Below are 553,271 nucleotides of genomic sequence, written 5' to 3' on the forward strand. Positions count from 1 at the left end.
GTTGCTCTGTCATCTACAAGGCAAGGGATGAAGTCAGTGTGTCTCTGTGTGTGTGCATGTGTGACTATCATGCATTTGAGTATTAATTACAATTCTACCCTGTGCAAGGCCATAGGGATGATGAAGTACAAACAGGTTTTTAACTTCAGCTGTAGTAGTGCATAGGTTGAGCTCTGGGGTCTTACAGTTCTCAAAGTGGCCTTCGTACTGCTAGTGGTTACTTTTGTGTGGACATCCCATCCCACTCACCACTGGCGGTCCTCCTTGCATCCATAGACCTGCTTAATGAACCACCACTCCCAGAAGTTTGGAGCACAAAGTGGTAGCAGAACGTGGGTCTCTTCTGCACGAAGTCCTCTCCATTCATTTACTCCATGTATAACAAAAAGAGGCTATGTAAGGAGAGACATGGCCTTCTAAGACCCTATTCCATGAAGGCAACCCACCAGAAAAGAGCTGATCTAAAAGCTCTTTGCCAGGCCTGTTTATAGCTTAGTCAGCATTTGGGGACAGAGGTGGGAAAGACAGGAGGAATCAGAGACCTCTGTGCCCTGCATGATTGAGCTTTGGGAAGCTAAGCATGACTTGAGGCAATCCTCAAGCAGCTCAGGCTTACTGATGAGATCAGATATCTCCCATGGAAGAACAAGAGCATCTTACAACTCTCTCATTACTCAGTAACCTAAAAATGTAACTAGCTGCTATGTAGCATATTAAAAAGGAATTAAAATTTTTCTTTTGTAATTAAACAATAGTGAGTACTTGGTCTCCTTTCCAAGGATAGGATTTAGGTTGCTGAGTCCGTTAGTGGTTTGAAGAATGCACTGTCAGTTTTCATACCTTATAATACTTCACTTTCTTCCAAACAATTTCAGAAGCCTTTATAAATCTCTTAGTCTTGTAAACAGTGTGAAGCATCTCCCTCTTTTGGCAGTGAGTGATGGAATGGCTTGTATGGAGTAATTAATTATTCTAACATTTTAACTAATAGTTGGACACAGAAACAAAACCAGGAAGAGTATCTGGAAAAGAAAGTAGATTTAGGAAAAAAGGATAGTGAAAGAACAAAAAGAAAGCAGAAGAAATTAACATACAATGAGCATTACCTGAATTTCTGCATAATTCTACTTAGTCCATTAATGTAATTTAACTTCTTTGCTCTACTCTTGAGGCTTAATCATCTCTCACCGAACACACACACTCATTAAAGTCACTGTTAAAGTAAAACAGCTGAGCATGACAGGGCTGGGAATAAGGTTTTCCCACTGCTTAGCTGATAGAGTAATTTAAAAAAAAAATAAACTCCTCATCTGTAACCCATCATTGTGTCAATATTATACAGGTTGAAATAACTGTATACTGAAACAAGCTGCTTTACAGAACTGATAAGTGTCAGGAATTTGGGGCAGAGAGACTTCAGTATGCACAAACCAAAGAGCTGTTTTCTGCTAGAATCATTTCCTGGCAGATTTCTTTCTACAGACTAAAAGTTTTTCTGAATGTACAAAGTAAAGTGTTTCTCTGACAAGCAACACCTATAGCTGATGGGAAATTAGTACAATTAAGACAGACCACTAAGAATACTTTGAACTAATTTAAGAAACTTCAGAAGTCCCCTACAGTTTCCACAACCAAATGAGAACACCACGCTTCTGTGTATTAGTTTATTTAATTCTTTATCGCCACTAAGAGCAAGTAAATTATGTTGATACAATTGGTAAACATATACATTCGCTAGAGCCTCCCACAATCCCACAGAGCTAAGGGAAACATTAAGGGATGTTACAGGATTAACACTTTCATTCTACAATATGGATATATGGCTTTCATACAAGTTTAAAAAAATTGAAAAGGTAACACACTGCTAGCTTACAAAATCAATATACAAACTGAAAAAAAAAGGAAAAGGAACAGGAAAAAGAGAGTAACCCATAAGAAGATATCATATAGCACTGGTTTAATAGATATATACAGAATTAGAAATCCATTGAACACGATATTCAGGCTTTAATTTGTTATTTTGACTTTCATTCCTTCTTTCTGTTTAACACCCAAACTACAAGTATTAAGATGAGTTCAGTTTTACTTTGTTTTTTCCATCTTTTTTTCCCATTTTCCTCACTTTTTATTGGCAGAGAAAAAGCCTTTTTCTGCCTGGGTTTCTATGTTCACACCTAACTGAAGCAGTTCGTCCACTTTGAAGCTTTGAACAAAGCCCTTCCATGTACTTGGTGTGGCAGAAGAGAACATCACTCTGATACTAAGTCCTATTGGCCATTTCATCTGCATGTGTTTTGCATTTTCCTTGGACACAGCTATCCTTAAACTGCTATGCTGGTGAGTGGGAAGAAACCTAGCTCTTCATTCTATATACTACTTTTGTATCCTTGTGTAAATAACACCACAGGACAAAAAGCTCTTTCACTTCTACTTTAGCTTGAAAACATGGCAGCACTAGTTGTGAGACACATTTGGAGTTATGGATGCACTTTTTAATAGAGTTTTGCTTCCCCATATACGGATATGTATATGCAGTATGTATGCATGTATATTTAGAGAGCTGCTGTGTCTGATGCTGACATCCTCATTAGGTGGTTTCTAGCTCCAAACTGCAGCAGTACTAGCCTGCCTCTGCTTCAGGTCCGCTCAGCAACCATAACACACTCTGGATTATCAGAGCCATTTCCTTCAGCTGTAAAAATCTAGATGAACTACATAATTATAATATGGGAAATGTAATGAATGACCTAATGAGAAAAGTTAAATAACGTCTTGTTGCCAGGTAGATTAAGGTGAGAGAATTCAAACAGTGTAATTAATTGAATGAAATTGGCTATGGGTAAGACAGCCCTGCAGAGGCTATCCATTTTCCTGGCTTTACATCACAGAATTCAGGGCTAAAGCTTTTGTACAGTCTTTAACTTTGAATGACCTTCTGAAATGGGAATACTTGGGAGCCTCTGTTTTATCTCATCAGTAAATTCATACATTGGACACATGCTTTCAGTTTTGTTGTGGGTTTTGTTTGTTATAGTGCATTTTTTAAGAAAGGAATAAGAACTGTAGGTACAGATTTTTCATAGGAAACTCACTCAAAGCTGAGTGATTTAAAGGCTAGGAGATACCTACTGAGTTTTTAGCCATCTGGGACCCCAAGACACTCCACTTTTAAATGGAAAACTGCAGAAAGGGCAAAAGGATTGCACGGCCCCACCAATGAGACAATGATAGTTGAAGATAGTTGAATTCCCATGTTTTCCTTGAAATACCTCATTTCTGCTCAGGTCAGAGTGATGAGACCACAAGGCAGACTGCCATTTTTGAAGAGCAGCAGAAAGGGAACGGGTCTAGGTAGTCTTGTTGATAGCAGCAGAAAACTTTGTATGCTTTTGGACCAAAACTAAATGATGCTGAAGTCTGCCCCCACTGATGTACTGCTTCCCCTTCCTATAAGGATTTGGGAGATGTGAAAGACTACTGGGTCATGTCAAAATGGTGTACCTCACCAATATCTTGCTTTAGAAAAGTGGCAGGTTTACATTGTTAATGTTGCAGTTCCTAGACTGAGTGGAAGTCGGGTTGGCTTTCGTCCCGTCCCATCCCCCCCCATCACTGACATTAGACTAAGGAAACTCAGATGAAGTTGATCACATGTTACGGGATTTCATTAAACAAATGAGAATGCTACACAATGTTTATCTTCAGATGCTCCCTGCTAGCAGCATGATTAGTTTCAGGGGTTTTATAGGCCTGTTTCCATAAACAGTCTCTGTAAGTATTCACTTCCCCTTAGTTCATCCTAATGCTCCATTGTTTTACTTGAATTGTCCATTGCCACATGCCAAGTGGTGAAGAACATACACCAAAGTTAAAGAAATATGTTATGTTTTCTCCTATCAACATCATCGTAACTTGCACTCCTAAACCAGAAAAGACAGACATGCTATTGTCTCCTTTTGACATTGCTCCTGTTGGACACGTTCTTTTGAGGTTGGAGTGGGACTTTACTTCTCTGTAATATTCTACATTTGATTAGTTTTCATTAAGGCACAAATCAAGCAAAGCATAAAATCAAATGTGCCAGCCAGTAATCTGGCCTTCCCTACTCAAGGAGCATGCAAAAGAGGTTTGTATAAAATGCTCCTGACTTCATACCTGTCTCGTCTTGACAAAATCTCCAACACTGTCTGTTGATATGTTTTATAATTATTATTCTTTCATTTCTTCTAATTTTTCTCCTTTGAAAAACAGTACAGTCCAGAATGTCATTATGGAATTAGAATATGAGAATCAGTAAGTTACAACTTAGTATCTACCTGCATGTACAACAAATGTTTTCCCTTCCTGGAGCCTTGCCCTATAGTTTTGCTGCACTTAACAGCCTGTTAAATATGCCAGGCTGACAAGCAATGATTCTCTTCCAATATGGGCACTTCTGTCAGCAGACGTGTCAAAGTCAGAAAATGCCCCAATCCTCAAATATTGTTTTGAATCAAGATATAGACAGGCCTAATTGCTTAGAAGTATGGCTCAGCCTACTTAGAGGAAGGAAAGGGAGCTATACCCAAATTCCCCTAAGTTTAAACTTGCTAGAATCCAGAGTCTGGATGCAGATTCATCCTTAGCTGATGTTCAGCAACTCACCCGTCTCTTTTCTAAGAGATCTGAGTGCTCAGAAAAAGGCTGTCATTTGGGGGATTTCTGTCATCTCCTCATACCATGTTATAGCTGTAGCAAATGAAGATAGAAACCACTTCGCGAAAGCGACATTTGTGAAACAAGCTTCAGTAAGTTAAACTAGCTAAGCAACACATCTATGCTAAGTCATTTTCCCTTGTAACAGGATAGCACCAAGAGGGCAAAACACATATTTCATCTGAAGTAGCCGCCCCCACAGCACTGTCAGACAAGATTGCCCTCCCAAAGGAGGGAGGGTGGAAGATTAGAAAGCAAATAAAGAGAAATTTCAGAATGACTCAAGTGGAAACTGAGCAAGATAGGGTGGGAAGAGGTTTTGTTCAAATACTTGCCTCTTGCTTTCTTGATAATGTCACTAGTGAAGCAACTGCTCCTGTTAGGTACCAGGTATCTCCTTTCAGAGCTGACCTGACTGACCTATTCTATTCAATCTTCCTCTGTGTTCTGCCATGAATTACTTTTATCATCTCCCTCATAGCCAGAGTTTCCACAGAATGTTTTCTGCTGGTTTCCTGGAAATTTTCTTCATTGTTTATACACTATGACAGATACAACTCCAATTACTGTCAACAGTAAGATGCCAATATAGATCCAAACATATGTGGCTGAGTAGTACAGAGGAAGCGTTCTCCTATTTCATGCCCTTTGCTACCAGGACTGCTGAGCTTTCTTCTGGTCCTAACATGGTATTTGTTTGTTTGTTTCTTTGTTTTCTGTAAACTCTCTCCATGGAGGCCCTACACCACCATAGGAACTTGACTGGCCTCCTTCAAAAACTATTAGGAATGTTCCTTTAACAAGCCAGATGGGCAGTTAATCATAAGGACCATAAGATGTCAGAGGAAACACAGGGGAATTTATTTTCTTCTTACTCACAGAGGTGGAAATCAGAAGTCACATCTAAGGTTTGCTAAAGGATAGTCAAACTGTTGGTCTCAGCATCATTCCCAACTCCTGCCAGCTCCCTATGAAACACGGACTAGATTAACCAGTGTAAGACAATGGTGCAACAGTGTTTGCACTCAAAGCTGAACCACTTTAAGTGAACTGATGCAGCATTTAGACAGACAAACCTTTGGTGAGTGAAAAAGCTTCTTTCTCCCTTTGCTTTCAATCAGACCTACCAATCCATTAGTTTAAGTCTGAGGCACAAGCACAGGTAGACCTGATTAGACCATGAACAAACCAAATAGCACCCAGAACCACCCAAAAATGAGCCTTTATGATTTTGGATTTGGTCATTGCACATCCACCACATGTTGGGGACATTTTTAACTATACCACTGGCTCGGGTATGTCTAACAGCGTAGTCAAAATAACAAGGACATCAACGCAGACTGCAAAACACACCCAAGGAGTCTGGGAAGTAATTGTGTGGCTAGTCTACCTTGAGCTATGTGCAGCCTTGGCTAGCTGGCTTCAAAAGGGTTTGGGAACATCTACAGAAGGAATTGCCTCACTGTGAGTTCAGATCAGCCATACCCTCCATGTGAGAAAAAAGAGGGCAAGCTCTGCAATCGTTACGAATTTTTTGCATAGAAAAGGAGAGCGATATTAGTCTGGAAAAAGACTCTCTGTTTGTCTACAAGCTAATCCCAAGAGAGCAATGCGATTTACTCAGATGAACACAACCTGCTGCAGCTTCGCTGAAGTCAGTGGGTACCCGCAGCAGTACAAGGGAGACTATTCCTCTTGACCAGCAGGCAAGCCTGCAGCCTACACAAACGGCAAAGCTTATTTCTTGCTGTTGAATTTTAAGATTTAGAATTTAAAAGCAATGACTTTGAAATTAATTTGGGCACTGAAATCCCTTATGTTTCCTCTAAAAAGTCTGGTCTGCTGGTTGTTTAGTTTGTTAAACAACCCTTTACCTGGGGACAGACCAGCCCTTTGTCAGATCTTTTTTCTACTTTGTGACTTTTGTCAGGACTTATTATCATTTAAAGTAGGTAAAATTGAACAAACTGAAAACCAGCTGGTTATTATCTTTCTTTTTTTCCCCTGCAGACCATTAAAAAAAAATAAAAAATCACAGCACTATTTTTATTTTGACTGAGCTTTTCCAAGGTCTTTTTGCTTATATAAAAATGGAAGAAAGCAAAAGGTACTGGTTTTATATTTTCCTTCTGCTTTACTAACAGAGAAACAAAAATTAATTTCATTCCTATTGGTTTCAAGTCCCACAAACTGTCCCTTTTTTGGTCAAAAATATAAACTATCTCAGGCAGTGTCCAAACAGATTTCTTCTGTTACTTCCCACCAGACATACTATTTTTCAACCAGCTATAACTAAAATCAACAGGAAGATTCCCACTGATACAAAAGGGAGTTGGGTCAGGCAGAATCACAACAATTTCAACTAGATTTTTGTGAAAAGGATATTCTCCCTTCCGGCAAAATAAACAAATAAAAGAAAGCATTTTCCAGCTTTTATAGGTAAAATAGAGGACACTACCATCCACCAGCGTTGATATGCTAAAAAATGGAAAGTTTTGCTATCATTCCACTTGGAAAAATCATTGCTAGAAAATCATGAAAAATTAGGACTCTTCTATGTCCAACTGTTGAAAGATTTCAGAATTTTTACTGCCAACATCCAAAATATGGCCAAGGATAGGAGTGCTACTGGTTTTTACCTGGAGATGGTGGCATTTTGGAATGAACATTCACCACACATCCGAAAAAATTCTATGCCTGTAAATACTCAACAAAATGCCCCCATCCTTTCCTTAAACAAATAATTTCATACAGTTATCCAGATATAATAAGAACTTAAGAAACAAGTCTGGGTTTTTTCAGATATAAGGTCCCAATTTTAAACATAATTGCATCCAGCCAGACTCCTATGTTCACACAGGGCACCACTGGCTTCAGCAGAGCTCCACACAGGTTCAGGTTCTGCTTGCATGGAGTAATTACCAGATTGAGACCTATGGCAAGACTTGAGAAAAAAATATTTTTAAAACCTCTACATTGTTCAATATACAATAGACATGATTTTCTAAATGAGTTTGGAGTCCTTTATTACAGGCCTCTAAAGATTGTTGTTAGGGTTATACATTAAAAATACTAAAGTAATAAAGAAAGGATTTTTTTTCTGTGTTTGTTTGTTTCCTTCTATAGTACCATTAAGCTATAAATAATTTTAGGATAAAATGCCTAGGTATAAATGAAACTGTTAACTGATCGTGTTTGCTGATGTCCCTTTCTCACATTGCCCAAGTCGGCCCCATTAATCCAGCATCTTCTCTTGTTTCTTGCCTTCCTTTTTCTTCTTCTTGGATTCTGTCAAGATAACAATAATCATAAAAAATTAGCATCTAGCAGTCACTACAATAAATTTCATCCAATATGCCTGAAAGTTCCCCTTGTTTTCTCTATGCACGTAAGAACTAATTTTGTTCCCTCATCCGGAACAAGGAAACGGAAAATAGAAGGAAAAGAAGAAAAAAAGGAGCAGTCAAGGCGCTAGAGAAGATGGAAAGACAGGTGCATGTCCAGTTCAGAACCCTTCCTATCTGAGCAGCTGACCCTGTTTGGCATGCAAAGCATTGTCTCAGGAACTTGCTTCAAAAATAAGAAAACAGCAGGCAGCTCCTGGAGAAACCGGGTCATGGCTCAGTGGAGAGCTGGAAGAAAGCTTTGCACACACTACTCACACACATACCCCTCCCTTGCTTCCTTTCTGTTTCATTGTTAGTCTTTGGCTTTCTCTGAATATGAGAGCAACTCCAGAGCGTGGTGAGAAAGCTCACTTGTTTCTTCAGCTTCTCCATTGCCAACCCTTCCTGCTTTGTCTGGAACAAACACCTACGTACACTTGAGAGGCAACTGAATTTTGGCCTGGAGTCAGTAGAGCACGGTCTGTCCAGCCAGCTGGTACTGATAGGACAGGGAAGGGATTAGGGAGCGTCTGCTTCTCTGATTAATTTGGGGTAAATAAGGGAACAATGTGAAGGTACAGGTGAAAGTTTATCCATTATACAACCATCTGTGGAAACTTGCTCTGTGCTATAGATATATATATAATATATAATATATATAACTCTGTGTGGTGTTCTACAGGTAGAGGAAATTCACAGAGGGGCCTAAAAATTAATATGAATTGAGGGGATTAGGTACTCTTGTATCACATGTCACGTTGTAATAGGGGAAGTAACAGCTCTCACTGGGAACTTGAATAAATCCTTGTGGATACCACCACAAAACACAGTACTACAGAGAGATGGAAACTGAGTTTCTGTGAAGCATCTTTCCTGGAACCAAAACAGCAAGCAAGTAGACCCATGTTTGCCTTAACCCAGATTTCACTTTCTTCCTTTGAACCCTGCCTTTGTTTCTTCCTTCTAAAAAAACACCTCCCCCCAGAAAAAAAACAAACAAAAAACCCAAAACCCAAACAAACCAGCAAAACCCATCTCAGGTTAAAGAACAAATATCACCTTGAATCAGCAGACAAGCACTTGGCCCTTAAGGTGGTACTCTTCTTTGTGAATATGATTCTTTTCTCTCTGACCAGTTTGCATAACACAGACAGTCAAGCAACCATCAGCTCTGGTAAAATCAGCTTACTTGCATGAAAGCCAAGGGAACTACACTGACATCTTTCAGCTATGGATGGGGCCAGGGTACCTTCAGCAGAAGGCAGACTTAGGTTATCACATTTCTCTGATGGTTGTTTTTCCTGTTTGTTAGTGTTTCAAAACAACATTTTTTTCATCTTTTTCAACAAGACAAAAATTGTTTCCAATAATCCTTTAGTCAAAGCAAAATAAAATACCCATTTCATGTTTAGTCACATAATCTGCTCTAAAATCTCTTTCCCTTAAAAACTATGCTTAACATTTAAAGGGATAATAATTTAAAACAAGAAGTAATTTGTTTTTATTTGAAAATGTGAAAATGAACTATTTTTTTTTTCCCCTGCCTTTCTATGTGTGTCTGTGTTTGTGTGTGTGCATGTGCGTGTGCGTGCACGCCCGCAGTCCGGAGCCATTCACAGAATCTGGCACTATTTTACAACCTGTCATTCCACAATGTCATTTTTAATTAAGTTAATATCTAATTTGCTTTCAGCTAAAGTTTTTTTCCACGTACAAATTTTCTGTCTCCCTGCCTATCCTCTTTTACCCACGTCCTCCACTTCCTCTAATTGCCCCTCTGTATCACGGACCCTCCTGGATTCTGTATTGATTGCGCTCTCCCTCACCCTCTCTTCCCCCCCGAACACCGCTTTCTCTGAAAGAAACAGCAGCATTGTATCAATCGGACCGGCACTTGAATCTGTAAAATCTATTTAGACCCAGCACAAGCAGAACGGCATTCTGCAGGCTTCAACTAAATTTACTAAAAGCAAAGGAGACAAATTAATGTGGGCAAACCACTAACAGGACTCTACTGAAGAGTATGTGCAGTTCACGGTAGGGGTGAAGTCACCACCAGGAGAAGGTTTTGGTCTGGAGTCATGTGATAGCATCAGGTCCTCATCCTCACTTGACTTGAGGTACCAGACAACCCACTGTTTATTCATTTGCACTTGGCCCCTGGGGGTCTGTATCTGCTCCTGTGAGCAAAAGCTCAATTCCTCGCTGTTGTCTACCTTGTGATAATCTGCGTATCACCCAAACTGCCAAACCCGTCTACCTACAAAGACAAGTGATTCTGCTTCGTGCCTCAGCAGAGTAAAACCCTCATGCGTGGGACGTAATTCCTCTCATATTAAAGGTACTCACACCACCACAGCTTAATCTTTCAGACAGGTAAGCTGTATTGATGCAAAGCACATTTGCTCCATGAAATGACATGCACCCCCAGAGTTGTGGCAATATAAAAAAAGAAAAAAAGAAAACTGCTCAAATATTTCCCAGTCCTTAGGCTCTTTTAAAAATCCTACCACAGACACCAGTACCCAGGTACTGACCCATGAAAATGTTGCTGTTCATACTCTCATGCACAACTCTGTTCACAGCTACCCTCCACCTGTTTTGACTACAGTCAGGCTACAGACTACGGTATGTCCATGGCTAACAAAGTATAAAGTTGCTTTAAGATGTACTTTGTTCATGTTTCCTCATTGCTCAGACCTACTCTTTGCATCTGTGTCATTCAGGCTTTTTATTGTCCTCATCTTTGTTCACCCTAACACTACTATTTCAACTTTTATGACATGCTATCAGATCAGCTTACACAGCCACACTGGGATCCATGTCATCCTGATCACTTGGTCTGCCAATGCTTCCCTTCCCAGAGTAACCAGGCTTGACTGAAAGGGTCACCGTGCCAGCAGTGCCAGCACTGACACCATGCTCAAAAGCCATGACCAGTTGAGAGTACAATGCCAGTTACCTGAAAGCTCAACAGTCCCATACCCCAGCACCAGCTGTAGCCACCTACCAGTTAAGTGAGGAAAAAGATCCCCTAGATACACTGTCTCCAATAATCCCATTCAGATTCCTATTCCATATTTGAAAATTATCGAAATTCAATTCAGCTTAGCACAGGTTGGATGTAAGACCTTAGGTTCAGCCATTTCCTACCAGGCCTCTTAGTGTGGTCCCAGCCTGCCATCAGAAATTATAGTAACCCAGACGAAACGACTTGACCAGATGAAATTCAGGTTCACACCAGCCCATGCAGAATTTTAATCCGAATCTACTCACTGCACCATTTCCTTTAAAGTTAGGTGTTCCAGTCTTTTCAGTGTTAAGCCAGACACCAGTCGGAGGTATCTTTATGAGCTACCTATAGTAGAGTTCAGGATCTGGAGAGGAAGGAGCAAAGCAAAACACAGGATGATAACCCTGGATTTCAGAAGAGCAGACTTCAGCCAGTTCAGGGACCTGCTCAGCTGGGCTAAGTGCCTAACTGCAACAAAATTATCCTACAGGCCACATTTGGCTCGCGGGCCACAAACTGGAACATCTCAATATAAAACTTTACGAGAGGTATGTAAATACATTTGATATTTACAGTTAAACACATTAATTTAAATACATTAAATGCCTTATCAAAGGTATTTCTCCTACAGATACCAATACCAGGGTCAACACTGAGGTGGGAGTGGGTGCTATCTCTCGCTGTCTCTCAACACTTCAGAGGAGCAGGCTGTGCAGTGGAGGGAATGGACAAGGGTAGCTCTTTGCCTACTGCTCTGAGTGCACTGTGTGTTAGTGCCCCAGCCAAACTGTCCTTCTACCTCCAGTGTGGCTCAGCACACAGCCACACTGAGGAAAGCAGTAGCAGGAGCTATGTCTTCTCTCTGGCTTTCTTCACATCAAGGAAATACTTATCTTTACCATCCCTGTGCATCCTTGCAGCAAAACAAAAGTACCGGAAGAGTGAGCTATGTATGCTCCAGAATATTGATGAGGATGACAAAACAGTCCTCAATTTTTTTGTCTGTGTTACACCATACGCTTTCCTCCTTCCCTCTTATCCCACAGTGAGAGGCTGCCTAGCGGTGCTCTTGCTCAGATGGATGCCAGGATCCTGGACCAGGACACATGCAAAGAGCAAATCCAGAATACCTGGCAGTCCCTGCAGAGCACAGCAATCAAGCACTGCACAGCCATCCCGCTCCCCCCTGGAACCCAGAGCACTTCCAGCAAGATAAAAACACCGACACAGCATTGTACAAATACACCTGCAACAGCGAACTGTGTCGATGTGCACACACTGGATTATCTAATCATTTATCACCTGAATAACCCTATGAATAGTTGTATGCCTAAGAATTATTCACAGGATTAAAAGGTGTGTGGTTATGGATTAGCACTGGACCCACTCCTGTGGGTCCATGATGAGCAGTAACAAAAATTCCAGTGAGGATCTTACCGAGTAAACAAATCAATTTGATAAGCAGAACTTTCTCTATGCAATTTGGAATGGCAGCAGCCCTCTTTAAATAGTCATCTTTATTCTGGAGCCTCATTCTTACTATGCAAGCAGCAAAGGAAAGTAATTATCTCGAACAGGAGCCACACACCATTTGAAGCCACTCTTAATGTATAAGGCACAAAAGGTAGGTAATTACATTTTAATGGAAGCCAAGCTTTGTAAGCCAAGATTTGCAGGTATTTATTTTCATTTGTTGAAAAGAAGGTAACAATTCACTCATGGCACTGCTGAACTCCTGTACATAAAAGTCAAGCAGTGTCCCCAAAAGCAATATAAATCATTCGAAATAGAAAAGCTGTGCTGATGGAAGGCTAGAGCGAAGAATTTCAACACCAGGTGTTCAGGACACAGTTTGCCCAGGAACTAGCACTCAGTCCCACTGAGTACAGAGGAAGGCAGGTTTTCTAAAGGGCTCTCTACCTCTCATTGGGGCAAATTTTCCAAAGCACCTGGTTGCTATGGCGGTGCAGGGCAATGGTGTGTTGGGTGCAGGGAACTTCTGAATTTTGGGGATGAAACGCCAACCCATGTGGAAGGGAGCAGTCTTGACTTTGATGAAGCCAAGGATTTTATCCCTTGGTGAAAAAAATCCCACCCTAAAGAGGTTCACCCTGCTCTCCAGGAACAGAAACTGTACTATCTTGTGATTTCCATGATTGTAGAAACAAATCCATTGATTTCTGAAATACCCTTTAAATATGGTATTTCTTCTGCTTCTAGAGAAAGAGAACCTTTCATGGCCATCTAATTCCTTTTCCTCCTATTTTTCTGCACTATATACAGCATTTATATATTCCAAATGGTTTAAGAGGAAAAAATATTATTACGATAGCAATTTTGTTCCAAAATGAATTCTTCTGAAAAGCCTCTTTGAGCAACACAGTTCTACCGGATGGAAAAAAAAGCAATACTCCACTAGCTAAACAGCAGTAGAAGGCAAGTCTCCAATGAACCAATGACCTCGATGTGACTTTTACTTCATTAATATATTACAATTGATTATATCCCCTATACTTTAGCTCTGTGCTGTTTAATGAATTTCTCCAGTTGTCTGTAAGTGTTTCTCAATTTCTCCACTCCTCCAGTCACTCCTCTCCAGCAGGTTTTGTTCTGCTTCTCACTTTGCCAAATTTCCATTTTGGATAGACTTGGATTTGTTCCCAGTTGAACACAAGATGGACCTAATTCAAACCTAAAGGGTGGAGCTGCACCATATAAGCCAGGAAGGCATGCTGCAACGCGTGTTATGAATGGGGAACAGCTAGATTTATGCCTGTAACAAACACTAACGTATCTGACAAAGAAATGGACCAAAGAGCCACTCATGGAAAAAGTTTCATTCATTTTCTTTCTCACTGGTATTGCAAGAAGAAATAAATGCAAGGAAAAATTAATCCAATTTGTTCTAAAACCAGCCGCAAAGCTCTGAAACAATCTTAGACAGTCAGAAGCCATTGCTTGAACCTGACATACGTAAGACGTTAAAAACATTCCCTTTAATATCCTTACTTAAACTAGTAAGGAATTACAGGAAGCTTTTTTTTAAGATGTAATTTCTTGAAACCAAGGATTTTCATCAGAAAGGTTTAATTTTGGTGATTTTCTTCATTCAAATATTTGGGAGAAAAAGTTTCAAAAGTGCCTAGGCACAGGCACACAAAAGACCACAGAGACACACGCATTTTCTGATTTTGCTAGATCGCCTAATTACCCAAAAACAAAGATCAGAAAATTTTCGTCTCATTTTCTTTACTTCTGGGTCACATGTATCTAAGATGTTAGAGTCTTAAGAGTAACTATTCAGAAGATTGCAATGGATAAACTTTTCAAGCAAAGCCTGTTTTGCAACTGGAGACTGCTGAAGGGGTCTGGCTAACTGGAAAGCGATTTCCAGAAGCAGCTCACTTCGCTATTCTGTTTGCTGCTTCGTCTCATCTGCCTCTGGTACATTTGTACTGCTGCTTCTGTAGGGTATGGACTTTCTTACTGTTCTTTGTCACGTTCTGTGCTCAGCACAAGAGGAACCCAGTCCCAGCTGGCTCTTCAGGACTCTGTCTATGCTGTAAACAAGATCCCTCTTAATGCCAGCGAGACAGGTGCAGGCACAGACTGGTACATTCAGAGTTTACTCTCTGCATTCACATGTCTGCAGGAGACTGCTGAAAATAAAAGTATTAATAATCCATTTGGAGTTTGGCATATACCTATACAGCAAAAAGATCACATATTGAGGCAGTTTATAGGTCAAACGGAGATCTACATTATATATAAATACATAAATATATATTATATAAAAATAGTTATTTAGCAGAAAGTTATTCGTGATATACTGTGAATACAGACCCTATTTTACTTCGTTAATTTTTGAAAACCAGGCACACACATTTCTCAGTTGTGCTTTATGCATCCGCCCCAGACGGGATCTATCCTCAGGGCACCGGACACGGGCTTGGCTTTGATCAGTGCTCCACACTCTGAAAAGTCGCCTCCAAAACTTTTGCAGTAAGCACAGATAGGAGAGATGTGACACGGAAAAAATAGAGGATGGTGACATGGAAAATGAGATGGAGGGATAAAAAAGGGGGGGGAAAGCTTGAAAGGAAAGGAAGTTAAGAAGTAGAAAAGGAAAGGAAAGGACAGAAAGGAAGGAACAGAGCTTTCTCTCTGTTTCACTGCTGGGAACAGTAATGAGTGTAAACATTTGCTGATGGCATATCTTTTATCACAGCAAGTCCCACAGCTTCAGGCATTTTCACGGCTCAAGGGCACTGACTAATGCCAAGGAGGCTGGACTACTCTTGCAAGCCAGGAAAGTGAGACAATGAGCATGTAACAGAATTGGCACGCACAAAGCTATTTAAACTTTCACCCACAAAGGTCTGTATTAAACCCTAAAATAAACTCCTGCAGGCACAAGAGGGTTAAACAAGAACATTTGTCACATCCAGTTTTTCATCTTTTGGGGCAGTACAGGAAAAAAAAAAAAAAAATCTGAAATACAAACCAGGGGGTGACAAAACATGGACGTCTAGGTTTCCCATGAAAATTCCCAACCTATTCTTTTCAAAAACACCTGTAAAAGCTGCAGGACAACTAAAAATTGAAAAATACTTCTTTTTTAAAAAAATATTTCTCTTTCTCCCTCTCCTATAAGCATTTCCTGCTCCCTGGAATCAGGGCTGTGTCAATCAGATTGATATTATGTTATGATCTGACAATGCATTCAAATTATTTATCCAAACAGTATAATTTTTCAAAGGTACAAAAGCAGTCTCAAGGGAGACTACAGTGCAAAGCCTCCAAGAAACATAAGGAAATGGAAGCAGAAAAAAACACCATTAAAAGACATCCAAACTTTATTAGTTATGGGCTGCACTGACAGCTTACTAGCAGCTTGAGGCTGGTCCACACTGTAACCATCATTGTGTTTATTCTTCTTATACAGCTTACTCTTGTTCCCACTTAAATTGAGAAAAATGTTATTTCCTCATGTTATGGCAGCAGGAGCCAAATCACATAGATGTGTCTCAGAGCCTAAAGTTTCCAGTGTTTTACTTCATCTCGAAACAACAAGCCTTGTCCTCGGACTAGCAAGGGGCACAGGCAAACACAACCAAGCATTTACTACCCAGTCTCGCCCCTCTGGACCACTGTTTCTTCTCTTGGTTTTCACATTTCTCAGCTCCATAAGGCATAAATTATTCATGGCAAAACTGCCTCTCACAATGTTTATGCAGTGGTTAGTACAATGGCACTCTCTTTCAGCTGGGGCCTCTGGGCACTCATGCAATACAAATAATCATGACGATAGCAACAATAAAACAGCCAGCTATGCTGTTCCCACCGGGCATCCACTGCCAGTGTCTGCCCCACAGAGCTCAGATCACTGTATTTCACTGCAGGCTCCTGGTCAGTGCCAGAGGCCATTCTTCAATAAACCTGCCTCATCCTTTAGAGCAAGAGAAAAACCTCCCAATTTTGCCTTTCAGGTTTTTGTTTAACTATCCATCACAGCTGTTTCCTAATATGAGAAAATCCCTCATTTTTATATCTAATTAGTTTGAGCAGATCCTATTATTCTGCCTCCTGTAATACTAATTATTACGCTAGCTGCATGCCTGCACGACTAATGAGTTACATTAAAGATGGGGAATTCTGAAACCTGCAGAGGGAGATACAGCACGAGTGTGATGGCAAAACAGGAGACACCAGCATCTTTCAAACGAAAGAAAATCACAGTCCTAACAAGTTATTTCTTCTCCCCCTGTGTCCTCTCCAGTTACTCTTTAGAAGCAGACATTTTGTTGCTGCACAAAGGCAAAGTTGAGAGAGGGCACCCCAGAAAAAGCAGATTGTCCAACATGCAAAATGGAATGGGCTGCAGACGGTCCTTTTCGTCGGCGCAGCACCTAGTTTGTCTGAGCAATGAATAGCTCCGTATCAGGAGAGCAATTCATTCAGACAACATCACTGGCAGCTCCTTGCAACAGCCAGCAGCCAAGTCACCCTGCCAAAGAGCAATCAGTCTGTCCTGGCAGTGCACTGTGAATAAGATGTCCTCTCTGCAGGTAGAAATCAAGGCTGCCACTGTAGTGCTCAAAAACCACATGTTGTTTTCTGCTCCTGGCACCAAAGTAAGGACGGGGATATACCTGTTCATTAACAAAAGTCCAGCTCTGTGTTTTGACACCAAGCTCCCTAAGAAGACACAAGGTGAGTCAGTGTCAAACACTGTCTTAAGTCCACTGAGATTACTAACATCAAAACCAAAGACCCTAATTAAAGACTGCAGTTCAGATACTCATCGTGAAGTAAATCGTCACATTCTGATAATTGTAATTGCAGACTAGGATAAAAAGGAGCAGCAGCTACTAGTCAGGGCATGGAGCCAAGAGTCAACAGCACCTAGCTGAGTGCCTGGACCTGCCACTGATACTGCATCAACCTGGAAAATCATTTAGCCTTTCCGACTTTCAATTATTACTTTTCTTTAAATTGTACTTCCTCAGCTCCAAGGAGCGATAGCAGGATTAGCTAATTGCTGCCTGTAAAGATTGCTAGATAAAAGAAACACTGTAGTGCAGATTGATTACATTTCACTAAACTCTTAAGTAAAGCTCTTCAAATGATATGAAATTATTAAAAACACACAGAGCGTAGTCTTTCCTCCACTGCAGTAGCACGCACACCATGCCAAACACAGGGAACTAGACTGACACCTTGCTAGACCCTCAAATGCTACACCTGATCTGCATTACAGGAAAGAGATTACAGCCATTAACAACTCGGGTAGGTCTTGCCTTCATGTGAGAAACCTTTCCAAACACTGCGTGTTGGAGGATGTGATCTTTGGATGCCACCCCAATTATTAAAGACAACAGTGGTGTAAGCAGTGTTAATGTTTGCCAACCTTAGTTGGAATTGTTTTCCTATGTGGCAAGGACTGAGCTGAGCCAGGAGAAAGTAACTCATAGATCAGATATACTGTAAATTGATAAAAAGTTGGGAAGGGAGATTTATTAAAAAGAACTAAATAAAGCCAGGTGAAAAAGTTATCAGAAAGGAGCATAATTCAAAAAAATGAAGGGTACATTGCAGAAAGAGCAGGCAGACTGCTTATTCTATTTAATTTTATCTTAATCAGAAGAATAAATTGCTAAAAGTACAAGAGTTATGGGGAGAGAGAGAGGAAGAATGAGAGTGACGGAAAGAGTGAAAAAAGAAATAAAGCCTATCAGGCAACCCAGCTCAATAAAAATAAATTCCTCCTCTCAGCAGTTAAAGCAAAATGTTTCCTGAATCCTGACAATACCCCATTCTTTTACTTTCTGGCTGGCTGGAACCCGAACAACCATCAATCAAGTTTGGGTGGCCGTGAAGTAGGCCAGATGGAGTATGTCGGAAGCGTTTTCTGCTCTTCAGTGCAAGTTGGCCATTAGAGCAGCCACTCGACAGAAGTGCCTGAGTCTTTCACATCTGTCAAGACAGTTTAGGGAGACCTTGAACATCCCCGGCCTTGCAGACACTGATTAGAATATGCAATTGTGTGTGCTAGAGGAGAGGTGGCTGCCTCCGCTGGGATTTTGTGATAAAAATTATCCTTTCATCCTTTCCAGTCTTTGTGACAGGCTTTCTCATGACCTCATTTGTGTACTAAATACACAAACCATGGTGTCTGGGATATCACTGTCATGTTGCTGACAATCTCTCTGTCCAAATGCACAATATTAAAGAACGAACGACAGTTTTCGTCCTGTGTTAACTACGCTTTAGCACAGCAGCCCAGGATGAAACTATTGTCTTCCAATCTGAGAACACCTCAGCAAAGCTATGGAGAAGAGAGCTCATCAGAAATCCAGATAAAATTCAAATTCCTCGTTCATCATCTGCTCTCCTCCTTAAATCCAATATACAGCAGAGTTTCTCTAATAATTCCCCTTTTGCAAGCAGTGAGCTCCAAAATGTCCAAGTGTCGCAGACTACAATCCATACTTAATCACCTGCTCAGAAGAAAAAAAACTGAGACAGAGCAGTTGCTAATAAGGAAAAAATACAAATTTATTTTTTTTTTTTTAGTTTCCAAAATAATGAGAGTGCTTCAAAACGATTTTAAGGCTTTTCCATGAATGCTGACTAATGATAAAACAAATCCGTAAGAACACTTAGATCACCAGTTTATGAGGCAGGCATTGATTCCCAAGGTTAATGAGTATCTCCTGGTTTAGTTTAGCAGAAGTTTTGCCCCAGCTCATAGAAGTTCCTGGAAAACCAAAATACACTTCTATCAGCAAATCTGCAAAATGATAACCCTTGGGATTTTTCTGCAGCTATAATTTTCCTTTCTGTTAAGCACAGATCAAACTCCTATGAAACAGCAGTCATCTTCGAAATAGTTAGGCGAGAGGAGAGAGACACAGGATTCATCCTACCAGCAAAGTTGCTGCATGTTCATGAGCTGGAAAGGTGGATAAGCAACAGGAGAGCAGCAGTTACAGATAACATCAATGTATTTGCATTTTTCTCAAACAACAGAGAAGGTGAGGAGGAACTTCAGACACCAAGCCACACTAAGGAAATGTATCAGGTGAAATCTGATACACAATACTTCATTGGGCAAGCCTAGATGAAATAATCTGCCTTACCCACACACTTTCTTGGGTTCTTAACTAACCACATTAATTAACTTTTTAAAAAATATAAGAGTTAGAGAGAATTGTGAAGGTCTCAGATAAAGATATCTACTCCACATGCAAGCAGTGATCAAAAGAAAAACATATTTAGGTTATTTAGTGGGTGTAATGAACAATAAAGGAAGTATTACAATGATATTTTCTTTTTCAACACAAATCTGTAGAGGACATGCTTGGAATACTGTGTACAGTCCAGTCTCTTCATCTCAAAAATTATTTTGCAATAATAGAAGGAATTTAGGTAAGTCCAGTAGAGAGTATTCTTATCGTGGATATATTGTTATACAACAAAATACTTAAGTCAGAGGTTTTTAGCTTTAAAAGATGGCAAGTGACAAAAAGTAACAGAATATATAAAACTACAACTGACTGGAGAAGCTAAGTAGAGGCTTTTACTCACCCCATTTACAATATGAAATCAAAAGAAAAGTGATGTGATGGAGAGGTTACAAACATGACCTAATGGAAGGAAAATTTCAGCGCACAGGAAAGAGGGTTAGTCAGGAAAATCATGAAAACAAGCTTTTTTCTGAATATACTGGTATTTTTCAGTGCAATATTCTCAGTCAGTTCACATCTGCTTTTGGTACTCTCAACCAATTGCTGTCCGAGATGTATTCAGTGATGCAGCTCTTGAAGCACACACCAGTCAGAAAGGTAACCGTTTAGCGGTAGAACAGATTCCTGTAATCAGTAAGCTCCTCACTTACTATTCTGCTGCCAGAGCTCAAAAAAGCCAGAAAGCCACTGCCCTGCTACTCCAGGCAATCACAGTAGGAACGGACTGCACTTGATCAGCATTTACAGGTCTAGCTGCATATCAATACAGACCTCATGCAACACTGTGTCTCAGAAAAATATTATTACTTCCAAGTAATGTATCATATGCTTTTTCTCTTGTAGTCTTGAGCCATTGACGTGAAGCTGTGGGTGAAAAGGGAGCCCAATATGTACCTGCAGTCCATTCCAAGTGCTCAGACAATAATCTAGATCCTACCTCCCGTCTCCAAAGAATTAAATTGGGTCCTATTCTAACTATAGATTGAATACAGTTTAATTTTTCATTTATCTAGATGTAGGTGGGGACTTACCTCCAACCTGTAATTTCCTTCACCTCAGGAAGAAAAAAAATACTCTTATTCCAGCTAACATGTCAGCACTCAGATTTTTAATTCAGAAATAAAGTTCAGTAGGGCACAACATTCCACACAGTACTAATCTGCTTGACCTAATTTCTTATTCTAGTTCCTCCTACTGCTGCCAACATACTGTCCAGTGTAGCTCCTATGTAGTTATACCCACAGATCTGCAATATGGATTTCTTATCTTTAGCTCAGGGCCCAGGCAGGCTGCAAGTGTGTGACTTCCATGCATGCTGCTCCTACTAATGCCAACAGCAGATGAACAAGCAGGTGGCATGCAGGAAGATGCCGTGAGATTTCTAACGCAAATCAGGAGAGCAGAATTTCTGCCCACAGTTATTATGATCACAAACCTACGTTTGTACCTATTTCTCCTTTTGCATTCCTTCAAATTGAATGAAGTCAGGTTTCCTAATTAAGTCAAACCACGTAACTATGTTTGCTGCAGTCAGTCCCAACCCGAGTTTCAGTCTCAGCTATAACTCACTCATATCTAGAATCAGTTAAAGTTAACTCCAATCCAGCAATTTCACAAGCTCTGCCTTTAAAACTATAACTTGAATACGTCCCTGTGCCACCCAACAGCATTGCTCTCACAAAACAACGGTGCATCAACGCTCTGCTTTGTCTACCTCTCCCCTCTTCTGACAGCCATTGATAGAACATACTGACTCAGCGGGAGCAGAACAAGGCAGAGGGCTACTAGTGGCTCAAGCAGCAGAGGCCTTCTGGCAGCACAATAGGAAGCTTCATTCAATAAACTCCCAAATGCCACTTAGGCGTGGAAACTTACTCAACCCGCCCCCCCCAAAAGTCCTTCCCCCCAAACTAATAAACAATAAAATCACACAGCTCAAAGCCCTTCCTGCATTCCCACCCAGTCACTTCCATCCCCAAATGAAGATGTTTATTGCTGCCAACTCAACCAAGTCGGCTGGTCTCTGAAAATCTAGTTGTATCCTTTCTGCTTCACAGCTTGTCGTTATCTACGCAGGTTCTAGACTCAGTTCTTATGTGATAACTCCATGGATGGTGTGCGGGGAAGACCAGTTACAGCTGTACTGACTGCAAAGCAGATGGATGCATGCACACACAGAGAAAGCATCTGCAACCTCATCAGACATGTCTCCGGTCGCACAAGCAGAGCAGGCCATCTGCAGGTACTCCTCAGATCAGTGGTGCACCACCACCCACAATTTGAAAATTGCCCATCCCAGCTGCACCTGTCACACCTAATCACATTTACTTTTTATAATTGTCCAAGTGTTCAGAGCCTGGAATGTGTTAAACCTAGCTGGTTTTAAGCAAACAAATGCCAGGGTAGCATAGCTTGTATAATCCACTTAAAACACATTACTTCTGTATCTCAAACAAGATCTCACAGTTTTAGCTCCCGCTATAAATCATCCTACACACATAACACCTGCTACTCCAACAAAAGAGTAAATTAAAAGGCTTTAATAATTAGAAAGAAAGTAAGTTTGTCTAGGGGACACCTGGAAACACAAATGCAGGGCATATGCCTTTCCGTGTACTAGGAATTACACTGTCACTCACATTTAAATAAGACATATACTTTCTGTACTCTCCTTCCTGCTATCTTTGAATAAAGAATATACAACCCCAAGAGTGCAGAACATCCACATATTTCAGCATGCAGTGAGCAGAACATTCCGTCAATACTACCTGTCCAGAAGGAAAGCAGTCCTTTTTTCAACTAGTCATTATTCGATACCAAACAAAACCTATATAAAAGGTGTCTTTATCAAGAGACATTTTTGCATGCTATTATTGGTCTGTTCCTGTCAACAGGTGAGTTATGAAAAGCATCTGTCCTCTGGAAGTCTAGTCGCATCAGCAAACTGGTAGCATTACAGGTGGTCTAAGGTTAAAATTGGGGCTCTAATCTTCAGCTTACCTCTTGTGTGTGAGACTGCATTGACTATACAACTCAGGAACATAGTCTGCCTGACCGCTGAGAGATAGAAGCAGTGCAGAACTGAGGAAAGGCCATGAAAGCACAATCTCTTGTACTACTGAGTTACCGCTGAAGCACGCAGGACATCACAAATCCAGTGATTTAAATGAACTGGTGTGCAGCTTTCAGCAAATGGAATTTACCTTGAGGTTTGGGTTTGGTAAGCTTCCCACAGGGCTTTGAGATTGTGACAGTCTTCTGGCAGTCAGCATTATGAAGGGCTCTCTTTAGGTTCCCGGTTCGAGTCTTCAAGGCAGTATTCAAGTCACATTCTCCCCAGGCCTGGAACTGGTATTTGCACTCCGCTGCAATGAGTAAATAAATGGCAATATTTAAACCAGAATGACTGAGTGTGAAAACAAAAATGTTATGAGCCTAGTAGGATATCACGGACAGCCAGTGCTTGTAGACAAAAGGATCATGCAACTGAAAAAAAGGAATCCCAAGAAACATTGAAACATGATTTGCAGTGATAATTGCAGTCTCCCCACAAAAAATACTTTAAAATGGAATCCTCTTGCTTTTGCATGGATATTGCATTATTGTCATATAAAGGAAAATACATTCAACTATGAAGATACACAATAAATTAAAAAAAAGAAAGAAACAACAGCAGTGGGAAATGTCATTCAGATTCTATATGGTTGTTCCTCCATTTGTGTGATGCCAAAGGTTACCCAATAAGGACTGAATAGTTTCAAGAACGTATGTGCAACTATGAACTTGTCAAGTCTGAAACTGCTGCACTGATTGCCTTGGTAAGGTCACAACGATGTCAAAGCCATACAAGCTGTTTACTAGAAAAAAGCCAAGTTTGCAAGAGTAATCAGATCTGAGTCCTGGACAGACATCTTGTCCAGGACAGATCTGACGTATCTTTGTGAACTGTTATAGATGAACCTTCTGAACTGAATAATACAGATGAAATATACTGGTCTTCATTCACTCCTCTCAATGCACACACTGGTAGCCACCCATGCTCCATGCTGCAAATCACACATGGCAAGGTCACGTAAAGCCTGTGGTAACCATTGCTGAGATTCACAGCTGTGACAGAACACACGACACTTACATTGGTGCCTTAAATAGGGTTGTACACCACAGGAGAGCAGATTTAAACACGCTGCTGGAACACTGAGTTTACGATAAGTAGGTTACATGTACTCTCTGCAGAGGAGCTGCTTTGCTCTGAAAAAGCTGCCTTCTGATGCCTTACATGTTCTAGCTGCGATGAACTTGAGATACAGAAGTAGCCCCTTCACCAAGGCATTTGCAGAACTAAGCAGAAAATACAGGCTTCCTTCTCCACACTTAAGTAAAAACCAAAATACACCCTTGAGAAAGTGATGCTTACCTCCAAATTGCTTCTTCCAGTTGCAGGGAATCTTACACTTCTGAGTCTTGGTGGTTTGTTTGCACTCAGCTCCAGTGCGAGTGCCCTCACGCGTCCCCAAGCCACAGTCACCACTGGTGGGCACGCAGACACTCCACTGCCATTCCCCACAGTCAGACTTCTTCGCCTTTTTCTCTGGATGAAGACAAGGAACCAAACCCAAGCAAGAGAACTGGTCAGTACCCAGAGCCTATGGAGAAGTTCCCTAAACTTCACTAAAGAGTCACAGCACCTGAAAGGGTGAATAAGGAAGACATTCGTAAAACAATTGCTTCAAAAGCAAAAGGTCTGGCATCCTCTTCACAGGTCTGCAGAGACAGGTCAGCCTCTTTGACTCCAAAGCAGGGTAGATCAAATTCAGTCCCACTACCGTGTCTACTAGTCCACTTCAATATTCTCAAGTGGATTCTCATCTTCAGAATGGGGAATCATCTAGAAACCCTGAGAGATCACTGACCAAAACATGCAGGAGGGCTCACTCAGAAAGGACACTCCTCTGTCTCCAGTAGCTGATGGCATGCAAATATTTTCAGTTCCAACTGAAGTACTACACACTATAGAGATTAGAAATGTATGTGTTTATGTTGTGTATCAGAGGATTTGAGCCCCTCCAGGGAACGGCTGTGGGATACGAACTTTTCACTTGGTATACCATACCACATTTTATGTCAGAATATGACCAAAACTCCAAAGGAGAAGAAAAAACTACAGGGAGAAGTGTACTCAAGATGCTATTAATACAGGTGGGTTTGCTGCTCAGGAACAAAAGTAAGGATCATGATTTCATTTAAATCCTTAAACCCAAGTCTGATGAGAAAAGACAGCAATGTTATCAAACCCAAGGGTTCACAAAAATAATTAGTTAGGCCCCCAAAACATCACAAGTAGCTTTAAATAACCTTATATAAAACTATTTTCCTTCTAGCTCTTGTATATTTACTTTCACATCTTCTCATATTTCCATACAACCACAATGGTTAGAAACACTGTTTTTTTTAATGGGAACACTAATTCTGATAGACTTACAGGTCATATTAACTGGTGTGTAACTAGCCTGTAAATAATAAGACCTTAAGAAAAACACCAAAAGATGTGCTCCTTAAAAAATGTCAAAACTAGGTTTAATAGATATGAATTTTCCACCCCAGGCCTGTCTTTCCTATAATGAGGTCTGAGTTCATCACTGACAGAAAGCAATTACCGCTGAATGTCTGGCTGTCTACCTGCAGCAGCGAGTTAGTTCAATTCTTTGTCGGAGGATTTCCACATCACACAGCATTGGCATAGCATTGTCATATACAACACTGAACAAGCGACATGATAACTGCTCTTTCATCACCCGTTTGGTTCTCCCTAAGTCAAGCATGAACCTATTCCCAGAGCAAATTTTAAGCTGCCTTGCAATACCCACTCTGCGATCAACTAAGGACTCCAGTCTCCGGGGCTGTCAAGCCGCCAGCTTTCATGGAAACTTACTTTCTGTTTTCCTATTTAACACAGAACAACATGTCACAGCCACAAATCCCTACCCTGTATGTCAAAAGGTTAACAAATGACCTGAATTTTGTAACAAAACCAGAAGCATTTGACATTCTCCCACACATGCAATCTATCTCAGGGATTAACTCTGAATTACCCTGGACCTTACCTGGTTTCTCTTTTTTGCCAGCCTCGGTGGTACTCACAGCTGCCAGAATGAAAACAAGTGCCAGGAGGGCAGCTGTGAACTTTCGACGTTCCTGTTGTTGCTGTTGCATTCTGGGGATTAACGAGAGAGAGGGAAAAAAGGTTGGTTAGACTGTAAAAAGTGAGACCCCATCTAAAGTGTAGCTACAGCATTTTTGGGAAGCTCTGCTTCAGGGCCACAAGACACAAGCAGGTCAAACATAATTAGCCATTGGCAGAATGGGCAATTATCTTCATTCCAGAGAGAATACAAAGATTTTTAACAGTTATTTTCCAGCCAATCACCAAAAGTCATTCAGAACTGGCTGATTTCAATGGCTTACACACATATTTCCCTTTCATTTTGCTATAATTTGCATTGTCTCATTTTGGCATTGTTTATTGGAAAGCAGGGCCATAACAAATATGTTTGTTAAAAATAAGCAACCTCCCCATTTCCCAGAGACACCTCTCTAGTAGGCGGCCAGGTACCAAGACGGTGGACTAGAGATTGCTCGGATGGAAGGTTTTGCCAGCTTTTTCTTTTTTTTTTTTTCCCCAAACCAGGGCCCATGACATCTGTGCTACACCAGCCCTCCGAGGAGGTGTCAACAGTGCTAGCCACTAAGATGGCCTTAAAAACACAACTAGACTGATGTTACAGAGAGTTTAGAAGCAACCTGCTCTCCTTTTGCTGAGCACAGCAACCTTAGGAGAGAAATAATTCTCACCATGAACAAAGAACAAAATTTATTTGGAATTTAATTTGGCACTCCTCAGTATTCCCTGCTGGCAACCTCTTGCTCAAAAGCAACATAATTGTAATTGACGTGGAAAACAGGAGAGGAATCCCAAACACAGAGACTTTTAAGTATCCAGCTTTCATGTCATGCTAGAAGCCAGATGAGAAAACTTAATAGCTTTGTTGAAATAAAATTCATGTGAAGACTGCAAGATACCTGGCATTCAAATATCTGAAAGAGCTATCATTAGCACCAGTTTGGTTTACTTCAAAAGAAAGTACCATTTCCCATCATGAAGAAAGGACCACCAGTGTTTCCAGTGAACTCAAACAGAGCCTGGAGCTAGAGAGCACATGACTCCTGCGTGAGCTTGGGTTTGCTTTTTCTTTCTTCTGCTACATGTTTCCACTTAGAGCCTCTCATGTTTTACAGAAAATGAAATAAATAAATAAGCAATTAAAAAAAAAAATGCAACCTGCCTTTTTATTCAGCTTACTTCAAACTGGCTGTCCATAATCAAACACATACAGTTGCAATACTGTTAAGACACAAAACTTCCTCCCTCAGCCCCTTTCCCTTGGAGAAACTTCACCACCAGTAGCACTGTACCTCACCTCACATCCCATTTTCACTACAATTTATCTTCTCACTTCCTCTCTTACAAATGACTCACCAGAATCCATTGTTGAAGGACGGAGTTAAGTGCTTGTGCGGAAACACATACGGAAAAAGAGATAAATACTTCCATAACCTCAAGACACTGTCCTAGCGTGCTGTCTGGGGATGTCAGAAGCTGAAGCAAGGCAGCACCAGTGGGCTTGCTGCACACGATGTTGCCGCACGCAAGAGACGCCCACAGTGGGCTTGGGGCTCCCTCCTACATCCCTGCTGCCCACTCCAGGGACCTGGGATGTGGTCATATGTACCCCACGGGCTGCTGGCAGTCACCAGGAGCTGTGGATAACTGTCTGTAAGGAAGTTGCCTTCTATTAAGTTGACACAGACTCAAATTCAAATCTGATCAATATTATTTTCAGCAAAACAGGCAGGGAAAATAGTTGGGTTTTGGAGTCTGAAATGTTCCAGAAGCCCTATAAACAAAACCCCGCAGAGCCTTAATATAGCATGCTTTCCTAAGATTCCAAGTCTCCCTACAGCCAAAGCACTTGCCAAGTTGTCTAAGGCAAACACTAAACCTGCACAGAAGGGGGGGGGGGGGGGGCAGGAGAGATCTATATATCTATAGAGCCAGGCTGCTTCCTGAAGTGCCTTTGCTATTAATTACCAACACGTGAAAAGCCATATTGTACAGATGGCAGCCTTGCCTCACACCACACCAACACCTCGAATTTGATGTAATCAGTATGACTACAGAAAATTGCATAATTGTTTTGCACGTGACAGATCAGCAAGGGCAGATGCTCCCACAAAATTACAAACGGCCTATATATAGTACCCATTAAATATTAGATATTTCTTCAGAAGGCCAGAAAATCCCACCTATCAGTAGTCATTTGAGTTCAATCTTCAGTTTTCCTTGCAAATATTTCAGCTGGCCATTAAAAAGATGGACGAAGAGAAAAAGTTGTCAGACTGGACTTGTTTTTGAAAACAATATATTCCACTGAAAATAACTTTGTCTTTTTTGGTTTGTTTTTTCAAAATTCAAAGGTGACAATTTTTCCTTTTCATTAGATTCTGTGATAACATTTCCAGTTCAACCTTTGATTTAAAGAACTGCCAAAACTGCAGTTTTGAAAAATGAAAAAACAAGTGTTTCACGATACGCAAAATGGACTCCTCCTCGACATTTTGATTTTTGTAACGAGCCTTCTGTCTACACCAATGGTAACAAGTAAATCATGTGTCATGAAGGGAAAGTATTTCTAAAATCCTGTATGACAGCCCCTAATCAGAGCAAGACAGCAGTACTTAAACAAATGGCAGTGGCATTTTCAACCAACAGGAAGAGACAAAAATAAAAGTGCAGGAAAGAAGAAAGACATTTGGGGTGGGGGGAGCTCCAGGAAACTTCAGAAGAGAGAAAAGGTAAAGAGAAAGGAAAAGACTTTAGAACAGTTTAAATGGTAAGCTGGAACAAGATCAGAAAGAGTGAGTAATCATGAAAGAGCACCAAAACAGGAATGAGAGAAGAGAGAAGCAGTTAACGACAACGGTTAAAACACTAAAATAGAGAGTGTTAGAAAAACATGAAGTGTGTAACGAGGTGCGAAGTGAAGCCCATCTGAGATGGGTCATAGCAAGTGGCTTCTCCCAACAAAAATGAGGCACAGGAATTACTTCAGTCTGACAGTTGATTTCACAGTCAATCTCTGCTTGGGAGTAAAAAATTAAAGGAAAATTAAAAAATGGCAGGCAATCAGAAAATTAATGAGTTCATCAACCATCCATCCATGGGTTCAATTGCATGTTGAGCACCAGAAAGAGAGTCAGGCAGAAGTCACACTGCAGTTTAAAGGACTTTCTGAGTGGAGCTTGAGCCTCCCACTCCAAATCACTCACTGCCCCCGACCTGATTTTACAATCACACTCATCTCTCCTGAACCTGATTCATTAAACCATTTGTTTGCTGTGATGAGTACAGTCCACATGACTAAGTGTACCAACTCCTTTAGGAAATACCTACCCTATGGACTGCAGCACACAAATCCCAGCTCTACCAGAGACCCAAACCAGTATCTACATAGTGTGGCCCAGTGGCATACAGACACTTCCATGTGGGTCCGGAAACGCTACAGACACTTTCATGCAGTGCCACGCTTTGTCTAACAGCCCCAGAGAAAGTTTATTCCTTCCAACGCAAGACCCTGCAAATGCAGCTTGCTTCCTTCATACCCAAGTTGGCAGTCCAAGGCGGCCCGGGTGTTTTCATGCTGTGCTCCTTAGAACTTTCAATCCAGTTAGTGCAAGTCAAGCTCACTGGAATGACTCTGTCTGCACTCATGCAATTAACTCATACACAGGTTCTCCATTTCTCACTGAACAAGTCTTTCCAGAACACAAGCATCCAGAACAAACCAGACAATTTCTAATGAAGCTCTATTGGTGAGCAAGTGTTTGTTTTTCCTAGCCTTACTGAAGCTAGCATATGCAGCACATCCTAGGATCATATATGCCTTTTGCAGGTGGCTTTTTTGCTGTTAATAACTATTACTCACAAGCCCTTCCCTTCATCTGTTCTTTCCAAAGCAACTGGCAAGGTCCCAGATTATAGAAGCAAGTATTTTATTATTAGTCCATATGAGTGTAATCTCCCACTCTGAACTATCAGGTTTTCTCACATGATTTAACCCGTCCATATCCTCCAGCTCTTCCAGTATAATATGCCAAACATCAGCTGTGTTGATAATGCTGTTACCCTGCATGTATTGCAATACTGTATGTATTGCCATTGCTAATGACAGGCCACGGGCTTTGTAGTGAGTTTGCAAGGCCTCAGGACTGAGGCTTGTCAAGGCTTGCTCTGTCTGAGCTTTCCTTGGCCTGTCCGCAGCTTTGTCACATTTGGTTTAGTTGCAACAGCAATTTTTCTAATTGACCAGCTAATTATGGCTAATTTGATTTACTTTTCTTTGCCATTGTATGGAACCACCCAGGTTTTACAACTCTATTATAATAATGTACTATAGAGAAATACAGGACTGGTATCTTAGCAAAGGCCTTGAGAAGTGGAGGCATGGGATGCAGTGTAGAGGAGTACAGGTATAGGAGATACAAGATGGGGCACAGGCTTGACAATGGAGACCCCCCAGCTATAAATTCACCCATGGTCAGATAAAGAAATGCAGACCTGGAGCTGGACAAAACTGGATATAGGAGTAAGAAAGAGAACACAGAAATAGTTTCCAACATACCTAAAAGGCGCCATATATAGTAAGTTTGTATATAAAATGGAGCTGCAGATCAATGAAGAAAGAGAAAGGCGTAAAAGCATGTTAGCAAACATAAAAAAACAACCCCAAGTTGATCCTAAAGTGAGGAAGAAACAACCAACAACATGAACATCCTCCTGGCCGAGGACCCCAGATGATGACAAGTGACCATAACCATCCCCACCACCAACACCACAATGAAACCACCAACCTTAGGGCGAAGAGGAGCTGGGGACGGGTCAGCATAACATTAGGAAAAGCAGTTGAATCTAAGTGTACATGTAACAATTTGTTACCACATGTGGTGGTGGTGGTGGTGGTATTGGTATTATTATTATGACATCTGCATAGACATATTCTTTTTCTGTAACAATTACGTCTACACTAATAATGATTCTTGGATTAGACTGTTAAGATTTCAATTACACTGATAATAAATTTTTTATTTTATATAAATATCTATATAAAAGGTATGGTTCCTCTTTGCCCATAAACAATATTTTAAGCATGACTCCCAGCTTCGCCTTTTAGTACACTATCATTTTCATCCCATGATCATGAATAAATAAAATGCATCCCAAAAGCAGACTTACGAAATTCCTACATTATTTCTCTTCACAACACTGCTCATTTTGAGTCCACTTTAAGCTCCTTACCCATGTTAGAACTACTTTTTGCATTAATCCTTCTTTTTTTCCTGCTTGAATGAACAATTTCTCATCAAGTCCCACAACAAATACTTTAATAAATTACAGTTTGATTAGTCCCAGATTAGTCACATCTACAAAATCAGTTTTTAAATGAGCTAGTTTGGAAGATCAGCCTCCTTTCAGTAAACACATGCTGTGTTTAATGAAACTTAACATTTACCTCCACTTCTTAAATTATTCTCTTATTCAAAATGTGTTCTATTTTGCAGTCCATCGAGGGCAGATGAACATGTCTGCAGTTACCTGGATCTGTTTCTTTCCCCTTTCTTAAATATAAATATTATATTTGCTATGCTCCAGTTGTACAACAGCAGGAAGTATTTGATGCATGTTTTAACAGTCTTAATGAATCTGAAATGTCAAGTGCCATTTTTACAGTACTCCGAGATGGAAACACACCGTTTTCTCTGTAAAAGAGAAGTTAGGAGCATTCAGTTCTTAGGAGTGTGACTTCTGTAACAGTTGCAGAAAATTCTGCTTCTCCAGGTCTCTTTCTCATTCACCATCTGGTGCATGCCCCTATGTCCTACCTGATCTCCCATATTGAAAACCGAGGCAAATGCTCACACACTTTTGGAGCCAGACCTTTGTGAACTGTAATCTTCCAACTGTAAAATGCTCCCTCTTCCCTTGCACACATACACATTTCCTTTGTTGTCTTTATTTGCAGGACTAGGGAAAAAAAAAATTTCTAGATTTGCTTCTCATTTCTTTTGCAAGATTTAAGTCAGCTTAGTTTTTGGTGAGTCTCAGCAATTTGGCACTTCTGGACTTCCAAGACACTACTTTCTTGGATGATCAATATCATTTTCTTCAATTCCTGCAAGCTCCTGATAGCGCTTTAGTGGGTTGATCGCCAGTTAGATTTGGAATTCCTCTCTACAGTTTTTTTTCCCCCTCTTTTTTCTTGAGGAAACAAATTTCAATATTTTTTTTTTTCACTTCAATACAAAGAGATTTGAAACAATCCTTTTTTAAAAATCTTGCATTGGTCCAACACACATCACCAGTTTACTTAATTTCTTAAAAATCAACTTTTAAAATTGAAAACCTTAATTAGATTTATGTTCATGATCCTACGTAATATAAACTGAATCAGCTTGTTAACACTTAATACAAGTGGTTATTTTTAAGGATGAACTTTAAGGATGAGCTGTAAGGTCATACTGAATTAAATTCTAAAATAGCGTCAACTTTTTATAGTCCTGTGGTAGGTAGTGAAAAAATCACATCCACATATAATTAGCCCCTATTATTATTAGCACCATTTACCTTCTAATCTAAATTTGGAAAGATAAACCCTTCTATAATAAGAGATCTCCTTATTATATTTTCCTCATGCATAACACAACAAGGACTCCTGACTAAATTCACATCCAACTCTGGGTTGACACAAAACCAGTAAATATTTTTCCATACTCCTCCAAAGCAGTTTTGAGTCATAGGAATCCTATCTTATGCATACCAGTAGCTCTTATTTATTTACAGAGTATCATTAATTTCCATTACAACTATAAGGCAGGGGGGTTGGAACTAGATGATCTTTAAGGTCCCTTCCAACCCAACCCATTCTATGATTCGATCATTCTATATGACTTTTACTGTGGTTTCTATCTTTCCTGGACCTTCAAGTCCTGTCCACCAGTCATGATTACCATTACAGAGTGTGTGTGAGCTAACCCAATAATATCCATTTGCAGGTACTATACCTCTTTCCAGCTTCTCCAATTCATTGCCCAGGCCACCTGCACCTGATATTTCTCTATGATCTCACCCAAATGTCTTCCAGGTACCAACTTTTCATTAACTGCTTTCCACCCTGATTACTGCAGTAATTTATTTCTTTGTCTTGGCTACCCTGCCACTGTCATGTTGTTTCTTTATCTAATGCTAAATCTTTCTTCACCTTATTTTTCCTTCCTGAGTACTAAAAGTAGACATAGACATCACATACATTTCTCTGTATGCTTCCTTCTGGGTAAAGATCCCCAAACTCTCCTCAAAGCACAAAGCTTTGAGCCAACTTGCTGGTCTCCATCATTTAGTTGCACCTTCATGGACCAAAGAAATGCTGTGTTCATTTCAAACAGAACTACTACTATAGTCTTAGTGGTCTAAGCCTAAAAGTGAGCCGAGGTTTACAGAAAGAAAGAACCTTTAATTATAACAACTGATTGCTCAACCAAATGATACTATCTCTGGCTGAAAAACCATGCCTTAATTTCATTTCTAACAATGGTTACGTTTCAGAATGATTTTATTAAAGAAAACCTACTAGAATAATGATGAAACACCAAGTTTTCTTCTTTGGTCAAATTAAGTAATGAAATGATATTCATTACCCTCTTGGGGAGGGTAGGGGGTGGAAGGGGGTGGGTGTGTTGGTCAGTGTACCAAAAAAAAAACCCCGTATTAATTCAGGGACCTGCAGCTACTGCAATCCTGCCCAAAACAAAACCTGTGTGCTCATTTCCCTTAGTCCTTTGACCTTCCTGTGAGGGGTCGGTATTGTCTTGTGATATAGTCGTGAAATTTTGGGAGCTGCGTCAGCAACACCAAACAGTGGATGCCAGTGGTCTGAGTCTGTGTGCTAACAAGTTAGTTCAAAGCGGTGTAGGAAACCCCAAACCCTACTGAAAAAAGCTCCCTGCATTTCAGCTGCAGGAGGATGGCTGGGTAGCGGGCCCAGCATCTCAGCGCCCAGCCTCCAGGTCGCTGTTCCAACATGCATGACACAGTGCAGCTGGCAGGTTGCTCTGTCTGGCAAAATGATAAGAGAACCAGGGAGTTTCAACTAACAGGCACCTCTCAGCTTTTCTTTTTTCTATTCCTGCCTTTGCTTCCACGTGCGGGGGGAGAGAAGGGCCACCCCACACAGAGGCAGCTCCAGCGATACTCTGCCCTCCATACAGGAGAAGGGAAGCTGGCAAGCAGCAGCTGGTAGGGAAGAGGCAATTGCTTCTGAGATGAGACAGTACTGGAAGGAGTTGGGTAAGCAGCAATTTATTCAGCAGTATAGTGGCAAATTTAACAAAAATAAAATTGAGTATAACTATCTGTTTGTTGCTGCAGATCAGCCAGGGAGAAGTAAGAAAACTCTAGAAGCCTGAAATTCTATTTGGCAAACTTTCTTTTTTTTTTAACCAGCATTTATGCTCAGCTACAGCACAGAGTATCTGTAATAACAAGCCAGAATCAAACAGTTAGCTAAAAAGGAAAAAAAATCACAGCATGATCCTTCTGATAAGCCCAAGTCAAACACTTCACTTCAAAAATTGCAGTGTGCAGCTCAGGGACTACATTTTTCAATATGTAATCAACTTCATGTTCTCTTTTCAACATGGACATCATTAAGGGCCAGAAAAATGAGCATTGAGGCCAGCGAGCTACACCAATGCCATAAAAATAAGCAGGGAATCAAGAGTTGCATGACTGAAGAAAATTATTAAAATGTAAACAAAAAAGTCAAAACCAATGATCAATTAACATGCCCCATCTAGCTTTGTTCAAGTAAATAAAGTAATTAGTTAAGTTTTGGATAACAGTTCCCCTAGCTTTTGATATTTGCATAGTTGATTGCATGTTTGTCTCTCACATCAGGATAAGGCAAACACACACACTGTGGATATTTTATATTTCTAGCTCCCCAGACATAAATTAATAGTTCAAGTTGATAACAGATACCCTGGGTACATGGATTCTGCCTTTTAGTGCTGAGCATAACTTAGGCTGACTCGAGACTCAAGAAAAGAGCCGGTCCAAACAGACAGAACATTTCTTCCATTTTTCCAAAATGATCTGCCAAAATTAAAATGTTTCATGGGAGAACATCAATTGCAACAAGATGGCAAGTTTTTGAAAGCATTTTTTACGAATTGAAATAATTTTATTCTTTTTCACTAATATTAAACTGTCCTACTGTTTCTCATAGGCAGAATCTCCAGATACTTCTGCAACATCACATCAGACCTAGAAATCTGAACCTCTATTTGGACTTCTTATTAGCCAGCTCTATCTCTCAGGGAGCACCAAGAGCTGTACAATTCCTTCATTTCAAGTTTTAAGCAAAATTTTGCCAGCCCAGGGCACTATAAGCCTTTATCTGATCACAGAAGAAAGAACCAATTATAAAAGGTGTCATTTTTTTGGGTGAAAGTTTAGCATTCATGCAGTAGAGTTGTGAACAAAAATATAACGGTAACAAGTAGTCTCTTCCTGAGAGAAAAAGCATAGTAAGCAGAAATGCAGTGCTAAACAAACACAGCAGGCGGTATGGATGGTTAAAAGGCCAGGGAACTAAAAAATCTAATAGACATGGCCAAAACCCTCCAAAGGGGATTAAAAATTATATGCTTCTCTCTTTCCAAACTTCCAACACAAGATTTTACAAAAGTGATTTTATTTTCAGAAACACCTGATTTTTTTTAAAAACTCATAATTGCAAAACACCCCCACATTTTCAGTATCATAAGCTGATGTTAAGAAATTAACTATATCAATAAAAGGGTGAAAAACATGCTGTCCTTTCCAGAGAAGCATTACATTTATTAAATGTAAAAGAGGTGGTTGATATTTTCTCGGTTGGTCCCCAGCCAGTGTATAGAGATCATTTTCTTAGCCCTGGTCTTCAAAATTTCTCTTAGAAACTATATCATTGAAATGAACATCACTGTTGAAATCAGTTTTTTCTCCTCCTTCCCCGAGCTCTTATTTCACTCTCATCCACAATGCACACATTTTCTTCCTCTCTCTTGCTCATGGTGGGTCTGAGCGGGTCAGGGTTCTCGAGCTATAACTAATACTGACTTCTGCAACTGCCTCTTCTATTAACCTTCCCCTCCCACTGCTCTAGCGAGAGGCTGAAGAAAACAAAACAAAAAACCCAAACCAAGGCTGATATTTCAGTTTGTTCTGCTGTATTTCCAGATCCCAACTGAAAAAGACTTTTTAAGCCACTTCTGTTACTGTGATTTTTTTTTTTCCCTCCCTGCTCTTCCCGCAATGATCACAGCTGCTGTCTCACTATCTATGAAGTCACACCGGGGTTCTTTACACTTTCATTTCTCCAAGAATAAAGATGAGATTAAACAGTCCTGGATTTGACCAGCCAACAACCCACCTAGAAGACCACAGGAGACTCAGCTCCATTCTCTCCAATTACTTTCCTTTCAGTGAGAGCGGCCAAGCTGCTGACTCAACTCTCCTGTGCATCATGCGCATCATCTGCATCAATGTGTCTCTCCTGGAGAATCCATATGTTGGATTAGCCACAACTACTGGTAAATCCTCTCTCTCTCTCTTCTCTTTTGACTCCATCTTCACCACTCCCCCAACGTGCAAAAGATATAATTACTTGATAATGGCAGAGGGACAAAGCATGCCTATCTGGGGGAAAACAAGCTCTTCTTAGTTATTCTTTCTGCCTCCTTTCCCATCCCAAACTGGCTAGTGTCTTTGCTCTACCTAATGTTCTTCTGGTTGCCTGACATTGTTAAGACACAAAGTATTTTTTCATGGTTTTGCAATGCCTCTGACAAGTGTCCAGATCCCTACTACTCGGATACCATGACACTGCAGGACCAGAAAAGGGCAAATAAACACTGTAATACAGAGTCTTCTGGTATAAGGAGTACAGCTGACATCTATTTGGCTAGCTAATGTGTTTTCATCTACCAAAGATTAATTTGGGTACCTTCTGAAAGTGTCAGAGTAAGGAGAGGCATATTCCCATCCACTTGCTAAACAGAGGGCAGAACAGAGTCTCTCATTGTCCCTGTCTGGCCAAGAGAAAATTTTCTTCACTATTACAAATTCATTTATTGAAACAGAATAAATTTATGAAGCCTCATTTTCTTGACTGCAGCAGTTGTAACAATGTCCTATGGGTATCACATTCAGAAAAAACAGGAGCGATCAATGAATATAACTATTTTTGTAATTAGGTCCACAGCCAAAGATTATTATTATTATTATTACTACTACTATGTGGAAAAAAACCTGTGTGCAGATACACACTGATGTCACCACAGCCCCAGTGGTCATACCATTATTGTGAATGTATCATGATTTAAGAGCTGTTTAAGCTGTGACTTGATTTTCATAATGAACAGCTGTACCGTACAAGCCAGGCAGATGCCTCCACTGCCTCCACTGCATTTTCGTTTTCTTTTTCTCCCTCTGCCCCAAAGAGGACATTTTCAGCTCAATGGCAATAGGCAAATCACAGCATCTGTCACTGTCCTCACTTCTGCATCTATGAAATAGGGATAATAGCACTTGCCTCCTTCAAAAAACACTGAGAAACCCATAATAAAAATGATTACGTGAAGGGGGAATAATTTTATTATCCAGCATCAGCTGCAGCTTGCTCTACTGTCCTGGATCTCGTGCCTCCATGATTCAAGGCTTTGAGCAGAGTGGCCAGACTTCCCCAAGCAGAGGAGAGCAGCAGCAACACTGAGCAGCCCCCAATGGCTCAGCACGTTGTTGAGGGAAAGCTGCAAGCCACAGCAGAACCCCTTTATCCTTGATAACTACCTTTCCTCGAAAGTAATCAAATTTTGTCAAATACTTGAGTTTTGATTTGCCTGAGCTGACTGTGAGGTTGGAGACTTTTTTTTTTTTACCCCCAATCAGACTCTGGGAAATACTCTATACTAAAGAAAACAGCCCATTTTATTTCCTTTACTCATTATGACTCCCTGTCTCCTTTGATGTCTGTCTATTCAGATGGCACTCCAAAATATGCAGTGCAGTCAGAAACCTATTTAAGCTGAAAGCACATAGACTCTCACCTATGCCCTCTATTAATCTTTTTGAGGGACTGCATTTGTATTTTTTTTTCAGATAAATTATCTCCTTGCTTCAACTGACAAATCTCAGGGCATTGGGACAGCTACGCAAAAATGAGTGAGGAAAAAATTAATTCAACCGAAACAAATGTGACGTGCAAATGAAATTAGTGTTTCGGCCACGTTGTAACACAGGGCTAGAATGTGTTTTTATATCTTTCTCGTCCAAAAGCAGTTAGTGAGCAGAGGGCAGCAGTTGTGTAGCATGTTATCTCCTCTTTGCTAGTGAGAAAGCAAATGGCATCTCCGAGGCACACATGCCCTCCAGTATGGTAGCAGTTAGCAAAGAAAGAGAAGAGCCCAGACCTCATCTTCTGCAATTGATATTCATAGAATCAGAGAATCATTCAGGTTGGAAAGGACCTTTAAGCTCATCAAGTCCAACCGTTAACCTAACACTGCCAAGTCCACCACTAAACTACGTTGCTAAGCGCCATGTCTACACATCTTCTGAATACCTCCAGGGATGGTGACTCAACCACTTCCCTGGGCAGCCTGTTCCAGTGCTTGACAACCCTTTCGGTGAAGAAAGTTTTCCTAATAGCCAATCTAAACCTCCCCTGGCGCAACTTGAGGCTGTTTCTTCTCGTCCTATTGTTACTTGGGAGAAGAGACCGACACCCACCTCACTACAACCTCCTTTCAGGTACTTCACAGCCCTTCCTACTTAGCTAGGGCTTTAAGAACTGCCTCTCTTATTCCAGTGTAATTTAACAACCACTCAGGATGGACCCTACCTTGAATTCACAAAAGGACATCCACCATGGCATTTAATGGTAGCAAAAAATAAGTTGGGATGCAGTGCCGCTCCTTTTTCAGGTATGGGAGCCTGGCCAATGTTCACCATGACCATATTAGTGCTAGTAACAAGCAACACCTTTTGACAGCTGCGGTGAAGCAGTGCCAGGCACTGATGGTGAATAGCTGCATTCTGTGACAGCACCTCAAAGTGGTGCCTCCATCCATAGGAGATTGTCCCAGAAACAAGCAAGCCAGGGGAAGAGAGGAAAGTGCAATCACCTTCACTTGGCAGAGCAGAAACTGAGGTTGGGAGACATAAATCAACTTGCTTGTAATTATCCAAAAAAGCATGTGACGGAGAGAACTTTTTTCAGAGAAAATAGTCTTGCACCTTAACCAGAAAAACATCCTAGACAGAAAATCCCACTTTCAAATATGAGCCAGGTAGACAGAGTTGCCCCTGCTCCAGTTACTTACCTTATCTGCAATAAGTTTCATATTTCTATCCAAGGTAAAAAATGTCAAAGGATATTGTAGCTACATCATTTGACGCAGACAGTGTAGGATGAAGTTGTACAGTGTGCAATACATAAGAGGTGAGACCTCAGAGCAGCCTTTTTGGCTTTTAGACTGTTGAGCTCTTTTGCTATATTCCATAAAATCTTTCCATTTTGGAAGTCAATAGAGAGCTGCATACTTGCAGCAAAATTTCAGTAGCTACAGAATAAGCCCTGCATGCTGCTGTAGTACTATTCATAGGACACTGTGCCGCAGCTACCTTCTAGCCATGCACCAGGTCAAAATACATTCAATTTTTTAAAAGCTTGTTTTCATCTGCCCAGGGAGGGCAGGAATGTGTTTTCATGACTGATTAGCCTTCTCTGTTATCATCCTCATCTGCTGGAAGGTATTGGAAAAAATGAAGAAACTCCACTCAAATTAAAAATTCTTGTTATCTGACATCCTGGCCGTAATTTGATGGTCACCGTTTCACCCTGTTCTTTCAATTACCCTTCCAAGTCTCATCTTCTCTAATCCCAGATGATGTCTCCCCTCCTCTTTGTTCCTTTATCCTTGTACACACATTTTTAAAGAGAATCTCCTTATGAGTCATTCTGCACCTTATGGCTGCTTCAGGTCACAAAGTTCTCTTAAGACCATTAAAACAACTCTTTTTAAACAAAAAATAAACAAAAAGTCCTCTCTCCAAACTGGAAGATAGCATTCACCAAACCACTGGAAGGTGAGAGTTCCTAAGGGAAGCCACATCCTTCCAAAACCGGACACATATCCTACTCCATCTATGTTTCTGTAACAAAGAATAACTTCTAACACTGGGAGAACATTAAGCAAGAACACAGGGAAAAAAAATTAAAAGGAGGAGTTATATATACTATTAAATATTTAACAGATTCATTGGATGGGAAGATCATACACACCAATAATCAGAGAACTGAAAATTCATTGAGTAACAGTAATGCAAAATTTGCAATGCAAAACTGAAACTCTTCTTAAAATGTGGGCAGGCAAACAGGTATTTCACACTGTTCCCATAGTCTTCATTTTGCATCTGCCAGAGATCTCTGTATTCACTGTGCAAGCAGGAGACAGAAATTCTCAGGGAGACAACTGGAGATTTTGGCAGCTAACTGAGGGAGAACCGGACCCATTGTTATCTTGGGGGTCCAAACAGGAGAACTAGATACTCAAAGAGAAAAAAAAAAAGTATTAAACATGTTGGAATTTAAGACCGTCATCTTTGTTGTAGAGAGTTAATAGCCAGCTGAGAATAACAAAATGACCCAAGGACTATTCTTCAGTTTACTCAAGATTCAGATAAATAAAAATGCAACAGGTCACAGATGAAAACCTTTCCTCAGAGTTGTGTTTCCAAACCACAATGGCTAAAGAGCTTTTTTTTTTCATTTCCTTTTTTTAGATAAAGTCCAGATTCTGCACAGACTTGTGTGACAAGAGTCATACTAATGACATACTGTATCATCACAGTATCACAGAATAAGCCAGTAGATGCCAGAAAGATAAGATTGCATTTAGGAAGAAAGAAGGTGGCATTTTTAACCTCCAAAGGGAGGCTACAGCCCTGGAGGAGGTTGAACTACTGCTGGAAGGCAGATTTTATTCAAATTGAGTTCTTATTAACATATAAATAAGGTAATTTTTAAAAGCTATATCTATGCCACATATCCAAATGTAATAATAACTAGAAGTAGAAAGAAAAAAATGCAGGCTGAGAACAGCTCAGATTTGTTGTTGATCTACTGGTTGATTGTTTCCAGGCAATATCCTTTCCCACTTCTCTCCAAACCAGACTGTTTTTCAGCTTCGGACCTTCTATCACAGCAACCAGGCTCTTGCTGAAGCTCTTTGAGAACCACCCCTTTGGGACTTTGAACAATCAGTCAGTCACACAAACTTAGTGCTAATTCACCAGCAGAAATTAAAAAAAAAGAAAAATCATTTCTGGTTATGCTTTATTTGTTGAATTTTGTATTGATTGCAAAACAAAAATTTAAAGCTTGGAAGATCTGTCTTCAGATCCTGTCTGTGACTGATAGCTGAGGTTTTGATTACTGTTTCCTACTCCTCAAGAGAGCCCTAGCTACAGCTCAGAGATTTCTCAGGCGGGCATCTCAATCGCCCATATAGAGAATTTGTCTCATATTTCAGATATTTCTAATGGCCTCAAAGATATTTTCCTGGAAGGTGGGATTATTATGCCCTAGTGAATATTTAAGTATTTTATACCACATGATTAGCTTCCACAGGAGATGTGGAGAAACTACCACTATAAAGTGCCTTGTAGGACAGCATTTACAGCATTCAGGTATGCGAGGTTTTGGCTGAAAAAAAAAAACGTTTCCAAACCAACAGAGAGGGGTTGTGAATCAGGACTCCCTCACTAAATATCCTATCCAAAAGACTACTAGATAAGGGCAAGGCAGTACGATATAGAGTAGCCTCACTGCTCTCTTCTCCCTTGCACGAGCAGCAGTTACTCCATAAACTTTTTAACTTAACCTGCAGTTATGTATAGCTACATCTCATAACTGCATTTCTCAGTGAATAAAATATTTGCCAAGTGTGATTCAACAGAATTTTCTTGAGAATGTGTCTCTCAGAGTTCCAAGACAGTTCTCTTCTTTCATGTGTAAAAGAAACTGCTCATAAGCACTTCAACCATCATAAAGGCAGGATTTTTAGAACAAAGTTCCAAATTTTTCTGTTCCCTGTATGCTGCACTCAGGCATACTTAGAGATTCAAGTGAGAGAACTCCATAGCCAAAACCACGTTTTTCAGACCATATTCCTAAAGTTGAAACCCAGGTGGTCTCTTTAGAGCCTGCTGATGACTGGAGCTCTAGGGATCACATTGTTTACACCATTTGGGATGTACATTTTTTTCCCTTCCTCCTGCAAACTGCCACTTCTCCTCCTCCCATTCTTCTGCACTGCTATTACGTGCAGAAATTCAGTACTGTATTTCCCCATATGAAGAAATTGGCAAGGAAAGACCGCGTGCTCTTGGCAGAAGTTTATCCTGGGATTATGCCAATAAACAATCATTTTCTGGTTGCCACAAGCATTCCATTATTTCAGTTTGGCCATTCAGTCCACTCCAGTTCAGCTCCGTCAGTGCTTCCTTAATAAACCCTTATTATCAGGGTCATTTGAATTCATGCTCAGCTGGGACTTGGTATTCAGGGACACAGTCCGAATGTCCTTAAAAAAAAAAATAATAAAAACACTTACTTTGCCACAGAGCAGAGACAATGGAATTTCGTTGGCTGCAAGTTATATTTGCACTCTTAAAGACTTCAGGAAAGCTGGATTTTGAGGCTTGTTTTATAAACAACACTTGGAGGCTTTGGTTCTCACTAGAAGAGAAATGCGACAGCAGTCTTTTGCCTTCATCCTTCTTTGCATGTATACAACTGTTGTTTACAGCACAAATAGATTTCATTTTCTCATCCATTTTTAATTGCCTACTTTAGGGGCTAGATTTTGGGGGGGGGGGGGGGGGGGGGGGGGGGGGGGGGGGGGGGGGGGGGGGGGGGGGGGGCAAAACACAAAACCCAAAAGCACCTTGCAGCTCCCACTGGGGTAGGTACCGGGCGGTGACAGCACCCGAGACAGCTCCTCCTCCCGTGGCACAACTCATGGCTGCTCCACTGACTTGGTGCCTACTGAGGAGGCAGCTCAAGCCGCTTATCTGTACAGCATGGGCTTTACAGCGTTGATCCAGGCACCTCAGTTCTCCTAGAAAGCAGCAGGCAGTCTGTATCACTACGGGCACCACACACACACACACTGAATTAGCAAGGCGACTGGCTCCAGACTTTGAATTTTAAGCAACCGAAGTCAACTTCATTGCTGCACAGATCAATTAAGCAAAACAGTTTGCCCAGAGATTAGTTGTAAATCCCAGACTGTTGGGATTTGCCACTGAAAAAGCTCACAGCCACCTCCCTCATGTTCCCCACTGTCATAAACTCCTTAATATTTAACTTGTTCTTGATTTTCTATTCTTTACAATAAAGGTGTAAAAGCCATTAATCATAGCAATTTATTGGCCCCAGGCTGGATGTCTTTATGCGGTGCCTGCGCAGGGCAGGAGTAGTGGCATGTATACCTCAGACACAGCAAGGATGGCATCTGTCTGTTCTTCTGCAGCAAGCTCTCTTTGTACAAGTTGGGTTCTACTGTAGTTACAGTGGCAGCCTCTAGAAACCAACATTTAAATGCAAAAAGGTGTATCACCCATGGATCAAATTAGTAAGGCTTTACACTATATTTATGTTCCTTCCCTTCCAATATATCATCCATCAATATCATACCATCCTTACTGTCCTAGAGACAACACATTCTCATCCACTCCACCCTCTCCTCTCCTTTGCTCTCTGCCATTATAATCAGATATGCAAACCACAGAAAATGGAATCTCTGCCCTACATCCTAATAATGGTGGCTGGTCCCCTAGAACAAACTGGCTTGCAAGATGTGGAAGTCACTGCTGACTTGTTTTGGAAGTAGGAACAGGAGAAAACCAAAAAAGTGTGATAAAGACACATATGTATTTTGGACTTCTAAAGTGAAGTCCTTCTCCATTTGCTACTGCTAGTCACTCTGCAGGTTGCTACAGAGAGTAGTCCAGCCTGGGAGGACAGGGAAAGTACAGAAGGTTTCTCAAAGAGGTGCTTCTACTCCAGACAGAATCCCTTGGGAACACTTTTTGTCTCTGTTCCCATAAACCCAACTGAAATCCTTTACGGCTATTGCTGGTTGAGGAATTTGGAGAACAGCATGGTAAAAGCAGCTTTCTAGGGACTGCACTACTACTGTGATCTGCCATAGTGGTAACTAAGGGGAGCTGGTGTGTGGCTGGAAGACCAGTTTCACGGGCTCCTCTCTGGGCCCAGGGGCCCTTGTCAGAGTGAAGAGCTCCTGAAGGCCCTGGATTCTTCAGTTACACCAGAATTACACACAGATGAGTCCTGAGACAACAAGAGTGCACTCCACCTCAAATGAAATCAGTCATGTAAACCTGTGACATTGCAGCTGTCTAAAAATCAAACTAAAGCACCAGACCTTGTAAGATCTCCACTGCTTTTTATACTCTTCATGAGGGAGTAGAGAGCTGAATATATTTGTAACTCTAAATGGTACTTCCCATTGGTCCTTTGCTTCGAATTTCTTCCCAGATGTTTAATGGACAGAAAAGTATCGTGGTAGCATGGTTGTTACAATTACTGTAAAACAGGAATTCCGTTTCAATGAGCCTCCCAAGAACATGGTCAATTTTAACTACTGAGTTTTGTCATTTCTCATTTTTGTGAATTTGCAAGAAACAATGATGGGGAAAAAAGCCTTAATAAAAGCACAACATCTGAAGAAGTTAATAGGCAAGTGCTGGGGATGGGTGGAGGAAGGAAAGAAGGAAAGGTGGGGGATGTTAACTCTTGATAGTTTTGGTGGAAAGTTATGACAAGTCATGATTGTTTTATTTCTGCACAGCTCAAACATGTAATGCAATCAGTCCATTCTTGTATTGGCAAAACACCTACCACCAATGGGAGTGATTTCCCCAGAAACACTCCAGGACTTTATTGCAAAACCCCAGCCACAAGGTTAGTATAATCTGTCATGAATTAAGTGCATGATTTCTCATTAGGGAAGATAATTCAGAGGTCCTCAAGGTAGACTCATTTGCGATATCTGTATAGGTGCAATACAGCATTGCCCTCTGCTGGATTTTAAGCTGCCTACTCGTGCAAAAGTTGCCTCTGGCTGAGCTAGAAAGGATGATTTTTAAACAAGCACTGTACTAATTATCATAAGGGAATATCTTGCCACCAAATAAGGAGTGAAATAGTGAATTAATGCTTATTCCTAAGCCTTTCTTTTTTCACAGGACTAGCACTGCTTCAGACAGGGCCAGTGTTGACTCATTCAGCCCTTGCCGGTCCAGCAACAGTCACAGACTATTATGCATTCCCCAGAGTCCAAACACCAAACAGAATCAGCGCACAATCAGATCCACAACATCTAAATAGGCAGAGGCTGAATTTTAGGTGAACTCTGGCTAAACCCATGCCACTGTTCTGGCACCTACAAGAGTGGTCCATCTTACATGACTGTCACATCCAACTGGGTGTTTCCCAGCATGCAACATTCCTGCTAGACAAAAGCCTGCTGCCACCAGCTCCTTTCTGGGTACCTCCTGATGAAAAGTCAAGCGCTATTTCCAGTCTCTTCATAGGTATGAATACAGAGACTACCTCAGTGTGGACTAATATATGATGAGCATAAGAACGAGGAAGGGCAAACTGGATGCAGCACTAGAAGGTAAGGCAAATCTTTTTGTCTGTTCTTGCTGTTCAGCATCTATCATTTGCTGACTCTTCCCTGGCTTATTGACATTTGGTATAACTAACCAAATGCACACACATATACAGGTATATAGGTATATCTATATGTGTAAACACATATTCGAACACAGCTGCCTGTGATGGGTTAATTGTAACCATACGATCTCGATAAAGACAACAAATCCCATTTCTGTACTTCTTCAGCTATTATTCTTGCTGATGATGTAAAAAACACAGCAGGGCATTTTGCATCCTGTAGCTTGATGCTGTGCGAAATGGGACCACATCCAGAGAATCAGGACATCTGCTAGTTCAGACTAATATATGGGAAACTGAGAGTTAGCAAAATACTCTTTCAGAAAAAAAGAAAGTGCAAAAAGAAAGCTCTTTTCCATTTATGCTGATTTCCAACCCATAGTCTACCTTTGCGCTTCTTAAATGGTCCTTTATTGGGTTTCTTTTAACTTTGCTTTTCCCACTATTCTTTCTCTCTTTCAGTCTCTACCTTATTCTCCCATTCCAGTCTTGTTTTAACATTTTACTCATTTTCCCTCTTCCACCAAAAATGCATGCTGTATATTCTCTTCAGAATAGCTAGTCTGCAAAACCAGCTGCTTATATCCCTAGTTTTCTTAAGATTCCAACTCTGTCATGTATCTGTTCTGCACTAGTTGCTGTGGGAGCAACTCACTCTTCTCTGTGGGTGGTGTTGTTAATAATAACAACAAAAATAATAATAAACTCAGTTCCTAAAGATACTTTCTTGCTTTGTTGCTTGATGAGAATATCTGTACTCTAAAAAGCTCTCTCTAGTGTGCTTCTCCCTGCAAGGTATTCTGCAGTTCTCTGTGGGAGGCTTCCTCCTAAAAATAAATGTCATGATTTGTTTTCTCTTATGTTACAGCTAATTAAATTTTGCCACCATAACATTTCACCATTTCATTATGCTGCATTTCCAAAGTATCAAACAGCACTTTGCCCTTTTCCTGCTTCTTTTTTCTCCCTGTACTGTCAAGCCAAGAGCAATAGCTGGGTTTTAATATGAAAATTATCAACCCCAGCCACATGCAATGAAAATAAAAAGCAAATCCCACATTGTTTGATCTCTTGAAAGAAGTTAGCACCAGGAGTCAAGAAGATTTGATAATCGAGCAACTTCAGCTTACAAACTGTGGAAAGTAGGAAACTTAACTGTAATAAAAGGTCTGTGTCACTACATATGAAAGCACTCAGACATGAAAATGTGAAGAATGTACTAAAGGGCTGACAGATAGAAGATAAGAATTATATACATAGTAAAAAAAAAATGGTGATAAGGTTCATATTATCCAGAACTCAATTCTTAAATACAAAATTTACCTAGATGCCAAAATAGAGTTTTATGGACCAGGCAGGCATTAAAGAACACAATTTACAGCATCAGCCCAATTTTTCACTGCCTTGTGCTTTATTTAATTATGTTTACTTGTGCAAATGGGCGGGCAAAATGATCCATTAACATTTTATAGTCACCTTGAACCAATGACTGAACAACATGCAAAGCCATAAAACGGATCCTGTAATGATGGCAGAAACCTAAACATGCAGTAATTCCAAAATAGTACCAATTATCAATTGTTTTGAAATTATCAGCAGTCACTATGGCCAGTGATGCAGATGATCTCTCCAGTTTAAGACTGAGGGAATAAGTCATAATGCAAACGGTTCAGCAAAGCAGTCAGAGATGCAAGGGAATATATAAAATCCTCAACATGTCACACTCAGGTGCATTCCCTACTTTACATTTTAAAGCACAACCATTCAAATGAAAAAAACATTGCTATTTAAAATGTAAGTTGCAAAGACAAACTTTACTTAAGACTATGTTCTTGAACTGTGGACCCCACTGTACATCATGACTGATTATATTATAGTGCATATTTTCTACAAAGTTAGCTATTTGTGTTTTAAATTGGAAAATGCCTGGTGATGAAGATATATCACAATGTGAAAAACCTCCATGTGACCACTGTCCTGTCTTGAACCTATCTGCAGGTAAACATCCACAGGGAAAAAAAAGAAAAAAAAGACTTTGCAAGGGTGTAGATGGCCACAAATAGAACAGTGACAATATATCCTTGATACTTCTTAATAGCAATTAAGAGAGCCAACGCAAGAAAGCTACCAAACTGCTGATCCTTCTTTTCTCTCCCAGGGTGTGGGTGTCCCAAAGGTCTAGGCACATTCCAAAGCGGTTTGCAGAGTCCCTGGAGGACAGGACTGGAGTGGGAGGACTCTGGCAACATGCAGCCTCCTTTTGAGTTAAATGTTGCCGACAGGGAAGGGGGAAAAAAATAGTTTGGTCTCTTTATAGCTATGCCATATAACTGAATTTGGAAATTATTGCCAACAAGCAGGTAGAAAAAGCCTAATGTGGATTTCAAAATATCTTGCCTGAAAGAAACAATGGTATTTAAGCTTTCCTGAGACTGTCTTTTAGTTCCTTTCAGACAAAATACATATGAGGATTAAGTTCAAGTTTCAACTGCAATAAGGCATGAGTAAGGCAGTACAGTCCAAGCTCAAAAAGAAAAACCCTTTGACTGACTTACATCCACTCAGATCTCTTGGCACCATGATTCTTAAGGAAATTTGAAAAATGGAAGAGCAATGCTGATAAAAGGACAAGGAACAACCGTCCACTGTTGAAACTTTCTGAAAATTATGCTATTTGTTATCAGTCATTACATGCCAAGAGAAAGCAGAGCTGAAAGGTGCTTTGTTTACAAACAAAGCCTAAAGTACTGGACAATTTCATGCATACATATTCCCCTCCCATCTCAACTTCTGCACAAATAAAAATAAAACACAAAAAAATCAACCCAAAACAAAACAAAATACCTAAAACACTCAATGGACTCAGTGTCGGATCTTCTCTCCCATATGCAGCTACAGATTCATGTGTTCATTTCTGTAAGGCCACATGCTTTAGAAAGTAAAAACCCACATTAAGTGAACTTGCTGCCTTTAATGAATGAGGGTGGAGATCCCACAAACTCCATGATTTTTTCTGGTAACCTGTTGTGCTGATAGGGTTAACCAGGCAAGTGCTCAGATATAAAGTCCCGAGGGACTTAGGACCCTACTGGCATGTGAGATACCGAGATTCACAAAATGTGGATCTTTTGTACCTCTGCTCAGTGCCCAGCTAGTGCTGATAACGTCTCAGATGGCAGTGCAGTTTAAATATAGCTAAATATAAATGTAGTTCAGCTTTATCCTGAATAGCTAGAATATTGGAAATCTCTGGCTTCATAGGGTTCATTATAAGCTAACTTACCTGATTACCTTTTTGTATTACTCTAGCTACACAATCATCAGCACCCAAGCTACCACTCAGTCAGCAGGCCTGTATGGATTTCAGTCATATGCTCTTAATTCTCCCTATACATCAATCTTAATGATTCTTGATTCCACTCCTAAACAACCAGCTCAACAAGGCTGAATGCACCTTCTGCAATGTGTGCCGGTATGGGAGACAAGGCATCAAACCCCAAATCCAGCCTAGTCACGTTAGTTTTTTCCTTCTGGATGGTTTGTGATCCACAGGGTATACTGAAACTTGTTGGCTCTTTTCCATTTTTACTTTTTGCGAAGAAAAGAGAAGCTCAGCTTTTGGGTAAGACTGCTTCCCTGTCCGATAAAGAGTGGCTGGCATGCGTGCATGCAGGAAGGCAAAGTTAAATTCAGACTTGCTTGAAGTTCCACACCATTTCAGTTAAATTCCTTCTCTACCACCCCCTCCTTAGGTCACTGCATCAAGTTTACTTACAAGGAAATAAACACACTGTTATATCTGTTTGCCAGTTACTTTCACTCTCTTCTTCATCAACAGTAAAAAGTGCTGGCACAGAGCATACCTATATCTGTTCGCATAATGGATGTATGTGTATGGGATTGCTTCTGACAATATTTCTGCCATTCTTCGTTCTAGCAACAGGAGAAACAAAACCACACAAAGCAGAACACAGAAAGAAGAAAAGCTGAGGGAAGAGGATATTTGATCCTGAAGCATTCCCCTGTCTCCATTTCATTAATATTCGTATCTTCTCCTATGATGGAAAGACGGAAGAACAGCTTATCTTGCCAAGGATCATAACACCAGCTTTCTCATGTGTGGATTCAGGGAGGCAAGAGGGAGCATTCCTGCAGGTAATTAGCCTTGACTGCTAATCACATCAGCCAAAAGCGATGAGCAAATTAGAGCTTCGGTAGAGCAGCTAGTCTGATGCTCTTCCTGGATCCCTAGAGCAGCATTGCTGGTTACTGTGATGCTCTGATGCACAGAGACCTGCAATACATCCTCACCACCATACCAGGACTGGCCTTCACAGCAGTCTGCCCTTGGAACGGATGGGAATAAAGACAGCATGTCTTCTATCAGCATCTCGCTCTACGCCAAGGACCATGTTTCCTTACAGATCAGGGCAGATATTTGGCTTCTGATTCACTCCATTGATTTGCCCTTATGCTGCAATAGTACAAACCAAAGAAGAGCAGAAATTATTTGCTTGATCTTCTCAGAGTCAACATCTGCCTGGTTTGCAGTTTTCCAGAAAAAGAGAAAAGTCATGATCCAGTCACAACGAACACAGTGAGAAGTGGACAGGGACTTGGATTCAAATTTATCTGTATCCCTTGTCTACTAATCCTTTTACAGTTAAAAAAAAAAAAAAGGCAAATATACTATAGCTCTGCATTTCTACATGACCTGTCACTTGAGGTCTTATTCATTCCTGAAGATACAAGGTAAAGTCTCAGCACACACACCTCACCTGCAACAAAGGCACTGCTATTCAAAAGTTATAAATAGGAAAAAAAGCAAGCACGTAGACAGCATGGCACAGTTTACGCCTACACCGTCTATACCTGGGACCTGAAAGAAGTGAGCATGCAAGCAGCCCCAGCAGCCTGTTTTTACAGACCTCTCTCAAGCATCACACATGAAGCATGAGACTCAAGAATTGATTCCCTCCAAAAGTCCTCCCAGAGCCAGGGCTGGATCTCACACAGGTCGTCTGTGATGCTTTATAACCTTCCTCCCACCCCCTGAGGCCCCAGACCTGGACCCATTTCCCAGTGAATGCTGCCTTGCTGACTGACTGCACCTGGGTGCAAAGAAAGGCCCAGTTCAGCCTCTCCCAGGGATACAATGCCAAGATGCAGCCTAGTGCCATGTCCCTTTCTTCATCTTATGCCCCATATTTGCATTACTACAGACATCTGCAGCAGAGGAAGAGCGATAGGGCCCTTGCTTCAGTGGCATGCAGGGTCTATGCTACAGCCACACCGAGGGACTGAGCCAGCCCAAACAGTGCAGAAAATGCAGAATGGTGACTCTCTTCTAGAGCTAAGAGGTTCCCAAGGGGAGGGGGGAAGAAAAAAAAAAAATCTTTTACAGATGTTGCATATACATGTTATGTAGACGTTATGAGAAACAGTCTCCAAAAGCTGACAGGGATGGGACAAAAACTGTATGTTAAGATACACTGAACAGAGAAACAATCAGCCCCAGCTCTGTCACTCAAGGAAAAGACTCTGAAACCTTTCAGGGTAGAGGACTGTTTCACAGATGGCAAAGGCCTAAAACAGATGGGATTAAAAAGGACTTGGAAGAAGATGACGATCAGGAATGGAGCGGGCCAGGAGATACAGTGACAAGCGGGCTGTGCTTTGAGGAGGAAGGCTGATACAGAAAGTATCTGAATATGAAGCTCAGCCCAGCCAACTGTGCTGAAGACACAGGGGCTGAGGCGGTTGCTCAAACACCCTGAGAGCAGGCAACTAGTTTCTGTGTCCTGACATTGTTAGAAACTCAGCAAAGGAAATGGAGAAAAATAAATCCTTCCGAAGATTCTCTTCTCAATCCCAGATGATGATAGCTTAATTATGCTGGAACTTATTAAGGGCTAGATGTTAAAGAAAAGCACCCTGTAAGATTTCAAAGGACGGAAACATAGAATTTAATAGATATTACTACTAAACCCTACAGAATTTAACTGAGAACAGTTACAGGTAAATGTCAGATTTCCAACCACTAGAAGATCAGAGTAATTTGATTCCCCTTCATATAAACATTTACATAAGTCAGAGGCTGCCGAGGGATTTAACGATGGGAGTTCTATGTCAGAAGAGTGGGATTTCCAGCACCTACTTCCAGATCTGTGATCCAGGCTACCCCACCCCATTTCCTCCCCCCACTCCCCCCCACAGGATAGGCTTGTTGTAAGCAGCTTTCTGCCAGAAGAAGGTTGGATGATTAAGGTAACTACCTCACAAGGCTCAAGGATTATATCTTCCTCTTTACTGACCCAGAAATAACCTTAGAAAGAAAAAGTAGAGCTCTTAGTGACAAAGGCTGGAGACTGGGGGCAGGAAGGAGTGAAATCATCTGAGGAGTTCAAGCCATTCCTGTGCCCAGCTGACAGCAGCCCATTCCCAGGACACTCCTACCAGTTCTTCCAGCAGCAATTCATCGTCATGGGGTTCAGGAAAGCCATATTTAAACACTGCATGCAATCAGGACCTCTGCACACCACCCAGACTGCACAAAACATCCGAACGTGCCTCTGCATATATTGGAGGTTTGGCCTTTCCTCCAAAGCAAACACAATTCTGATGTAGACAGCTTCTCACCAAAGCTAGCCCTACTTTGGCTTCCCTGCTCCATGGCCAAAGACGACAAGCAGGATGCCTAGAAAGCGTTCCAGTCTTAAGTGCTACATTGGCATAAACCATAACACAGGACTAATTTCCCTGCAGCTCCAGGCTGTCTTACACGGCAATAAAGTGTCTTTGAAGGAGTAAGAACTTTGTCCCTTCTGACATGACTCTTTATTGGGATGTCAGTCTGTGCATGTGACTGGAACAGTAGCTGAAATGGCAATGTTTCTCCTAGTAGTTCCTCCAAGCCAAAAGCTAGTTTAGTATCATTTGTCCCCTTCTCTTTTAACACAACACACAGTGCATGCCCTTCTCCTCACCTCTACTAACATACACTGGTATTCCGTAGCATACAAATTGACCAACAGAAGGACAGAGATGGGGTGCAAGCCTGAACGAGACAATTGCTCAAGAGTCACAGAATTAGCCACTATAGGAATCACAGAACGGTTGAGGTTGGAAGGGACCTCTGGAGGTCGTCTTGCCCAAACCCCCTGGCTCAAGCAGGGCCACCTAGAGCCAGTTGCCCAGGACCATGTCCAGATGGCTTTTGAATATCTCTAAGGAGGGAGACTCCACAACCTCTCTGGGCAACCTGTGCCAGTGCTCGGTCACGAAGAGACCCACAGTCTCACTTATGCCTGACACCACAAGCAGGCCTGGTTTTGTACAAGGCTGGACACTCACAGATCTGACTGAATTCACTTAGCATGGAGTGTGGTTTTGCTTCTCCCATCCCTGGAGCATCCACATCCCTGCGTGGCATCCATGCTAACGTGTGCAAGTTTTATGGTCAAGACCCTACCAGCTAGGGAGGCAAAAGTCCTGTGATTTAATGTTTTGTCATGTCTGTTCTTCAGCAAGATATGCCTTTAAATGGAAGGCATAATTGTTACAGCTTACACGGTGCTGTATTTCTGCATTTTAATTCTCAAAATGGCTTGACAGAAGAAGGGGAACTGCTCCTGTTTTACCCAATCAATCCTATTACAGACTCTGCAAGGCAGAGTACTCCCACTCCTCAGATAACACACAGATTAACAATGAGGTCAGCTTTGTGATTACTCCTGGTACTGGCTTTTTTAAGCAGAGTCAACATTAACAGGTGGGTTTGCTACAGAGAGGGGAAGAATGTATTACAAGCAGGCATGAAAATAGAAAGAAATGTAGGCAGAGTAAGCAAGGCGACACCTCTGAGGGTGAAACTACAGGACTGTCTCATGAAAGAAAGTCTATGTGGAAAAGTAGGATCAAGCATAGCAGAACAGGTAAATCAAGTCTCCGCATTAAATCAAATCTCTATGCTTCCTTCCCGTTGTCTTCATTTCTTGTTTATTCTGTTTCAGGTGAAAGGAATAGAGGACTAACAGAACTGAAAATCCTGCTGGAGCAGATTTGTTTCAAACAAGCATCTCACCAGCAAAAGCAGATTAAAAAAGGAGCCAAATCTCTTAAGGGGCAAAAGAGAATGGCCCTAGTTCACCTGCCAGTACACTTGGCACAAGTGCTGCTCTTGGGGCAGTTCACAGTACCCTTGCATTGAGAATATGCTGCAATGAACGTCACCATCCTGCAGATACAGAGAGATCGCCGATCAAATGCCGTAATTGCAGATATGACAGCGGCTCCCCTCCTGTTTGCGTGCCAGCAGACTGAGAGTCTGAGTCTACTAAAGTAGGCCAATATCTTCCTTATTAACAAAGAAATACCCTCAGTCCCTGCACTGCTTCCTTCTACCTCTCATGTAAAAAGACCTATGATGCTTTTATTCTCCATTCACTTTGTCTCTGCCCTATTTCTGAGGTCCCTTCAGCCTGAGTTTGCATACCTCTCAACCAGTGGTTGCTGTTACAGCTTTGATCCTTTCCCTGGCTGGTTTAGTTGCCTTTATTAGCTGCAGCATGTCTCCAAAGTTAGAGCTGTTTCTCTCAGCAGTCTCTCCTTTAGCATGGAATAACACATATCGCAGCTGATTCTCTCCCTAATTAGAAGACTTTTAACATCTCTCGAGTTACAGATGACTGATAGAGCTCTCATTCATTCAGTAATGTAAGCATCTATTCCTCCTTTGCTTCTCAGTTTAGGGTATTTCTGGTGCCTCAAACTATTCCTTCCCTATCTTCTCTACTCTCAAAAACCAAAATAAACAAACAAAAAACACCCCCATGCACATGTATGTCAAACTTTTCTAATAACTTTCCTAATTCCTCATTTTTATCTCCTGTGGTCACTATATACAGCCCCAGTTCTTACTTTTACTGCATCACAAAGATGCAGGATTCGTGCACATTGGTCTCAAAAATCCAGTGTTCCTTTTGCTTTGACTCCCTCCTCCTTGCTTTTTAAACAAGTGAAGAAATGCCAAAGAGAAAAAAAAAATACATTATCTTACTAGACCAATTACTGGCTACTATTGTCTTATATACCATACATGGGGGGAAAAACACCATGAAAATATGGACTTGGAAAATAAAAAAGAATCTTTAAGATTGTTATTTTACAAGATTCTGGAAATATTTTTTTATATGAAGGAATAAATAATAATAAAAAACACAACAGCAAAACACAGGCAAGAGTCTGTCACAGTTTACTTTCAGCAAAGAACCCTAACAGCCTCCAGCAATAAAAGCCTCAATTTTCTAGCCAAAGAAAAAACCCAGAATCCTCCTCCACCTCAAACATGTTAAGCCATTTGTTACAGTGCCACAAGGAAGCTCAGGGATGCCAGTGAATGGTAAAACAGGCAGAGGAACCATAATGATGAGAAAGACTAAGAAGTGTCGAGTACCCTGAGAGAGGAGGAACTGAGTCTTTCCAGACATCCCAACTTGACCTGGATGCTGAAGGCTTCATATCAAGCATGATTCAGGGTACAGAGAGACTTTAATAAATCTTGCTTGCTGAGCGCACAGCACAGTTTTTGATAGCGGCATACTCAGGACTGACAGGAACAGTATTGTCCAGTTTGAGATCTAGACAGATTTAGCAAGCTGAGAAATATAATGCTGGGGGGAGGTTTCAAAGCGAGTTCCACAAGGAGTTTAGCACCAAACTTTTGCATTTTCATTTTATACAGAAAACATAGGAGACAAAGGATGAAAAAATTTATACACTATAAAATTAGTAGGCTTTCCTGCTAGTACACATTAGGATCAGGTCATCATAAAAGAAGAACTGGATAACCTTGGAGATGGAGGGATAACAAGTTCTGAAACTCAACAGTACCAGAAGCAAGATCACATGCTTAGGAACTAACAGAAGATTCTGCTTTGAACCACTGGCTCATCAGGTCGCACAAGTGAGAAAGGGGAGTTTTAACACATACCCTGATTACCACCATGATGAGACCATTCAAAGAGGGGATGTGAATTCAGAATATATCGTGCACACAGGGCATGAGGTCCTGGTGCCTCTTTCCAATTCCTCCCCCCGTAATCAACCTTCAGAGAAGAAACATCTGCAACTGACAAAATTCAGCAGGTTTTCTTTTGGTTTTTTTTAATACAGGGATTGACAAGTTTCCAAATTTAGTGTTTTTAAAACACCTAAATTTTGGATGTTTGGAAACAGCTTGATACAGTTTGCTCTACTTCACATGCTGTCTTCTGGGACACAGACTTTCTCTCAGTGATTACTTGTACGATGCCAAGAAAATATCCCTCATCTTTGTTGGCTGAGTCCTCCTGGCACCTCTGTGAAAGAAATGAAAAAATAACCTAATGAAATCTCAAAGTGGCCAGGGTACTTATCTATACTCAATTCCCTCCTCCCATTTCTCGGAGATGAAGGGCTGTTTACTTAATCAGAAGATTACATTTGTTGATCAAAGGATGAGGGGAATCCTCTCTACCTCACACGCCCCATCCACATGCAGATTTCGGAGCACAGCCTCACTGAAGCACAGTGTATGGCAACACAAATGAACTACCCCTATATTAAGTCACCAGATGTAATCCTGACAGCAACTCCAAGCTCTTGGGTTCCTCCTCCTCTGATCTCTCTCTTTCTCCTGCCTCCCTCTCCCTTTGCTTTGATGACTTTGACAGCCAAGTTCTTGGAGAGTCACTCCAGGTTACAACGTGTCACCTTTAATGGAATTCAAAGCTTTAATTCAGAAAGTGGCCACTCTTGACCTCTGGCCCCACTGCCACCCACTCTGCCGCCCCCCTCCTTTCTCCATCGCCATGGAAATGAATAGCCGAGCGAAAAAATGGGAGCAGGCAAAGTCTAAAGCTTTTCACAGAGCCCCCAAAAGAAAGATGAATGAAACTCATTCATCACCGAGCAAGGGACCCAGAGAGCAACGCTGACTGAAAAGCAAGCCAGAGGGAGAGCAAGCAAGGGAGAGAGACAGACCGAGATAGAAAAGGTTACCTCATGCAGGAAGTTATGTGATTTGAAAAAGAAAAGCACAGGAGGTGTGAGGGAACATAGTTCACTTGCAAAAACTGCAGATTCCGCCAAGAAAGATGCTGTTATTTGGGGAGGAGGGGTTATTTCCTCAGCCCCTTCCCCATATAGAATTTCTTGTCAGATTACCAGGAAATGATGGAAATTTGAGGGGAGAAGGGAGAAATGCCTGAAAAGAAATTGCAGTGAAAGCCTAAAGGATGGGCAACTCATTGCAAGGAAAAAATATAATTAGAAACAACGCTGTGTTTGTAGTGTTTAAATTCCCTTCACCAGATCTCCTACTTTAGAGGTATTTTGCCCCCAATGCACACACCTGCCTTTCCTCCCCATCACCTCTGCATCACATAGCTTGATTGGTCTTGATATGTGATATCAATCAAATATCAAGGCAATTTTTAGCACTAGGGAGCAAATGCACTTAAGAGGCAATTCACTCAGACATAGCACCAGTTTCCTGGTGTGCTCCTCTAATTTCCCCATTTCTCGCAACCTCACTACAACTGCATTGGCAAAGAACTCCTTCTTTCAGGGCATCTGAAACAGATGCACAGTAAAAGGGAAAAAAAAAAAAAAAAGTTAAATGACACCATGTATCCCAACATCAGATGAAGGAAAATGTGCTACTGCGTGCTGTCCTACAGAGCTGAGGGAGCTTGCTGATGCCAGTGACAGAAAGAAAGGGAGAGGGAGAGAAAGGAAAGTCTGAAATGTAGCAGCAACAAAGAGCTTATTTGCCTGCACCACCTGAAAAAGAGATAAGCAGGACAGAAGGAAGGCAAGAAGCAGTGGCAAGTGATTCCCTAAACCCAGAATCTTTTGTGAAGGTATTAGATAAGAGTGTCATAGATTATACTAGGATACTTATATCATTAATGGCTTCCCAGAATAACCAGTTAAAATTCATCTCAAGCATACCAAAAATTAGGCAGAAGCCAGCAGAGCACTTTGGGATGGTTATGGGAGAAAAGCTGTAAAGGGCAGATCTCAGTAAGAGGCAAATTCTTACCTAAGACTGTCTTCCTGCCTTATCCTGACAGAGAAATGATAATGCAGTTCTCCTTCTCACTGAAGGCCAGTCCAAAGCTTACTTGTTAAGTACGACTCAGAAGAGAGCCTACCTAGAGATTAAGTGATAACTCCAGGAGATAGTTGCCCCTTGCAGAGCGATTACCATTCTGAACCATGAGATTCTTTTTCCTCCTTCCGAAAGCTAATCAGGCATGATTCTCTTTCATTCCCCCAATCCCTTTGCCACAATTTAATTCCTTTTTTAGTGTTCTAGTGAAAAGGTATCACCAGAGACGCAGGAATCATTAAACTTTATTCATTGTTAATTCAGTGAACAAGATGCCAAGCCAAGCTTCCTGGGAGTGGCATTAGCACCTCTGCTGGCCAGTGAGCTCAGATCCAGAGCTCATACTTAAGCTTCAGCTTTTTGATAATCTGTATTACCCTCCATAGTGGCTCATACTCTAGCTCTAGCCTGAGCTACCCTGCGGATTCCCCAGGGAGGGGAGTTCAGGCACACAAGGAGAAACGCTCACTTCAGTATATACAGTATATATAGTACATACGGCCTGTGAGTCACAGTAAGAGGGACCCAGTATATTCACAAAGCCTTTTGAAAAAAGAAAAATAGAAGTGACAAGCTGTATACAAATGAACTGAAACTAAAGCTGGCACTCTCCATTGCTCCCAAGTCTCTCTTCCACAGCTATCAGACCGTGTCTATCAAAAATGGAAGCAGGCACAGATAACGCTTCTTTTCACCTGCTGAATGCCTACTACTGAGGTGGGGTTTTTACCTTGTTGCTTGTTTCCCATTATGGGGGAATCATTCCCTCCAAATACCCAGAGGCTCGCTAAGACCACAGGTATCACCTGTTAAAGCCAGTGAAGCATATTTCACTACAGAAGAATGCCAGCACTTAAGGCACGATGCAGAATCACTGCTACCTCTCTACACCTTGTCCTTCAGGAGAAGGAGCTCTGCAGATGTAGAAGCGCCAGAAGTAATGCTACAGGCTCATAGACTGAGGACAGAAGGGAGAGCACTGCAACACGGCAGAGGGGGAGAAGAAAGAGCCTAACAAACCTTACAGTGCTGCTCCTCACACCTTGCCTCATCCTCCCCGCTCCTCTGGCCTGCAGACTTCTTCCTCTCTCACCACCCCCAAGGACCTGTAGCTTTGCCTCTTCAAAAGCTGGCTTGCAAACACAGTAAAAGAGATCACTTCGGAAAGGTTTTGCTAGTTATAAAAAATGACTATGTATTCAGGGCATGGCAGAAGTTAATAGGATGATGCTATTCCACACAAGCAGAGCAACCACACAGCTCTGGTCTAAAACAACTTGTGTTAGTGTTAAGAACAGGTAACAGTAATATCTTAGTGAGGAATTACCCTATAAATGGTTCTTCTCTCTGGTGGCCCCAGGCTAAGGCTTTGAACTGTCTTGGGTGAAGATGTCTCCGGTTGATCCATGCTTAATTGCCACTGTAGGTAAGTTCAGGTCAGCTCTGTGCTGCACATCTGTTTATGTTAAACAGACAGGTTTTGGTAGCAGTAAATTGTGCCACAAATGGCTCCACAGAGGTGGGAAGTCTCATTTGGTCTTCAAAGTAACCAACTTCCTACAGTAAATTTAAAAACTTCAGTGCTCCAAACCATGAAGGACACCTGCATGTCATTAAGTACTTAATGCTGAGCATACAGCTTTCTGGGTCACCATCTGTTCAGCAAAAGCACCAGCTCCTGGCTGCTGTTCCCCAATTCAGTGTGCTCCAGGGTTTGAATTCTCAGCCTCGACAGCTCACAATTACCCAAAAGGTAGCATGGATGGGTCTTGTGTGTCAGCAATACAAATTGAAAAACAGTGTCCCAAGAGAGAACGGTTCAGCCAGGCAGAGTTCAGTAAAGTCTGTCTAAGGATTAAGAGCTAATCAGAATAGCTCATAATGTATATGCCTCTGTTTGTTTTATCTACTGCTGCCCTTCTAATCTCATCAAGATGCCTGCTTATCTGCAGTTATCTGGCTCTGGTAATACTTATTGTCTGTGTTGTTTAAACAAAGTTCTCTCTTGTGCTAAGAAAGTTCAAAATTAACATGCCCTCACCTAAACAACAAAACTTGCTGAAAACACTTTTTGTAGCAATAGGAGGAGCTACCTGCGTAAAGCTAGAGAAGAAATATCTCATCAGCTCTAGAAATCCGGAATGACTTTCCCTCTGCTCCACAGGAGCCAGGTTTGCCCAGTGCTGGCACTTCTATCCAAAGCTTTCAGCCTACAGCTTCAGCCTTTTGAAGTTGAATCACCAGATGGTTCCACTACATCAACATGATCATTAAATTAGGCAACATTAATCACAAAGATAAAACAAAAGGTAATGGGTCCTAATGGTCACTGGGGAAGCATGACCTTTGCATAAAACAAAGCAGGAGAAAGAGAGAACAGAGGCTGCTCTATGATCTGGGGAACTGATGGAGGCTATCACCACTTTCCACATCACAGGCTTACAACTTCTGCTTTTTGCCCCCTGTCCTCCCCACCCAAGTTGTATTACACATGAAGACTCAATTTAAGGAAATGTACTTTGTGGAACAGTTCCATATTCTCAGAGAGAGGAACAAACAAGTTTTTCCCATTTGGGAAAATCCTATTTGGGATTTGATCTTTCAGAATCATCTTAAATAAAGCCAGCAATTTATTATAACTATAGCCAGTGCTCAAATTGAACTAGAGTTCAAAGGTGCTAAGCTCCTTCATTCTTCTCAATGAGAGGAAAATCAGTATCTCTCTTGATGCTGGAAGCAGAACTGGCTTATCCACATGACTAGAAAAGCATAAATAAAGGTCCTTCAATCCCATGAGCAAAGGAAGCCAATAAACCTGACACCCTCCTCCTCTCTAATGCCTCTGTTTCCTCAGTCTTGCAAAATCCAGAAGACCTCCTTATCCCTGCACACCTTGTACATTGCCCAACTAAAAGGGCGCAAGAAATAGCACACAATGGTGTGGATACTCTTCTTTGAACTGGCAATACCTTAGTCTGATTTAGTTTGTTTCACTTTAAAGAGATTCGTTTACATTAAAAAATTTACATGATCTACCTATCTCACAAATGCATGCTTTAATTCTTTCAGATTCACTTTTCTAAGAGGCTGTATACAGGCAAGACCTAAAGACAGACAATGCTTGGATGGAGACCTTTTGTGCCAAAGGACCAGGGTTTCAGGAATAAGGGCTGTGGCCTGCCTGTCTGCTATAAAGAAAATTATTCTTGATTGGAAAGGAAAGCACACACTTAGCTACCATTCCACTAAGGCAAGGTAAGCAGGGGAAAAAAAAAAAACCAAAACCAAAAAACCCCCACACTTAGAAAGGAAGGACTGAGCAACCCTCTACTTTGATGGTAAATGCCCTCCCAACATGGCCCTTTTAGTTTCTATAATGCATGTTTCCCTGTTTACTCTGTTTTTCACGTGATGTTTGGCTCTATTCTACTAGGTTTACAGCAGTTGAGTTACAATTTGATATGATAAAGGGCAACACAAGAAGTGTGACTTGCAATATGTCACAGCCTTCGTAGGAAGCAAACAGGCACCTAAATTACAGTATTTGTGTATTACAGTTAAAAAGAGAACTCCATTACTTGTTAAAGCAGGACACATTTGCTATCTTTTAAAACACAGACTTCTGATTCACTGACCTGCCCTCATTTCACCTCTGGGCAGCTGAGAAAAACTCTTCTGTCAATACAAAATGGATGTCCTTATGCAAAAGCCCCAAGTTAGTTCCTTGTACCAGTCTTCTGGAATCCACAACTCCACATTTGCCATTTACATTTCAGAGGCATAAGATGAGGGATCCACTGCCTTCTATGAAAGCTTTTGTGAAATTATCATCCTGCCTCCCACCATCAACACTGTAAAATAGTAAATTAGTTTGTAATTGAATTTTTCTTATCATGGCTTTCCCCAGTAAGTTATAGAAGCCTTCAGTAGTTGTTATTTTTCTTCCCTAAAAGATATTTATAATGTGGTCATCTGTTCTTCTTGAGTCTGTCAGGCAGACTTAGCTCTTTAAGCCACAGAGCAAATTTTCTCCAGCCATTAGTTTGTTGGAGAGTTTTTCCTTTCCTTTCTTTTTTGCACCTTTTGAAAATGTTAACACCAAGACAGAATGCCTTATCCTGGTATCTCTGTCATCACCACCATCACTCTAGTCTGGCCCTCTCACATATATGCCTAAGAACTGGTTTTAGACATTTCTCCACAGCACTACATTCATAGCCCATCTACAAATGCCTACCTCCTATGACCCCCTAAAATCCTTTTTAGTCACTGCTTTCCAGATATTTCCCACTATGTAAGTTTCATTCATACATCTGGAGCTAGAAAGGACTAAAACATGCTGTGCTAAGCCACCTGCATCTTTATTTTCAGCCCTGAAAACTCGACAGGGAAAATGTCACCTATCCCTAAGACACAGACATAGACACAGGAAGGAACAGGTGGAAGGAGGCTCCCTGCCTTTTTCTGGCACCTTTCCCCATTTTTAGAAAGGTAGAAAGAGGTCCTCAGCAGCCTCAGGCTGTTAATAATGATGCCAATGCTCAGTTACTAATGTGTTTTGCAATACTTACCATTTTCCTTAAAGACTAAAGTCTAATTCTTCATTAATTTTTAAAAGAAAAATAAATAAAAAATGTATTTTCAGTCTTCAGCTTTTAAAAAATACTTGAAAGTGAGACCAATGGGTTACATTAAAATAATAAAAACCTATGTAGAAGGCCAGAACAAAGAATCCCATCGTTGTTTTGGATTTTCTTCATCTAGTGATTTTTAGGCCAATATCCTGACAGGAAAGGGGAAGGAGTGGGGCTGTCAGTGCTGTATTCAATGAGTATAATTACACTGAATTAGCGCTAAGGGGTTTAGAGAGAGGAAAAAAAAAAATACTATTCCACAGAGTTAATATAAAGTGGGCTTTCATGTACATACAAACCCACAAGGAGCAAGCTACTGCCTGCTGAGACCTATTTGAGAGCCAAGGGATTGATCGGACTCGGCCAGCCCTTGCTTAAGAAAAAAGCTGCAGTTGTGAATTACTGTAAAGCAGCATTCACATGATTGATGGGTTTACCCCCACCACCACATTTGTTTCAAAGATCCATTTTGTCTTCTGTGGTGACGGTGTGAATTAACCCCTCTCACAACGGTTGGCTGGATTTTGCAAGACCAGTCCAAGGTCTGGGAGCTCGATGAAGCTTTTATCTTATGCAGCCGTGTGACCAGGAAAATGGGAAAGAGATGCTATTTAAGACCCCGGCTTCTGAGGAGCACTGTAACACCAACCTCCTCAAATAGTCTGCAAACTTTCTGCTGTCAGACCAGCCAGCTCCTCACCTGCCTGGAGAACCATCTTTGAAGGAGCTCTGCCTCTGATCTCCCTTACAGTCTGATACTCCACCCACTGGTCCTTACATCCAAGGGAGCATAACGTGTATTTATTTCACCTCTTGCCTTTTTAACGCATTTTGCTGTCAGCAATAGGTTTTTTTTTCTTCTTTTTCCCCATAGAGAGCAAGAGAAAGCCTGAACTCTGTATGCAGTGAAGAATCCAGAGACTCCAGGTAGATTTGTGATGGGATTTCTCCTCAAGCCTCAGGCGCTGTAAATTAAAAGAAGTAGTTAAAATAGCCAAGGGAATGGGGGAGAACAACCAGAAATGGGCCTAGATCATGACCAGCTTTTAAAAAGCTCCTGAAATCTTTTGAATTGACAGTATGACACAGAAAGCCAGATTTCCATGGAAGCCCGATCACACGCCTGCTTACGAACAGGCCCACAGCATCTCATGAACAGCTTATTCAGCCAGCAACAAATCTGTTCGTGTCAACTGCAAACTGCCCTGTGCTTCCCAGTTCCCAGGAAGGTACTACATACATAAATAAGATTTCTTTTTCCTTTATAAGGTAAATACATTGCTTAAAAGGGGGGGGGGGGGACCACAAACAAACAAACAACAGAGCATTAAGTACTATTAGCTACACCAAGCTGGCTGCTGGCAAGTGAAATGTAACCTTCCCACACACAACTCTGCAAATGCGTTTCACACTGTCTGCACCATTTCATTTCTCTTGCCCTGGACTTCCATAAAACCATGTGTCTTATCCTACAGCACCTCCTCTGTATTCACAGTCCTGTTCTAGCCACAAGGAGAAAAAAAAATGATGCATTGCTACCCCAGTCATCCGTGTCTGTGTACTCCCCACCACCACACTGCTGGCATTTCTTAATAGCTACCTGCAGCATCCGCTGCTCCCCACAGTGTGAGAGCCCTTTATCCCAGCCCCACCTGCCATCCCAGGCCTGGCCCTGGGAAAAGGGCATCAGAGCACGACAGTGCAGCTGGTTTTACAATGAATGTTAGGTGGCGGAGCTTCTCAGCATGTCCTGCCTTGGTTTGTCATGGCACATCGTAGTTGTTCTCTGTCCTCAGGTTTAGAGTGCCTTGTAATCCTCTTCGGTCCTTTCTTGGACACCGTCTTCATCTGCCTTGATAGTTATGGCAGATGTCGCAGGAATCACAAATGGTGAACCCAAACGCTGTGAGAGGTCTCCGCCTAAAAAACTCAGCCTCCAAAGGGGCAGATGCTGAAGCAGCACCAAATGGAGTCAAACACATTCCAGCCACTACACTCGATTCTCACTTGGAGATACAAATTCTCAGGACAAAATGTGTCATGACTGAAAGCATCCAGTAGCTAGGTTAGTCCCTGTGCATCAAAGTTATTGGCAACCCATACAAACCACAACTAGAGCTCAGCTGTCCTGGAGTGACTGGGTTAACAGATGAACACTCAGCATCCTTGGCAGTGTACAGAAACTGCCGTCAGACCTTCTCCAGCTATCCTACAACCATGTTTCCAAATTTTATGCATGCATATTTTATTAACCCCAAAGGACAGCATGTTTCATTTCTCTGTGAAAAACTCTCTCAATTGCAGAGAAACTGTTCAATTTGTCAGGATCATTTCAACTTTTACTGTGCTTGTGACCTCTGTTGCTGTGATCTGCAAGTTCTACGCGCGTGCTTTCTGCTCCACCATGCAAACAGGGAAGGAGGAGAACAGGATCAATGGTAGGCTACGCCGGTACCTCGCAGAGCTGCTGGCAGCCTGCAAACCACACATATGGAAAAGCACACCATAAGACAACGTCATGAATCCTGTGTGAGCCGGGAGGGAACACCAGAGCAGCAGAGTACACTAGCATTATCGGTGTGCTAATACGACACTGCTGTGTTAACAGAGCCATCAAATCCCATAGACCCACCGTACCAAACTGAAGGCTCCCTCCAGTCCCAGGAGGCCGGCAGTCTTTGTTTCTACCTGTCGTATGACAAAAACGTTTCCACTGAGCTCTGATCAGCACACTAAGTTATTCTCTTCCCTCCCCCACCAAATCCCCTCACTGTGTGGTTCGGTCCAGCAGCAACAGCAGCTGGATATGAAACACAGGTGTGCTATTAAGAAAGGTCAAGTTATTTCATTTCCAAAGCCTATGCGCAGTGGAGTACCATTAAAACCAGGCACGTTTTTCTTCTCGTTCCACCTAAACAATTATTTACCTTAAACAAAAGCTACTTGTTGTCACCCCTTCATTTGCCACGCTCAGAGGCATCGTAGGCAAGCGATCTAAAAGCACCATTGTTAGAAGCAGGAGGTTAACTGCAGCCTCGGTTGGCTTCTGTTACTGCTGATGCTGCGTGTGTCACGGCAAAAGCTGTAACGCATTTAGCGACTCACATGATGACAAGGAGCACTAAGCCCTTGTGCCCATTCACAGCACCCTACATAAAAGCCACTTGAGCTCATCAAGAACAGGAACGAGCTCTTTCTTAAGTCCAGTCCAATCCAGTTAACAGGCTTATATGGAAATGCTGAGAGACAGGGCTTACAAGTGGCAATGCAGCTAACTTGCATGCACTAGTTTGCTAAAAATTAAGGAAGAACATGTATGCACCGCCTAGCTGAGGTTCGTAACTGCCTCTTTCCTCTCCATATATTCCTTTACAGATGCTTTTCTCTAAAGAGATGAATTTAAGAAAGGGCTCAAGTGACCTTTGTGATTAGTAATCATTATTATAAATCTTGTTCCACTAGCACAAAAAAAAAAATCCTGTTGAATACTGAAGCCCATTTCAGTCTTCCTGATCAATTAGCCTTCCCTTCCTGCTCTTGGCATATGTTTGCGTAAGTTGATTTGCTTCTGCTAAAGAGATGCCGACATGCATCAAAATAGAAAAAAAGATGCACAGAGGCTTGTTGTGACATCAGTTGGTGGTAACACACTACTGTCCCCTGTCTCCCTCACTCCATCTGTGCATAGAGATGCAACCTGGGGAAAGAGTTGCTCCTGACCTTCTGCTGAGGAACAAGCACACAAGTGGATGCCCAACCTCTGTCCTCCCCACCACCACCGAGCATGCAGGATAGCTCTGAAATGAAGGATGCAATAAAAGATTCCTCCCATTCAAAAAACAAAGATTTGCTTTGGGATTCATTACTTAAAAGGTAATAACCTTAAAGTACCTGTAACCTCAACTTGCTAAGCCTTGATTTTCCATAATAGAAATCGAGGGGGGGGAGCATGAATTTTGCCCAGAATATGAATAATTCTAGGAGTTAAATGAAAGACATTTTAGAAGTATAGGTGTTACTACGAGAAGTTAATACTAAAAACACTCTCTGTGAGATGCAGGGAGATTAAGTCAGCATCAGATTAATTGAACACAGCCAGACTTAAGGGAAAATGGGTAGTTTTCACAGGATATTCCAACTCTGACAACATACTTGTTTTCAAATAGTTGTCCATTTACCACAGCTGGAAAGCATCAGGGCACCAAATTAGATGTAATGCAATCAACTTGCATTTCTGATACCACAAACAACTTTCTGGAGCACAGTTTGCTCAAGTGTTAATCAAAAAAATAAGGCAGTAACACAAAAAGTGTTAATGACAAATTATACAGCCAATCTAAATCACAACGAGCCTACACACACATACATATTTATTTTTACACATATATTTAGTTACTTTGGTGGACTTTAGATCAGGCCTTTAGCTAAAATGCTTAGAGGGGATTCTTCTAGAAGGAGAAAACATACAATCTTGAGCTACACTTGCACACATACCAAGTAAGAAAGAGGAAGAAGTCAGAAGTACAAGACTGACTTTTCAGGCTCTCTTCAATGAGCATTTCCTCGCAGGGAGGTACATTAGGGGAGTGTTTCCAACTACAAATTCTGAGCTACAGTCTTGGGGATGATCGAATACAAGCCTCCAATTCAGACCAGAGATAATCGATGTAAAATATTTGGTGATCAAATGATGACAACATTACCATTTTCTAGAAATGTGAAAATGCGATAATTTTTATAAATGATTTCTTGTCAGTGTAACCAATTCATATGGTGGCAGCTGTTTTGAAGCTCGCAGAAGGAAAAGCTACAATGAGTTAGTCCCAAACAATGGAAAATAATTGATTCAGGAATTAGACAGGGCTATGTTTCTAGACTAATTTCCAAAGGGAGAATTGCCACAGTTTGGATGCATTCCCATAGGATGTAAACATAGAATTCTCTCACAATCCTTTGAAATCTTCACCCCAAAGTTACTACATGATTATGGTGGATGCAATGATTGGGAGGTCGTTACCAGTCCTAAGAGAACCAGGCTTCAAGAAGCACAGTATTTGGGAGTCACTTCTCTCTGTTCCCTGCGAGCCTTCCTTTAATAAAGCATGCAAGGAATGAGCACAGATATTCTGAAAGCATGCCAAAGCGCAATCACTGATGATACTCCTGGCCATTCAGAAAAAAAAAGAAAGAAAAAACCCTCAACTTCTCAAATATAGTTTAAGAATTTATTCACTCACAGAGTGTCCTTAAGAGAAAGAAAATGGAAATCCAGCCCAAGTGAAACTAATAGGAGAGAAAAACTTCGGCAGGTGAGATGCAAAACGGAGATTAAGAGGTCCAAGAGCAAGGCTGAGGAACAAGGAGACAAATACATAGTGACAAGTAATAAGGCATTCCTTAAGCACACGGGAAAATGGAACTCCAGGAGAGCCGGTGGGTCCTGCAGACTATACTGCAGACTACCCTGACACAGAGAAGTCAACGAGGGCAGAAAAAGAGATTGCACAGAAGTTAAATGGCTCCTCTGCTTCAGTTTTCACTTCAAAGTAGGGAAGAGAGATGCATGCCCTAGGGTTATACAAGTAAAGAACTTGAGGCAGAACTGCCAGACAGAGTTAGGGGAAATAAAATAAAGTAAATAAAAAAAAAAAAAAGAAACAACTCAGGAAATTCGATTGCACTAAACTGCATTTCCAGAGCTGAGAAAAATCAGTTAAAGGCAAGTGTAAACCAGCTAGCCTGAAACAGAAGCCCCACAAACTAGAAAAGTCTAAAAAAGCACATTTTTCACAATGATAAATCATGCCTCGCTAATCTACAAGAAGCCTTTAAAAACTTATCCTGGTTATTTTTCACTAGATGTAAATTGTTTGGATTTTCAAAGACTTTGAAAAAAGCTATTAGGAGAGCTTCGTAATCTTGGGATAAGAGGTAAGGTCCTGTCACTTTAAATATTAGTCAAGGAACTGAGAATCCCAGGCTAAGAACAATAATCAGTTCTTCGTAAGGAAGGAGGGGGGGTAGGACCCAAAGTTCAGCCTAGGATCAGTGTGTCAAGTGCATTTATGAAGCATCTGAAAGAAAGAATGAAAAACAAGGCAACAAAACGTGCTGCCCATATAAAATGGTATTAGTCAACAGTATGGAGGTCCTTGTCCTTGCAACTACCCAGGCAACTGGACAACACAAATATCAGATAAAATTCACCACAGACACATTGAAGTCTAATGGAACAAATATATATATGCTTACATATCACTATATACCAATGATTACTGAATTAACTTCTAGACATCAAAAAAGTTCTGGAGACAAAAGATGTCACATCCCTGTGCTTAGGGGAAGAGTCATTTCAGACTAGACAAAACTTTATAATAGCGCTTCTAAAATTTTAAACTGTAACATGAAAAAAGTCTGACTATGGAAATTATAATGCAATCATAGAATGCCAGGTTAAATTTCAACTAAATGTGCTCGCTAAAATAAGGGCATGAATTGTGAGCACACTTAGAAATAAACAAGCTGAAACTTTGCTGATTCAGAACTAGGCGTGGGGTTGTAAAAGGCCACTGAAAATAAGAAACATGAGATAATGTGTAATATTTATGAAGGGTGACCTACTACACTATTTAAATAGAAGAGAGATTAAAGCAAATAGAAGTTGGGGTTATGAAAATAAGGACATTAGAGACACAGGAATTCAGGAGTAAGATTAAGAAAACCTCATCTATTCAGAGTTATGGAAATAAATCTTCAAAACCAAAACAGCTTGGGTGTGGTTTATCTGTTCGGGGAAAAATCCATTTCAGATCTATGCACATTGATAGATAAGGAAGATGAATGCTACTTGCAAAGAGTTTTAAGCAGTCTACATAACCCTGGTTTTACAGAACTTGACCCATGCTCTTCCATCCACTTTCATATCTTGTACAATTTGACTGCTACTCACAGGGCGTGATCGGTGTCTTAGAAAAATCCAGACTTATTTCACAGTCTCATATAGCTTCTGCTATAGAAGCAGAAGCAGCCTTCAATAGTTTAGCTTTGCAAGGCAGCAAAACTGGGACTGGACAGGAATCTGATCAAGGAAACTAGAGAAGTAGGCGAGGCTGCTTGAAGTGGGCAGCTCACCTGGGATCAGCTGCCGCAGCTTGTAAATTCTGCTACTCCAAAAAGTTTTTAAGCCTCGAATACTTTTTTAAACCTGGGGGAATAGAAGGCAGATATAAATGAGATTTAAAAAAAAAAAAAAATCCCTTTCATTTCACACAAATCACACACTACATCAGGCAGTGAAAACTATATTATTCTAGGCTAAGGGTCTACTTAACACTGAACAAAGGCTAAAATGTCTTTTGCAACAGAAGCTATGATTATACGGGGGGGGGAATCCCAAACACCATGTCCTGTGGAGCAACTGAAAAGAACATGCACAAGTCTGGGAAAAAATGAATCAAAATTCCATTTTTATTCAATTCTATAATTATAGTAGTAATAATTGTAAATAACAATTATAACTTATTACAATTGTTTACAATTATTTTGTAAAGAAATAATATTGTAATACAAATAATTTTGTAATGATTTACAATTATTACAATTGTTTACAAATGTTTACAATTATTACAATTATATGTACTATTAAAATTGTACCTATAAATTATATTCTAATTTTCAAAGGTATACTTTGAAAAAAAATTTAAACTGATCAGGAAAGGATAAATTTGAGAAAATGCTCCTCATTCCCCATTGCTGTATACTATACCACTCTTTTTTTGGACATCGTGATCATAAAAATGCCATAATGAACAGCATCAGCTGGACATGATAGGGCATCATGAAGAGCTTACTGTAGCCAATGTATCTATCTCATATGTAGGCTCAAGTTCTTGTTTCCATTCCCTCAATATCCATTAAGTGCTGCAAGTGTTCAGATACACACTAGAATTTCACTGACCTGAACAGAAATCTTGGATTCAGTAATTCAAAAATTTCCATTTCAATAAGTTTTATGTGAAATATTTCAACCTCAATTTTTTTTTACGTAGATAATTTACACTTCACAGACTTCTCCTGCTTTGGGTTTTTTGTTTGTTTCAGAATTTCCTATTTAAATAAGACAAGAGATTCCCACCTACAATTACTTGAGAAATCTCAGTTGGTAAAATCCCAACTAGAATTAAAGCCTTATTGCACATGCTGAAAGTGTCAATACAGAAAGATGTGAACTTGTCATTTATAGTACATGTTGCGCAATTGGAAAGCTAAAGTTAGGTAACACATTTTTGCTACACATCCGTACCGTTTGGAAAGTTTCTCCAGAGACTCACTTTTGATGTATGTGTGTAAAGCACAATGTTAGGGCAAAGTGTCTACACATCCCATTTTTTTTTCTCTATAAAAACACACAGTCTCCATATCCACTCAACCTACAGTTGTGGTTAGCACAAGAAAGAGGGGTTCTTATTTAAAGGACTGCTTCCTTGTAGATATAGTTATAAATAATTCAAACTAAACTATAGTACATAGCAATTAAATGAACAACATATGTGCTGTAATATACCACCTTTGCTTTTTAGTCCTTTCCTTGTACGGCAGTATTCAATCTCCAGCTATTCTCAAGAGCTCTCACCCTTTGTGAAAATTAGCAGAGATGCTGTATTTGGGCACAGAGAAGCAGCCAAAGAAAGGCCAGGACCATGTAGCACATTATGCTACCGAATAAGAAGAGGTGTTTGCAAATGTTATCTCACTTGCAAAATACTAGAAGGATCTATAAATGTTTTTTAAAAGCAGCCTCAAAATAACTTCTCTAGATCAAAGTTATGCTTAAGAGCAAGGAGTTCACCCACTTTTCCTCCCATTCCCATCCCTTTTTGAACTTCAGATTTTTTCATCGTGAAGATGTGACCAATTTTGCAGGTAATTAGGGATAAGGAGAGAAAGTGTTCCCCACTTTCCTACATTTCTGATTCCAGACAGCTTTACAAAACCATTTCAGATATTAAGCCCAGAAGTTTTCTCCCTTCAGGGGTAAAACTGAGGGCTGATCCCAGCGGGAAGATGGCAGCCTCCACCTCTCATCAGGATAAAGTCAGAACTTCCACAGCACCAGACGGTCATACAGGGACAGGCTTTGGCAAGCGGGTTATGCCTGGCCCACACCGTGCCTTGGAAAGGTACGGTTATTAACATGGACAGACAGAAGAATTTTACATTGGAAAGTGGAGGAGAAAAACAGCTCTCCAATAGTTTGAATTTTACCAAAAAATACAGGAACAGCTCATGCTTAAACAGATGTCCAGAAAAATATCAAGTGAAGCGGCCAAAGGCCCAACAGTAAATGTATTTCTCTAGAACTTACCACAAGAGATTTCATCCCCACCCACTCATAAACAACATGCACCTGAATGCCTATTGTATCATCAGAGATTTTTATTTCAGCTGTGTCTAATCTTATAAATTAAGGCACTGATCAAGCAAAGGTTTCATGTATACTTTTACATTTACATTGTCTAAGTAAATCCCACTGTTCTCAATGAGGTAACTCATAGCCCATAAAGCTGTTCCAATGCACAAGACATGCAAAGACTATAGCTCAAATTACAAGCGACAGAGAAGAGACTGACACCTCTTAAAACACACACACCTATAATCCCAGTGGCCACTCAATATTAATGAGTCCAAAACACAAACTAAACTCCATGTCCCATTTAAAGACAGGGTCTTGAGCTAACAAACACAAAGGGAGTGGAGCTTGCCTTTTCTTCTTTATCACCCCATAGACACAATTCCCACACTATTTTGCAAGCACAGAGAAATTCCTGAAAATTAGATTCAATGTAGATACCCCTATTTAGGCAGCCCATAATCCCTGCAGCTCTTTAGAAATCCTCTGCTGGTGGATGATCTATTTATGATTAATAATAGAAGGAAAACGAGAGCAGCCTTTAGGCTCCTCTGAACTCTGTAGGTCTTTGGTCAAACTGGCCACAGGATCACCGCACAGTAACTGGCTCCCCCATGGCTTTCTGCTGGGTTTTTTTTCCCTGCTGTGTAAGTATGCATAGAAGAGGAGGAGGCCTGCAGCACGGAGCAAGTATGCTAATGCCATATCATACTAACTGCCATGCCAATGGCAATCACACACATACCCGCTCACACGCTTCCGCCAAATAATCACTTTAGCAAACATCAACTACAGAGATTAGCAAAAGCATCTGACAACGCGCAAATCAGACAAGAAACATGGGCTGAAGGGACAGCTTAGGAACGTGAGGATTTAATAAGTGAAATGACATGAAGTTCCTGAATCAAAGCTTGCCGTGTTCTTGGAAGATTGCTGAAAATCCTATCTGTTGGCCTTTGATTTTTTTCCACCCCTCGGTCCCTACTGCATATCAGCTGTACCCAGGCAGGCTTCTAATAAAAGCAAGTGACTCTTGCGCAAACAAAAACATCTTTGTGACCTCTGGGAAGGCAGCAATCCAAACAAACAACCAGGCAGTCTGGTGGCACAAGCTATCGGGAAGCAATCATTGCATCTCAGGGGCCTTTCGGCAGCACCAGAAGGAAAGCTAAGCCACTACCATAGAAGACTGGGTTTCCAGGAGAAACCACCCTAGGTAGAACAAGAAGTTAAAACTATTTCTGTTTAATGTGGTGGGGGTGAGGAGGCTACTTTTGAACATATAATTTTTATTGTTCAAACTCAAGGAACAAAGTGTTTTCCTACCAGAATTAAGGCAGAGTCAGAACAATCGCTTGATTTATCTTTAATTTACTAAAAGGTACTTCACTCCAAAGGCACTTTCAATGAAAGTAATGAGATTCTGCTGCAAGAAGTGCAAGAAGAGTCACAGCCATTTACCAGCATTATAACTCGCTTGTGTCTTATTTTGAAGAATTTGTCATCAAAACAAAGGGGTGGGTACCCTTTCTAAATCTTAGGCTGAATTCTATAGTCCTTATTTTGATGAAGCTCTTGCTGAAGCATCAATTTTGCCTGAATAACGGTTGGACCATGTGTGCCTGGTTTAGTATTAATCTCTGCTTGACAGGAAGAATATGATTCTAAGTGAGTTGAAAAAGATCTCAGTATAGAAATGGAAGAAGTTCAGTTGTCCAAAAGCAAACTGTGACCTTTTAGTGCCGTAACACTGCAGAGACAGCACCATATTAGAGGTGCCATCTTTCTACCAAGGCTATTTCTAAGTCCCTTCCTATATCACTTTCAAATACAGCAGACCTTTAAGAGATCCATCCATTACCATCTAACAAAGTGCCTAGAAGAGCATCACAGAAATATTAAAATGGGCATTTTGAGCCAATGTCACTCTTCCCACTGTTGATTGCATGCTGTAAACCTGTAAAAAAAAAAAGACAAAACATCTGTAAAATAGTTATTTTTAAATACAAAGTTTTTGATATGAGAACTACCTACATGAAGTATTAAGCACATTTTGGATGCTCCTGTCACAGACGCAAAGATGCTCCAGACTGTGAGCCTTCTGCTGCTGGCTACAGATGGGCGCATACATTTGCATTGCACTACTAAGGCTCTTTTGCACTTTGAGATACATAATGTGTGAGAAGTATAGCTAAAAAAATAAATGAATACATAAATAAATCTGTTGTACTAGTGATCCAGTCGAAACAAGGAAGCCTTAAATGCAATAGTCAGATCATCTTTAGTTGGTTATGAAACTAATGCCATTGTTCACATGGCTCTGAGAAACAAAACCCAAGAACAAAACAGGTTTTGTGCCTGATATCCAATGGAACTGAATTTGAGAAGCCAGTTCAGTCATTTTCGTTGGTTGCAATCAGACGGGGACACTCTGACTTCCACAGATATCTATATATATCCTGCTTGTGTCAATACACAGGGAATTCCTCCTATCTTATATACCCATAGAGCACAATTACCTGGTTTTTGCCTTTCTGATCCTTAGGGACAGCCTAAGGCAACAGGCGGATGCAGGTAGCAAAGTCAGATGGTGAAGACAACAGCAGAGTGGTCTGTCTTCCTTAATGAGCTCAGAAGATCAAGACCAACTTTGCACTCAAGCCTGAGAAATAGGCTACCTCCACCTTGTTGCCAGCATCCCTAGTGCTGTACCTGTCTCCACTGCCAGCTGGACCAGCCCCACTAAGATAACAGAGCATCAGCCTAGGTGCTTAGAGAGAGGCTTGCTGACAGAAAGAATAGCCCATCCAGGCTCCTCTTCCCTCCCAGTTGTTCTGTCTGGTTTTACTCCTGGGAGGAGAACTTGTACAGATAGTGAGTTGCTCCAAAAATATTGTTTGAAGATGGCAAAAATTCTGTTTCATTTATGCTCTTAGCTAGCTGTGGACCAGTGTCAAAACAAGCATTTGGACTGAGGTATTAGAATTTCTCCTCTTTCTCTTCCCTCCCCACAGGCGCTTGACGATGGTATCATCTACAACTACACAGGGGACGTTTACAAGGCCCAAGCTACGCTGGAACTCTGTAGAAACTAATGAGGAAGGAATATTTTTTATAACATTCTCGTGAAACATTTAATGAGCTCTGAAATAGCGCTGGCAGGCCTCAGAAGAGAAAGGTCCAGTTTAAAAGTGAACTTTGCAGTTTACTAAATGGCAGTGGACTGGAGCCCCAAGCACTATTTATTTTCAGGGACTATTTTTATCAGAAAATCTCCAACTCCTGTAATGCTCTTCTACTCTAAAAGTCTTTACGCCTCTGTTGCAGCTGCCATGCAATCAATGGCACTTGCCAAGCAACATGCTCCTAGGGCCCAAATTAACATATTAATACATTTTTCTTAATGTAACGAAACTGTATTTTGCCTCAGACATAGTCAGCTCTACTCCTCACCTCCAGAGGCTATCCACATTGAAACCAGAATCTGCTACGCTGGGGAGGCAAGGAAGGGCAGAGGCTTTTTGGAGTGGAGGGACAGAGGGGGTGGAAATCACCTGGCTGCATCAGTAATATATCTAGCTCTTTATTATATTCACATTCCTCTTTCTCATCTCCCATGAAACTGCCTACAGCTGTGTTCTCTCAAGCTTCAGTCTGAAAGACATTAAAAAGCAGTCTGCAAGATGACTACAGCTTTTAAAAAGTCACTCCCACATATGTAAGCAAGGAAGGAAATGAGAAAAGTTTAAAAAAAAAAATAAATCATGGTGCCACTGCAGGAGGTAGAGCCAGACATTTTAAATGGTTCAGTGATTCTATTCCTTGGAATAAAATAAGGTGAGACATGTTGGCCAAGAGAGCGTCTAGTTTGGTAAAGTCCCACTGACCCTTTCTACCATGATAAGGTAAGCCATTGCTGAAAACAAACTGAACTACTTTAATACTACTACGGCAAACACCACCTGCAACAGGGCCTTTTAAGTCTTAAAGGTCCTTACTTTTCACTAGTGAAAAGACTGTAGGAGCCTGAAGAGGGTCTGAAAAGTATTAATGAACTTGGCATCACAAAATCAGTTCTTCTGGCAGCTCAGAGCAAACAAAATTTTAAGCAGCAAATTCCATACTGACTGCCAACTCTTATTTCATGGGCTGGATCAAGCTCATGTTAAAGACAGTGGGATTAAAGAGTTTCTCCAGCTGATGACCACCTCTGATACAAGATCAACAGTTTGCAAAGCATGTTGAAATAATAATAATAAAAAAGAAATCTACTGGTCTTCATTTAGTGTCTATTACTGTTGGCACAAATAACAGGCATCAGTCCCTTGGAAGTTAATGACACACAGAAGATACATCTTTTCACATCTTGTTTAGTTGCTGCTATGTCAATCCACAGAGACACCGCCATACCATTTCTTACGCAACTACAATGCTCTGTGGGTTACTGTAGTAGAACACAAACATCCACATTACAGAAGACATGGCTCCATCCTTTAATTTCATTTTTCCACAGTGCTTCTCCTGAAGAAAGTTGATGTGAGACAACTGACTCAAATTTCCCCCAACTCTCCCTCCTCAAATGCACATTGAACACTTGACAATGCCCACTTTTCTATTTTCCTCTCCACGGCTCCATCCGAGAGGACCCTCTATGCATTCAGAGCCGCACAATGGAGAATGATTTCCAAAGCATTAACTTGGAGCCATTGAGACTTGGATGTTTTCAAATGACTCTATTGTGCTCAAAGGATTCTAGACTACCCCAGCTACTCTAGAAGAGAGAGTCTTTTTCCCTTTCTTTCTCAAAACGTCCATCTCGAGCCATCCCTGGAGTGCATTGTTGGGGCTGATTCCTTAGTGCAGCGAGTTCCATCAGTCAAAGCTCAACAGATACAAATAATATCAGGATATGGATATAAATTAGTACGACAGACCCTAAATAGTTTTGACAGGTTTAGTAAGTATATATAACAACACAGAATGCTATTCCTGCTGTCAGACATCAATATGTAGACAGAAGATTGGGGGCACCATGGAAACTCAGCGACATAAGAGTGGTATTGATTGGATAGAAAATGAGGCTGCAATTTAAGCTTAAGGCTGCCAGAGATGCCAAGAATGGAGAATGACCTCCAGCAGTGAATTTTCAGCATAAGCTCCCTGTGAACAAGCCAGTCCAAGAAGGATAAATCAGGGACAAGCTCACCAGGGATATGGCTCGACCGAGTGCAGGCTACCCTAAGCAGATGAGAATCACTCTGTGTGTGCATGCGTTACAGTGACCTAGTTCATTCAAAGACAGCATTTTGAATGGTTTATTATAGAGGCTTGAAACAAAGAGATTTCCTCAATTAAAGTCCTGAAATGAATCCTCTAAATGAAAATGCTTTTGATACACTGATCAGCAAGAGGTTGTAAATATCGAAGCAGAGCGTACATTGTTAAAGACCAGTTCCCACAGAAAACACCACGGTTGGGAGTGTAGGTAATGAGGGGGCCCGAACAGAGCAGGAGGTTTCGTCAGCAATGCCAGCTCCATCCCTAATGCCCTAGTGTAACACTAAAACACTTGTTACGCTATAACACTTGATAGATCGTACCTTCCCTGCCACAAAGACACAATAAAATAAAATAGAGTTAAATGAGTGCATTTTCAGAGCTCCTATAAAGGACTATTTTTAATTGTTATCCGAGAACTCAGGAACAACCATTCCCAGAATTATCGAGAAGAAACATAGGACGTGTCAGGGAAGTACCTTGCTGGAGCCGTGACTGCTGGAAGTCAGCTAAGTAATAATATTCACATCAGTGACAGAAAGATGAATCTACACAAAATATCCATCAGTTCAGCTGTGTCAGGAATAAGACAAGCCTCCAAAGTGTCCTCAGTGTCAGTATGGGTGTAGAGGAACACAGGCATATGGCACTGGGACAGTGGCACTACGTTTTGTAAGACTATAGTAAGACCAACCTTCTCCTGGCAAGGATGTATCAGGCACAGACTGCATCTCAAATAACTGGTGATAGGCATCTGGATAATTGCAAAAAGTCTGTTTTTCTTAGGCCACCTCTACACTATAAACAAAGACTTACCATTTGTAAAAGAAAGATTTGTTGCTGGCTTCTTTTTTTTTCCACCCAAGAGCTTGCTCTGGAGCACGCTAAAGTCAGTAAGTTTCTGTCCTTCAATTTCATCCAAAGCTTCATAAGTCACCAAAGAGTTTAGCTTAGCCTGGAGACAGGAGTATATTAAACCCCTGCTTTCCTTCTTGTTAGGAAGAGTCACTAAATTATGCAGCAGGTTTTTTTGTTGCTGCTTTCTTTTTGTCCATTCTCTCCAATGAAGTACCCTCTCCATTCGCTTCCAAATTTTCATTACTACAGCAAATTAACAAATTTTGTCACAAATATGCACGTTCCTTTTTCCCTTCGGACCATTTCTCTTGCTCAAAAGTTCAGATATTTTTTCTTTTTTTTTTAATTCTTATTTCTTTGCAGGGAGGAAACAGAAATACACAGGAAAAAAACCATAAATTTTGCTTTGTAAATCAGCTCAAGCACCCTGTCCAGAAAATGTAAAAGACAAGTATATCTTTATAACAACTTTTCCCATATCCTTCCCTTCTCTCTCTTTCTCTCCCTCCCTTCCCTCCTTCTCCCTAATACAAGCAGTTACAGATTCAGTCTATTTCTTGTCCAAAAAGTTGAACTTTGCTAAAAGCTCAAAAAAAATCAAGGCCCAAACGGAAAACAAGGAAAGGACAGAGAGTTCAAGAGTTGATGAGCCACAGGTAAAGCGTTCTTTCACTGTAATACAAGTCATTTAGAGCAAACAGGATCTAGTTAAAACACCTACCACTATCCATAGCTACAGGGTTATCTCGCAGAGAAAGATTTAATGCACGTCACAAACATTTCCACAATGCTCCCAAGAACCAACTAGTCTCTAGGGTTTACATCCTAGAATCCAGCTTCAGAGTGTATCACTAAGCTAATGCACAGTAGACATTCACCGCCAAGGCAAACTGCCTGCAGTGTGGAAGAGAGAGGTGCGCGACAGCCAGCTGGAACATGTAAAAGGAGCAGATGAGCTCCCGAAGAATGAAGACTACCTTTCCGCTATAAAAAGCTCTACTTTTAAAAAGGAGAGGATGAAGGAGGGTAAGGAGTTAGAAACATCAATGTTGGAGACCATAACACATTTGCAGAATAACGTGTATGCTCAAGAGGAGGAAATGGTGTTTTCACCGTTGTTTACTCAGATTTTCTCCCAACCTATCCCTCCAGAGGAAATGGAAGACACAAACTAACGACGGCAGTTTTAAACGGATCTATCAGCACTTGCTAGATTCAGTTGTTCCACCAGAAGTAAACTAGGGATAAGAAGGCAAAGTCCCACTAAAAGTATCAGTTAAAGTGCTCGGTCTGAGGGTACAATTTAACCTCATTATCCCGAGTCTCAGCCGGGACATTCCTGGCACAGGGCAACAGGGACCCGCAGGGGGTTTGCCGCTCTGGGGTCACTCTGCTGCCCTTTTGTCCTCTCCAAACGGACCAGCCCGAGGACTCCTGCCTCCCTTCCCCGCTGGGTCACGTCCCCCATCGCCACCTCTCTCCTCCTCGCCCTGCCTTGGCTTTTTAACGCTCCCACTTACCGACCCACCGCCGCCACCCCGAGCGGGGCGGCCGTCCGGCGGCCAGGCGCGGCAGCGCTCCGCACCACGGCAAAGCGCGGCGGGGACCGCGGCGCCCCCGCCACCCCGTTCCTGCTCCCGGGCACCCCCAGACCTCGCCCCCCGCCTGCCCCTGGGGCAGGTGTCTCCGGGGCCGCAGGTGCTTCCCACCACGCCGCTGGGTCCGGGCTCCCACCTAAGCCCACGGCCCCTCTCCCCGGCACCCGCCGGGCGGCGAGAGGAGGCGAAGTGGGGCCGGGGCTGCGGAGCCCCGCTGGGGCAAGTCCCCTGGAGCCGGGGCAGGGAGGTGGGAAGCGCTTCCCACCCTCCCCCTGGGGGAGCGAGTGCGGCGGGCACCATCCCTCGGGCGGACCCCAGGAGCCCCCGCCGCCCCCTCGGACTTACTTCGGGCGGCAAAAAGCTCTTCTCCCGCAGCGGAGAGGGGCGAGCCGCGGGCGTCCCCGGTGAGCAGCGCCTGCTGCTGCTGCTGCTGCTGCTGCTGCTGCCGCCGCAGCGCGTCCCTTCGCTTCCCCACGGACGGGCTCACCGGCCGCCGCCTCACGCGCCGCTCCTCCCGCGCCCCGTCTCTCTCTCCCGCCGGAGCTCCCTCGCCGAGATTTTTATACTGGAGGCAGGGAACCTGATCCGCGCTTTGACTCAGCACAGCCCGGGCTGCAGCCAGGCGGCGAGCGGCGGGAGGCAGGCGGGCGCCGGGGCAGAGCGAGCGGCCGCGCTGCCCCCCTCATGTGATGCGGTGGGGGCGCGCCCGCCGGGCGGGTCACCCGTGGGGCAGCCTCGCCCCCCGCCGCCGGGGGGCCGGGGGGGGGTGGGGAGGGGGCGGGCCGGGGGCGCTCCGCTCGGCGGACGGGGCTCGGCGGCAGCTCCCGGTGCGCCCGACGCCGAGGGAGAGCCCGGCGGGGCGGCGCGGCCCCCGCTGCGGCGGGGCTGGCCCGCGGGCCGGTAACGGGCTTTTAAGCCCAAGCAACTTCCCCTCCTCTTCCTCACGGCACCCGTGGCCGCTGAGGGGGGGGAAGCCGAGGGCGGGGGGGCGCACCTCGCGGTAGCCCTCGGCGGGTGCGGGGGCTCGCTGGGGCTTCAGCTGCCTTTCCAGGCACGAACATCCACAGCTTTTGCCCGGGTAGCCTTTGGCTGGTGGAGTTTGGGGAAGCTTTAACTTTAGCCTCGCTGACTTCCCGCTTGCCCCTTAGACAGGGGCAATGTCGGACTGAAAATACTGCTGGGGAGGGGGAACACACACACAAAAAAGAAAAAAATAAATAAAAGAAGAAAAAAAAGAAAAAAACCTAGCTTTTAATTTCAACTTGGGCTGAAAGTGCCATGAGAACAACTTTTGTTGTGGCGTTTCAGCACTTCTGGTTGTAGCGGTTGCTGGAGTTATATCAAGGCTTTCATTTAGGAGCAGGCTTTTCCAACTTTTAGGTTCATTACATCCATTGAATAAGAGTGTTCCCCAATCCACGACTTAATTTGAAACTAAGTGGACTTGTTCCAAACTCCAGGCAATTTCTGTGTAATTCCCAATGCCCAGAGCAAGTCTCTGCCTTGATTTGAAAGACTGGGCCCATTCACTGCTTGGGTCTCAGCTGGGGTTGCAGCTTGCAGCTCCAGCTCCAGGTTTGCACAGAAATCCAGTTCAGACTCTTCTCCTGTTTCCAGAGGAATGAGCTAAAAAAGTAATTTGTCTGGCACCGTACACATTGCATCATCTAACACCTACCATCTGTGACAATGAAAAGCACTGTGCGGCTAGTCCCAGCGTGGGCAATTGCACCCACCTGGAGTCTTTCTTAGTAAAGTAAACTACTCCCTTCCATCCACACCTTGGCATCTTCTTTTCATCACACAGTTATGTGTTTAGTCCTGGCATGGCTGCTCAGGATTTGCACCACCGGCAGATTTAATGACAGTGATGTAATTTAAAACAACAATTTTGATTTGCAGTGTAAAGTGATGGCTTGAGATGGAGAGAATATCCTTTCTAGCAGCTGGACGAGTGGAAATGAGCACTCAATAGTAAACTTCGTGTTCGTGTTTCAGAGCGTGCAAAGCTGAATGCATCCTTGATGGCTAGCTTGCACCTTCCTGAGGGCTTCTCAATGAAATCCTGGCATCACCGTGCTAAGCACCACGAACATCTAGAGAAAGACACTTTCCATCAAAAAACACCTGGTCGTGGTCGACACTTTAAGCCCTCAGAGTTTCTCCATACAAAAACAATAGCGCATTTCAGATGGTCAATCGTGTCTGAGTCACAAAGAGAAAGTAAGAAAGAGGACAAAGGCTGATCTGTAAGTTCACCTTGATTGAAACCAAAACAGATTGCAAAGTGGGTCAAGAGATCTCTTCCTTTCCTTACAGAAATCTGAGTCTTAGCTAAAACACTGAAAACTTAACATTTTCAGCTTTGCAGAAAACAATGGAAACTTTCTGCAGAAAGCAACGGCTTTTCACAAAGATGTGTATGACGTTAGAAGCAACATTTGTCTACTGAATTTTAGAAGCAATGCCAACAGACAATCTTTGACCAAATTTGCTCACAGCTTTTCTCCATACTTAGTTTTCCATAGCTCAGAAATTAATTTGCTGAAACTGAGTTTACATGCACAGAAACTAGTTTTGTGTGATATGGCTTGGGTTTTGATTCAGAAAGTCCAAAATAAAACTGCAGACGAGGTTAACACAGCTGCTCAGAGGACAGATTATGGTCTGAAGCACCTACAACTGAAAAAGAAAGTATCTCAGTTTTCGATTGACAAAAAGTAAATGTGTTTTAATGTTAATATTATTTCTGTCTCAGTGGCACCTTAAGGTTTAACTGAGGTTTCCATTGCAACAAGAACCGTACAAATACAGAAAGATAGTCTTTGCCCTAAATTGCCCGCTGTGTTTGATACCTTTGATATTAATGGAGTATAACACTTGAATTTCTTGACTGAACCTTTGATATTGAGATAGAACTCGTAAAGACATAGAAGGAGGTGAGACAGTTGGTGAATACAGCAGTCTTAGGAGGACCAATGTAACTTCTTTTGCCAAGAAAAAGTCATCAACTATATGTTAATCACAGCCTCAAAGGTGCCTATTGTGCCGGTTCCCAGTGGGAAAGAACAGGACAGCAAGGAGAAAAGGGAGGGATGGAAGATAAGCTATGACCATTTACTTGCCACAGGGATATTTTCCTTATTAAAAGAACTGTGAAGCTGGAGAGGCTTATCTCCAGAACTTCTCTGCTGTTTTGTCTGTCCTGACTTTGTTTTCCAGCCAATGCTTTACTTCCTACACGATCTCTGGAACTACAGCCTAATGTACATTTCTTGTGACATATAGAAAAATCCATACTGAAAAAACAGGTTTTGACTATTACTTTTCTAGTATGGACACACAGCTAACCTAGAAAGGAGAATTTGCTCGCAGATTGCCAGTGATACTTATCTTTAAAATCCTCGACATTTGTTTACAGCTGCTGGTTCCCCTTTGATCAAAAAACAGAGGTGAGCAATGGACTGGCAGCTGTAGAAGTCCAATTTCTACTTTCATTTATCATCTTTGCTACCCAAACCAAAAATTGGCAACCTAATGAGAGACAGGGCTGAATCTTCTTTTAAAAAGGAAAAGTGAAGGTTAGGGCTGTCAGAAGTTATAAAAGGACTTCTGATTGATGCCACATGCAAATGCTCTCATAAACAATCCAAAAGTATTAGGTCCCAATTAGAATCCCAATTCAATCAGTAAATATTCAAGGCAATTTGGGGGGAAGAAGCTCCCAGCATTAGACATGGTTTGTGCCAAAATGTTGAAAGCCGTCCATAATAAATTTCCTCTCACTGAGTTTTTTTCCTTTGAAAAGAACCAAATTTTCCCTTTGAAGCTGGGGGTTCTCAGTACTTTTAAGCAGTCATTTCACAAGCCACCTGAAGGAGATAGTCACTCGGATCTCATCAGCTTCTAACAGGAGTTTGCACTTTTTTCCAAAGATGCCCTTGAAAAATTCTGACTCTAAGGCTCAGACTACAAAGTCAGAGGACAAGGCTTTGTGCAATTTGCTCCCAAGGAGCGCTTCACTGTTTTCGGTCCCACTGCTGAGTAGAATGAGGCTGTACTTTTCAAAAAGCAAACACCACGCCTTGCGCAGCAGTTAAAAGGTCAGCTTGAGCTGAGCTTGCCTTGTTTGTTTCAGATACACTGTAAATATCAATTTCTTTCTCTCGCCCTCCCTAGCCATCAGCAACAGCAGCTCCAGGAAGATGTAACATGATTCCAGGAAAGCAAAGAAGAGAACTCGACAATAGTTTAAAGATTTTTTCACCTTTTGCTCCATTGTTGCTCCCAAGCTATTGAGCTGCCAAACCCTGGCAACTGAGTGCCCTGCATCCCCACTCCTGCACTAAGATCAGATTTCCATTAGTGATACTGAATTATTTAGTGAATGCATCGAAGATTGAGATCAACTATTTCTGAGCTGTGTACCTTCTCACTCTATCTTTCATTTCCACGTCCCCACAATGGCAGGCGTATTGTCACAGAGACTATCAAACCTATAATTAGAGTAGAAAAATCCATGAAGTTCAAAAATAATAATATTTCATATCTCACTCCCTATTATTAAAGTAATCCAGTATATAAAAAATCAGATTTCCCAGATGTATGCAGAAGGCGGCAAACAGAGAGCATGAAACCACAAGAGTTATTCTTTCATGCACATATGCTAAAAACTTAAGATATTTGAAAACAAAGTCAGTGTCCCAGAACTTGGTCTTAAGCTTCAGTCACCAAACCGTGAATACATGTTGTAACGTTACACATTTGACTGATTCTATTTTCTACAAGGGGATTAAAGCTCTTGTGCTCAAAATTATTCATGTGCATACATCTGCATGTTGCAGTTTGAAATCCACAAATATAATGCGACACAGCAGGCCTTTCCAGATCCCCAGCATTTAAAAGACTGCTGTTCGTATGTTGGCTTCTCTCACTATTTTCTTCTTTTGTGCTAGCAGTCCTGGGAATGGAAGTCCTACATATCCAGGATTTGAAGTCTATTACATAAAAAAAAAAAAAATCTTAGCTATGGTAAAAAGATTGCTGCTTTGAGTACATTATCACTATTTTTCCCTATATAAATAAACATGTTAATTTCACTCGAGTTTTACAGTTTGCGGAGAAGTATAAACCGAAACAAAATGTCATTTTATTTTGAAGGGCTGAGTGACAGCTACCATTTTGGTTCTGTTTTCTGGGGCTTTGTCACTATGTATTTCTGTGTAAACATCAAAGCAAAATGCAGAAACAAAATGTTCTTCCATTGAAACAGAACCAATAAAATTGACATTTTTATTTGGTTTCAAACTTCTGGCAGAAAATTACTGAACAAATAAAATGTAAATTTCCTTTTCAGTTTCTCTCAGGAAGAAGTTGATTTGCTAATACATATTTTTTCTCAAGGCACTATACCCACATGCCTAACTACTCTATGAAAGGACTGGCTTTAGAAGTAGAGAAGGTAGTATTTATAATCCCACCGCATCAGTCCTTGATACTTCATTAAGACAGTCAGCTAGTATCAGTCATCATAGTACTAAATAGCTTTCCCCTAGGCACTGAACTGAAATGGTCAATTTTATTCTCAGTGACAAGCCAGCAATAACAAATTTGAGGCGCTAACTACATAGCGGGCAAGTGATTGGAAAATGAAATTTTCCACATTCCATTCTGATCATTTGCCTACGAGCTGAATCATGACACACAACCATCTTCCAGTTAAAAGTAAAACTATGGTAACCACATTTTGAAATACATAATCAGTACCTTTCATTCTAATGATGCTTATATAATTAAAGAAATACTTCTTAATATATTCCCTTAAGAATGAATTACTACTATTGTGGGGAGCGACCATTAGGATACTCTCTGCATCCACAGTATGATGCAACCAGCACAACTCTGAGCTGAATGTATGAACAAAGAAGAAATTCCACTTATCAAAATGTTCTCTTACCTTTTAAAATGATTTATTTGTCAATTTGTAAAGGGTTCACCTGTGTAATTATAATGATGCTAAACTTCACATTTACAGACAAATATAAGTGGTTTTGACAAGTTTTCCTTATGTGCAATCAAATGATGAGATGTTCTCCTTCAGTGCAAGTGCAGATCAGACAGCTAAATCCTTGATTATGAATTTTAGTGAAATCACAGCAATAAAAGGAACACTGAGAATATAATATTGACAAGTAATTATCAATCAAACATGTTCAGAAATACCATTACTGGGACTTCTTTATAGCTGGCTCTTCCAAGACTTCAGTGGCTTAGCCTCAGTCCACAGTCGAGCTCATCAGCTCACTATTTCAATGGTTACAGTACAAGCTTGCATATACTAACAGAGTTCTTTTTCTTCACTTTAGCTAGTAGCACTCGCTGTAGTAAAGTCAAGCCTGCACTGAGACTGACAGTTGTTGAAGTAACAGCAACTCATCCATGAAGTAGGACGTAATAAAATTCAGGCCCTAAAAATGGTCACTCCCAAGGATGACAGGATTGCAAAGCTCTTCAGGTGATAGCTTGCTAGCTAGATATTTTCACAAGAAAATAAAATAAAAAGTGAAATTGTATTAAGGTTAAGTAGTACCCTTTCCCTGCTACCATTTTTAGAAATAACTATGGCAAATGGGAAATTTAGGAGATGTGTAAAGTATAGATACAGACACACACACACACGCACATAATGAGAAACAAACATAAAGGTCTGTTGTTAGAAACATAGGAACTGGAAGACGAACAGCTGTAACCTGCGCATGTGCAATGCCTCATTAGTTAATGTAATGGCCATGATTTTCCCCCCATAAGAACAAAATTAGGTACATCTGTTCTTAACTTACTGGCAATTTCTTGCTTGAGATTTGAGCCAGTTGCATGGCCCTCATAAAGCACAATACATCTTTGATGGAAACTCCTGTGGGATGCTGTTGGCTTCAGCGTCAGCTTGATCTAGGTTTTCACGCTCAGGAGTTTAACAAAACATGGCATCATCATTCACAGACCTAGACCTGGACTGGTTGTTATTAAAAAAAATGAACACATTAAAACTCTTTAACATTCACATTAAAGATTTCATACTGATGCCAAAGTATGGTGACTGCTATGGGCAATGCTAGCATTTCTTGCTAAATGATATGAGTTTTTCCCTAAAGACCTAGTTCCCAGCATTATGTGATTGCATTAGACACGCAGTTTTCAATAGCAAAAAGTGAACAAGCAAATGGGGAGAAAGTTCTGATCCTTCCACTCACGCTTTTTCACAGGAAAAGTTCAGAATATAAATGTTAAAAGGCTGTTAAAAAAATCCAAAGTTAATAAAAAAGTTCATAAACTTATATATTATAAAATGTAATACATATAAATGTTTAAATTCTGGAGCCTGCCCCATGAGGTCTTTTTTTCACATTTTTAACTCTTGGAACTGTCAATACAGTGAGAAAGACTTAAGAAAGTAGCCATACTTACATTACATGTTGTTTTCTTTTATTTTCTCCTCCAGCACATTCTTCACTTCAGTGGTTCCTTCTGCACATCAGGAATTTGAAGGGGGTAGAACACAAGGGAAGGTATCTTCCTGTGCAGAATAAATTCTGACATCACTCAATCCTAATTTTAGGCTCATTGTGACAAAACCACTATAGCTATTGCTGGTAATCATTTTGTCTATACCATTCATTTTTAGAGTGAAATTATGGAGATTTTAAAAGGAGGTGGGTCTGATCAAACATAGTTGGTTCTACTTTGAGGAGCAGGAACAATCAGGGTAACTCTGTACAATCTACAGCTCTTTTGGTCTTTGGGCTTATTATTTCTACTGAGAAATGGATAGGAAGCAGGGTCTCATCCTCTGTCTTCTGAGATCCGTCAGGAACTTTATGCCTTTTGAAGATCCCGTGATCTTTTAGTATTATATATGCAACGTTTAAAACAAAGGAACACAATCTTAGCTAAAGTCTGTAGTCCCTTTTGTCCTAATTTTAGTATTAATGCTAATTAGTGTACACCATTATTGATGAAATTATATTAACGGGCTTGCAGAACCTAAGAGGATAGATGAACTTATACTTCAGTAGCAATATTCTTGTTCTTTCAATTTGCTTTTCAATACTACAAGAGATTGCATATACTTCTACTTAAGGCTCTTCAGAATTGTTTTTGCCTCCCCAGGCTATTCCTTTTCCAATTATTCAGGCTAAACACTAAGATATTGCAAAGTAGACCTTTCCAAACAGTTAGATTGAGCTCCGTCTCCCTCTCTGCATCTCCACCCTCTTCAGCATTCTTCCCACCCTCTTTAAATAACCAGCATCCTTCTCTTTGTCTAAATGATGCTAATATAAGATCCTATTAGGACAGCGTAAATAATGCATATCTAGAAATTGCAGTATCGTCAAGGAATTGAAAGCAGCAACAATGCAAGATTTGTGTTAGGAACCACTGTTAACTGCCTAAAGGCAGTATGATATTTAATGAGATGTTCGCAATATTTAACAAAATGCTCATGCTCCCGGTATAATTTGCCTATTTACATTTCCTCCATCGTATTTTTTCAGGAGGTAGAAAACAAGGATTTTGTATGAATCTATGACCTTGCATCACTGTTGTTGTCTGAACTTTCTTTAGTGACATATTTTAAATTTTGATTAACTTTTTTTTTTTTTCTTTTGGTGACATCTGTTTTGTTTCAGCTGTCTGGGATAGGAAATGAGGAGCACTTTCATAGTTGGATTGCCTGTCTTTACTCTAGCATCTATAGGTACCATTCATTTTCCAGCTGAAATATTGTTTTGGAATGTTGTAAAATGATACTCTCTTTATGTCTCAAATTATTCCTACAGTGTTGGTCAAAAAACTGAGAAACACCTAATTTTGAAGCATAGTCATAGGACCAGGTCACAAGTGTAATTCAATGCTCTTTATATAGTGTTTTTCCCCTGGTTGTTCTGATGATGAAAGAAGTGCTGGGAATTTATGAACTTGTTTAGCAAGTGGGGTTTTTTATTCATGAAATTGAAAAGTGAAGATGGGAGATGTCCCTGCAAACTGATACACTACCTGATCTAGCCAGGAAAAAGTCATCCTTCATGGAGTCCTGGTTTATTAACAGGGATAACATTTTTATTCAATCCTATATGAACCTTCACAGCTGGATTTTTTTCTCCACAGCCTGTCTAATACTCAGATTCATTCTGCAAGGAATGCCTAGATCAGACTGTAGGCAGACATGCGTTCAAACTCTCCTCACTGTGGCGCCTATTCTCACCTATGATTTTCCCCAGTAACATAATAAGCCAGCTGTGTGAGTGAGTCAGAAACATTACCTAGCACTTTCCTAGAAGAATTGATCTAGGAAGGGGGTTTAAGGCAAATTTTGCTGGGTTTACTGTTATTAAAGAAAAAAAAACCACAAAGGTAAATCCATTGGAATTTACACCTTCTCAGGCTGCAATGACAATGTGTTCAGAAAACTTCAAGATCGCAGGTACTCAGATTCACTGAGCATCAAGCTATCGCTCAAGATGTCACAAAACCGTTACTGATTCAAACTTTCCTCTGATTACAACTTTTCAAAATTCAATTCTCACCCACTAAGATTATTGAACAGAATTTGAGAAAGGCCTACAATACTGTTTTAACATTCAGGTTCTTTATTATTTGGGACAGTTGAGAAGAGGAAGAGCATTGAATCTGGAACCACTTCAGAATACAGACCACTGTTAAGCTCAGGCTGTCTAAAAAATGAAGACAAATTAAAGAAAATGGAAAGTGATTTCCTGTTCCCTGTGTGCAGAATTACTTGACCAACGTTGTGAAAACTGTAACATTCATAACTGTAAAAGTCATTAACCAAATGTCCTCCAGCTTGAAGAGGTCTTGTTTCCTACATCTCATCAATACTTAAGACATGGGACAAGACTGAACTGCTATTTTTGACCACCATTATCGTGCCAAATTTCGCATTATGACCTCTGAAAAGCACTTGCTTAATTAACATATGAAGCAGATTAAGTTAGTCACTTCTGCTCAAGATTTGTTTCTTTGTGGTAGAGAGCAATTTTTTGTGATTTTTTTTTTTAATTAATACTTCAGAGCGACAGCTAAGAATGGGCATATTTATTTCAAGAAGATGAATTTGAAAGGTTGAGGCAAATGAAGAAAGAAGGCTTAGAACTGTAGCTCTACCTTAAGTATAATTAGTATTATTCAATTTTTATTAATAACTGTAGCACATTTCATCTGAGAACCGAAAGCTTTGTCAATATTATTGCCTGCTGTATACTGGTGGTAAAACTGATGGTTAAGAAAAGTTAAATTCAGCATTTACTTTTTTTTTTAAATTAGTATGTGAAATAATAAATGCTGAGTCTAAGTTCAAGCCTCTGGATGCTAGCTTGCCTGTGTGCGTGTATGTGTAGGACACGAACTGGACACTCTCTGCCACCAGAGTTTCAGCCCATGCATTATGCCCACTCCCATCCCATGACAAACAGCAGTAGCACAGCTTGCTCTTTTGTCCTGTGGCTGCACCAGACCTCATATTAGACTCCTTTATTTCATGGTTACACAAGAAAATGATGACAAGAGAATGACTGAAAGACAGTGGTGGTTAAGGCCTGAGTCAGATTGCTGAACTGTATCTACAGCATGACACCTGCATAGGAACCTACACCTCATACCCTTGTGGCAAGAAGAAGAGGAATTACTTACCTGCTTGCCTGGAAATTGCATTTGCTTATTCCAGTCAAACACATTGCTTCTCCATGGCCACATTTAGGTAAGCATGAACACAGCTGTACCCTGGAGCAGATAATTTTTTAGCTGTTACACTTAGTTCACACTGAGATAAAACCATTTTGTTGTTGTTGTTGGCCAGTACGCTGGTATTTGAACTTGTGAAGTAAGCAACTCTGTCTTATTCTATAGACTAGCAGAGGACACAAGCCCTAGACCAGGGTCTGTAGTGCTTTTCAACACTATGCTCGCTTTAAAAGGGACAGAAGAAAAACAAAAGAAAAGAGAAAACATTTCCATATCTATTGTTTTAGGGGCTCAGAATCAGACTTTTGCCTGGTGTTGATGTGTATCAATGGAAAGAATGTGGCAGGGCTGCAGGCTGTCCCCTCCTTCTCCTCCCAGTTTCCATTTAAAGGCCCAACACATTTGAGAAGAACAAATCTGTTTCCTATTTTCTGCACAATAGGGATACAACTTTTAGCTTCAGGGGACAAAAGAACCCAACAACTCAAAGCATAGTGCATAAGTTCATGAAACAACCCTCAGCACAAGAGAGGCTGCAGAAACTAGAAAATTCAATAGGAGACACATAGTGCAATAAAATTTGCCAGATGTGAAGTTAACGTAGTGGGAGCCAGGGGACTTGCAGGTCTGTTCTTTTTTCTAGCAGTTATTTCCTGGGTGCCTTTGAGTAAGCGAAAGAAACCTTTCTTTAGCTGGCTGTGGTGTGTTCAGTCCCTGATTCTGCAAGCCACACGCATTTTGTGTTGCCTCAGATTACCAAAGTGGAGGCAATAACAGTCCATTTGTCTATTCATGCTCCCAGTTCCTTACAGCAAGTACTTTTTTCTTTCTTTCTGTTTTTATATAAACCCAAGGAAGGCCTTGATAAGACCTAAATAATGGTCCTAAACACAAGGATCTGACCCTGACCACCCTCACCTAACTTCAAAGTTCACCCTGGTTTGACTGTGGGGCTGGACCAGATGTCCCCACCAACCTAAATTAGCCTATGTTTATGGTTTCATAAGCAGATAGATTTGTCGTGAAAGTCTGCACATTGTCAAACTGCAGCTTTGGGATCCAGACAGCTTTCTACAGTTCCTAAAGCCTTCTTGTGGGAGGTTACTCATGGTGACTCCCACATCCATCTTGGGTTCAGCAGGCTCATAGATCTGTGTGCAGTTGGTGAGCCATAACCCATCTCTCACATTAAACAGGAGGTGCAGTTAAGCCTATTTCTGATGTGAGATATCTAGGAACAGCAAAGACAATTTGTGAAGGCAATCAGTCACTCAGTGAGAGCTAGCCCCTTCCTTCCCTCCCCAGATAATTGCAGGTAGAGTAACTAGAAATTCTCTGACTTGGAAAGGCTTTGAGCAAGTCTCCCAGTGGTGGCAGACCTGGAAACCTTGAGCAAAAAACTTACCCCCTGCAATTAAGGAGCTCTGCTGTGTTTAGCAGAAGAGGATGTTGCATGTATTGCCTGTGAGCAAACAGCCACCAGAGAATATACTGAATTTGTAGCATCCATCTCCCCTCCCCATGAAACAATCCATCAAGTGTTGACCAAATGCTGTGGCTGCAGAACCTAAGTGAGCTTTCTTTCCACATGAGTAGAAAAAACATCTCTTGCTGTGTGTCTGAAGGAAGCCTGTAGTCACCTGCTTTTGTTTGCTTGCATTGTTTCTGTGATCTAGTGAGGATACATAGCAAAGAGCTGCAAAAAACTCTCATATTGGTTAGGAAAGAAGTGAAGCAGCAACAGGGAGGTTCAATATGTCTGGGTAAGACAAAAGTGCAGATCTGAGACAATTACAACTAAGCATCGCAGACTGGAAGCAGAAATTTCTTTTCTGACATCAAAAAGATTCATCTCCCCAAGACACAGGTAGCAAGAAAGAATCTAAAGCAGAAAAACTACCTTTGGCCAATCACAATGATGTTTCTGAATTATCTACTGTTCCCAAGTCCTTGAATCCAAAGCCTTCATAGAATCGTAGAATCATTTAGGTTGGAAAAGACCTTTAAGATCATCAAGTCCAACCGTTAACCTAACACTGCCAAGTCCACCACTGAACCATGTCCCTAAGTGCCACATCTACACGTCTTCTAAATACCTCCAGGGATGGTGACTCAACCACTTCCCTGGGCAGCCTGTTCCAATGCTTGATAACCCTTTCGGTGAAGAAGTTTTTCCTAATAGCCAATCTAAACCTCCCCTGGCGCAACTTGAGGCCATTTCCTCTCATCCTATTACTTGCTACTTGGGACAAGAGACCGACACCCACCTCGCTACAACCTCCTTTCAGGTAGTTGTGGAGAGGGATAAGGTCTCCCCTCAGCCTCCTTTTCTCCAGGCTAAACAACCCCAGTTCCCTCAGCTGCTCCTCGTAAGACTTGTTCTCTAGACCCTTCACCTTACACATAAATATAGTAATTTTTACAGATGTCTTTTTTTTGGATGACTGAATTGAGACAATGAAAAAGGCTGTAATTTAGAAGGATCTGTGAATCTATATTCTGGAAAGATTAATATCAGTGTTTGCTAAGGAAAAAAAAAAAGAGGATAATCCAGATACTGTATTGCTGGCTTTTCAAAATCAGAATACAGAAAATTATAGAAACTTAAAAAAAAAAATCTTAAACATGAGAAGGTTGGAGAGTATTAATACTCTAAATCAAACAGTGCCTCGTAATCCTAATTAGCCCTTATTCTCTTTCCTTCACATATGTACACAGATGCTTAACTTCTGGCTACAGATCTGACCTCCGTCATTATTAAAGGATGAAAAAAAGTCCCAAATGATCTGCAGAGCACTGCAATACTGAACTAGGTCTCCCAGGAAGAGGTCACTTTTTAGAGATGGGCACCACAAGTACTTCAGCTTGACTGGAAATCCAGTGTAAGCATTTCACGGTGACTTGTGGAGTCATGCACTCATGCAGCTACAGACATACTGCTCGCATGGTTTTTTATTAGGGGAAACTTCAAACTACAAGCTTCAATCTACAAGCTGTCCATTGGTTTACCATAACATGATTTCTGGTCATGTCTGTGAATATATACCAAAGTTCACGCCCTCACTGCAACATTAGGTGGCACATAACTGAAAATTAAAATGGAAAACCTTAAGTGACTGGAAAGACTATGGAGAACTTCTAATAGCTGTGTTGCACTGAGAAACTGTTAGTTATTCAGTGACCCCTTATTCTGTAATCATCTCATTCAACTGGACACAACTGATTATATCTGCCCTTCTATCATACATTTGGTAAAAGGCAGAAGGGATAAACAAGGAAAAAGAGTGAACAGCCAGAATAATCACCCCTTATATTTATACGGAGCCTTGCATTCTGATATTACCTTCTTCAGGGATGATAGTGAGACCCATTAGCAAAACGTAGATACTCCTGGAGCTAAATATATATTCATAAATGGAGTGAGAAAGACCAGAGCTTGTTAGAATATCATCAGTTCTGTCAGCAAAGAAATTTCTGTGATATATACATGCATTAACAGAAGCAGGCAGGTAATCACACCCTATTTCTAGCAAACACAATCCTCAGCCTGCTGGCTAATTATGTCAGCAACAAAACCCCCAAATTCTAGACACCAAACACTAGTCTGAATTACAACAGCATTGTTTGACTCATGGTGGTGCAGGCTGGATGGGGCTTCAGGATCCAAAATACCATTCAGAGCTACCTTTTTAATTGTACTATTTCATTTTAAAATATCTTCTTCATTCTCCTATCACCCTTAAAAAAAAAACCCAACCAAACAACGACAACAAAAACAAACAACCCTCCAACTACTATGTGCCCTCCACCTTTTCTCCAGCATAACAGAATATCCACCTGAGCTGACCTACACCCACCCTTTGGTGAGAAGCCTCCTGCTTTCCTCTAACTTCTGCAGAACGTTGCATCCAAAAGCTGAAACCTCTCGAATGAGAGTGAATTACCCTGTGTAGTTTCTTGCCAAGCCATTAGGTGCTTTGGCGGCAAATGTAGAACAAACGAGGCTGCAGTCAAAAGTTCTTCTGGCAGTCAGTGCTACTGATTTTCGTTAGCTCCCTGATTAGATAGCAAACTGATTACAGATATTAACCAGGTAGTGCTTCACCTGGCTTCCTATCACACTACAGATTGTCCATCTGAGTTTAACTCCCAGCGGGTAGCTCCCATTTCATATCCATGGGATGCAAAATCTTTATTTTTCTGGGTCTTGGGATTCATGGCTCACCTTCCTACCTGCGAGACTGCTTGCCTTGCTGAATGAGAGCAGCAGGATCCATGCAGTTGACACACTCACTTTAACTCCACATTCACATAAAAACAGTTCCTGACAAACACACACACAGACACACACACTCATACATCCCTAGTGTCACTTAAGATTATGGACAGACAGGGCAGAAGAAGAGAGGGAGCAGCTCTGAAAGTTTCCTTGTCCTGTGGTATGGCTGCTGTGAACTAATACACCTGCAAATATAATACTCATGTATCAATATCAACCCTTGAACGTGAAAATATGAGACCCAACACCTTGAAATTATGGGACCGCTTCCAATATTTACCTATTTTTAAACTTAACAACCTTGGCAACATCTCTTACAAGCATCACTACCTAGTTTAAAAGATCCCTTGTGAGAGAGTACCACATTTTAACTGCAGGGAAATACTGAAGTCACTTGGCTGCAGTGAAACTGCAGGGGTTTGGGTTTTTTTTTCAAAGCAAATGATTCCTGTCAGGATTCTTTTTTTTTCCTCCCAAGAATGGATTTTTTTTCATTGTAGCTACATTCCTTCTATGAAAGGCTTAGCTTTTTAAAGAAACAGTTAAAAGTTATTACATTTCATATGTAAAGAAAGGTTGCATGAAAAAGGGAATTCCCCACTTAAAGATATTTATATATATGTATGTGTATATATATATATGAATTTCACCAGCTTTATGAAAGATTTTTATAGGGTAAGTTGGCTAGAAATCAGCCCTGAAGCAGCTAACATGCTGCGGAACAAGGGCAAATTACAATGGACAAGGGAAGCAACAGTTGGACTCTCTTCAGAGCCACATACACGTGCAAGGCCACACACATTCAAGAATTTGGGGTGCAAAACCGGTAGGATGTAAAGCTGTACTCTCTTTTTTTTTTAAACACACCGCCGAGCAGCTCTGCCTGCAGGTGGTGGAACACCTCCAGATGTTGCTGTGAGGGCAGCTCTGAGCACATCAAAAAGCATCTCTTCTCCACAGACATTCCCAGGGAGCAGCTGGCAGCCATTTGGTGCAGCTTGTTACTGCAAAGGACCCCAGAGGAGTTAGTGCTTTGTACCAGAGTGCTTATGAACGTCAAAGCTGTTCTTGGTAGTGCTTTCTCGCTGTGCAGAAAGGCCCAGTGTAACTCATGACTAGGTTACATCCTCATCCAGCTCTGGCCAGTCCTGCACAGGCAGAACAATTAGTCTTTTTAGCGCTATTATTATTAATAATAATATTCTTAGGCTGTCTGAGACAGCAGGAAAAGGGGGCTTAAGATATCCTTTAAAAGAGACAAGGACACAGCTGGCTGCTGGCAGCACCGGTGAGCATCAAAGGGCTTGGAGTTGAGGAGGGAGCCAGAACCATGTGCGAGGGAGGTGTTTTTGTGGCAGACGCTGTCCCAGAGAGACAGCGCAAAGGAGACATCACAAAAGGACTCAGAAATACGACTTCAGGATGGGAGAGCAGAGGCAAGGGAACTGTTAGGAAATACTGACTTGCACGGGAGAGAGGCCACGAAAACTTGGTGTCAGAAATGGCGCAGAAGCTCCTTAGTGGGGCAGGGAGGGCAGCTGCTGAAGACAAGAAAGCAAGCAATGGCCGTGACAGAAATTTTTTCAGTCACACACAGCTGGGCAGAAACAAACAGAGCCATTATATGCTCATGGGTTAGTCTAAAACAGCGCTAAACTGAGAACCTAAGATAATTGGGGGATAAATCAGAGAGTGCGCTGGAAAAATGCTCCTGAGATGCATAGCTAAGACCCTGAGGTGACCTATAGCCCTGCTAATCTCTGCTGGATCTCTCCTGTACACACTGAATGCTGTGCTGACAATCTGAGCTTACTGAAGGACTGAGATTTCCCTGGAAATATTAAGGGTATCATTAACCTTTTTCATTACCATGACCTTGAAGTTGGCTTATCTGGAGGCTAAACACTCCCTTCCCATCCCTGCCTTGCACTGCCACACACACACACACACAGAATTTGAAGGGGATGCAAGCCCCTTCCTCCATTTCCCCTAACTCTTCACAATTTTCGAGTCACACCAGTCTTTTCACTCTGCCAGAAGCAGCAACCCAGCTCCACTGGCAAATAACACAAGGAAACTCAGCCCAGCCAAGGCATGCGCTTCTTCACTTTTATTCTGTACATTTCCACACAAGTCACAATACAGAAAAAGTGTCCAAAAGGAACAGTAACCAGCTCTTCCGCTGTATACAGGTTTCCTTCTTCCCCCAGTTTAAAATCTCATTGTTTAGCAACACAGTGATCAAGATACTTTGTATAAATAGGAAATGCAAGAAAATCAGGGAAGAAAATACTTTCTCGCTTTGTTACAAAAAAACCCTCCCCCTTCCCATATCCCCCTTCACTGCCAATTACCTGGACCCTGATTCTCTGTTAAACATATAGCTTCGTTTCATGGGTGCTGCTGCATGCCTCGGATTCCTTTTGCCAGCTGGCAGCCTCATGATGCACAGCTCCGGGGCATTATGCATGGGGTCAGGCAGCATAAAAGAGCCCTTTGTGATGTTATTACAACTCCTGGAACAGATGTGGGTTCAGATAATAGGATATGTACAAATACTGGAACTCTGGATGCCCATGAAATGTTGGCTGAATATGCGTATTTGTTATTTGGCTTTACTGCTCTATTCAGGGGACTAAACACATCATGGAGTGGTCCAGATTCTGACCTCTGTCACATCTTGGTTCACCTGGAGTGAACTCAGTGCAGAGGAGATCAGGATCTGTCCTTTATCCTTCCTCCATCATCTCCAGGAAGCAGCAAGTGAATATCCACTATATAGCCCAATGGAAACTCAGCCTTTCCATCATGAGCCTGTTCATCACCATCCCACGTGACGATGACTCCTTCTTAGCCTTGTTCCTTTTTACAGGAGGTACCTCCAGTTCCCTAACTCTTCGCTAACTGTTGTCCTCGTTCTTTATCAATTTTCATCTCTTATTTGCCAAGTGGCCAGTGGAGATGCTAGTGTGAAGGCCAAAGAGTCTGCTCCCTTAGATGTTTGGCTTTATTCCCCAGAAACATTTTCCATCAACAAATTCAAGTGGTGATTTGTGGGCTGTTGGAAAAGATGCTGTGATACCTCAGTGATAGGATAGAGGTGACAGAAAGAGGTATTTCTGAGATGGGCTCTCCCAAATGAAACACTGTGCTCAATGAACTCAATACAATGGAATACAACTGCTCTAAAAATCAGCAAAATATTATTCTCTGGAGGAAGGGCAACCACCTGAATGCTTTCATTGACTGGAAATATCACCTGAGTTAAAATTTTTAATACAAGATAGCTCAAACACGGAAATCAAGCATGAGAAGTGCAAACTAGCTCATCAGAAACTTGTCATCCTCCAGCACTCTTTACTATCTCAATTTAAGCTAGCTAAACTAAAAAGCATGGGACAGGGCTACTCCCACCATCCTTCAAAAAATGGTTCAAAAGGAGGAGGATACTATATGGGAGCAACATTACAAGGCATGACAAAAAACTCATAAATAGTTAATATACAGCAGTTTGTGGCCTCGCAACACAAAGCACCTTACCTGTGTGCGTATGGGGAGGTGATATTATCCCCATTTTACAGATAAGGAAACTGAGGCACAGGAAGGTTAAATGACTTACCCAAACTGACCCAATGACAGTGGCAGGAATAAAACCTCAACCCCTTGATTTGCTACCTTCTGCTCTATCCCTTTGACCACAGTACCTTCAGAGAGACGTGCTGATGAATTGTAACACACAGCAAGTGCTTTCCCTATTCTGTGACACAACCATGTGACACACAGTTAAGACTTGTAAACTATCATGAGACAGAAGCATATCATTAAACAGAGTGATCATTTTTTGCATAACCTTTATGTTTTGCAATAAAACAACAGGTCGGTTCTTGCTCAGAATAAATCCCCACTGAGCTAGCAGTGACAGTCTTATAAACTAGGTTCAGTCCTTACGTACATTACATTTTCATTAGCACACACTTGCAGCTTGATGAGTATTTATGTCCATAGAAGAATCATGTTTCCCCACAACACATCGTGGTTTTTCCCAGTGCAAGGCTGCAAAGCCATAGCTGTTCTAAGAGCTGTGCAGAAGCGAAGTAGCAATAACAGTGGTACAAAGACAGGCCTGTACTTTGTAGCAAAATGTTCTGCTCACTGACTCAGAGAGGACACTGAAACCTCCATGGACTGCCAGAAGGTTTGTGTGGGAGACGCAGAACATGAGTCCTCAGCTATATCATTGGCTAGACTTTCCAAAATCTTTCAAAAATCTCTTGCTTCCAAAAAGCTGGCTGCATCCAAAATGACTGGCACAGGGTTTACAGCACAAAAAAATATGGGCAGAAGAAAAATAACCTTCATTTCCCACTGTCAAAGCACATTTCACCTTGCGGAGATTTCTACAGAGAAATGCTGGCAGTCATATTCCATGTTCCCCTCCCCAATGCCCTGCACCCTGATGGGCCAGTGGCCAAGGCTGGCAGCTCCCAAGTCCATTTGGAAAGGGATTTTAACCCTTGATTATTTCATTTTCCAATAGAGTTACAGGACACAGAGCATATGCAACCCATGGTGTAAGGGCAGCTAGATGGCACCCATTACAAAGGGCATTCCCATGCAGGCTGTGCTGAGAGGAAACAGGCAGGAATGCCCATCCTGGGGCTGCCCCCTGCCCTGGCACCACGAAGAGAAACAAAAAGAGCTTGGAAGAGCCCTTAAAAAAGGAAGACAGCTCCTACAGGCTTACTGATGTCTGTATGTATTTTACACTCCGCCTGGCACGTGGTGGGGTGTCTGGAATAGGTGGCCTCCAAAGAGTTGTTACTTTTGCCAATAAGGTGATCGGTGGATCTTTCTGCATGTAAGGCAACCCCCCCCCCTTCCCTTTCCCCAGATCTGTGAGGTGCAGCAGTAAGCTAGAGAGAGACAAAGCTCCCCAGAGCTGCTTAGTGCTTTGAAGGCTCAGCCACTTACTTACTTTTCTCCCAAAGCTGTTACGTGATCAAAGGAGACAGATGGAGGAGGATCACTCTGCAGTGACATGTAAACGGAACAAAAAACCTGATAAGCCTCTGCCATCTCCCTGTGATTTTTCTGAGATACATGCTGAGCAGAAAACCGTACAGTAGCAGGGTAAGCCGTTTTGCACGAGAGACCAGCACACTTGCTCACCAGTTGGAAGCAGCTGCCACTTGCAAGCACGTCACGGAGTAACGCAATCACATTTGCCCAGGCAAAGATTATTTAACAGGAAAATCACAAAGGGAAGGAACATGACAGCAGACCAAAAAAAAATATTTTTCTTTCTATTGATATTAAAACTAAGTCTGAAAAGTTCGAAATCAGCCCCTCAGGTGTGAAATACCCACGTCCATCATGCTTCCCATCTGCTTAATTCTGAGACATTACAACTGCCCTCAGAGGTGCCTTTAGTGCTGCACGTCCAACTCATTCCTAGTACAGCAGAATTTCAACATTCCCTACCCATGTCTGGGCATGGTCAGAGGAGATCCAACCATCTGTGACTGGTCAAGCAGAAGTGTCCCAGAGGCAAGCACAATGAGCAGGATTTTGACCTTTCCAGTCAAAAATTAAGGTAGCATGAGCTAAGGAAAGAAGGGGTGATCAAAGAATAAAGACTTCAGTAAGGAAGGTCTGAAAAGGACAGAGACTAAAAAGGGGAAGGAAAAGCAAAGAGCATTGAAGATTATTTAAAATCAAATTTAAATAAAATTATGTTCCATTTCCTTCCTGCCATTAGCTGCCAGCAAGCTCAGTTTTTTCTTAGCTTTGACATGAATGTACTGCTCCCACATGCCATGGAGATAAGAACGCTATTACAATAGTGGCAAGACCACAGGACAAAACAACTCACAGCTGCACCCATCTCCTATTCAAACAGGCACATCATCAACAGTTTTCCCATTCTGATCAAGAAAAAAACCTCGGTCCTAGGAAAAGGGCTGAAGCAGGGGACAGGAGAGGAAAGACAGCTGCTATTCACTTTGTGGCCTATAGCAATCATTTATTTTGATGTGGCATTGTTTCCATTCATTTGGGAGGAAAACCTCCGGTATGGCTAAGGAGCAGGGAGAGGTGTCATTGCACAACTTAGGGCTCATGTCTCACTTCATGAAGGCTCAAGATTTGCAAATAGAAGGGTGTGCCCCACCAGCCTGTGCGGTGATCCCTGCGGGGGCAGGAACAGGATACCCCCTGCAGTTGGATTACATAAATATTGGGAGCAGTGAGCTTGGAGAAGAAATGCACCCATCTCACTTTATTAAAAGTAGATACATCTAATTATGGTACATAATTACTCATTAGAGTGATATTCAATAGCTAGCATTGCAACTCCCTACCCAGAAAATAGCAATGCTTATGGAAACTATTCTGTAGGGTCCTCATTCCTAGGGGTCAGCTTAGCTTTGCTTTTCTGATTTTGCCTTCTTTCATTTTTTGTGTGAATGTCATACAGGAAAAAAAGCCCTAGAAAAGTGGAACTATCTATTAGAGCCTAATTAGCCAAGTAGAAATCACTCATGTCTGCTGCATTAGGCTCAAGAGCTTCTTGAGCTGCTTCTCCATACCTACAAACCTGACTGGTTCCTACAGCTCTTAGACAGGACCTGGATTCCTGAATACGTGTAGGAACAGGGACTGCCTTCTCCCTCTGCTTGGCCACAGGCTGAGGAAAAAGTGATAATTGAAGGTCATTAAGGCAGTTGGAACCAGGCGGCCATTTTTCTCATTAAAATAAAGTGTAACACTAAGACATGATTTGCTACTGTGGTTCATGCATTAGTAAGTTAGATAATTGCTGCAGCACTCGTCATAATGGAGCACTGGATTGCCGCTGCGCGCACTTTGCTGAGTGGTAGGTTACACATCAAGCAGCCTCCTAGACAGGGACTAATTGAAGAGCCAGGTGTTACACTTTGCCAGAAGAAGGAGGCTGGCTCTAGATGAAGCAATTACATATGTAGTACTATATTGCTAAAAGAAGTAGTGCTTATTTCTTGCATGCCAAAATGCTACAACTTCTACGCACTTTGTATATGAATGCTGGAGCTGTTAACATACTGGTGAGCTCTGAAACAGCATTCCCAAATCAGGGTTCTGTTTCCAGTGGATGAGGGCAACATAATAGAAACAAATTTCTGAAGAAAGTAAGTCTTTCGCTTTCTCAGGTATTCACCTTCTTGTATGTGTCTGTCAAGAGAATCGCTGCCTTCTTAGATTTCAAATATCTCTTCCATGTAGGGGATCCAAGAGCATAAGCTGACTGTTTTTAAAGGGCTAAGCATCAAACTATTTCCTGAATTATAGATGTGTTTATGTTGAAACAAATGCTTTTGTTGCAAGGCATCCCCCTGCTTAGACTTTAGAAGTCATCGCATGCTACACCAGAATGAGGGTTTTTTAAAACGAGCTGCCTGTCTTCTCCATTCTCTGGATAACTAGATACATGTGTACTCCATAGGATAGATTGTCTTTTTTTTTTTTTTTTTTAAAAGCAGTCTGAGAAACAAGAAACTGCAGCCGAGACTGGAATGTGGCACCTTATAAATAAGGCAGGAGACAAGATGCACTCTGATGGCCGAATACACTAAGGTTACTCAGCTCTAAGCCTGCCTAATCACTGAAGTCAAATGTAATTAATTTACTGGTGTGATCAAGGCCTGAGGGAGGGACTGTTCCCCTTTTGCAGGAACGGCTCCATACATGGGCCAGGAAATCCCTTGGCCAAGGTGGGGGGTGTTGCTCCAGTGCACATGTACAGGGGATGAGAGAATACCACTCTCTGTGGGCACCACCATGGGCAGCGGTGCTGGAAGCATGCTGGGGAGGCCCCTGAGCTCTGGTACCTGCGGAGGATCTCAGGTAGGCAGTCCAGAGAAGCGTGGTGCCATGGCACAACTTGGAGTATGCTTAGCCATGGTCACTGCTTTGCTGGGTAGTCCATCCCTCCCAAGCCAGCTTTTACATACAATTAGAGGCGAGAAACTGCCCAAGTACTTGGCGTACTTTTGGGCAGCCCAAGCCAAGTGCCGAGCTGCTGCAGTCTGTCTGTACTGGTAACTCCTCAGCAAAGGCTGAGACATCCTGACTCCTACAGATATTCTGTTCACCCCAAGAGCTGGGTGCAGGGCTGGGTTGTAGCTCCTCTTGAGACATTTCCACAGCGCAGCCATGAGCTGCATCCTGCCCTTCCAAAGGGAGTTAAAGCACTGAAGCTCGAGACACATGCTCCATATAAAATTCTGGTCTTCATCAATATGCTACCAAATCACTTTTAGCACGTTACTAAGTTGCTGTTGCAATCAACAGATTTTGGCAGGCAGCTCATGGGATTTTAAAGCTGTAGCTATCCATTACTAAGAAAAATAGTTGCCTACATTGTTGTTAAGAAAGCAAAATGGGAAGATGAGTACCACAGTGAACCCTGTAATACTGTGTCCTATAGCTTCACAAGTATCCAGAAAGGCACAGGTATATGATAAGCTGTTTCCAGGACTGCTGAAATGACTGAAGATACTGACATTTGATGCTTTAGATTAATTAGGAAGCTAATAACCCAATGTCGCTTTGGCTCAGATTCAGTGAGGAAAATAAAGAGAGGAAATAATGTCTAATGAATGGAAAAGAATAGGTATAATGGAGATAGAAATGTTACTTTCAACAAACTTAAACACCATTCTTCTAAAATACTTCTCCATGGATGTTAGTCTGGAGCAAAAGAAGCAAAAAGCGGGGGTAAGAAAATGACAGACCTCAAATGGATCAGCACAAGGAACTGCTTCCTTCTTGGAGTACATGAAGCGCAAGGACAGAATTGTCCTTGGAGTCTTTTCAAGGCATCCAAATTCCCAGCATGTCCATACATTTCTTGAGTACCATTAAACTCCCAGCAAGCTTAAAGCTACCAATGTACCTTGCCCATTTCATAGCTTTTGCCCAGAGTCAGATCATCTCAACATGCTTTTGATATACTGGAAGGGTCAACACATAAGCATACCACACAGGAGGCATCTGGGATGGCTGAAAGGAAAGTAGCCACCTTCTAGGTGAGGTTGTGCGTTAGTGGCTTTCACTACCATGTGTGTCACTGTCACAGCAAAGACAAAGACAAAAATGAGCAAAAGAGGCCATTAAATACTACTCAAACAAACCTCCCACAGCTACACCACCAGAAAAACCATGTGCCCCATCTATTCATGCACAACAGCATCAGCTCTGCAAATACAGCTGGGAAGATCAATGGCAACAAAACATCAATTTTGTTCTATTTTCTTTAAGTCTATGATGCTTCTATATGACAGTCCTCATGTAGCAGGGGACATCCTGTGTAGTCCGAATCCAGGCTACAGCACCATGAGTTGAGACTGAGCAATTCTACTGCTGCTGGGGAAGAGCAAGGGTGACAGGTATCAGTAAAAAACATCTACAGACATCTTAAAGTACTAAAACACAGACAAGCCATCACATAAAATGGTGAAAGAGCCACTGGAGTCTGAGGCCTGTTTTGTAACAGACAAAATTTGCCTTGAACTCTTGTCTTACGAGTCACTCAGCCTCACACCTCACAATATTGAGAGATGCTATAATTAGTGAGAAATGTATGACATCGTCATGTCTTGGATAACACATAGAGATACCTCTAGCATTGAAACATGAAATAATAAGAGTAACTGATGCTATTAAATAACAAAAGTAAGTTTATTTTATCAACATTATAAATATTTTCTTTCCCTCCGTTGAACTCCAAAATGAGATAGTAAAACCAGTACAATGGAACAATTCAGAAGCTCCTCAGTTCTACTGAAAAGGGTCCCCTTTAATAACAAATTAAAATGGAAAATGACATTTTGTCAGTCCAGCAACCTCAGTAGCTGAGCATCCCTAGGTATTTTGTCATTCAAATGGCACAATTCTAAGTGTGTGCACATATGTGTGTGTGCATCTATATATATGCATACTGATATTTATAAATATACATATATATAGTAATATACACACATAAATAGACACAGCCACTGAACAGACACTTCTAGTAAATCAAAATGTTTTACATGTAATTTAAGTGGGTTCTCAGCTGCACACTGAAATTTGGGCCCTGCACAGTGCAGGCACAATGACACTGTACTAACCTGGACCCCAAGTGCTCAACAGATTCAATACGCACGTGGCACCTTTAACTGCTGCAGAGTCTGCCTGCTTCTGGTGGCTGTCCAAAATCAAGAATCCCATTGCACTTGAAAAGGGGTAAGGAATAATCCTGCAGCATTCTGGCCCCAAACTCCTTCCCTCAGTGAACCAACTTCTGATATGCCTGGCCGTGTGTGAGCCATTGCAGAAAAGAATATACATGCTCTGTTATCTACAAGTACAATACATCACCAGTATCTAATGCATTATGTGTGCAGTGCTTTGGGACGCCTTGAATATTAAAGGCACTACATACAGCCAGCTCCTGTCCTATCTCCAGTGCTGGGGTTTATTTTCATCATCCAGTAACTGCCTCCTACTGAGCACACAGCGCGGGCAGCTTTCCAGAGGCACAACAGGCTCACTCTGATCATCGCACTCCAGCTGCCAGGGAAGAAGGCAAGCCAGACTCTCTCGTGTGCTCTAAGCTCCTTTGAGCAGTCCGAATGGCACAAAGGAGCTCAGGAAATCTGCCCGTCCTGCCAAGCTGCTCCAGAGCCAGCCCCTGCTGCAGCCACCCCCCAGGCACGAGGGATGTCTCACTGAGGGGAGGACCACTGGGGACAGAGAGGGACCAGACCCAGCTCCCTTATCATAATTCACATGTGGCCTCTGGAAGCTACCTGTGATTAGAGCAAGCCTTTACTGCTCCACCTGTTTCATGGGACTAAAGGACCAGGGAGCTGCAACAGGCTCACTGACTGTCCTCTGCTCAGGCCCCAGTCTGGCCTCAGCACAGGACAGAACCAAGCCCCTGGTGTCACTGAAGCTTCCTCCGTTTCTCACATCAGTAAAACAAAGCAAAAAGATAAAACTGATACTAATATAATTCTTATTTTTGTCAAATATATAGAAGTATTACAGTAATGTCTTTCCTCACAGCTGAGAAACGATGCAAGACCTACCATGAAACCACAGCATGAGGATCCTCCTTGTGGAAATTTCACATACACCAAAATTATACTCTTGATTTTTTATTTTAACAGTTGCCAAATTCTGTTCTAATATAGAGAAATATTATAGTAATGTGTTTCCTCACAGCTGGGAAATGATGCAAGGCCTACCATGAAACCACAGGGTGAGGATCTTCCTTGTGGAAATTTCACATACACCAAAATTACAGTCCAATTTTTTATTTTAACAGTTGCCAAATTCTGTTCTAATATATACACATACTGACCTTCACCACAAGCCCCTGGATGATTATCAAGGGAAGGAATTTGGCTTTCATATTTTATTTTTTAAACAAGAAAGGTAAAGACAGAAAATAAGACAAAATACATTTCATGTCGCCATTGATCTATAGATTACAAATATATATAGTTTCCTTCCAGAGGAAGAAATACTAAAGAAATATTTTGCTCGTATCAAATGAACTTTTGAAAACAGAAAAAAATAAAAAATATATTTTTCAGCTCCTCCCTCCCTGCCACAACAATCACTCTTGTTTTAAAAAAAAGAAAAAGAAAAAAGAATCACATTAATTTCATTTCCACAACTTCTACCAAGGAAGAAAAACTTATCTGAATAATGACCTGAGTTATTTTCATGGTTTCCAAACTGCATGTAATCCCGATGATTACCATCTACCAGAGACCTATACCTAGCAAGGCGCGTGAAAACAAACACTGGTGGATCTTTCAAAACAAAAAACAAAGCAAAATTCAAAACTCTATTGCAAGAATTATGCCAAAAGTGGGCCGTGAGAGTTTTCATGGGAACTGGTCAGACAAAGTGGAAGTGGAAGCTCTGCTATTTCTGGCAGCTGAGTTGTCCGTAGTGATTGAAAACCTGAAGGTGAATATTTTGTGTATGCCTGTGTGTATGTGTGTTTGCTTTCTCTTCTTTTGTGGTTATAATCTTTGAGGTAAGACAGAGAACAGAGAAGTACAGAAGACACACCTGGCCTTTACAGTGGCTAAGCAACTTTACGTTTCTGAGCCTATAGTGGTTAACGAGGCAAAGAGCTGCCGCTTGTCCTTCTCCAGTGGGATAGCCTCTCTGAAACTTTGTTCCCTTGAGGAATCAGATAGTTTACAGGTTCAGCCAAAGAAGGTTTTCCTGTTCGCAGTGTGACTGGGGCAGTGCTCGTTCGTTTGTTGACGGCAGCAAGCCTAGGCTGACCGCTGATGTTCTAGGTCTTCTTTCTACCTCTGGCCATAATGCAAAGGGGACTGGGTCCATAAGTCAGTCCATCAGAACCCCCTCTGTCTTGCACAGATCTCTCCCCAGTGTAAAATCCATCTTTTCAAAAGTAAAAAATAGCTATCAACTTTTAGGCAGGCCTGAAACCTGAGCAGAATCGGATCGGTCATTATACACGCAATGGTGGCGTAAGAAACCTTACTGGTAACTTTCTGCTCTGCCATACAACGTGGTGTATCCTGTATAACTCCTTTCCATACAGGTGACTGTCTCATGAGGATACTGTAACCATATACCCAGCAACAATAAGGAGGTTAAAGTTTTGTTACTGCTGTAAATCTAACTGTGCCCTACACCCTGGGAAACAAGGCAATAGGCAGAGTCCTCTCCAAAAGTGAGAAAACTCCCCAGTGATTGATCACGGAGGATGCAGCTTCCGAGAGGACGGCAAGGGAGGGAATGCAGCCAGTAAAAATGTTGGGTTTTTCCTAAGGGCATCCAGAGCTCCTCAAATTTTTTGCTACTGCCTGACCATTTGTGAAGACTTAACACAGAGATAACAGGTACTATTTAACTGATGAGAAGTGAGGGGAATGGGAGAATAAAAGGAATGCAGGAAACTGTAGGGATGGAGGAGGGTCTGGTTGGGTGTTTTAATGTCCCAGTTAGTTTGGTTCCCCCACACCCTCTTTTCTCTTTCCTTTTTTTTTTTTTTTTTTAAATAAATTGTACAGATGAACATGGGAGAAGTTCATGCTACTTGCTGGAAGCAATAAAGGTAAATTTCCGTGGCCCATGGATTCCACAGACCTTTGAGTGTCCCGCCTCATCCATCATGGGCTAACTTATGGAACCTAACTGTTCCGTGGCAAGACTCAGTAGCCCTTAGAAACTGGTGGCATGTCCTCAGGTATTTTCCACGAGAGTGAGAGACACGTTCATTCCATCAGCTTCTTCCTCATACAATGCCTGAGTGTCTCAGGTGCACCCTTGTGATTTCCAAGGATCCTCTTCGATGTTTTCAGACATCAGACTGCTGTCTCCAGATCCTCGTGGGAAACCATTTGGTAGTTTTGTCGACTCTCCAGGTAGGAGGCCAGATCTGGGTCACCAGCTTGCTGAGCCCTGTCACGAGGGGTCTTACCCTATAATAAAGAAACATGAAGAGAAAGTCTTGTGCTAACATATTTAGAAGAACAGACGAAAGCACGACCCACAGAAATTACTACAGGAAGGACAGAAGCAAATTTGGAGAATTTACTTATTTGTTGTACAAGTTGGTGTTAAGTCCAGTTTTTCTATCAGAGTCATGAGATTCTGAAGATTTTCAAAGTCCTTGTGTGGTTTAGGACAAATCATGCAGTTTTGCAGGGACATGCTATTTGATACATCACATAGAAGGGCTCACATGCTGGAAGGAGCTGATTTTTCATTCTAGGGCTACAATCCCTATGTGAATGAATATGACGCACAGTGCTGTAGCTAACACTTGAAAAGTGCACTTCACAGACTACACACTTTGCTAAGGATGTGCAGAAAGAGATGCCCAACATTTGAGATGAGTTCAATGTGTCTCATTCTATCTCAAGTACAAAACATTCTTCAGTGCATCAATTTGCTACTCCGTTATCTGAGCTACCTTACATGTACTGTTAAATTGGACCACAAGTCTTGACCCTAAACTATGAAAAAATATTGCAAACACATTAATGTATCTCCACAAAAACACTCCAGCTCCTTGGATACCTGGGCAGAAGATGATTAACAAGTCAGAAGCCACTTGTCTGGATTTCAGCTGTTGCAGAAATTATCTTTTGCAACGTGCAGTACTCTCATCTGAAAGAGAGATGATCTCTCTCCCCCTTATAGGCTACCCCATACAGCATAGCATGGTAGGGATTGTTTTTAATTGTCTTGCTGCAGCAAAGGTGCTTCTGACTCTGGAACCCAGAGATCCAGCCACCTCTCAGCTGCTGACCACAGGATGCTTATGTTCAGAAATGCCAGAGGGGCAGCTTCTGGACCATGTTCCTAAGTGATCAGATTGCTGTATTGACAGAATATTCCTAGGGTTTAACTCTGCTCAGACTTCTTTCTCAGCCAAGCATACACTGAGAGAGGGTTGTGGTTAGTGTCACATCAGTGAGCACAGGGGCAAGCAAGGGCAAAAGAAAATGGTTAGCCATCCTCACAAAGCAAGTCAGCCACAATAATCAAGCCTCACAGCCCCTATGCAATCACAAACCAAGGCTCCACCAGGTGGTCCTTGCCCACAGGCCTCTCTTTTGACCACACAGGAGGAGGAGGCTGCTGTGCCATGGAGATGCCTCATTCACACCCAATGCACCGAATAGTTTGAGGCCAGGCTCTCACTATGGTGAAGACAACCCACGTTGGGGACTGAAGTCTCTTGTACTTGTTTAAATCAATACAGTTTTCTAAATAAAAATAGCTTGTTTAAAAAGAGCTGCTCTTGGCACACACGAGGAAGCCTCAATCATGCGAACAGCAGGGACGGATGCTGATCGGTCTCGCTTGGCTGCAGTATTTTATAACTGGTTGATGGGGCTGGGTTACCTTGGAGTCCGTCTTTCTCAGAGAGGCTCCCGCATCCACCAGGAGCTGGCAGATGACGCGATGGCGCTGGCAGGCTGCCTTATGTAATGCTGTCTCACCCCTAGACCAAAGTACAGAAACCAGCAGTGAGACACATCACACCAATGTACATTTACGCAGTATGAGGTGCAGAGGACAGACAGAGAAGGATGCTGTATTTCTGCGAGGTTCCCTCTTGCTGGCAGAGGTGGACTTGTGCACTCTCTCCCTTAGCATCTACATCCTTTGACTCAGTAGGAAAGCCTGCAATGCACAAATAGCAGACGAAGAACTTCTGAGGGGTGGGAAAGAAACATGCACAGGTTTTATGTATTCAAAGGACTGAGTGTCACATTCCCATCCAACCACCAGTTCTGCTAACTGCTGCAAAGACAAACTAGCCACCTTCTTATTTCACAGCAGGCAAAACAGCAACAGTGTTTGTTTCTTCCTGCAATTTCTTTCCCCAACCTCATTCTTGGACGCATCCTAGAAAAATCCTGCCCATCAAAGCCATGACTGGTGCACTTGCTGCCCTGGTTCCGACACCCTGCTCTCTTGGATGTATGAAAGCAAGAGCTGTGGGGTTTTTTTTCCACCACTGGACTGGTGAGCTACTGGGGAAGCTTGAGCACATGCTTTTCAAAAGAGAAAGCTGTGTAATGGGAGCAGACTTATTGCAAAGCTCCTTACTCAGACTGGGGCAATGTGTAACAGGGTTCTGAGACTGACTGTAGTACCGAGGGTAAAGAAATCTATCTAGATATGCCTAGGAAGAGGAGGAAAGTATGCTTTGAGTGGGTTGAAAAGGTGTCCTTAATACCAGTGTCCAACAAGTAGGGCCATTACATAACCTCCAAAATAACAAATGACAAGAAATATGTGTAGTAGGACAAATCTTGCACCTACCTACCCAGAAAGTGAGAGTGCATAAAGGAATTTCAGCCCCAGTCCTCGACAGGGCAAGTTGAAATATTAATAGGCAACCTTGTAATGAATCTGCCTCTGCTGCATGAGAACTAGATTCAGAATGGGATACTATCTGATTTCCCCCTGAGGATCAAAAGACAAATTCAGGCTGCCAGTTACGGCTTGAACCTTCCCTTTTCAAGAGCTAGAGGTAGAGGGACCTTTGTAAAGGGAAGCCCTCATAGCCATGTTCACTTGCACTTTATTTCAGTGGCTGTGCTATGCTACTGGATGAAGAGAAACAGGCAGTCCATCCAGACTCCATCACCCCTGGACTGCACATGTGCACCTTGTGCAGAACCTTTCTGGTGTTCTCTGTTAGCAGAGGAGGGCACTGTTGGATGAGGAATGGTATGTTTAACCCCTCTGAGAAAGGTGACTTTTGCTTCCCATATATTCCACACACTTCCCAGGATTATTCATTCTTCCCTTACATACTGTTTGTGACACCTCGATTATACAACAAGACGTAGAGCAGTTGGGAATTGGAAAGTCTTTTTTTTTTTTTTTTTTTAATAACAACAGAGGTGATTGAGGTTCTAACTACTTGAGAGAAATCTTCAACTGCACAGGTTGTGGCCACTTGGGACAGCTGAGGCAGAGCACCCTGGATGAATCAAGAAGGGACTGAAGAAAAAGTGTAGAGCAAGAAAAGTAATTTCCTGACTTCTGGAATTTACTCTTCAGGTTGGTCCCTCAGCAACTGGATGCCAGAAACATTGAAGCACAATGCAGGATGTGTATTCCTTGAGAAAGATTAAGGAGGCATGGGAAGGAATAGAGAGGAAGTCCTTTATGGAATTCAAGAAACATTAATTTTAGGGCAGAAAGCCACATATGAGGTGGTGGTTGTTTGGGTTTAGGGGGACTTTTGTTTGCTTGTTTGTTTTTGAAGAGCTGTGCCATTTTACAAGCTTTTTTATTTGAAAGTTTGCACTTGAAAAACAGGAGAAGTCTGCTAGGCTAATGCACATAATGTGAAGAGCAGGGTAGGTTGTACTTACGTTTCACTGTCTGTCATGTCCAGTAATTCAGATGGACCTGCAAAAGACAGTCAGGTATGTCATATAGCATTTGTCTGCATGACTAGAAGAGTACGACTACCAGGAGAAGATTCCCGGTGCAAATAAGTAAAAGAAGCCAACTGAAAGCTCAATTTGCACAAATATGCTGAACTTCAAGGTAATATTTGCTTGCGCAAGCCCTTGCACTAGCAAAATTCTGAATGCACAGTCACTGCTGGAGTATCAGCACCAGGGAGTAGCAGCCTCTAAATTCTACTGGGAATGAATATTCATGGAGTTTATTTTCTCACTCTTCACCTTGCTCAATTAAGTGGTTCACATAAGTACAGTGCATTGAAAATGCTGATATACTGGAAACCTTGATATATTGCAAGTTAAAATCTATTGTTAGTACTAGAGGGAAAATGTCATTAGGAAGTTGAAATTAGCCAAATTCCATCCTGAATGACATCCCTGTGCTACTCCATTTAATAGCATTATACAGAATGTAGATCAGGGTGGAATATTCCCAGCGGTCTTTATATTGATATGCAAATCCTGTACTCTACTGGTTAGCAATGATCAGGAAAGTAAGATTAAAACAAACAGAAAAGATTTTTGTTAAGTGGGACAAAATAATGCATTTATACTAATGTTCTTTTGTCCTTGATATTCACTACAGGCAGATGTTTATAGCAGCAAATTCCATCACTAAATTACAGTGATATGGAAAGGCTAGGATCTGGATAGCATTTGAAATGAGAAAAACTTTTCTCTTTGCAGTCTGTCGTCTTCTTCTCTCCACTGCTCTGGAGCGTAGTGCCAGGTGGTATGGGGCAGTTAGCAAGGGGAACAGTGAAACTTTACAGGAATTTTCCTTCCTGTGCATGAATGTTTCTCTTCAGCACACTTTGAACTTCAAGAGTCCTCAAGAGCTTACAGCAAATCTCACCTGAAACTAAGGAATTTCACACTACTTGCTTACAAAGGCCTACACACAACCTCTCTACACTCCTTTCACTCTGAGTGTGTGTCAAAATGGGTCAGAGCAGCCTGTCTCTCCCTTACTGCTTTTACAACATACACAGGCAGTATCATCAGGGGCAGCCAGCTGCCTCAGCTCCTGGAGCTGCAGGTAGCTCCTTCACTTCATCGTCTGTCATCATGGGAAAGGGGTGGTCAAAAAAGTAGCATGCTTAGTCCCCAGTGCACAGGGCATTGCATACCTATCATGGCAGTTCTCCAAACTCATTAGACACTGACAATTTTTAATGCACAGCACCCTGACTCTACTGCCACACATCCCCATCTCCGCACTTGGCAGTTATGTGTTCACTCCTCCCTATCAAAAAGAAGAATCACTCACGACCCCTGAGCTCCCATAAGCATGAAGAAGGATACAGGGGGCTAAGCAGGGCCCCTTGTTGAGAGGAAAGAAAGATAATGCCTGAGAAACTAAAAAGAAAAAAAAAACACATATGAAGAAAAAGACTCCTTTACATCCCCAGGAGAAAATCATGTTCTCTCAAAAACAGAGGCAATTCCCCATGGCATGCCACATCCCAGTGAAAGGTAACCAGGAATGGCCTGCAGTGTGTTGGAAAAGACCCTGCCAAGTAAACTATTATTTCTGTTCATGGATGGGACAAAGAAGGTTGTGATGCAAAGGTGGAACAGGGTGACTGGGCTGGCTGCATTAAACATAGAGGTACTTGCCCTGGTAAGTGGAAAAAGGCATTAAAATATTAGGAGGAAGGATGGAGAGAAGTTAGAAGACTATGACCTGAGAGGGAGGAGAAGCTGGGGCAGAGTGGGTCTGGAGAGACAGGAAGCCAAGGGTGAAGGAAAACTGGCCTGGAGCAGGAAGAAACAGCAAGGCTGGGACAGAGGAGCTGAGTGCTGAGGACTGAGCGGGCAGCCTGTGAGTACAGACCTGAGGAGGTGCCAGGTACATCCCGCCTGCGTGCGAAGGGTGCTCTCCTGGATACTGTCCCAAATAAAGCATTTCATGGGTGTGCCCCGACTCCATCCCAGTCATACATAAGGGCCAGATATTGGGGTTAATCGATTAGCAGCACAACGCGGTACCAGGATTCATTCATTTCATTCTTTCTGGCCTATCTCTGAAGCTGGAATGTCCCAACTCACACACAGCCTGAGCTGTGCCCTTTACTTCTTTATTTTATTTTCACTTGTGCTTCTCTTAAACCATCTCACGCCCTCCTCCTAATTCCCTTTCCCCTCTTTTTTGGACCTCATTTTTACATCAGTCTCCCTGGCGCTGCCAACCGACCATTCCAAATCCCCCTCTGCCCCGGGACAAAAGCTGCACAGATGTGGGAAGGGCTGGCACTGGGAAAGCTAACGGCACTGTCATCCTGACCCAGCAGGGAGGCGGCTGTTTTACTCCGGGACAAGAGGCAGAGAAAGAAAAGGGGACCAAGGCGCAGAGAGAGAGAGGACAAAATAACCCAATAGAAATCCGGAAGGGAAATGCATGAGTGAGATTTCTATCAAGAAAAACAGCAGGGGGGGAAATAAAAACAAAAGATAGAAATGTGTGGAGAGGTGGAGGGAGGAAAAAAAAGAGAGAGAGAGAAGGAGAGAGCGCGACTTGGGGGCTAAAGAATGGCAGGATGGGGACGGGGGAGGGGGGGTGGGGAGAAGCTCGCATGAAAGGAGCTGAAAAGCATGACACACTGAGGGGAAGCCCAGCTGAGATCACTCTCTTTCCTTAACATCTCCGATAGACTGTCTGTGTAGAATTATTAACTTTTTTCCTTCTCTCCTTCTGCCCCCTTTCACTCTACCACAGCCCCTCTCCCATTTCTCAGGAGGCAAAGCAGCCTGAGCTGGGGACGGGAGGAGGGAAGGGAAGGAGATGCTCAAGAGCAGCTGCCCTTTAGCTGAGCTCACTACAACATAAAAGAGAGACTAAATGACCATATTTCAGAGGCATTTCCAAAATATACAGCACCATGCAGTCCGAAAGGCCTCCAGCCCACAGCATACTCTGCCCTCTCCAATGGATGTGGTTACAGCTACCCACAGGAGACCCACAGCTATTAACCCCTGCCAGTCCCTTGTCCTGTCAGTCCTTCATAGAACTGGGGAAGAAGGGTATTTACTTTAAGCAGTAATGTTGGACATTATCAGCATTTCTGGGTGTTTATCTGTCAAAACCCTCTTTGTTTAAAAATTTGATTGAGGTTGTTATCTGGGGGACAAAACTGGATTTGGTTCCTTGCCTTCAAAGAGGGAGTATTTTTAAAATAATAGTAATCTGCAAAGTCAGAACTATTTCAAGCCTTTCCCCAACTCCACAGTCCTCATTTTTACCTGATGTGAAGATTAAACGTCTGGTTTTTACTGCTAGTATCTTTTAGCTCAGAATTTCCACTGTAACATAGAGGGTAGCTGGGTTATAGGAGCATGCCTTCCATTGTAACTCTCTCTCAGCCATGTTGACCTAAAATTTGGTAAACTTGCAAATTAAAATAGACTATTTTATACCTTGTGCCTTCTAGGAAAACTAAGCTGTTTTCTGCTTAGGCCCCTCACAAGTGCCCACTACCCTAAAACATTCTGCAAATCTAGACATACTAGCAAATGTCAGGCAAACTCACTCTCCTTCAGTGTTGCTTTCTGATGACTATTCAAACTTTGTCCCTGACATACATCTCTGTTGCAGCAAAATTTGCTTTCCAAAAGCCTTCTTTGGAACTCCTGAATCTGGTCAGGATGCAAATCCAAACTCGCTGATGGCTCTTCACTGTTGACTTTGCAGTGCTAAGAGTAACGAAAGCATCATCTTTCTTACCAGAGGATGCTATTTAATGGAGCAAGGACACTGAGGTTTGAGGTCACAGAAATGTTCAGGATGGGATGCTCTACTGACTGACACTTCCATCAGAAGTCCCCACCACAAACTCCTAAGGCAACTGTAAACATCTTTCCTCTCTTCTGTTTAAAATTAAAATACCCTAGATGAATTACAGAATTCTTGCTTGTCTTTTGAGCCATTAGAGAAGACAAGGAGAAGGCAAACGGAATGTCTTGTATAATGGTTATAAATTCTAAATAGTTCACAACTGCCAGATAAAGACTCCAAGCCAAGTTTGATTCCAAATACAGATGATGATTTAGGAGGTCCTTTTTCTAACGGAGCTTCTTAAGCCTTCCTTAATTCTGTTTGTGTTAAGCAAGTAAACAGTTAACTCTTCTCTAATGTGTATGCATTAGGGTGTGAGACAGTTGCTGACTGCAGCAATAAACAGATGTGGTTCTGATACCTACTGAGTTTGGCCCTCAGTTTCTAGCGAAGTGTTTCTTAGCCCAGCTACAGACAGATCTTAAAAGGTGACCCTCCTACTACAAGCAAAAGACCCCTGATTTAGGAAGGCAGTCTTGAACAACAGATAGGTCTGTGTATCTGCCCTTCCTGCACAGGGGATAGAGAGACACTGTTTTGCAGGAACAGCAGCCAACACAACTGTTCCTGCAGCAGTAAGCAGCTGTCGTCCTGACACCTACTACACTGGTGCTTCAGCTGCTATTCCAGGCTTGTGCTAGTCCACTGCTAAGTATCTGGCAATACTGCACAGCAGTCTCCTTGTGTGACTCACCTCTGCTTTTTCTAATTTAAGAAGGGTTACTTTCCTCCCCTTAACATCTGAAATCATTCTGATCAAGATCACAGAATAACCTCTCATATTAATGCACCCTGCATGTTTGCAGAAAGCATAAAGCCATCTCCACAAAGGACAGCCTCAGCATCGCTACACCATTTTCCTTCCTTCATAATCCCAGTGCTATGGGCCCCACTCCTGTATCGCATTTGATTCTCCCCATTATTTTCAAACTAGGCAGTTAAAACTCCTGGTACAGTGGTTTTTGCCTTGTCTTGTTTTGTTGTTGTTTTTTTAAGATATTCAGAAGATTTTCCCTGTGTGATTAATAATAGGCTTTCTGTGCTGTGTGCTAGAGGGTATTTTACAGTGGAACTCCTATTAATATTAACTATCTCCAGTCACGTATGAGAAGCAGACCAACTACAGAGGAAGTGTGGCTGGGCAGAGGTAATTGCCAAAACAGGAGTAAGACTCATTTTTATCAAGAGTGGATATCAGCAGAAATGAGAAGCTAGATACAGGGAAAGCATCAGATATTGGTAGCGTTGGATTGGGTCATATACAGTAATTAATGTTGAGAAGATGCCAGATGCCAGAGAACGCAACAGAAAAACAAGGACATTATGATGATGATGATTCAGCAAGAGAGCTTGTTTGTGACTGAGAAGTGCCCAGGGTAGAAATGAGTTTCATTAATTGCTTGGTGGGAGAAGAGAGGAGGCCTCTATTAGAGCATTGTCCCATGCACTCTGATCCCTGAAGAATGTTAAACAAACAATGCATTTGGAGAAGCCTAGAGGACGTACGTCTGGAAAGCTGCAAAAGCTTCCTGCCATCCTTGGGGATAAAGGGGGGAGAGAGGAACTGAGCTGACATTTGCTCAACCTTCTAGTTTGTCTTTGTCTAACAGTCCGTAATCCCTCACATTTCTCTATTCACTTCAAAAATTCCCATGGATTCCCTGCTCACATCCTTACCAGCTTAAATGATCTCATTTTAAACCTTCACGAAAGGAATGGTAACTGGGTGAGACTGTGACTAAGTTAAGCTATATGTGTCCAAGAAAAATCCTGGAGAGGCAGCCATGACAGTGAATTGGCACAGGTCACGTGCAGCGTGAGAAGTGACCAGAGGCAGTAGGACAATTAAGTGAAATTATGTCTGTCTACAGAATTCAGAGGCACGTATATGCACTGTGACTAATGAGATAATCCAGATAATAAGTTAAATAGGAGGTAGAGTTAGCACCTTGTTACAACTGAGAAAACTAGTCAATATTTGGATATAAGGCCAACTGCATTTAGCTACCCATATGTAGGTATCCATACATAAAAGAGTAAAAGAGCAATTCAGCCCCCCTCAGTCAGATATTTGGGGCACAGTTCAGTTGCCCACACACAGATATTTTGTGCCGTTCGATATGCCCACGGGCAAGCCTTGGGATGCATTTGGAGACAGGTATGCTTGCTTGGGCTTCAGCTGCCAGTCCAGTATGGGTCTCCTACAGGCCTTGTATGTTATCTTGTAGACCCATGCAGATGTCCTGGATATCCAAGGGCAAATGACATTAGATGGTTATGTTTAGCTAAATGAATGAAGTGCACAGGTAACTGTCAGCTGAATCACTTGCTGGGCTCCAATGACTACCTTGACTAGGGTCTCCCTCGAGCTAGTCATGCTAGAAGTCTGCTGCTGTTACAGATGCCCTCCTCACTTCTGTCCGCCACTGAAAGAGGACAGGTCTCCTCTAGTACCTCTGTCATACATGAGCAAATGAACTGAGTCATAGATCTCTGTTGACAGTACAGGAACTTAGACCCATTGATTAGCTGACACCTATATGTAAACAGCTGAATTTAGGAGTCACGCTCAAGCTAAATCCCACCTCAGTTAACACAAATGTTAACAGATGGATTATTGCTTCTTCCTTTCCTATGAGTCGTGCTTTTTTCTTGTCCCTGTACAATTTCTGCAGTAACTTTCGAGTGTTAGCTAACACTTATTCCAATTGCCAGAGGCAGTCTCTGTGTTTAGTGCTATAATTGCTGCTGAAATAATATAGCTGATTTTGACATCCAGAAGTCAAAATAGCCATTGATATTTTGAAGAGGGATCAGAGAAGAGTTACAAGAATGTTTGAAGGACTAGAAAACATTTCCTACAGTGCAGGAGGCTGATCACTGGGATTTTAGCTCCGAGTGCAGAGCAGTAACAACATTACTGTACCACTCTCCAGCAACCAGTGAACAAGATTACAGTAGTTCAACAGGCAGAAACTCCTAAATGTGACTGCCTCAATTGTATGTACACCCACAAATTGCTGCATAGCTTGTATAAGCATGTCTGCAGTCCTTTTACTGGCAAAGATAAAAAGAGTCAAAAGGAAAAAAGAGAAATGGCATGATCACAGCCTATAAATATAAATATAAAATGGATATCATAAATTTTTGTTATCATGTGGTCTTGAATCTAACAGAGACATAATATTGGAAGGTTGGAAGGGAAGCTAGGCAAATCCAGTCTAGAAATAAATGCACAGATTCCTAACCAGTGTGTTATTAAATACTGAAATAATACCAATGGTTGGATGGGCTCTCCATCGCTGTAAATATTTTAATGGAGATTAGATGCTTTCTGCAACATATGCTCTAATTGAAAAACAAATTAGTTCAGAGGATTCCTATGCCAGAGGTTCTAACTAGAGCATTGCACTGCTTCTTCACAGTTCCCCCCCGCAACTGATGCAACTGTGAAAACAACCATCCTCCTCAAAAGCCATCTTTGTTTTTGTTTCCACACTTTCCCTTTATCTGGAGCCATCACTCTCATTGCTACCAACATTCCTAGCCTCCTGCTCACACATGCTGCAGGTGGACATTTTGCTGAGGGTGACCACAGATGAGTGAGGGCACTTCCAGCCTCATGGTGTGGTTTTACCTGACTGGCACTTGGCTGAAGTACAGCTCTCTGTGGCTTTGCCCACTGTGACTCACCATGCTCCAGGATGTATTTCACAATCTCGCCATGCCCAGTCTTGGCAGCATGGTGCAACAAGGAGCAGTGATCAGGTCCTTGGATTAACAAATTGGCTCCTTTTTTACAGCATTCTATGAACTGGGAAAAAAAAGAAAACAACACACAGAAGGATAAGATGGGAGGAGCAGAAAAACAAATACGCAGGCAAATTATTTACTAATTTTCATAGGAGGTCAGTACAAAAATGGAATAAAATGAAATAAAATATTACTTTAAAGCCAGCTTTTAGGCCCCAATGAAAAAAAATCTGAAACTAGAAGTATTGACAATTATATAGGTTAAGAAGAGCAGTTTGCATTTCCTAAACAATGAGACATTGCTACTCTACTGGCGATGAATTATTGCTTACTAACAATGCTTGCAAACCACTTCTGGTGAAGCTGTTGGGATATTTTAAAATACATGTATTTGATAGAAAATTCTGGCTTCTCTACTGAAAATTCCAATTTTTCCTCAGCACAGGAGACAAACGCTTTCTGACTAAACCAGAAAACTCCAACTCAAAAATGCGCAGGGAGGTGGGGTTCAGCTGCCCCAGCTCTCCCTTCTCACCCTCTGCCCCCTACCCGGGGCTGGCGGAGGAGGAAGCACTACGCGGGGTAAGAACGGGCAGGAAACAGCAACCAGCCAGGTCTCAGAAATGCTGCAAACTCTGGAGGGGGTTTGCAGTGCAGATCACTGCAGAAAAGAGGGGGAGGATTGCGACTGTGGGGCATCGTTTATGGTGCAGTACCTCTGAAGAAAGGCAAGAAGTTTCCCTGTCAGAGCAAACTCAGGCAAAAAGTTTTCAAGAAGTGGAAAGGGGACAATATTTTTATGACTGCTGGTTGAAGGACTGCTCCCTAGATGCTGCAGCCACAAGCGCAGGGGCGGAGGTATAGAAGGGGCACCTGCAGGCAAAGAGTCGGCCTAACAGTACTGTCATTTTTACAAATGGCTCCAAGCTGGCTTCTCGCAGATAAAATTGCAATCATTAATCACAGTCCTCATCCAAATTCGAGGGCATGTTTTCAAATCCTGACTTGGCTGGTGAAAAACGCAGCCTGAATAACTGTCAGACATGGAACTTCAGACTTTGGGCACAAAACATTTTTTCATGGGTGCCTTTTCCTCCCAATAGCTAACAATACCAAGACACTACATGTTTTGAGACATCCATCAGATGATAAAACAACAAGCTGAGGTTTGTTCTACCTGGTCTGGTGGTCGCCTAGGTAGAAGTTAAGAAGTCTCTAGCAAGTCTAGGGGCTTGGCCACCAACCTCCCTGCCATAAAATATCCTTTACTGTGTAAGGCTGTGTCAGAACTAGCCTGCTGTTCAGTGTTGCATTTGCCAGTACAGTAATTTTCCTGTTAGTAACTGACGCATTGCTCTGTGCAGTGCGCTATGAATCCTGGGCTGAAAGGTGCTGTCTAACACCAGATCCTATTCACTCAAATTTCACATCTCACCTGACTGATGTGTTCCCCTAACATTCAGGGTTTCCTGGAAAGGCTGTAAAATGGCACTTGCCAACAGTCCCTACAGCAGTCTATTTATGTTTTGAGCAGAGGTGTGATAAAATTTACAGTATATCAGACCTGCAAAAAGCTGCGAAAAAGTGGACACTCAGTGTTCTGTACTTACCTTCAGCAGATCACCAGCTATGACTGCCTGTAAAAGTGCTGCAAAAGACAAACAGAAAACTAATGTTAGGCAGAAAGCATTATGCATATGGCCTCACAGTTGAGAACATAGCTCACAGTATGTGCAAGTTAAGACCAATGCCTCAATCCACTTGCATTCTCATATACTATCAAAACCAATGCGAACCCTGCACTGGCAGGCAGATGGAAGACTGCCTATGTTGCACGAAAGCTGTAGGGATATCAAGCCAGTGTTTCCAATGCTGCCCTGTAACTGCATGCTTCTATCTGAATTTTTGCCTTGAGACACTTCAGGGACCTTTCAACAGTGTCCACATGGTGGGCCCAAGTCTCTCATACCTGAGCCGTCACTGAAGACATCAATGTCAAACACAGAGAACCTGAAAGCATCTTCAGACCTCTCAGACTTTATTCATACTGATGGTGGAGTGGTCAGTCAGTCTCAAATACACTGAGAATCTCAAGTTGCAGATGATTAGGTGGCAAAATCGAAATTTCTTAATAATTATTTGTATTACAAAAACATTTTGACATGCCAGTGGGCAGCAAATCCCCTGGGTTTGGCAGGCAGGGTCAAACACAGAGCAGAAGCCAGTCCCCACCTTTTTAGCCTTTGTAATTTAAACAGACACAGAAGGAAAGAGAGACAAAGAGAGGCAAAGTGAACAAAGGCTCACAGCAAGGCAGGGCAGAACTGTGCACAGAGCCAGGAGCTGCTCACTACCCACTACTGTCTGCCCCGTGCCTGTTAAAAAGAAGGCAGCAGGCAAAAGCCTGGGACTCTGTATTGCTCTATGTATAGGCTGCATTCAGGTAAAAACACCGTGGCGGCAAGTAACCACAAACATGAGCAGCTGTTACAAATCTACTGTTATGCAGTTATTTCCTCCTTTTTTACTCCCTCTGCCCATCATGATATATACAGTAAAAAACAATTATGAATAATTTTTCTGGGAAAGCACTTACTTGGTTTGCATCTTAGAAAGCATTAAACATCTGCCTCAGTTCATACTTTTTCAAGAGTGCCTAAGCCCATTTCTATCTTCGAGTCTAGGCAGCGCAATCAAGTTAAGCATTTGCTCAAGTGCCATCCTTGATAAAGATGCCAAAAGCTCATATAGGGTGGAACAAGGGGGAAAGAAAACCATAGTAGAGCCTTGCCTCTAAAAAATAACACACAGGAAACTGCACAGTGTGAATTCCATAAGGAACTTGTTACAGCTTCAGAAATGACAACACATCGAAGCCAAACACTGCAGAAGAGGAAGGGCGTGCAAAGACGACTCAACAAATGTCCCTTTCTTTGAAAACACCTGGGGTTGTACATGGCTTTCTGGTCTCGGCAATGCCTCATGGCCTAGCCACACAGCAGCAGGAAAAGCAAAAACCCAGTCCAGCTAAGTTCTGACTTGGTAAAGCAGTAGGAGCAATTCTTGTAGCATTGGCAGTTTACAGTGACCATGAGTTAAACTAAGTCCTGCAAATCCCCCTGGCATCTATGGGACCAAGGGCACACAGATTTGAGGAACAGAAAAAGACAAACACCAGCGGGTAAGAGCTAGAACTGGAAAAAATACATGTACATCTTTTCTTCAGATTTCGTTTTCAGTGGTTTTCGTCGTCCTTTTTTTTCCCAATAGTTCTAATACTGTCTCAGCCCAAATTAATAGCAGCGCAGAGTTTAGCCCTTGTGTCATTCATTTTATCTTTTTCCTCCTTTTTCACCAATCTGGTCTCACTGCCACATTTATTCTGTGGGCTACTGCAGTCTGGACTTGTATAAATATTTTGCTCTCCTCACACACGTGAAAATCAAATGAACTGGTGACACCAGCTTTTCATTGCCTTCTACATCCAGTATTTTAAGACATGGCTTCCCTGAAATTACTTCTTAAGAGGCAGAGATAAATTTTCTTATGCAAACCACGCTTAAGATTATAGTTCAGAAAAGCCAGGAGAGAGATCTAGAAAACTATGAAGTGAAAAGAAAAGCCTGGCAAGCTGTGAGAAATCTTCTATGTTGAGTATCCGTAACCAAAGGTTGGTCCGGTGATAAGGCTATTAGGGTAAAGCTGCTCTAAAACACATTCAACATAATTAGACCAATCTTTTCCTCTCTTTCCTAAGTCTCCAATCCAGCAAAGCATTTAGGCAGGTGCTCAGCTTTGAGCTAATCACATTCTTTTCACCAAGTCTACCTGCACACTTAAAATTAAGTGCTTTGCTAGAGTAGAACCTATTGCATAAATGAATACATTACAGATCAACAAACCAGCTGGCATAACAAGCAGAATAGACTACAGTAAAATAATTCAGTGCTGTAAGCCAGGACGTTGGAAGACTTAGAAGCTATTGAACTAGAAATGGAGAAAGGTTCTTTAGAATAGGGAACACATTTGCATAAACATATGAATATTACTTAGCACACTAACCCCGTAAACCCAAATGGGACTGCTGGGCATATTGAGGAGGAGGGTGAAGATGGCAAAAATTACCTGGTTGTTAAAGAGGTGGTAAAACAAGCAAGCAGATGGCATTGACAAGAGAGAGCAGACTGAGAAATTGGACAAAAATGCTGTTAACATGCAATGCCAGGCTAGCTTAAAATTAAAAACATTAAAGTGAGAATGGCTTTATTTCTTCTGAGCAACACTGCACCACTGGTATAATATATAACATGAATTATGCAATTTTTTTATCATATCATAAAATACCTTCTGGTCTTAAAGATGCCTCAAAAATTACTTGATTTAATAAATATTTAAATCAAGTCATTATTTTCTCAACTCCTCCTAAGACAAGCATTTGTCATGACTAATAAAAATGTTTTATTACCTTTTTCATTTATTTAGCAAGCAGATTTATTGCTGATGAAAGGTGACAGCTTGACAAGACTGGAGACTGAAGTGTTCTGTCCATATAACGAGAAAGCACTCGGTCTGCCTCAGTGGTAGTCTCCCCAGGCTGCCTTCTCAGTGAAGCTCAACCCTCTCTACCAGTACACCCCTGCAGACAGCCCCCGCTCCATCCCTGCTCCATCACTGACCTCTCTGCTGAAACTGCCAGCAAATGTGTCAATCACTGCCCAGGGTGATGGATCTTGACAGAAACAATTACCTGCTAGGATATGGACAGCCAGAAATGCAGACTATGTATGTAACAGCTGCTAGAGACTAGCAACTTCCAGTTTCCACTGGGTGAATTTTGAGACGAGGTTCTAACCACCCCTGTGGGCCAACTTACAAAAGAAACGTCATTTAAAAAAACCAAACACACACAAACAAACAAACAAAACAACCCCCAAAAACCACCCCAAAACAAACAAACAAAAAAACCCCACACGATTTATAAATTAAATATTGAACAGCTACAAGTGGATAATGCACTAACAGAAAAAAAGCCATGTTAAAAAGGCTGCTAATTGAATTCTGGTAATGCTGCAAGCTAGTGCAGCTTGAGACACAGGAAAAACACCTACTAGTACATCCACACATACTGAAAACAATACCTTTCCTGTGGCATGTGTCACTCATTATTTTTATGTTAGTGCCCACTGACTCTATTGGAAACAGCTATTTTTATTTCATATTCTAAAAATATATGTTAATGTCACTGAGTTACAATAAACATTTTTGTTTCCCAGCCATAAAATTAACCTACTAAATCACAATTGCTCTCTGGTTCTGCATGTGAAGTCAGCAGCATTAAAACAGCATTGCAAAATCAGTCATTAAACACTGGGAAACAGATAATGAAGGAGTGAGGTATTTGTACCCAGGAACTTCAGAGGCTGCAGGATGCCTAGGAGGTCTCACAGGGCTGCCTGGATGGTCAGAAGAGAAAACAACCATCCATAGAAAGCAACCTGGCATCCCTGCAATAGTTCCTGTTGCGCATCTCCCTCCACGGACTACAGAAGTTCTAGGGAAAATGACCTCCAACTTGCAGTACCTAAATTAAGAGCCAAATTAAGACAGAGAGGGGATCCTTCAGAATGGCGTGATGCCAGGTAACCTACGAGAAGGACCACCAAACAAGGACAAAATGGGTCCTCCTTTTAAGGGTTTCCAAGGTATGATACTCCTGGGACCAGGCGATGCTCATAGTCTCAGAAATTTTGGGAGCTCTTTGTATAACACACAGGTGCAGCATGAGAACACCTCATAAATGTAAGGGCTAACAAAGACAGACCTACGACTGCAACACATCAAAAGAAAACAGCAGGAGAGGGACAGAAGTCATCGTCACCATCTTGCTTACTTCAAAAGCAATGAAAATTCTCAGAAGCATCACAAGTAAGGAAAACCTCAACCAACAACTACCCCTTCCCATCTGCCCTGCAGGAAAATTCCCTCCTGATCCCAAAGCCACTGATCAGCTTAACACCGAGGACATAAGCAGGACTCAGCACCAGGCTGCCATCATGCCAGAATTTTGCTGCTAAAACACTTTCAGAAAGAACATGGAGAAAAAAATTCTTATAAACCCTTGTAGGTAACATCTCAGGATCACAAGGTTCTTTGTTTAAAGTAGGTTGACATGGAAGATATTTAGTAAGTTGGTTAAATAATCACTAGTGAGTCAGTGAGAGGAGTTGGCTTTCACTGGAAAGAATCTCAAAGAACAGTACAGTTATGCAGTCTGCCACTGTCAGTGGTACAGGAGTAATATGTCTTTTTATGTGACTAAAAGTTATTCATAAACCATAAATATCTTCCAGATTTTACCGGTCAGATTGCAGACCTGATCTGACTTTTTCCATGCCATATTTGCACCCGCTACTGCTATACAAACTAAGCCACAGTGAATGCTGATAAAAATGTATGGCTATTTTGAAGCTTTCACCATCTCCAGGCAATTCTTTAGTGAGGGTCTAAGAACTGTCACTGGAGGGAGCAGAATTATTTAAAACTATGTTTTAAAGTATAAGTACCACACAAAGGAGTTGTCACATCCATGATTAAAATGCATCCAATTTGAGATCTATGAATGAAATGCAGTGTGAGAGCAAAGTATTATTTGCAATAATACATCTTACCATGGGTTAAAAAATACCAGGCTAACAATGCATCTGATCAGTGTATGACAACGTTTAAGCACATGGGAAATTATGGCAGAATTCAACTATCATAACTCCAACGGAATTAGGGCTCATAAAATCTTTAGCTCTTTCAAACGACACAATAAGACAGCTGATGATCTGAAGTGATCAGGACCTTGTAGAAACCTCATTTATCAGACAGTGCCTGCAACTGTCCAGCCCTTTCTAAGACACAGCTAATGCACCGATTCAGCACTTGGAATTGATATGCCATCCACGTTTCAGTGCTGGATGTTTCTTACTGCTTAGAGGCAGATGATAAAAAATATTAGACATTAGAGCTTTGGCCTGGGGCCCCCAGAATTTGAGCCTCAGTGTCCACCACCATCTCCTGCTAGATTTCCTCAGGGGAACTCTTAAGGAACACCTCATGAAATACTGCCTCGCTCAAACCTTGCTGAGCTGATAATGAAGAAGGAACTGCAGCAGAAGGTGACATCATCAAATTTCTTGAGAGTTATTAAACTTAACTTGGCCTATCATTAGCTTCCAGAACATTTCCAGCTCTTTATTGCTGTTGTAGACTTTGTGAAATTCATAGAGTCAGAAATTTAAAGTAATTACTGTTTTACACATTGAGAAGTTAAAAGCTGACCCTGGCTAGAAGAGTGCTTTTACACAGCTGGAGTCTTCTGAGCTGTTAAAGATCGGCATTACAGTAATGATAAGAAAACAAGCCCTCGTTCTTAATTTCCCACTAGTTTTATAGAAATCAATAACAACTATTTCAATCACTCAAAAAGCTACGCTTTCAAGTGTGAAGTCAATATAGATTATCATTCAGAAATACATTCTTTTCTCTGTAAACAGCAATTTGCTTGTAATAGCTTTGTACAATCTAGTAAAGATCAAATCTAATATGAAAAACTGACAGTAACATAACTTACCCAGAAATGTACAGAACTGACTTTTTTCTACATACTAGCCATGATCTTCAATCTTGGCCTGCAGATGAAAGGGGTGGAGGGCACCACGGGGAATTGGTTTGTGAAATACTTCCCTTCCGAGATGACTATGAAAAACAAGCATCTAAGATATAGAGCAGTGCATACACTTGACATTTGTGAAGGATCTGCCAGTCCCATAGAAAAGTTTTAGGGATCCATGGTGAAGAAAGGTTGCAAATCTCTGCATTTGAGCTTTTACAAACCCTTTACCTCTTCCCAATATTTAATCTGCTTTTAAAGTTAGAGGAAAAAGATCCCCTTTAAAATACATATGCCAAACTGTCTACATAACTGAGAAATTAAATTACAAAATTAATAACGCTTTGTTGGAATGACTGTGAGCTCGCAGGTCTTTGATTTACAGACAATCTCAAGTCTCACCAAAGCTGATGATGCTTAAACATTTCTCTTTGAAGCTAAGCTGAGTGGAAGGAGCAATTAAATGTTTCTTCATGTATTTTATGCACTTGTAAGTACTGGAAGCAACTACTGAAGACCATGAAAAAAAGTAAACGGAAGTTAAGCCTTGTGGGTTGAGAGGTCTCCTAGATGCTGGCAAAAAAACCAGAAATAAATGGTTAAATTTTTGTGTGGCTATAAGAGAGGCAAAAGGCTGGCAAAAATAAAAGCAGCAAAAGCAAAATATCCACTATGCAGACTTGCTTGAACTTCTGCACAAGAAAACCACTTCTTCTGTGTTTGCTGAAAAAGGACTTTACATCAAACAGCTGTCTGACTCACAACCAAATTTTCCTCCTGATAGAATGGGGCACATGTCCCTGAATATAGGTTAACTGGTTGGGCTAAAAAAGCTGCACCAAGCCCCTATAAGGGACACTAACCCCCTTTGGAGCCTGTTATTATAACAGTGCACAACTTAAGGATGCAAACATTTGGTCCTATCATAACCATCAGGACTGAGTTTTTCCTTACAGGTGTGCACACGAAAAGCTGTGTTCAGGAAAAAAATGTCCATTTTCATGAGAATACCCTGTAAATACAGCCCATGTACTGATGGGGAATCTGCCTGATCATAAAGCTTAGTAGTGCTGGTTGATGGTAAGACTCTTGGGCATATCTGTGTCAGGTGTTAACCTCCATCTTGTTTTCTTTTTATGCTGATTTTTACCTCCACATTGAACTAAAGCTGACATAGTAAAAGTAAAAAAATCTTGCACCAAACAGAAGAATATTTTTGCACAATTTTTAAACTTTGGTGCTGAGCAATCAAAATAGAACATCTTCAGCAAAAAGATGGCGAACAGACCAGGAGAATCAGTCTCACATTTCAATGCTCAAGAAAGAGGCTGCGTTATAACTAAACAAGAGGCATTTTGATGGGGAACTTGATTCCCTGTAAGCCTGAAGAGACATCAACTTATAAACGCAATTATAGCTTAAAAAGAAAAAAAGTCTCTCACTAGCCATTTTAGAAAGTCTAGCCCTATATGTCAGCAACATCTCTTTCTAATCTAAGATCAGCCATGAGAAAGAAGATGCTGGCAGTCTACATCTGAAGCAGCTGTCTGGCGTGGGAATGGGGAAAGGTTCCTGGACTTGCTAGAGGAGTTCTGCCTCAGCCTAAAGACTGCATGAGAACTATGATGGAAATATGACAGCAAAAATACATGCAGTTTAGAGGCTTCCTGCCTGAACATAGTATCTCTTGTGCTGGCTAAAGTAAAGACTCATTGATTTTTTAAATTTTTCCAAAATGTATCTGTTTGCTGCCACTACCCACTGTCCTAAAGAAACAGGTGGTAAACAAGATTTCCCCACAGGATTTCAACTTTGGGAAAGACTTAAGCTTCTTAGGGAATCCAAGAGCAATGGCACCAGTCTAGGTAGCTCACAACAGCAGTGCTGTGAGGCAATACTTCCATGAAAGACAACCAAATAAAGAGCCCGAGAGCTCAAAATGCTCCCAAGAGACCAAGAAAACCAACAGTGTAGCAACCTGCCGCAACCAGAAGCTCAAAAGCACATCAGCTGAACAGCAGCCAGACACAGATGTCTGATGACTATTCAGCAAGGGGAATATTATGAAGGCCTTCACACAGCATCTCAAGCTAATCCATCTGTACAGAAAAATGTGTGCATAAGCACACATTCTTCTGTGGTTTGAGAGACACTTTTGAAGCATGCTGGCCCTCTGAATAAGTCATACCTCAATAATCTCTATTTCTAAGATTGCACAAAGAGGTAGAAAACCCTTACAAACATTTGTGGGTTGTCCTTTAGTTACAAAAGCACCGCATCCTGTGCAGATTCAAAGGAGAGAACTGACACAGTTTTGACTGCATCTGTTTGCCTGACTTGAGAATAAGACAAAAATTTTAACATGCAAAAAATCATTCATTACTCAGGTGGTTATAAATATGCATTACAAACCTTACCATTTTAAGGATTTTAGACTCAAACAACACACAGCACCAAACCACTGTTTAGAGAGGAAAAAAAAAGTGAAAATAACCACACAGGCTTGCTGGAGGGAAAGAAAGGCTAAATTCTCACTTACACAGAAGTCCCTTCATACAACTCTGGAAGGATAAAGAGGCTTTCAAGCAGATGTAAATTACACTCAAGCTGCCTTTAAGGCCCCATTTGCACTGTCAGACTAGTTTAAAGGTACTTTGATGCCAATTAGAGTCCACCCTGAATTGTTTATGTGGCACTGGTGCTGAGCTGAGAGTGCAGTTGATAGGAATGGAAGTATTCAGACCCTAATTCCGAACTTTTCCTGCAAGACCGTTTAACTCAGATTTACAAAAGGGATGACCGTAAAGAAAAAGGACTTCCTTTGTAAATGGTCCAAAAACCCGAAGAACAGTTGCAGATAAACTAAGTACCATCTGGCAGACATCGTCACTTTTTTTCTTTCCTTTTCCCTTCCACCATTTTTATTTTTAAGCCAAGACAGGAACAATTAATGTCATTTTCAGGAGCGATGTGGTGGAGGAAAATGTCTCTGATCAAGCGAGAACACAAGGCAGGGAAGACTTTGGCTGACTAATGCAGCCACTTTATCAATAGAGTGGCATTACTTTGGCAGGAAGAGAATTCTAGGTAAAATAATTAAGCAATGGTTTATTTTTTTATTTAAAAATAAAAAGGATAGCAAAAAAAGGAACATTGTGGGCCACACTGTTCCTCCCCCTTCCCTGACTTGGTGGACCATTACTATCAGGTTTTTGCCACTGCAAGGCTGGCTGTAGTGCCTTTGCCTGGCAATATCTAAGTAACTCTTCCTCAACAAGCTAGGGCTTCACAGTAGGACTAAATAATCTGAAAGTCAGTTCAAGCATTTATTTGCTGGCCAGAGTCTTCAGTGGGTGGAGTGAATTGTTTTCTTGTTTTACTTTAACAAGTTGCCACTCTTATCTGACCACGAGCAGCCTCCATCAGAAAAAAAACAGGAGCAACATAGGTTGCAAGGTTACCCAGGGCTTCTGCTTGAAAATAGGTGCCCTGATTCAGACAACACATTCCTTACTCCTACTTCCTCCTGAGGGGAAAGGGATGGTGGCAGTGGCCATCTGGAAAGAAACGTTTCCCAGTTTTCCTCTATTACTCATTCAGATGGCCACATCTGCCAGACCTCTCCCTCCCAGCTGCCTGCTGACCCCTCAGCCTGCTTAGGTATGATGAGAGGTGGGGTGTAGGCACCTTTAAAGGTTTTGGGCAGAGAGAACCTCCCTCAGCCCTAGAGAAGTGCTTTAACAGAATACTTTCTCTTGCTACAGGTACCACGGGTCTGCATCGACACCAGCATCTGCTGAGCTGAGAAGTAAATGAACAAACTCAGAGCAGATCCCCAAGCAACTGTTGGCTCAGCTGGCCACAGACAAACTTTCAAAACACTATCCAGGAGGGCTTTCTTCCCAAAGTGGCTAATTAATCAAAATAAATACCTGCAGTCAGGAGCTCCCCCACTGTACTGTCTTTGTTTTGTTCAGAGAAAGCATTCCAAGACATCTCAATTTGTTGCTAGGTAAACGGCTGCAACATCACCCTGAAGAATACAGCTTCTCAGCTGGAGCTGCATGAAACCATCACTCTCTCTTTTGAAGGAATCTGGTCTACAAAACAGAGGTGTTTTTTGTTTTTTTTTTTTAAATTCTACAAGCACTGAGGTGTTTGGGTTCATCTGTAGTACCCTGCCTGTCCTTTTATTCAGGATGGCAGGATGCTTAAAAAACTCTTGAGGAGAACGTCCATTTGCAGACTATGACTAGTAAGACTAGTGGGCAGTGGCTCCAGAAAGAAGAAAGGAAGTTGAGAGAGTGAAGTCCATGTTCCCACAGTCCGCCAGGGACAACAGGAAATCCCATGTATTGGAGGTCCCAGGAAGTGTTCTCAGCTCTTGTGCTGTTTTCTGGGGCTCCTACAGCCATCTTCCCCCTTGCATGGGTTCAGACTTCCTCTCTTTAATGGAGCAGACAGCACTGGAGCAAATACCATAATGTACAGGACATTCTGTCTCCAAGGCAGGAGCAGATATTGCATAGCAAAGCATTTTGCTGTATGGGATGGAGCTGCCACTGCCTTCCATGCACACACTTGATCACTCCCTTCCTTATAATTCATACAGCAGCTCTCTCCATCCAGAGAGACATCTAGGACAGAATTACACCTCCTGCCCCAAGCTTCCAGTTTGAACCTGGGCCAAGCAATCCCTGTGGAAAACTCTTCTAATAGAGGCTAATTTGAAGGTCACTATTATAAACCCACTTCACTTCTAATGCACTCTTGGCTCTACACAAATCCCTCCTAAGGGTAGGATATCCAGACTGGATGACTCTAAGTATCATCATGGAACTACCATCTGCCAGAATCTGAAAGACCTTTGAGTGTTGCTTTCCAAGTTCATCTTTCCAAGCAGAAAAATTGTCCCTCATCTTCATCTTTTGTATAATATTATGACATGTAATAACCAACTGTCTCCAAAATTTCTCCTTTGCATATATTTGCCTCTTGTCTTAGTTTCTCAGTTGTCCCCTATTCCCTCATGAATTTGGAATCTGTTGCAGAAAAAAAAAACACAAACCCCAAGTTTAATCACGGCAAAGCTTGCTAGAAATTATGCTGAGGGAGCAAAAAAGCATGTCTGCTAGAAGCAGACAAGGCAAAAATCCCAGTTTCATGGGTTTATAGAGAAACAAGAAGAGCAAGAGAACAGAGACATATTTGGAACCTCCTGTCTCCAGATCAGAATGCAACTCAGATGCATAAGGATTAAGCACTGGGGTTGACTGCTACTTGAGGTGCATTAGTATAGCCACTTAAAACTTTGAGTAGTTCCATCAAAGGCAAGGTTCCTCTGTTTGAAGTTAGGCAAACAAGTATTGAGCTGCATCAGCTCCAAGCTGCCGTTAGATAAATAACATGCCAATGTCCACACACCGTTAATACCACCACTCAAGAGTTTGCTGGTATTTTTTTTCAGAAGACTGAAATGGAAATGGAACTCACTGTACTCTTTTTAAGAGCATTTCCCTCAGTTGCTCAGGTGATGATGAAGAACAGCCAACTCAGTTACACTGGGTAACCAAAGAATGGTAAAGATAATCCAGATGAAGCTAGACCAAAGGTGATGTAAAATGTAAGATTATTCAATGCATTAGCATTGGAAAATTTGTAGACAGATTTCTGCAGGCTGGCTGTGAATAAGAGTGGGCAGGGCATGATCTAGCATACATACGATGTACAGTGCAGTACTGAAAGGTGCTGGATGAAGGAAGGGTTTGGTAAACCTCAACTATTCACCTAACGATAATCAGGCAATGACTGTACTGGCCAGGCAATGCATTAGAAGTCTGCATTCCCATCACAGTACCATACCTGTTCCAGAAACAATGGATATAGTTTCTTTCAATAACCTCCAACAGCTTCAGACCTCCTGAGCATAAGACTGCGATTTTTATAGAGTGAAAATAGAGCAGGTGGTACCATTCACTAACAGGGGAGCTGCCTGTCCCCTCCCTCATGACATCCACCAGATCTTCTGTGGCCCTGCCTCTTGCCCATTGTTGACTCGCAGCTAGTCCCAACACCCAAAGAAAGACCATTGTCCTCCAAGGTTGCAGGGCGTGTAACTGCACCAGGGCCCACGTGACTGAACAGGTAGCCCTTCCATTTCATTCTTCAGAGCCATCACTCTAATCCCCTGTCTAAACTACTATGCTTTGGTATTTACTTAGCTTGTTCCATTTTGTCAGTCAGTTAGGGAATTTGGGGATAGGGCTTTTGTCTGCTCTTTTTGTGTTTTGTTTTTTTTTTTTTAAATTAAAAAAAAAAAGGAAAAATGATGATGGATTTCACTCTTTACTTAGGTATTTCCTAACTACCTGTACCAAGAACAAAGACACAAACCTTCTAAAATCTTTAAGGGGTTTGTTTTTTTTCTTTTGAAGTTTGGGGTTTTCTAGCAGTACTATTTCCCTTTCTGTGCCAATTAAAGTGGCTCTGTTTTGTAACTGATAAAGGTGCCTTTAACACGTGTCCACAACAAGGAGCATTGTGTGCTGCTACAATTGTTCAATAGATGCCCAGTCCCAGACAGACGGTGCTTTATCCTCACCCAATCTTCAAGACAGCATAATTCATTGTCCTGTCAGGGATTAATGGAAGTGCCACTCACATTAGATGCTAATTCTAGTAGCAACTCTGTTACTACACTACAGATGCTACAGCTACTGCTTGCAACTAATGCTTGAAGCAGGCAGTCCACACTGGAGAAGAAGCAGGACATTCAGAAATCAAAGTGAGGAGCACAATGCAAGAGTATACGCAGAATGCAACCTCATGGTCAAGGGGAAAGAGACATTTGAAAAGGAAGACAAGGATGATGGAAAGAACAAAAACACAGAAAAACAGTAGAAGAAAAAACGAGGACAGAAGATTAAAGCAGACAAAACAAAGATCAGTAACCAAATGGGAAGTTAAAACAAAAGATCCAACACAACAGAGAAAGTGCCTTTTCTCAGTAATGGCCAACACATCACGTCATCAGAAAACCAACACTAGAAAGGTGCCCCATAATAGGGAAGAGCAGCTGAAACACGGGACATAGAGTGATGCCAGTGAGGGAACATTATTCTACAGTTGGATCTTGCCCCATTGTGCACCCCAAAGCATTATTGCCTTATAAAACTACATATGAATGTTTAACATCTTAAATAGGTATACAGTTGAGTATTGACTATTAATGAAAATAAAAGTCTCAAAACTGACTCCTGGATACCTACTCCAAGAAAAATATACCAGGAGAGGTCTGCATAAACACTATAAAAGACAGGCAATTCAGAGACAAGTTTTCAGCTCTCTCCTGGACCCTCTCTTTTTTGTTTAGATAAGAGATTTCAGATCCAAGACTAATTTGAGATGCATCCACATATGCATAAAGTGGACTGAGAAACACCTAGGCTCAAAAGAGCTTGTGCTACAGCACTTTCGTTATGTTTACCTTCTAGTACTGTGCTCATTTACCATGGTCTGTATGTGGCATAGCGGGAGAGAGGAAATCCAAGTATTGGACCTCTCTTTCTGAAAAGTCACTAGGGCATGGGAAATCTTTTGTGTTTGAGAGAAGCTCCTACATATTTACATGGATGACAAATCTAGTTAGATAACTCCATGGTCATGAAACACAAAACTTCTAATAACTAGCACTATGACATCACTAATTGGTCAAGGGAACATAGGCCTTTCACTCTGCATTTCAGAGGAGCTTTCTTACAGGAGAAAGGGAAGAGAAAGAAGGAAGAGGCTATTCAGAGATGTTTATCAAACTTGAAAAGCCAGACCCTGGCAGCAGATGGTAGATGGCAGGGAGATTTTGTGAAAAGCTAGAACAGTATAAAAATAATGGAAAGAAGGAAAGCATTATGACAGCAGGAAATACTGAAGTTTAAAGATACACAAGGAAATACATTTACACTGTCTGTTGCTCCATTAATAGATAAAAATGGAGCAATAGAATAAATGCAAGGGAAATGAAAAAGGAAGAGCAGTCTATCACTAACAAGCTTATGCACCAACAAGCAGCGTGAATCCAGGTCTTGAAATAATATGTTAGACCATAATGTTTTCAAATTTCTTCTGAGGGTTGGAGAAATGAGGTACACTGTTAACTTCTCACAAGTTTCTAGTACTTTATATTAAGAAGCTATGGTCATGGTAAAAAGCAGATGAACTATTAAACAAGAAAACTACCTCTGGTTCACAAAGTCAATGAGCTGTAAATCACGGGAAGTTGATAGGGTACACCAGGAAATTAAAACTGTATACTTCTGCCGTTCTCGTGCTCTTATTTGCCAGGGGATCCACTGCTATCGGACACCAGGAATGGACTAGATGGGTTAGGTATATCTTTGGTCTGACATGTTTGTCCATTTTTATGGCTTTCTTTATAAGTTTCTTTACTAAGAAATGACACGTGAAGGAGATGGAAGAGAATTTATTAATGACGGTATGTTTGACAGCCACTATACTGGACTAAAAAGATCTTTGCTGGAGCCAAGGACAATGTAGGTTGATACCTAACTAGTCACTCCACACTCCAAGCGAACATACTTCAGTGACACACTTCCAGGCTCAGACCTCCTTGCATCTCCATTTGCAACAGTTCTTACTATTCCCCATCTGGACCTTTCTGGGATAATACTTATTGTATTGTCCAGAAATTTTGCTGATTGTGTACCTGCATACAAATTGAATGCCAGAAGAAAATAGATATTTCTTTCTTTTGTGGTCCAAAATAATATTCCTGATTCAGAGCTACATGATGAACTTTCTCCTTTCAGTTACAGTCTCCCTTTTTTTTTCCCCTTTCCTTGTGCAACTCTGCCAGTGCAATTACCACCTCATTTGCAGTATACCTCCGGATTTCAGTACCAATGCAACCATACTTTAATGCACTCTAGAGGGATATTTATACCACCTAGCTCTAAGCACCTAAGATGGTCAAGTTATTAACCAGCTAGTCACTGCAAACTCCCTCTTTAGTCTATAGAGAAAGATCAGATCCTTCAGTCTCCTTCAGAACAAGCATATTACCATAACCTGCAACTCTTGCTACTCGAGTCATGAGATTTTTACACGTAGAAGCTCCTAGCTGCACTAAATTCCATACCGTGCTACCAAACTGACTTTAGTGGTAACTCAAGATAACGTGGATTCAAGCCTTTAAAGCATAATACACTCTTCTCTGCTACAAAGGGGCTGCCCTATAAGAGTCAAAAGAGATCAGCTCATCTTCACAAAAACCATATATCATGCTTTAAGCCCACACATAATTTTCCATAGGTGAAGCCCTACACAGTTGTGTGAATAAATTGCAAACACTTACAGTAGTTCCATTTGATTGAGCAAGATTCATTTTACGAATAAATCAACACAGGCTTAACTTCTGCCAGCCTCAACTAAATCAACTAAATAAACAAGCACTTGATGTCTAGGGATGAACAATGTCTGAGCAACATCAAAGTTTCATTTTTACAAAGTAATTTTTCTCCACCACAACTGTGTTAAAAGACAGCTTACTAGCTAGTCTTTAGTCTCATTTTTAATATGCTATTAGTATCTATAAAACAGATCTTACCTTGATCTTCTGAGGAGACTGGTGACCTGGAATAAAACAACAAATTCCAGTCAATCTTTGGTATGAAAAGGCCACAAATAAGGTTCAGTGTCACTGTGGGGAATGGGATATGGAGGGATTTGAAGGTTTTAGTCTTTATTCCTTAGAAGAGAGGGCTGGAAGGTATCTGACAAGAAAAGAGCAGAAAAGGGCAGAGACCTAGTCTAACAGCAGGTTCTGCAGACCAGAGTGGCCGTAGGGAGTCATGTCCATAAGGCAGCTGTCAGCTGCACTGTTAAGCACTCATGCCAAGAGTTTCTGTAGGTACTTGGCAAAAAACTTACCTACTACTGTTACTGTTGGAAACAGCTGACATTACTGGTGAGAAAGTCCTAATCCTCCAGAGATTATTGAAGAGACCATAATTAAGTGTGGGCCAGGAGAAAACCTCACAACTAGGAGTGGTTGAGGAAATTACAGCTTCACAGGAACTCACAGTCATTAAGGTGGCCATTTTTCCTACCATGAGTCAATGTAGTGGCTAGCATAAAACACTAGTCATAATTAATAACGGTTCATGCCATCTTCACAAAAGCAACATAAACAGACAAAAAAAAAATCTGGACAGTTGTAAGTACAGTAAAAAGCAACATAACAGCAGCAACACAAGAGTTACAGGATACCCTAACCAGGGGCTTGAGCCTCTGATAGTACTCTAAGAGAGTGAGGGGTTATGGAAGATGAGGGACCTCTCAGTGCCCCTGCTGACAAACAGAAGGGCCCCGCTGAATTCCAGGGATTTGTGTCACAGCTCGCATCACTAAGGATCACGCTCCTCATCACTTTGGTTAGCACCCACAACAAAGGAACATAAAAAGGTGTAAAGTATTGGCCCTCCATTTTTCCCTTTGCTGCAGTAGCTTGGCTTAGCAAAACTGGGGCTAACTGTACAGCCAAATCTGGGATGTGCCTTGGTTATTTAGACCAGATTGACAGCACACAGTGGACTGGACCATTGCCTCAGCACTACCCCATCAAAGATTTTCAACTGCATATATAGCCTTCCCATCCAGGTAACAAGGAGTTTGTTCCTGCGGTGAATGGGACAACCCATGCTTCCTTTCCAAGATATATCTAATTTTGCACCAATGTACAAAAATAACAAATTACTAAAGATTTAAAAAAGTTAGTGTTGCCAGCAAACAGATCAAAGCTGACATAAGAAAAGCAGCCACAGAGGGGTGAAGGAAAAAGAAGGAACAAAGGGGAAAAGTGCACATGTATATTTAACTGAGTCAGCAGGGGCTGAGGGTTGGAGGGGGGGGAAGAACGGTTAGAAACCCTGGATTTAGAGGAATAAAGGAGCTGAGGAAGGAGTCATGATCTCATTCCATAACAGGGGTCTAAAAATGAAGGTTGAGGGATTATAGGACATCAGAAGCAGATATGCAAATATGTAGATGCAAACAGGAAAGATGGAAAGAAAAGAAGGAAACTTTCCTAATGAGGTATGCAAATTTTTAGTTTTAGGAAAAAAAAAAGAGAGATTTGCAATGAAAGAGAGGAAAGAGTTACAGCACAGCTGGAGCAATGGTCACTGTGAAAGGAAAAAATGTGATTGCCTAATTAAGATTCTGACTGTGCAAGAAGCCAATGAGTCTGTATGGATCAGAATTAATTAATCCTCTACTCCCATTAAATCCTCTGATTGCTGCTGAACATCCTAGGCATGTATCCTGTTCTGCTGCCAACCAGCCCAGCTCTGCCCTTGCGCTTCAGCCATGTCTGTGGAGATACAGCGGGAATGCAGGTAACCCAGAGGATTAGCAGGCATCACTAGGACTCTGTCCCACTGCTTTGACCAGTTAGTTACAGGCCTTCCTCCACAACCTGCACCAGAAGCCCTTCTGAAGGTCAAAACACCACATAGTGTTTCCTACAAGGTTAAACAGTGCAGAATGGGCCATATCAAGAGGTGCAAATTTTTAGGTACTTAAAAATATTTTTACATGCAGGAGTCATGCCAGGTTCCTTAGCTCACGTATCCTGACTCTCTACCCATTGCTAATGCAGTATCCCACAGCATCAGTAAAATTTACTCCTTCATTTTGTTTCTTAATTGCACAGTTTCATCATCTTTCAGATCTTTATTTGAAACAATAAAATAAACAGTATAGATTATCCTATAATTTGGCTCTTCTTTATGCCTGGTAAAACAGATGTCATTAGTTCCTTAAAGCATCAACAACAGGAGAGACACTATTACAATACCACCGCCTTCTCGATTAAAACATTGAACGGAGAGATGAAAAATATGTTTGTGCATATTTCGTGTGCCCAAAATTAGTATGTATTTTTCAAAATACTACTGCCATGTACCTTTGTTGCTTTGTTGCATGCCTTGAACAGAGTGGTTGAACAGTAAGAAATCTAACAGGTACTACTGTTGCTACTAGCAGTGTTTTCATTTGAAAGGCTTCATCAAGCATCTTCTGGAACTGTGTAGCCTGGTATCCTGAGAAAATAAGGTTTATATAATCACAGCATCTTGATGTGTATGTATGCACCTCTCTGCCTCACCCTAATAAAGTTTGAGCTTGTTGGCTTGTTTCACCCATTGTTAACAGAGGGGTCGGAGAGCTAATTCCTGCTTTCACAAGGAAACACAATAGCATAAGCTCAAACTTTCTGATGTAGCTGCAAAGCCAGAAAGAGAGGTTTTTAATATCTCAGCCACAGGAAAGCCTCAGTGAGAGCTTCCACCATTGGAGATACCAAAGGTTCAACCACAATAAACTAGGCTTCCTTTGTTCCACTACTGACATAAAATATTTTGGCAAAGAGTGGTGAGGACTTTCAACATTCTCCTACAACAATTTCAGGCCATATGTTTTAGCAGGGGGAGGGATTTTCCAAACCATTCAAGTACTGGTCTAACTACGCCAAGGGGAGTCTTGCTTGTAACTATAATGTAAGGAAGCGAGGCTGCTGAAAAGTCCACACTAATAGTGTTGGGCATTTTATGCATTGTCTGGTCTACCCCATGCTTATGACAGGCTCTAAGGGAAGAAGGAAAGAAAGAAAGTCTAATGACCTGCTCTAAACCACATACACTCACTCCACAGCCACAGGGGACTTTCCTGACAGCAAAAAAATCCAGTAGATGCTCATATTTCCAGTCACACATCTTTCTCTCAGGTCTGTAGGAAGTGTGAGAGATATACTGTGGCAGCACCGGTCACCAGATGAGTGTCCTGAGAAGGGAAGATTCTCAGCTGCTAACATCCACACAGTAACCATCTATCTAACATCTGTTAGCTGCCCTCCTAGTATGATTCTAGCTGTGTGTTTGGCTGTCTTAAAAAAGCAAGTTATCATTCTCACAACCTCCATGCCTTAAAAAAGTAGAGATAAGTCAGAGATACTTCAGAGGAACTAATATGCTGTCAAGATCTGTGGTCCCACCTGGGTCAAAACACTTTGCCAAATGAAATCTTGAAGAAATTTTAATTTGGTTAAACAAAACAAATCAAACCCCCAAAATCTTCAGGAAAAGGTTCGGGCACTGCAATGTCCTGTTCTTGGCCATTTCAGAATGGAATTGCCTATTTTTTTATATCAACTGCTACTTTTTTCTGGTTTTATCTTGGTGTAAAATTAACTTGCAAAAAGAAAGGCTCATCACCCCCCCACCTCCCCAAGAGAGTAAAGAAAGGCCAGATTGTCTATGACTGTCTACATTTCCAGAATCATAAGATTAAATTAGCTCTTCTACCAAAAATGCTCTTTTCCCATGCATAAGTGTGAAAGGGAAGCCCAATTTCAAATATTTTCACTGAAGGCATTAATCTGACTTTTCTCCTGCCCTGGTTTGACAGATGCTTCATGAAGAGCTATTGGTGTAGTGACTAGTTAAGGGGAAGACAAATATTACTATGACGATAGGGAAGGGGATCAGAAGGGAGGAGGAGGGGAAGTACGTTATCACCTCCGTTTGCTTTTCATGTTGTTCCTACTCCTCCTTTTGCTGTAGGTCCTGCAGTAGTGTTCTCCTCCTGTTGCAGAGTGGCAAGCTCAACTTAGAAGAGATAACAGCACTTGCAAGCCTCAGTCTGCAAGGGAAAGCTGCACATTGCCTGTTCACCACTCCCTACACAAACAAACCAGTACCTTTTGTGCTTAACACAAAATGCACAAGGATATTCCAGGAAATGAGGTACACATATTTAGAAACGCATAAAATAGCCTGAATAATAATGTAAAAAGCCCCTAATCATACCTTTACTAGATGCTTCCAGCAAATTGGAAGACTTATGATACTGAAGGCATGAGACATGCTCACCTAAAACAGCACTGTGCCTCAGAGTTAACAGTCTGATCCAAAGCTCACTGGAATTTTTCCACTCACTCTTACAGGCTTTGGATCAATTGCTGGCAAAAATCTAATCCCCAGTATAGCCAAGGCAGCCTTCAGTATCATACAAGCCTTCCCCAAACAGCCAAACACTCACAGCTGTTTCCAAGTGCACTCTCCAATGTGCAAGCACTAGATTTATTCAGCACTGGAAGGGTGGAAGAGGGAACATTCATTTCTATATGAGGGAAAGGCAGGGACTGTCACAATTTCAAGCCTAGTCAACTGAGGCTTAGGAACCTAGAGAAATACAGCCAGCCTCCAGCAGATGAATTCTAACAAAATTTCAGCAAATGGGTACATTATTCATGAAGACAAAAGCCTCTGGAGAAACAAACCCGGAGCTGATGTAAAGCAGCTATTTTAATCAATAAACCTGTAGCAGAAACCATCTGCACCAGGCCTATTTAAAACCAGCCATTTACAATTTAAAGGCCAAATAACAATCTGTGTGCAGCAATTCTGCTGGTTTTTATGACCATTCCCCTTTTTCCCTGCTTAAGCAATGTATTTCTGCAAACTTTCTAATTCAATCTGACAATAGCTGCCTGTGACGAGGGGAGGGAAAGAGCTTTCAGATTAAAGTCATTCCTTCTCATTTTGCATGTAGATCTCTTCAGAACGGAAAGTGGCATCCCTACTGGGATTTATTCATATATTTTCTGATTGTAATCGAAGAAAATTTTTAGCGCATAAAGTATTTTTAAAATAAAGGTGAGGAAACCCCCTCATTCAGCAATCTGCATCAAAACCTCTGGAACTGGCAAGTCCCCTGCAGCCCCAGCTGAGGGAGCTATGTTCGTTCAGTAAGAGGAGAAGGCTCAGGTAAAATCTTATTGCTGCCTTCAGCTACCTAATGGGAAGGTATAAAGAAGACAGAACCAGAGTCTGCTTGAAGAAAGAGGAGGAGAAGAAGCAACAGTGACAAGTTGGGACATAAGAAATTCAGATGGGATATTAGGAAAAACTTTTTCACCATGTGGATGACCAAACAGGAGAACAGGTTGTACAGAGAGATTACTGAATCTGCAGCTTTGCAGATATTCAAAACTCATCTGGACAAGGCTCTGAACAACTTAATCTAATTGGACCTATTTTGAACAGGGGTTTGGATTAGATGACCTTCAGAGGTCCTTCCCAACCTAAATTTTTCTGCAATTCTATGAGTCTCTCTACAAAGCTTTCTGCTTTTACTATCCCAGCTTTCCTGTCATTCTTTCCTTTCAAATATTTCTCATAGACAATGGCCATACTGTCTCACACACATGGGAAAATGCTGACTAGCAATGCTCCCTGAATCTAAAAAATTCCATTCAAGTTATTTATTATTTTGCGGAAATCTGTTCGGACACGTCCTGTTAATCTGTAACAACAATCTGGAGAGCCTAATTTTTTCTAATTCTGCTAAAGGCAAAGATCGGTACTTTTTCTAGCATCTCTGTAACTTCCTTTGGCAGCCTCAGTCTCTACCTGCACATAAACCATTGCCTCAGGCTGTTCACAAACAGTCCAACATACAGCAACGTAGCTTGGTGCTTCTTAGGAAAACGAGGGCTGCTCAGGTGTATTCCTTACTGTGTCACAGGCACGTCTGTGTCCCTTATATTCTTCCATATCTTTTCTCATTACTGTCTGACTTTTTATCTCTTACCATTTCTCTGTCCACTGTAGAATGCTTTGAATGAAGGCTTGGAACACCACAATGCAGCTATACCTGAAGTTGTACTGGCACCCAGAGGAGTTGCCTGGGAATTGCTGCTTAACAAGGGCATAAAGATTTTATTGCAAAATCAGATGTAAACCCAAACATGCTTAACCTTGATTTAAAGAAGACGATGACGAAGATGACGACGATGACAAAGAAGAGAGAAATGTTCTAACACATTCAACTTGAAAAAGATAGTTCTACCTTGGAATCAAGGTCAAAACATGACCTAAGAAAGCTGGCTTGTTATTTACTTGAAAAAGAAGGTATTTCCAAATGGCCAGCAGGATCACTGCAGGGTGATAGTGGGTGGTTTGGGGTTTTTGGGGTTTTTTTGGTTTTTTAAATACTTGGCCTCTCTTTCTCTTATCACCACATGACACCAAAGTATCTCAGGGGAATGTAAGACATTCATTTTGAAGAGGGCCTGATCCAAGCTTCTTTGAAATGCTGTTCTTCCATTTCACGATTTGAATTAAATCTTCAAAATCCTCACTGACCTACCTGTCAATTGCTTGATGAATTTGGGAGTCAAAAGGCAAAGGAAAGGCAGTAGCTGACGTGGCTCTAACCCTAAAAGAAATAAAGCGAGATCTAGCCACACCATGCAATGCTTTGGCAAAAGAACAGACTGGATGTCAAGGGACTGGATGCTGTTTGAAACAACTCTTTATTAAGAAGACCTGGAACAGGAACTAAAGGGGCTAGGTATATGTACTTCCTTAACATTCTACATGAAAATCAAAAAAAGATGTTAGGTGCTATTAGGTAACAAATCACCTGGCCTCTTTCCTCAACAACGGATCTGTGTGCTTTTACTTTTTCCAGGAAAAGATTAACCCAGAGGTCATTTTGCTATGACTTTAACTTTTTATTTAACCCAGAAAAAGGAATTATTTTGGTAACCGCAAAGCCATGACAGCCACACTGCAAGAACGTCAGGTACGCTCTGATTCAGAAGTCACATCCCCACTTGGCCCTCAGGCTAGACGGAGATGAAGCACATCAGCTGCTTGGTATCTCAAGACACCACCCAAATAATCTTAGGCCAGCTTGGGTTTCTAAACAATCTTGAAGCTACCCTAAGTGGTGTGTTTGTTACCACAAAGCAAACCAGTGATTCCTGATAAATAGCCTTTAGTGGTTTGGGAGAACAGAGACTGAAACACAGGAATCCTTCAGAAACAAATTCTTGCAATTATGTTCATAAGTGGCCTGATTTTCACAAGTGTTAAGCTCTAAGCAACCCTCACTTGCTTGTCATCTTTAAAAAAAAGACACCCAAACCTCACCACAGTTAATGTGCATAACACACAGGTCCTAGGCAGAGCAGAATTGCTGAGCCCTTTACACTCCTGCTATAGAGTAATTCATGGAGAATAAAACTTATAATGGGAGTTTCAGATACGGTTTTGTGCTGCACTTTTAGATGTGCGGCACAGAAACAAGAACCTAGGAGTCAGGGTTACACTGGCTCCAAGCCACTTCTGGCGCTCTGATTTCAGCTCTTGGCATAATTTAGCCAGGTCCATCTGTCCCTGCTTGCCCATGGGCATCAACACTGCCAGGAACCTCAGCAAGGCTATGTGTTACGGCCCCGCTCCTCATGTATTTCCCTCCCTTGCACACACCTCTGTGCCAGCACTGCTAAACGCTCGCTCAGTCTCAGCTACCAAGACAAAGCTGTGGGTTTTACTGCTCCTTTCCCAGCACAGAGGAGCAGCAGGCAAGCAGGAACAACTTTTCTCCCTCCCCATTTGAATGCTTTTAAGCTTTCAGAAGTTTCTCCTCTCACATGAGAAATCCTTTGGCAGGCATTTTAAGAAGAGACAGTATCTCCTACACCCTGACATATAAGCCCGCAACCAGGGCACTGGGACACGCACCCTAGACACAGAAAAGCAAGGGCAGCTCCCTGCAGAGCAGCCATGCCAAGACACACAACCTGGGGAACATGCTCCCTGTCCCTCAGCAGTTCCCAGGTGAACCAGAGAATCTCTCCCCAACTCAAGCACACTAAACCCAGCCCACATTCAGAGGTACTTTCTGTTTCAAGCAACATTTTCCAGAAGAAATAAACCTCTTTCATGCACACCTCCACCAAGTAAAAACAGCTCACTGATACATTTTTCAAGCAGCGCTAGTGAAAAAACTCACTTTTCGTTCAATGAGTCAAGTGAAGGCTCATGCCAAAATATTGTTCCCAGCCTCATCCAAACACTCTGAACTTTGTGGGTCTAAAATACTAAATTGCAAACCTCAAGAGATGACCTATTTTCACATGACTATGCTTTTTCTCTAGCTTTTTGTTGCATAGTATTTTGACACTTTCCAGTTTCCAGCCACAGCTGAAATCCAAACATGCAGATATCTGAAGAATTAGAGAAAGTTAGCAAAGGTCTGACTTTTTGGAGTTTAACACTGTCAACTCAGGCAAAGTAGTACTTCTGTGTGATAGTCTAGAGTAGTTATTTTACCAAACTACATTTCTATTCTCTTTGCAAGCCTGTTAAACCAAAACTTAGGAATATGAACAGGGTATCAATAAATACAGTCTGAATGCATATTATGAGATGTCCTAGTGCGAAAGCTTGGACACGCTATGTATTCCAATGTGTGTGTTACATATGTACAGGACTGTGTTTCGTACCCGTGCCCTGAAGCTTATTAGTTTTGGCTTTGATAAGACAGCTTGGTACTGAGTGAGAGCACATTAAGAACCAGTCTCCTCTCCGAGCAGATGGCAGCTCCTTCTGGTAGGGACAGAGCACATGGACACAGGCTTGCTATTCCTGTGCAATGCTCAGAAAACTAGGACTGGGATGCTTTGGGTTTTTTGGTTGGTTTTTTTTTTTTCTTACTTCAACTCTTACAAATAAGTAACAGGTACACACAAATACAGACACAAGTATTACCTAAAACTACAAGGTTCACTTCTTTTCCGACTTTTACTGGACTGGAAGCCTGCCATGCTGGAGGATGTTCACCCTATATTTATAACAGTGCTTAAAGCAAGCCCAGAAAAATACATGCTTTCTTTCTGTCAGTCATCCTATATCACCCCAGTAAACCCAGCTAGCCCCTCTTCCAGTGCCTTTAATGTCACTGGGGGCCATAGGTCTTCTGTTTCCACTACATAAAGCTGAAGAGAGGGATATTCACATTCTACAGCGGCATCATTGGCTCCACTCTCTCCTCTACCCTTCTCTTGCCAGATGCAGTTACCACATGCCTGATGCTTGCAGGAAAGCAGTAGGCCCTAAAGATCAAATTATCAAATGTCATTTTCTTTTACCCAGCCAAACGGAAAACAAGGGTACAAGAAGTGACTGTCTTGATATGTTCCCCTGCCTTCTTTGCTGTAGAGCTGCTTTACTTCTCAGCACAGATTCTGCTTCTCAATCCAAGGGCTAAAGTAAGCAAGTAAGGATGGAAGCAAAGGGAAAAAAAGGATAAAGAGTTGTGACAAGAAAAGAGAAAAAAGAAAGAACTCTACTGCTTCAGCCTTGGCTATCAGCCAGAGAGCGGAAAGCAGATTTATAGCTGTTATGGTAAACCACTTAAAGAAAACCAAGGCACCAGCTATCTGTACTCTGTCAACATCAATTTTATCCTTTAAACACACACCAACAAAAAAACCTTACATTCCATGTGGAAAACTCTTTTTCATCCCCTTATCTACTGGAACTATTCAGAAAGCATTTTCAAGCCAGGTGGTAGACGTCTTTTTCAACATCCAGGTAGGAAGGTCCTTTATCAAGCACATGCGTATTCTGTTGCTTGAAATCGCCCCAAGGAGAAGAGGAGAGCTGGACTGCTTGCATTTCCCTTTTGGAAAGTGGGATGCCATTCAAGAAGCAAGATCTCTCTACAGAAGCCAATTTGTAGTCTCATGGTGTGTGGGAGTGTTTTGCATGTCACTGTCTGCCAAAATAATTTGTCAGCAGGGTGAATTTCCTCAGCTGTGCATCAGGTGTTGAGATGCTACAAAAATCATTAAGAGCCCTCATTCTGAGGGCTCAGGGGCAGGTGGGTGGGAAAAGAGGAAGCTAAAATCCCACCCAGTCCACCCCGGGGAGCTAAAATCTGAATAATAAAATTTTTTGGTAATAAGTACTGATGAGAAGAAAAACATCCTACAGGATGCAGTACAGGATGTACTCTATTTCTGCCACATATTGAAGGGGCAGAAACACAAACCCACCTCATCAGAAGTGCCTACTGTTGTTAAAACCCCTTAGCAATTCGGCACCTCAACAGCAAAGGCTGGAGACTTAATTCTGGAAGAAAACAAACACTATTTGCATTGCACTCACATACACAAATAAGGCCACACACATGCAAATCTGAACCAAATTCTGATTTCTTCCCTTTCCAATTATGGTTAACAAGAGCAGAAGAAAAAGACGGTGTCTTAAAGCTCAGTATTACTGGGAGAGGGATTGCCAGGATGATGTGTAAGTACCAAATAATAATGACTGGTGTAGAAATTTTAATAAGTAAATGTCGTGGTTTAACCCCAGCCAGCAACTAAACACCACGCAGCCGCTTCCCTCTCCCCCCTCCCAGTGGGATGGAGAGGAGGATCGTGGAAAAAAAGTAAAACTCGTGGGTTGAGATAAGAACAGTTTAAAAACTAAAGTAAAATAAAATATAATACTAACAACAATAATAATAAAAATATAATAATAATAATAATTGTAATGAAAAGGAATATAACAAAAAAAGAGAAATAAAACCCAAGAAAAGACAAGTGATGCACAATGCAATTGCTCACCACTCACTGACTGATGCCCAAGCAGCGATCTGCCCCTCCTGGCCAACTTCCCCCAGTTATATACTGGGCATGATGCTCTATGGTATGGAACATCCCTTTGGCTAGTTTAGGTCAGTTGTCCTGGCCATGCTCCCTCTCAGCTTCTTGCACACCTGCTTGCTGGCAGAGCATGGGAAACTGAAAAGTCTTTGGATAAGCACTGCTTAGCAACAACTAAACCATCAGCGTGTTATCAACGTTATTGTCACACTAAATCCAAAACCCAGCACCGTACCAGCTACTAAGAAGAAAATTAACTCCATCCCAGCCGAAACCAGGACAGTAAAAACCATGATTTTTCTACACCCCAGTTCTCTGTAGATAAGGCCAGACTTTGGCAGTAGTGACATAAAAATTCTACTAATTAACAGGGGAAGAGGTGATTAAATAAGGTTTTCCATGTATTCAATCACTTAAAGGCGACACCAGAAATTGCTGAAAGTTCATGTTAAACAGTTTCCAGAACCATCTGATTCTCGCTGTTTGCAAAGGTCCCTCAGGTCTGGTGTGTGCAATCACCATAGAGCCATGGCTCATCCCCTGACATAGCAGGGACTGTACGTGGTAACACTTTCCCTGGTCCTGCTTCTGTATCTTCAGACATCAGAGCAAAATGCCAGGATCTTCCCATGCCCAGAACCATCCCTGAGATGGTACAAACATGGCTGAAGTAATGCAAAGCCTCTTGAATCCTGAGTTGAGAACAGCTGTTCTCATGTTTACCTCACATATACAAGTCTGTACGTCATACACTCATATATATAATATATATACCATATATGTAATAGATATACCAAAAACATATCTCATGTGGGCCAGTCTTTGAAAAGATATTTTGGTGCCAACATTCCTCTCCATCCCCTGTGCTTTTAGCATTGTTTTCCTCTCTGAACTGTGTTCCTTTTTTCTGCAGTTGAGTCAATGTGTATCTACTAATCAGACATGTCCAGGAGTCCGTTCTCCTGGCTATGACAGGGATGAACATCACTAGAACTAGAGACACTGCTTGGGGAAAGTGGACATATATTAAGTGACAATGTGGGAGAGGCTCAAAACTAACCTGTGAATTAATGTTTGTCCAGGTAAAAGTCTCATTTCCAGTTTCATGACAAATCATTTGACAAATCCATATATATATTCTGTATCTACAGCCGTACTTGAGGTTGCTGTATAAGCAGCTCCAGAAGGAAAAAGAAAACTTCTAGAAAAATTGTAAAAGCTGGACACTCAAATAAGCTTCCAAATTGTAACAGATACCAGCAACAGTAGCTGTCCTTAAATAAACTTTTGAAATCCCACAGGCTACAAAGCAGCACAGGGCACGAAGCAAGATTTTTCTTTTTTTCATACTCTGGAAAGAGTATGAATTTCACTGGGAAGTATTTCTGTCTGCAGTGCTACAGTCTCCAGATTGTTCTTGTATTCAATGATTGTACCACAAAATAAAAATAACTATCCTGTTTATGAGTATCTCTGTATGGAACTGACTATACAGAGAAAATAAGAAATTCAAACTATTTCTGGAAGGGCTTGATTTTAAAAACATAGGGATCTCACAGAGAAAACACGGTCCTTTTTGTCAGCTAAATACCACCATTTTTAAGAGCCTTCCTATTGTTTGTCAGGCTGAATTTTTTTTTCTGGATGGCAAGAAATGAAGCTTCAAGACAAATTATTCAAGCAATGCCAAAATTCTGCTAGATTTTCATTGTTACATTGTAAGTTTTTAAGGGAATGAGAAAGGGCAGAAATATATCTTTTCAGAACCGCAGGCACATATCTTCAAGGTAGAATTCCAAAGGAAACCAATAATTATTCCTTTTTTCCCCACTGAAAAATCTCAAAAAGCAATGAAGGCAGCTAAAATCTTGAAGTATATGGAGAGAATTAATATTCACAACAGGAACATAAAGTACATTACATTCATTATTCACCATGCCTGGGCACTAGAGTGTAAAAAAAATTAACAGGTGCCCTCTTTTGTCAAGAAAGCCTCCAGAAATAGGGGCAGGGAAAGATTTACGGCGGCAACTGAAGAAAAGATTTCCTAATGGTAGATAAATTGTAGCTTCCATCTGGAATGTGCACAAGATTATAAGTATTGTAACTGCATCACACTGACAATAATGAGAGCTTTCAAAATACAGGACCAGATCTCAGACTGAGATGTATCACTTTTTCCCACTCAATCTCACTCAGGGAACTTGCTTTCCCTCAAAACAATTTCTTATCCATTTGCTATATTCTTTTTCTTTTTTTTTCTTTCTTCAAAGTACTTTCCCTATTTAACCCATGTTTATCTTTCCCTGAACCATTCTCAGTTCTCTTTATATCACTTTTCCTCTTCTTTGAGTCCTCATTTTTCCTTTCACTAATTCCCCCTCCTTTTAAATATCACTTTCCTAGTGAGAGGTGGAGAGCTGCTTTAGGCAAACCTTTCTCATGCTCGACTTTAAGGTAGTGAGTTGTGCCTTATAAGCTATTTGTAAAAGTATCTACAACAACGGAAGAGAAAGAAAAGGGAGCGTCAAGCATAAACAGACACTGCATTTTGTTGTGCTCTAATTCTATTATAAGGACTACACAGGAGTGTACAGTGAAGATGAGATGGTGATTTATGCCTTCACTCAAATAAGATTTGTTTGAAAGCAGTCAGTACTCATCCGGGATTTTAAAAAATGGAAAGTAATTTGTACAGGTGTACAAATAGCTGGTTAAAACATACACTTTTCACTCTTGCAGCTTAATCTTATAAATGCAGCTTAAACTAAATCTGAACCAGAAAACTAATTCAGATTTTGCTATCAAAACACACCAGGGCAGACTAGTCTGCCTATTTAAGAGCTGATGCTGAGTTTTCCAACTCAAGAGTTTTGGGGAAACACTTAAATTTTTCAAGTCTTCACCAACCTTTGAAATTTTAAGGGTTCACTATCACTAGGCAGCTCCTGCCTAGCATGTTCAAATCCTAAGAGTGACCTCTTTATATTTGCTTAACTTTACTAGATGAGCATGCCTTCTCCTTTCTACATGCAAACTTGCATCCCTGATACTCTTCTCACCTTGTACCACACAAAGATTTCTCTTAAAAAAAAAAAAAAAAATGTTACCTTGTAACATCTGTACTGTCACACTGATTTCCTGGGCAATGATCTGATTCTTGTGGCTGAGTTAAAACACTTGGCATTTAGCCTTTTTCTTCCTCCGTCTCAGGAACTAGGTTATTATTGCCTCATAAAGCAGTGCCTGGGTGGTATTACTAGCTAATTAATGTCTTTTTAGTGTAAAGGGCTGCAGCCACCTTCCAGCCCCTACAGGCATTTTTTCTTCCTCTCCCTGACAGGACCAGATGGCATTCTGGCCAACCTTCACCCACCCTTCATGAGCCATGCACTTAATTCAGACAATGCAGCTAGCAGCTTTGGAAACACATTACCATCACAGCCAGACAGATGCTAGAAGAGTGGTTGTTACTGCTCCAAACAATGGGAAAATTAATGACTTCAATTAAAAGATGTAGATTAAGCCTCTACCAAGGTATAGTCACCTTTTCATTTTTGTATGCTGTTGTGGTTTTTATTTAATTTAATTTTCCAGCTCTCATCACATAACAGGGTGACAAACACGTAACTAGGAGGAGAAATACATGGCCAACAACAAATGCTTACAGGAGGCCATGAGGAAATGGTCATCCCCATCTCACTGCACCATTTGATCATAGGATAAATCAGGATGATGAACGCAGTCATGTTCAAAGGAAGAGTCCAATTACATATTTCAGTGGAGTCAGCCCAGAATACTTAGCTTTTTTCAAGATCAAGCACCAGTAGTCCAAGTAATTGTCTTCCCATTGTTTTTTTGTATGCACTGTTCACACTAATTTGATGTTCCTATTAAGCTACGATCCGCCCCAGCTCCTGGTTACTGCATCAAGACACTCTTTCACGTTCCTGCCCACTCCACACATCGGTCACACATCAAAGAGCCGTCAGAAAGGGAGCAAAACATGAAATACCATTAATCAAAAGCCACCTGAAAATTAACTAACATGAAGCTCACTTAATTAAAAACAAAAACATAAATAATTTTCTCTCAGAAAGACCGCTGCCTCAAAACCATTACATTCAAATTTCTTTTTACCCCAACAGCTTGTGATCAAAAGCAACACCAAACATTGTAATTATTTTTAGATCATATATTATCTTCTCTCATTGATTGAGGTAATTTAAGGGATATCTCTATTTGCATACTTTGTCTTTTTAGCTATACTCCTCACTTGTCAAATAATTACTTCATCTTAAAGAGGTTATATATATATGTGTATACACGCACACACATATATATGTATATATAGCGATGCCAGAGACACTCTAAGCAGCCTGCAGCCATACTATGACCACCTGTGGTCTAATCCGCTCCTAACATCTGAGGAGGGTCACTCCCAACCCCTGTTTGGGAGAAAAATGACCACTGAGAAAACAGCCCCAGTGGGTCAACTGATGACACTTTGTCTCACAGCAAGTCCCTGTCACTTGCCCTAGTGACAGGCTATAGGATATTGCACTTTGAGCTGGAAGTGCTCTACAGTATTTTGGACCAGATGTAAAATAAAAGACACTGATGACTCTTAAAAGATCCACGAGAATTCCATGTACAGGAGGAATTGTCCCCTCTGTCCTCTGCCAGATTTCTTTTTGGGAATTTTGCTAAAATCTTTTCGGCAAGTTTTATTTGAAAAGTAATTTCTGAAGGGACAAACCTCTGTAAAAAACCTGTGAGCTACTTCAGCTGCCAATATATAATAGTGCTTTCTAAGTTTTTTTTTTTAAAGTGCCAGGTTAGAAAGATTTTTTAGGTTGCAAAGTCAAGCATCCAGAAGCTTGGAAATGCCAGAGCTCATGTCATTTGAGCATCATACTCCAGCCCTGCTGCACTCAAGCATTTTGACAACCTTTAATCACATTGCCACCCGCTACTTTCTTATAATGGACTCTTCCCTCAGTGTTTAAGTAGAGACCTGCTTGATATCCTTTTGTATTTTGTATATGCAGTGCACAGCCTCAAGATTTATTTATTCCACACTACCAAAACTGCACACAGAATGTAAATTTACTAATTTTCTCCTCAGCATCTCTGACAGAGTCTCCCCATAGTATCCAAGTTTCTTGTGACCATGAAATTTACCCTCACTGTGCTTCTCTAAGGTGAGGTTGCAATATTACCTGTGTTCTGCAGCTGGGAAAATGAGAGTCAGAAGGAAGGCAGGCACGAACTCTCCATTAATTTTAGTAATACAACCTGAGGCACACAGAAAGTATATTTCTCAGTTTCCAGCCCTTCACTCTCTTTCAGAGTCTCCTTGTAATGGCCTCTCAGAAACCCAGCCTACTTCACAGTGGACCTGCATAGAATGAGGCGCCTGTTGTTACTGGCCATTTGTGAGAAGTTTGTTGTAGATTGGCATCATTCAGAAATTCTGTGAGGGAAATTGAGGGGAGAAGCCAGTCCTCCAGAGCGGCATTCAACTGCCTCAACCTTGCTTTCTCTGCTGCAATCCCCCGCCTCATTTACTATACACCTTCCAGCTTGGCAGCAAATGAGGCAGTGTCTAAACATACTTCAGAGCTTGCCCACTGGTATAATGAATAAATCTGCATCAGCCCAGAACTCCAGACTCTGGAGAGAAACAGACACAGATCCTTTCCCTCATGCCTTTAACCTGTCTCACTCACTCTATCTGCACCCCACGTCCTCCTCCTTTTCGTTATTCCCATTCTGATTTCCCAGATGTCTGTATGTCCCCTGTGCTCCTAATTGCCAGCTCCCAAAGTTCCTGCACACACTCCCTTTTTGCTTCTACTCCTTTGGCTCTTGCAACCTCTTTTCCCTGTTCCTCCATACACCTTTTCCTGACCCATCTCCATTTGACCACAACTGCTGCTTCCCTTTTCTCCTTGCTACTGGAGATCAGCTGGTGAGCAGCGCAGCCCCCGCTTCCCTCAGCCCAGTGGGCAGGCCTGCAACCAGGATTAAGCACAGAGGGGCATAACTCCTCCACGAGCACGTACAGACAGAAACTTTTGAAAGCAAAGCTCTTTAATCTGCGGTGTCTCCAAAGTGCACGAACAACCTCATCAGCAGGGCAAACTCAGCGGTACTTTTCTCAAGACAGCAGAAGGCGTCTCCCTGGTATTATGGTGATACTTTATTAAATGTCAAGCCTCCAAAACTTCATTCCAATGAAGTTCATTCCATTACCAGCACTAAAACCTCTCAGGAAACAACTGCTGGATTTATTTATTTTAAAGAAGGTCATTTAAAGCAGCATATTTCCCACAAATCTTGTCTTCAGAAACAACTGACTTTTTTGTTAAAGTTTTAACTAAAAGAAAAAGAATCAGTCAAAGACTGAGTCTTACCATGAAAAATTTCAGCCAAAACAATGAAAGTTTAGAGAAGCTATAAAGAACACAATTCCTTATAGTAGGCAGTGACAGGTACACTTTACTCTGGGCAATGCTACTGACTTTGCTTGTAATTAATAAATCTACCAAACATAATTGTTCCAGCTAAGCAAACATTTCCAGTCACGCTGATGTAAACAAAATCATTTCTCCTATCAATTCGAAGTTAGTCCACATGTTGTCACCATCTTTGCACACTGCCTAAAAGTGTTTAAGCATCATTTTTCTGCCAGCTTTGCCAGCGCCAAATTTCGGGCCCTGCCATGCCAGTCTGCGGAAAAGTGAACCTGAATTCACCATCGTTCACATTGCAAAGAGCATAAAAACAAGAACTGATCCAGAATCTCTCAGGGTAATGGGAGAAAACCAGGTGAGCGTCTCCTGGCAGTGCTACCCGGATCACCCTTTCTTACCATGACATCTCTTTCTCCTGCCAGCAGTTTCCAGTTTGTAACCACACGGCTACACAGCCTCCTGTCCACACTGCATCTGCCCTGGAGCTGTACTCGGCAGGCACCTTGCAGCCCCCTTCCACACACAGCCAAGACAGAAAGACAAACTGAAACAAGGACCACATGGTCACTATTTCTAATTTTTCTATACTAAGTTTTAAAACCCGTCCATAAGGATCCAGATACAGTAGAACTAGAAACATAAAGCAGAAGTGATGTACACAATTATACCTTATGTACTTGGGGAGAAAAAACAACCCCCAAACACTAGAATTTTTCAAAGCCAGCAACAGAGTTCAGACAGGTGCTTCCCATCTAAACTTTGGTAGTGATTACGGATCTACTGCTGGTTTTGAAAATCTAAAGCGAAAGGACCAAAAAGCTGAGAACCAATTCTAAAACAGGCAAGAAGAATAAAAGATGCTCCTACACAAATATGAACATGGCAAACAGGATTGCAGTGGTAGAAATCCCTTACATGGGGGAATTATCAGCAACAAAACCACTGTTTAGTGATCCTACACTGACAATGGTATCTCTGGTTCAAGATTATATGAAAACTATTGCCTACATCTTTGAAATTAAGCAGCAATTTTAGAGGTTTCTGCTTTGTCACATTGCATCAGAGCTACCTTAAGGGTGAGTACTTTGGTCTTTCTCATGACCAGTTGCCATGAAGGTTCCCTTAGCTGGAACTTCAGGCATCCAAAATAATGTATTTACTTTTGGAAACTTGGATCTAGGTTTATTAAGACTGCAGGGTGCCACAGAGAAAAAACACAAAGGCAAGAACATATAATAATGGAGAAAGAGGAAGAAACAGAAGGGAGGAGCAAAAGAGAAGAAGCAAAAGGACTTCTGTAATTTCAGCATGTCAGCACAATTCATTAAGCTTAAGGGAGCCACTAGGAGTTGTCTGTGGTGATGGTGACAGTGCATCATCAAGCAGAGAAATGCAGAGGGCTCTTACTGCAGCATATGTGTCTGGCTGGCGTCCTTTTGTTTGTCAGGTACCTCGTAGTGTGGGGAAATCTTGCCGAGGCCACTGTCACTCAGCATCCTCTTTCGAACTGCAGGGTTCCACCGATCTGATATTCTATGGAGGCAAGAAGGAAGAGAAAGGCATTCACCCCTCAGAAATTACCTTGTACGCTCCATTTTGAAGCTGTCTTATGCTTACTGGTTCCCAGCATTTTTCAGCCCGTAGCAAGCTAAAATAGCTTAATTGACTATGAGTACGAGACTGTTCCCAAAGACAAACAGGAGCATTTCTGGTCTGCCTAGAGGATGAGAAGAAACAGAGACACTTCACCGTCATTGTTAGGCACAAAGGGCTTCAGTGCCTTACACAGTGGTATCAGAGCCCTGACCATGCAGAGAAGGGGTTAGTAACTCTATCGATACAGATTTATGGCAGGGCAGATACAGTTAAGGGGTGTGAGGAGGTTGAAAGGTGCCAAAATCCATTAGTCCTGCTGTGCGCTCCAGGATGCCTAATGGAGTAGATGTTATTCCACTGTCCTTCTGTCATTACCCAGCTGCATCTGATCCTGTCCCCAGCTCCCCACTTAAGATCTGCCCTCCCACATCTCCCAATCCTTCAGAAAAGGAGACCAGAAAAGAGATGCCCAACTCTGACACGGCTGCTGAAAGCCAGATCCCAGCACCACTCACCCAGAGGCCTGCTCCACTACCAGATCAGGCATTCCTGGTGGCGTCCCCACCTGCTGTGACATTACCAGCTCTGGGTCCAGAATAAAAATCTCGTCCTGCGAAATTTCCGTCACAAAGTGCAAATGTTCCTGTTGGAGTGATACAAGGAACAAATAATGAACCTGCAGCATCACTGGTCTCTCAGAGAACCCAGTTGGCTATAGGAAAGCTGGGTGCACATCAGGGTCTCTGAAGAGCATTCAAAGGACTCTGTCCGTGTATTTATTTAAGTGCACACACATACACACACACTAAAACCAATGCCACTTAAGTCACCAATAAATGCTTCATCAATTTCAAGCCAAACAAGATTCCCAACCAGCAAGCTTCACACTCACAGTAATACTTAAAAGGCTGCTACTCAGTGACTCTATGTCATTCAGCTGAAAACTGGAGGTCTACCCAAAATGCCGAGGTTTGCATTTCGAAGTGAGGACCAACACCTAAGGTCTGCCCTCCGATGATGGCTGACAGAAATTTTCATTGCTTGGGGGTACTCTCCCAGACCTCCATTGCTTGTATGTTCTGGTTTCACATCTCCTTTACCAAAGCTCTCTTTCTCAGTCCCTCTTTTTTGTTATTGACACTGAAGGCTCATTGTCCTTCAAAAAACGTCGAGTGTGAGTAGGCCTGTCTACATAGGTGAACGGCCAGGAAACTTCCCACCGTTTGTGTGCTGGGACCATCACATAGTATTGATCTTTTCCCCACAGAAACACAGGGCAAAGGAGTAGGAGGGAAAGATGACCATTTGTACAGAGTCAAGTATTAAAGAAATGCAGAATAAGCCAAACAGAGTCACATTGCCCAGTTTAACCTGTAGCAGCATCTTCTTCACCCTTGCTTTCCACATGTTAAAGTACAACTTCATCAAAGCATTTATATGACTGTGTGAAAGAAGTCCCATGGTGGCTACACGCAGACACCAAACCTGGGACCTCTGAACTAAAGCCACAGCTCCTTCTGCTTGAACTAAACCACCACCTGCTTTTGCTAGGAAACAGTCATATGTTCATGTGATTCAGAAACAGCTTACACAGTTCTCGGGGGGACCAGATACAAATGACCACTGTGTGAAATCAACAGTTTGCACTTAATGCTGAGCCACTAATTGGCCTGTTCTGGCTACAAATCAGAAACACCAAAAGCTCTGTAAAATTTTCAAAGTGTCTTTTAGAAAATACATTCAGATTGTCAAATCTATACCACAGGTTTGAATCCAATGGAGCTGCACGCTGTTTTGGGGTTCCCTGGAAATATTTGATACAGCTCTGTTCATAATTCACAACTTGTAACATCACCTTAATTTCCATAGCTATTCCATGTCACACACACACAGGATCAAGACTTCTGGTGACTAAAAGCATCAGTGAAAAGATAAACTCAAAGACACTAGTGCCACACAGATGCCCTTAGTAAGACTTGATAAGGATGACAAATGTAGAAAATTCTGATCTGTACATCAGATTGGTAGTAGACAGAAGGGCAGATGGTCGGCAGATATAAAACTTCAGTGAAACGATGTGAATTACATCAACTAAAAAACAGCCCAGAATTTTTTCTCTACTTTTCATGAGACTTCAGTAGCACTTTAGAATACACAGGAGGAATGGCAGATAATTAATTTTAAGCTGCATTTGACATAGCTTAAAAAAAAGTCTATAGAAATGGTAACCGAATAAAGATTTACCTGAGATCTGTCAATGCGGTAAAAGCGATCAGCAGAAGTTGCTGCAAGACAGAGAAACAACAGAGCTGCAGTGAAGAAAATGGTCTGAGCAGAACCACATGGACAAGATGGGCTGAGCTAACATCATTACCACATAAGACAACCTCTGTGTCAGTGAAGTCACAGTGGTTTGACAAGAGCATAATCTGATTCATTCATTATGTCCATATTCCTGTCCCATTAAATGGTGAATTTAAAGGTGAGGCTTAACAAAACAATATTCACTGAAATTATTAACTTGAAATAAATATTTTAAAAATGTATAAAATGGATTTCAGGCTTATAAGAAGAATTGATTACATTAAAGTATGTGACAGAAAAAGCTGCATTGTTCCAATGAGAGTATAGCAAGCATATAATGAAATTGATGTGCCTAACAGGATTAATTCAAATTTTGAATCTAAAGAACAATAACATGCTTGGGAGCTCTTTGTAAATCAAATGCACGGCCACAGATATTCAGCTTGAATTACCAACACGCTCAAGGAAAATTTATGCTACTCATGAAAAACACATGAAAACAGGGAAGATTCACTAAATAAAGCGCCTAATATGAATCTTGTTACTGCCAAATAATCTATATTACTAAACCCAGAAGTATTTTATCACCTACAATGTGCTTCATCAGATGCAATTTTTTGGTTTCTGCTTTGCATTTAGTTTGGCCAGCGAACTCAGATTCACTCATTCTGGAGTTTTGACACAAGAGCACAGTGATGTAGCATTGGAGGTTTTGGCACTGCAAGGGAATACCAAAACCCTAAAGACAAAAACTGAATGCATCTACCCACCCAGCTTTCTCCGAAAAACAAACAGATTCTCAATATGTTTTTTATCAATTTCCCTCATGAGAGATAAGGAAGAGTGATTAGAAATTGCCAAGGATAAATAGTTTTTGTTTAGAACAATAAAAATTTCAGTCTCCCCATGCTGAAGCTTTTGCAAAAGCAGATGCCATTTTAGCTGCTAATTCCAGTGCTCTGGAGCCTGATGTAAAGCCCAGATAAGCCGTCTGCTTTGACAAAGTCTGGGTGAAATACAAGTGCAGCTCTCCAGGGAGTTACATGAAGTGCAGCCTTACAGGGAAAGGGAGGTACGTTTTCATCACCTAAACACTATAGTACCTAAACACGATAGTACTTAAAGAGAAACGAGAGTGAAGAACACAGCCTTACCAGCAGCAGCGCGTTGCCACAACCAGCTGCACTCCGAGTCCAGGCACTGCCATGCAGTAAGCGCCACTCATCGCAACAGAGACGCTAATAAACCAAACCTCTAGCCACCCTTAGAAGAACTTGCCTCCTTGGGGTGACAATGCTACAGCAGACATTTTGATTGCTAGATGAAGGGTCTGTTTCATTTTTCAGAGGGGAAAGGGGGGCACCCAGCTCCTTTTTTATGCTCAGTGTAACAAGAAGGAACAGTTACCCCTCCATGGTAATACTCTCAGATGCACTATCCTTCACGTGCACACCAGAAGCAAGCAGCATGCTAGGCACAAGAGAAGGGAGATGCACTTACCGTCTAGGAAGCACCATCTAGGAGATAGCCTCTGAACAGAAAGTACTCTGGGGAAAGAGCTTTCTTGGTCCTGGATAGGGCAGAGAAATGACATAAAAAAATAACAAACTTTTTTCTCTTAAAAGGACTATTTTCTAGTCTCTGCTTTTTTCATTTTGCTCTACTGACATTGGATAATATGCAAAACCTACATAGCCCAAACTCACTGGATTTGCTCCTCACTGACATCCGTGCTTGACTGTAATATAGAAGAGAGTAAACTGACATGGTTAGCTTCAGCCACATCCTTGGCTGTCGCTTTCCCTTCAGCTTAGCAGTACCAAAAAAGCTTTGCATCAAAAACAGCTCTCTCAGCTGTCTACAGCCCCCCTTATTTGTGGGGACACAGGAACAGAGAGAGGTAAAAGAGGTCAAAAAGATACACATCAGTATCAAACAACGGCCATGAACTCTAATTACTGTATTTGTTTCTTGTGTGCCTGTCACCTTCCTTTATTCTAGCTCAGTATTTTTACTCTCTTTCCCACCTGTACTGATCTGCCACTCAAAGAAATTGCCCACTTTGCCTGTCCCTGGCGTGTCCCAAATGCATATCAGGGTAAAAAAGTGTTATTCTCTACACCCAGAATACAGAGAGCACAGACCTGGGGACCACCGACGGCCAAGCAAACAGACATCCTACATCAACATCTTCCCATTCTGGCTAAAAACACAGGCTCCTTGGGAGCCGATGGACATTATTTCAGGAACCAAACCAAATGACTGGGGAGGAATGAAGGCCTTCTTCCTGACCTGTACTCGCCAAGGAGTCAAACAGGCTGCCCCTTGCTTTTTCAGCTCTCACTGAGCTGGAGAGGCAAAAGGGAGCTCAGAAAGCAGAGGGTGGTCATGGCTCTGCTCCATGCTGCCAGTGGATGGCCAGCCAACTTCCTAAAGCCACTGGGACACAACATTTAAACACAAGTAGATTTGCACAGGACAAAACACAACAGCATGGATCTCGGGCATACACCCAAAATTTTTAGAGAGCCAGATTCTATCCTTATTTACATTTTAAGGAGTAAAATCAGCACATCTGCAAATGATGTAAATTCAGGCACGTACTAGCTGAAGATTAAACTTTACTCCTCCTTCAGACAACAGAATACAGAGTGGTATACCAAATCACAAGGCAAGAAAAGAAAAAGTAGAAGCACTGAGGAGGAAAGGTACCTTTGAGAAAAGTATTGCTCTGCACGGAAAGCACAGAATGTGAATAAAGTATATGTACATATATTCATAACATGGGCATAGATTGGTGAAAACAGACCAGGATACAATGATATCTCATTGGGACTTCCCAGGGTATTACACAGGAGCCCAGCACCTTTCCTGACAGCAGGATGCAGGACAAATGATTTCCGTATTGGGAATTGTACAGCTGTATCAGGTCAGCTGTTGTTTGAAGGTCCAACACCAGAAAGTAAAGGCTGGCTGAAAGAGCGAGTTCCAAAAAGAGATTTCAAACAATCATGGGGTTTCAGCCAGAAGGGACAACAGGGCTGTGAACGCTTAACCCCTAGCATAACACAGAAATCCACCACTCCAGCCTGAGCTACAGCAGACCTTTTAGAAAGGCACGCAGCCTAAGTGACAGACTCCAAGGACACAAACCCCACCATTCCCTCAGACAGCTGGCACCTTGTGCATGGTTTGAAGGAGGAAAGTGAGGCTGCTTTGTGTACAAGAGGAAAAGTGCAGAAACACCAACACAAAGTGAAAGTTTACGGTGTATCAAACACGTCCAACACATCTGGAACATTCATATAGATTCTCAAAGGTTCACAGTTTCCTGTATATTTTCCTCTGTTTTTACAGCCTAGTGTTTATATCATTAAGAAAACGTAGAAGTAATAGATATTTCTCAGCAATTTACCTTACTGTTTTGCAAATCTGACATATTTCTAAAATACTTCTTATCTGAGTAGCCACGTGTGAGAAAAATTTATGAAAAAAATAAAGAATATATCAACAGAAAAATGGGAGTTTCATCAGTTCAATTCCCCAGACTGCCCAGATGTGTGTCAGTAAGACCATGGGGAAGCAGCAGTTTGCTTTCTTCAACCTGGGGAAAATCTCAGAGAACGCTGAAGGAAGTTGTCATTTCAGTCTGACTGGGTAAAACAATTTCCGAATTGATGACAGAGCAAATGATGCCCTCATATGTTAAGAGTCAGACATTGCCTTTCAATTTACATAAAGGTATCTGACACTTTTTCAGCCACCTGAGAAAAAATGAGGTCACGCTGATGTTGTACAGATGCGCACAAGTTCTTGGCTTCCCCAGCTTCCTGGTCAGCAGGGTGTCTGCATGTACTATGTGTTGTTTTCAAGCAGCTCTGACGATGATTAGCATTTTGATGGACACTCATTTCTCAGCCAGGTGAATGTGTATCAGTGCCTGGCATGATGCTGCTACAAAATGTTATTAATTTCATTTGGTATCATGACAGCTTTTGCAAGATTCATCTTATTAGCTTCTGCCTCTGGGATTGACTGGAACCATCTATTACTGCCTTTCCTTTGTGGTTACCCAGGACAGAAGAGCCAAGACGGCTCGAGACAACTTATCTGTTGTCTCCTCAGTGCCCTAGAGTTTGGCTATAGTCCTGGCAACAGATCTTGTCTGAAACGTTACTGCAGCAACTTATAGACTTTGCTTGACTAAAAAAAATATATATACATATATATCTTCTGATACATGATACCTGCATCTATAGCCACCCTGACAAAAATAAAACAGCCTCAATTCTCTCCCATACTCAGACTCATGGCTTTTACTTGATCCCATAAACCTTGCTCTCATGTACAGGTTTTTTGTCTCCAACCTCTGTGCATTACACGAGAGACGAAGACAATGACAGCATAACATTCCGTAAAGTGAACTATTTCTGCACATGGGGACCAAATGACATATCTCTGTGGTTTAAGTATCAGATTTAAAATACACCTATGTCTTTCTCTAATATGGGCTTACGGAGCTGTGGGATGTGTAGGTTTGCTTGTATTGCAGCTGAGGTGTATGTGGGAGAGTCAAGGGTTTTCTGAAATCCACTAAGTTTGCTAATGTCTATGTATCTACATGCACAAAGCTTTATGTATCTTAATATTTAGCCCACTATTTGCGGAAAGGTGAGGACTGGGATACAAAGGGCGAAAGGAAGAAAACATCTAAAGATAATCGTGCTACTAGAAAGGTAGATGATACAAAGAGAAGAAATTAGTAAAAATCCATAGACCTAGCAGAGTACATAATGCTGGGAAAATTAAGATAGGGATAATGCTGGTAAATGTAAATTCAAGTCACAAATTGCATATTGCGATATACTCCTTCCAAGAGTTCGTTACAGTTCAACTGCAGAACTAGCTTGGGAAGTCTCAGGCCCATGAAAATGATATTTTATGAGCATTAAACTCAGTAGAGAAACAAAATGGAATGAAAAACAACTCTAGCATCATATTTCTCATTTGCACCTGGGCTTGCTGATGTTTCTGCTGACTCCCCATGTTTTGAGCTGCAGAGGAATCATGCAAGAGAACTGCATTTATGAGACCTAAAAGTACCTGTGACACCTTATTAGTGAGGTAAGAAGACAGTTCCATCAACTCAAGCACCTTGTTCATGCCCTTTATCCCTTGCTTTTTCCCCTTTCTGTAATATGTAGAGGGATACCAACAAACATGGAACAAACCTCAAATTAACCTATGTCCTGGTTTCAGCTGGGATAGAGCTAATTTTCTTCTTAGTAGCTGGTACAGTGTGGTTTGGATTTACTGTGAGAATAATGTTGATAGCAACAACTAAAACATCAGTGTGTTAAGTAGCACTTATCCTAAGGTAAGGATTTTTCAGTTTCCCATGCTCTGCCAGCAAGCAGGTATACAAGAAGCTGAGAGGGAGCATGGCCAGGACAGCTGACCTGAACTAGCCAAAGGGATATTCCATACCATAGAACATCATGCTCAGTATATAAACTGAGGGGAGTTGGCCAGGAGGGGCAGATCGCTGCTCGGGCATCGATCAGCGGGTGGTGAGCAATTGCATTGTGCATCACTTGTCCTTTCTTGGGTTTTATTTCTCTTTTTTTGTGTGTGTGTTATATTCCTTTTCATTACAATTATTATTACTATATTTTTATTATTATTATTGTTAGTATTATATCTTATTTTACTTTAGTTTTTAAACTGTTCTTATCTCAACCCAGGACTTTTACTTTTTTCCCTGATTCTCCTCCCCATCCCACTGGGAGGGGGGAGAGCAGAGTGGCTGCGTGGTGCTCAGTTGCCGGCTGGGGCCAAACCATGACACCTAAAAAGACCGTTTGTAGAAATGACCCACTAAGAATAAACCAATGTTTGAAGAATCCAGGATAAACAAGTACTGAAGACAAAACACAGAGGGGGCTGCATTCAAAATGTAGCATCATAAAAAATTGATAGTATGTTAGGAATTTCACACTGATGTGCACTAGAGAAGATGGCTAGGCAATTAATTTATATACTGGTATAACTACAGAGGTTAGAGCCAAGTATGATGGTTAGAGCTGATTTCCAACATTTCATACTCTCTTTTGGCCCTCCCCATACATGCAGATTTAGTTCTTCATTTTACCTCAGGCAGTTTCCTACGCATGGAATAGTCAGCAGCCACTTAGGTTAATTTATAATGAGTGTAACAGAATAATACATACTGTTTTATTAGCCAATTTGCTAGACACTAACACTGCTCTAAAACTCAGTTCTGGGGCAATGATTGATACAAACGTCAAAAATATGAGGTTAGAATTGGACAGGGAAATGCAGATACAAACCATGAACTGGTATTAAGCAGGCAACTCCAGGAAAACATGCCAAACTGCATTTTCTCTTAGTGTCTTCCTGCATTCAGCGCATTTACAGGCATTCTTGCCAAACTGGAATTCTGTATCACCCAGGTAAACATTAAGCCCCAAGAAATTATCTGCAATTTCACTGCAATGGGTTCCCATCAGCTGGATCTCTGTACGCTTTCTCAGTGAATTCATTCCTGCTGATTCCAACAAGACTTGCATTGTTAAGTCTAGGAAAAGGCTATCAACACCATGCAAACTTGTCTTCTGATCCTAGGCGCTGTGTCAACTGACCATGGTTTGTGTCAAGTCTCTGCGCTAATGTCAGATCAGCTCAGGAGTCAGTAGAGTTAGTCTGAGTTAGTTTACTCCCAATTTAAGCACTGTGCAGCACAATATTTTACTGAGAAACATGCATTCTTGAACAATACTTCCAACTGTAAAGGCAAGTTCTGTATTGCATAAATTGTAGAATAAAGTTGTAAAATGCACAGAGACCAATTTTAAAAACTAGCCACCTAAAACTAGAACTTGTTTGTCACATGCAAAAAGATACATTTGTGCCCAGGATGGATTAAAAAACTACTCTGAAGATTATGTTAAACTAAAGGTAGATGACTGTGGTGCACAGAATTATTAAGAGGTTAGTCCTGCTAGCACACCATTTTTCTCAGTGATAGACTTTTTTATTACAGCTATACAATATAACATGTTATTGTTCAGTTTCTCAGACAGAGAAACAGTTTTACTTTTGTCATTTGTCCTACAGGACACTATCTCATTCACTTCAATATGCAAGGCACTGCTATTGCAATACCACTTGCATCATCATGCTGTGCTAATTTTAAAGATGATTCCATAAGGTTTGCAAGGAAAAGGATTGTCCGAGGGAAAGCAGAATGAACCTCCAGCATTTGAGGGTAAATGATAATCAGAAATTCATCTAACATACGGGTATCTAACAAAAAGAAAACCTGGGTTCCAATGCAACGAGTGCAATCCACATTGTTAAGCCTCTTTTTGTGCTGATACTAAGCGGAAAGCTTATCTTACCTGGTAATGAACTCTCTGTGTAGTAGAAGTTACCGACTGTAGGTCCTAGCAGAAGGATGAAAGACACAGCGATGATGAAAAAAATTAAAGCAACAAAAGCTGTTTGCAGTTCTACTATCTTAAGTGGCTGGGCAAACACAAATAATTTTGCAAGTATTTCTGACTGGTTTTAAGCATATGAAACAAACACCACAGAATAGTCATGGAAAGCTCACTTAAACTTTAGATTTGCATGCATTTGGTCAAAAAACAGTTTTAAAAATATAGAAATTATGTTAACAGATTTTTACCATATCACAGACCTACTTGTTTCATAAAAACTATCTAAATATTGAATACCAGCAACAAAATGACAGAAAAGATGCCAAAATTCTATAAATCTTTTTTGCAAGTATTTCTGGGTAATTAATGCACTAAAGAAAACCACTGGCAGTTCTCCCTGTTTTAAGACAACCTCATGTCAGGGAGGTCATATCAGAATGACCCTGGTATTTAGCAGGGTTCAGGAATCTAATTTATTTTAATAGAGATTTTGTCAAATAGTTTTAGCTCATGACATAGCCTAACAAAAAGCCTGGCCTACAGACCGTAGCTCCCCAGTTGGCATGCAAGTTGGTAGAGTGCAGAAAACCTTGGCACCTCCATTCCCAGCAAATGGGTCTGAGCCAAATCAAGCACACAAAAAAAGTAGTACAAACCCTGCAAAAGGTTGGAGAAACACAGTTCCTCCACAACCACTATGGGTAATTCAACCCAAACTTCTAGCTGTGCTTCCTCCAGGGCTGTACAACTACTCGCCACCCAATACTGGCCGTTAAGTTGCCTGAGCTCAGTATGAGATCACATTTGTAATCTGCTGAGAACATCATCACAATTATTTCACTGTAATTTTCCATCTCCGGATACTTCAAATATGCATCACCTTACAATATGGTTTTATGTCTGATAATAATAGCCACACCTCAGGTCTGAATGTTCAGAAATGCATTTGATGAAGGGAATCCTAACTGAAATGCAAAAGTGAAAGCCTGTAGTAAGATACTAAGGCCCATATTCAGGCTGCAAGCGCAGACTTTCAAAACCACAGGGAAGTCAGTGGCTCCCAAGAAGAGTTCAATGGGAGGGATGAGGTTCGTAGCTCGTATGTAAATTGGACCACCTATTTAGAAACCTACATAATGTCCTCACACTTGTAAATGTTGTTGAAAGATATCAGTAAAAGATTAAAAACAGTCAGAGACAGTATATTAATGAAAATCCATTAGTTTTATCACTAAAGGCATACACACTTAAAATTATTCAGGTAATAGGGCATTTGGAGTCTCCATTTCCCAGACTGTATTGTAGAATGAACTCTCATGAGGTGAGGTGTTCAAGACAATAAGAGCAACATTATTATTAGCTGCATGAGCATACATTTCTGTGTATTTGGAAATATCTAGTTGATATTTGTAGTGTTTATTGGTGTCTCAGATTACTCCATGACAGTACTAGAGAATGCCATTTGCATAATTAGACCCACTCGAATATCATGATGTTCCTCCTTACATAACACACTTTCTAATCAACAATTAATGTAATTTCAGCAAGGTATGTGGAGAGTCCTGGTATTCCATTCCAATTAAAGGAGAAGTAAACACACCCATCCACGTCAAGTCTGTTATAATTTAAAAGGAATCAGTATGACTTTTCATTTTCTGTTTAGAAAATATTTTTCAGTGCTACTCCTGCTTTTACTATCATATCATAACTCTAAAATTTTGTTTCCAGTGGTAGGCAAATTGCAATACTCTTAATATAAGGTTGTTGCAACTATTAGACCTCTGCACTCAGGACTGAAAGCATAATATAGATTAATAAACGACACCTGAATTCACAAAAACCTCACCTCTTGTAGACGGTCAATGTACATACGACAGGTCTCCAAGTCACAATCTCCTCGTACAACTATAATTCCTAGTGGAATGGCTGGAAAATTAAAAACAAAGAAAGATCTCTTTAACTGAATTCTCTCGAACTTTAAAACATTTGCAATATGCTTTGGGTTTTGGTTTTTTTTTTTTAAATGTCCTCACAAAAGCTTTCTACTATCTAAATCTTAAGTCATTTAAAAGCGGGAACATATTATTCATCATTAGTTTCACCCATTTATAATTATCAAGGATTTCAGTTTTCAACTGTCTTTCATACTGAAGAAGCTACAACAGATTCAGTTAAATCGTGTACTTCGTTATCTGATGTCAACATCAATTATTAACTGCAAAGAAAGGAACATACCCCAGAACAAGAGTTTAGAGGGGTACTCTTATACATTGAAATAAGAGAGTGATATTTCGTTTTCAGAACTCTTAAAAGTCTACAAAAATGATTTAAAGTAATGAAAGTCACAGCCTGATTTCAGAGGAAACTGTCCAGCACCATGTTATTTTGATGTAAGCTTGCTTTCAAATCAAAACAAACATTATTCCATTTACACACAAAATTGACACATCATCTCCATATCTTCTCAGAGAAAAAAAGAACTTGTAAAAATACAGCAAATAGTTCCCCTCAGCTGAGGGCAGCATTTTTAATAACAGGGGATATAGGTTTCCACAGCCATTCTGTTCTTGCAGGCAAAAAAAAAATCCAAAACAGACCCACAAAAAGAACAAAAGAGAAAAAAGTGTATGTGAGTCTACAAGGATGGTCCCAAGAGAGCTACCTACTAAGATCTCATTAAATAAAAAGAAAACAAGTGAAAACTCTTGAGTACCTGATTTTCTAAAACTGAATCACTGAATGAAGTTCTTTTTTCTCCCTGAAGGGTCTTTAATCTAACAATGGCCCAAAAAAGTAGGGGAGCAGCAGGAAAGAGATTTAAATCCTCATATGAAGTATTCCAGAAGGAGAACAGAATATCAACTCATAAACAATTTTGGTAACTGGATAACAGGAAGCAACATAAAGTCACTAACAGTTCTGAGATAAATAGAAAAAAAACCCTGTGCTGCAGCCCCTCCTGCCATTCAAAAGCAGCTGATTAAAAGGGAGAGATGTTTCTCTACTGAGAAGCTCTTCTGGTAAGAGAACAAGACAGCGCTAAAAGATAATGGGGAACGTGGCTCATATTTTTGTGGCCCACTGAGGCTAGAAACACGAAGAGAAGCTCTGTGGTTTCAGGGAGGAGAGTAGGGGAGCACCTATGGCAGTCGAGGTCATTACGGGCCTCAGAGGCCAGCGCAGGGCTCTGGGGACACATCAACAGTGCTGCCAGCATCGTGTTTGGAAAGCAATTTGAACAGCAGAACAGCTGTGAACCTGGGAAAACCAGAAGCAGGGCAAAAAAGCTGGAGGGAGAAACAAGAACATAAAGAAGGGATAGGCAGGAAGACCAGGGAAGAAGGGAAGAGCTCACACTTCTCCTGAAGCAACACTGATATCTGACAGTGATGCTAATCCTCCTGCACATTTTCAGAAAGGCCAGAAGGGAACAGTGCTCATTGTGACCTCCCAGATTTTGTCATTACAGAACAGAGACTGAGACACAAGCGAGTGGAAGGAGGGTCAGTCCTGAAGTTCTGATGTTCTGGGTTACAGACTGATTCCCTTTGCTTAGTGTTTATTATTGCTTAATCTGCTCTGACAGGAGACCCTTAAGCTCTTTGTAGAGTGTACTTAATGGCTATCTAGTTTCAATTCAGCAGACCTCTCTGCAGCCCTTACTGAAAGAAACGTTTGTTAAATTCATTTATAGCACTAAAAGTGAATTGCAGCAGACACGACTACACCTCCAATAGCTAGAGCACTAGGGAGCTACACCACTGGCTCATAAACTGTCACCACAGATTTTGTCTCTTTTCTATTGAATTCCTTCCTTCATGGAGGAGTATATGCACTTAATGGGAACCAGACCTTTGGCCTGCCAAAACAACACAGCTAACGCAGAACTGAAATCCTTAACAGCCGAAAGAAGGACCTTACGAACGTTTGGAATTCTAAAGAAATCCACCAAAATGTCTGAAAAGAAAACACTAATATGCAATAGATACCTTAGTGGTGACATTTATGGGCCTCATCTAACAAGTGAAGAAGAAAGTCATGATTTACAGATTTAATTAAATTATGTCCCATCTATTCTTGGTGGTCATAGAACAATTCTGGAATTCTTGGCTGGGTGACTTTGTCCTTAAAAAGAAATGTGCAGCTTTTGCTGCCTGGAAATCCTGAATTAGCATGACCTATGGCTTTTTGGGTCAATGGCTAGCTAAGGGATAAGGTGCATGAGGAGGGTCTCAAATGGTTCCATTCCATATGGTTCACGCTCATTTGAAAAATCTTTTAAGTCATTACTGGATAACACTATGGTATATGCTAAGATGTTGCTTGCCAAAGGTTTTTTTGTTAGGGATTTTTTGTGGCGGGTTTTTTGTTTGTTTTTTTGCAAGACCCATTTGGCTTTCAGCACAAAAATGTTCCCAGCCCTCATTTTTATCATAAACCACAGTAAGTATGCACAATGCACCACACAGCCAAGATTTTCAAAGAAGTGCTTCACAATAGCTGCTGTTTGAAAACAAAAGCAAATCCTTAATGATTGATAATGGGATTGAAACTATGGGATTGTTGCTCATTCTAAATATAGGGCAATGCTGTGCAATAGGGGCAAAATGAGTTAAGTTATGATAAATTACTTAAAGACATAAAGCTAACATGCATGGCATTCAATACCATTGCGGAAACTTTCGTCCAGGAATAAAGGAGCTTCTACCTTTTCTGAATAGCCCTGTGTGGACGAGGATGTGGACAGTACAGAACAGTGCTGTGGGATGCAGTGATTACTAGATATGCCACGTGAGAGATGAGAGGATGAAGTCTTACATTAAGAGCATAGGTACTGCAGAGCAACACGCATACTATCCGCTCCTGTGAATATATAGATATATCCACACATGGGAATATGCCAAAAATAATGGATAGTCTCAGATCATGAGCCAAGCCACAGCATTCAAGTGCCAGACATTTTTCTCCCAAGGCGCCTGCTCTTTTGGCCACTTGTATCCAGCTCCCAGTTTCTTTGTGCTCCCTGAATGATGAAAAGGACTTTGTCCAGGGAGCTGTGGATACAGACTCTAATGCTGCAGTGATGAGCAGCAGCGCAACTCCAGGGGATAAGACAGGCAGACAGTTGCTTCATATTCTGAACCAGTACTGTGGAAAGCTTTTTGTTCCTAGCAACACTAACCAAAATCGAGTATCAGCAGGAGGAGGGTTGGGTAGATGCAGCAGTATGGCTAGCGTGATGCTCTAATTAACTGCAAGATTAGTAGTGATTTCTTAAGTCCTCATGAAATTAGCTATGGAATTTATAAACAACGAATAAATCTTCCACCCATTAACTGCCCATTATGCTGAATGCCTAAAGCTAGTGAACTCTTTAATAGCATTGAGGACACAAATGGAAGAAGCCTGAATATACTGCATATGGCACCATGAAGAAAAAATAAAATTCAATTAACTTCCCCATTTATTGTTATGAAGGGATTCAATTTGTGATCTAAACACCATGATTAGCCCACTCAAATCCCAAACAAAACAGCCTCAAGACAGATTATTAAGGTAGATGCGAATGCCAGGAAAACTCATTCTGAGTCTGACATACCTCAGGGGACTGGGGAGATTAGACATTGGGCTGTAAATGTTTAATGTAGCAAATAAAGGATCCTCACTACTGAAGATGTTATAAGAATGTCGTCTTCCTGAGGGGTTTCCACTGATATTAGAAACCTGAAGGACCAAGTAAATTCTTGGGAGAGAATTCTAAAATATTCAGACATTTATATTAAGAGGTTTGCCTTTCCCAGTATGGTTTTAATACAACTGAGTTTGTACAAAAGGATTTTCTTACCACACAAATCTAAGCCATGTGTCTCTTAAGATCCCTTTTGTTTATTGTACTGACAAAACCTAAGCCTCCTTAGGTTCGTTGGTTGCTAGTTTTCTTAACACTAGTGGTCCACTTTTAAAATCCTCACATGTCAGGAGATAAAACAGAGTGGAGGTTATCAAACTAAACCAGACCACGTTTGAGAAGGCGGTCATCCCCTCCAGGCACTCAGCGACTTCTCCAATACCCTGCCACAAAAAGGAAGAAGCTGTCCAAGTCAACTGAAGAGAGAACTTGTCCCAGACACCACACAAAATGGAACAGGTTATAGAAAGAAAATTATGAAGAGCTGGGAATTGAAACTGGCAGGGAATGGATATTGGGACTAAGAGCTGAACAATGAATAAGGATTTAGGATTAAGAAAAAGAACAGGAACCTGAGCTGTGAGACCTGCAGAAACAGACTAAGACAGGCAGGAAGGATGTGTATGGGATGAGACAGCCAAAGGGGACAACCAGGACTGAAAAGGTAAGAGGAAATCAAATCAGAAAAGCAATAAGAAAAGGAAACGGGAGAAGTAGAATATGCACAGAAAAATTTCACAGAAAAATCTATACCAGAAAGACAAACTATAGCATGATTTCCTGGAAAGTCTGAAATGGAACTTAATATTCTTGTGTCTCCCCACTCCTCTAGGGTAAACATATATTTACATCTATTTGGAATACTGTTCCTCTCTTCTAGTTTAAAGGAGATGGCAAGCTTACAGGTGACAGTTTCCCCACTAGCTCAAAAGGCAGAGGACTCTGTTGAATGTAGATATGCCCCACATGGTGTCAAGAGAGGGTAGATTTAGATTAGATATAAGGAAGAAATTCTTCACTGTGAGGGTGGTGAGACACTGGAACAGGTTGCCCAGAGAAGTTATGGATGCCCCATCCCTTGAAGTGTTCAAGGTCAGGGGCTTTGAGCAATCTAATCTAGTGGAAGATGTCCCTGCGCATGGCAGGGGGGTTAGAAGTAGATGATCTTTAAAGGTCCCTTCCCACCCAAACCATTCTATGATTCTATAACTCAATGATATGAGATGAGATTTCAATGGTTTGGATTTACTCGTTCCCCCAAACCCAGGCAATGACATACCCTGTTAAATAAATTTTACTATGACTACAAAATCAAGAGCTCAAAGTTAGAAAAAGCCAAGATTTAAGTTGCCTATTTCAGCACCTGTGTGTATATTCATTGTGCTACTGCCTTTAATTATCCCATTTTTTCTTCTGTTGGACTCCTGTGTCTTTCTAATCTTTGAGAGTGTGTGTGTATGGGTGTCAGTCAAAGCAAAAAAATTCACTGTGCTGTCTGGACAAAGCCCACAAGGTCTCATCCATCAAAAGGCAAAAAGAGCTATTTCCTTTGACAGAAGCAATGCCTTTGGCAACTTCCTCTCTGTTTTTGTCATTTCTGTTTCAGTCACAAACATTTATCAGTGGTTTGCATCTGTATACACCAGCATGAGAATCTGGGAGCTCAGTGACAGTGGAGTTTCCAATATTTAACTCACTACTGACTTCTAACCCTCTTGGTTTCATCTTGCTGGGTGACTTTAAGCAACCCATCCAACCCTCCCAATTTCAGATCTTATTAAATCACTGTGACAGAGAAATGTATGTATTAGCTAATGTCTACACAACACATATTGAGAAAACCAAGCTGTTAGAGCAAGGCAGTGACTTTTAAGCAGAGTGAAATTTAGTAGACAGTCTGTAGGTAATGCTGCCTTTTACAGAGCTTCTGCAGATAAGCCACCATGTCCCCTAAGAGACCTCCTGACAAATAAATGGCCATTCGTGCTTCCTCTACAGGACGGAAGAGAAGGTTTGTAGCTACACAACCCATCTCACCTAAATTCATCCAGATCAATGTTGCTTCCCAGCATGAGCACATTTCCTTCAGTGGCTAATCTCCCCTGCCCTGACTCCATTTGTTAATTCAGGTTTACCTCATCATACCACCTAGCAGGCGGTCCTCTGCTCCCCTCTGCCCTTTACATTATGGATATTCAGGATGTAAATACCAAGTCCTCAATACCAATATTGACCTTTTCTTATTTAGCTAGTTGCTCAAAATCACATGGAATAGTCTCCAGATTAACTTCACCTGCCATATCCCTGAGCTTTAAAGAGTCAGAATACATTTCATAGATCAAGGATTCTCAAACTGTGGTAAGTGCATCGCTGCTATGAGGAAGCTACAGTATCTCTGTACATGTACACGTCCCAAATGACTTGCAAGCTTGTCACTCCATGTACCTCTGTATATCTGATAAGAACTCCTAGGATGACTCCAAAACCCTCAGATAACGCACAGAAATTAAAGGCAGGGACACATGCATTATAGACACCTGGCTAGATATAACCAGAGAGAGACAAGAATTCGAGGTTAACATCACATCATGTTACACCACCCCCACTCCCCCCCCCACGCACAAAGCGAGGAGGCTGCAGAGAAAAGGATTGTTAGATTACAGATAGTTCAATTGTTATACGCATGGAACTAAATTTTCTTCAAAAATTGCTTTTTAATCTAGTCTGCCATTTTATTCAAGGGGAGATAAGGAACAGCTGCCTCTGTGTAAAAGACAGTGTGGGAGACCCAGAGCTGCTACAGAGCTGAGAGTTATTCCCGATACTGCCACCACCGCAGTCGGGTATGATTCCTCCTTAATCTTAGTGGTATTGAGATTGTTCTCCATGGCTAGGGCATACAAAACAACATGTTAAGGGCAGTAAGAACTGACATATCCTATTAAAAAAACAAAACAAAAACCGTGCAGTTACTGCTGATGGTGAGCTATTTCACCGCTTCATCTTCATGGTGCAAATCTACAATAGTGTTGGCAGGAAGGAATAAGAAGGGTTGAAGACCACTTGGTCATTAACCAGTTTATGGTTGGTTGGTTTGTTGTTGATTTTTTTTTTAAATATAATTAGTTTCTGCATATACCTCCACTGTCAGGAATTTCTTAGTAACATTGGAAAGGGGAAAACTGGGTGTCACAAACAGAAAGATTTTGCTGTTTGGAAAATAACTCAATCGTTCCTCCACAGTGCTGCTTTGGATCACACTTTCCTGCAATAACAGGAAATCAGAGAGAGTGCACAGAAGATATGCAGGCAAGAGAGACAGAATTAAGTTCTGTCCATCTAGAAACATCAGTCAAACTCACTTTTTGAATATGATAGTCTTGGTTATGGTCATGTAATGTACAACTATCATGTTGGGCAGAAGGTGGTGAAGCTGGTGACTAAGGTCACAAGTGCTTGGGGCACGTATAGCGAGGTGTTGGAGGAGACAACTACATTTGCAGCAAAGAACATTACAACATAACTAAAATGCCAACATATATCCCTTTCTTAAAAGAGTGCATGGAAGCATTCACCCCTCCTTGCTGAAAGATCAATAAGAATCATCTGCACCATCATTAATCATCTCACAGACAATACTGAGATGTTGACAGGAGAAAAGAAGGAGCATGGGGAGGGAAGAAAGGGACAATTCAGAAACAGCATCTTGGTTAAATGTCAGCTGCAATGACAAGAAAAGTAGAAAGCAACAGAAGGAGAAAGGGCTAAGAACAGTCATGCCCTTCAGAGGACAAAATGACATTCTTTAATTGCTCAGGAGGCTTTCAAAATGAGGTGTCTACCTCCAGCAGAGTGAAGATTAATCTTCATGGAACAGTTTGTATGATGAGTTGTTATATGTTGGGAAGTGCAATTTTAGGTGAAGTAGTTGACAGAATCAAATCACTATTTCAAGCAAACAAGGGGAGTGAAATGTATTTACTGTGAGTTAAAATGATCCACATTATTACACTGATGTCAGAGCTTTCAAAACACTATCATGGAGACATGTAACAGGCAAAACCCATAATAATTTCTTTGTTATTTTTCCTTCAGGGATAACTTATTAACAACTGGCTTCCTTCTCCTGTTCAGATTGCTGTGAGATTCTGGTTTGGTTTCCAAATTCTTTAGGGAGGTAAAAGTGTTTTTAATCCTTGTGGGCAGGGAATGGATATTAAGTATAGTATTCTGGAATTAAGTTGTAAGTATTCTGCCAAAGCCTGGACAGATACATAAATTGAGTCTCTTGCAAGCATCTAGTGAGACATACACACACCTGAGAGCTACAGTCGTGCTGAAAGAAGCTAACCCCACTTACAGTAACAAGCCTTGTAGAAACAAGGCCTAATACAAGTGGTCTTGTATTTTGTTAGTGCACAGTATTATCTGCATTTAAATTTTTAATTCAGACTGACAAAATTTCAGTTATTCACCTGCCATGGAAATTTATTTATTTCCACTCCCCGCCCCGCCATCACTTTCTTTGGTAAAGAAAGGAGAGTTGCTTCTCCTCCCTCAGCACTTCCCTCCTGCCCCTTTAGCCGAGTAACTTTTAGTGGCAATGTGCCATGAAATGATTTGCTCATGAGGATGTAAACAGCACGCTTATTTCACATAAGTATCTAGCATACGATAGAGCCAGGCAGGCACGAATTCATAGACCTGCCACCAGAAAACCATTTAAAATTTATCCAATTAGCTATGTCAGAAATGCAATTAAAATGGCTTTCTAGTCTTCTTAAAAGGAAGATTTAGGTGATTTTCCAGCTTCCTTCCTCATAAAAGCTTAAGTTATGTAGTCCTCTAGTGTAACCATGCAGCTTGATGATTGACTATCCCTCAGTTTCCAGAAGAGATGCAGGGATCTTGCAGTGTCACAGGAAAACTCAGGCGTTAGGTCTATGCTCTGTGAACCACGGGGATTTTCCATTTTTTACTTCATGGAATTCAAGGAGCTGGCGAGAATATTTAAAACTGTTTGGTTTCTGACTGTTCAGAGAGGATGTCTCTTCCCATACATAATTTTCTTCAGTTGTAATTAGCATCATTCAGAAGTCCTCAAATCAAGATCAGCATCCTGAAAACTAAAGGCTGGACAATTCTCATAGGAGACACTTAAGTTATATGTCCAGAGAATTAGGCTGATAACCATCAGTGTATGCTGTAAGTTATATGTCCTTACACAGGACATTCCTAATAACTGCAAAGGGTAAGGCGAGGTATATTTCCTGATTTATTTTAGGTTGATGGGGATATTATTTATTTTCTTATATTTTAATGTAAAAATGGTAATGCACAAGCATTACTGACACAGCTAAAGGAGGACAGATAGGAAAAACAACTTCATGAAAAATGTGTGGGGAGAATACTCCAGTCCAGCTATGTTATATTATCAAGCCGGCCATGCAGTAACTTGAGAGACAAAAGGGTCTTACTGCAAATGACCTGCCAATGCCCAAAAGCAATCATTTTAACTCGACGGACAAACATCTATTTTTTAAATTAAAACCTCTTAAGCACACATCCAGCAAGTGATCAAATGCATGTGAAATCTAAAACCAAATGTCAGAGGTGCTAGATCATTCTCTGGCATTTTTTCTAGTTATCAATATGGGTTTTTTGCAGGTGACAAACAACATAAATACACATTTACAGCTGCAGTGACAACAGTGTAACAAATTGTATATTTTGTGCCAGAACATGTAAATAGCTCTTAAGGACTACATAATGTATACTAAATACACACACACAAAATTTACGTCCATAGTGAGGATGGATGAGGATAGTTCTCAGATGGGAAACCATAGGAAGAACCATCAAATGAACCAGACTGTTTCTGACAGGGTTGCATAGATGTGGGTTCAATATGGCCTGAAGTCTGCTCAAGGTCAAACTCTCAATTTAAACTTGAAGCCAATTCTTCTCCAGTGAGCCATAATCCTCACCCTGTTAAAATTCTTCTCAGTCCAGTGATGAAGGTTGTGACTGTTTTAACTACGATTAAAATCCACTAACAGAAACTTCAAAAAAGGCTGTCAGGACCTATATTAAAATTTAAGCCATTTCAGTTCTTTTGTTGGAAGAAGAGCTGGTGAACTGGGAGAATAAGGAAGGGTAGGACTAGAGGAGTGAAACAGTTTAACTATCTTCCAACAGTAAGATAAGCAAAACAATTAAAAGGATTGTCATCCTGTAATTACCAGAGTGCTCTGTATTACAGAGGGAGCTGAAGCTTTGTTGCACAACAAACAGTCATGCTTGTAATTTAATATGAATAATGAGCCAGATGAATGAACAAGACTATCAAATTGTTATCACAAGCAGCCGTGTCCCTCATTGATTAATGACTCCGTGTGTCACTAAGGAAAGGAACTCCATTTTTTAGTGTGGATTGTCATCATCAGTGTTGCCAAAGCAACTGCTGCCTGCTTTTGACTTACCCCTGAACGTGGCAATTAAACCATTACATGAGAAAACAAAACGGTGATTATTCTCCTATGTGGAAAATGGAAGGCCGTTAAAGAATAAGGGACTGGGGAAGCCAGATTTGTTTCCCAGGATAAATGCACATGTGCAAGAACCACATTCAAGGTCAGAGCACATTCTCAATATGAAATTTATCATGGTCCCCCACTCAGTTTCAAATTTGATGCTAATCATAAAATCTGGAATAGTTTCATACACTAGTAGAAACCCAGCAGAATCAACAGAAAGACATGAATTAAAAAAACAGGTGTGAAAAACACTTACTTTACAGTAAATAAAATCAACTTGCAGAAGGCATAGTTAAGTAAGAAAACAGGTGAATTCTCTCTATATGCTCTTTATAGAGAAAGTATTTATATAGAGCAAATATGTATGTGCATATGCACAGATAGATGAACATACACTCCACATGACTCATCCAAAATGTACGCTTGACCCTGTGTTTGGGTTTTTTGTTGTTGTTGTTTTGATTTGGTTGTTTTGGGGTTTTTTTTGTCAATGTAAGATTTATACAGAATGTTCTACCAAAAGAGCTACAGTCTGGCTTCTTCCAACTTACAAGCTTCCCGGAGTTTTTCCTTGTCGTAATGTAGCCCCTCATACTCTTGTAAATTAATCCTGTTCACTCTGATCCGCAGGCGATCTGGGATGGAATGAGGACTGCAAGAAAAGAAGAAAGCTTCTTAGACGAAGTGTTCCACGGAAGAGCAAAAGAAAGCAGGATATGAAGTGATTTTAATCTTCTCTGAAAGAAGAAAAAGAGCAAGCCTCTTCAAAACTGGGTCACCTCCTCACAGGTCCATCACTGCATTTAAAATTATGGCTACCCACTGCACAACAACATAGACATTACACCTTAAATGATAAGCAAGATCAAGAATCCCATTTGCTTGCTGTGTGGTCTGGAATTACAAAGATTGTTCTGAGTTCTCTAATCTCCATATATAGCTACCCCTCCCCTCTGCAGTTTGCCTTTTTGTACATCCCTAGGGCCCCACCACAGCCAGTAGATCTGCCAAGCTGTGGTTCAAGACAGATGCTTTCTTGGGAAATCTCTCAGGACAACCATTCCTCTGCCCATGAGAGCATCCACCCTCATTCGTGGAGGATCCTCATTCAGCATCTCTGTTCTGGGAAACAGGCAACAGAAATGTGGCTAAGAACTGGATTTCCAAAGTAGTGAGTCCAATACACAGAACCCAGGAGGACTTTCAAAAGCAAGTAGCAGTACAGGAATCTCATTTCTATATATTTCAGCCAGATTTAGATACCTCAACTGTCTATATAAATTTTGAAACACTCAGTGCATCCCTATCTATAAATTTGAGTGTCCATATATTGACAGAAATTTGTCCTAAAAAGCTTGGTTTTGATTTCATGCTGGCTTCCACCTTACCGTAACCTATTATTTGATTTTGTAAGTTTAGCTGAATGCTATGTCAATTAACTTGGCCATATTTGCACTTTCCACTTTTAAAGAAAGATGGATAACCTGTGTATTATAATGCACATAGCAAATGTCTGTCCTATAGGAACTGGCCCCTGAGTCAGTTAAAAGTAGATTCTTCATTGTGTGCTTCCACCAAGACCATCTCTTTTATCTGTTTTAATCTAGTTAGTAACAGAACTCTGCCAGTGGTATTATTGCCTTTTAAAAGTTAAAATACTGTGCACTGTCATAAATATACAGGTTTGCTTCTTTCTTTGTCTCAGTTTTAAAATATTTGACCTACAGCATTTGCATTGCTAGTGCAGGACAAGCCACATCTCACAAATGTAAACTTTTTTTTTCTTTTTAAACAAGCGAGCAATTTTCTTTTTGGCTAGAAAACACTGCAGACCTAAAACACATGGTTTGTGGCCATCTCTTGGTAGGGTCACTGGGATTGCAATTAGGAATTATTTCAGTGTTAGCTTACTGCATGCTTTCTCTCTGTTGGTATAAACAGCTCTGTCACATCTGGACAGATGAAACTAAAGATCAAAAATAAAGTCCCAGTTAAAAAAAGCTCTATTGGCACAAGTACTCTTTGCCTAAAAGATGATAAAGGATAATGAATTGAGGGTGCCTCCAAAACCAGAGTGTAAGACAACATGCTAGAAGGAGCTGCACTGAAGAAATTCACATTCTGAACAGGAGTTTCTATATTAGTGATGAAAATGAACCTAAGATACCTGAAGAATAGCTTAGAAGAAATAATAAAAGTTCAACAGTGGCAGCAAGACTGACACACTCAGAAGCATATAGGCTACCCAATGTTTTCCCTGTGCTGACTGACAGGGACTATTGTGTCAAAGTGCCCCAAGATATCAGCAAACTGCCTACATTTAAGATAAGCTTTTGCAGTTTGATGACAGACACCTAGGATCGTAACTTCCAGCACAGCTTCAGGAGGCAACTTTCTAACTCAGGTGCCATTATGTCATCCTACAGAACAGCACTCTCCACCTGCAGGCTCTACAGCCGGTTCAGCAACCCAGAGAAGATGAGTGCCTGCAAATGGAGCGGAAAGGTGCATAGATGGAACAAGAACATAATTGCACTGAGTCTAACACTTTTCTCTTTCTTTCCTTTTTAAAACAAGTTTAAATGTTACATAGCTGGCTGAGAAATGAACATAGTCTGAGGGACTATGTTCCCTTCCAAATTCTATAAAATGCAAGTTTCAAAAATGAAAGTCATAGGAGATTTTATTTTTAGCCAAGAAAAGATAAGAAAATGTTTAAGTCAGAAAACATAGGAATTTAATTGCATAGTCTTTGTCTGAGGGGAGAAAAGAAATAATTCACTGCATGTAGTAGGGTTCATGAAAATGACAGACTGACAGCTCTGAAAGGTGACTTCTTTTATGCACTGGTACAATACAGGAAGAAGCTATGTTCCTTTTCCCTTAATGTTCTGCCACCTCACATTATGATGAAGGTAGCTCAGTCTTCCAGCTGATCAGTTCACAACCTGGGGATTGTTGGTAGGTGTCAGGGAGGGACTGCTTGTGAATTACCTCTACTTCTTTGAACTCAGCTGGGAGGAAAAGGAATGGGGAGACAGCAGAATTCAGCTACTTATTTCTGTTGTAACACTCAACCATGCTACAAAGACAGCCATCCTTGCTATGCACTGAATTAAGCCCAGTGTAAACCCCAACCCAAAAAACAGTCTCAAACTGTTACTTCTCCTGAAACCAGAACCTAATCTGTACCGTTGTGCTGAAATCTTTGAGCAACCCAAGATGGAACTCTATAAAAAGTATGCTTTCCAATCCCCAGTTCAAAATAACCACTTGACCAAAAGCTGATACTCCTGTGCAGGAATTACTCAACCCAGCACAGAGGATGTTTGCCCTCCAAACCAGAACCACACCATAGTCTCCCCCTACTTGCTCTTTTCCATTTCTTCCTTGCTACAGAGCTCCTCCGTGTGTGACGCTCAGACCCTCCTTTCCACTCTGTGACCCTGTGCTGCTCTCCATACTGAGGGAAAACAGTTTAGTACAGGAATTGTGCATCTTCCCAAGGCAAACTGTAATTTTAACTCCTAATAGAAGATCACCGACTCCTTTGTCTCCTTGATTTTCCTTTTAGATCTTCCATAGCAGATATCTGAGTGATACTTGTCTTTCAACCACCCATTGCATCCCATCAGTCTGCCTCGCCCAGCAACCTACCAGTGTCCTTCACCATAAGAGATGAATTTGTTTACATATTTTTGTAGCTCTGCACTGTCTGTGCAGAATTTACTACAGCTACAAGTTCTTTATTACTTCCCACTCACAATTTCACTTCCTCTCCTTCCACACATTGACCTTTCTCATGTTCCTTAGTGCATGGCAGGACAGGAGTGTGCCTGATACAGGCAACTGGAGACAAGCTATGCTCTATTGTAGCAAATACTGGGGACAGGGCAGGTAATCCTCTTCCCAGCTTCCATGTCTCCCTGTGAGCTTGTCTCAGTCATGCAATTGTTTCCACTTCCAGATGTTGAGGTGAAACAACTCCAGCAAGCCTGCGATCACTAAAAAAAAATGGTTAATGAATCATTTTTTGTCTGATCCAGAACAATCATCACTGAATGAGAAGTGATTTTAAAAGTTGCTGTTTCAAGCTTTCTGTTTGGTACTTAAACATAACTATCATGTTTGAATTTTCAGAAATGGTAGTTATTTCTACGGTACCTGGTTTAGATGAGAGAGGAAGGGGAAAAAAAAAAGAGAAGGAGCAATGTAACTAAGTTCACAAATCTAATCTTTGACAGAGGCAAGAATTCAACAGGACTATACAGTCCAAAATTCAATCCCTTATTCCCAATGCCACCTACCTGTTCCTCCCCAAGGCTACCTTCTTTAGGGTAAAAGTTAGGTTTTCAATAACAGTACAGTGATTTTTTGTGTTGTTTTTTCCCCCTAAAGTCCCACCAAGATTTTTTACTTGTAGCTGAAAATGGAATGCCTGAAAATATTTGGATGATTGTCTAAATAGTTATTATTACAAATAATTCTAATAACTGTCTATATTATCCACAAAGATTTTTTTTAAATTATCATCCAGACCCAAGACTTTTTAGTTCTCTGGGAAGATAATGTAAATTATCTTTAATATTATTATAACGAAAAATCAGCAGAACTATCTTCCTTTTATAGTGCTTCGCTCATAACAACTCATTTGGCATAAAAATCATAGAATCATAGAATGGTTTAGGTTGGAAGGGACCTTAAAGATCATCTAGTTCCAACCCCCCTGCCATGAGCAAGGACACCTTCCACTAGACTAGGTTGCTCAAAACACCATCCAGCCTGGCCTTGAACACTTTCAGGGAGGGGGCATCCGCAACTTCTCAGGGCAACCTCTTCCAGTGCCTCACCACCCTCGTAGTGAAGAATTTCTTCCTTATATCTAATCTAACTCTACCCTCTTTCAGCTTAAAGCCATTACCCCTTGTCCTATCACTACATGCCCTTGTAAAAAGTCCTTCTCCAGCTTTCTTGCAGGCCCCCTTTAGGTACTGGAAGGCTGCTATAAGGTCTCCCCGGAGCCTTCTCTTCTCCAGGCTGAACAACCCCAACTCTCTCAGCCTGTCCTCATAGGAGAGGTGCTCCAGCCCTCTGATCATCTTCGTGGCCCTCCTCTGGACTCGCTCCAACAGGTCCATGTCCTCCTCATGTTGGTGGCCCCAGAGCTGAACACAGTACTCCAGGCGGGGTCTCACAAGAGCGGAGTGGAGGGGGAGAATCACCTCCCTCGACCTGCTGGCCATGCTTCTTTTGATGCAGCCCAGGATGCGACTGGCTTTCTGGGCTGCAAGTGCATGTTGCTGGGTCATGTTGAGCTTCTCATCAACCAACACCCCCAAGTCCTTCTCCTCAGGGCTGCTCTCAATCCATTCTCTGCCCAGCCTGTATTTGTACTTGGGATTGCCCTGACCCATGTGCAGGACCTTGCACTTGGCCTTGTTGAACTTCATGAGGTTTGCATGGGCCCGCCTCTCAAGCCTGTCAAAGTCCCTCTGGATGGCACCCCTTCCCTCCAGCATGTCAACTGCACCACACAGCTTGGTGTTGTCAGCAAACTTGCTGAGGGTGTACTCAATCCCACTGTCCATGTCACTGAAAAAGATGTTAAACAGTGCTGGTCCCAATACCGACCCCTGAGGAACACCACTCATCACGGCTCTCCACTTGGACATCGAGTCGCTGACCACAACTCTTTAAGTGTGACCATCCAGCCAATTTCTTATCCACTGAGTGGTCCATCCATCAAATCCGTGTCTCTCCAGTTTAGAGACAAGGATGTCATGCGGGACAGTGTCAAATGCTTTGCACAATTCCAGGTAGATGATGTCAGGTGCTCTTCTCTTATCCACCAATGCTGTAACCCCGTTATAAAAGGCCACGAAATTTTTCAGGCACGATTTGCCCTTAGTGAAGCCATGTTGGCTGTCACCAATCACCTCCTTATTTTCCATGCGCGTTAGTATAGTTTCCAGGAGGATCTGCTCCATGATCTTTCCAGGCACAGAGGTGAAACTGACTGGACTGTAGTTCCCCGGGTCTTCCTTTTTTCCCTTTTTAAAAATGGGGGTTATGTTTCCCCTTTTCCAGCCAGTGGGAACTTCACCAGACTGCCACAACTTCTCAAACTTGATGGATAGTGGCTTAGTAACTTCATCCGCCGGGTCCCTTGGGACCTGTGGATGCATCTCATCAGGTGCCATGGACTTGTGCACATTCAGGTTCCTTAGATGGTCTTGAACCTCATCTTTTCCTACAGTGGGCGGTTCTTCATTCTCCCAGTCCCTGCCTTTGCCTTCTGCGTCTTGGGCAGTGTGGCTGAAGCACTTGCCAGTAAAGACCGAGGCAAAAAAAGTCATGGAGTACCTCAGCCTTCTCCATGCCCCAGGTAACCAGGTGTCCCGTTTCCTTCTGGAGAGGGCCCACATTTTCCCCAGTCTTCCTTTTTTCACTGACGTACCTATAGAAGCTTTTCTTGTTGCCCCTGATGTCCCTGGCCAGATTTAATTCTATCAGGGCTTTAGCTTTCCTAACCTGATCCCTGGCTGCTTGGACAGTTTCTCTGTATTCCTCGCAGGCTACCTGTCCTTGCTTCCACCCTCTGTAGGCTTCCTTTTTGTGTTTGAGTTTGTCCAGGAGCTCCTTGTTCATCCATGCAGGCCTCCTGGTATTTTTGCCTGACTTCCTCTTTGTTGGGATGCATCGCTCTTGAGCTTGGAGGAGGTGATCCTTGAATACTAACCAGCTTTCTTGGGCTCCTCCTCCCTCCAGGGCTTTATCCCATGGTACTCTGGCCTCTTCAGGGATCTGCTTGGTAAAGTCTGCTCTCCTGAAGTTCAGGGTAGTGAGCTTGCTGTGCGCCCTCCTCACTGCCCTAAGGATCTTGAACTCCATTTCTTGGTCACTGCAGCCAAGGCTGCCCTTGACCTTCACATTCCCCACCAGCCCCTCCTTGTTGGCGAGAACAACGTCCAGCATAGCACCTCTCCTCATTGGCTCCTCTATCACTTGGAGAAGGAAGTTGTCATCAATGCATTCCAGGAACCTCCTGGATTGTTTATGCCCTGCTGCTGTCGTAATATTGGGGTGGCTGAACTCCCCCATGAGGACCAGGACTTGTGAACGTGAGGCTGCTCCTATCTGTCTACAGAGGGCCTCATCCGCTCAGTCTTCCTGGTCAGGTGGCCTGTAGCAGACCCCCACTATAATGTCACCTGTCCTTGCCCTCCCTTTAATCCTGACCCATAATCTCTCGGTCAGCTCCTCATGCATCCCCAGGCAGAGCCCCATGCACTCCAGCTGGTCAGTGACATAGGTGACACCCCCTGCTCGTCTCCCCTGCCTGTCCTTCCTAAAAAGCTTGTATCCTTCCATTCCAACACTCCAGTTGTTGGAGATATGCGAGAAACAAAAACGAAGGATGCTACTTAGTTAATGAGGCATGACCTTGAGAAGAGAAATACGATGACACCGTAAGTCAGTGGGTAAAGAAACACCAAGATAAGCACAGGGGCAATCAAAGAGCTACTGGAACTTTGAGTGAACTATCCTAATTAACATACTAGAAAACCCGCCCTTCGGTAGGGAGAGCCCCCTACCAACAGAAGCCCCTTCCTCACAGAACATGCGCAGTAAAAAAGGAGGACGCTGCGACTTTAAGTGGAGATGAGACTTGTGAGAACCAATAGGAATGAGAATAACTAAGCGAAACTGCAAAAATACTGATACCTGCTGCTTGAAAGGTATAAAATGCTTTACCATGTGTTACCCAGGTGTGCTAGCTTTGTGGAGTTACCACCTAGCACCCATCTCTGCGCAGACATGAAATAAACAAATATCTCGACTCTGTGTGTTAATCGGCTTTTTGCACACCGGGTGAAAGAATCCTGATTTTTGGGACAACATTTTGGCAACCCAGATGGGACAGCCATAAGGCCTTGCCCAGATCATTTTGCCATCCCCGACAGCGGACCGGACTGGACCGAGTTCCAGCGCGCACCGACCTATTGATCAGGGACTCCTCCAGATTCCCTCCAAAGCCGGGGCGACAAGCGACTCAAAGGTGCAACACCAACCAGAGATATTTGTGTCAGGGTGAAAGGGGAATGAATCCTTGGATTGGTGAGTATAAAATTTAATTACAAATTCAATGACTCCCATGGAAGGTTAAAGGGTAAAGTCGCACGTAGACGCTCGGCAAGGGGTGCCGTAATTGACCAAGGGGTCAGAGCCAAGTGCGCATCAAGTCACCAGGGGGGCGCATAAAGTCGCACGTAGATGTTCGGCAAGGGTTGCCTTAATTGACCAGGGGGGTCAGAACTGAGTGCGCATACTGACCAAGGGGGGTCAGAGTGGAAATTACCGACCAAGGGGGGTCAGAGTGGAAATTACCGACCAAGGGGGGTCAGAGTCGGCAAATAGGTAAATTCGGTTAAAATGGGAGCAAGCCAATCCACGATTCCTCCCTGTAGCCCTTTGGGGTGTATTTTGAAAAATTGGAATAAGTTTGGGGGAAATCTGATGACTAAAGATAAAATGAAAAGATATTGTAATCAATGGTGGCTAAATTATAAAATTGGGTGACGATGAGGTCTGGCCAGAAAATGGATCGGTAAACTATAATGCTATATGACAATTGATGTCATTTTGCCATTGGATGGGGAAATGGGACGAAGTACCTTATGTTGATGCCTTTATGACTTTGTACAGAAAATCTGATATGCGGGAAAAATGTAAGCTAAAGACTGACCTAGTGATGTATACAGCTTCTGAGAAAAAGGAGAGTGCTTGTTGCATAGGCTGTGACGATAGAAAGACTGCAGGGGGAGAAGAGCAGGAGGATGTGTAGCTGTTAGTCCCGACAGCCCCACCACTATACAAAAGTAGTGCTGGACAATTGCCAATCGATCCTAATTCACAATCAGGCAATGAGAATTTTAGCCCGATTTCCAGCCGGACTAGAGGGCACGCTGAACCAGTTGTACAGGCTCCCCTGAGACAGGCGGTGGGACCAGAAGGACTGCCGGTTTTTGTACATGTTCCATTCGCTACCTCTGACCTGTTAAATTGGAAACAATCTGTTGGATTCTATAGGGGAAGCCCTGAGGGAGTACATCAACTATTAGAAACTATAATGTTAACACATAATCCCAACTGGGGAGATATACAGGCTCTGCTAAATACGTTCTTTATGGCAGAGGAAAAGAGAATGGTGATCGAAAGGGCCAGGGAAGAAGGGGGAAGGAGAAACAGGCAAGAAGATTCTGAGGAGTTTCTACCTACTAAAAGGGACCCAGAATGGGATCCTAATGAGGGGGGGGGAAACGAGGGCTCAACTGAAGCAGTATCAGCAGCTGATACTATATGGGGTTCAGCATGGAGTGCCTAAACAGAAGAATGTGTCTAAGCTTTATGAGGTAAGGCAGGGTCCGGAGGAAAAATCCATCAGCCTTTTACGAAAGGCTATGTGAAGTAGCTAGAAAATGGATGGACTTGAATCCGGATGATGAGGCAAATCAGAGGATGTTCAATATGTTGGTTTTTGGGTAGTCGACTCAGGATATAAGGAGAAAGTTGCAGAAAGTTGATGGAGCTGGGGGAATGTCGATCCCACAATTGATAGAGATAGTGTATAAGGTTTATAACAATTGAGATGAGAGGGAAAGAAAAGAAAAACAGAACAAAATAAAGTTGCAAGCATCTTTGCTGGCAGCAGCAATAAATGGAAATTATGTTGAAGGGAAGGGTAGAGGAAAAAGTAAAGGAAGAGGAGGATGCGGTGGAATAATGCAGGGAAGAGGTCTGCAAAACTGAACCCCTTTAGGGCTAAATCAGTGTGCAGTCTGTAAACAGGAGGGACACTGGAAGAATGAATGCCTGAAATGAAAGGGGCCAAAGGAACGGGATCATGCAGAAAATGCTAATTTTATTATGTTAGAAGATTCAGACAATGAATGAAGGGGACCAGGGGAGAACATTAAAATCTCCCCAGCTGATCCCCTGGTTCCAGTTAAGCTGGGGAACGAGACCATAGATTTTTTTAATTGACAGTGGGGCTACTCATTCAGTAGTCACCACTTGTAAAGGACTTCTAAGTAAAATAACTATGCCTATTGTTGGGGCAAAGGGAAAAAGAATGTTAAGGCCATTTTTACAACCAATGGAATGCACAACTGGGGGAGCTAAATTAATTCATGAGTTTCTATACATGCCAGAATGCCCCCTACCTTTATTGGGGTGAGATTTATTATGCAAACTAAATGCACAAGTAACCTTTTCTAAGAATGCTGTACAGCTCCATATCCCACCTGAAACTGCCTGGAGAGCTCAGATCTGCTCGCTGACAGATGAAACACCGGAAGAAATTGAAGAGAATATTCCAGATGTGTATTAAATGTGGTAATTCCCCTGGTATCGGCTTCAAAAAAACCCAGGTAAAGCAAAAAAGTGAGTCCGATTAAAGTAGAACTAAAAGAGGGGGCAAAACCAGTAAGGGTGCATCAACATCCTATTAGGCTGGAAGCTCGCAAGGGCCCCGAAGCCCTGATAAATACCTTTATTCAATATGGACTGCTCAGAGAATATCAATCTGAATACAATACACCAATTTTATTGGTGAGAAAGCCTCACTCCCAGGATTACCGATTAGTGCAGGACTTGAGGGCTATAAATTGGATAACCAAAGACATACATCCTACGGTGTCTAACCCTTATACTTTGTTAGCATCTGTACCGGAAAACAATGCCTATTTTACAGTGTTGGACCTAAAAGATGCCGCCTTCTGCATTCCAGTGGATGAACAGAGTCAAACACTCTTCGCTTTTGAATGGGAGAATCCAACTACTGGAAGGAAAGGACAACTGTGTTGGACCGTTCTTCCCCAGGGATTTAAAAGTAGTCCCACTTTGTTCAGTGAAGTACTGGCCAAAGAATTAGAACAATGGCAAACTAATAATGATAATGTTACTCTCTTACAGTATGTGGACAATATCTTAATTGGAGCAGATACAGAACAGACTTGTACAGAAGCCACAGTAAGCCTGCTAAACTTTCTGGGAATAGCCGGATTCTGCTGGATATGGATCCCCAATTTCAGACTTAAAACAAAACCCTTCTACACAGCCACAAAGGGCCTTGTGGGAAGTTGTTAGAATGGACTCCGGAGTGTCGGAGTAGTTTTGATGAAATTAAAAGAAAATGATGGAAGCTCTCCTCAAGAAACTACATGAAGAAACTCACATGGGAGCTGATGCTGTGATAAGTGGTGTTAAGAGATACACTGTAGGGCCAAAAATGCAGACAAATGCAGATATAATAGTAAAGAGATGAAACTTGTGTAAATAATCCCAAAATACAAAGAAAGCTGCCAGCAGGTGACGTAAAAAGAGGAATAACCCCTAGGGAATAGTGGCAAATAGATTTCTCTGAATTACCAAAATGTGGACAACGTAAATATCTACTTGTTCTAGTGGATATGTTTTCCGGATGGCCTGAGACTTTCCCTTGTCGCAACAATGGGGCTAGGGAAGTAATTAGGATATTACTAAAGGAAATAACCCCCCAGATAGCTAGAGTTGGACCATATGTCGTTAAAAGGGTTGGACAACAACGACTTTTGTTTAATCCATCATGGTCCCTCAAACGGGTAGAACTATCAATGCAGATTAATATCTCTGCAGTTAAACCAGCCTGTTCAATATTCATAAGTGCGTCCTATACAGGATGGTTAGCATGGTTACACGGGCAGTCTCTTACCCTTCCAAATCGAGTAAAAAGAAATGTAACTGGTATCCTAGGGACAGGATTGGGAGTCTTAAACAGCATAGATATGAAGTACTTGCAAACAAACTTATTACAGCCACACATGATTTAAAAAAATTAGAACATCCATTGCGATCCTCCCTTAGGAACTCATCAATGGCTGTTATCTGATATATTGCCTCAGCAGGAAAGGGTTAATGAAAAGAACCACCAATAATCATAGATGCACTTGGTATAGCCCAAAATAATATTTCGCTAGCTATTAGTTGCATCCAAGCTCAACTGTGGGTGCAATATACAATAGCAGCAATTGTAAGAGAAGGTGAAGATGGCACCTTACCTACTGAAATTCAGGAAATAATCTGGGAAAATGCAACTGCATTTGAAAGAGAATTCCAATCATGGTGGTATCTGGGCAATTTCACTCACAATCCTATCCATAACAAAGCCACGGCCTTTGTTGTAACCATACAGAATGCATCGGTAAAAACCATCTACCCGATCATCGCGTTAGGATTAAATCACAATGGGACTGTACTTTATCCGTTAGAGTACAGACTATGGGCACAACGAGACAATAACAGATGGCAGACTGTTGAAGTTGATGCATGTGTGTACGGTGACAACAGGGATTTATTTGCGAAAGTAATACCATCAGAGCTCAAGACATTTGTCTTGACACTGGGCAAAATGTTCATCACTTTGAGATACATCCGAAAGAAATCCCTGGAACTGTACTTATATATTGGGAAAGGATGTGTGTGTATAAGAACTCTATGTAATTTTATAGTTGATTATTTATCCCGACAGTAATATTATCTACACTCAAATACTTGCATTTGTAACTTTACTAACATTATAGGATGTGATTTCAACTATTCAGCTCCGGTTACGACTTATCAGCTAATACAATCCAATTATACTTTAGTTAAGGATCTATTGCTTACTTCCATTGGGATGGATCTCACACTGGTGAAAAAATTTTTACAACATAATGATCTATGCCAGTTGCTGGAACGTGCCCGAGAAGAGGGACAAAGGACTTTAATCACCGTTCACCATGACACAGAAGAGATACATTGTGTTTTGGACCGGGTGAAGAAAGATGGAGAACATAGGTGGTGGGAAGCCCTCCTCGGATGGTCACCCAAGGCAACAGGCATTCTTAATCTCATACTACATCCTGTTGTGATCTTGTTATCGCTAACATGTTTACTGCTTATAATCATACTGTATTTTAAGGTTTGGCACATGATGAAGCAAATTGCTCTAATGCAATCACCCAGGGTATGCACGCTCATCACAGAGGGAGACAAATCCCTCAAACTTGAAAAGTTCCCTATAAAGGGCAGGGAAAAAATTCCAGCAACACATATGCCAATGCGAAGGAACCTATGAGCAGTTTTGGAAAATTTTGAAATCTCCTAGAGACTGAAGTTTTAGAATGAAAATATCTAAGTGAGACTTATTTTAAATAAGAACTATTTATCTAAGTCTCAAAGGGGGGAATTGTTGGAGATATGCAAGAAACAAAAACAAAGGATGCTACTTAGTTAATGAGGCGTGACCTTGAGAAGAGAAATACGATGACACCGTAAGTCAGTGGGTAAAGAAACACCAAGATAAGCACAGGGGCAATCAAAGAGCTACTTGAACTTTGAGTGAACTATCCTAATTAACATACTAGAAAACCTGCCCTTAGGTAGGGAGAGCCCCCTACCAACAGAAGCCCCTTCCTCACAGAACATGCGCAGTAAAAAAGGAGGATGCTGCGACTTTAAGTGGAGATAAGACTTGTGAGAACCAATAGGAATGAGAGTAACTAAGCGAAACTGCAAAAATACTGGTAACTGTTGCTCGAAAGGTATAAAATGCTTTACCGTGTGTTACCCAGGTGTGCCAGCTTTGTGGAGTTACCACCTAGCACCCATCTCTGCACAGACATGAAATAAACAAATATCTCGACTCTGTGTGTTAATCGGCTTTTTGCACACCGGGTGAAAGAATCCTGATTTTTGGGACAACACAGTCATAGGAGCCATCTCACCACACCTCCATGATGCCAATAAGATCACAGCCCTGTAGGCATGTGCATGTCTCTAACTCCTCTTGTTTATTCCCCATGCTACGTGCATTTGCATAGAGGCATTTAAGTTTGGCCCCCGATGAAGCTGACTTACTGGCTAGAATTCCTTTGTGCTGCTCTTCAGGGGCTCTCCTGTTGACCTGTGATCCCTCTCCAGGCTCGGGGCATCTATTGCTGGTACTAGCATCAAACTGGTAGGAGTGGGATGGATTGAGGTTCCCCTCTCCCAGCAACTTTAGTTTAAAGCCCTCTTCACCAGTTTGGCAAGCCTATGACCAAAGATGCTCTTCCCCTTCTCTGACAGATGAACCCTATCAGCCCCCAGTAGACCAGGTTTCTCAAAGTGAGTTCCATGGTCTAAGTAGCCAAACTACTGGGAAAGCTGTGAAAAATACTAGGAAAGCTGTGTAAAAGCAGTTCTGGTAGGGCTTTTTGCTTCTCAGTTTCTAAGCACGAGTTCAAGCATGAACTTTCTTGGCAACCTTTATCAATGAATTAGGGGTCGACTTATCAACCTGTCCTACCACACAGGTGGCCTCATTTCAAACACATCATCGCAATGGATAAACTGGATAGCTCATGAAAGGGGGAGAGGAAAGACAGACAGGGAAACAGAACAACTTCTCCAAGTGGATGTTTGGAGCCTTTATGTCAAGGTGAAGGGATGGTCATGTTGCCCTATATTCAGTGCTCAAGACCTGCAAAAAGTTGGGGGGGGGGGGGGGATGTTAAGCCTCACACCAACATCTACCAATCCTCAGTTAATTGCCATCTATTTTCCTGCAGCCTCCCTGTGAGGACAGGATAGTGTTTGGATGCCAAGAGGAGAGAAAGACAACACTGACTTCTGTAGCTATGCTGACTCACTACCTCATGCCATGTAAGAAAGAAAAACATGCACCTTCTCTTTACAAATGTTATTTCCTGGCTTGAAGCCAGTGGCAACATATTGCATCTGCAGCATCACCTTCTTGAGTCAAATTAGTCCTTTCACCTGAAAAGGAGAAGTGAGCAAGCCCTTTTTATTTGCTTGGAACTAGAGAAGGAAAAAAGATCTAAAATCAACAGCAAACCTAAAATATTTTTGTTGCTCCAGGAGCCACACACACACTCTCCAAAAGCACCTTTTAACTAGAAGATATCTAAGAGGATACTTCCCATGTTTTTGTAAAAAGTATAATTTTTTGGTACATCAGTGCACTGTATATCTCCAAATTTGCTTCTGTGGAAAAACACAATACATCATCTTAAATGTAATGTATTACCTGAGGAGAAATAGTTCCTTTCCAGGTCAAGTGTGAGAGGGCAATCACCTGGCAAGTGTCAGAGTTTCCTGTTCCTCCCTCCTGTTCACCCCCTTTTTATAAAGACAAGGTACTACTACTACATAAGCAAGCTGTGTGTGCTAAAACATACAACTAGAGAGAAACAGAACTTGGCCTTTTGTCCATTTGAAAAGTTTAGCTTAGTCATAAAAATGTAACCTTGGAAACAGCAGCTTTCTATAGAAAATAAATTATTATTAGAAATAGGAATGCTAAAAGGTCCTTTCTACAGGGCAGAGATTTTATATACTTAGCTAAGTCCAGTCACAGGTAATATATTCATAACTCAAATACCTATATATGTATATGCATACATACACACCTATAAATATGTGTATATATATACAGACATCCACAAAAAAACATTTATTCAGTGACTGAAGTTCGATGGGTTTGTTCATGATTTACTTGCAAATACTCTTTGCTCTGTCAGAACACAGTTGTTGGCTGACATAATGTCTCACTAAATTTTATTATCTATTCAATATAGCTTTGGCTCTAAAATTAACTATATGAATATCCATTCCTTGTGCTATCAGACTGGCAATTGACACCAGGGGATATTGTCCTCATCATCCAATTAACTAGTTCACTCACAGAACTCATGAGCTCCATACAGAGCTCTACTTTATGCAGCTGAGCAAAACACTTCCACTATCAATACTTCTGTAGTCTTCACAGATACTGTACAATAATCCACATTATTATACAAATCACACAATTTATCTTGTTCAGACAAACTCAGCGTATTCAGAAACCACAAAGATTAAGTACATAAGCATATCTGTGTAAAAGCTAATAATAGGGTGATGAATGTCACTGAAAGCAAACATTAGTACAGTATTAATAGAAATGGATGTTTCTAAACACTGTATAAAACAACTTGCTCAACTGTAAGGAGAGGAAGAAAAGCTTTCCAGATAGAGCAGCAGACAATTTATAAATAAATTTGGGGAGATTGCTGTGCTGCAATTCAACCTAAAATATTTAAATTTCTAACACCTATTATTCTTCAAAATGGTGTATTACATAGTCAATGAAAAGTAATTTAAAGTACAGATGAATGAATTCCATTACTTCCTGAAGAATCTAATTAAGAACCTCATTCCCCAAACACACCAATCCACAGAATTACATCCTAAAGGTCATATGCCCCATGGGACCATAAATACAGATTCAGGTCAAGTGAAACATTCTGTTCATTCATGTTGATTAGCTATAATGGTTTCATTTAAACACAAACCTAAATATCAGTCTTCCCAAATCAGGAGCATAGATAGGCTAGTTTACCATATTGAATTTTATCTTATGAACTTTTGATTAGCATGGACCAGAAGTGCACATTCAGGGCATTATTAAATAACAATCCAAATGAGCCTTGTAGAAAAGCTATGCACATTATTTAGTTGGAACAAACTATGAAAGGTTCTACAGAGATGTTATAAGGTCCTCAAAATTATTCCACTCGCATCAAAAAAGTATGTAATTTCAGTAATAGAGAAATATTTTCTTTCCTTTTTTAGCTGCAAAATGGCTGAACAGTACAAGGAAATTGCATTACTTTCTATCAGACAAACAGCATTTGACTTTTCCACAAGAATACAGAAGATCACCTACATATTGAATAATTCTTATTGTAAGGAAAAGGGCATGCTTTCTGGAAATTCTTAACAGTTGTAGACATTCATTAACATAAATAGTTAATTTAATTTTTATGGTTTTTAAAGCTACTCTTCTGTGAGCAGATATCCATCCCATTGTACATCAGGTTACACATCAGAATCAGAACCACTCTTTTTACAGGGATAGGTCTTAGAAAGTCAACATCATGCTAGATAAACGGTTTATAAGGTGAAGTCATTTTTAACACCGCCCACCCCTGTGCTGGAAATTGCTTACCAAAAGGTATGCATTTGTTTCCCTCCTATGCCTGAACTATAGCATTTTTGAGTTTCTAGAAATGTTACCATCACCACCACGCACACACCCACCCCCAAACCCCCAAAACCAACCAAAACCTAAAAACAGAGCTCTGACAGGAAAAAATGAGAAGGGGTTATTTTTTTAAAATCTCTTTCATTCCACTACTTGTGGTTCAAACTCACAGAAGCAAAGCCACGTACCTATTCTGAGACTACCAGCAGAACCTGATCTACTTCCATTCACCAAGTAAACACACTCAGCTTTTGATGAAGCTGCGACTTCTTCCTCTCACCCCTATTAATCACCCAGCAACAGGCAAGAGAATGCCAGCTAACTCACTTGGAGCACAGCTGGTTTTCCTAAGAAACATGCTTCTGCCTCCAGTCACCCAGGAAAGAAAACAGGCAGAGCAAGCTTGGGTCCTGCCCAAGCTTGGCACTCCTGCACAGCAACCTGATAACACTTCTGCCATGCCACCAGGTTGATTGAACTGGTAAGACAGACTTTTAAATTATACATGCCCTAATTCCTATATCAATTATTTATGAACCTTGTGAACCATTTCTTATGCTTTGTGTCTGCATAGAGAAAGGAAATAATAAAAAATCCAACAATTCTACAGAATCCAGCAACAAATTTCTGATAGATCTTCCAGAATACAGCCCACACCAGTCTACCCACATACAGATTTTAATATGATTCAGTAAACAGAAAAGGAAATCTTCTACTGCCCCTTCCATGCAAAAAATAAACTTTAGGAAAAAAAAAAATCACACTCCTCTGGGGCATGTTTGCAGTGACAGATTAATGAATTACCTATCTCCTAGAGAAGAAGTAAACATGCAAAATTAATTAAATGTTCCAGTGTTTAGAACAATTGGAAAAAGGAAAGCAGCAGCCAGAGGAGAAAAAGAAATTTACCTCACTTTTGAGATCGCATTGGCAGAGCTTGGAAATGATACATTAAAAATAAGTGTAGTTTTGACAGCATTTATCACTTAAAACATAAGAACTGCCACAACAGAGCAGAATCATCCAGCCTCTTCTGATGGACAAATTTCAGTGCTTCACAAAAGTCTGCTACTATTTTAAGGCAAAGCTTTTGCTAAGCTCTTTACCTAAAAAAATACCCCTAAAAATATAAGTTCCACCACATATTTTTTTTTCCTTCCATTTGATAATTGTTATCCCAGATAAGCCAGGGTAACCCAGCTGTACTAAACCCTTCTGCACTTTCTTACTTCACACTTGCTGCAGCAAATGCTTGAGCATTTTGCTGGATAAAGGCTAGACCCACACATACACTTAAACACCTGCCGAAGTGCCAGGTAGAATCCTGGTCTTCACTTTCCTTCTCCTTCCCCATGCTAGCTGTAGTTCTCTCAAACTTTACACTTCCAAGCACGGTGGATTCTCCGATAGTAATGATCCCACTAAACAGAAGCCCACATGCTAAACAGGAAAAACTGACAAAGAAGAGATGAGATTCAATTCCCTATAATTCATGTAATGGAGAAAAGGGAGAAGATACATAGAAGCATTTTCATCCTTAAGTATGCATTTGGAGAGTAGCTCACTCTCTAACACTTTCTCCCTTATGCCTTGTCTCCTACTGTTCTTTATCAGACTCTGTTCCTATAGACAACACCCATATTCAATCTGAGAAGGCTGATTCTGTTTGGCACTTGGATCTCTAAAAGCAAAAAATTATTTCCTATTACCCCTTTGCTATTCACACAGGTTTTATATGCATAGTCTGCTGCAATCATTACTCTGTAAACTCTATAAAAGAGTACTAACTATTTACCAATAAAGCGATACTTGTATTTTCATTTATGCAGATCTTGTAATTAAAAAAAAAATAATCACAGCATATCCACAGTGCTTATTCCACTTGTAAAAGGATTGCAGGAGCTATGCTAGTCAATTATGTTTTATTTTTCAAATGGTAATTTGTTTTTCAGAACTCCTTTGCACCAACCACACAACACAAATGTACTCTCACATGTGCATCCTTCTCATCTCTGAACATCCAGCTGGAAAATGCAAGTCTTTATCTTCCTTTTAAAAGAGCCTCAATCAAAAATACAACACTTGTATTTACTTATGCACCTTATATAAATATTTGAAACGGATCACACTACAGTTCTACTGTCTCTGCAACAAATACCATATGTGCCTAATAATTTTGGTTGCCCCAAATTCCCATGCATAACCTGCTGCAGAAAACCTGAAATTTATCTAAGATAGGCTGTATTCATCACCAGGTCTCAGCAGAATCTGCCCTGCTGTTCAGTACTAACTGGAACTCAGGCTCTTTCTATGTTGTTCAACAAAAAGGAACATTTGAATCTCAAAGCCATCATAATCCAAATCAAATTTCCCTAATACCTCATGGGTTCTTATTTTAATTTGCCAGACACATTAATTGGCAGCCACAGTACAGCAGCATGTTTAATCTATTTTTACAGATTTTAAGATACAGAATATCTTTGACTTACAAATTAGTTTGGGGCTTATGAGTCTCTCCCTGCTTTATCCTGACAGCTGATATCAAATGGGACATTTAAATGAACTGTATCAAAACTTGGAGGTCATTTTCCAAGGGATATCCCTCAACTTGGAAACAATACCCATTCTCCCAGACCCACAGCTTAATATTCTGTGTAAGCAATAAGGCTTATCTCAACTTTTTTCTAGAGGCTTACTTAGATACTGAATCAGTGAGACAAGTTGTTTTTATTACTTTCTGCTCCTCAGCAGAGTACAGCAAATATGATCCAGGGATAAGGCACACTGAATTGGAAATCTTTCCTTGTTTGCAAAATCACAATGAGGAACTTGCAGCTTTCTGAAATTTCACAGAGTCACAGAATGGTCGAGGTTGGAAGAGACCTCTGGAGGTCATCTGGCACAACCCCCTGCTCAAGCAGGGCCACCTAAAGCAGGCCTCCCAGGACCATGTCCAGGCAGCTTTTGAGTATCTCTAAGGATGGAGATTCCACAGCCTCTCTTGGCAACCTGTGCCAGTGCTCAGTCATCCTTACAGTAAAAACATTTTTCCTGATGTTCAGAGAGAATCTCCTGCATTTCAGTTTGTGCCCTTTGCCTCTTGTCCTGTCACTGGGCACTGCTGAAAAGAGCCTGGCTCTGTCTTCTTTATACCCTTCCTTGAGATACCTAGAGGCATTGATAAAATGCCACGTGAGCTTTCTCTTCTCCAGGCTAAATAGTCCCAGCTCTCTCAGCCTTTCCTCATAGGAGGGATGTACCTTAGTCCTCTTCATTGCCCCTCACTGGACTCTCTCCAGTAGCTCCATATGTCTCTTGTACTGGGGAGCCCAGAACTAGACCCAGTACTCCAGGTGTAGCCTCACCAGTGCCTAGTAGAGGGTAAGGATCACCTTGCTTGATCTGCTGTCAACACTCCCAATGCAGCCCAGGAAACTATTAGCCTTCTTTGCCACAAGTGCACGTTGCTGGCTCATCGTCAACTGGGTGTCCACCAGGACCCCCAGGTCCTTTTCCGCAAAGCTGAAATTTGCTTTTAAAATTATTCAGTCAGTTTTCTCAAATAACTCTTGGTTTGTTGAACATTTATGCACCATCTATTGCATGTGCTCAGTCTTTAGAACAGAGAAGTGTTGGTAAGTTTTCTTTTAGCATATACCATTGACTTTCTTCTATGATAGAATAAGAATCATTCTTGGAATCAAAGTTTCTGAATATCTGGATTTATAGCTCTGAAATTTGTTATTTTCCAACATGTATTTCAAATGCGTTTCTTTGATAGTCCTAACCTGTTTGAAAAGATGTCCGTCGTAAGAGTGGCAAAGCAAGACAAAAGGGATGCCAACACAAAGCAAAACATGTCTTTTTTGACTGAATAATAAAAAAGCATTTCTGAAGACAAACTACACTGCTTGAGTTGACATACTATATTAACCTGGGGTTTTTGGGGGGGTTGGTTGGGGTGCTTTGGGGATGGGTTTTTTTGGTTGGGTTTTTTTGTTTGTTTGTTGTTTTTTTAATTGTGGACACAGAGGTTTTCATAATATGGCATGTTTCCATAAACGGGATGAAGTAGAAGATACCCACATACAATGGCACAATGGTACAAGTGTTTTTAAGTGCCAATTCACCACATTTTAAAAAAGACATTAGACTCTTGAATAATTTAGCTACTATCTAGCAAGTTAGTACAGTGGAGTTGCTGACAATCAAGATACTGCCAAGGTGGGGGGGGTCTCCATCTTCAATGCAGCTGCAGCCAATGGCACACCACTCCTCTGGGGGACTAGTTTCCTGGTTTGATCAGCTCTATCTGGAGATATGGCTTATGGCTGAGTTTGTTCACAGTATGCTTTTGATTAAAACCAAAGGACGGAAAGCTCTCATCTCAACCGTTTCCAGGGATGGTGCCTGGCGCTTAACTTCAGACCAGCCTGTTGCTATGGATTTGTCTGGTGAGCTGGACTCTTGGCTGGTCACCATCACTAGACATGCTCTGACCACCTTACTCGGGTACTGTGGAACTGTGCCTTTGCTGGGGAGGCCACTGCCCTGTGCCTGCCATGCTGTCACCTGAGCTCCCGCTTCCCATTTGTCACTGGATTTTACTGCCCTCTCTCCTGGTTGAATGACACACAGGGTAACAGCAAAAAACTATGGAACTTTAAAAGTAGAAAAAAGCCAGATACTCACACAGTGAAGGAATCGGGGGGAGCTGAGACTCTCCTCAGGTCAGCAGACTGCACTTTATGGATACTATAGGCAGCAGGAAATGAGTGGCCAGGAGAAAGGCAGCACACAGTGTGGACAGACAAGGAAAAAGGCAGGGAAGAGAGAAAGAGTGGAAGAGAAGAAAGAAGGAGAAAGACATACAACATTTAAACAGAAACAAAAGGAATGTGTCACAAAAGTTGAATGAAGAGACATGCAGAGCTCCAAGTTCACACTAGGAAGCCAAGAGCAACAGAAGACATGCAAATGGAGAAAATCACTGCTGCATGGCACACAGGAGCTTTCTAAAGACATGAGTGAGGAGGACCAATGACAAGCTAGGCACATGGCTATACAAGGAAGACGAGGAGCCCCAGGATTTGTTCTACAGGCACTGAAAAATTTCAAGGCAACAGACTTTGGAAGCAGGTCCAGAAATGCAAACAAACATCAAAGCCAAGATCTGAATGGATGGAATAGTCTCCAAAGGGTGGCCAACTTTAGTTAACTTTTAAGAAAAAAAAAAAAAATACCCTTACTGGAGATTTTGTATCCATAATGACAAATTGCTGTCTCCATTCTTCTTTCATGTACCTTAGGGAAACATGCATTTTACATATAGTGACTCCCAAGACTGTCTCTTTTTTAGTGTCTATACTCAAATGGTCCCTTTGTTTCTCTCAAGTGTATGGAATATGTTTTATCTATAAGCTCTTCCCTTTTCTTTCTCTTCCATTATGCAGGACATTCTTCCTCAACCCAAACTAAAAGCCAGTGAAAGCAAAATAGCATCTTTTGAGGTTCAGAAAGCGATCACTAACTGAAACTTACTGAGCAGCACACTAAACTGTAGTTTCTATTCAGAAAATGACTCCTGGAAAAATTGAACCACAGCTTCTCCTCTTATTCCACATACATTTTTCTTATAGCTCACAAGAACCACATTCTTGGCTTGATCACAGAAAAACAAGGTATATGCTGTCTCTTTCGCATGTTGCCATGATCAATAGTGGAGAATAGCAATGAGAACTTAGCCAGCAAGTCTTTTAAGGGAAGGAGAATAAGAATATAATTCACTCTTTTGCAGAAAAACTGAGTCTGCTGATCTGGCCGTAGCAAAAATTTGCTTTTGCTCGTACAAACAGAAAAGACGTATGAGAAGAAAAGAAACTTTTTTTTCCCCCACAACCCCACTATCTGCCTTGTTTCAATCCATAACCAAGTGTGAACAGCATCACCTTATCCTGTATATTCCTTGCACCTAAAAAGTTGCTTCTGGCTTGAAGCACTTTATTCGATTGTTACTTATCTCCATCGTAGAGCAATGCATTGTAGGATGAGGAAGAAATTATGCCTGCCTTTTATGTTTGGACAGCCTCCATTAGAAACAAATTAGAAGCACTGTAACTGTATTCACCAAATAACAACTTTCCTCCACTATGCTTCAACTCAAAATTTTAAAGTTATCATAAGAGTACAAACCATAAACAGGTCATCTTCACCTACTCAAGAGTACTCACATAATCTGTATGTCACATCAAAATGGCTTAACTTTCCAAAAGGAAGTATTTAAAAAATGAATGCTTTATGAACAGTAAGAAGAGAGATCACTAGTTGCAGCATCTAGTCCATAAATAATTCGGGACAATTAATATACTGAGAAATTTGTTTGTAGGCAATTCAGCAGTGAACGACGAAATAACTGAATAAGATATTAATTGCCAGTAATTCACCCAGCTATGACAAAATGCAGCACATTATATTTACTTGTTCCCTAATAGCTTAGACAAAGCTTTTCATGCTGCTGCTGTCAACAGGGAAGGGAGGCTCCTTCAGTTCAAGTAGCCTCACAGAAACACTGGATTTTTGTTCCTTAATTTGATTCCATGGCCAACCTTTTTTTTTTTTTTTTTTTTTAAAAAAAGACTAGAAAAGACTAGGAACTTTTACACTGTCAAAAGTGCTGCTGAATTTCCCCCACACCTTGAAAAAGGCAAATTATTCAGTAATGGATAAAACAAGGACTCCCAACATACAGGAGTTTCTACCTTGAAGGTCTGTGTAGAACCACATGAGGCAGTTTATGTGCAATTAGAAGGTGCTGGAAGCAAAATAGAGGGAAAATGGAGGGAAAAAACAGGTCAAAAAAGGTCAGATCCCTTTTTCTCATATACAAGTGTCCTCTCAGAGCATCTACAGGTTTTGAAGAACAGTTGCAACCAGCAAGATGGGCAACTCTTACAGTCAGAAGAGAACCATGTTTCTAAAGCCCTCCCGCTCCCAAGTGAGAGAAGCATGAAATCTCTGTTCTTCTCACTCAGCTACATTACATATTGGCTCTTCAATTTTAAAATACTATTGTTCCCTGGAAACTCCAGTGCATCCACGAGACGAACAACACACTCACTATCCTTTCTAAACCCCCTCTCTTTAAAACCTCCAGAACAAAGAACAGGGTAAGAAGACAGAAACACAGTGTAAGACTTCTTCAAATTAAGTCTTTTTCTACTTACAACACTGGACTAGCTAAAACTCCAATTCCTACTGCTCTCCTTATCTAGCAATAATATCAAAGCTGACAATAATAGCAACACTGCATTACTGTGATGTGAGATAATTTTTTAATCACTTTCCTAGCAAGCAGCTCAAGAACAGATGTCTAACAATTAGGGATAGCTCCAGACCCACTTACTTATTTCACACATCTAATGTTCAGACGACAGTCATAAGAGAACAATCTATCGTGTTCAATCAAATATAAGGCTTTCTGGGATATTTCAATGGAATAGGGAGATATATTCCAGATATCAAGTTAAGAAATGCAGATAAACATATTTAATTGAAAATTTTCTCTCTTGTGAAATACTGCAAATCATCATTGTATTGAATGAACTTCTTACAATACTAAAATGCTTCCTAGAGTTTAACCTTTAACATGCCATTTACTTTTTATCACGCCAGGAGATTCAACTCCTCTCTCTCATTCCCCTTCAACACTTGAGAGCAAAGTACATACACACACAGATTACATAGATATAGATATAAAATATACACATACTATTTCTGATACATGAAGCTGAGACTAGAGTTCCTGACAGATCATTTGTATTTTCCCAAAACACAGGTCTGCAGACAAATACCTCAGCCAAATCAAAGGACTCTGACAGCAACGTAGTCTACCATAGTACATTTAAATCAAGCTAAACCACAAAGAATATCCTCTTGACAACTGGCATATACTATGAATTTGTATTTCCCTACCACAGTTTAAATTCAGATCTCAAAATCCAAACCTAATGCTAATTATCAGATCAAAATACCAGGAATTTTCTTTTTACATTTGCATTAGCCGCCCGCAGTGTAGAAAAAGATGCCCCAGGCTTGCTCCCTGCTCCACTCTAGCTTTCGCAAACGATTGAGGAGTTGTGGTTGGATGAAATCGGGTATCGCTGCCCACAGGCAAGAGCCTGCTATTCTTCACTGCTCAAGAGAGATGAGTATACCTTATGTATTTTCCAGGCAAATAGGAATTGCACATTACAGATACAGGCTTCTACTGAAACTTAAAGCATTAGTCTCAGTAAGAGAAGACAGAGTGCTAAATTGAACAGGAAGACGTTGAAAGTAACCAGGGAGGCTTTGATTACATGAACAGATCGGCAACCAGCAGATGACAAGAAGCTCTAAAGGGCTGGAGTCAAAGTTTGAAGCGAAGCAATATCTTCCACTAGATGATACAGTGGAAAGACACAGACAACCTTTAAGATACCTGAAAAGGTGTGCTTGAGACCTTGTCTGTTTTTTCCAGTTATATGAGTTAGTCTAATGAAAGATACTACATCTCTTCATAAACCTTGCCTCACCATTACAGCTGCAACAGCAAAATCCCCCACCCACCTCCCCAGAAAAAAAAAAAACCAAAACTTTAGTGCATGGATGTTTGAATGAAATGTGGATCCTTGATAATTTTAGGCCTTTAGCTTGGTATCTCTGTATAAGCGACAGACTGTTTTGCTTCACTTTAAGAATACTTGATGAAAAACAGCAAAGGCACTTACTATGTCACTCATTTTAGCAGCTATGAAGGCCTTCTATATGAGAAGTACAATAATCAGCTCTACAAAATAATCTAAATTATTTTCTTGGACGGGCATTTTTACAGGTCAAAATTTGAATTTTTCTTGGTGTTAAAATATCTCTGCAGTGCTTACAAATGAGGTTTAATTATGAAAAGGAACGTTAGTCCATCTTTTCTTCTTCGCATGTTCCTGGTTTCCAGTTATCTTAGCTTTTCTCTATTCATCTTTAGACTACTCATTTCTCATTTGGGTTTTTATACTGGAGCAGGATTCCCTACAAAGTGCAAACAGCCCTTTCTGGACCTCCAGATCCTCCTCCATAAACAGTCCCAGGCAGCATGCTCCCACAACAGAGACTACAAGATGTCCTGAGTAATTCTTGATTATGGCAATTTGTTACAGGATCTCCAATGGAGCTTAAAAAGCAGATCAATAAAGTTGAGAAAATGAATCAAAAGAACTTCAAAGGCAAGTGGCATACATAGGCAGAACTGTCAAAAGCCAAGAAGCACTCTGCTGAGCCTGCACAAACCTCTCTAAATAACTGAAAGATACAACACCTTTCTAAAAGCAAGACAGAGGGTAACCCAGAAGATAAAAGGATAAAAGAAAATCAGATAAGTATTTACAATATGGTGGAAAGGGAGTTCAGAAGGTGTGAATTTTTTTTTATTTTGTTTTGTTTTTGTAAATGAGCTGCAAGTTCAGTACATGCAAAATCCGTGACTGAATATGCTGCCCCAAACGGGCCTCCTGCCATTAGGACATGCACATATCCAACTCACTCATTCAGCAAAGGCATGGATGTTCTCCTCTTGCTCTTCTGCACCATGTTGGCTTGGTTCCTCAAGGAGATTCGAATGAGTGAGGGAGCCAATCGACATGGTTCACCATCCACTTGCATGGGAATAGACTTGTATGTTAAAAGTGTCACCTCACGGCACTGATGTAATCTCTCTCCATGACCACCCACCTGGAGAGCAGCCTGGGGGGGGGGAAAAACAAAAGCAAAAAAACCCCCAAAATAAACAGGAAAGACAAAGAAAAGACTCCTCAGAACAGACAGTTAAGGCAGTTAAATCCGAAAGGCAGTTTTGCTGACAGCTTCCATTACACAGCATTCCATGTGTAAGCATTCTAACGAGTCACAATGAATGTATTTTCACTCTGAAATTGCAAAGTAGGACTTAAAATTTCACAACGAAAAGTGGTGGGCAACAAGCAGATCTCTAACTATATGCATTGCACGTCTCATCACCTTGGTGTATGTCAAGCATATTATGCACACATACAAATATGTATACACACACATGTGCACGCACAAATGAATACCTGTGTTTATTCTTAAAGTTTTCAATTTGTTTTCATTGGTTTGTTTTTACACTAACAGTAACGTTACTAATTATTTGCTTTTTAAAACAACCACCCTAATTGGGTACATCTGTGAGACAGAAAAATGATTTCCCCTTCCTGAACAGAATACAGACCTCAAAGTGAATTAGATAAATCTAAAATCCTTATTATGAAAGTTTACACAGCAACTCAACCTCGAGACTAGACAGGCTGAAAAGAGCAAGCAGAAGGACCTTGTTAAAAACAATTAAATATCATGTTCAAGAATTCATTTCAAAGAAATGAAACAAGGAGGGCAATGAGCAGATTCAAGTTCTAAGCAGACATGTTTGGGCAGAAATGTATTTTTTTAATTTGTAGTGTGACTATTAACTCTCATCTATCAGATGCAGAAAAAAAATCCTATATTAATGCACTACTAACAGAAAGCAGCCTAAACACAAGTCAAGACCTTAATCCTGCTCTGTGTGCTTAATATTATGGATCAACTGATAATATAGTCAATAATATTCATAACAACACTTCTTGTAAAATACTTCTCTTCCTTGGTCTCACAGACCTTCTTGGGTATGACCAAACACATCTAGGAGACGTATAGAGCAAGTTAGGATTATATCAACACAGTCTAGGGTCACAACAGTTCCTCAGCATCACAACCAATGTAGACTTGTAGACCCTCAGTTCTGAATTAGGCTTCCTTTAAAGAGAAACAGCAGCTCAAAGGGCCCTACTACTTAAATTCAGTCCCAACTGAAATTGTTGGTAGCTTTGAGATCACTCTTGCTACTGCAAGTGGCTAGAGACACATTAGTGGCAAACCCAAAAAAGATTCCAGCTGAAAATTGCCAGTTGGTACATACTAAATAGACTTTTGACAGCATTTTCAGAAACATACCCTAAAATCTTCATAGGTGAAGTAACAAATGTTCATTCCACAAGATCTGCTAGGCTAACAAACAGAATTCTGCTTACTTGTAGGTTATTTCCCTAATCCATTAGATCCATCAAAAAAAAAAAAAAAAAAAAGAGACCAAAAAAGAATCCTTAACCCAGACTTCTAAAGAAATGATTGCTGATCAAGGCGACCTTTTACTTTTGCTTACTTTGAAGATTAGATTTGTCTGAATTTCTCTTTGAGAAAGCAAACACCATTATCATGGGTATTCACTGAATGTGATACGCACTGAGGACAGGTCACACAACAAATAAATGTGTGAGTTTAGTGAAAATAGGCTTATCCATGTTAGCTTTAACCTAGTCCACACAAGACGTAGCAGCAACAAAGGCCTAAGAGTATGGACTTAAGCATGACCTAAACAAACCTGCCAGGAAGCCCTGATATGTGCTTTCTGTTGGCGACACTAAGTTCAAGCTGCAGTGCCTTAGGCAGATTAACACTAGCACGGGGATAACCACCACCTCTGACTGCATTTAATCATCCTCTGATGAGACTGTCACTGTGTTTAACCACTGTGATAGTAGGACACCAGGGTATTTACAGTGCGATTGCTTTCATAGTAACTCATAGAACTTTTATAGTTCACTTTAAGGACAGCATTGACAGAAAGTGCACTGCCAAATTTAAACTGTTGGTTGAATTTTCTTTCCCTAGTAGAACAAAAAGACAGATGACATTTGTGCCAGAAATATTACTAAATTTTCCACAGCTATTACTAAATTTTCACAACATTTTTAGTGGGCATATGAAAACTGTATGGGCATATAATTTTATATAATATTTCATATTTGTTTCCAGTAGCCAGTTTTACAAAAAAAATCTCAACTTTTATGCCGTAGATTGAAATATACAAAAGCTAAAAAGAAACAGCAATAATTATTTGACCATAGAACATTCCCACAGTAAAAATGTGCATGTATGCTGTTTTTACTGTAATAATCTTGCTGTTTAACTTCAGAGCACTGCACATGCAAATTAGCCATATTTTGCAAAGAGTACATTTTTATTATTAAATAACACTTCTTTTATTAGAAAACTACAATTTGTCCCCCTCATTTAAAACCTAATAACAAAGCATGTTTTGGCCTTAACTGACTGAATACGTGGAATCATGGTGGTTCTTCAGTAACGAGGACAACTTTGCACTCTGTACCACCACCCACAGAATTCACCAAGTCTGGCAGCACCTGCAGGAAGGGTAGCACCTGCAATATACTCACCAGCGAGGCCATGGTGAACCCAATGACTTCAATGTAGCCATCGTCATGGCGCTGAGGCTCAAAGTCTCTGTGATCTCCAGGGTTTCCCCAAGGCATTGTGCCAGCACAATACCTATAGAAAGAGGTTTGGAAAGCAAGCTTTGAGAAAACAGTTTGCCCTGATGGGTCCTGACTAGTAGCCTGTTCTGCTGTCCTCCAGAAGTACCCAGATATCCATTCCAGGATTCAATTCAGGGACAATTAAAAGTTATGCTGGCAAGGACTGGACAAAAGGGAAAATCTGTCTCTTGTTTCCAAGCTCGTACACCATCCATAAATGTATCCATAATAATCTTTAGCAGGTGTCTCTGTGAGAGGAAAATGGGGAAACACCAGGAAATAGATAACAGAGCAGCAGCACTTTGTTCTCCCCACTTGCTCTGCTTTCTGCAGATGAGCTGTTGAGCCAGAAAGCTGCTTAGCCCCTCTGCTAGGCAGGCATGAGGCTGCAGCAGCATCTCCAGCCTTGGAGCTCCATTTCCTCTCCCCCTGCTGGCTCAGAAGCTCTAACAGCATAAGGAATGCAAAACGTTTCTTAGCTTGAGGAGGCAGGGAGAAATAAGAAGCAGGAACAGATGCAGCTGTGGCATCTATCTTTCCTACCATTAAAGAATGGATGTAAAAGTGATCTAAGAGTGATAGAAGGGGGAACTTTGGAGAGGTGACACCAAGTAGAAGCTTGCAGTGAGGGCAGTGCAGGACTCAAAAGATCAAGTGCTTGGGACTGCATGCAGAGCAAAGTGGTAGGTTGTCTATAGCAGTGGTCTCCAGAGTGGGTTGCATGTACCACAGGGCGTGTGCAAGAAAAATCCACAACTGACAAGACAATTAGGGTGTGTGAAGAAAATATTGTTTGTATTTTTAATAAATAAGAAAAAACCCCATTAAAATAGTGTTTGTTTCATCTTTATCACATCCTTTCTTAATTTCTATTTTTGTGTATGTTTTATAATGTATGTAATATATTAATATAGTAGTACATGTATATAATTTACAAATAAATATACATATATTGGGATTGTGCTCAAAACTTTTTTTACTGATAGAGATGCACAATCAAAAAAAGTTTGGAGACTACTGCTCTAGAGAGCAGGAGATAGACAACTTTTAAGAATACAGCTATATTTCTATTTGGGACACCTTCTAACATATTAAAAACAGCACTTCTTTCAATGGTTTGGTGTTCCTTTATCAGAAAAATACTGATCCTCCCCCCCCGGCCCCCTTTTTTTCACACTCTGCTTCTAATTAAGCAAAAGACAGGGCATCTGTGTCTTTACTATCTTGTTTGCAGGTTAGGTGCACAACTTTTGAAAGCGTGTTTGTTAATCATTTCTACTATCTCTGTATCAGGATATTCAACTTTTTAAATGATGGTTTAGCTGCACCCTGAACTCGGATCCCATTCCATATTGCTGATTAACAGTATTATAAGCACCTAGCTCTCAAGAAGGCAGCACAGTGGCAATACTCTTCCTGCACATCCACCCAGTCTAAGACAACTTGTAGGTATCTTTTTTTTTTTCTTTTATAACTCCAAGCATCTATCTTGAGCTTACCTGGGTATGTTTAAAAACACTATACACTGGAACTTCAGCTCCTGGATCTTTGGAGTCAGGTCTGTACCATCACACTACAAAGCCAAAGTGACAGAGCACAGAGAAATTGCTGAATGGAGCCACAGACAAGAGAAGTGTTGCTGCTTTGTAACAACTTTCCCAAGACTTTCCTTGGAATGTGTTGCAAATGTCATGCTCAAAACTGAAAAGTAACAGAGCCATTAAACTCTCACCTCGCTCTCTCTCCATTCCCCCCTCTTCCCACAATACTATGACACAATTTCTTATACTTACCACAACTTTAACATGCTTGGATAAATCTCTTGAGCTTCTTTGCAGAAAGTCTGTAAAGGCTGCCTGCAACAGAAATAAGTGCAGGAATTGTCATCAGAGCTTCCTCTCTTCTTTTTCCTCATTTCTTATCCCACTGCAGAGCTAATTAACAAAATGCCATCCTTTTGTCAAACCTATTCTTTCTTGCTCTCAGGAGATATGATTTGATTTTATTTTAAAATTATGATACTTCTCCTTTTGAGAGGTTAACCAAAGAAGGTTCTTGGGCACCCAAGGATTAAAATGCAAATTCTTGCTCGCATATTTTTTTCCATGTTTAAGGCACATGGGTACCATGGGAGTTATCATCCAGAAAGACATTATATGTCATGCATTATCAAATTAGCATTTCTCTCAATAACTACATTTTAGAATAAAGTGTTTTCCATGTACCTCCTGAATGCGGAAGTGGGTAGTTTTATTTGCATATTCACACATAAAAATTAATCACTCCAAATAGCTGATCTCTGCCCTCCACTCTCCATGACCCTACATCCAAGACTACTCCTCAAAGCTACAAAGATACAGGCCAATACTTGGGGAATTTCTATAGGAAAGTCAATATCAATTTGCTTCCCAAACCCTGAAAGAAGCAGACCAGTTTGTTGAGAAGCTTACAAGCCAGAAGTAGGGGGACCAAGACATGACCAGTACTATGTCCAGAGGACTAGCATTTCTCTCACCTGCTAAGCTCTGTAAAACAACAGTGCTTCAGGCACTTTTCAACAGACACATGTGTGTGCATTGCCAGAAACAGTACGTGTGCACTTTAAATTGCAACAAGCAAAGTGAAATGGCATGAGCTCCTGATGTAAGAAAGTGAGGGGGAAGGTACTGAAGAAAACATGCAAACAACTAAGTTAGCATCATTCTGTAAGACGAATCACAACTCACCCCTGCATAAAACATTTTATTTCTAAATCGGCTGTTGAATTTCTCTGGATTTGCTTCTGTGAAAGGATAAAAAGGAAAAATATGAACATCGTAATAAAAGTAGACTCCATTGTACCTTCACATTCCATGCTAGCACTATAGTGCTTTTAGCACACATCACTCAGTGAAAATATTAACGTAAATATATTTTTCCTGTGTGAGAATCCCCCATCTGTGCCATTATCTGCTATTAGATTTCAAACATTGATATTGAATTCTTCCCCTTTCCTGTAGAGTGAAAACAGATGGTTAAACATGAGCAAAGAGGTAACAAGAATACAATCAGTTAATTTAGCACCTCTCAGACTATTCATCTTATGATCCCTCAGTACCATTTGTGAGACCTCTGTTTCTACCAATGCAGAACAGACCTCTAAGAATTATTAGAAATCCATGAAACACTAACCCATGCTCTGAAGCAGGAGTAAAGCATTAGTAAAATACAAGATGAAACAGACACTTAAACTCTGATGTGTTACAAAGAGGTACTAAGGAATAGACATCTCTACCCAAATATTCCTGCAGCAAAAAAATAAGTGGTTACTCTAAAACCTATTTAGAGAGCTGTTTCATTTTGATTAGACTCCAAGTGATGGAGAATTTTAATAGTCCAGCAGTAATGCACATCTAATGGTTAATTATTCTCACTATTAAAATAAATATGGGGTTTTTTCCTATCTTGAACTTTTCAGACTTCAGCTGCCAACTGCTAAATCTTATTATACTTCTGTCAGATTAAAGAGCCCTCAACTATCAGATATCTTCTCCTTGAGTAAATACTTATAGGCAGTGATTAAATCGCCTCTTAATCTTCTTTCCGATAAGTTAAATGGAGCTCCTTTAATCTCCCAGTATAAGGCATGTTTTCCAGAATACAGGTCATTCTTGTGCCTCCTTGGGAACTGCTTTCCTAGTCTGTGGCATCCAGAGATTTCAGAAGCAGCCCTTCTGACACTGTATTCAGTGGTAGTACAAACCACCTATCCTTGCTCAGTGCTTCTCTAGTGAAAACATCCGACTATCAAGATAGTCATTCCAGCTAAAGCATCACACTGGCGTGAACATTTCCAAATTACTTCTTCTCAAATGACTACTTGAAACAGTGCTTCTAGTTCTCTTTGAAGTCACTACATCTCACAGTATAAGGCTCCATTTTGTAAGAACGAGCTATTTCTTTGCATTTCTTGTTTGATTGTTTGCCCAGCGACTCTATCATCCATTTGTTGTGTCACGTGTGAGCCTGGAACGCAGTCAGGGCCACCTCTTCTTCAAACAATTAATTTAACTGCATAAGTCAATCTCATCTCACTTACTGTAAAGAGCTGACAGCTCTTTACAGAAAGTCTCAGCACCCCATGCGAAGAAGCAGGAGGCTCCTGAAGGCTCAGTGCCTGTGCTGCATGTTCTCTGATGCGGCTATCCCTGATGGCTCTGGGCAGCAGCCACCAGAGCACTGGCTCTTACGACAAATACTGACCAGAACCAAAGCCCCAGTTTAGAACAGAAAAGGAGCCTTTATGAGGTCAGGGACTCAGCAGTCCTTCAACATACTGAATTGCTCCTACTTCTCACATAGCAGATGAGCATGGGTAGGGAGGAAGGACTCTTTCTGCGATGTGGAATAGAGCCTGAAGTTGATTAGAGTGCAACTGTGATTGTAGAAGTAAATCACTGACTGCATATCCAAGGTTCACTCCATCCTCACCATTCCCCAGCCATCAAGGGACTAGGAAACGGAACATGTTAGACTGTGTGTGTGTGTAGTAGGGGGGTGTCCTGCAAACGAACAGTCCTGTAGAGCTGAGGGATCAAACAGCATGTCAACAGGGATAAAGTAAATTCAATCTCCCCTGCTCCACCAAAGCATAATGATAACAAGGGAGGAAACTGGGAAGAGTTGCTACCCAGAACACTTCCTGAAGAAGCAGAGCTAAATACGTTAGGCTTGGAGCCAACCCTCAAGGCTCAATCTGATTAGTCACAAGAAAAGTATAGAGGTTGCCATGGAAAAGGCAACATTCATATACAGGTTCCTCTGAGACATCGCAATCACTGCTTATTCTAAATATAACAATTGACCAATCTCTATTGCATAAAGTGCCCTGATAGGCTGAGAGTTCGAATCAATGTAATTTATTTTGGTTTGGCCGGGGTGGGGGCGGGTAATGGTGTGTGTTTGTTTTAATACTATGTGTGATTACAATAGCTCCACATAAGCAACTGCATACAACCACTTATCTTAATGGACCAAGTGCTACAGCCATGAAAGTGCTTTAAGTTTTGCTAAAGTTTTGCTAAGAGTTTCTCTGGATTGTCATCAATTGTAAATGAGATCAGAATCTGTTTTGCACTGCTTAATTCATAGAATCAGAGAATAGTTTGGGTTGGAAGGGACCTTTAAAGGTCATCTAGTCCAACCCTCCTGCAATGAGCAGAGACGTCTTCAACTAGATGAGGTTGCTCAGGACCCCGTCCAGCCTGACCTTGAATGTTTCCAGGCATGGGGCATCTACCACCCCTCTGGGCAACCTGTTCCAGTGTTTCACCACCCTCATTGCAAAAAATTTCTTCCTTATATCTAGTCTAAATCTACCCTCTTTTAGTTTAAAACCATTACCCCTTGTTCTATCACAACAGGCCCTACTAAAAAGTCTGTACCCATCTTTCTTATAAGCCTGTTTTAAGTGTTGAAAGGCCGCAATAATGTCTCCCCAGAGCCTTCTCTTCCCTAGGCTGAACCACCCCAATTCTACATGAAAAACAATGAAACCCATGCACCAGCAACACCTCCAAGGCTATAACCTTTTCTTTCCTAAAATACATAGGACTCACTTTATATATTTTAGCATTTGAGAGGGTAAGGAAGACACCAGCAGTAATGACTTGTAAAAGCAGACACTTGTGCTATGAAAAGCTCTCCTGGCCACACATACCCGCTCACAGACACACAGCTTGCTCTGCCAAGTATTTTTTCACTCATGTGAATTTTTAAAACACTGACATCTCTGGAATAACATCCATTCTTTATAGGGCTCCATAACTTCATTACTAAGTAATGCCTCCATTAAGTGAGAAAGTAGCCACGCATTTCATCTATACAGTATATTCACAGGCTCATTAGCAATGCATAGTGATATGCATTCATAAAAAAATGCATACAGCTGTCATGATTTCATTCCTGTGCCCTTTTGTGGCCCCTTATTATTATTCCTAAAGCTTGAAGCAGTCTTAAACATTATAAAATATGCATTAGCTCATTCCATCATGTATCCTGCTCTTTATTTAGCATGGCATTAGAGTGCTATCTTTTCATCTTGAAATGACACTTTGATAGTATGAACGTGAAGATAAGGGAGGCTGTGATTCAGAAAAAATACCTGCATATGAAGCTGAAATGACCAAAAGCTGAACACAGACAATTGAACAAGGTTTGTTTATACAAGCACGCTTGCCTAAACGATATAAATAGAGTAGTTCACATCGGTCCAAAGCCCACCTGTTAAGCCACATTTGGATCTGTATGGGTGGTATAACTGCCATCGGCAAAGGGACAAACAAGATGCTACAACAGCTCAAATTCCTGACAGTTTTGTGGTTATTAAAACCTTTCACTTGCATAGAGACACTCTGGGTCTGTACCAAGTCCCATGATATTATGCTATACTCATCCATAGGTAACAGCTGTTCAGTTTGAGAACTCAATTATCCTCCTGCTACCCTGCTACTTCCACAGTCTTGCAGCTGTTCTCCTCCCTCCACCTCCACACTTGCACCTGACTTACATTTCTTTTTCTTTTTGCTCTTATTCTGACACTTCTGCATCAGCATAAGCTTCCTTTATATCTGTACTCGGTATCTCCTTTAGAAGATCAAAAACTTTGAAAAGCTCCCCTTTTAGCCCTTTTCCTCCAGTGAATGCCATTTGTCCTTGTACTTTTTTCATTTTTAAATAATGAAGTCCCTTGGAAACTCACGATACAATCACCTCCTTCCTACTTGTATGTATCTTGGGTTTTTATGTTCCAGCTTTCCTTCTGAATTATAAGAACAGGATGTTAAATGCAACTCCATTTGTAATTCATAAAATAACTGTCTATTCCCAAGGCTAAGGAAATAAAAATTTCCTATTACCTCTAGATTCATGGAACTCCAGTGTAACATGTGCATCAAATCCAAGGCTGAAGTAATTATTGAAGACACTGAGAGGAAGCTGTAATCGGATAATAAAAAGACATGTAAAAATAACACGAATGAAACATTCCATGACACACCAGGAAATAACTACTTTAAACCTGGCATCTCATGAAAACCTACAAAGAAGAAAGTGGAACACATCAGGGAAATGTATGCAGAAGGTTGCTCTGAAGGTTAGTAATGGGTTGTGGAAGATGATCAGATACAAAAGCCCAAAGAACACAAACACATCTACAGTGCTTTATGATTATATATGTATCTTTGTAAACACAAAGGGTTCCTTATGTTGTCATTGAGATTTCCCATAATGCTGCTCCACTCAACATGTCAATACAAAGGTTTTCCTAATTGCTGGCACTTCAGGCTCAGCATGGCAAACTCAAGCTGTGTTCTTCCTGCTTCATATACAACCAGGAGCAATGCAAGTCCCAGACAAGAAGCCCTATTTCTATTGAGGATGCATGAGGCAGGGAAGCACATATCTGGCCTCTTCTTCACTATTACACACGCCCAGCAGGGCTATAGAGAGAGAACAGTAGCATCCAATAGATAAGCTGGAAATTATAACTAAGAGGAAAATGGTTTACAGAATAATTTTTCTTATGATTGTAATACTTTCAACATCTCCAGTCCAAATGACATATTACTATAAATGTGATTCTCTCACAGAAAAAATTTCCCATTCTTCAGCTATCAAGATACACTAATGGAGATTCTATGGAGACCCACACACAAAGAAGTTAAATACGAAAAATACATTACACCTTGCTGTAAAGTAGGAAACAGTTGGTATCCATTAGCAAAATCCTAAGGAATAAAATTCTACATCCTGTTTTTAGTTTTGTCTAATTTAGGAATGGATGATAGTCACAGGGTTGCTTCTCCTGCCACCCCAAGTTAACTAGAGAAAAAAAAAACCATGATCTTTCAGATAAAATGCTTGGGATTTTTTCCAGGACTTAGTTCTTGAGATAAATGCTCAATGCCTGGGAGTTACAAACAACAAATAAATGGCTGGTATGCCTTACATTTCACACACCTCTGGAAGCACTGACACATGAAAAGAACAAAAGGAAGAGATGCAACTGAGAATTAAAAAGTTTTAGAGCTTCCCCACCCATGCAGCTTATGGTGTAACCCAAAGATGCTCTTAAGCATCCTATAATCTCCCTGGGAAAAAGAAGGCTCTAACCTTACGTGCCCCATCCTCCAGCTCATCCTGTGGCAAATCAGGATTGCGCTCAACCTGGAGATTCCAGCGGTCCAGCTGGACAATGGTCCCATCTTCTACATGGCACAGGATCTTGGACACTGGCTCATCTGTGTAACCCTGACAGCAGAGTGTCACCAGAGTATCAGCCGTGGATAGCGAAAGCAAAGCAAGTCACTCACCAATTACCTGCCAGACCTCCCTCCTTTCACACAGGCCTAAAACACCAGATCAAATGTTCCTAAGAACACCTCAAAATATTGCTAGATTTTTATTTATCAAGCATTTTAACAAGCTATTGCTGAGGTACACAGGTCTTGGGCAGGCAAAGTAAGGCCATAAGGAGAGGAACTCAAAGTGTATTTGCCTTGCCTGGAATAACTCCAGTGGTGTAGTCAAGGATAAATACAGAGAAACAAAGTTTAAACTATGCTTAAATTAGAAGCCTGCATATCCTCCTCATTAGTTGGCCTGAAATACCAGACAGATACATCTATGTACACTTTTATTACAACAACTACTTTGTTAGTAATTCAAGATCCCAGACTGGAAATTGAACCAAACCATTGTGCCTAACTGAAGGAGACCTTGGACACAGCCCTGCCTGCTATTTTAGCCAAAATGAAGTTCCTCCCTACACAACTAAATCAGAGCAGCAAGTTGAGAGCCCACACGTAAGGGTACCCCACTCAGTGCTTACCCCACCCCAGTTGAGGGTACGGGCAAGGTCATTCCCAGTGCCAAGCGGAAGGACAGCCACAGGAGGCGGGGGGCTGAGTTGCAGCTCATCGAGGATGGAGAGGATCCAGCCCACCTATAAAATGGGAAATGCAGAGAACTGTTAGTCAGGAAGATTAAAAGGGATGGAGAAAAGGAAAAAGACATATTTTGATCTTCTCTGTAAAGGGGATACGATCAAGTAAAACAAAAGGGAGAAGGAAAAATAAGGATATCTGAAATTTAACTCTACAACTGCCCCATCTGAGGTTTCACCTTTCAGAGAAGAGGTACAGCAGTTTTCATGAAGCTCCTGTGCAAGCAGAAGCAATAAGATGTAAACACTGGCTATCTTTAACAGTACACAGAGATACTGAGGAAAGGGAGCACATAAGTTGCTGTTCTTTAAGCAGGAAATGAAAACACATAGAATTACACCTGGTATTATAAGGCTGCCTAAATATAGCTCTGAAAAATACTGTATGTAAAACTCAGTGAAGAATAATACGGACAATTCAAGATCATTTTTTTAAATTGCTGTTATGCTAAAGGAAACTAAATCTTTGACAACTGTTAAGAAAGAAGATGTGAGACACACATTGGTATCTCAGAGCGTGTCCTGGAACAGAGGGTCCAAATGAAGTCAGGCATGGACTTGCCCACAGGTCTCCTATTCCCCAGACAAGAGACCTTAATGCTGAATTATTTCACTCAGTGCAAAGCATGATATATATAATATGTATATTCTGGTCACATGTGTACACACATATATATATAAAATACAAGACTAGAATAAAAGACAAACTCTAATGCTCAGGCTTGAAGCCTTTGGGTTGGAACGATGAATCTGGCTCTTTTGTATCATAAGCTATTAGTTATTTTAGACAGCTATTTCTCTCTCCTGTCCCTATTCTGAACTACATAAAACTTTCAAAGAGAAATCTAGCCAGAAGGAACAAATTACTGTAAAATATTTTGTCTTCATGAAATGGTAATTTCCAAGGGGGGAAAGAATTGTTGCTGAAGATGTTATCAAACTTTTTATGACTGAAATTCTTGCTACAAGAAAATAGGACTATTTCTTAAACTATTTCTCACCTTTAAAAAAAAATAAATTACAATCTGTGAAAGAACCTGTGCTGTATTTTTAAACAAAAAATTAAGAAAAAATAAACATAAGATAAAATTTGATTTTTTTTTTCCCCCTGATACCAGTGTTCAAAGATGCAGTCTCTACTGGAAATATGAGCTTTTAAATAAGACAGAAAACAGAAATCCTGACTGCAGCTGGATAGGATTTTTCCTCCCCCAACTAATATTAATATGATTTCAAATAGATTCTTAACCCAAACTGGGATGACACTGGAGCTTCACAAAAGGCACCCAGCATAACATGGCATCCTGGTTTCAGCTGGGATAGAGTTAATTTTCTTCTTAGTAGCTGGTATAGTGCTGTGTTTTGGATTTAGTGTGAGAATAACGTTGATAACACTCTGATGTTTTAGTTGTTGCTAAGTAGTGCTTATCCTAAGTTAAGGATTTTTCAGTTTCCCATGCTCTGCCAGCAAGCAGGTGTACAAGAAGCTGGGAGGGAGCATGGCCAGGACAGCTGACCTGAACTAGCCAAAGGGATGTTCCATACCATAGAATGCCATGCACAGTGTATAAACTGGGGGCAGTTGGCCAGGAGGGGCAGATCGCTGCTCAGGCATCAGTCAGCGGGTGGTGAGCAATTGCATTGTGCATCAGTTGTCTTTTCTTGGGTTTTATTTCTCTTTTTTTGTGTGTGTTATATTCTTTTTCATTACAATCACTATTATTATTATTATATTATTAGTATTATTTAGTAATATATTTTATTTTACTTTAGTTATTAAACCATTCTTCTCTCAACCCACGAGTTTTGCTTTTTTTCCTGATCCTCCTCCCCATCCCACTGGGAGGGGGGAGGGGTGAGCGGCTGCGTGGTGCTTAATTGCTGGCTGGGGTCAAACCATGGGTGTTGGGAACAACAGTTGGAATTGGAAGGACTGCAGAGGGGACAGCCTGATAAATATAGCAACCACCACGCTATTCAGTATTCTAGGGTATGTTTTTCTCCAAGTCTCTTGACAGATAAATTTAATTTTGTATAAAGAGCATTTATCAGACAGTTATTTATCATAACCAATTGTCCAATTATTAAAGCATTCATCTGGGATCTGATCCCATATTAGAGCTCATTGTCTAACAGCAGTCATCAGAATCACTTGCAAGTCTCATGAACTTGGATGTCACCAAATGTACTTAGGTCTATCGTAGGCACCATGGTAGGACTAAGTAGAGTCCTTAAGGGATTTTCAGAGACAAGTAATCCTCTACCTTTCAAAATATCTATCCTTCAGTATTGATAACAGGAGACAGAATAGAGTCCTGATAACTTCACTGGGGCCAGGACTTCTTAAAGAGTCCTTTGTCATTAGCCCTTTGTCATTGCCACTGACTTAATCCGTACATCTGTGCCTCAGCCTCCCACTGGTACAGGTAACGTTACAATACCTACCATTTTTGTAAATACTTTTACCTGATAAACAGAAACTTCAAATTACTAATTTATAAGTAAAACATTGTTATTTAACTTGAGGTCATTTCTAAGCCTTGTACATTAGTTTTACAATCAAGGATGACACAGACTATCATCTCCCTGTAAACAGAAAGCTCCTGACTGCTTTGAAATCAAAGCTTTCCACTTATGCCCTGGAAAGGAATAGCAAGCAGTGATGATGGAAAAGTTACAATAAGTTCTGATTCACCTCAATAATGCAAGGTAACATCTGGTCTCATTGAATATTCACTAAGTCCATTTGAACCAGATTTTTCATTTCTAGATGTAATGACTTTGGGAATAACTAGATATTAATTTGCTTCAAACTGAGCAGCAGCAAAGGTAATAGTGGAGTGCTGCTCATACTAATGAGGAGGTGCTGCCACCTGTCGCTTGCACTGCTTAGCAAAGGGAAAACAAAGGATGGTCAGACTCAATGTAGTTGCATTCATTTCTATTTTAATATTTTCGGGATGAAATTTTTTTTTCCCTATTAAAATACTGGCTTCCTCAGATGGAAGAAGGACTTTTAGAAACAGATTGAAACTTTTTTGCAGCCTATGCCTCCTGCTAAAGCAATGCCTTGCACATTTCTCAAGGGAAGTTCACAATTCAGTAACAGTAACGTCTTATTTTCCCAGGTACCAGCAAGACAGTAGTCTAATCATGTTTTTTTTCTTCACTCTGGCAGGGGAAGCACTGGTATTAATAACGCCTACAGGCGGGGGTTTAAAAGAACCCACAGAAGCTGAACAGAAAGTTCCCACAGAAATGCAAGCAGAGACGGATTAAGGGTGGGGGTTCAGCTCACTACAAAAAAAAAAAAAAAAAAAAAGTCCTCCCTGTGCCGTAAACATCTACATATATCTATCCTGGCCAGCCACTGCACCTTGCAAGCAGTAATGCATTTTCCTTACCATACTTACTGTTACAACTATTATCAAAGGCATGTTTGGGGAACTGAGCTTCACAGAGATTAAAGGTCAGTTTTTCAGCTGTATTTAAGCACTCAGTGTCACAGACTGAGATTTACAATATTCCTAAGTACTGGAAAGAGTAATGCGGTTGTAATACCTCCGTTACCACTCGTGGCCTCCAGACCCTGAACTGCAGGGCCTGTCTCCAACTGAAGGTGCCTAAATCCTTTAAAGATCTGACCCTATTCACTTATTCAAGAACACACAGAAATTCAGTAGCAAAGAAAAATACTGAACCTCAATCTGCCAGATCCCAGGCTAGTAGTATGACCAATGCAATATCCTTCCTCACAGATGCTTTGTAAAGTGGGGAAACTCACTTTGTTCAGGCACAGAGGAGACCCTATTTAACTGTACTTGGACATCATGGAGACAATAGCAGGAAGGAGCAGAAATTAAGATTTAATGGCTCCCAGACACTGTCTTAACCTGCTAGACCCTCAGATCTGTGTAAACAGTGAGAGGACGCCAGCAAAGTTAGTCTTTATTGTTTTTTAAGCTGTACCAAATCTTTATGCATAAAGCAGATAGGACCTTGGACATTAGGATCTGGCCCCATCACTACGCAGGCCAGGCCACACAGAAAATTGGGGGGGGGGGGGAGTAGATTTCACAAGCGTAAGGTACATTATCTGGCTCTGCAGGGAAACCCACAACTGCGAGGGATTTAATCACATGCCCAATGACCACAGGGCTGCCAGGCGCCAGCCACCTACCGTCCCATCCCCGCCGCAGGCCAGGATCCGCAGGTTTGGCACTTTTCTGTACAGCTCCAGCCTGGCCAGGGGAGGGAAAGGGAAAAAAGGGAAAAAAAGTCAGAACAATAATGCAGGCACTTTTTATGCATTTTGCCGAGTGACAGTTTAACTGCCACTTATTGCATTTTCAAATATTCATTACTAAGGATGTGGGTGGAGGTGGAAAAAATGGAAAAAACCCAAACCAAAACAAAAAAAACCATACACAAACAAAAACCTCAGTGTTACCAAAAGCCTCAGCAGTGAGGAGGCATCAGCCCTGGCAGCTGCAGGCAGCATTGGCCCCAACCCAACCTAAGCCCTGTGGCTCAGTTCACTTCTTCACACACAAAACCACTAGGATGTGAAATGGGGCCTTCCTCCATGGTTAGGCAACACCTCCTGAGAAGTATTTGATCAGTTTAGCATGTTCCCATGCTAAATCTGAAAGGCCAGATTCTCATGTTCCCTCTGGAGATGACAAAATCTTTCATTTTTCTGTTATCCTAAAACAAACAAATATAAATATTGAGGTTTTTAAACAGAATTTAGTGTTCCTCATCAGGATTTGCTGAGCCACCATTTCTGAGGCATGTAGAATGTGTTAGCTTCTTCAACTGGTAACTACTTTTTTTTTTTTTTTTAACACCACAGAAGGCAAGAACATCTAATAGAGTTCCTTCTCTGGATATCTGATCTAAGATACCAACAGGAGAGCCAAAAAAGCACCCGTTGAAGACCTGCTCCTTCAGTTGCATGAAAGAGAGGCCTAATGAAATATCTCCTAATGGAGGGGGTACATTCACATGTAGAGAACTGAGTGACCAGAGGACCTAATCCTCCTTTAACTCCATTCTGAAAACTATATGTCTACCTTAAAGCTGCTATACATCATGAGAGGATCAGCAGTGGATGTGTTTCTGCAGGGAAAAAAGCTCGGGTGCCTTGAATAGCAAATACTTGGACTGTTCTTATACAGGTAAATATTTGATTTTACATAATTACTATCTTTTTGTGCTGCCTAACTTGTGAAAGTAGCACGGAATAGACAGTTAAGTAAAGCAGGCATCCCTATCTCAAATACCATAGAAGGATGGTCTCTTAACCCTTAGCAGCGAGAATCAGCCCTTTAAAGACAGGTCCTCCCTCCCTTGGAAGAGGGTCACACTTCAACTATTGCCTAGATAAGCTGAGTTAGTTACTCAGCAAGCAGATAGTTGCATGCTGCTGTCATGTATGAAAATCTGGAGGCGGCCTCATCCCATTGTAATGCTGAGCCATTAGGGAATGGTCAGGCACTGGGATCAGCAGCAAGTCTGTCTTGGAGCCATCTGGAACTGGCTCCGTCTGACATGGGAGCAGCTCCTGATCTCTTCTCACAGAAGCCACCACTGCAGTTGTCTCCCCTGCTACCAAAACCTGGATACGTAAGCCTCATACACAGTCTACTAATCTATCCAAGCTAGACCTTTGTCTGCTTTCCTGATCAGGAAAGAATTATGGTCCACAGCACTGAAGGCTCAAGAACTTACGCATCTCTTGGCCCTTCCTGAGAGAGATCAAAGACTTGGCGTGGATTCAAATACCACATAAACATTTGGAGAACCTTGGTGCCCTGGGAAGAGAGAAAAATCAAAGGAAGGGAAATTATGAATAGTTTAATGATTATTAGAAATAATAGTGTTCATTATTCACTATATTTGGACTAGTTTTCTTTCTTCTGTGCTTTATAAAGCAAACAAACCAAGAAAAAGACAAACTAGAAAGTGGCATAGCAGATGACTGCTCTATAGAATAGCAACCTGTCAATCTGGGCAGGGTGCACAAGCATACATATAGACTAAATTTAACAACACAGATGACTAATGGTTCATAAGAACAGGCATTTGGGGTCAGACCAAAGGTTCAGCTCCCACAGCAACCTGTTCTGCTGCCTCTCACCACCTGCAACAAGAAGAAATCTCTGTTATCCCACACCACCCTCAGCCATCCATGACAGCAAGTTGAACAAGCTTGTGGGCAAAGTCACCATCACATTGAACAGTGTCCTGCCCAATATCCAGGCAATGACGCTGCTTTGACCTCCACCGTCACCACCATGAACACTCATAACTGTAGCCCTCTACCATCTAATGAAGCAGGAGTCAAGGACTCTATGGGCTACAGCTGCCCCAATGCTCCCTCACTCAGCTCAGTGTGGCCAGCCCATCACCTAACGATAGAATTTCTGCTTTCTCAAATTCTTGGGTTCATATTCCAGGCACTCAACTTCCTTCCTTCATGTTCTGCCCAGACACAAAGTGGTGGGATCTCTTACTAGCAGAAGAGAGCTAAGAACCCTATGGGGTGAGCTTGTACTCCAAAGTAATTCAAGAATGCCTTCAGACAGCCTAGGGGGTGCAAGTCAGGAATTTTCAATAGCTCCCCCTTCTAAGGGATGGCTCTTCTGTCTGACACCTTCCCCCAAGTGGGGAACCAAGAACAGCAGTCAAAAGTGCCTAGAAAAAGGTATAAGAACAGAGAAAATAAGTGCTGTAGGTATTCTCCCAGCCTCAGCTATTTGCAGTTCTTAGAACTCTTGAGCCAGAGGGGGATACAGCACTTAAGTAGCCTTCAGGGTTTTCTCTTCCAAATCTCTCCTTCAGCCCATGTAAACTTTTAGCATCCACAACACCCTATAGCAAGGAGTTTTGCAGCTGAACTACACACTGTGAGAAGGGCCAATTTGTTTCTTTGTTTTGAATCAGAGTCTTAGCAGTCTCATTTGATATCCTCCCTAATTCTTCTAATAGAGGAGAAAGTGAGCAGCAGCTATGCTATTCTCCATGCTCTACAGGCCTCTGTTGTATCTTACATCAATCTTTTCTTTTCAACTAGAAGGCCCTGTTTATCAAAAGGTGCTCAGATTATTTGATTTTCAAGAAGTGGCAGAACTAATCTGGAAAATATTCACTTGGATAAGTTTTAATTCCAGGAACCCTAAGAAAGAAGTCTGCTGCATATTAGTCACTGAAACTTGGTTCTCTATGGTACAGTACAAGACCAGTAATGATTTTAAATGTCATAGGAATGTGTCATTTCATATTCACTAATTTCACTAGGCTTTCCTAGTAAAATTAAACCACTTTTTGGATAAAAGAAAAGTCTAAGACTTCATTGGCAATGTAAATTTTCTGTGGCAAGATGAAGTCTTCTGAAAACTTCCAAACTACCATTTTAGATTCCTTTCAAGAATCTAAGATAGGAATACAACTGCTCAAATACTCAAGTATCCATTCCATCCATCCAATTCTACTGAAGTGGAAAGGGCATTCAACAGCAAGGACCTCTTCTGAGGACGGCAGTTCAGGCATAGAGTTCTTCCTGTCTGACTGACCAAGAACTAGTCTCGTTTGCAGAAACACTGTTGTTAAACTAAAACTTTGTGACCTGGATCCAGATGATGTTCTTACCTGATTCCCTCCACTTTTTGGATTGACAAAAACCAGCAGAGGCTTCATGAGTGGAGAAGAGATAGGCTTTATCACAAATGGCCGACCTTTGTTATCCTGAGAAACAGAGCAAGAAATAGCTTTAGTACAAGCTATGTATGTTTCCCTGGCACAACACGTGGAGGAGACCCAACCTAGCTCTGCCAAAACTACCTCAGGTACTGGAAATAGTACAGCCATGTTAATGTAGTGCTCAGCTGGAACTAATTTGTCCAGCTGAGACAACTGAGTAAGAAAATAAGAGGGGGGAAAAAAAAAAAAATCACTTTGGGCCAGCACAAAACTATTTTAAAATTTTACTCAATGTTATTTCCCAAAAAAACAATTATTCACACAGCACTAAAGTGTCAGATAAAGTGCTATTTCTAATATGAACAATTTTCCAATGGAAAATAGAGTGAGATAAGCTACTTATTTCATTAATTCCATCTAACAGACAAGTTGTATCAGCACTTATTTGCAGATGATCTGCTCTTGAATTCTTGGCCTTGCCGTCCTCCTGCCTTTGAACAAATGCCACAAACATGACATGTCAATGAGAAAACTATTTGCGTCCCTACTCCCTATCCCTGCAGGACACCAGAGAGCCCAGTAGTGAGGGCACTCTCCTGGGCTGTGGCAGACACAGATTCAAGATTCTGGTCTACAGTTCTCCCACCACCCAAGTGAGGACCTTAACCAGAGAGCCCTGGCTATGCGGAGATGAGTCTCCCTCCACCTCTCCCATGAGGCTGTTGTTCATCTATATAACTAATCCACTAGACAAGGTCTTTTATAAACTACATGGTAAATCAAACCATCGGATCATTCATCTGTTTTCTCTCTCTCTGTGGCCCAATGTCAATTTTCACACAAACAGAGTATTTCCAGTACGAGATCTCCTGAGGCAGACACCCTCAAACTGGACCAGACCCTTGCATCAGTGCGCTCACTATGGATTTCACAACCCCAGTTTCACACCTCTGCTCTGCCTAGTAGAAAGCAAGGGTCTGAGCTGAGTCTCTTACATCCCAAGGGAACACTGTTTCATTAGGCTGCTGGTCCTTATGGAGTCTGGTATGTTGTTTCTTGAAAAAAGTCAACTCAGCAAATAAAACTTCTCATACAAGTTTTATCAAAACTGATCTCTTCTCACAACAAATTCAATAGCGTGGAAGTTTCCAGTGGAAAAAAATATATTAAACTCTGCAGTAAAAACCTTAAACTTTAAAGTCTGCATTTAGACATTTAAACAAAAGGAGACTGATTTCCAAAGCACTTGAATACCTACATCATTGCCTCTTTTGCTGGCTTTTCTTTTAAAAGACGTTCTCTTCTTTCGCCGTGTTGAAGTCTTTAATGAGTTCTACATCAAAAGAAAAAAGAATACATGAAAAGTAAAACAAAATTTAGAAGACAGGCCCAGACAGAGCCTCTTTACGAAGCTCTTCCATGCATGTCCACTTGGAGAATGATAAGAGTATCTGGCACATGCTCGAGATTTAAATTACATGCGCTGCATGCTTTACACTTCCACACCACCGTTTATGGAGAAAGCCACACACGGAGACCAGACTGGTGCTTTGGAACTGGAAACTTTCCCACGCTGTGAGGGGGGAAGAAGATCAGATGCTCCCATAGACTCACATAACACCACATGTTGTACCTGCCAACCCTCCCAATAGGGGTAGGAGACGCCCATTTCCCCTTCGGGGCTCCAGTCTCCTGCCCAATCAGGCTCGTCTCCTGGTATGGAGACCACCTGCATAAAGATGTAATAAAAAACATGATACATGAGATATTTTTCATGTTTTTTTTTAGGAAAGAAAACAACAAGTTTTAGCTCTGGCAACCATTATGACTCAACATAACGTAGGCCACCATGGCGTATGATGCTGGCAGTGTGGAGTCAGTTCCAGCCTATCAAGAAACTTGTGTAATCATCTGCAAAGGAACAAACTGAATTGTTAACGTTTAAGGATTTGGGTGAGGGGGGTGTTTGTGGGGTTTTTGTTTGCTTTGTTTTTAAATAACAATATCACTTAAGTACATGGAAAAAAAAACCAAAATTTAAAACTGCTTGCATTTTTGCAGAACCTATCAAAATAGAACTTGCATCAAAGCTATTCTCCAGGCTGGCGATAGCCTGCTCAGTGATACTGAACCAGAAGGCGTTCTGGTGTGATAAGAACAGTCCAAAAAAAGGGGAATTTTATTTTATTTTTTAATTATTTTAATTCACTAACTGAAGTCATACCTGCAGGAAACCCTAACCCTTTCCATATGATTGAAATTTTGTATTATAGGAAATACTGTAAATATTTTCTCAGTATTTCAACTTCTAGTCTAGCCATCACCAAGAAATAAAGTAACACGGGGAATTAGAAGAAAGTGTATTGATTTTTTTTCTAGCTTCAAGAGGGGAAGTAAGATCCACTCAGCTCATCCAAAAGCTCATTTCTGTCCTGACCTTATTCAAAAGTGTACCACTAATGAAAAAAGTCAATGATCAGAGATCATCAAATCTGTAAGCAGTGATGTCTGGCCTTAATCCTGCTTGCTTACCAACATTAACAAGAATAGCTACTAGATTCTGTTTAACACATAACAGCTACTTCCAGAATTTCAAGACTTCAGTACAACACACCAGATATGGAAGTTAATGTTTCCACATCTCTTAGAAGTTAAGAAAAACTAACAGCTATCTAACTCAAATACCTAAAGACATTGTCCTTTTTCATCCAGACCAAGAGAAGCATGCTGTAGAGCACAAGGTCCCAAGCTTTTTGTCACCTCTCAACATTCCTTGTGGACCAGGATATAGTCATGCCTTGTTGACTACTGAAAATACTGAGGACAAGACAGCTCTGCAGATCAATTACAGGACATTTGCCCTTTTAGACCATATTTTGAGAAACCACCTGAAGAAGTGTTCTTACTCTTCCTACTCTGATATGAAGTGATCTTGAAAGCATGATAAACCACAAAGACTGCGCTAACTACGGAACTGCATCAGCAATATCATCTACACCGTCTTTCATTGCCCTGCCTCAGTAATCAGATTGACTGTAGACAAAAGTCTTTATGTCAACAGAAAGGTACGGGACATTACTCTCAAAGCTGCCTCCCATGGGGGCCTTAGCCTAGTTCCTCAGCTGTTCTCTGATGAAGGATTCTCACTGGAGTGGGGCAAAACACAGGACAGAGAGAGGAGATCTAGTCTATCCACAGTCTTGCCAGCGGTCTGCTGAATGGTCACAGGCATATCAAGCCTTTTCCCTGTGCTTCAGTCTCTCCAGGTGTAAAATTCAAAATACTTACCCTGTTGGTAAAGTGCAGTGAATTCTGCTGGCAAATATTAGTCTGTAACTCAAGTTAGGTATTATGCTAGGCAAGTACTTAACTGTACCTCTGGAAGAAGTACTGTACTTGTTATTCTGGCTCCACAATGGATCGACCTAAGCCCAATGAAGTTCTTCTGGAAAGGGCAAAGACAGTTCAATAAAATCCTGACTAATTTTAAAAGAATAATTTAAAGAATGTTTAAATGTAGTTGTCATTAAATCCCACTAGAATGTGTCTGTTCTTGCCTGTGGGGTGGGAAGAGGCCTACAGCTACATTAGAGAAACAGTTTTAGTCTAAGCCTCCATTCACAATTATAACAATTTTCATTTCCACACTCAAAAAGGCACTAAAATATGCTACATCACAACTATGTTATTTCACCTTTTTTTTTTTTTTTCAAACATGCCTACACCTATAGTGTTAGGAGAACCTAAAGCTTTGCTACGATGATTGCAACTGCATGTCCATAGCAGATGAAAGGCAAAAAAGCTGCTTAAACATATGCACGTTCTCTTTGCAAACATGCAGAAGAATAACAGCCAAGAGTAGACATCAGTCTTTGCACATTGAAGAAATGGATGCATACTACCTTGTCCACATAACAAGGTGATGAGTATTTTATAAACGTATAATGTTATTCAGTGAAGTACCTGATAGCGAAGCATACCTTTAAAAGGGCACCATATGTAAATCCTAACTTGCCTCTAGAGAGGAAACCTCTCCTTTGTGGATGTCAGTTTGGCCATCTTCAAAAAGAGATTTTGCGTATTATTGAATGGTCAGTATAGTTCTCAGCAAGCTTAGCTAGACAAACAGAGGAACTGGAGTCCTTGTATGGTGTCAGAGGTGGTGGCCCTCACACCACATCTCAAGCAAATCCAATGGACCCTTTCAAACTCTTCTTTACAACATTGCAGCCTTCATTTTCAAAGGCTTTTACCATGCTGGGCTTCAAATGACTTAAATAATGAACAGCCTCTGGGAAGGTCATAGAATCATAGAATGGTTTGGGTTGGAAGGGACCTTAAAGATCACCTAGTGCCAACGCCCCTGCCACGGGCAGGGACACCTTCCACTAGACCAGGTTGCTCAAAGCCCCATCCAACCTGGCCTCAATCTTGACCATCTTCTGGTTGTTCACAAACCACCATCAGACAAGCCAGCTGCACTCCGCAATTGATGAAATAAAGAAATAAACCCACAAATATAAATATTCACTAGCACTTTTTCAAGGTCTTCAAAGGAGGAGAAGAAGAAAACACCATGTTTACTCACCTTGAACACAAAAAACTTGGAATTTTACAGTTACTGTCTCTGCCTTCCCAAACAGAAGACAGACTGAATCAGTAAGTACATCAGCCAGATCCTCCTTATTATCTACTTTTCTCCCACAACGTAAGCATATAGCAGGTCCATTCCTAGAGCTAACACCACTTGGGCTACCAGACCTCACCTATAACAAAATGGCACCAGTCAACAGGGGTGACCTGCTTTCACAAACTAGGAGATGGAATTGATTTGAACCCCAGGGAATCAGAGCTGGTATCAAAGTGCTGTTAACACAGTACAGAAACACTGGAAATCAGTAAAGAAGTTACATAAGTGGCTCACATTATGAATAATGTGGAATAGGTAATGGGAGTTTTCCATTCATGTAAATGGGTCATTACATACAGGGCTACCACCGATCCCAAAGCTATATTTGAACCATTCTGAACATTCTTCATCTTGCAATCAATTGCTTGCAAGAAGCAAAAGCTCCCCATTTAGAATGTAGGTTGTCAGCAGAGATTTGTCCTTAACCAATTACACCATGATGCTTCACTACCACAACGTTGCTGGTAATCAGAGGGGGAGCGTCCTCTTTATTCAAGCCCAATATTTGACAGGTGGTGACCCATGTTGTACAAAATAAGCATGGAAAACCATTTTTGTAGCAATAAAAAGAAAAATAAAAGTTAAAAATCAGGGGAAGGTTTTGCTACAAAAAGCCATCTTATTTGCTTAAAAGAAACAACCAACAAACAGGATGAAGTCACCACTAAAATCGATTTCATATGAGTAGGGAATTCAGTTCAGGAGTTGCCTGTGACCAATGTAAGTAGCTAATTAGAGCTGAGGAAATATTTTATAATGAAAAGGCTTCTAGCCAAATTTATTCTGATTGTGGAATATGTGAAAAGCAGATTGCTGGTTACATATTTATTTACTATCTGAATTTACAAAAATTTGTGAATATTGTGTTTGTATTCTGTGGATTGAATGCAGTAAACATTTCACAGTGTTTACCAAATGTTCGTATAGGGTGAAGAGGGTCAAAATACACAGAAGTAGAGCTGGCCAGAAACAGCAGGAGAGGAGAAAATATTTCCTGAAAAAAATAATAAATAAGAAAACAAGACTTATGCCAAAAATCTGAAAACACATCTGAAAGATGCATCAGTATTTTCTACAGCAATAAGGATGCATTCCCCAGAACTAATACTGCAATGGGTGCTGTTAAGAAGTTTCATGGAAATATGCCCATTGTCTGTGCTAAATATCATTTTGATCTATCTAATGCTTCAATTACTCAAGATAAGGTTTTTGCATGCTACTGACCATGAATTTCAAGGACTCCAGATGTGATGGAGAGGGAATATTGGATTGAAGTACTTCCTCTCCACTCATGACTCAGGCACACAAAGCTAACATTTTCTTTTAGTGTAACATTTTAAACCTTTATTTAAAAGCATTTTTCCCATGAATTATAATTAACTAGATCAGTTTTATTTTTTTATTTGAACTTTTCTGAAAAAATAATGGACAAGAAAGAAAATTCTCTAAAAATATTATAAGGAAGGTACCCTACTTTGGCCAAATGCCAAATCAAAAGAAACTTACAAGTGTCTTTTTTTTTTTTTTTTTTACTAAATAGTAAGCAAAACAAAAATTAAAAAGATCAGAGAAAGACTTCTTTTAGTAAGGTCAGACATGGATACACCTATCAAATAACACACAGGTGCTGAAAATTAGCCAAGGAGATTAAGTCCCTGCCAAGGACTCAAACAGATTCTTCAACAAGAGAGGAAAAAAGATTTCTCTGGAGGAGGCTGGAGTAAAACTAACAGAGAAAGAAGAGTGTGGGGAAAAAATACAAATGCCAAAGCAATCTTTTTTCTCAGAGTGGAGGTAGCTAGGAATCTTGCCTACTCTTTGGACCTAAAGGAGAAATAGCGCTCTCTTTGGTCGACTTTTTGATTACGCTATATGTATATTTCCCCTTCCCCCCTCCCCTCCTTGTCTTTAATATCCAGCTTGTTAGGAATGCTACTCATGCACAAATCTGACAGTCATATCCCTAGACTGGAACTAAAAACTGCGCAGTGACACAACTTGGACCTTTTTCCAGTTTCATGGGACTAACTTTGTCTTAGTGCCTTGCCTACAGCCTGAACTTCTCAGCTTCTTGTTGACAACCAGGACACAGAGCCAGAAAGCCCTGGGTCAATTCCCAAGGATGGACACACTAACATTAAGAACCACACATCACTACTCTGTAAAACCAGCGTTCCTGTCAATGGAGGAAAATTACAAGAAAACGTGAGTGGGAAGTTTGAATATCCCAGACACTATTCATTTCAGAAAAAAACCTTGTTTCAGTGTTTCTGAAATAAAACTTTTACCAGCATTTCTGACTCCCTGATATGTTCAGCGTTTGTTTGTCTGTTTCTTTCAGTTCAACCTGGAGTGAAAACAGACTTCCAAAGAAAAACATACTTCCTGCATGATGTGAATCCCCTTTTAATTTTTGGCCAGCTCTCTTTTGGATACCTTTTCTCCCTATTGTGTTCACCAGTGAATTATCCTCTTCAAGACATATCACATCCATTACAAAAGCTTTGAAGTCTAATGCTTGTTACCTGCAACTAAATGAGCACATGAGCTTACTGCTGACATTCAGCAAGCACTGATGTAAGTAAAAGACTTGACTGTTTAAACGTCCATTGATGGCAAATTCAGAGGGATGCCAGTCCAGCCACAGCCAATTCTTACTGCAGTTCAGGTGAATGTTTGTGAACAGTTTTTCCCTGTATTTGCTCAGCTCTATTTAATGAAACAGTCTTGACTGCCTACAACACGGGATTTCTTGCAGTACGCTCGCTGAACTCACAGTTACAGGAACAAATCTGAGCTGGATTTCCTCAGGAAAAAAAAGTCATGTTTGTTGCTAATCATCCCAAACAGGGAAATCTACCAAAGGGCTGGATGGTTCATAATCACCATGGATGTATGCTGGGTTTCAGGGATAGAGACAAGGTTGAACAAGCATGCCTTAGTGAAGGAGTACCGAGCGGCGAAGCCAGGTTGGCCCTGCGCAGCCATACAGCTTCAGAAACAGACATCAGCATGCAGTTACCTGAGATTTCTTCACCTTAATGATCCAGGTGGGAGGCACAATGACAGCAGCATGAGCCCCCAGGGAACATGGCTCCTCAATGTGATGTAGCATGAAACAGGTGACTTTGTTATGAAACTGGAAGAGAGGGAAAGAGTAGAGTCAATAAGGAGGCCAAGAAAGACAAAGGGGGAGCATGGAGAGGAAGAAGAGGGTGATGGTGCAAAAACTGGAGCAATGTTCCCAACTCCACCATCTTCAAGTCTTTCAAACCATGGAGTTTTAGGAACATATAACTAAAGATCATATTCCCTAGCCATGCCTTCTTACAAAAAAAAAAAAAAAAACAAAAAAAAAACCCCCCACCAAACCAAAACCAAAAAAACAATCACTCCTACTTAAATACAGATTGAAGACCACAACCTAGTTTGATGCAGCTGTATGTATTAAGAGCCCTTTGGCTATCTGAGTTAGCAGCAGCAGGGCATTGATGGGAGGTAGCCAGCAACTATGTTGTGCAGCAAGACTCTTTTCCTAGAGGACTCGTGTCAGCCAGGTGAAGTTATGGTGCCTTTGAGCAAAAGGAACAGAAATGGCAAAGCTGGGGGTGACTCACAGAGAGGGAACCCTGAGAGCCAGGAAAAACAAAATTGCTCACAGTGTGGCCACTCAGTGAAGCTGCTACCAATCTCCCTGAGTATTGTTCACTTACCGCCAGCTTGCACCAGGAACAACTGATGGCCACAATCTCTTTACTATGGAAGGAGAATTTCTGCTGAAAGCCCTAGAATAAGAAGGAAAAAAAGGATTAAATTCCTCCTGACTACAAGAAAATTTACACCTGTAACTCTTGCCAAGTAACTGTGCTAGGCTAAATCAGTTCATTGAAGTCAGATACATTGGTTCAGCCTCAAAGCTCTTAGACACCAAACAGATTTTTGGAGGATATAACAATGACAGGATTCATAGAGAAGGTTCTTCAACTGGGGCATTTTCACAAACACTTTTAAAAACACTTCTCCAAAATTTTATGCTTTTTCTTATATTTTGTAGTTAAAAACAACAGAAGAAGAAATAGAGAAGGAATGCCTTTTTTAATGGATTACTACAGACCTGACAGATTCAGATTTTCTGTTGAACAAAACATTCTCTCATTGCAGTCTTGTTTGCTCTAAATATAAACAAGAATTTGAATTTTCTTTTCTTTTCTTTTTTTTTTTTTCCTTCTGTTTTTTTAAATACTGAGTAGAATCAACTACAATGTCTGTGTGGAAACGTTCTGATTGGGAAATTAAGTTTATTGTTTTATTGAGCTGACTCAGATCAAAATCTTTTTAGTAAGTTCCAAAAAACCAAGATGGTCTGATTCAGATCAAACAGATAAAAGAAAATATTTCTTTATAGTTTTAAAGAGAAAAAAGCCCACCATTACCAGCAAATATGAGATTTTATTCTCCCACAGGAGTGTTTCATTTTGTAGAATGCAGTTTCAGCAGACATATCACTTTGCTCTAAATTCTAAGGCTGGAAAAGACCATTGGGTCATATACACCCTTCTTGCATATAACACGGGCAACAAGTGGTAAGTTACAGCCTAAAAATTTGTGTTCAGTTAAAGCTTATTTTAGCCACAGAAAGAATTGATGTGGGTTGATGGCTGCAAAGATGGAAAGTCCAGAACTTCATTGAACAGTTTGTCATAGTCACCTTCACTGCTTAGATTTCAGATTTATGGTCATCTGGATCCATTATTCATTGGCTTCTATCAAGCCTCTCTCTACTACATTAAGTAGCCCATCACTACCCAGAATTTTATAATTCAGTCTCTCTACCAAGTCATGAATTTGTAATCCAGTTTTCTTTTCGACAAGCTGAGTTTTACCTAAATCTCCTACATGCTGGGCAATGCCCAAGACCCAATGTAAAGAGTTATAATCTGATATAGTAACATCTAACAGGACATTGCCTCACTTCTTCTATAATTAAGGTCCTTCTTATCCTAGCTGCTGTGGAAAGGAACAGGAAAATGGACACCTGCAGGAAAAATGAGCCTATTAGTGCTCAGTGCAATGACAATCTCAAGCACACCAAGAAGGAGAATTAAATGAACAACCAAAAACCCATTCAGAGATGCATTGGTCTTGTTAAGTGAGGGATTGAGCTACAATCTGTCCGTACATGGTAGTTGAGGACAACCCTATCAATACTCTGAAGAGGAGGCGGCTCTACCTGTCTGCCTGCCATGCAGAAGTGCACATTGCACCTTCTTCTTCAGGTGGCCCCAGCATGTATTCAAACCAGCTTGCCAGAGGGACCACACCACCAACTAAGGCCGACCACACCAGTAACTAAGGCCTAAAGAGGCTTGTGTCACCTCTGCCTAGATTTTTTTTTTTTTTTTTTTTAATCCTTCCCCTAATGCCTCAGGTTTTACATTCAGAGAAATTCAAAGAGTAGATTCTTCATAATGCTGGTGATTTGGCATATTCAGGTTTAGTAATGGAGCATGGTCAAATGGCTTCACAAAGACAAGCTGGCCAGCTGCTTCTGGCTCGGCAGATCTAGTCTGCCATTCGGTGTGGGCACAAGAACAAACAGAGTGACAGTACGTATGACACGAGTGCTGGAACGGAGGTCTGACACTGGACGAAACGCTCTATTCTCATTCACTTATACTAGTGCTTCTAAATGTTTCTCACAAATCTCACTCTTTCTTATCCCAAAGTGTATTGAAAAAATTATTTCAGCCCCTCATGGACATGAAATGTTTTGTTTTGTTCTGCTTTGTAACAACCAGGGGAGAAATTCTTCTCTCCCAAAACCTCCACTAATAAAACCTAAAACTCAGTACATTAATTCCACAGCCCATCAGTAGTGTATTTTACACATATGGACTGAGCAGCTTGTCTGGTTCTGGATGGACTGTTTTTTCATTTATTCAGAAAGCCATTTGGCTTTTAGGGAGTCATTAGAGAAAATGATACAGCAATAAAAAGATATTAATGGTAAGTAGCAATAAAACACCACTTTTCTTCCTCAAATTGCTTTACAAATGTAAGCTAATTCTTCCTAAGGATACATGTTTGAGGTAAGATAGCAATTATTTGAAAGCTAGCTTTACAAATAAAGGAACTGATAAAATAAAGCGATGCACTGCAGGTCACAGTGAGATTCAATGGGGACTATCAGATTGAAACACTGGAGCCCCCCATATTCCACCAGAAATCATCTCTTCTGCCTTCTCTCAGTGAGAAGGAAAACTAAAATTCAGCTCTCTTGTTCCTGGGTCATGCAAGAAGGTCTTCTGCACAAATTTAGAAATTTTAGGATAAAAAATTAATTTCACCTTTCTGAGAATATCAGCCTAATAGTACCTGATTAGCCCTGATTCACTGGCACCCAATTCCGGTACAACACATTAAATCCCATGCTGTGAGCTGCTCCTGCAGAAATAAACAGTTGTGCATACCAGAGGAAATATATTTGGAGGAAAAGAGCACCTGAATCCCCAGCTTGTGTTGGCGATTACAATCTAAGTAATCTGGATCAAAGTCTACATTAATATAGACACCCATGCACACAAACAGAGCACATAGGGATTACTAGCTCGAAGATGTTTTGGTTGTATTCTCGAATGTATTCATTATTAAAGAGTATTTTCACATCAGTGTTAGGGCTACTAATAATTTTTTTTGCATGTGTTTTCTTATGACATTTATTCCCTTTTTAATGCTCTCAAAGATATTCCAATGCAACATTACTGTAGGAGAGCCAGGTATTATTACAACTCAAATACAGACAGGAACAGAAGCACTTGGACGGTGATCTCTGCTAAAATAACAAAGAACTAGAATTGCTTTTCAAGTACTAGAAATTTCAATCCTACCATTATATGCAGGGAAAACATACAGCTCTGCATGAATCCACAGGCCTTTAAAGAGACCAGTAACAGAAAGAGAGGGACACTGTAGCTGCACACTGCATGTGTGTAGTGGACACACTGCTTTGGACACCACAGAAAGTAAAAAGAAATAAAGTGTCTGTTTAGCATGATGGTCCAAGATGCATTTTCAGTCTCATAAAATCCCTAAGCCACTGGTAACTGGAAGTATATGAAGAAAGGATCACTTTGCATTCATCCTTAAGCTTCTATTACTGCACACAGTCATGAATTGGATGCCAGGCCACGTGGTCTGAACATTCTTATGTTGTATTACGTAAAGAAAAAAAAATAGTCTGATTTCTCTGATGATCCCAGGTAACAAACAGCTAATGACAGCTAAAAGCTACAAAACTATCTTTTTTTCCTGCCTGCAAGAGAAAGAAATGAGATCTTAAACATCATAAATGGTGTAGAGGATGTGGTTTGGGAGCATTTATTTACCATCTCTTCCAACACAAGAGCTATGGAGCACTAGAAAAAACTAGTAAGTGACAGGTTTGAAACAACCAAAATGTAGTTCTCACAGCATGTAGTTAAGTTTGGGAATTCCTTGCTAAAGGATGTTGTAAATGCTACAATTTTACAGGAACTCAAGGATTAACTAGACAAGATCACAGGAGAGAAAGTTATCATAGGCTGTTAAATATAAAGGCACCATTCCTGGAAATTCATGAAGACAGAAATTCTTAGAGGCCAGGAGACTGGTTTGGGGATGCATCACTGAACACCTGCGCCATCTTATACTTTCCATAATAAGTCACTGTTGAATACTGGGCTTAGTGGTATTTTGTCTTAAGAGATACAGCCATCCTTCTATTACAGTCTCCAGTTCCAAAAAAAGGGGAATCATCACAGCAAGCAGACAGAACTAGATTGTTTGGTTCCACTGCACGCAGTAAGATTTTGAACAAGACTTTCCAGGCCCCCTTCTCTGGCACTGACTTCTGCATGTAGTACCTTTGCAATACATGAGTGAAATCACCCCTGGGAAGAAGAAAACAAAACTGAAGCGTAGATAAGTCCATATAAGCTGTATCTGCACTAGCAAGTAATGTATAACAGTGGTAGCACAGGTTCTGTTGGTACTGAGGACACTATACACAAGGATTTTCAGAGAATTTTACTTTGAACTAGCTGTAGTCCGGTCCTGTGGACTGAATACCCATTAGTAGCTGCAGAGTTAACTTTCAATTAAGTTTAATCTAAAAGGAATTCAGTTCATTTGCTGCAAGACTGTCCCATGTGTGAACTATGGTAAGTGATGACAACCAGAAAAATTCCTTCCAAACTGCACTTCTGATCTCAGGTGGAACACTGACATAGACGCCTCTGTGCTCCAGCTCTCAGGAAGTGTCAGCACACAAGGCACACAAAATATAAAGCCACAAAGCCATGCTAAAGATGTTAGGGAGCATTAATTCCTTTTCACTGGCTTATGATTTGAAGCATGAGATGGGTATATCCTAAATACTTTCTTTACTTGAACTTCTATTAATGATCATGAAAATACTTAACCATCCAGTTCCAGCCATGGGATAGGACTAATATTACACAACAAGATCTACCAAAATAATTAGGTATTCCATGAATAATACTTTCTTTTATTGCTTTAAATTTACTGTCATTCCATTTCAATGATAGTTCCCTTTTTGTTGTATGAGAAGAGAATATAAAAGATGGTTCTCACTTGGAGGTATAAGAAATGTAACAGCAAAGCACGAGACAGACAAGTATTTTGCTATAATAGGAGACTGCTTGGCCAATAAATATAATGGGATTTGTTTTTTCTTGTTATCATTTTCCCTAATCCTATCTGTTTCTTGACAAAGAAGAACTCTACTACAATACACCCATGTTAGTCTTAACTGAATATGTCTTATTTAAGGGGACAACTGTGATTTCCTCTGAATTTCTCCATATCAGTCAGGGCTGATAGGAATTTTAGGATGGACTGGTCATGTTGCCCACGTGAATGTACCCAGCACAGGTTTTGATATGATAGGCAGTAAGTACTCCCATTGCAAAAATCAACTCCTAATGCCTCTAGGGGAGATCCAGGCCAAAATGGCAGAGGAGGAAGGCAATATCACTGCAAAGTCATACCATAAGAATGCTGTATGCAAAGTGCCTTGCTGCACTGTTCCCATGCTACTTGCTATAAAAGGGCATCACATTTTTATTGCATGCCTTGTTGCAGCTGGCAGTTGGTGATGTACATCAGTATCCAGATACAAATCTGATTTTCCTCTGACTTAAGGACTGTGCCATGGAGACAAGCCACAGTCTTTCTTACTAGCTGATGTTAAGAGGGAGGCAAAAGTATAATATAGTGCTAGAGAAAGGAAATTAAGCCCCTGTGTTAATTTAATTTTTAAATATCTCTCAACAGATTTCAGGGGTTCATAATATTTCAGAAGAAAGGTCTTCAGTAGCTAAGGTACTTCTTACCCCTTTTTATAGCTTTTTAGAAATAAATTTTTACAATCTATGCAGCGGAGGAAATGTGAAACAGTCTCACAAGTCTTAGAGTCTGACAGGACAGAAAGAAAGCAACAGCCTTTCTTTCTCCAGAAGCCTGAAAAAGTAGGCCATCACAATTTTGGCACAGAGGAAAGCACTACAAGAAGGCCATATTGGCACAGGGTTAGCTTAACAAAGAAAGAAGCTCAAGGAGCCACAGCCTTCCTCCTCCTCATTTTCAGCAGCCAGTGCAGCGCAAGGTCCCAGGACACGTGATGTGCTCACTCCTGCAGACGCAGCTGCCTTTCCTCTTCCCACGTGGGAATCAGGATTACTACCACTCAACATATCACGCTTGTCATCAGCCCTTAAGAGAGGCCAAGTGTTTAGGACAGAAAAATTTCAGTGACTAGAAGGACCTACTGGCTACCCTGAAATCATAAGTGCCCACTGTTGTGCTTGTGCTGCACTGGAAATCTTACCTTTCCACACTGCTTACATTTCCCCTCCTGCCTCCGCCTGTGCACCCAGTGATGTCGGACAAAGTTCTGCAAAAGAAGGACAACAAAATATGTTACAGGAAGCAATGGCAGCTTCCACTCAACGGTACCACCTGTGTGAAATTGGTTTACAGACACCAAAGGAAAGGTCCCTTCAGCCAATGCAATCATTTCCGGATGCAGCAGTCCCCATGGGAAACCCCAGACACAACCAAAACTGGAGGAGGAATAAGGACGAGATGGTGTTCTTTATCCATGTTGAAATGCGGCCAGAACTACTCTCTTGGTACGCTTCTACAAAAAGCACAAAGTTCATTACATGATGTGGAGATAATCACCACCTAAACACAGAGCACAGAAGTGCCCAAACACTGCTGTGTTCAGCCACAGTGCAGGGCCCCGCTCTATTCTGCTTGGAAATATGGCCTTACAATGCAAAAATTCACAAGTCAATGCAGGAGAAGGGAAGGAGGGGAGGAAGGAGCAGTCGTTCAAGCAGTCTTTTCTCCCTGTTTGGACTCCTTACACCCTGGATGGCAGCAAGAGGCGGGCAAGAGACAGGAGGGTGAGCAGGGCTGCTGCCCCTGCTTCTGCGCAGGCAAGGGAGTTAGAAGGGGTCTGCCCGTGCCATGCTGTTACGCCAGCCAACACTGAACCGTCGATGTGGCAGGGAATTGAGCTACCTCTGCTAAGAGCAAGCCGGTCACCAAATCAACTATAAAAGTTAAGAGGTGTTTTTGAAACACTGGCTTCTAACTACGTAAGACTGATATATAAATATATCAGTAATAACAATAAATACCCAGCACCTTCAAAGGAGCTGAATTCATACAGTAGCTGGAGGCAAATCATAATGTTTTTGACAGTTTGATTTTTTTACTAAAAAAAATCTTAGGACACTAGAGATACTTCTAGGAAAAAAAAATGACGGGAGAGGCAAGTGGAAGGAGAGGGAAATAGAGAAAAATAAAAAAATACTAGTTAAAGGTCAGGAAGAAAAAAAGAAATGCTACCAAAAAAAGAAAAGAGACAGAAGAGCTGAATGAATGGGAAAAGAGACAACAGAAAGATGAAGTGGTTTCTGTCAGTCTAAGTAATGGAGTGCTTCAGCTAGAATTCATTTTACATTTATTCTGGGGAGGATAACATATACCCCTGGGAACCTATACTCTGTCTAAGACTCCTCTGAATCTAAAAGCACTGCTGCAGCTCCACACCAGGTGGATCAGCACACAAATCAAATGAAAAGCAATCACCATTTGTCCATTACTTACTTCTCTTGGAGATCTGGAGCCTCCTTCTCGGAAAGTCGGTTTGCAGCGAAAATTAATCTGGCATTAAAATAAAGCTGTTAGAACTGAAAGGGAGCTGAGAGTGAATTTATTCCAATATGTTGATCTAGGCCAGACTTCCAAAATATTTATTATCTGTTAAAATATTAGCTTCAGTAGCTGAACAAAGTAACTTACCTGGATGCCAGAAAATCTCTTTTCATATGCCATAATAATTCTCCTTGCTAGATCTCTACACAGCCCTCATCTTCACTAATGCTATTGCTGCCTGCTCAGTTCAACTATTTAAACTGTCTCCCCCTTGCCTAGAAGGAAACCGCTTCATCTGTTTTTTTCTGAAGAAGATCATTTGCAACCAAAGTGGACTTAAGCTGAGGTTTCAAAAGTTAATAGGAGCTGGAAATGTTACTCTAAGACCTTTTTGTACATCCCAGCTTTAAGTCTTCATAAGAAAATCTGTGGAGAAATCTTCATTCACAGGAAGAACTGTGCAAATTACCCTAAATTTCTACCTTTTGCTTAGATCAGGCTGCTTTTATCCACCTCCCCAACCACAAACCATTTGGGGAGCATTGCACTGCCTCATGCAGTGGTGTTAGCTCCTTCAGATGGGAGAGGAAAGACACAAAGAGGACAAGAGGAGCTTCCATGAACGGAAAACATTTTTAGGAAGGTGAAGAGAAAAAGCATTTAACAAACAACAAGGGAGTTCTATAAGAAAAAATGCAAAATCTGTTGAGAAAACTTAATCAATAAGAGCAGGGGGGATGTAGAGAGAAAAAAATATCCTGAAGAAGAGAGAGACATGGGAAAAGGCCAAAGGATATGTGAGGTAAGGATGCACTAAATGAACCAGATTCAAGCTTAAGGTGACTATCCTTCAAAGAATAAAACACTTAAGGATACTGCACAGCTATGCTTTTGTCAGGAAGGTAGAAGGATCGAGTTTCCCCAAATTTAAATACAACCCTTCACATATAAATAAGTTCTTCCCTCAGTTAATAATGGCCTTCAAAACAATAGCTCAAGGGGGGGGGGGGGGAAAACCACCAACAAAAAGCCAAAAAAGTAGTAAACAAAACACTTATTACTTAAGAAAAAACAAAAAACATCATAGCAATATTAGTCTTCCGCCATTGCTCTTCACCTGGAATTGCTATTCATTTTTCACTGCTGAGCTGTGGCAGGCTGGAAAGACCCCAGCTTATATTTATTTTACTTACAACTTACACCTTTGCAGAGAGGGCCAAGCAGAAGACTTACGTACCAGTTTTAAACTGCACAGGGTTTAAGAGGGATGCAGACTTTATAACAACCCTCTGCCAAGAGGTGAATTTCATGGTCTCCAGAACAGCAAAAACAAGCTCAACAGAATGGGTTTTATCTAAGTGCTCATTTGCTCTGGCTGGCAATGCCACCAGCTTGCTGGGCTATGGAGAGTCAGCACTGCTGCTGAAGAAGAAAGTCATGAAAAATTCACTGGTAACATTTGTGCTAATGCTAATTTAACTGTGGGTAAAAGCATCGGGGGTGGAAATGGTACCTCTCCAACTTGGTATTATGGCAATTACTGTGACATTTGTCAACACAGGTCCACATACTTGGAAAGGAAAAAACTCCTTCCAAAGGGTTACTGCTATAAATTTGTTATGCATCAACTTCTTTTATGAAGAACAACATTGCAAAACATATAGGAGTGAAAATGAAGCTCTAATGAAATCAATGGGGAAATTCCCACTCATATTTCTTTACACATATCCCACCAAGAAAGAAAAGGGTGGGGCGAGATTTCTTTTAACACATTACCAGTTAGGCATAATGAAGACAAATCACTGATGGGAAGACTGAAGTCAGTGATAGATATTCTATAGGTGCTTGGGGGTGACGAGGGCTCCCTGAAGGAACTGAGAAGCAGGACGGATGCTCACAGAGATAAAGGTACTATAAAGGAAAGGTTTGATGTTTTCCACTTTAAAAACAAGAACTTGATTTCTTAAGTTTTGAAGAGAAAACAGTATAGTCTAGTAAATACAGTGAAAAGTGTTCATAGTATAATCTTATGCTGCATTGCTCGTAATAAATATAGCTGTCACAAGATGAATCATACTGGGCTTAGTTGAGGAATTTTGAAAGGCCAGTTTTGTACATGACAGGATACTGCATTTTCTAGCTTCAATTTTCAATCTAGAAGTAGAGGGAAATTATTTTTTAAACATAAAAAATGTGAAAGCATTCCATGGTTTTTTGTTGTGGTGGTGGTGGTTTTTTTTTCCCTATGGTTCACAGGGTTTGAAGAAATCTATTTTTAAAAATAAGATTTTTTTTTAAAGTTAACTTTTTTAACAAATATATTGTTAAAACAGCTATGAAAACCTAATTTGACATATGGTGTTTTCCAGACTGAAACCTCAGTAAAAGAATTAAATGAGTGTTGTCCACGTCAGGCTCCAGAAGATGGCAATGTCTTACCTTCTCTAACTGCTCCATGCACGCATTGTGGACCACAATCTTGCAGGCAGCACACTTCCTCCGCAGAGCAGATTTCTGCAAAAGGAAAGGGAGACGTGTGTGCATGGAGGTGCGCTATTCCCAAGAGGGAAAAAAGTTAGCTGTGAAACAGGAGAAGTTTCGCTCCTTATGCAACATGTATTTTTTCCTCTCTTGCTGCTCTCAGCTGTTCTGTATATTGAAAAAAGGTCTGAAGCTCTTCCAGGTAAGAATTGGACTTTGTGAAAAAGACAGAGCCACAGTACTCCAGCTTGTGAACTAGAAGTAAAAGGCTCCCTTTAGGTAGCAGATAAGGCTGTTAACAGTGCAGATCATCACTCTAAAAGGGAGCAGCCTATGAAGATGATGAGCAGAGTCAGTGAAAAGAAGAGAAAAAAAACATACGTGCAAATCAGAGAACTCAGACCAGTTCGGAAGTGTATGTCATTTCACGCTTATGATACAATATTTAATTTGATGGGCCTGACCATTGCATTGCAGAAAAATACTTGGGTACTTGGGTCATTTAGCAATGATAACCTTCTCACAGAATGTTGTTAAATGCTTATCAAATGTTACAGCAGGGACAAAATTCTCAACCTAATTACGCTGGTTAGTTTTATTAATTTCAGTAGGCTTTTAAAATAATTTCCATTGAATCCCCTGGGCCAAAGCATATCAAAGGCAAGAGAATGCATCCAGGAGAGAGAGAATATATTTACTTCTTTTTCTTGCATATACTCAATTTAATAAACCAGATGGAATTAATTTTCATAGAAGTTTAACTTACAGACTTGTGCTTGAGGGACAGAAAATTTATAAACACACGGTAAGTTGAGATTGATTTGCTTCAGATTTTTACATTCAATTTATTCATGTTCATTTAAATCTCTAATAAATTATTTCTTTAGAATTTTCAATATATTGTAAATAAACTCAAGAAGAAACAGAACACAGCTTCAGCTCACATTATAGAATAATTATTATAATTTTACTGAGTCTCATAATTATGAGTCTCATAATTATCTAGATACACCCTAACTGTACCTGTTCACATGTATGTGGAGTGTTGTTCTAATGCTTCACCTGAAGAATCATGACATTGTATAACAGACTAAGCTTTCACGTGTTTTGTGACTTGTTAGCTTTAAGTATGTTTTTAGTCTCTGTGTTTACCAAGAAGAGTGAGAAAAAGTAATTGATCCCTAAGATGAAAAACTGCAAAAAGCAAACAAAGGTAACACCTTACAAGCAGCTATTTTTTTAATATCTTGCTTTTTAAGTTGTTCTCATGATTTTTGAATGCTGGTGGCATTGCAAGTAGTTACAACCATTTAAAGTGAGAGGCTAGTAAAAATTCAGACTATCTTTTCCATTACTTCTAACTTCTTTGATTTGTCATGAAATGTCAACTCCATATTCCAGAGATTATGAGTTAACGTTCTGTATAGGCTAACATTTTATGCAAAGTCTGTGCAGCTACAGCTTAATTATTTCTCACCACTTCTCCATTGAAAACATTTGATCTTAAATAGTCTACATGTAAAAGAGTTAAATCAAAGGAAGACCAGGACAGACACAGAAAGATGCAGTGTCTTCAAAAGATTCAAACCAGAAAAGCATCAGCCTTTTGACAGATCAGGTTAAACTAACCACAACTAAAGTTAACTGGATTTTCATTTCCATCTCTAGTTCTTAAGCTAATGAAAGCCCCGTACACTGTAATTTGTTATAAACACAGATACCGCTTTCCCCAAAGGGAACCAATATGCTAGTACCTAAAAGTGAAAAGAATCTCAGTCAGGTCAAGCAAAGGCCAGACAATTAAGAACTGAGCAGCTTTAAACTCTGGTGCTTCCTAAATATGACTCAACATCTCCAGGCCTATTGACTGGAAAAGCTTGTCACCACGGAAGATGTCTCCCAGCATTCCCAGATAAAAGTATAAGTCAGTGGGTCTAATTCACCAGCTACTGCAAACAGTCCTTCCAACTCCTAGAGAGCTACATCTCTAAAGCTAAGATACAGCCTTGCAAATTGTATGCAACATATTACTAAATTTCCATGCTACTTTCAATGAGCTAAATCATGAGGAAGTATTTACTCAGTTTTAGAAAGGCAAACTTCTATTGAGAACATAAGAACAGTCGTACTGGGTCAGACCAAAAGTCCGCTCAGTCAAACAAATCCTGTCTCCAGCTTTTGCCAAAACCCAGTGCCTCAGGACCAATATAAGTGCAGGGCAAACACACAATGACAATTCCCTTGAATATTACCCCACAATCAGCAGTCTGTTACTGTTGGGACTTTGCTTCAGTACTCTTTGTAAGCAGGCATAGACTTCCCAGGCTTGGCCTTAACATTGTATGCCATAAAGTAACCAATTTGCTTGAGAAGTTATGGGGGATGGATATTAAATTGGAGCTATGGAAAGCACCAGTATTTTGGATCAAAGTGCCCCAAAAACTGGGGGTGATTAGTGAATCAAAACGCTTTGATTTGTATCAAATGATCTGAGGGGTTTTTTTTAAATAAAAGCAAAAAGATGGTATTGCAAAGAGTCACAGGCGGTACCCACAAATACCCCAGAGAAGAGAGGACTCCCCTTATACTTTGCAGTCCAAAGGCCAGGATGCTCCCTTGAGCATTGATTCAAAGCAAGGGCTTGAACACAGGATCCCCACTCTCTCACCAGATTTCCTAAATACCAAGGTAAAGGGGTTTTTTTTCCCTTCTCTTCTGCTGAAGCAGTTTAACTGAAATACTTGGTGAAGAGTTGCTGAAGCAGACTGGAAATATAACAGTGACTCCCCAGTCAAAGAAGAGACACACACAGGTTAGAGATCAATCCAATGAAACTTTTTCATACACAGCAGAAAAGCATCAATAGGAAGGCAAACCTCAAATATTCTCGAATAGGAGAAGGCAAACACTCAAATTGAGTGCACTCGTTGCTGGTGAGTGCATTCAAGAGTTTGGAATCCTTGCAGTGATTAAAATCACAAAAATTTGATCAGACCCTACTCTCAGAGACCCCAGCAAGTGATATATTTGTGTATATAAATAAAATAGGCTACTTCCTTTGAACATTTCTGAAATATCTCCATATTCTAACCTTTTTTCCCTTACCGTGTTAATAAAGCCACTCACTACATTCATTCTCACTGTGTAAATAATCTGGGTCACTCAAAATTGTTTAGGGCTTTTTTCCCCAAGCAATAAAGTCTTTAATCAGCAGCCTTTTGCCCCTTACACGTTCCTTCTGGAATACAAGCATCAACAACAACAGCAAACAATTCAAGCTCCCAAGTGTCTGAGCACTGTATTAATCTGAAGTCAGGCTTGTTACCTCAGAAAGAGAGAAGGAAATCTGAAAATAACTCACTGAGAATTTGACTTGGCAGCTTTCCTCCCCCAGGTAGCAGAGGTCCCCAGAAACATTTGTCTCCAGCCACAGATGCTCTCCATTCACAGCATTTTCCTGAGAAAAGATGACTGTTAATCTGGTTTGTGAAATTCAGCCATGTGAGTATAGAGAGGGGAAGAAAAAAAAAAAAAAAAAAAAATCTGATTTTCACCACAAATTTAAATTTTTTTTGAAAAAAAACCACCAAAACCCAACAACCACAAAAATCACGTGTTGTTTTGTTTCTCTACAACACAAAGCTATAATAGTATTACCCTGGCTGACCACCCCTGCTTAAAGGATGTTGATGATACAATGAATGATGTGTCATCAATCAGAACCAAAGTATTTTTGTGTACAGTTCAGTGAAACTTTGCCCATGTTCTTCCCACATGCCGTATAGTTTAACTGGGACTCTAGATTTTAGAAGCATGAGATGTACACAGAATTTTAAAGAAACAGAAGATCAAGAGAGATGAAACAAAAACATGACTACTGAACTTTCAATTGGAAAAGCCCAAAAATTTGAGAAATGGGCCCAGAAGTGCAAAATAACATACTGATTATAGCTTTAGGATGACGGGATAGTTTAGACAAGGAAAAAATGCTTTCTTTAAAATGGCTGGATCAACACTGTATGTTTATGAAAACATCAAGAAAATATTAAGTGGCCAGGAGAGACCAGACTTTAATTTTATACCTGAAAGAAAGATACATTCAACTGAGAACACTCTCAAAAAAATCTACCTATTACACTGACAATTAGTAGTGATTAACAGGGTAACACCTGATTTTTCTTTGATAGCCTCATTTGACCAAATCTGTACCTTAATTCTATTTAAAAAATCTTATTCTGAGGAAATTTGGTTGTAGAAAGGCTACAGTTTTCACCTGCCTGTAATCCTGGCTCAACTAAAAAGCCTAAGAAGTCAACTGTACACTACTCGAGCAAAGTGAATAAACAGGATTTCTGTTCAGCCAGAATTAGAGCATGATGGAAAACGCTTTGACAGTCTCTGACATTTGGTTCCCACACTGCAGAAGTCACAAATGATGACGCTTACCAAACAGATGGCGTCCGACAGCAGGATGCTCTGAAATAGCCATCTTGGTTAAAATAATTTATTTAAAATACCACTAACAGTTTCAAAGTGATGAAATGAGAAAGCTTCTCTTGCCACGCAGATTTCTTAGGTAATGCAGAGAAGGAGAAGCAGCAAAATCTTTTGCCTTCTGGAGTACGAGTGCATCCACAATAGCCAAGACCTATGCAAGTCTGCATGTGGTGCCTACCACAACTACGGTGCTCACTTCAAATAAACCAAGAGGACAAGAACAACACTGTTTTATTTCTGGTGAGAGATCTACCTGTCCACAGGTATTCTAACTTCATCAGAAATGTTCCCATTGATGTCAGACTCAGTATTATCCCTCAGCACAAGGGGCTGGATGAGAGTGAGACTTGGATTCCAGTCTACTACCATTACGCCCTGATTAATCTTCATTTAGTGGCACACTGTTTTATACCTCCATTTCTTCTCATCCTTTTGTCTGCCTGTCCACCTGAACTGTAGACTCCCTGGGACAGAGATTTTCCTAAACTGTACAGTTCCATGCACGATAGTTTAGGTGAGGTTTTCAGCACCTTCATAATGCGAAATAGCTTTTAAGGACTTGAACTAGCTTAAGAAATTCTTCAAGCCTTACTCAGATGGTAAATTATTCAGATTGTAAATTCCTTCCCTTCAAGTTTATCCTTATATTAAAGCAATTTTCTCCGGCAAGAACTACATCAGTTTTACAGCACTTCATGGAAGCCTAGTCACATCATACCAATAAAATTACTATGCCCACAATATTGCCCAACATATTAACTTCCTGTCTAGTTTATGAGGAGCCAGACAAGAGGACCAAAGCAGGAGGATATGAGCTCATGAAAGAGCGTTAGACCTGAGTACATTCTCTGCTGATGAAACAGTGCAAGCTCAACGTTATAACCCAGAGCTAAATTTTATAGATTATAAAAGATATTTAGGAAGGATCAACTATGAAAGCTAAGTAAGAAAGCACACAGCTCCTGGGACATAATTTTTAATGAGGAATCAAAATTACATTAAAAAAATAGATTAAACACCCCTTCAGACCATGTCCACGTAACTTGCCATCCAGGATTTCTAAAGATAAAGTGGCCTATTTCCATAACCTAGTTTAGACTGATTTTGTTCTCTATTGTTCCAGACTGTATCATAGATTCACATGTCTGACTTTACATCACAGTGTAAATAAAACCAGTAAGTAGTCTACAAGGATGACCTTTGTAGCTCATGCTATGATAGAGTTCTGACAAGACTAGATAATAAAAATGTAAATAACCTGATCTGGTATAAGCGGCACACCTTCACATACCTACTGCCACAAACAATTTCAGAGCACTGTGTGTGAAAACTCACAATTTCAATTCCAGCAAACTGACATTTGAAAAATCTTCTTTCCTCCTGAATCAGAGCAGAGCACTGAGACATCCCAAAATGAAATGCCCTCCCTCAAAAAGCTTTGCCTGTTGATTACTTTGTCTCAATAAGATCAAAGGGAATTATTTGAACTTCACTGTTTTAAATTTTACAGGGCATTGTCATTTATATGATGAGACATTCTGTTGCTGCTTATGAAAATCAAGATGATATAGTCAAAGGAAAATGCTTTGACCTTTTCCAAGCCAAATTTTTCATTCAATTCTAATAGGAAATTTTGACAAAAATCAATAAATTTCTATGAAGAATTTTGACCTCAGCAAATCAGTATTTTCTACTCCAAAATTTACAGGCAGTATTCCACAATGTACTGGACAAAAGAGTACTCCATCTACCAACACATAAGCGGACAGAGGTCACTGGGATCACCTCTAGTATGAGCTCCTCTTTAACACAAAACTAAAGCACAGTAAAGGCTACATCACCACTTGTATATTTTGACACCGATATTTTTCCACAAGACTTCTGAGTTCAGCAACCTTTTCATAAATAATTTGCCAGTTTGGTTTATTTTGCACTTGATGTCTTTATGTTGGCTTTAGGAGTAAATGGCTACTAAAGAGTCAGTTGTCCTCTTTCTGTCCCTGACCCCTTAGACCCTAGTCTGATGCTCTTGCCATTTTCCTCATGCCGGACCTAGTGGCTGTAAAGCTACACATGAATCAGTTCAACTGATGGAAAAAAAAAAAAAAATAGATAACTTATCTACCAAATCAGCTACACAAAATGACTCACCCTGTGACCACATAACTGCTGGATCTGACACAAGGAGTGGTGGGTTAAAGGTGGGTTCAGTGGGACTGATGCTTTTGGTACCAATTCAGTGTTAGAACAGCTTAGCTGATCTGTCAAATCATGCTTTTAGGCTGACATACTTTGCTTTGACTTGCTATGTAGAAAAAGAACACTGTCCATCATTGCAGATAAAACAGTAATGACTGCAGCCTAATATTCATAGAATCATAGAATGATTTGGGTTGAAAGGGACCTTAAAGATCATCTAGTTCCAACCCCCCTGCCATGAGCAGGGACACCTTCCACTAGACCAGGTTGCTCAAAACACCATTCAGCCTGGCCTTGAACACTTCCAGGGATGGGGCATCCACAACTTCTCGGGGCAACCTCTTCCAGTGCCTCACCACCCTCACAGTGAAGAATTTCTTCCTTATATCTAATCTAACTCTACCCTCTTTCAGCTTAAAGCCATAACCCCTTGTCCTATCACTACATGCCCTTGTAAAAAGTCCTTCTCCAGCTTTCTTGCAGGCCCCCTTTAGGTACTGGAAGGCTGCTATAAGGTGTCCCCGGAGCCTTCTCTTCTCCAGGCTGAACAACCCCAACTCTCTCAGCCTGTCCTCATAGGGGAGGTGCTCCAGCCATCTGATCATCTTCGTGGCCTGCCTCTGGACCTGCTCAAGCAGGTCCACGTCTTTCTTACACTGGGGGCCCCAGAGCTGAACGCAGTACTCCAGCTGGGGTCTCATGAGAGCAGAGTAGAGGGGGAGAATCACCTCCCTCAACCTGCTAGCCACACTTCTTTTGATGCAGCCCAGGATGCAACTGGCTTTCTGGGCTGCAAATGCACATTGCTGGCTCATATTCAGTTTTTCATCCACTAATACCCCCAAGTTCTTCTCTGCAGGGCTGCTCTCAATCCACTCATCGCCCAGCCTGTATTTGTGCTTGGGATTGCCCCGACCCATGTGCAGGACCTTGCACTTGGCCTTGTTGAACTTCGTGAGGTTCACACGGGCCCACCTCTCAAGCCTGTCAAGGTCCCTCTGGATGGCACCCCTTGCCTCCAGCGTGTTGACCACACCACACAGCTTGGTGTCGTCAGCAAACTTGCTGAGGGTGTAAGTTAAAAAGAGAATTGGGAACTCTGTTTCTTCGCCTGGCTTCCCAGCCCTTTCAAGTGTGTGAACTCAGTGTCCTGTGAAGAGAAAGAGCCCCCGCTCACTGAAGCGGAGGCAGCAGTGCTTTCCTGGCAGATGCAGCCTGCCTCACAGGGGACACACGAGCTCAATATGCTCTCCCAGATGGAGACCTCCCATTTGATTGCTCCTGATCCGTTACCACCTTAATAGCAAACAAAAATAATTTCAGTATAGCAAACATTCCTTGCATATGAAACAAAAACCACACACAATCCCCCCTGAAGTGAAATAGAAATAGGAATTCAAGGACTAGGAGCTTGGGAACGATGTAATTACATGTGCGCGATCATAACTTGCTGTGCACATTGCACTAATTCAACTAGGTTTCTTCTCTTAAGTGCCCCAGCATGGTTAAATGACAGAGCAAGTTACCATTTTTCTAAAGCCCTTAAGTATCTCCATACCTCACTGTTCTTCAGGCTGCAGTCAGCATGGTTTCAAAAGCAATGCAGATAAACCTGAGTAATTTGTCATGTCAAGCAGCTATAGATATTCAGCCAATTACACCAGTCAGCCCAACTTTGTAGTTCAAAGGAGTTGTAACTCCAATTGTAACGGGAGGAATGGAGCTCTGCTCCACTCCTGCCATGACTTGCGTTCTGCAAAAAAATTATGTAAGACAGATTTCTAAAATAAGCCATTAAGAAATTTTTCCCTTTGTTAACACTCCAGTGAGAGAGATGAATCTTCCTACAAATATACATTTGGGTGACAAACTTATGATTAGTGTAAAATTAGTGCTCAATCAATCTAAATTTAATTAAACATATTTTTAAGCAAAAATTATTAGCTTTAACCCTTTTCTTTATGAGGTCACTATCAAGCAGGAACAAGTTTGTTTGGATGTCTTTCTCTCATGTTTGGCTTGTGTTTTACGCTGAACTCTGAAACTCCAGAGTTTGTAATGCTCATGTTGCAAACAATAGCAACGTCCCAAATGTTTTTCTTTTGATATAGATTCTCAATTTTAACTCCACTTTAGCACATTTTAGTTTGGGTATATTCTTCATGTAGAAGTCACCTTTTCTTTAATTATTACGAATGTAATACTTGGACATAAAATAAAACATCACAGGGATATGGTACTATATCATTACTTCAAAAAACTTGAAGATATGTAGGCTCCAACTTTCAGAACTGTTTTTGGGTGTTCAACTTTTAGGTCTACGTTCGCGACATTCTCTAGCTTTTTCTGCCATTCTCCTTTCCCCCAACATGCTTTCCAACATCTCTGCATCAGTTGCCCACTCCTGTATTCTCTGCTGAGCTTTTGAGATTCTTGTTACCATCATCTGAAAGATCATCTGTATGCAGCAGCAGAACAACAACGTTTGTCTTCATGGAGGAGCAATGTCCAGATGCTATCAACTGAGATGATGATTCCCTATGTTCTCATGAACCATTATTTTGGCTGACAACAGCTTAACTTCAGTCCTTTTGGCAGCAGTGGGAAAAAATACCTATTTTCAAGAAGGGCACCTTCTGTAATATCACTGCATCCTCTACACTGAAAAAAAAAATAGAGAGAGATGGCCACCATTTTGAAATATGACAGACCTCCTTTTGCTCTTTAGATCTCTCTGGAAAGAACATTAGTTCTCAAACCTTGATGAAAAAGAAACAGCAAAGTAGGACTACTGATCCCGAACACACTGCTTCAAGGGTCACCTACACACAGATTTTCAGCAATTTTAAAGTATGCATGGAGCTTGCACTCCTCACTACTTATTTAAGTGGAACTAAAGCTCCCAGCTTTTTATGTGACTGATGGGATACCCATACCCCAGCGTTCTCCTTTCTCATGTGAGCATCTGATAACGTACATCTTTTTTTAACTGAATACTCAGTTCCCAATTACAAAACTTAGTCTTGCAGACACTCTAATGGAAGGGAAATATCCTTCAGTGTAAAAATTAGTATAGCTTTTAGGAATTGATGATACAGAAGCCAAACCATTCACATGGAAAAGAAATACATTTATCTAGATTAATTAGGGAAATATTTTATCATATGTAGAACACATATAAGTGTATTAACGTGCATGTTAATTATCTAAAGTGTAGTATATCACCAGGCACTTAAACACTTACTGTCCATGAAAGTAAGTGGACAGCACTACTGACTAATGCCAAAAAGACGCAGAATATAATGCAACAGACTCATCGCAAACTCACATTCACTGATTATAAATACCTCACTGTTATAGGCCACCTCACTGTCTATTTACCTAGCCCATACTCCATCAGTTTGTCTACAAGGATGTTACGGGAGATAGTGTCAAAAGCCTTGCAGAAGTCAACAGCCATTGCCCTCCCCTCATCTACCAAGCCAGTCATTTAATTATAGAAGGCTGTCAGGTTGGTCAGGCATGATCTCCTCTCCATAAATCCAGGCTGACTACTCTCAATCACTTTCTTATCCTTAATATTTTTGGAAATGGCTTCCAGAAGGATTTGCTCCATCACCTTCCCAGGAATCAACGTGAGGGTGATCAGTCTGTAGTTCCCTGGATCCTCCTCCTTGTCCTTCTTGAAGACAGGATTGACATTTGCTTTGTTGCAGTCCTCAGGAACCTCCTCTGATCATCATGACCTTTCAAAGACAACAGACTGTTCTTGCAATTATATCAGCCAGCTCCCTCAGCACTTCTGCATGCATCTCACCAGGTTCCATGGACTTCTGTATGTTCAGTCTAAGCACTCCCTAACCTGATTATCCTCTACAAAGATAAGTCTTCCTTGCTTCAGCCACTGGTGTCAGGTGCCTGGGATTCCTGAAGGCAGGTCTTACCAGTGAAAATGAAGGTAAAAAAAAGCATTGAGCACATTGGTTTTTCCATGTCCTTTGTCACCATGTCCCCTGCCCCATTCAGCAGTGGCCCAACATTTTTTCTAGTGTTCCTACTGCTGCTGCTATGCCTACAGAAACCATTCTTGTTGCCCTTCATGTACTTGTTAGATTCAGCTCCAGTTGAGGTCTGGCTTTCCTTACCCCATCCGTGTGCAATTGGGTAGTGCCTTCTACAATCCTCCTGGCTGGCCTGACTCTGCTTCCACATATTGCCAAATGCCAGTTTCTAACTTCTACTCAAACACATAGTTTTCTATTCTTGTTAAGATCTATAAGATTTTTTTTTCTTTAATACATATAATTTATGGTATAAGGTTATAATATTTCTTCTCTGAAAAACATTCAGCTTGCACCCAGAGAACTCTGACTGTGCATTCACAGAACACAAAGCACGGATCAGTCTCAAGTTTTTTCATTGAACTCCAAGAATGGAAGCTGCATGTCTTCAAATGCCTCTTATGGGCCATAACTATGGTTCTAAGTCTTGTGGTCATGGGCCATAAATGCCTGCTAAGGAGAAGGCAAGAAATGGGTATCAACAGACAAATGCATATGGACAAACAAAATGAGACATTTTTGGCCAGTGGGAAGCTCAACACATTAATATCCTAGTGGCTGTCAAGATTTTTGTAGGCACCAAAGAAAGCAAGAGCTAGAAGGCAGTATTTAAAAGGAAATTACAGGATGACTTCGCACAAAAGCTTATGGTTATTTTCCTTGGGAGCAAATAGCAGTATGAAAATATACAAAGACCTAGATCTCCAATGGTACACAGGCACTGTATGAGGTGGCTCAGTCTGTACTTACTTGAGAATCTGGGCCAGAATTACTTACTTTGTCATTTAACACGTGGGAGTGATGCCTAAAATGGAGGAGGGTGGGAGAAGGGGCTATGCATAAACATATGACAGGGACAGGCATTTAAGGTGGTTCCTTTTTGGTAAGGCAGATTCTGCCTTCCCCTCTGGCTATAACATCACCTACTCCAGAGAATATATTCTGTATGGCCCTGCTGTGAAAAGATAGCATTAAATTAGACAACAAAGCTACAAGTTAACTTGAATTAGGTGCAGCAAACGTGATGAAACTGGGCATTTGTAAGTATGTTAGAGAAAAGAAACCTCAGGGATGATAGATAGTAGCAATAACAATAATAAAGCAATACTGTTTCTTATGTAAAAGGTCTTAAGAGACATCAGAATCATCACCTCCATTTTACAGCTAGAGAGGCTGATGTACTGAGAGGCAAAACAACTCATCTGAGCTCACTCATGATGTAAGTGGCAGAGCAGGGAATGGAAATCCCACTCTCTGAATCAGTGCTCTGTTCACAAGACCATCTGATAATGATAAATCACCTGCAAGGAGTTATCAAAAATGGAGACTATAGCCAGGGAATTCTTTCCAGTTATTACTGTGAAGACAACAGGGAGGAAACATTTTCTACTACAAAGTCAAGTGACAACTTATGTTCATGTCACTTAGACTTTGGAAAGATCTCCCATCATGGGTCCTTGGAGAATCATCCTCAGAAACACTGAATAGCAGGATGATATAGATGGGCATGCAACACGCACTGATTGATGCTGCCTTCCAGTGACTAAATACAAAGCCTTCCTGTCTGGCTTCAACACATCTTAATCCAAGCATCTTTTCACTCTACCAAATACACCTCTGGACTTAAACATCAGTATTTAAAATAACGTTTTTCTTTATTGACATTCACTACCCATTATAAACTTTGGTCTATTTCAGCTTCTTCACACCTCCAAACCACCTCCCTGTTATCTCTTTTACTTTTACTGTGCCTCAGATTTGAGAAATGCCTTTCTCCCCCACATTCACCAGTTGTTACTACAGCTGGTCAGTTCAGGCTCCTCCCAGCCACAGATGTCTGCCACTCACTATCCTGCCCCTTTCCCCACATGCCACAGGGTTGCCTCCCTTCTCCAAAGTGTGAATTAAAGCAGCAACACCAATCTGAGAGGCTGGAACAGCTAAGAAATTTAACTGATTAAAAATCTAAACCATAAGCCAGGAAGTGCAAAAATACCCCCCCAAACACAAAATTAAAACCCACAATATTTAATTGATATTCACCAACTTATACCAAGTCCTGCAGTATTTATGTATTGGGATCACAGGAGGAACCACCCAGTAAAATGAGTAGCAGACAATCGACTTTGAAGAAGGGTAAGTTGTGGTTGTTGGGCTTAGGGTTTAGGTTTTTTCTTTTGGGGTTTTTTTGCTGTTTTCTAAGTACAATTTTGAAAGGTCTTTAATTTAGCCCGAATGAAGGTGTTTGATGAAGCCCTAACCCTTCACATATGTGACTGATTTCAGATTTCTACTAAACAGCATTGATGACTCAAAGCAAGCATGTGTTTTAATACCTTGCTGAATCAGGACCTGAGTTTCCTGGAGCAAAAGATCAAGGTATTCTCCAAAGCTCTTGCAAGAAGATTCTATGTAAGCTTTCAAACTCATTTTAACGCTCTGTGTTAAAGTACAGTACTGTAGAACGTCTTAGTGAATCTGATCCAGCTTCCTGCAGCACAGCCTGTAAAATTTCATCCCCTTAAACTTTAAGTGCAACAGCTGGGGTTGAAGCAGAGCACACCATCTAGAAAGCCATTCACTCTTGGTACAGAGAACAGAGATAAACATAAGGCATATTCATCAAAGCATAACTTATCTTCACCTAAAAGCCACTTAGGTGGCTGGTGCCTTGATACTGCAATGTACTGAGTTCTATACCAATTGCCGAGTGTAAGATCTACCGTATGCTTTGCTTTAAATGGGATGTTTGTGTGACCTGCTGGCTTAAGGCTTGACGCCTTAGCACGTACCAGTGCATAACCACATGGAAGGTGCATGGGAATGGTTCAAAGCTGTGTCAGGGGAGGTTCAGACTTGATGTTAGGAAACATTTCTATACAAAGAGGGTGGTCAAACCCTGGAACAGGCTTACTAGAGGGGTGGTCGATGCCCCAAGCCTGTCAGTGTTTAAGAGCCATTTGGACAATGCCCTTAACATGCTTTAACTTTTGGTCAGCCCTGAAGTGGTCAGGCAGTTGGACTAGATGATCATTGTAGGTCCCTTCCAACTGAAATATTCTATACTATTCTAGACAGTCCTAAACTGGCCCCTTCTGAACTAGCCCAGAAACATAAGAGAAACAAGATGAGAGGGATGCAAACACATGCTCTCTGTGTCTACAAGCCAGCTTGGGCCCAGAAGAAATCTAGCCATACCTACAAAGCACTGTGACCAAAGATTTCTACTACCTACTCTACAGACCCAGCCAGCTCGACACGTGTCTTCAGTCTTAAGTTTTGGCCCACCAAGCAGAAGTACAAAACCCTGCTGTGCTAAAACCAGATCATCTTTGGGTGGCAGACCTTGTCAAGAAGGAAGTGAGCAAATGTAGCCAGACAGTTCCCAAGCTGAAAAATCTGAACAGCTCTGTCCTGTGCTGCTCAAGTCTCCACGAGTTTTCATGTCTCTGCCTTGTGCTTCATTTCATAATAGAAGCATATTCCTAACGACCAGCACTAATTCTGATAGCAACGCAATGTCTTATGTTGATTTAAGGATGGAGGGAGCACTAGCCAGAGATACTGCTCAAATTAACTGCCAAAAAACCAAACACCTACAGTCCACTCTAAGGCCGCCCTTGGTTCCTTCACAGGTCCATTGGAGACTGCAATGTTGAGGGAATGCACAGGAGCCAAGTGCTGGAGGCCTGACCTGGAGATTGCTTTCCTGCAAATTGAAAAGAAAAAAACAAATAAATGGAGTGTATATCCAATATAATTACCCAATATAATTATCCACCCCACCCTTCTCCAGAAATCAGAAGAGGCAGTACAGCATCTAATTTCAGCTTGGGTGAAATGGTGCTTGAATGCCGTCTCCTGCTAAAGCAGTTTAGGAAAAGAATAAAGGAATCTGATCACTGAAAATTACTGTTTAATGAAGATCAGTTACTCATCTGGCACTAAGATGAAATACCAAATCCAGTGGACTACATATCATTCTGTTTACTAGTTTCAGTGGAGTCCTCATTCTTTACACCTATTCCTTACATATCAGCTGAACCTGCTGAATCAATTTATGCATAATTCCAAATAGCCTTTATTGGAGGAACGAAATATGAGTTTATACAGAGCGCAATATCTGTTGCTTTTCCTTAGTTTATAGGCTGGGAAAAGTCATCCATTCAGCATCCGACTACATAAAACAAGACATGGGGACACCACTTAGGAAGGGGAGTCATACACTACTACCTTTTTTGATCATATCAGCATCCCTCAAGGTATTACAACTTCTTTCCACTTACATTTCAATTCTATCTTTTTGGTCCAAAGTCATTCTTACAACTCTTGAGGCATAGATATGGCCTCCTTCAAAAATCACAGATGGTGACCAGAAACCCTCCTGGAGCTCCACAAGCACTGAGGGCATATCCACTGCCTGTTTCCCTAGAGGCACCCAGCCCTGCCAGATCAGCCTCGAATAGTGAGCCATCAGGTGGAAGCACAGTACACTGCCGATACAAAGCTCGGCTGCACTTGGACAGTAGGTTACATAAAGCTTCGTAACACTATTGCGTTGTATATTTTAGCACCTGATGGTGGTGGCCAAAACAATCTCACAGCTTCCGCTGCAATGATTCAGAAGAGGACAAAAACATCTCAAGGAGAGATCTCCTTTTGTAAGCCAAATACACTCATCCCCCACAAAGTGAAATGACAGTCTGTGTAAAGTGCATTTTTGTGATACCACTCCCACAGTGCAACAGCTATTTATAGCATCTCCTAATCTTACCGCTGTCCCAAGGCAATAAAGGTCAACTGAGCCAGTGATAACAATCCAGGTCAGCCATATGCTAAATAAATCTTTTCATTGTCCTGAAAATACACAGTGCAATATATATCCACAGTAAAGGAGCTTGGAAGCCTCACTGCTCACAGTGCACATCTGGAAAAATCAAGCAGGCTGAATCAGAATCTCTTAAATTCCTTTTCCTGTGGGCAGCATGAACAACTCAGAACATTAACATCAGCCTCTGATCATCCAATGCCCCCTTTCCACTTAACAACGTGGGCAAGACATTGACCTTAAGGGTTTTTTCCAAAATATTTTGCATTTGATGAAAACCCATTAGAGGGAAGGAGCCCAAGGAAAAGACTGTCACTACCTGGCAATGTATCAGGAAAGAACAATTTAGCATGAAAGATTTTATGCCATATATGTCTATGTCAGTACAACATAAGCTACACGTCTTCTCAATGACCGCATTAAGGCCTTAAAGAAATAAACCACAAGAAACTACAAACTTTTTTTTTAAAAATACATTTTTCCAGAAAACTGTCCAGTATTTGTCAGTCTCTTTCCATGCTGTTTTGGATATCAACTTAGTTATTAGTGCTTCCTAAACACAAGAGTACATTCTTGTGTCTATTCATGGTCTGTAACATGGTAATTTGTTTTGGTGGAAATGGGGCACTATCACTTTTTCCACTCTGCATCACTGACAGTGATAAAGCAAACCTACTTAGTCCTGCCCTCATAAGAGGAAGGTAGCATCCATTTCGTGCAAAGTAGTACTTAAGCAAAGGTGGCTGAATAATAAAGTGTTGGCAATTAATTATTATTTGATGAAAAATACCAACATTTTCAGCCAACACAGCTTACAGCCTACTACTTGTCAGGAAATACAGCCTGTAAAGTTGCATGCATCTACTAAGGAAATTTACTAAAGCAAAGTCTGCAATGAATATTCCTACGAACGAATTTATCTGACCAGTCTGAGGACAAGGCTTCCAGGTGGAAGGCAAATTCAGCAGAGACTTAAAAGGTAAATATGCCTAATGAACGGCCACAGACATCTCAGCATCAAGCCTTGGATACTATTTCAAGTCAGAATTAGAGGCGTGCAAGCCTCCTGCAGCAGAATCTGAGACTTGGCCTACGTTCCTTTAAAAGCGAGGCGAAGCTGATGAGCCTTTTGGGGGAGACTTGGCACAGTTTTGTGCCAACAGCCTACCCTTCCTCTGCACGCCAAGCTGGATTTATGGCTTTGTCTGGAAAGCACACAAAACACAGGCATGACAATAATGCATTTTTTTTCAGGTTTATTTTAACCTAAAAGCCTTAAAATGATCTCAGGGATTGCAAATTTGCATGAACCAGCCAGAAGTGACCCTTAGGCCCAGGGGCAAGCTAAAAATGCCTACTTTTACACAGCTTCTTATCAGAATTTTGTCTCAGAACAAAGACAGACACAGAGTGTCAAAACACACTGCATGTACCGCAAAAGCCTTTCCCATTAAAAAAAAAGGAGGTCAGGCTAAAGAGCAAACACACGGCCTTCTAGTAAGTGTAAGGCAGACAAGAGAGGGGAAAACGGGGGGAAAGGGAAGGTAGCACAAATCTGACAACAGAACAGATGCTGAGTATCCAGGTGATGATATCTCACATTACTTTAACTAGCAGATTACACCTCCTGGCACTTTTCCGATAGCAAGGTACCACGAGTAGCTTTTAGTTATCTTTCCCAGCAATTTCATCTCCACTGTGCTGAGTGCATGAATGAAAACACAGGCTCAACAGGGAGCCTTTCCCTTAGAAGCAAAAAAGTAATCACTCTTCCCCTGATAAGAGCCAGAAAAAGTGAATCTGTGCTTTCATGATATATTCCATTCTTCAGACTACGAAGTCCACAACTCTGTAAACTGGGCACACCAGCCAGCTTGCTGATGTAGCAACCGACAGCAAGGAAATGTCGCATCATAAGTAATGAGCTGAATTTGATAATTACTTTTTCATATCCAGTAACCAGTAATTTGTAGAAGATGTTGTTATCAACTTAGCTAACACACCACCGTTGTGAATAAGCATGGGTGCACATACATGTGTATGTCATTGAATATACAACAAACAAAAATATCTGATACTAATTCCATAGTTGAGATCATTAAGGAAATTCTTTAACAGAGCAGTTGACTGTCTTGGAAACCAAAAGCAATCAGACATTCAGGCTATTCAAGTATAACAACTGATTTTTTAAAAAAAGCATTACATTTTCATTTTGCTGAAAAGTCAGGCGAGACTCAACCTACTTATTAGATCAAAGGATACATATTTGATTAGGGGGGATTTGAGTTTATATCCCAGGCTTTGGCTTTACTGAGCCTTTTCCTCCACCTAAGGCATATAAAAATCCTCCAGTGAGTTGTTTAGACTGAATAGTTACACCTGAATCATCAAAGACCACAAAAGACAATTAGTCAATAGTATGCAGTTCATTTAAGTATTAGAAAAATCTATTTGGAAAAGAAAGAGTAAGTTAGTGCTGCACGTGGTTAACAGATTTGAGTGTTATTTTAGTTGTCACTGGTGTCGGAGTTGCTGCCTTTCCAGGCCGGGGTTATTACCCTCCTTTTCATAGGGGCATAAGTTACCATTGGGGTAGTCTCTCAACTGCAGAGATCATAAAAACGCAGACTGGCTTCCACAGATCCTATGGCTAGGACATCTGCCAGGAGAGAGATTTTGCAACTCTTTTCTCAAAGTTAATATAAATATTTACAGAGAAAAGGACAGTCATTTGTATAACAATGTTTAAGTTACAATAGCTCTGCTTGTCATTGAATATTCAATGTAGATAAACCCTATGCCTGCCAGCTCTCAGCTTTGCCAACTACAACTTGAAAATCCCTGTACAAGGCCAGACAGTACCTGCACACTGTATGAACAATTTATATGCGCCCGAGTTTGTTTGGAGGTGGTTTTCACTCCTGCAATTTCATGCTTATAAAAGTCATGAACAAAATGTACTGGTTAAACTCTGGCATTATTTAAGTTTTCCCCAGGTATCTCTGCTGACTGCACAGTGCTCCCGCAACCTGCTGTTCCCAGCTTGCCTTCCGGGCATGTAACGTTCTCCTTTCAAGCTGACCACGGGGCAGCGACTATTTCACTGCAACATCAAGATTCCCCAATTTTTTGCACTCTATATAAACGGAGCCAACTTCAGTCAAATCAAATAATCTGTCTGGTCCAGTATCCCGTTTCTGACAACAGCCAGTAGCAGGTGTTTAGAGAAGCACTGGCACAAATTGGGTGATCCTTCCCCTGATATAGTCCAGTCCCAGCTTCCAGTAATCAGTAGTTTAAGGACTTCCTGAGCTGCAGGCTGCTTCCAGACCTTTGTGCTTAATAGCCTGTAATGGCTCTTTACTCTAGGAATGTGTTGGTCCTTCCCTGAACCCATTTATACTCTTGGTCTCCACAGCAGCCTATGTAATGAGCTCCACAATTTAATTGTGGGCAATGTAAAGTACTTCCTTCTGTCTGTTTTTAAAATTCTGCCTGATAATTCAATTGGTGTACCATATTGTGAGGAACAGCGAGTAATCACTTGCCTCGCTACACCTTCTGTGATTTTATGAATCTATTCATATACCCCTTCATTCACCGCCCCCCCCCCCCCCAAGCTGAAGCACCCTAGACTGTTTAGGCTTTTACTGATACTGAAGCTGTTCTATCTTTGTCAATGATTTCTAGCTCAATTATATCTTTTTTGAGGTAGGATTGCCAGAACTAGAACAAATATTCAAGATCTGGCTGCACCAGAGGTTTATCAGTGGTGTCATTGTACTTTCTGCATTGTTCTCTTTTTCCCCTCCCTCATTCTGAGCCCTTTACTTGCCTTTTTATCACTGTGAGCACTGAATTAATCATTTCATAGGAGCACTTGTAATTATCCAAAGATCCCTTTCCTGAGTGCTAAATGGTAATATAAAGTCCAAACTTTGAAGCTTTTTTTCCCCCTATGTGTATTATTTTGCCTTAATCAATCTCACATTCCAACTGCAATTTGCTGCAGAGTCATTCAGCATCATAAGATCCTTCTGCAAATTTTCCGCAATCAGCCTGTGCCCACCCCGACTAATCGTGCAGAGCAGCAGCAAGCTTTATCCCCTCACACTTTGCTCCCTGTGAGCAGCACTGCTCCCATCAAAGATCTCTGGCGGTCCCCATCCCCATCAATGAACTTCTAGGTAAATTCTGAAAACCATTCACCGATTGCTAACCACCCCATTGATTGCTACGTTTTAACTGTTGTTTAACCCTGTGGACACCTTCCCTTTTCCTAGCCTAGTTTCCATACCAAAAGCTTTTTTCCTACCTCATTGGAAGCTCTCTGGAAGCCCGCATGCACTCCCCTTGGCCAGACCACCCCTGTTCATGGACTTCATGCCTCTGTCAGCAATTTCTGCAAGACTCAAGTCCTGGCTTCCTTAGGAAAAGCTGTGCTGGCTCTCCTCCAGCACATCCCATTCAGCTGTGCATTTACTAATCCTGCATTTTATCAGCAGCTCTACCAGTTTCTCTGATTAAAACTTGCTGCTGGGTTACCCCATCAGCACTCTGTGAGCCTCTATGTGACCGCTCCACTCCTTTAGGACTGGAGCTGGTTCAAGGGAGCTATTATAAAGCCCTCTCAGCAATTTCTTATTTGAATTCCATCAGAATGCTTAGCAAAATCAAATCCTAGTGACCAGATATTGGCCTTTTTGTCAATATGGTCTTTAGCCTCTTACATAAACCTTCCCATTTTCCTCAGGTTCATCCACGCAAATAGCAGCTCAGCCTAGGACACTCTCAGGCATCCTCAGCAGTGAACACTGAGAGATCGACCTGAAGACAACAAAACAAATTTCCACTAACAATCTGACCAAGCACTTCAAACAGCAACCCCAGAGAGGTAACTACAGTACATCAACTCCCTGAGTAAGTTCTGGTAGGAGCATTTGAATCTATCACATCAAATACCATATTCAGCTTGTATTGATCAGGTGTAAGACCAAATAGAGCCTCCTAGCCTTTCTGTGACCATCTCCTTGAGTAAAGTAACAAATCCAGTAGACACAATACACAGGAATCCTACAAAAGGAACTAAGGCAAAGCAAAAGGAGCATAAGACCTGCAGAAAGTTTGATCAGGATAACAGAGGAAAAGCTTCTACCACATGATGTTGTCTTTTCTGAGTCAACACTGCAGTTCACAGCCATTTCTGTGTTCTGCACATGAAGGGATATTCTTTAAAAGGAAGTCCTTTGGTATTCTTGCCCCTCAAACTCTGGGTACAAGAGTGGCAGGTTACTTTTCCTATCCCAAGAGGACAAAAGAGATTCATGAAACAGGTTGTCTGTTAAGAGACATTCACAAGTTGCGTCATTAATATCTGTTTGCAGTTTCTTAAATGCAGACATGCAAATTGCCACTGCCCCGCAATTATACTTTGAGCCCAGGTTAGTGTCAAAACAGCACAAGCCAGAGTAGTCCTAATGCCAGTCAAAGATCTGTAGTACATTAATTTTTCTATTCTCTGCTTAGCTTCACCAGTAGGCATATATTAAGCACCAGATTTTACCTTCTGGAAAGTAAATTATGGATTCAATTATATCCAGAGCTGTGCTAAATTACTCAATCCCTTAAATCTTATCTTACATCAACAGTTCATCTTCCCAGAAGTCAGAGAAAGCATACACCTTTGTGTCAATTCCTATCAAGGGGACCAATATCTTGGCCTAGATCTATAAATCACTTCAAGTTTATACTGCATCAAAATCAGTGTGACTTTGTTCCTGCATGCCTTCATTGGCCAGGCCCTGGGTCGAGCAAATTCCCCTGGAAACTCCGTAACAATCCTCAGCTGCAATGTGGAAACTGAAAATGCCTTAGATCCAAAAGCTGGATAATTAATCAGGTACTTAATTATAAGAAAAAGTCAAGGTCATGTGGAGTTCTCTCAGAGCTCCTATCAGAGCTCAGATTTATACCTATCACTGGGTATCACCCATTTCTTGGTCTTCCTTATGCTCACTTAAGTTTTTTTGCCTTTACTCTTAATTTATTCCCTAGATTTCTTTCCAAATAGGGTAAAACATCAAGGGTACTCATGGTAGAAGGCAACTAAATTTTAGGACCAACAGGGTCCCTCCCAATCTTTTGTTTAAATATGCTATTTCTGAAAAGTTACGTACAAATTACTCTTACCACAAAAAGTGACAGACCTTGGAGGACTCCTTGCAGTAACAGAAATGTCAGCATTAATTTGTGTGAGGAGGAAAGGAAAAAAAGTGATACAGTTGGTGATGCAATCAAGATGAAGAGTATCCTTTATCCCTGTAATTCACCAAGAAAGAGACTAACAAAGGAGCCTAGGAGAGCGGGGGGGGGGAGAGGATTACAAATGCTTTCTTGAACTGAATTATTTTGCTTTATTGTTGCTACAGTCAAAACCAATTTGTTTTAGGAGAGGGTTTATATTTTTTTCAGCCTTTAGCTTTCGAAGCTGTGAATGCCAGGTCTGGAAAAGACCTTCTAGGTCATGAAATCTAGTCTTCTCTGTTTCAGGCAAACTTATAATATGTTTGAATTCATGAAGTTATCAAGACCCATCTCAAATCTAGCCCAGTTGTTCCCTCTCTCTTATTGCTACTGAGAAGCTATGCTAGATTGCCAGTCTTCTCATCATTAAAATCCTTTTTTGTAATTCCCATCCAATATGCATCCCCCTGCACAATCTTCCTTAAATTCCTACTAGTAGGATTTTCACATTTCATCCAAAGAGTTAAAGTTGAACCAACAACCAATGATTTTTATATGATCCTTCTACAGAATAGAAGGCACCTGAAAGCCTTGATCTAGAATCTTTAAGCCCTTGGTTCAAAATGCTTTGAGTGAGGTTATGTAGGATGGAGATGTGCATAGGGAGCTGGAAGCTCACATTTCAAAGATTCTGGAATCAATCAAGTAACTGGGATAATAAAACTTAATCACTGTCTTTCCAAGTAAACAATGAGAAATGCTCTATGGAACTCTGAGCATAAATGATTCCCAGCTGCATCACAGACTGGACATCAGCATTACAGAAGATTGATATGTTTTTACTATTTCAGAAAGCAAAGGAAGTCTGAATGGGAAATATTTTTATGACAATTCATTTGATCCAGACAAAAATCATAGGATATGCAGAACCTGCTTTCTGTAGTTCAAGTGCAGACAAAAAATGATGACAGCAAATTCAATGGACATGACTACGGTATGACCATGCTGCTTTTTTTTTTTTTTAATCATATGCTAAAATAATATACACTGATTTTTGAAAGGGGTGCAGATATTCTATGTTATCACTCTGCCAACCAGAGGAAAATAAGAAGATTAAGGTCTTTTTTCAGGGTACTTCTTGGTGGCATCAAATAATCTTCATTTGATCTGGAAGATAAAGAAAGGGAAAACAAAACGAGACAAGACAGGGAGGGAGGACTAAATCCTCAGCAGTTTAGAATAGCAAAGAAAAGAGTTATTTTTATTTTTTAACATTAGTCTTGGAAATGTTTTCTTGTCTCTCAGATGCTAGCACATTGCTTTCAAAAATAACCTAATTTAAGGTAATTTCTCTATCAGACCAGGATCCTCCGTTGGCATAAGCTATTTACACAAGCTGAAATGTCATTATGACTCAAGAACTATAAGGCCTCACACAAACTATATAATGAAGTATTCTGATTTTCTTCTTTTCTACAAATCAAATGAGTGCCTTGCAGTTTTGCACTGTAAGCGTCAGAGAGTTGTTTCAAATGTGGATTTTCTGGAACGTATTTCCATGCCCCTGAATCATTCAGTGTCCTTTTCTTTTTTTGTGTAGTCTCTTGTCCTTGAAAATGGAAAAAATCAGAAATTCTCACTGTCCATCTCCACGTTTTTTCCCCCATTATAAGCTTCCATTTAACAAACAAGGGTCTCACAGGGGTTAAAAATAAAATTCTTCCATTTCTGAGTGTACAAACAAAAATTGAAATGTAATGAAGATCCATACTCACTAGTCAAGTGAAAAATACTTCAAGAGTTTTTAGACTGTGGATTAAAGAAAAAAAAAAAGGAATATTGTATTTGATACCAGAAAAATTTTGTTACGAAGTACTGATACAAGAATCAAACTCTCTTCCTCCCAGATGCACACATACCTAGGACTCAAGGAATGACCCAGAACAAAAGCAAGCTTTAAAACAATCCAAAATAACAATTTTTTCTAAGAAAAGATTTCAAAATCACACAGGACAAAAAAATACTCTCTCTTCTGAAAAGCAAGTTAGACTTTCAAATTCCAAACACAATTTTTACAGAAAGAAGAGAGTCTAGATAAGAGCAGGGAAGGGAGGTCAGGCTTTGCCTGCACAGTTCTTGGGCCAAAAAAAAAAAAAAAAAAAAGAAAAAAGCTTACATTTACTTTTCATTAGAGTGACAGTTGAGAAAGGCAGATAAAAATTAAAACTACCATTCACTAACCAAATAAATTCTATTTTCTCTCTAAGGAAGGAAGCCCAGCAACTGAGATAAGACAAAGCTTTTGTCCCCCACCTTCCCTCCCTAGGGCTGTATAAGAGAGAAAAAACAGACACAAAAAATTCAACAGGTGCCTTTTTCTTCTCATTCCTCACCACAAAGACTATACAGTTCGATGGCGTATACTGCTGTGCTTAGAAAATCTTGGTTTGAGCACCTGGAACAACAGGCCCCTAATTCCTAGCAGAGCTGGCAGCTGCTAGGCTGGACAAGCACCACTGTGCTCTGACCACCTGCACCTTTGTCCCCTCCATACCATGGCTGACTTTCTCCCATTTCCTCTGGCGTGGTTTGCACGCCCCAGACTAAGTCCCAAGGGAGCAGACGCGTGTCCACCGCTTCCAATTCCTCTGTTTGAAACAAACTGAAAGAGTTCAGCAGAGGGTGGAGAAAGAGGATGTACTGCAGTAAGTGAATAGCAGATGAAGAAAATAGAAAGCAAGTGACGATTCCCCAGCGAGTCTGTGTAGCAACCCATTCCTGCAGGACCCCATCCAAAGCTCAAATTCAAGCAAGAGGTTTTGATTACTTTTAACAAGTTTTGGGATCAAAGACTGGAGACTAAGGGATAAATTTTCAGATCTTTACACAAGCCAAAAAAATAAACAAGGAAGGAAGGATCTGGGTAGAAAATATAAATCATAATAAATCACCACCTTTCCCTCTCCCCATCACCAACGACTGTTTGGCAATTCAGAAAAGAGGACGAAAGTCCACCTGATGTGACAATATTCCCTCTTCCTTCAACGCACAGAAAGCAGAAAACTTAAGAAACAGCTTAAAATAAACTTCCAGAACTGGAGGAGAAACAGAGTAGGGCTTGAGTCAGAGGCGTTAACCTCAGAATACCCAGTGTGTTTATAAAACATGAATTCATACTCATTTAGCCCTGAATAAAACATGAGTTGTCTACCAAAAATACTTATGTTCGAAGCTTATTCTTGATAACCAACTTTGGAGTTACACGTAACCATTCAAAAAATCAGTCTCTCTCTACTGAACCTTAACGTTTCTGCCTGGAGGAGTGTTTCACATCAGATTAAGACGACAACATCGCCTGTGTCATGCAATGTTACAAATCTCACTGGAATCACGTTGAGGGCCTGCTGCCTTCAGCACACAGCTCCACAGCAAGGAGGGTCCAAGGCACTCTCAGTCAGGAGGGAGATTTTTGCCCCCCCTCCCGACCCCAAGGGACAGCTATCACAGGGTCGTGCCTAGGTCTGAGTCTTGGAATAGGAAAGCTTTCAGGGGGACACGGAGACAGAACAGTACAGGCGGTACATCAGCTAGAGCAGCGATCTTCATGGCTGAGAAGAAAGGGGAGATCTTCAGCACTCATTAGCAACTCTGCTGGATCTAATTAAAGAGATGCTGTAACTGGAGCAGTTTTTTTTCTTTTGGAACTAATTTCAAAAATGCTCATTTTTCTCATGATCTGCCCTTTAAACAGTTTCTCTTTTTTTCATCTAAATTCTGTTAAAACATACATATGGGGTTTTTCTTTCTCCCTGTTGACTCATCAGTTGTATATAAGCAGGCTAAAAAAAGCCACAATACAAAGCACTGTCAAGTGCACAAAACAAGCAAACAGCAGGGAGGAAGAAGATTTATTTTTCCTCTAATTTCTTTTTGGCTACAGTAATACTAGGTGCTGCTTCTGTAGTGCCTATACAGCTTCAGGAAAAGACACGGTAAGTTGCTGGTGCTCTTTCAGGCTCAGATAAATCCTCAGACGCCATGACCTGACAGCAGCCTTCTCACTTCAGCCCACCTAGAGCTGGAAGAGATCTGGACATTAACCTCATGACAGGACATGTCACACTAGTTGAACATTATTTTAATCTGAAAGAGATTTTGAGAGTATAAAAGGGACTTGTAATGCCATGCTCTTAGCTCGTGTTGGTGTATTATTTATTTGCTGGAGTCATTTGGAGAGAAATACTAATTTGAAATGAAGTCACTGAACAAGACCACCATGGGATCGAAGGAAAATATTATCTGTTTATGCACTGTTTTTATTATGAAAGAACAAGATCAGCTTCTGAGGCTTCTTTATATCTGTGAGCATTAAGATGTGAAGATAACTGACAGCATGGGAGATTAAAATCCTTTATCACAAAATTACCAGAGTAAAAGGTATCAACTGTACAAACATCCTGCCCACTTTTACCCTGGAGCGCCTCACCCTCTGCCCAGAAGTAACACTTGTAACGGTGAGAAAGTAGGTCAATCACCAAATTCAGTCCAACTTTGACCTCATCTTTTCTTGGGGCTTTCAACAAAAGAGCCAAGTGTCTTTTTCCTCCTGCACACAATAGAAATACATGACCCCTAAGATTTGACCTGTGTGGGAATGCTGCCTCATTTTACAGTGACACATGACTAAATAGTCATTAAATCACGGTGTTTTCAGCTAGAACTAACTCTTGCTGGATTAAAATCGGCAAGAGAAAGTGGACTGCTCATCACACCTTGAACTGTCACTCTCCAGATACAGCGTTATTAAAAGAAAACAATCCAACTCCTCTGAATTAAAACAAAGTGGCACTTTTCTTGAAAACTTGTTTCATTACATAAGCCACGCCAAAAGCACAGTAAGGTACAGGAATAAACTTACTGTATTTTTCTCTCCTCTTACTTTAATGTTGCATCACCTGTTCAAAAAGACACACACAGAAACCATTTCTTTAGATAGTAACCATCTGATGGATGAAATCACACCTTGACAATAAAATTACCATTGCTGTAACAAACAGGAGCAAAAATATCCCAAGTGCTTTTTGCTGCCAACAGATACAGAAGATGCCAGGCCAGGCTACCCTCTGCGAGCTCATTGCACATGTGTAACTCAGTAGAGATAAAACCTGACCTTTTCTTAGCATGGAAATCCAAACTACTTTAGAACATCTGATCCGATGAGATTGTAATATATATGTGAAAAACATCCAAGCACAGGACGACTAGGTTACTTATGGTTACTTCTTATGTCACTTTCCCAGCACTCAAAAATACACTGAATCACTAGGTGTTATGCTGATTTTGGTATTACATCTACTTTAGAAAGAGAAAGAAATTCTCCCCTCAGACTCCATCGTGTATATCTCTTGAATAAATAAAGCTTTCACAAAATACTAATGGACAGTGAAGAGAGGTGGAAGAAGAAATATTTTGAATAGGGTACTACTGAAATAGTATCATTGCCCTCCTAGTGATATTCCTCAGCATATCAGCTGAAGTAACAGCACAGCTTGACCAAACCAACCTGCGTGCCTGGGGACCTGACCCACAGCATATGAGTCACTGAGGAGGAGGATGTGAACAAGGCTACACACACGCACCCCCCAGCATGCTACTGCATCGAGCCGTTCCAGCTTCATCCTCCTAGCTGCCTTTACCAGAGCAGGAGGGCAGAGTGAACACAGTGAACAAGGAGAGAACATGAACAAATGCCACATCACGAGAGACAGATAAATCATGAAATTTTAAGGAGAGCACGCCCAATTTCTGCTCTAGCTAGGATTAAAATGTACTTTTTAGTATTGATTTTTGCTGCTCTTAAAGTGAACATAATCAGTCCCTGCTGGTGATAGGGGAGGTACCCGCAGAGGAACTGGACTGCCAGTACGAACTGGTGAACTGCAGACCAGAACCGTTACCAGCAGAAGTGCGGTGCTGTGTGTATAGCTGGCAAAGAGTTCATGTACCAACACATCTACATCAGCAACAGGGAAGAGAGGGGTAATCCACTGCTTCCAAATTTTGGAAAAAGTACCTAACTGGCAAAGTTAATATGACCACAAGACCCATCCTTGCCGGCTGCCCTCACAGCAGGTTGTCACGACAACTCCGCAGGCGATGCTATTTCTCAACAGCCGTGTTCAGGCTTTCGAGCCATGAAGTGATACTGAAAGGTTAAGAAAAGTTCCTACAGAGAAAAACCCACTGGGGAGGCAATTGCAACTACCCAGTAGGATCCTCGTAATTACCGGTGGGTAACTTCGGTAAAGCAAATACCACACTGAAGCTCTTGCACAGGTAAAGTGCTGCGCTGCAAAAGAGAAAAAAAAATATCTCTTATGTGGAAAATCAAACCAGACAGAAATAAAAAAAATAAAGTAAAACACTCTTGCCATCCTTCCACCCCAGATTTTCTTCAGTACCTTCTCTGTTCCCTGAAATGAATCGGGATTCCCACTCCTCCCTAACACATGGAGACCAGCAGCAGCCTTGCTGGGAACAAGAGACCAGATCCTCGACTGGCAAATACGGTGTAACTCTGGACTTCAGTGAAGCAATACCACTTTGTATCACTTGAGGCATTATCCACAAATTAGTTGTTCTTAACTGACTAACACTAACACACTAAATTAAGTATTTAAAAGTCATACCAAGCAAGGACTGAAGAAAAAAAAAATTTTTAAGCACTTTCAGGGAAAATTAAAAAGAACAAGAAAAAAAATCTCCAATTCCCATTGCTGTTGGGAACCACAGAAACAGATAACTTCCATATACGGTGGGAGCTAATAAAACATTATAACCCACACCAAAAAAGCACAGAACACAAACACTTTGTTTACCTGAGAAAATTGCAGTGCTTCAACTTAAATGAATTTTTAAACTACTTTAGTCTTACTAGTGCAAATCAGAAAGTGGAAATTACTTCCTCTTAATAAAGCCTTATTGTGATTGAGGTCAAATCTGTGCCCCTCGGACCTAAGGTAACCTAAAAAAACTGCTAAGGGAGCGCCCACAGAAGAAGTTGTAGGTGCTCTGAAGCCATTCAGTTCACACTGGTATGTAAATCAAGTGTAAACTTCCCACTTAGTAAAGCTCTAAGAAAGACATAACAGTAAATTGTGTACAATAATAAAAATCGCACAACCTACCGCGCAATGAATACTAACTCAGATTCTCACAGGTCCTCCAGAACCTCCACCTATTTTGTTATTCTGATTGCTTTGGTTTTTAATGCATCTGGTTGCAAAGAGCAATACTGAAACCACAGCCCATCCATAATGCAGCAACGCCTGCCTGAATTTGCAGAGAAACTGATGCAGTAATTTTGGTTATAAAAGGGTCGTGATTCAAATGCCAATGACATTACTTCAACACTGTTGACAATGCACTGCTAATCAAAGCATACAAGAGAAATGAGGATGAATACCTACGCAGCCTATTTGAGTGACTGCTCATTTTGGGTAGGCTTTTAAAACAACATTGCTGATAGCAGCAATACTGTAAGCTTCATTTTCTTGACAAGTCAGGATTCAACTTTCCAAAGTTGAGAAATGCTGCATTAACTGATGAAGACTGTAATTCCATCTGGGGGAACACGATAAATTTGAGCTCTGTTCTCATGGTCTAGCATGTCACCAGAAACCTTTGCTGGAGTTACAGAAGTACTACATGCAGATGAGAGTGCATTACCTCATCAATAAAATGTTTCAGGAGCTTTTCCAGAAGCAGTAGCAGAAAAACAAAGAGCAATTGAAACTTGAGAGAAACTATTTGTTCTACATTATGAGTTAATTTATAATGCCAAAATATACCATTAACTGAAGTAACAGTTTATTTGTAACTTCATTTTAAGCTCATTAGTAACAAAACCATCTTTACAGCACTATAAATTGTGAAATTTCATTTTTATAGAGTTGTTCATATTGTAGATTTTAAAATGCATTATAAAGCAGGGAGTAAGCCAGCATTATGTAGATATGAGCCAAAAGAGGTATCATCTTCCTCAGCCATAATTTGTTCCCACAGAGCTCCGGATCTCAATCAGCTTTGGTCAGAGCAGCTAATATTTTCAACAGATGCTGAGGATTAGGATTTTTTTCTTTTAAAACAAATAAAAGGAAATTGGCATCATATCTCATCCAAATGACTGCATCCTAAATTTAGAGTTGTATCTTAACCTTCTAATCTGTACAAGACCTTGTTCTGGGATCATGTTCACTTTAGTGTGTCCATCTTCTCTGGCTTGAAATTCAAATGAGAAGAGAAAGCACTAACAATTGTTTTCTGAGAAATACTTCTAGGGAATATCTACGGGGAGAAGGGAGGAAATTTTTATACAACACTCGTGCATAATCTGTCTCACAAACATTACCTTCTTCCAAAGCCACCTGATAACGGACTTCCCATTGAGCTAATCCCCCCTAATTGCACAGCTCACCAACCTCATCTCTCCCCATAGTTTCATCTGACAGGGAGACACTCTCAAGACAATGAGGCCAGAGTCTGTACAGAAGGAACCAGACTAACTAGAAACTTGCAGAAAAAGTAGGTTGCCCAGAAGTAAGAGGTCTGTCACAGGTGCCCTGAGCCTTTCCCTGCAATCCCCACGTTTAGGAATTTCCTCTGTTGCACTGAAGACCCAGTGGCAAGTCTGGTGCTAGTCCCCCCAGATGGAATATTTCCCCCCAGACACCTACACATCCTTATCGTCTCATATTTTTTAAGAGCTGCCTGATGCTGAAGTAAATGCAAATACGCTTGCCATCTTTGGTTCAGCTCCATATGTGATGTCCTACATTCAGGGAGCTCAAAGTGAAATTACGTTACATCCCTTCACTGGCAAGGTTCAGAGAGGCAAAACATGACTTTGTCAAGGTTGCAGTATAAGAGGAAGAATCAGATGGAAACAAAATTAAAGCCACTGCTGAATCCAAAGCCACCTCTGTGTTCTCATTTTACTATTTATAGGTGATATATCATGCAGGTATCTTATCACATTTTAGGTTTAATTATGTGCACTGCTCCTTTGACACTCTGGAAAGGGACATTTATATATGTAGCTCTCATTATTCCAAACAGGTTTTAATATTTGCAATCGGAGAGTTTTCTGAAGGTTGTGACAGAAATGAACAAAGTTCAGATGCAGAATAAACAGGAACAGCTTCTATTCAAGTGGAGAGAGAAAATGAGGAAGTTTTTAAAATCAGAACAGGGATTTGACTCAGATGTGGAAACAATTTGGTGATTTGTAAGGGGAAGCAAGGGGATGTATAATGTTAAAAATCTTTGGTTGAACCAAGTTTCACCTAAGACAATAGGAACTTTACCATTGACATTGATTGGGTCAGTATTTTATCCCTCAACTTCAGTAACTGTGTTAAAAACTGTAGTTTCCTATGCCACTAGTGAAGCCTTTTTAACCATATTCTTTACTTTGCCTTTCGTGCATTCCATCTTTCCATGCACTGTTCATGGCACTAAGTATGTTATAAAGTATTTTATTAGTTTTTGCAGTAAATATACTGTAAATACTTAGAATATCTATCAAGCCTGAGCATTCACAGTTTTAGAATTATATTTAAATATTCATTTATAGTATCATGTGTCTCATACTAAATGGCTACCAATATTGACCTACAGAAAAAAATGTCTGCACGGTTACTAGCTTCCTTTGACGCTAAACAATGCAAAAAAATCAAGTAATTTAGACATAAATAAATCTTGCATCAGGAAATCCATGAGCATAATAATGAATTAGAAAAATGTTTTAGATGACCTTGTTCACCTAGCAGCTGAAGTAGAACTCATACTTCCAATACCTGTTCGGGGATTTATCTTGTCTAGCTATGACTTTGAAGTGATTCGAGTCCCATTGCTTCCCTTGGGAATCTAACCCACAGACTAGCAGACCTCTGGGACAAATTCCTGGCTGTTGTAAACTGGTCTAGTTGCATTGGCTTCAGGGTAACTAAGCTGATTTTTCACTAGCTGATATATTGTTACAGGATTACAGAGCAGAGAAAAGTTAAATGTCATTTTTATAACTGTCCACCTCATTTATCACAATATCTCTTAAAAGATCTCAGCACTGTAGGCTTCTTTGTTTTAAATGCTTAAACAGGAGAGAAAGTGCTACCCAATAAATAAAGGACCTTTAAGATTCCAAAGCGATTTCCCCATGTTTCCATGGAAATGGAGACCTCGCTCCTTAACCAAGATGACATTAATGATCAGGTGCCTGGAGTCACACAAAAGAGAGAAAGAGGACAGAAATTGCCAGCTACTCAACAGTGTGTCAATCTGGAGCACAACCTCCCCAGCTAGGGGTAGGACTTGATACCCCTTTCGCAATCGCAAAGCTTCAGCAGAAACAGCTCTCAGAGTGTTAGAACAGAGGAGGGTTGTTGCTTTATTTTTAATCTGGCTTGCTAACTAAGTTTGCTAACTATAGAAGTAAAACAAATAAAACAATGTCATCATCATCTGAGGGAGGAAGAGGAGGAGGAGGAGAAAGAAAGAGCAGCTTTAATAAAAGCAACACTATAAATGTGTTGCCGTGCTCCAGCCCCCTCGCAATGTGTCTATATTGGTTTTATCTAGCCCTGCCACCCATGGCTAAATGCCGGGGACTGGAAAGGATCGCTCTAGATTGCTGTGCTTGAGATTATCACCATTACAGCATAAGTTGAAACCAAAAATCAAGGCTTTACTGAGCTAGGAAGGCACATTGTAAATGAAAGACCCTGCTATTAAGAGCTACTGGTCTAACAGTGAGTGGAAAGGAAGCAGAGGTGTGAAATGACTTGTCCAGGCTCATTCTTTGCCACAGCCAAGACAAGAGAAGCCAGGTTTCCCCGAGAGCCTCATCGCATCCCTCAGCCACTGGATAGCACTGCCTCTGTGCTGCGCTGAGAAGACTTTCAACCTGGCAGATATGAACTGCAGATGACTTAACTCATATCCCTTTCTTTCTTTCTTTGTGTCAAAGTGTCCTGACTCTCCATTTGTCCTAACTGCAACATCATCATTTTTCACTGAGCAGAGCTAGAGCTTTTAAAAAGGATTCAAATGAAGAACATGCAAGATCAGTTTGCACAGTGCCCACCTGGGCAAAGAAACATCACCCACCACACAGGTGCTAAAGTGTCAAGGAAAATCCTCCATACTTTAACCAGAGAAATCCTTCAGTGTGTCTTGAGATCCAAGAGAGGAAAAAAGCACTATGTAGGACAAAAAACCTACATGTCACACACACAGGTGTACATTTGGCAGAGAAAATATCTGCCAAATTACTATTTTTCAAGACATGAAAAAAAGAAACCAAAACCCAGTATTTTCTGATTATTCCTACATAAGTATTTCTACTTTGGCTCCTCCTGTTCAATGCTGCTCAGAACATGGATCTTCTGAGGTGTCACTGAGACCAACCTCTTGGGAACTGCTTCTGAACTTTGTGATTTTTTAACACAGAATTAATACCAATAAAGTGAAATTAAGATTGGATCTGTAAGCAGGCTTGCCAAACAAAAGTCACATTGTGGAAATGAAAATCAGACCTAATTTATTAGTATGCTCTTCTAGGCATGCAAAGCCAGAGAGACTGTATAAAGAAAAAAAAAAAATGTTCCCTTTCTCCTCTAAAATTTACATCCATAAAAGAGTGTGGCTCCAAGTCAGTCTACAAAGCAGACCAGCCCGGGGTCCTTCGCACCATGACAACCCATGAAGTCAAACACTGAAGGTCTAGGGCAGTAGATCGAGAAGTCTTGGAATTTTTTTATCAATTCTGTACAACAGTGTGGGTCCCAGTTCAGATGAGCTCAGGGCACCACAGGGTAGAAGGAATGCCAAAGGTGATTCTTTTGCATAGATTACAATAAAAGACTAGCAAATATTCAAGACTTTTTAGGCTTGTTTGAACATGAAACTCTCAGTAGATTTCACTGCGAACCAGAAACAGAAAATATATGCAAAAGAAATATCTTATATACAGAATTTCCCAAATGCTGCAGTGATTCTACACATTAATCTGGAAACAATTATCATTTTTCAGAATACATATATTTACAGCATGTTGTATAAAAAGCTGGAATTCAGAGAACAAAAATAATTTTCAGAGCAATATGCATTATATATGCATACAGTACTACCTGCAACAAAAAATGTTCTGGCAAAAAAGTAAAATTTGGGTGACTTTTATGGTTGTGGTGTTTTCCTTCTTTTTATTTGAAATATAGTCAAGTCAAAAACCTCCACAGAGGTCCAACCACCAAACTGATTCTGGATCGACCATCACGCAAGTGATCAGCTTGAAGCCTCGTCACAATGACAGTAAACTAACTATATGACACTGAAATAAGACTCTCAAGACACCTTGATGAAATGGAATACTTAATGCAGAGGAAAAAAGCAGTTGATTTGTTTTGTTTTAGATCATACTAATCAAAAGTAGGAGTGCTTTGCCAACTCGGACTCCAAAACTCAGCTTTACATAAAGACCAGGACTAGAAATAACTTCATGTTTTGGGTAAACTCAGTGAAGACACAAAATGTAAACACTAAACACAATCTGTGATATTGATTACAGTAAGTGTATGAATCATGGTGCTGTATCTACATGTCAATGTATTTTATACTGGGATTGCCTTTGAAGCTAATATACCTGTAAATCAATTAAAATGTAACCAGCTGAGTATAAAAACAATCAACTTATTTGGCTTTTGCCGCATTTGGCTTTTGCTGCATTTAGTATTTCGGCATCCTCCAGCATTTATTGATTTTTCTAATAATGCCACCATGATAGAGAAACAATAATATTTTGACTTTTAGAAATTAAAATGGAAACAAGATTACACTGGTGGCTTGTTCAACTCCCCACAAAAACTCAAGAGCACCGAAGGAAATCAAAGCTAGACTCTCAGACCATTACCTGAAGCCAGAAGACCCACACGTTCTTTTCCACATCTATTACTGCTTATTGGTAACAGAGCACTGTGCTAACCTACCAACCTAAAGAAAGCTGATGGATGGTGTTTGCATCTTCTCAAAGCACTACTTAAAGGGAACAAATGGAGAAATTTCACCGAAGCAGACAAGACCAAGCATAATATGAAAAGAGATGGAGAGTGGGTGTAAAAACAACTTTGCCTTTCCTGTTCTTTAATTTTTCTCTCCCCTGTGGTTCTCTAAGCATTAATTTTAGTAGAGGCTTAGGGCTCTCTATTCCGGTACAGGATATCTCCAGAGAGGATTTTAAAACCACATACAGGTAACGAAACAAAAAAATTACCATATCAATTTATTTTTAAAAAAACAAGTAAAAGCAAAATGAGCATTAGTCTAGAATAGTGTACAGTCTTTGGGGTAAAAATTAGAAACACACAGTCCATTATGGTAATCAGATAGCAGTTATGAATGTTGAGGGGCAAAGTAATAAAAAAGACCAAGCTGCTAATGATATTCTTGTCAATTGTGTTTGGAAGACAGGATTTGAGCTACCAGAGCAACAGTCCAAATAGCAAAGCAGTAAAGACATTTTTCAAAATAAGTTACTCTTCTTTGCATCCAAATTTATTTTAGCTAACTGTTTCTGAAAGCCACTGGACGAACACCTCTCAAGAATTCATTTTAAGTCTACACTGCAGCATGCTGTTCACTATTGAGATGTCAGAGCTTGCTCTGGCACTAGAGGATGTACAGACATGTTAGCATGACGCTTTGGCTGGCATAACCCACCCTGCCAAGAAGCCCAGAGTTGCTCCATGGTAACACGGGTGTGCTGCACCCTGTACCAGCTGCTCATGCCTCTGCATCACATCGTGCCACATGGCATACACGCATCACCCATGTTGATGTTGCATCTAGCCACTGAGTAATCTCAGCGCGGCCAGCAGAAATGGGCACTCCATTTACTGCCCTTTTCCCCAAAGAGACAAATCCTTGTTCTGAAGGCAGCTCTCTTGAAAGGGTGCAGAAAGCACCTCCCTCTTCGCCCAAGCTCACTCAAGTGCATCTTGTGGGAGAGCAGGGGTGGTAATCAGGAACAGAAATAGGATGCTGCAGCATTGGGCAGACCCAAAAGTGACCTATTCTGGTTGCTGCCATCTGTGCCACCGTTATGAAATGGCTGAAAAAAATAATTTCAAAATATTTAACTTCAATGACACAACTGTAACATAAAAAAGATAAAATCAAATCAGGATGCATCAGACAGCCATACTAAGAAAAACTACAGCTTTTATTATATCAAACTCAACTGTTCATAGGCCAGACAAAAATTCCCAGTCTAAGGCCCTGTTTTTAGTTGCATATGGGCTGCACTATCCTTTAAACACACAGGCTGAATTTTCCTATGACAGGTTGCTGCCTCAGGATGATGAGGTTTTTTCAATTTTACCAAAAATACTTTAGCTGTAGCCCAAAACAAAACCAGAACAAAACATATTGTTTATCTGGTGTTTAAAACATTCAGGAACTTTTTCTTTGATCTATTTTTTGCAGCAGTAACTTAAATTTGGCAGAGGACAGGGGACTCTGTGACAGACAAGAACCTTTTGTTGTCCTTATGAAAATCCACTTGAACCTGCCCAAGGGGTAAGCCTTTGAAATTTCATACGTCTCATGCCTTCTAGAGTTTGGTCTGAATTAAAGAGCTGAACTGCCCAAAGACCTGCACTGAGGTTGAACAGGCCTTTCCCTACAGTTGCCAGCCTGGTCTGCTAAATCCAGAAGAAATGAAATTAAGGACCCTGTCTCTGCTCTGCTGCCCATAATCCTAGCCACATCCAAACAGCATGAAAGACAGACCTTTTATGAAGACATGCTGAGATACCAGGTCATGTAGGGGGATCAACCTGGGCATACCAAGAACTAAAGCCAGGCGGGAGAGGAGGAAAAATCTAGGACTGGGGTTTGAAGTGGGACACTGGGAATGAGGATTATAGTTAATGGAGATAAGGAAATCAGAAACACTTGGGAAGGCTGCTTGTCCAAGGCAGACACTCAATGTTCTTGTATTCCCAGTTCATTAATGGGGCCAGCACAGCACCCAGAATCAGACAGGGCCACTGCAAAAAGTGTTCATGAAACACTGGCCACTTGTGCTGTGGTGAAGAAGAGCAAGAAAACAAAACAATACAGCCATCAGTAATTCCTCCCTCATTGCACACGGCCTGAATAATGTAATGAGAAACAATAAGGAGAAAACAAAATATTGAATAGCTTCTCATTCAAACAGCAGTGGACGTCCTGTGCACAGAGGGAAGCAGGAATTCTGTGGAAAAACAGTGTGCAACTGTGTAATTAAAGACTGAATCATAATGCATATGTGCAAGCGGGTGGGAAAACTAACGTCCTGGCATTTCCTAACTTTTGCATGTTTGATTTTGCAGTCCTGAGAGCACTCTTTTTCCATAGGGCATGAATGTGTCCAGTATGTAAACAAACACTCAAGGCTGTAATTCGGCATTGTGCTCCCCAAATCGAACAGTTGCACCCTGCTGAACCACTTCCTTGCAGGTGCAGCCATCAGCTGGTTCACTTGCATCACAGCAAGGACAGTGGTCACCTGGAGTACTGCTACTGGGGAGAGTGCCCAACCCAAACCAGTTTTATCCTCACTCTATGGAAATACCCTGAAACAGAATTAAGAACAGGTCCATTTTTACAAGTGAAAGATTGACTAGAAAGGTAAAAAATACAGTGCAAGCAATGGGTATAGCAAAAATAGCCTTTAAAAGAAGATTGTAGCTAGTGTACAAAGACTAGCACTCACAAGCAACTTGCAGTAACTCAGAAGAAGGGAACTCAGAGGAGGAGAAGTCAGTCACTAAGGGAAAAGGTTCCAACATTAAGCTGTCAAAGGGTTGTAGCAGCGTTAGTCAGGGGGTGGAGGAATAAAAGAGGAAAAATCTCAACAGTGTCTCCTTTTAAGGGACTTCAGTTGGCTGCAGTCACCTAACCCAGCTCACAAGCCACACTCCAGTTCAGGCAAGTTCTCCACCTTCCTCCCATAACTCCTGCCTGCCAATAAAACATGTGAGAATGAATAATTGGATTCCGATAGTCTGGTTTTTGCCACTTGAAGCACTACGTGAGCAGTTCAGAGGCTGTTGATATGCATTGTTTCCTCCTCTTGCAGAGATATGCTTTTGGTTTAAATTATTCCACCTCAAAGCCAACGCAGTGACTCGGGGACTCAAGGGGCTGACTGTACTGTATTCACTTCCAGAAGAAAGAAAGTAGGAAGGTCACATTTTACATTTGGATTACCTATAGAAAAGATTGCAATTCTTCCAGTCATTTGATATTAAGTGTTATTTAATAACAAGTGAACAATGAATTACATAGCAAGTGTTGTAATTTTCACCTCCTCTGCCTGTGCACTGAATGCATGTGGAGGAGCAGGGGGAATAGAAAAAAAGATATCAAGAAATGGAACACCAGCACATCCTAGGAATAGCTGCATTTCTGCTCCCGCTCCCAGCTTCTCATCTCTCTGACCGATCTTCCTCAAGTAGCATATCTCATCCCCATCTCTCTCAATGACACCACATTAAACCAGAGCATCAGTTAAGGTCAGTCCTAGGAACAAAGTAGAGCAGAGCAAAAAGTACTAGGAGAGCGGAAGGGAGATGACACACAACCCAAAATGTCTTGCTAGCACTATCTCTTTACATTGTTATAGGCGGATGTGCTTTAGTATCTAGATAATATAGGTGTCTGTCTGTTCTCCCTCCTAGCCCTGTGCTTTAAAGCCTGTCTTATATCCACCTATAATGCTGCCAAAACCACCCTGTGAAATTCAGCAGAAGGGCAAACCAGATCACCAAAACAAATGCACCTCTAGGGCTTTAGGTGTACCACGGATCCATTTCCTCCTTCCAACACACACTTTATGACAATCATCATATTACCTTAACACATACACACAACAATATGTGCCATAGCCCAGCCAAGACTCCATTTTAATAGATCACAGTCTGTTCTAAATCAATTAATTACACATATTTTGCTCAGAACATTCCCAACTAGTTTCTCCGTATCTTATAGTATGCAGTATGAAGCTAAGAGTTTGCAGCTTTTTTGCCAAATCTAATCAACCCTCCATACTATAACAAATAAAATGAACAACAGACTAAGGAATGACAAAATATGTTCAGCAAGAATAAGAGTGTCTCTGTGCTGCAAGTCAATTTTGTTTTAGATTATCTATCTTAAGAAAAATGTATTTTTTCCTGTGCCGCAGGAGCTATCAATTCACATTGGGGCATCAATTCTGACGTAGCAGTTTGGCTGGGTGTCCCCAGAAACATGCCTCCATTGCTGGTCCATGTAGACTGCTTCAGAGGAAACACAAAACAGCAGCAATAGTGGATCTGATTCTTTGGGACAGCTCTGTTACAGGTAGAAAAACTCCAGCACAGCTAGGAAGTTCCCATCCCAGTTCCATGTGCTAGCCAATGTATGTCCTCATTGCTGAGATTTCCTTTCCTTCAGCATCAATTCAACCTGCTGCAGTTAACTGCTTTTGGGCTAGTGCCCTCAGTTATATTTACTTATACAACCACTGCCTACCACTAACAATTCATGCTAACAGTAGAACTCAATATACAAGTGAATCTGGCAGTCAATGTTACAAAATACTTTCCAGCAATACTTAATCTACTACCAGTTGGTTTGAGTGAGGGAAGTGTGGTTCTACTAGAACCCTAGTAGAGGGTTGGTGAACAATTTGGTTCATTTTAAAATAAAAGGCACTATTTTGAAAGAGGCATACAGTACAGTTTTCAAAAATGCCTAATGGCTTGAAAACCTAAAAATAGCCTTAGGAATTTAGCGCAATCACCACAATTTGGCAGTCAAGCCTAGAGTTAGACCTTCAGACTGAGGGCAGAGGCAAGAGACAAGAGTCAAAGAGGGCACAAGTCAAGACAAAGGGAATCAACAGGGACACACAGGGTGGGAGAGGAGGAGAGGCTATGCCATGGGCTCAAGCCCAGCAACGACCAGACAGCAGTCTGACCTCACAGCCACTATATGTTCACGTCCTGGAGATCCCTCTCTGGGCACAACCCAGGACAGCTCCTAACAGCTCCCAGCACCTCCGTGAACTGCTGCAGAGTGTGCTAGGGAAATGCCAGCTCCTCGCCCACGCCAAGTCAGTGCATGGGGAGACCAGGTTTTAACAAAGAAAGTGAGACCTCTTAAGTCACCTAGGTTGTTGGGTTGTTTTGGTTTTTTTTTTTTTTTTTTTAGGCTGTTACCTGTGTCCATCCAGGAAAGCTCCATTCATCCAAAAGTCACAGGAGAACACACCTCCTGCGTGAAGCCCTGGCTTTGGATTTAAAGTGTTTCATTTAAGCCTGACCCTGATCAGCTCAAGCTACACTAAGAAAAGTAATGTCAGTAGAAATATTAGCGTCCAGATTAATACTGTGAGTTTAAATTTATCTCAGAAGTTCAAGTGCTACAACCTCCCCTCTCAGTATGACCCGACTTTGCCAAACAATTTGTCTCCTTAATCATCTCTACTTCCTCTTTTCTTTGGAGCTTCCAGAAAAAAAATTTAAAAACCTCAAAAACTCCCTAATATAAAGCATCTCCTACTGCATTTAGAAAAGAAGAAGAGCAAAGAACACAAGTATTTGCAACGGTAATGTGAATGAGAGAGAAAATATAAGAGCTACTTTGACATGTAAGATCTGTTGGGGTCCTAGCTGGTCCCCTTAGGCTGTTTCAGACAAACGAAGTTAATTCCATACAGGCTTAGTAGGAGAAGGGCGAGGATATTCTCACTGAAGAGACCTGGGATAGAAAGTCTTGATTTTCCACTTAGGTACTTCAAACTCTAATGAATTTTTCACACACACAAGAGTACCAAACACAGGTATCACCTAAGAGGTATGAAGTGCCTTTCCCCCCCCAAAAAAAAGGTTTCTCATCTTTAATAGAGACACATATGGAATATCCAGCTTGTCAAGTTGATTTAAATTGAAATTAAATGCATTATTGACAGTAGAGTCTTTCTTGTACATGATGTGTTCTTCCCTGTCAAAAGTGCTTTATAAAGCATGATTTAGTTTCCTTATAGGCCTCTTTACCAGTGCTCCCTCCAAAAACACAAGCAACTTGAATATTCCCCTTATTTTCATTACTTTACTCTCCTTGTTATCCACCACAGAGATTAGATCCTGTATCCTCTTAGTTTACTTCCTGCGCCAGTTTAAACCATTATCCTCTTCCCTTCTAAATCCCCTCTGAAGGCCTGCTTCTCCTGCATTACTTATAGAAAAGTAGGTAAGCATAGCTTTTGTTCTCTTTACCTAATTATCATGTGGGCTAAGAGTCAAAGCAGGGGAAACAGGGAGCTGAAGTATAAACAGTGTTGGAAAAAAGGGGAACTGAGCACTTTAACAAAAATAAATCAAACAAGGCAATAGCTACCGAACCACATGCCTGTCACTTGCAGCCATTGCTAACAAACCACACTGCTTGTACCACCTTTCATCCCTCCCAGACCTTTCAAATTCGAAACAATGACTACATTTCCCACTTTTGCTAGTACAGAGTTAGCAATAAATTGCTTCTGTGGGAAAACATTTTTTTTAAATACCTAACCAAAAAGATAGGAAGCAAGGAGGTATGTTGCTTTTTTAAGTGGAGAACTTTCTGTCAAAGTATCTGTTTTCTCTCAGTTTGACACATTACCTTATGATACATAATGTGCTGGGAGGCTGCTTTATGCACAGGGTACACCTCAGAAGGGTTCTGAAAATGTGCAGCCAGAAAGGCAGGTCCTTGTGTGAACTTACAGACTTTAAACAGAAAAGAGGGAACCCCATGCAATCAGTCTTTCATGTGATTTTTCCAGGTTGTTCATTTCAGGCAAATCAGAATACCCTTATTACTTGCATTACACTAATGACTAACAAATCCCACTCAACTGGCACCCCCACTGTGAAGAAAAGAATTACCCTCCCCCAAAACTTTGTTTTCCTATATCTTAGATGACAGTGATATTTAACAAGTTCTACAGCTTTTCTTTTTCTAGGCTGAGGTAGCTGGGAGGAAAACATCTCTCCAGACAGCTAAAGCAATAAGCCACTCGTTCTCCAAGCCCTTGCTGCTAGAGCAGAGAGGTGAGAGGTGCCAAGCGGACGTACGAGATACATGAGAGCGGGCGAAGGACACTGGCTGCTCCTTTGGCTGGTAGTTGCATCCACGAGTGTGTCAAGACCTGTTACACTAAGCGGGTGCCACCCACACCATTCCTCAGCTGCTCTCAGAACAGGACAGTTACAGCTCATGTAGCACCAGCCTCCACTGACCCAATGCTCCTATTTTCATACCACACGTTACTCACACCTCTAAAGGCCCGTATTGAGCAGGAGCCACCAAGCTAAGGGGGGACATTCCAAGCTAGAAAGGTCAGCTCTGGACCCCACAGGGAGTGGGGACAGCAGTCTTCCCCCAGCGTCCCAGTGCCAGGAAAGGTTGTTTTCCATGGCCAAAGATAACCCTCAAGAGACCAGCACAAGGGCGCAGAAGACCTCCTTGAAATGAACAGTGAATCAGAGACAATAGAATCTGATCCCATGCACCTTAGTTTTGGTACTTTATACACAGCTAAGAATGACTTCTGCTCTTCAGGTATCTTGTTGTCTTCTCTCTCCTTCATTTCTTCTTGTAAGGCCCATTTTCCCTAAATTTTTGGGTTTTGGGGTATTTTTGGTTTGGTTTTTCTTTTTAGCTTTGGGATGGGTTGGGGGAGGGGGGGGTTAGGTTCTTCCCCTCCCCACAAATTGCTTTGCATTGGCAAAGCAAAACGTTTTTTCTTTCCAGTTTGCAAGACAATGAGATCCTTGAGATCAGAGGTAGACAGACTAAGGTACCTGCAAAATCACTTCACCCTCTCAAAACTTTTGTTTTCCTCATGGGAGCCATATACTTCTTGTCATAGGACTGAGGGGACCACCTTGACTTCTCCTTCAACCCCAGCTACAACCAGTCAGGCAAGAGGCTCAAAAAAAGTTTTTAAAAAAGGAAGGAAAAAAAACCAAAAAGACTTCTGAACTGGAAACTGTAGCAAAGAGATGAGGTTTACAACAAACCAATGTTTTCTTTCCTTAAACCACATTACTCTTCCTTAATGTAACAGCCAAACCTCAGAGGACTGGTGGAGGGCACTGTGTACACGTATACAGGAACTGGAAAGTACTGTTCATTGTTTTTCCTGGAAACTATGTGCCAGCTTCTGTAGAGAATCTCTTTTTGGCATGGATCTCTAGGATGCCACATGCTGAAGGACAAGTGGATATAAACTGAGCTCACTGAAGTCAATGATACTGCCTTGCAGAAAACCTTCACTACAATTTTGACCAAAAAGCACAACAAAGCAACATCAGTGTGCAGTGGCCTGCATCATTCTGTACAGCTCTGCAATGAAGACTAGAGCATCAGGAAAGTGGGGACAAAAAAAAAAAACAGCTTCCATTACTGTTCTCTTGCTTTGCGAACACAACAGAGATCTCACAGATGTAACCATTTCCCTGCCCGGCAGCTCAGCAAAATTCCTTCTTTCAGACTGATCTTTATGAAGTTTGAGGGATTTTCTGAGCATGGGCTACATGCCTTCAACAGCAAAACTAGAAGCATGTGGGTAACACTGACTATTTCAAGCTTAGTGAACTTTCTCTGCAGTTCCTAACTGGTTTAGAACAATTAACCACACACAAGCATAGCTAAAATTTCAGCTTTCAGCACAAATTGAAACACTGAAACATAGTAGGAACCATCTGTAAAAAAACAGGCTCCAGAACAAAAGCTTGAGGCAGAAGCAGATTCATGTGTTTTGATGCAGAGTTTTATAATGGATATACATTTTTAGATAACTGGCCCCACATTAAGAAATATGGGCTCCCTACATAATATTTTATGGAGAGGAAAGGAATTAAGTTCTTCCAAGTAACATATCAACTAAGCTGGCAAGTAGGGAAATGCTAGGTGAGTGTGGCAAGAGTGGTCTCCATCTCAGCTCAAAATTCACACACAGACCTGATGCCTCTGCGACAGCAAGCACCTCCGTGTCTGTACCACCTCATGTGGATGGATGTCAGCCCACTCAGCACGCTGAGCCACTCTGAGCCAGCAGGATCCAGCAATACTGCTAGCAGGGTTTTTTGGATCAGTCTCAGTATCATGTCAACATGGTGAGCTGGTTTTCAGGCTCAAGCTCACAGCCCATAGTAGCTCAGGGCAAAGGATACAATAATCTCACATCTGTCTACTGTAGACAGACCCTAAGACTAAAAGAACAATCTTACTGAGACAGACCAAATGTTTACCTAAGCCAGCAGCTTTTGCCTGCAGCCAATTGGTAATGGATGCTTACAGAGAGAGCACAACAACCTGGCAAGCACAAAGGTATATTGCCTTCCACATCTCCATCTTGCCTTTAGCAAAGCAAAGCTTCAGTCTTCCTTGAGATGGGCTGCGTCAAATCCTCCCACTTCACGCTCACCAATGGATTTCTACAGTGCTCATTTATTTGGTCTTTTAATACAGGTGTGTTTGTCTCCATGACATTGTGTGGCAATGAGATCCACCACATAATATTGAATTGTGAGCAAAAATAATTCCCATTCTTTTAAACCTCTTTGACAAGTTTATTTGATGCTCTCTGGCTCTTATGTCATAGGAAAGAATAAATTAGCGTTCCCTACCTGCCTTCTGCTTGCTCCTCATGCCACTCAAGCTGGTAAAACTTTTTCTATCGAGTCTTTTCTCATCCATAAACTGTTCGGTTTCACTGATCAAATTACTATTGCTCTGTTTGCCTTCCCTGACTTCTATTTGCTTCTCTGAGCAGTAAGCAGAAATATTCATAGAATTATCTACAGTGACTACTAAATCTCTCTCCAAATGGGTAATAACTAATGCACAGTCCATCCTTGCCTGAGTTAGCTGCAAAGTAATGCAGATGGTGAAAAGCAGCACTATCAACACAGTATTGCAACCCCCATTTTATAGTCCATTCGTTCACTACAAGTGATCCTTTTGCAACTCTGCAATTAATTCTGATTTTAAATAGCCTACAGACAAGTTTCAGCACCCCATAGTTTATTTCCTATTTCCAAACAATTTCCAAGAGCGCATTTAGCAACAACCATTCTAGCTCCACGTGAATCCCTGATAACATCCATCTAGACCAAAAACTGATCACTTGCCTCTAGTCTTATTCTTTAATCAGTTATCAGACCAAGAATCTTCACCCACAGACCAATGCAATTTAGTTTCTTCTAGGCTAAGAAGAATGCTGTTCAGAGAAAAAAAAAGGAAATGCAGATACATTATGTCAATCAGATCATAAAATAAACAAACATCTTTGGCAGAGGAACCAGAAGTAGTGTGACTAAATACTGCCACTTCAGCCCATCTCCAGTCTTGAACAGTTTTACAGTCAGGCTTAGGGATCTGTCTGCGTACCAACAGTAAATCCAAAACCCTAGAGGATTCACAGTTATCTCAAAGCTCACATGTATGGGAAATAAAGCACTAGCCACTCACCCCTAAAGCTGTAACATACCACAGCTCTTGCTCACGGGTTAGTTATTGGTGGTCCAAAGAAGGAAGCTGTAAAAGGGCAGTAGTTTTGATAATGCCTGGAGCATTTCTGGAGGTTGAGGTGCGAGGGAATGACATGCCTTAGCTACATGCAAAATAAATATCTCCCTTTCTTACAGATACAACTCAAATACTGTATAAAACACAGAGGTAGCAGGCATTGCTCAAAGTATTCTCTGTATATATTTAAATAGATTTAAATATTTTTAGATTAAATGCAATCAAAGTGTGCCTCAATAGCTGCTTCCACCAGACTGCTCAGACACTTATGCTGCCTTTCAGCTGCCAGTTAACTCTGACACAGTAACTGCCCCACACCACTTCACCAGCAAGGCCAGCATGTCCCAGGTGTCTGCAGGAAACTGGGAATGGGAGAAAAGAAGTGAAGGTGCTCACAGCCTCTACAGCATGAAACTGGGTTGCTAAGGAGGATCCAACAAAGAGACTTAAATTATTTTAGCCCACTGGTAAGGCTTCATGAGAAGTACTCGCAATGAAGAAAAAAGTCTGGAACTCAGCTGCACATACTTTTTATTCCTGCAGTTCTCCTCAGTTCACTGGGCTGTGCAGACAATCATTTTCTATACAGCCCAATAGCTCCATTTGTTGTCTCAGACTTCTTCCAATTTCAAGCCCTGTAGACTTCAGTTCTGCATTGTTTTAAAAGAAGCATTGTAAATCTATTCAAATTCACATGCATCTCTAAATTAAAGTGCACTTCTGAAGCCTTTCTTACCTTCTCCCCTTAAAAGCATCAGCATCCCTGATCTGAGAGGAAGAGTACAACTACAGTTCCTCTGTGTCAATGATTTTGATCATAGAAAGGACAATACAGACTGAAATTTGTTTTCCATAGAAATATATTTAAACAGCAATGCAAAATAGTTATAAAACAAAGAAAGAGGTCCCTCTCCTATGGATGAAAGGCAAAAACTGTTGCTAGCGCAGTTTTTCTAGTGCAAGCAGCACAGACATGAAGCTTTTCCTGGAAATTGTAAATAGGACATGACTGCAACAAAAAAGAACACTGTGCTAAATAAAACAGCTATAACCCGGGTACACCTCGTGGAACAGAAAGTACCATGGTTAACTATGTTTGAACCCTACCCCTTTGCAGGGCTGAGGTAAAATTGAGAAAGAGGTCCAAATGCATGCCAAATAATTTATAAGAGAACTGAGCCTCATATTGACCAGGACCAAGTAGTGCTGGGCTATAACTGAAGCCCAGAACATTTGGATTTGTTCTGTGTTTAGGAACACCAACACTGATATGAGCAGAAACATTTTCAGAAAACCATTTCCTTCCCACATAGGGAATGGCAGAAGAGGATGCAACCTGGAAAAATGTCAGTATAGATCAATTCAAGGGTTTATTGACTGTATAATGACAGTAGTTTTGTGTTTTCCCATAGAATGTAATCCTAAACTGCTCAAGGTCCTGCTTTGTTTGGGTAATACGCTTTCTGCACTATACAGGAAATAACCACGTATTTACAAGTTCACCAAAATATGAACTGACCCCTAATGTTGATGAGCTTCTAAGCAGTAAATAGCAAAGAATCAGTTTTTTTCTGTAACTAATTTTAGGCACATCTTTCATGGAAGTCACATCCCAACACAAGGTCTGCTGGCACAGGGTGACTTATGTGGTGATCCAAGGAGAGAAAAAAAAACAACTTTTAAAGAATACCACTATGTTAAGAATTTTACATGCTAATTTTCTCACCTAAAACATCCTGCAGACTGCATAGTTCATATTAGGTAAAGCAGCTATGCAGAAAGGTCATCTGTCTACTTTGCTTTGAAGTAGATGAGATCCACCTGGAAACGTATACAGGAGCATATAGGAAAGTGAACTGAAATATGTCAGGCAGCACAAATACTGCACTGAGATGGCCTCCTTGTCTGTCAAGAGAAGAGAAACCCCAGGGGCTGCAGTTACATGCCTAGACCCAACAGTCTTCCTGAGACAGACAGTGAATTGCCAATATTGCTAGTGAGATATCAAACCCATCCATTTGACTAACAAGAGCTTCCACAGCTTCTCACATTGCTCACCTCCCTGCCTTAACTCACCCCAGCTCACCCAGCCCATGGGAGTCAGTTCCCAGCCTCCCCTCCGGGGAGGCGAGGGGGACACTGCACCTACGGAACGGTTTTCCCTTTGAGCAGAGACTTTTGCCATCAGGTACTGCTGAGTGCTTTTAGTACTAATTTGTACTAGCCACACTCATTTTGACACCACCTGCTGAATACAGCAACACGAGATACATTCCTGTTGTAAGCAAAATCTCAGACCTTACACTCACAAGGAGAAACCGAATTGTGCATCGTCTGCTCTGCCCCTGTATCACAGTCCTTCCAAAATATCCAGATGCCTGACTGTTTCTGTCCTGTGAAGGGGCATATATCCCAACATAGAACTCAGTAAAGGGTTAAATATACCAATCCCTATACTTTCTCCATGCCCCCACACCTCCAATGCTTTTGCTAAGGGCACAATGTCAGTTTTAAAATAATCTTTTCAAACCTGATTTAAAATAGCAATTTCCCACTCAAACACAGGGCCACGTGAGCTGCTCTCAGTTCCTCACAATTGCATACATATTCTTGAGAAAAGAGAGCCGAGAAGTGACAAAACAAAGCATTTCAGAGGCTTTCTTTAAATCAAGACAACAAATAAAGACCTTTGGCAGTAGAGCACTGTGCTCCTCGTAGGAGCTCCTCTCCAGCCAAAGGACTCCAGCGATTCATTCACAATTCAGAATGATTAGACCAACATTTTCGACCTTGAAGCTGAGGGAAAACCTTGAGTTAAGGGAATTTCAGTAAATATGGAAACACCTGGCAAGTTTCATTCAAGATCTGTGCAGGCGAGGCAAGAGTAGGAGTTAGGCAAATGTTTCCTACCTCGGTGCTGCTTTTGATTAATTACAGTGGAAGTACACTCTTTCATCGACTATTTTAAAGCAGAATAAGATTATTACAGGAGAGACTGATCCCTGAGAAATTACAGAAGACATGGATGAACCCAGATAACCATTTAAACACAAATTTCTAGTTTAGCTCCTCTGTGTGCCTCAGAAATCCCGTCCTCTTCTCTTCCCTGAGACCCCCCCCCCTTTTTTTCAACTGCAGTAACACTCTGTTTAGATATCCTCACTGAAATATCCACAGTGACTTTTATTCCTTGGAGAACCCCACAGCTTCAGAGCACATCACTATATGTGAATTTAGACCTTTTTTGCCAGCACGCATTACTTGACATTTAGAGAACGTCGCCATGATACATAGTCCCTGGTACACTGAAATCTATTTGGAAACTTTTATCATCCTTTACAGTCTCTACCAAATACATTCTCCTCTCCCTTTTTTCAAATGTGAATTTACAGCAAATGAAAACTGCCCTGCTGACAGGCCTGTGAAATGCTCTGCTTCTCCAAAGAACACACAGGCTGGCAGACAGACGGAAATCTCTACATTCAGCTTTATCTCTGTATGTTGATACCATCATGCAAAGGGATCAACGCCCTAAAGGAAGGGGGTGCTCAGGGTCTAAAGCCCATGGAGTTCTTCATCTCTCTTGTTCAGTTGGATTGCCATTTAACATCAGTGCTGAGAGGAGGGGGCTGCAGTGGCATCCAAGAGTTGCGAACTACGCAGCTGCTCCCAGACTCCTTTAAACAAAGCCACAGCACTCTGCGCACGCACGCTTTCGTGTCCTTGCAGCATTCTGCATGGGCGCAAATACTCATCTGGAGTTTTAAGACAACATGTCCTGACTGCCCTTGTCTTTAAGGATTTGGTTACATTGGGGGTTTTTTGAGACTATTCAAGTGTTAGGAACATTTGATGAAGCAGCCCACTGCACACAGATCTCCCAGAAATCAAAATAAGGATACCCTGATGAGCTATGTTCATCCACCTCCAGGGTGAGATATAAAATGTATGTACTGCTTCAGACCAAAACAAACAGGAATTTAAGAACCTACTATCTAAAATGAGCATTTCATTGGCAGGACAGACATGAGAGCTGGCAGAAATTATACTCACTTTCTAATTGTTATCGTCACCATTTCATGATACGTATTCCAAGTCCTGACACGCAACTCAAAGAAAAAGTCTTCTGAAAAACCTAGTAACTCAAATCTACTACACTCCACAGTCCTTATTCTGCATTCATGTGTAATCACACATCTGTGCAACTTACGAAGTCTAACAGGTGTAAGATTCCTCCTTTCAAATGAAATGGTAATTTGACCCTAGACTTACACCCAGCCAGACACTGCCCCACGCCATCCCGAGATTCTTACTCAGTCCCCCTGCAGCTACAAGGCAGCTTGCCCATCTCCTGATTTCCGGGACCTTGCTGCTCCATTTTGGAGGTAGATCCCACACTGGTGCTTTGTCAATTGTCACGAACAGCTGCTGATTTTTCAGGATATATCACATGTCCTCATCAGTACCTCTGCTATTTCACACTTTATTCCCTGCAGTAACAAGAGATGAGTATCATCCGGTCTAGGTGATCTGCCACCCCTCGGGTTCTCAAGTTGCTTTACATCATAAACCAGGCACATGCAGATCAAAACCCAGAGTATTAAGAGTAAGTAATACGGAGTAATGTTTTATTCCTGATGTAAAAATCTCAAGTTTGCTTGCAACAAGTATTTCCATATGAGGTTAACAACTTTATTTTAAATTTAATTGTACTGGAAAACTAAAGTTTGCCTCGAGATCACCAGAAATGCACACAGATCAGAGCTTGCCATCCTGAATCTGACTGCAAATTGCTGCTATCTGAAAATTTTGAAATATGAAGATAGAATTAAGCTATACTTCTCATAGATTAAAGATTCCCATCAGACTTCCAGCTTCCTCACTGGTATTTCTGATCACTTCTTCCCCTCATTTGAAAAGAAAAACAAAAAAACAAAAAAACCCAAACAAACAAAAAACCCCAGTAACACGAATATAGGTTTTGAGCAACCAAGAACTGACACAAGAGTTTCCAGTGTAGAGCAATTACTACCGTCACCTTTAAGGAGCTATGGCAAATTAGCCTTTCAGTTACTGACCAAGTGGAAAAAAAAAAAAAAAAAAAAAAAATCACCTTCCAATTGCCTATACAGTTGCAATTAATAATTTGACCTGTGATATTACCTTTGTTCAGAGGAGACTAAACTTGTTAAAAATATTCAGCCTAAAAGCAATTTATGAAGTGTTGACCATGATTAACATATATATGCATTTTACCGATGAGGAAACAAGCAAACATACACTATATCCACCATTTCCAAAATAAGGGGAATGAAAACTTCACTTCCTATTACTTACATTTTCAAACTTAATTTGAAGTAAAAAGTTCAGCAAATAAACAGACTTGAAAGGGACACCATTTTCAAAAATAACTATGCACCCAGGCTCAGCAAATTAGCTTATTGGTCTCAACATGGGTATCCAACATCATTGTCTTTTTTCTTTTTTAAATATACTGAATTTTAAACTTCATGCACATTCAGAAATTACATTATTTTCTCTAATAAAGTCAATAGCAGCAGTGAAGCATTTATCTCCACAGAGAATAACACACCTAGCTGTAGTCATCCAAACAGGTGATACAGGTAACACAGCCAGAATTATTCCAAACTGCCATACCCAGGAGCATGTTCAGCATCCCCTGTTGCCCCTTTTCTCCAATAGTTACTCCCAATGTTGCAAGGGAAGAGGGAGTCTCAGGTCTTTTGTTTGTTTGTTTGGGCTTTTGTTTTTTCTTAGGGTTTCAGCTTATCAGTAGTCCTGGATAAGCTTGACTGCAATAAGCTGACTAAAGAGCCTTCTGAAAGCATGCATTCAGACAACATTGCTCTGCTTACGTGCATGAAATCTTTCTGGAAATTGAACTCCAAAATGTCTGGATTTGGTTCAAACATTCATGCTTTTCCAGGAGTTTATTCGGAATTTTCCAAGCTTTCGACTGCAAGATCAGTCTGCACCTCCCATGAGGACCAGCTTTCCTCCTGGGCTCCTTGTGCCTCTAGCCAAGCAGCAAAGGGAATACCTATGCCCAAGGGAATTCCACATCCCTCCCTGCATAGGTCTGTCAAAACCTCAAGGGAAGGTTGGCGAAGGTCTACGCTTATGACACAGAAGCAGAGAGATAAAACTGGAAAACAACAAAATCACTAAACTTTTTAGTACTGAAGGGAGTGCTTTATAATTCCCTAGAGATGTTTCGGCAATGAAGGGAGTTTGGTTTTTTTACGTTAGATGACCAATATATCAGTATTAATTAGTAATCATTAGAAGATATTTTCTACTGGAAAACAAACATACTAGGAAAGGGAGGACTTTCTAAATACTATGAATTCAAAACAAGGCACAATTCTCACACACGTGACAATTATTGCCTTTTTTTCCATTGCCTTGTAGATACATATTTCATGGAAAAATGACTGAACGTTCAAACAAAAAATGCGACTTCAGAAGTCCAGTTCCTCCGTGTGCACACTGCTATCTTCCCTACACGGACAAGTGCAAAATGTGAAGGACAACATCCTCTAAACGAAACCACAGCATCACACAGTTCTGCCAGTTCAACTATTACTTTGTTCTGGAGAACCCGTTCTCAAAAATAACTTGAAGCTTGTAAGTGTCTTGTTGCGAACAGGATGTGATCCTACACAAGTGCTGAAACTAGGGTTGGAAGATAAGTTCTTTAATCGATTGTCTGAAATATTCTCTCTTCATCAGATCAATCTTAAATTGCTAGCTGAGGGTCAAGAATTACTCCCCTGCCTCCTTTAGAAGCGACAAATGAAAGCAATTTTCTGCGGTGGGAAAGGGAGAGAAGTTTTCATGTTTCATCAATACATGTCAATATGGTATTAACACAAATCTCTCTTTGAATACCTCCACAAGTAATCTCAAAGAGTCAAAAAGTCATTTTTTCTCTTACAAAAAGAATAAAACACACTTAGCAAAGATTACTGATTAACTAGTTTTTGTAGAGAAATCTATCTCCAATTAACATGATGAAGTTCCTTTGCTTTCCTAATGAATAATGCTCATTAAGTATGAAACTTTTTTTTGTTTTAAGTGTGATTGATGAAACAAAGTGCAACTGAACAGCAGGATTCCTCTGGTCCATGCTCAGTACGATGCAGAAATTGTTGTGAAGGTCACACGGGCAAATAACTTCCTGCCGTTAGTGTGTGCCTGGAAAATGAGGGAGAGGGTCTAGAAAGGCAGATGAAGGGGGGGGGGAAATCCAACCACAACGCAAAGCAGAACTTCACAGGAACCAACAAGAGCTTCAACTGAGCCTGATCTAAATCCCCCTGCAGATGACGGCAGTCTTTCCTGATCCGTCAGGAAGCCCTTGGTCAAACCCTCTGCATTACATGGCAGAACTTTGCTCAGCTTTGCAGGCAAGTTGAATTCCTGGTCCCTTGTTTGGCAGAGGTAGGGATGCCTTCCCAAAGACTGTATTAACTTTTGAAGGGAGTGCTACTCTTTCCTCCTCAGCCAGGAAAAAGCCCCAATTTTTGCAATGGAGACCCTTTCAAAGAGGGAGGAAAGGGTTATGCATGGGCACTCAGGAGGAAGAAATCACAACACTCAGGTGTGAGAGCCACCCAGCAGTAGAGAGCACTACTGTTTTCCAGAAGCTAATTCAAACATTCATTACCATAGCCCAGAAAAATGGCATAACTGATGGCTACAAGCAATACGACTGGTATTTCTGAATGCATACTAGGTCATCCCTCCCATCCTTACCACAGCCCCTCTTCTCTCCCCATCTCAATTCTTATACCATTTTCCACAACACTGTGCGTGCACAGTACTGGATGCCATGAGCAAACATGATCCAGCACAATCAGTGAGCTGTGTTGAATATGGTGCATCTAAAAACATCAGCAGATACGGCATCACGTGCAATAACTGTCATTCTTCATGTATTATTAGAGGAAGGAGATATAGAAAGCTTGAAACACATTCAGTGCTTGCAGACAGCAGTCAAACAAGACTGGCCATTATGTCACCGAAAAGCTTAAAATACAACTGTTCCTGCAAGAGTCCACTTACCAGCTATCCAAGGAGCCTGGCACAGACAATTTACACCTGTTCTGTTTCCTGCTGCTTTTGCAAAAGAAATCCATGCATCCCACACTCATAACTTCCAGGAAAAGTCAAAAAAAATCTGAAAGTCCAGCACCTCAGAGAGCCAGGCTAAGTAGGAAAACAGAGAGGTGTTCAATTTTTGAGGAAATCTTCTCCAGTTTCAACTCATAAGCCCCTTCCCCTGCCTCCCACCACAGTATGTCAAACTGAATCAGGGAAATCTAAAGCAGGAGGAAGAAAAGAAGTATCAAAGGCTAATTCTTGTAAAAGAAATTATGCTTGTGAGCTGGTCAGTATGAGTCTGCCGAAATGATGTATGGCTAGGCGGGGAGGGTATATGTGCACACACATGCACACAGACGTCAGACCCTTCCTGGGAAGTGGATTAGGTGGCAGATGGTGTCAGAACCTGAGCTGCTGTCAAGAGCAGAGTTCATGCTGTCCTGCACTTAGAGAGGAAAGCAGCAGAGACAAGTCATCAAAAAAAAAAAAAAGGCTGATAAATAGCTGACAATCAGCTTTGTCATTGGCAATGATTGGAACGACACCCTTTCCCTTGCTCCCTTCTCCCCCCAGAGTCCTTACAGGCAAAATCCTCTCTGAAATGGAGATAAAAGAGGAAACAAATGTAGACATGCAATCTCCAAGCGCGAGAAATATCAGAGGCTTAGTTTTTCACAAGGAAACTAGAACCTGCTATTACCAACCCAAATATCAGAACCTGGGACAGAAGGGGGAGGAGAACACCCATCTTAAGGTTTATTGAAAGCAAAGGGGGGGGGGGAGGGCGGGGGGAGAAGAAAAACCCACTGCCTTTGATTGCCAACACAATGAAAATAAATGAGGGAAATAACATTTGGGAGGGACGTACCAGCTGAAAGCAGTCACAATGACTTTGTGCAGGCACCCCTGTTATTAATAATTATTACAGATAATAAGGGTTTTCAGGCTGAGCAAAAGGATATTTTTCAGTTCCTAAAACCTCATCTCTCCCTGTCCTGTCACCTACCTCCCCTTTTTCTCTCTCCTCTGAGCACCTGCTTTACATAGCTTTCCTTGTATTATCATTAGCTTCATGGATAATTGATAGCTGAGCTCGTCCAGCTGATGCTAAGAAAAGAACGACAAGGTGGTTAGACACACGCCTACTATAAATAGACACACAACATGGCCAGCGTTTGCCAACATCTGATGACGCCTTCCCTCCTGGGTCCTAGAGTTACCTAGTTTCTGAAAGTCAGGGAAGCAAAGGAGAGTAAGGTAAAATGCTTTCAATTAATTTTGCAGAGATTGAAGGGATAAAAATAAGAGTGGGTCTTTATAGTTTTATGACATGCTAAAAATACCCAGTTTATCAAACCTTCGGCATAGTTTGCAAAGCACACGTTTAAAAGCCTTTACTTTTTTTTTTTTAGCAGCAACTGTGAAGCTCAAAATATTTAGCTGGTGCTGGGGTCTTTGCCGATAGGGCTGAAAAGGGTCATGAGAAGATCTCTTTGCTGACCACAGCATGTGGGAGCTAGACACAGAGTAAAGCAAAACTCACAGTTGTGCTAAGCCCCAAGGTATCTCTGCAAAGCGTAAGTGCTCATGCTCAGGAGCTCAGAGGGCAAAGGCTGTCAGTCGGTGAGTGCAGGGGAATCACAGCTGCCCCTGCATGGCTGGCGGGAGGCACAGGCTGCCTCGGGCACTGAGTCAGCAGCAAAACCTCCAGCCTCATCACTGGTTGGTTCTGGACACTTCTGGGGCAACCTCCTGACCTGTCCTTGATCAGATATGCCAGAGGTAGGCTTCCAGCTGGAAAATCCTTAGTCTTGCTTGGCCCGTCACCAAAGGCCGGGGGAGCTATGCTACTCCACCATGCAGTTGCCTTTTGCCTACACCTTCTTGCTGATGACCCTCCCCACTGCCCCTTCCAGTCCTGCAGTATAGAAATTACTTTTGCATGATTCACCCAGACTCTCCAGCACACTCACCTCACCTCCCAACTCAGTCTGCGGAGCATACAAAGAACAACCTGCCTTTCAGAGCAGCCTGCCTCTCAGGAGCCAGGTGGTATTTTCTGCCTTTGATCAGGGGATAAGTTCTGTTAGAAAGGTTCCCTGGAGTGTTTCTACCTCTGGCTGTGGAAGTCAAGCACAAGCACACGCCGCTTTCGGCGCATTTTGTCTTCCTTTTGCAAAAAGCTACCCCAACACAGTGTAGGCTCCAAAATTACTTGCTCCTGGATTGGGGCAACTGTTTATCTCTTTTTGTCTTAGACATTGTTTCCAGTTGCACTTTGCAGATCATATCAATTTTTTTTTTTTTTTATTTCTTTTCCTAATGTAAAATGCTTATTTCTGGAAATTCTTAGTGCCTTCCCTCTACAAACACTAATATACGCTGTTTCTATTTGCCAGGTCTCACTCACTGACAGCCAACTAAGCTTCATCGGTACAAATAAGGCAAGCAGCAGTTTAAAATTCATACTGCCTAAGGAAAGCAGCTGCAGCTAAGTATTTGCCCCAGCACATGCTGAGGTATCATCAGCACTGGTTTTGTCCTCGCAGTAGCTACCTCCCTTTTCAGAGCTGATGAACTCGCACATGCACTCAGGTCTTTCTTACATTTTTTTCTTGGTGGTGATCTCAGGCTGAAAGCCATTTGAGACTGCAGGAGTACAACTACGTGAAAATAAACAACCGTTTGCCCTAATTCTCAATCAAATATTGAGATGGAGAAAATCTGGCACTTCCAATAGGAGAAACATTTGTGTCTCTCAATTTACCACGGCAGAGCTGTCATCACACACAGATAGTGCCCAGTCATGACACAAGAGCAGTATCTCAGACCACAGGGAAGGGGAAAAAGAAGAGAACCTAAGCCAAGCCTCCATGCAGCTCTAACAGGCAGCAGGTGCACAGCAGGAACAGTGGTACAAAGCCACTCAAGTTTGAGGAGTGGGAGGAGGACTTTTTCTTAAAAAAGCTCCAGAGATCTGCATAAGTTGGAGGTTTCATCTTGAGAAACTTGTAGCTTAAAGCTACCAAGGAAAGCTGTGTCAGGAGCAAAAGAAAAAACTTCCCTTTTATAAAATTGCTTACCTAGCCAGTGCTGGAGGGCAAGAACACTATGGGGAAAACAAAGAAGAAAAGCATTCAAACAGTTTTTCCTCTCACCAGCCAAAAAATACACACCAAAATGGAAGCTTTAAATATTTAATGTCCAAAACAAACAAGAGAATTTCCCAAAACAAGACTGCTGGTTCAACACAAACCAGCAGCACTCACATTTAAGATGATAGAGGTTTTACATGCAGCTGCACTAATACCAGTTGGGGACAGGTAAAACCCGTTTAGAGATGAAGAGATGCAGGTTCACTTTACAGTAGCAGAGAGCCAGGGCTCAGGCAGAGAACAACTGACCTTCCCCATCTTTGTTACACTTGCACAAAGTAGTTAATGCCACCAAAAGAGTGGGAGGCAGTTTAGCAGGGATCAGTGCTAGGAGTCTCAATAAGTTATGCTATTATTTTGAGATTATGTAAGAGAACAAATTAACCTTCTTTATAACTCTTGGCTTACTTTAATAGATTTAATGGATGTCATAGGCTGGAAATACCATCTTGCATTCCTTTAATTTCCGTACTGATTGTCCTCCTTACAATGAAAATCCACTATTTGAGACCTTGGGTGGGGAGCACTGGTGCTGTTAACCACATCGTCAAACCCTCAGCTGCTTGACTGGTGTCTTGCTCATACACCCATGACTGAAGCAATCACCACCCTGAGATCAGGAATGCCTTTCCCACAAGCTCAGACCAGCAGAAGCCATTGGGATTTTCCCACCTTTCCTTACAGCAGATGGCATCGTGCATTTCCCCAAGACCATCTGGGTATTTTCACTCCCAGATTCCCACTCCTGCAGGGACCCAGGAGGCTGACAATGTCTGACATCTCTCTTGATGGCTCCTTGTGGCACAGAAGAGTTTTTCAAATGTTGTGCTTAAAGGGCTTAATCTTGCTACAGATATATGAATTCCTTACAATTTGTGATACAAGAAAATTTATAATTTTTTTTTCCCCCTACAAATCCAGACTGTGCAATTGTTATATGCTTACCTGCGATCACAGGGACAGGACCTAATGGCCAGCACAGTCCCGTCCAAGCCTTTATTCCCCTGCACCTTTTTTTGTTTTTAAATCTCTAATGTTTTTCCTCACCATCATTCCAAAAATTTAAAAAAGTTTTTTTTTTTTTTTGACAGGCACACAAGCCTGCACACCTCATACAAGCAGAAAGGCATTTTTTCTGTAGATTAGCCAAAGGTGTGATTGATTTCCACTCATGTTCAGCCCACCACTGAAATTCTGCATTTCAGATTCATCTCTAATATAACACCTTATTTTACTTCAAATAGGGCTGAACACCCAGAAGGTACTACTAATGCAGAATCCCAGTGCAGAGTACACAGAGGAAACAGGAGTGGAAGGTTTCCAGATGAAGGGAAAAAGTCATTTCCCAGTGAAAGGGTAAGTCAGTCAGAGGAGTGATGCACTAAAACATGCTCCTGATGGTGACAATTGCAAAAGGAAATCTTCTGACTGGAGATCAGAAGGGGCAAGGTAAGAGATCACGTAGGCTGAAACTAAGCCTGGGAAAGGGAAGCCTTGCTTAGAAACATAGCCATGACAGTATTAAACTCCACACAAACAACTCAGTCTGCCAGACTCTGTCTCGCTGAAGACCCCCAAGGCCTCACCCCATCCACCACTTACTCTGTTGACTCAATCTTTGACTATAAATGGGAAATTTATAAAAGGTCTGGTAGGCAGAGGGGTTGAATGGCTGCAACCCCCTCTAGAAAAACTCCTTCACAGTGCTTACAAACTGGAACATGTATTTGGCTCTTCCCTCTCTCTGACAGAGTTTAGCCACAAGTGAATGCCTAGGGTAGCTATCACAGCTTTCCTTAACACACTGTTTTGCAGGCAGACCAGAACAAGGGAGAAATAATATGCCACAGGCTATACTCATTAATTCATTCAGAGCACAAGATGCATTGAGGTCTGGCATAGAAGTGGTGGCATTTCTAGGCACATCACTGTTGCTGCAAGAACAAATCTTATGGATTTGCAGGAGAATCCCATACCCTCTCCTGGTTTTTGCCATTACTGGCTGGGCAGCTCGAGCTAACAGGCATTTCCCTATAGCTCTGCCTGCCACAACTTGTCATGGCTGCCCCAGGGCAGCCAAGACAAGCAAAAGAGAATGACAACAGGCTCCCTCCCAGGACAGTTTGGGCATTGGTCACAGGACAAGTTTTGAGTGTTATAGGGTCATGTACTGTATGATTCAGTCTGTCAGCCACTCAAGATACACAGATCACATCTGCTTCTTGAGGACAGCATTAGCTCCTATCACCATATTCAAGTCTTTAAAGTCAGGCCTTTGTACAAATTACTCAAAAACATGTATGCTACTCAGTCCTACGTACACTAAGGGTATTCTCTGAACAGCAGGAAGGCATTAGAAACTGGAATTAAAGTGTGCCCTGACCCTAAATTTATGTAGCAAATGTACAGGGAGAGGCAGTGTGGAGGGCATTTTTCTTAGCTTGTCAAGACAGGCCTACCCTGTAGCTGTGGAGATTTCATTTCCTTTGGGAAAAGCATTTGTGCTCTGGCTGCCTACTTCCATGGAGATGGTGCTTTTTACAGGTTCAGGGGGAATACAAAGATAAGCTTGTATGGGAGCTCACAGGAACATGTCTATCTAAGGAGCTCCTGATGGCACAGTGCCTGCAAATAACAGTCACCCTTGGCTTTTGTTTCTTTTTTACTTTCTCCTTTTATTTTCCCATTTTTCTTTCTTTTATAGCACTATTCTTTTTTTCCTGAGGTTTTTGATGTCCACAGCTCTCTCCAATTAACCTTGGCTCCCCCCCTCACCAAAATGAATGCTATGTCTCTCTAAAAACCTTTGCTTTCCCTAGGTAATAGGGCATTTTCTCCTCCTTTCCCCGCTCCCACCTTTTCATGTCCTCCCCCCACACCTCTCTAATTCAGTATTCTCATTACACTTATTTTCTTTGCCTACCTTCCTTCTTCCACCTTCTCCATTACACCTCCTCCCTCCCATTGCCTTACAAATCTCTCCCTTTCTTACCCAGTTCATTTTCTCCACTAACCATTCCTCCCTTCCCCTTTTATCCTGTTCAGTTCCTACTCCCCCATTTCATTCCTACCCACACAGCATACATTGTGCCTTTCTCCCCCCGCCCCAGTTTCAAACCTCCTCATTATATTTCATTTTCCTGAATTCTATTCAGGTTCTTGTATCAGCCTTCTTTAGGCTCAAATGCTCCCTTCATCGTGTTACTGCATATTTCCCCATCTCCTACCCTTTTCCCTTCCCTGTTCATTCCCCATCCACCCTCTCCACTTTTAACTATAGTAGGATAGGTCCCCTTGTTAACAGCTACGACCTATCAAAATTTTGGACATAAGTTTTTCTGACCAGGAATAAAGCCCCTGCATCCCCCTGTGCTATTTATGTGTCTATAAGCTCCACACATGCCTCAGTCCTGCTACATGCAGTCTTCTCCTGTCACTCATCCTCCATGTGCTTTCCTAACCTGGGATGAACCATATAGTTTAACCCTGGAGAGCCAATGCTCATGAAACCAGGCACACATTGTATCATGCAACTCAAGCAACAGCTCTTTCTGGTGGGACAAGCTCACAAGTTGCTATTTACTCCATGAATACCAAAATCAGCCCGATTTCAGATTTCACTAGCAGATTGATTGACAGACTCTCTCTCACACTCTTGCTGGCATGAGCTGGTACATGTCTGTATGTGCATACCCCAGGATGAGCAGGGAACACTGCTCTGTGTCCACTGCTCAGCAGTAACGTGAGCTCTGATGGAAGCTACGCCAACCACCAGCTGCCAAAGGACACATACAATTCTTTCTCAGTGTGAGGTGTGTTTTTTTTCTAGTAGACAGAAGGGCATGATTACAATGAGTTGTAAAAAAAAAAAAAAAAAAATCAAGAAAGTGAGATCAACAAACAAAATCCAATTAAGGAAATCACTCAATCAGCCTCCCAGGGCTGAGGTTGATCAGGGAGCCATTCAGTAGGACCTCCAATACAGAGCCTTGAGGCTGTACAAAGATGGTTATTTTCCATGCTGTGCTGATCTAAACAAAAGCTATACTTAACCTCCTTCAGCCTCCTCTCACTCCCAAAATCAAATGACTACATGCTTTGGCATTTTAACTCCAAATGGAAAAACCACAATACCTGGTGAGAGATGTTCTCAGCAGGAGGGCTGGCGTCAAGCAGAGAACAAACACAAGCACCAAGCACCCAGGCTCTTGGAGCTACTACAGCACTGTAGCCAAAAAAAACCCCTCAACCAAACAAAACCGACATTTTCAGTTTTCTGCTGAAAAAGCGAGCTTGTACATATACTTATCCCCTCCGATTTTGAGATGGGATGGTCTGAAGGAGAGAGAAAAAAGCTGCTCTCCAGGCTTCCTCAGATCTGGGAGAAGGAGCGTGGCTCCTAGGACCTCCCAGAGTAGGGGTGACAACTAGACATCGTATCCACAAGCCTTAACTAATGCCCCTTCTGCACTGGCCACTCAGCGTCTAAGGTCCCTCCATCTCCCCTTCATCACCTGCCATCTCCCACTCCTCTCCTTCAAATCACACAGAGAGGGAACATAACTCAGGACCGTCTGTAAAATACTCCGCCTCGTGACTTTAAGGCCTAGCTAAACTAACACAGAGGACCTGTCCTCTGCCTTTGGTACCGCTAACACAGAAATGTTGTTCTTCAGCAAATGAGCTGATGATGCTGCTACAGCTGGGAAAAGGTCTTTTTAATCCAAAATGTTGGGGCCTTGTGCTAAACCATTTCATCATCCCCTCCTCCTCCCCAAATCCTTGAGGTGCTTCTGCTGATAGCCAGTTGCCATAGGAACCCTAATCTTTATCTGTTTTGCTTGTTAAATAAACTGGCATCAGTACTCTCCTTTATGGGCTGCTCAGGCCCCTCCTCCCTTTAGCCCTCCCTCCCCGAAAAAGAGATCAAAGAGAGGAGAATATGTTTGACAACCCTCCTTTCCTCCTCTCTCCCCTTCTCCACAGCTCCTATGAGCTTTTCAAGTCCAAAATCCAGAATTTGGTAGAAGCAGGCACCATGAGGCAGAGGGGTGCGTTAGGCCTGTGTGTTCTCCGGATTCAGCAGATAGGAGAGGAAGCAGAGCCAAGACAGAGAGCAACAGGTAGGATAACACACCTTGAGCGCCAAAAGCTACAATGACAGAGACACCTAATCCAATTATTTTAGATTGAAGCTTTCCAACACTTCCCATGACACCTCCCACCTCCTGCAGTCCCCAACATCAGCCTTGTCCTACCTCACTACACTTAAGCAGTGCAATTTTAATGCCCTTAGTAAGGCAATAGCCCTGAAAAGATGTTTCAGAGCTGAAAGCTGAAAATGGAAAGCAAAGAAAGCTAAACATACAAAAAACACCAAAAAGACAAGGTGTTTGCAGTGGCCTGGAGGTTTTTTTAACATGAAGCAGGTTTTTTCCCTTCTATGGGCCAGACATCTAGGCCAGAATTATGTAGGTCACAAGCAAACCTTGTTTCAGCTGGTCTTAAGCCAATCCTTAGAAGGTGATAACTCCCCCTCAGAGACACCTTTTTTTTTTCCCCATGTATTTGCTTGAAAGAGAGACAAAGAACTGAAGTGGCAAGGGATGCTGGGTGAAGGAATAAAGCCATCTGGCTTTATGTGCACGTGCAATAGTCTAACCACACTTTCCATCTCAGCAGGTGTATACATATGCTAAATGCAGAGATTCTGAAGCTGTTCTTCCCCCGTAATGCTTTCTAGTGCAACAAATATCATCCAGAGAAAGAGTGTTCCTATCTCGTTCATTAGCATAGAAGAAGAGACCTAGAAAATTAATAGTGTCAAGATGGGAAAGAACAGGCAGAAGGGGAATCTCAAGAGGCTGAATTCCCACTGCATGCAACACTGAAGCAGGCTAGCAAACCAGGATCCTACTTACCTTAAACTGAAATGACTAGGTAATCCTTTGTTCACACCACAACAAAAAACCCTCACACCACAGCAGAGGCATCAGTTTCAGGATCATTTGGGCATACCCAGGGATCTTCAGCAGCTGTTCACTGGCACATGAATCATGGTCCTCATGAAAGGCTTTGCAATGCTCAGCCTACCTCCAGAGGATAAGGGCACAACTCTGACAGCAGCTGGACTGCTGATTTCTAGCTAATTTGAGACTTGGGCTGGCCTGCATTTAGCTGAAAGATCCAGCAGCTCCAGCAAGTCAGTGCCAGAGAAGCAGCTGCTGTTACAGCATGTTTTACAATTAGTTGCCCTATTGCTGCGCTTTGCACGTAGGTCCCCTGCTTGTCCAGCATGCATGAATGCTCTTACATCTCTATCTAGCAGGACTGCAGCTAGGCTTCCCCCCGCTCTTTCAGAAATATACCTTCTTAAATTAGCAGCTCTTTAATTTAAGTTCAGAGTTCAGGCATAATTCAGGTGAAGACTCAAATATCCAACTCTACTAATGCAAACTTTACAGTTTGGCAGAGTATGGACTAGTGTGGGTAATCTCTTAGGATCTGAACCCTCTGGACATTCCTGCTACTTCTCACTCCCAGGAGGGCTGGAAACAGCACTCAAGCAGCCCTCTCTGGGGGTATTTATGCATGTGTGGTCAGGCCCACAAATAGAAAGAAGAGACAAGTGAATAAAATAACAATAAGTAAAAGTTCAGCTAAGGTTCATTCATATTCTGGATTAAGATGTTGCAAATTCCTACTTTAAATGAATCTGTCCTCTGTCAGAAGTCTCTTTTCCTTGATAAACATGGTCCTTGTTCTTCAGGGAAGCAATTTTTAAATTCAACCTAAGTTCCCTCTCCCCCTCTACCTTGCTTTTTCCATTTCTCTGTGAGGGCTGCTTTTTTAAAGAGGTGCACACACGAATCCCAAGTGGCTTTGCTAGCCCCTTTTTATAATGTATATTCCAGGCTGACAGAGTGCACAAATCAGCAGTAAAACATTGCGGGGGTTATTTCTTGTGCTTCAATCCCCATAAGCCTCCCACCTCCAGTTTTGCTCAGAGATTCATAGCTGAACAACCTTAAAAAGAAACTCAGTTAAAACAATTGAGCTTCCTCTGAGTTTGTATCTGAACTAGAAAGAGGTGGCCAGGGCCGAGGGGAAAATTGTGCAAGATTTATTCAGTAAGCATTAATCGTTTGCTGTTGATTTGAAATTAGACTTCCAGACACTCAGAAGGTCTGCACGCTCTATTTTCACAAATGTCACGAGGTTAGCACCGTAATGAAATAGATGGGCATTGCAAAGAGCTTGAGGGCTTCTTCACGACAGCTTGGTACAGCAGTTTTCATTGCTCTCCCCTCCACAGCTCAGCCCATGCAAAATTTTCACAGGGTCCTCCTCAGTTCATGAATCCCTGCTGTGCTAAGACTTCTCTGCCACCACCCCCACTCCCTCAGTGACTCAGACTTATTAAGATAACTTCTCTTTTTCTAGTTCCTCACCTCCAACACACTCAGTGCATTAAGCCACATACTCCTGCACATATGTAAAATCCTCCCCCAGCCACCCTCTCATCCAACTTTCCTCCTACAGTTCTTGCACTCCCCCATCCTGGGATGACAGACCCAGTCAAAACCCACCCAAATGAGCTCAACCTTCACTTACACTCCTGGCTTCTCTCAGGCAGCTCATTGTAAGCTGGTGCTTGTAGACACCAGGACAAACAGGTCTGGGGTAGGAGTATCTTCTTCCCCCAGCACAGCTTTCGACAAAGTGAAGGCTTGTCACATACAGAAGACCAACCATGACCAGGCACGTGGTGGGGAGAGGGACACTTAGCTGCAGCACAGTGCTGTGATGTGCTACATAGGAGGTCTGGGTCTGACCCATAGGCTGTGTGCAGACCACAATCATGGTGTGCTATGGACTGGTTTTGGCAACTACTGGCCCCTTAGCAGGGCGAAGCTTTGTTCCATGCAAGAAGAGGGATTTGTATATCACTGTTTACCCCTGCTTTAAGGAGTTTCAGGCAACAAAAGCTTCTCATCAGGTTTTAGGACCAGCAGGTACCCTAATTTCCCACCAGACTATGGATGTTCTGTAGGCAGTGGTGCTTGGGTGGTCACTGCAGGCATAACGGGAGGCTGAGGCAAGACAAGAAAAGAGTCCTTCCAGCTCCTGGGTCCCAGTGCCTGTGCTGGCAGTAGAGGGACGACGAGCTGCAAAGAAACACTGGCACTGAAGGGGAAAGTGGGCTTTTGCCAAAGCTGGGAGTTTGCTCAGATTAACATCTCTGCTGCTGTACAGGCCTCTGCATACACGCTCACGCTTGCTTTTGTTCCTGCTTTTCCATGACCAGCAACAGGTGGGGAGGAGTGGGATGTGCATGCAGAAGGAGGACAGGGCAGGAGCAGAGAACACGTTCCTGACATTCAGGGATACGTGTAGGGAGAGTTGTCTGCCTGGATCAGAAAGGGACTGAGGAGGCAAGGGGCCTGCTGAGCCATGGGTCACTTAGGCAGGAACGGGGACAGACTTCTAATTCTGGCAGCGTCAGGTGGGAGTAGGGAAAATGGCTGAGGAGAAGGTTGAAGCAGAAGGAGTACACAGATCAGATTTGAAAGCAGGAATCTGCATCCTTTGTACCAAATGTAGCTGCTCTTAAAACCATCTTCTGTCACACTTTTGTGCTGATTAAGAGACAGCGTTCACTTCTGAAGCATACTTCTGTGCGTCTTCATTTCATAACCACTGGCAAAATGCTGGCAACACCTGGAGCGAAGCAAATGGCTTCACTTTCTGTGCAAATGTTTTTTTGCTGTTTCCCTGATCTGTACGGCTGTATTTGACATGCACCACTTTTACTCCAACATTAAGGTCTTTCTTGAGCAAAGATTTCCAGGTCTAACCGATTTGTGATGTGCATAAGCAAGTGACCCTGCTGGAGACCTAGGAGAGAGTTTGAACTGTGGCCCATCTTGGGTGAAAGATCCTTCATTAATTGCACTGCAACCCTTCCAACCACCTTCTCCAGTTGAACAGGTTTCTGATTTGCCCTGCACTAGTCTGCAGTCTGGATAACAGGAGTTGGATTCGTTTTGTTCCTCACTCAGAGGCAGGCATGCAGCTTTTATCTTCTCAGTGTCCAAATGTGCAGCATAAGCCTCACACATAAAACACCCGAGGGAAACAGAGCTAGGGAGAAGAGACATACAAGAAAAGTTGCCCGCTTCACTTCTTCAGGTTTTTTATTGGGTTGCACATTTCATACTCTGGAAAGTTGCTGGATTACTTTGCTCAAAGAGATGCTTAATCACTATAATTACGCATCGTGATAACTGGACAGAAGAACCACACGTTCACTATTCAGAGAACAGTTAAGTCATCAGCAGTAACAGAGAGGCAGCAGCTAATCCAAGACACCTCATCTTTCAGCCTGAAGATATCATTCCTGTGAGAGGAGGAGATACCAACATCTGGACACATACTAACCTAGGCCTCTGTGATGAGCTGCCAGTAAGTGCTTCAGCTTCTGTTAATTATGGTGGTGTTTCTACAATGATGAGATGACTTCTCTGTGGAGAAGAGCTCTCATCAGGAAATTGGTTCTATTGCAATTAACATCTTTGAATATCCAAATTTAACATCCTCCTTGAGCCTTCTCCCTTATTTCAGGAAGTTTGTGATCAATCAAGTCCTGAAATAGAGCTGGAGATCTGGGACTCAGAGAGGGGGGAGGAGCCGTATGTTTGGGGGCAGGAGGGTTAAGTACACAACAGCTTCAAAATTAGCTAGTTGATGTCTCTAGCAGCATTTCAACCTCCCATCCCCATATGCATTATTTCCAAGAAAGCTATCATCATCACCACTATTTAAAGTCAGAATAGGTGACACATCCATTCCCTCACGTCAGTCCTGTCTTCAGGTTCAGCTACAGAGCAGGATCTGAGACACAGACAGCCAAAACACACGAACTTTACCTCCCAGAGCCACTAATACAGTGTGCCATACAACACACCTTCCCTCTTCCCCCCTGCCAAAACACAAACTCATCAATTTTCACTTTCTAGGGCGCTCTGTCACTCTGTCAGTCCCCACCTACTGAAGCTCCTCATAAAGTCGAGGGGAGCACAGGCAGATGCCAAAGGAGAATATAAAACCAGCAATGCATCTTGCTGGTCTTGCTCTGGACAACATTGCATCTGAAACATACAGTACTTCCAGCAACAGCCTTGCCATAACCTAACTCCCAGGAAGAGGGCAAATAAGTATTTCCAATATACATACTTTCTGGGATGAAGGAAACAAGTTCTCTGTCCCAGGCACACTTGAAGAAAAGCATATAGACCTAGCCAACAAAGTTTTCCTCATCTTGTACCATAACAAGAAATCTGAACACTAGGTGCACTTATATCACTATCAACAACTGGGGGAAAACCAGCCATACACATAAAGGATCTAGCAAAAGCTTCACTGCTAGCTAGCTATTAAATTTTAAAAATAAAATTCACAGCCAATGCCATCATTAGGCTAAATTTTATGGCTCTTAGGTCATAACCATGAAATGGGATTTTTTTTTTTTAATAGTACGAGAAAGACCCAAAACAACTTTTGCTGTATTGTATTCAGTTATATAAAATTTGATTTCCTGCTAGATGGTATTAGACCTTTCCCAGCTTTAAAAACCCAACAAACACTGCGTGCTTCTATACTTAGCTAGGCAAATCACTTTAACTTAGAGAAATACTACATTTGGTGAAATTAAAATAAAACATAATACCAGTTTAGGTTCTACACTACCATCCTTTGTCATAAATGTCCAAAAAAAGCAAAAAAAAAAAAAAAAAAAACAGTGAAACTAGAAAAAATAAGTATAAGAGGCACACGAGTAAGATGCAGAGTCCTGGACCACAGCTACAGCTGCTCATACAGTCATCTACACTTATTAAAAAAAAAAAAAAAAAATCAAGAAAATATGCTTCAAAATCACAGTTGGGCAGTACAGCCCAGTGCAGCGACAGCAGGAATCACTGGGAGTCAGTCTGTCTATTCTAATGGATACGAAATCAGACATGATATGAGCACAAAACTGAATAAATTAGTCCTATAGTCTTTAATACTGAGTCAATCTTTGTTTTCAATGGGGGATGCTGCTGAGAAAGAGACAGGAAAAGACTTGGATAAAGGCCTGTTCAAAGAAATCTAAGAGGTAGAATAAGAGAAGTGGAAACTAGTGAGCTGATGGGTTTAAAAACCACTGCACAGCATGAGGGCTTAATAGCTGAGAACACAGGGCAGAGGGGGCTTGTGATGTTCAATGCCTGCCTGTGAGTGGGCCCTCAGGCAACAAAAGAGCAGCTCAAACCTTCTGCAGGGGAGCAGGTAAGAGAAGACAATGAAGTTATCAACTAAACATTTATGAAGAGCTACACCCAATATTGACTCATTAGTTAAAGTTAGGAACTAATAATTTGGGTTCCCTTGTCCAAAATTATTCTGTATTTAATACCCTCTGTGCAGTGGCTGTTGCAAACTAATCACCCTGTCTTCCAAATCACTGCAATTTGTCTGCATTCACAGTGAAAAAACATCTTGACCGTGAGGAGTTAGAAATAAGATTGAGGGGTTCTGAAACTACTAATTTTGGGGCTCTCAAAACCAGGTTCATTTCAACAAAAAAAAGGAGGATAACAGGAAAGCCAGCTCTAGGGAATCCGTAAGAATTCCACCCACTGGTGAAAACCAAGTGGGGAATAACCATCAGACATGAGCGCTCGATCTATCCACTCAGGTAACCAAAGGGGCAGGCATAGAGGAAAAGTTGCTTCAGTGCACTGGCAGTCTGAAGGTAGCCCAGCTTTCTGTGCCTGCTGCCAACGGGTTGGCAGCAGAGCGCGCCTGCCACATTCAGAACATCACGCCCTAACTGCAGGGGGGAATGAGAACTGCAGAGATCAGAAGCATTAAGCAAACTTCATTCCCAGGGCAGATCAAATTTGGGTCCTCTCACCCTTGACAAAACCCCTCTAAAATTTTTGCACTTAAAGGCATAAATTCACAAGAGGTTATTAAAAGCGTAACATTGTTCAGAGTCTAAAAAGTCCTCCGTCACACCCCAGCACTTCTAGTGTTCCACATCATACATCTAAAGCCACTTAGTCCTTGGTGACATTTAAAGAGAAAATTCCTCTTTTTTCCCCTCACTCAAGTTGCCATGACAGAAACCAACAGGGTGAACCCTTTAACTTTAAACAGCATCTTTGTTTCTCTACTACATAAGCTCTGTTATTGTACACATATGGACAACATGCTGACAAACACATTACAACAACTTGGACCATGTAGATGGTCCACAGAGATATATATACACGACAACTCAGACCACATAGATAAATACACACAAGCGTATATAAAAGTTTCCAACCTCCGTGTATTCCAAGGATGCTTCTCTTTCCACCGGTCCCACATCCCTGAGAAGTTCTGCTGGCTCCTGTACCTCCTGTTCCTAGCACGCGGTGCCCGTCTTTCGTGCCAACTGCAGGAGCTGCCTGGCACGACGGCAAGAAAGCAGTAGACCCAGGGAGGCTTGAGGAGTGCCCTGTGACTGCTCCGGGGTACTTAAGTGGGAAAAAGACGGAGGATGGGGGGGAAGAGGTGGTTCCTGAGATGTCACTGGAACCACGGTCATATCAGTAGGCTTCACTTCCCTTCCCATTTTTTATATTTAAGTCAAAACATGAGTCGTTACTTATAAAAGGAAAAAAACCAACCTCCTTGGCTTATTTTTTCCACGGAGGACCTGACAATGTTTGAACATCAGGACAGCAAGTAAAAATAGAGCAAGCAAAACCCATACAATTTCCAGATCCTCCTGAAATCTTACTTTAAATCCAGGGACCATGAGCATCAAGAGTAGGAAATAAAGAATCCCTTGCCTTTGCCTCAAACAGATAACAACCACTGTGGCTTTGCTAAAAGCTCTAAGTGTTGTAGCCTTTCATAATGAGTAACAATGTCAGGCAAAGCACATAAAAACACTTACCTTTGTAATAGATTATAATAATAATACACTACCACAGTTTGCTGGTACATCTTTACATGAGTAGGAAGAAGCTACTATATTCACCTTAGAAACATTAGGAGCTTTGCTTACAGCCACACAAAAAGTCAGAGTGGATTCAGGAATAAATTTACTTAATTTACAGTGCACAGCAATAGTCCATCCCATGCTAATGGCAACTCTTCTGCTTTTTGTCGATACGTTCTTTCTATTGGGAATTTGGAGGGCTGTTTAGCTGGTTCATTTGCTATTTTGTGTCACACGTCATCAGCTTTTCTCTGCTGGTGTTTTCCAGCTTTACAACCGAGGATTATCCCTTCGGGCTGATCATCCTTTTTCCAAAAGGTAATGCTGTGAAATACAGGAAGCGGGTATAACAAATCTGGAGAGGAAAAACCTTTCATAGATGTCTGCCAACTCTTTAATCTTTCCATTCCCTAAATGCATGCTTCCCCTTAATATCTACTAACCTCCTACCAAAATGGCTGAGCTTCAGTGCACACAAAAAGAAGTCTCCTCCCCACAAGGTGGTCACAGCATCTCACCTTCTGCAGCTCACCCAGGTTTCGCCACCCAAGGGGCCATAACAAGCGTCCACAGTCTCAACTCTCAAGCCCAGCTCCAAAGGCCGCTAAGCCAGCTCAGCCAGGTAGCATTTCAGTCTTTCTCCTTCCTAGGACATCCCATTACGCACATTTTTCTGGCACCTGTGCCTAGTAAATCAAGGGACTCACTAATCTGGGCTTGCATTGCTGACCTTCACCTTGAGTAACTTCACCTTGAATAACTGCTGCCTCTGCTATAAGTGACCAGCCTAGGACACTGGGCATGATACTCCCAAAGAAGCACCTTCAATTTAGAGTGATCTCATCATTACTACTACTTTTAACGCTTGCTATCATTTCTGCCTGGAGAAAAATAAATCCCCATCTTCTCTCAGAGACTGAGAGACTCTTCTGAAATATTTCCATTCAGCATTTTTTCCAAACAGCTTCTTTAAAATGTCTTTTTTTAAAACCAAAGCTGACTCACCCTCTAATGCAAGATAGTCTGACTCACATTTAACACTTTGATCTCCACGGCTCATTTTGGTCAGCAACTGGCTTAGCCATATCCTTGTACTACGTGTAAGGGGAAAGAAAGGAGAAAGCAAAATGTACTTTAAACATCCATTCAGTTCCAGACCTTTGAGAAATGCTCAGGATAAATCTGCAGAGAAAGGAAAATGGTTTCAGCACCCAGAGACCTATTACAAATTAGCACAGAAATGAAATTTTTCGGCAAGAGACAGATTTGCACTTCCATGTTCCCAGATTCAGATGAAAAGGGGGCTCTGTACAAGAGATATTTTGCTAGAGGGGTTTCTTTTTCTCATTTAGCTTCATCAAAATCCTCATGATAAAAATGAACGGCGCCACTTCAGAAATGAAATAACAATCCAGAAATAATTTCTCATTTACATATAACTTGTGGTGGAATTTATTACTTAATACTACTAAAGTATCTAAAAAGGGGAACCCTAAAAAGCAAGGCCCAAATTTAGGTCAGATATAAACTGCTACCGCTTCACCCATGGGAAGTCCCCAGTTCAAACAGCAAGGGCAGTGTCAACATCCCTGTTAGAGCCACACAACCCTGACCCAGGGAAGGCTCCTGTGAGGTGGAACCAGTTAAACCATCTGCAGCAATTTTCCAGAGCACTCCAAGAAGCTGGGGAGCAGATCTTAGTGACATTAATGGGATCTGGGAGATTGCTTGCCTTTAGCTTTCTTTGAAATATCTCCAGGTTAGCCTCAGAGCCTGCCCTTCACCTTGCTGTGGAGATCACTAATAAAACCAAAACAAGGTCTTTGCCTACTTGGGAGCAAACTAGTATCTCCTACACACAGGCTTCTGGGTAACTTGCAAGTGGTAATAGACTTCAGTCCCAACTGAAGTGAAACAAATATAAACTCACAATCTAGAATTTAAGAAGTTGTTTACTAGGTTTGGGTGGGGTTTTTTTTAATGATCTCATTAAATAGGATGAAAAGGAGATAAGAGACTGGGGGAGAAGAGGGGAGAGATTTGACATAGTGACTGGAAATTGATTTTAAGTGACAGAAGGCGAAACAGGCTTGGCTTATGGCCATGTTTCGAAAAGCAGGGTGCGGGGACCTCGAGACACCCATATAAACACATATCATGAGGCATTCTTGCTCACGATTCTTACCTGGATATCAGACAGAAAAATTCTCCTTGCTTCATGTACTTTCTCTGTGCTCTGGCAGATGTTAGCACCCAGATCCGTTGCACCCACACATTTTTGAGTTCAGTCTGTGTTTAACGTCTCGTGAGATCAAAGACCCGCACTTTCAGTGGACACTTTTGCAGGCCAAGCAGGCAGGACCGGTCTCTAGAAAACCCTCTGCCTGGAGGCAGAAAGCACTGCCGGTGCCTGTCCCTGCAGTGTCTGAGCTCTGCACGGGCAAGGTGACTTTGAGAGAAGTTGTGCTAGCCTACAAACGTATTTCATGCCCCGTTTGAAAGGAGCAACAGCCTTATCCTGTTCCTCACCCACAGTGGAGGTACATGGTAAGCTCTCCTGTCACGAGGGGTACCTCGATCACCAGTCCCAGCAGCACAGCAAGCGCTCGGTGGAGAGCCAGGCTCAGTATTCCTCTGGTACGGGGCAGCCAAAGGTCCGATTTATCATATGCCTCCACAGTTTGTCAGCTGCGTGTGATCACTCGTGAATAATGTTCTCCTGCCCAGCTCAGAGGCACATACCCGTGCCCTCTCACTGACCGCGTGTCACACACAGACAGGCACACATCTCCAAGCCGCAACCAAGATAATGCTTATCCAGTGCTTTACATGCACAGTAGTTACAGTTAATGTATACAAAGCAATACGTATCAGACCAGCCAGCCTTCTTTATCTCGGGAATACTAACACGCTGCTTCCTTAACCCACAACATTAGTAAGAGTCTGCGTAATACATCTGCCAGGCAACAAAGGAGCAAACCCAGTTGAATCATACCACCAGGACAACACACCATCCATCCCCTCCTGCTCTTACCAGGACACTTTTCCTTCCAGCTGCATACCTTGCCTTTGCTGTAACCGAAAAGGGAGGAATGTGGTGCAGCCTGTTGAAAACAAACAAAATCCCTCTGATTTCATGAGGGCAAGTTCTCTAAACCACATAGGATTTAAGGGGAAAAACTGCATCTAGGAAGAAGCTGGGGCAGAGCTTGCTCCCAGATGCACCCCTGAGCTCCCAGCAGGTCCCCACGAGCAGACATCGCTGCACAGGCAGCACCAGGTCCCTGGCACAAACCTCAGGGAAGCCCGGCGCTGAGCTGAGTGTTCCCAGGGCGGCCACAGCCCCACACCTCCATATGGATATGGAGGAGCTTGCGGACCGCTGGATAAGCATAGATGGAAAAAAATAATGAAGTAGTTCCTTGGGCATCACAGTCTGAAATTAACTGAAGTTGCATGCCCAATGGTGGGCACACCTCCTCAATCTGGAGGAGCTGATAAAACTGTTAGTGCCCTCTTAGCTATTCCCCAAGGAATTACTATTGTGATCTGGTGAGAGACTCAACTAGATCATCTATTTCTGAAGAGAACCACCCAGGTCTAAGCAGCAGAGGGTTTAGCTCCCTGCCAAAGCCCAGGTGGTAGCAGACTGTGCTGGCACCAGCCATCCGCCCTGCTCTGGGCTTGTCATGCCACCCTGCCCTCCACTTACTGCTCCAGGACCTGGGAGCACAGAGCTCCCCAACCTGCCTGCACAGCTCAGAGCAGCAGTGTTCCTACTTTGTAAACTACCTACCTTAGAGGGTAGGACTAGCTGGAGCACTGCTCATGGCATTTATAAGCTGCCCTTCCCAAAGCACTGCACAACAGCAGGGTAGGATCCTTGGCAAGTAGATCTTTTGCCTGGGGCCACAAGCGCAGACTGAGGTGAAACGCTGTACATCAGGCTGCTTCAACTGGGAGGAATGAAGGTCAAGGGCTTTGGGAGAGAAAAAGACAGCTGGAAAACTGTACTAGGAAGGCAGCAGTCAGTGAAAGAACATTCAAACCTACCTGCTCTCCACCCACTGAAATCTTTGATAACACTGGAAAGATCCTCAGCCTGGCCAAAAACCAACAGAGAAAATCTCTTAGGTGCCCCAAGCTCACCTGTGCCCTCAAACAGGTACCCAAAAGAGCTATTTACACCTCTAGAAAACTTTTGGAAAATTCATAGTTTACCCTTTATTCCTGAATTTCATCTCCTGGAGTAAAAGGAGAACAGCTTGCCCTCTGCCATCCCAGTGGTTCTGCAGGGATTAATTTATTTCTGTACAGGGTTTTGAAAACTACTTTAGAAGTCCCCAGAATTTGTCATTCTTCCCAGAAAATGCTTCAGAGAGGGGCTTGTGCTCAGCACGTAGGGGTCAAGACCAGGGCCGGGGCAATAGACACCCAACCTCAACTGCTGCCAGCACCCCGAGGCAGAGGGGAGACCCCAGCACAGCATCACAGGGATACTTGGCATACAGGTCACAGTCTGCAAGCCAGCACACTCTGGTAAGGATTCCCACGCACTGTGACAGTGGGTGCAAGAGTAGCTATGCTCAAACGCTCAGCAGCAATAACCAGACGGTGCTATTCTTACTCCTCTTTGAAAGTCACAGCAAGCACCAACTTTGTGGCAATGAGCAAGACAGCTGGATCCTCAAAAAACATCAGGAGCCCTGTGTTTCCACTCCCATGCGGGCAGAAACACACATTCCTCTCCGGCTCACAAAAGAGGCACCAAGAAGAGCGAGAAGGAGGGAGACAAAATGAGTTAAGCAAATGTCACAAGAGCAGGAGACAAAACAAAAGCACTGACACCCACACACAAGCCCTCAGGCAGTTTCTTGCCAGCGAGTCCATCCCCAGCGCTACCCACAGCTATTCACACTATTTTCCGTCCCGTTTTGGATTAATAATTCTTGTCAATGGCCCTTCTGCTAATACATTACTGCCAGAGCGGTTCGGGTCAGAGCAGTAAACAGCAGCAAGAACAGTCAAGCCGAGCAGAGCCTGCCTGGCTCAGAGGGAGCAAGAGCGCCTGAGAGGGCAAAGCAGCCAGCACAGATATTAACGCTGCAGAAGTAATTCAGCATTTTTTCCAAAACTTTGCTTTACAAACTGCATACAGTCAGCAGCATGGAAAAGTTGTATGAACTGACCATTTAATACAGTAGTTCAGATCCCTTCAGCTTGGGCACAAGAACCCTGTTTGCCTGATTTAGTTCGCTCCCTGCTAAGTAGCCCTCCTAGCCCTTATAGCACAGGCAAAAGGTAAGGATCAGATGACCTATCCTGAAATATTTTAGCTCCAGGAATCCTGATTTTTCTGACACAACCAATTCCAAACAGACAAGCCACTAAAATTTGAAGCACCCTCAAAAAGAAATCAGTTAAGTTCCTCCAAAATTCATTTACCTTTTACATATCACTACCATCATGTCTCCCATATGTATTTTTTAAACCAGCTACAGGGGAACGTTAACCCTATTTGCATCTAGTTTTCCATGCTTAAAAACACAACAAAAAAAGATTCATGGAAGGAAAAGGTGTGGCTTCACACCTGGAAAAGTCCGTGTGAGACAGGAGATCTGTTGCTCATTCTAGCATCTCTCTGTATAAACGGGACTTCCTTCACAGCGCAGCATCCTGATAGACCCCAGAAGCTTAGAGCAATATCCTTTTGGATGCACAACTGTTCCTTTAGTGCATATTTACTGGATTTCTTCTAGCCCAGCCGCCTTTATTTGGAGCTATACTTTTATGCACAAAACAGTAGCTTTCAGAGGAGGCAGGACTTATTAAAAAGTTCTTCTGTTCCAGCTGCTTATTCCTCACTTAAACTCATCATTAATCCTCTTTTTATGACACCATAATTGTCCCCATGGCAACCAATTATGATGTCACAAACAAGATTAGAATTTTAGATAGGGGAACAGAATTAGCTTCTGTGTTATTTGTTTAGGTCCCTAGCGGCTGTCAGGCCTGATCAAATCACTGGCCCGTGAGTTCAGGAACTCTCTTTTCAATATCCCACCAATACCTGCTGTTTTAAGGGAAGGCAGCCAGAAACACAAGCAGCGGCATGTGTCCAGCAAAGGATGGAAAGTTGTATTGCACAGAGAATCCCTTTCCAGTCCCTGCAGGTCATTCTCTCGCTCCCTGAAGCAAGAAAGCATTGGCAACTCTGGTGACATTGTGGGTACTCAGTAGTCAGACTTGCTACAAATATGATTCATTTTCCTATAAAAGCCTAATCCTTCTTTGGATCCTACTAAATATTTCCCTTCAATGATTTGCTGCAGCAGTGAAGTCGCTATTAAATACACAAAAAAACAATCATGTATGGCAAGTAAAGGAAAAGCCCCTGAGCTCACTTATTTCATCATATTTTCTTCTACTCATAAACTAAATAGCCACAGTCTATCATCTCTCTTCCTGCAGAATAATCGCAAATACACTTGAATGCCTGAAGTGATTTACTTTACCCTTCTCTAGTCTTTTTTCATTTCATCTGTACTTTTTCAAGCTCCCAACACATCAAAGAAAGAAAAAAAGGAAAAAGAACAAAGAGGTCAAATATCAGCCACCCAGGTACCATTCAGCACATCGTCAACAATTGGAGGTGTCGCATATTCAAGATAAAGATGATTTGTCCCCATTCCTCCCCCTCCAGGAGGTTTCTTTTGTGCCATTCTGGGGAGGTGAATGAGTTAAGGTAGAAGCAAGAGTTCAGCTAAGAGCAAAGCTCATCAAAAAAGGGGGCTGGCCCACAGAATAACACCAGGATCTGCACAGAGGCACCAGCCCCCCCCACCCCCAATACATACTCCTTTCACCAGCCAGGTCTGGCTTTGAACCATTAAGGAACAATCCTCAGAGACCTGCATAGTCATGGGCAATCCATGCATTTTACTTTTCACATAATTTATTGTAGTTCATGGAAAACATGACAAATGTGCCCAGATTCCATAGAAAAAGAGATGGAGCGGGCAAGAGATTTACTTTCATGTCCTGCACTGGGACTGAATCACAAAACAACTGCCTCTCAGCTGCCCTTGCAGCTGGCAAAGGAGTTCCTTTTAAAGATGCCATTCACAGCAGGCAAAATGGCAACATCTCTATTTGGCTGTAGAGCTACTGCAGCACTTTAAAATTGACATACTTGCCAGTATCCACTAAAAGAAGTCACCACCTCCATTTCAAACCAGATTTATCTCTTGCCAAAAAAAAAAAAAAAAAAAATCCCAAAAAGCCTCCCCTTGAAAAGAGAAACATGCTTTTTACAGAAAAAGTTCCCATGTTTTGCTTTTTTTTTTTTTAATTTGGAAACATTTGTCAAACACTAACAAGCACATACATCTATTCATCCTATTTGTAGGAGGAGTCCACATAAAAACTAATTTTAGCTTTGTAAGACTGCTCTCCACAGACTGTCTGCAGTCGATAGAGATGGGCTCTTCCAGAGGACAATTTGGAGCCAGAGCTTGAATTAGGCTGGCAAAATGGTCCTCTGGAGAAGACTCTCTCACTTGCTAATGACTGTTGAGGACATCAAGGGAAGGTAGCCTCCCCAGTCCGAAATTATCCTTCAAGAATAATTCCTGCCCTCCTCATATCGACTTCTTCACACATATCAGTACTCGCAATTTTTGCGGAGCCAGTAAGAAGTGACACCCACCATAAAGGCGTGCACACGGGGACTGATTCATCACAGCAGAACCATTAGAAGGAAATGCATTAGCCTTAATGGCAAGAACTGCGCACTCACATGGTCTCTTCCCAAGAAAGTTCTTAAATCCTATGGGAGTCAGATGTCGGGAACAGCAAAATCAGTACAAGCAGACACTGTTCTTTGACTGACAAGTCAGCAATCCATTGCCTAGACATAATTATTATAACACACACTGTCTCGCTATTTTGCCTATCGTTTATATTCCTTTTTGGGCTGTAGTTACCAACACCCTTCAGCCTTGAACAGAAGACGGTCATCAACCCTCCACATGTAGCCATTGAAAATATGCTGGCTCCCTCTTTCTCCACTGCCCAGATTAGTTGGATGGGAGCTCCTCAGTCCTGAGAGCCAAATCTCACAGAGATTTGACTTCTACAAAACTCTTGCCCTGTTGACCTGAGCACACTGTGGTGCAAACCCAGCGACCAGAGTATGGTGGGAAAGACCACCATCCAGCCAAGATCCACCACCTTGGTGCCCCTCCCTGAGAGGGAGTGAATACGGATCTGACTGCTCCATGGTCGGAAAGGAGCAGCAGAAATGGCTAAAGAGCAGGTCAACACTTCCTGAGGGCAGAAGACTTTTCAGCCCTAACATCAGAGATCACTTTCATTCTCTGTGTAAGAAAGACAAGAGTTAGTGTCCAATAAGTGACTACTTGGGTTTTTTATTAACCAGGTGCATTCTGCCAGTAGCTGCAGAGGCAGACTCCCAGGCACAGAACATTCTCAGGAAGAGAAGGAAAGGAAAAAAACCCACCACCATTAACCATGCATTTGATGTACATTCAGCTTTGAGACATCCCTGGAGAATGACCTCCCTGTTTAGCTATAAAAATGTGGATGGCCATCCACTACCTAATATTACCCTGATAATATACTTTAATCATGACATCAAGCAGCTCCTGCTAGCAGTCAGAGGACAATTCATCTTCCATGTTCATTCAGTCTCTGGTCCTTCAGAACAGGCTAAGTGTCATAGGGCTGATTAACACTAAACATGGTTATTACAACACATTTCTATCATGGAAAATTAATCATGACCAAGATAGTTTCACAGATGCTACCAAATAACAACTTTGGCTTGCCAGAACTCAGCATTTCCATTCTTTGGGAAATTCTCATATTTCAAATCAAAACAAAATAACTTTTCTCTTCTGAATTAGAGTGAAAAAAATAACTCAGCATGAAGAAATTCCAAGGAATTATAATATCAACTATTCTATATTTCAGTTAAGATGAATATATGAATGTGTTGCTCATCGATTTTTTTGAAAACAAAATCAGCATCTTCCCCAGACGATTTCAGTTGGAAAATATTATGTCAAAATTCTAAAAAAAAGTTCCATTGGAAATTTTTCAGCCACCCTTCTCCATTATAGAAGACTGGAATTACAAGCAAATGTGTATGTTGTGGTACCTTCACAAGTATTACCTCACGCCCAATTTTCTCTTAATTTAGAATGAGTGAGAGGTCACTTTATTTTAAGGAACAATGATGTGTTTTCCCATTGCTGCTCTGTTTGAGCAGACCCTTCGCAGAACGTCTTTGAAATCTTCCTCGTGTTTTTGCATGCACCCACAGCTCAGCCTCGTCAGGCAAGAGCCCTCCAAGCGTACCTGCTTGTTCCCACCACCGCCTCGTTTGTACCCCTCTGTCACTCGAGTCAGACGCTGACGCGCACTGTTGTGCCTGCGACCGCCTAATGCTAAGATGTTCTCACTGTTTTGCATTTATCCTCCTATTATTTGTGTTTTCACACATAATAGAAGCCGCTTTGTCTGCCTGCGTAGTAAATTTGCCTCATTGTCTTACAACCTTGCTGTGAGAAGCTGTTAGGATTGATTCACAATAGGGCCAACATTTCCATCAAGCAAATATCACTCTCGGCACCTGACAAATTGTGACACCGATTGCAGAGTGACTGAATCAGAAACAAAAAGCTCCCGCTGGATGTTCGGGCGGGGGCGGCTGGGGAAGGGGCTACCACACAGGAAGCGGGGGCCACTGCCCAGGCACGGCTCAGTCACAGCAAGACCCCCGAGAGCCCTGCGTTTTCTGGCCGCGATCCCCAAGTTGCCAGCAGGAGTGGATGGGAGAGCTGACTTGCCATGGAACAGCCTTTTGAGACAGCAGGCTGCTTTTCCTATGGGAGGAGAATTCACATCTTTCTCTTTTTCAGCCTTTGGATCGAATCAGGGGAAGTTGGGCTACAATTTTTCCATCTCAGCTTATTTCCTCCTCCTTTTCTTTCTCTCTGTTTCACATCCCTAACGGCCTCTTTCAAGCTTGGAAAAATTACTGTTATAAAGCATTACCTAGTGTACCCTAAGCACAACTTCCCACCCTCCCTTCCTGTCCTCATCTCATCTTATAATTGCTTGTGACCCACTGGAAATGCCTGTCTTTGGTCAGCTGAAGGGTCCAAAAGTCTAACTGGGGCTGAAATGATCAAAACTTCTTTTTATGACCTACAGCTCCGAACACAAGCAGATGGGAGAAGCAGGCACACGCCGGAGCTCCCAGACCCAACTGCGGGCCTGCATCCACATCCTCCAGGAGACAGTCAGCTGCAGTTTTCATTTAGTAAGATGCACAGCTGCAAAGGATAGTAAAATAAGGTCATTGGTGGCAGAAAGGCAAGGCCATCTGGTATCTTGGCACTTCACGTGTGAAAGAGGATGATCTCCGATTTTCAGGAAGCAAAAGACATGAGTAATCTCAGGATAAAGGCCAAAGACTGAAAAGAAAGTGAATTACCTTCTTTTTCTGCTAAGTCAGGAGAGAGGCATAATCAGCGTGTGATGAAAGCTTTCCCTGCCACTGCCTGCACTGCAACTCCCTCTGAACAAACAACGGCCCTTAGCTATTAGGAAGCGACGAGGAATGAACTCGGCACTTTCACAACCACAGGTCAGCTCTCCTCTTCCTTCCATCTCCCTCCCAAAATTAGTCATCATCTCTTCTGTTCCCGCAGAGAGACAGCAGGAGCTGTGAAAAAAGAGGAGCCCCCACACCAGAGTTCAGCAGCTGTGGCTTACTCTTCTGTATTCACTTTGTACGCTTATTTCACTTGAATTCGGTACAAGACCGGGTACTAATATAAACACCAAACTCAAAGTCTTTCTTCGAAAAAAGGGAATTGGAAATGTAAGCAGCTATTGTATTGACAGATTGAGGATATTTTCACAGTCCCATCAGAGCTGATGGCAGAATTACATTTGGTTGCTTTCCTTTTGGCGCTAAGGAGGTGGGGGTAAGGAAGGAAGAATGTATTGTGCAATCCATGGATTAGGGAGAAAAGACCATATTGCCCAAGCAACAGATTAGAGGAGGCTTTTCTTTTAAATTCCCTGATATCTGATCTCTCACATTTTCACCAGATGTGAGGTGAAAATTAGGAAGAATGTATTACTTGATCTTGCATAGGTGACTCTAGGTGACTACATATGAGGAAATAAAAATATTTGTGTGTCATACTAAAGATCTCTTCCAGTCACCAGTTATAGCCATCAGAGATAGCTTAGCTTTGTGTCTTTCATTTAAAAAAAAAAGGAGCAGAATTTACTCCATTCAAAAAAAAAAAAAAAGAAAAAGAGATCATCACATACGAGGTTTCTCTGAAACACATTCATTAAGGGGAGAGCTCACACACAAGCTCTCTGGGTCCATCCTGCCCCGGAGAGCTTTTCTCAGAGTGCTTCTGGCTTGAGACTGCCCGCAGGCTTGAATGAACATACATAATGCTTGTCTTATGTTGTTGATGGCCATCACATCCCCAAGAGGTGTCTGGACGGAAGCTTGCTGTGGGCTGGGAGAGCCCAGGCTATTCCCAGAGGGAAGGACATGCAGTATCCTCTCTGGAAATCAGAAAAGCTGTGCTCCAGCCAGCCCTCCCTTTGGAGGGCAGCAAAGTCTTCCAGGCCAGACTGTGAACAGCCATCCCTGCGAAAGGTTATGGTTTTTCTCCCTCTCAAATTGATTAAGGTTTGATAGGTAAGGGGATGTTTGGGGAAAGAACTGCCACCCCTAGGTCACTTGTCTGAAGGCCATGAGGTTAGCAGTTTCTAAACACCACATATAAACTTTGTGAGGGGGCATCTTAACTGCTATATTGGTCTCAGTCCAGCTCGTAACTGCCCCAGCATCACAGCCAACATTAGTCATCCCTCCCACTATCTGCTGAAAGAAGAGAAACAAAGAGCTGACAAGACAGAGACCAAATAACCCAGCACTCAGTAATTTTGCTGTTCACTCTGGATCATGGTGCATTTATCAAACGGTGATATAGCCCACATCAGACTCAAGGAAATGAAAAACATTGTTTTGCTGTTTGCCGTCCAGGCTAAATAAAGATTTGCAAGGCCAAAAGAGTCCACACAAGCATCACAACACTACCCTGTATCAAAGCCACTGTGAGTCTACTCCAACACTGGTTTTTATGCATCAGCAGGGCTGTCGAGCACCTTTCAGCATTTGTTCAACACCTGAAAAAGCTGGAAAAAAAGAAAAGCTGAAAAGTTGGAGAAGGCAACTGGTGCCTCCTCCTTTTTGCCATAGGTTTGCATTACATTGACAGGGAGAAGTCCAAAACCAGTCTCTATCTTTATATCCAATTGCACATAAAACATGTACATAACCACTTTGCAGGCACTGCAACATAGTCTACCACCGTAGGGCTTGAAAACCTCCAGTACTGCAAATTTAAAGGGGAAAGGAAGCAGCTTATTGTGAGCATCTTGATAGTAAAGAATCAGAGATGCAGTATTGGACTGTAAAGCTCACACTAGCCTTGGAGGCAGGCAAAAACTGTTGGAGCAACCTCAATAACTTAAATATAGCCTTGTAGAATGTGTTTATGTACTTGTGTGTTCTTCGTTCATTGTACTGTGCACCACGCAGCCCCAGGTACGTAAACCCACACAGAGCACCGGTGTCTTGGTAGGAGGGTAGGGTGACAAAGACAAATTACAGAATGAAAAGGGAGAGGGAGCAATTCAAAAATAAAGAAATCCAGAAATTCTATCACAGTAAAAACTGGCCAGGGACAAAACAGAGAAACTACCTGCTCCAAAGCCAAATATTCTGCCCTGCAAGAGAAGTGACAGTTGCAACTGTTGGCTACCTGCAGAGACAAAAATGAAGAATAGAGAATAGCTTAAGTTCTCACTAATGGAAGGCCACCCACAACCAAACATGCCAGCTGCATCGGTACTGCTGCTAATTCCTTCTTCAATGTCATTTTAAATCAGGCTAAAACCTGGAGGTGACTACAGTGCCAGCAGCAAAGGATCCTATGAGCACAGGCAGCTGGCAAGACACTGGTACTGGATATCGCTTAAGGCAATAGCAAAGGCACTTTTCTTTTGTTTCCTATCTACATAGGTTTTTAACATGCGAATTCTCTCAGTGTCTCAACTTACAACTAACCTCAAAACTCATAATGAAACTTTATTCACATCTTTGGCATTTTACTTACTTTCACAGGAGAGTCCATTGTCCTCTAGGGCATCATCTTGAAACTATAAATCAGGCTAACATCAGCAATTAGTAACCAAGGACCTGGCCTAGCATGCACCTACACATGGCATTTCATTGCCTTCAGAGAACCTACAGGATGCAGTGCTCAAGTTGGAATGAAACTCGATGTGTTTTCACAACAAAAGGATATACTCCTGGGATCATACACTAATTGGATAAAAGCGTAAGAACTACCCCATTACCATCCCTAGAGGAAACTCATTAGCAACCTAATGAAATAAAGTGATGACAGGAAGGTATTTTCTCATCATCTTTTAATGCTAACAGGCTTCAAAGCCATTTTGCTTCCTCACCCTCTCCTATGGTGCCCAGAAACCCCATGGCATTTCTCAGAGCATCACAGGCAGTCCCCTCTCCTGCATATTACACAGCATCAGGGAGCAGTTTCAGAGCACAGAGGGATTCTAAGATGTTCAACTCATCTTTGATGAATCTGTGCAATTGAAGCTTAATCCCTGCCCCACTTGGAAAATGTTCCCAAGTGGGTCAAGCTTCCTGATGAGTCATACAACTTAGAAGGCATATAATGTGGCTATTAGGGGCTTTGCTGTTTTTATGAAAAGCCAAACTCGGAAACATTTGAAAGAAATTAGAAATATTGAAACAAATTTTACAATTTTGAAATATTTCAAAGTTCGTGAAATTACAAATATTGAAGTGAATACTACATAAGCATAGTGCTTCTTATGTCTATATTGAATATGAGAATTTCTTTTTCTCCTCCTGTAAAAAGTGTCAGGTCATACCCCCAAATACTCATGTATCATACAGCCCTAATAAGACATACGTTAGACCTACATATTAAACACACTTTCCTTAGTAATAGCAAGGGAGGAATGGAGAATTTTGTATCCTTCTGAAGAGGATAACAAAAAGCAAGACAAGATATTCACCCACCACATTCCCATTATCCGCGTCTCACCACTAAACACCTGCCTCCAAGTCCCTGGACATTCAAAAAGAGCCCACATCTCTCCACCAAGGGCTCTTACATACAGTCAGACAGCCAAAGCCACCAATATTATTTCTCTCTGCAATGCATCTGTAGCCTAACTGAGGCTACAGGGCAGCCAGCGGCACCATTCCCCAATGCCAATGAGTAAACTCATTGCTGATAACATACACCGCATCGGCAGCCTGAGTAGCGTCCTACATCTTCTATCTCATGTTTATCCACAAAGGTACACAGCAGGAGCAATGATGCGTTAAGTTAGTATGCCTCAAACCTAAGTACAATTAGACACCTCTGTCCTCTCTGACCACATGGCCATTTGTCTACAACAATGGGGATTAGTGTTAGGTAGTATGTAGGGCCAGTGAGCTGGAAAACTTTCTAGGTGGAATTTGAAGCCAGAATCCCTCAAAAAAGGGTAGACGGACCAGATGATAAAGTAGCAATTTCCCATTATGAACTGTAAATTTTGAAGTTAGATAAGCTTTCAAACAGCTGTTAAATGGAAGGGAATTCTGACAGTGCCATTCAGAGCTGCATTTGAAAGGAAATCCAGGACTGAAAGGTTCAGGACTTCATTACCAAGCCTTTTTCTAGCGTAAGTGTTTCAAACCACCAAGCTTCCTCAAAAATGCAGTACAGAAAGCATCGGGGAAATACCAGGCTCAATCCCAGCATACAGACTCAGCCCTGCACCAGCTTACTTTGCCAAGTGTGCAGTAGTTAGTGACCATTAGTTCCTCAGAACCAGCTAATAAGTATTTCCCTTCCCCCCCCAACCCCTTACCTACCTTTATGCTGAGCCATTTCACTAAGTTAGTTGGAGGTGCTGAGACATTCAGAAGAACCACTTAGTGCCCTGTGGCAGCCTCAGGCTACCCTTGCTCTTTAAAAATGAACCCTCCCGTTCGCTCAATGCACAAATAATTCAGAGATAAAACTTGGGTATATTGTACTCTAAACAACATCAAATCATAATATTCATGCACAGCTGTCCTCTGCCTCTCTGCAACTTTCAGACAAAACCTAAAAGTTGGGGATTTCAATTCTCTTCTGTTCCCCTCTCATTTTAACCTGGATGAGAGGCCTTGCTGTTAGAACTAGGGTTGAGGATGTGTTCCCACTTTGTCACACAGACTCCATCCGCCATCTTAAATAAGTCACTTATCTTCCTTTGCCTCTTTTTCTCAAAGTGGATTTACAAAGAAGCAGGTCCCACACTGCCTTTACTAGGTAGGTATTTTCACTTACAGATTACAGCCTCACAGGTGGAAAAAGCTGAGACAAAGTATGATGGACAAGTATTAGACTTTTTTGTTTGAGGTAACGCTCTGACCAGCACACCAGATTTTTGGTGTTAAAAAACAAACAGCCACTTCCTTGACACTACACTGTCTTCTACTGCATTTGTGGGTCTCCTCTGCAGACCAAGATAGGGGGCTGAGGTCTTTTGTAACAGAAGCAATTCTAGTGAAATTTAAGGTGAAAAAACCCACTTTCCTTCTTAACCACAGTCACCCCAAGCCCAGTGTTACCTTCAGAGAAGGATTCAGGCACACTCTGGACAGGGAAGGCTGTGCAGGATCACGGCCAACCTGTGGCACATGGCAGCCAGCACAAATTAGACAAGGTGGTGCTGTTGTGAGGGCCACATGCATCTTAATCTTCACCAACAAAATCCTCCCTGAATTCATTTATAGACAAAATGCAAAAGACAAGTTTCCAGAGAGGCAAAAAAAAAGCCTTTATGAGCTGGCTGAGATGCTATCAACTTCCCTGTTGGCAGCATAAAGTGGGCTGCACATGCATCAGCGATGGCCTTACCAGAAGCTCAGCACCCTGAGAGACACGGTTACGGGAGCATTCAGGGGCTGGCACAGCATGGGCACCAGGGAAGCTGTTATACCCACAGGCCAGCACATCCACACCAAAAGCAGCAGGAAAACAGAAATAAAAAGTGCAGTATAGACAGAAATGAGAAGTGAGACCAGAGAGACCTGGTGGCTTTAGATGGGCCTGCAAACCTTGGATTCAGCTCTTGGCACAGCACTTTCCATCAGACCTAAGGCCTTCAACAATGAGCAAACACATTAATATTTTATATGCATAAATACGTATTACCTCCAAAGAAAGGACAGTTAAATAAAGGGAGAAAAACTGCACACCATACACTGGAATTAGCAACATAATGACATCCCTTCATCTTACATCCCTGGGCGTTTATACAGAGTATGCACTGAGGCTCCCAAACACACAGGCCACTCTGGTACACTTTCCTCAGCCCACACATGGTCCAACAATTACTTAGTAGAAAGTACAGATGGTTTTCCCACATAGCTGCAACCTGCAAAACACACAGCAGAGTCCTCCATGCCCATGTCCTATCATACACCTTCCTTCACCCTGAAGTTACTCACCGTGATGTCACCTTACCTATACACAGCCATGAAATAAATACCCAGCACTAACCCACGTGGAGACTCCTATAGACTCTGTACACATACATAAGCAGATACACGGTCTTCTCTTATTGTACTCTTACACATTTTTTCATATATGCCCAGTCCCACACAGCTTTTCTCTGTTAAGAGCCACAAATGGTCAAATCATTCAAAAACCACAAGGAGGGAGGGAAGCTCAAGCATCAGGGGCATGCAGGTGAACAGTATGATTGAGTTAATGCATCACTCCCACATACAAAGATTTAAAAAAAACCAACACAATGACTTTGTAGAGAGTGGGACACAAGAAGGAGCTCCATCTTTGCACATGCGTTTTATTCCAAGGCAAAGTTCCTCGTCGTCAGTTCTGTAACTAGAAGAGGTTGCCACAAAGCTGCGAGCCTCCCTTTCCTGATTATTTTCTTCTTCTTCTTCTTCTTTTCCTCTCCCTCTTTTCCTTAGTATCTGGGAAATCTTTTGGCTGATAGTTGGTGTTTCATGCCCAGGCTGTGCTGGATTTACCAATAAAGAAGCAGGAAGAGTACAGAAGACTGTTGCACAAATGCATTACCTTCCCAACATCTTGGCTATGTTGCCAAATAAAAAACAAACCTGTCAAAAGCCTGGTGGAGCTTCAAGCAAATCATTTCATCAGCCCCATGACTGGCCCAGGTGAGAAAAGCTGACTACCTGCTCATTTATTCCAAAGGACTAGCCAGAACAAAAGTGGTTTTCCACCCCATCAAAGTTACGTGGCATCTTGATTCAGCATTTATTACCTGATGAAATTTTCCACCTGTGACAGTCCCACAGCAATCTGAGTCTACAGGTCCGTGCCTGTGCTACACAACAACTTTATTATATACTCGTAGAGGCTCCTGCTTTCAAATCCCTGGTGCATTTATCTCCTTCTGAGTACATACGTAATTCCGTTGCAGCTCACATGTAGCTTTACCCAGAGTTATCATTCACAACATGTCTTCTGTAAAGTACTGCTAACGTCAGAGAGAAAAGGGAGAACATAAGACATGCTCTAAACTCAAAGACATTCTTTTTACTTTGTGTGACCTAGAGACATTGATGGCCAGACTTGCAGCCACATCTTGAAGTCAGGAGGGAACTCTAAATGTCAACCTGGTTTTTCCACAGTACTATTCCTGTTTCTGAACTACCCTAGCCTTTTTCTGCATTTTGCTCCGACACAGAACTTCCACCTCAAAGCTTTGTAAATGAAAGAGCTTCACGAAGGCCCCTTCATGTACCAAAAACATCCAGTGATATGCTTTGGGAGAAAATTATAAAATGGTGACGGATGTTTTGGGTGACAAAGTAAATTGAGTCACTGTTATGCGAGTGGGTGGTAACAACTCTGTACAGTACATACCCGAAACTCTTAACAAAGACAGTTGTGAGCAGATCTTATGAGATTAGGCCAGAGAGCGAGAATTATTTTCTTGACATTTGGTAGAAGACACATCCATCATTTTCATGCAGAACAACCTCACTCATTTATAGAAATAGGATGTATTAAGATTCAAGGAAACTTAAGTGAAAGAAATCAACACAATCAAAAGATCAAAGGCTTGTGTTGGGTGTCTTCATTTTTACAAATGTCATTCAGCTTTAATTATTTATAATGCTTCACAGTACACTAGTAAATGCCATCATATTTCATAAAATAATTAAGTCTTAGTAATAGGAGACACCTTTACCATCCTGTCTCTATTTAATATTCACTGAGAAGTGATGTGCATTTTATGATCATTATCATGTCTGTAAATAAATGAAGCAAAAAATGAGGATGTTTCCTATCCTTAAATTTCTATTTTGGTCTAAGGCCCCATCTGTAGTCCCAGGTACTTACATGCTCATCAACAGTGATGAGGTTTGTGTAATCAGGGATTTCCCAGGATTTCTCTGCCGTAACATTTTCCCCTTCAAATGCAGTAACAAAACCCACTCCATTTATAACTCCAGCTACTTTTTGCCACAACAGACAAGCAGTTATTGCTGATGGCGCGGGAGGAGAGGCCAGCTTGATTCTTGGCTTCTGCTTGCAGAGGAAGGGTCGGGAAAGCACACGAGGCATGTCCCAAACAGATTCATTTGGCAAGTCTGAGAGAAATAACAGCCGAGGAAACTCAAACCGCCTATTTTAGACAGTGACATTTCTGAGTGGAACTGGATGGCCAATGGACACAGTGAGTTAAGAAAACCAGCGCCTCCAGCCACTTCCATTACTAAAAGTGAAATGCATGGTTTCCTACTCAGGCAAGCCACGTTAGCCAAAGACAAAGCATGATAACCAAGCCGCCAACCCGCTGCCTATTAGCAGCACGGGACTCTGAGACAATTCGTTATGGCCCCACTTTTGGAAATCCCCGAGCCACGCACACGCAAGAATCCTAAAGCCTGCGCACTGGGCAGGATTTCTCCACTTGGTCAAAATGAAATTACATTTCTCTAGATAAACTATTCCCTAGTGACAAGCATTTGCCAAACGCCACTTGAGCTCTCACAGGAGGGCCATTAAAACTTACAACTTAAAAAACTTACAATTCCACTAATCAAGATTCCCTGGATTTCTAAATAATAATTAATAAGAAATTAAAACCCATTTGCATTATTGATGGGTTTGGTTGATTTGCTTTTTGGCTTGTATTGGTTGTTTTGGTTTTGGGGTTTTTTTGGGGGGTGGGTTTGTGGGTTTTTTTGTTGTGTTTTGGGGGGTTATTTTGGGTATTTTTACCTTTTACTATTTCTCTAAGCTTAAACAATTAAATGACAAGACTGCATTTCAGATAAGTTTTTAGAGCTGCAAATGCCTGCAGGAAATGTGCCAGAAAGAGCTTTATTTCCAAGGTTTTCTCTAGCCATAGCTTTTTATTGTGGAAATATTCTTATTGAGCATCGCTTTGGTATAATCTGAGTTTCTCTTTATTTCAAGAGTTACTTAGGGAAAGCTACTTTAATCTCTACTTTAGCTAAAAGAGACCGTGAGGCTCCTCACAGAACTTTGCAGTGACAAAATAATAAAAATTAAAAGGAAAGAAAAATTTACCCGCTAGCTTTGTGTCACAATGTCTCATAAACATTCTGCCGGGTCTAGAAATGTATGGGGTAAATACTCCTCCAACAACCAATCTGGAGAGAGCATTTCTCTCTGGCAGGGGTACATATTTAATTCACTTTTTTTTTTTTTCTTCATTTGCCAATTTCTTCACAGTGGGGTAGGAAACTGAACTTCTGGTTCTATCAGTTTATGAAAAAAACATTTTTCATTTTGTGAACCCATAGTTCAAATTTTAAGCAGAAAAGCCAAAACATCTTTCAGATACTTAATTCCATATTTGTAGGGTAAAAAATTAGCCCTAAAAATTACTGCTTAGCTGTTGGCATTCTGATGTTAGCATCCAGCTATTGAGTCAGTTGGCCTCATTTAAGTGCATGAGGCTGAAAAGGGAGGCCATTTCTCTGAGCTTTCATTCAGTCTGCACAGGGACCAGCTCTGCAAGATACCCCTCATCAAGGGATAGACACTTCTGATTGCAGACTGCCCCTTCCCTCCCTCACCCGCCCTGCACCTCCGGCGGTACCAGCGGTACCCACCAGCTGAGCTCTGGCAGCAGGACCCCCTATTACATTAGGCAGGGCAGGCACCCCGCCTGCAAATTAAGATCCACTTAAGGGATGTGTGTTGGCAGCACATACACACACACGCAGAAACAGACACACTTTAAAGCCATTAGCTCATGCACAAGCACAGATAAGTGGCATATCTCCACTGTGTATATATACATAATTACAGCATATTACTAGAAAGAAGACAGCAAGCAAACATGTACTCTTAACAGAACGATGAGCTTTTGGTACAGACAACAAGCTTCGTGAATGTCAGGCGCAAGGCTGGTATGGCTGGGAACATGGCAAGGTCAAGGGAGTTTTTGAGCTCCCTATGAGGCACACCTGTGTTATTTAAAGCAAGTTTTTCCTCCTGATAATTTGATATGGGGGACAAACATGTCTATATTGGTATTTCCTACACAAAATCATTACATATTTAATACAGCAGTGTCTGCATTGTAAGCCACTGGCCACATCAGTACAAAACATTGTTTTCTGAACTAAGTTACTCATGTTTTTGGTACAATTCTAGAGAAACTAACAAGTTATTTGTATGCAACAACTATGTCATTAGCTAAATAGATCTGCATTACAATGAAAGCAGTTGCTGTTTAGCAACAAAAAAAAAAGGGGGGGGGAGATAATATTTTAAGCCAGACTCAGGTAAACCATAGTTTCATAATAGGGAGTGATTAACATAAAAATCGGTACAGGAAATTTCTCTTCTTCCTTTTTTCCCCTTGTGACAATACCTTGACCTCTCTTTCAGCCACCCGTTTCATTCCTTCAATTGCCACCAACGGATTTTTTTACATGCATTTTCATGAATCTTTATTATTTTAAGCAAGTTCCAACTCTTGGTTTTTTCCTCCATGTATAAATACAGATGTATGGGTGTATGTCAATGTAATGCACCTGCATAGAGAATCCTAAATGAGCTGTTTGAAAGTCTGTATGAAGCCTTGAATAATTTCTATTGTACCAGTGGGTAAGGAAGTCCAAGTGCCAACATAAATAGATTTTCCCGTATATAATATAGTCATTTACATATGTTTTTCAGCACCATAATTTACTGAGAGAAATGGTAGCAATTTAAGGAGCCTGGGGGCTGCAGGGTGTGGAGAGCCCAGTGGAGGTCCTTTGTGGAAGTTTTCTACTCTTCTATCTACTCAGATTGTTCTCATGACAGATAAATGAGAGAGTGAGCATTATTTGTAGGAAACCAGGTCCAAAAGAAGAAAAGGTGTTGGAATCCAAGGATGCAAAGAAAATGTACTTTCTCACACATATCCTAAGTCAAGTAGAATGAGTAACATGCATCAAGAGATGCTTAGGAAAAGGCTTTTGTATCTGAAGGTTCAGAACTTGTTGTACACTTGCCTAGATGGAGGAGGAGAGGCAGGAGGAAGAAGAGGAAAAAAAAAAACAAACCTACATTTCCTCCTACGAGCATTTATTATGAAACCCTTACAAATATCGACCATGCAGAAAACTTCAAGAATACCCATGTCTTTAACACACTTCTAGACAATCTAGAGAACAGGACATTATACACAGATTTTAATATCTCCCCCCCTCCCCCAAAAAAGGGGAAGATGCCAAAATTAATGAAATAAAGAAGAAAATGTAGAGCCTGAATAGAGCCCCTCCAAGATTTATTGCAAACCCTGTGCCTTCTGTACCGAGAGCAGACATGTTAGCAAACCTGTCTTATTAGCAACTACTTCAACAGCCCACTTACAGAATCAGCCTTTACCTGCAATAGACAACTTGCCCCTAAATGGCATGTGCTGGGAAAACTGTCAGGGTAGAGGTGCAAAAGTACCAAGAGATGACTGATGCAATGCTCTTTAGGTGTCCAGTAAGTTTTCCTTTTCACATCACTCACCTTATTGAGTCTAGTATGAATCATCCCAAACTTCAAATTCGCTAGTGAGACCATCAGCCCTTATGGGGAAGTCTCTCTGCATACATGAAGTCTTTTATATAAGACTTCAGCTATGAAGAGTGTTTAATTACATCATTTTTAAGCCCTACCACATGCAGAGACTCAAACCATTACTAAGCTATTATTTCAGATGTAAATTGACAACACATTAAAAAGAAGTATCTCCATCTTAGGGGAGATTCTTCAGCTAATTTACCTAGAGCTAGATGCACTCTTTCCTTGCAGAGACAAAATAAGTAGCAGCTCTGTGTTTTCTATCCTCCCAGTTAAGAGGGCTCATCCCTAAGCACACTGGAATACTAGTTACTGATGGTGTGCTGCCTCCACTGGGGCTTTGCAGCCAGAAAGCAGCCAGAATTAGGTAAGACTCGCGAACTTTTTGGCATGAAGCTTCTCAGACAGCAATCACTTTCAGCAGCTGCTGACCATTAACAGATCCTAGGTGGTAGCAGAAAAGCAGGCAAACTCCACCAACAGCCCCTTCATACAGGTGTATTCACAGAAGGAAGAAACCCATTTATTTGACATCAGAGATATGGGATAAATGCACAGCCATAAAAATCCAGGACCCTGGTTATGAAAGTAACACACTGCTTTGATTATAGTATGTCATGTGGCACCCTGGTGACTGCCTGCTCTCGGCCCTCGGCCCGCAGCCACGCGTGGGGGTGTTGGGCACAGCAGCCCACCTATCTTGTCAACCGCTGGGGCTTACGCAACGGCTGCTGGCACAGGTGGGGAGCGGGCAGAGAGGGGAGACCTGCACTCCGTGAGACTTCCCAGAGAGAAACCCCTCTCGGGAGCAGCGATGCCACCAGAAAGGTTTTTCTGATCCCTTTTGCGAGCGTTTGGAGGCGCCGGGAACGCGGGCGGCCGTGTTCTTACTGAAAAGGGCAAATCGTAAAGACAGACCTATTCCCCCGGCAGCCGGGCAAGATTCCTGACTCTCTCTGAGTAACTCTGAAGTTCACCCACATACACCGTCCCCGTCCCCCTCCCCATCTCCCCTGGCGCTGCCGCGCCGGAGGAGCACCGCAAACCTGACGGCAGCGGCGGGGCTGGGAGCAGGTCGCTGTCTTAACGGAATAAACGATTGGGGGGGGGGGGGAGGCTCTTCGAGGCTTCGGGATGAAGAAAAAGCCCTCTTAGGCTCCAGGGTGCTGCCCTCACGCCGCTGCCCGGCCGCACCGCCGCCGGACCCCGCCTGCCGCCTCCCCACCCGCGGGCGCCCCGTGCCCGGGAGATGCCCCCGAGAGGGGCACCGAGGGCGGCCGGAGTCTACCCCGCCCGCCCGGCACCCACCTGTAGGACACCTGCTTCCTGAAGGTGAGGCTCCGCAGCTTCTCCTCCAGGGACTCCTCCGCCGCGGACAGCCCCGGCTCCTCCGGGACCCCGGCGGCACCCGCCGCCTCCCCACCACCCTCGGCCCCTCGGCAGCCGCCGCCACCCACCGCCCCCGTCTCCTCCCCGCCGGCTGCGGCGGGGGGGTTCATTGCGGCGGGGCAGTGGGGCCGAGAAGGAGGAGGGGGCAGGCGGGGGGCGGCCGGCGGCTGCAGGCGCTGGGGGCGGCGGTGGCCGGGAGGCCGCTGCTCCCGGGTCCGCGGGGCGCGCTGCGAGCCGCGGCGGCTGCAAATGGCAGCGCGGCCGCGCAGCATCCATCGGCGGCCGCACTGCAGCGGGGCATTGTGGGAAACTCCCGGCCGCCCCCGCCCCCCCCGCCACGCCCCGCCTCCCGCCCGCCAATCGCCGCGCCGCACCCGCCGCCACGCCCCGCCGCGCCACGCCCCGCCGCGCCACGCCCCCGCCCCCGCGTCAGGGGGACCGTCGGGCCGCCCGGGGCCGGGGGGGGGAGGCGGCGGCGCCGGGCGCTCCGGCCCGCAGAGACCCGGGGCTGCCGGCTCGGGTTCTGGCCTCGACCGTGGCCGGTTCCCTCCTCGCGTCACATTAAAGATAGCTTTGAGGGCGAGCTCCCGCGCCCCGGAGCACCCAGCGATGCCCTCATCGTCTTACACCCCATGCTTGTTTACGTATTGGTCGCTTCTAAATTTTTTACCCAGGCACGCTCAATTTCGTACGCTCAGAATCACAGCACCCAGCTCCAAAGAGATACCTTTTGAGGCAAACACCACCCTGCCTCTTCGCAAAATGAACTGTCTTTCCACCTTGTTCCCCCCTTCTCCCTTTTGCTCGTTGGGGGAGACTAAGGAAAGCTTTCCAGGGAGGCATCAGCACGTGAGCTGACAGTGACAATAAGATTGAAAAGTACAGAAAAGGTCAAGGTCTGGGACTATGCAGAAATTATAGCAGGAATTACGCTCAGCCAGTGCTCTATTTCCTGCGTCCAAAACTTCTCCAAGGCAGTGCGATCCAAAATAGAAAGACGTAAGAAAAAAAGAGGAGAAGCATGAACAATGACACTCCAGAGAGAAGGCAAACTCTCCAGGAGCAGATTTCAGAACCACCCCTTCTCCGCGGATGGCTTCCCTGAGTGGCCATGCCCCGGCTTGGTGATCCTTGTGCCACAGCACAGCCAGTGGCGTGAACGAGAGTCGAAGAGGTAACAGCGTTTCCCTGCTGCCCATGTGCACCGGCGTGCAAATGCTGCAAAATCTTGGGCGTGAAGCAGACTTAATGACAGTCAATAGGTTCTTTACACCTAACTCTTGCTCCTTCTCCAACCCCATATAAAGATTCAGCCTCTCCATACTTAGCACATACCGCGTATACGTCTTTCGCCTCGACTTCAGCTACGACAGGCTCTCCAAGCCAGCCAATTAACGTTTTCCTGTCCCTTGTTGGCAGTAGAGAAGGGTGATGAAAAGTGCATCTTATTACTACAGTTCAAGCATTTAAAAGTTTAACCAACTTTCAAAATTATATTCTATCCCTATGCATAAATGATGCATATATTATCTACATGCACATACGCTTCCCCCAATATGTATATAAATTTTCTCCCCCAAACCTCAGAGTACTTTTAGTTACTAATGAAGCACGTCATAGAAGAAAGCATAATTAAGCAATGTAATACATGGCTTATTAGAAGCAAAACTGAAGCTCTTATGCAGAACTGTTAAAAGAAGTTCTGGATCCTGCTCTGAGCTGCGTGCAGAGAGATCTGCAAACCAGCATGGAGCTCTGCTGAGACCATCAATGCCTTTTCCATGGAGAGCTGGGACCTCAGCTGGAAAGTCTCCAAAGCTGAACTTCCAGGGAAATTAGCCGCCAATGTTGCTAGTGAAAGCATCCAATTTAAGGGCACGTGACAACCATTTTTTGCAGAAAGAAACTAAACCATTTTGAGGTGGAACTGTCAAAGACCAGTTCAGACCTAGCCCAACAGCCAGCTTCAAGGACGAGGAGCAGCGCCATAAGCCCCTCTCTCATCAACGGTATCTTCGAGGTTTTGTCGTTGGTGAAAACCGTATGGTCTGTTGCTATGAGAAGACGCCAATGGCATGTGCAAAAAACACTTCAATGGCAAACTAATTTTGCACTTGGAGAGCAGAACAGTATGCATCATCTCACAGCTTTATTCTTTTCGCCTTTGGTCCCTATGAGAACAGCTCTGTGGCCTGTGCCCCAGCTCATCGCTCCACCTCCCCCAGAGCATCTGGAGCGAAGCCTAACAACGAATCAGAATTTCCTACACCCCCCCCCCCCAGCGAACATCCACGCCACTGAGCCACGTCCTCCTCCTCCAGCACAAACCCTGTTGTAGCTCCTGCTTGTCAATAACCGTTTTGCCCACGTGACCACATTTACACCGTGCTCCGGGATTACCTGTTTTTCCCCTGACTGCTGCAGTTTGCATGACTCATTTGCAACATGAAGTGCTAAATCGACTTCCTATGCCTTTTTCTGGATATGAGCAATTAGGAGAGAATCTGAGGCTCGTGAAGGAAAGCCCTGCTTACACAATTACACCTGTGGCATAGCTGTCAATTCCTGCGGTTTGAGAAAGGCAGCAACAGCAGAAACTTCACCAGAGCATCACGTTTGCTCCAAGACGCGGCTGCAGACATGCCACTGGATAAGAAGGGAAAGGATGAGCACAAAAATAGATTTTTAGCAGGTTTTGCCAGTATCTGGGATCATCGTGCTGGCAAAAGCTTGAATTCCCACGGCTGTGATCTCATTTCTTAAGCTGGCAACTCGGCCAAGGGGTGGGTTGTCGGGTTAAGAGGAGCACCTCGCATCCCCCTGCAGTGACTTGCCTGCTCATCTGGGAGAGCTGACAAGTTGCAGCAGGTGGGAAGCTCTTTTTCCTGGGTGGAAACTTCTCGCCATACTGCATGCCTTGAATAGCAGGGCGGATGGTGGGGAATGGAAGAGGAAATGCGGAGAAAGGAGGGAATTCAGCCTTTTGGAGTAAAGCCAAGGGAAGGCGGTTTATCCCATTACTCACATGCCTGTTAAATCCCATTCTGAACACTCCAGTGTGCACAGGCTGCGTGCACTGCGGTAAGTCTTATTCAGAGTGGGAGGGACTGAAAATCCTATTCCTAATGGAAAAGAAGTGGACATATGAAAAAGGGGAGTGGGGAAGAACGGGGTGAGGCAACCTTACTTGTTCAGTGTGCCAGGCTAGCCAGTGAGAAGTCAGTCCACTTTAAATGCTCCATATTCCTTAAGGTCATACAAAATTCATTCTCAGGATAACCCTCAACATTCACCCTCCAGGAAAACATTCAAAAATACATATATTTATACACATACACATGTGTACGTATGTATTTGCATCCCCTCAAGTTTTGTTGGTTTTTTTTTTTAAACATGACTGAACAAGTAGCCAGCTTCCCTTCCCAGATCCAATGCTGATAGATATGCCCACAAAAACATTCACTTTTGGTCAGCATTTGAAGTTCAAGTAGAGCACCGCTTATCCATCGGGTAACTGAGGGATGCTGAGGCTTAACGGGGAGCAACCTGGACTTGTGCAAAGCATTTGACACTGTCCCACATGACATCCTTGTCTCTAAACTGGAGAGACATGGATTTGAGGGATGGACCACTCGGTGGATAAGGAGTTGGCTGGATGGTCGCACTCAAAGAGTTGTGGTCAACGGCTCGATGTTCAAGTGGAGAGCCGTGATGAGTGGTGTTCCTCAGGGGTCAGTATTGGGACCGGCACTGTTTAACATCTTTTTCGGTGACATGGACAGTGGGATTGAGTACACCGTCAGCAAATTTGCCGACGACACCAAGCCGTTTGGTGCAGTCGACACGCTGGAGGGAAGGGATGCCATCCAGAAGGACCTTGACAGGCTTGAGAGGTGGGCCCATGCAAACCTCATGAAGTTCAACAAGGCCAAGTGCAAGGTCCTGCACATGGGTCAGGGCAATCCCAAGCACAAATACAGGCTGGGCAGAGAATGGATTGAGAGCAGCCCTGAGGAGAAGGACTTGGGGGTGTTGGTTGATGAGAAGCTCAACATGACCCAGCAACACGCACTTGCAGCCCAGAAAGCCAACCATATCCTGGGCTGCATCAAAAGAAGCATGGCCAGCAGGTCGAGGGAGGTGATTCTCCCCCTCCACTCCGCTCTCGTGAGACCCCGCCTGGAGTACTGTGTTCAGCTCTGGGGCCCCAACATGAGGAGGACATGGACCTGTTGGAGTGACTCCAGAGGAGGGCCACGAAGATGATCAGAGGGCTGGAGCACCTCTCCTATGAAGACAGGCTGAGAGAGTTGGGGTTGTTCAGCCTGGAGAAGAGAAGGCTCCGGGGAGACCTTATAGCAGCCTTCCAGTACCCAAAGGGGGCCTACAAGAAAGCTGGAGAAGGACTTTTTACAAGGGCATGTAGTGATAGGACAAGGGGTAATGGCTTTAAGCTGAAAGAGGGTAGAGTTAGATTAGATATAAGGAAGAAATTCTTCACTACGAGGGTGGTGAGGCACTGGAAGAGGTTGCCCCGAGAAGTTGTGGATGCCCCCTCCCTGGAAGTGTTCAAGGCCAGGTTGGATGGGGCTTTGAGCAACCTGGTCTAGTGGAAGGTGTCCCTGCTCATGGCAGGGGGGTTGGAACTAGATGATCTTTAAGATCTCTTCCAACCTAAACCATTCTATGATTCTATGACCCGCCCTCACCTCAGCAGATCACCCTGTTGGGCAGAGCCGCTTCACCCTGCTGCTCTGCCAGCGCTGGCTCCAATTAGCTCTCTGGCGAGTTACTGCTTTCTGCTACATTCTACTTCTTTTACCGTTTTTCAGCTATTTCGCAGCACTGCTCCCCTTTCTGCGCGTAGGCTGCCATAGCTAGAAATATGCCCTGATTCCTGTTGCCAAGGTGTTCAGTGGAGGTGACAACAAGGGCCTGATCCTGGCTTGGAAGTGCCTGGGTGCTGCCCCTTCACAAATACCATGGATCAAACCCAGGTTTTTACAAAATAGGTTTAAAAAAGAGGGCTAACCAGAACCTAAGCATTTCTTTAGACAGTGGAAGTGAGACGACCCAACAGACACGGACTTACTCTACAGTGGTTATCTTTCCTCAGCTGTATCACAGCAAAGATAAGGGCCAGAACTTGTAATTTCCTCCTTACTGGAGATACACAAAAAAGTAATTTTATGGCAACGTATAGAACTCATGTAAATACAGCTTAAGATTAATTCAATAATAAAAAGTTAAACAAGTCATTCCTGGCTTCCGTGTGGACCGTTTGAAGCCCACAAGAGACAGCACCAAGAAAATGAGAAATCAAATCAATCATTTCAGCTTTTTGAAGCACAGACTGGAGGGAGACAAGACATGCAAGTGTTATTCATTCAACACAAAGTGGAACATGCTTTTGTTTCTAATTACTACCTCTTCTGGATCACCTTTCTTTGGTTAATCTGAGCATGCTTTATAGAGAGGAGGAAGCCACCACTGGCCCCATTTCACAGACCAAGAATCTGAAGCATGAAGGGTCAGCCAAATTCACCAGCATGCCATGAGCAGGACTAGACCCAGAAGCTCATTTCCTCAGTCCCTATCCAGTGCTCTCCCTCTACAGGACATGGCTCCTACAGAATTATTTTATTTATGGCAAAGGTGCAAGCTTTTGCTCACTGCTTCTAAACTCCAAGCTAATGAGGTCCATGTTTCTAAAAAAATCCAAAGCAAGCGAACCAGGAAAGGGAGCACCAGTAATGAATCTACCATGAAATACCTGCAGGGGTGGCGAAGTCTGTGCTGTTGTAAAACAGGTACAAGCAATAGCTAACAGCAAAGGGTGAAGACTTACTACCCACACCATGCCATGAGGGGCATTGCAAGCTGCATTCGGACACCCTTCCTCCTGCCCTGCAATGGCAATCAGTCTGAGAAACGGGCATCAAAGTTCAGCCTTGAATTCAAACAGTAACATCCTTTTCAAAGAGCAGCATGTACCAGAGGGTGATAGGTAGCGAGGCGGACAGCTCATCACCCAGCATTTCTCCATTGTATGTGGGTTTCTTTTTTAATCACAGACTCCCTGCAGCATTGCCTGCTGTGTGATGCTTTAAGGGTAATACTGAGACCCGAGGACATTCTTAACCAACCGTTAATCACCGCTTGGTGTTTTGTATGCTCAGAGGAACTGAGCTCAGCTAAAACTAAGCTGAGGGTAACTTCCCCCATCAGTCACGGTCTAATGATTTTCCTCTAAAAATGTTATGTATGGCTTGATGCTGCTAACAAGTGCCCTGGATCAATAGTTCTGGCAAGTGAAATTGCCTGTTCAGAAAGCAAGGGGCACCCAGCAGCAGCAGGAGAAAGACGGTGGCTGCAATAACCTCTGAAACGATGAGAGCAAAGGAGTGGGATGCAGAACTTCAAGGACAAAGTAACGCCCTTCTCCCTCCACCTTCCAAGAGAAAGCACCACAGACCTTCTTCATTCAGGTACAGAAACCAAATTTTGTGAGAAAGAGCTGCTTCATCATCTGCTGTGAAAGCGGCGGGGTTAGATAATATGTACTGGTGCTGGAAGGGGGCTCTGCCTGGGACAGCTGTTCTGTTACGGCTCCGCACAGAGGCTGCGTGTGCGATGGGACACACTGAAAAGACTGGATAGGTGAAAAATAAACCTCTCGTTCCAGTTTCCATTTCTTGTGATAGTGAATGGTGGTAGGCAGCAAAGACAATCCTTGGGTTAAAAGCACCAGGGTAGAGCTTAAGAGAGAAGAACTTTTTTTTTTTTTTTTCCCTTCACTGCCTATTTCTTTTGTTACTTTAACCTCTTTAGCCCAAAACCAAGGTATTTCTGAAAATCTGCATCAGCCACAAATTTAGTGCAGGCCAGGGTGTTGAATTTTCATGGTACGCTGCCTTCCCCAACGTCTAAAGCAGCCTTCTTTAAGAGGCCTTGAAAAGGAGGCACCAAAGCCATCTGTCATGCTCCCATTTTCAGTTTGGTAAAGCTGGAACTATTACTTCCATCGCTAGTATTTCCTGCGGAGGATAAGCTCTTGGTTGCTATTGTATGGATGCATGGTACTCATATACGAGCTCCCTTTCCTAGTAGAAAACTGGCGTAATACAAATGACTACACCATTTGTGAAGCCAGCTCTGCACAGGATAATTTTCACATCTGCACTAGGCCATCCATCGCCAAGTTCCCTGGATGGCCAGCAAAGCCACAGAGTCCCCAAACTGGAAGAAACGAGGTGTTTTCTTTTCCGTGTCTACTCAAAGTAGCAAAGGTCAACTCTGTCCCCTGGCTGGATGCTGCTTCTGGGCTGCAGGGCATAATCTCGACTGTTCACGCAGGCAAAACAGCAGCTTCTGAATTGCTGGAGAAAGCTCCTGAGCTATCTCAGGGGTGAGTCAGGGCAAGGGAAGGAGCTGAGGCTAGCAAAGGACTCAACCCCTAAAAGCCAAAGCAGAAAGAGGTCTTTTCAGAGTTCAGTTTAAGCAATTAGTTGCCCAGTGTAAAGTCAGTGCAGGGAAAGGCCTTACCTTCCAGGGGGCTATTTGGCCCAGAGGAATCAAGCTCCAGCATGCTCTAGCAGACTGGTATCACTAGGCTGAAGCTAGTGCCCCCTTCAGCATCTGCCTCCCTGGATCCCGCTTTTATAGAGAGAGAATTTAATATTAATGTGGCTGTATCGCCTAGTTGCACTCAAGCACCATTATCATTATTAAATGCCATCAGCCTTCGCCTAATTTCCACCCATTATTGACAAATATAATTCTCCGCTAATCTCAAAAAAAGGGAAGGGGCAGCCAGCTTCAGTAAAAACCCACACCGCTGCTTTTAACCTCTGTCTAGCAACGTGCTAAATTACCGGGGTTCTGACGTGTTGAAGACGGACACGTTGCGCGCAGCGCCGCATTTGGGAAAGCCAAGGGACCAGATCTTTTCCAACCCTCAGGAAAGCAAACAAGCTGTACTTGCTTTTTCTACAGAAAATATTTATTTGCAAGAAATGAAAAGCATAACATACTTAGCTACATACATGTTTAGGCTACAAAAGCAGGTAGTCTGTTCTTTCGTAGAATCAAGCAGACGATTTAAAAAGGAAAAACAGCAATTTCTTTCCACCCAATGGACATGTTTGCAGTGTGAACAATTAGGTGGTACCGTATCCAGATGACAGCGCTTGTACAAAAATAGAGAGGCCACTGAACACACTTACACAGAGTTAAACAGGCTTATGGCAAAAGAACAGAGATATCTGCAGTCAGAAGAGGCTCCAATGCAGCTTACCAAGGAGTTCAGGGGGCTGTGCCTTTGCAGTAGTATCACTGTCCTTTTCATCTTAGATAGTTTTAAATGTTTGTACAAACCCATACTGTATCCACATGAACAGAGGGAAAGGGAAAGATCAGCTGAAATGCCTTAGGGGTGTCACACACAGAGCCAGAGTCACAAGGTATTGTTTTGCACGGCCCAAGGCAATGGCTTTGGCCCTGGATATGTACTTCTCTTCAAGAGGGTAACACCAGGTAATTTACCCTTGGAAGGCCTCACGAATCTGAGGGAAACCGTGATGTACTTACATCACAGCATGGCCCTCTGAGAGCAAACTGCTTCCCCTCGCTGATATCTTACTATCTTACTGCGCCCGTGGGGCAGTTAGGGCAGTAGCGCTCCCGGGGAAGGGGGGATCTTTAGGTCCTCTCCCAGAAGACCAGCTCAACAAATTGTGTTCCTTGAGCTGTCAGCTCCCAGGGACCACTTTTCAAGGCTAACTTACACCATTTAAAAAAAAAAAAAAAAAAAAAGGCATTCAAAGCCATAATTCTGCAGAACAAAAATGATACCCCAAGATACAATAAAGCCTAAAGTAATTATTTTTTTGTACCAAGCCAGAGCCATCCTACAGAAAGGCCAGACAATTTATGCATACACACAAAATGACACAGTGCAACAACTTTCAGTCGAAAATTGCTAATGGGACAGACTTCAGACAGCAATACACACTACAGTTTTACGAGTGCTCGGTGATGTGGAATGTGAACAGGTTTCAGAGAGAAACGCCTGGACTTTCTGTTGCACCAAGTGGAATGTGCCCTGTGTGTTCAGGTAGATGCCTTTATTTAGTGATGCTTACTACATCAAAAAAACCACTCGGCGTTTTTTTTTTTTTTTAATTGCTCACCATGCACACATGCACAGATACACACACGCTTGCACTCATTCTTGCTAACTGTACAAATGAAGAAAGCAAGACGCCGTTACATCAGCACCATTGAACTAAAATCTGATATGGCAAAGTCAGATACAAGCAGAGTTCTGTTAAAAGAAATTGATTACTTGCCTCTGCTTCCCCCTCTCTCCCTTCCACTCCCTTAATTATGGGCTGCTAAAGTTCAAAAAGATTTTTACCTGCTGGTTGGAAGGAAAAATGGCATATACCATAAAGGTCAGATATGCATAAACAGGACTGCATAGTATTAAAGAGCAAGGGGAAGAGTAAAGCTAACACAAGGGGGGAACTAATGAAAAAGACTATCATTGCTGATTTATGGAATCAAGAACTAGGAAGTTTCCCTGTGATGTCAGGAGTCCCCTCATCAGCCATTTCCTTCATCTCTTCTGTAATATAGATCTACAAATCCAGCTTTCCCATGTTTTGTTCTCACCTATTCAGTTCCAGCTCTTAGAGGAAGAGCATGGAGATGGGCTTTAGGGCAAAGAAGAGACTACCGGTAATAAAGAATATCGAAACTCTATTTCAGCATCACAAATAAGAGTTTCCTGTAAGATGCACTCTTTTCTACGTAGGAAGTCTATTCAGGTATATACCTTGGTAAAGCAGAAAAAGGCCTGACATGAAAACCACAAAAACAAATGGCAATTTCCCTCTCAGTCCTGGAGTCGCCGCTGGATGCTGATCACCTAAGCAATGCAGTAGTAACTGAGATCACACCCTCAACATATCCCTGAATGCCCACTGTCATTTTATTGGCCATGAGAAAGCTACAATATCCTGGCCCATTGATTGAATCTTTACATCTTATTTGTAAAGACCTTAACACGTAAGCCAGTTCATTCATCTTTGCAACCCCCAAAGTTGTTTATCCTTAACACTATAGTGCAAAGCAGCAACGCATCATAGCACTACACGACTTACATAGGCGAGTATAACTTTTGTAGTTACAAAGTACTGACCTACCATTTCACCTTCAGAATACAAAATGTTCCCTTTCTAATTAGTGACTTGAGAAAGAAATATTTTAGTCACCAAGAGTATAAAAATACACCATATACTTCTGTTCTTAGCTGCGTGGGTTTTGTACAATGGCCTCTTGGCATTAGCTAGAATCTAGAGCCCAAATACTCAGTGGAAATCCCTCCCAACGTAGCAATTAGTATCATTCATTTACTTGACCTACATTCTAAATGCGTCTAGACAGAATTCACCGCTGATAGTTTGGGGGGATGGGAGTGGAGAGTGGGTTGGTATTTTTAGCAGGAGAAAAAAAAAAACAACCAAGAAAGTTTTTATATTCATTTTCAGCTCTATGTTAGAAAAATCAAGAATACACTGAGACACATTGTTACATAGAGAGATATGGAAGAGGTCCCCTGCCAGTATAAATCAGACCTGCAGCCTCCAAAAGCGGTAAGTGAGAAGCGTGCTGTGTTGTATCAGCTGGGATCTGGCCTAAGAACCTCAGCCTAATCCATTATTAGTCTGTGCTGCTGAAAAATATTGAATGGTACGGATGAAATAAGAGAAATGCAGCAAAGAACTATAAATAGCCTGGGTTAAAAAACCCCCAACATTATCTACACACCGGTAACAAGATTAGAACTGTCACATGCCCTGTGCTTGATACTTTTTAAATATATATATATAAAAAAATAATGCCCTACATTCCTTCGTAGCTTATCTCCCTAGAAGCAAAGACCTGACAGATCTAGACATGCTTTAAAGCTATGGGCCAAAAGGTAAGTTTACTAGCATGTATAAAATCAGGCTGACAAGCAGCATAATGTTACAGCTGAAGACTCTAAGGATCACTTAAGTCCTCTAGTGGAAATGGAAATTAAGTAGCACGTAAGCCTTTGCCTACCCTGTCCATACACACACATTATTCCACAGCACCAAGTCACTGATCACTGGGAAAAATATACTGGCAGAAGGCTAAGACCTCAAGTAATATAGCTGAGCTAATTAAAAGCACTTATACTGGCATCCTCCCTGAATACGCCTTACTACTCCTTCCCTATGCCCTTAACACAGAGCATATAACAGCTGCCTCTCCACGTGGTCTGCAGTGCATCAGCATTCACACTTGGGTCACCCCTGGACTGCTGAGGCTGGCAGTGCAATTGCACGTGTCCTGCCTCCTCTGTCCCCCTGCTAGGTATGTAACATGGTCATAAACTACCTCTAGAGATAGCGAGGTCCTTATTGCATAACAGCCTGTGGGTAGGTAATGGCAGGAGATTCTTTGGCCCCTAATATCTAGCAGAGAAACCTGTTCTGTTAAGGCCCCTGAAGAAAAATGATCACAAACATACCAAAGTAAAGCAAAGGTTTTCCTTATTATAAAGAAGTAATATTTAATATAATAAATCCCCAAGCAATGTGTGTGCTAGGTCAAGAGATTCCCCCCAAAAGTACCTAAAAATAACTTAAAGGATTACACAAATTAAGATTACAGAAATAGATTATCAAGCAGTTACCAGAAAATTGGTATGGCCATACTGGCTTGGATGAATTAGTTAAGAGGCCTGCCCCAGACCATGGCCAGTTTAAAATGCTCCAGATGAAAACACGACTATCTCCCAATCGGATTTGAACCAACATGCCCAAATTAAGCAAACAAAAGGGCAAAGCTTTAACGGTGACTAGTGCAGTAGGTTTCGGAGAGGGGGTGTTGTTTGGGTTTTGCAAAATTGTCTGTCCTTTAAGTATTGAGAAATAATTCAGTTTTGGTTTTAATACAGTGAAGTCAGCTGTATCTGCAATGGGAGGTGATCCATTTAACTGGTAATGGGCATGAGCTCAGGCAGAGCGGCCTCCTACTTATGCACAGTGCAAACTGCAAGACTAGTAAGAGCAGTGTTGTGCTCGACAGCTGGGGGCCTCTTTTGCAGAAGACTTAACCATTCAGTTGCCCTCAGAGGTGGCAAACCATGGGTGCTCTGAAAAAAAAAAGACCATTTAAGGAATTTTCTAAGCTATGACCTTGCCCACTTACGCTGACCAGCCATACGGTAATGGAAGGGTCAGTCCCAGCTTTTTCCTGTCACTTTGCTGACCTCATGTGGCTAAGCAATGCAGCCACCCCTTGCGGCACCCACCAGTGTTAGTTATTTATGTGAAGCCTTAAATCGTTAAAAAAAAAAAAAAAAAAAATAAAAATCATACAAGCGTTGTTGGTGGATACTGGAATGATTCAGAGGACCCAGCAGGATGACTGTGAAGGGAAAGAGACTTTAGGGAGGAGACTGACCTGTGCCAAGAAGAAGGGAACACTTGCAAAATAGACTTACAACAGCATTTCTCCTCTCATTGCCACCAAAGGTAAAATAATAAAAAGGCACTTGCATAGAAGAATAGGGCGTTACCTAGAAAGCACGTCTGTAGACCAAAACTCATTACTAGCTCATGGAGTCAGGCACGTGTTTCACTGTCACTAATGTGAAACGCCTTCTTAAAATGGCACAGTGGGGACTGATCCACAGTCCCCTGTAATTCACTGAATTCTTTCCATTCATTTCACTGAGTTTTGAGTCAGGCCTCAGGGCGGCAAATAGGATACCGAAGGAAGAAAGTCTAAGGAGAATGAAGAAGAAGAAAGGGGCTGGTGTGGCAGCTGCTGTAATAAAATACAAATCTAATATTTTACAAAATAGAATACTTGCAGGAAATATCTACTGTACATGGTAAAAAATCACTTGTAAGGCTAGGTTAGTTTTTCCCTTATTTATCATTAGGAAAAAAATAAAAAAGAGCTTCAAAATTCTTTATTCTTTTTTTAAATTGACTTCTTCTGATAAACTGTCAAGTAGCGACGCTAGCCTGCTGAATTAGGATTTTCACATTAAATCCATCCTCAATGGAGACTGAGTGCCCTTCTGTAGTAACCAGATAAAACCCTGCTCAAATCCTGGGGTAGGTTCGACTGTGCCACTGCAAGGACAAATTGCAAGAAGCACAGCTCGGGCAAAGGCATGACCAGGGCATTGAGAGAGGGAGAACCCTTAAAGGCAACAGCTACATGGGGCAAGGAGGAAGCAAAGAAGGCAGAAGAGTACTGGGCCAGGATCAGACCTGAATACTGCTCTTGGCTTTTCCACTGAACTTGGGCGAGTCACTTCACCTCCCTATGTGCCCATCTCATTCCTCTTTTGCCTTGTCTCCTGCCTACGTACTCAACTCCTCAGGTCAGAGGCTGTCTTGCCATACAGTTAATACAGTATCTACCACCTCCAGGCCTGAACTGTGCTTAGCTGGGGCTACCTATACCCCTATCTTTTCAGCTAAGCAGTTGGTCTAAGATCACATCTCTAGAAAAGGAGGTAAGAGGAAGATAAGACACATGGCTTTATTTTAGGGCAATTCACGTTTGGGGGGAGGGAATGGGTGTTCAGTGACATTTGTGTGTCCGATTTCAGGGTTTGCCCAGGCCACTTGCAGGGTTAGGGAAGCTCAGTTCTCTTTATTGCGACCGCCTGAACAAAATTTTGCAAAGCTAATAAATACTATTTACAACAGTAACAGGAAGATGGCAAGGAAAGGAAAACACAAGACAATCTGAGACCAGGTCTACATAAGAAATGCCATCAATGCATCTAGAAGCCAATAAATTAAATCCATATGGTCCTCTCAGGAGGCACTTCTGGTTTAAGCCTTACATTGATTTAGTTTGTTGGGAAAGAACTGATTTAAGCTAAACAGATTAGCCTTAAGCAAACTAAAGGACATCCATCCAAAACATTGCATAAATTTAACAAAACCTGCTTTCTAAACAGATTTAGTTAAACTAGCATAATTCTCCCACACAAAGTGTGACAAGACAGTGACTGATCTTTGCTTGAATTCCACAAGGGTGGAAGGAGTAGGGAAACCTACCAGGACTGCTTTCAACCCAGAGAGAAACCTACCCAACTAAATGATAAAGAGGTTGGAGGGGAGAAGAGAAGGAGCTAAAGGAGGACAATTCAGCAGCATCATTGCCCACCCCTCTCCTGCCTGTGCTGTTAACTCAGCAGTATCAGGGCCCTTTCTTGTCCCTTCAGAAGGAGGCTACACACATGCTTCTCAATCCCCCCAAAAGGCTCAAGTGCTATAGACCAGTAGGCACAGAGCTGTGGCTAGATTCTGAGCAGCATCATGCTGCATCTCCTCTTTCTCTCAATTACCTTCTCCCAAGAAACCTATCTCCCACATGCTCCCATCGGTTTTGCATATTTCACTCTTCTACAGAATGTCTTTGTGCTCAGATTAGGATCTGTGCATGCATGCACACACACGCCCACCAGTCACCGGCACACTGCTGGCATCATCTGCCATCATAATTCAATCCTGCCCTTGCAGTATTAGAAAGGGAAGGAATAAAAGCAAAGACAGGGACTGTGTGTGAAGTGAGGAATGGAGTTACAAAGACAGGAGATCCCATCTGCAGTCACAGCCTCACCAGTCAATGCAGAAGTTGAACTCCCTCTCTTTTGTGCTTTGGTTCACTGAGGATGACAAGTCAAGGGGACTTTGGTTGAAAATATGTGGGAAAGAGGGAAGTCAAGAAAAAAGGCCTTTTTTAAGAGGTGGCATTGACTCTTCTATCTATTTCAATTATCTTCAGTGTTTCATTTCCTTCTAGTTCGGAGTTGACTCTGCAGGGAACAAAAAACCCAAAACAATAGTTAGTCATTTTTTAAAGTGCATATAGTGCTTGAATTGGCTAATGCTAAAAAGACACTCAGTATTTACCAGGTACTTGTCAGTTGGAGTATGGTAACACACTGAATTAGTCATCTCTTTGGCTCTAGGTATAACTTTGACACAAGTGCTCAGAAGGCATGCTTAGGGTGATATGGCTGATCCTAACCCTCAGAATAGCATGCTTCCAAACAAAATCCCTCTCTCCACTGTTTGGTGTGCTTGCTACTGCTTGTTAGCAGGGACCAAGACCTGGGCCAATAGGACAGTGGCAGGACAAGAAAAGGTACAGTGGAAAGAAAACTGCACACACATATTTAAACCAGTGAATCTCTCTCTTTTCAGAGGCCCCCAAAACTTACATTTATGCTAAAAAAAAAAAAAAAAAAAAAAAAAATTACAAAGGAACTCTGTGTTAAGTAGTTCAGATAACTTTACAGGTCTGTCTCTTAAGACTGAGTCCTGCAAACTTTCCACAGTAATGCTTTAGTAAGATCACTGCTGCAAGAAGCTCCAGCTCTTCACACCCTAACCTCCTAGAAAGCCCAGTGAGTCACAGCCTCACACTTCCCACCCAACTGGCAAAAGCTTATTCCTTTAGGAGACACAGAAGTAAGTGCTTAAAGAAGTGGGTAGGCACAACTAACAGGCTTACAGGGGTCAGGTTTCTGGCAGAAGCACTAAGTTTGGTGGCTGTATTACTACAACATTGTTGCAACCACCTCTCCAGAGTAACAATAACTTTGCCTATAAGCTCCCCAGATAGAGACCAAACTGGTACTTCATGTTTCACAGTGCCCAGCATAGCTGAGCCCCTAGTCTCACTGCTGGCCTCCAGGCACAAATGACAGTGACGCGGAACACCCGTACGACAAGCAGCCCACCCTGCACTCACCTGTGCTGCTGCAGGCCCAGCAGCACCGATTTCTCTAGCCTCGTCTCGTTGGCTATTGTGAACTGCATGATATCATCCTGCTGTGTCCCTGGCATGGCTTCCAGGGACAACGCTGTGTACTTGGAGGTGTCTGCTTGCCTGTCATTGCGATCTGCAAAGGAGAGCGGGCTTGACGACTCCTCCAGTTGGTGAGGCTCTTCATAAATTAGCAGACTCCTTGACCTCACTGCATACAAAGACAGAAGGCAAAAAGAGATGAGAAACAGGCAGCTCAGAGAACAGCCCTGGTCATTTCAGGAAAGGGAAACTGTCAGAGCAGAACTAAAGCTGCAAAGGTCTTTTCTTTTCATAGTGATTAACTGGTAATTTGATAGCTGAGGAAAGACACCACAGCAACAGCCCAGGTAGGGATCAAAAAGCTCTGAATTATTCACAAAACAAGAATAAAATGAAACAATCACTTTGGTAATACATGTTGAAAGCAACTGGCTCATTACGGGTATATAATACTAACAGTTTCTCACTCAGTCCTTGGACCCTTTGTTGACACTGGCAAAGGACACACCAGCTGATATCAGTTGTGAGTTTTAAGAGTATGAACATCTGCCACCAAGTAGAAATCCTGCTACCTTTTACAGACCACTAGCTTTAATTCCACAAACAGAAACAAAACTGCTTTAAACAGAAGTACCAAGCAGGCTAACGGGGAAAGGCTTTGCCCATGTCTATGAAGTCCTCTGCCATCAGAACAGCTTGCCAAGCTATCCTTTGAAAGACTTAGGTATATCAAGGAATGGCCCGCTAAGGAGCGGAAAAGCAAGAGGTGCTTGAGGAGGGGGTTAGGGATGGGGGTGGAAAACAAGTGCCAAAGCACAACCAAGCAGGGAGCAAGACTGGGATAGCTGTCACTTACCAATGGAGTCTGTGTAGGACTCTGGCGAGGAATGCTGCCTGGGCAACACCATCTTTGTAGCAGAAGGATACGGCCCATAGCTCTGAGAGAAGCTGCCAAAAACTACTGCAAAGCACAGCACCACCATCTGGCAAAAGGAGGATGCAGAAGAGGTAAGTGCGCTAGCTCTCGGCCCACACGTGCACATCAAAAGAAAGAATCAACACAAAGCAGATCTGATACTTTTTCAAAACAAATCATTTGAGGCTATTTTCATCACTACATACAGTGGCTCTTAGCAAAGGCACATATACAATAACAATTCAGTGTTTCAAAGGGCAGATTTCAACGCTGGAGTTTGTTTTCAATGTCTGCCACCATTCTGGCCTGTAGCCTTATTTACTCCCAAAGTTGAAAAGCAGACACAACCACCACGTGTGTTTTACAGATCCTGTTGGGAATTTCCAAGGTTATTTCTGCTGCTGGCCCCAGTCTTGCTTTGAAATGACAGAGAGGCTGGCAGACTAGGAGAACAACTTAGGCCTTGAAAATCATTTCCATCAATTTATAGCACTAGTATAAAGGGAACTTGCTGGCTGAGTGTAAGGAGGGAAAAGGGAAAGTTCCGTTCTAATAATTTTCTTATCCTGACTACTATTACTGAAACAGGACAGAGGCAGATTTACAGCCTTAGTCATATTTTTATTTGGATGAGCAAGTTTATTTTTACTGGCATCAAAAGAACCAAGCATCAAAGGTCACCCTTGTTTTCATTTTACAACCCTAGACACCATTTCTCCTGTACAATATTGTAGGAAATAATAGAACAGGTCACTCACAGGAGCAGTGCTCCTTCTTTCACCACCGCAGCACCCAACCAAAAGCACAGGTCCAGTCTCCTCCAGAATTTAATGCCTTCCCACAACCATTAATCTTCATCAGCCAGGAGTCTCACCTACCTCAAAATTAATTATCAAATTATGAAGAGAAGTTTCCCAAGCTGAGAATTTGCAAGTGAGGAGCTTTGCAGAACAAGGGATGTGCCTTTGAGCAGTTGAAAGAGATTCTCATTCCCCTGCAATTCCCAGCTTTAGGGACACTCACCATAAGACAGGTCCCTGTCTGTGTGCTAGCTGCCTTACATGAACGGGACACTTTCCCAGCAACCATGGCTTGGAGTCTCTGCAACTGCTGCAGAAGTGTTCTGCAAAGCAAAAACAACAGACAAGCATCACACACACTGATCTACGTGCTGGTTAAATAGCTTTTTGCTTCATATTCCACACCTGGCAATAATAAAGCATTTATGATAAGGTACAGATAGTTAAAGTCCTCTCCTTGAAGTTAGTAGCAAGGAATGTTTTTAATTTTACAAAGTTTTTACATGTATTAACACTGGAACTTTCAAGAAGATCTTTTGCCTTTCCCTCAACTGATGTCCCTGAACAATTACTTCTTCAGTATTTTCAGAAAGCTATTATAAATAAAAATCATGTTTTCAGTGTTTCTACAAGAAACGATTCTGGTAAGCGTACAAACAACTGAAACTGCTCTACATGCAAGTGACTAGATGCGTATACAACCTGATTCTGTGTCATGAATTCAGCAGCAGTTTCGCCATTATTTGAAAAGGTGCAGAAGCAATTTTATAACTGCTCTAATTGGTGGTAGAGGTATACAGCTACCTCCTTTTTCTGAAAACCTGCTGTACAGTGGTTTGGACCACATGCTGGACCATTTTCAAAGAGAAAGACTTAAAGCCAGACATAGGCACAGACTCCATTTCTCAAATTCATTTATTAAATAAAGCACTTTATTGCTATTTGCTAAATCCTCCAGGAGTTGACAAAAATCACAGATGCTTCAAGTGGCTACTCTGACTATGTCTTTCAGACGTCCCAACCACAATGGCAACTCTCTTGTGGTTGGAGTCAACAGTCCCAGACCAGGAGGATATTCTTCTGTCTTTCTGGCTGATTTTCTTCTGCTGTACCATCAATTACTACAGTCAGGATACTAGTCATTTAAATGGGAAATGATCTCAAAGTATGATTGATACAGGGTTTTCACAGCAGTTTTCATTTTGTTTTCATTAAAGCTTTTTAACAGACAAGGAGTAACCCAAATGCTCGTCCTTGACACAAATATAGTACAATTTTGTATCAAGATGTTAAATCTGCTGTTTGTTTCCAACTTTACTTTTCACTTCTCCTTTAAGTCTCACAATCTATTGCGGAGGATAACCCCCACAAAACTCCAGGCAACAGCTTTGGAGGCTGCAACGTCAAATGCTAAAGCAAGAGGCAAGGTCAGGATGTCAGAGAAAATAGAGAGATTATTTTAAGATCAAACTGGCTGAAAGCTAATTGTAGGACAGACCCAGAGGTGCCTTCACAGCTCAATATACACTGGTCTGCCTATTATTATAGATTTTTTTAATCATCAATGCTCATTGCTAATTAGGGTTTAATGAATTCAAGGACTTCAGGAATGCATTCTGAAATGAGCACAAAGCATGCTCACAGCACAGATTTATCTGGGCCAGCAGATCCTTCTCAACTTATTAAGGAAGGATGTCTTGCATGCTCTTGAGATCATGGTTTATTCTGCAACTCAATATTTAAAAACAGAAAGTGACTTGTCTAATTCAGTCCTTTATTCACTATTAGAGAGACCACAGGCAAATTAAGAGATGAAAACACTGTCCATCTCATAAATGAGACCATCTTCATTCCCTACTCCCTTCTGCATCTCTCCCCAGTTCCTCCTCACATCCACTACATGGCATAGGGTTCACAAAGACTTGCGTACATGGTATATATCATTTTCCGACACAGAACATGCTGCATACAGTATTCCCACCATATGCCACCAGCTATGTTATACAGCAATGCCTTTTTAACCCTGCTATTTCTGTGCTATTATAGAAGACTAAATCTTTCCCCCGTTTCAGGCCTGAGTCACTGGGCTCGACACAGAACAGCTCTGCGGAGCGAGGAGGAAGGAGCTCTCCTCCTCCCCAGCTCAGGGGCTGGCAACAGCAGCAGCCTTGAAATGCTGATCATTCTTGCCACTTTTTGTGGAGGCGTCAGTGAGAAAACAGCTAATGGCTGGTGAGGAAATCAACAGAGAAGAGGCAATTCTCCTCATTTTGCTCATCTCTGCCTTTTTGTGCCCAATTTAAAAAACCCGCTGGGCAGAGTGGGCACAGAGAGCTGATTCCAAAACACTCTCTTTTGGGAAAGCATAATTAGGCAGGCATTCTGAGGTCTCCTATACACAGAGGAAGATCCATCCCCCATGTTATTTACCAACTACCTTCATATAAAATGTCCTTCTCCCCCAAGTCATTTATCTGTTTGAGCAGAGCTACTGTCTACTTCTCAACAGGCAAGGACTCAGTGTTGGGAGCTGACAGGCTACAGGTTTATTTTCTAACTAAGGGCAAGAGCTGAGGCAAGAGCAAGAAACAAGTTTATTTGTTCAGAGATGATAACAGTTTACCCTGCCACCGCCAAAATGGGGCACTCCTTGGTGCTTTTATTCTCTGTTTGAATGTGGAATGGTGGAAGACTGGATTCCGAGGTCAAAAGATCTTTCCCACGCAAAAGCTGCCTTCATTGTTACTGGACGGCTGCAGGGATGATCTGGACTAAGAGAGGGAAAAGGAGCAGCTCTCTGCTCTGCAGAACAGGGACTTATGTTGAACTAAGATGCTCCCTCTAAATAGCAGCAGGAAGGCCACGAACGCTTTTAGTGAAACACACTGCCTATGGCTAAGTCCTAACAGGAGAAAATGTAATCCCAAGGCAGCGTGCATAAGGGGGTTTGCACCCACAGGGATTATTTTCACTGTGTCTGACACATTTCACAGTGATATTCAATTAGAGGGTCACCTCCGTAGGAGGTGTGAACGTGCTTTCACGCTTTTCTCTGCCAATGGAAGCACCTCATAGGAAAGCTGAAAAGTGACTGAAGACTCCTGCTCTCCCTTCCACACACTGCCAGCAAATTCACTCTGCCTGCGATGTCTTGTTTTCATGTGCACATTCACGTATTCATCTTCAGAAGAGCCCCTTTCACTACCAAAGTAAGGAACAAGTCAAGGCTTCCCCTCTGCTTCCAGTGACACTTTGATTAAGGAGAGAAAATTTGTCACACCAGGACCTAGCCACCTGGGAGGCTTCCTCAATTCAGTGTTTATGTTTAAAATCCAACATTGATTTAAACAAAAAAAGACAGCTTCTAGGGGAGACCAAACACTGTTTATTTTGATCAAGATTTTTCAGAGAATTTATCTACTTTGTAAGGAACAAAACCTAAATGTTTTGACAGAAAACATTATTCTGTCTTCCAACTCTACACACAGATTCCTTCTCTGCCTGTCCTATTTGTAGGAAAGAGAGCAAATCCCAAAGTAAGGTTTTCACTGAAACACCAGAATACGTCTAAGCAGAAAAAAATCCACAATTTTTCCTCATTTGAATTACAAAGAAAAAATCCAGCAATTTTTCATCAAAGATGTTTCAGCATAAAAAACACTGTCCTGCTGCTTTGAAAACAAGGAGTTGCTCCAGGGCTGTCAAGCTTTGTCAACTATTATAAGGGTGGTCTGAAATGAAGTGCAAGAATCTCATTGCAACTTAAATCCAGGTCCTTCACTCCTTGAAAATGACTTGGTAAAATGACTTTACCAGCCTCAAATAAAGGAACAGCCAAGCAAATCAGTGAAGTCTGGCAGCTTTGGTGCTGATAAACCCTTGGTGGGTCAGACTGATATGCAACACGATCTTTAGATGACTGGGAGTTGTAACAATAGCTTGAGCAGGAGAATGAGAAATGGAAGAATATCCCGATTGTATTTATAAAGCCATTGCCTTTAAGGTGCCTGTCAGAGTGGAGATCTACACAACTTGCTAGTCATTACTGCATGGAAGCAACTCTAGCAGCTACTTACACGCATTGTCCATGTGTGACACTCAAGCATATGCTAATTGGATCCTATGTCTATCATTTCTCCAGGAAAAGTGATCATCAATATATTTATAAATACAGACTCAACAGAAATGAAAAGCAGAAGTACTTCTGATATGTCATACACAGCACCAGATGTTTCAATACTGTCTTTAAGCCCAAATAGCCATGGCTCCCAGCTAGACAATGCTGGCATCAGAGACCGTATTCAACCCCCTAGATCACTGGCAGTTTCTGCCTTTGGTGCCAGTGCCAAAACGTGAGTGGATCAAGCCTTCTTGGTGACTGGGACAAGTCAGTTCAACTCTTGGTGCCAGCTTCTTCTCACACCCTTTGCTTTCTAAGACAGTAGTGCCCCACATGTTCAGATGCTACTGAAACCAATGAGAGCCTGGCTCACTTGTGGCTACAAGACATAACAGATATGCATGTAATAATGTGCTTCCTTAGTTTTGAGAAAACTGCCTAGAAAAGAACTTGGATGGGCTTCTTTCAAGGGACTGAGTCACATAAATTAGGAGAGGAAACATATGCTAGTGTTCTAATACTAAAGATGCCAAAAATGCTGCAGTCACCCACTCAGAGTAATGAGAATTAAAAACTCCCCTGCATCTTGATCCCCAGCTTCCTGCCTTGCCTTTTAAGATGCATGAATGTCAAGGGAGATGCTTCTGGATGCAAATTTTTTAACCACACTTGCACCTTTTACATCACATCTTTTCAGATCCAGAATTTCAGGCTAACGCAGGCTCTCAGGGATTTTAAATATTTTTTTTCATGTTACTGAGAATAATGTAGGAACATTTTTACCAGAAGAAATTCTAGTGTTTCCATGGTTTGGAGCCAGATTTTGAAATGCAAGCAGGGTTTCCCTGAAGTCTTAGGTATCTATCTGTGCAAATGTGTTCTAGATATAGAATAACATGCTCTAAAAAACTGATTGCACATACTTAAAGGAAATTCTGCTGTTCAATAGTTGTATGTTTTGGAAATTGCCCTTCAGTTCCTCTCTACTCCAGCCAGACTACAAAAATATGACACTGACTGACAGCATATACATGTGCATTAAGTTTTAGGTAAGCAGCTATAGCCCAGTTTTCCAACAAGGTAAAAAACCAGCTTTGTCTTCACCTACGCTTGAATGCATGAACATTTTTACATGTAATCACAGCTCTTATTTTCCTGTTATCTTTCTTCCACTCTTACAACTTTTCACAACAAAAGAACAGCTCTAATGTTTGTAGATCTACTTTTAGATAGTATCTTCAATGACGTCTTCATTTTTTACTGCATTGAACACTCAAAGTTGCAACTAAAGTCAACTGGGGCTCTGCTTTGGGCATATTAAATAAGATACATGTGTGTATGACTGTGTGCTAGGTACTTTGAAAAATAAAGTTCTAAACATATAAATTTGGGCATCCAAGAATAAACTGACACTGCATACTTTTGACCATCACTGCTTTGAACGCTGATTCCTGACTGTACATAGGAGATGGAAGTACCAGCTATAGGATGCTGTGAAGACAAGTTCTGAAACATTTGAACAGTTTCTGGATGCCACATCAAGGGTCTGTGCAAATACCAATGAGGAAACCAGACATTTTGAATTCACCACAGGAAGTGCATAATATACATTAAACAAGGGCCTGGAACCATTCTCTGAATGAGATAGTTGCACAATTATACACTAAATAAGAAAAGTGGCTCTTTGGGGTTAAGGTGAAAAAACCCATAATGTGGTATGTTACATAATTCAGGCTTGATGAAAGTAGGCACTTTTACAAATTTCTCAGTACTTCAATTTGAAGCCTTAACAGATTTTAGATACAGTTTGTATCTAAATAGCCAAAACAGCATCGCCATGAATTACAAGAATTTCTGTGCAGAGGGTCAGGAACATCTCCTTCTCTGCTGGAGATTACAAATCAATATCAATGCTATTGCAGAGGGAAGAAACAATGCAACTCATCCCACATGCCCAAAGTATGAAAGATTTGGAGATAACACCACTTACCTCAATATTTTTAGAGCATTTAGCATGAGAGAATCAAGATCATCAAATAATAGATAAGATGCTAAAGGTCCTGTCTAAAAGGATGGACAATACCAACAAAGCTGTTCTCATGACTGCATCCACAACAACTCAGATGAAAACAGCTGGCCAAATTTAGCTGAACTGGGGAGTACAGCTCTAGGCTTGACCACATGTTGTCCCTGAGTGGTTCATCCACAGCTGCACCTTTCCTTAGAGCAGCTGGCTTCAACACCTCCTGGGACAGATCCTGGGAGAGAAAACCTACTCCACATCTACAGAACAATTCCTGGTTCTTTTATGTAAAACCCTGGAGGAAGATACAAGAGGCACAGAAATGGCTTGGCTCTCTTCAAACAAGCAGCAGATGTCTTTATGCATGAGCAGTGTGTGGGAGACACTCTCCAGCAAATTACAGTGCTACAGGGTCTGGCTCCATGAAATCAGAGATTGGATCCGGAGATTAGAAACAACACATGCCACTCAATTAGCAATATATTGGCTGCCAGACAAGCTCTAGGGCCATTTTCCATGATCGTGGGTCTTATCTTCAAAACGCAGCCTCCTCCCACACTTTAGTGCTACCATCATGTTCACTGGTAATATTCAACCATCACTACAAATGCCCCTAACTAGAAGGTGTTAACAGTGGGCTTATCTAGTACCTACTCATTGGAATTTGCCATCATTAGAGAACACACTGAGCATAAGCCATGACTGACGCTCCACTCTCAGCTAACATCCGATTAAAAGCTCAGCTATTCAACATTTTCTGCCATGTGTCCTTTGAGAAAGCCACCACTAAGTCACCCATTTCTTCCGAAATGAAGAAACAAGAAGTTGATTTTCCCCCTCCAAATGAAGGAAATTCTGGGGTGTGAGATGGTTAGAAGGGTGCACAGTAATTGCAATCACATCTAGTAGTCCAGAAAGAACTAATAACGACTCTTGAGTTTCAGCACTGTGATTTCTGGAAGTGTCATGTTCCAGGTTAAGGTCTCCTGTCAGAACAGTCTTTCACTAAATAAAGACAATTTGGAGAGTTGGGCTGTAGTTTTTTGTTTGTTACGTGTCACTAATTACGTTTCCTTAGGCAGTGGAAGAACTCAAAGAGTGCTAAAAGGTTTCTCAAGCACACCAGAGGCTGGGGAGACAGTTTAAGACCTGACATCAAAGCCTCCATGCTTTACACCACACTGCAGTCATGATAACTGGCCTTCCTCATCTTTGACATTAACCACATTGCATACAGCTATTGTTCACATTTCAGTTGATCTCTTAACTTGCAGATTTTCACTTTTCACTGTAATATCATGCTACAGTTCTGTTTTATTCCATTCATACCTTACCTGTTAGTATTCTCCAGGACTTCAACCTTCTTACGCAGCTCACTATTTTCATTTGAACAGGTCTCAACTCTGAAGACAGCACAAGGAAAGAAAGAGGAATGTAAAAAAATCAGTCATTTATTAAAGAGATTGTAAAACAAACCAAACTTGCCTTCACAGAGAGCTCTATGACCTTGCCTATATTTAATGAAAAGTTACACCAAAGAACTTTAGTCATAATCTTTAGTCATACTTCATAGTGTAAAAGACATTGCAAAAGATACTACTGGCTGTGGAGCACCTGCTTACAGTGCTCAACTACATCCCAGTAGGTGCAGCTCATTCAGGATGGACTGTAACTACTTTTTGCCCCTTGAAATAGCAACAGCAAAGACCCTGCTCAGACTTTCTCTGTGCATCGGGCCATGGGACAGATACTTTAGAAGTCACAGAACACGCTCTACTTATGTTGTTAGCAAATATTTTGTGCAAAGGTGTTCAATGTGGGCATTTCATTGCTACGATGAGGCACCAAGCAACTAGCGAATGCCGCGCTTCTGAAATCAGATCCTTGAATTTCAAGTTTAGGGAGATTAATAAGCCAGGAGGATTCATTTCCAAGAGACTGCTCATTTCCACACTGCCCCTAGAAACCTCCTAAAGTTGGTTATCATATGACATGCCACATAAGAGCTCCAAGTAAAAATATGGGACTCCTAAAAAGACAAACATGACCAGCCAGAATAGCTTCAAGAAGGAAAAAGGTAAAGGGAAATAGCTTTGATATCTGTATGTATATGACGGAATTTCACAAGAGAAACTCTGAGAAAGCAAGACTCATCCATAAAGAGATAAGAAGAAAAAAAGGAAATTGCATCAAGGATATCACCAAAGATGGTACAAGGAGTTTAACAGATCCATCTGGTGAAGTGCATAAGAGAAACATTATGTCTGTTGGAAGAAAGATTAACTTGGGATATATATCACTAACTGGGGGTTTGGCTCCTTCTCGCTAAAGGAAGTCAATGGTCACATGCTGTTTTCCTGAGTCCTGCTTACTTTCCCAGGCAGTCTTGATTCACCCACTTCTTTTTTCTGTCTCCATCTGCACTAGAAGACAGAATATATTCACTCTGAATCCACCTTTCCCTGGACACTGCCTGCCCACTAGGCCAACAGAGTTGCATGAGGGGGAGGCCAACAGCAGATGGGTCTTGCTTTATTTAAGGTTTAAAGTCTTTGTAGGCATTTAGCAACCTGTTGCAGGTAGACACAGTCATGAATGCAGCGCCCCAGCACACGTACAAGCAGAAGCCAGAAGAAGGGGCTTTTCTCAGTCATAACCACGAGATGGCAGCTGGCGTTCTGTGCACGAAACAGTCCCAGCATCAACAGCTGGATCCCTTCCCAGTCCAGCAACTAGTGCTATTGGCCCGCTTGAAACAGGAAGGAGGCTGGCTTACTTTTTTTCCAGACTGTCCATGTATTCTTTCTTTTTTCTTCTACTTTCCTGGGCAGAGATCTAAGGAAAAAGGAAGAAAAACACCAAATATTTGCACAGAAAAAAAAGCATCAGAGATGAATTAATAAACTGGTAAAAAGCCCTGACGTTATTAGATTCAAGCCTCCATGCTGTTCTCATTTCTATTCCTGGCAAGCAAAACACTGACTTGGTCCGTTTCCACATCCTGAAGTAAGACTGCTCCTCTCAGTAGTAGGAAAAAGATCATTCCCTGCTCTTACAGAACTAACCTTAAAAAGTAAATCAGATTCATCTGGAGAGAATATCCTAGGACAAATACTAAAAGATGATCCCAGGACAATGTCCTGCATCTGGGAGAAGAAAAGCCCATGCATGCGTTAGAAAGTAGCTTTGTAGAAAAAGACTTGGGGGTCCTGCTGAACAAGTCAAACATAAGTCAGAAATGTGCCCCTGTAGCAAAGGCAGCCAACCAGATCTGGGTCTACGTTAACAAGATTGTACCTAGCAGGTCAAGAGAAGTAGTCCTTCCCCTCTATGCAGTGCCTGCAAGACCACAGTTGAGTACAACGTACAGTTTGTGGCTCTGGAATAAATACTCTGGACGTACAGAAGCAAGTCCAGAGGAGGACCACTGCTATAATAAGCATGCTGCAGCACATGACATATCAGGAAAGGCACAGAAAGCTGGGTTTGTTCAGATTTAAGAAGAGAAGGCTAAGGAAGGAATCCTATTGCTGTCTTCAACTATCTTGAGTAGCGAAGATGATGTCAGAGTCTTCTCAGAGACATACAGCAAAATGGCAATAGGCATCAAATACAAGTTGCAACAAGGGAAATTCCAATTAGACGTTAAGAATTCTATTTATTTGTTTTTACCACAAGAATGGCCTAATATGGGAGCAGGCTGCCCAGAGATGCTGGGGACTCATCACCCTTTGAGACAGTAAAATGTGACTGGACAAGTCCCTGAGCAACTTGCTTTAAGCTGACCCTGCTTTCAAAGCAAGGAGTTGGACCAAAGGACCTCCAGAGATTCCCTCCAATATAAGTGACCCTGATTATATGAAAGCAGTACATAAAATGCACAAGGTCACTTCCAAAAATTTTGAAAAAATACATTACAAGACCAAATTCCAATTCAGTGTGGGCAAATTTTACACCTCTATCTGCAAATCCAGTAACAGGATGCATTAACCTTCAAAGATGTGCTAATACGCTCTAGAACAAGTGAGCTGGCCAGGTCTGAAAAAAAAATGCTTTCCTCCCTATCACTAGGCTCTTCCCCATGTTGGAACAAAGAAAAGACTTGTAGGGCATTTCACAGCCTTGGTATCAACCATTCATTTAAAGGTCGTGGAACTCAGTGATCAAAAGACTAGGGCACTGAAATACACAGTCAGATTTTAAAACATGAAACAGAGGAAAAGAACACCTTCATCACCATGGAAAGAATAGAGGTCTTTGCCTACCATAAGGGTAGGATTGTACTGTTTTTAAAATGGAGCCAAGCAACAGCAACTTGATACCCTGCTTGCTAAATACTCTATTGTTCATGTGTTCAGGTAAATACCTAGACAGAGGCACACTGTCACAGTGACAGACAATTGGATGGATGTGTTTAGGAACAAAGAAAAACACTTTATTAAAAGACATCTTATAGCATTCAACAGTACCACAGACCATTACTGCAGAACTGTTGCAGCATTTTTTTTAAATGAAGGGTGAGCAGGAATTACCCAGCAAAGCTAACTAACATTTACCTTGTTCTTTATTTTCCTGCGGATTTTCTTCAGCACTTTCTCCTCTGCTTTTGTCAGGGGCAGTTTGGTAGGGATTGGGTACCCCTCTGCTATCAGCGTCCTCTTCTCCTCCTCTGTCAGGATGAGTGGGCCGGTCCCCTGTAATTTCTGCAAGTGTCATAGAAATGAAATAATATAACAGTCAGTGCACACAGCCCTAGAGAAAAGGGTGTTAGGGAAGAGAGGCAGCAGCTCTCCCACTTTAGAGAGGACTCTGCCTACTAAAACAGCAGCCTCTTGCAATTGGGAATGCGTGGAAGGGGAAGACCTTTTAGATAGCTTCCATTCAGAGACTGAACCTTTGGGACAGGATTCCCTCAAAACAGTTGTTCTCGGCCCAGCTCTGCACACACTGAGGCCAACAGTAAAACTTCCCTTGGCTCAAACAGGGAAAGAGACAAATGAGAAGCACTACTGAAAATCCCTCCCTAAAGATCACTACTTGCTTTCGACAAGACAAGAGGACAGATGCAGATCTACCGGGGACACGTTAACCCATCAGGCTGGGTCCTAATGCAAAACACAGTCTGTGGTGGGAGAAAACTAGTAACACTGTTGAACCCTGTCTCAACTTAGAGGAGAGGCACACGCTGTTCTCTGTTGGAACAGAACAGACCAGTGAGCAAGAATTACTGGATCTGCAGTTTTGACCAGAGGTGGATTCATCTAAAGCACAACAGAAAGTTAGCAAATCCATGGCAAAAGCAGTAATTAAGAAAAAAAAAAGAAAGAAAGGAAAAAAGAGACAGATAGATAGATGCTGGAAAAAGCCAGCCCAACTTACATGTGGTGCAGTCAGGAGAGGGGAATTGGAGAGTGCTGAAGCTGCACGTGATGTCACTTTAGCCGTGGCTTGTAGCTGGATTGGGCTTGAAGGAGGGAGTGATCTAGCCGGGCTCTGCCCTCCTTCAGAGTCACTGCCATGGCTGCTGGGAGGGGTTGGAGGCAAATGCAGGGGATCCACTGCTAAACAGCAAGAGAGACATATAACACAAGGTTTTGAGGTGCTAATTTAAATTTCCACTAGAGCTGCCACCACCACCACCACCCAGTTTCCAAGACTAGGACTGCCTGCTAAAAAATGGATCAAGCAGAAGTGGCGACTTGGAAGATTTTCAGAGCATGCAGGTCTCCAAATGAGGAATGAAATGCAGCAGCTATCTTTAGGTTCAACAGACAAAACAGGGCTCTGCGCATATGCTCCAGTCATTTCTCCCTACACTTCAACTTCCTCTCCAAATGCTTTGAGGTTTCAGTACAACCGTCCAGTACAAGTCCCCTGTCCCTGGGAAACCACATTAACAGAGGGCCTCTGAGCCAGCGTGCTTTCTCTCCAAAAACAATAGTCTTTCCTAACTTTCCTGTGGATTAAACAAATCACCAGTATTTTTCAAGAGAAGGGATCACATCCAAGGTGCTACATGAACAGGGAGGAGAGAAATAATCTGCCTCCTAAGGACCTGGTTTGGCACAACTGGGAGGAAGTGACAACCTAGTGACAGCGAAGGCTTTAATGTACTGATGGAGCAGGAGCAGCATAGGGAGCCACCACAGGAACCTCTCTCACACTGTGCTATCCAGGGCCATAAGCTAACTTCTACTGCACTTGCAGCCAAAAGAACCTGTGCTACAATTGGCAAGCAAAGTGCTGCTTATGACCAAATGGGTCTGGACCAAGAGAAACAGGGCAGCCGTCTCACCTACTCATATTACATGGACAATTTAGCAGATGTCCAAAACAGCCATAACTAAGTCATTTTTGGTCTGAGATAAATTTACAGCAATGAAAATTGGGAGTAGGAAGATACAAGGCTGAATTTGCCACCTTCCACTTCTGTTATACTCTGCAAATTTGAGTTGAAAAGATCAAATAGGCAGTGGGGGAGAAAGGAAGAAAAACAGTAACAAAAAGAAGCTATTATACATGAGCTCTTTTTGTCTAGCATCTTAAGTCTAGTAGTTGCCAGAAGACGACACACACTTGAAAAACAGCAAGGCCCTTAATCCCACAAATTGAGCAATCGAATCTGTGTCCTGGGTTGAGATATAGCCTCCTTTTTTCCACCTGCTACATCACTTGCTTCTCTCCCTAGAGCAGTTCTACTTATGTACACAAACAAATTCACTAACAGAGTATCAAGTGTTCCTAACTGAGATGCAGTTATCTGCTCAAATTCCAGCCCAAATATTTGGCTTTTTCAAATTTTTCTTGGGTTAACAGATTATGTGCGACAAAACTGTGTTTAACTTTCAGGGCAGGGATCGTTGTTCCTCCTTCCTCATTTATAGATTAGTGCAAAGGGATCCTGGTTGTTCTTAAAAACTCTGCTAAAACTAATATGCTACGAACAGAGGCACCTAACTTTTAATTTCATATAAACTCACATCCTTGCTTTTGTATCAGAGGTTAAAACAGTAAAGTTTCCACTTACGCTCTTCAAGTTTTCTGTGCCTTAGTTAAGTGTGCTGGTTTTGGCTGGGATAGAGTTAATTTTCTTCATAGTAGCTAGTATGGGCTATGTTGTGGATTTGTGCTGGAAACAGTGTTGATAACACAGGGATGTTTTAGTTACTGCTGAGCAGTGCTTACACAGAGTCAAGGCCTTTTCTGCTTCTCACACCACCCCACCAGCGAGGAGGCTGGGGGTGCACAAGAAGCTGGGAGGGGACACAGCCGGGACAGCTGACCCCAACTGACCAAAGGGATATTCCATACCATATGACGTCATGCTCAGCATATAAATCTGGGGGAAGAAGAAGGAAGGGGGGGACGTTCCGAGTTACGGCGTTTGTCTTCCCAAGTAACCATTATGCATGGTGGAGCCCTGCTTTCCTGAAGATGGCTGAACACCTGCCTGCTGATGGGAAGTGGTGAATGAATTCTTTGTTTTGCTTTGCTTGTGTGCATGGCTTTTGCTTTACCTATTAAACCGTCTTTACCTTAACCCACGAGTTTTCTCACTTTTACCCTTCTGATTCTCTTCCCCATCCCACCGGGGGGGAGTGAGCGAGCGGCTGCGTGGTGCTTAGCTGCTGGCTGGGCTTAAACCATGACAAAGTCCCCTCACATTGATTTCTCTTCTAGCCTAAATAATCCTGTACTTTAAGGATTCAAGCTCCCTCCAGCAACTGTACAATTATTAATACGCTACAGACAAAAAAGGGATCATTTTCTTTGTGATGAGCAAGGGGGGAAGAAAAAGAAAAAACACATAAACGGGTCAGAGAGAGGCTGGCTCTTCAGCAGCCTGAGTTGAATCCCTAGAAGGCAACAGCTTCAGCCTAAAGATTAACATGGCGAATGAGGAAGCCAAATATTTAATCAGTGTAAAGTACATTTATTGTGCATTCTGGTCATTTCCCCCTGCATTTTGGCTTGGTAATTAACAGACCTTCCTTAGAAGAGAGGTTCAGGAACTGATCCACTTCATGGGGCTCCAATTTAATCTCTGGAAGAACTTTCTGGCTCAGTGGTTTCATCTAGAAAAGAGAAATTAACAGCATGAAAACCCAAAGCACACATCTTAAAAATCTTAATAGAAGGATACAAAGATGACTTCTCCATAAATGGAGAGGTTCCCTCTCCTCCTGCTCTGCTACAGGCAAAGCTTTAACTGCTTCACACAGTTTGCTAAGCCAGGCTACAGAGAATACTGCCCTGACTACTCCCACTATGGCTTTTCTTACTACTATATTTAGCTAAATAAAAGATTACGCCTCAGAGATGACATTTCAGACTGAAAACTAGCATGCAACCCACTCAAATTACTTCTCTTAGCAACAGAGCTGCCGCTAGGATTTGCCGGACCGCACAGTCTGTTTGAGCAGAGACAGAAACACTCCTGGTAGTGGGGGAGAGCCTGTTCAAGACCACTGTCATCTGGGAGGAAGAGCAAGGTGCCAGTCATTGAGCACCAGATTATTGGACCCCAGTTCATTTCACAGTGCGGAGGAGCAGGAAAAGAGACAGTCACAGCTGACCGAAGTTTGGAAGACATCTGGCTTGCCCTGTTGACAGGGCTGGGGCACCCAGCTGCCAAGCTGTTGCCCAGAGTCTGCCTGTGTGCTACAGTCCCAGGCTTGAGGAAGTCAGTCTGGCACATCAGCATGCTCACTGCAGCCAAAATTTCTCTCAATAACCTGTGTAACTAATCCATGCAATAGTAACAAGCCACCAGTTAGTCCCAATATACTCTTTGCAAATCATGGCATCCCAAGCTACAGCAGGACTATGTACTGGGGACAGCACATTCAGACTAGAAGAGGATTATGGGAAACTTGTGTTTAATTTTTTCAGTTTCTCATAAAATATTTCTGTTGCACATATTTCTGATCCACATCCAAGTGGAAACATTTATTTTCAGCGTATACTAACTCCACCCGGCCTGGACTGACATCGCACCCTGGGGACTGAGAACAGCCATGCTTCTTCCTCCGCTGACAGGGGACTCTGGTGAGCCATCAGCTGCTGCAGTTCATTCTCCTTAACCCAACCACAGCCAAACTAAGCCCTTGAGAATGCCCACTGGCTGCTCCAGCTGTGGTCAGCAAGGCATCACAAATGCTCCTTATGAGGCAGGTTGGTCTGGAAGCAGCAGCAGCTCGAAATGTCAAAGCTTCACAGATCTGGCAAAAGTGACTTAGCAGGCAAACAGGGAAACTCTCCAGTTGTTTCAAACAAGGAGTCTTGTTCTGATTAGGGGAAGGCACAGCAGCACTAAAGCAAGTTATTATGGAAGACACTTAGCTTGTCACAGGCTTGATAGGGCAAATGGGTTAGTCAGTTCAGGTGGGACTGGTTCCTTAGAAACTGTTTAAATATTTTTAAAAACGCATGAGCCCCAGGCTTTAGGGCTAGCATAGAAGAGAAAGTTGTGCATCCAACCATTAAGACCTGAAGACGTAGATAAGTGTTTTGAACCACAAGCTCTTACAGCAGTAGTGGGACACCAGCAAACATTAAAAGCCATTAAAGCAGACTGCAGTGTGCACTCTGAATTGACGAGCTTTGGCACCAAGGAGGCTACACTGGTATGCAGAGTCTTAGGAGAATCTGTAGCTAATTGCGCAGAGAGCAGAACAGAAAGTCTACAGGTACCAGGGCATCCGTCTGTAGCTCAGGTTGTTCCCCCTCCAGCGATGTGGCTGTGATAGTGAGACTGACTGAGGGAGCAAGGCCTGATGTCTCGCACAACACGGGCTCAGTCTTTATTGCTGCTGGAGTAAGCTCTGCAGCCAGACACCATTCCTCATTTTCCAGGTCACCTGCCAGGGAAGGAAATTGGACACCACATGTTTAGGTCAGAGACAGAAAGACTACAAATGAAAATAATGTCATTCCTCCTCCAGAGAAGGGAAACAAACACAGAAGGCATTTCAGTCTATCAACAAAACTCTGCCCTTACTATTCAGCTCTCAGTCAATGCAGACAACCATGCCATTTCAGGACTGTAACCTAATCCTAGCCCCAGGATACAGAGAGGAGCAGCGAGGAAAGACACAGAGCACTAATCACTGTACATTGCCGAAAGCTGCTAACACGTAGCAGAACAAGACTAAACAAGCCATTGGGTAAAGCAGCCAGGGAGCCATGTCCTACACACGCTAATGCCTGCTGACTCAGTTTTATTCCTCCTTGTAGAGACAGCATTTAGCCAGACTTCTGCTCCTTCTACTGCTTGCAATCATCAAATAGCCAGAGTGGTGATATTATACTTCTAAGAACAAAGGATTTTTCACACTCTCAACTTCAAAATTTTTCCCCCAAGGATTCATTTAGTAAGTATAAAAGAGGATAAAGCTTTAATGACTTCACAGGAGCACCACTGCCATGGTGATCATGCTAATTTCCTCCCCAGAGCCTCTGGAAGTCACAGCATAGGATGCATATTTTGATTGGCAGCAATGAAACATGCATCAGGTGTTGGCAGAATTGTCCCCTGGCCCCGCTTACTGCAAGCTCACTAATCAGGAGGAAGTCATGCGACTTTTCACTGGACAAAGCTGAAAGGTTTGCCTTGCACTGGCAAGAACTGGAAGAAGGTTGGCATGGTAAGTTGGTAGCTCCCCACTTCCATTCATGAAGCAGCCACTGTTTGGCTTGCTGAGAAAGGACTTAATCTCCCAAGTCTAAAGTATGATAGAGGATCAAGAACTTGGAAGGACTCAACCTTTAAGACAATTCCACAAGGCTATTAACAACCCCACTTAAAAAAAATAAAATTAAAAAAAAAATGCATTTTTGGCAGTTGGAATTCTGCCTTAAAAAAATTCCCATCCCTAGCGCTAGAGTTCAGTTATATAAGTTCTTTTCTCTTGCAGGAGAGTACCCTACACCAGCTGTACTGCATCCCAACAGTGTATAGCCCAGTCCTCTGCCACAACTCGTCAGTAGTCGTGAGAAACGTCCATTAAATCAAGCAGCTGGAATCTGAGGCCAAATATACATTAGAGAAAAGAGTGTTGATCTTTCTTTCAAAGCTTTCTCCTGCCTTCGTACAGAGTATTTACTGCATATACAGAATTAAAGCAGAGAGCAAGCAAGCACGTACACAGTATGGCTAGTAAACAGCAACAGAGCTTTGAATTAACTGCACGCTGCGTCAACACCGTGGGAGGCAGCCACGGTGCTATGGCTGTGCCACCAGCAGTCTGCAAGGCTGACACAAGACCCTTACACATCTGAGCGTATCAAGGTGGTGAGATGTCAACAGAGTTCAGCTGCAAACAGGTAACAAAAATAAGAGTGGGCTTACAGCCTCCGTGCTGCTGTCTGCCCTTGCTATTAAGACCACACACACTTATGGCACACAGGCACTGGGCAGAAGCTGGGTGACTGGAAGCAGGGAGAAGCATGTTCATCTCCAGTGCTAGTAATTACTTTGTGGTGGGACCTAACCTCCACCGCTGGCAAGGAAGGCGGTAATTTGAGTAAAGACACACCAAAGAATTAAAAATGAAAAATACGTATCCTGTAATCAGAAGCTCAAGAACAACGAGCCCAGCTCTGCCAAGAGAAGTAACTGTACAGCAAGGGCTAAACACCGTATTTAAGTTTCTGGAGCTCTTACTCCCAAAGCTTTCTGGGAAATGCAGAAATACAAAAATAGAAGTATTTATGAAAAAAGAGGTAGTATTGTCTAAATATTAACTCAGGAGAGAGGACATTGCTCTCTTTCAACCCTCCCCGAGCCTCTCTACTCACAAACACGAGAGCACAGCTCCCTCCCTGCTGACTGCAATGAAATATGCAGTGGATCCATGGACTCCCTCTAGCTTGCTATGTGTGGATCATTCAGATAAGAGCTTTAAAGTGGTATCTTTGCATGGAAATCCAGAATCCCTTGGCAAATGCAACTTTCAAATGCTTGTTTGGATAACTTCTGCCAAAACCTCCCCCACATCGTGTTGTGCAGAGCCTCCGCTTGCTGCCTCTCACACCTCTGGGTCGAGCTACACCATGGCAGTGCTATCGTCTGTAAGCTACTTTAGACTCCCTTTGGGAGGGAAGGCTACATATAAACGAGAGCTATCAGTGAAGCAAGTAATTAGCCCTGAACTTTCTGAGATTTGTATCATCATGCAAGTAGAAGACAAATCTAGCCATGGGTGCCTAGCGAAACAGTGCATGTCCTCTAAGGCTGCACTTTCTGATGTTTATCACCTCTGATCCCCAGATTCATCACAAGGATTCACCTGCTGTAAAAAAGCAAGATATGCTGGCCTTCAGCCGGTCATTTTACTCCCCTGGAACCTGACTTTGCTGATTAACCTGACATCCCTGCCATCACCACTTAGATCCGCACAAACTGCTCAGAGTTATTCTAGGCTTTAAAGCCAGTCTAACCAGTTTGTAGGGTTATGGATGGTTTTCAGCGACAGCAACACACTGCGTTTAACACTGAGATAACTTCGAAGAACTGCATCTAACATTTTTTTGACACTGCCTCTTCTGATGCATGGTGACAGCTGTCATTCCAGATGAACAACCCTGTGAAAAGAAGGGACGGAGCAACACACTGGTCGAATCCCACCTTGACACTCCCCTCTCCCCACTTTTTCGAAGCCCCTGTTACGCATTCACTATCATGGTCAGTGTTGTGCAACAAGTTATTTTCTTTTGACACATTCCAGCTTCTGAAGTCACCAATGATCTCTCCTCTGCTCCAAGAGAGCTGCAAGGACATTTCCCAACTCTCCTTTCTCCTCTTCCTGAGCACAGCTGGTTGACATTATCTGAAAATCATTCTTAGTTTATTCTTATAATAGCTGCTTAGCACCTTAGTCTACTCTGTCAAGCACTGTACTAGCAGAACAAAGTGGTGGCCCTTCTCCCAAAGCCCGTGAGAATGTTGCACAAAACCAGAAAAATTTAGGCAAACAGGAAAAATTGAGCAGGCTACAGAATACTGGTCATACTGAGAGGCAGGGCACACCCTCCAAGACAAGAGTATTTCTGACAGAGGGTTACAGAGAACCATGAGAGAGGTTTCATGGAATAAAGAGAACAAGCAAGAAGGTGCACACGAAATACTGAAATGAAAGGACAACGGAGGCTGGCTCAAGGGACCCACTGGAGGAAAAAGGAGGTATCTTCTCCAAACCAACCAAGACATGCTGTGGGAAGAGTAGATGACTAGTGTCAAGCAATTGAAGGTGAGTGTTTAAATTTATATTTGACATGATCTAGGAGAAACACATGAACTATTGAGACAGAGCCCAGAACAAAAGGCTGAGAAAATGATCTTGGTGATGATATTCTAGACGGATATGAATAGGGCAACACTGCATTGCTAAGGTGAGACAAAATACGCTGCAAATCATTCAGATATAGAGAGAAGAAAGCTTGAACAAGAGATTTAGCTATCCAAATGGCTAGGAAAATCCACATCCTCAAGATGGTCACCTTGGCTGTTAAAAATCTCTTCTCAGGCTTCAAAACACTGATTCCAAAGTTCACTGTTGAACAAGTGATACTGGCTGTCAGTCCCCTTTCCCAGCTGAAATTTTCTATGAACTTCAGAGCTCTATCGCAATGACTGTTTAGATGAGAAGCATTCCCCTTCACCTACCCTTTTGTAAGCCCATGAATGCTAGGCATTTTGGCACATGAAATATGTCATTTAAGGAGTCTACACAGTACTTAGCAAAATCCCAGCTAACGGTTCTATGTGCAATGCACTAGCACTGTCACATTCCATATACAGACTATGTTAACTGAACATTAATGTTGCAAAGCACCCAGGTATTAAGAAATACCTATGAAGGTTTAATTCAGTGTACTTTTGCACATTATATACACCTAAAAATAGGAATGTTTTAATAATGTGATCAAACAGTTTCTCTACAAAACCTGTGCCTTACCCAACAAGCAGAATGCACGGCGCTCCCCTAACTGAGGAGCTATTCCATGTTTTGTTATTCTCATTGTCTCATGCACAGCCTCATCTCTCCTTTACCAAATACAACTCAAATTCTGTTCCCACAGAGCTCTTTAATTCCCTCCTAGGGAAATGTTTCACCAACCTGAATTAATTTCCACAGTGGTCCTGAAAATTCAAGTGAGCCATGGAGAGATTAAGGCCAAAACGTATCTAGTAATTTAAAATGGTCAACTGGAGACAACTGGAATTGGATTTTTCAGATGATTTAGCACTGTTGTTATACTTTATCAAAATACAGTATGCATTGAGTTTCCAGGTGTGGCTGTGAGCGTCTACCACGTCTGCAAGTTAAATGTCAGAGTTTCAAATCAAGCATCCAAAAAACCCATACATCACAGCAACCCAGGGTTTGTGACACATGCATCTCAGATCTTGCCTTCTGTGTCCAAGACTAAAATTACATATCTTCAGAAAGCTTTTATGTGCTGCTTCTGTCATCAAGCTTGTCCCACTTTTCCTGCAGGCTCTTGTTTAGCATGCACCTTCCACTTTCTTTTTTTAAAAAAAAAGGCAGGAGCCTTACAAAGTGCCAAAGTAAGTTCAATCAGTGTACTGAGCAATGTTCTCACTGATAGGAAAAACTTTAAACATGTCCTCTTCTTTCCCAGCTGCACTCATCGTGAGTCCAGCTTGGTCCTCGATACAACATGCAATGTGTTATAAGATGCTGTGTACGTGATAATGCAAGAGAGGAAGCTCAAAAAGGGACATAATTCCCTCAGTACTGTAAGTGTAAGCACTGCATGTTGTGCATACCTACAGCAAGGCGTCCAAGTAGCAAACAAACTCTTTCTGCCCTCTGCCTTTATTTCAGAGGCCCTAATCCTGCCCCAGGTTCCATCATCTGCAGTTAAGATGGGCAACGCTAGTAGGATCTACTAAACATACCACAAGTGGACTTTCCCTTTTCACTTTCCTTTCCCCAGACCACTACACCCAAAAGGGAAAAGGTTATGCAACGTTTTGCACAATGAAAGCTTAAGATCTTTAAAGTCCATTATGAAGACTGAGTTACGCATAAGCGCTTGGCTTTGGGTGCACAACACACCCAAGTCTATTTCTCTCTATGCTGCACACCACATACATTATCATTTCTCTCTATGCTGCACACCACATACATTATGATGACAGTTTTCAACAGAAATGGATTTCAGTGCCCCTCTAAGCATCACAGCTATAGCAATATTCAGTATGTGTGATTTAGGCATACATGAAAAACACACAACCAAGGAGGGCTGTGTTTGTACATGGCAGAATTAATATATACTACTTCTGTGTTTATTAAAAAACATTTTTAATATATGTATTTCTATATAGATATAAAAAAATTAAACATAGTCTCTTAACAACACCATATGCAGCTTTCTAGGATACTCATATTTCTCTGAAGAACAGCAACATTTTGCTTCTTTCCTTGTTCCATATAATATTATAGGAAGGCAGGGTAGGAAAAGTGGAAAATAAGGTCAAAAATGCTTACTTCAACTCTACATTTTTTTTTAATATCAGAGTTCCCAGCAAGTTTTGCTTTCCTTTTTTATTTCTACCCAACATTATTCTATCCAACTAATTCTTCAATCTTGTCCAACATACCACCTCCTTTCCTGCGAAAAAGTAAATCTTCTCCAATATTGACTAAATTTCACCCTCTGTGATAGATGTACAGAGAAACAGAGCTTACGAAAAAACTAAAAAGATCTCCCTTGCTCCCCACATTCATTTCAGCACTATTCATTAAAGAGTTTAACAGAGGCACTCTTTGCATGGATAACCAAGTTGCATCAGTGAGTTGCTGTGTATTTTTAAATAAATGAAATTAGAGATGCACTCTGTATCTATCCCTTCCAAGTACAGAGAATGCAAGTATTCAGAGAAACAACATGATTTTCACCTTTTTTTCCCCTACAGGAAAAAGGAAGACAGCACCACTAGGTAAACAAACCCACACAAGGGGTGTACCACTGAACATAATCTTGAAGGGGAAAAAAAAGCCCCCCATACCACCATTACCACCATGACAGATCGTAATCGCACAGAAAACAGATGCGTGCATAGCATGCCATTTGAAAAAAGGCTGCAAATGGGACCTGTAGAAGCATCAAGGGATATGCTTATCTGTATAAGCAGAACGAAGAGGCAGCTCTCGCCTCCTCAAAGTTCACTGTCCAAACAACAGATAAAACAGCTAGAGAAAGACAAAACCGGAAACTTAAGGAGACCACAACAGCCTACTGGTCAAAGTGCTTTGCACAGTTATCAGAAAAGACATCTCTGGACACGGTAATGCAAGAAGATCCTTAATGAGTCAAACTGTTCTCCAGCCAAGCGTATTTAAATAATCCCCTTCTTCAGCTGTGTCATGGATTTGAGCAAAAGGGCTTCAACTAATTCCTTTTAATCCATGACAGACCTTGTACTGCCATCATGAGCCACAGGGCTTGGATGCACAGCCTGCATGGCTTCTGCACAGCCGTGCCATGTACAACAGTATGCAGTCTCAGACTCGGCTCATCACATGTTAATAAGACACTTTGACTCAGATAGCGCTTAAACTTGCACCAAGGGTCCACGTTTGCAAAGCTGTACTTTGGACAAGCGTTTGCTCCTTGCCTGGATCCTACCTCTGAGGTTGCTGCTCCTATACAGCTAGCAGCAGGATGCAAGGGTGCTCACTAGCTCTACACCACAGAAATACAGCTGCAAACTGGGAGCTGGCTAACTGCAAGGGGAAAACACCTCCTGGAAGTGGCTTACAACTTGTCTGTGGGGGAAATGGCCACTCGTTCTCTGTCGGCAGAAACACCCCACCACGAACCTGAAAGGGCGTCTGCTGATGCACGGATTCTGGGCGTGCTGCTGGACATGCTGCTTACAGGGAAGTTCAGCATCCCCAGCTCTGCAGTCTGAGCCCTTCCAGCCTCCCAAAGGCAAGCTGGACCTTTCTGGAAGAATAACTGCTTCCTTGTCTTCCCCCTGGGCTTGCAGCGTGCCCGGTGCCCAGCTCTGGGCTCATGTAACACCCCCTGGCAGACACAAGCCCCGTTTATCATGCCTGAAATGCTGAACTCCAGCACCACTGCGGCTACCCCCCCCCTCTCCTCTGTGAGGTGAGAGCCCACATTCATCGACAAACAGTTTCTCTTACAGATTTTCCAGATGGCATTTCCCCCTCCCAGCGTGCACAAACACTCCCACCGCAAATAATGAAACCGAAGCCCTCGAAACAGCTTCAACAAAGGAGATACTGTTTGACTACCAAACATTGGGGTCCTTTTTAAAGTGCCAGGAAGGGAAAATTAAATAAATGGGCAAAGATGAGCAGCAGTGATACACAGTAATCACAACGCACAGCAGAAGTAGCCTTTCTCCTAACAAAGGATCACTAGTCATACCGGCATCCCCCCTTTGAGCAGCACGGAGTCCATCTAAAACCCACAGATTATTTGTATCACTATCAAAGTTATAAAGATATGAACAAGGGCACATTGTTCCTCCCATACGTAAACAACCAGGGTCAATACCCTCTTTCCTGTGGAGAACTTGACAGTTTTCAATCAGAATCATCTTGTCACGTAAAAACAGCCAGGAGATGTCTTGGGGTGACAGGTTCTGCTTTAACCTCTCTTCAGACTAAGACTTTACACAAGCATAGCCGTCAGCTCGGATACAGACCCTGATGTTTTTAATTATTTTGCTAAGGAGTCGGAAAATGTTATTTTTATAGCATCACCCTTTATATATATGGGAATGAGGCACAGAGTGAGGCGGTAGCTTGGATTTACAGCCTTAAAGCTTGATACTATTAAATGTCCTATAAAAGACTATGATTTTTTTTTTTTAAGATATGTGAAAATTATCCACAGAAGTACTGTGTTCAAATAAAACAGATCTCTCTCACCCATCTGAATTTTTCTGCCCACACCCCACGCGGATGTTGTGAAGGCATATCCGTATTATGGCAGCAATGAGGCTTCGACACACATTAAAAGGACTTGATGCTCACAGCACATAACTAAGCATGAACTCCCAGTGCAACATTACACAGAGAATGAGATCACTGGTTTCAGAAACAGCAGGACTGGAAGTGCGAGGAGTATTCCTCTAATATGTATCATTAGGGAAACTATTCCTGGGAAATCAGCTCCCGTGGTCACTTGACACAGAGTTTTGAAAAGGAACTGCAAATGTCCCTTTGTTTAGAAAGGAACTGCAATAGCTCAATGTCCAGAAGATACCCCCTATAGGGAAACACCAAGGAAGTGCAGTTCATTTAGACTGTATCCAAGCTGAAATCAAGAGGGAACTTAATCACAGCCTACAAACACCTGGGGAAAGAGGTTTCTGAGAGCAGATGGTTCTTTACTCCAGCAGGAACAAAGGCCATAAGGAGATCTCATATGTGGAACTGGAAGCTAAAGGAGATCTGACTGCAAATCAAGTTGTCAATTATTAACAGTAAGCATAAGTAAGCACCAAAATGCCCACCTCTAAATCAAAACTGACGTTTTTCGGATACACTGCTGCCCAAGTAGAAGTTACACGCTTGATTCAGAGTGAGCTACTGAGATTTTGGACCTTGGACATATAAAAGTTCAATAGTCTTCTCATCCTTTAAAACTGCAGACGCTGACAAGGACTGACTGCTACCCTTCCACATAAAAATCACCCAAATACAGGCTATCACCACCAAACAGCCTCCTCCCCATTTCATAAACACACAAAAATAGAAAACCCACACAGAAAAAAAAGTTGCATTGGAATGTGCTCACAAAAATTATCAGTATGGCTTTGACAGCATCTTTTCAAAACACAAGTGAATTTCTTTGTCCAGTTCAATTTTCTTTAAAGTCAGGGCAGAGGAGGTTCCATTTTCATTGTTCACATTTCATTGATTCAGTATTTGTAGAAAAACAGACAGAAGCAGGACAATGCATCTCTCTCTCTCTCTAGCCTATATAAAAAAATAAAATTACGATATATAATATAACCTACTATACATAATAAATACATTATGACTTACATATACACCATATATACACATATATTATGTGTGTGTATATATATGTATACACATAAAATGTATCAAGACCACCCTGAGCCTCAAGCCCACAGGTGCCTCTACGCAAAGAGACAGCACTGCTTGTGGACTCCATACATAAGCAAGCATTTTCCTGTACAAAGCGCTGCCTGAGATGCGGGCTGGATTTATTGTTGAAGGGCTATTTGCCCTGGAGAAGTGGGAGCCATATACAATGATTTTCCAGGTTTTTTTTGTTTGTTTTGGGTTTCTTGTTTGTTTGTTTTTTTCTTTTTCAAACCATGTAGGGAGATGGAGTTGAAGCTTAAAAGGAAAATTTGGGTTTTAAAAGCACATTACAGGAAAACATAACCTCAGCAGTAAAAAACCCAATAACAATACAGGTTACATTCTGGAGCCAGCCCCAGTTTTGGCACAGCTAAGCGTAAAATAGAAACATACCATTTCTGCAATCAGTCTGTCAAACCTCTAGCCAAGACAAGCCACTTCAAATCCAACAGTAACTTCAAAGCATTCCTGAGCAGGAAAGCACAAACAGGAGGGGCAGGTGGGGACCAAGACTAGTCTCAAAAGCAGAGCCCTCAGGGGACGGGGAAAGGAACGCACCCAGCCACCTGGCCACAATTTGAGGAGAGAAACGATACAAATGACTAGTCGGCTCTCCACTGTCTGAGCCCTGCCAGGCTCACAGACTAAAAAACACACACAAAAACCAAACACACGCCCACTGCAAACCACTCCCTATCACTTGAGCTGATCCCAGAGGATGAAGAGCCCCACGCAGATCCTGCAGCCTGTGCCTCCACGTTCCTGCTGCACACCAGCCCCTCAGTATTACTTGTACGCATTCTCACACGTTCAAAACAATGGGCAGCCACTGCCCTAAAGTTTGTGCCTACAGCTGACAAGATGAAGCATCAGAGGACAGGGAAGGACCCTACGCTCGCATCTTAAGTCACACAGGAGGCTAACCATAGTCCCTGCTGAAATTCAGTTCTTGCCTTGCTCCTGGCTGTCTGACCCACAGCCCTCCCTTTCCAAAAGGCTGCAGAGACTGGAAAACTGAAGACAGATATGCACCAGCCGTAACAGAAAATGAAGCTTTTTTCCTAACCGTTTACAACTGTCAAGGCAAACCTGTGCCCCAAAAGGTCCCAATGCGCAGCAAGAGGTCTCCCTTATCCATCAGCCCTATTCTCAGCCTCCCCTTCTAGCTTCCTCATTTCCTTTCAAGAAGCATTTTCCACTTCACAACTACCCACTGTGCTTCTCCACAGCTACTCTGCAGTTGTCTCAAAAAACCCAGGGCTCACAACTAGAAAGCGGAAACCTGCTGTGAGAGAAGCGGCAGCGAACTGGTGCGGCTCATCGGTACCTGGGATGCAGCCTCCTTTTTCATGTTACAGCCTGGAGCCCTCCCGAGGCCAGGTGCCTTATTCACCAGTTCAGGCAAACAAAAGCACATGATCAGCCAGCTGCAAGCAAGCAGCTCAGGCCTATAAATCTCTCTCTCTAGTATCTTTAGTCTTAAAAGTTTATGCAAAATTGAATACAAGAATAGATTCTCCGGGGCCGTGGGGGGGGAAACCAAAAAACTAAATGCCAGACATCTTGCTCACATCTGCTTTAAAATACTTACTCTTGCCAATGCTTTCATAGGCTGGAGATTTACGACTGACGCCTTCAGAGACCCCACACTAGCAACAACCTGTGAGTATTCAGAAAAGTTCTTCTGCACAAAGCTGGGCAAATACCCTCAATACAGTGAAGTCAGAAGAGCGAGTAACTGGGGAAAACCGGTGCTGGGACCTTGATCTTATGGATGCTTAAATGTGTTCTCACCTTGAGAACAGGACTCCTCGGAAGAGTTAAACCCAGGCTTATGAGTTTGCCAGGTTTTACACTTCTAGAACTTTTAAAAAAACCTTTATATAAGAATTACAATTACATGAATAGGTCAATTTAGCGGTTGTAGAAATTCTGGTAATGGCCAGGTAGTGGCCAACGAAATGGCTCACAGCAGAAGTTAATTGTTCCCCTGCAACAGTCAGTAAGAAGGTGCTTATGGAGTCAGAGCGATCATTCACTCCACCGTAACAGCTGAAAGAAAACATTAAATAACATTTTCAGTAAGGTTGTCAGAGACTTGGCAGGGAAAACAAGACGGAAATAGACACTGAATGGCTTAAACCTGTCTTGAATACCATGTGCCAAACAAGATGGGCCTTTTTCTCAGCCTCCCTGTAACCTGGGGCTCTGGGACTCTGTACGTGAGAATACATAGATGAAAACTCCTGCAGACATTGGGTGCCATTGAATCAGATGGAGACGACTCCCAAAATCCAATTACCTCCTCCAACAGGCTGGCACGGACTGAAGGAGGAGGGCAGAAAGGCAGGTAGCGGAGCAACACGAAGTGGGGCCAGCCTGGTGGCAGCACACTGGCCCCAGCGCTGCAGGGCTGGGACCAACGTCTGGGGCCACCCTGGGCCCACACCAGCCGGCAGGACCCTGCCCCAGGATGGGCCATGTGCCCCCAAGCATCGCTCCTGCCTCTCCAACAGGCCTGTCACCATGGAAGCAAACTTCAGTTTTTAACGCTATTGTTAAAGGCGGGCAGGTATGTTTCCCTTTAGGACACCAGACCCATGTGGTACAAGCCACCCCTGTCCCCCCTCGTCGCAGGTGGCCTCCCTCTGGTGGTGCACAACTCACCGGCAGGCCGGGCCGGCACAGGGCTCGGCAGCCACCTGCCCGCTCCTGGCACAGAAATGGCACCCGAGGGCTGAGCAGCCGATTAGCGTTACACAATTAACATGCACCAAGTTAGAAGTGACACGGGGGGCCAGCTTGCATCTCAATATACACTAGCACATGGCGCCTGAAAAGTTGCCTTTGCTGAAAGGAGTTTGCAGCTCCAGGTCACACTAACAGAGTAACTGCTGGTGTGACAGCAACAATAAGGTCCGTAACAGCCGCCACTTCCAAGTAGGCATTATCTAGCCATATGGGCTAAGGGGCCTGGCCCTAGGAAATCCTGGGTTTTCCCCCTCCTCACACTTGCCCTGTCTTTGCCTGCTCATAAATGCCCACTGGCCTAGGAGGGGATGGCATATCTGCACACCCTGGAAAACAACCCACCAGTACTCACTGCCAGGACAACTGCTAAGATCTTGAGTTACAAAGAAGAAACATTGCATTACTGACTTCACTGCAAAGCCAGAACAAAGTCTGTTTGCCATGTGCTTTGTGCACACCACCAGGCCCTTAGTCCTCTAGAGCTAAGGGCAAAGCTCTGAAACGGCATCCAGACCCAGCTTAACTGCTCTGTGCCATCCTCCTCCTCCTCGCACTGCTGCTGATTGCAGGCACGCAGGTCCACAGCACGTGTGTCCATAGCACGTGTGCACACACGCATGCAAGTGTCATACATGAGCCTCCTCACTAACCTGTTTCTACTCCCAGTCCTGCAGCGCAGCGTCCTGCAGAATCATGAAGCCTCACCATGGAAAAACCATGAAAACATGACAGCTGTAAGAGCTCACCAGTCTGCCCAGTGGGGTGGTTATTTGGAGAACAAAAATTTTTTGCACGTTCTTTATGTAAGTCCCTCAGCCAACCTCGTTTCTCAGCCCCTGCCACTCCACAAAACCACTCCCAGTTCCCTGGCAGCGGGAGATCATGCTGGAGCACATGGACCTGCCTCTCCACACCCTGTACCTCCTGCTCCCCAAAAGGACACTGGTGCTCCCAGTATCTGTCCCCTTACTCCACCAAGGGGACTAGCATTCACCAGAGTTGCCAGGAGCACTGTGTACCTCCACCATCTAACAACGGAGATGCCTTCAATCTGCAGCGTGTATTCTGCAGCATTGCCACCCACAAAATCCCCCTCTCCTGCTCTCATGGACTCAAGGACTGAAAAATCATCAGGGTGATGCCTTTGAATATCTATCAGACAGCCGTGTTAACTGTAATTTTGCAATTTCCTCAAGTATTTCTCTGAGCTTCACTGTTTTGAAGTCGATAGGTATTGAAAGGCTGTGAGCGTGATTCCAGGGTTAAGATTAAATAAAATCCCAAACACCAAAAACAACTCCTCCTCCTCCTCTCTTATGAAACACTCTGCAGAGTGAACAGAAGATGAAATGCTTTCCATTCATTTTCTATTTTTAAACCCACTTGTTAATGTTTCTTGGCTTTTTAAAACATCATTTGACTAGAGCTCTATTAATTACCCAGTGGTCTCAGCAGTATACATTTCTTCAGAATTTTTCCCCAAAGGACACTCCTCTCACTTTTAGCCTAGTTTGAAGCTTCTCCCTCTTAACTTCCAGAGAAGCTTGGTTTCTGAAGTTTCTTGTGCTTGTTTCTCCTGCCACAATTAATATCTCCTGTATGTATTAATTTAAAGATATCCACATAAAACAGTCAGGAAATATAAAATGGGAAGGCTTTATGTAGGTGATGTTTCCAGATCATCTCCAAAAACCCTGTCTCACACTGAAAAGCCTTTTCACAGGTTTTATTAGTTGTCCTCTTGTGAAATCTCTAACAGACCACACCTTGTTTTAAGAGAGCGCTTTGGACTACAAAACTGTCAGCCTTTGAAAACTCATGTCCTGGTGGATCTTCATAAACAGCTTAGCTTGTTAATGCTTAGACGTAAGCACTAATCTCTCTCCCTTTTATTGTGATGCAGCTTAGTACTCTACTGCTTTTCACCGTAAAGCTAATGTTGAAGACATAAACCAATTATTTTAGGAGTGAAAGTCTGCCATGGTGATTATTCCTAACAGTTACCAGATATGGCCTTGCTCCTCTGCCAACCACTAGCTTTTACCTTGAACTACCCTTCCTGCCACCAGTCATCTTCATGCCAGAACAAGCAGGTTAGGTCTCTTCCTCCCGCCATTTCTGCATTTCCCTTTTTTCCCCTCCAGATGTTTATAACTGCTGAATTACAGATAACTGTTAAAAAATACTGTTGGTTTTCATCATTTTCTATGCATCGTCATTTCCCACAACCACAGAATCTATAAAATTGCAGTTATGTCTTTACAAGATCACCAATGACTTCTTGATGGGCATTATTTTTTTCTTTGCCTTTTTTTTGATTTTCTAAAAAGGAAAAAAAAACCCTAGGACTTCAGCAAGACAGGTTTTAAGACTGGGGCAGCACCTGAAGTTACATTCCTACACGTGTATTGAGAAACATAAATAAGATGACCTGATTTTCATTTTGGGATACCAGAAAGCTCCAGATACTCACTACTGAAAAATAAGTGTAGTTTAAAAGGTTGGTTTGTTTGTTTTTAATAAACCTGAAATTATGTGGCTTTGAAGGGACCTCTGGAGACCATCTTGCCCAGCTCCTCATTCAGAGTATGGCCAATTTGGATCAGGTTGCTCAGGGCCTTGCCAAGCTCAGCTTTGAATATCTTCATGGATGAAGACTTCACAGCCTCTCTGGACACCTGTTCAAATGTCTGACCCACTCTCATGGTGAAAATGTTCCTAACACCCAACTGGAATTTCCTTTCTTGCAATTTGCAACCATTAGCTCTTGTGCTATCACTGTGTATCTCAGGAGTCCAGCTTTGTCTTCTCTGCACCCTTTCATCAGATAGCCACACACAGCAATAAGATCTCCCCTTTGCCTTTTCTCCAGAAGACCAAACAAAACCCACCTCACCCTTTCCTTACATATCATGTTCTACAGTACCCAGACTTCACGGAGGTCCTCATTTGACTCATTTGGTTTATCAGTCTCCATTTATCTTCAACAACCACAGATTCAGATACATGGAAACAAGTGTATTTCTGGCCCTTCTCCCATTTCTTTTTGATGAGCACTTTACTTCAAAATGTTTACAGTGCAAAGTTAGTAACTTCTGCTGAGCACAATTTCCCTATCTGTGGACAAGTTTCTTTATTCACAATGCCTGCAGACTTAAACAAATCCCTTCTGTGATTTCATTGTAGGTATATCAATTAGCAAAGAGTATTCACGTGCACCCTTAGTGCATCACCCCCCCATTAGGAACATTTCATTACTGCATCATCACGACAAACGAACAAGGGCTCGGTGCGTACTACCTTCGTTAAAGTTGTCATCGGTCGAGATGTGGGTCAAGGGAGACTGGGGTCGAGAGTCCCCACAGAGGGAGTAGCTGTGTTCTGCCTGGATGAGGGGTGCTGGGGATGCCGGAGACAGTTCCACCTCCATTATTTCATTCTTCTCAGACAAGAAGGGATCATTCAAGAGCTGGCCTAGGACATCGGGTGAAAACTCATCCAGGAACTCTGTGAAGTGCTGTGGAGACAAAAAGGGGAGGAAAAGTTTATCTCCTTGCCTGTCTGTCATGCCAACAACAGGAGAGCATTGATCAGAACAATTCCAGTATCTGCACCGGGTATCCGTGCCAGTCAGCAGCAGGATCTACCAGCCCTGCCTAACGACCTCCTCCTCCAACCACTACTTCAAGCTGAAGAGCTACAGCTAGAACAAAAGTCCTCTCAGAGGCATACATTACAACAGAAGAGCCTGTGATTAACTTGCAACGAAAAAGGAAAATAAAAGCATGGTAGTCATGTCCTGAAGCAGCCTCCTCCCCCTACCCCCCTCAAAGGTACTCACTACAGCACGCCACCAAAAAAGGGAAAGCACATTTCACCCAGACAGCGTGAAAGATCCTGCAGGATTTATCACCAGAACACTGTGTGTGGAATAGAATATATTGGGTTAATGTTCACTAAAGCAGAGAAGAAAAAGGAAACACACTCAGACACAGACTCCAACACCACGTATGACTATTTTAGCTGCACAGAACATACAGCACCCTCTTAGGAAAACAGGTCCATGCACGTCCTCAGCCAAGCAATTAACACATTTGCTATAAAACGGGTTTCCTGGATAATTTATGTATCTATTTTAGAAGTCGCATTCCACCTAGGACTAGAGCCCACATCCAGCTTCTAGGCCCCAGAGCTAAAGCTCCTGACAGCCGGTATTAATTACCACTTTATCTATTACACTGAATTCATTACAGCGCATGTTATGGCTGTATGTAGTAGGATAACTTTGTGTTTGTTTCTTATTCAAAATGAGCACAAACCAAATCTTGTCATCTACTTCCTTGAGACTCCAATGCAGTTCCCATCAATAACCAAAAACTCTGCATCTCTTCTCGGTTTTGTTTCCAATGTCAGAAGACTACATCTTTGACAGACCAAGAAACTGCACTGCAAGAAACCATTCCTGCTCATCTCATTCACACAAAGAATTCTATTTTTGTACAAAAAATTTGTACAATGAATTGTAACGAGCTTTTCCAAACAATCAGGCATTATCTACCATCTTATATAGGAGTCTTTGTCGATTGGGGCATGATCCTACAAAAGTCCAAGTCTGTTTGATTTGCTCTGTTTTTGCAAGCAGTATTGATCTTGGCTCTTCATCTTGCTCTCTCCTACAGAAACAAACACTGAAATTCAAGATTCGGCTTCCTGCAGGCTAAATTAAGAATTAAACAAGTCAATATTGTATAAGCCCATGAGGGAAGCGGTGTGCTCACACCCCCATGCATGCACAATTCACAGCTCCAGCAGCACCTGTGGCCTTGAAGCCTGATGCTGGAAAACACTGAGCACAGCCGGCTCTCACAGAGTCCCCTGGAAGTTTGAGCGCCTCTTCCAAGATGCTCACAAATGCTAACTGTGCCTTCTTTCAAAATTAATAAGGCTTCAGTCAATTCTGACTGACACTGAGGAAAAGAAAATATTTACTAAACATAAGGCAACAAACAGAGGACCACAGTTGCTATGCTGGAATAGCAAGCTAGCTAAAGTAAAGCCTTTACAAATGGCAAAACAGATTTGTAGCCTCATATTTACTTACTGTAAATGATAACACTACTAAACAAACTCTCAGATGACTCAGCAAGAGGGTCACGACCGCCTTAGAAAGCCTTTTTTATTTTGATACCCAAGGACTCACTAGCACTTCACATCCAGGGCTGCCTCCCAACATCTGCAAGGGTAAAAGGATAAACTACAATTCCCTACTATGCAAAGAAGAAAGAAAAAGGATGCTCAAAACTAGTTGAACACCCTGGTGCATCAATAAAGACACTGAGTAAAACAGGGTAGGCAGCCAATGAAGTGTAAACAAGGGACAGAAATGCTTCCCAACCACGACAGAAGTTAAGGATGAACCTATAAAAAAGAAGTGCCTTTCTTAGGGACAATTTTTTTCCCCGCAGTCTACGCACTACTTTTCATTCTGGCTAATGGAGAGACCCAATTATATTTGTTTGCATATTTTCCTAAAGCTGGCTAGAACATTTCCCTCTTTCTAATTCTTGCATGCGTTATTTTGATTGATGACTAGCAGATGCTGAAATAGAGCTGCTACAGTATTTGTACCCTGGTTTCTACACACAGCTACGTTTTCACCAGCATCATCCACTCTGAGGATGTCATCCTTGAAAATATCATACCTAAGTCTTGACTTAGTCTGACACTATTTAGATGTTCTAATTTAATAGACTCAACTGAAAGACAAAATGACCACAGGCTACTGGGCTATTTTTGGCAAATTCACAAATAAAGACTTCTATTTGCCTTCTGTCTATTACTGCTTTTATATGGAAGAAATTCATATCAAATGTTATTTTACTTCTTCCATTTGATTAAAGTTAGGTATGTTTTATATATATATATATATTTTTTTTTTTTTCCCCCCCCGAATGGGGAATTTTCCTAAAACCGCTTCAGGAAAAGCAAAGAAGGAAACAAACATTCAACTTCTCAAAACCAGAGAGAAAGAGGACCTTAGGGTGGGGAAGGATGTTCAACATGTTCATCAGCATTTGTGCTTTCTCCTTTTCACATGCAGCTGCAAAGCAGCAAGCTGTGAGGAAGAAAAGAATTTGCATTTACAACAGAATTGTCTGATGGCAAATAAATGGTCAATCAGTTTTAAAAATTATTCTCTAGTTTCATTATAATTTTTGATCTTATTTTTAATGGTCTGTGATATAACTTTGAATACGAGTCAATAGAGAAGCCTCAAACAATTGCCACAGGTCAGACTGCACAGCTACTGAACTCCAGAAACAGACAATTTTAGGGATCTGGACTTCTCACTCAGTGATTACAAAAAAACACCACCACTTGATTTACAGGAATCTTTCATATGTTATACACGTCTCTACTACAGTGAACGCTTAAAGCTAGCTCGCTTTGATTTCTCCCCTCCCCCTTTAGAAAACAATTGTCTCATTGAAAGTGGCTCCATTTGCCTAGAAAATTAAAAAAGAAAAGGTATCTGAGCAGCAGCTACAGCAGAAACCATCTGGGAGCAGTTAGGCCTCCAGCTCCTCGAAACTTCCACCTACACCTAAGCTGCTCCCTCTGTCTTTTCAAAGCACATTCTCCCACTGCCAACCCTCCTCCTCCTCCTCTCCGTGCTCCCCACTCTGCTTCCGCATGCACCTTAGCGGTCATCAGCCACTTCCAGAGCTGGAAAGCAACAGAATAACCCTCAATTCCGATACGGCAGCAACCACCCCTGCACTCAGGAACAAGAAAGGGGAATTTAGGGAGGAAACTGAGAATTTTACCCTTAGAACCTGTATAGATATTTGCTTGCAAAAGAAAGAAATTCTTTGTCTGTGGCTTTCAGTTTGGCATCTTTCACCCCGAGAGTTCACCTTTAAAAAAAAAAGAGAAAAGAGCACTTGCATTGAAAATGTGCCTTTTTTTCTTCTTTTTTTGTTTTTAATACCTCTGTAGACAGCTCCGTTGCCAGCTTCCTGCTATCCTCACACCCCACTGGCAGCCACAGCACTAACTGCAGACATGTGTTGGTACAAGGAGTCTGCTTGAATTATTAAACTATTCTCTCTACATAGCAAAGAGATGTGTTCAGCTGGGATTTTAACCTCTGTAAAAAGTCATGGATTTAGGACAGATGTAACCTTATCTTCCACTTCCCCTTCCCCCAGAACCTTGAAAAGACAAACAAAACACCAGCACTCCTGTTTACAGAGAGAAAGTACGCTGCAGCCCCACAGAGTTTCACCACCAATCTGGCTGGGGATTTGCTCCCACCGATAACCCGGGTGCTTTTGGGGAACACAAAACACCTACAGACATCACCCCATGGTAAGCAAACAGAGGAGAGGTCTTATATCCGGGTGCGCAGCGGATTTTGGATAGCTCTTCTAAAGTAGTATTTGGCTGCAGACCAGCTGGGCCATGGGCTGCAGCTCTCCACAGCATCTGCCTGTTCCTGCCAGACAAAGGCCCTTTTCTCCAGCTCCACCTAAGGGACAAGGCTTTTTTTTTTATTTCTTGTCTGATCAAATGAACATCTCTGAGTAAAACAGAGACTCAGGTTTTGCTAGGTACATGGCAGTGCTGACTTCTCCACCCGATGACCTGAAGCCAGACGAGAGCAGCACTAGCCCCAGTTTCTAAAGATGTGACATTATCATGACTAAAAATGAAACAGTTGTGTTCAGAAAATTGGCTTTCTAAGAACTCACTAAAAAAGGAACGAAGAGAAGTCAAGAGTCCCAAATGACACTTCATAACTATATTTAAATCATTAAACAAGTGACAGGCTTTGCTGAGCCTGGAAAATGCACTGTGTCAGCTGCAAGTCCCACACACCGACCGTAGCAGCACAATCCACCCTTTCCAGCAGAGCCACCTCAGAGGGGAGCTGCAGCAGCAGCACCCTGGCACACTGCAAAACAAGCCCTGCTCTCCAATGCATCACACATGCAATGTGCCGGGGTGAGAACCACCCATGAATTCAAGATATTCCCCTCCTGCGAGTTAATGGCTCCCTCCTGGCTCGCCCTGAGGTCTCCCCATCCTTGAGGGATCAATCCTCCCTCCACAAGAGGAAGTGCCCAGGTGGGAACATCCCTTCTACCCAACAGGCACTCATGGGATAAAAATGAAGCCCACCATCTACCCATAGGTACCCATAGGTACAAAACTGCCTGATATTTACCTCTTGTAAGGCTTGAGCAGCAATAATGGGGGGTGGGGGGCAAGGACTGCACCCTCACTTCTGTATCAAAGGAATCAGAGTCCATGTAATGTACAAGGCAATGCTCCTGGAGAACATGAGGAAAGAGGGGAGAAAGAGGAGACCACAAACCAGCCGCCATCCGTGGGGAAGTAAACATGCACCACAGGCATGAATTTGCCCCCTCTTTCCCCCCTGCAATTTCCTCTCACATTAAGATAACAGGGAGAAAAGGGAGTAATTTCTTCAGCAGCTCTTTTGTGGTTTGCATAAACAAAGGTGCGTAGGAGATAAAACAGAAAATATCACAAAAGATAGCACCGTTTCTAGCTAATAGCATCAAACAGATCAAGAAGTGTGGCTACATGGAGATACCATCTCCTCTTCAAGGAACCAAGCACACATTTCACTGACATCTGGCAGCTGCTTATATGGTAGCTGAGGAGGTCTGAGTAGGAGTCACAGCTGCTAACAAAAGGCTTCAAGCTCTGGGGCATCCAGGCAAGCCGCCAGTTGTTAAAGATGGCACATACGTGCTGGTCAGCCTTCATGGGTTGAGCTCTAGACTTGATTGCATGGCCAGAGCTGTAAAAGGCATCACGCACCTCACAATCAGCTCTGCCTAGGTTTGCAAGTGCAGCATCGACCCATAGGGGCTTGGAGCAGAGACATGCCCTTTTTCGCTAATGAAGAACCGTGCCTAGAGATGCTGCTTGTGGAGGACTGCACACACAAGCCTACCAATGATGACAACGCAGCAGAGAAGTCCGTGACTTTCTTCATGCCCAACTCTAAGGTTAAACCCCAAGGCACAGGTTAAAAAGCTTCCTCAAGGCAGGTGTTTTCTTCCCAGACATGTTGCTAGTGGTGCTGTTGACTTTCCTGTTGCAAGTTTATCAGTGAGGGACTGGAGGTGTCAGTGCACACCAGCTTCCAACAACCAAGACAACTGTTCTCAATACTCACTGGCACTTGGGCATCAGTTAATTTTCAGAGATTCAAATGCAAATTCTGCAGATTTTCAGGTACATCACTTCTCTCAAGTTCTTCCCTTTCCAGAAATCCTTTATGTTTGCAGCAAGGAAGCTGGCCACCACTCACTCTTCTCCAAACTCAGCCACAGCTTGTATCGCGTGGTACTCATCTTTGTCAGCTTTGAGAAGAACTAGCGATGGAGCTCCTGTAGCCTCACCTCTGCAATTCACTCACATATGCCCTGCAGAAACAGAAGAGCTCCTCTACTGGCATGGGGTGTGTTGATACATCACTGTTACCACGCACAGATCCAAGCTCCTGCTGTGTTGCTCTTACAAGGGTGAGAAACAAAGGACAGCCTGGCAGCAATACAGTATTTTTCCATAAGATCGATTCCAAAGATGGGGGCTGTAAGAGAGACCAACCCCACAGAGTCATTCACCAACATCCCCACAGAGAGAAAGAGTGCAAGAGCTGCACCCTATACAGTTTGATATGCCAGGGTGCTTACCTTTGGTATGCATTAATTTGGGGGGGGTGGGGTACACCAACTATATTTGGCAGCAAATATTTGAAAAAAATAATGCAACCACATCTGAAATAGCTGAAATCTGATCTGCCAAGAGACCCCTTAGACAAACCACAGTATTAAGCATATGCAACTGCAGGCACATCTAACTGCTTACTCTTAAACAGGACACAGAGATCCTCCCTCTCAGCCTGATGAAGGACCAAAATAGCTGGAAGAGCTTTCTGATGGCAGGAAAAAGTCTTAGATGCAGCCACAGCAGAGAACAGAGAGACTGAGGACTGTAAACAGTCCTCCAAGTCACGCCTAAAACATGCTGACAACACAGCAGAGCGGTCTACGCTACCCTCGCTTATGTACCTGCCAAAGGCAAACAGAGGGAACCTCAGATTTCTAGGTGTTTATCTTCTGCAGTGTAAAAATCAAAACCAAGATGCAGAGAAATAGTTGCTCAATTATTTTACTCTACTGTGAAATTCTTTACTCTCTAGTTATTAACTACACTGAAATTACCTCATTTGTGGGAGGATATGAAGGGTAACATGAAATTGGTATTTGAAAACAGCAAAGAGATCCACTATAACAGCAGATATGATCATTTGGAGTCTCACACCAGCAATTACTCATTTTAAGGATTAAAATAAAAATTTGGATGGATGAAAAAAATCCACTAAGTGAATAACATTCAGGTTGTGTCAACAGCAAAACAAATGCCAGGAAATACAGAGCTAATAGATTTACATGGTAGTTAAATCTGCACATCTTCCCAACTTGCTCAGGTTACACAGCTGGAAATGCTGAAGTTCATGCTGAGCAAATCTTATAATCCACCCCATTATGCATACATGCATGCACACACTTCCATTGCAAATACTCAAGTATTTCCAACCCACAATCAGGAAAGAAGAGATGTATTTATTTTTAACTAATTGAGGGGAGTTTTCAAGAACCATGGCCTTTTCAAGGCCTTTCCTTGTTCCAAAATATTCTTTCAATTTCCTTAAACCCACCACCCCCCCCCAAAAAAAGTATTTTGGATTTAAAAAGAGAATTAAAAACAAAACTAAACTCAATAATAACTAGGACTAAATATGGGTTGAAATAAAAAAGAGAAAAAAAAAGAAGCCCTTGTGCAGTTGAGGCAAGGGTGAGAAACAGCCTTGAAGTTCAGTGTCTCTTAAGCCCACGGTCTGCAAGCAGAGAAAAGGATGCTATTGCTCATTCCTAGCCCAAGCCTCTTGGGAGTCATATAAAATAGGAAAATCCTTCTCACATTCCCCTGCCCTTCCCCCAGTGCATAGTTGTTGGATCTAGTCTAACTTTTCAATAGGCTGGGCGTATGTTTTGCTATTTCCCACCCTCTGCCCAAAAGAGCCAAAGTCAGAGAGGAGTGAGTCATGGGGGCCAGAGCACCAGAGCGGTGAGTCAGAGCTGGAAGCCCTTCAACAAGGCTCCCCCCATCTGGGTCCCTGCCTGAGACCTCAAAATACATTATTAATTCTGTGTTGCAAGCAAGCGTCTGGATTATGCTCTCAGGTCACATGCATTCATCTTTTGTCTTGGCTACTTATTTTTTTTCCCCCCTTATTTTTTTTTTGCCTCTTACACCAGGCTCACTGGTATGCACTTCATTTGTCTCCTAAGTCAGCTCTCAGGCTGCCAGCTTGAGCAGCAGAACCACAGAAAACTGAAACTCTCCATCATTTCTCCCCATGCCCTTCTCTTCATCTGGTGAGCAGCAGGGTCACAATTCTTTACCACCAGTGATTGTAGAGGCTGCAAGACAAGCCTGACTGACAGGTCCACCTTTCACGAGCCTCCAAACCACCAAGAGTAGGGGCAAGCCTCTCCCTGCCACCTCCAGCTAGCGTGACTCACCCTAGACAGAGAGGGTAGCTCATCTTCCAAAACTTAGTCATTGGTGTCTCCAATGATTTTTGGCACCCAGGCAAGATACTTAAAAGAGACCAGTTATGTTACTAAAAACTATCTACAGAAGAAAGGAATATATGCAGTTGTTTGGGTTTTTTTGCCCCAGCTATGCTCCAGGCATGCAATGCCAGTCATAAATATTTGTTGTGAGATAATATTAATTTGCTGGGTTACGCCCCAGGTACACCTACAGGCTCTTTGGAAGGAACTTGCATTTACCGCAAGTTTTACATCTAACCAGTGTCTTCTGGGTAACTACCCAGTGTTTAGCCAAAAAATAAGCAGTGAAAGAAAGTTTTCAGACAAGTTGAAACCTTTGTGTACGAATTTTACAACTCACCAGTGGGCATTTATGGTCTTGTTTGCTGCCCAAGAGCTCGGCAGCAGGGATAACACATTCTGTTGTTGCACAGCTGGTTTAGCTTATGGCCACTTTTGAAAGAAAACAGTTACTCCAGTTTCTTCTTGAACGCATGCAGATAGATCTTAACATTATAGCAGTGTTTTACAACATTTGGGCGCACTGCACTTGGTTTCATTTATCATCTTCCCTAACCATGGAAATGGGAAGGGAGGAAAGCAAAGAAAATTCATCTCAGTCCTCATGTAACAGCATCCCTTGCCGAAGGGCATTTGTAAATCTGTAATCTGTCCCTTTGTAAAGGGCACAGCCAGCACGATTCCTGTATTTTAAACAGAATCTACTAGTCTTGCACCCATTTTAGAGATCACAGAATATCTCCAGTTGGAAGGGACCCATAAGGATCACCAAGTCCAACTCCCAGATGACTTTATGGATATAACAGGAGGAAAGGATAACCAGGGAGAGAAGTCAGAAGTCACAGGGATTGTCCAGCTGGCCTACATGGAGACAAAACCCTCTCCTCAAGGATGACCAGCACCACGCAATTCAGAGACGATTACTTAAAACAGAGATGCTGTAACCTGCCCTGCAGGCCAGCAGCAGTTTGCTCATCTGCTCACCCTGCAAGGTCTCATCACAGTTCCCACATGTTAAGCAGTACTTGAAGCTGCCAGCCTCTGCCCATGGGCACAACCTCCCAGAAACATAACCATCCCAGTAGGCATGCTGTGCTGGGATGCCGTTAGGAGGGCCTAAAAAATCGTAATTTCTCGTCTGTGTTCCCATTAGCGCAAGGGGCCTCCTGCAGAATGCAGATGCTCTCCAGCTCAGCTGTTTCGTGTTTGAAGTGTTCGCAACAGCCTCCTCCCTGAGGACCAAACCAGTATCTTTCAAAGGAGGATCTTAAATTAGTCTGAGCAGTGTAGGTAGGAAACAACAACTTCTGCTCTGTCAGCAGCACTCACTGCATACTCTGGCTTGCCACTCCTGACTGACAGGACATTTGACATTTAAAATAAAAATCGCTATTTTCTTCTTCAATGTTACTTCTTTAATGGCTGCAAAGTTTAAATGGCAGGGTTCCAGCTTGCAGGAGTGATTGTTCCTACTTTTTCCTAACACTGGCTGCAAACCTACACACTACCCATCAAAATTCAGCTCTTAAATTAAAGCTGTCTTGTTATTATAAAATAAGTAAGGCTTTACTATCAGTATTGGCAGCTTAAGGAGAGATTGGGCATTTTATTTCACTAAATAGTAGGTTTTGTTTTACAGATTTATTTTTAGTACTGGGGGGTTCTGCTGGGTTGGTTGTTTTTTTGTTTTTAAGAGTAGAAGCATGGAAGCTGAGGCTTGAAAAGAAAGGAGACAAACTTAAGCTCCTAAATGTTTTTTTAAGCGGTCTTAATTTTTGAAGAGTCAGACTATCTCTTCAAGTACCTAAATGCAGACTCCCTGAGTTGATTATGGAAAATATGAATTAGCTTTTATAAATGCTGTCTAACATTCATAGATATAATGGTTAAAATTGCAGATGCGTGTAAAGTTTTAAAAAGAAAAAACACACCACACACATACAACCCTTTCTTGAACTCAGAGACAGGTGCTTGAGCACAAGGGAAGGAGAGAAAAAAAAATGGAGTGGTTTTACAAAACAAATGTGAAGAAATCATTAGGTCATATCACCTTACCCAGGAGATGAACTCCCCTGCCTGATTCAGAGCTCAAGGATCAGCACCCTTTGGCTAGCAATGACCGTAGCTGCCACGGGTTTTAGACCCTGCCCAGCAGAAACTGCTGCCCCCTCTATCATACAGATATCTGCTATCAGGGCAGAAAGAAACAACACTGGCAGGACTTTGTGTTCAGTGCTGCTGTCGCTGAGCGTTACACATTAAGTACCATGCACTAAAAAAGTCAGTTTGATGTCAAATCCTGTTCCAGCATGTGATCTCACCAGATAGTGGAACAAATGACTACATTAAAGAACCCCTTTCCAGTAAATAAGGCCTATACCTTGCTTTCAGTAGAAACATCCTGGGTTTTGATCTGACACCTCTCGCATCCTTCCCATAAACTTGCACTAAGCCCAAACACTGTGGATGCATGCAGAACTGATACTTTGCAAACAGCATGTATAATCAAAGACTTCCCATCCCAGACTGTCAAAACGTTTCCAGCTTGCAACTTTGCAGCATGCTTCATGTCAAACCAGCTACTGCCCCAGGAAGCTAAGGAAGAGTGGGAGCAATAGTGCTTGATGATGACACCACGGGGGAAGAACTTACCTACCTTGTAGCTGAAGCTGTGACACTAGAGCTGCTTTGGATGAGCCAGCCCTGCCCAAACCCATCCCACAGCAAAAAGCCTTGCGTTTTGAAGCCACCTCCAGTGGTCCTCCGTACCACGAGATGGATACTTCAAGACGCCCACGTTGCACTTGTACAGCCTTAACTCTGCAGAAATTCACACAAGAACCCACAGAAATCGTTTTGGCACCTCATTTTGTATGGACCAGTACCTCCCTCAGCACTGGTACTTTGGCACCCTCCGCCTGAGGAAAGATGCATTTCATTTTATGTCACCACAAGAGTGGTGGGGGTCACTTGGTTTTTACTCGTGTTAAAGGCAGACCAGTTTGTTTTGAAGCTCTACTAAAAGCTGTAGAGAGAAAGCAAACAAGGAGACAGGATGTGAACAAGATCAAATAAATATATACTCAAAAGTATGCGTAGCATTCGTCTAGACAAATTATTTTAAGATACCCCATACTTGAGAGCCGGTATTCCAATTTCCTATGACAAGTCTTTAGTCACAGCACCAGAAAACATCACTTTAGTCAAGTTCATAAAAAAAATAAAAAATAGAAGTGGTACTGGATTAAGGTTCAGGACCCAAAACAGCAGTAGATGGAAACATCTGTATCCTAAGACCAGGTCTTAACAAAAACAAAAATCAAAGTTGTGCGCTTAGTTCTCCTCGGTGCTTCTTTCCAGAGATGCAGTGACTACTTGAACAGCTTATTTAGCAACATGTGTGCTGGCTCTCTCCCCTCACAAGTCCTTGTAATATAGGGGAGACTTTCAAACCGGCATTGCCTTCATTTGCCTGTGAACAGGCATTTCAGCTTCTTTCACTAGCCTTCCCCCATTCAAAGCACTCCCTTCCTTCATCTGTACCTCCCTCTGTACCTTCCATTTCCAGACCTTTGCTCCCAAGCAGGTGAAAGAGAGGCCTAAGCTACTCATCACCTTGCAGGACATAAAGAAGATCAGCAGAATTGGGAAGGAAGCCACAAGCTGCAGGCAAAGACCCTGGAGGAGCAGAGCCAGAAGAGCAAGGGTGCAGAGGGAAAGCAACAGGAGGAGGAAGGAAAGTCCCAGTGCTTGGGAAGGGATAAAATAAACCTACAACAGATAAGCAGCATATTAAGGTTGTGCAAGAACTTCCTCCATCCCCAGTTGCGTATTTTTGCCAAGTGTCACTGACTTTTGTGCCTTGCCATTTAAAACTGCCCATCCTAAAGTGGTGATTCTCGCAACTGCTATGGAGTTACCCTTGTTTATTCTTCCCCACCCAAAAGGCAGGTTCAAGAAGGAAAGGAGACTCAGTGGGGGGCCAGCACTAGACTCCTGCGTCCCCGAGTCAGCGAGATGGAGGCACACTGCTGCGGGAGCGGTGCCAGTGCACCGTCGGGCAGCGCAGCCCTACCCTTCTCCTGCAACAAACATTTCCTCCAGCCCATGCTCTGCAGTCCTAAAGAGATGGTCAAGCTCTTCAAGCTGCCCCCATAAAACAGAGGATCAAGAGAACCTGAGAGAAGGTCTTTAACCAAGAAAGCATCAATGTTGATTGTAAATCATTTATGAACATTTCAGCACATGCCTAAAAACCAAAAACAAAACCCCTGCCATCTCACCACAGCAGGTGAAGAGAAAGCCACACTGTGAAAACAACCCTGCTTACCATGGAAACTTATAAGTATACATATTTGGGCTACTGGAAGAAAGGAAAAATTACAGAGAATTAACATACATCAGAACCTAGAAAACAAGAAAGAGTTAATAGAAAATACAATTCAGAGGGAAAAAAGATTGCTTCTGAGTTTGTCAGGACCCAGAAGAATGTTAATTATAGATCAGGCCATCGCTTGGCTGCAGTTATTTGGTGGGGCAGGGAGGAAGATCAAAATGTTTAACTGAATATTCCTAGGAGGGGGCGGTTCTGAATTACTGCTCTTTATATGAGAACAGATGATACAGCCATCCCACAGGATGGTAATGAAATGATTTTCATCCCAACAATAACGGAAGAGAATATAAAACCAACAGCGACTCAAAGCTGGCCATTTTAATTAGCAGACCTAGAAAACCTCCATCTGAAAAGTCTAAACAGAGCTTTTAAGGAGCTCTTCAAACTATTTTCAGTATAAGACAATACTGATGGACTGTAAAAAACTATATGAAAATATTTAAGTGTAAACAAGGCAACCAAAGTAACAGCAAGTTAACCTACCTACTGTTCATTCCTGACTAAGGGAAGAGATGGAGAAGGGAAGAGAGTAGTTAGAGTCCAAGAAAAAAAGGGAGAGAAATCTAATTTATGTTTATAATTCCACAATAACTGATAATCTAGCTTCTCAAATTTTATCTCTTTTTGTAATAATATTACAAGCTTAATACACCTTGTCTCTCATAAGGCAACTGACTTGGTGCTATACAAAACGAAGCCAGAGTGATATGAAGTCAACATGCCACATTCAGTGTGATAAAGAAATAAGAAATCTCCAGATGCAAAACACAAATCAGCTGATTGCACCACATGTTTTCAGTGGGTTCCCACAGGGTTCAGTTCTTCGCCCCACACTCTAATATTTTATCAATGATCTGAGAGGAAAAGTCACCACCACTGAAGTCTGCAGATAACGCAGCATCAGCAGGACCAATGAGTAATAAAAAGGTCAGGTCACAAAACCAAAACACAGAGTACTCGGTAAGCAGCCATAAACAAGTGACATGTTTTAAATAAAGCTGAAGGTTAAAAAAAAAAAAAAAAATCTTATTGCTGCAAACAAAAGGTGCCAAGTCACGCTCAGGTGACTGACAATCAGAAGCAGAGATCTCAAAAAGGACTTGGGACCCTGGGAGAGATGTGGCTGAAGGAATATCTGTGGGACAGGTACCGCAAGCGCTGCGCGCACGAAGGAGGGCCTGGGGAGGAATTACTGCAGATGCGTGCTCACACTCCGAATGCGAGAGACCCCTTGTTGCACCCCAGGTCGAGCCCCTCAGCCAGAGCATTAAGGTCTCACGGAGTCCCAGGAGCAGCTGAGCACTGGGGACCCTTGCACGGCCATCCCGTGCTGTGGGGCCAGTGCCAGGCTCACACAGCCAAAGAACAGCAGGGAGGTAGTGGTACTGCAGAAATTTTGCCTTTTTTATTTATTTAGGGGTTTTTTATTGTTGTTTATACTTGTTTCTGAAATGAGGCTTCATATTTGAAAGAAGTTGCCCTGTAAAGCTCAGCTCCCAGCTACAGCTTTGTATTACAGCCTCATGCCAATCGCACAACCCGCTGCACAAGTCTGTGTCCCCTGCACAACCCAGAGTACACAGGTTTGAGGACTTCAGAAGACACAGGGGTGTGAAGCAGGAATTAATTTTCTTCATGCTTATGGTGGATGTAGCTGCTACTGGCCACAGCCAGGCTCTAATCCTATACTGCCAAATTCCAAAAAAAGGATGTTGAACAACTGGAGAAAGTTCAGAGAATCACAAGAATCACTGCAGAGCTGGAAATCCTGCCTCAAAACAAAAGCAAGTAACAAAAGAAGAAACCAATGTATTCGACTTGTCAAAGAGGAAACGAATGCAGAACATGAACTTTCTTTAAGTACTGAAACGGGGAATAAGACTTGGAGAATGGTTCTACCAGCTTGCAGCTAAGTTTATAAGCTGAAGCCAGATCCATTCATCGTGGTTATAAAGGGTCACAATATTAAGGGAGAACAATCAATCATGAAGGAACAGCATGAATTCTTTGACCCAAGCCATTCTTAATTGAAGACTGGAGGTTTCCCTACAAAGATATGCAGAAATTCAAACAGGAAACAATCTGGGGAAGTTTTATAACTCATGATTTACATAAGGCTAAACTAATTAATCGTAATTGTTTCCTTTGGCCTTCTTGCAGCAAAACAAGGCTGTTTACTAGAGTGGCAGCATGTTCTGGAGAACCCGATACAAACCCGGAGTTGGGAAACCTGCTGATGCTGTTTTGCATTCCTATATTCCAGATAACTCGATATCCTTATCAGGAAGGCAGCCGGGGAACACAGTTCAAGAATCTAGGCTTAAGATCAAAGGTTGTTCACATTAGACACAACCCACCCGTTCACAAGCAAGCTCCAAACACAGCGCTCGATAAACTTCAAGTGGCCGGCACATCCTGCAGCACTAGCCCATTGAAAGCCTTTTCCCTTGGTTTATTTTTAAGGCTGGGTTCTCAAGCCCTACTGCACAAGTGAGTCAGCTTTCCTCCCCGCACCTGAGCTGGGCTGGTGAGGGCTGCGGACACCCCAGCACCCGCTGGGAGAGGGAGTCCCTACTGCCTGCCATCACCCCAAGAGCTGCACCTCAGTAGAGAGCTGGGAGAAGGTCACAGAGGAAAAATTTGTCAGGCTTGCATTGGACTTCAGGGTTTCTCAATCAGAGACTGAAAACACAAACACCCAGCAACACCCACGCATGTAAACTATTCCCTATCCTTTTCATACGTATCTGTTCCTCAGGAATGGAGGGGCAGCTGTAGTGATGCCAAAGCACAAGCAAAGGCCTGCGACAAACTGCAAGCACTCAGAAGCACGCAGCGTCGTGATCGTTTTCAGAGTCCACGCTTAGTTTCCAAACAAACCACATCCGATAGATGGCTGATTTCAGTGGTGATGGGAGATTCCCCATGAGCCCAGGCGAGGGGAATGCCGGGGTGTGGGGGGGAATTAAAACGGAGCTTCCACGTGGACTTCAATAGAAGCCATTTAGCAGTTGCTTATTTCCAAGTCTCTTTTACAATGTCTCCTAGTTAGCAAAGCTGCATGTGTCTGGGCATCTCCTCCATGGCCTATCATCCTTTCCAAATGCCAAGTCTGCAGTAGCAGAAGGCTGCCCATAGCAGAGATATTAGAGGCAAGTTACTTTATTCTTGCTTTAAACCTGAGAAAGAGCACAAACACAAGCATGTAGTATGCAACCCCATTCAAACACACAGAGAGAACAAGGTAACTTGGGCTCTTATTTTATGTTAGAAAAAAGCTTCCTTTTTTTTTTTAGTTTGATAAAGAAAAACATTAAAAACAAACAGCGGACAGAAAGGAAGGAGAGGGAGCATTTAAAGGAAAGGAGGAGTTTTATCCTGTTTTAAAGATTAATTACAAGATTAATCCCACCAGGCAATGCTAGTTTCTGGCACTAAAGCAGAAGGGTGCTCTAGCCAACGCCTCCAGCCAACACATACGCACGCACCCCTGCACAGCATCTTCCCAGTCCACATCCCTCAAACACTAATTCACAAACAAAGCTGCTTTCACTTGCAGCACTGCAATTTAATTAATTGGATATATTGAGCGAGTGCGCTGTGCGGTGCGGAAGACGACTCTCCCGAGACTGCCAAAAAAGCCTGCCAGTGTCCCGGGGATAGAGACGGGCGGAGGGAAGTTTCAGACATTGCATAAGCACAGGCACACGTAATCACTCATTCGCACTATCCCGGCCAATGCTAACTCAGACCCTTGCGAGCCACAGCCAAGATCTACTCGAGCTATGCAGAGGCGATCAGGTGCCCGGTGAGCAGGCAGAGAAGGGAGGGAGAGGCCCAGCCTGGGGGGGTGTGTGTGGGGAAGGACATGGGGCTTGCTCACAGACGCTTGTCCCAGAACGTAGCTAGTGTGAGCCCCGAGCCTCCAGAGGCCCCTCGGCCCCTCCTTGTGTAACCGTTACCCCAGAGCTTAAAAGAAGGAAAAAAAAAAAGTGTTTTTTCCAAGCCCTGTCAACATTGGTGTAAGGAAAGAAATACGGCCTTGTGGTTAGAGGGCCAGTCAGAAGCCAGACACGCCGTGTGCTGTCCCACACCACCTGAGCGGGCCCAGGCCTCTTGTCCCCTGGCGCAAAGGCGCCCTTTGCCTCTTCATTCCACATGCCTAAGGGCAATAACAAAGTGATACTCTCCTATCACGAGGGATTTCAAGGATAACGGCATGGAAGATTGCATCACATTCAATGCCAAGATTATCAGGATCATAAAAACGCTGAAGAGAGCTGGGACATAGAGGGAGCCCCTTGTTGCAGGGCACGGTGCTGGATGCTGCGCCGAGGCCTGGAGAGAGGAACCCACACAGCCACTTCAGGCTTTGAGGGCTACCGAGAGGTAAAGAGCAAGCTCAGGAGCTCAGAAAGCACAATTAGTGTTCAAATTTCAGGTGTCATGATTTCTTCCGGGCAGCCTGTAAGCCTTCTGTGGTGTATGGCCACGTGAAACCCTGGCTGCTGAGCACCAAGCCAGCACAGCCCCCCGCATTACGCAGCTCAAGCGGAGAGCACCTGAGAGGGGGAAAACACTCTCCCGGAGCTAAATGAGTCTGTTCAGCTCTAGGGAAACACAGGTACATCGCCAGAAAAATAATCGGGGGAACCTTGTACTGCTTATCAGCAATGCATAACTCCAGAGCCAGTTAAGGCTATATATACACAGAGATATATACGTGTGTGTGTGCATGCTTGCGTGTCTGTGTGTATTAAATATAGCTCAGTTTTTTAATATGGCGCCGTTGACTGCGGAACAGTTCGGATGAGCATCTGCTACAGACCATCTGGACTGGGAGGAAGGGAGAGCGAAACGCTATGGGACTCTTGAGGAATTTGAAACTTGCAGCGGATTTTACACAGAAAACTGTTGCATAAGGTACACCGACAAATGTGTGATATCAGGAAGGTTCTTTAACTAAAAGAAGAAAAAAAAGAAAGAGGAGAAGTGATCTTGAAACTGCTGCTTCCTGCGGGGGTTGGAGTTGGCTACAAGCGATGGTACTGACCTCATGCCACTGAAATTCAGCATCATTAAAAGAAACAAAACCAAGTTCTCAGGACGTGCATCAGTATGTGAGAAGATCTAGCATCAGACTGGTGTTGCCCCAATGAACTGAAAGTGGTACCCAATGTTCAGTGGGTTACCATGGAGTATCTTAAGCTTCCATCAAAAAATAAAAGCTCATGAAAACCACAGGTTTTTATTCACTGAACTAACATACAAGAACAAATGGTTTGTGTGTAAAGCACTCTGACATCCTCCTAAGATGGCTTCATATTCATAATGTATATGCACACACGGAGATATTATCAGTATTCTTCTCCGAAGACTACAGCAAAATTCTATGAACTAGAAGATTTTATAAAGCAAGGCTCACAATGACCATGTCTCATGCAGAACCGATACAAAGACTCAGACATGCCAAAACTAAAATCTGTCAGTTTTTCAGAATTGCTGAGCACCCTCTCCTCTATTTTTTTTTTTCCTGGTTGAAAGATCTGCAAAGGGTAACAAAGGAAACTAAAGAACATGAAGTAAGCTCAAGTTTGCAGAGCCTGAAAACTTCCCCAGAAAATTGTTAGGTGTGCAAAAACGACAAAGGATTGAAAATTGCTGCTCTGATTCTACTGACAAGTTGTAGTTCCAGATGGCTTGGGAAGATCAGGTCTTCAGCAAGAGTCAAAATGAACATGGCTGGCACTAAAGCCAAATGGGAACTCAGCATTTCTGGGATTTCCATAAGCTGAACTGTACCTGTCCTGTAACGGTAGCAAGTTGCTAGCACGCACATACTGGGAACTCAAGCATAGGACAATACGGAGAAATAACACTTCTTCTCGAAAGAGCAGCCGTCCATCTTTTCCCCACTACCAGTCATCTTTATTTTTCCAATATTGCAATAAAAAATATCTAATAACACTTCAAAAGGTCCAGTAGGATAGCATTTTGTAAAAGGAGCCCACTAAACCATTTTACAGAAGGACCTAACAGCTCTGTTCCACGAAAGGATCCAGTTACACAAGCCTCCAGTTTGAGCTTTATGGGGACAGCCAGCCACACTCAGAAAAGCCTGCAAACAGATGGAGATAATAGAAATTTAAATGGACCATCCAGCTTTCAGTATAACCACCGTATGTGGTATTTTATCAGTTGCCAGGCAAGTGGGAGAGGGGGAAAGAAGTAGAAGAGATCATCAATCTCCCCATCCTGTCTGCATTGCTCCAATCCCTGGCTCATGTAGCAGCAGTTAAAACTACTCCCCTTTTGACAGGATTTGTTAAGCCAGTCAGGAAAGGTCAGTATAGAACATGGAAATAGATTTAGACCAGATGCCCATGCTAATAGTAATTCAAACCGCATATTCCTCACCTAAAATGAAAATATTAAATAAAAGCAGTGACAATCTGATATGCTTTTAAAGGTTTAGTGCTCCAGCCATTTTTATTTAAGCAGATGATTTGTCTGATCCTGATGCAAATCCATTTTTAAAAGTTCAAGGAGTAAATAGAGATACATGTTGAGAAGCAGCCTTTTTCTGATGTGTAGAAATTTGTATTCATGGCTTTTTTGTTGGTAAGATAGAGGCCATACACACAGAGCTGTAACTGCAGGAATAAAAGCCTGATAGGACTTTTCATACCGCATCATTGTAAATAAAGCTTCCTATTATTAGCCAACACTGCTACCATACACCTCCAAGAGGGGCAACCAGAGCAATAGTAAGCAAATTAGCTATAAACCCAGCCAAACAGTGTGAAATCTCTCACTGCTAAGGGATGCCCACGCGCATATTCAGATGCTGTCCTGGTACCCTCTGAAGTTGGTGTTTTGTTTAGGGAAGAAATCAAGCAGCTAAGGAGGACTACAGAGATGCTCCCTGCCAGGACTTACGAGAATCACAGCACTGACCTGCTAAAGCCTTCAGTGATGAGACAGACAGAAAAGAGGCACAAAGACACAACTGGGTAGCAGGAGAGGAATGTATACAGCTCCTTATCTTGCTTTTCAACACTTAAATTCCCATGGCAATGACTCTTTTCTTATCCCGAAAACAAGACGACACTTGTGTAACCGGTACGGGAAAAGCCACAGGCAAGCCTCCTCTGCTGATATACCCAAGCTTCGTCCTTGGCAAGATAACCTGTAGCAGCAAAAAGGTCATGCGGTCATTCACCTCATTCAGCCTCTGCCGATGGTAGCACAAGAGCACGCTGCCTGTGATGGGCAGAGCCCTGGGGATGTTGGGGAAAGGGACGACATTTTGCCAAGAGCCACCCAGAGCACCCCAGGTGCTCTTTGCATAAGATACCCACCTAGCCTCGGGATACCCACCCACTTCAGTCACTGCCCAAAAACTCAGACAAACAAGTTCTGGAAAAAATCCAGAAAACCAGCCCTGGTTTAAGATGACATTGCCCTCTGGCTCCCTGTAGGACTATCGCTCTCTCACGATGGGATGAGCAGGCCTTCACCCCAGCCATTTCTGTTTAGAGGAGGGGACAAGGTGCCCAACTTGCCTTCCTCAGCGGTGTAAGCTAAAACACCAGTGCATAAGGCCTGGGCACCTCTTCCTGTGGCAGCCTCCAGCAGAGACGCAAGACAGACAACTGGAGGCAGCAGCACGGGAAAGCAATGCTGTGCCACAGCTCCCCTGTCACAGCTGTCACTGGGCATGCTTTAAAACACATATTTTAAATTAAAAAATTCTCAGTACCCAAATGATACAGCTGTTCACCTTTCCTCAGCCATTACAGCAACACCAAGAGCTGTGCTGCTAAGCCATTTATTTTAATAAATTAAGTAAATACAGCTTCTCTCATACCCAACACCACCCTTGGAAGAACCTGTGTTTTGGAAACCAGCAAAGAAAGACCGAGTATGTGCCCAGAGCGGCTTCAGGGCTACTTTGGCCCAAAGACAGACAGAGTTGTTGTCCTCAGAAAGAGGCAAGAGCACCCCCACAATTCACCCCACCAAAGCCCCAGCCCTGCTCTCACACTTTATGTTTAGCTGCTGGTAACCGACGTGTTAAACCCCCCCGGATTTACATCATCGCTTTGGTAGAATAAAACCATACGGATTCAATGGGTTTTGGTTAAAAGTTACGCACGCATGCAAGGCTTAACGGTCCCAGGGTCTCAAAAGCCTGACTGTCGGTGCTGACCCCTGCTCCTTCCCACCAACCCAAAATGAAACACAGAGACATTTGTTGTAAAATTGCTCCACCGCAGGCGCACAGAGCGGGGACTGTGCAGACAGGGCGTAAAGCAGAGGTGGGCTCCCCACTGGAGGGGAGCTGCACTCGGTTTCCCTTTCAGATGGATTTCTGAAGCTCTTTCTTCCTTCAGCGCAGCCTGTCCAAGGCACATAAACAGAGAAACTGAGACATTTTTGAGCAGAGGCAAGACCTTGGAAACCCCATTTCATCGCTCTGAGGAGAAAGAGCAATAACCCCAGCCTCCCCCACATCCATCAGCGGCTCCGCAGCAGAGCCCCTGCGCAGGGCAGGGGCTGGCAGGGGTCCAGCCCGCCCGGATACCGCGCCGGGAGCCTGCAGCTGCAGGAATGTCTGGGACCAGGCACACGCAGCTTTTTTTAATTGCACGCTTCTGCTTCCACCGTCTCAGTCTGTCCTGGCTCGGTATTTTTGGGGGTTGGTTTCTTTTTTTGTCTTTTTTTTCTTTCCTGCGTTCTGCTTTTAAGTGGACAGGGGAGAAGAGAGGGAAGGGGAGCAATTATAAGGCAGGCTATTGTGATGGCATGCTCTCCTGCCTATTCTTAGGCTTTGAAGGGACATCCTCCTGACTGGATGACCACAGTCTTATCTTGCCCTCATTTTTGTGTAACAGTTGGGTTTTTTCAAACTCTGAGAAGTCAGTTTTCTCTGTCAATAGTGGTGGAGAAAGTAGGGCTCTCAGACGACACAAACCAGTGTGAACAAAACTGAAGGAACACGTTTCAGAAAACCCCAACGTGCCTGAAAACCCAGCATGCAGGGAGGAGTGTTATAACAATATCAAGCATGAAACATAGTTTGGCAACCTGTCTTTTACAGCTCGAGGCTAAATGCTGCCCATATGCAATGGATGAGAGCACATCTTGAAAACTGAGCAAGTCCTGGCAAAGTCACGTGCAAACTACTCAGATACACCAGCTCTATCATTAAAACTTAGACTGAGCACAACAAAGAGGCACGTTCCAACTGCAATACTGAGTTTGAAGCCATCACACCAGATTCCAAATGCAAAAGGAGTTCATAAACATGCAATCTCTTACACCCTGACCTTATATCTGATCTGTTTCACCGAAAGGTGTGGTTCAGCTGTCTCAGCCTCTTTTCAACATCAGTAGTCTACACGAAAGAGCATCACCAAGAAAATCCTAGTGTTGCTGTGTCACTGGGAATTTTGATATAAAAATGTTTAACAGGCATAACCTGCAGAGACGTGTGCCTTTCTGCCAGAAACTGTGTTGGATTATTATTCAACAGAAGTCACCATCCTTCCCAGAGGTCACCATTCCCTCAGAGAGGATGGCTTAACTCCACATCTACTGCTCCAACCCAGTTCCATCAAGATGGATTTGAGGTCCACTATTCAAGCTAACACAGATCACCTTGGCAGAGCAGTACGAGGGAGCTACTCCAGGTTCAGTCATGCTAGCAGATCTAAAGGGCCAACCAGGGGTCTAGTGTTCCCAGCAGAGGACACCTAACCAGAGCCAAAGCCACTTGTTAATCTCTTGCTTTCCCTCCCACAGGTGATTCCTGCCTTATTTCTGACCAGTCTGGCCAATCAGGACAAACCTCATTTAAGAGGTCAACTAGGTTCCACAACTTTATAACAGTTACTCAGCAGCAGCCCAAGCATCAAGCCCTCCATAATTCAAGCTCTCCCAGGAAAGATGGGGTTTTTTTCTACCCACCTCTCAAAACTGCATTGCTTACAGCAGCAGCCTGCCTCACAGGAAATTTCTTCTTGGACTGTGCTGCATCCAAGGTCTGCCTTTTAGCTGTAGCACTCCCCCAAAGTTTGATCCCTCCAACAATCCTTCATTACAAAGTCACCAAATCCAGAAGATGCCAAAGAAGGTGTAGTTCTGTTTCACAGGAAGTGGTGCAAACACTGACAACAGGGTAAAATCTAGTCAAATCCTGCGTGGCTTGTTCTCCTTGAGAACAAATGCTCAGCCACATCTGCTTACAAACCCACCACCTGCACGAGCACTGCCTCTGGACCAATGTTGCTACCAGATGAGACCAGCTTCCACGCACAGGGCCGCCTCTGTCTGCTCAGGCTTTGGCTTCCACCAAGGCAAACCAATTAGCAGACCCTCTTAACAGGAGTATCATTTGATCAAAAGGAGTTTTCCTCCAAGAGCAAAAGTCAGATCAGTGGATAGGAAGAACTTCACAGGAGATGTCCGTGGAGCTGCTGTCCCCTACAAATAGCACTACCTTGCACAGAGCGCTGCTCCCTTTACAGGTATTATGAATGACATAATTTGTGGTTTAATTGCAACAATTAGCCCATTCTGGCTGAGGTCAGGTCCACAGCACTTCAGTGAAGTGAAAAATGCACTTCTATTAAGAAAATAAAAAAATGAGACCCACATTCCTGCAGCAGATCTTTTTCAACAATATGGGCAACTCTTCATTTCCTGTAATTATTCCATAAAACACACCACTGAGGCATGTTAGCATTTATTTTCCAGATAAGGCAACGCAAGAAGTAACCTCTTCAAACTAGAGCAGTATTTGGCATTGGAAATGCAACAAGAACTTGAGTATTCCTGTATTGGGATACGTAAATCTACCTATCCGTATGTGTAAGGCTGGAACACAGATGTTGGGTCTTCAGCCCCAGGAAGAACCAAAACTAGTATAGAGAGGAGACATCTTTAAAGGTTCCCCGCAATGAATAAATTCTTCTTACATTCACGGGATGAGCAATTTGAGCTCTGTCAAAGACTTCACAAAATTTCTTTGTGTGAAGATGCACTTTGAAGACCAATTTCAGTGAGTTGTCATCCCGTGATCATATGAGGAAAAAACGCAGATTGACTTGGACATCTTATCCGAGTTCGCATTGTGTACTTGTAACATCTCCAGGGTGAACTGCTCTTCCTTAGAGAAGACTGTGTGGTTCCCTATCCTTATGAGCGCATGGATCAGCCTTAAATGTCTTGGGCTATGCTGCATCCTGATCAGGACGTACTGTCTCTTACAATGTTGCAACAACAAAATATAACTCCTTAGTAGGATTTTGCAGGGTACTTACCACAACCCTGAAATCCCTGATGGGTGGAGCTGTCAGAACTACCGTAAATCAGCAGAATCAATCCTGCAGGCTGTATTTACAAGACAGCCACTGTGAGCCCTGGGAGGGCACTAGCAATGCTGCTTCCTCCAAAGTGTGTGTGCCCGTGTGCGTTGGGACACACACACACAATCCTAATGAAGGGAATATCTGCTTCTGGCATATGATGTTCCTAAATGCCATCAAAAAAGACCACACTAGGTGGCAAAGTACTTTATGATTGTTTACGATCACCACGGGCAGCCTCAAACTCAAGTATCTGCTCATCTCCTGACTATTTGCCATCCATCAGACACAAAGTACCCAACTTCTTTCTTACTAGAGAAACAATCCAGACACACTGAAGCAATTGGAAAAGAAAATTCAGCTGAGGTTCTTTTGGTAAGCAGCCTGACCACTGCAGCGTTTTTTCTTGTCTTCCATATGTAGTTGTGACAACTGCAGTAAAATATTCACTCGGCCGCCCTCCTGTAGCCAGCCGAGTCTGTAACCACCCACCCACACCACAGATGTACTCAGAAGTTACAAATCCCTCCCTCCCTATTTACACAGCATGACAAGCTGGGATGCCACTGTGGCAGCAGCGTTAGTGCTCCAGCCCTCCCACAAGATACCAAATCTGTGTCTCCTCAGTAAGGGAGTACCTATACAATGCCTAATGAATAGGACGAGCCACTTGGATAGCATCTTGGGTTCAGCAGCAGTGTACCTCCCATGTTGTTCAAGCTCACTGTAGCATCAGAGCCGGCTGGCAACAACCAAACACTCATAACAGCAATGATTTTATTTTAATAAATAGTTATTAAGTCACATTTTAAGCACTGCATATACAGAGGTAGATTCCAAAATATTTCACGCTTCCATGTTTTCTTCACATATGCTTCCATCTAGCAAAATCCCACAATATTAATGACCAAGATCTTCACCTTCCCTTACTGCTATGCATAATCATAACTAAGCAAAAGATGCACCTTTCACTTACAGCTTCCAAAATTTCCTAAAGTTATCTAAACTACAGTATTGAAACACTATTTTGCTAACGTGCAAGTGCCACATTCTGATATATTCTGCTTTGGAGTGTACACTCCCACCCTCTCCCCAAATAACAGAAATTGTCTCCAAAATACCACACACCTCCAACAAAAACAACACACCAGTGGACAGATCAAGGTTTCTTGCCAAGGCTGAGTGCATTCCTTCCTCTGGTGAAGAGGGCACCAAATTTGGATCTTCTGAGGTTTGCATTACTTTCTGGTAAAGGCACATTTAATCTTTTTTCTTCCTTTAATCCTCCTTACCCCTATAAGCCCAGCCAGAATCTCAACCAAAGTAAGCGGCTGAGCCAGCATGCACTACACTTTATCAGTCAGCCTTTGACCAAAGCAAGCAACGCAGACCTCCCAGAGGTGCCTCCGACCAGCAGGCCCAGCTTTCCAAAGTGGCGTCGATACATACAACTGCACGATGTCTGCCAGAGAAAGAGAAAAGAAAGCACAATTTGTAGATAAAGATTCTGCTACTAAGTCGCAGGTTCATCATGCATCTACTAGAATACGGAATAAGAGGAATCCAGCGTCATTCACTGATAACTCCTGTTTTAAGTGAGATTACAGCCAGTTTCTACTTTCTTAAACCTCCTCCTGGTCAGTCCAACTAGTCTTTATTAAAGTTTTAAGCTATGAGTCCTCCTTGCTATTTTTTCCCCCAAAATTCAGTCAAACTGACTCTTGTCCAGTCCTTGCCCTGTCCCTCAGTCTTAACCCCCTGAAGAGCCCTCTAAACCTTAATTCGTAAAGGGAGGAGGTTCTCCTATTTAAACTTACCCAGCAGCAGCTGGCAGGACTGGGTCAGAGACATGAAAGTTTAACAATGTAAGCTCCACAGGACAACCAGTGTCTACCAGCAAGGTAGGGAGCAGAAGTGACACCCCTCTGCGGTACAGTCTTGAGCATTCTCCTGCACTGCATGGTTTCTAGGGCAGGAGTTGGCTGAAACAGCACACATTTCTCAGTTGAACAACTACTTCCCTCTGCCCTTCCCTGGGCCCCCTCAACAAATCCTACAGCTATATCCTTTCCCAATAAAATACTAGAAGCCCTTTTTACTCCCCAGAGTTGTTACACTTGTGCTCTTTCATATGAGCCTGTCCACCAGTCTGAGAGACTGCACTAGACAATAGCGGAGAAAAGATGTAAATGGGGCAGAGCTGCTCCTCACGTAAAGTTATAGAGAATAGCATTTTGTAACCTTGTTTTCCCTGACTGTCAGAGAGGGACAGAAAAACTCTCTCCTTCCTCCCCACCTTTTTTGTTTTGTGTTTTTTTTTTTTTTTTTAAATGAACACCACCAGGACAGAAAGATTATTTGCTAAAAAGAAGACTCTAGAGAAGTTAACACTGATCTCGAGCATTTAAATATACTGTCAGTCAGTACACTGCCCATAAGGTCCTAGTATAGGGAGTGAACGGTGGGGCCGCTAAGCAGGGAACATCCCTGTTTGGCTTGGCTCAGCCTCCTGAAGCGCTGTGTCACTAACTGGAAACAGGCGGGTTTGCACAGGGCTTCCAAGAAGAGGCTCGCAGGAGCGATGCAACACAGGCACCTCCCCTCAAACCAAGCCAGGGAGAAACAGAGGACGCTCAAGGAATTGGGTCTTTGCTGGGTCCCCAGCTAAACTAACTTGTAGCATGTTCTGGGAAAAGTGATGTAGTTTTGTCTGTATGTTTACTGATGGCTGGGGCTTAGGTGTCCCTGTGGATTGCAAACGGGACTGCTGAGAGCCACGGTTAGGAGCCTGAAAGCACTGGTTACATTAATTGTGACTTTGTACTTTACAGAAATCCTTGACGATCTGTTTAGAGACAAGAAAACCATGACAGCTACGTCCTTCCTGTTGCTATGAGACACTGCACCAAGCTACGTGTAACCTCAGGGCTATTTCTACATCAGGCCCCCTCCCCTCAAGTCCGGAGGAAGAGATCAGCACCTGTATGGGTACAACTTGTCATAGGGAAAACCCACTCCAGTCTGAGATGTTTTAAATATCTCTGCTTAATGCAAGAGCCCTGAAGCAAAGCATCGCACAGATGCATTTTAGATAGCCACAGCACTACCTTAAAGATCACAGACATTGCAGCATCTGCTACTGACTAAGCTTTTGAAAGAGCTGTTTCCCAGCACCAGTCCTGCACAGCTGTTTCTCTTTGGTATGTATTGCAGACCACTGAAGTCACAGCCCGGTCTGCGCATAACTCGTTACACTTCCTTGCCCCATTTGCCTCCAGGTTTCTTCACACCCCTACTTGGTCCAGATTTTCTCTGGCGTCTGCTCACTCGCTCCGGATCATCTCCCCGGCCAGGCCTTTGACTTGCATTCCTTCCCTGCTGCTAGACTAAACTGAGAGAGCACAGCCTGCCTGGCTCAAACACCAGACCTCTTGTCAGAGATCTACACAGAAGTGTGAATCAAGATTTTTGGGACACCTGCCTGAAAGTGCCTTAAAAGGGCTCAATTAAGAGAGGACACATAATTGAAGAAATTCCCCTCCAAAGCATTCTAGCAGTACTCTGAAAAGTCAGGGTCTTTTAAAAATCACTCCCTGTTCTTAGGACATGGGGAAGAAGAAAAAAAAAAAAAAAAAGAGAGCTTTACACCTCACTTCTGCTTTTATTTCCATATTTTCTATTCTGTGTCTTGGCCATAACCCAAGTGTCCAGCTCCCCAGAGGCTGCTTCAAGGGTGAGGGCAGCAGCCTGGAACTGCAGAACTGCCCCTCCACGTGGTTTCTGTACAGGCACATGTGGTCCAAGCAGAGATCTGTTCCTAATCTGCCAATCACGTGCTGCAGTGCCTACTGTCGCGAGGAGCTCAGCTCCACTACATAAGCCAAGCAGAAATGAGATAAGGCAGCTCTGCAGAGATAAAGCCGCGCGTCAATCGTAGGAGCGGGCTAAGCACACATCCAGGCTCCAGGCACCTAGAGCAGTTTAAGGCATTCCATGTCTTGCACTATTGCTCCGCTGCCGCAGGTTATCTTTCCGCAGCAGAATGGCAAAGGCGGTCACGGGAGTACTCCTCTGCTCCACAAATTAACTAGTACTGAAGGACCAGGGTTGCTCATCTATTCTTGTCCTCAGACAGGTGTGAGTGGTGACTCCCAGCAGCACACATAGCCTCAGCCTCTCCTGCTAGACCCAGCAGAGCCTGACCAGCCTGACAGGATCATCAAGCTGAGGAGCTTCATTCCCAGCCAGACCTGTTGTCAGTGCTTCTCCAGGAGGCACCCGAAGGGGCCACTTCATGAGTGCAGCAGCTCCCTCCCACACCAACACATCACAGGCACACTGGGAGCTTTATGCCAAAAGGAGAAGCAAAACTGCTTTAGAGAAGCTGGGCACTCTCCTGGCAATCGCTGCCTTTCCAATACAGCTTTTAGACATTTTCAAGCCACATCTGCTGTCCACACTATACTTGAATAAAATATTTTTCCTGCTAGCACATTCCAAAGAAAAACCAAAACAGCACTAACACTAGAGAAGGTTATGCCATACCATGGAAGCAGTTTAAGGCAGCGTCTTCTGTCTGCCAGCTACCTAAATACAGAGCACATCAAGGAAGAAAAATTACTCGCCCTTCCCAAACATCCTGGGCACTCTCCTCGTCCTGTCTCAACCTGCATGCCAAAATTAAACATGGGTCCCCTATAAACTATGGGGAGACTGACCCTGCATCACATACAAGCTACCAGGCTCGTTAAAATGCTGTAAAAGTTCTGGATAGACATTAATAAGGTAAGGCCTGCCACAGGCAATGGATTTTAAGCTTCCTCCAGATGGTGGTGTAGAAAAACACAGGCTTGTAGTATTGTGGCAAAAGAGACAGAGGGACAACAACAATCTTCCATTGTTGAAAACTGGGGTAAAAGTTGGTACCATTGGTACAACTGGGATCATATCAGCTGCTACCTTCCACTAGCTCTACCTTTAAAATGCAAGCTAGAAACTTTCCTTTTTCATCTGGGTATTCATCCCACCTCCTCATACATTCAGTCTATTGGTTTCTCCTCATACCTCATCCTAACTGCTTTGCTTTCTTCCTTTTCTCTGCCTTCTTTCATCTGCCAGGGCTGAAGACCCTGGACAAACTGACATCGATCAGATCTGTTTTAGCCAGTCTGTCCCAGACAGAGGTACAGGGAATACAAGGCCGTCTTTGGTACTCAACTCCAAGAGGGAACATACATAGAGGTGCCCTTGTATTTTGGGACTAATGCCTTTTTCCTACCAGAAATCTCACCCCTTCCCACATGCCTTGTGCACTGTCCCCTTTTATGTGTGCCAAGAGGTGTCATGATAAACACAAGGAGTTCAAAATAGCTTGAAGAGATTAAAGCATTTATTTAAACTTCACTGAAATCAACGCAGTTTAGGAGAATGACCAAATGCTGTGATGCATTTGGACAGATTAAAGGAGTCATATAGGGTGCTGCTGTATGTTCTGCCTCGCAGCATCCAGAGTCAAGAGGCCCAGCAATAAAGTTTTACAGTATTTAAAGCTAGAAAGGACTATGCAACCTTCCTAATCTGACTCTTCCACATGTCCCAATCCAACATGTTTCCCTGAGGTACCCTTTTATAGGGTCTGATAATTTGTCCTTTGTTAAAATATAACTGCCAGAAAAGAACATGGGTGTGCTGCAAAGATTGAGAAATGAGCATTTTTCCCCAACTCAAGTATATTTTTAGCCTTTTTTTTGTTGTTATGCTTTCCAGTTCTTCCATATCCTTTTTTAAGAGTTGAACTTCAGGAATTGGACACAGTGTAGTAGCACTGGTTTCACCAACACTGTATACTGAAGTTAAATAGAGAAATTATTTTGAAAAACAAGGATTTTTTAAAAAAAATCTTTTTCCTTCAGAATCACCCTAGCAGAGCACATGGAGTTGCCTGTCTATTCTGAACTCTAGACCATTTTCCAAGTCCTGACTTCCAATATGCATTCACCTGTCCCATAGGTACAGACACGTTTTTTTGTTCCTAGACACATAACTTTGCTTCTTGATCATGGATGAAAACCTTGAGAAGCCTCCTGTCTGGTACCTTTTTGCAGAACCCAAGAAATCTATCCTCTGACACCAATTGTCCATTAGCAACTACTTTGAGTCAACCCTTTGATTTCACATATTTTGTGGTACAACTTTTTAATCAATCCCATGAAATAAATGTCCAATTACTTGCAAAGTGACTCCATTTACTTTCAGTTTTTTTCATCTCAAAGAATGAAGTCAGATTTGTCTGACTATACCTGCTTTTCATTAAATTCCACCTACCAGGGTTAAATTATATCTGTATCCTTCCACTCTGTAACTATGGAATCCTACAAGAGCTTTTCTGTATTTTTAAATATGTTTGGTAGCAGGATCTCCAGTGCATAGTTTTTATTTCCTCCCCTTTACTCTTTCTTAATCAATTTAATATTTTCCGACATTTCCTCATGATGTCATGACTCAACAAAAATCAGTGTCAACAAGCCAAACTTCTCCTCTGGGACCTTTCAGCCTATCTGGATTTCCAGTTATCCAGGTTTGTTAGTTCCAAGAAGTTTTGTAACCTGATTACTGACAATGGTTAATTTTCATACTACACCATAAAAAAAGTCCCCTTTCTACCCTTACACTTGCCAACATTGCCTTTTCCCCTTGGATATTTTTAGCTGATCATCATCAGCTCCTCTCTACTTCACACTGATTCTTTTTTACTCTTTTCTAACCTGTAAGTATTACTTCGGGCAAAAAGAGAAAAGGTATTTTCAGAGGACATTAGCAGTTTAAAAAAGGAATAGCATAATGATAGCTTAAGATTCATAATCCCCTTCACGATAATGATAATTTTATTCCAAGCACAAAGCTCTGAAGGGATCTTGCTGCAAGTACAATGATATTCATTATCCGTGTGTTACGAGAACCACAGCTGAAACCAAAGTTTTTGCAGACTCTCTATTCTGGTACTGATACCGAAAATTACATTATATACATCATATGAAACTGAGAAAGAAGCCTCAATAATATTAGTGTAAGCTTAACATAAACTGTTCTGATCATATGACTTCCACATCCTCTTCCAAACACCTGTCAAAGCAATATGCATTTAATGTCTTTAATCTTTCCTCATAAACCAGCTACTTGAACCACTTACTTTTGCTGTTGTTTGAATTCTCCCAAATTAGCCTCTCTTTCAGATACCCAGGTGTCAAGATTTGAAAAGCCCACACCCAAACTGTAGCATACTGACACCTACAAGCCTCAGGTTTCCATGCATCTCCCCAAATCGTACTTTTCAACACCTTAATCACCGCTATGGCAGTGGCACAGTTATGGTCATCCACAGTCATAACCCTGGCTCCTTTGATATACGGACTTCACAGCTTTCTGCACTGAATAACTGCTTCAGTTGTCTCTTCCCTTGGCTTTTAGCAATGCAAGTTTCTCATTTCTTGCCTGTATTTCCAACCTCCTTTTTCCCCTCAAATACCTGCAACTTTGAAACAAAGTCAAATGAGTCCAGAGGTTCCTTGTAGCTCCATCCCAGCTACCATATCACATCACGTCCCTCTTAAACACTGAAGCCACATCTTAAAAGCAAGTAGGTTTTTTCATCCCTGACTAATCTTGCCAGAAAGCTGTTCCAAGCAAGGTACTGAGGAGAGGGTTGTCTGTATGCCTTTCTTCCAGATCTTTTTCATTAAAACTAAAAAGATGTTCTGGACATGAAATATCTTTAATTTAAATTTTTTAGAAAAGAAATCAAGACATTTACTGCACAGTTTTCAAGATCAGTGCCACTTTTTTGTTGGTTTTGATCTTGCAGACATGTTTGTAGCTGAGAAAAAACAGCAACATAAATTAAGTCCATCTTTCCCCTGTGGTTTTGCAACATATTTCTAACAACCCAACAAACAAGCAACAGCAATAGGGAAACATTCCCAAGTCCCAGAGCTGACTCCCTGCTGCGCTTTTTCAGCAGAAAAAGATAATAGTCAATAGGAATTCAGCTGAAATTTTGCTCTGAATTAGTACAGCGAAATGAGAAGCCCCAAGTCACCCTGGGCAAGTATAAAAGTAAGACTTTTCTTTCTCTTTTAGTCCTTCTTGTAAGCAACAGCATCCACTGAAAGCCATGAGGAGCAAACCAGCTGAATAGAAACAGAACTGCAAAAGCACCGAGGCACAAGGAGGAGACAAGTTTCGCATTCAGAAAGCTCGCACCTTAAAAATAGTGCCAAAGCTCATTTCTGCCATGCCTGTTTCTTCAGGGGTCACACCTGAGCAGTGCCTTCCAGCTGCCAGGGGGGTGAGCTGGCTGGGCACCCCGAGGGCAGGGCTGCAGCGCAGCACCCTCGCACATCTGGAGCCCTCCTGCAGCTGCCAGGTCCTGCCCTCCCCAGCTCGCTGGAGAGCTGTTGTCATCAATTTGATAACTGTGGGCAGGAGCGTCCCAGGGAGCCTTGCCTTCGGCTTCTTCAGGGGTGCTGGGAGGGAAGGGGGCAGGCAGACATGCAGACATCAGTCTGGAGAGGCAAGGGGAGAAATGCTTTCCGATGAGAGGAAGGGCAAATGGCCCACAGCCAGCCGAAATGGACACCACTAGAGAGCCCTCAGTCCCTGCAGCATTTCACCAGGGAGCGCAGGAGCCATCAGAGCCGTTCGTAGGCATGGTCAGTTTGGTTTTCTTTTCTTTTTTTAAAAACACCTCTATGCTTTATGCCTGTTCTCTGAAAAATACAGCTTACCACTCTGCCCCAAACACCACACCAGTCCCAACCCTGAATCACGTGCACAGCTGTGCAGGGGGGATGGCAGAGAGGAGGAGGGGAAGGGAGCTGCGGCACTGAGGAGCTCGAGCAAGACATACCATCAGTGCTGATGACTAGGCCAGTTACACCCGTGATGAGAAAGACAGATGTTTTGCAGAAAGTCAGCCACTGCCTCATATTAGGAGGTATGAAAGCAGACAGTTTAGACATATTTTCCTCAGTCTTCATCCTTTGCTAGCCAGGACAGATCCAAGAAAGCCAGGTATCTGCCTGCAAGAAATAATGACCTTCTTAGTCTTGGTTCCTCCTGAAGATCTCATCCTGTCCATAATATCACAAGCCTTCCCTCAAAGGCAACGGTCACATTGCTGCTTTTGCTGTGAGAAAAGCTGGAGGAGCAGATCAGCTCTTTACTGCTCTTAAGCTTTAGTTCTACACATACTCACACAAATCTCTTCTGTGGGTACCAGAAGCTCCGTAAATTAGAATACACATGTTTTCAGATAACCCACACAAAATCAAAACATTGCAAGCAGATTAACTGAAGCCTACAGAGGAACCTATAGGAGACTGGGAAAAAAGCAGCCTTGGGATAAGCTTCCCTTTGTGCACAAAATTTGCTGCAGGACTGCAGGGGTAAAGGAACAGAGACCTGCTTGGTATTCAGGGCTTGGGTTTTTGGGTTTTTTTGTTTTGTTTTTTTTTTCCCCTCTGGCTGTTTTTCAGGTTTTAGGTCTACAAAACCTCCTCCAAGCTAGTCACACAAGCTACTACGCAGGGTGGTCTCTTCCCACACCTACAGTTTCAGGGTTAACCACAAAAAGGAAATAACACAGGTAGTAGCCAATCCTTATAGGTATGAGGCTGCATAAAGACAAACAGCCTTGAAACAAATGGTGTAGCCTCTTATACGGTCATATCATATGACAGAAGAGCAAGTAGGTAAGGCACCCAGGATTTTATCAGGAAAATCCTGAACAAAATTATGGGTGCATAAACAAACCACAAGTCCAACACACTACTCTGCGCATCATGTGTGCTGCACAGAAGGAATACTATGCACAGAAACAAGCATTTGATCAGGACGGCTGGAACTCAGTTCAGTTTTCCTTCTCCCCATTTCAGTAAATCTGAACCAGAACTGCAAAAAAAACCCAAAAGCATTGCTTCTGTGAAAGTATGGTCATCAGAAACAATAGTTTCCTAACAAAAATCAGCAAAACCAAGTGGCCTCAATCACTCAGTAGTTTAATGGGGACATGAAAAAATCGGGGATCAGACTACTGCCTAGCAATGCCATATCTACACCTGAGCAAGGCAGTGCCTTGGTCCAGGACTGCTGTGGAAGGAAGCACAGCACCGCTCCAGCTGGAAAGGGGCTCAGGTGGTCTCTAGCCCAGTCTCTTGCCCAAACAGGGTCAGCACTAAGCTCAGACCAGGTTACTCAGGGCTTTATCCAGTCAGATCTTAAAAACTTCCAAGGAAGAAGATGGTACAGTCTGGAAGATGGAGCAGCCTGCTCCAGTGCCCAGCCATCCTCACAGCAAAGCCATTTTTCCTTATCAGTCTGAACCTCTCTCACTTCAGTTGATGTCCATTTTCTCTCATCCTCTTGTCATGCAGTGGTGTAAAGAGCCTGGCTCTTTTCCCACTCTTTTCTACAGACCTTTGCATCACAGCATCCAAACTTTGGAAAAGGAAAATTAAACAGGATACTTCAAGTCTCAGCAATTTAAAGATGCTTTCCTTGCTTTGCAAGCCACCACATGCTTAAAAGCATTTTGCCACAGCTGAAGACCCTGCTTACATCCAAAATCAGCGGCAGCACTCAACATCTTCGGTGCAGAACAAGGGCAAGTGACCTTCCCCCTCTCTATTGGAGATTAGCCCATCTCACACAAGGGAGCACACACCTTACCTCTGCAGGCAACCTGAACTCCAGCGAGAGCTGGGAGATGAGTGCTCCAGGGTGTCACCAAACAGCCAAGGCTTGTCCTGGCAGAGCTGCAGGAAAGGAGTGAGCCCAGCATGTGTAGCTCCAGGCGAGCCACTGAAGTATATCAGCAATATTGCTCTTTGCCCCTACACTACAGGGGAGAAGCCTCCACCAACACCAACTCACTTCCCTCCTGCACCTCTGCTCAGGACAGATCAGACTTCGCAAGGAAGGAGGCCTGAAGCTCCCTAAGGTGCCTGCCCAAAGCTCCCTAAGAGGTTATCAGGGCAGCCTGGTCTCTATTGCTCACCCCATATGACTAACAGACTGCAGGAAAGGACAAAGCCAGCCCCAGCCCAGCTGCAGGGCAATGTTTTTCCTTGACAGAGAGGAAAGAGATGAAGTAGGTGTCACATTTTCCATTAGATTTTTGCTTGTCACCACAGCAGAGCCAGATCACATACAGAAGATTGAAAGCTGGTTAGCAGCAGATGGCAAAAAAAAAAGTGAGTAGTTTCCAAGACACAGCGAAGGCACAGAGAGGTCACTGACACTATTAAGCTACACATTTGGATGAATGGCAGCTATGGGGACAGCTCTAGTAATTCAGGTCTATCCCATTTAACCAGCCTTTCCTTATTTTCTCACATTGCCTTCTCTGTTTCCCAACCCGGGGGAGCACTCCTTATTTGATAGAGCATTTATATCCTTCCTGCACACATTTAGCACTGATATAACCCAATTCAGTGACTCTTTTCTGCAGTCGCAAGCTACGTTTGACAGCTCACGGACAGAGAGAATGACAGTCCCTGCTATGAAGAGCTCATCTCAGACTGGAGACAGTGGACACGATGTCCACCTCTGCTACGCCTTATTGAACCTCACCATTTTTGACTTGTCTTCTTTACTGCCTATTACTCGCCTAAGCGAGGTGAAAGGGTAACATATTTGCCAGTAAAAATGTGGCCCTAAGCCAAGCTTATTTTTCGCACACTGTTTCTGTCACTTTTATACAAGACAAACAATTTACCATCCAAGACAGCCTCCACTTTTCACCAACACTCAGCATCATGGAGGGGTGGTAGTACCATCGACAGCATCCAACATCACTGCTTCTTTGAAGCTCGAGTCTGTCCACTTCTCTGCTACATATCCACACTCTTCTCAAGCAACCCTTTTTCCTATTGATCCTTGAACAACTGCCTCCTCCAGGTAATCTCCCTTTCTTTCCAGTGACATCCAAATAATAGTCCACTGGTATCAAATAAATACACACACATCAGGATTACATCTAAGCACAACCCATAAAGCTACCCAGACTATTCCCACTGCACATTCCTTCAGCCCAAAATGCAGTTCCACTACCTCTTCCCCAGCCAAATATTCCTACCTGCCCTCTCACGTCAGCACCAGTGCTTGGGCTGCTACAGCATAAGCTGCATCAGGGAACTCATGCCCCTGAAAGCTAATTTCTTGCAAGAAAGTAATTTTACAACTGGATGAGCTCCCAGGCAGCTGCCACAACAGCCTGCGGTTACATCCAGGTGCAGAACTGCACTGTCAGATCTTGTCACCCAGGAAAAACACAGCCAAAGGGCATCCAGATAGTACTGATTTCTCATCTCCATGATTCAGAGAGATATGAATAGGGAGCAACAGCAGAAATGAATGCGCCCTTCCTGAAAAACCAGATGCAGAGCTCTACTGTGAGAGCCGCACAAAATGATCCTTCTCCAAAAGTGAGAGAAGCAGCCCAAGACATAGGAAACAGATGATGGATGTTTAAACCAAGTATTACAAAGTGACTGGAAAACAGCTTTTGGGAATGCAGGGAGGAAGGAGTACAGACAGCACTAAGGACAGCAGAGCCTGAAAATTGCTATTTGGATACAGCACAAAAAACCAGCATCTATCTGCAAGTGCAAAGCCAGCAAGGTAACTTGCGCAGTCAGAGACAGAGCGCTACTTTCAAAGGACCATCTCTTCACTTTCAAAGCAACAACCAAGTATCTCAGAGGTAGCTTGGTAGCTGAGGCACCAAGAGAAAACGAGCCCATAGTGACACAGACTGCACAGCTCTTTGGAGGGATGAGTAGCTAGCAAGATGGAGCACAAGCTAGGAGCCTCAGTCCTTACTCAGAGCTCTGGGTAGGTCTGCAGCCCCTGCACGAGCAGGGCCACAGGAGCCGCATTGCTGACAAAGTGCTAGCTCACGAGGCAGACATCCCCCTGCTCCTGCCATAACAAAGCTGAGCACATCCACTCTAGCTTAGCTCTGCAAAAAAGCCTATTAAGGGAAGTTTACAAGCCCCCTCAAGCCCAGGGGCACCATCTTGTGTCACCACAGCACAGTACTGCTGCGCACAGTGGCTCCTAAGGCGCCGAAGCAATTTTATTCTGCAGTAGTTACTTCCCTCCCATGTCTGTCAAACAGCTCGGACATAAAGTGGCTTTGCCAGGTGGTGGTATAGGTGACAGCCACACAGCAAGAAGCAGAGACAAGCTAAGAGACAGTCAGAGCTGGTGGTACATTGGTCAAAGGCCTTTTTGCTTATTTTTATATTTATTTTTATATTTATTTTTATATTTATTTTTATATTTATTTTTATATTTATTTTTATATTTATTTTTATATTTATTTTTATATTTATTTTTATATTTATTTTTATATTTATTGTCACAGCTGGCATGCAGATGATCTGATCACACAGTGTACAAGCAAAATTGTGAAGGCAGACTTGCAGAGGAGGAGAAATAAGGCACAAATGAACTGCTGCAACTGAAGTCAGTGCATTAGAGAGCAAGAGGGTCACAAAAAGATCAAATCAAACTGCACATCCCCATCTGGGATCTGCAGCTAGTCAGACCGGCCTCCTCCACAGACACAGATGATGCTAAAAAGTGAGACTGCTTTAATAAAAAACTGGTCACCCCCCCAGGATACCAGAAACTTACTTAACCCCCAACTATGAAAGACCCCAAAGAAGGGACTCTTCACAGTGCGAACAAAGACCTGCAAAGGGCACAAGTTCCCCCCATCCCTGTAGATAAGTTCCACAACTCCAGACACAGGAAAACCCTGTCTGGTAACGCCGGGAATGAAATTCCTTTGCCCCAGCTATCGCGCATGACCTGCTCCACACTTAATGACTGGCTTTCCAAAGTAAGGAAACATTTACAGAGGACAGTGCAGATCAGTCACATCCATCAGGAAAAAAAAATAGTGTTTTTGTACATTAAATGCTGGATCATTCTTATCTACCATGCTTCAAAGTCAGTCCCAGGACAGACTAACATTTTTTCCAGCTCCCGTCCTCACTGCAGATCAAGTACTTCGCTATACAGTTACAGCCAGTCCAAATGAAACCAGCCAGCAACTCAATACCCTTATTTTTCTAATGTTATCTGTCAGAAAGTGGGAGGGTAAAGCTTCAAAGTATCCCACTTGTGTTTATCTCAGCTTTTAGAGGAACTGTAGATCATTTAGACCCATTACGAGTACCTGACATGTCCCTTGGCAAACAGGAGTGTTTTTTTAATTTAAATTTGGAAAGAAAACAAGGGGGGGGAAATGGCTTTCAGTGCAAGGCCTTGAATACAACTAGTTCTGCTCTTCAGCAGTCGTGACCCTGATTTTTTTTTTTTTTAATATGGAAAGTCATTCTCAAAATTTAACACTACTGCTTTGTACGAAGTCTGTATACAAACTATTTAAAAATCTCACTTTCACATTTCCCCTCTTTACTGGAGAATTTTGGCAAAATTCTTCAAAATACTGACTTTACAAATATTTCACCTAAAGTTAGCTGTCTGGTCCTCTGTATGCAGGTGTATAGAGAAGAAAGAATGAGAGATTTCAGCTTTCTTGTTAATGGGCAACAGGTCAAACCCCACCTTCAAATAAATGAAGTACCTTCCCCCCCACCAAAATAAAAAAAAAATTGGATCAAACTATATTGACACCAGATTTTACAGAGCGCTACATGCAGCCACCACAAAATAAGATAACAGCCAGCTCCACATCCATACATGCTGTCGTAACTGCAACTTTTAATTAAATACACACAGATTGTAAAAATCAAGCACCATCGTCCATTTAAATTACTATTGCCACTGCCGTACTCCAAAAACTAGAGGCAATCCCTGGCAGATTGCTGCCAGTCAGGCAGCATTTCTGCAGAAGTCATCAGAACACGAAGTAACAGCAACCATCGTTTTTGTGGCAGAGGAAATGAGTCACAGCAAGCTCCTGGTGAGGTTCAGAAGCTTGTAATGGGCAATTTTTATCTGAGGAAAGAAGGCTGGCTCAAAGTTTCCCCAGTTCATCTTAGATGACGATCACAACCCTGAACACTAACCTTCAGCGGCAGATCGCTTTGGTTTTGCTCTTGCAGGGAGATAGCAATTTGGTAGCTGAGGCCTGGGACGACGCCTCCACTCATGCCGACCTACGCTGCACCCATATTCCAGGGTTGAGCTGCCCACAGCATCACCAGTGACATGGCAACAGGCTTGCTGAGCTCAAACACTGCTCGGACAATGGCATCAGCAACTTGGTATTTGAGGCATTTCAATTTTTTCATATGAGCTTCAAGTTCAACAGTCAGGCTCTTTAAAGAATAAGCAATTTGAGCTACTTAGCATTTGAAGTATCTTCCAGTTAACCACTCATCATCAAGACACTCAGGACATGACATCTGGAAATTTAGACCTAAATATCTAAAAAAGCTGCTGACACGTACCTGTAGGGCAGGTGCAGTTCTACGTCTGCCATGCCAGGATCACAGTCATACTTACGTTCAGCTGCATTTTGCTACCATCTGGAAGAAGCAGCCAGCAGCTAATGTGTTAAAAAAAAAACCATGAAAATGGGGGGAAAAAAAAGACTGCCACCTCATTATTAAATAAGGTTTTAAATGTCAAAGGCTCATAAGAACCATCTGCGTTTCATCTCCCATCCAGCAATAGGACAGGTAGTTGGCATTTCACAACATGTTTGTCAACAGACTTATCCATCTGCATCAGATCTGGCATTTGGCACTGAAGATGCCATCCCAGCTGGGCCGCATACAACCGTGGATCAACTCCAACGGAGACCCACGACTGCAAGCAGAGCTCTCCCACTTCAAGCCTGCCTGTGCATTACGGGAAGTAACAGCAGTGGCAAGAAGGTGAAGAGTTTGCAACCTGGCCATGCTTCTGCTCCCTTTGGGTAGCAGCAGGCTTTGTGCTTCCTTTCGGCTTGACTGCCAGGAAAACAAAAAAGCATATAATGATAATACCTTGCACAATGCCAGCGTGCAGTATTACCGACACACAATCATAACAAGCTACAGGGCATATGAAGATTATATATGCAGACACGTCACATATGCCATCAACACACCTCTGGGAAACCTTTCAGGCTTTTCTTAGACAGGAAACTAAGTCACTCTGGTAAAATAACCACTATAAAGCCATCTGGCATCCAGGTGATTACTATAAACTGTGAAGACTTTAATGAGCCACCTCAAGGACTGCTGTCTGCCAACACCAGACCTGAGCTCCTCGAGGTCCCCCTTTCTCCCAGCACAGCCGATGGTTATCACCAACAGCACTAGCGGAGTGGGGAACCGCTCCTCATGCCGCTTCAGGCACTGGTGAAATCATCAGCTGTTACAGAGAAATGTAAATCCCCGGGAGGCTGGATTTCAGCCCTGGTAATTAAGGCAGGCTGGAACAGTTTAAAATAGAGGTCAAGTTTTTAAGTGTATGCATACTTTCACACTTGTCTACTAGCTTCAAATCAACCAGACCCATGAACAGCCTTTGTGGTTGTAAAAAGGTTAAAATTTAACTTAAAACACACAAGAGGCAGCTGGCACAGAATTCTCACCCTCGCCTGTCTGCGCACATGGGTCCGACTGCCAAAGGACACTCATCCTTCTTCCTGCTTGTGAGCTCTCCCCTCAGGCATCGTCATTTTCTCCCTCCTCCCCCTCGCCAGTCCAGCTCATGCTCCTAGGGCTGCGTGACTATCCCAGGCACCTTTCCTAAGCCCGCTCAGAAGTTTTCTTGAATGCAGACTTGCACATCCAGCTATGGGACGCCTTGGGAGTGTGCAAAGACCAGAAGATGCCATAGGGCACGTGTTCCTCAGCCGCGAGGATGACGGCACAGGTGGTGGGCACTCATGCAGATAGAGTGTAGGAGGGTCTCCTCATCACCTCAATCTTTTCAGAAACACCCTGCAATAAGTTTACAAACACAGCAGAACCAGCTGGGTCAAACCAGTCCTCCCAGATAGAAAGCATAAGCCAGGAGAAGAACAGATGTTTCATCCAGAGGGTTTGTGTGTTTGTTTTGTTTTTTTAAAATGATTCTATGAAGTTTTGGCCAGAGGTAAATGGAGAACTTGTGTTTCATTATATCAAGCACAGTATTTTCCTCCACACAGCAGGATGCACTTTGCAAAAGAAAAAGTTCAACAGGCAGAAACATGTGATTTCCCCCCCTCCAGAGAATGTTAATTTCAGAAAACGTCTCTTTCTTCCTCTAAAGATCCTAATACCTCACTACACCTACTTTGTCCACAGCATTTAGTTGCTTTTATTTTTTTTACTGATAGCGTCTTTCAGAAGAATTCCAAAAACAACCAAAAAGATAAATTGATTTCACACTTTTTATTTGACTTCCAGACAGTCCCTAAAGAAGTCTTAAACTCCTAAAAAACCAATCAAACAAGAAGACCACACAAACAAATCAATGGTAGACTGTTACTCTCAACAAAGGGGGTCACAGCCCAAGTTTTTGCAGTTGCAGCTAAGCACTGCCTCTTGCAAAACATACATCATAGCATTTGAAGCTTAAAATCCCCAATAAAACTTGAAAACAGCAGAGGGAAAAGCACCACATTTCCATTCACCAGACAGCCAGGGCATTTTGTTTGTCAAGTTACACTTAAAACCAAGTCCCAGGGTCCTTGAAATAGGGCAGAAAACACACATATTGGTGTCACTGAAGCCACAAGCTCTAGCCCAAGCACAAGATCTCCTTCAGGGCACTAATTAAAAAAATATGAGAACACTAAATAAGAAAACAGAAGTTAAGAGTGGCAACTCCATTTTCATCACAAGGATCCAAACAAAGCAGGAGGAAGTATCCCAGGACAACTGTAAAATCTGAGCGGGAGAACTCTCCAAAGAGCCTCTCATTTCATTCACAACGTTCCTCTTGTTAAAGAAAAAGACTGTCTTGTTAAAGAAAAAACACAAGAAAATTGCTGTTTGAAGGAAGAGCTTTCTATTGTTAAGTCTTCCTGCTGGCTCTTTAAAAAAAACCAACCCACCATAACATATGATTGCTTTTCTCCGGATCTACCCGAAGATACACATTGCGCAAGAAAGCCCAAGAATTTTCAAAGACAAAGAAGCCAAACAACGTTTAAAGACAGTCACGCTTGCAGCAGGCTTGCTTCCTGCTGAAGCGAGGTTTGGAGCTTGTGATGGACACGATCCCGGATCAGTAAGGCCACCGCGTACCGCACACAACAAATAAGGTTTTCCTTGTTTGCCTTTCAAGACTAACACCAATATCTCCACACAGTGCCAGTACGCTGCCTCACTGCACATCGCGCTGTGGCGTCACCACTGCTCCCACGAGAAGAGGTTGGTCCCTCTCTGTGGGGTGACTGTATTTGCACATCGCTCTCTTACATGCAAGAAAGAAACGCAGAGCACGTGCCAGCACCTGCTGAGCACCTTTCCTCAGGCACTCTGCCACATGCTAGTCGTCATCACCACCACCATCTTACACTGGGTCTCCATTCAAGCACATGCTCGACAACTGCACCAAGCCTGACCGCCCTGTGCTTTGCACAAACAGTGGACTAGAGGAGCCTTTCGTGCACGCTGTCCCGAAGCGGTCCAGCTCACTTCCACTTCGGATTTGCACCTACACAGCTTTATAAAGTTGTATCTCTGTGCTTGCAAAAAGCCTCCAGATTAACAGAGAAACAACAGAGCAGAGATAACAAGATGCATTTCCTTGGGACTGTCCTAATTATGCATTTTGCACAAGCAAAAATACAGGGATTCCAGCCCAAAAAAAAAAAAAATAAAAATCAAAACTTGATGTGCTGGCCCTCAAAGCCACTCAAGCAAGGATTTCACAAACATCTCTAAAAGACCCCTCATAGCATGCCTACGGGACACTTAACTTCTCCGACACCGGCACGATGGCCAACGACCAGGCTCTGAGCGCCGGGGAAAAGCGAGCCCCTCGGTTCAGGACGTCCGTTCCCGGCTGCCAGGACAAACCGGGCCCTTCTGTCACTTCCTTCCTGCGCCGGGGGAGACCGGGGAGCGGGACGGTGCCGGGAGAGTCTCGCTTTGGAGGAGGAGACACGGCCGGTGACTCTCGAGGGGGACCCCCGGGAGCAGCAGGCAGCGCTGAGGGGGAAGAGGGAGCCCCGGCCGGGAGGAGGGCTGCCCGCGCTGGGGAAGCGGCGAGGCCTGGGCTGGGCTCCCGGCCGGCGCAGGGGGACGGGGGGCGGCGGGCGGAGCGAGGGGGGCGAGACCCCGACTGCCCGGAGCCGCCAACGGCTGCGCCGGCCGCGGAGGGGAGGAAGTTGTGACACCCCGGGGCAGACGGGGCGAGCCACGGCCCCAACGCCTGCCCGGGGGCGCCTCGCTCCGCCGGGGGGAGCGGGCCCGGCGAGGCGGGAGTCCCGGGGAGGGGCGGCGGGCCAGCGCCTGTCGGCCGAAGGCCTACGGCCGCGGCGCCTCTACCCGCCTGGCGCCGACCCCCGCGCCGGCTGGGACACCCCGCCCCGAGGGGAGGCCGAGGGCGCCCGCCACGATCCCTGCCACGGCCCCCCGAAACGCGGCCGCCCACAGGGGGCGCCTCAGCCATCCCACCCCCGCCCTCCCGGCGGCTCCGGCCGGGCAGCGCCCCCAGGAGCCGCCCCCACGGCTGCGCCCCCGCCGCCCGCCCGCCCGCCGCTCCTCACCGTGTGGCAGAGCAGGGTGTCGGGGTCGGCGGGCTCGCACAGCTCGCTCAGCTTGCGGTCCCAGTGCAGTAGCGGCGGCTGCTCCCCGCCGCTCTCGCACACCTCCATGGCGGCCGCAAGCAACGGGGCACCGCCGCCGGCCGATCCACCACCCCCCTGTCTGCCCCCTGCCCGCTCGCAGCGGCCGGCTCACGCCGCGCCGCCCGCTCCCATGGGCCCCGGAGCCGCTCGCTCGCCCGCCCGCCCTCCGCTGCCGCGCCCGGCACCGCGCTGAGGCCGCGTCCCCGCCGCCGCCGGGAGTGTGCGGGCACCGGGGCGGGAGGGTCAGCCCCGCCAGCTGCGCGCCGCGCCCCCACCGCCCCGCGGCCGCGCCCCGCCCCCGCCGCCGAGGCCGCCAATCGGGGGCGAGGAGCGCGGCCGGCCGGCGGGCCGCGCCCCAATCGGCGCTCGGCGCTCGGCCCCCGCACGGCTCCAGCTGTGGAATGTGGGCGGGGGCTCCCCGGGCGCGTCACTCCGCGGGGGGAGACCCCCGTGCCCCGCGCGGCCAATGGAGCGCTGGGGGCGCCGGGATCGACGGGCGCGCCAGCCAACGCGGCAACGACAAGACTGCAGCCGCCGCGCGCCGCCCCGCCCCCGCCGCCTCGGGTGTGTGAGGGCGGGGGGCTGCGGGCCCGGGCGGGCAGTCGGGGCTCGGCCGGGCGCGCAGCGGCGCCTGCAGGCCCGGAGAGCTGCCCGCCGCGGAGCCGCCTGGCCGGAGGGCACCGCGGGGCCTCCCGGCGGCGGCGGGACCCCCGCCGGACGCTCCCCTGGTGCCTGCGGCTCCTTTTCCAGCCGTTTGGCTGGGTCCCCCAGCATCCCCCCGCGGTGGCCGGCCCGCTCCGGCACGGTCACCGCACCGGGCTGAGGCGGATCGAGGGGTTGCCTGCCCGCGGGAGCGAGCGGAGGCGCCGGTAGAAGGTGGACGAGGCCGGCCGTGCTTCAGTCACAAGGGGAGCGTTCCGGGGGAACCGGCCGTGGCAGCCCCAGGCAGCCGCCCGCCATCCCCTCACCCCCAGCGCCGCCGCCGCGGGGTTCAAAAACTTCAAGGGGTTTGCGGCTGGAAGTCACCGGCCACTTGGTCTTTTGGTTTAGTTAAAAAGGAGGCATGAAAATCAGAAAGCGCTCATGATTTGATACGACTGAGCACAGTTTACCCGTTTATTAAAGACATGTCAGAAGGTACCTTGTAAAAACCATAAATTTTGCAACGAACTGCACTTTAAAACCCTGTGCAGCCATGACATTCGCAGTGTCGAGTACTCTGTTGACTGATAGCATTCCCAGAGTGCTCATCAACCAGCAGTAACAATAATCCCAGTCAATGGGAAATTCTGATATTTTAAAGACTCGCTTTCATGCCAAGCCGGGACAACACTGACACTTCATCGCTCTTTAAAAACGAAAGATGCCAAATATTTATGCTTCAAGAAACTGGGCATTCTTCAGTGCTTCATTTCAGGTCCTGGAACTCAATCAAGGCATTCCGCTGTGGGTCAGTTCAACCCTAATTGGCATTTCCACACTGCATTGTGCATGAATCATAACTGGATCTCCTGATACGTTCTCTCTCTTCCAGACCTCCCATTTGGACTTCATCTCTTGCAGCATGCCACTTGCATTCACTCACAGAGCAAACGCTTGTGCAGCGTAAGTGATACAGTCCTCGCTAAGGAGAGCCTAGACTAGCCCTCTGAGGAAAACAAAGTCGTAAGGACTTCCTGGCACCCATCAGGCACAACAGCAACAAAAAGAGGAAAAACAATGGTGACTTTGTTGGGCTTCTCCCTTCAAGATTTATTAATCTTTTCTGGTTTGATTAAAAAAAAAAAAAATTTAAAAAGTGTAACAAAAGCTACATTGTTTGGTGAAGAATATGAAGGGAAAATCCCTAAGTGCCCCAACCAAAGATCTCCTGCGAAGATGAGTTATTTTATGTCATTGTGAAACAAGTCAGTCCAGTATATGCCCTCAGCAGCACAGAAAACATCTGAAGCCAAATTACTAGCACCTGAATTGCTACCTACCACTTTGGCAAGCCCAACCGGAGGTACAAACTTCTGGTGCCCTGGCACTGCCAGGCACTGTTGTCAAAGCAATTACATTGTGCCAGTCCGGAGATGCAGATTGTGAAACTTGTAAAGGTCAGTTCCTTATCCAGAAACCTCTGTGTTTTCATTGGATGTGTTCTTACTTTCAAAGCTTTTGTGGCCTTGTGATAATCCATTTAACAAAAGGCTCTCCATCACTCTGTTGGCTGACATTAGATCCTTCTAAAATTACTGCTGTGACTAGAGAATTTCTTTAGGCTGGGTCACTAAATTCATTTTTTCCCATTGTGAGAAGCGTAAAGGGAGAGCCATGTTTGCCTTGTAAGCCAACAAAATAAAAGCCACTTTAAAAGAAGAAGGTGCTGACTGGGTGACCGCAACTTCATTTGCTAAGCATGCTGAGGACAAGGGTCTCCTGAGGACTGGTATTTGACCAACAGTATGGGGCTGAACTTTCTCATCCTAACACATTTCTCAGGCAGAAATACTTATTTAGGAAACAAGTTGTACGATGCGTACTTCTGTCGTTCCCCCTTGGGTAAAGCGCTCACGGGAAATTAGGCACCCTGGGTAAACAGCGCGCTGCTTTTCCCAACGGTTTCCACTCTTCCTGCATCACGTAAAATAGTGTCCCTCTCCCCTCTGCACTTCCCCAGGGGCCCTCTTGTAACGTTGGTACTGAGGCACAGCTGCTGCTGTGGTACACAGTGCTGCTGAGTATTCATAAGCATCTTGGAAGACTTCTTTGGCCACTGAAATATTTTGATACACAGAGACGATCCATTTCTGGGGCTATTCACCAATATAAAACATGATACTGGTAACTACTGACTAGACATTGGTAATTGGGCATCCTGCCCAGTTCCTGCCATATTATTAAAATTAGCGTTCAAGGCTACATCTCATTTTTGAGCTTCAACGTTCCTAAAACAATTCCCTGAGACTTTGTAACGAAATGTGACCAAATCGCTCTGTATGGTGGCAACTAACAGCATATAGACCACGCTGAAGTTTTTGTGCTGCAGCACCAATTCTTCTTGGGAAAAGAAATCTGTATCAGCAAGTTTCTGCTAAAAATTGGCAGCACATACAGGGCACCAAGAAGGAAGAGACGAAAGTGGAGGAAATTAATCCTTTCCAGAGAATATTAATTATTCAGTGTCCTGATACAACACATGGGATAGCAGTCTAATGTGTCATGCATTGCTGCTCACAAACTGACACTACACCAGAAATTAGGCACCGTGGAAAGCACCACAAAACCAGCAAGAACATTATACAGACACAACTATCCTCCTAACTTTTTCCCATATTGCTTGGAGGATTTTAAATTGTAGCCTTCAATAGTTACTAGCATGCTGAAAATCAAGGCTGTTTTTCCGTGTTTCATAACTTTCCTCTTAGAGCAGCTGTAGTAGTATTTTTAAGTTCCAACTCATCTAATTCTGAGAGCATTTTGATTTCTCCTTTTGTGTAAGACCATTTCCTCACCATAGACTTCTGAACTGGGTTTGAACTCACTCTCTAGCACAGGCGGACAGTGCAAAAATTGACCAACAATCTACAAGAAGATAAAAAGATGGGGGTTTATTGTCTGCAGAGATAGGGCTGAGGGGAGAGGAGAGCTCAGCTTTCTTTTACTGAGCACTCTGTCGCCTTTCTGCAAGGAGCAGAAAGCCCACGCAGAAAAAACATCTAGAAAACCCACACAGAAAACCAAACCAGCTAAGAAAAAGGAGGCTGTTAAGGCAGAGCTCCAAACAAACACCACTTACTTTAATTACCAAAGAAAAAAGCTAGCAATAATACAAGCCTAATAAGTCACAGAAAGCCTGGCAAAGGAAAGGTGCTCTCCTTTCCTTGCAGATCCAGGTTACAGAAGTCATGATTCCTGCGACCGCATCATTACTCAGTTCTCGATCAGGTCAGTTGCACAAAGGCTCATTAAATATTTACAGGTGACATTTTTCTGACTTGTGACAACCAGGATCAAGATAACCATCCGTTTTCTACAGCCATTCTGTTCAAATAAGTTTGAAAAGTCAACCAGCAAGAAAAGAACAAATAGCAACCGAGCCTACAGGATAACAATTGCTAGGTTTTTGACCAGCTACAAATGAAAAATCTTCCCCCTTGAAAGTCATAGAAAATGGCCATAGTTAGAGAAGGTTTCTTCAACAAACTTAGCACCTCTTAAAGAGTACAGGGCACAACCTTCAGGACTAAGAACACAAAGAATGACCAAGCGATCAATTTCTACTCACAGTGGTTACTAGAGATTGTTCTGAAATGGCATAGTATGGTAATGAGCTGGTTTTTTATCTGGGACATAAAGCAACAAGCTGAAGAAACAAATCTCACACACACTAACACACATTTCCCACAAGAGGATGTCTCTGTAGAAACACTGTGAAAGTTGATTTCTTTGTGTGTCATGTGCAAACACATTACTTGCACTATCCAGTACCTGGTAATGCACTAACAAAGCAGATTTCTTGTGTAAATGAGATCTAAATCACACTGCTGCGGGGAGAAGCTTACCATCACCAACATAAAACAGCCACCAAGTCTTAGTTTGTACGTACAGACACGCTCAACTACTTGGCAAAAAGGCCTCCACCACAGAAATTTCAGAGTTAAAAATAGAAGGTGTGCTTGCAAATAGTGAAGTTTTCTTCCCACAATCCTGGCATTATATTCCTTTTCTGACATGAATACTCATGAAAGAAGTGAGATCGCCAGTACTGGAGACAGCCTACTACTAAAACCACATAATTGGTACGCTGACAGAAACACAAGTTCCCTTTACCAGAATATTCCTACCTCTTGTACCCAGGGACTTCTCAAAGCACTAATTCAGCTTTCTTGCCTTTGCAATTCATGGCCTCTCTGTACGGGCTTTTACCAGGCTCCCACAGGCACTGCTGGTCTTCACAGCAGAGCTGGGACAGGGCTCAAACACCTACCCCCTTCATGCAGGGCACCGTGCAGTCACCAGGATGCAAGTCTTTTGGCTAGGTTAGAACCCAAGCCAGGTACCTGCTGGTAAAAAGCTCTGGTAGTTCTGTACCAGTCCAAGCCCTCAGTCATTCTTCATTCATACTGTTACTCTGTCCACAGAAATTATGAGCCGTGAAACAGAAGCAAGAGAAGATGCTTCAGCTAAAGCAATCAAGTCCCACTTCATGGAAATAGCCTTCTCGTTACCCTCCGCATTATGTGGGGCTGGGGGAATTGTGTCTGTGTTCCCAAATACAGGTCACACTTCAATTAAAGTTGAAAATGTTCTTCACTGCGTGACACAGGCACAATGCCCATGGCGTCTTCCTCAAACCAGCGCACTACAGCCACAGAAACAAGCACAGGAGAAGAGGGTTTCCTACACCTTACACCAGACTGACAGAAATAACTGAGTGGCATTGAGCTGTGTTGCAGACCAGAATAGCTCTGTCTCAGGGCTGTTAAGAAATGCTCCAAATACTTAGTTAAAATGCTCTGTCATTTTAAAAACGAATCATCTCTATTTTTTATCTCTTCCAATCTATCTCCATAAATACATAAAATAAATTCCTTGTTAAGGTCAAACACTTCTAAACGTCCCAGTTAATGCAAGCAATCAGGGTTTGCCTAATCCAGTTTACACAAGAGGTTAACATGGACAAGCAAAAGCTGAATGCCATTTACCAAGGGACAGTGTGGAAAAATACTCATTGCCTAGTTATAAACAAGGTATCACTGTATTTAACTCAGTGGATACCACTTCCGTTCTTTGACATTTCCTCACATAACAAGTACCTAGCCATAAAAAAATCCAACCCTGATGCTATAGGAATGCCGATTTCACACCTGATTTTCTCATAACCAAAATTACTTAGTTATAGATTAACTTGGCCCCATAGCAGCAAAGCAGCCGTAAGAAGTGAATGCACAACATACCTTTGCCACTGGCTATTTTTGCTGTAACTATGTCTATTGCTAATGGAGAATCATTTGTGAAAAGCTACTCTAATACAAAATTGTGATGAACACTCAAGATACTGCACCGCTTTTCAAACAGTGTGTTCTCAAAGTAGGCATGTGTTGTCTTTGTAGCAGGTCAATCTTTAAAAGTGTACTAGCAACTTTAAATAGAACAACCAGAAAAGCAAGAGAAGTTGAAGTTCTTGAGCAAGTATTTTTCTTTGTTGGCACCTAATCCTATACCTTGTGCTAGCTCAGCCCTGTCCCCATCCTGAGCCAGGGGCAGAGATTAGCATGAGCCATTCAGCAGTCGCTGAGAGGAGTTCTGGCAGTTCCAGCCACTCCACGTGCAGCGGTGAAGGGAATCATCGCTGCACTTCTACTCTGAGTTCGGAGTAGAAAGCCAGTTCCCAAGCTCCAAAGCAGACACTGTCGTAAGCTGTGTTGAGCTCCACCACTGCAGCAGAGTGCAAAAAAGGAGGTAACCACTGAACGAACAGAGGCTTAGCACATTCACTCGAGGCCTCCGAGATACGAAGACAGCTTAAGACAAACCCCAGCTTTCAGCTAACAGGAAAAATTTGTGTGGACCAAACACAAACTGTATTTGGATCACTACTATACAAGTGCACCATCACAACTTCTCCCAACAGTACAACAGGCTCAGATTGAACAAGAAGTAGTTACGGGAATTAAAGTCAGAACTTCCTATTTAAAAAGACACCACAATCTCCTGTGGATAACAACCCATTTAAGTAGCTAAGCATTTCCAGTACATCTAACACCTCAGTATGACAGTGACAGGGACTAGGATACTAGTTAAAGCATTAACTTCAACCAGAAATAAATGAACAGAAAGAACTGAAGTTTTTGGTAGTACTGACAATGCTCATAGAGAGAAGCATAAACAAGATCATCATTCTGTAGGGGGAAGAGCTGCAAAAACTATAAATAAGGATGCTCTGTACTGGGCTCAGAGAGAGATGAGATACAAAATCCCACCAGCTTTGAGGGCAGGAAATTGTCACCTCTAACGTTTTTCTTTCCCTGTTCACATCACAATGTATTGCAGCGGGAATTTCACCACTTCTCCATGGAACAGAATGAAACACCTTTTAGTTGTGCAATTTTTTACTAACAATACTAATAATTCTCAGTCTTTCTCACAATAAAACAAAGTTAAAGCAAAATAAATGCCATTCCCACATTAACTGAGAATCCTGGACCAGGAATGTTTTTCACACACTAGTGCAGGCCTCTCAAAAGGAACCGCCAAGGCAGTCCAGCTCCTCCTGATGGCAAATGACAGGCATAGCACCCCAACAAGGTACTGGGATGAGAATGTTGATGTCATCAGAGAGTCATATGTCAAATGCCATAATCATGAAGACCTAAGCACATGTCCAAAACAGGGTTTGGTGAAAGACAACACCTGACTTGATCAAATGCTATAATCAGTGGAGGGGCAGACGCAAATGCACAGAAGGCCTTCTCCAGGTCTGTGACAGAGAAACTTCAAGCTGAGCACCAGTTGAGGCCAATGGCTCTGCTTTAAACTTACTGTCTAATTGACTTAGTTAAGGAAAAATGGAGAATGACACCTACAGAACAGAGGAGGGCTGTTAAGAGTGAGAGGTGATTAGGCTGTCAGGCCCCGCAAGACAGAAGAGAGATTGTTAAGGCAGCCAAGGATATAAGGTTCAAAAATGGCGGAAGATGCAAAGGGTGACTTCCATTTATGTATTCATCAGCTCAAGAATTAATATAACTGCCTGGACGACCTTTTCTCTTAAGAAAGAACAAAAAAGAAAGAAATCCACACGATGAAGAACAGAGAGAAAGCACACAAGAAAACAAAACAAAACACACACAGATACCCTACAGGTATCAAACTTTTATTTATTTTTTAAAGAAACTACAGTGATATACGTGATTACAGAATTATGAAGCACTGTAAAACAAAAGGAATGAAATGGCCTGGGTCGAAGCACTAATGACCTCACATCTTTTCTTTCATACCACCATCACTCAGAAAAATTACATTATCTGAAAAGAAATAAAGCAAATTTAATCTTCAGTATTGTTTTGCCCTGTTGCAACCCTGCACACCCACAAAGACAACCTATTTGTGTTAAAATAAGCTGCAAAGATGTGTATTTTGGAACAGAATAGTTCATAAAATAAAACAGTGTCCGATACAGGGTTCTTGCTCTATCTCCCCAGAAAGCTGACAATTCAAGGTGACCATATATACTATGAAACAAGCGTGCTAAACCTGATGAAAAGCTGCTGAACAGTCAAAGACACCAGAAACATTTTTAAATAATGGTTTAATTCTTTGACTATCATCTCTATCAGTGACAGCTTATTTCCTTTTTATTTTGTCATTTTCAGTATGCACTACCATGTCATCAGCCTATGGGACTATAGGAAGCTCATATTTCATCAAGCCTCAGTAATTTCTAAAGCATCTTGAGACTGGGGATATTGAACACAAAGAAGAAACCATTAGGATAAATACTAATTAAAAAAAGAGGCTTGCTTCTCCCCTCCAGCTATTTATAAACAGCAGCCTACAGCACTGCTAGCTGAACTGCTCACGTGAGAGTTTGATTACTATTGTTTTGAAGAGGCTGCACAGCAGAAACATCCAGAATGGCAGTTGTTTTTTTTTCCCTTCTCCTCTGGCTCAGTTTTTTTAGATATACTTGTGTAACAGAAGTGTTTGCTCTACTACACAATTATTTTAGCCCTCCCTCAAAAGCCACAAGATAGTGGCTCTACCCACAGTAAAGATGTAGGATGCTCACACTATTTAAAGGCCAAGGAAAAAGTTGAGTTTCCCAGTTCTCTTCTTCATTGTGTCTACCCAAGGGACAAGTCTACTCCCTATCCATTCTGTGCTCTTCTTACCACTACTGGCTACCAGACTGAGGTCTTTCTAAATTCTCCATCAAGTTATCCCCACATAAAACATCTTTCACAAACAGAGATCCTTAAAGTTGGTGAAGCCTCGCTCCAGTCTCAAACAGGAAGAAAAAATTCCCTGCTAAACCGAGACAAAGCTACTAAACAAACTCTGCTTAGAAAAGGAATCTGCCTGACCTGCAGTACTACATACCAGTGTTCTTAAAACACATGGTATCTACCTCCTGCACCAACTGGTTTGTGTGAGCAAACGATGCAACAGTTTGCAACTATATGCTCTCACTTCCTGTGTCTTCACAAGCAGTGCCAGAGGACACCTAGCGGTACAGCCTCTTCGTTCTCTCAAAATCCCCAAGTGCGGATACTGAGGATGAAGACAAACCAAGCTCTATTTCAAAGGTCCTCCACCCCCTCTCCATTTTAAAAGGGCAAGGTAGGCCTTGGTACGTTGTTCCTTACCTGCTATAATTGTTGTGGCCTGCCGCCTCACATTGTTTTTATCTGTATATTCACCATAGTCTATCTTCCCTTCAACATACAGTCGAGCACTGAAAAAAAATCAAGAATTTGGTTCCCGTCAGAGAACTGTACTGCTGTTTTCTCCTCTGTATCTGATTCTGAATACACAGGCTTTTGTGTCAGTTGTTTGTAGCAGGTCTGCTGACTTATTTTATGGCACTTCTATCTTAGTATAGCTGCTGGTCACCATAATTATTACATCAATCGATTATTAAGGCATTAAATCCTCAACCACATTTGTTACTCACTTACCCCTTCTTCACATACTGATACGTAACATCCCTCAGGCCCGGTCTGAAGACAGAGATCCTGTGCCATGTCGTCTTCTGACTGATATCACCTAAGTTACATAAAAATAACAAAGTTGTTTTGTTGCAAGCCTCAGAAATTAGTTTCAACATGTTGTTGTTCTCAAATTATGAGAAGTGATTTGAAAATGGAAGTATACTAGCACTCAATCTCCCACTCCATACTAGAACAAAATGTTCCACTCATCTGTGTCCAAATGAAAGTATCGTGCAGAAGCACAGTTCAAGAGATCAGTTTTCCTAGAAGCCAGTGCTTACACTAGAATTTTTTTCCCCTCACACACTCCGCCTTGAACAAAAGTTAGAGAAAAAGAGACATCTGTAGCTGCAGACTGATGGAAGAATCAAGGAGAAAATGTATCATTCTTTTTTTTTTTCCTCCTCTTGGAATACAAATAAGAGTAGGGAACCTGCTACACCTCTGGCAACCCCAACAGTGAAAAACTGCCGACTCAAAGCTCTTTCCCTACCTTCAGAGGAAGGTCGACATGCAGACCTCTACTCAGTACATGCTGCTGGGGATCAGTAAGAGACGCACAAATGCACCAGCATCTCTACTGACCTTAAAGGAACTTCCCTGCACCCAAGAGATTTACACAGCAGCCTGAAGACAAAGCGTGGTGCTACTGAATATGCAAAGATGACCTCGGAACGCAGCAGAAGCACGTTGCTCATTGCAGACTCACCTCCCTGGGTTACCTCACTTTCCCCTGTTCGCCACATCTCATTGGTTGCAAGAGAAAATATGGTAACAGGATTTCTTCCATCCACTTGCCTCATGATCGGGTCCTGTCCAACCCGACCAAGTAACTGAACACGATTCATGGCTGAAACACGAGAGAGTAAATACATATACAGGCGAATTATGATGCTTCTAATCATGGCAAGTCATAAGTCGGCAGCTTTTGTCAAGGGCCAGAACAATGACTTTCTGCACCTCCTAACCATTTTTCAAGCTCTTGTGACTTTTGGCTTATTTAGGCCCCGCAGATGGTTGACTGTGCCTGTACTATCGTTATCACCGCTGAATAAGCTCATTTAGAAAGCTAAGGGTTCTTTATTCTTTCTGTTCCTTTATCATCTTTTTCACAGACACATCCATATGTCACTTGAGACTATTTTGCATTTACTTATCTTGACTTTTATTTTTTTCATTATGAGAAAACCATAGCATTGCATTGTTTTGTCCTTAAAACAGTACCTTTAAGACAACAAAGTTGCATTATTACACCCCACCCTCTGAATTAGAGGGTCACTAGTTTTTACACAGGTACCAGGACGAGGTGGACACAATTTATTACTTCTTGTTCAACGACAACTGGAGGAGGTCAGGGAAGCATCACTCATGCACAATGAGCACATGAACTGAATGGTAAAGTCTGAAGCGTACACCTGGAGCAAATCATGCTGGGGCAGCAGCACCCAAACAAGTCCCCCAGGCACATGGGAGTCTGAGAAACAAGCACATGAGACACCTAAAGGCAGGTATTAGAAAACATGACAACAGCGTACCCGATTCACTGCCATTGACAAACCACGACTACGTGCCTTTTACAGGTTGTATTCCATGTCAGGGCTTTTTTCTTTTCCCCCTTACGGGCTGCTTGACTTGACAAAGACCAGATAGGACGCTACTTAAGAGTCTGTTTGTTTGAAACAACACATTCTTAGTTACTACATTCAGGAGCTACCATTCCTATCTGTTTCTCTCCCGGCATATTTCAGCCATTCTAAAACTGAGGTAAAAAACACAAAGAGTAAAAGCTAAGTTTCATCTCAGGAGCTACTTACATCTTTCGAGTACCAATGAGCCAACTGTATCAGACTCATGTCTTACAAACTGGCGAAGCACCTGAAGGAACAGACAGATGTTAGTTTCCAAGACACAAAGTATGAACAGTATTCACATGCTTTTACATGGTGTTTTCTGAACACTTACAGAGGTTTTGCAAGTACATTCTTTTCCAGTGACTTATGGAGGGAGTGAGGGAAGAAATCTGTTCAGCTAAATGAAGCCAATAGGGTTATTCAAAGAGTATCTGGTTAAACTGGGGTTAAAAAGCTGCCTAGGAATAAGCATGGCCTGACAGTACATCTCCAGCGATTATTTTTGGGACATGCAGTAACTACTGTTTTTCTGTAATACATAATAGGAGGGGGAGGGGTTTGAAGCAGAGGGGTTGTTCAGTTGGTTGGGCTTTGGTTTTTGGAAACAAACACAGTTTTGATAGTTTCATCAACTTTCTGCTTCACTTCAGAGATTAACAAGATGTGCCCAAAACATACATCTATCCACCGCCATAAGCAGTATGATGCACTGATAACCCCTCATTCCCAAGCAAACAGCAAATGAAGGCCACAAAAACCTGAGTGCTGCAGCTAAACACAAGCGAGAAAAAGAAAAGGAACTGACTTGATGCTGGCAAATATCATGTCCTAGAAGAAAGGAGGAGAAAAGAAAAGCCCAGGAACACCTCTGCAAGAGGCCCATGCGCAGGAACTGGAAGAAAACCTCATCTCTTATAACAAGTGGTTGCAAAACTTTAAGGCAAGTGAGACTGACAGTCCTGTGTTGAACAGAGAAGCTAAACCAGAGGAAATGCAACTTGTAAAATAAAAGTTCTTTGGTATGTCTGTATGGTTCACTGATGTATATGCAAATCATCTAAGACTTATTGCATGCATAAGCCGGATCTTTTAATACATCATGTTTTCAGTGCTGTGGTAAACGCAGCTGCAGCCATAGCTGGTTCGTGTAGGAAAAGCCGCTCGCAGGTAGCACAGCCCAGGCTCTGCAAACGCCCGGTCCGGCAGCACACTGCTGCTCCGGCCCTTGCAGCCCGCGCTGCGGAGGCGAGCAGCCTCCCTGCCGGGAGGCGCGGCTCCGGGACCCTCGGTTATCCCCGCACCTCGCACGTTATAACGCTGCAACGTGGGACGGCAGTAAAAAACAGCTTCCGTGACGAGAAAGTTATGACAAGCTTCCACCGAGCTGAGAAGGGGCAGGAGCTGCTTCTCGCCGCCGCCCCCTCCCCGCGGCAGGAGGGCTTTTAGGAGGGACCCCTCCCCCCGAGCGACGCCCACCGCGCTGCGGCGGGGCGGGCACCCCGGGGACGTAAAGTCAGGGCCAAACTCCCGCTGGGGCCGCAGCCCGGCCCCAGGGCCCGGGAAGAGGACGCCCCGAGCCACACCGGCCCGAGCGCCGCTCCCTCAGGGAACCGTTAAACCGCCACCCCCGGCCCCCCGGCCCTACCTGCCACGCCGGTCGCCGCAACATGCCGCCGCCGCGCCTGCGGAGGGAAAAGCACGGCTGAAGCAGCGCCAGAGGGAGCCCCGTCCCGCCGCCAACACCCCCGGCCCCACCGCCCGCTCCCCTCGCCCTCTGCACCTCTCCCGCCGCAGTCCCGCAGCCCCCGCAGACGACCGGAAGCGGAAGGGAAGCGCTAGGTCCTACCCAAAGAGGGTCCGGCCGGAAACGCGACCCTCTGCCCCGCCGGCGGTTCTGCTGGCGCCTGCCCCCAGCCACCCGCGGCCGCGCTTTTGCCCACGGGTGATCGAGATCTCCCGGATGGCGGGGAAGGAGGCCCAAAGGAAAAAAGAAGTCACTCCGTCGTAGGTAAAAGGATTAAAATCTTTATTTGCGCGTTTCGCTTCTTAACGGATAGGATCTAACAGTTTAAAAGCCAGCACTGTCCAACACCTGAAAACAAACTTCAGTAAAATCTGAAAATTACCGAGTTACCGACTTTACACTCTCCCTCGTAACAGTACACCGTTCATGCCCGACTACCACAGCTCGACGTACAGCCGACAAGGATTCAGAAAGTTACATTAAGCAGGGGGAGGTGAGATTTAATTAATATTAAATATATATACACATTTTACATGGGCAACTCCAAAAAACCTGATGAGGCCTAAAAAGCCCTTTTTGACTTCCCTCATCTTTGCTGAGAGGCTGCAGTTTGCAGGCAGGCAGTTGCACCACGTGTAGGATACTGGCAGGGAAGTAGGTACAGTGGCCCACCTACCAGCACACCGCAGTGATTTCCCCCACTTTAAGCAAGGAGTCCTTGCCGATCGGCAAAAAAAAAAAAAAAAAAGTCAGGCATCAGGGACTAGTCTGCAAGAGCTTAACCCCATCAGTTACATGATACTGTGCTTGTTGCTGGAAGTTAAGGGAGGGAAAGTTTTCCCTCAACTTCCACAAGTAAGGCCCCCTTAACTCAAAGTGTTTCCTTTCACTCTTTGTCCCCCTCAGTGAAATGCCACTCCAACTGCATCCCAAGTCCACCAGGACTGCTATGTAACCGGTCTGTCTCCTGATGTGCGGTTAAAACTGTCTACCATAGTCCCCACCTCCTCACTTGTAGGAGGACCCAGCTGCAGATGCTGTCTCCATGTACAGCCACTGTCTCCCCTCTAAAGATACACAGGTGGCCAGAGTGTTAAGACCACAAAAACATCATCAGTAATAGGGCCCAACTAAAAGAGAGGGAAGCAAGTAGAGGAAATGCCATCCTTTCCCTTGTATGGCAAAGCTATTCTTAGTCTAGAACAAGACCAGTTACACAAGAAATTAAACAGGTAAAAGACTGAGGGCAATAATCTTAAATCCCATGATCTGACACTTGTAAGATAGTCATTCTTCCCTCAGCCAACATCTCATCATAATGAATGAGGGAACCAAAAACCACGACAGGGAGAGCTAATATGGGGCATTGGTCTGTGCAGACCCTCTGCTTTCACAGGGCCATTCAGCAGCCAGAGGTTTTTGGACAACACAGAAGTTCAGTAACCCAAAGTAAAGCTAACTGAGCGACAGCTCTTCCCTCCCACCAGGCGCTTGCTGTTCTGCTTAGAAGAGGTTTCAGACTCTTGCAACTTGGCACTTCCTAAGGGCTGGTTCTTCATGAGGGTCTGGGCAAGGCGGGCTGCTTTAAGTTCCCTGCAGGGGGGAGACGGAGGGAAGAGGAGAAGAAGAAAACCACATCACGCATGAATCCCCATCAGCTACAGAAGAAAGCTATGAACAATCTTGCACAAGATGGTTACTGCAGTACTCCAGCATTGCTGGAGAGTGGTGACTTTTCACCTGAGAGGGTGACATGAAGATTACTGTAGGTATCTCTAGAGTTTCTACTTCAGAACAGATCAGCTTTGAAGGTTTACCAAAAGAAAACTATGCATCAGGTCAGCAACACACTGGCACCAGTGTGTAGTGGACCACCACCAGTAGTGGACCAGTATGTAGAGTCCCTAGCTCAGTTTTTCTCCCATTGTTTCAGATATTTGTGAACAGTGGAACTTAGATCAGTGCCATCTTGCACAGCACAAATACCTAATAAAGGCACATGCTTCTTTTCCATTGCCTTTTTCCCTGATGCTTGCTGCTCTCCCAGAGCATATGCTCTCCCATCTACATGGAAAACCTATTCCCCAGCTGACTATTGCACTAAGAGGGGTGGTGGGGCAGTTCCTAGATCCCAGCACCTCAAAACGTTACTGCCAACAGCCACAAGAGGGAGCAAGGGGAAAGAGAATGCCTGCCACCACCTGATCCTTCTCTTCCTTCTGTGCTAGACCACTATCTCAGTACTCCTCATCTGCCCACTGGCTGCATACTGTATCAGTATTTTCCATCACCAGTGGCTGCAGTAAGCATGCAAGTTCACTGCTCTAATTTAGCCAGCTCCTCAAAGCCAGAAGCAAACTAGAGCTGCTTGGGCACTACAAATCCCTGCTGCAGCCCCATCACGCCCTCAGCTCCAGGCACAGGAGCTGACTGGGTATTTCTGCACATTGTGTCTCCCAACACAACCACCCTACATTCAAGTCTAGTGACCAGCACTACTTATGCCCATGTCTTCTCCCCTTCATGCCCAAGCCAGCCCTACCTTTCCAGCATGGCAGTCTTGCACTTCTCCACATTTAGCTGCTTCTGGAGCTGCACAGCTTTTCCACGTGAAGGACGGAGAACTGGATGTTTAGTAAGAGCTGTGGCAGAAGGTCTTTCCACTGGGTCAGGATGGATCATGAGCTAGAAGGTAAAGGAATTCAGGGTTTAACACTCCATCTGTCACACGCCAATTGGAAACACCTCCATCCTGTCAAGACTACTTCCTCACCTTGAGGAGTTCAAGAAAGCGATGAGGAAGCTTCTGGGGGATCGGTGGGATATTGCCTTTGCGGATGTGGTGCCACATGGCCCCGTTGTGAGGCAGCGGTGCCGTCCCGGCTGCTAGAGCTACTGTGAGTGCCAGGGCAAAGATGTCTGCCTTCGGCAAATAGCAGTATTGCTGTGGAGAAAAGATAAACAGTTGTAGAAAGAGAATGTCTTGCTATACTGAACAAAGGTGGGTTGAGATATCAGCTCGAAAAGAAACAGCCGAACAAGTATATGTACGACACTGCCTTCACCATACCAGTTAGCTGTTTTCTCCTCTTTAGGATAAAAACATTAATAGCAGGTAGTATTGGTAACTAATAGCACATTAGCTTTCACCCAGACATGAGGAGCTTGCAGCCCACATTAGGATCATCACAGCAAATCCAGAGGACGACCTAACAAATGTGTGCTTCCAGCCTTCACCACAAGGCAATAAGCTAGCCATTGCCAACTCAAACTAAAGACTGCATGTGATATATTGACCTAACAGTTCCTAAATCCACTTGCAGCACAAGAAGATACTGTTGCTTAAACACCTGAGTTGATGAACACATCCAAGCTGGTTGTTACATACCGATTCCCTTTTTGTTCGCTGGCCAGAGTGACAAAACTGCAGTTAGTTTAAGAGGTGTGTTGTGCCTCCCACCTCTCCACACTACCTGATCAGTGCTTGTTGTACAAGGCATTTGTCTCTGTGCATATATTCCTCAGTAATCACATCCAGCAGTTTAATCTCAGTTGGATGTGTAAATGAAATGTCTCCAAGCTGATAAAGGTTTTGTCCTACTCATCCCTTGCAGGTAGAATAGTTGCAACAATCTAATGATGAAGTTACTTATGAAGTATGTTAAATATTTACATGACAAGACCTACACCTATACTATTCTTAATAAAGTGTTAATTTTGCTGATTTCACAGCCAGACCTGACACAAGAAAGAGGAGATAAGGCAAGGAATAAGCCAGACTAATGATTTCACTGCAGTTGATTTCTCCCCACTCGCTCACCACCCTGTTCTCCCCACCAGCAGCTGTACCTCTTGCAAAATCTCATTGGCCAAAAACCGTCTGTCTCCTTCCTCCACCTGGGGATTTGTTATTGATGTCACATGGCCAAGGTCACCTGAGACAAAGAATGAGCAACTAATGGAGCAAACTGATGTAGATCTCCCCCATCAATAAAAGCCTGCATTTTATAGGCACCAACAGAGCAATCAGGAAATAGTAAGAGAGCAAGCTTGCTCAGGAATCTGGGCTTGGAAACAAGCACTGAGTTTACTAGGACTTGTCTTCTTAGAGGAATTACTTCTGGTAAGTAGCAAAGGCATTCAGGACTATGCTGTCGGTTTTGTATGCAAGTCTCTTCAGCCAGCAGGACAGAGCAATATCAAGGAGTAATGAGCAGCCCTAATCTTAAGCTAGTTGTAAAGTGAGCTAAAACCTACCAATCTTATACACCACACCAGAAGAGAACTCATCTTCACTGTCACTCTCTTCCTGCCCAGCAGGGCCTGCAACTGCCAGCTTGTGACAGATGAAGATATTACCTGTAAGACAGTGAAGTTTAGCAATAGTGTGATACCAGTAGCCAGACTGCAGCAGCCTGACAACTCTGTAAAAATCCCACCTGTCAAGCCAGTTAAGCTTTGTAGCCAGAGAAACTATGCACATGATTCCCACCTGTTGGTCTGCTTTCTGCCCAGCTTACATATTCAGCAATACAGCTGACAGAAGACAGTTGTATCTTGTGCATAAAATATCCTAGTGTAATCAACTTTTCTGCCCCCCCAAGCTAGAAGTACGACTTCAGCAGGAAAAAGGAGCTCCACCGTAAGGATGTGACTGGGGGGGAGCATTGCCCTGGAGGTGCCCATCCTCAACTGCAGAGAGGAAAGCTTGTTACTATCTTTTGCAGGAACTTAATCCTTCAGGGTAGGTACAGTAAATATTCACTTCTCACTCCAGCTCTCACATACAAAGGTCAAGTATTGTGCAACAAGACAGCAGCAAATAAGGAAGTCCCCGTCTTCATTAGCAGCCTTACTTGCTCCACCAGTATGAAAGTGATTCCCATGAGCCAGGACTATGAAGATCATGAGACAGAAGTAAAATGCTGCCAGCTGTCAGAGAAGGCTCAGTTTTAGAGCAGCAGTAGTGGCAAGAATTAAAACCCCACAAGACTTTCACCTTTTAGGGCAAGATCCTCGTTCCTTTTGAAGCACTGTAATAGGTTCAGTCAGAAGGACCTGTTACAGGTCCTACCCCTGGAGGGTCACTTGGGGCACCCTTCACAAAGGAGGAGAGCGCTATACTTACTAGGTTTGATATCCAGGTGCACAAGGCCAGAGTTATGGATGTATTTTAGCCCCATGGAGACTTGTAACAATATTTCTTTCAGCTCTGCTTCTGGGAAATACTGGCCAACCTTTGCATTTTCCAGCAGCATGCCTTGGAGACTCCCACCTAGGTGAAAACAGTCAGTCTGAGACCTGACAAAGATTTTATGGAGCAGCGTCTTTGAAATAGCTTAGTAGAAACTATTGCCTAGAGCACTTGTAGGCTTGCTAGTGACAAACTCCGACCAGACCAGCTATGTATGCTCTAGTGATCAAACTTGGACATCACCATTTGGCTTCAGCCTTTCCACTGCATCGGAGCGCCCTGCCTCCTGCTTGCCAAGGACTGAGCGACTGCAGTTCTACCTACAGCACCAGAAGAGCTGAGCTGGTAGTGATGCTGCTGCTGCAAGTGAACAGTGGAAAAATTAATTACTTTTGCCATGCTTACAGGCAGAAAGCAGGTATATGAATGGTGGACCAAGGAAATTAAGCTCCCACTAGCAGTTTTTTTGATTGAAGAATGTAACATTTGGCACAGAAAGAGTTTTGTGGGTCTCCATTAAGGCACTCTGGCTGTTTTGGGACTAGCAAATACCATGGCCTCTCTCCCCATCGGCCTGCTTTTCACCACTTCTTTAGTCTCAGATGTTCATCCACTAGAACGCAAGAAATGCATCAATGCTGCAGCAATGATCACCACATTTCATGGTTACCTCCACCAGATTTGAAGTCATTACTCCGAACAGCTATCGCCACTCATCACTGAGCCCCAAGACTGCAGGAGCAATTGAAAGATGAGAACTACATATTTGCCTTCAGCTCCTCTGGTAGCCAGAGGTGTCTTTTCCAATGTCTCCCAAACAGTGGTATGGCCAAGGGCAGGCTCAAGTAAGAGTGTACCACCCTGCCTGCAGCACCCCATTTAGTTTACCTCATTATTTAGCTCCATTCCTTTGCAGCTGTTGAGCCCTTTCTTTCTAGCCAAGATGCAAGGTGCCTTCATCTCAACCAGGTAGCCACTCTTCAAATCATTACTCCCCTTCATTAAGAAGGGTTTGTTTCCAAGATACATGGCACTTAAGTTAGCTGCTCTTGAGTCACTCATGGCAGGTTTTACCTGGGCAGTCCCAGATGCAGCTCTAAGCATCAGCATGGGGAATACTTTTCTAGGCCGGCCAACACAGAGGAACAGTTTAAATCCCACAAATTAGAGGGTATTCACTACTTGTAAGACATTGGCACCATTCAGAGCTTCTTCTAAATATTATGAGCCCTTACTGGATTCTCCATGGAACTGTAGCCCCAGTGCAGTTTGCTTTGTTGTAAGCCAAAATGTCCCATATTTAAGTACAAAAGAAGGTAACTGCACCCATCCTGAGATCTCAGCCTTTAACAATGTCACAGCTCTTACCATTGCAGTGTTCATTTTGGATAATCATGTGATCGTCCTCTGCCCACGCCGAGTAGTAGCGCACAACATGGGGGTGGTGTCCAAGGACAGCGTGAGCATAAACCTCGCGCAATGCCAGCTGCCTAGAGAAGCATGCACAGAAAAAGCAGTGGTGATGGGGTGCCAGGGTCCTGCTTGGGACCCCGAGAGGAGCCCTGGTTTGCAGCCTGGCTTGAGAAAGGGAAAGCAGAGGTGTTTAGGACTTTCTCCTGGTTTTTGGCAGACAGACTGGCTCTTGCAGCTGCTGAAGCAAAACCTGCCCTTGCTCAGATGTGCTGAGCAGCTGTCAAAAAAAAAAAAATCACTGAGCAAGTCTTTTGTTAAAGAGGCAAAGGCAGCTTCAAAGACTTTGCTTTAGCATGCAGGACAACACTAGCTGGTCAATACAGATGTGAGCAGTGCTGGCCATACAGCAGGACAGGGACATACCACAAATGAAGTATTTGACAGTTGTTATTTTAAAGAGACTGGCTGCATGGACCCGAGGAGTTCGGGTAAGCTGTCATCTCACTTTGCAATGCATGTGGCTTCTTACCTTTCTCAGACATTTATATCCAATAGTCCTAAAGTGGTAACTTCCCCCACTCTCCCAACTGTCACTTGGGAGTGCAACAGCAGCCAGTTTTTGCTCATGCCACCCCTCAGACACCTTTAGATCCACACTCCCTCCTTCCCCATCACACCTCCCAAGAACGTGCCCATCATTTCAACTGGCAGTTTCTAGCTAGCACACTCACTCATCCGAGGATCCTGCCAGAGGCCTTTTGGAGCGTTTGATGGCATAAACACATCCATCAAGACGTTTGATGCACTTGTAGACAGAGCCAAATTCCCCCACACCAATTTTTTCTAGTTCCAGGAACTCCTTCTTGTAGCGGGAAACCATATTGCTCTCTTTCAGAGGGTATCTCTACAAGGTCACAAAAACAGCAAAGACAAGCATGACTTGAAAGACTTAGATAATAACATCTGTCATGATTTTAAAGCTGTGTAGCACTTGCTTTCACAGACCACCCATGTTTTTCCCTCTCCCATTTCAGATGTTCATCCAGGCATGCATACAGGTGTGCTGCCAGTTCTTGAAACACTACCTTTCACTCAGGCATGTTGTGTTTTTTTCTGACCACCTAGCAAAGGCCATCTTGGTCTGGTTTGGCCAAGGGTTTTTTTGGTTTGTTGGTTTTTTTAAGTCATGACTTGTTACCCATAGAAATTGCAGCTAAGGAGAATTGTAGTCTAGTTGGCTGTATGTGCCTAAGGCTCCTTGGGTTACTACCATCACATCTCTTCTCTTGGCAGCCCTGCCCAGTTCCTAGACTTACGGCTGATGGAGTCAGTCAGGGATGAACAGCAGGCAACAACAAAATACTTGTCTTTTGCCCAGCTACTGCAGACTCAAGAAGACCTGTTACCAGCCTCGGTAGGTGGAAGTCCAGTACCTCTTAATTAGCCAGACCCATGTACTGAACTTGTGTTTAAATAAGAGCTATTGCCTAGTTTGAGCTCAGGAGAGATGCTTGGTGTGTTAGCTTAATGTGGCCCCACCTATGTAAGAGCTGCTTTACTCTGGCAGCTAAGGGTGCCTGCAGCAAGGACACTCTGCATCAGTTCAGGCTCTCATCAGGTTTGAAGCACCAGCTGTTGACTAACAGCAGATTAGCAGGTCTCAGTGTATCTGTTTATATTCCCAGTGATTTCTTACCAGGAGCCACTTTTCCACAAAGGGCTGAAAGCCTGCAGAACAGCTGGAACATCATTATTGCTACAGTAATGGCCACTAGGGAAATAGGAGCTGCTGGTACTGCTTGTAGAGTGATGCCTACTGGCAGGGGAGATAAGTAAAGAAGAGATAAGCAGTGGAGCATGAAGTGAACAACCAGAGAGTGGACTAAGTGATTTTTCTTTATTCTCCTGCCTCCCTTACAGGGACAGTGGCTCATGTTGCATGGTGGTTTCCACAGAAACCACTGCTGCGATTGCTGTAGTATTTGGTGTATGACCTTAAGGGTGGGAGCAAAGAGTTGGTCCTCACAGCCAGTAAGAAGTGGCCCATATGAAACAGCAGCCTTTCACAACAGGTTGTATTTCATAAGGCAGCTATATTTTTTACAGTATCTTAAAAAGCTCAGAGAATAAAGATACCTCCTAGTACAAAATTTTATATCTATATTACATACTGAATCTAACCAGCACTCGAGCAGAATACTATTTCAGTAAGTCACAAGTTATTTGAGGCTTTCTTCTAAGGAAAACAATAATTGTGGTAGCCCTGGATGTTAGCTGGTAGCAGATTTACTCTGCAGCTGTAGTTTTACAATGGAGACCAGTTTTTCTGCAATACCAGTCTCCTCAGCTAGAGGGTACAATTATTCTTCCAGTAAGCCTAATTATTTCATGGTTACAATGAACAATTCTACTTACTTGCACAAGACAAGATACTTCCTTCAAGGGGCTGCTCAGGAAAATTGAGATTTTTACCTCATCTGAACACAGATATTTAATTCAGGCTTGGCTTGCTTTCCAGAAGCCAGCTGGATGAGTACCTTCCCCCCAGATAAAACTGGGAAGAAGGAAGAAGGCTGCGGGACATGGGTTCCCACACCAGCTGCCCAGTTCAGAAGCACGTGAGACTTTGCATCCAGCCCTGTGCAGCCAGTCCAACACACCCCGCTGCTGAGGTTTGCCAACAAAGCACAGACATCGGCAACAGCAAGAGAACTTGGTTTTGTGTTGTAAGACAGTGTTTGCTGTCCTGTAGCTACGTAAGCTGTGGTGGGGCCTTCCCTCGGACCCCAAGGCACACAGACATCCCCCAGTTGGACATTTTCCTACTGAAGGAGAGTACAGAATTTGCTGCCTTGCTTCAGAAGTTTGCCATCATGACTACTGCAACTGAAACTCTGCCCTCAGTACTTATCCATATCAGAGCCATTCAGCTCAGTCTGTGTTTTTGCAGTCCCTATATTATTTGCAATATAGAAGCCGCATTCCATTCACATCCAAAGATGCTCAGTACACTGATTCACAGGAATAGCAATACACCTGCTTTTTCGAACTACAAAGGTACAGTCACTATTACGCTAACTCAATAATTAGTAATACAGTTCCCCCTGAGGAACCCAAATTATATTATATTTCCTAGAAAGACTTCCTGACCAAAATCAATGAGTTTTAGGATTACTTAAGTTTCAGATCTGCTTTAGTACAAGTTTCCTTTAGAGATAGGAATCATTTCCGAGTCTGTTGTCTCAAACAAACATTAACATAAAACATTCAGCTTGGAATTATTCTGTCATAAGTATTCATTCTCTGTCATGATGCCATGATTTGTACTCCAATAGCAGAAAAGATTTCATCAAGCACCAAATCTTTACAAGCGCCTTATCCTCTCTGTGGGGGGGAAATACAGACACTCACCTTTGTAGGTAGCTCCTGTTTTCTCTGGCTTCTTGGATCAGGATCCTTCCTATAACAGAAGTTTAGGAAAGTCTGGATGTGTCATTTCAGTGCAGCAATCCAACTGAGATTTGAAATGAAAACATTTTTCAAAAGAATCTCCAAACCTTGCTTCGCAGTTTAATTAAAGATGTATTTTGTAGAGTGTTAATATACAACGAGTTTCTAGTTGAAGCCTTAAAGGCTGTAGTCCCAGGCTAGTGAGTCTTTGTTTCCATATAGAAAGCCTCCACATGCCAACTTCACTACTGCCCACAGGACAGAGTAGTATTGTTCAGGGGCATCATTCTCCTGGCCACCTTATTACTGGTGAAGCTACACAGCAGATGACCTTGCACAGCAAGCTCCTAGTGAAGAGGAGAACTGTCCCACTGTGCTTTCAAGGGGCATACCCAGCTGAGCATCTGTTACAGCTGGGGCTATGAAATAAGGTGAATGTCATTGTAGTGCACAGATATTTGACTAAGGTTGTGTCTTGGTTAACCCAGACCGGATTGGGAACTTTTGCAGGTCAGCAGTAGCCTGCACCCATCTTAAAAGCTGTATTACATACAAACATGCACGTCATTTCTTCTGAGTTGTGGGTATGTGCATAACTGAATCAAGCTCCACTCTACCCATGGTCAAGAAAGGAAGAGGTACAATTTTCTCCTACAGCCATAGCATTGAGGTTAGCTGTTGATCCCCCACTTGCATTTCTGAACAAAGGAAATGATTGATTTTAGTTAGATTTCTATTACCTTCATATGTCTGCTAATGTTTGCTCTGCACCAATGAATACTACGGAAGTGAATGATTCACTGTTAACAAATAAGTCCATGTACTAAACATCTCCATCATTACTTATCTCCTTCAAACAGTCTCCTTCCAGCCTGTTATTTAAGAGTAGTTCACTTACAGCTCTCCTCTGGTCTTCCGCTTGCCATTAGGAAGAAAGAGCATTTGTCGATACGACTCTGGTGTAAAGGGATTAATGTTGACAAGAGAAGCTTGGGTAGAGTCATCTGAGTCAGCACCAGGAGTAAATCTCAGATGTCGGAAGCCTTTGGGTGGGACCTTTGTCCCAGACGAAGGAAAAGCTGTCTTCGATAACAGGCTCTGTATTGAGGAAGAAAAAGTGGCAGATAAGCTAGCAAAATGTTTTTGTTGCTGCTATGTCAGAATAAAATCTGCTCTCCTGCAAATCAAGGAGAACTTAGGATAGCTTCCTGCCTTCCTTAGGATAGCTGAATCATTAAAACCCTGCATCCCTAATTTAATCCTGACAGTTTTCTTCTCCTTCCACAAAGTATTATGTTCTTCACTAAGCCCTTTCAGACTCTATTCCCTGCTTACTTGGGTGAGGCCTACAGAGCCATTTTGGCAAGCACAGTCCTCAAGAGGAGCCAGCTGCTCATCTTTCCCACCTACAGAGACACAGAAATTGCGTCATATGTTGCATTAACATGGAAGACCCAGTTCTGTCAAGCATGGACTGTTGCATCAGTTTGGTCAGGACAGGTTTGTCAGGAGATGAGCTATAACATCACCCAAGTTTCTGTTCGGTTCCCCAGCAATAAGCAGCATTAGTATAGGGGAAGTTGGTAGAAATATTTTTATATGGCTACTGGTAAAGTGACCAGAACACAGTTCTCCAAGAAGAAAAACCAGAGTTTCAGAAATTTAAGTTCAGGAGGAACCTCGGGATCTTCTATAGTTCAGCTTCCCACAGAAGACAGGCCATTGGGTTTCACCTGCTAGTCCAAAACTTTGGGCTGAGTATAGCATAACTTCAGAGAAGTACCCAGTCTTGATCTGAAGACAGAAAAATCTACTTACTTTCCATGATTTGACCCCTTCAGTAACCATCAGCTTTTTGAAATATAATTTTGTTTTTGACTTGTTTCAGCTTACGGAGTGGTGTAAGGTCTGAAGGGGTTTTTAACATATCTCTTCTAGTTAAAAGCCCTTCAAGAACCCAGAACTCTCCCTGTCATGAAGATCAAGATACTTCTATATCTTCTTGATCCAACAGTGGTCTCACTCTTGTGAATGGAGATGTGGTTCCAGGATCATATCTAGAGTTCCTCCCTTTTCTCGTTGAAAGTTTTTGAATATAAAAAACCCTAGAGCTGCATGCAGTATCCTGCATCCACCTAATTGATGCTGCACTCACAGATATAGCTACTTCTGGGACATCCCTCTTTCTATACCATACTTGGAAGTTCAGCTACTGGTTTACTGTGACCCTGAAAGTGCTTCTTGATCACTTTCTCAAGCTCTGGTCTGCATCTCCTTGCTCTTGGATGGAAAAGTTCTGCATATGGATGTATTAAAAGCAGTATATGCCCAAGTCCAATTTACCCAGCAGCCTAGAAGCTCTGTAGAATTGCGGCTAAGTTCTAGTCTAGCCACAAGTCAAGAAAAGGATCTAAAATACCATCGCAGCCTGCTGTTGTATGCATGCAATTCCTGTCTGCTCTGCTAGGGCTCTATTTCATAATCAAGCAGACTTGTCCCCTGTAACATCATCCGAGAGTAACTGCTGCCATACAGTGTAAGGCAGCTACCATAACTAGCTCTAGCCATCTGTTCTAGGATTGGGTAAGTCTACAAAATACAATCATCTACCTCCTCTGCCATGCATCCTAGCTGGGGCTCCAGTGCTCATCTGTCTGCAGTTAGATGTGGCTCTGCTCTCTTACCCTTTCTCTCACCTTCAAATCTTCCAAGATCAATGCTCCCAGCCTCGTTCATAAGCAGATTCAGGCCCTTTAGAGCCCACCTTTTGCAGCATGCTTGGAAACAAAGACTTTTCTCCCAGAAGACAGCAAAGGAAAAGAAATTGTTGATTTAGTGCAATTGCTGCTCATGGGCTACAAGGTGACAAACCACAAGCAGCATGTCTTGAAGCATCCAGCCAACGTTATCTACACAAGAGCACACACTGAAAGCACCCTGCATTGTGAGTAGCCCATCTGGTCTGGAAGAGATTCTAGACCTCTCACCTATTTTCAGATGAGATTCAGGGAGACTTCTTATAAAGGGTCATTGCAGGAAATTCTTGGAATGATGCCATTTAGAGCTGCTTTCCCCTAGAGAGTGGCAGGCTATTCCTTAGCCAATATGGCCACACAATTGGTCATATGAGGCCATAGGATCATCCTTTTCTCCACATAATCAGGTTTCTGGAGGGGGACAGAAGTCAAATCCTAGCTCAGAAGTACTAAAAGGACTGATCTTCTGTGTACCACTTAAGCAAAGGAGCAACCAGTCGTTCAGTAGAGCAGGAATATTGAGAGAGGACTGAAAGAGCTACATTTCATTGCAAGTCTTGAATGCTAGAAGCCAGGGCACACAACAGAAGTTATCTAGCAACAGAGAAGCTGGCACCAAGCCTCCACTTGTGCTTAGAGAAGACAAAAAGCAGTTGTATTATATTCTATACAAGAAGTTTCACAGAAAATAGAGGCTGGGATCATTCTCCCAAGAAACTAGCTCAGTAGATAAGTTACATTTTAGGACAGTGATACAGAGGAAGACAGGCTAACCTTCCTCCACAAGCACACATTGATTTGTTACCCCTTCCACAGGGGATCTGCTACCCTGAGAACAAAGTCCCTCTTTCCCCAAATTCACTGAGCAGCTCAGTTTCACACACAAAGAGAATCAGCATCACTGGACAACAAGCTGGCTGGAGGCAATCCAGACTTGCCAGACAAAGTGTACCCCAGCCACAACACCATTTCCAACTTTCTCTTTCAAGAGAAAACCCGCTTGCATTCAAAAACGTGCTGAACAGAGCAGTCAGGGCAGCTGCCTGTCTCCACGCTCCCCCTGGAATGACGAGCTCCTTGAAGAGAGATGCATTTATCCCTCTGGGAGCACAGTGCACACTTCCTACAGAGATGCTACAGATGTCCACTCCCCAAAGCAGAGTGTGAGGTGAGCGGCACATGGGCAGCCAAGGCACATGGTTGCTTGGGTTTTTTTAAGTCAGACTGACCCAATGCCAACTAATTGGTTTTAACAACAGCTTGGAAAGAGTCAAGACACTTGCTCCCACACACAGGTTTCTATTCATGCCCACAGAATAACCTTTCCATAGCTAAGGAGCTCATGGTCCAGGTTTCTAAGGGAAAGAGTAGAAGGCTAACAACAGCAGCATTGAAAAAATGCTTTCCACAGGGCTAGCAACAGATCCCCTCACACCCACGCAGTGATACCCCAGTGACGCCGCAGACCTTGCCTGCTCAGACAGAGAGCTGATACATGCCCTTACCTTGGGAGTGTGCGGGGTGTCACACAGCTGCAGCTTTTTCCAGGTGACATGCAGCGGTGTCTCGGCATCACCCCAGCTCTTACTCACGGCCGGGGAAGGCTTCAGGGTGGGACTCACCCAGGCTTTCGTCCTGCTCAGGAAAATCTCACTAAACTTTCTCTGAGGGGTTGCTAGCAGAGGACTGCTCCCTTGCCACTTCTGGAACTCACAGCTCCTGGAGGGGCTCGAGCTCAGGGCGTCCTCCTCATTTACGCTTCTGTCTTCACTATCTTCGCCACAACTGGAAAAATCCAGTCGCTGAATGAATTCATCATTGTTGTCCCAGTCATCCATTTCACCATATAAACCAGGTATAGCTGGTACTGGCCTGCTTTGTTAGAGGGAGAAGGGCAGAGGGAGAGGAAGATGGCATTATTTACACAGGCAGATTAACCATCCTCTTCCTTGCCTTATCAAGGGCATTAGTTCTACTCACCACATGCACTCCCCCGCCCTGATCCTACATACACAGAAACCTTGATCACTCATAGATGTCATTTTATGGCATTGGTTAAGGAAGAGCACCCCAGCATTAGCACATACAAATCCATTCAGTTGCTGTTCACGTAACAACAACAGATTCTGCTTTTCACCTTGTTGGTGCAAGTCAGATACAACCCAGAAGTCACTGCCTTTCCCAGTAAGCTTTCAAGGCAACTTCTCCACCCACCAGTACTTCATCTACTACTCTCATCACACATAGAAACAGAGCAATCAAATCCTAAAGAACAACACACACCAGCCCGCCTCTCATCCTTTTCTACCTTAAATTTCTCAACCAGAGAAAAAGAACCCACACTACATACAGCTGTAAAAGCAGAGGATGCCCTAATCAGTTACCAGATAGCCTACAGACAACCCTTCTCCTGCCCTGGCACATTTATAACCACCCCACAAACCTGGGCCATTGCTAATGGGAAACATCTGGAGCCCAGCAGCACCTGTGCACAGTTGCTTGTGCCTAGGAAAGTTGGTGGCTGAGGGGTTTTGCTGTGGATGTGGATTTGCTGTGCCTGCAACCAGCTCTGCAGGGAGTCAGGGCTCCCTCTGAGTCATCTCCTTGCTTCTGCATGCTCTTCCCTCCTCCGGCTTCCTGGGGCCTACGGGGAGGTGATGTTTGCTGACAGCCAGTCTGCTCCATGTTAATCCCATCAGAGATGCAGTCTTTGTGGGCTTTACTTGTATAAGTGATTAGTCTTGTGGTGATGGGGCCCTGTGCTTCCTTCTTTTAAGTCTGAATTTCACTTCCTGCATTTAGATGTGTCTTAGTTTGGACAAGCGTTGCAGCCTGCATGGAGAGGTTAGTAGCCTAATTTATAACGTGCTAGACTTCAGGAGAGAGCTAGGGACGACGATACAAAGGTCTTTGTATAGGTTCCCATCTTGAGGTTTCAAGGGAGAGGAGGGAGAAGCTGGCTGCATCGGTGAAGGCAGCCCCGCAGGTAAGGTCGCTCTGCTGCTCACCAGGAGCAGGTCAATGTCTTCTCTTTCTGTACCTCCCTGTGAAAAACAGGGATCTTTCTGTGCCTTTGTGAGCCTGCATTTCGAAGACGGACCAGAGTTAGCTTTAACTAACTGGAAATGAGGTTACAACAGCCTTTTTTCCTAGCGTGAGGAGAGCTGCTAGAAGGATGTGCAGAAATTGGAAGTGGCTGCAGCCCAGAGGAGATGGGGGTTTGTCAGAACCGACACGTGCTTCCCCGTGCACACGGCGGGGGGAATTCCCACCAGAAAATAAAGGCACATGTCAATCTGAGGTCACTCAGCCCTCCTAACCTGGTCTTTGAATGAAAAGTATGGCCATATGGGTCTCTGAAGTTGCTGTTAAGACTGTGATGAGCAATTCATTTGATACAGGACACCAAAGCGGTATCAGGAGGACATGCCAGGAACTCAGTACTGGTTTTACGGCTTGCATCTGGCCCAGAAGTTGTACTATTTCTTCCAGGCACAGAGCCTGTTGCTGCTGTGCAGACTCCCTTCTCCTGCAACGCAGCTGCTGCGTCGCCCTGCGCCTTACCTTGAGTGAGGTCCAGAAGCCTGGGAGTGCCAACGCTGGCTGCTTTTTGCTATGGGAAGCTGTCTCTGCAGCATCTGGCCAGCTGAGATCCTATGACAGGACCACTTTAGTACTGCTGCGATCTGACTGTATTAATCGGATGTTCAGTACTTGGAGCCTTGGATAGGAATATTTTATTTTAAATCTGAAGAAATAATGCTTTTAGTCCCCATAACTACATTCTGATTAATAACCCAGCAATGAAATTCCTTCAGACCACAGTTTTCAATCCCATCTGAAACATTTTTAAATTTTTTTTTCTTTTTTTTTCCTCAGGGTTTATAGGCAGTATCCATTTTTCTAAGGAGGAATGTGATATGCAAAGGAGAAAAGTTGGACTTGCTGTGTAAACAAAGCCCAACTTGTTCATCTTGCATCTTCTAACTAAAAACCACCACATTTTCATTTCATATTTTTTCCGGAGGACTACTCAAAGATCTGACGACAATTTTCTTAGCCCTCAGTTGGAGGGAAAACGTGTTCATTTTCTTTTGAAGGAGAGTATTTTCTCCTAAAAGGGTCATATTCTCTCCCGGCCTAGGTCTTTTCGATTTTGGTGAAATAATGAAGTAGAAAATGTGGCCTTTGGTTTTTGCATGTATCCACCAAACGGTGTGCCCTCAGCAGGCCCAGACTGCTGGCCAAAGCAGAGTGAACAGCTCTGGTGCCACCAGGTCTCTTGTCCCACGAGGGCTTTTTCACCAAAAGCCGAGAGCTCGGAGGGTGATGACATTTCACGTATCTCAGAGCCAGCGCTGGCAGCTTCTGCTCCCTGTCACTGGCTGCTCTCCCCGCTGCATCCCCTCCCTCGTGCTGGGGCGACCGCACAGCAAAGGGGACCAGGAACGGCTCTGCACCGCAAATAGCCCATGTGGGTCGCAGAGGAATTTTTATTCGGGATTTGTTTCCTCTGCCTGGACCGCTGGGGGACAGACTGACATTTGTGCCAGCACCACTGTGGGGATGAAGGAGAGGAGAGAAACGAGCTGTCACTTTAGCATCACCGACATGTGAAAAAAAATTCATCAAAATGAAGCTTGGCACTGTCTATATGGTTAAAGTGAAGCATGTGGCCAAGTATTTGCAGAATCTGGCTTTTCTTTATACAGTAACAAAATATTGTGCAGGGTTTGTTTTTTTTTTTTTCTTTACCAGTCACCTTCCATGAAAAACTCCATCTGCCAAACACCACCTACTGCAGTTTATAGCTCTGCAAAGTAAATGTGCTTGGGCTTTTTGAAACAAAATGCCCACCCGGAGCTGTCTGAAATGAAGCTCACAGCAAATGGACGCTAATGTTACCAAAAAAAAGAGAAAAAACCCAAAACCCACTGTTGAGGAAACTGGATGATGAGTTTCTTAATGGCGTATTGAACACTCAGAGCTGCTCAACAGGAAAAAAGTTAGACAATTAAGGCTTTTATGACAATATCTTCCCTTTAATTGTGGCCTGCTTAATTGGGTAATCCAATTAATCAGAAAGTCCTAGGGAACCAAGTTAAACCTAATGACACTTAATGACATTGGTGGCAGCATAATGAGGATGGTAATTACACGAAAGTTGGCTGCCTGTGGATGCCTTGGTCATGCTTGTGTCTCTGTCTTTCAATCTCAAGCTGATTCTGCCTGTTCCGCTGAAAACTGTTTCACATCCTTCTATAGCACGTATGTATGTATATGTATATATATACACACACATCAGTATATACTGGATCAGTATCACTGACTCCTTCAGATTTGTGGCTTGCAGCTTCCACTGCAGCAATTTGGGGGTGCGGGAGACTGCCCCGTTCCTGGCCCTGAGGCTGCTCTGCTCAACTCCCTTGGCTCACCCAGTAGGACGGGCTCGACCGGGCTCCCCCTTAGCATTCCTGCTCAAAAAGGCAGCTGGTCTACACTGGAGTCGCAGGCTGGGAGGGGGGGGACAGAAGGCGGGCAGCCGGCTCTGCCCTCCGGGAGGAGGTGAAGCACGGTGAGGCGGGGTGCCTTGTCTTAGGGAGCCCCCACTGCTCCCGCGCTCCTCCGGGAGCTGGCACTGGAGAGCACAGAAGCACGGGAGCCCCCCTGCCAGGCTGCTCCTCGGGCAGCTCCAGCTGCGGCCCGGGCCCTTCCCGCTGCCCCCCAGCCCGGCGCCGCCACCGCCGAGCCGCACGCCCGGCAAAAACGCGCCCCGCCCCCGGCGGCACGCTCCGCCTCCTCAGCGGCACGCCCCGCCCCTCCCTGTCCGGCCCCGCCTCCTCCGCGGTGGGGGAGTGGCCCTCCGCGTCCCCGCCCCCGCGGCGTCCCCGCCCCGGAGCCGGCCCCCGCCGGCGGCCGGTGCGGTGCGGGGGGGTGCGGCGCGCTTCGGCTCGGCGCGGCGCGTCTCGGCGCCGTGCGGGCGGGGGGCCGCGGCCATGGTGGAGCGCGCAGACGAGGCGCCGCTGCTCTTCTGGGCCGAGGGCCCCGCCGTGTCGGCGCCGCCTCCCGCGGCCGAGGCGGGCAGCGGCGGCGGCGGCGGCGGCGGGCGACGGCTCGGCGGCGGCTGGAGCGCGGCTCCGTGGGGCGGCGCGGGGCCGGCGGAGGCGGCGGGGCCGCCGCGGGCGGAGGCGGAGGAGGACCAGATCGTGGCTGTCTTCGTGGTCACCTTCGACCCCCGCACGGGTGAGGGGCGCCGGGGGCGGGCGGGACGGGGCGCGGGGGGCCGGGACGGGGCCTGCAGTGGCCGGGCCGGGGGCTCCCGGTGCCGCTGGCGTAAGATGGATGCGGGCCGGGGCCGGGCTGCGGGTCCCGCCCGGCGCCTGCGGCTTGCATCCCTCCTCCCGCGGGGACCGCTCCCCCCGCCGCGTTTGAGGGCAGCGTCGCCGGACCCCAGTGGAGAGCGGCCTGCGGGAGCCAGGCTGCCCTCTGCCCCCACGGGAGACCGCTGCTTCACGGCACGGCTGCCGGTGCCCCGTGCCTCGGCCGGCCTCCCGAGGAGCGCCGTGCGCCAGGGGACCGGGGGCCGCGGGGGTTTCCCGAAAACGGAGTGTAAGGGGGATTGCGTTTGATCTCCTTCCCGCCGAGAAGAACTTCTGACGGGAGGAAGGCGCCGCTCCTGGTGCCGCTCCGAGCAGAGCCGGTGACCCGGGCAGGGACGGGCGTAGCTCTACTCCGCAGCGGGACACGGGACAGGGATTCTGGGGACGGTGCTGGGGCACCCCCTGCACCCTGCCCAGTGTCCAGGCCTCGGGCCGAGCCTCTGCCCTGCACTGCCTGGGGAGCACCAACCTGTTAGCAGCATCTCGAGAGCATCCTTCTCTCTCCGTGGCATGGCGTAGACCTGCCTGCAGCTCTCGGTGATGGATGGCGGTTATGGCAGGCGTAAATCTGGCAGGCACGCAGGGCATGATCCCCAGCAGCAGCAGCTCGGCTGTGTATTTCTTGGTGACCCGTGTGTTTAGAGGCTGGCCTCTGGTGGGATCTCTGGGGCTCTTGGTGCTTTGAAGTGGACTGCTGCGATCCAGGAGGGCAGAGGAGAGGAGCAAGGGATGTATTTTCCACCTTGCACTGCCACATCCATCTCCCTTGGCACTGTCAAGCTTTGGTGTTGTATCACTTCTTTTACTGACAGAGGTTATTCATTTCAAGTCTGCAGATCAGCATTTCAGAAAGCATCTTAACTTTCTTTTCTCAGTCTTGCTGCTCTGGCGGTATCCACGACAGAGGATGTTATGACACAGATAGAAAGTTAGCACCCACCTCGCATCTGTTAACACAGGTACTGTGCTTAGGGATCTGACGTCCCAAGACAGATCGTTGGGTCTTTCGGGTGCCTGGCACCAAGCTGGGGTGCAGAGGCAAGAGTGGGGCATAGCTAGAAGTCTTGGTATGATCAGAAAGTTTAGGAAGTAGCTTGGGAGATGCAGGAGCCCATTTGCATCCCGATCTGGGAGTGAGCTCCTCTTTCCTCTGTAGACAGACACTTTCTTAGCAAATCCATAGGAAAAGTACTAGAGACAGGAAAGAGCTCTGTAAAGCATGGTGGGGTTCTTCAGTGGAAGGGGGAAGTAACTGACATGATGCTCACAAGGGGGCCCCGACAGTGAAGACTGAATCCTGGTCTTGAATTGAAAATCCCAAGGAATTAGTGAAGAGAACGGAACCCGAAGTGTGATGTGCTGTCAGAAATGCACGCTGCCAAACAGCATGGCCGTTGTGTCCTGAAACACCAAAGGACTTTCAAGAAGTTACCCGTTTCACACTGCACCAGAGAGGTGTCTTCAGTCTAGAGGTCAGAGGCTCTTGACTCATCAAAATCCGAAATGAGATTGGATGTCATCTTTCCCATAGGAGATGGAAAGGGGAGGTGTTTCTCATAAGTATCCAAAACATGGAAGAGTCCAGATGACTGCAGCAACAGCAGGTTGTCTTTCAATCTGAGAGCATATGCCTCCTATGAAATGGTGAGATTTTCTTGGTTGGCAGAAAGCTGAGCTTTCTCAGGAGTTTGTCTGAACCAGCTGTTGCTTTGAAGGAGGTCCAGGGAAAGTTGGGAAACAGCTTTTCTCACATCCGATGTGCGGTTAATGCTGGGTGTCATCAGTCCTGGAGTAGTCTGTCAAGTCCAAGAAGATTCAGCCTCCCGCTGCTACTCAACATGGATGCTGAATGTAAGGAGCATGATAGGGCTGTGAGGAACACATCAACAAATGTCAGCTTCACAGGTGGAGGGCAAAGTGCCCTATGGAGGATGTGGACTTGGAAAAAAGATTCTTGAAGCCGCAGTGGTGTCAACTTGCTAAGGTCAGAAAGAGGATATGGGAATTCCTGGGTCAACCACATCAGATGGCGTGAAGGACCTCTGTAATGTTCATAAGGGTATCTGGTCCTTGTGTGTGACTTAAAGGAGATCATCCAGTCAGTGTCTGAGATGGAAACCTGCTTGATCCTGCCCAGGAAAAGCACAGTAGACCTCCTTTGGTAGCTTGCTCAGGCTTGTGAAAGGCAGAATTTCTGGTGGTGGCTGGCAGGGTAGTTATGCCAGGTAATGTCTACTCAAATACAGGCAAGCAATTGGGTGAGAGATGTTTTACTGTAGAACGGTGAAGTGGTTACTATGCTAATAAAGAACGTAACAGCTTTCCTACTAAATTTATAAGGGCTTGAAGCAGACAAGCTCAGTGTACCTAGCAGTTGCATGTGATCAGTTCACAAAGGTACGTCATGGGGTTGCCAGGCCACTGCTACAGTTTCGGTGTCCCTGGGACTCTGTCGATGCTCGTGTGAGTGGCCGAACATAAGAGCCAGAGGCAGCTTCTCAGTCAGTGGTGCTGTCCTTACCTCCAGCATGGTGAACCTTGTGGCACTTAAGAAGGAGCTCTTTTCACTGCTATTACAAAGACAGCCCTTGCACTAATGCAGAAAGTGAACTGTAAATTAAGTGCAGAATGGTGGCAGCCCGGGAGCCAACCGTGCCATCTTCTCATTGCTCCCTGCCCTTTGGCAGTCCCCTTCTTCAGGGAGTGACGAGTTGGGAATGCCCTGATACTTGAAAAAGTGTGAGCACCAGGTCTGCGCAAACACTGCCCCTTAAAGAGCACAGTGACAGGGGGCTTTAACGAGGCTGCTGAATTTCCTAGCGTGAGTGTTCCCTTGGGCAGGTAGTAACAGAAGACCCACCACTATTTTGGGCAGCAATGGGGATACATCTGGTAGGTGTGACTTACTTGGCATTAGGTTCGAGCATGTGTGCGTTCCGAGACTCATACTTGTCTTGGGTAAAGCAAGTGAAAAAAATAGAACAATAAATTTTGCTTTGGGAGGGAGATAAAGAAGGATGAAGCAAAGTCCATGGCCACATCAACTCTGTCAGATCAGAATAGTCGAAAAGAGGCTGAACTTTCTTAGCCCTTTTTCTGTGATGGAGATGATGATAGTCAATGTTGTGGAGGTCCCACACAATCTGTTGGCTTAAAGGGTGACGTGAGTAATGGAGGGAGATGAGGAGGAAAGAGAGGGAGGTAATCCGTTTTGCACCAGTGAACATGCAAATATTCTGTTTTTCTGTCCCACATTTCTTCCATGCAGGAAACGGAGCCAGTGTGACGGCTAGGTCACACTTCGTGCTTCTCGTGTCCTGGCACAACATGGTAGCATCGCACAGCCGGGGACCCTAAAGGTCTTGGGAAACATCTAATGGTGAGGAGGGCCAGGTGATGACCACCAAATGCTAGCGCCATCATCATTTCTGTAAGGATGTGAAAATCCAGGGGAGAGAAAATACAAGAGGAAGAACATCCTTAACTTTTGCACACCAGAAACTGAGAGTGCTGGTTCTGGCCTGGCCTGGAGCTGGGAGATAGCTCGCAAGAGACCTCCAGATCCGCAGATTTGACTCTCAGCAAAACCACTCACCCGCTCTCTAACGCTGGGTGACTCTCACTTGGAAAGTTTCCCATGCGCACGAGAGCTGCTTTCTGTGCGGGGAAGGGCAATGCTTCCTGTTTTTCTACAACATTGCTCCCTCCGCCCTCCTCTGGTTTCTCGGGCAGGCTGGCAGTCGCTATCACGTCTGTGAAGTCTGTCCTTTGTTTGCTCTACTGTTTCGCCAGACCGACTTTCTTAATTTTTTTTTTTTTAATCTCTGCGTTTGTTCTCCGACTGCCACGTCGCCCGTACACTCATAGGGCAAGGTGCTGTGAGGAACGGCCAGGAGCGCGGGTGTGGGTTGCTTGTGACAGATCCCAGGAAAAAAAATAGCTGCGTGATCTGTGAGTTGGTTTTGTGCTTGCACGTAGGGTAAGGATCTGTTTCAAGGCGTCTTTTCCTTACTTACTGCTGCAGAACAGACATTGTTTGAGCCATGTCTACTTCAACACCTCTACAGTGGATATTATACCTGACAGTAGTGCTTGTGACTAAACTGAACAGTCAAACAGTTCCTTTGCTCGATGGCGCTCTTGCATATTGATCTATTAATCTACAGGTAATGACCAATAAGTGATTCTCTGTGATGCAAGACTTAAAAGCGGCTCTGGCTTTAACCGCAGTTTTGTGGTTAAGAGGCAACAGTCTTAAGAGTTGACTTCCTCACTCTTTCAAGGAAGGGTCTTGTGCCTTTAAAAAGAAAACCAAACACACACACAAAAAACCCCAAACAACAAAAGCCAACATCTATATATAATATGCAAAACCTACAGGGGACCGTGCAGGCTGACATGATGTCACTGGCTTTCTCTGCCAGCCTTTCACACGCCTCAGAGGCGAAGACGCTTTACAGCAAAGCTCTGTGGTTTCGCGTGTGATTACACAGAGCTGTGCTCGGGGTCACGAGGCTGCCGCTGCTCCCCAGCCAGCCCGGCTCTGCGGGAGAGGTCTACTTGTGGACTAGAAGTGGTTAGTTGGATGCAAAACCTCTCCTGTTGCCACGTTTAACGCTGTTGTTTTTTTGAAGTCCTTGCCAGGCAGGGTTGGGGGAGGTCTGCTGAATACAGTATCTATGTGAGAAGAAAAATAGCCTATTTAAATGTCAGTAGCTAAGCCCGATTCCTGTGTGAAAGTGCATGCGTATACTTGTGCAGTATGAGTAATAATGCATAAGACAGGCTTCAGAAATGAGGCTCATATTTAAATACCTCTAAAAGTCTCGGCTGAGCGTAAGGCCCTTCCAAGTGTATGCTGTCCATGCAAGCACAGCTGGTATGCTTACCCCAAAGGGCAGGGGAAGGACTGTACCAGCACAAGGCATCTTTGCACTGCATCTGCCATTGCATTTATACTGAAAAATGTTTGTTTGCTTTGTTTTTAAAACTAAGCCACATTACTTCAAATGCTGTTGCTACAGGCAGACTGACAGAGAACAGAAACTCAGTGGGTAAACCTGGAGCACATCTCGGTGCAGTGGGAGTGTCCAGATGAGCGGGTGAGGCTCGGAAGTGCTGGCATGGGAAAGCCTGACAAGTCCCCCTTTTTTGTCCATGGTAAACTTGCCAGCGGCAGAGCAGGACTTCATTGGCTTTAGGGACTTTTTGTGACTTCTCTGATATCATCTGTTCCACGATCAGGCTCCTCAGGTGGCCTTTTCCCCAAACAACTGCATGCTTTCTGGCTGGGTTGGCACGTGACAGATGTTTGCTAATCTTGATCTAGCTTGTAATTTATATGCTTTTTTGTTTGATTATTCTAGCAGGCACAAACATGCTGCAGTACATGGATCACCTCAGACTCCATATAAAGCTTCAGCTAACTCCTCCTATCCTAAACTAAACATGAGAGATTCCAGGGAGAAGTAGTGATGATCGGGGTGCTGGCTTAGGGGTTCCTGTTTGACCAGCCCTGCTAGGCATAGCCAAAGGAGGATGTTGATGGTGGTGTAAGCTATCACAGAAACTCATCCTGAAGAGCAGCAGTCTGTACTTTGGGTTCTTTCTATATTGGATACTCATGTTGACAGCCTGAATGGAACAGTGTTAATACCATAGCTCATCCACTGTCAGGTAAAATTGTAGCTGCTCTGTGATTAACTGTATAAAGGATAAACCCACAAAATAGCACTAGCTTCAGAAACAGCTCCAGAAGTTCTGCAATATCTGGGTGTTGTGCTGCAACAAGTAACGTTTGCAAGAGATGTGCGGAGTGTAGTATGTCAGCTACTGTCTGTGACAATTTAGGAGTTCAGGAGTTGCGTTAGTGCACTGTTACTGGCATCCCAGTGATGTAAAAGCTGTAACTTGCTGTTGCTGGTGTTCGCCCTTTAGAAGTGAGTACTGTGTCCAAGTTTACACAAATAAATTTGCTTCTCTGCAGGCAACATGGTGGAGTGGTGTTTACCCCAAGATATTGATTTGGAAGGCGTGGAATTCAAATCCATGGCAAGCGGGTCCCACAAAATCCAGTCAGATTTCATGTGAGTATGTCTGAGCTATATTACTTCTTTCCCTTAGCTGTACATCTACACCACCATCCTTTAATTCAGAACATGCAAGAAAAATACCATCTATGAAGTTAAGTTCCTGCATAAACGTGCTGCTAAACTGTATCTAGCTGAGCCAAAGATACTCTTCAGATACTCTCAACAGCATATCAAGTACCAGCTAGCTGTGGGGATCTGTTGTATGACAGCTTTGGCGGTGGAGGCCAACTGGTGAATGGGGCAGGCCAGCGTCTCAGTGGTGTGCAAATTTTAATGCGTATTGGGCAAATCATACTGCACTGCCACTATTGGGACTGTCAGCAGAAGCCTGGAGTGAAGGGGAAAGAATGGCAGAACTGAAATGGGAAGGATTTTGCAGGAACTGGACTTAGAAAAAGGTTCTTCATTCTGCCAGTGCTTTTGGATCCTTTAAATGATGTGATAAACAGTCCTTGCTCCCTTACTTCTTTGCTAGCTCCTTCCTTCTGTGGAAAGACATAAGCTAGGAATTTTCTGCATTCCCATCCTTTTACTAACCCAGTGTTGCAACGCAGCAATGTTTTGCAATGAATTGCAATGTCACAATTCCTTTTGGTCAGGAATAACGGTTACTTTCTCAAAGGCACGTGAACTGAACCCTTGCACTCAGCTAGAGTACGCTTCAGCGTGCTGGCACCCAAAATATGATTAGGTAGCTAGACTATACCCAGAACTTCAGGCACTGCAGGCATTTCTTCCTTGGAAGAAGGGCACTGCATTGACTGGGTCCTGCATCCTCTGTTGGTCTTCCTTCCAAGTTCTTTCCTTACTTGCATTCCTTACCAGCCTGTGACGTGGCTGGTAGGGGCTTTAGTGGGAACTCCTGGGAACTCTTGCCTTAAATGTCCTGTCTTGTTCCTGAGAAGGCTAGGACACCCAAGACCTGTCCTCAGCCCTTCAGATAGCAGGGTGGGATTTCAGGGGGTTCCTTAAAGAAGGAACTGTGTTCCCAAATCAGTATTTTTAGCGGTCAGTTACCTTTCTTTCTTCCTTTTCCCTCTTTTTAATATTAACCCTTCTGTCAAACATTCGTCTCCAGTTATTTCCGGAAAGGGCTCTGTTTTGGCCTGGCCTGCTTTGCCAACATGCCTGTGGAGAGTGAGTTAGAGCGTGGTGCCCGCATGAAGTCCGTGGGGATTCTCTCCCCTTCCTACACCCTGCTGTATAGGTATATGCACTTCCTGGAGAACCAGGTCAGGTAAGTTCTCCTGGGAATGGGACTGGCCACTCCCTGCCTGGGAGAGGTAACTGTGCCTTGATGGAGAGTGGTTTTAGGCACGAGTGAGAATTTGGCTACAACGCTGAGCTATGATTTCCTTGAATGACTCCTTCTCCAGAAAGAGTTACAGGTTCACAACGGGAAGGAGACGAGGAACTGATTAGCAGCAGTCTGTTCATTGCTAACAGGCTACTCAAATGCTATCCAAACCCTACTTATTTTGTGCGGATATAAGTGTCAAGGGGAGACTTGAGAGGACAAGAAGCTCCCCTTTTCTCCTTCTGACAACCGTTTTACTAAGGGCTCACAAAAGGCTTATAAACCTATGATGGTGATCCTGGCTAGGTGTGTGCTTCAGCTGTGTTGAGTGGACCTGGCAGGGAAAATGGTGATGGTGGAAGGGAAAGCTGTTCCTACCTGAGCATATCTAAAACGGGATCAGTACTGTGCATACATCAGCTCGCTGTCTGCTTCAGTGCTGCCCGTGTTCTCTGGCTGCACTGAAAGCTGGTGTTACTCCTGACGCTTCGGCTGCCCTCCTGGATAAGTCTGTGCAACTGAGGCACCCGGGGCTCCTTTGCTAGCTGGGAAAGCAGATGTTGGCTGGGGGCAAGGCACTAAATAAGTAGAGTCTGGAGGCACTACAGATCTCCCCTTTTTTCCTTTCTTTTCCAGACACCAGCTGGAGATGCCAGGGCACTACTCCCATCTAGAGGCATTCTATGATGACAAGAAAGGAGTTCTCCCTGATAGCAAGGGCACCCCCACCTCTCAGCAACCTGTCCACTGGCTGCCGTCCATCCACAGATACATGTACCCAGAGATGAAGGTGAGGCAGGTGCTCTGAGGCTTGCAGGAATGGGCAGTGTGCTGCTGCTCCTTGCTGGTGTCTCATACTTCTTTATATAAGCAGTCACTCTAGCGCTTTGTAGGCTGCTTTAGATAAGATTTTGTTACTTGGACTGTTACAAGCTGCAGTTCTCTGTCATTGCTGTGTGCTGGTCTTGCTCCCACATTTAGACTTAGCATCTGTGCATGTGTCCCTGTTTCACCTCTGAGCTGTTTTCTTCCCTTTCCCTCCACCTGCAGATCACACACCCTGCTGGCTGTATGTCTCAGTTCATCAAATTCTTCGGTGAGCAGATCCTTGTCCTCTGGAAGTTTGCCCTGCTGCGCAAGCGCATATTGATATTTTCACCGCCCCCAGTTGGAGTTGTCTGCTATAGAGGTATGTTTCCAGGGACACCACAGAGCTCTGATCTAGTAGGCTGAAGCACTGCAGAAATGCCTGTGGATACTGAGGGGATAGACATCATGCAGGTCTTTAAAATCCATCGCAACCATTTCTTGTGAAGGTACAGTTCAGCCTGCATTTACCCATTTCCTACAAAATGCTTCTCTTCAGGCCTTTCGGGTACGACATACCTGGCACTGTCAAACACAGTTCCTGTCAGCACAGGACAATAAGAGTGCTGAACAAACTTGTGGAATCTACAACATGGGATTCCTGTGGGAGAACAGATTATTTCCTATCCAAAACCAGATGTCCCCACTTCAGAAGTTCTGGTGTTCAGGGGCACTTCAAAGCTCTAACCATTGTTCTCATAGAAGCGTGCGGGAGAACTGGGTAAGTGGGGTTCAGAATGCCCTCGAGGGAATATTGAAAGTATCTCAGGATGTACTCCTCTTGTCCGCAGTGTATTGCTGCTGTTGCCTTGCCAATGTTTCTCTGCCTGGTCTTGGAGGAACTGTCCCAGAGTCCAAACCATTCTTCTATGTGAATGTGGCAGACATAGAAATGCTGGAGACAGAAGTATCATATGTGGCCTGTAAGTATGATGGATTAGGCGTGACGTTTTTAACTTCAGGCTGCAAAATGTCTTGAGACACCAGACTGTGGAATAAAACCGATGAGAAATAGGATGTGCATGGAATGACTAACTACAAAAGCAGGAGAGAACAGTTGGTCTGCTGGGAAAGCGACATGCTGCTCTGAAAATCTTCTCTGATTTTGGCAGGTACAACAGAAAAGATCTTTGAGGAGAAACGGGATCTCTATGACGTCTATGTGGACAACCAGAATGTGAAGACGCATCATGAGCATCTGCAACCACTCCTGAAAATTAACAATGCTGATAAGGAGAAGTACCGACGGCTCAATGACCAGAGGTAATAATAGACATCTGGGTGGTCCTGGTCCTGATAGGAGAGCAGTGTGATGTGGGATAAAAAGGACACTGCTCCTTTGTACTTTCCTTCTTGTCTTAGTATTTTCAAAGTTTCCCACTGCTTCAGCTCATCTCTTTGAGGTTCTGGTTCCACTGTAGCTGACTGGTATGAGAGCCCCTGGGCACTCTGCACACATACAATCACTCTGCCAGTGAGCTGATGGAGCAGATAGAAGGCAGGAAGAGAAGCAGAGGTTGTAACTCACCATTGGTTCACCACTGATCAGTAGCAGAACTGAAAACAGCCTGCTTTCTAGTCCAGTGTCTTATAAAGACTACCCTGTTGCCTCAGCTGTCGGGGCAACAGTGTTAGTCTGATAGGTCTCCAAGAAATGGATGTGAAGTTTTTAGTTGTAATCTTTGTCTTCTCATAATGCTTTGAGGTTCACTGTAGGTATGTGCAATTAATCTGTCTCCCTTCTCTCAGGCAGATGTTAATGTATTCTCAAGAAGTGGGTGAGGATTGTAGCTCCTGTGAAGAGGACCTTTTCATCTTGTGAGTGGCTACCTCTAATACTTAGTTGGTCACTGTCAGGTTTAGGGAGCCTCTTTCACCGATTTCATGTTGCACTGGTTTGGCATATTATGAAACGTCATGGTTAATGTAATTCCATAGTCAGCTCTCTTCCTCTAGGGATCCAAGAACCAAACTGGCTCTTCCTCTTCGTATCATCTTCCTTTCAACTTGAGAAGCCAAATGCATCCATACTAGTCTCCACTGGGGTCTCTTCAGTGCTGGGAGGGAGAAGGGAATTTTAAAAACACAATTAGAAATGCAAGAATGCCCTCCCATTTTTGAAAACATAAACACTGTAGGACTTTTCACACCAGAACATTTGGCTCAGGAAAGGACAATGTCCGTGGGAAGCAGGCACTGTACCATGCTGGGGGAGGTACAGTGTGGAGATAAGACCTGCATGTGAAGGATTGGCCCATTGATGTGGCTGGCTTTGTACTTGGCAAACAGAGGAACCAGAACTGGGTGTAGAGTATGAGGTACAGAATTAGATGAAAACCACACCTCTACCACCTCTGAAGCCCTTCACTGCCTGTCGCTATTGTTCGTAGGCTGCAGCAGGTGAGAAGTAATGGGATGAAACTGTGTGAAGGGCTGTCGAGGCAGAGCTCTGATCGTTGAGCTGCAGAGATGCAGTCAGAGCTCTTTCTGAACAGCCTTGCGTGTTCCTAGGAAAGCACTAGGTAAGAAGTAGCTCTCACTGCTGTGTTCTGCGCCAGTAATGGAGAAGTTACTTACCCAGTGTCTTACCAGATGGATGACAACACTGTTTCCTCCTTTGCATTATGGGAGCTATAGGTCTGATGTACCCACTTGGTTACCACAGAGTACACAGTAGCTGATAACATAGCTTGCTTCTGAAGAGTGAAATGCCTACCATAAATCAGCCGGACAGAAGCACCGCTGTAAATTAAAAATTACTGCTTTATCTTTGTTTATTCTGGGTCATCCTTAGGGTGGATGGAAAACTACTACAGTGTCACCTAAGAAGGTGGGATCTATGATTAAAGGGGGTTAAATGCAGTTCTGGGGCTCTGCTGCCTGTTTGGTAAACAAGCTATCTTTTTGGGGGTCCAATGCCATCATCTTAGCTGACTTTATCCTATAGGTTTTTCATGGAGCAGAACAACCGCATATTTCAGACGCTGATGGAGGTGTCGGCCAGCCAGGACAAGACACTGACAGCTGACCACGCACGAGGCATGGGCCTGGATCCCCAAGGGGATCGAAGTTTCCTTATGGACCTGCTGGAAGTGTATGGCATTGATGTTATGCTAGTCATTGACAACCCCTGCTGCACTTAAACCAAGGGCAAGAGAGATGGGGAGCAAAGATCACTTTGTAAAGACTACCAGACATTGCTTAGGAGGATCACTGGAACTCACCACAGCCACTGGACGGATCTCATTTTATTTAATAACTTTATATGGAGAGTATTTATAATTTTAAAACAAAATGTGATTTTATTTTCTCTCCCTCAACTTCCCAATGAGTACCTGCTCCAGGTTTTGTTTGTTTGATTGTTTGTTTTTGTCTCCCTTTCTCTTTCATTTGTGTTTTTTTGTTTGGTTTAGTTAGGACCAGTGGCACCTTTGCACCAATCCTCACTGTTGCCAGTGATAGCTAGGTTTTGGCCTAGCCTGGATACCTGAGGGCTGAAGACTTCAGGAAAGCACTTTGTCTGATGGGACCAATGATGTGAAATGCTGTAGCTGAGCTCTCAAGACTTGACTGGAAAACCCTCCTATCATCCCCTCTTCCACTTGGGGACTGAAGAGGGCTTCAGCACAGGCTGTTAGTGGCCCAGTCTCATAAAACATCTGTCCTACCATGTTTATTGGTAGGGACAGTTAAACCAATGATAAACCAGGACTCCTTTAAACACCCCTCACCCAACTTTTAGCAGCTGAGTTGGAATAAAGCCACCCTTTGTCATCAATGGCAGAAGCAAGTTTCGGATAAGGGGGTGCTACAGGATCTTATGACTTTGCTTACCGGAGTGGCATGGTTTCACTTCCAGCATTTGAGGTGGTATAAACTGGCAAAGACTATACCTACCTATCTCATAGCTGGAGAGGAGCACCATCTTAATCCCTCCTACCACTTCCTCTGGTTTTCAGTTGCATCACACCTGCTGCTTTGGTTTAAAACCTTCAAACCAGCAAGATGGTCTCCCATTTAACGGGGACCAACATCACTGAGCCACCTTGCAGTCACTATGTTCTCTGGGCTGGATTGGGTTGAATAAGTATGCTTTAACTAATGTCACTAGCCCTTCCTTTGTAGCAGATGGTACTTGTCACTCCTTTGCTTTAATATTGTCTGCTGCTCCTTCTTTTGTCGAGCAGCCTTCAGCACTGCCTGCTGCTGTTCCTGGCTTTCAGTGTGAGACAGAGAGCAGTATATGACCTTTCAGCTGGAACGGCTTTGCAATTTGCAGGAGGTTCCCTTGGAGTTTGGGGTTCTTAACTGGCGCAGCTGCTAGAAGGAATGTCTAACAGCAAGCCTTTTCTTTCCTGGGCAGAGAAGCTGTAGAACCAGATGAACAGTGTTTCTTATTCTTGTGCTGTGGAAAGAATAGGATTCAGTTCATGCAGGACCACTGGTTACCTCCAGGAAGGCTACCCCGGTAAAGAGTAATCCCTTCGCCGTGCGAAATCCAAGAATGGTACTGTGGGTTCTAGGTGTGACATACGCTTTGCCCAAAATCCTTCAGCTGGTAGTAGCATCAGCTTTAAGCTAACTGTTCTTCCTGAACCGTGGCTATAGCTAATAAGCTGCTGCTTCTACTGTAATAGACTTCAGCACCCTTGGCGCCTTTCTGCGGTTTGTAGAAATGCAAACTGTAGCTGATGTGTCCACTTATCCTAGTATTTTGTAGGATGAGACAGAGCCTGAACCACCAAAGTCTCACCTGCTAATCCTTTTTAAAACAGGTGAAGCAAATGTTCTCCAAGTAGACCCTCTGTGGATTTTCTCTCCCTCTGGAAGGAAGGAGGCTGGCATGTCCTGTTTTTCCTTGAAGGCTATCTGCAGCAAAGGGGTCATTTTGCTTGCTGTGGATTCAGAGATTTTAGTGAGGTGTGGGATCAGGGGCCTCACAAGGCTTATTGCACAGTTCATTGGTATGAGCTTCAGCATATTATGTTCCTGTGATCTGCCTGTCTCTGAGCAGTTGTTCCCGTCTGCTTTTTCAGGGCTGTGGATGTTTTTGTACAGGAGAAAACATGCTGCTGCTTGTATTGCCAGTTGCTCACAACTATAATATAATCATCCTTAGAAAGTTGGGGGAAAAAATGGAGAAAGGAGAAAACAGACCTGAATATCATTTAATGGAAAGAAAAGGCTTTCCTTGAGAAAAGGCTTTGTTTTTAAATTGACACCTCTAGTATAAAACTAAGTGACCCACAATCTTCATGCTTTTTTCTAACTTCCACTTTGGTTTTAATATGCTGTCCACAGTGAAGATCCCTGAGGAAGCATAGCTGGCACTGTATTGCTGTCACTTACTTAACTTCCTTCACATATAAAAAAAGGAACTGAAACTAGTCTCTAGCAATTCTTCCTCTCACTTTTGTGAACATTTGCTACATAGTTTAGCTGTGGTCAGCTGTTAATGGCTTTCTGTTCTCGCTGATGTCAGTAGTTCTTTTGCTGAACTAAATAGAAACAAACGTTTAATTTGTCATTGAAATTTTACAGCCTTGGCAGTCAGAGGCTTTCTAATAACCTGCGTTAGAGCGCTATGTTCACAAGCTGTCAGAACATCAGGTCTACTAGACGGCACTGCTAGAGCCCACTGAGCAGAACCTCCTGAAATTATTTGCCAATTATTAAACCTCTGCTTTCCAGAAACTAGGGCTTCACTTGCTAGCAGCAGTGTGGGTGCAGAAGCATGAAAGCAAGCAGATTACTGTAAAAGTAGCATCCATGCTACATCCCAGCTGGATGGCTACAGCCTGTTTTGCTCTTGCTTGTCATTTTGCTTCTCTACAGCCTCTCTTGGCAGGTGACTGCTACAAAAGACAGAAAACAGAACAAAAAGACTTCTCTATCCTAACCCTTCCTTGTTTGATTTGCTGCAAAAGAACTTTCCACCGGCACTCCCCTTTTCTAATAGACATTGCTTTTATTTTTGTCACATGTGGAAAATCCTTGATAAATGGGTACATAATATAAACAAATGGCTACAGCTTGGGCCATGAGGGCTTGTTCAGTAGGCTGTTTTTGTTTGGAACCAACTTCACTGAATCTTATCTTTCTGGGAGATAACATAATTCAAGGTAAAACAGTTAAGTGCATACATTTAAAATCCCCTCCTTGGTGTGTGATAGTTGCTTTTTTGAATACTAGCAGCTGGAAGGGAGACAGTTAGTTACTTGGTGTATTTTGAATTAAAAGAGGGAGGAAAGCATGGCATAAGGTAGGATATTGCTGATTACTGCAAAAATCCTCTTGTCCATTTGAAGTACTTTGCCTTTACAGTGGTGCCTTTAATTTCTTTGGTGTGGTATCTTCGTCGGTTGCTTGTGATCAGAGCCCAGGTTGAATGGTGGTTACAGTAACCACGTGTATGTCTTGTGCCCTGGTAGACACAGTCTGGTATGTTCCTCTCTAACACCCAGGTCATAGCACAGCCATTGCAGGTTCTCAGTTGGTATTTGCTTGAGTTTAAACAGGAAAGCAAGAGCTTCATAGTTGCATCTTAAGTTGCACTACAAATGTATACTCAAGTAATGTATTATTGCTACTTGTACTATCTGGATTGGAGGGTAAAGCTTGGGAGAGAAATAAAAGCTAGGTTTTCAATCCAAACAAGGGATACCATGCCAGACATTTAAATCATGCAGAAGTCTTCTCACTGCAAGGCTAGGCCAAGCTGCATAGAGCCAAGTACAACTAAGAACTATAATGGATACTAGGAGAAAGGCATTTTAGTGAATTAGAGTTCAGATTTGTCTTAGAGACATGCTAATACCTTCTTTTCTAGCCTATATGAAGTAGTTACTCCAATGTATGTTAGAGCTAATGGTCATGTCTGTCACAGGAGATGAGCTCGCCTATCCAGCATCCTTAAGGGCAGAAGAAAGTTCCATCACCTTTTCAAGGGAAAGTAGCTTACTGTACAGCTTATTCTGTAAAGCAGTGCTACTGTAATACTTCTTCCATTTGAAGAACTGCCAAAGTTAATGGGCAAAAAGCTAGGAGTAGCTGTGGTCCTCCTGGTGATAGGCTATGCAGGGGACAGGCATGCTTTGCTCTGGGAGGGGGAAGGGCTAGAGCACTCTGTCCTAATGCAAAAGCCTAGGTACAAAGCATGCATACTAACCCAAATTCTGTCATCATAGCTATTACTTCTAAGTTAGTTGCTGTCTCCTTTCCACTCCCCCCAAAGCTAGTGGTCTAGTGATTATGGGAGAAGACAACACATACGTCTTTTGCGAGGGACTGGAATGTACTGACTTAACAGAATGATACATCTGTCTTAAACAGAGGGTACTAAATGCCTGTGAACCAGGATTTCAAGTCCTGGTTAATGCAACATGCCATTCGAATGGAAAAGTTTAATCGTGGTTAAAATAAACAGGTGCCTTGGGCTGGTCCATCATTAGACTGTTATACTTCCTTTTTATTTTAAGCCCTTCTAGAATGGACTGTAAGTTGAAGCCAGGATAAGTGTTTTCATGCGTGGGACCTAGGAGTCCCTGCTTCCTCTCTTGGAGTTTATACAAAGAAAGTTGTTTGTCTTGCTGCCAGACAGAAACATGAGAAGTGAGTCCTTTCCTCAACACTGTAGATAGCAGGTTCAGCCCCTGCTTATTTTATGTAATGTTTTCCTCACACCTCCCCTCTGAATGTTGCAATTCAGAGGTCTAGTACCACCCCATACTGGAAGACCTCTGAACTGTAGAGGAAGGGGAAAAATGACTTGAATGGTATACATACAAGCCACTCAATGAATATTTAAATATCAGCCTGTATCTCAGATGATCCTTGGTACTTTAACATCAGAACAGCATTAATACCAATTCTGAAGGGAGCTCTTTCTTGGTTACCCTCAAGCAAGGAATCACATCGCAGTGGGAGCCGTGCATCTGATACTATGGAAGATTATTAGTTGTTTTCCCTGTAAAATGGTACAGATGAACCAGAAGCTAGTTCTTATCATCTCGCCCCTTCCAGCAGGCTGGTTGTAGTTCTAACAGCTCCAATGTTGTTTGCATCTTGCAGATGTGTGGTTGCTCCCATAGGCCTGTGGCTGTGTAGAAAAACTGCTTACTAAAACATGGGTATTTTTTAATACAATTAAAGCTTACCTTTTTGAAATGGCTGCTGCCTTGTCTTTCCTGCCACTTGAGAAAAAAAACATTGCTGATTTTATTACAGAAGCATCAGCTTGAGGAAAAACTCAGTTGGTGAGAACTGCCCCTGACTCCGAATGAGCCAGTGGCTGCAGAGGAACGTTCCAGGTGTCTCTGTGGCAAGCAAAAAGAGCAGAGCACAGCCAACATGTTCCTTGGAGAGTGACCCAGGGGTCCGCTGGGCACTCTTAATGGCTGCAGATCAAAGGAAAGACAGCACAACACAGGCCCTACCACCAGCATAACTATTAAAAAGAACTAGCAGGCTTCTACTCCCGTAGATCTTAGTCAAGAAAGGGATGAGTGCTTGCCCCAATAGCTTAGGTAATTAGTTTCTCCACAGTATAGTCAAGGGAAGGACAGCATTCAGTTTGGTTCCAGCATCATGCAGAAAACCAACCCTACTTCCCCTTTCAAAGCATTTTTCCTTTAGCAAGCCTCCAGCAGAGGATGGTGTTGCAGCAGCATGCAGCCAGGATGCAGTGTTTAACAAAGCTGCCGGAAGTCAACTCACTAATGTCCTTATTTTGATTACAGCAAAGAATCAACAGATGAACTTAGACTAGATCACAGTGTAACACAGGGACTGCATACAAACAACAATCACATCAGAAAAATAAGGATCAATTTTTTTTTCTTCCAGTAAGCAAGGCAAAATCATGTGAACTTGTAAATTAGAAGGGCAACAGATAACCTTGCCTAAATCAATAGTATTTCCTTTCAGCAATTAAAGTGAAGCTATAAACAAAACCTCAGAAAAGCAAAACTAATTACGGTACTGAGGCTCAAGGGGATGTAGGTTGCATAAGGAGTGCTGAGCACTGTTTACATTAGAGAAGAGCAACCAGACAATGAATAATAAAAGTTATTTGGATGCCCTTATTTGTGTTATACTCGTCAAGGAATAAAAGGAATACTTACAAAAAAAAAAGACTCATTTGGCTTGTTAAAGAGTCTTTCCACATGTACTTCATACAGCTTTGGGTCAATGGTGACATTTTCCAATTTGCTTCTGTGTAACACACCTAAACTTGATCAAAGGAATATATTTCTACTATATTATTAACTGGAACTCTGTGCTGTTGAATCTGGCAAGATGAAAAAAAAATAACATAAATATCTTATCCAGATACATACGGGGAATTTTTAAACTTCCTCTGAAGCTTTGTATCACTGATCTCCAATTTATTTTTGACAGAATAGATAACCAACCACCTGTTTTAATGTGGCAATTCCAACATTTCATAGACTTCCTTAGCACTACTTCCCAAAAATAGATTTTTTTCCAAGATCCCACGTTTTGCGAGATTTATACATAGGTAAAGTAGACCTAAACTCTTAAAACACAAGGACAAGTGTGCTTTCATTTTACTTTAATATACAATTGTATTAAAGCAGTAGCATCTGGCACACAGCACTCAGCCTGCAGTGCTGTAAATGGAACACTGATGATTCTTTTGGGGGAAAAAAGATGCCATCAAGTTAACATGCATTTCTCAGAATTTTAATTTGCATTTTTAATCCCTTTGAGACTAGCCAAATCAGCCACTTCCAACGGAAGTACTTGCGCATAAAAATAGCCAAATGGCTTATTAGTCTGATGGGGTTAATCAAGGTAGTGAGGTTTCATATGCCTTGAAGAGACCCTGTAAGACTGGTAAACACTGGCCCCTTTGACATGAATTCTCATTGTACTGCTGCATGGAGCATCTGCTCTCTCATTCTGGGATCACAGAAGAACCGGAGTTTCCGGGGTAATAGCTTCACCTCCACAGGCATAGCTTCATACTCCTCATTATCAATGCCAAAAGATCCCTCAGTGCCCTGTGTACAGATAACAGTGCTGATCAGGGTTAAACATCAAACACATTATTTCAGCAACGCTGTAATACTGATATCTGATATTACTAATAGACTACAGTTGAATACTTAGCCGAGTCTTAACCAAGATGAACCCCTCCCTATGCCTTCCAGCCCATTTGGTCTCAACAACACAGTGAGAGCTATCCTTCACTGCACATAATATATTAAGACTCTGTTGCATAAGATGTTACCTCACTTAGTTGCTAATTGGTGATAATTAAATGCTAGGGAGCTTTAATGACCCACATTGTTTATACTGAAGGATTCTTTGCTATTGGAACTACAATTATATGCACTTAGATCTTGGTCTGCCAGTGGTGAGACAAGCTAATCTGCAGAAGTGCCTGTTAAATAACTCCTATTAAATCCATGTTACAAACACCTTTTGGTGTTGTTTTACTATATTGATCTGAAACGTGAGATGCAAAGTAATTCGGGGGTCAGTAATTACTCAGCAGTAGAATTTTCTTAAGCATTTTCTTTGAAGCTGATAAAGTCACCAATGATTAAAACCATTCATCAAAATGGCAGGTTGACATTACCTAAACAATTTTGGTGACTGCTTTGCATGCACTTGACTTAAGGTAGGGCTACGTTACGTGGAAACTCAAACTAGCTCCAAGTGAACTCGTACACCAGAACAGCACAGATTAGAGAAAGGAGCACAGGTTCTGGAAGTCAGAGGTACAGCAGTCCACCTGGATCAACATATCCTGCTTCTCTGCAAAGCTGGTGAGACTCATCTGAGCTGCCTCCAGTTCCTTCATCAGAGCTAGGTCAAGGAGTCAAACAGCACTGCTTTGTGCCATGCGCACATACTCTGAAGATCTTAGCAGCAGCTGCAGTATGACCAGCTCCTTTTATACCACAACCCTTACTTATGGCTCAGCTGTACTTAGCCCAGCACTCCAGAGTATTCTTTCAGAATCACAAAATGGCCACGATACGAGTCTGATGCAAGTATTAGGATGCTGCCTAATCATGACATCATAATTCATGATTTTCACTTGGTAGAGACAGATTTTTTCACCTTTCGACATGTTCTGTTCTCCCTTAATATGGAATTATTTTGCTGAATGATAGATCACTTGAAGGTAGAAATTATCTATGAGATTGATTTCACATCCTTGTAAAAACAAGAAACCATCCTCCCCAAGGCCGTAATGACAGCCTCTTCTTTCTAGGAGGCAACAAAAGACTAATACAAATTACATAGACAGACACAGTTTTGGCTTCTTTTTCAGCTTCATCTATTCAAAGTTTTGAGACACTTCCCTACAGTGATCTGAGCCCCACTGCCTTGTCTCACCCTCCTTGGTCTCCATAAAGCTTCTAACGTTTATCTTCTTCTCTACAGCACAATCCCTTCTAGGGTAAAATGTACATGTCTTCAGTACTAAGGAGAACAAGGTGTACATATGCAATACACCCAAGTAAAAGACCCTTTACAACCACGACCACTGTCTACATAAAAGGTCTGCCACTATTTACTGGCAGAATGAAGCTCCCCCTCTGGTTTACAGACCACTTGGGAAATTCCAGTGTCTCCTGGCCAGGGACTCAGTTCCTGCACTGAGGAACTAACTGAGTGTCTCACTGGCAGTGTAATCAACCTCCCAGATTTGGAGTATGGATTTCTTAATGTGCAGCATCAACTGGTATGAGGAAATAAAGTGACAGAGTTTTCCAGCCTCCTCAGCTTCTCACCTCTGGAAGTTGCAAGATGCATCTGCTGGCTTGGATGCACTGACTCCCTTCAGGGCACGTATGTGGATCACGCATCTTTTGACTTCTGTTCAAACCAAAAGAGAGGTAAGGTAAGATGTTTCTCTCTGAAACAGCCATCTTTAGGCATGATATGCCATTGTGGGTTGGTAAATCACTATGCATTTGGTAAACTTAGAGGTTTTGTATATATACAAATATTTGTGTGTTTAAAAAGTAAAAGACCTTCCCTGTTCTGCTGCAGTCAATACATATCAGTACGCACTGACAGCCTCCAACCAGCTTCTGCTCTGAGGCTCACTGAGCATACAGGTTTGTATATTTGAACATACAGCACAGTTTTGCGCTCCTCACTTACATGCTGAACTGTACAATTCCTGCAATGACTACCATCTCCTATCTCATTGTCCTAGTTTTGGCTGGGATAGAGTTAATTTTCTTCTTAGTAGCTGGTACAGTGCTGTGTTTTGGATTCAGTGTGAGAATAATATTGATAACACTCTCATGTTTTAGTTGTTGCTAAGTAGCGCTTATCCTAAGTTAAGGATTTTTCAGTTTCCCATGCTCTGCCAGCAAGCAGGTGTGCGAGAAGTTGGGAGGGAGCATAGCCAGGACAGCTGACCTGAACTAGCCAAAGGGATGTTCCATACCATAGAACGTCATGCACAGTATATAAACTGGGGGGAGTTGGCCAGGAGGGGCGGGTCGCTGCTCAGGCATCGGTCAGTGGGTGGTGAGCAATTGCATTGTGCATCAGTTGTCTTTTCTTGGGTTTTATTTCTCTCTCTTTTCATTATATTACTTTTCATTACTACTATTATTATTATAATATTTTTATTATTATTATTGTTAGTATTATTTTACTTTAGTTATTAAACTGCTCTTATCTCAACCCAGGACTTTTATTTTTTTTCCCCAATCCTCCTCCCAATCCCACTGGGAGGGGGGAGGGGGGAGCGGCTGCGTGGTGCTTAGTTGCCGGCTGGGGTTAAACCACGACAGTCCTTTTGGCGCCCAACGTGGGGCACAAAGGGTTGAGATAACGACAGATCTGATCAGAACGTGTTAAAATGTTTTAAGTATTCATTGTATTGGTTTAATAGTCACTGGTCACAATGTTGATTCTTTTGCTCTCAAAGTTGGTGTGGTTGTTCTTAAAGTTGCGTTATGTAACACCTTACTTGCAGTATATGCTCCCTGTTGTGCTGTTTATCACCTGTGGGAACTGGGCTAGAGTTATCATATTGTTGTTGTTTGTAACACTGGCTTATGATACGATAGAAGTGCTGGTCGTGAAACTAATCTGGTATTTGTACTCAGCATTGCCGTCACCTCTGTACTTCGGGAGCCATCTATTGGAAACTATTAATAATTACACCCTTTACCTTTGCTCCTCGGAGAGCCAATCTATGGAGGAGACATCTCCGTACTTCGGGTGCCATCTCCTGGAGACTATTAATAATTACACTTTTTACCTTTTCTCCTCGGGGAGCCAACCTATGAGGGAGACATCTTCCCACACCTTCCCCTTCTCTGCCAGGTTAATTACAATAGCGTTTGAGGAGTTTGCAAATTTTGAATATCCTTGGGTTGTTGAACTCAGCATGGTCCTATTGCTAGGAACCAGCATGTTCCTGAATGTGGTTCAGGTCTTGTTCAGGGTTAAACGACTGTTTAAAAATACCACCCAGAGATCAACCCCTGTGACAGGTACTGTGGCGACTCAGACCCCGGTGACAAGCACTGCAGCTGCTCTAATCCCTGCAACAAGCACTGTGGCTACTCAAACCCTGGTGACAGGCACTGCGGCTACTCAAACCCCGGCAACAAGCACTGCAGCTACTCCAACCCCTGCGACTGTGGCTACTCAAACCCCGGCGACAAGCACTGCAGCTACTCAAACCCTTGTGATAAGCACTGCGGCTTCTCTAATCCCCGCAACAAGCACTGCGGCTACTCAAACCCCGGCGACAGGCACTGCAGCTACTCCAACCCCTGCGACTGTGGCTACTCAAACCCCGTTGACAAGCACTGCGGCCACTCAAACCCCTGCGACTGTGGCTACTCAAACCCTGGTGATGGGTGATGCAGCTGAACAAGAGATAATCACCCAATCCCTATCCCTGAGTGAGCTGCGAGAGATGCGAAAAGATTTCAGCCGTCATCCAGGTGAGCACATTATCACCTGGCTGCTCCGATGCTGGGATAACGGGGCTGGGAGCTTGCATATAGAGGGCAAGGAGGCCAAGCAGCTAGGATCCCTTTCTAGGGAAGGGGGCATTGACAAGGCGATTGGGAAAAAGCCACAAGCCCTCAGCCTCTGGAGGCGACTTCTGTTGGGTGTGAGGGAAAGGTATGCCTTCAAGGAAGATGTTGTATGTCAACCACGCAAGTGGACCACCATGGAGAGAGGTATCCAATACTTGAGGGAATTAGCCGTGCGGGAGATGGTTTATTACAACCCAGACAATGTGCAGTTACCCACAGATCCAGATGAAGTCCAATGCACACAACCCATGTGGCAGAAGTTTGTACGGAGCGCACCACTGTCGTATGCCAGTGCATTGGCATTAATGGACTGGAAAGACAAAGAGGGACCAACAGTGGATGAATTGGCTCACCGACTCCGGCAATACGAAGGAAGTCTCTCTTCCTCCCTCGTCGTGGCTGTGGAGAAATTGCCAGACATACTAGCTGAGAAACTGTCCCGAGAGTTCCAGCAATGTGAGGATAAGTTCGGCCTCCCACCTGTACAGACCAGTATCTCAGCTATGAGGAGCAGGCATTCCTCTGGGCAAGAGAGAGGAGATACAAGGTACACACCACGGGGTACCCTGTGGTTTTACCTGTGTGAACATGGAGAGGACATGAGGAAGTGGGATGGAAAACCTACCTCGGTTCTAGATGCACGGGTACGTGAATTGCAAGGAAAAATGATCACAAATGGGAGTTCTTCCAGGAAAATTGCTGCTCCAGTCTCCGGTGAGCAGTGTGAGCGGTGTGCCAGATGGAGTGAAAGGGCTAATCTAACTCCTGATCCTATGAGAAGGAATTCTAAGAATTCTAATCCATTTTTAGAAGAAGTGAGTGGAGGATCCTATGACCAGGACTAGAGGGGCCCTGCCTCCAGCCAGGTGGAGGAGAGGGACAGCTGCATTTTTTGGACTGTGTGGATCCGATGGCCTGGCACATCAGACCCACAGGAGTATAAGGCTCTAGTAGATACCAGTGCACAGTGTACCCTAATGCCATCAAGCTATAAAGGGGTAGAACCCATCTGTATTTCTGGGGTGACAGGGGGGTCCCAACAGCTAACTGTATTGGAGGCTGAAATAAGCCTAACTGGGAATGAGTGGCAGAAACACCCCGTTGTGACTGGCCCAGAGGCTCCATGCATCCTTGGCATAGACTATCTCAGGAGAGGGTATTTCAAGGACCCAAAAGGGTACCGGTGGGCCTTTGGTATAGCTGCCTTGGAGATGGAGGAAATTGAACAGTTGTCCACCTTGCCTGGTCTCTCGGAGGACCCTTCGGTTGTGGGGTTGCTGAGGGTCGAAGAACAACAGGTGCCAATCGCTACCACAACGGTGCACCGGCAGCAGTATCACACCAACCGAGACTCCCTGATTCCCATCCATACGCCGATTCGTCGACTGGAGAGCCAAGCAGTGATCAGCAGAACTCGCTCACCTTTTCACAGTCCCGTATGGCCAGTGCAAAAGTCTAACGGAGAATGGAGACTAACAGTAGACCATCGTGGCCTGAATGAAGTCACGCCACCGCTGAGTGCTGCCATGCCAGACAGGCTAGAACTTCAACACGAATTGGAGTCAAAGGCAGCCAAGTGGTATGCTACAACTGATATCGCTAATGCATTTTTCTCAATCCCTTTAGCAGCAGAGTGCCAGCCACAGTTCGCTTTCACTTGGAGGGACGTCCAGTACACCTGGAATCGACTGCCCCAGGGGTGGAAAGACAGCCCCACCATTTGCCATGGACTAATCCAGAATGCACTGGAAAAGGGTGAAGCTCCAGAACACCTGCAGTACATTGATGACATCATCGTATGGGGCAACACAGCAGAAGAAGTTTTTGAGAAAGGGAAGAAAATAATTCAAATCCTTCTGAAGGCCGGTTTTGCCATAAACCAAAGTAAGGTGAAGGGACCTGCACAGGAGATTCTGGTTTTAGGAATAAAATGGCAAGATGGACGTCATCACATCCCAATGGATGCGATCAACAAAGTAGCAGCTATGTCTCCACCAACTAGTAAAATGGAAATGCAAGCTTTCTTAGGCATTGTGGGTTTTTGGAGAATGCATATTCCAAATTACAGTCTGATTGTAAGCCCTCTCTATCAAGCGACTTGGAAGAAGAACGATTTTAAATGGAGCCCTGAGCAACAACAAGCCTTTGAACAAATTAAATGGGAGGTTGTTCATGCAGTAGAATTGGGCCAGTCCGGGCAGCGCAAGATGTTAAAATGTGCTCCATACCGCAGCCGGGGAGAACGGCCCTATGTGGAGTCTCTGGCAGAAAGCACCCAGGGAGACCCAAGGTCAACCCCTAGGGTTTTGAAGTCAGGGATATCGAGGATCCGAGGCTCGCTATACCTCAAGAACCTGGTTGTGAAAGTACATCATGTAGATGCCCACGTACCTAAGAGTTGGACCACTGAACAACATCAAAACAACCAACAGGTAGACAAGGCTGCTAGGATTGAAGTGGCTCAGGTAGATCTGTATTGGCAACATAAGGGTGAATTATTTATGGCTTGGTGGGCCCATGACACCTCAGGCCATGAGGGAAGAGATGCAACATATAGATGGGCTCGTGATCGAGGGGTGGACCTGACCATGGACACTATCGCACAGGTTATCCATGAATGTGAAACATGCGCTGCAATCAAGCAAACCAAGCGGTTAAGGTCTCTGTGGCATGGAGGACGATAGCTGAAATATAAATATAGGGAGGCCTGGCAGATTGACTGTATCACACTCCCACAAATCCGCCAAGGCAAGCGCCATGTGCTTACAATGGTGGAAGCAGCGACCGGATGGCTGGAAACATATCCCGTGCCCCATGCCACTGCCTGGAACACTATCCTGGGCCTTGAAAAACAAGTCTTATGGCGACATGGCACCCCAGAAAGAACAGAGTCAGACAACGGGACTCACTTCCGGAACAACCTCATAGACACCTGCGACAAAGAGCATGGCATCGAGTGGGTGTATCACATCCCCTATCATGCACCAGCCTCTGGGAAAATCGAGCGATACAACGGATTGTTAAAAACTACATTGAGAGCAATGGGGGGTGGGACCTTCAAACACTGGGATACACATTTAGCAAAGACCACCTGGTTAGTCAACACTAGAGGATCTGTCAATCGAGCTGGTCCTGCCCAATCAGAACTTTTACATACTGTAAAAGGGGATAAAGTTCCTGTAGTGCACATAAAAAATATGCTAGGGAAAACAGTCTGGGTTACTCCTGCCTCAGGCAAAGGCAAACCCATTCGTGGGATTGCTTTTGCTCAAGGACCTGGATGCACTTGGTGGGTGATGCGGAAGGATGGGCAAGTCCTATGTGTGCCTCAAGGGGATTTGATTTTAGGTGAGAATAGCCAATAGATTAAATTGTATGATGTTGATTGCTATATAGTTCTGCCACTGTATGTCATCACTACTATAATTGTTATATGCTATATGAATGGTATTACAGTAAGAATCACTTAGATTAGTGAAGAAAGAACTTTGATAAAACCGAGCGAAGCGCAGTAGTGATGGAACCAGGACTGACTTCAGCATGCAACAATCCAACGCTACACACCATCCTCCTGCTGCGCCCAATGTCATCCGCCTGCTGCACCGCATCAAAGCCCCATCCTGTTCTGCTGACTGAGCGGACTTCACACCATCCCTCCTGCCCAGGCAGACTGTTATGACAGATGGAGCCCAAAGTCATGGACTGAATGAACTCAACAGACGTTTGATAGAGATGGCCCATAGACTGCGGGAATGATATCTGTGTGTATATATTAAAAGACAGGAAAAGTGGTGGTGATTAATCGGAAATGTATCGGAAAGTGTGGGATCTGGGCATGACGTAAATGCTACAGAATAAGGAGTGGATATTGTCCTGGTTTCAGCTGGGATAGAATTAATTTTCTTCTTGGTAGCTGGTACAGTGCTGTGTTTTGGATTTAGTGTGAGAATAATGTTGATAACACTCTGATGTTTTAGTTGTTGCTAAGTAGCACTTATCCTAAGGTAAGGATTTTTCAGTTTCCCATGCTCTGCCAGCGAGCAGGTGTACAAGAAGCTGGGACGGAGCATGGCCAGGATAGCTGACCTGAACTAGCCAAAGGGATGTTCCATACCATAGAACGTCATGCTCAGTATATAAACTGGGGGGAGTTGGCTGGGAGGGGCGGATCGCTGCTCGGGCATTGGTCAGCGGGTGGTGAGCAACTGAATTGTGCATCAGTTGTCTTTTCTTGGGTTTTATTTCTCTTTTTTTTTTGTTATATTCCTTTTCATTACTATTATTATTATTATTGTTAGTATTATATTTAATTTTACTTTAGTTATTAAACTGCTCTTATCTCAACCCAGGACTTTTACTTTTTTCCCCAATCCTCCTCCCCATCCCACTGGGAGGGGGGAGGGGTGAGCAGCTACGTGGTACTTAGTTGCTGGCTGGGGTTAAACCACGACACCCATGCACCCACATAACTTACCAGCAACCTAAAAACCCTAAGCCAAAAAAACTGATAGAATTATAGTTATATTGAACTACTAAATTACCATCTAAAAATGAAACAAACAAAAAAACCCCCCTCTTCTCACATCAACACCAGTGAGAGCATTATGTTTCTTCCCAGCTGCTTTTATATCATTCTTGTGAAGAAACCCCCAGAACATCATCATTTTATCCATTCCAAATAATATATCCATTTTTGTCAGTTACTCACTCTCTCTGGTGTCTGTGAGATTCTTATTTACATACTGTACTTAGAGATATGCTACTTTCTTACTTCCGTGGATGTCAAATGGGAGCACATAGAAGGCAGCTACCTGTCTTAGAAAGCTGGTGGTGCAAGTGCCATGTGGTCTTTTTAAAGACTTAGGTTGCTGTCCTGTCACTGGATCAACTGTTAAAGAATAGCGTGTTGCAATTCCTTTCACCACCGTGTGCTGCTGCAGAGTAAGCACAAGCTCTTGGGTACGCTGACCTACCTCTGGCCTCCTGACTGAAAACACACATAACCTTTTGGCTGACCTTTAACGAAGGGTACACCTCACCGCAGGCAGTAACCCCTCAGTTTGGGCCCCTGTCCAGCCAGACAGCAACACACAAATAGCAAAGGGGACAGCAGAGAGTTACAGCATTAATATATCACAGCTCTCAAGCACGGCAGAATTACCACAGATATTCCTCTGACAGGCAATGCCAGCTGTTCCCAACTTTTCTGTCTGTTCTGTAGACTGATATGAAAGAAGAGTGTATTTAAATATTGCCCAGGAAAAGAAGTCACAAAAACATGTCACAAACTCCCTATACACCAAGCCTTCTATGCCCTGAGGAATGCAAGTTCCTCTTAAAATCACAGAAAATCCCAGAGAAAGAACATGAGAAGAGAGGGTTGAAACAGGAGATGACAATCAAAGACAAAGGAAGAAAAGCTAAGATACCAAAGGAAAGGGCAGGGAAGGACGGAAGCAGTATTAACTGTGGAAAGTTTGATTTTAATCAAATATGTATATACTAAAAGATTAATGAGTGAATGTGAGGGAATTAAACATCCTCCTGGCAATATAAATTATAAATCATTTATGGCATGCAATACTGTCAGTTTATACAGTGCTGTACAAACAAGCAGCAAGATTCCCCGCTTAAAGTTTAACCTGCTTGAAGTTTAACATATAAGGTCCTACATATTGCACTCTGGTGAGCAAGTAGAATTTTTTGGTTCATGTCCTGGTTTTGGCTGGGATAGAGTTAATTTTCTTCTTAGTAGCTGGTACAGTGCTGGGTTTTGGATTTAGTGTGAGAATAATATTGATAACACTCTCATGTTTTAGTTGTTGCTAAGTAGCGCTTATCTTAAGCCAAGGACTTTTCAGTTTCCCATGCTCTGCCAGCAAGCAGGTGTGCAAGAAGCTGGGAGAGAGTATAGCCAGGACAGCTGACCCGAACTAGCCAAAGGGATATTCCACACCATAGGACATCATGCCCAGTATATAAACTGGGGGGAGTTGGCTGGGAGGGGCAGATTGCTGCTCAGGCATCTATCACCGGGTGGTGAGCAACAGCATTGTGCATCACTGGCTGTTTTTTCCCTTGAGGTTTTTTTTTTTTCCTTTTTTTCCCCCCTTTTTTTGTTATATTCCTTTTCATTACAATTATTATTTCATTATTATTGTTGTTAGTGTTATATTTTACTTTAGTTATTAAACCGTTCTTATCTCAAGCCACGAGTTTTACCTTTTTTTTCCCAATTCTCCTCCCCATCCCACTGGGAGGGGGGAGGAGCGAGGGAGCAGCTGCGTGGTGCTTAGTTGCTGGCTGGGGCTAAACCATGACAGTCCATGAAGGTAAATGAGCCTCTGTATAGATGCAATTAGGCGGTCAAGGTAATCTCAAAAGAGACAAGACATGGAACTAAAGATCAGTCAAAGGAGAACGCTGGTAGAAGCAAATAGACAGAACTCCACATGCAGTGATTGCCTCTCTAGTGACCCAGTATAAGAGGATCAGAAATCATTTCCATTTGATTCTGCTCCTTACTCAAGACAAGACAGCAAAGTGAAACAGGAGCAAGACCAAAGCCTAACAGCAACAGTTTCAATTGATTGTTTTATCCCACTCCATATGCTGAATCACAAAAATACAGGCAGAGAGAGAACCACAACACCTACTGCAGATAACACACACAATTTTAATCTAGTTTTCATCTCCAGAAGCAGCCAATGCTAAATGATTCAGAGCAAGATTCTCTAACTGAAAAAATCAGTCTTCTGCACCATAGCTGGTAACTGTATTCATGCCCTGGAGTGACAGCTCTCCATGCTTTCATATACAGAATCTAAGCTGGCTACCAGGATGTGGATTACCAGCGCTACACTTTCCATCCCTGCTCTCCTTCCCTCCAGCACTTCTTAGTAAGCACTACAGTGTACCCACCTGTTCTTCCCCCACCTTATCTTAAACATCAGCTCTACCCCTGCTGCAGATGCTCTTGTTCACACAAATCTGATCCACAGCCGGAGGGCACTTTTATACACCTGGGATGACCTACTCCTTCCTTTGAAATCCAACAGCAGTTGCTGACCAGCACTCTGACGCACCTCCCTACACCCCCCCCGCCCCCGCCACACACTGCCTGAGCCTGCATGGTAGTTTCCCCACTGGATGCGTGGTTTCCTTTGTGTGATCCATCAGTTCTGATCAGCTCGTGTTGGTGCCCTCTTCAATATAAAAAAAAACCTTGATACCTGCACTGATAAGGTATTTTCCCTAAAAACCTTTTCAACCCCCAAAATTCTGGTGGAGTTTAAAACTATGCATTAAAAAAGAAGAAAAAAGAAAGGGATTCTTCACACATTTCCAAAGACAAACTCTGTTGGTGTTAGGCAATGGGGAGCTTCTAATAACAGGCTTGATTCAAACCTAGCTGCCAAAGGGCATTGTGCAGTGGGGAGAGCTGCTCTGAAGACCCTGATTTTGCCTTGCAAAAACAGGGCACATTTTTTCTGTTCTGACTCCTCTCTGTAGGACTAACCAGTCCCTCCCGCTGCTCCCCCACCCCAAACACCCCTCCTTCTCTTTCTTTGTTACCTACAGACTTTTGGGCACTATTTAATCAAAAGAGCTTGTTTCTTTGAACTTTGCTTGAACAGCAGCTCAAAGCTTTTTGTATTGCCTCTAATTAGCTCTAGCCAGCAGGGCATGTTAACTTTCATCACAGGCTTTTTCTGCATGACAGTGTAATTGCAATCAGAAAATGTGACATACTACTGTGTAAAGCATGTCCAGTCCACATGGGAGGCATTCTTTACAGTGGGTGTACATTTGAATACCCCTCCCTTAAATCACACAAATTCATCCACATTTTTTCTGCTATCAAAGTGTCCAAGAACCCAGTATAGCATCTCCTTTGTCTCCCTCCTTTAAGAGGCCAGATTCCTCTTGCTGCTAACGGGAAAACCTCCTCCTCCTTTCCTTCTGCAGCCTTCAAAGCAAAGATTTCAGTCCCAAGCAACCTATGGTCCACATGGCTCATGCAATTTAAAAGTATTTGCAGGTGGTAACCTGACCTACTGTGTATGCATAGGTCAGAAGAGCCTATACCCACTAAGGCTCGTGGGATGTTCAAATAAGGGGCCTGCTGCTGCTATTAGTATCATAAATAGGACATACATGCAGGAATTATTAGGGTGATGACAAGCAGGTAAAACTGTGTTGAAATCTTTCCATGGATTTCACTAGAGGGAGCTCTAAGACTAGAAAACAGTATTAGCAAATAACGTAACATGCAAAGAGCACCCCTGGATTTAGTAGGAAAATCTGTTGCTGTTAAATACTGCACTGAAGATGCAATGTATTTGCTAGTGGGACTGTATGGAGGAGCTGGAAAAAGCAGCTCAGATTTGTGTCTGGTGAGAGCAGGAGGAACAAGACAACATTCCAAGCACAAAGGAAGCAATACATGTTCACTTTTTCTCTACATGCTGCTTCTTCATACCTGCAGCCCTCTTACTCCACATACAAGCAACACCAATATGTTTGCTTAAAGTTCCTGTTTAAATTCACATCTTCCAAAAGTTCTTTCAGCTCAGACCTAATTTCTCACAAGAGTTATTGAGACAAGGGAGCTCTTCACTTAGAAGCAGGGCCTGTCTCATCAGAGTTCAAAAATTCCAGGTACCTCTAGTACAAACATATCAGCTCTGTGACCCGCCTCTCAATCCACTGAGCAACTAGGGCTAAAAGATTCTGGGGATAAGTCTGTACGGCTGTCTATAAAACTCAGTTATGACTGTATTATCCAAGTAGCACCGATCAATACCAATGAGGAAAAAGATGAAAGGTATGGCAAACTCAGAAGCTAGGAAGAATTCCAGGTAGACTGCTCTGCCTTGTTTCCAGAAAGAGAAAATTAGTAAGAATTTTAAAGAACAAAATCAGTAATCCTCATGAAGCATTACTGACTGGTGTCCTTTGCAGTCCTCTGCTTCTGAATTTTGCAGCACAAGATCAGAGAAAAACAGCACGCTTCTCAGAATTAGTGTTCCGACTCATGCAGAGATTGTCATCTTTTTGCAGCCTTCCCATACTCACCCTCTGTTTACAAACTGTCCTTTGCTGACAGTATCTGCTTCAATGCAGATATCCATGAAGTCTTCAGTGCGCTATGCAAAAAAAGATTCAGAAATCAAGCAGTTAACATTTCAAAATGCCACACCCGTGATACTGCAATATGTTCACAAAATGCCCAGTCCTTTGTCCCACAAAAGGAGGCAGGAGATGCATTTCTGCATTTCATGCTTGTTTCCACTCTCAACTTGAGATTCGGATTATAAATTAGAGATAGTAATTTCTCACTGATGACTATTCAACAATAAATACCACAACAAGTGAAATAATGATTCACACATTTGGCTTCTTGTTACATTTCACACACTTACTAAAGAGAGTAATAGCAGATCACTTGGGTTTACTTCTGTTCACAAAGATTTCTAATCAATGGGTCTTTCAGGAATTTAAGCAATAGTACAATTATGCAACATTTGTTCACCAAACACTACAGTAAGAGAATTTTAAACAGTACAAATTAGAAGTCGAAGTGTTCTTGATATCATTCCTTTAAACTCCTTACTTAGCTTCTCGTCTGTTTACAGCCTGCCCTTAAACCAAGTATACAGTAAAGCTTTTGCCGGAAAAGCAACTTTGATTAAGATGCAATTCATTTTTTATTTGTTTATTTTATTTTAACATTTCTGTCCTGGCAGAAGTCCTAGTGCAGATGCAATCAAAATGACAAAAGTAAAAATAAATGCATCTATTAGTATAACTTGTTTTATTTCTTTGCTGTATCTGCAGAGGTAGGCTTGGCACTGTCTGAGCTGCACCTGTATGGCTTTATCAGCTTCTCTTCAACAGGACAGCCTAGCCATGAATCTGAGGTGAGACAGAAAGACCAGGAGTGGCTGACAATACTCAGCAGATATGCCCTGGTATTGATTCGAGAGGGCTGTTGTTCAGCTTTGATAACTACAGGGACAATGGCTTCAAGAGCGGGAGTTAAAAGCAGTTATAAGGGGTCCACATCTGTAGAAAAAAAGATGCAGTACCAAGATACTTCCAGTTCTAGAAACAGAAAAGTACAACTGCCCTAACATAAACTTGTCCATTTCTCTAGGCTATGCAAGAGACCTGAGAAACCGACATCACTTCTTTTTCCATACCAGTATTAAAGTGCATCTTGAAGGCATAAAGGAGAGAAGAAAACAAACAAACAAACAAACAAACAGAAAAGGACATAAGGGCTAGTCTGTGGCAATGAGATACTTTTTCAGTTCTTGGTAGGTCTGTTTTCACTTTACATCACTGACTCCAATCCAGTTCAGCGACCAAAACTGTTCTGTTCAAGTGCCATCTAGAAATGACTAAAAAACCAAATACCCAAATACTAGTCTCTGTCTAGCTTCTACCATTACTAGGACACTGGTGGTCCAAATCATGAGCCACTGATGAAGAAGAAACTAAAATTTATGTGGCACATTCTAAGAAGAAAACTGGAGGAAATTTTAAGACTAGATTTGCCTGGGTTTTTTTTTTGTCTGATCCTACAGAGATAACATATCAATATAACACAACTTTTCAGGTTCTTAAAGACCCTGAATTCTGAGCAAGAAACATGTTGCAGTAAGTTCAACATCTGTTAATCTGGGTGTAGTGGCAGTGGTTTCCTGCAGCCATGAGGAAGACATGAAGAGCAGCTCACCAGTTCAGGATCACTGTGTGAGCATTTTCCAGTAAAATTGAAGACTGACATCTATCCAAATAGCTTTCACAGCAATAAAATTGCACCAAAACACAGAGATAAGCCAAAGACAGGTTTTAAAACAGTGAGTGAACAGCATGAGCATGCTAAGAATGTTATGACAGGAACAGTTCCCTTGCTCCCTTGGTTCTACTCTTCCACAACCACCTGCATTTCCTGTCCTTCAATTCAGTGTAGCCCCTGTCCTTTCTCCAGTCCCAGTTCTTTTTAACTCTTTGCTCTGCAAGCCAAAAGAGAGAGAAAAAGCCACAACTGCAGGCAGACATTCAGGCTCTGCTTCCTTCCAGCACCAGCTGATAAATGAGAATCACTCTCCCATGGGTCAAGAAGGAAAGGAGTGCCTATTTTGATGCTTTGTTTTCTCCTGGGCAATCCTAAAGCTTCTGTTTGGCTAGTGAAACCTTCTCATTGTACAAATTCTTCCTGATCCCACTGCATCCCGGTTTTACATGGGTCTCCAGTGCTTTTACGCTGGCTCTGAAACTTGCCCATTCCTGGATTCAGTCATGGGCCCCTCCTTGCATGGGGTAGTAAGTTTTATTTATATAGACACAAGAATGGGAGTTTAGCAAGAAAGGAAAACCGTGTGGGCAGGCAGCATTTGGAATCCAGTTAAACTATGGTCTTACTGTCAGATCAAGCTGCCTGTTCCGAGTCGCAATGGAAAGCTCAATGGTGGATAGCTTCAGTTCTTCCCAGTCCTCCGGGGTTACCTCCTGGGGGATTTCTGCGAATCAAGACGAGGAGATACCATTAAGTGGAATTTAATTACACAGATCATCATTTCAGTGCTATGAGGCATAAAACATCAATGCCAGCCCCAAAAATCACTCTGACCCATTGTAACCACTAGCTTTGTTTCTTTCAAACATCAAAATCTTAAAAAAGGAAAAGGGAGCTTGGGAGTACTGAAGGAAAGAAAAAAACACCACCAGCATTCACACAGTAGCAGGAAAGACTATCAAGCAGATTACATGGCAGCTCTGCAAGTCCTTATGCCCAGGGATTAACAGATCTCCTGGGCTAGTATCACAGGAACATTTAGAAAACACATGAAGCGCTGCTACCAAAAAAAGAGGAAACCAATATTCAGGATGCTGTGGTAAGATGTATTTTTTTATAGGAGGAAACTCCACAGTTCAGTTCTCATACAGAGGTCATTTAGTTCATGCTTCTGTCTAAATCACCTCTAGTGATTTAGCTTCTAGCCAAGAAGGAATGAGAAGGACTTTGCCTCACACCAGATTGCGCAAAATATACACTCCCCTTCCTTCTGCAGTCTGCTACATGCACTGCCTAGCTAACAACCCAACCCAAGAGAGGCTCACAGAGCACACAGAAGAAAATTTATGGTACAGAAAGAAATTTAATGTACTAAGAGAAACTTAAGGCTTCTGCATGGCCCAAGTTTTATTGTTCTATTTTAGGTAACATTTGTTGCTCTGTGTCAGCAACTCCCCCCACCTTGGAAAAGAAGGGCTGCTCCTCTCTCGCCAGCTCACTAAGAAGCCATTCTACAGGAGGAAGATTTCAAGCAGCTCGCCCATAAGTGCCAAGTATCACCTATGGAGGCTTCCATAGCAATGGCAAGCAACTGTGAGCCCCCCACCTTTTGGAGGAGATGACCAGTATAACCGAAGTCGTCTGTAAAGCCTCACATACAAAGGAGGTCTGGATGGTTTCTCCTCTGGCTCTTCTGGAGGTCTCTCAGTTGGACCCAGATACACGAGAGCAGCCTGATGTTTCCGAGGCCATTCCTTGCATTTACATGGAAAGGAAAGACAGCAGATAAAGGGCCTTTTGTTTAGCACCTACCTGTTTATTCTGTTTAGTCCTTTAGCCTATTTATTCTGTGCTCCCAAGCACTCCTGCAGAGCTACCCAGATCCCACCACTGCCTCAGCTTACTTTATGGCTCTCCAGCCTCCAGATTCATATGTGAGATGACATCTTTGCAGCTTGAAAAAGATTACCCACAGGTCCCAAGTCTACTAATCTACTCCTTCCCCATATAGAAGTGAGGTATTTTCCCCTCTATAAGCAAAGGGTAAAGGGATGTTTTCTTTGCTGCTGATGTGTGGCAGGGTGACACAGGTGCTTCTGGCTGGAGGGAACAACCAAAACCGGCAAAGTCAACATTAATGTTTGAAAGCACAATTGGTTTCTGTATGGCACAAAGGCAACCTCAAAGAGCAACTGCACAGCAGGGTCTAGTGCAAACAGACAAAGACTACAGTGCTGTGTGCAGCCAAGGGGCACGAAAACCTGGCAGGCCTTTGTTCTCCAACAACTCAAACAATCAAGATCAGACCTTATAGTCAGGTGCTTATAGACAGCAATACAACAGGTCTTAAGGCAAGTCAGGTGAGCTTTATAAAGCATCTGAGGGGGGGCGGGGGGAAGAGGGAAAAAAAAAAACCCAAAACCAAAACTAAGTAACACATTATTCTCGGTGATATTTCAGATTCCAGTGCCGGAAACTGATGGGCTACAGAAGAACCTTAGCTCCTGAAATATTTCCAGATGCTGACAAAGTTTATTTCCTCTCATTTTGTTTTAAAAATAATTTCTGAAATGCTGAAAACATAGGACTTACGGAGGGAATAATATGATTGTTTTTTAAATGTATATACTAAAACAACCCAGCCAAGAGCCCACATGTACTCAATACAATTATTTTTCTATGCACAAAACTTTAGAAGTAGTTTTGGATCATATAGCACAGGTTGTTAAGCTAATTCACCTCACACATCTGAGAGCAAGGAAAGACTCCACTATCATACTTACATAATAAACAGGACAAACACAGGTTGTATCAGTAGGGCAATACACACCAATAAGTATTAAAGGAAAAAGCAGCAATGCTGTGGTAATTTAAGCCTGTATATTTTAGAAGAGATGATAACACTCATAACAATGCCCCTACCAATATCAGAGGTGAGCTCTTTCCCCTTATGCTGTTTTCAGCTATAGGTCATCCTGTTTCAAAGGACAACTATAGCAAAACCAGAAAAGATGAAGTGCATAGCAGCAAAGATAAGCCAGGAAAAGATTAAGCTCAGCAGGCTGGAGCCATTTCTTATAGAAATTAACAAAATGATAACATAAGAGGTACATAAAGCAATGAATACCACAATTAGGGGAGATTAGGTAGAAACTTTTCTATCTTTTTAATGTGCGATGAATAGCTCACCAGTGGAATCCACTATCACTGCCACTAACTGAGGCTAAGGACTCAACAAAAGTGAGAAAGGGGCTGGAGAGAAGTGAAGAATAGGTTTCTATCTAGAATGCCAGCACACAGAATCATCATCTCAAATTTCCTGGGGATGGGGGGGGCGGAAATCTTTCATGGACACATTACAATTTAACTCCCCTTTACAGGAGCTTCCTATAAAGGAAGCATTGGCACTATCACAGACAGCATGGCTGGACTGCACAATCTGATCTACCGTACCAGCTCCTGGGTATTTCCACAGCCCTTCATAAGGCTCCTTATATGTTCAGAGAACAGGAAAAGCATGTGAATGAAAATGCCTCACCTTTCATGCAGGTCAAATTTTAATCTTTCCAGGATCAATTTTAAGCAACAGAGAAGTTTAAGGTGAGATATAAGCTATTAATCTTCATGTTCATTTTACTACACACGGAAGCCTGATTATCAACGTGCATGAGCAGTCTAATTATAGGCACTTCTGCAGATTAATAAATCAGAATGAAATGTTATCATAAGAAAGACTGTTGAGAAAAGGTGACAGAGCACTTTAATGATTATCTTCAGCACCACTACTGCTCTCCAGTTTCAAAGGTGGTTACTGGCTCCCCCTGGTGATCTTGCAGCAACAGATCCTCCGTAAAGAAATTTTTTTTTTAAGTATTCCTCCTCCCCTTCATCTCTTCAGAAGTTAAGTCTATCAATTGGTAGGTATTTTAATGAGTCGAGTTTCACTCCCATTTTATATTGTTACCAGAATCCTTCACAAAAACTTGCAGATAAATTATACAAAGCATAGTCAGCCTTTTCATTTCCCAACTACAAAAACACTTTCTCACAATTATTCTTTACCTTAAACATACTGAAAAAGTGAGCTGCTTTGGTTTTCAGAGGCCCAAGGTACCAGTACCTGAAAAAAAGAACACAAATAGAACTTCTAAGATATCCAGGGGTCGATACCAGGAAAGGGAGAAATCTTGCATGAAGTCAGAGCACACAGACTTGTTTGCCGCTGAAGTTAGTGCTCCCCTACAACCTTTAGCTTTGTGATACTCTAAGATAGTTTCTACACATCACCAGCAGCTTAGCAGTGACATCCCTTTCCTGAGTTACAGATCACCAAAATGCAGTATACAATCTTCACTACAGGCAGTGTGACATCTCAGTAGCAGAATTTTACCCAGTTATGTGACACAACTGGGAATGATTTAAAGGTCTGTGGTCTAACAGCTGGTGGGATGCATCTCCACAGTATGCAATAAAGAATAAGGTTGGAGGAAACTAACAAACAAAAATCAACAGCTTCAGCGACAAAAGCACAGAGCCAGCAAACATTCCTTTGCCCCAAAGGATTCTCAGATCAAAATCAATGTTTTATAAAATAAAACTCCTGCCAGTCATACAGCATTGTATAGAATCTAAAGATGTGACTACATTTAGGCAGGCTTGGCACACATTTTGACCACTGTCTTCCACCAAAGAAGGTCAACAAAGCACATTAAACACCATCAGCTCAAGAGTACTGTAGATCTAAGTATATCATTAACTACTAAGGCGTGCAACTGTCACACCACTCCCATCAAGCCATGAAATTATCTGTAAAATAATAAAACCTCAAAAACATAAAACAGCACCATGTTTCCACCAGGACAGTGCTTAGCAGAGGGACAGTCAGACAAATTTCTGGAACTGTGGCTTATGGCTTAACTCCCTTTGTAGTACATGCCTTCTTCTCAGTATAAGATCATTTGTACTGGAATACACCAAACGTTTATTTAGCCTAATAACCGTTCTCTCATGGGGACCAAAAGCAGATGAGGTGGAGAAGCATAAAAACAGGACAAGCACACGTGGTTCTTGGCCCAAGCACACTCTGAGCACACATTCCTCTGTGGCTGAAGTACCTTCCAAGCTGGGAACGTTTTCTGTGCATTCGAAAACATTCATGGAAGAGAACGAGGTTTGAGGATGTTGACGCTGCCCCACGTACAAAAGGTGCTGTCATGCCTCCAGCACTGAGTCCAAAAGACTCTTACGAAAGGGAACTGCTGCAGGAAAAGACGTGAAGGCTGACACTAGGCAAAAAACAGGGTATGGGCAGGAAGCCTGGTAAGAGCGCAGAGGGAAGAGAAGTGCACTTCCTTAATCTTGGGGCTGCAATTAGCAGGAGAGCCTGCAGCATAGTCAAGTCAGCACCTACACAAGCTACCAAGAATGTCCATTGCTTCCCAGGGACAAACACCCTGACCATTTACTGCATCTCCCCCATCCCACATCACCTCTCAAACCTACTCAAATAATTGCCAGACAGACTCCAGAGGTCTGCTACCTCTTGCTTTCTGACAAAGATAGCTCATTCACAAAACACATGGTATTTCCTTATAGCTGCACAGCAGAAGCATGTGCTGCAATTCCTCCATTACAGTTTGAGAAGTGAACTGCTTTGGCCCTGCTGCTCCTTCACCAGATAATGCTAGTCATTTGATACACAGACAGTGGCATATTAAATGTCCATTTGGAGAAAGCCCAACAATTATTAGTTTAGCATTCAGAGAACAGTCATCAGACAGCACGGTCCATGCCATTTCTGGCAGGAACTGAAGGGCATTTCTACTGCATCTGATGTCCCTTGTTGGAATTGAGTTACAGAGCCTGCGTGCGTCTTTTCATTGGCAGCTGATGAAAAACAATGGCCAATTACTTTACTTAGACTTTACTCAAGGGAGAGCTTTTCCCACTGATACAATCTGAATAAAGTTCCAGAAGTGGGCACCACAAGGCAAGCAGAAAGTAAATACTTAAAAGAACAGGCCAGCACCAAGTTAATTGTTTATTTCAAATGACAAAAATGCTGAAATATCTTACACTCCCACGTGTGTAATGTGAGATCTAACAAGAGCAGGTGCCTCTGCCTGTCAAATGCCTACACTCAAAAAGACTTCTTTACAAGAGGGGGGTATGTCTTTTTAGGCAACAGATGTTAAAAAAGGGTCAGTTTCAAAAAACAGTATTTTCTTACTTGCTAACTTTAACTCCTGCATCTCTGTAAGATCCCCATCTTAAACCAGTCACTGCAAACACAGGCTGTTCCTTTTCTCCCTGTAAAGAAAAATAAACATCGTGAAATTGCTTTGTCTTCTTTCCAACTTTGTTTTTTTTCAGCTAGAAAAATATCATTTCTATATAAGAACTGATTTCTGATTAATCCCAGAAGTGAAATTTCACAGAAGAGGTATGATAAATAGCTAACAGCAATAAAGCTAAGCAGAATTTAAGCGTTACACATTCCATCTGCTCCCGGAGAGGAATATAAGAAGTGAAGTTTTGAAGAGGTTGATTGAGTTTGACTGCACACCCAGCAATAGCCATCTCATTTTGTGGCTATTGTCAGCCAGAAGCAAGGCGCTCTGCACAGTGACACCAAGTTCTCACTGCAAAAATGTCCATTCTACAACATAACAGAAAAATAATATTCAAAAACCATACGGGGCATAGTCAAAGGTTTTCCCATTTCACATTATTCAGTTTGTAAAAGAAAGCTATTAACTCCACAATACATATGAATGGATTAAATCAGCTCAGACAGCTATTGTTATCCCTCACCATTTCTACAGAAATATCGGTGTAAGTAAGTTTTGTATTCATCAATACTCTCTGAGCCTCAAAAAAAAGATGTTCAGGCATTCTAGTGTTTTCTCCAGTTTAGACTGTCTGATGTCATAGCATACAGTGGAGAAATGACTGCCACCAGCACTGCTGGTATCATAAACCAAAATTAATGGCAGCATTGCACAGAGGAAAAGCACTCCACGTAAACAGAACAACATGAGAATAGGAAAGTTTTAGGAATGCTGGGTGCCAAACAAGCAGATGCTTTTACCTTGATCTGCAAGACATCAAGTGGAACTGTCTCTCCCTTCAAAATGGCCAATGTAGCATTAGTAATATGTCTGCAAAACAAACAGGAAAGAAGCAGAGGAAAACAAACAGGGAGGAGGGAAAATATACTTTTTTTCAGCAAACCCCACTACAAGTCCAGGTGGGGCTTTTTTGCAGCAAACACAACCACCCCAAGGAAAGAACTCTGACAAAGTGCTGCACTTCCTTGAAATCAGAAAGCAAACTGGATGGCTGCAACACATGACAAAGCCTGCATCCTAATAAACAGCAAAAGACCTGAAAAGCAAAAGGAAGTTCGCAGCCTAAGCTTTTCAGAGATTCCTCCTTCTTCAGCTAATCTGGCAGATCACACACCAACTCTGTTACTTCCTGTTTCGGATACTTAACACACTAAGGACCCAAATCATGGTTTTATTTTATCAGCGGCAAGTATAACAACCTGGGAGAGAAGGGGATGGTCATGAGACTGGTCTCAATTCACGTGTCTGGGATTGAATTGCCTTAGTATGTTAATTTGTTTTGAAGTTTTTAATCAACATAAATCTACCTATCAGCAGTGCTCACGTGGTTTTAGTCTCATTAAGTTGTGGACAGTAGCTAAGGCACTTTCTCATTTCAAGTCGTAAAGCATAGCACTAAAGATTATGTAACCTAAGTGTTCACGTTCATAAAGAAGTCTATGTTCAGACATTGAAGCATATATTTCATTAAAACCCCTTCCTTGTTTTCAAAGTTGGGTAAAATTTAAATTCCACATTGCGCACATTTCCAGTCTCAGCTGGACAGGGAAAAAAAACCACCAAAACCAAATGCAGTTTTCAGATCCAGCCCAATATTCATGTGAATCAGCAGGAGAAATTGCCCTTGGCTTCATCAGGATTAGAATACTGAGACAGAGAAGGAAGCTGTTCTTTCCTCAGCCCTTCTTCTAACTCTTATCTTTCTGTAAGACCTCTACAATTCCTACACTCCAAAGGTAAGACAGTATTGAAGGAACCAAAGCCCAAATATTTCTTTTTACAATATCACTTCTGCACTTCTTAAGTCAGGTTCTGTTACTGGTGTGGGTTGTTAAGCAGTCTATTGACCAAATTCCTTTCAACTTCACCAATATGCTGCAGTCTCACCTGCACAGTTCATTACCTTGGGACAAGAAGATCATTCATTTCAAACAGCTTCTTTAGAACCCAAACATAAATTATTATTTTAATCTTAGCTGCTGATTACAGCCTTGTCCATCTTGCCGAGCTTCAAAGCACTCTGGTAGTTTTAATGAAGGATGTTATGCCAGTTGGCTCGTGGGTTTTATGTATGATGGATACCAGCAAGGGTTCCGCAAAGAAGAATGTTAATGAGTTACTGGGAGAACCAGAGTGAACAGATTTCAGGAGCAAGGAGAAATATATTCATTAGAATGGGAGGAGAGGAAGGGAAACGTTGAAAGAAATGAAGTGTGGGGAGAAGAAAGATTAGTTGACCAGCCTTTTTACTTTAGAAGTGGACAAAACAATCTTACAACAAACTGAAATGCAGGCAACAGATACTGCCAGACTGGATTCATATCCGGGATGCTGACAGATAAGATTCAGGTTGTTGGAGAGTTGCCAGCATCAGTCCCATCACAGGGATGGGCAAGAAACCCCACAGAAGTCAGTAGTGAGATCTAACCTTTCCCATAAAGATATTCTTGTATGCCTTACTTTGCAGGTGCTAACCAGGTTATATGCAGACTGGTTTCTAGAATTCTTAAACTGGAGAACGGATGCAAAGAGGACTTCTTTTTGTTTTGTTTTGTCATATCCTTGTTATATCCTTGTCATATCCTTTCTGACTATTCCTAAGAGGCTTGATCCTTTTAATCCTTTTTTTTTTTTTTAAAACCTCCAAGCATCATATGATCACAGAGAAATTAGCCACAGCAAATGACTTCATGTTCTAATAACACATACATTTCCTTCTTTTAATTTTTAGTCAGTTTTTGGAAGTCATTAACTCAGGCAAGTCCAGAGAATCATCACGCTCTGCCCAGGGACCACCAACTTCCATGTAACATAGAAGAAAAAGAGAAGTATCAAGCTACCGAGAAGCACTGCTCCTTGAAAACAAACAAACAAAAAAGCCCCCTTTCAGAAACATGTAATACTTACTGGACTTGGTTCGTGCTCTCAGGGTAGAGCGTGTGGCTCAGAGTGCAGGTCTTTCCAAGAGGTATGAATCCTATAGGAATCTTACTGAAGGCAGCCTGAACACATGAGGAGAGTAAATTAACATTTGCATCAGCTGAACGAAGCTTCCTGTGTGGAGATCACAGCTGTGTCTCATATCACCCCTTTGGCACTAAGCAGCCAGGCACTTCCTTAAATGAGGCAGTAATACATAATGACTCAGGACATGGCATCCGAATCTGTGAACCCACCACTGCCAACTGGGTACAAAGGAGCTCTCTGTAATCATTAAGAGCATTGTTACATGCAGGTTGGCAGCCATGTCCTAACTAATGCATGGATTCTGTCAGCAATCTGCCATCTTTCTTAATACTGATGGTGGCATCACAAGCTCTGAATCTCATTTACCATTGCAGAAATCCCCCTCTGATGGAGTAACCTTGCATGGCAAAGAGATTTTCTCAGTTAAGGACAGGAAATTAATTGATTCCTCTGGCATCCAAATCATGAAGCAGCAGAAGGTCTAATTTTTGGAAGTCATTGACCATGTTATTTTTCTGTATCACAGTTCAGCAAAAGGGCTTGTTGAAGGAGCAAGTTATTACACTATACCCTCATAATAAACTGTGCTTCTTGAAGCGTGTCAGCAAATCAATGTAAACTACCATATATCACAATGTACCATCTCCCTCCTGGGCACTGCTGCTAGCAGCACCATGATACTGCAAATCCACACCGACTAATACCCCTCTCACTTCATGCCCACCCGCTCTCCCTTGCTATCTCTGTGTCACCTGCAAGTCTTAACACATCTCAAACACCCTTCTCTCATTTTCTTCAGAATTGTTTTACAGCATGCAGATGACAGGCTGTTTGCAGCTCATGCAGTCATGCTCTGCTCCCCTGGCTGCTAGGAACAGTGTTTCTGGAAGACCTTGCACAGGCTCTTCTTATCCAGGCAACAGTGGTATGACATACACAAGTAAAAAGGGAAGCAGAGCACAGAGTGAGGGGGCTGAACTGTAGATCTCTACTCCTAGGACAGAGTGATATGAACAACAAGAAGAATTCCCTGGCCAAAGACGTGAAGTGACACAGTGGCAATACTACAATGCAGTATTCCACCCGAAATAGTGCCGGATGCAGGATTTTCTATGCTACTGCAAATCAACCCAAACTACAAGATAATAAGTCAACAAACAGAGAAGAAAAACTAGCCAGTAAAGCCTCTAAAACTTTTCTTCCAGTATCTTTAGATTATAGAGGTCTCAGGAACCAACTATAATAATATTAAATTTAAAAAACTGATGTCTCAGAATTGATACAGCCAGAGTCCCTTTAAAAATAGTGGCTTGGTTGCAGAGTTTCTCTTGTCACATTCAGACAAAGCAACTGCCTAAACAGATATAATTTTAGCTGCCAAGGATATCATCATAATCTTGTCTGGATCATTTAATTGAGTTTTTACCAGCTCCTGCCAGAAGGTTTTGGGAACAATGACTCCCTCCTTTCTTCAATAACACTGTCCTCCCTCTTTAAAAAGAAAAATCTCTCTCATTTCCATTCGGAGCAATCCACCTTGAGAGGTTAAAATTTGCTTTCTGCAGCCATCTGCATAGGTAGATATTCACCGCTTGAAAAAAACAGCAAAGCAATCATAAAGCAATAGGAGCATGGCCATAACTGAATTCAGTTTCAAGCCTGTACAAATACAAGAAAAACATGTACTTTCGCCCGACGCTTCTGCCAAACAAAGCAGCATACACAGCTGGTCCATGGGTCTTTGAAAGTTGTGCATTTGGCTTCTCCACAATCCCTGCTCTGATGCTGGAAACTTACCAAAGCTGTGGCTTGGGAGCCATTGCACTCCCTGAGAAAGGGAACGAAGAACAACGGGCAGAATTGCAGGACACTAGCATGGCTGACTTATTACACAGCAAGCTGGCTCCAGATTAGTAAGCAACATATCTGTAGAAGACAGCTGAGGCCAAGAGATCACAGTGGATGCACAAGACACTTCCTCTATGAAATAAACAAGATTTAAAAAATGACACTTCCTCACCTCATCTGCTCTGCGGAGAAGTCCAGTTATGACCTGAAAAACATGGGAAATGCTCAGCTCTGAGAATTTTGTTTTCCAGTTACAGTAGGAAGCTACGAAATTCACACCTACATTTACTCTTTGGAAAAGATTTAAGGAGCAGCTACTCTTTCATGGAAGGTGCTACAGTTGCTTACATGGGAAAGAAGGCATGTTCAGTGTGCAAACATGGTGGGAATAGCAGGGTTATGAGTGCGCATGAGTATATGCTGGCACCACAACCAATGCCAGTGTAAATGTTTTAACACTTAATAATGCTCTGCATAATGCAAAAATAGCACTGGTCAGTGTGCAATTAACAATAATCAGTTCCAAGGCGAGGAGAAACTTGCAGACATATTCTGACCACTTTCTGTTAAGGTCATTGCATTTCATTTAGCCTTTCCCTTATGAAGCTAGTAGTTAGCATTCCAGGAAATGCTTTAATAAAATACAGCCTTCCTTGAAAAATAGTGTATTCCCCAGTTCTGCTGGTAGTTTGCTCCTGTCATTAATCATCTTGACAATAAGCATTTATTAAATACATACCATGCTTTGTTATCACTCCCACGTAATTTTTAAATTATTTGATTCCCACTTAGCAAAACATACATTCCTCTTGGGGAGTACAGACAGAAATGAACTTTGAAAATTAAACCATTACAGCTACATTACGCAGAAAGAAAAAGTTAGAATCATGTCTCCCCAAATAATTTTACCATTCTAGAATAAAATTCTGGAAGATAGTTATGTCACACACTCTTTCTGCCCCTACTCCCATCATCACTTTTAGACTAATAACAACTAGCAGAGTTTTCTTGCCCCCAGAAGATTTTAACGTTGACTGAAAACACAGCTACTAAAATGGACAAATCTCTAGTAATGGTTGTTATGATGTTGCTACATTCCACAGACTCAATCTTCTCACCCTCAGCCTGACTATGATTCTCAACAAACCAGGACAAAGCTCCTGCAGTACCTCTTGTACTGTGCCATCTCCTCCTGCAATAATGATCAGATCTGTGTTTTCCATCAATTCCAGCAGCTTTTTTGCTTGTCCCTCATAATCAGTCTGAAGAAACAGAAATCCAAACATGAGAACTCAAGTGATGATTTCTAGGATTTCTCTTCTACAGAAAAAAAAAGAATCATCTATCCATTTGCTTAATAGTTATTCTCATATAGGCACACAGTACTGTATATTACTTACATTCACTGAAATTTCTTCAACTTATAAAACAAGTCTGCTGCCTAATACAATATGCGCAAGCAAACACACACACACAAAGGCTAACTGAAATATCAGAGTAAATCTTGTTCAATAGATCTAGAATATCGCAGCAATAATCGTATTTCCAGGTAGTTTTACATTGAAACAAAACCACAAGCAAACCATGCTCTTGCAGAAAAAGTCCCAACATCTTTAGCAGCCAAAGTGCTCAAGTGCATCTCCTGAAACACAGGATCAGCTACATAAAAGGCTACTGCCCAGCAGCAAGCTGTTGACAATGGGTTTAGCAGTAAAGAGTACACTAACTTTCTAAATCATCAAAACTGTCTTCTGCAAAATTAATGTCTTTTACAGGGACATCTCAGCCTCAGTTACTGGCCCAGCCCCGTTTTGCTAACTTGTCAGGTCTGAAGCTACAAAGCGCCAGTTTTAAGTCTTGCAAAATAATTTTTTCTCTTGGGGCGGGACTATGTATTTTTAATGATCACAGAAAGGCATTAATAAAAACAGCATTTTAACACTAAACCTTGTGAAAAAGATTCCAAGACAGAAAGATACATATTAGAGTACTTCACTGCTAGGACACAGTGACTATTAAACAATCCACAGATCACAGCCTCAAAAACCTGCAAAAAGATCAGAATCCCTTCATGTTTACTTGTTCTTCTCTTTCCAAAGAAAACCTCTCTGCTAATTCACACCATTTAGAGCTCAGTGTTCTGCTTTCGTGATGGGAATGTTGAATTATTTGGGGATACATTGAGATATTTTCAGTGTAGAAATAAAAGCTTATTTTTAATTAATCTGAACATTTCCACTGCATGTCAAAGTTCCTCACTTCTGAATTCTGCAAGTTCAGGCAGAACTGACAATTTCAACAGCGATGGGCACACACCACTAGCTAGCACTCAAATATTTAGAGAGCTTTCTCTCAAACATTAGTTACAGAAGGGCTGATTTACACAGACAGACAAGCACACGTACTGCTTTAGCTGAAAATTAAAAACTCAGTACAGAGTTTGTAAATTAACTGTGAATTAAAAAGAAAAAGATTAAGTACCAGCTTAATATCTCAGTATTTATTTCTTCCCACGAGATGTTTACAGGACAACTGAGAATTTCAAATGCATTCAAAATCTAATTTCAATTCTTCAAGAGGAGAAAGCAGAGCAGACAATATATCTATATTAGCAGAACCTATCAGTTCTTACCTTAACCACAGTTACATCCAAGCCAGATAAGTGCAAAATTGGAGCAGCATTCTTTTCAAAAAGGTTCCTGGCTTTGCTAGAAATAAGAGAGTAAAAGCTATTTCATTAGTCTGGTGGGTAAAAAAATTAAAAAGGATAGAAACAAATGAATAACAAGAAGACATCTACTTAAAAACAAGCATACAATCTACACAATCAGTCACTCAACCTGCCAATCAGGAAAGATGAGATTTCATTTGGTTGAAATGTATTACATTTCTAGACTCATATCTCAGATGTCAGTTTTTTGTTGCAGTTTTAATAAATGCAGAAGAGGTTATCTAGCTTTCTCCAAAAATAACTTAAAAAACCAAAAAAAAACCCAAAACAAGATCTCCAGAAATAAATTTATTAGAAAATTAATGACTTAAAGAACACCAGGCTTTAAGACCACAAAGACAGCCCATTTAGGTTTTCAGAAACATTTAAAAAAAAAAAAAATACTGTTATATATTTTTAAATAAGTTTAGAAGCAAAATTTTATCTGACTTTCTTTTGTTATAGGACTGATATATTTTCTGCCTGTTACTGCATAATAAAATAATTATGCCATTAACTATAAATTGCTTACAACAAGTAGAAACATGAGACTAGAAGTCAGAGACTTAATTTATTAACACTTTGCATTTTCCAGTCATAGGTATTTTGAACAAAAGCACATTAAGTCCAAGCACTTCCATGTCAGATATAATATTCCTTTCATATTGTTACTAACAACTCCTTGCCTCTCCCCAAGATGCAACTGATACGAATCTTAGCTGATCAGCAGAAACAGATGCACATCATATCTGAGATTACTGTTTTTCTGCTAATGAGCATGCAAAAATAGCAGCCAACCTCTTCCAGGAGTCTTGCTCTGAGCCCATACTTAGCCTCTCAGTTTGTGGGCACATCCCTTTCAAGGACAGGTTCCCACAGAAGTAAGATCACTTCAAGTCTTGAAGCAATCAAGGTTATCTCTTATTTCTATAGTTTTTGAGGACGGAAATGCATCACATACAGAAGTTTGGAAGGAATACGAAAGAATTCCACATATGAAGGAATGACAAAGGCCGAAACACAGGATAAAAGAAAAATTAAAAACATACATATGTTTAGAAATCATTCTTTCAACTCAAGCATCTAGTTCTATTTCTCATCCCAATATTCTTGCTGAAATAAAGTTTGGCATAGTTACATAGCACCAGCTTGGCATCAGAGGGAGGCAAAGATGAGCTCAAAAATCTGGCTGGCTTTTATAGTGGATGGCAGAGCAAAAATACAGAAAGAGTGCCTCACATATGAGTGTAGGGAAGGGGGAATTTTACCCTTTGCAAGCTGCTGGGTTAAGGAACACTGTTGCTTTCTTCAGTGGCATACTGGAAGGGATCAGCTGGTTGCCAAAAGCCTAAGTAAGAGAAAAAGAGCACAGTTCAGTTTATCTTTTAAGCACATTGGCAAAACAGTTCAAAATAATGCATCTCTACAAATGTCAATGGGCTTTCAACCCTCATGACATTCAAATGACTTCCATCTTCAGCCATTGTACAGGTCTCCTATTCAAAGATCTGCACCCTTAGCAACAGCTCACACCACTGTCACAAGTACTCTTTAGCTCATTTTCACAATTCCACCACCATTTTGTTTTTGTCAACCTCTGGTTTTCTGCCATGGGCAGAAATCCAGGGAGCTATCCTTGACTTCAAGGTTACTTGATTTTTCTTTCCTTATGTAATTCTCATACACCTGCCTGCCACCTTCTTTCTGCATCTTTTTCCACTTCTGTACTTCATTTCTTATATCTCTTCTGCTCATTTTTGTTTTTTCTATGCTTAAGTTTTTGAAGATATGAAAGATAATCACCAGAGAATCTGCCCTGACCTATAAGCAAGCTCACTGTTTCTCAGACATTTTTTCTTCCTAAAGTCTCGATATAAAAATCACTTAATTCCCCTTCAATTTTTAATCCAATTCTGAATAGGTGCCTTGATCTTAAACTCTTCGAGAGTTACTCCATACAGCCTCTTGTACCTTTCAGCCATTTGTATCTATTTCCATAGCTTTTCAGCACAGGAGAGGCAAGAAAAGACAAAGCTTCCATGCATCTTACTTCCCACTCTGTAAACCTCTTTTAGGTCACCTAAAGGCATCCTCACTACCACACCAAATCACACTGGTTTTGAGTACAAGGACAACAATGTATTCAGCAGTAGCATCCAGAAGCCCCAGAAATAAAGTAAGAACAAAAGCCTACTGTGCCTAACCCAAGACACAGTCAACTGTCCCTCGTTTTTTTTCCCCTTTATCTTGAAAGTTAATCCCCCTAGCAGGAATTTTTATATTGAAGAAGGTGGACACTGTACACAAAGCACAGTAGATTTTAGTGATTGTTAGCTGTTTAAATTTATAATTAATTCCACTTGCCAACTTTGCTCAGGAAACGTCAATTAAAAGAAGTGTGCGGCTGGCTATGTTGCTTAAAACATTCAAATTTCTTCTTCAAGAAAGGAAAAGGATGAGAGAAGTTGCTGAGAGTAAAGGAATCTTCAAAGAAAGGGAAACAAATCAATACCTCTTAAGCTTTACTCAAAAATCAGCTGGAAAACAGACCAACTTATTTTATTGCAGCTGTTGGGCGGGAATTGGGAAATATAGGGGACTTCTAGCATGTTACAGCTGCTAGAAACAATTAATTATTTGCTTGAGGGGCAATGTGATGTATTTGCTTGCTCTGAGCAACCTCACAAGGCTCATAAAGAATTTATGAGTAATGACATAATCACTTCTTTATGTAATATACTTAGATATTTATGTTACAAACAGGGGCATTTCTAAAGCAAATGCTGATTTTTAAGACAGGAAATAAAAAAATAATGCAACATACAAGAAAGTCTTTTTTCAAAGCACAACATAAGGAAAGACAACTTAAAGCCAGACATTAAAAATGGTTATTAAATATATATATGAATGTATAATTTAGGAAAGTCAATGCCTTTTTCACTTCCTTGTCAAATGCACACTTCCAGGTATTGCATTTCTGGACTTATAAGATGACAATGAATATTTTGCAACTATGAAAAACCTTTTATACAAAGACTTTATAATGCTTTATGAATACCAACAGAGAAACTACATTCCTTTACAGAAAACTATCCCTGCTTCACAGAGTGAATTGTTTGCCCGCTAAACAAGACCTCTTTAACACACACCCAGAGTTCAGTAACAACAAGGTCAAACAGCGAGACCACATTTCCAAAGGAAGTCCCCAGTCAGCTGACACTGGCTTATTCCAGAGAAGGAGGTGTAAAAGGTTTAAAATATGATAAATGGGTTCTTTATTATAGAATGTTTCTATGATCATTTGCCACCCCAAGGCTGTCATCATAAACTGATATTTAAATTCAGACATGCATGGTGGAGTCTTTGCATGAAATACTGCTGTAGCGGTTACTTTGGCAGTAAGGTGGGTGATTCATCAATTTGTTATTGTAACAGGCTTAAAAACGTAAAAATCTGATGTAAAAATGATAGGGAAACCCCCTCACTTAGACTAAACTTTTTCTTGGGTGAGTTTACCTCCATTTTTTCCCAATACTTACACAGCACTATAAACGCAAGTAGCATTTTTCAAACAATTACAGATTGTTGTTATTCTGAAGAACGTATCAGACATTTAATGCCTTACTGCTGTATTGCTGTGTGTTTTCAAGCAGTATTTGGCACTGACACGTCAGTGAGAATGGAAATTACAGCAAGAATTGATTACTAGGCTTTCTGGTTCATTCCCTTCTAATGCAGGAGTCTTCTGCAGGATATTTTCCCAGGCTTTAACCACTGAAATTGTAGGAAGCTCTATTGACAGTGCTTTTGCACTTTCATTTATAAGAATAAGCCATAATGGAACAGATCCCATCACTTAATAACTGGAATTAAGAAACAGGTAAGTCAGAATTTCCACAACAGAACTATCTTCTTGTACCAGTCTTTCCTCAGCAGTTACACCTTTTTGACAGCATACACACTTAGGTCTTTTAACCTCTCCTTATATACCATTTCATCAGTGCCTTTTTTTTAGATTTTTTAATTTGGTCAGTATGCTTCAAATACTGAGGTATTAACTGCTATTTTTGGCAATATAAAAAACTTCTATCACTTTGATACTACGCAGTAAAAATGAATATTGAAAACATAAAAATCAAGAACAACTGATACTATGAGTTGGAAATGCATTTGACTCTGAAGCTGTAAGTATGATTTATGAAAGCAGTATTTGCAGGGAAAGATTTTTCTTATTCTTTCATGAGACTTGAACTCCCTTACATCTATTCTGGCATGAAGTTGCATTGCCCAAATCAAGTTGCTGTGAATATCTTTCCCTCAACAGCAGGCAGGCTAAAATTGGGAATATTCAGGTGTACCACAGAAGCAGGGTAATCTCAAGGAAAGTTCTTCAATGAGAAAAATAATTTTCACCATTCTTCTCGGGCCCCAGTACATAGCAATGATGGGAGCAGTGTTACACCCTGCAAAATCTCTAAGATCTGGCATGGAGAAGCAGGTTTAGGATAAACTTTATTTGTGGGAGGTAGAAAGATTCTTAAAATCCTACAGCTCACCACTGAAGTAATCAGAGCCACTAAGCAGTATCTGTGGAGTGATGTCATCCATGGGCAGCGGCACTTGCACCCCTGAAAGATCGCTTATTAAGGACAAGATTTCTTCATGGGAACACTACAGTATGGGAATTTGTTCATTGCTGGTTGCCCTTGCAGGCCACAAACTATGAAATGCAATAGTCAGTTGTCCTGGTTTCAGCCGGGATAGAATTAATTTTCTTCTTAGTAGCTAGTACAGTGCTGGGTTTTGGATTTAGTGTGAGAATAATATTGATAACACTCTGATGTTTTAGTTGTTGCTAAGTAGCGCTTATCCTAAGTTAAGGATTTTTCAGTTTCCCATGCTCTGCCAGCAAGCAGGTGTGCAAGACGTTGGGAGGGAGCATAGCCAGGACAGCTGACCCGAACTAGCCAAAGGGATGTTCCATACCATGGAACGTCATGCCCAGTACATAAACAGGGGGAGTTGGCCAGGAGGGGCGGACTGCTGCTTGGGCATCGGTCAGCAGGTGGTGAGCAATTGCATTGTGCATCGCTGGGTTTCTTCTTTTTTTTTCCCCGCCTTCTCTCTCTGTTATATTCCTTTTCATTACTATTATTATTATATTTCATTATTATTATTGTTAGTATTTTATTTTACTTTAGTTATTAAACCATTCTTATCTCAACCCACGAGTTTTACCTTCTCTCTCGATGCTCCTTCCCATCCTACTGGGAGCCGGGAGGGAGAGTGAGGGAGCGGCTGCGTGGTGCTTGGCTGCTGGCTGGGTTTAAACTACGACATCAGTATACTCAAAGAATAACTCTCTCTCTCTGAATACTAGCTTTCTTGTCAGTGATCAGCAAACAGGTTGTCTCCATTAAGTTCCCAGTACATGGGTCTCAAAAGCACTAGGTCAGTCTTCACACTTAGTACCCTTGATAAAGTCACTCAGGATCGAATAGACAAGGGCAAGGTCTCTCCAGCTGAGGACTAACATAAAGCAGTTTGCACTGCTTCTGCCCAGACTACCTCGACGTGGTGGAGTGGTGGATCTGAGATTTCAGTCTCCTGTCTTATCAACAAATCATCTTCCTACCAGAACTTCACAGGCACAGAGCAATTACACCTGCAGAAATGGAAGTCTGGGTAGCTACAGCAGTAACTGAGATCACCCCAACGATAACACTGCACCGTCCATCACAACAGCAGTCAGGGCACGAAAGGTACGGTACCCCGGCTGCAGGCTGGAGGCCTCATCCACCCTTTGGCACTTCAGCAAAAGAACACAGATGGCATCATTATAAGGCTTGTCACGTAGAGAGGGCCCGCTGGGAAAATTTCAGGAGCCCTGCACAACCAAGATAAGAGGGAGATTTTAATCTAATTTTACCACTTTAAACGGTATTACCTCAGCTTCTTGGCACGCAGCTCTCCGTAGCAGGTTATCGCTATCAGGTAAGACAGAAAAGAGAGTGGACATTAGGTTGTGTAAGTTTAAAACAATTTGCTCATTTTTAAAATGTAGGTACATGCCCTTTTTACACACACTTTGACAGCACTAAAATAAAAAAAACAGGTTCTTTAAGACCTATTTAACACGTTTTAAGGATGAAACACACCCATTTAAGCACACATGCATAATTTTTTTCTGCATGTGCACACAAACACCCTTTCTATAGTAAAGAAGAGCAGAAAACAAAGACCAGGATGCCAAGTGTGCTGAGATTACATAAGCTATGAGACACTGTATAACTGATTTATTTTTAAATTGCTACATAACTGTACTCCAGATCTAAGGTGTGGGTTTTTTCAATGTTAATACTGCCTGTTATTTACACTGAAGGTACTTACCATTCTGGCAGTATGGAAGGGATTTAGGGTAGACTTAAGTGTAACTTCCATGGACTTAAATCTTTGTGCATTATAATTGTGAACTCCCCTCTCCATCAGTTTGTAAGCCGAACACATGTTAATGCAGCACCTACCACCCACCTAGGTCTGAGCATGGCCTACAGCAGTAACTCAGAGAGGTGAAAAGACAGCATTAGCAAGGTGGCAAGCAGGGTATAGTTGGTAAGCAAACTGGAGACAGAGCTACTGAGTGAGGAACAAAACTCCATTCTTCCCCAGACCAAAAAATGCCCTATTGGCCCTTGCAGACAAAACAGGGAGTCCTGTTCTGCAGTGCCCAAAGTCTCACCTGTCCTCTAGATACCAGACACTCACCCTCCTTGCTAAAACCAAAACACTCCTTCAATTTGCCCTTGCCAATACCTGGCAAGACAGCATATTATTGTCTCAAAAATACCAAGTACAAAAAACCCCCCCAATTATAGTCAGCATACCAAAATGAATACAGTACACCAATTAAAAGTATTCAAGGCCAACCAGGAAAAACAAGTGACTAAGAAAGCAGCACGCTCCTGCCACAAAGTGTGGCTCATCAGGCCAAATCCTGCAATGGAAATGGCAGAAGAGAAGGCAAGGCCTTGGTCAGACCTCTGGACCCAAATACGACTGCTATCTATTCAATTCCACGAGTTTATGGTATTTATCTGTCAGTGGAGCTATATAAGCTGCTCTTTTTGGCGTCACCAAAAGATGCTGCAATGCCATAAAAGGAGAAGTAGAGTGACTTCAGGTGAGAGAGAAAGTTGGGTTCTGAGAAAATAACTCTACAGCAAAAAAGCCACAGATTTATTCCTGGTAATAATAAAAAGACAAAGGAAGAATTCAAGCATGGAAAAAGAAAACATGTGAATAATACCTCACCAGGGTAACAAGTAACTGGAATGTCTAAAAAAAATTTCCTCAGAGGCATGCTTTTAACCGTCATGTTTGCTCCTTAAAACCAAAGGAATAAATCATTTGTATTAAGCACCTGAAATATTACTTAAGAGGAGCGACAGACTTGTTTTTGATTGCAGTAATATAATGAAAGCACACTAGTTAAAATAACTATCTCTGAAAAGGTTTGTGTTCCAAGCTAAACAAATTGTCACAGCTAATTCTAGTTCAATCAAGACAGCATGACAGGCTAAGTCCACACTGTGCTGCTGAGGGCATGAGCCCCCATACAGGGACCTTTTTTCCCCTCTGACTATATGTGGCCAGAGCAAACACAAAGCAATTGCAATTTCAATACGTAAAGTTGAAATATTATGGGATATCAGGAAAACCCCACTATCAAATGATGGCTGCACAGTTGATATATTTGAGAATTGCTATCCTAACCTTATTAACAAATTCTAGTCAAATCCATGTTATCTGTTTACTTCACATAGATGCTATTTGTTCAGAAGTCAAGCTGTGTCACATCATCAGCCAGTATGTCTTCCTGGTGCCTGCAACCTTATGCCGCGGTGTTAATCACCTTTAAAATGGAGTCCAGCACAACTTTTCAAATGCAAGCAAAAGAAACTGTGCTTTCTGTCCCAACCTGCAAACATCCTCAAAACAGCTGTCAAGGATGCAAGCTTGATTCAGCTCAATGAAGTCTTAACCATAAAAATCAGGCTTGACAGTTTAGATGTCAACATTCAAGCTTATTTTCTCCTACACTGAAGCACTTACACAAGAAGTCTACTCTGACACATAGCATTTTGGTGTCAAAGGAAAGGTTTAGGTTCTGAGACCAGAAGAACCATTTACTGTCCAGTAATTTATAGGTGGAGGTCTCACCTCTCCAGTAGCACAGCACCCAGAATCCCATGCCATCCCAGCCACACTCATAGGATTCCCACTGATTCAACTAGGACATATATTCCAAAGTTATCTGAGTTTGACTTAAAGATGTCCCAAGTTTGGCTTAAAGACACCAGGTAACAGGAAAATTTTTATTTCCTTAAAATGTTATGTCAACACTTAACTATCGTCACACTTAAGAAAAAAAAGCACAAGTGCACTCACAGGGGTGTATCTGTGAGAACAGCAGTCCTCCTCCTGTATCACAGCTCTTGCCTTTACTCATCTCACATGGCCCACCTAAAGTACCACAAGTTGGTCTGGAAGTCCTCTGTGGGTCATACCAATTAACAAATATAGCTAGAAAAATGTTAAAAATCGCAAAAAGGTTACTTCTTGAAGTCTTCTGTCTCGGTATGTATTAGATTATCAAACTATGGCTGCGTACCAGCTCCCAGAGAAGAAGAGACTTTAATAATAAACATAAGATTTTGTTGATTTTTTTGTACTTTATTGACTAATATTACGTAGTAACAAAGCCTTTTCAACGACACTCGAACATGAGCAGGTGGAGGCTGAGAGAAATTGCTGCACTGCTTTAAAGAACGCACAGATTTCTTCTGACTTGCACCATATCCACAGCAAACTAAAAATCAATTTTTACTTTACGTTTCCCCTAAGGGCTTATAGATACAACTCCAGCCTTAAAGCAAAACAGACATGCAGTATTGCATCTACTGGCCAACCCAGGGCTGCCTTCCCGCTGTGAGAATTAAGCATCACACAGCTTACAACTGGGCCAACTTGCTTAAGCAGTAAAAAATTGGGAGACAGAAAGGAACAAGCAGTGGCAGTGGGGTATGGAAGAAAGAGGATGTCCTAAGCTGAACCCACAAACAGAACTTTGACTAGTTCGACAAAGATATCAGACAATCCTGCAAGGCTAGCAGCCACTGCAGCGCTGACTCTTTGGAGAACAGAGCAGGCTTAAGCCAAAGCAAGGAACCAATGCAGAAAGAAAGGAAGAGCAACTGTGTCCAGAGCTCACCACGCACCAGCCGTATCAGGCTGTCAGAACACACTGGGCTATGAAAGCACAACATCCGTACATCCTGCTTGAACAGGGGCTGTTCTGATTTGTCTGCGACATCCCCAGTGCAGGACTGGTGGCCACTGCTCCTGTCCTAAGCGTTTTCAGCTAGAATAGGGAATTAACACTCTGACATATAAGCACACAGATCCACACAATTTAGTACAGCTCCTCTGGCTGAGACTGCATCCTCTGCCCAAGTGCCAGCAGAAGCCAGGGCTGAAAGGACAGTTCCCATGATGAAAGGTCAGCCAGCACCAATGAACTCAACAAGGAGAAGACAGCAAACTCGAACCAAAGAAGCTATTTGAGGCCCATAGCTGCAGCAAGGGTAAGCTTTCATCTTAGAGCCAACTAAAGCAACTCCCTTAAAAGTGACCATACTACAAATGTATAAAGAAGCTCAGGTGTGAGATCCCATTTCAAAAAGGGTTATCAGCATTAAATCTAAGACTATTAAGTACATTCAAGCAAGAAGCAGCCTAAAAACTCTCCAGTTCAGCGTCTGCATCAAAACACAGAGTTTTGTGAGGAGAAACTTGACCAAAGCTGTGCATATAGGATCACTCCTCAAGAGCTATAACAGAACTCCTAAAAGAGATTTTATCTCAGCAGAGAGCTTTTTGGCTGCTTCCAATACAGCAAGAGCACAGCATCCTCTCTGCTGGATATTAGCATTTACTTCCAGCTTGGCTTTGGAAGGGCATGAAAGACACTTCTTAGTTTTCATCAGCTTTACCCAAGACTTAGAATTTATACTCCGTTTTTTTGACAAAGTTTTGATGAAATAAAGTCAGCCACTCAGGAAGTACATGCAGAAAGGTAACAAAGTGAGTTATCAGTTGGCAAACACGCAGAGACTAACATTCAAATTATAGATAACAATAACACTCAGATTACTGGCAAGCAGTCAAAGGCCCAGATGCCTTGCCAGCATTTTCTACGGAGAAAGTCAATACTTTAACATATACAGAGTGAAACTGAGTATCTGATGAGTCCACTGCCTCAGTACAATATCAAGGGTCCCCATCCTGACAAAGTGATGATCACTTACCCAGTGACACCACTGTAACAGTCTGGCCAAATCTGACAATCAGTTAAGCTGATGTCCATCATGCCAGAGATTAAATTTCTGCTGATTTGACATAGCTGCTGACTCACTGCACCACCTGGACATATAAAGAACAGCAGCAGCTCAATTCAGGGAAGGTGACCCAGGACACAAAGGTGAGAGGGGCTTCCAAACTTGGCAGAAATTTTAAAACAATCATATGGTATCTTTATCTGTAAGCAACCTCACGTGTATATGTTAAACAGAAGTACATTACTGTGTATGAGCACGTGTCTGACAATCTGCATACTCTCTAAGCTTTGATCTAGTACATTAAATTCAGTGTCCCTCGTACCTGTAGTATGATATGCTATAGATTAAAATGATGCTAATACATAAATTCATGCAATCCAGAGAAATTAAAGGGAGACAGTCTCACATGTGACAACACTGAGTTACCTTCTTACTTCTCCAATACTACAAGAGTATTTGCTATCCTAAATGCAAGACAATGGATTTTTAAAACATATTCTTTTATGAGAAAGAAAGGAATTTTAAGACTCGCTAAGGTTTTGTAAGAATAGCAATAGGGTTTTAGTTAACAGTTGTTCAACCTGACATAATGTGTATCATTTTACACATGAAAAACCTTTGCCACCTCCTGATCGATGTCTCTTTTGAAGAGGCACCTTCTGTTATATTACATACTTAGAAGGGCTGAATCACAAATGGAGGAGGGGGAATCAGGACAAGGTTTCCTCTTTACTCTTCCTGTTCATCCAAAAACCCCTTACTTTTAAATCAGTCAGTATTTGAACAAACACCTCCAAAGATGAAAGGCTAACACACTGATCCAGAAACTAAATGCTGCATGAAGAAAGTATCATATAAGACTGGACTAAGAAGCTCCTTGACCTTTACAGTTATCGTCATCCACAACCTTTAGACTAACTCGGCGATGAACCATTACACTCCAGTGCCCCTCTTTCCTCTACAGCCTATGGAGCACAAGGGCGTCCACATCAGACCCCACAGCACAGTCTGCAAGGTGCAGGAGGGGGACACCTGGGTCCATTTCCAGGCAGGGACGAGGCACGGGGAATAAGTCTGGAAAAGGTAACATTCTTCTTGTCCATATTTGTCCATGTAGCATCCTCCAAAGTCTTAAGGAAGTGCTCCAGAGCTCTTCTGTCCCCATAGGCATGTAGACACTGACTATAGAAGAGTTGCCATTTATTTGCAGGACAGATTGTTATTTACAATAGCTCCACTTAATGCAGGCATCATAGCCTCTGCATCCAAAAGAAGAATGAACCTTGAGAAGTCAAAAAAGCAAATGATCTTCTCCTTGCAAGAGAAGTATCTTAGAAAATCCACAAGGATGGAAAAGCCAAGAAGAGAGGTGTGGATGGGAAACAAAATTTTCTTCAGTTGCAAATAAATGAGCAACATCTCAGGGAGCTAATTCCAAAAAGTCAGAGGCTAATCTGAACTGATGCTGTGCTAAAGCAAGCCCCTTCGTCAGAAACTCCAGTGATGCCAGAAACCGAAGCACAAGACTTCACTAAATCTTTGAGCTGTTCTAAAAGGGCAAATATAAGTCTAGTCAAGTATGCCTCATGCATAGTAATTTAGCCTCTGATATTGATAACAGCAATCCTCATGGCCCACATAGCCCATACGTGATTTCCTCATTAACCTCTTCAAGTGTTGCCTGCAGCAGTTTGTGCATGGGGCAAAAGGCACCTCTCATGCTCCCCAGCATAACTGGTACATAAACAAAGAAACTGGGAAGAGGGAATGTACAAAAAAAAACCCCTCCAAAAGCCATTACCACCTTTGGAGGCAAAACAAGCTGCAGAGAGGGATCCTGGCCTATTCCCTGCTGTCCAGCAGCCACAAGGTAACGCCTTCACTGTGCACAGAGTACCATGAAAGGGCTGCTGAGACCAGCTTTGAATTTTTACACTCTTGCCATCAGGTTCTTCTGTCACTCCTCGTTTTTCTATTCCCTGGCTAAAACAATCCTCCACAGAGAAATGGCTAAACGGTTGTCACTTTTTCCAAACAGTATTTAAATCTCTGAAAGCAGCACTTTACAGCTCTGCTTCAGTCTACATCAGAGTCACACAGAGCTGTTTGTCATCACAGGATTTCCTAGCTTGCATTTCCAATGTCTAGTAAGGAAATTCTGTTATTTTCCCTTACAGATAAAAGGGGAGATTGAAGAATGGGATGTGTAAACATTTTTTTCCCCCACTACATCATCTGGGTTAAAGCACCGTGCCTACACTTGGTGCAAATAACCTCCAAGCACTGAAATTTAGATACCAAAACTTCTCTTTTTGTTTGTTTGCCTTTCATATTTTCCTCCTTATTCACCACCATATCACCTATGGCACGCTTCACGTTCTCTATGATCACAACGTGTTTTCACAGTTCCTCCACAGGAAATCAATACAGCTGAAACTAACAGTACACAGGCACATGAATTCCCAGAAACAACAGACATAAAGGGGAGACTGGTTGTGTCTGACTGCTCCTAGGCCTCCTCAAGTGTCCACTCTCCATATGCACAAGGAGCAGATATACTCTTTTTCTTAATGCTCTATTTTAGTAGCTCTCTATAGTACCCAGGCCTGACATGCACTCTGCTGTCATTAGTATCTGTGGCAACAGAAGACCAGTAAAGAGGCCACTTACGTAAGCAGGGTACCTGGGAAGGTCACAGGCTGCTCTGCCCTGCCAGCCAGCCCCTCATATGAATGCCACCGAGCAATTTTTTCCTCCTCGTTTTGTACAGTAAGTTTATTCTTTTCGCTAAGAGGTATCTAGAATGACAGAACTTCAAATAATTACTCATGTACATTTCGCTATTTTTTCTGAAATCAAAGTTCAAGTCATCAGAGGGAAAAGTGGAATGCAAGCTCAAGGATCCACTGACATTACACAAAGGCATCAAAAAACCCCAACCTGTTTAGTACAAATACTTCTGCCTACAACATGGCAGTATACTATGTACTTTTCTGTCTGTTGGTCCATGTAGGCAGACACGTGAAACCATGACCTTGTTACCACCACTTTCACACAGTTGTTCTCCATGTTACCATAGCCTGCCCTACAATCAGCAATTACAAGGAAAAAAGTATGGAGGGAGAGGATTTTTGCTGCTTGCCCTGCAGCCTTAGTGCTTCAGGCAAGAAGTAAGCAACTAAAGCAGATGTACCATTCAAAACAAAGACTGATTTAATGCAAAAGTCCCTAGGCAAAAGGAAACAAAGAAGGAAAGTATAACAAACAACATAAACAGATTAATTTTCCTAAGTTTTCCACCGAGGCTTTGGCAGCATTTTAATGTAAGCAGAAAAGAACACTGCTAAAATCATGACTTAACAATTAAAAAGACATTAAGACAGTGACAGAATAAACAGCAGCACCAAAAGCAACAATTTTTAAAAATAGTTTGGCTATAATCGCATTTTAGTCAAATGTATTAACCATAATCTTAAAGGTCAGGGATTAAAATATAAGCCTAGCTATTTAAAAATTGTGAAGGAGGATTTTGCTTACTATAAGGAACATTTGCTCCACAGATTAACAGTGGAAACGACACCCTGCTAGGTACGACTTATGTTAGCAGCGCTGCTGCTGCAGCAGTTGATGGGCTCCTTCCTGCTAGGGGGTGACAACAGCAAAGCAGGGGCACAACAGAGGCACAGTGCACGGCTGCTGCCGGTGTTGTGCCTCAAGAAAGGCACAAGCACTTGTGTAACAGAAATCTGGCATCTTTCATGAGGTGTATGGCACCACTGAAAGAAAAAAGGAGGTGGGAAAACCCACGGGCACATGACCACCACGCTGCGATGGCCCCTCTCTGCACATGAAGGTGGCTTCCCATCAGCCTGGTACCAGTGGCACCATTTGCAGCTGTAGGGCCTCTGGATTCATTCATCCTTATAATATTGGTTAAAGGCAAGCAAGCCAATGACACGCACCTGGCTGACGGCATTTTTAAGTTAGAAGACAGAAATATTTCTCCTCTCCAACAGGCCCCAAAATCACTCAAGCCACCCTGACAACACTTTTGTTTAAAACTACCACCTGAACTAGCCCCACACTTACAACAAGGCCAAGGTGTGAAGCCGCAAAAGGGCACTGAGCCTTCCTAAGCTCATGGCTGCTGGAGGGGGAGGGAGAGCCATCCCCCAAGGCGCCGGAGCCCCTCCGAGGGGAGACCCCCATTTTAACAGCCGCGAGGGGAGACCGCCTCAGGCAGAGGGCCGGCAGCCCGGGCATCCGAGGCGAACACGGCAGCGATGCCCTCGCCGTGCGGGGCCGGTCGCTTGTGAGAGCCCGCGGGCAGACGGCCGGGGCGGCGGCCTCGCTCTCTCGGCCCCCGGCCCGGCCCGGCCCGCCCCCAGCCGGCAGTTACCAGTGCATCCCATAGAGCCAGTTCCCGCCCCAGCTCAGCAGGCAGACCCCGAACGTGGTTTTCTTCCAGTGATTCCTCAGGGTCGTCAGCACTTTCACCGCCCCGGCCATGCCGCCGCCGGCCGCCCGGGGCAAACCGGCCGCCCCTCAGGATGGGCCGGCGGGAACCGACGCGCCGCCGCTCCGGCCGCCCGTCCCGGCTCGGCTCGGCTGGAAACGGCTCCCCCGGCACTGGCGTTCCGCGCAGCGACGCCTTCCCGGCCCCGCGGGGAGGCCAGGCGGTGCCCGCCGGGCTCCGGCCCTCGGGTTGGGGGGGGCCTCTCCCGGCCCCCGCCGTGCTCGTTTTTGGTCAGCCTTCCCTGCCGCGCATCGAGCGCGGGGCTGAGGAGATCTCATCCCCCATCCTTGTTACTGTCCCCCTGCCTTGGGCCTTGTGTGGCCCCAGATGCAGTCCAGGCACCCTGCCTCAATTTAAAAAATAAATTAAAAAATGTCCCAAGGAAAAGTGTTTTCACACCCACCTGTGTGCCGGCCCTCGCAGCCTCACTGCGTGGTCGTCCCCCAGCCCGCGAGGCGACCCGCCGCCATGGGCTCTTGCCAGCAAGCCCTGGCCACCACGAGAAGCAAGGGGAGCAAGAGGCTTTCGGCGTAGCAGAGGGCAAAAGTGAATAGGTGCTTTTTCACACTCCGAGAAATATCCAAGGTGCTCCCCCAAAAAAACAACCAGAAAATATTTCTGAAGGTTCGTCTAAAAGAAAAGTTGCCTAGGAAGTACCTGGGGTTTGCTGTTTAAGCCCCACCAACGGGATGACCACGTGCACTGAGAGAAATGTCTCCAACCACGCATGGAAAACAGACCACCCTCGCAAGGATGCCACACAGCCGTGAACAGCACAAACGTCCTGCCAGGGAAAGGTGGAGACATGACCAAGTGGCAAGACCTGACCTCATGATGGGAAAAGCTTTGGGACGATCCAGTGGTGGTGGCCCCTTCTAGCGTTAACTCTAGCCCTGGCTTCCCATGGCGCCTGAAAGATGGTGAACGGCCTCAGAGATTTCACAAAAGTGCCAACTGGAGGCATGCGTGGCTAATATTCAAAGAGGCCCTGTCCTATGAGAAATGAAGACAGATGGCAGGCCATTCAAAATGAACCGTTGGCTAAATAAGTGGTGTGAGGAAGCAACGCTGCTTTTGCAGACCACTGCCCCCCTCTTGACAGGGACCCGGGCTTGCGGACTCAGGACAACAAGGATGCAGTCTGGCAGGGACCAGCAGGTCAGGATAATGAACATAATGCTGGACAGAAAATTTTTTTTTTATGATTTTTCCCTCTTGCAAAACGCCATTTTCAGCAAAATCTGAACATTTACAATAATGTCAAAGTCAATAAAATGGCTTTTGTGTAAAAAGCTTCCCCAAATCCTTCTGCTTAATGACATCTGGATGGGATGTGAGGAATAACATAAGGGGGATGCTTGAAGCTGAATTTGGGACTCTGGGTATGCAAAAGTCTGTTCTGCAAGAATCAAGTTGATGCGGAAGACAGTCCAGAAGACACTCTGCTGTTAGTGATAAGGAAAGCACATTGAACCCTATGGATTAGTTTCCCTACTGTGTTTTGGGGCTTTTTCCCCTTCATTTTGTAGAGTAGAAGATTTGGGATTTGTTTTTCTAAGAAAAACATTAAATGATCAGCTCCTGATGAATATTTCAGGCACACCCTCATCCAGTAGCCATCGCTCCCCACTTAAATATTCCAGGTTCATCTGTCCAGTGCATCTCAGTGTGCTGAGTACATGCACTTGATGCGCTGCTGAATGTTCCAGGTGGTGTGGAGTGATTAAATGTCCTACTTTTTTGGGGGGGTTGTTGTCCTACTTTTTGTGAGGCTTCAGGTGATGTGGCCAACTGCTAACAGCAACGATAGCAACAGATACTAGTACTCTCATCTGGCTTTCCTTAGCTTATGAAAAGATTGTGTGCTGATAAATACTTTCCAAATTCATAATTCTCATGAGGTACCACAAATAATTTATAAGCATCTGTAACTTCCTATTTTGCAACCAAGTCTACTGAGTACAGTTGTGTTTATTAACTATGCTTCCAAAACAAGCTTGAATTTTTAAGATAAAGCCTCTTTAGTATGCCAATACATGTTCGGAGCAGTCAGAAAAATGCTTAAATGTATGAAAGACCTGAATATCTCTAAGATGGCTGAATGGAAATTTTCCTGAGTTCATATGCGTGAAAACACATCAGAGTTTGTATAAATGAGAAATTTTAGCTCAAATACTGGTTGTCTTTCAACATCCCCAGCAGAGGGACTTGACCTTGCTCTGAGCAGGGTGGCTGGACTGGATGAGCTCCAGAGGTCCCGTCCCACCTCCACTGTTCTGGGATTGTGTGACGTTATCTGAGAATTTGGGCTCGTGATTTTGAGATGGGGCTTTTCGAAGAGAACTGCCCTTGGAAGGAAGAAACACTGCAGACAACAATGACAGATTGTGCACTTGTCTCATTACTTGGCTTTACTTAGGATGCAGTATCCATTCTGAAATCCTTCCTGGCAAACAGATACGTCCTAGTTTTTGGCTGTGGCCGTCTGATCACCCTCAAGGCAGATCACACCTGCCGCGCTGCTGCATGTACCAGGTACTGCTCTTTTAGCTCTCCTAGTTTTCTGCATGTCAGATCAATAGAAGTAGCTACTAGAGTGTGTGCAATGGAAAATGAGAGGATAAAGGGTTGATCTCAAACATCCTCTAGATTATATACTGTAGTCATTTTTTAGGCCAAGTAAACTGACTGCTACCTTTTTCAGAAAACTGCTCAGAGGAGGCTGGAATATGTGTTTTGTTTTCTTATGATTGCTAGATGGTTTGTGTAAAAAAGAGTCATTCGAAAAGCTGCTCTACAACTCTAATACGTGACAGGGGATGTGTCACCTAAAATTATCGCACAAGTTGTTTGTGAAGACAGGTGAGTGCCTCATCCTGGTTACTCATGTCTGACCCATTTTTGAAGAGCAAATTTTTTATCATTCTATCTATACCATCAGTGCCAAGCCTGTTAGCAGAAGAAGCCTCGGATACATGACCATGCTTCAGGGACATATTTGTTTGTAACTTTAGGGAAGTCGTATGCTCAACCATCTCAGTTCTCTTCTTAGCCAGAGAATATGGGTGAAACAGTAGAGAAATTTTTCTCTACTACTTGGCAATGCCGTACAATTGACAAGGACAGAGAATGATTTAGTCTCCTTTTCTGTCCAGCACAATCTGTCCTCAAGTCCTCACCTCGGCTAACTCATCTGAGTTGCTGTTTTTCTTTCTTGGTCATTTCTCTTGGAATGGGATTGAACCTATGTAATCATTTTACTGCAGTCACTGGTTTCATCACTTGGTATGTAGTTTTGAGTGAGACCTTTGAAATCAGGAACAAAAGTCCTGTTCACAGCCACCACTTAGTACCAGTGGGGCTTTATTCCGATTCATGGTCTGAAAGCTGATTCTGCCATGTGGTCTATAGGTAATCCTCATAAGGCTGAACTGGATGACTCTATCCTACATCTCCAGTAAGTTCTGTATCAGCGCTGTACAAGGGCAGAGGAGAGTTTTTGCAGGATGGTAACATGAGGGATATGTGCCTGTGTGTGCATAAAAGAAAGTGACATCCCCAGTCCAATGTAGTCATTCTGTCGTCCGTACAGCAGTGGAGAATTGAGACCCCTCTGCCTGCTGGTTATTCTGGCATTTGTGACTCATCTAAGGATGGGCTGAGGGTATCAAATAGCAGTGCTGTCAACCACATCTTCTGCCATCATGGTGATTGCATGTCTTCGGGTGCTTCCTTACAAGTAAAATGCAAATAGCCACTTGTATTGCAAAGAGACCAAATTTATTGCTCTGTAGGAGCTGCATGTTTGCCACACCGATGTAAGTCCATGTTCCTGCCAGACCGAGGCAGCGTTGTTTCTGGTTGTAGTCTGCCTCCACCCCCACCCCCCTTGTTACACATGATTAATGTCACTGTGGCCAGAGTGACAGAGGAGAGCATCTTCACACAACCTTCAAGCTTTTGTGCAGCTGATGAGAAAAACCCCAGACTCTAAATCTCTCCGTGCCTCTGGCCCAGTGAGAGAGGTGATAATGTGCTTTGCTTTAATTCCACACCGCCTGAACACCAAGCTTGATTTAAGGTGGGGAAGAGCCCTTTTCCTTAGTGGATGGGAGCAGGACTCACTGAATGTCTCTCCAGGTCAGGCTGTGGGATGGGAGCTCCAGCCTTGCAGGCGCATCCACCTCCAGCTTTTCTCTCCCCACAAGCTGTGGGCACAGGGTGGGCTGCAGAAAGAGAGCGCTCTTTCTCTCCCTGTCCATTGGGGTTCCTGTGCTAGCTGAAATCTCTGGTGGGCTTCCCAGTCAGTGTTTCTCTGCTTCTGTTCTCCAGGTTTTGTGTCCAGGGCCTGAAGCTGTTCTTCCACCCCATGTCCCAGGTCCCTCTCCGTTCCACCCCTGGCCACCATCCTGTGTAAGAGAGGGGAGTGCTGCAGCCACTGAAGCTGATCAGAGAAAGTTTTTGCCTGTGAGAGCAGAGGAAGTTCATGATAGATTCTCTTGCCCTCATTTCCAGCTCTGCCTGGAGGTGTGAGTCCCCGGGGTAGTCATGTCTGCAGTCCGTGCTTGCTCCACTGGCTTGAAGAAAGATCTGAATCACACTGGCAGGGTTTTTGGTTGGGTAACTCAGAGAAAATCTGCACGAGAATAATCTCTCCCCTTCCTTCCCCTCCACACTCTTCCTTGGCTCTCCTGGAAGCAGAACACGACATGAGCTTATCCTCCTTAGAAGGAAATTCAGGAGCGTGCCTAGCATATTTCTACAGCAAAAATCACCACCTTTATGCCCTGCTCCCTCTTCCCACAACCGAACTATTACACAGAAATATTCCCCGGTTCTCAGAGTTTATTAACCTTTTTTCCAAGGGAATGAATAGAGATATTCACAGCTTTTGAACAGCAGCAGAAACCCATTAAATTGCTCTGTGGCAATCTTGTCGGGAACTTGTTCCTTTAGCAGAGACACATTTCAGAAGCCTCTGTACTCACTTCCAACCTGTTTGGATTCAGTAAATGCAGGTACCACTGAGGCACTAAGGTGAGCTGCCCTGGACCCTAAGCTTTAAATGTAGCAGGGCGACAGGCAAAAATTTCTCTAAGCTTGTGGTCTTAGAGCTGGCCAGAGATGCTAAGTCGTTCCTAGCACCAGTTAGATCTCCTCTGGGTCTGCTCCGAATGAAGGAACACGGACAGTGCCCTGGGACTGGGATTTATCCATTCACCCAGCAGCACAAACCCCTGCACAGAAGAATCTGTAGCAGCTCCTGTGCTAATACTAGCCGCTCCACACTCTGCTTTTCAGTGAAGGTCTCGGCGAGAGCTACACTGAGGACATCAGTTTCGTTACTGGTACAGGTTCCTACCCTTAAGAAAGTCCTGCTGACCCAGGCTAAGGTCACTCATCTCTGAGCTGATACTGTTACTATGGTGCTGCTACATATTAAGGGACTCTGCACAGAAAATAGTACGATACAGGGAGGGAGAGAGAAGGAGGGAGACCAAATGCAAAGTGCAGACGTGCTCACAGGATGTGCATGCCTCTCTAAGCAGCATCTGTTTGGAAGGGAGGTAGCTGTCATCCGGCATGCTGGTAATGCCTCACCTCTCCTGGGCTTACATCTGCAAGCAGGTATTTTCACTTCTGCAGACAGAATCTGAGTGAGTGATTTAAACTGTGAGAATCTTCACTCAGGCATTTTGCTTCTGGCAGAGATTAATGCTCATTGTTTAACACAAAAAATAAGTCATATTCTCTCCATTTATCCCTGTTGTACAGCTGGATGAGAGAGAGGGTAGGAAATTAAGGCTTTTACACTGTTTCTTGATTTCAGGGCATCCAGAAATGTGATGTTACATACTACTTACCTATGTTTACATTAAGATATCACCTACCTGAAAATCTAGCTGCTGCTATATACCATCCTGGTTATATGCTATAGCCAGATGATCTTATATTCAGAAGAGCTCCTGAAAACCACTAATACATCTGTAGCAATGATTCATTTTTCAGTGAGGCAGTGACATCCTAATCTATGGACCAGATGGAGTGGGGCCTTGGGCAATTGTAATCAAAGAGCAACAGCCACAGTTTGAAGGAAAGAAAGATTCCCAGTTGGTTTCCTATTAAATGCTTCTATTTTCATTTTGGTTTGACTCAATTGTGTGCATCACCATGGCCCACTGAACACATCTGGCTGACATCTTAGATCGCATATCCAGCACATTACTGTGTTTGCTCAAAGTTTCACTTCTTCTAAAGTCAGTGGTAGTGCTCTGTGACGACAAGTTGTTTTATCCTTGTCCTTAGGTGGAGTTGGGGGAACAACGGAATCAGTCGCAGGCAAAGGCGGGCTGAGAAAATCCATCACTGTAATAATGAACCACTCCCATTCCTCTTCACCAGCAAAATATCTTTGCCTCTGTAGAAGCTAGAAGGTTAATTTGTCTTGGATTATGGAGCACAAAACATGGCCACTTAGCAAAAGTATAATCCCGCTGAGTTACTATAAATTGGTCTAGTTCAGTCCCTGCCAAAAGATACATCCCGCATCTAATACTGACAATGACCTTTGCTTATGAATTGTTACTGGCCATTTCATCAGTCTGTGAAATAAAGGTCTTAATGTTTTCAGGTGTTGGTGAATGCATAGCTGTACTCTGCTTCTTCTCTTAAATTAGTTAAATTAGAATAAAATCTGATATTCTGCTTTTTCATTGTCTCCCAGCTTTCAACTATTTCAAAGGTAATCTTTTTACTCTTCCAATGAGAAAAAAGTTGCTGGAGTTACAGATCCTATCATATATACTGCTTCCTTAGGTTTTGGAAGACATTAAAGAGTTCTTCCAAACATGTTTTCTGTATAAACTCTGTAGCATTTTCAGCAAATATATTTCAACAACCTCTGTGGCTAGTTTGGTTTTTGTACAGTTTCACATTGCATTTATCTTCCAGAAAGGTACTAAGTGATATGGTTTTAAAAATTGTTGTTGTTATTCTTGTCTTATTAATTGACATGCTAATTATGACACGGGCATTGCTTTTGAATTCCATGTAGTTTGACTGCATACAGTGTATTTTCTTTGAATTCATATCACATTGTGATCTGGTGTCAGTTCAAAGGCTGGCTTTGCTTTTTGTGCTGTTTAGACATTCTTTTCACTTAATATGCTGCTTTAAGGATCTATGATAAGATGATGCTGAGGGCAGTGTAAGACTTCTGGGACTTGACTAGGCTAGATTAGAACAGCCTTGTATTTTACATTAAATGAAAGTGGTTTGAGCCACAGTTAGAAGCCACTACTTGTTATCCGTGCTCTCCAAATGCACAGGAGTTATTGACTCCATTTATATGACATCTTTGCTTGCTTTGTTTTCTTGCTTTCCCTTTCTAAGAACAGATGGGAAGAGTAATTTAAGTACTGAATACCATAAGGTACCTGGAGTAAACTAAATTAAGGAAATACCATAAGTGAAAGAATGAAGCATTTAAACCGCTAACAGGAGATTTACAATTAAGAATTAACAGAGAAGATAAGCTTTGCCAAGAGACAGAAGTCACTTGGTCCAGAGTGAATCTTGCAGAGGATGGACAGGGATCTGATGTTACAGATACGTGGAGAATCCCAAGTCATAAAAAAGAGGAGACTCAAGACATCAAATGTGTAAAAGAGTTTATGAGTTTATGCACACTGTAGCAGGTAACGTAAGTTGGGATGATATGTCCATTATATGACAAAAGATGCAAGGAGTACGAGGAATTATATCGCTTTACAAAAACATATGAATACCAACAGAAGGAATATATAGGATGGGTAAAGAAAACAAGGACAGCACCACTTGCTTAGATGAAAATTATATAGCAAAAATTGTACAACACAGCAGCCAAAGATGAAATGGTCTAACTGGAAGTAAATAGGACATTTATTTTTTAGCTGTTATACAGAAGCAAATGGGTTGCCAGAAGTGCTTTTAGAAGATGCTCGTAGGAGAGTCACACATAGCAGAAAGTAAATATGGAAAACAGAATGGACAGTGATAAGCTTATTAAGCACAAAGAAGTATGTGCACAAAACTGGAAAATAAATGGGAAACATATTGGAAAAGGCATAATTTGTAATACTGACCCAGGAAAGATCTCGGCTGAATGCAGAGCAGACCTGGAAGAGTCTCCCTCCCTTAGCCTCATGCTACTACCTCCTCCATGCAATTCCTGTCTTTAGGAAAGATACCCTTAAATCAGAGGCAAAGAGGGGATGTTAGTAGGATCGTTGGACGGAGGATGTTAGAACAGGTACTGTCACATTACTTTTTGTAGGGACAAAGCACAATATCTTCTAGTGCCAGAACTGCCAGGACAAAGCTAAGCAAACAAAATGGAAAATTCTAGATAAAGCAAATAATGTATGAATAAATTACATCATTAACATAAAAAGCTGAATGAGTAGATCATGGGTGAGATGACAGAGGAGGACCTGTCCACATAGACGAGGAAAATGTGTAAAGATTCATTGGGAAGGTCGGTAACAGAGACATTTGCCCCTAATCTAGCTGCTTGCAGCAACCACCTGGAGCACTGCTGTGCGGTGATGTTTAGTTGATGTGCAATGTCGATATTAATACAGAGTCTGAGAAACTGAAGGAGTTGATTAGGGACTCTATTCCAATGGTTCACAGCACAAGAGTTAAGTTATGCACTTATTTCTCCAAGGACACTATTAGTGGTGCTGCAAAGCTATGCTCAAAGCTGCGAAACAATGACTTCTGTGCCACAGATGCCAATGAAATATGGTATCGGTGTGTTCTAGTAAATAAAGAGATTTTGGCTTTAATTCACAGAAAACAGTGTTTGCTGACATTGGCCATGTCACACTCACTGAGATGGTCAAGCCAGTTCCTCCTGGGAATTACTGTTTGCAGCTAAATGCACAGCTGGCAGGCATCTGGGGGGCCCAGACCCACTCCCAGCTACTTGCGTGCAAATGCAGTAGGTGCAGCTTAGAATTAGATTTTGTGTGTAATGATCTGACTTAGAAAAACAACCAACCAAATATCCAAAGTTTTGTCCAACTTTGAACAAAAGACGGACTGTGATTACCAGAGATACAGCTGAGAGAGAGACTACAGAGAAAATAAATAACGTTATTAGCAGAATTACTATTAAAGATTGTGTAGAAACTCTCATTAGTTAGGATCAAAATGGATGTGTGAAAGTCCTTCAGGGACTGAATAATCTAAGCAAAGAGACAGGAAAATATTCCACAGACCATTAAAGGCACTGAGGAAGCTAGTAAAACTCACCATATATACTGAAAATGCAAGCAATTTAGATGTTTCATTTGGATGATGGAGGGCAAGCTGCAAAGCTGTGTATCTGCTTGTGTGTGTGTACAGTAGTTGCCATCGCTTTATTAAAACAGTGGGACACAAGCAGCTGTGTATTCACTGGAGATTGTCACCTCCAGCACATGATTAGTTATGTGATCATCTCCAATTCAAGAATGGAGGGAGGAAGGGGGCAATGAGTCTGTTGTTACCTCCAGGAGAGGTGGGCAGCCTCAAGATCTGCAGGTTCATGGCTATGCGACTGCTTTGTCCCAAGCCAGCATCGCAGATCCAAGCAGCAGCAGCAGTGGATTCCTTGCACTAATGCTGATCCTGAAATGTCGCTAAGCATCGATTTAGAAGGGAAGACGTGGTCTTAAGACTACGACTTTGATGGCCAAGCATCCCTGTCACCGCTGTGCTGTCAGGCTTTTGTTGCCGTTACACACGGGCAATGGGAGCTGGACAAGAGGTAAGGCAGAGCTCTTGAAAGCCAGGCACAGTTTGATCACTTGGACTTGTCAAAACCTCACAGTTCATGACCCAGCGTATTTACGGGAGTCCCGCTGCCAGTAAAACTGGCAGCGGGACTCCCGTAAATACGCTGGGTCATCTCAGGTGTGAGTGCCAAGTCCCACCTCCACCACCGCATCCTGGGCTGTGAGGAACCACAGCTGCTTGCCCGCTCTCACCCTGGGCAAAGCTTTGTCCTGCAGCCTCACAAGTGGCTGGGAGAGCCTGGGCCAAGTATCAGTCACCAGGTATTTCACCGTAATGAAATGTGTATCCTGGTAACTTGGGAATAATTGTATCTTAGGTTAATAGCCATTGATATCTTCCCTCACCAAGTTTATTTACTCCATGACATAATTACTGTGTCTTAAACAGAAATCACCCTCAAGGTATCATCTAATTATCTTCTCATCATTCTGCAAATCTGTTTCATACTACCAATAATCTTCTTACTACAACTGCAACATTCATTAAGCAAACAGAGAACAATAAAAATACACACAATAATAGCAATCAAATTAAGTTTGAATCTCACAGTGAGTGATGGATAATTCTGGAGCAGATTGTTCTCATAGATTTTTGCCCATTATTTTCTGAGAAAGGTTTAAATAGCTCAAGAAAATCCTATTTCAATCACAGGGTTCTTTTCTAGAGTCTGGCCATTTTACATGACCCGGTTACCACAAAATGGCACAGTCAGGAGCAGAAATGGTCGTGGAGCCCTCCCCTTGCGAGCGGGGAGACCTCTCAGCAGAGACAACATTGCTGGATTCCCATGGCAAACACCAGTCCCCGCACAGGCCAGCCTGGGGGGCTGCTGGAGACACGGTGAAGCTGAACTCTGGGACAGTGATCCAACATCTCTTGGGTATGTCAGATGCTTCCAGGTGACATACTGGATGGTCTTGCATGGGACTAGGAAACCATCACTTTCTTTTTGACATGTAGCGGCTCCTGATGTTGCACTGAGCGAAGCAAAATCACAGGGGAGTTCTGAGCCATCCATATTTAAAAGATTTCGGGCCTGATCCTCAGCTCGTGGGAGTAAATGGAAATGCATTCATGAAGAGCAGACGGCTAGATTTTCAAGCTGTTGTTGCCTATCAGCCGTGCCAGGTTATATTTAGCTCTGTTACACCTGCACAGAGCCACTTGAACATGTATCAAAACAATTCCCATCCCTAGCTTTGATCCGTACTGTCTAGTCCAACAACAGATCATCATTTGTCTCCCTGGTAAAATAACTGCTGACAAATGTGAGGGTTTTTTTTCAGCTGCAAATGCATGAAAATATATTTGGAACATTTTATGGGTACATTGCACACCTGATGGATACATTTATGACTGCTTCCTCTCTGGGTACATCAAAAATATCCTCATGCAACTTCACTATTTTTATCAACTCTACTCTTATACTTAATGTTCATTCTGGCCTGGAAAATTTTTTTCTGAGTATCACAGATGAGTTTGTGACCTCTTTGTTATGCTCAGCCAAATGGCTAAAAAAGAAATCCAGCCCCTGAAGTAAAGTGGGTCCCATTAAATCAATGAGGGGATGGTACGTTATATGCATGTGTGTTTGTGCAAATTACTCTGTGAGAGAGGGCCAAGGCAGAGAGAGGTGCCTGGATTTAGTTTGGGCTTGGGAGAGGTTACTAGTCCTTGCCTTTTTTGTGCTGGCCCAGCCCCTTTCTAGTTTGTATTCCTACAAAAAATTGAAATCTCTTTTTGTTTTAATATGCAAGTTTGCGTTTACCTCAATAATTCAGTATTACTACTGCAACTATAATAGATATATAGAGGCACCCAGTTACATTTTTCAGTAAAATGGGCAAAGGGATAACAAATAGGGGTTTTTAAAAATACAGAACTCTCCTGGATCCATAAAGAAAGAATAAAATGGGAAGTTGGAGGATAATATCCCACCCCTGCTGGTATAACTGCCTGTATATCTCTTGTCCTTTTCCCATTCATGTTGTATGACCCTCCTGTCTGGGCTACACTTGCCTATGACTATGTTCCTGTGGAGAAACACATCACAGATGATGTATGCAGCCAGTTTTAGGAGAAATGAGGTGGGTCCTAGGCCACAGGGGCTCCCACTGTGCTGTTAGAAGTGACGCAAGTCTTCTGGTGAGTGAGGAGGAACAAGAGGCCGAAGCTTCCCCTCTGCCCAGCTCCCCTATAACTCACGTCCTGCATTGCACGCTGCCAGCATTTGTTCTGCTGCGATGCTGTCGGGGCTCAGTCAGGAGATACAAAAGTGCAATCAACTTAAAAAAACCCAAACAAACAAGTGCCCCATGTTTAGCATTTGCTGTGTGGTTAGGAGTGATCTGTCAGCCCAATGCTCTTCCTCGCTGCAGGTCCCACTCAGGACCCCATTTCATCTTCCTCCTGCCTGGTGATGGGGTACCCTTACTCTGTCTGGAGCTGCTGAGGAGAAGAGATGTTTCTTCTTCTGAGAGAGGAGTTTCTGATCTCCAACACCCTCACACTGCTTAATGGGGGCTCCCCAGGAAGCAGAATTTGTAGGAGATCCCTTTCTAGCCCACCCTCCTCGGGGCTGTGGGAGGAAGCAGGGACAGAGCGATACCTCTCCAGCTCTCAGTGTGGTTCACAAGTTTGGAAATGAACTGTCGGAAACTGGAAATCAGTAACGTGGTTCTTCCTGGCCATTCTCTTGGTGGGATGGAAGATAAACAGCAGACCTCGGGAATAGGGTTTGCTCTCAACCTCCTCTGATCTCTGCAAGCAAAAAGCGAGTGTTTTCTGAGCTGGCAGGAGTGAATGTGACAGCAAAGGAGAAATGAGAGAGGAAGGAGAACGAAGGGCTCTGCACAGAAGTGACACCCTTGAGGGTAGAGCTGGCTAGCTGAGACCTTGACCTGTTTGGAACAGCACACGCTATTTGTGACTGGATGCAGGCAGCAGTGAGGCAGTAAAAGGCTTTTTATTTAAGGTGCTGACACTTCAGGAGAAAATGAGAAAAAGAGAGGTGCTAGAAGAAAAACACATTGCTTTTCATTCTTCTGTCCTCTCGCTTCTTCCTTAAATTTTATAGGATGAACTTGGTCAATTTAAGTACTTGTCAGCAAAAGTCTGACAGGACAATCAAGAGCCATCCACAGTGCCGGTTGGGAAAACCTCCTGGAGGCCAAGCGCTGGCAGCCACCTCAGCACTGCCTGGGGGTAGAGCACTGCTCCCCTCTGCCTTCTCCCCTCTCCCCAAGCACACCGGGCTGTGAACCTGGTGCACAACCTCCTGCACCCCCATTATTGAGTGCTGCGAGCCCCCAGGCTGCAGGAGCACACTCTGTTCAAGAATAGATGAGCATGTTACTAATAAATGTGCGACTCAGATCTAGCTCTGCAGAGAAGTCGCAAGGCTGGTGAAAATTAATTTGTTGTTACTGGCAAAATGGCAAAAAGGCGGCTCTGGGACTGTTTTATACAGACTGGGACTACGCCACCTGGCAACATTTGTAGCAGCACTACCTTATTAGCCCTCGAAATAAGCTCTTGCAGATGTTAGCCTCCACCCCTGCTTACTGGTGGGCAAAGCAAGGCAGGCAGGTGGGTTGCAAGGTTTCCTGCAAGGCCGTTCAGGATGGTGCTGTTACAGGTAGAGAAGGGAGGAAAGCCTGGCTGACTGCCCATCCTGAGACACAGCTTCCCTCAGGGCATCTTCCCGTCTGTGCAGATATGTTTCAGCTTGCCAGGTTTAGCTTGGGAGGATTCAAATCCTGCCTCAGACAATGTGGATCTCCGCTCCGACTGTGAATGTTTCCGTATCATCCTCCCTGGCGGGCTCCTATTCAGGGCTCAGACCCACAGCAAAGATCTCAACAACCGCAGAGCCTCCCAGCTGAAAGGAAGAGCCAACGCAACGCACCTTTGGCAGGAACAGCAATGACAGCTGCGATGGGCAAAGGTGTCGCCCAGGACACAGAGCTGCTGCTGCCACCTGCGTCCACTGACTTGGCTGGGCCTCCCGGGAAACTGTGCATCTTCATGGAAAAAGCTGAACTCTGAACATAATATTTTTAGCCTGGTTTCCTAAGGAAATGAAGATTCTGTCACTTCATGTCTGCCCATCTGTCCCCATCAAGCTTTGAATCCGCTGGCTACTTGCAAATGAGTTTGATGGAGCATTAGAAGTCTCAAAAATATTCAGATTTCTAATTGTCAAAATCGGTAGCTGGGAAGAGACCAGAAGTGCAAGGTAATGCATGAATCTCCATCTGACAGAAGGGAAGGAAGGGAGGACTCAGCAGTCACCCATTCTGTTTGAAAGCTCCTTATAAACTTCAGCACATGGCATTTCTTGCCTCAAACATGCTGGGTAGAGAACGAGCTAGGTTAAATGAAGCAGAAACTGCAGCCTGTCAGAGACACCCCAAATGTGAAACTGAAAAGTCGAGGCTTTGTTCAATGCACAGACCAACTTGTTTCACTCTCAGCCTCGTTTTCTCTAACAGGTTTGCAGGAAGCTTGTAAGAAAACATAACAGAAAAGGAGGAGATCTGCCTTGCTGTGAAGATGGATATTCGGTTTTGTTTTGTGTTTTACCCACCAGTTGAGGGTGTGCATGTGTGTGCATATGTACATGCGTGTGTGTGCTCACTCAAAGTTTATTTAGCCATCAGAAGGCACTGAAGTACTAAGCAGCTTTCTGTGCATAGTGGTTTCAAATATATATGGCCAACTCCAAGTGTCGACTGTCGCTATGAAGAATTTGCTTGTGTGTTTTATTCCCTTCTCTTACCCTTTGGCTGCCTCTGCTTTTCCAAATTACATGCTCCTTATGGCAGGGTTTATTTCTCCCTTTATGTTCCTGGCATGCATTTTGAGTATTGCTGTGAACAGTTAGCAAAAGCCAAAGCAAGATCCCTAGCGCCTCCAGTTCTCCTGTTTAATACCTCCTGAAATACCCACCACCACCTTTGACTGAAAGGGTTGTCTCCGGGGAGTTGAGTGGGGGGACATGACGGCCCAAAGCTTAGACTCTGTGATCTCTCTCCAAATGTATCTGCTGGCAGTGCAGCTCTCACGCCACTGGGCATGCCCTTGGGCCACCAGCTCATTTCCTGGTAAAGAGCTGAGCTCTGTCAGAGAGCTTTGCTATCACGGTCAACTCAGGCTTCACTCTGAGCAGCCAGCTCCAAGTGAGGTCCTTACTCCTGGTGGTGGCCACTTTGAATTTCAGAACTGAGAAGACCAAGGGTTTATCTGAGGACGGGAAGAAATCGCAGGGAATTAAGCAGTCAAAGGGAAGGTGCAGTTTCTTACAAAGAAGTGGTCAGTGGTCAACCTTTGCAAGTCAACAGCAGATGCAGGGTAGCAGAGAGAGGGTGGTTGAGGCACGCTGGGGACCCTGGGGCAAGCATGGGCCCTGCATGGTGAGCTCTGGGGTGGCAGCAGGCTCTGCCACTCCTGGCTGGGGACAGGCTGACTGCTTTGTTTGGAGTGAGTTAGCAGGCTGATAAAATCATAGCTGAGCTGGCGTAGTTCTTCCATTTCTGTCTGATGCAAATGAACAAGACCATGCTCCCCCTGAGCAGGGAGGGAGCGAAAATTTTAGTAAATGTAGCTTGTTAGGTGGTCTGGTTTTGGTCTCTGCAGGAAAAGAGCTCAGCCGTGACTCTTTAGAGGGCCCCTGGGGAAGAGCCCGATAATGTAATGGAATAATGAGTGTCGAGCTATGAAAGCATTTCATTACCAGCATCCTCACCCCATGCAGCCCCAGTCTGCTGCAGTTATCATGTGCTTCTGACAAGAAAGGTCACCGTGAGATTATCCTGCCTCTGAAACAGAGCGGTTGCATTTCAGTGAGAGGGTCCTCGCTCCTGTGTGGGCACAAACCATTAGCAGATACTCCAAAGCAAAGGGAAAGCTACCCTTTGGGGTGCTGCTCAGAGGCAGAGCAAGGGATTTCACTGCTCTGAAGAACTGGAGTTGTTGCCCTCTGTCCCTCCATTCGACCTGCCAAGGCCCCACTGCGTTGCAGAGGAAGCCGACGGGTAGATTTCTCTCTCCTAAGCCTAATTCTCAAAATATTCACTACTTTCCTTCCTAAGTCAGTAGTTACTTCCCTTCATGACCGGGTGGAGTCTTGAATAGATGGAGGTATCTTTGAAGGCGACGGGGCTAATTCAAAGCGGGAGTTGGACCCTAAGAGATGAGCGCTCCTGCTACACTTCCCAAACTGTGAGCTGCCGAGTGCGGGTGCTCAGCGCAGTGGGGAGGCAGAGTCCGTGTAAGGCAGCCTCAGCCCTTGCCTTCCGGACTGAGACAGCCTAACAAGGGCACAGCAAGCCCCTGCTCTGCCACGGGTGGCTTGTGTGATGTTGAGTTATTCAAATCCCTCTGTTCTCCGTTTCCTCTGTGGTGAACTATAGTTAATGAATCTTCCCTTCTCTTGCTCGCTGTCTGCTTTGTCTGGCTGGATTGCAGGCTCCTGTGCAGTGCTACGGCACTGCCCGGCGTCTCCTCTCGTGCCATAGAGCCGGACCCCAAGAAGTGAGCAGCAGCCTGCAAAGCACCATGGAGCCTGCAGCAGCAGGGCTGGGTGGCCCAGGCACTGCAGGCAGCAACAGTGCTCTGCGGGGTTAAAATTCATCCCTCACGTGGTTAACACAAACCTGGCGTTTTGTGCACAAATCTTTCCTGAAGTCAGGCCACTCTTTTTCTGCAGTGCAGGCCCTTCCACGATGGTGTCTCTAGCTCAACCTTCAAGGAGCAGCCGGCTCCTTCGGTTCATGTTCTTCTTGAACATGAACCCCTTCCCTGCACAAGCGCTGAGCAGCTGAGCCCTTTGCCCCAGCGGCCATGCTCCCGAGGCTTTCCCTGCCATTGCTGCCATGAGAGAGGGCACCTGCTTTCTCCCCTGCCACAAAGCAAGCTCTGCAGACTTCCATTTTTAGCACCAATGAATCACGTTGCCTCTGCTGATGGCAGAGAGCAAAGACCCGAGCAGCCCCTACCACTGGCATTTGCTGCTAAACCAGAGAGGTTTCACTAAGCAGACGCGGATGGCTGGGTGGGCAGCTGTGCCTGGCGGCATGGGCAGGAGTAGGCAACAAGAGGAGGCTTTCAATCAAAAGGGTTTTAATCCTTCACGGTGCCGAACACGCCACTGTACAGCCTTCGATCCCTTCATTTGCCTTGAGGGGGTTGCCAGCTTCTGCACGCTCCCAGCCAGCTCTTTCCCCCTCCTGCTCTCTGCTTCGCCCCACAGACTTTATTCGCAGGGGCAGGCAGGTCATAAGCATTGGTAATGCAAGAGATTTCACTCAAAATGTGGCAAAAATAGGCACAACCTCCGAGTTCTGAGTTTAGTATATTACCAAGATTTCTTACTTCCTCAGCCATTAGTGACAGGGAAGAAGTCAAGGAATTTATGCTAGTACTGATGAGGTTTTTGACAGAGAATTCCCTTTTATGCTCCTCCATTCAGACCCTTCATTTGGTTCCTTACTGCAGTTGATATTTTAGACAGCACCTCTTTGGGGGCAGAAAGGACTCTATCCTGAGAACTGCAGGAGATTGATTTTTCTTGCTACAACCCAAAGACTGTTGCTAAAAAACAGTCAGCTTGGGAAGAAGCATCAGCAAGAAAAATGTGCCGCCTGGCAGGATGTTTTAGGTGCCTCCTTACATTTGACTGTCAGGTCTTGATAGGTACAACTGCTAAATCAGGTAAAAAGAGCCAACACAGACAATTTCAATATTTAACACCATACCCAACAAAATAATCACGTTTTAAAAATACCTTGCCTGCATTTTTTGTAATAGTTTAGTTCTAGGTTAATTAATTTAAAATTCATTGATTAAAAAACTAAAAAGTTGTATTTTTCAATTTGATCTACTCTTTTGCTTTTCCTCTGCTAGGACAGTTGAAAGCACTTTTGTCCATTCCTCTTAATTTCTTTTTATACATTCAGGGTAGTTTTTATACCTTTATATTTGTTATGAATACCCTGATCTTTGGGTGTTCAACCTGGGACACCTGCAGCCCAACTCTAGTTGCACACTCAAAGCTGTATAGAAAATGCATGTCTGATTCGTTATTGCTGGCCTGAGGATACAAGTGCAATGAGGATGCACTAATATCAGTACAGCGTTGTGCCTGCCAGGTTTCCCGAAGACTTTACAGCTGAGCACTGAAAACCCAAAAAGCTGTATTTCATATTTGGTTTTGTTTGTTTATTTACTAGGGGAAGGTGGGGGCTAAACTACTGTGATTTCTCTATACATTTCAGTCAAATCACAGATTTCTACACGTTAAGTGGCTCCAAAAAGGGATTAATGGTGTTAGAATACATGCAGTTCCCAAGACTCCAGCAGGAATCAATCCCTTCTATGACAGGCAGAAAAACTTCCTCATAGTCAGGTTGAGATACTGGTTGTGTTGTTTGTAATGTTTTGTACAGTGTTTTTGATCAGAAGCCATCTAATCATTATTATTAGTGGCTTTAAAAGAGCATTTCCAGTACCCCATAGCTCAGAGGCCACCCACCTTCCAGTTCCGCTCTTTGTCCTTCGTCCTTCAGCTGGGGATGGGGATGGGGAGAGGTGTCCAGCCCCACTCCTGACACAAGCAGACACAGGCACTTAAAACACACAACATGATTTTTTTTATTTGTTTAATCAGTTTACATTCCACAATTGACAGTTTACTTATTTATTTTTTAATTTTCCATGAACAAGTTGTTTAGTTAGTTACCAGACAAGATTTTAATCGATGGAAATACAGTTTTCTGTGCCAATCTGGATAAAACCAAAACCAAACAAAATCAAAACAAAAGGAAAATTGTAAGATGTAGCCAGTTTTTTGGCGAAGTCCTGTGATGCTTTCTGCGACTTTTGTCTTTCAATGTTACAGGGGTTTGTTCATTCCCCCTGTTAGTTCCCTGATCTCAACCCTGCCACTAAAATGATCCTTCAGGGCCATGGTCCTGCAAACACCGATGCACGTACACAAACACCCGTGTGTCTGCAGATTAGCACCTTGGAGTAATGGAACAAGAAGTTTGGGTTTGTTTCATGTCTAAACAACTTCTGTTCACCTCTTCTGCAACAGATTAGAGGAAGAAATGGAAGAGTACAATACACTTGATAAGATGTCGCATCACTTGTGAAATTAGCCACACACTCACATCTTACCAGAACGACCTAACGCAATAGTCAGTTATTGTTGATGTATTGTTAGCACCGATGGCCACAGGAGCCACTTTGCCTCTTGCAGCAGCGCAGAAGTCCGAACCTCGCAGGACGTGCCACCCTCGATTACTTCTGGCAACTGGATGTTGCTACCCAAAACTCATTAAACTGCGCGAATTGGCTAAAAAGTGCTCCGCTTGGTTGAGCGGCTGCATACACAGTTCAAATATCCTTGACAATGCCCGAAACATAATCAGAAATGGACACATTTTTGGATTTTCAAAATATGCTGAAGTTTAATATATTTTAACGTAATTCCCAATCTAGCAAAGCAATTAGGCATGTGCCTAGCTTTAAGCATGGCAGTGGCATCATTAATGGGACATTCATGCTTGAAATTAGGCAAGTGCTTGCGTGCTTTGTGGGATCAAAGCTCTGTAGCAGTGCTCTGATGAAGTCAGGATCCTGAGTGTCCTAATCCTGGCTTTCACATTTACAGCCACTGCAGATTTGGATAGACCAGCTACAGTCTGGATTTTCAAAAGTGCTGAAAACAAAAGGCTCCACCTGCAGCTAGTAGAAGTTGCGAGGGGGCATCAAACCACTAAACGTCAGGTCTTTTCCCAGGCTTTTGGCTTCCCGTCTCTAAAATGGCTATAATACCTACCTGCCTCAGACAGGTCTGATGTGACTCATACTTGGAAAATTTTCTGAAGAGAAAATACGCCAGATAAATGCAATATATCAATGCATTTCTCTGAATATGTTTGAGTATTGTGGCATTCTAGGTCTTTTCTAATCCAGGTTTGATACCTGTGTACTGCACTTAGAGGAAACATAAACATCTGGCCAAGATGCATCTGCATGATAAATGTCTTGTACCAGTCATATTATTTTACTTGGGAATGTCCTAGAAAAGTGCTGACATACTTCAATTTGCAGGCATTTAAGTGAATTATTATCCTAAGCCTCCCAAACTGTCAATTAGAGACAGTGGTGATTGCAACTTTTGTCATCACCAAAGGATGGTTATGGGAGTTGTTTCATTTCTTCTGAGCAAGAAGATGCTTTTCCTTAAGGAAAAAAGGACCAATGAGGGAGCCAAGGAAGGGGAACCCTCCAAAAAGTTTTAACCAGTGTGGTAGCTCATGGCTAGGGCAAATATTACTTGTGGCAGAAAAAATCCTAACCAGCAAATATCTGCATGAGATGCACCTACGGTGGGTGGAAGAGAGTCCAGTGAGTCTGATTTCTCACTGACCCTTGTGCAAAACGCTAGTGCCTTCAGACAGGCGTGTTTTGCCATGCCTGCACATATTTGCCATAGGAGTGTGTGATGGCACAAGTGTGAGACAGCGAGGAGTCAGACTTACACTCTGAACTGGCCGAGTGGTTCATGAGCAGCACCGTGGGAGCTGGCAAGGCAAGGTGACGCTTTAGCTCTCTGATGTGAGATGGCCCTGTGAGCTCCACCCGTCCTCCCGTCTACCCCCTAGCATCGCCCCGGTGCCAGGCATTGCTGCTGTCCCATGGGAGGCTGTGCATTTGCTCCCTGCTGCAGGGTCACAGGAGTGGTTATGGCTTTCATTAGGAGGTGAGACAGGTTTTTTTAAGAGAAGGTGGAAAATTACCCAAGAAGATAATCCAACTGCAGCATGGGGATCAGGGACCAGGCAGGCCACTCTTGGCAAGCTACACCCTTGGCAAAGTCAGCCCAGCCGGGAGGAGAGTGTGCATGGCTGGACACGCAGGGCTGTTGTAAAGAATGGGAAAGAGAGATAAACTGGGACAGAGTCACCCTTTAGAGCCTCCTCCCACGTGATGTTGCACATTGACTTTATCACCTTTTAAAAGGAGGTTTCCTTTGACAGTAAAGCTCTGAAAAGTCTGGAAAACTCTTGTGGGACACAGCAACCTTTGAGAGTCCCACATCCCAGGACCCTCCCCATCCCTCTCACAGAGAGGGAGGGCAGGAGGGCGATGATGAGAATTTAGGAACATTCTGAAAGTCTTGCAGAAAATGGTGCTGCATCCTTAAATTTGATTTATTCTCAAGCTCCTCCTCATTTCCAGAGTTCACTCTTAAAGCCTTTATTTCTTTTTCACAGACATCTCAAATAACAAAACAGTCACATATGCAAGAGTTGGTATGGAATGGGATTTAGAGAAAAATGTCTTTATAGGAAGCATCTCTATATTCTCACACAGAGGGAGGAAAAGGAAGAGAGGGAGAGAGAGATACATATCTGACTCTTCAAAAAAGGGAAAGGGAGAACAGGAGAGGAATGTCAGGATGAAACAGTACAGCTTGGTCAAGGTGGTACCATGCTGAAAAATAACTTTTGATCCCTGGAACTCAGCTTTATCTTCCACCTTCTAGCTAAAGTCTTTCCCTAAGTACTGGTACACAGTATTGAATCTTTACTTTACAGGTTCCTGCAGGCCAGCTGAAGTCCCTCTTGTCATTACCTTAACAGTATTTTTAAAAATAAAGTTGTTCTGAGAGATGGGTGAAGATTGTCAAGTCACTGACTTAAATTTAGCTGTAGAAATAAACAGGAGGGACCATACGTTGGCACAACATCCAAAGTTCACTTAGCCCTGGAGTTTTCAGAAATCAGTTTAATTCTCCCACTCCTCTGACTGTATGTGTTTCATTCAGGTAAAATATGGGAATATACAAAAGCTCCAAAGTTCTTATACTGGATTAAATTGCTGGTCCTTCCAGACAGACTCGCTGTCAATATGCGATTCCAAATTTTGGCTCTGAGAGACTCTCACCATGAGATGGAGACGTATGTTCAGCCTTGTCAGAGCAGCTTTCTGAATAATACAGTCACAGTTCATTCTCTTGTTGAGTCCTCAGTTTAGTTTTTCTGAGGACAACTATAATCCCAACAATAAGGGATGAAATTGCAATCTCTTTAATCTCCATGTAAGCTGTTTGTAAAGCAGTTTCTAACATTGAAAAAAAAATATGAAACTACTCAAACTGTACCTTGGAGGAGAATTTTTTGATTATCACTACCAGCTAGATGACTTTTTTCAGGCCAGTTCGGGGATGGAGCAAGAAAGTAACCTTTGAACAGCTCAGCCATTCAAACTTTTAGGATGTAAATTCACTCTCTGAACTGCTTCAGCAATGCCCAGGACTGGCAGAGAAAGGTGAAGAGTTCAGACCAAAGATCTCTGACTGCCAGCACTGGGACCACGCAGTAGTCTGTGCCTGGAGACCACCACGAAGAACTCACCTCAAATGCAATGTCCAGGGATCGGGGCAAGCCCTATCCTTTGCAGTCATGTTGCAATTTGGGAGGGGAAGGCTGCCGCGAACATCTCCTTTTGCTCCAACAGTCTTCCACAACTAACACCTGTGTTTTGCATGGTGAGCCAGGCCATGCACCTGAAGCACAGGGCCGTGGCTGATCTCCATATGGATGCTCTTCTGCACTAGGTCCCTGATTCATCTCACCAGGATTTAAGATCTTTTAAGATCTTGGGACCACCCGAGATAGATGAGTGGTCACTCTGTGGAGCGAGAGGGAGCTCCTAAAGCTGACTTAGATGTCAGTTTTACTGGTTCACCATCTAGAAGTGACTGTCTGTCTTCATTGACTATACAAGAAACCAAGGGAGATGAGTCCATTAACATAAAGAGCTCGGTTAAGTGCCTAACGTTAACGGGGATGAATGCAGGTCAGAAAATCCAGGCCTTTGTGTAGCTTGACTTCATCCACAAAGGTGCTCCTCACAAACGTACACCTAGTGCAGAAAAACAGCATCCGTACAAAGGGCCTCTTAATAAAGGATAAGTGAGTGTATTGAGAGAGCTAATGTGGAACAGAAATTCTGCCGTGGCTTTTTCAGTCCATTTCTTTTCCTTAAAAAAGCCCTTGAGACCCAGTCCTATGACTGGATATACGTATGTGGGTGCGCGTGCTGCTGACTTTAGTGTGGTACCCCTCCTTGACTGGTGCAATGGCAGAATGAGGATTCTCCTGGGAAATAGTACTGTTTAATTTGTTTTGATTTAAATCTGAGATACGTGAGGACTGTGAAAAAGAAACAGTCCTTTGCCTGAAATTCTGTACATCAACCTCAGGTTATTTCAGGCAATCATGAAGCTATGGACATTTTTCATAAATTTACAAATATATATACATATATATACATATATACATGTATATGTGTGTCAGCCTATGGGCTAGATTTACCACTGCATTATTCCAGCCACACACAAGTACAATGGTTGTTTTTTACAAAAAGAGATTGGTATAAAATTGGAGTGACTTAGCAGTGACTGTTCCTGTGTCTATGCAAAAGATCCTTAAGTGGGCTGACGTATAAGTACAGCCCCCTTACCTAAGTCCCTTCATCACATATACACATAAATAGGACTCAGTCTTACAGTTGTTAATGAAGCAAATTTCCCATTGATTCCAGTGACCTGTAGTCAAAGGGAATTTTACTTGAGAAAGAACTGAAAGTTCAAGCCCATTTTAGGTACAGTTTACAGCTTTGATAGTTTTAACATCTGTCATACTAGGCCTCAAAATGCTTTAAAATAATTTGAGTTACTGTGGAAAAATGTCTTCAAAAGTCCCCAAATATGCTTTTCTGTGTAAGTAGGGGAAACTTTGTCCTGCAAAAGATCAAACAACAAATACATGAATATAAACACTCTAAGTGATGGAAATTGCCGGGTAAAAATAGTAACAATTTAAATTAGATGTCTGTGATTGTTGTTGGTGCCCAGGAGTTATAAATAATTCAGTACATTCTAACTGAATAGTCTAAGGCTGCACTTTTATTGTTCTGATTACTTGACCCTTTTTGTTATGATCTATATTGTTAATGAATAACCCTTCATAAAAAAATACAGCCTTATGCTCTACAGTCAGATGAAAACTATTCTTGAGATAAAATGTCACAAGAGCTTAAGAAAATTAGAAGCGTATATGTTTTTTTTAAAAATATGTAGGCACCAAAGGCATTTAGTATTTTACTCCTATTTACCATCTAAGGAGGAATTGGATGCTGAGGCTCTTTTGTGTAGCTGGCCTCAGGAGACTGAGCCGTATCTGATTCATGCTCCTTGGTGTCTACATCACTTTGAAACTGGGGCAAAACCCGCAGGTCATGCAGCTTTTTGAAGACTTGACTCTTTATCTCATCTGCCGCAGAATCGCTGTTACTGTTTGGGTATTTCTGACCAGCTGGCAAAATAACAAGGCCACTTGAAGGAATTGCCTTTACAGAGATATTCCTGTGCCCTGCTGCCACACGTAGGGCTCAGAGCCACGGGGATGCGAAGCTCCCTGCTGTGCCAAGCAGCATGAACCGCGGTCTTCGTGCTGCCGACAGCCCGCACAAGCCCTATACAGAGGACAGAAATAAGACTCAGGCAGTGTCCTGCCATGGCGCTGCCTCTCGGCACAGTGGGATTTTTACACTAGGGGATCATAAACTTTTCTGATTTGGAGGTGATATGGTGCAATTTTTTTCTCTTGGGACTGAGGCCATCGGTGTTAGAGAAGCACCTTGCAACAGCGGGTTGCAAGAACCAGTCTTGTGAATACCAAGGCTGTCCTTCTGATGGGACTTCAGTTTTTTTCCTTAGCCTACGCACTCAGAAAATGACACCCGTATGTATCACACATGAGTGGTTAGTACCAGGGTCTGTGGCACTAGAAGGTAGTAAGGACTTGTGGACACAACTGCGTTTTCAGAGGTAGGATGGCTAGCTCAGGACTGACTAGATCAGAAGTAGCTCTGTAGAAACTCTGTATTGAAGAGCACTGATGGTCAGCTCTGGAGAGTCTTGCTGCAGTGTTTCAGGATGTTTCTGCCCTGAGCTGTTCACTGCCTCCCTTTCTGCTGGATGTATCTGCCCAAAGGCAAAATAGGCAGAAAGAAACACGTATTTGTGTCTCAGCTGCCTCCTTTCCCCGCATCTCTGGGATCAGAACAACATTGGCAACTCTTTCTTAAATATCCAAATACATTTTGATGGTGAATACCCAATTTGTCCCAGTTGTATTGTGCTTCCCCACATCTCTTTAGCAGATAGTTTCCATGTGATCTGCCCGCACAACCTAACACGGACGCAGATGGCATCTGAATTGCATTGCAACTCCTGAGTTAAGTATAAAAGAATAGAAAACAAACTATTATGCTGCATTTTGCCATGTATTTTCTCTCTATATAGTACACATATTTACAGGTTACTAGCACCCACATCATGTGGGATGTGCATGTGTGTGTGTCTAAGGAAGGAGGGGAGTGAGGGTGTCCATGTGTATACACCCTATGCAAGAAAACTTTTGAAGTCGCTTTCTGCCATTCTGCAGGAGTGTTAATCAGTGAAGGAATAATATAAAAATGCAGTCCTAGAAGGGACTGACAATTCCTGCTGCTGATGCTGCGGGCGACATTGGATCGTCCTCACGTAATTCTACCAATGCCCATCAATTTTGACCTATGGCGACTGCTGTTAGGTTTCCTTTTTTTCACACCCCCAACTTCCCCTGGAGATAACCTATCTGAGCCTCCGTTATTTTCATTGCAAGTCTTCCCTGAGCAAGGAAGGACAATTGATCTGTGATTCTGCAGTGCTTTACTAGAGGTGACCAGCATTTCATTTCCCTCTTGTGGCCTATATTGAGGCAGTAGTCTAGGCTCTTTCTCCAAGTTAAATCCTAAACACGTGCAAGGCATACTGCAATTAAATTGACAGCATTGTGTCAGGCTCCAGTTCTCCCACTGATGTCAACAGGACGCTTGTCAGAGCCTCCTGGCACCAGCAGTGGGTAACTCGTTTTAAAAAATGTTGGAATCTCTAACTATGGCTCTGAAGAAGGCTGTAGGATTGGGGTATTAGTGGGGCAGACAGGAAGGAAACCCTAAATCAGGGGGGAAGAAGAAAGGTAACATCTGATGGCTGTTTCTTTCTAAAGCCAAAGATTAGATATTGTGAGTGTGTAAGCACGCATTTCATTTTCAGTGTTAACCAAGACAGCACTAAAATATTTTCTAAGAAGGCACCTGATCCAAAACTCACTGGAACCAAGGGGAAGCTTTCTATGGACTTCAACAGACTATGAAACAGATGCACTATATTCCTGGCTATAACTGGAAACAGTGGGGCTATAAGTTTTGAGCTAAGCCCTGGTTTTATGAGTTTTCAGCTTAGACTGGCAGAATCAAGATCTTATGGATCTGGCCTGGACTTTGCAACCAAACTTTAGGCTTTTTTTGAAACTCAGTTCCTGACCTTGGAAATTCATCCATCACTAATCTTTACATGCCATTTGTGCTTCATGCACACTTTTTACTCTTTGTCTCTCAGTGGTGCCTGGCAATCGTTCAGAGCTGTCTCAGTTTTTCACCTTGAGTCTTCCCTTGCTGGCTGGATGAGCACAGCACTATGGGCCATGAAAGAGTGCAAAACCTGGGGGCAAGGAAATGCAGTGTTGGTTTGTGTGAATGTGCCTGAGCACTCCTATAGCCCTTCTAGGCCTACGTAGAGACACACAGAAGAAAGAGCCCGAATAATGTATGTCTTTATTTAAGCTATACTTGGTAACATATTATTTCCTCTCCATTTCACTGCTGGCAGTTAGCTTGGCACTCAAGAATTAAGGACAGATTACAGTGATTTTCTTCTGAGTTCTGCTTATCAGTGGGGCTCCAGGGACGAGCCTGATTCAGAGGCGCTGCATGGTGGGTAAATGGACAGCCATGGAGACAGTCTTCCAGGAACACTTGGGAATCTGAGATACCCCCTGCATATCAATCCTCTCCCTCACCAACCTTGTTTTATTCACCATCCAATGAACCGCACAGCTAACATGCCATAGCTAAAAGTGGTCCCAAATGACTCGCATCTATAGGAAAGCAGAATACCTCACACACCACACTCTCACGATTCTCTCCTGGGAGGATGAGGATCCTGTGTTTAGAGAACGATGAGGATCTTCTGTTTAGAGAACTCTGAGGGGTTGGGGTTTTTTCCCTTTCATTTGTTACTGCAGCTGGAGTAACATTTTAAAAAGTAATGGCAATTTTTCAAAAGCATCCACTTGTGACTGTCCCTGGGGTAGAATGAAAGAAAAAAAAGCCCAACTAGAAATATAACTGGAGGGACTGTACTATTTAGATCAGGGAAGATCAGTTGTGTGTTTGCAGAGAGGGAGAAATGATATATACAGGTGGCCAATATGAGTCAGGAATTTTAACACGCAAACAGCTTTAGCTTGAAGAAGAAGGTGTCCTATACAGTACATAAAATACAGAGCACATGGACTGCTGTCATGTAGCCCCCTCATGTATACAGTGCCCCTGGCAGGGATGGACAGCAGAACCCCCTGTAGCTAACTCGCTGCGGTCACAGGACAACTTCACTGTACAATAACTGAGAGTCACTATACACAAAACCTCAGCCTGCAGATTGCAGTGGGTTGAGCCAATTCATCCTGCGTCCCTACGACTGGCATTTTATGACATCTGTGTTCACTGCAGTCAAGTTCCTCTGTGGTCTCTGAAGCATAGAGACGTGTTGTCCCAGCAGCACAACATGAAAGGCCACGTGCAGGAAAAGAGCCTGCCAGCTACGGACCCCGCGTTACCACCTCACGGAAAGGGAGACCAAACACCCACTGGTACATCAGGCTAGGACAAGAGTGTCACTTTATCTACAAGGCGGGGATAGGAAAAGAAGAGCGGGGGCTGGACTCTGCAGGAAGCTGAACATCATCCAGGAAAGCACATTCTTGACTTTAAGCATATGAATAGTCTACCAAAGTTAAGGGGATTAGTCACATGCTCCAAGTAAAGCACATGCTTAGGCACTTCACCAGAGCAGATCTGAGCGATGAGGTCAAGCCCCTTAATACTGGGATCACAGCTAACAGATTTCTAATTAACTACTCCTCCAACTAGAAAACCACACACTAGTCAAAAAGCTTGCATCTCTGTTCAGAAAGATATTTGAAAGCCTCCCAAAAATGCAGAAACTCAGACTAGATGGGAGTGTGCTTTGGCCTAGGGTAGATGGAGACACTAACCATCGCAAATTTGGATTTGGATGTATTTTGAGTCAACCCTGCTCTAAGGATGAGTCTGAGCCAACAGAAAGTGTGGTGGGGCTGCCCCCTTCAAGGGTATCGAAGCATGCAGGGCTCCTCCTGGTTCTGTGAGTAGCATGGATGGAAATTCACAATATCCCAAGGGGGTTTTGCCCTTATTTGAGGCAAAGATGAGAGAACCGGTGTTTGGACAAACGGTCCCTTTGGGGATCCAGTTTGAGATTAAGGTTATATGGTCATCTGCTGCTTCAGACACTTATTCCCATAGTTTTTAAGATGCTTCATAGCCACGCAGGCCTTAGAGAGCCTATGCTATAGTGAGTGGAAAATCACAGAACTGGCCTAAAGATCCAGGGTTAACACTTTTCTGTTGTAAATAAAAATAATCATAACCCTCTGCCACCATCGCCACACACAGACAAACACACAGGCTCATATACAACTTGTAAATCAACACCGTCAGAGAATACTTCATCAAAGCAGAACTGTTTTCATGCCAGCTGCAGAAAGAAAGGAAAGCTTTGAGAATTCATGAAAGAGCAAAATTATTTCCATTAAATCTTACTGCTATACCTCTTGCAAAACTGTATCTGTAAAATACACCCTGTGACCGCACAAGACTGTACATCATCACAGGAGCTGTCATACTGCTTTTCATGGCACAGGGCCTGATGGTGGACTCCAGCTAGATACCTCTGTGCCCTTTAGTTTACCTGGGTCACTCCAGGTATCAGTATTCACATGAAACACCTTCCCTATCGCACTCAGCGCTGCAGAGGAAGAAAGTTTGCGTTTAAAGCTGTTTTAATGAAACAGTTACCATCTTTCTAAAGCATTAATCACTTAATGAGAAGTTGTTTTTTCTCAAAATTGTTCATATTTTGAAAAATTTCACAAAATTTTTTATAGGTCTCTTTTGGTTTTCAGTTATTGATTTTCCGCTTTCAGTTTTCATTTAGCTTTCCAAGAGCTGTTTTTATTTTTAATTTCCTTCTTCACTCCAATAGTAATTCATCAGCCTCCTTACCTAGTAGGCACTTGCACAGTCAAATGGTTTCAAAGCTTTTCAAAACCACTCTCTTTGAAAACCTTGCCAGAAAAAAGAAATAAACCAATCTACTTAAAAAGGAAGTTTCTTCAAAAGGCATTTTCAACATGAATAAATAAATACTTTCTCCAGTCAGATCTAATGGAGAATGAAATGACAAACCTTCAGTTGCCAGGGATGGCACTTCAGTGGCAACACACTGGCTTGGCAGCTGGCATTGGCATGTTTGGGGAATTTGTAGACCAGAGAAAGCAAAAGCTAGGTAGTTAAGCAATGAAAGAATGAAAGAACCCCAAATCTACCCTACTCCAAAATGCCCTCCAGAAACTTCATTTCTTTGGGCACTGTTAATAAAGCAACATCATTACACAAGGTGTAACGAGGAGGGGAAGCAGGGCTGGAAGGGGAATGGCGGGCTATGCAATTGTATTGCATAGGAATTATTTGTTGGTTGGATTTTTTTAACTGAGCTAAACACTGTTTCTTGCCAGCTGTGTAAATGGTATGACCTGGAAATTAATGCCTTCATTTCTGTGCAGTAGGCACAGTTTCAACAGGTTGCCTCCTTCTCCTGGTGAGTTTTTGTAGATGCAGAGGATGATTTTTATTGACTAATGAGGACTGATGGCATGCAGCTGTCATGTAAGAAAGGATTGCTGGTACTATCCCTGAATTAAGAGCATGTTGGGTTGGGTCGGTTTTGGGGAGGCCTTTTTTCTTTGCCCTGTCTCCCTTTGCCTGTACGTTTGTCAGTGGTACCCTCACTCCTGCATATGGCCACTCAGTCATCGCCTCTTCAGACTCCATTTAGTTACATCCTTGGCCCTTCCTCCCCACCTTCCCCTCAGCCACTGTTCCCCTGCAAAGACCCACTGCCCTCACAACCAAAATGCTTTGCCTCCCCTAATGGCATTCACCCGCCTCTCCAGACTTCGCTGCTCATTTAGCTCTTCTGGGACCTATGACCTGAACGATGGGAAGAGCAGAGTGAAGGAAAAAGGAGACAACGGGAAGAGGAGTAGCAGGAAAAAGAGAAGGACCGAGAGAGAGAGAGAGAGAGAGAGAGAGAGTCCCATTTGCGGATTCACAATTATATCATACAACACTTGAGCTCATGGGAAATGGATCTCCGTTCTCTGCATCTGACCCTTTCACTTCCATCTGTACACAGTTCTCCCAGATGGAGATTGGAGATGTCCAGTGAACTGGGGCAGTTTCCAAAGACAAGACGTGGGAAGGTCTTATTTGGCATACATGAACACAACAAGAGGCGTCTCTTACTTCTCCCTTACAAAAAGTAGCTCCGCTTTTCTCCTCAGCAATGGCCTTTGCTCAGTTGTCTTAAACATCCAAAATGGAAACTCG

At 42.7% G+C, this 553,271-nt stretch overlaps 6 protein-coding genes across 12 annotated transcripts; 1 reads left to right on the plus strand and 5 right to left on the minus strand.

Annotated features, from left to right (window-relative positions):
- Window positions 1-7,710: 7,710 nt before the first annotated feature.
- Window positions 7,711-80,229, minus strand: PTN (pleiotrophin). 2 transcript variants are annotated; one of them, XM_050907594.1, is made up of 5 exons: window positions 80,099-80,229; window positions 25,946-26,055; window positions 24,259-24,432; window positions 23,048-23,209; window positions 7,711-7,983 (listed from the first exon to the last, which is right to left on the minus strand). In XM_050907594.1, the coding sequence occupies exons 2-5, from the start codon at window positions 26,052-26,054 to the stop codon at window positions 7,931-7,933; spliced, it is 498 nt and encodes a 165-aa protein (XP_050763551.1). In that variant the 5' UTR covers window position 26,055; window positions 80,099-80,229; the 3' UTR covers window positions 7,711-7,930. The 2 variants fall into 2 exon arrangements, with proteins under 2 accessions (XP_050763551.1, XP_050763545.1); XM_050907588.1 differs by lacking the exon at window positions 7,711-7,983 and adding an exon at window positions 19,183-19,354.
- Window positions 80,230-108,169: 27,940 nt separating this feature from the next.
- On the minus strand, window positions 108,170-335,690 carry DGKI (diacylglycerol kinase iota). 2 transcript variants are annotated; one of them, XM_050915189.1, is made up of 34 exons: window positions 335,638-335,690; window positions 256,618-256,726; window positions 245,622-245,717; window positions 242,219-242,293; window positions 239,732-239,788; window positions 238,440-238,505; window positions 232,267-232,338; window positions 231,576-231,692; window positions 225,110-225,196; window positions 223,813-223,908; window positions 221,893-221,975; window positions 220,340-220,400; window positions 216,046-216,159; window positions 215,328-215,465; window positions 214,073-214,151; window positions 209,903-209,958; window positions 208,970-209,032; window positions 208,676-208,749; window positions 207,078-207,189; window positions 204,332-204,531; window positions 199,450-199,512; window positions 178,205-178,305; window positions 167,275-167,354; window positions 165,387-165,431; window positions 159,466-159,535; window positions 157,906-157,946; window positions 156,177-156,304; window positions 155,473-155,598; window positions 136,673-136,698; window positions 121,004-121,041; window positions 119,334-119,454; window positions 111,710-111,746; window positions 109,719-109,818; window positions 108,170-108,286 (listed from the first exon to the last, which is right to left on the minus strand). In XM_050915189.1, the coding sequence occupies exons 4-34, from the start codon at window positions 242,234-242,236 to the stop codon at window positions 108,170-108,172; spliced, it is 2,586 nt and encodes an 861-aa protein (XP_050771146.1). In that variant the 5' UTR covers window positions 242,237-242,293; window positions 245,622-245,717; window positions 256,618-256,726; window positions 335,638-335,690. The 2 variants fall into 2 exon arrangements, with proteins under 2 accessions (XP_050771146.1, XP_050771147.1); XM_050915190.1 differs by lacking the exon at window positions 199,450-199,512.
- A 12,452-nt stretch (window positions 335,691-348,142) lies between these two features.
- On the minus strand, window positions 348,143-428,626 carry CREB3L2 (cAMP responsive element binding protein 3 like 2). Of its 2 annotated transcripts, XM_050915193.1 has the most exons (13): window positions 428,519-428,626; window positions 384,635-384,851; window positions 369,147-369,319; window positions 368,976-368,983; window positions 367,447-367,520; window positions 364,839-365,020; window positions 364,016-364,162; window positions 362,236-362,294; window positions 360,794-360,862; window positions 353,540-353,639; window positions 352,457-352,583; window positions 351,544-351,769; window positions 348,143-350,602 (listed from the first exon to the last, which is right to left on the minus strand). In XM_050915193.1, exons 1-13 carry the CDS (start codon window positions 428,624-428,626, stop codon window positions 350,527-350,529), a joined length of 1,566 nt encoding a protein of 521 aa, XP_050771150.1. In that variant the 3' UTR covers window positions 348,143-350,526. The 2 variants fall into 2 exon arrangements, with proteins under 2 accessions (XP_050771150.1, XP_050771149.1); XM_050915192.1 differs by lacking the exon at window positions 368,976-368,983 and having other exon boundaries at window positions 367,447-367,534; window positions 369,153-369,319.
- Window positions 428,627-436,444: 7,818 nt separating this feature from the next.
- LOC127025380 (wee1-like protein kinase 2) lies at window positions 436,445-456,332 on the minus strand. Of its 4 annotated transcripts, XM_050910317.1 has the most exons (16): window positions 455,991-456,332; window positions 452,628-452,827; window positions 451,691-451,739; window positions 449,011-449,183; window positions 448,235-448,356; window positions 446,801-446,947; window positions 445,930-446,031; window positions 445,522-445,607; window positions 444,446-444,616; window positions 444,215-444,357; window positions 441,574-441,610; window positions 440,112-440,172; window positions 439,007-439,147; window positions 438,265-438,352; window positions 437,953-438,041; window positions 436,445-436,611 (listed from the first exon to the last, which is right to left on the minus strand). In XM_050910317.1, exons 1-16 carry the CDS (start codon window positions 456,321-456,323, stop codon window positions 436,565-436,567), a joined length of 1,989 nt encoding a protein of 662 aa, XP_050766274.1. In that variant the 5' UTR covers window positions 456,324-456,332; the 3' UTR covers window positions 436,445-436,564. The 4 variants fall into 4 exon arrangements, with proteins under 4 accessions (XP_050766274.1, XP_050766283.1, XP_050766299.1 ...); XM_050910326.1 differs by lacking the exon at window positions 437,953-438,041; XM_050910334.1 differs by lacking the exons at window positions 436,445-436,611; window positions 437,953-438,041; window positions 438,265-438,352; ... (1 more) ...; window positions 440,112-440,172; window positions 441,574-441,610 and adding an exon at window positions 442,427-443,265.
- Window positions 456,333-460,481: 4,149 nt separating this feature from the next.
- DENND11 (DENN domain containing 11) lies at window positions 460,482-477,463 on the plus strand. Its single transcript, XM_050914693.1, has 9 exons — window positions 460,482-460,728; window positions 466,852-466,951; window positions 468,036-468,194; window positions 468,891-469,044; window positions 469,305-469,443; window positions 469,913-470,044; window positions 470,234-470,384; window positions 470,871-470,939; window positions 472,069-477,463. The coding sequence occupies exons 1-9, from the start codon at window positions 460,482-460,484 to the stop codon at window positions 472,262-472,264; spliced, it is 1,347 nt and encodes a 448-aa protein (XP_050770650.1). The 3' UTR covers window positions 472,265-477,463.
- A 1,347-nt stretch (window positions 477,464-478,810) lies between these two features.
- AGK (acylglycerol kinase) lies at window positions 478,811-522,766 on the minus strand. The gene is made up of 15 exons (XM_050896698.1): window positions 522,657-522,766; window positions 513,808-513,847; window positions 509,129-509,208; window positions 507,783-507,858; window positions 506,320-506,412; window positions 505,323-505,355; window positions 503,243-503,337; window positions 501,076-501,145; window positions 500,215-500,294; window positions 498,048-498,105; window positions 495,592-495,739; window positions 494,612-494,709; window positions 492,257-492,327; window positions 480,893-480,977; window positions 478,811-479,146 (listed from the first exon to the last, which is right to left on the minus strand). Exons 1-15 carry the CDS (start codon window positions 522,764-522,766, stop codon window positions 479,009-479,011), a joined length of 1,275 nt encoding a protein of 424 aa, XP_050752655.1. The 3' UTR covers window positions 478,811-479,008.
- Between the last annotated feature and the right edge of the window lie 30,505 nt (window positions 522,767-553,271).

Source organism: Gymnogyps californianus, chromosome 1 (assembly GCF_018139145.2).
Source record: "Gymnogyps californianus isolate 813 chromosome 1, ASM1813914v2, whole genome shotgun sequence".
Taxonomy (NCBI): Eukaryota; Metazoa; Chordata; class Aves; order Accipitriformes; family Cathartidae; genus Gymnogyps; species Gymnogyps californianus.

Excerpts from the sequence above, each read along its gene's own strand:
- PTN (XM_050907588.1), bottom strand. The coding sequence starts at position 26,054 with ATGCAACAGCAACAACAGGAACGTCGAAAGTTCACAGCTGCCCTCCTG. Across the intron at positions 24,433-25,945 it reads TGGCAAAAAAGAGAAACCAG|AGAAAAAGGCGAAGAAGTCT; the intron begins GTAAGGTCCAGG and ends GTCTTCATCCAG. Across the intron at positions 23,210-24,258 it reads CTGGAAGAAGCAATTTGGAG|CGGAGTGCAAATACCAGTTC; the intron begins GTAAGCATCACT and ends TACTCATTGCAG.
- DGKI (XM_050915189.1), bottom strand. Across the intron at positions 209,959-214,072 it reads GGAGTTCCATGAATCTAGAG|AAGCAAATCCAGAGAAATTC; the intron begins GTAATAGGAAAT and ends ATCCTTTCACAG. Across the intron at positions 207,190-208,675 it reads GTGTTTTTAAACATACCCAG|GTATTGTGCTGGCACAATGC; the intron begins GTAAGCTCAAGA and ends CTCTTTCTATAG.
- CREB3L2 (XM_050915192.1), bottom strand. The coding sequence starts at position 428,626 with ATGGAGGTGTGCGAGAGCGGCGGGGAGCAGCCGCCGCTACTGCACTGG. Across the intron at positions 367,535-369,152 it reads AGCTACAGACGGATGCCCTG|ATGAAACCACTGAGCCAGAA; the intron begins GTACCTGTAGAC and ends TCTCTTTTCTAG. Across the intron at positions 352,584-353,539 it reads AGACAGGGACCTGTCTTATG|ATGGTGGTGCTGTGCTTTGC; the intron begins GTGAGTGTCCCT and ends TCCTTTTGCCAG.
- LOC127025380 (XM_050910317.1), bottom strand. The coding sequence starts at position 456,323 with ATGGATGACTGGGACAACAATGATGAATTCATTCAGCGACTGGATTTT. Across the intron at positions 448,357-449,010 it reads CTGGCAGGATCCTCGGATGA|GCAGCTGGCATTGCGCGAGG; the intron begins GTGAGTGTGCTA and ends ATGCTTCTCTAG. Across the intron at positions 440,173-441,573 it reads TGCGGCGACCGGCGTGGCAG|GTGCTTCGCCAGTTTGTAAG; the intron begins GTAGGGCCGGGG and ends CTGTTCCTTCAG.
- DENND11 (XM_050914693.1), top strand. The coding sequence starts at position 460,482 with ATGGTGGAGCGCGCAGACGAGGCGCCGCTGCTCTTCTGGGCCGAGGGC. Across the intron at positions 460,729-466,851 it reads CACCTTCGACCCCCGCACGG|GCAACATGGTGGAGTGGTGT; the intron begins GTGAGGGGCGCC and ends GCTTCTCTGCAG. Across the intron at positions 470,385-470,870 it reads CGACGGCTCAATGACCAGAG|GCAGATGTTAATGTATTCTC; the intron begins GTAATAATAGAC and ends CCCTTCTCTCAG.
- AGK (XM_050896698.1), bottom strand. The coding sequence starts at position 522,766 with ATGGCCGGGGCGGTGAAAGTGCTGACGACCCTGAGGAATCACTGGAAG. Across the intron at positions 513,848-522,656 it reads TGGCTCTATGGGATGCACTG|CGATAACCTGCTACGGAGAG; the intron begins GTAACTGCCGGC and ends CTTACCTGATAG. Across the intron at positions 479,147-480,892 it reads GCATCTTGCAACTTCCAGAG|GGCACTGAGGGATCTTTTGG; the intron begins GTGAGAAGCTGA and ends ATCTGTACACAG.